We start from the raw sequence: 576,716 nt of genomic DNA on the forward strand, positions 1-576,716 counted from the left end.
CTGAACTGAAGGGACTTGTTTTTGAAAGCAAAATGTGCTTGCCTGTTATATTTCAAGCATGAACAATTGCTTAATTTGACTAAAAGAGTACAAACTCTTTTGGGCACCTGAATTTCAACCAGCAATTGAAATTATTGAAGTACAGCTCAGTAAAAGCAAATTAACTTTAACATCACTGGTCTTTACTAGCTTCTAATTAAGACTGCACAATTTAAGTCTTTAAAATGTCACAAATATTCGCACACATGCCTCTCAAATACGAAAAAAAGTGTACATACTATCCACTGCTTATTTCTCTTTTAGACCAGGATCTTAGACCTGGACAGGAAACTGTCTGGCTTAATTTTTCGTATTACATAGCAAAGAGTAATGTGATATAGCTTCTGTTTCAACAGTGGTACAAAGTAGAATCATACTGCCCTCTGTCTGCTGTGAACCCAAACTGCACTCTAAATATATACAAAAAAAGTGTTCAGTGTGTTGCTTTAGAAATTAGAACATATTTGAAGCTATATTTATATACAATCACATTTGATATTTTACATCATATATCCCATTTGGATTTAAAGGAGAATTTCACTGCTTTTATTGGTCTATCCTCCTTCAAACTTTGAATCAGAATTGCAGTTTCCTAATCTTCCTTTTTAGTATTTAAACAAGCTCAGTATCAAACTTTGCCATTTTGTGCATTTTTAATTACCCTACTCAGTTGCACATTCCTTTAGAACAGAGTTTGCTATTTTTAATAACTGCACATAATTTTATGGTGCAATTTTCCACATACGGCTACTCTTTATCTTGCTTTTATATATCTTATACTATTATCTTCGTGTGAACCTGTATGCTTTGAGTGCCCGTCAAATTTTCTGTTTTTGCACCAGACATAATCCCTATTGTACAATAAAGGACATTTCTGTTTTTATTCTTATTTGGACAACTTTGTTTTCTTAATAAATACAATTATTGTAAAAATGCATTTTGCAGTTACTCAAGCTATCTTTGTGTTATATTCAAATTTGTTTGTTTATTTGACACATAAAAGTGTGACTTACTTATACATAAGTAGCAGAGCTTTAATTCTTAGCTTTTACGTCATACACATTGTGTGAAAATGTATACTTCCTTTGGCTTGTGACTTTGCTGCTGACTTTCCCCATTGAGGGCCAACAAAGACTATTTCTATTTTATTCAGTGCAGACTGAATAATTAACTCAGTGGTTGTTAGTGGTATAAACACACACTACCACACATATCATAACTCAGAAAGTGAGACCAGTATGTCTAGAGTCAAGAAACACTGGTGACCAGCAACTTGCGGATGTGACTAATAGAGTCTGGTACACACACACACACACACCCACACACACAAACACTATTTTGTTATAGGTATGCTCAAAATGAGGGGTTGCTGCAAAGTCAATGGCCCAACAAGTAATTTTCCTCTGACTGTGGAGTGCCATGAAACTTTTTTTATATATATATAAATCGACATTAAATAGTTCACTGAACTGAAATCTTAGTCTTATTAGAAGAATTTATAGCAAGCGCATATTATTACTTTACAGCAAATGAGGCTTGCTTCTTTCTCTAAAAATTGTTACATCCATCCATCTTCTTACACCTTTGTCCCTAGTGGGGTAAGGAGAGGTGCTGGTGCCTATTTCCAGCAAGACATTTCGGGCAAGAGGCGGGTTACACCCTGGACAGGTCGTCGGTCCATCGCAGGGCAACACAGAGACAGACAGGACAAACAACCATGCATGCACACCAATTAGAAACCAATGAGAAACCAATTAACCTTACAGTCATGTTTTTGGACCGTAGGAGGAAGCTGGAGAAAACCCACGTATTCACAGGGAGAACATGCAAACTTCATGCAGAAAGACCCCAGGCTGGGAATCGAATCCAGGACCTGCTTGCTGCGAGGCAACAGTATTACCAACTGTTCTTGCTAATTGTATTTAATCTATAGTTGAAGAAGCTAGTGAAATAATGTTATTTATTTATTTACTTGCATTTATTATAAAAGTTATAAAGGTGTACATGTCTACCTGAACTTTTTCATATTTTGAAAATATGATAAACTTGCCCCAAGCTCCAATATATTTGAGTATTTTCATAATGTGACTGTAGTGGAAAATCTTAAGACTACTACATGATTATGAGTAAAACAATGCATAACAGTATAATGATACTTGTGTAATGCACATGCTCATGAAGCTACTTCTCGGGCCTTGCTATTTCAATAAAGTTATTAAATTGTTTCTTCTATGCACCCTCATGACGTGCTTGACTCCCCTAGTGAAAGAAGATACGTGTGTTTGCTATCTGTTCTGTAACCAAGTAGATTATCAAACTATGTGAATGGAATGAAACTCTCCCTATAAAACTGTAAGCTGTGTTCTGCTTGAGGCTCTTTCTCCTGACTGCGATCAGTGAGGAGAGACTTCGAACGCTGCAAAGCCTTCGAATAAATACTGATTAAGAATATATTTTTTCTTTGGTTCTTTGGGTTTTGAAACAGTTTTTCCTCACTCTTTGTTAAAGAAAAATTTTCACAACATGACCAATGCAAAGTAGTGTACAATTTTGAAAAAAAAAAAGCTGTTTCTTTTTTTTTTTTTACTTAAAAGTTTGTCGTGCATTGTAAAATGTAAGTCTGAACTTTGACTTGGTCATTGTAACACAGAAGTATGCTTTGATCAACTACACGATTGTAGCTTTGGCTATGCGTTTAAGGTTCTGGTCCTATTAAAAGGTGAACCTCAAACACTGCCTCAAGTATTTCACTGTCTGTAAAATTCTGCAAATGTTTTTCTTTCGGGATTACCTTGTGCTGTCTCCATACATCCTCTCTAACTCTGACCACCTTCCTTGTCCATTCTGAAAAAAAAATCTGTCTCCACAGCATGATGTTCAGGGACATGTATGGTGGTAATTTTCTGCCACTCATATCGTGAGTGTACTTGTAACGCATCAGTTTGCACTTTTCTTTTTACCAAGGTAAAATTTTTTGAAAAGTTGAGTGGAATGATTTTATGAAGCACTGCGCCTGAAGATGTTATTCAACTACCTTGTATTACCCAGTAGGGGGAGCTCTTAGTTTGGCCTAAAGATGCCTAAGCTCAACGCTAAAACAAATTGTGTATTTTTGTATTTATAATATTCTTTTCTTCTGGCGTGACTCAAAAAAGAGGTATGTGAGGTTGCGAGGAGCCCATAAAAAGAGTAAAATGAACGTAAATAAACAACACCCTCCGCTCTAGCTCATATTATGTGCAGCTGAAAGCCAACCCCTGGGGACTTTTACGAAAGTTAACCCCTGCATGTACAGAGTATACAGCCTATATATGTCTGCCTGGTTGCAAGCTACCTTTACTTGCAATGCAATGCCTGCTGTGTATGTGCGTGTATGTGTAAGTGTAAGTGTGTGAATGGGGGTTGGGTGTGTAGAGGGGACAGAGAGGAAGAAAAGGCACAAGGGAGCAAGCTGAACCCCAATTTGTTCGTGATTTAAACGTCCATGTTTGTCGCGAAAAAAACAACCCCTTCGTGTTTTATTGTAATCACCAATGCCGACAGTTGGATTCACTTCTGGCAGCTGCTGCTGGAATATTTTTGCATGAGCTGGAGCGTTAACTATTCGCAGTCCAGTTCCGACAAGGGTGAAATCCACAATCCGTCTTTTCATGTTTTCCCATGCCATTATTTTATTTACTAAATGCCCATATCACTCCGCAGGGTCAGAGAGTATTTTGAAGAAATTGTGAAACGGTCTGCTTCCTATTATTTGTTGTCTCGTCTTATCGACAGATGAATACATTTGCTAAATATTTTAAACGCGTATTTTTTGACCACTTAAATCGACCTAAAAATAATCGTCCGGTGTAGTTCTGCTTGGACGAGGTGGGTCTATTTTGTTGGGAGCCTAGGGAGGCTGTGCTTCGGTGCCACTTATCATTAGATATGGCCACCGTTATAGAGTACACCGAAGCGTCATCTTCAACTTGGTTTTGTCATGTTTATTGCTGATATTTCTACTCGGTCCGTGTGGCAGACTGAGTGTCATTTTTAGGGAAGCCAATGTTTGCTTTTGCACATTTTTGGAGCCGGTTGTTACTGCGTGGCAGGCTGGTTACGAGAGTCTTCTAACTGGCCGCTTGGTCCCGCAGCTTGTCGCAGCTGAAGAAAATAGAACCAGTTGCCAAGCCAGCGGTCCGTACCCAACATTTGCTTCAGCCGCAGCCATACTTTCCCCGAGGATTCGCATTTGAAGTTTACGGGAAGCTGGTTCATAGGGCAGCCTGAATTTCGGATTTGAGGGCGTTTTGTATGTTGGTGGAGAAATTGCTGCTGGCCGTAGACTTGGGTGGCTAACAGCAACTAGCTGTATTATAACCCGAACTCGACAGCTGTCATTGGAGAAAGGAAAGTGATCCCCCGCAAATGAGCGAGCCAGCGAAGTGCTTTTCCTTTGGATTTACATCAGCTGCTTTTCCATCAAATGGGCAAAGTTGGGAATACCATTGCAACGCTGGGATATAATGATATGTGCTGTGCATTTTTGAGAACTGCAGTGTTGTTTCATTGGAGAGAGGCTAGCTAGCTCCATTAGCTCGCTAGCTTGCTAGCAAATAAAAGTACGACGTTTCATCCCCTCAGTATTTTGGGACATGAAGAGGATAATTCTCTGTCCATAGGACTGGAAGGTAAGATGTAATCTGAACTTTCTTTCCTATCGTTGTTGGCTTGATTTCTGTAATGAATTTTACCTTTTTGAAGTGAGTCTGAGCCAACATCATCATCCTCCAGTCTGATGGAGGGGAGGAGGGGGGATTTGTCGCCGCCTCGGCTTTTCATGACTCAGACTATTGAACGGAACGTTAAATGGAAAGGTTCATTGGTGCTATATAAACCGAAAATGGGGGTTTATTCCGTTTCACACAGTGTAATACATGAACAACCACACACAACAATCCCAAGTTGTCCAAGAGAAGTAGAAATCAGATTTAGCGTCGTTGTGTAATGTAGCATTTTCACTTTTAGAGGGGCATTGTAGTTCTTTGGAACAGTTCCGTTCCATTGAATAGACCGAGCCTTTGTGTGCTGGGCACAATTCCGGATCATTGCCTTCTTTTCGATTGGTCGTTGATTATATGGGGAAAAAAGTTACACGTTATGTTTCCCGTCCTATTCAGAGATGAAGAAAAACGCGTTGGTGTGAAATGTTTTGTTGTGGGTTGTAGTTCGGATGAGTTGGTGAACTATCTTCATCCACTGGTAACCTGTTTGCTCCTTTAGCCTCTTTTCAGAGTTGTCTTCCTGAAGCTAAATCCAATCAGCTGTGTATGGGCGGCTAAGACATGGTGGATCGGTTTATACTTTTGCAATTTTAGTTAAATTTGGTCGATGTCAGTGTCTGTTTAGTCTGTATGACCGAGGAAAGGCGACAGAGTTCCTACACAACAGGCTAGCTCTAGCTGTAGTTAGCTCCTGTGCAGCTGCTTTGTGCCCAAGATGTGGGTTAACAAAAGCTAACGTTAGCATGTTTTAATTTGCACCCCTGCTGCCCATAACCGCTCCAAAAAAGAAAAAAATCTATGCATTGCATGTCCCACCAGTGCATGTCGGAATGTTCAAATATAGTGTTGTTTTTTGTCTTGACTTCTACTCGAAAATATCTGTAATGCTACCATTTTTGAGAACTGTCTCCATACAGTGCCTCGCCGGGTAGTAACCACCTGTTTCTTAAAACATGTCCATGTCAATAATTTTGTAATATGTATATTATACCATAGCAAATCTCAGGTAAAAATATTTCGTAGAGTTTGGCCACTGGTCTAGGCGAGTAGTAGAGGCTGTGAAAGATGCTTTGGCTGTGTAATAATTGCTCTTTCAACACTTCTCATTATTATGACTTAATGTCAATAAAATTTTGTTTTCTCTAATGTTTAGTTCTGCGTGATTTTGTCCCATTCATCCGTTTATAATCTAATTTCATATCCACATATTGTCATTTCATCAATTTTCTACATTGTCTTAATTATTGAATGCCTATAAGTGCATATCAGCAAATAAGAATATACTTGAAAAGTTAATTTGTTCTAGTAATTCTATTAAAAAAGAAACAGACTATTTTAACCATTTATTTATATTAGGTTTGATTGTAAAGGCTTAAAGCTAATTAAACCTCAAAATTATAGCTACTCAGAATGTTGGAATATTAAAATCAATTTAAAGAAATGTCTTTAATACAAAAATGTTATGTCATAGCCTACGTAATCATGCGGAAGACTGCTGACCCAACAGTTGTCCAGCTCACTTTCACTGACACCATGTCTATAGATGGTAAGCCACAAAAGATAATTGCCAAAGAAGTTGGCTGTTCAGAGTGCTGTATTTTATATTTTATTGTATACTAGCTTATTGGAAAGTTAAATTGAAGAGAAAAATTTTGGTAGAAAATATTGCACAACCTTGAGACAGAAGTTTTGGAGAGGTTCAGCCAGCACACGCCAACATTTTCAGGACGTATCCTACATTCCAATCAAGAAATTGTTGCATTCAGCTTCAGAAAGAGTCTTATCTGAACGAAGGAGAAAAAGACCTGAGTTGTTGCAAAGTGGCCCGAAGTCATTCTTTTCAGATGAAAATAAAGAGCAATTTTTTATTATAATTTCAGTTGAAATTTGTGATCCCAGAATCTGAAGGAAGGGAGGCTCAGAATCCATTTTGTCTGAAGTCCAGTGGATAGTTTTTAAACTCTGTGATGATTTAGTGATCTGCTGGTGTTGCAGAAGTGCTACCTGACACTAAAGGAAGCTTGGCTTCCTTAAAACTTCAGCAGAGCTGTAGATTGAAGTTTCCAGAGAAATTAAATTTTTGTTAGCTGTAAAACACAATGAAAAATATCTGAAACGTATTCATTTTAGTTGTCATAAAAATATTCAAATCCCATGTATAATGTAACTTGCCTATATTCAGTACTTTTCCTGAGCACCTTTTATGATATGCAATTTCCATTTATTTTGGTTCTGATTTCTGTTGGGCTAGTCGACACTTATGAAATATGACAGATTATAATCCCATATCTAACCAAAATAGCTCCAAGTGGCCTCAAGCTACTAGAGAATATTTATTGCTGTCAGATAATTACTTTTCCATTATGTAGATTGTAGAAAATCGCTTGAAATCCTTAGTTGTTGAAGTGGGTACACAAAGGACCCCTGTGTTGTACAAACTGGTGTACAGGTGGTATGGAGCGTCCCGTTTTAGACTGCTACATTTAATACCCCCACAAAAAGTTGGGTGTAAAACAATCAAAATGCATTTGTATGAAATAGCTAAAGGGCAAATGACCTGTACCCTGAAATATTTTTGCCATTGATGTAGAAATGAAACTGTAATTAAATGACTGCTTTTGGTAAAAGTACCAGTTTTATAATAATACGTTGTTTAAACAGAAATCTATAACATCAAATGAGTTTTCAAGTGCTTATTGTGCTGGATAGTAGTAGAGTTGCAGAGCTATAAATGGTTGGGTTATTAATGTGGCTAGCTCTTCCGGTAGCCAGCAAACCAACCATCTTGTATGAAAATGGCATTCCATTAAGGAAGGTGATGGATGTCCCTCTATTTGTTTCCACAACTTCACTGTTTCTTTCATAGCTCTGCAGCAACAGGTGGGGCAAAGGTAGCACTGTTATTCCATTCTCCACATAGTGAAAACTACAATCACCCCTATACTTTGTTAAAAAAAGACTAAACCATTGGAACAATATCTTCAAAATACTTAAGGCATTTAAATCGTACCTCTTTTAAAACCTTTGTGTACTTTTGTAATTGTAATGCATCAATTTACAACACTTTTTGCCACAGCACCTTCAGATGTCTTAAAGTAAAAAAGAAGGGAGTCTTGTCAGAATAAAGTCTAGTGATGAAACAGTGAAGAAACTTGAGCTTTAAGTTTTCTTTCAAAATAGTATAAAATCTTGGTTCAGCTAGCAAAGATTGAATTTGTTGTAGTTTCACCATTATGAGAAAAATATTTTTTGCGACAGTAGCCCTTTATTGTTCGCGTTTTGAAAACAGACCCCATTTTTCACAAAATGATTTGGTGGACAGTAACAGTCAAATTTGTACACATTTCTCCTGTCTGACTTGTGTGTATTGGTTGCTTATTCTTTATATTTATATATTTACAATGCACGAATACTTTAATCTGGAGATATTACATTTTCATAGTTCATGTAGCATTTTTCTTCTGTGTACTTTCTGTCTCCAGCAGTGACATCAGAGAATGCATCACAGCTGATGTGTTTAAATAGTGAAACATTTAAATAAAATATTGCTTTATGACTCAACCTAAAACTTTGGTCTTTTTTATATGTAATTGCTCTTTACTAAAAACAATCTTGTTTGGTATGTGCTAGTTATTGGATCAACTTTCGTAAAAAGAATAAAATCGTTTGAGAAAATGTGGTTTGGCAGAAGTTTGAAGCACATTGTTGTATTAAAAGGATGTTAATATGCAAAGATCAGTTTTTTTTAAAAATTTGTTCTTTTTGTTATTTTTTTGGTTAACCCTGGAAATGGTTCCAAGTACTTTGATTAAACCATGTTCACAGTAAACAAAAAAGTCAAAATATTCAGTCAGCTCTGTCCTTGGGCATTTAACAGCTAATAAAGCATTTTTGTAACTAGTTGCACTATGTCCTTTGGTGATCTGAAAAATGATTAAATGGTTTCAAAAAAGATATTTGAGAAAATTTACAATACTGTGCTGTGCAATAAAGAACATGTTACTCTGTAGTGATTCTGTTTGCACCCAGAAGGTCGGTCTTGTAATCAGGTTTTTTTGAAACCACCTTCATTTCAGTGCAGGCAACTTTGTTTTTTTTTCCCCATTTTATTGCACTGACTGTATCTTTGGCAACATATTGAATCGGGCCTCAGATCGTTTTTAGCAAACTAGTAGGGAAGCTGTACTTCAACAAAATTACATCATCTGCTGCAGCTCAGCCCCTCACCTGCTTCTCACATCCCTTCAAAGTTTGACAAGCTGACGTTTTCATTGTTTTTTTTTTTTTGAGTTAGCATTCTTACTCTACACTCTGTCACAGTACGACAGTGTACAAATTAGTTGCATTTAAAACATTTCGGATAAATCTTTATTTGTATTAAGTAATTCAATTCTGTAAGTAAAATGTATGTATTTACTAAAACACAGTGATATGATAGTCCTATAAAGAGATACTGCCTCAAAACAGTATCTCTATTTTCACATGCCGTCCTCACCTTGAGGTGCCATCATTATTTTGTGGACCAGTCTCTCCTGTAGCAGACTTACCCTTACCTTTCCCCACCCAACATTATGCTACTTATGAAAAATAAATAATGCTAAATAAATAGCACTTTTACTTTAACTCGTCAGTTTCTGTGGCAAAATAAGAAATGTCCGGTGTGGACATGAGACTCCACCAGGCCTACTACATGGCAAAGTACACATGAATTCCAGTCGATTCCATTTTAGAGTCGTTTCTGTATATCTTATTATATTTGGGACATAAAGTAACTCTGCCTTAGCAGCAGTGTTACATTTATAATGTTAATGCTTTAGAAAATTTTATTTTAGGCCAAGTTTGGCTTTATTAATGTCAAAAGTAATATTAGTTTGGACTACAGCACAGATTGACAAGATGACATTGTCTGTTTTGTAAAATGAGTTGAATGTACCGTACTCAAAACCTAAATGTGTAGTTTAATTCCATGAATCATTGGCACCAAATTCTATCTTACAGTACTTTTACTGTAAGTACTGTAAGATAGCAGTACTAATGAGCAGTACATATGATCAGAGTATGATCCTGCATATTCAGTTATGGAATTAGTTTTACTTTAAATTTAATGTTAAGTAATCTAATTCTAACACGGTCCATATAGTTGCATTCTGATCCAGTTATCTACAGTGCAAATTTTTTTAACGTTTTTTTTTTTTTTTTTTTGGCTCAGCCGGCCTTTATTTGAGAGTGGTTAGACAGGAAAGGCTAATGGTAATGAGAGAGGGGGAAGACATGTGGCAAAGGTCATCAGGCCGAGACTCAAATCTTTGTCGTCTGTGTCGAGGACTAAGGCCTCCATATTTGGGTTGTACTTTACTCCTGTGCCTCCACAGCACCCCGATAGTGCAATTTGATCCTAATTATGTAATGGTAAAATTTAAAGTCAACTGATCACAAAGTGCCAATTTTGACTTTGGCAAAAGTCGAGATTAAAGTTAAAAATAAAGTGGCAAAGTTGCCTTTGGTCAGTATGTCCTTTAGCTGCCTGAACTTTCTTTTATATACTTCTGCTCTGGCTACTTTTGTTGACCTCTCTAAGACAAGAGGTCAACCAACATAATTTTGCCTCTTAAGCGTTTCACACATGATGCCAGGATGCGTCATACACTTGGCCTAATTTGAAAGGTGATTTCTGAAAATTGATATTCCTCAAAGTGTAATGTCCTTTTTTAAGAAAGCCATTGTGCGCATCACTGTAAACTTACAATTTAGATTATAGTAACAAACAAATGCAAACATAAGGTTAAAATATATGGGAGAATAATAGTGTATTAAAAAACCCCAACTTCATCAGAAAACTCAGAATTCTGACTTTAATCTCAGAATTCTGACTTTAATCTCAGAATTCTGACTTTCTGACTTTAATCTCAGAATTCTGACTTTAATCTCAGAATTCTGACTTTCTGACTTTAATCTCAGAATTCTGACTTTAAAGTCAGAATTCTTTTTTTTCTTCGGTGGCCCTAATCCTCTTCCGTACATATGGGACTTTGTAGCAAACTGGCTGAACAACTGGGCTCCAAACTTATCAACAGTCTCTTGTGAAACAGGTTAATGTCGACTAATGTAACATTGCATACTCCTGAAATGCACATTTTCATTTTAAATGTTCTTTAAATAGCTAAAATAAGTATTAAACATTCGAAGCTGCCCATTTTTTTTTCATGCTGAACAAAACTTTGTTGCATTACCAACCTTCAAGACATTAGCCTCATTCATATTTCAGAATAATAAAAAAAGTCAGCTGAAGACTGCATGCAGATGAACATACACTTATTATTTAAGCATGATTAAAATTAAGTAGGTTTAAGACATTTCTTCTGTTTGGTTGGTTGGTTTTTAAAGGTCATACAGGCCTGGCCATCATTGCTGCCTATGGGATGTTTAAAGACCTAGGACAAATTTGCTACAGGATAACTAATTGCATATCATGGACCTATATCTGAATGTCACTATATGAACAGCTCTGGTAATCATCACAAAAATCAAGTGAATTATTTTGAATAGTACATATTTCTGTAATACAGTATACATTTACTCAAAGTGTTTGAAATGCCAGTTTTTTAAACCTTACATGTTCTATAAATCATTTGAAAACTCACTATCTATGATATAAAGTACATTTCAAGGGAAAAGACAAAAATAAAAAGAACAACATGGGTAATGAAATATTTGTTGAACTGTTAAGTCCCAGACTTTCATTCTTCGAGTCTTGAGCTGTAAGTACCGTAGTAGTAAAATGTTTTTAGCCTAATCAAAAAAAAAAAAAAAAAAATCATCTCCTAGTATGGTTTTAGCTCGTATGCATTCTTTATTTAAAGGTTGCAAAGCATCAAAAATAATTGTATTGTACAGTAAAAGTTAGTAAAAATGTATACTGCATTACATAAATATTATGGCATTGTGAAAGCAGCCATCAAGAATTTAAAAAGTAGAGAAAATAATAGTGACATAAAGAGACATTCTAAAAACTCAAATGTGTCCTGCAGAAAAGCTATTTTTCTAGATTGGGAATTTTAGAGAAATTAAAAAGAAAGCACTAAAGGATTAGCAAGAACTTCTGACTATGTGGTTGATTGTGGTTGACAGCGCTTAGATCCGCCTCCTGGCTCTGATTGGTTGATTCCAGTTAGCACTGGGAGAAAGCAGAGAAGCTAGATTTTTCACAGATTTTCTATCTCATACCATACTACCACAAGGTCACATGGTGACGGTTTCCAAAATATGTAAAAGTTACATACTCCATCTTTAAGAGCATAAAGTTGATCCATTTCCCAAAAGGCTGTTTCTACTGCGCACATTGTCAGTTGAAGCACCAGAAACCTCTAACAAAACATTAATAACAAGCAGAAGGCCTGAGTATTAACCATCATGTGCAGTCTGCTGCCTCCTTTTCTACCACCTGCTATATGTGACACTTTATAATTAACAACTGGAATGTAAATTTAAGCAAGTACTGTTTTATTAACATTACATGATTGCAAATATGGTGAAATAAACAGTAATTGCATATGTCAAAGTATATGCTGAAGTACAGCAGCAGTTTTTTTTCTGTTCAAGTGCTGGTGTTAAACAAGAAGAAATGTATATTTGCACATTTAGATTTTTTTTTTTACCCCTCCAGGGGGTCTTTTGTGGGCTCTAGTGTCCCTTATATGATAGTAGGCTGACAGGAAACGGGGAAGGAGAGGGGGGAAGACATGTGGCAAATGTCGTCGGGTCCGGGAGTCGAACCCGCGACGGCCGCGTCGAGGACTCAAGGCCTCCAAATATGGGTCGCTCTAACCCCTACGCCACCACGGCATGCCCCCACATTTAGATTTTATAACTTTGTTTCTACTTTGTGCAAATGGATCTGTCTTACACTTCTGCAGGTTTGCCTCCAAAATACATTTTTACAGAAATCTGTTCAGTACACTGACTGTAATAGATGGCTGTTGTTCCCTCAGTATATTACCCAGCCACACTAGTCGACACTCGATGCTTAGTAACAGAGAATTTGCTCGTCTTCCTGGGATGTAATTAAAACTTCTCTATACTGTTTTATCACACTTGTTTTTACGCCCTTGAATCCAACAATCTCCAACCATTGCGGTCCTCTTATGTGCCATCAATGAGGTGGAGAGCTACTTCTGTACTATCAAGATGGCGACAGAGCACCTGGGTGTAGGAGTGACGTATTGCGGGAACTATTCCAAATGGTGTGGCACAAAAACACTGAACATCACTGGAAGTGCACCAAACCCACAGTAAAATATTGTGGTAGCATGTCATCTTTTGGGATCACCTTTGTTTAGGTAGATCTTGATTATTTATATAAAGCAGAAGTTGAACATTGATTTTATTTTGCATCATCTTGCGGGCCAAACATGAACCAAATTCAACAGCGAAATTGCTTCATGAGAGGACATTTGAAGGTTTTAATTGCCTCGTTAAAATTCAGAAGTAAATCTGACCGGAGATCTGTGAGGTCACCTAAAGAGCTGCAGGCAAGAAATGTAAATAACTGTATAGATCAGAGAAACTAATTGCTTCAAGGGTCACCATAAATGTTCAAAATGTTGTCTAATCTGCATATGGATGTTTAAATTAGTGTAATTTTGTCTGCCTTTGGGAAGGGGTACTCCACATATACACTTTAATCTTAAAATTCAAGTATGTACACTCATTCACTTGATACATTTTACTATAAAAAGAAAAAAAAAGATGCACATCCTATGATTTAGCAGCTTATGGAATCAACTTTATGATCTTCACTTTCACATTCCTGTTGAAGTTTCTATTGTCAAGCCCATTTGTCTTGACAGTGTTGCCTCAGTTCATTGAGTTTGTTTATTCATAGCCTCCTGGACATCCAGTCACAGCATTCCTGTCTGGTTTAGTCCTGGACTTTGACTGGACCACTGCAACACCTTGGTTATTTTCTTTTTTCACTCCTATTGTTGTAGATTTGACGCTATTTTTAGAGTCAGAATCTTGTTGCGTGACCCTTTTTAGGCAAGGTTATGTTGTTGAACAGATAATTGTCACTGAGGTGTAGAATACATGCAGGAACTGGTTCATCGTTCTTTGGTTTTAGGAATAAATACATTTCCAACAACTGGGAAAAGTCCCTTCATGTTCTGATGTTCTTAAAACTACTACCTTTTAATTAATAAGCCCGCAGAATGTTTTTTTGTTTGTGTGTTTTATAGCCAATGTTTGTTACATTTCATAGTTGAATTAAAACAAAGTTTGCATGCATTAGTTTTAATATGTAATAGCTCTTGGATATTAAACCAGAAATGACTAGACCAGATTCCTCAGAAAACAATAAATTGTTATACAGCAAACTAGGAGGTATAATTAATTTATCCAAGTAAAAAAAAAATCTGAGATTAAAATCTATTAAATATATTAGCAAGACCTCGTATATTGAGGAATCAACGCTGAAACTTAAACAATATACTAAAAGTCTAATTGTTGCAGCTTGTTCTCTGTGGTGAAGCTTTTATATTTTGTTTTTTTTACTACTGCTGTCTAGCTTTATGTGTATAGGTTTTCAGATGTTTTAATGTAGATAAATATTTATTAAGTCAAAAAGCGCGACATACTGAAAGCGAAGAGTGGTTTTGGACAACGGAGAAGATCATTGGGACTCCACTCCCTGCCATACAGAACATTGCACACAGACGTTGTTTAGCCAGAGCTCACCAGATCCTCTCCGATTCCACCCACCCTCTCCTTGGTTTGTTCATCTAGTTGGCATCTGGCAGGAGTTTCCGCAGCATCCGCTGTAGAACAGGCAGACTCAGAAATAGGTACCTCCCATTGGCCATCATATTGCTCAACACCAATAATTCCCCTGACTAAGACGGTCTGACAAAGCTACGTTATACATATTTAGCAATGCATTGTTTGTATGTATTTATAGGCACACCTGTGATTTTTCTGGTTTTTTTTCTCAAGGGTCACCATAAATGACCCTTGAGACCCATTTCGTTGCCAATTTCACTATTGTCTTTCTGCAACAACAATAAAATAAGTCTGTCTCTGACATCTGTTTAAAAATAATTTTATCTATAGTTTTTTCACAGAATCAAAAAGGTAAAACAGAACTGCTATTAGGTTTGCCATTCACCCTTCTTGTTATCTACCTTTAGTTTTACACTCACTCACAGCCTGAAGGAACCACAAACGTGTCTCAACATGCATCATGCTGTTTTTTCTAAAAACCTTCATACACCTGTGCTTACTGTGACTTTTATTTTCACAAGAATTGAAAAAAGTTTGGTTCCTCCAACTGTAAGAACATCCACCCCAAATATTGTTGTTACTGTGAGCCTGAATTACTTCTGTAATTTTCACTTGTCAGGCCAGGGATCTGTTGGAGCTGATGAAGCCTAAAATTGTCAGATTTTAGTTGCCAGCTGGTGCATCTCTAGTAAAATTATGTTGCAGTGGTGATGAAAACTGCCTAATTATGTTGACTTTTACACAATGTCTTTTAATGCCAATTATTTACACTCTACCATTATGCTTAAGTGCATCTACTTTAAGGCCTTAATTGCATGTTTGAGATTAGTGTAAAAGCATGAACCAAATCTAATGTTTTACGACAGTCATTAAAAAATATTCACAGTTTTTTGCATCCTCAAAGTAACATTAAAATTTGTGGTGGTGAAAAATTATACAGAGGTAATGCTTCCTGGTTCGTTGGCTTTTGGGGTATTGTGTGGTATGTATTTTCCACACAGTGGCAAAAACATTGCTTTGCTTTAGTATATTGAGGCTTGTATCTGTGTGAATAGATTTATTTTATCTTGTCTTGCTATTTTCTTACATACTATTTGAAATTCCAGTGATTTTCAAGTAGTATATTTAGACCTAGGTAGAATTAGGTCTAATTATATGGTATGTTAGCTTCCACTTTCCAATTTTTAAAACCAACTTTACTTCTTATTGTTTCAGAATGTCATCAGAGGATAAAACTGTGGAGACCTCTGACCAGGGACCCTCGCCGTCGTCCAGCAGCGTAGGGACCACGTCCACAGGAAGTCCTGCCAATGCAGACAAGCGACCACGTGGCAGGCCGCGCAAGGATGCTGCTGCGGCCGCCGTCCTACCACAACTACCACCCCTATCAACTGCTAAAAGCAAGAAAAAGTAGGTGTCTATTGTACTACCAGTGTTCAAAGAAGTAACTTTACGTTTAGATCCTCTTAAGAAATGGCTTTCTCATCAAAATGATGGAGCCGCTGTGTCAAATGGAAAAGGAGTTTAGCAGTAGTGTCAATATTTTGTTCAATTGGTGGTTAATTTTGGTTGCATGCCTGGAAGTCTCCCAATTAGTGTGGATAAAGTATTGTTGGAATAGATTCTAGTTCAGATTGACCTATGTTTTATCTATATGTAATTACTCTGATTTTTTCCCTTTCCTATGTCCTATTGGAAATAATAATAGAGGAAATTTTCTTCTGGACAATGTTTTCCATTAAGTCTTGGTTAACCTTTTTTGACAGATATGCAGCACTTCAAATTTCAGGCTTGATCTGACAATAAAGATATATCGTATTGCACTTATGGGTTGCATAAGTTTGTAATGGGATAAAATAGGTAGCTTTGGAAGAAGCTTTCAAAAATTCATACCGATCTTTGGCAGGTCAACACATTTTGACACACTCTGGATATGCTTGTGATATGAATTTTGAAAGCAAATATACTTTACTGCAGAAAATGTGAAGCTTTTTCTGTGATTTGATGATTTGCATGGCATCAAGAATGTGTAAATATGAGTTCATAAAACTTCATGTGAAAAGTTGTAGCTTCTTTATTTCCAGTAATTCCAGTTTAAATGATTTTCATGGGGTACTGGTAGGGTGTTATGTCTCAGTCTGACTATCATAGCGCACACTATGGACTAGGACTGCTCTGTAAAATGATGCCGTCTAGCTTCTTAACTCCTAAGTCTGTCCTCTCAATCAATCTTAATACCCTGTTCCCAATGGATTGCTTAATCTGTAAGCATGCAGATGATGTGTCAATGGCCCAGTGGAAAGACAACTTTAAACAGAGTTAAGTTGCTTGATCTTGATCATCTGAAAATAAATTGTCATTCAGCAAATATGTACTTGCTTCAGTTCCATTTGTAATGATCACCGTTGCTATCTTAGTTGGAGGCACATTCAGCTCAATGTTCACGTCTGTCCAACCTTCCATTGTCTAAACCTTGTGGTCATGTGGAGCATTAGATTTTGATCTTATCTCAAAGCCATTTTATCTGCAGTTAGGAAACTCACGTCACATTTTAAAATATACAATATGTAACAAGGAGGATGTTGGATATTGTTCTCATAAACCTGGTTGTTGGAAATTACTCGATTTGCCCACGCTTCATCTGCTGACCGGTCCATTTCAGAGCAGCATGATCCTGGTCTGGTTTTCCAGGCAGCACTGTGCTTGCTGGGACTACTTACCACAGCATTATTTTCACCTTTTTTTTTCTCTCCCTGTGGTGGGACTGTGGGGAGGGTGGGGGGGATTTGTGCACGATATAGGATTGAGCCCTAGTCCTGAGTGTTTTTCAGTGAAATAACTGGCAGTCTGAACACTGAAATCTGATGCTTCCAGTGTAGTTACATGTAATTACAGCTGAATGTTGTGTGGGAGACTATGTAAAAATATAAAAATATAACCACAGTTTACTACGTTATGGCATACTGTACTGTTTTTTTTTCTTTTATGTGGCAAAATTTGTATTGAGTTAATTTGCAATTAAAATCCATACAGATTACATCCGATAAAAACTAAGGAGGATTTGTGAGCGGTGTGCAAAATGGAAAAACACAGAGGCTATATTAAAACGATGGCAATTTAATCCATAAATATTTGGACATATATATACAATTATAGCATCAAATGTTAAGATCTAGAAGATCATGATTTTTCACTTTTCTTTTATGAACCTCTGACAAGTTGTTACTACAGCAGGGTCTAGTCGTTGTTTGTTTTTACCATGACTATATTGTGATTTTGAGTTCATTTATTTATTTTTTTAATACTCCTTTATTGCGCAAAGCCAATAGTGGTGTTATTTCTTGTTATGAAGCTAGATGTTTTTTTTATTTGGGGGTGAGGGGGCGATTGTCTTTTAAGGCCTGCTTACAATGGTGCACTGGTGGAGGGATTCAACATGGGGCTTATAACAGAATGACATTCCTTATAGAGTTGTAATAGTTGCACTTAAAAAAAAATTCATGAAGGAAAATGTATCTAGTTTTCTTTGAAGATGGACCTAAAATAATTATTTTTAAGAGCTAATGTGGCATCCTCAGTTTGTGAAATACAAAGCTATATAGACTTGTTCTCAGAAATTACAAGTGGAATCTAAATGTTTCTACTCAACAGCCAGTAAAATATGAAACAAGTTTTATAAAAGGCTCTGAGGCTTCTTGCTTTACATTTTGTTTTTGCCACCTTAGAAACATAAAGTCACAGTTATCAATAAGGTGGATATTTTTGTATATGGTCGGCAGAAGACAATAAAACAAATGTACACATATTTTCTCATTTGTAGCCTGTATAACTTACGTCATTTTAGCCTGCAATATTTCACTATCACAAAGGTTGACTCTGAGCACTCTTTAAATTACGCATGGCCTGATGTGCAAATTAAGTCTGATATTGATACCCAATATTAATACTGCTGGTGTGCTGATAACCAGTATTTATATTTGTTGTAATATTAACACTGGCATACAGTGGTGTGAAAAAGTATTTGCCGCCTTCTTGAATTTCTAAATTTATGCATGTCTGTCACATGCAGTACTTTGGATGAAATTGCCATGTATATTCTGTGACAAAAATTTGATTAACTTTTTAAAGGGGCAGTATTATATAAAATTGACCTTTTTGAGCTTTACATCATGTTATAATGTTATTCCCTCATCAGAAACATGGAGTGTTGCCTAGAATCTTTCATGCATGTTTGAGAAATCCTTTAATCTCTCGTGTCAGCCATTCAGCTTGGGGAAGACCTAGCAACACATTTGAGGATGAAGCGCCTCCTCCAAACTGCAGTTTCTAACCCAAACTTCTTGTCCTCTCTCACGACTCTCCCACTCAGCTCCTTCAGACTATCCAGCCGCAATTGGCAAACACCTGGTGGAACTGTGCATCTGCTAAGCTCATTAAGGAGCTACTGTTTATCTCAGTTAAACTCTGGTTTAAAAAGTTATTAAAGGGTTAATATAGGAGCACTGTTGTGATGACTTTCTGAAGGGCCTCTGTCTCTTTATTTATTTATTTGTTTTTTTTTAAGAGAGAGGCCCAATTTCAAGGTGTTAGTTGATGAAGTCAATTTTCTTAATTTTGTAACAACTGAAAGTAAAATAGGAAATTGATTGTGCTATGAAATGGTACTCTGGGCCTGGAAAATAAATATTATTTCCCCTCTAATATCTTTCACTGCCATAGAAATATGCTATAGAAATAAATTCGTCAATTTAAATTCAAAAATACTTTATTGGTCCAAAAAGAAAATTAAATGTTATAACTCATTTAATTAAAGAGTTATTGTAGATGGTGATGGTTGTGGGCAGGAAAGATGTTCTGTCTGTGTTACAATGAATTTTAAGATCCCTATATCAACATTAAAATGCTAAAATCTTGTTTACCGTAGTTGCCTATTAGTGGTTCTACAGTAAATGTTTGAAATAATTTTAACTAAATCTACAATAAAACTGGAAAGAAACTTTAATATACAAGAAAATTTTAATGAAATAAAGTTGACTGGTGTGTTTATGTTGGGGAAAGAATTGTGCTTTAAAGGTCACAGAAGGCTAAACGAGCCTCTCAACAGGGGCTAAATGACTTGTCTGTGTGTAATGTTTATTTAATTTTTTTCAGAACAATGGGAGTTTCAACCTCACCAAGATATTCATTTTCAGTGGTATGACTCAAGCTTTTTGGTAATTATGTTTTCAGACAAAGTTTCCTTGAGGCTCCTTCTGTCATTTTTGTGATTAAGGTTTGCTTCCCATGGAAGTCATTTAGAGGGAGGGGCTGATTTGGCGTATAGCCATTTGTGATTTTTCTCTCCAGTGGCACTGAAGATTACCCCACCACCTCCAGTCTTTTCTTTCTCTTAATTCTGCATATCTTCCTGAGCACATAAGAAACATTCCTTTCACTTGGACTGTTTTGGCTCTCCCCATATATCATGCTAACAGTGGATGATTTTTAGTGTTGTATTTATAATTGTCGCCTCAGTATTCTCACCTTTACCATAAATGGTGTTTCCAGAATTAGCTTGGCTGATTCTTTGGTGGTAGTTGCTGAGGGTATTTGTACTGTTTATTAAGAAGTGCGTTAGTGTGTTAAAATCTAATATGCAAACTGTAGTGCTGTATTGCTGACTAATATATACCTACCTATTCTTTTTTTTGTTTTTTTCACTTTTAATTACACTACGACCAGAGTAATATGTTATGTTACTTTCCTTGATCAACACAAAGTAGTGTACAGTTAGTAAATTAGTTTTGGAAAATTTTCATAAATAAATCTCTTTAAATGTGCTGTGTATTTTATTCACCCTCCTTTTAGTTGTCTACCTCTAAATAAATCTTAGGTCAAGTAATTGCCTTCAGAAGTGACCTGGTTCTTAAATATAGTCCACCCATGTGTAAACTAAGGGTGTATTCACACCAGCCCTGTTTAGTCCGCTTTAGTTAAACTCTAGTTTGTTTGCCTAGAAAATTCAGTTCATTTGGGTTCAGTTGAAGTGAACTCCGGCGCTGTTCGAGTTCATATGTGAAGAGACCGTTCCCAAAGCAGGAAGGTAACTATAGCGCAGGGCATTCTGGTCAAATCAAAACAAAACAAAGCCGTTTGTCTAGCGTTAGTGGGAGAAACGGTTCGTAGTCTTTTACAAAAGTGAAATCTTAGAAAATGATGGCACTCCAATTTTGTTTACATTTCGTGAGGAAGGACGTTGCTCTTATTCTCTTCTTCAGAGGTTTTTGTGTCATTTCCTTCAGAGATACACCGCTACCACAGGCGAGGAAGACAAACAGGTTTTGCAAAAGGTTACATTAGTTTGAAATGGTACTGTGTGAAAGCAAACAGCAATGTCTGAAAATGTATCAAATGTTGGAATTTTGGTCCCTAGTCGAACCTCCCCTTTATTGGGTATGAAACATCCTCAATCATAGCGTAGATGCGTCTGTTCTGCTAAGCCCCAGAGGATTGTTAGAGAATGTTATTGTGCCAACATCATCATGAAGACCATGGAACAGCAGACACCTCAGGGATATGAAGTTGTGGGAAAGTTTAAAACTTTGAACGTCTTACAGATCATTCCTCAATTCATCATCTCAAAGTGCAAAGTGTATGGGTTTTACTTTAAGCCTACCAAAATGTGGCTATTCCTATAAAAAGAACTTAATGGGGCCTCTTCAGAGGAGAAGCCACTTGTGGCTGAAATTATTGAACATGTTATTGAACATAAGTTCTATTGATATTGTTCAAGTGTCAATCACCATCAGTTACCAGAATAGTTCACTTTTACCTTATATTAATTAGTCAAGTTTGTTGTGAAGGAAGGCAAGTTAGTCAGGTTTTTGGGGCGACTAGTACAATGCAGCACTTTTTTGCTTTGAATTTGAAATGTAAGACCAGTGATCAGATGGATCAAGTGCCTTTATTGAAAGCCTGATTATTTACTGCCAAATGACTGAAATAGAACGGTTCTAAAACGGCACCTTGAGCAAAAGCCTTTGCAAAATGTATTTGATGACATTTTTGTTATCTCAACTAGAATTCAAAAAGTTTTTCTGTAGAAATACTTTTTTTGAAACACTTGTGACTTGCTTTATATCTGTTCATAAATAAGAACTGCATGAGTGTGTATTTTAATCACACTCATGCCCACACTCGTGCATTTTAATGTGTGTTTTAAACACACACACATTACTATCTTTTTGCCTACCCAGCTTTGTCGTATTTGTGGTTGTATCTTGGGTGCAGTGCATTATAAATTAATAGAATAATTCTGTTTATAACTAGCTGTGGATTATGCATAAAGGCATCTTTTGATTCTCACAAGTTTCCACTGTGCTGCTGGAAATATTTTATGTGGATACTTTCAGTGGTGGTTTGTGGTGTTTTCTATCTTGTTCATGTTGATGATAACTATTGCATCCCCTGTCACTACTCAGTCTCTGCCTTGCCCTGGGCTCTATTGCCTCCATTAAATCACCTTGGAAACTGTGGCTATATTTAACTAATTCATAACCACACCATCAGCTTCACTTCATTAGCCAGCCTTTGTTTTTCTTTTCTTTCCCCTTTTGATTTCCTCTGTTTGTTTGTGTCTCTTCCTTGCTGTAGGGGTCGCACCAGGGGAAGGGTTGTTGTGGATGAGGAGGACAGCATGGATGGTACAGAGATAACGGAGACCACAGACCCTCAGGATGCAGGTAAGACTTTGTAGTCCCCCTTCTTGATCTATTATGCACACATTGGTTTTAATAAGCTTCTACATCCAGGCAGCCCTTTGCCAAGAGTGCATCAAAAAGTGTGTCAGTAAAGGTAGCAGAGTCCCCTCACCAGTACTGTGGTGAGGGGTGAGAACTATGAGTGAGAGCTTTTTCTTAGCACCCCATGCTTCGTCTTTAGGGCTATAATTGAAAGGGTTTAAATGGAACTGCGATGCTGCTTTGGGTGTGCATTTTTTCTTCTCTCTCCACTTCCATCATTCCTCTTGCTCTGAGATTGGCATTGAGGTGCAGTGGGAAAGAGCCCAAGGCTAATGCCCTCTAAAAGCTTTTTAAAATCCCATCAGTCTCCTCAGACCCATTTATGTGCTTTTTTATGTGTACATCACATCACATGACCAGGCCTTCCATTCTCATACATCTTAGTGCTTCGCTGTTCTGTGCCTGAGATATTGGGAAATTCTGAATCTGTGAACTGGCTTGTCTTTTGTTTTACCTCAAACCACAGTCATTTTTTATTTAGCAAACAAAACAGTTGTTTTCTTTTTTTCTTTTCTGTCTGTGGGCTTTAAAAAAAATCAAGAACTACAGTGATGTAATAAATAAGAATATATTTGAAAAAGTACATTTATTAGAAAGTGAAATGCATTATAGAGGTTTTTTTTTATTCAATGATGTATTTCTAACATTTATTTCTGCTATGTTTTAATGCAGTTTATGAATACCCTAAATTCAGTTTCTCAAAATTTACCCCCTCCACACTAAGCCACAGATGGATTTTGCTCTGGATGCTGGCTGTTCAGAATGCTTAATGCCAGCATAGGCAGGGTTTCCATTAAATAACAATTATCAATGATTGCTTTTAAGCTCAACCAATTGAACTACATCCCCTCCCTCCCAGATTTCACTAAATCCACGTTGAAATGCTGTTATACAGGTGGTAGGTGCTGATGTTCTTAGCAGGAAGAGGGGCCCCTAGATCAAATTCTCCTCAAGGTCCCATACAACCTTGGACCGGCCCTGCATGATGAGCTAGACCCGCTGCACTTTGCATCTCCCTGCTGGATACAGAGGGACAAACAGGGAGATTGAATTTATGAGACCGAGCTTTTCCATTTTCTGACTGTTGAGTTTTTAATAAGCGCTACAGAGACTATTTGTTTTGGCTGCTACAGCTTTAAGGAACAAGTTTTTTTTATTTGGAATCACAGCAAGTCCTGGTGTATTTTCTTTAAAAAAATAAAATAAAATCAAGCAACGCTTAGCCTGGCAGTTATAGCTTGGCAGCCCACCAGGCTTATAATACACACGGGGAAACCCTCATAGTAATAGAAAGTTGGGTGGAAGGAAAAAAATGCTCCATAAGCAACAGTAATGACTGCATGCTTAAGGGGATCATGAAGGAGAGGTTATTTAAATGTTTGTGGGAGATTCCCAAGAGAGTGAGTTTGGCTTGAGTCAGAGATTTAAGAGGCACCACATAGATGTATTCAGGACATGGGCCACAAGTCTCACATTCCATGTGTTAAGCTACTCCTGATCCACAGACAGAGCCAGAATTGTCTTAACCAGGCTAAAAAGACAAAGGATTGGATCAGTGATTTGGGATGCCATGTTATCTGTTGGTGTTGGCCTACTGTGATTAATCGAGTCCAAAGTCAAACTCAGCCGTCTACTAGGAAATTTAGAAAAATTCATTCTTCCCTCTGCAGACAAGCTCTGTGGAGCTGCTCATTTAATTTCTTGGCAGGGCTTGGTGTGTACCCATGCTGCCAAAAGCCACCGTGCTTGATTGTCCAGATTAAAGTCAAAAGGAGGAAACCAGCCCCAATAATGCAGATGAGCTAAAGGCTGCTATCAAAGTACCCTGGGCTTCCTAAACACTTAAGCTGTGTCAAAGGCTGATCGCCTCTATGTCACCGCATTGATTCTGGAATTCAAGCAGAAGGTGCCCTGACCAAGTGTTGAGTACATAAGCTGTACAATAGATGAACATAGTTTTACTTTTAAATAAATTACGGAAATAACCTTTTGTTAATATTGTTCTTTATTGAAACGTACCTGTATGTAAAAGATATTTGAATATTAATGTCAAAAACTGTTATCTAGTTTTCTGCACAACTCTTTAACTGTCTTAATTGTTAAGCTATTTAGATGTAGAGATCTTTAAATTGTCAGTGTGAAATTTCACATGATGTCACTGAATGTTTGCTGCATTGACCTAGTTAAATGTTACTTCTAAGTAATAATACAGTTTTTCAGGTTTTTTGAATTGAGTCATGTAATGGTAATGAACACAGGATATTGTCAGTCTTGACATGACTTGTGAATAAGCATTACTATTTGAGAAATGTTTGTTTTCTGTGCCTCACTTGTGGGTTAGCTGTAATCAATGCTTGAGGTTTTTACCTCAAATCTGACTTCAGTGCAATTAACCTGCAATAGTATTGGTATGTCTTAATATGTATATTTGTAAACCATGATAAGTTATTAGTAGATATTTGACTAACTAATTTCTTGGTTTTGTTGTTTATTTCCACAGAAACACAAATCCAGCCAGTGGAGACTGTGGAAGTGGAGACCACTGAGGCGCCAGAGGAGGAGAAACACTCTTCCCCTCTGGCCCAGAGCCCCCCAGCAGAGAGTTCAACAGGACCATCTGTCCCAGCAAGTGGAGAAATCAAAAGCAGGTCAGTAGCACTAAACTTTGCCTGACCCACAGTTAATATTGGTTATATGTATGTGAATAAAAGAAACGTGTAGTTTGTCCAGTGAAGAATATTGGTTTTTGTCTTGCTCGTGTACACACGTGTGGAAGTCATCGGGTGGTGGATGCAGTCTGCTCTTCCCAGGTGTCACTTTGTTAAAGGCTGTAATCAATCTCGTAGCGTGTCTGTACCATTGATGTTAGTGACTGAGGTCAGATCAGCAGCGTCTCCTGGGATCTTATTACCAGCCCAACTTTGTCATTTGAACGATGGCTTTCTTCTTAAGAAATCTGAAACATTTTCATGTCCAGATGTGTGTACGATTATGTTTTTCGGTTCAAAGTGGAAAAAGAGAGCCATTTAAATGCCTTTTTGCCAGAAGTGAGAAAGTTTAAGTTCATGCTGACATGCATTGTTTTGTATTTATTCACAGTACGTTTACAATTAAACATTAACATTTTCTTGATTTCAGGGAGCGTCTCTGTGCCTTCTGTTACTGTGGTGGTCGTAGCCTTCTTGGTCAGGGGGAACTACAAGTATTCAGCACCACATCTCTGCATGAAATATCTGTCAGCCATAATGGTGAGGAAAGCTCGACAAGCGATGGCAGTGATGGCGACGTAACTGCTCAGCCAAAAACGGCTGTTGACGACACCTCAGGAGAGAAGGAAACCAAGTAAGCCCATCTTCGAAATGTTTTTGTTTAAAAGATTAATCAGAGAGGTAGAAAAACAAACCAAAAAATGTAAGATTTTTGTAAATCTTTAATCTGCCGCTACTGATTTTTGTTAAGTTTGTGATTTTGAGCTATAAATAAAAAAAAAATCTTTCTATATGAATTTAAAATATTGTAACATTAAAATGTATGTAGGTACATAAAACTAGATTTTTTGCCAAAGCAACGCAAAGCTACACAGCTGTCTCCCTCTGCATCACTAAAAATATGAAACTATAGTAAAGCCTTATTGATTATTGGACAATAATCAATAATCAAAACCCCAGACCCTTAGTTTTAGCATAATTCCTCAACTTTCCTGAAGACAGATTGACAGAAATTGACTCTTCTAAGGATAAAATTGAATATCCTTGCTATAATATGTTCTTCATTCCTGTTATCTGCTGAAGGTTTTCCACGTTCAAAAAGTAGCAGTCTGAAGAATCTGCTAACACACCATCCATGCCTGAAAGGAAAATTCTGCTTACTTTTCCACTTCAGTTTTGCTTTCAGTTTCACTATGGGAATCACTTCAGCATGACTGGCGATTCCCAAAGTGAAACACCACACTCTGTTATCAAAGAAGCAGGGATTACGCTATGTAACCCTGTGGTCTTCTTCCCTCTGTAACTTCTTCTTCACTGACTATTGTTGTTAGAGAGAGATTGGATCCTCATTTTCCAAATGGCTGGTCACTGCTGTCTCTGACTTTCTTGAACAACAGCCTAGTATATTTGGTGACTTTAATAAACTGAATTCTGGTTTTCTCAGTTCCTGATATTGTCATGAAAGTAGAGTGGTTTGGTCTGGCAGTCTGCCAGGCAGTAGGTACCTTTTATGTTGTTTTTTTTAATTATCATGATGGACAGACACGGTGCAGTTGTAAGAAAGGTGAATATAATTACATAATTAGGCTGTAAACAATAAGGCGTCTTATCATGAGTGTACAATCTTGTCAAAAACAATCTTTTTAATTATTTATTATTTTGTCTGTTGATTGAAATGAAGGCCCCTTTGAAACGCTAATGCTTTTTCATTTATTTTCTGTGTTGTATAACTTAAAGAAACATCCTTTTTAATCCTTGTATGACTCAGGACAACCAGACTCTTCATTCACTACAATAGATGGCCTTTTACTTTCCCTCATCTCAGTTTTCTTGTCTCCTTATTTCAGCTTTTGAAAGTCTACGTATAATTATTTCGCTTTGAATGGTTTTAAACTTCCTTTCTGTAATAAATTTCACCTCCTCCTCCCCCCCAGTGGGTCTGAAACCTGCCATGAAGAACCAGACTCTGCCAGTCGATTTTGGGATGAGCTTTCTCACGTCGGCCTTCCACAAGGTCTTAAAGTCCAGTCTCTTTTTGAGTCAGGTAGGATTGGCGATACTGTAACTTACCGTAATTTTTTTGAACCAAGCATTTTATTTTTCCCTGTTAATGAAACTTTGTATTTGAACCCCATTTGATTGCTAGTTTTTGCCTTAGAGGCTTTTATTTTGTATTTTATCACTTGAAATTTTCTAGGGCAATGTTGGGCACATCAGAGTTGTGCCTTGTGGTCTGACGGTGTTTGTGAGGGCGAGGGACAATCTCTTCTTAACGTGGACAGAGCCATTGACTCAGGGAGCACAAAGGTAAGTGGAGGGAGAACATCTGTAGACTAATGGGTGTTAACACCATCTTAATGTGCCAGGGCAGCAGGGAGGGACTGCTTCATTGAGGCACAGAAAAGCGGCTGGATCAGGCTGACTGGTAAAGGTCAGAGAGGCAGCGTGGATCTCTCAGCTGTGAAATGGAAAAGGTCATGCCACTCAGCAGCACACAGCTCTCGTAGCCGGTTGGCTGTGTCTGGTAGCAGTGTTGCTGCTCAAAGTTCTCTGATTGTTTGCAGCCCATCGGTCCAGCAGCTGAATAGCAATTCTGCCACTTGATCTCCACTGCGGCTATTAGTTCACACTCATGGAGTTGGCGGACAATAGAAGATGCTTGAGATTTTGTTGTTTTGCTCTTAAGGCTAAAATCCAGATTCATATTTTTTTCGAGAAATGTTGAAGGATCTAAACCATCCTCCCTTTTTTTTTTTAAAGTCAGTATTAGTCACGATCTTTAGTGAAGCTGGTATAATTATTATGCTTTTGCAGACAAAGACTGTTTTTACAAAAAGCTATGTTATTTTTCTTTGTCTCTACAGCACTGTGCATACTGTAAGCGCCTTGGAGCCTCCATTAAGTGCTGTGCAGAAGGATGTGCTCAACTCTACCATTACCCCTGCGCAGGGGCAGCTGGAACATTTCAAGATATTAGAAGTCTTTCACTCCACTGCCCAGAACATATTGAATTGGCAATTCTCAAATGTAAGTTAAGAAATTGCATAATTAGATGAAGAATATCATGTGCTAGATATTTACCGATGTGCCTGTTGTGTTTGGTTTGATAGTTGTAGACGATGTAAATTGCGTGCTGTGCGATAGCCCAGGGGACCTACTAGACCAGCTCTTCTGCACCAGTTGTGGTCTGCATTACCACGGGATGTGCCTGGACATAGCAGTGACCCCTCTAAAAAGGGCAGGTTGGCAATGCCCAGAGTGCAAAATCTGCCAGACATGCAAGTGAGTCACTTTAACCTCCCACCTAAATGAAGCCTTACAAAGAATCTGTCTCTTTCACTGGTGGTCCTTCTTAGTTTCTGCACCGCTCCCAGGCATGATGCACGTTGTTTTGTTTGCCTCTGTGGCTGGTGAAAAACTAACTGGGAAGCTTAATTCATGTAACCTCGGACCTTTATATAAACTGCCCATTGAGGCTTAAGTCTTATATTTGTATAGAAAACCCAAATGTTTTTTTAGTTGTTTAGCACACTTTATCATATCTTGTGCAATAAACTGTCAATTGCACAAGATTCAACATTTTCTGAAATTTTGTATTAACATTAAGCTTGTAAAGAGCCAGCCATTCATTAATGCTAAGTACTGCAAGTTTAGAATAGAAATATCCTCTATTGTCCCGTAGTGGGGAAATTCAGGTGTATCAACAGTAAAGTGATGGGTAAATTGAAACATTTAAATTCACACAAAGAACATAATAACAAAAATTCAGAAATAAGAGGTTCCATAGCAAAGGAACATTTAAAGCATAAGAAAAAAAAATACTGTGAAGTTACATTCAAATATATTGTAAGAAACGTGAAACCGAATTGGATCATTTAAAAATGAAATGTACAAACGGTGCTTGTATATTTGTGCATAAAAAACAGCAAACTAAAGTGGGCAAAAAATAGGATATAAACACTTTCTGATTCAGTTGTTTAAAAATTTGCAACAGCAGGAATGTAAACAGCTTTTTGAGCTCGTTGGAATCAGTTGCCGCATAGAAGGTCCTGCAAATATCTAAAGCAGTATTTATGTATTCATGTCTTCCAAAACTAGTGTTGGCATTTGTCTGTTGTTGTAACTGTTTGTCTTTCGACCTAAAAATCATAACAAAGTGGCACAAACTCACAATGTCCATCCAGATCATGTCTACCTGATTTTAGTGAAGTTTTGAAATATGGCTCGATGAAAGAAAATACTTTGAATATGACAAAAAGTTCTGTTTAGGACGTCTCAAATCTTACACAGTATCACTTCACTCTTTGTTTTCTGTATTTCCTGTAGGAACCCAGGAGAGGACACTAAAATGCTGGTGTGTGACATGTGCGACAAAGGCTACCACACCTTTTGCTTGCAACCGGCTATCGACTCTTTGCCAACCAATGGGTGGAGGTGTAAGGTAGGACTCATCCTAAACTTCTCAGCCCCGAAAAAAAAAGTTATTTTTAATTGTAACATAACTGTAATGAAAGCAGTGAAACTTGATACACAATGTCAGAGCGGGAAATTATTGTGGTTGATTTAAATTGTTGTTTGTACATAATGGCACTCCATTTTCCTCTTTTTTTTTTTTTTTTCCTTGCAGAGTCATGTTGTGTTCAGTGTGTGTAGATGGGAAGAAAATAAATACACCAAGGCTCTGTTGCTGGGTAGAGTGACTTAGACCCAAAGGAATATGCACATTGTGTGTGAAAGAAATGACTCGGAGAAGCTGATCCCTTAAAGGTTTCAGTTCAGCCTCCGCGCCAAAAGATAGTACAAAGTGTACTTGCATGTACAAGCACAAGTGTTATGTTAGAGTAGGTCACAGAGAAGGAAGCAGCAGGTGAAGAGTTCCCCCACATTTGGCTTCTGTGCTTGACTCAGCACAGAATCATGCAGCCAACACAAATCGTTGATGCTCACATCTCCTCAGCATGAGCGCCTGTCTCCATATGTGTGTCAGTTTTGTTCTGAGTTGTGTGGTCTTTCTGACATACAGATCGGAGAAAAAAAAGTAATCTTTCCGGTTTATTGCTGGAAAGATGCTGTGTCCTCTGATGTCGTCTTTGTTGAATTGAGTTGCAAAATCTTTTCTTTAGAAAGAAAGAAAAAAAACATTGTTGAGCTGTGTGGGTAGTTGGTCTTATAAACTGCAAACTCAGTTGTGTGATTGTACATGTCATGAATAAGCTATAAATAGATGTTACAAAGAAATTAGTTGATGATTTTTAGAAAATATTTTCTAACCAAATTTTCTGAGAAACTTCTTATTTTCATCATTGGCCAATCTTGCATATCAAATTTAACACAGAGGCTTAAAATCTGTGCGATACCTATTTGAGTTTCAAATGTGTCTTGTCTACATATTCACACTTTCATGTTTAGATTCCTCATTCTCATGGACAATAGCAAAAAATGCTATGCCTCATTCCCAAGCTTTAACTCCAATTTTCCTGAAAAGGTTTTATTATAAACAATTATTGCAGGTTTAAAACAGCAGCTTGTTGCTGTTCCCTATTTTCAGTCTTTCTGTCAACTAGTCTGTATTTTTTTATGTAGTGCTTTTAAGTGAAATAAATGGTCAAGATTCAGCATGAAGCCAAAACAAATGGAAATGAAACTATTGATATAATTAAGGTAGAGTTAGGATTAAATAATCCTTGCAGATATTTATTAATGAAATGATCCCTCTATTTTTTTTTTGTTCTATACTTGTTCTAAATCGCTCTAGCATATTATGTCACTTTCTCCACAGAACTGCAGGGTTTGCATCCAGTGTGGAACACGAACCAGTGGACAATGGCACCACACCAGTCTGTTATGTGAGAACTGTGTCCAAAACCAGGACCCCGCTCTGTGCTGTCCAATGTGCTCCTGCATCCTGGACCCTGAGCGTCACAAAGACTTACTACTTTGCCAGACTTGTAAAAGGTAAGAAAAAAAGTGCTTAGCCTTTTGCTTACTATTTGTGTTATAGAAATATTTGTTGAACAATCCTGTGAATTCCTTTGCACTCCTGTCAGATGGCTACACCTGGAATGTGAGCGTCAGAACTCACGCCATGGAGAAATCCACCCCAGGGAGGACTATGTTTGCTCCAACTGCAGGTCTCCTGCTGCAGAGCGGGCGCTGGAGGCAGAGGACATGGATATTGGCCCAGAGCTCAGTCCTCAACCAGCCCCCATGCACATAGACTCTGAGACTGGCCTACCGCCGGCTCAAAAGCACAAAGACCTTGAACCTGGCGTTCAGCTGTCCCCTGAAATGCACAATGATCCCAAACCGGAATTACTCGCTGTTCCATTGCACTCTGATCCAGAGCATGCTCAAGCCACCGTCCAGGAGGAGAAGTTGCCCATGCCAGACCAAAAGCCTGGTGGGTCTTTGTTCAAAAGATTATACACACTTTAGTCTCTGATCCTCTCTATCTTTTTCTCCCTTTCTCTTTGTTGATCAAATAATCTTGAATTCGTAGAAGATAAGCCCAAAAATTGCTGTGTTTTTGAATATGTTGAACAATGGCTGCATCATACACCAAGCTTCAGCTTGTGTGATTGAAAATGAAACCCAGGGTTTGTGGTTGAGAATTCAGAATTCAAGAACGGCTGGCCACAGAGGTATAGTTCAGAGAAATGGTTTGCCATACCAGCCTGCACTTTAAAATCGGTGTTAATGAAGTTGTGTGAAAGTTACTATTCATGAAGATAAAAGAATTGAAAGGAGAGTTGTGTACCGCAGCAGCACAGAAAGAAACACTCTCTTATTTTCAAGGAAACATCTGAGTGTTCTCACACTACCATATGGTGTCCCACTAATAGCAGATTAAAACAGTGTTGTTCTTCATAATTCTCTGATTTTAAATTACTTTAAAAGGACCTATTATGTACAATTCAATTTTTTTACTTCCTTTATGGTCTCTACTGCTTCTAGAAACAATCCTAGTGCTTAGAAATCAACTAGCCATTTTCTGGCAATAAAGTAATGTTTTTGGTGTCTGGAAAATGAGCCATTTAAAAGACCTCCCAATACTCATGTCAGTCAGTGGGCACTTTTCTGTTTCCAATGAACACAAGCAGAGCTAGTCAGCTAGTTTTACCGCTGTATGCGCTGTACAATGGCTGCTGAAAAAGCAAGTGCTTTGTTGTTGACTTGTTCAGTCCTTGATGGTTGTGCAGGAGCCCCCACTCATTCTGGATCTGACTCAGGGTCTAAGATGTACAGCTGTACAATTGTACATCTGTCTGCAGCCATTTTCATGTGTCTAAAGTGCGAGTGTAAACAGAGTTTACGCTTCCACTGCTGCTATGTGGCCAACAATAACTTATTTACAAAAGAGACAGGAGGCCCTTAAACAGCTCATTATAAACGGAGGTCAAAAAGAGTGAAATCTAATTATGTGAGAATGATTTTGTGAAAAAATGTAATGTTTTGTATAACCTGTAGGTCTATCCTAACTTGTTTAAAAGGAAGTGTGATAGGTTCCCTTTAATGTGTAGGTATGTTAGGATGGATTGCCTTTGAGCAAGAATGAAAGATTTGTTTTCTGTATTAATTTAAGAAACGTATGTAGGTAATAAATGTCAAAAGTGTAGATTTCAGTTAAACCACTAAGTAGTTTTTCATTAAAGTAAAGTCTACCTGTATTTTACTAGATAATGACATTTGATAAACCTAGCTTATAATTTTGGGAAACTGACCAGACTGTCAAGATTTATACTTTTTTTTATTGACTTGTACATGGATGTACAATTTTTGCTAGAAACCCACATCCCCTTAATCTTATTTGCACCAAGAGTCATTTTAGAGTTTCACTCATTCCAAAACTAAGACCAACACCTATGGTTCGACAGCACATTGCACTGCAATCTGGTCCAAGTGAGGTCAGCCAGGACTACAGTGCAAAATTCCTCCCCAAATATGTACAGCAAGCTAGGTTAGGGATGCCAGTGGCAGCCCGCTATCCTGCCCACTCTTGTTGAGGCAGCCCACTCAACTGACTGTAGAGAATGGATGAGAGTATTATGATTGTATCACTGATCCCCTGTCTGCTAACCTGCCTTGAAGCAATGCTGGCTCATTCATTACTACTCACACAGTCTGTCTGCTTGTTTTGCACACTAGGCACAGATGCTCACTCTTTTTCTACTTCTGGTCATTTACAATCCGCTAATTAGATTTGGCTGGAAAAGCACAGCTTTCCCCACTTTTACTTTAAAAAAATATGCTATGGCTGTTTGGGCCATCTTAATTAAGGAGGGTTTATTTTGCAAGTGTTTATCACACTTGTGAGTGTAGAGCTCGTTCAGCCAGATGAATTGACCAGTCCATCACATCAACTGTCTCCTTCCTCAAGCTCCTTGGTTTGCTGTAATTTTGGCCCATTCCTCCTCACAGAAATGGTGCCACTGAGTAGGGTTTGCATGCTACCTTGTTCACACACACACCTTTGAAACTCTACCCCTAAATTTTCTATGGGATTGAATTCAGGGCTCCAAGTCATTAACTTTGTTGTTTCTAAGCCATTTTCTAATTAATTTAGTGGGGTTTGGAGTCATTGTCTGTTTGGAAGAAGCATTTGTGCAAAGCTTTAACTTCCTAACTGATATGCCTTGAAATGTTGCTTTAATGTCTCCACACACTTTCCTTATGGAAAACACACATACAACATGATGCTACAGCTCCTGTCCTTCACAGTCAGAATGGCATTCTCAGGATTTCAAGCTTCACCATTTTTCTTTTGTTTTGGCCAAATACGTCACAGGACTTGTCTCCAAATGTCTTTGTGTCTCAGTGGATTCATAAAAGTAATCAAGTTTTTTATGTTCAGTATGCCATAATAGCTTGCTTCTTTCTATGTGACCTTCCATATAGGTACATGATTAATAATGTGAACAATGACTGTTGTCAGCCAACATCTTTTGTTTATTTGTTCTGGGGATTCAAAGAGTCTCTGGGACTCGCAACACGACTCCTCAAACTTTAAGATGGCGGATCATTGTGTTTATTCTTGCATAATTGCTGGAATAGATAACCATGGCAACTTCAAGTATCTGGATGTTTGTATCCAAGGATGAACCGGAGTTGTGGAGTCACACATTTCTCTACCTAATCCCGGCTGGTTGCTTTTAATTTTTCCGTGATGTCACACAAGAAAGTGGTGTATTTGAGGTGTTGCTTTAAAACACATTAAAATGTGCCTCCAAATAACTGCTGTGGTTTTGAATTAGTCCTAGCACAAAGTCATAAAATCATAATATCAGCTAGGCTTTCTCAAATTTAGGCCACACTTTCTTGTAATAGTCTGCAAAGTTTATTTTATATTAATCTGCTTAATAACACAGCAGGCTCGTCAGACTGTAGCGACAACATCACAGAGCGTAAATGGCGTATTTTGATGTTCTATTTTACCTTTACTGTTTACCAGTAGCCAATATTTATATACTTTATGCTCTCTAGAAACAGCTTTCTGGTATTCTTACTGACGGATAAGAGAAAAGGGTACAACTGTTTAAATAGCTATTTGTGTTCTCTTTATCTGTGCAGTAAGATTTAAGTAACTGAAGCAATGCTTTAGACTAATTTAAATATTGTTTGTATCAGATGTAATCAACTAGCAGTGCAATTTTAACTAAGAGATACTACTGTTATTACTCACAATGTGAAAGTCTGATTCGCACTCATGCAAACCTCAGTTGTATCGCTATAGATGGAATTTAGTATGACATTAAACAAGATAACAGCTGCAATTATAACTCATCTGGCATACACCCAAATGGGTACTTTAATAAAATTCTTTATTTGAGCTGTTTGACTGCCAGATTTAGCACCGCTCCAGGTTAATCGATGTTTAATAGATGCTATTAAATCTGCCCTGCATGTGCAAGTTGGTCCTGAGTTTAGGATTTTTTTTTTTTTTGCAGGGTTTTAGTTATGTAATAATCTAAACTGTTTAGTTTGCTTATTCAGTGAGTAAAAAAATATTGGAAAGATGAATGTGTGTTCAGCGTGGTCAATAGCTGATGGCAAGAGATGGTTGTAGGCCCATCTTCCTAATTTACTTTCCGGCATGAGCACCGGATGAGCACCTGCAAGCTGCACAGTCATGAGCCCAGAGCACACAGACCCTGGGATGTTGGTTGTCATGGTTACTCCCTTCCCTGGCATTGATGCGTAGCAGGTGCATGCGTGTGTCAGGATCAGTGTGACATGGGAACTTGTGGATTGAAATAGTGGGTGCCTCCTTAAGACTAGGCTGTCTGTACTGTCAGATGCTGTCTGGCAGAATATTGGCTCGATGTGTGGATCCCTGATAGCCAGTGAATACTGGTTCTATTCATACAGCACAAGTTAAAGGAATTGATAGCTTTTAGACAAAACAGACATGGGACATAAAAACAAAACTAGAGTAAGGGCATAGTAGTCACCAATTTGTTAAAAAGCAAAACAATGATTTCAAGTGCATACTGACCAGTAGTCCCCTAGTAGCAACCAGTTGCATGGTAGTTGCTTCGGTGTGAGGTAGTTTTTATCTTGTTTTTCATTTTTACTTTTCTATTGGTTATTGTGGGTGTTATCCATCTCCTTAGGATTCTTGTCAATAACAATTAGACCTACACCGATCAGAGATTTTGTGCTAGATTTCTGATTGCTGTTTTTGTAAAGCTCTGATGGACTAAAATCAATTTTGATTTCTCTTTAAGAACTACAGAGGATACTAGTGTTACAGTAAGGATAAATTAAGAATTCTGTGATTAATTACTTGCGTTGAGATCTCAGTGATTTTATAGTGCCTGAGAGCAGTCAGTGTTGCACAGGATTTCACTAATGTTTCAGAACAAAGATGAAAAAATGTAAGAATTATTGTTTTATAAGTTTTTCAGCAACGTGTATCAAATAGCTACCTTAAACACAGCAACAACTTCTACATTAAGGAGTCCTGCTACCAGAACAATTTGGTACCTCCAGCATGAGGTGCTTTCACTGATTGGAAAATAATTGGATTTTTAGTGTTCGGCCTGCGGATCATTCATCAGGGCTAGTTAAGGCAGTGAAAACCTAAAACAATTCCTTTCATTAGCTTGCTTGTTGATGATTTTCTACAATATGCTATTATCCTGTCGCTGAAGTATTTTTGTAAACTAATAAGTATGTTCCCGTTTCTCTCTCTTTAGAAGCCCAAGGAGGAGCAGATGCTGTTGAGATGCAGGGTACTGAACCTTCTGTCAACAAAATTACAGCAGAATTCAACCCAGGTTTGTACATTTCGATTTAATTTATTGCAAACATAACTGATTTTACAGTTGAAAGTGTTGCTAGTTTCCATGCCCCTCAATTTTCTTTTATTTGTAAATACTATGTTGGATACATTTATGTTCTTAACACCAACTTTTGTTTACTCTTTTACAGAAACAAAACCAGCAGCTAGACCCCAGCTCACGTCCACAGAAAGTTCTGCGTCATTGTCATCTCCGAGCCAGGAACCCTTTCTTGTCCAGCAGCCCATTGAGGCGCTACAGACGCAGGATATCACATTGCTAATCAAGCCAGCAAATACAGAGCAGGGCCCTGAGCAGGGCACGGTCGACCCCAGCACAAAGGATTTTAAGGCCATCATCTCAACCACCAAAGAACCAAGTACTACATCAGTAACTTTCATGGAACAACCAATGGAAGTCACACTACACCAAACTTCAAGTATGGATGTAGTGAAGGCTTCTTTCTTGGAAACTGCTCCTAAACAACCTAACAAAGAGACAAATGAGGGTGTATTTCACATGAACTTGGCAGAGACTGTTAAGCCTTCAACTTCTAGTAGATCAGAGGAGATGAACTCTACACTGGACAGCAAGCCCAGTGTGTTATTTCCTGGTTTGTCTTTAGAGGAGAAACCCGTCAAAACAGCTGTGGAGAGATTGGCCGAAATGGTCTCCTCTCCCTCACACTCTTCTCCTCTAGCCAGAGGGATGCCTCTCAGAGACCCGTCACAGACCCAGATCCTACCCACGCTGAGTGACCACAGCAGTATAATACCAACAACAAACCTCATACCGTTCACGCCGAAGATTGGCATGGGAAAACCGGCCATCACAAAGAGGAAGTTTTCTCCCGGGAGGCCTCGGGTCAAACAGGTATGACGCCAAACTGCTAATCGTTGAGATTACTACCATTCATTGGCACAGTGGGAATCACTCTACCTGATACCCTGTTGCAATTTAGATAAAAAATCATTGCAATTTTAATAGGTATCTGCAGCTAATTCACTACCTCTTTGTGTGTTACCTGTGGGTCATGCTCTTTGAAACATGATCAAGAGTTTTTCTGTCACTGGTTTCTGTGTGATTGAAGTAGCTTCAGGCTTGGGATAAGAACTTGTTTGTTTCTGTCTATAACATTATTTTACCTCTTACAGTGCCCTACACAAGTAAAGCACAAAAGTGGCTATTTTTCTACTCCCTTTGTAACACTGCGTTCAAAACTTTGCGAAAAGGGCAGTCTTTTTTTCTTTTTGTAAATCCCCATAGGAGATGGAGGTTTTGTGGATTGAAGATATTTTGCTAACATTCCCTACTGGTATCCACCTCAAACATCATCATTATCTGTCTCTCTATTCATCTCATGATCATGTCATAAACATGCATTGTGTCATTGTCCGACTTAGGATGAACATCCATTAATTCAGAAACAGCAGTAGTAATTACTTTTATTATTTACATAATATACTATGAGTGGCTAAGGGAGATTAAACACCAAATATTCAGATTATTTTGATATTGGAGTCCTAAGTCTGCCTCATACAGAACGTAGAATTTTCTCAAAAAATATTTGGAATTGAATTGTGCCATCGGCTGCTTATATGTTATAAATGACGCGAGTACAAGAGAGCTAGTTGAATAAAGGGTTTTTTTTCTAGAGGTAGTATATCTTAACTCTTAAATAAGCATTACAGGGCTCAAATTAATTTACTACACCCAGTATGGGAAAATCTTTTCTAAAAAGCATAAATCAGACTCTTCAGTCAAGCATGGCTAATGCGCTGATGTTTTGCTGTGCGAATGCAGCTGCTTGTTTGACAGCATGCCAAACATATGATTGCCATAAAGACATGCAACAGGTCTATTTCCCACCCTTTTCTACTTTATAATGCCACGCTAATGCTAATAAATTCTTCTATGCAAACTGTAACTAACACATTTGCTTGTCCAAGTTTTGCTCTTTAAACTAGGCGCATGGAAAATGAGGATTAGCTTTAACTCATATCACTTAAGAACTTGTAGATGTTCTGGCTTGTAAGATCCTTCCTTAAATGAATGTGTATCGACTTAATCTAAAGTTACTACATGAGAACCTCACCACATTTCTTTAACATCTTTCTTTGTATGTTTTGGTTTCTTTGCCGGCTTTGTTTTTAAGTTGCTGCATTTTGTCGCCCTCCTCCCTCCCTCTTCTCTCTCTCACTCTCTCTCACCCTCTCACCCATCCCTTCTTACCTTAGGGTGCATGGAGCCCCCATAGCAGTGTGTGCTCACCCTATTCCTGGTCACCAGACCAGCCAGAGGGTTGGGACCCAAGGACCAGGCAGTCTTATGGCAGCCCCAGTTGGAGCATCAGAGTGGTAAATACAGTGGCTCACCAGAGATGGCAGGGCAGCAGCTGCCCTCTCTGACCGTTTTTATTGTGATGCTCGCTCTCTGAGTATTCCTGAGCTTCACTGGTCTATAATGCAGCCAACAATAAATGATGATGTACACTTTGGAGTAAGAAAAGGCATAAGAAATTTTGTTTACTAAAAATGTGAGGAAGAAGATTTAAAATATTTGTCATATTGGAGTTGAATTCAGCGAACAAGAGTATTAGGTTTTTCACAAAATATTATATAATCACTTTAGCACTGAATTCAGACTGCCTTTGTCAACTATACACTGTTGTGTTTTCTGTAATTCCTTTTTGAACAAGTGTAAAGAGTAATACACTCATTACGTATCTCTACTCAGCATTGAGGGGGTAAAAAATACTGTTGTGTCATGCTACTGACAAAACCAGAAAAGTCATTGTTACGGTTATAATAATTACCGTAACATTATTTGTCATGTTGATACAAAGGCAGGAGCAAAAGTAACTTATGAATATCAATTCAAAATTATTTTACATTTCAGGTGTTGACTGCACAGAATTTTTTTCCTGTGTACTGTACTAGACCTTATAGTCTATATAGCACAAATATATCAAATATGTATTAGTTTCTGTTTGGGCTACCTACTTAAGTAGCCAGTCTTCTGCTGGCTGCTTAGCAAGCATGCTCTGCTCATACCTTGCCAAGTGTGGTTTAATCAATTTTTGTATTATCTATAACAGTCAGATTTTTTTTTCCAAACAGCCATGTTGACATTTTTCTTAAAGTTGGTAAATCTGTTGGAGTCTTCATTGCAGGTGAAGACAGGTGGGACAGGGCAGTGCTGTGTTGCTAGTGTTTCATACAGCTTGAGAAAACCTTAAGGCCTTTTTTTAATTAAAGTGTTTAACTGTAAGAATGGTACAACATTTTTGGTGGATTTTAGACGGTTTCATTTTTAACCTTTTACCAAAGCCCTTGTGAGAGTTCCAGTTCAGGGTTAAATGAAATTGGGTTGTCAAAAAGAGCATTTGAACTATGTGGCCAATAATGTTTTTTAGGAAAGATTTTTAGGAGATTCAAGCAGATGGAAGTTTACAGTCATGTCAAACTTTCAAACCACTGTGGAAAATCTGCCAAAGGCATTGTGCAACCTGTTCAGGAAGAACCTGCCTTCACTTTCTTAATCGCTCCGTATTATGAAGTCACTTTCTAACAGACATGTAGATCGAGGAGCTTCACACAACCGAGATTCAACAACAACAAAAAAGATTATCAGCATTACATATGCATTGATTTATGGTGTGTTACATAACCACTTTTTGCTAAATGTTAGAAAAATACTGTGTTAACTATAATTTAAATTTTTATTCATTCGTGGCTTCTGCATAATGTTTATCTTGAGCTTCCTTGTACCTTAAATTTGATACGCTTTAAAACACATTGCTTTTACGGCCAGAATGTGTTCAATGTACAGTTTAGTGGTGGAAATGAATGATGTTTCTGGTAATTTGGGGAACAATATGGACAGAGCTTGCTTTTGAGGTTTGTCTACCTGTAAAGTTATGCAGGCTTGACTTGTTGCAACAGCTTTCCCTTCGGTGATCATGTCAGGGAAAAGGGATGTTGAGTCGTCAGTGGGAGCCCAAAGTGCAATAAGAGTGTTGGTCTATTTTACTACTGAATACAAATGACGGTTAACGGTCACCCAGTATTCATTCAAATTGTTGTTTGCAAGAATTTTGATTGTTGTTTCTAACAGTTTAAAACCACAAACTAGAAAAAGAAATCACCTAGCAATAGTTGCCTTCTCATGCGATTTACTCACTCTTTACTCAGTTTTTTTGTTTTTTTTTGTCAGTCCTAACTCCTACAGAAAACCAGCAGTTCAATCTGAGGACTGAGATGACAATAGAAGAACGTTGATTTTATGTTGGATGAACTATTTTTGCTGTTTTGACTCGTTATCCTGCTAAAATACCATTTTCTTTTTTTTTCTGAGGACACCAGATTTTATTTGAAATTGCGCTTTAGAGGCCATTATGTCATTAGATATGGTGTGTATGAGATTATGTCAATATAATGAAAAGACGGTATTTATGCTAAAATTTAATGTAAAAATTAATTTACCTATAAGCATGACTGATTTAGTCAAAACGGATACATGATCATAATAATGGATGTAGCATTTATTTTAGTTCCACATAGATTGAATGTGTTGATGTTCACTGTGATTAAAAGGTGCATTAGAGGTTTCATGTACTTATATGTGATTTGCCTTTTTTCCTAAGAGAAAGTACATAGTGTCAGAAGAATAGCGCAAATTACAGGTTTAACGCTTGCTAAATCTAGTAGAACATTTGTAAACAAGTGTGCTTATTATTATGTGCTCTGCTATTTTACCTTACAGAATAACACTACCAGCTATTTTTTTCTGGTTAATTAGCCAGAGTGGGCTTATTAGTCTAACTTAACTGAGTTTGCTTAGCTTCCTTCCTTCCTTCTTCCTCCTTTCTTTCCACTCTTCCTCCTTTTCTTTATTTTCCCCCTTCTTTTTTGTTTACTTTCATATATAATGACCAGCTACTGTAGCTTGACAGAGTGATGTCAAGCTAAAATTAGGTTTGCTTTCTTGGAACCATACAATATGTAATATCAGTGTTTAATATTGATTTAAATGTGTCACCCATCATAAATAAATTTTGTTTTTATCCCCTCACCATGACATTCACATCACTCGTGAACCATTATTGCCTCAGTCAATCTGTGAAATGTGTAATTTTAGCATGCAGTGCAAATATGTATTGAAGAAGTGTCCAGTCGCTCCTTTGTCCCGTCAATGAGTGAATTCTCAGTATAACAATTTGCATATATAATGCTGTCCGAGTTTGACAAACCTCAGTTGTTACAATGCATAGTCTCTTAAATTAACTAGAAATTGAGCTGTTTAGCTAAGAAATTGTATATTTTTTTTGTCTAGCAAATCTTCTGCAGAAGAAGCATCCTGGTTAATATTTGCACCTTTAGCTAAACGAATTGGGCATTCAGCATCCAAAAAGGTGTTTCAGAAAAGAAGCAGACTTTGCAATCAGACCGAGCTTGGGACTGTCGTTTTGAGTTTGTATGACGATGAATTATAATTGCATGGTTTGACTGAATTGGCCATTTTATGTTATTTTTTCATCTGCAGGGTCGAGGATCAGGCTTTCCTGGTAGGAGGAGGCCGAGAGGAGCAGGACTGTCGGGCAGAGCTGGACGGGGCAGAGCCAGAGGGAAAAACGGAGTGAGTCCCAGCATCAACCCTGGGGTATGATCTTTACGAGATTGTTTAAATACTTAGTTCAGCAAACGATAGCTATTTTATGAGCAGTGATGATGTTCGTATCAAAGGTTGTGCATGTACTGCACAGTTTTATTTGACAGTGGTAAAATATTTTTAAAGCCTGTGCCCTCCCATTTATATGTAAATTTTTTGTGTTTTTTTTTCTTCCTTCTTATTTGCAGATCACTGCAATGGAAACACAATACCCACTCAAAGAAGAGGAGGAAAATGCGATGCACAACACTGTCGTAATTTTCTCCAGCAATGACAGTTTCACGCTAAAACAGGTTTGTATTTGTGCCCATCTTTTTTGTGCTCATTCTGATTTTAATTTGAAATTCCTGACCATGAATTTCAATATTCACGCTAAATGGCCTCATAATAAATTGTTTGCTTAAAAGTTTGGCCTCCGGAGTTTTTTTTTTTCCAACAGCACACTAGAAATAATCAAGCCTCGGTTTACTCTAACCTCTGAAACTTACTGGCACAACTCGGTCATTGCACTGAAATCAGTTTACTCACATCTGTCTTCCCTTAAAGGACATGTGCGTGGTTTGTGGGAGTTTTGGTCTCGGTGCAGAGGGACGTCTATTGGCCTGTGTACAGTGTGGCCAGTGCTACCATCCCTTCTGTGTCGGTATAAAGGTATAGTTTTTTCCCTCTTTCATCTACTTCCTTGTTACTCTCTCCTTGTTGTTCTGCCTTACCTTTCTTTTTGCCTTGTTTCCCTTCTGTTTACTTCCTCACGCCCTCGTGTCTTGACTACTTTCCTTCAATGTCTTTCCTTCCTTGTTTTTGTCCTTCCATATTTGAGTTCTATCTCTGATTGATTTGAACTTCCATCCCTTTCTTAATAGAGAACTTCCTATTTTCTATAGGATAAAGATCTTAAAAGACAACTTGCTGGGCAGAAACTACATTTCCCATGTCTGTTACTGCTTTACTGTTTACAGATCACCAAGGTGGTGCTCAGTAAAGGCTGGCGATGTCTTGAGTGTACGGTGTGTGAGGCTTGTGGGCAAGCCACAGATCCTGGCCGCTTGTTGCTGTGTGACGACTGCGACATCAGCTATCACACATACTGTCTGGACCCTCCTCTGCAGAATGTTCCTAAGGACAGCTGGAAGTGCAAGTGGTGAGTAACTCTTTGATCATTGTGCTCTAATGGGCTTCAAGCAGTAAATCTTTTAAATTAGAATTGAACTGGTGCCTTGCAGAGTCACATTCCTTAACTTCACTCTTTCCCAATTTATGACTTTTTTTGTGGTGCTTTCTTTAAGGCTAAACAAAACAATTGTTTAATTTAAAATGTGTGACCTCATATTGTTTTTTTGTTTTTATCTCTATTCTCTTTGGACTAAATAACCATTGTATTTCTCCCATCTCCTGCAGGTGTGTGTCCTGCACTCAGTGTGGTGCAACCACTCCAGGACTGAGGTGTGACTGGCAAAATAATTACACACAGTGTGCTCCCTGTGCCAGTCTTACATCATGCCCAGTCTGCCTGGTGGACTACAGCGAGGGCACCATCATTGTTCAGTGCCGCCAGTGTGACAGGTCTGTGTTGTTCCTGCAGAACTGTCATGGAAGGAATGCAGAACCCTGACTAACTCTCTGGAAACTATCTGAACTTTTCCTCTCTGCAGATGGTTTCATGCTTCTTGTCAAAATCTTCATTCAGAAGATGATGTAGAAAAGGCGGCAGAGAGCAGCTTCGACTGCACGATGTGCCGAACATTTAAGACCACAAAAGGTGGGAGGGTTGTGATTTAGCACAATGTTTTTTTTTATTAAAGCAAATATGTTGTGTTTTTATTGCCACATGTTTAATAATTATCTTGTTAAATTACTGAACTGCTTGTGTGTTTTTGGTTCTACTGCAGTTATAACAAAGACAAGAGAGATCACTGAGCCACTACTTGTGACACAGACATTTTCCAAAGCTAAAGATTTTGGTAAGTTTAAAGCAATCCAAAAGAGATGCATGTTTATTTTTGAAGTATTTAACCTTTTTTGCTGTTTTTCTGTTCAGATCTGTCTCGGACCTACACCCAGGATGGTGTTTGTTTGACAGAGTCAGGACTTTGTCAGCTCCAGAGTTTGTCTGCTGCTGCGTCACGACGACGGAAACCCAAACCAAAGCTAAAGCTGAAGATCATTAACCAGAACAGCGTGGCAGTGCTTCAGGCCCCCGTGGACCCTCTTTCAGAAATGTCTCGAGACGAAGACATGGAGGACAACAGAGGTATCTATATGATCTGATACAACCTGTATGTAATCCTGTTGTACCGACCCATTTTAGGAAATTAAATATCTTCAAAAATTTGGATATTTTGGTAATTCAAATAAAGAATTTAATCTTAAGATTAGATAGGTTTCTTCCACTGAGAGGCATACATTTCAAGTGTTTCTTTCTGTTCATTCATAGCTTGTAAATAAAGAAGATCCATGACTCGGTGTCTAGCAAAAATAGAACATTATAGAAAACAGAGAAGCTATTTTTTAATACAGAAATATTGGCCTAATGACCAGTATGTCTATGTATTGCATCAGTGTGTTGTGACATGGAACACACTGATGCACTGCCATGCTCTTATGGAGGCCCAGGTACCTTTAATAGCAACTTTCAGTTTATTTTGAGTATTGGTTCTGGGGTCTCACATCTTCCTCGTGACTGGAGTCCTCAGGTTCTCTATGATGTTAAAGTCTGATGAGTTTCTGGCCAATCAAGCATAATGATACTGTAGTCATTAAAGCAAGTAAGTATTAGTATTACTGACAGCGGAGGCAGGTGCTGAGTTCTTCTGAAAAATAAAATCAGTTTCCACAAAGCTGACCACAAAAGCTGTGGGAAACACAAAGCTTTGTGGTAAATAGCTACACTGTCTTTGGATTAGGCAAAACGCAGTGGTGTTGAAATCATCACTGCCTGTTGAAACATCATATATTTAAACGTCTGATAGCAACTTGGAATCCATACCTCCCTAATTTCACTTTGTCTTCAAATGAAGGTAAAATTTACTTTCACTCGAGGAGGACAGTGGAGCTCTGTCCATGTTTTCTCTGCTACATGAGTGGCTTAACAAAAGGAACTTGGCCATTGTACTCTGTTTGTTGTTAAGGTTCTGATTTCACCCACAAGTCCACACCTTATGAATTTCTCAGAAACTCTTAGAGTTTTGCTTCCCAGTCCTCATGTTGCGAAATCTGTTGCTTGTGCAACTTTTTGCCCAAGTTTTTCCTTCCACTCAACTTTCCAGTAATATGTTCATAAAGCACACTGTGAACAGCCAGCTTCTTTAGTAATAACCTTGTGGTGTTGGTAACTATCTGCTTGACAAATGTTCAACTAGCAATAATCATTGTGTGAAATAATCACATGAAAAAAGCAGCTGATATATTAGCATGTGCTCAATGTAACTAATTTAAATTTCACTTGTTTACTATAGTAGTCTTTGGTCTGTTTTGATCAGTGTACATTTAATAGAAAGATATTCACTCTTGAAACTTGTGCAGTTGAAGTTCAATCAGGTGAATATCTTGCTTTAGAGAGTGGGGTTTGGATGAGACTGACCCCGTTACTGTTTTGAGGGGCCTGACTGAGGTGTTCTCAGCTGCTGGGCTGTCACTAATCATCTCTTCTCTACCTCTTACAGAGGCGGAGCTCCTTGATTGCGAGACAAAGTCTGACTCAAGCCTGGAGCGAGAGCCAGCGGAAGATGACTCCAAAGGGGCCGACGGCGTCAAGAAGAGGAAGAGGAAACCGTACCGACCGGGTAGGGCACCTGATCCAAGGAGACAGCTCTCCTGAAGCATAAAATGGTGCAGTACATGCCCAGCGTTGTAGCTGCAGAGATGTGCTGCCATCTCACGGCCTCAGATGCACAGAGGGCTCTGTCTGGTGTTTTCAAGCCTGCATTATTTTGCCACTTAACAGAGACAGAGAAAGGCTAGGCTTTAAACTAGTCAGCCTCACTTTTGAAATGGCAAATTGCACTTAAATCTAAGTTTGCAAGTAAATCTATTTTCTTATCAGGCATTGGGGGGTTCATGGTCCGTCAAAGAAGCCGGCCAGGCCAAGGTCCAAGCAAAGCAAAGCGATCTCTCTGCAGAAAAGATTCGTCTGGCTCTGTGTCAGAGAATCCCATCTGTAAAGATGAAGGTCAGTGCACCAAAACTATGCATATAATTTAAATTTGTGTCGTTGAACTCAGAAATTTCTAAAATAATGTTTTGTTTTCAGGTTGGACAGAAGCCCAGCCAAATACTCCTTTGGATGAGACGCCCTCTGGACAAGAGGTCCCAGAAAAGATAAAGAAACGCTACAGGAAGAAGAAGACCAAACTGGAAGAAGCTTTTCCAGCCTATCTGCAGGTCAGTAATCTGGACTGTGTAATGGTTTATTTAAAAAAATGCCACCACTTATCTTTGTATTACATATGTATATATTAATCTTTTAAATATATAATATATTTATATTCTCCAGTTGCATAAGGTGGACGGTAGAGCCACATGTTCTCATTCTATGTTATTGTGCACTGCTGGTCAGCTGACTTCTCAGGCTTTTCCCTGCTCACAGTAAATGTACGTTTGGCTGTTAACGATATTTACGATTCATAACATGTAGAGGACTGGCTTGGAATGTCAAGATGCAGCAACCAGCACTGTTTTTAATCTGCAGCATGTCTGTTAAACAGCAAACTGTAGAAAGCCTTACTAATGAAGAAGCTATCAGTTTATATGCCTGGCCAGTATTAATTTTGACTGCACATTTTTAAATTCTACTCGCCCTGTTTTTGACTAAAATCAAATTTCATTTCAGTTTATAATTTTAGTTTTTGAAATGCTTAATTTGAGCGTGGCTAGTCATTTTAGTTGTTAGTCTAATTCTTTTCAATTAACTCTTTATATATTTCAATCTGTTACAAGTAAGTGTCATAATTGTGGACTGTTATGCAGTACAAAGAAAGGTTTACTTTGGTCCCAATAGCTACTTTCTTAACTTATGTTGCCTGACCTGGATTTTATGTCCTGTCTTACTTGTATCTATTCTGTCCAAGTTTTTGTCCAACATTTCCAGATTAATGTTGAAAAACGTATCACATTTTGCACAAAGGCCTTTTGAACCTGCTAAATTTAGCTGGTGTTCATGTACAAGGCTCCTACACAGTCTCACAAAGTCTAGACAAGTTTGAATATTTACTGCCCCATTTTTCAGATCTTATGGGAAATAAGTTATTTGAGTGTGGAATGATGTTGGAATTTCCATGTTTCCATATTTCTGTATTGGAACTACATAAAAATATAGATGATGATGATTATTATAACTGTAATAATCCATACATAATTGTCGTGGCAGAGATAATGTTGCTTTTGTGTTCCTCAATAAAATCAAGTAGTTCATTCATTTTTTGGGAAATACATTAAAACGGTAGTTTTTCTTAACTCAAGATTATCATTGTGTGAGAATCTCTGTATCTTGTTTATGTCTCCATGTAGCCAGAGTTGGATTTCATATCATTAATCTGTTTTTTAATGGAAATGGTTTTCAGTTGTAGTTTAATGTGCGTGTAATATGGAATGTGTTGCTAAAATAAGCAACGCATTCCATATTATGTGAGTTTTAGTATGTGAATTAGATAAAATCAGTATTTTAATGTTAGTGAATTTAATGTTTGTTTTCCTTTTCAAATGTACAGTTTTATGGAAAAAAGTCAGTCTGTTTTGAGCTATGTCTTTCTGAAAATTGTTCTTTCACCCCTGGGAAAGGCAGGGAAAGCATAGTAAGTTGCATTGAAACTACTTGCCAGTATGCACTTTATCCCCCTCTGTGGGCTTTTTGGAAAAGATGGAACATCATAAAGTATCTCTGAGTAGAATATGCTTGTCTACTATCATAACTTTTTTAATGGTTCCTTTCTTTCTTGTGAATTGACATACAAAGGCTTAACTGTAGATGGCTGCTTGTCCCCAGCCAGTATCTTAGTGTCACTTTGTGTTGCCCAAAACCTCGATAGGTGATGTGCATTAAGCCAGTGGTGGCTGTCACTGCCACTCTTTATCCCACCACATTAAGGAGAAAACCTAAAAGTCTTACACAGTGAAGCAGATTCCATTAATTATTGAGATAACACGTCGAGCTTTACCGTCTCAGTGCAGCAGTGAGCACTGTTCCATGTTGCAGAGGATAGCTGGGATGTAGCTGATTAGTGGAGGCTGATCCTGAGGGGTCAGAACCATGTGACTGTTGGTTTGGAGGAGGGCTCTCCAAAGTGCAGCCTCGGGGTAGATGTGTCATATGCAGCCTTTGACCACAATTCAAAAATGATCCAAGTTTACCCCACTACCACAAATGGTTGAGGCAGATATATGTATAGGTTTTAGGGTGAATCTTTTCCCTGATGCGGGGGCTTTCGGAAACGACGCAAATTCAAATGTTCTTCAAATTGTAAATGCAGGCTACAAGACAAAGTATTAATTTTTTATTAAAATATCAATGAATACATCTTTATAATTTCATTTTTGTGGTCCATACATATTTTCTACTTGACCTGCTTGCTAAAAAGTGTGCTGTGTCTAGAGTTTCAGTTCAGTTGTCAAGGGCCGTCATTGTGCATTGCAGTACAGCTGAACAAACATTGTTCTTATACTTTCTTCTTATACTGACCAGGAAAAAAAATGGTGCTGATCTTTTTACCTTAGTTTAACTTCTATTGTGCCACATTTGTTAATCTTTTTTCCAGCTATTTTTCTGTTTTGTATTGTCAGTCTCATCTTTTTAAATAATCATTTGCCTCTTATGGTATTTATCGTCGTCGACATGGCGTTGACTTGTCCTGTTTGTTGTCTTTCTCAGGAGGCTTTCTTTGGTAAGGACTTACTGGACAAAAGCAAGCAGAGTAGACAGCAGGGGGTCGAATCAGGCTTGCTGGAGGACGGGCAAAGCTACGTGGAGAGGAAGCAGCCCACTGCAGGCTTCTTGGATTCAACATCAGACCCGCTGCTAAGTGCATCAGCAGCATCCATTTCCTCCAGGCCGGCAGCACCACGTATGTATAAACAATAATTTTGTTCCATGTGATTAGTTCTGATGTAATTCACGCAGTGAATGCAATGTTGTAGGATAAATATTGAATATATCAAGAAAACGGTTTGTTTTTGATTACAAATTCCTCTCCTCTGTTCCTAAATACACGGCATTCCAAAATTACTTATAACGCTTGAACTTATTTTATTTTATTGCATCATGACCACACACTTTAATGTACTTTATTGGGATTTTATTTGCTCAACCAACTAATGCATAATTTGAAGTGGAAATGAAATGATACACGATTAAATGTTTTCTTACACAGAGATTGTGAAACCACCTTTCACTGCAGTTACAATTTCAAGTTTTTACCACCTTTGCACATGTGAAGAAGGAATGTTTCTTTTTTGTTATTTGCGAGAAAGCTCAAGGTCACTCAGGTACAAAGCTTGTGTCAAATTCACATTAGATTTACTTCTGGACTTTGACTGAGCTGCTGTCACCCATAGCTCTGTGTGGATGTTTACCTGTGCTGTACTGGTGGAACATAAAGCCCAGTTTTTAAGTGTTTTGAAGCTGTTGATATGTTATACTTCGTTTCCAAAAGATATTTAAAATTCAGTAAGATAGATCGAATACTTCGTTTCTTTTTTTTTCTGAGAATAAATTATTACTTAGTCAAGAATAGAGAATGTTTCTCTTTTTAGACTGTTACTTAAAGGTTTCTCTACATGCAAAAATGAAGAGCAATTTTTGAGCAGACAATAGTTGAAACAACCTTAATTTTATGGTAGCATTTAAATAGTAACTTTTTGCAAGGAACAGAAATTAAGATGATCATGTTTCTACTGTTTTTTTAATCTTGTGGACTTTACCAAAGGATGCTTGATGGTACTGAATTCCAACTGAAGCTTTTTTATTATTATTTTAAGTGATCCCCTTTCAGTCTTGATCTATCCACCACCATTTTGAAAAATTATGACTTGATTTCAATCATTTTAACTGAAGCTGTTAACTCCTTTTGTCAACATGTGTGACTCGCTGTTTCAGTAGAGCTCAGCCATCTATCTTCAACCTATTTTGTATTTTATATCATTTTTATATCATCTCAGTCAAATATTGTTATGACCTCTTTTGGGGGAAAACGGCTTTTGAAAATTTGAGTTCATCCAAGGTTTAATCAACAACAAGTTCTACATGTGACATGTGACAACAAGCAGCTCAAGATCCCTCATGTCAGTTCATCATCATTTATTATTTGTGACACTTTGGTTTTCCTTTTTTTTTCCTTTTATTTCCTTTCCTTCATCTGCAGAGACGACAGAGGAACCATTAGTTGATCTAGCTGATGTTCTTAACACTGGTGCAGACATCTTGGGAGTGCTCGGAAAGCCAAGCGGTGACTCTGGTGCGTCAAATATCTCAGAGGCAGTGACAGTGACAGAATATATTATTGGTCACCTATGATGGGTTTATGTAATCCTCTACTACTCATTATATGTAAATATACTCAGGGAACATGTTTATTTTACTTTCTTCACCTTTGTGATTTTCTTTATTGCCTCATTTTAATTGTTTGTTTTGGTTTTTATATTTTTGTTTAGTTTATTCTGTCTTCACCATTTTATTTTACTTGGTTTTGGGTTCTTGTAGGTCTTGATTTTTGCCCGTTCAAGGTTGACAGCTCACCTCCTCCTTTTGGTAAGGGTGCTTTGGCCTCCAGTTCTCTGCTTTAGTGCATTTCTCCTGCAGTGTGTGTCTCTGTTTTGGGTGTGCATGTTTAAATATTACAGTGACACCGTACCTAGCTTTTCTTTTTTTCCTCTCTCTCAGCCATTTCAGATTGCAATAACACTCATGAGCTGCTAGTATCTGTCTAACACACCTTTAGTTTTTGCCCAAATGTATTTGGTGTGCCAGTCTTTGTGATCGTGAGCCTTCAAATATTCTCTCATGAATTCATATCTGGCTCAAAGAAGATTTCTTCAAAATGGGGGAAAAAAACTGACAAGGGTGTCCTAGCATTCAAAAATGAGCAGTCTAGAGAGTGAAGAAGGGCCTTGACAAATGTTCTTAGTTTCTGAATGCAGTAAAAGGCCTCTATCTTCATGCCTTTGGCTTCCTGACAAAAAGCTATGCAGTACATTTTGTGGGCTATTTATGGAATTAAAATTGTGGCAATCTCTAATTTTAAGCGCTCCTGTGAGTTACAGTGCATAAATTCATTATGCAAGTTTTATTAAATGATTTTCAAAACCAATCTTTTCATCACATGAAAAGTGTTAAGATGTTTTGTAAAAACCAAGCTCGACTTTTAAATTGTTTAGTTTCAATTGCCTTTCTACTTAAACAAGTTCTCATGCATTGACTCATTTAAAAGCAACACCTGTGGTGACTTTTTTTCCCTTTGTGTTGCATCTTTCTTTGTTTGTCTGTCTGTGTTTCCACAGCTGGACTGGACATTAGGCCACTTGCAGATGGCTCCTCAGTAGCTCCCCAGTCTCAGACTGGCCGAAGGACGCCTCGAACCATCCCAGAAGAACCCCTGGACGGCATTCTTAGTCCGGAGCTAGACAAGATGGTCACTGATGGTCAGTGGGAAAACACACATCTGATAATTACACAGAAACCTTCCACATCAAACTGAGTCTAATCAGGATTTTTCTGTCAGATACATTTCTGAGACTAAAAATATCATAAGTTAATTAGCACTGGCATTTTTTCTTCCTTAAGATGCTTTCTAATCTTATGGCTTGAAAGGCTCTTTGAAATGTAGATCTGTGAATTGTGAATTTGACATTTGAAAATAACATTAGCATCACTATAACCTCTAAACCAGCCATAACCATATTAGTGGTTAGCATAGTTTCTATTTCAAAAACAGCTGCTTTTGTGTGTTCATTTTATACAGGGTAGACATTTACTTTAACTCTGAAATTTTGTAAACACTTGCAGTATTTGATTCATAAAATCTTCAGTGACAAGTTGAATAATGATGTTTTATGATTTTGCTTCCTTTTCAGAATCAATTCTCAGCAAATTTTACAAAATTCCAGGTTGGTACTTTAACATTTTTGCCACCTACATGTGCAGTTCAGGGTTTAGCAAAAAAAGAGAACCAAAATAAATCAATGTTATAATATTATTACTATATTTATAGTAAGTTATTTCTCAGACACAAAGTAGGTAATGAGTTTGAAGAATAGACTAGAAATTTTACTTGATGATCTATTAGATTAGGTATATTACTGGTATGCGCAACATTGTGTTTGCCACACTGTTCCAGAGCTGGAGGGCAAGGATGTGGAAGATCTCTTCACTGCAGTCCTTAGCCCGAGCACGAGCCAACCACCTCCACCACAGGTGCCTCACCCTCAGGTCCCAGGACCCCTCAGTTCTACACCTGGCACTGGTATGCCTCATCATAATGCAGGTACGCTATCCAGTCATCTTGTATTTATTTGAATGTAAGGATCACATAAACGTTTTTAAAACAATAAATGCTTCATATTTGTGTCTATTGTGTGTGTAGGTAACCCAATGTTTCCAAGGATGCCAATGATCAATGGTATGAGGGGACCAAACCCACGCTTCCCTGCAAATCCCGCAACAGGACCTTGCATCCCAGAAGATTTCTCCCCTCTGAACCGTATGCCTTTCACTGACAATCCAAGGTAACACATAGCTTGCTATTAATAAAGTTCTTATTTTGTTGTCTCTGACATTGAATGATATTTCTTGAGCTGATGTTCTTTTTGTTGCAGGGATCGTAAATTTAATCAGATGGCCAGAGAGGCAGTTGGTCCTTGGCCAACTTCTACCCATGGCCCTGGCCCTCCACCTCCCGGGTCTTTGCCTGATGGGGAAACTGAAGCCATGTCAAATGCCCAAAGGAGCACACTCAAGTGGGAGAAGGAGGAAACGCTAGGGGAGCTTGCCACTGTTGCGCCCGTCCTATATACAAATATCAATTTCCCCAACCTTAAAGAAGAATATCCAGGTTAGTAATTGTTTCAGAAGCTTTAATTTATCTTTCCAGATTTATTTATTTATTTTTTCAGTTTCTTTTATTTGAGCATGTTTTGCTACTGCATTATTTAATTTGCATTTAATTTCTTTGTTCTTCCAACAGATTGGTCTACAAGAGTAAAGCAAATTGCTAAACTTTGGAGGAAAGCTAGCTCACAAGACAGGGCCCCATATGTGGTAAAATCCCTTTCCTGTCTCTGGCCTTCTGGTTTTTGACAGTGCAGTGAATAATCCAGTCAAACCTTTTAGACTCTTTAGAAGAGACCAATAAAACTGCTTATCTTCAGCATAAGTAAATTGCTAGATTTTTGGAATAGTTTACCCTGATAATTAAGACTGTGCTTTATCTAGTGCATTTACCTTCACGATTTCAGACTTTTGAGGTTTGAATAGAGAAACTGCTGTGAATGTCTCTTAGCGACCGTATGTTTCTACTGGCCTTGAAGGCGTTTCATACTCACCTTTATAGCTGAGGATTTAAAGTAGATTTCTGTAATTTTGCAAATTGTTTAAGGGTGTTCAGCTCCAATATTCAAGAGCCAGAATCCTGCATGTTTGAGATGTAATCCATTCACATAGCACATTGCCATAGCAGATTTAAATGGCTGAATTCAGCAGAGTCTGTGGTTAATAAACCAATAATTTGAATGAAGTGTGTTGAACCAAGGACACATCCAAAACACGCAGGACACTGGCTTCTGATGCCTGAAGTGGAAAGTGGATAGTTTCAAGCAGAGAAAGTATGCTTCCTTTTTTATGAGCTATTTGTCCTGTCATCTATAAAAAGCAAAATGACATGTTGACAGTCATTGCCTCTCACTATCTTACTGAATTTTAAATATCTTTTGGAAAAAAATATTGTCATAAAAAATTTGATTTATGCTAGTTCTGGTATTTAACTACTAATGTTAATTCAATCTATAATTGTGAGAACAGGGATCAGATGTATTATGCAGCCCTTACTTAGAAGTCAATGTTAAAAACTTCACATTAATCTTTATTTTTAGTATAAATGGACAGTGGTGCATACACTAGGATGTTGATGTAGACACCCAAACAGAGAAACTGCATCACTTACCTTCAAAATAAGTTGCTTCTTCCAATAAAAGTAGGTGTTCAGTTTCACATGTTAAATTCCCACTTCATGCGGTTTAATTTCAGATATTCTTATAACCACCACAGGGTTAGTCCTGCCCTATACAGTCCTGGACATGTATAGGGCAGGATCCAGCCCTACAGACTGTTAAAGCCCCAATGTGGTTTACAATAAAAGGTTATAGTATGTAAGTCTAACACATTATGCCTGCCAAAAGGGTGTCACTTTAGGCAGCCATGTTGGTCAATAGGGGCTCATAATCCTGCTGATTTTATTAAATATATTGGAATATAAATGCTAATCTGTAATGTGATGTTTTATATTAATACTAAGAAATATATAGACTGCTGAATCTGAGATATAAAACATATTTGTGATTATCTTAAGTAAAGAATATCTGCACAACCCAGAAAAACTCATACATAATGATCAAGTATATAATGGTTTTATAATGGCAATGCTTGATGCAAAATTGAGCTGCAAATTTTCAGAGGTGTGTGTAGACCAGGAGTGATACATGAAATGGCATTTGTAACCTTTGCTTGAAGCATTGCTTATTTTGTTTAGACAGCAAGCAAATTAAAGTGTTCAAAAGAACTACCTCCTGTTTTATTTAGCATTTATTAATCTGAATAGCAATGTCAATCTAGTGTCTTTGCTCGTCTATGGTTAACAAAAACAATGAAAGAAAAAAAAAGCCTTAGTTTGGTGGAAAACTATATAAAACTTAAAAGAAAAAGCAAACATCCTTTTTCTGTTTAGGTAAAGAACATTTTAGTAAAGACCTACTATATCTAAAATTACTACTGTACAACATTGAAACTGGTTTTTAAAACACTTTTATTGTGTGAACCATATTATTGTGCTTTAATTTATATACAATTTACACATTTTCTACAGAAAATTGTTTTGTCAGACCCATAGTTATGAAATACTTATGTGACGCCTGCATTTGTCAATGTGATTGATTTTGCTGTTTAGCAAAAGGCAAGAGATAACCGAGCAGCCCTGCGCATCAACAAAGTCCAGATGTCGAATGAGACGGTGAAGAGGCATCATCCGCAGCAACATCCCCCTGAGGTGTTTGATCCCAACATACCACTAGACACAGATCTCCTCTTTAAAGACCCTTTGAAACCAAAAGAGTCAGAGCATGAACAAGAGTGGAAGTTTAGACAGGTAAGAGTGTATGCAATGAAGTCAGAGAATGCAGCGCCAGGTCCACTTTATATAAAGACAGCTAAGAAGTGGTCGTTTATTAACGCTTCCTAAACATCTGCACTATCCTTCGCATTAACCGTGATGACATTGGTGGTTAGTAGGTCCAGTTCATTCTTGGCATGAGAATAAATTCTGCATCTTTGTTGAAATCTAATCTCTCCTTATCTCTCTCTCTGTCTTCTGTCTTGACAGCAAATGAGGCAGAAAAGCAAGCAACAGGCCAAGATTGAAGCTACACAGAAATTGGAGCAAGTAAAAAATGAACAACTCCAGCAACAGCAGCAACAACAGCAACAACAGACAACCAGTCAATCAGAGGGAGATGGTACCAACAGTGGTAACCAGAGTCCAGCCTCTCAGCCCAGTAATGGCAGCTCCTCCCCGATGCAGCAGTTAAACTCAAAAGAAACTTTTGCACGGCCGCAACTACAAGCAAACCCAACATTTTGTTCTTCAGAGGATGTTTTTGTGCGACCGCCCCCTCCCCCTCCATCTGGTCCATCGTCCCAGCCTCAGTCTCCGCAAGTTTTCTCACCAGGGTCCTCTGGTTCTGGACCATCTTCTCCATGGGACCCATATGCCAAAATGGTAGGGACCCCAAGACCACCGCCTCTCGGACCAAATTCATGTCGCAGAATGTCTGTGGAGTCAGGTAAATCACCCACCTCTTTGACAGAACCGCAAGACAGAGGAAGACCCTCTCCAGCACATGAATCATTTGGTTCTCCTACATCAGTGTGCAATGACCCTTATGCCAAACCTCCTGATACACCCAGACCTACGGGAGAAATGGATCCCTTTCTGAAACCCATAGGACCACCCAGGGGCAGTCAAGCGGCTCAAGGAAGATCCCCAATGGGTTCTCCTGGCAGAGACCCATACTCAAGGCCCATGATAAGAAATGATGCCTATCAGCGCATGGCCCAGAATAGGATGATTTTGTCTGACCCTTACTCAAGGCCTCTAATTGCACCAATACCTGGAAGTAATGAATCTGGAGCTGTTCCTCTCTTTAAAACACCAATGCCCCCTCCTCAGGCTCAGGATGCCTTCAACCGACCAGGTCAACATCCCACTGACAGATTCTCCCAAAATCAACCAAACGACCCCTATGCACATCCTCCGCATACCCCAAGACCATCAGCAAATGACAGTTTCACCAGTCCACCTAGAATGGGTCAGCATCACCCTCAGGGGCACCCATTTTCTCAGTCAGGACCAGTTCCTCAAATGTCTAGAAATCCTTATGCACATGCACCATCCACACCCAGGCCAGATCATTTTACTTATGACCCCTTTGCCCAGTCCCCTGGTCCCAACAAGCCAGGTCCAGACCCTTTTTCGCAGCCTGCAGGAAACCAGCGTTCCATGAATGAACACAGCATTCAACCTCGACCATTTTTTGAAACATATGCTCGACCACCAGGCACCCCACGTCCTCATGACAACTACGTCCAGTCATCAAACTCATCCAGTCCGTCCTCCGACCCTTACTCACAGGCTCCTGCTACTCCTCGTCCCAGTGGGATGAACCAGTTTGCTCATAAGCCCCACATTGGACAACGAATGTCCCCTTCCCACTCAATGGATCCTTTTGCTCATCCACCAGGTACTCCACGGCCCTCTGTGGGAGAAAGATTCTCTAAGTCACCAGGTAGCCAAAGGGGGCCAGTAGAAGCATTTGCTAGTACACCTGGACCATCTAGGATAGGAAGTAATGACATGTTTTCACAGCCAGGGGCCCACAGAACAATGGTTAACGATCCTTATGCCCAACCTCCAGGGACCCCAAGGCCTGGTTCTGATGTGCATAACAGACCTATGGTAAGACCAGGAGTAGGCCAAGATCCCTTTTCACCTCCTCAAACCAGGCTTCGAGAGCAGTTTCCTCATCCAGACTCTCTCACACCAAAACACCCTGGAGTTTCTGAAGATGGATTTGGCCAATCACCTTCCACAAGACTCAGTCAGACTCCTGGGCATGACCCATTTGAACAAGTGCCCATGGCGCCTTGTCCACAGTCAACAGAGAAAATGGAAATAAAAGATCAGACAATTGTGGGGAACAGTGGAGCGGGCCCTCAAGATCCCACCCAAATGCCAAGCAACCCACAAATGCCTGCTTCATCTTCTGAATCACAAGGTGTGGCTCTTGCTGAGACGGAGGAGAGACTAAAACAGGTACCCCAGAACTGAAACCCTCCAGAAAAAATACTTTTTTCTTCTGACACATACAGAAAACCAGCTCCTGCTGTTGTAGAGTTATCTAATTTATTGTTATCAGGACTGATGAGGTGACTCTACAGCAAGTACTGGTTGTCTCTTTGATTTGCTCAACCCTGCAGCTACATGGTCAATTTCATAATGAATAAGTATCCATGGAGATTATTGTAGATTTGTCATGGATTATAATGTATTTGGTGAAGATGTGTTAAACCCTTCAAATCTTTCATTGCGGTTGCATAATCTCACATTGGAAAATTGAGGGAAAAAAATGTTGATTTGTATTTATTCAGTGGAGGAAAAATTAAATGATTAATAGTTTTTAATAAAGTCAACAACTATCACAATTTTTGGTACATATTCTCTTAATGCTTTGTGCAGCCCCTTTTTTATAATAAGACAGCAGATATTCTTCTGCTGTAGCATTTCACAAGTTGGGGCTTGCAAAGACTGGGTTAGGAACTCTGATAGTGTTGGAAGAAGGTTGATTTTCTGTTTTTTGACCATTTTGAAAGACCCAGTCATGCATTTTCAGTTTTATTGGCTTAGAACACCATCATTTTTTGCCATCCATTCTGTTTCCTGTTTGGAAGAGGAAAGGAGCCACACAGGCACTGCCTTCCAACATGCTTTTCTACTGAGGGACAAGATGCTTTTGTGCTGAGGGCCATGAAGGGCTTTTCTACTCTCTCCTGTGTTTCACACCAAACCCAGCTGGAGTGCTTGTTGTAGAAAAGCTCCATTATTGTTTCTTCATTCAAGATAAATCCCAGCAGAGTTTAGTAAACTCCACATTTTCATACTTCATAGTAAGACATGAAATGCCTTCTTCTGGTATCACTCGCAAAGACCTGGATGCATTTAATTGACCTCTAATAATTGAGACTTGGCGACCCCCAAGTTGCTACTTTTAGCTCTAGTACCCTATGATCTTGCCCAATGTGTTCAATGATGAGAGAAATATGGGTCTTCATCCAGTTTTATTGTTACTAGCAAAAAGAAATAAGCCTCTCATGTTTCCTAGCAACCAAAGCGGAACTCCTTCCACTTTATTATTAGAAAAAGAGCATGTTTGGTTAGCTAGTTTTACCCTCTGTATGCACTGTACAATGGCTGCTGGAAAAGACAAGTGCTTTATTGTTATCATTCAGAAACAACTGGTACATCCTTGATGGTTGTGCTGGAGGCTCCACTTCTACTTCTGAGTCTGACTCAGAGTGAAAGATCTCCAGTTGTATAATTGTAGATCTTTTTTGCAGCCATTTTCACGTGAATAAAGTGCAAGTTTGAGTTGGGGAGCGTTACCAGCAGCAGCTTATTTGCATAAGTGAAAGAGGCTTTAAAACAGCTAATTCTGAAAGGAGCTCAAAATAGACAGAACTAAGCAGGTAAAAAAATATCATGACATGAGAATGATTTTGTAGAGAAAAAATGTAAGAAACATGTTTACTTTAGCCTTTAGAGCTACCCAACTTGCTTAGTTGGGTAGCTCTAGAGGTCCCTTTAAAGGCTGAACTTAAAAATAAATTTTTGCTGCTACTTTAAGGCAGTTTTTAGTGGCATAAACAATTTTCTGAGGACGTACCTTTTCTGCAGTGAATAAATGTTCTCAAATTAAAAGTTGGGTTTTGCTTTATTATACTTTAAAAAAAAATTTTGCCAATAAATTATCTCTATCTTTGAAAAAAAATCCATTGTCAAAATGTTTTTTCTTTTCTTAATGTAAGTTTTGTTCTTTAGATCTTTTTACTTGCCTATTTGCTTGACCTTAACAAACAGAAAATGTGGAAAAATATCCACAATAGAAAATGGCAATGCTGTATATACCAAGAATGAAATATATATGCATTGAAAAATTTCTTTGAACATTTCATGTCCTAGTAATGCGTTTTATTTTTCTCTGTTCTGTAGCGACAACGAATTAGAGAGCTAATCCTCAAGCAACAGCAACAGAGGACTGCCAACCGACAGGAGAGGGGCCCTCAGGATCCTGCTGGCAACTTAACCCCGGGAACACCACGACCTTGGCCCCACGAGGGCCCTGGTCAACAAGGGGAAATGTTCAACAGGCCTCCTCCACCCTATCCTGGACAAGGACCCATGAGAGGGCCAATACGATTTCCTGGAAATTTTCCAGGGGATCAGCGAGTCTGCTTCCCTAATGACGGGCAAATCCAGCGGGCACCACATCCTGGAGATCCTAATTTAAGACATCAGGGACCAAGGTTTGAGTTGCATTTTTTTTGTGCTTAGTTTTTTAAGAGTTTTTTTTCAAAATACAATTTCCACATCCAAGCTTACACTTTTATTTACCTTTCAACCTTTTTAGGTTTGGATTTCCACCTGCAGCTTTAGGTCCTCATGGCCCTCAAGAGTTCTTCCTCAGAGGGGAACACCCAATGCAGGAAGTCCCTCCACAGATGAGAATGCCCATGCCCACCAACATGACAAAAGGCATGGGAGGAAGCCCTATGGGTATGCCTCACCACTGCCCACCACGCAGCGTGCCTATGCAGCAACACAACATAATGGGTCAGCATTTCATCGAGCTGCGTCACAGAGCTGTAGAAAATAGGCCGCGCATGCAGTTTCCACCTGGCGCCATGCAAGGAGGCATGGACCCTAATCTCCAGGGTCCGAGGCTGCCAAGCTTTCCTGGACCACATGACTCCAGGTTCCCTTTGAATCAGGGGCCTAAAATGGTGGACTCTCTTCCCGGTCAGTCTGGCCACGTGCACCTGTCTGCCAGTTTGGACAATCTTCATCAGCAAACCCAGATGCCAGGAATAAGTGCCATCAAACAAGCTCCTCTAATGAGATCAATGAGCCAACCTGCTTCAAATGAGACCCAGAATATGACGTCATCCATTATCCTCTCTGCACCCCCTGCTGGACAGTCTGAGGCTGTCTCAGTGACTAACAGTGAAGCGGTGGAAGAGAAACTAGATGCAGAAGACTCGGCAGTCAAAGATCTTGAGGATGTGGAGGTCAAAGATCTGGTTGATGCTGATTTAGAAAATCTTAATTTGGATCCAGAGGATGGTAAAGACCTGGATCTAGAGACAAATGACCTACACCTTGATGACTTTCTAACATCTGGCAAATTTGACATAATTGCATACACAGACCCCGACTTGGATGATATCAAGAAAGACATGTTCAATGAAGAACTGGATCTCAGTGATCCCATGGATGATAACGCTGAAGCTACGGACATTCCTAAAAGTGCAATCCCTGAAACTGAGCCTTCATCTAGCTCAGCATCTGCTCCGTCAAAGTCAGAGTCCACAGGTGAGCAATCCACCTCTGAACTTAAGCCGGAAGTACCTGGGAGTCACAGCTCTGACTCCTTGGCACGAGATCAGGAAATTAAAACGGAGGTCAAAGACTGTCAAGGGCCGCCTGACCAAGAACAGCAACGACCTGAAAATCCCTCATCGCAGCAGGGGGTGCTCTCTGACTCCACCCCAGTCCTTTCTAGTTTACTCATTAAACAGCAGCCTGAAGAGCAGTCATTAAATCCAATCATTGACTCCGTCAGTCAGGGAGGTAACCTCATGGCCCAACAGAACCCAGCCGGTGATAATCGGCATACCTCCGCGCTTACAGTGAGTCAAACGATAGCAGACACGGCCACTGCAGGACAACTATCTGCTTCTGACTTTGGAGCCGACCAACAAGTTGGAGTAGACCAGATTGGTCTAAGTCAAGCCCAGCAGACTGTGTTGAACCAGAATTTGGGTCAGCACAGCCAGCAACAGCGTCCTCTCCTGCTGGAGGAGCAGCCCCTCCTGTTGCAGGACCTCCTTGACCAGGAAAGGCAAGAACAACAGCAGCAGCGTCAGATGCAAGCCATGATCCGACAACGTTCCAGTGACGCCTTCTTCCCCAACATTGGTAGGGTCTCCGCCAACCCTTGTAGGATTTTGTGTTAGACACGGTGTGCTTTGATTACATCTGACTGTGCATTTACTTGGCAGATTTCGATGCAATCACTGACCCCATTATGAAGGCCAAGATGGTTGCCTTAAAAGGTATCAATAAAGTCATGGTTCAGAACAACATGGGGATGGCTCCAATAGTGATGAACAGGTAAAGGCCACTGATTTTACACAGTAATAATATTCATACTGAAATCGAAATAATTACAGGTGTGTCTAAATAAATAAAAAAATCTTTAAAGGATTAAGTCAGTTCAAACATTTTAGCTTGTGTTTTATTACACAGAGTATATTTTTCAATGATGCTCCAATATAAGATGCACCTGTACTTTATACTAGTAAATAAGTTACTCTCACAAGGAGATATTCAATGATTTGCATTACCTGCTTAATAATACTACGTCCTCCAGCATTAAAATGAGAACATTAACAAGCATTTTATGATAACCTTGTTTCACAGATTCCCTCCCGGTCCTGCACCACCTTGTCCTGAGAGCACACCTGTCCCTCCACAAGTCATTGGACCGGTAATTAACAATTTTCTGAAGAAAATACCAAAAGTTTGTGTTGTCAGTATAATAATATCTTTGTCAATGTTTGTATCAGGATGGCAAATTGACCCAAGTACCAAGACCAAATCCTCCAAACTTTGGACCAGGATTTGTCAGTAAGTTTTCCAAAGACTTTTTTTTTGTTAAGCATCAGTTTTCTGAAGATATGTTATGACTGTAAATGTATAGATATTTGTTTTTTCTGCTGTCAAGTTTGCTAAGAAAACATCCATCTTTCTTCCATCAGACAACCCTCAGAGGGCTCAGTACGAGGAGTGGCTTCAGGAGACTCAGCAACTACTTCAAATGCAGCAAAAGTTTCTAGAAGAGAAGATCGGAGCTCACAGAAAGTCAAAGAAAGCCCTGTCTGCCAAGCAGAGAACTGCTAAGAAGGCAGGCAGAGAGTTCCCTGAGGAGGATGCTGAGCAGCTCAAACATGTCACAGAGCAGCAGGGTGTAGTGCAGAAGCAACTGGAGCAGGTAAATGCAAGGCTTGATGAGCTCCACCACTGAGTTCTGTGTGACCTTTATATGCAAGTAGCCATCAGCATAAATATGTTTGTTTATCTGTAAGCAAAGCATTTAATTGTCAAAGAAGGGATATCATTTATCCAGCGCAGCTGCAGTGTCTTTCTGTCAAACCTGTAAAGAAGAAACACAGAATAATTCAAACAGAAAAGCATATACAGTAGTATGTCTCTCCTGGAAATGTTAGTGAGTTCAAAATTCCATATAGAGTAATAAAAAACTCCTATCCAACAGTAAGAACTGAAAACATCTATAACATGTATATTTAACACCCAGGATTTCTGCACAGACTTCAAATGGTCAAAGTATAGAATTTGATTTTATTATTTCCAGGTCTGGAAAAAGTGTTTTCAGACTTTGTCCCATTGAAGACAAAGAATCTAAACTGGTTGCAGCAATTAAAGTTGCCACACCTCCCTCTAATACAGCAGCTCACGAGTTTCAGTTCTGACCAATCTCTTATACATTTTCTTTTTAAAGTATATTCAATTATCTATGCATTAATCTGTCTGTCCATCCACCAATTTCAGTCCATTTAACTTTCCATCCATTCAGTCAACCTTCCAGTTTCTATCAAGCAACTTACCCTTCAGTCTGTTCATCTGCTCATCCATCCATCCCTCATTTCAGAATATTTATCACTGATTCATCCATGTCTCAGGCTAGTCATCTGTCCATTCACCCATTCTGTCCAACTGTGACTACATCTATTATTTCTTTCTCTCTATCTTTTAAATCACTGTCCATCCTTTCCTTCATACATCTCTCCAACAGCTATTCATGTGTTCATTCTTTTTTGTATTCATTCACATGTCCATCTGCCATGAACATTCACTTGTTTTTTTCATCTTTCTGTCCATTTATTTATCTACCCTTTTTTAGAGTCTTGGGTTTATGTAGGTTTAATCTCTTTATGCAATATCTAAATCCTTCAAAAATATTGTAGTCTGGCAAACTTTACCAGTCTTACTTAAGTATATATTTTACAATTTGTATCATATTTATACTTATACTGCAGTGTTTATAATGAATACTTTTTAAATTAAATATTAACCAGACATTGACAGAAATCTCAAAATATTTGAGATTTTTTAGAAGTCTAAAGCACAATGTAGGGAACTCTGAATCCTTATCACGCTGATGAAACCGTTTTCATCTTTCATCAGATTCGCAAGCAGCAAAAAGAGCACGCTGAGCTTATCGAGGAGTACAGAGTGAAACAGCAGCAGAACAACATGACCCCCATCATGCCCGCTATTCACTCAGCGACGGGCAATCACGGCATGGTTCCTGGCGGCCCACCAATGCTCCAGCCTCCCATGAACCCCGTGATGCAGATGCCTCTTCACCCTGGCCAACCAAACGCAGCACCACGCATGCCGAACCCTCCGACGGGCTGGCATTCTGGGGCTACAATGCCTCTGGGTGGTCCGGGGATGCCTCCCATGATGCCCCCTCAGGTAGCTGCTGCAGGTTCAGCTCAGCCCCTTCAAATACCAGTGGGTAGCATCTCTCAGCACTCACAGATGCCCGTTGAGCCCCAAGGCACACCTGCCCCGCCAGGTGCAGTTAAACCGATGCAGGCGGGTGGTGTGAAGTTTGACGACAACAACCCCTTCAGCGAAGGTTTCCAGGAGCGCGAGAGGCGGGAGAGGCTCAGGGAACAGCAGGAGAGGCAGCGCGTGCAGCTCATGCAGGAAGTGGAGCGTCAGAGAGCTCTGAAGCATCGCATGGAAATGGAACAGCAAGGGATGATGGCCTCAGATGGCAGCGGTGCACCTCTCGCTCAGATGCCGTTTTTCAATTCTGAGCTGCCACAAGACTTCATGCAACCTCAGAGGCCCCCACTGCAGCAACCACAACAACTTGGACCGATGTTTCCCCAGCAGCAGGCCATGCAGCGCAGCTTGGGCTCACCGCCTGGAACGTTCATTCAGGGTGACCGAAGACCAATGATGGGCAATGGGATGATGCCCCCGGACATGGGGCCAGGTTTAGGGCCAGACGGTGTCACCATACCTAACTTCCCCCACGCTCAGCCAAGGCCCCGCCAGTTCAGCGGACCAGGAATGATGCCTCAGATGCCCCTTGAGGGTCCTCCGTTTGATTCTGCCACACCGCTTCCATCCAACTTTCCAGGCTCAGGTCAATCTCTTATCCAACTTTACTCCAACATCATTCCAGATGAAAAAGGGAAAAAGAAAAGAAACCGCAAAAAGAAGAAAGATGATGATGCAGATTCAGTCAAGACACCTTCGACTCCACACTCGGACCTCACAGCCCCCCTAACGCCATGCGTCTCTGACACCTCCTCAACCCCTACCAGAAACACCCACGTCTTTGGCGATCAGGACCTGTCCAGGTCTCCATTACTGGGGTCTTCCACGCCCAGCCATTCAGAGCTGGAGAGGCAGCTTTCTGGTGGACAGTCTGGTCATCCCACTCCAGCATCAGACGTGTCGAGGACACAGGCTCAGGAGCACGAGAGGATCCTCCGTAACATAAAGCTGGAGCAGACCGATGCCGCTGAATGTGATGGGTCCTTCAACTCAGAGATGAACTCTGTGAAGGAAGAAAGGAACAAAGGGAACATGTCTCCATTCCCCACTGGACAGAGTCCAAACAAGGGAGAGGCTGGCAATGAGCTGCTGAAACACCTGCTGAAGAACAAGAACACACCTCCACCTGGCCTGTCACAGCAGAGGTCAGAGGACAGCCTGCGCTCAGAGGAGGAGGAGGCCACCGACTGCAAAACCCTGCTGAGGCAAAGCTCCATGGACAGCAACGGGGTCAGTGTTTGTTTACCCTATAGTTATAGAGAACAGATCAACACAGTGAACAATAGGCAGACAAAGGTTTTACCAATATTTTACATAAATCCGAACTACAAACTTATATTAGAGTTTTATGCGACATGGAACGTAAGCAAAAACCAGAGGTCAGATTTGGTACTTTGCCTCTTTGTGTGATTTAAATGAAATTGAAATGTACTTTTTGTTTCATTGTCCTTTATATATGATTCTTAGAAATTGAGATTTCTTTTACATGGATGATGAAGATAAACTACACTATTTTAGTATTACAGTTTCAGTTACCTCAATATCTTTCAAAAGCTTGGCGTCTTCAGAAGAGGACATTTTATGTTTGAAAGATGTTGATGTTGGTCTTTGTCTGCATCTTTGAATGTGTTTGTGTGTCTTATAAGAACCCTTTACGGTGTATAGCACAAAAGAAATAAATTATACTTTTAATGCAACTATTTTTATTTTCCAAATTCAGGCCTATTCTGACGGAACCTCAGAGTTTCCTGGCTCTCTGCTTCCTGAACAAGACAAGAAGAAAGGCAGGAACAAGAGACCACCAAAGGGAGGAGAGAAGCCTGCTCGCTACAAGAAGAGAAAGAAGGAAGGAGATGACAGGCAGCTGATCCATTCAGGTCCTGACGCCGTTATGACACAAATCAAACAAGTAAGACTGCTTTACTGTTTTCTTTCTTCTAGTCACATTTTTATCAAACAGCTGAAAAAAAAGTTTTGAATTTGCATTTTTAAAGAATCAGAAAATAATTGAAACGTTTATTGATTTTAGTAAAACTTCCATAGATTAATTGCTTACAAAGTGGCATGTTTAATTTAAAATATGCCTTTCTGGTAATTTTGACGAATATGGCTTAGCTTTATGAAAATCCACAAATTAGTTTTCAGGCATATGTTTAATATGTTGGGTTGTAGTTTAAAGAATGCTAACTCCAGCTGCCACCGACTTCTTCCTCAAGGACTATAAACAACAAAACGTGAACAAAAAAAAGTGATTGCTAAAGCAGCTTTCTGTTCACATTGCTGTATCTGATAGAAAGTTGACTTGCAGGGAAAACTATATCTAAATGAGTTTGCTGTGTTTTCAGTAAAACTTTGTTGTTTTTTAAAATAACTACCGGTAAATACACAGTTCCCATGCCCATTGTTATCTTTAATCTCACAATTGTTTTGTTTCTTTGTCTTCACACAGCAGCTTTCCCTGCTGCCCCTCATGGAACCATTGATTGGAGTGAACTTTGCCCATTTTGCTCCCTACGGCAGCGGCCAGCTCAATGGAGAAAACCTTTTGTCTGGTACTTTTGGCAGCGCCTCACTGGATGGAGTCTCAGATTATTACTCCCAATTGGCCTATAAGGTGAGTATTCATTACTGTAGAAAAATTGTAAGATACAAGAGTTTGTGTTCAGTGCATTAGCATAACGTATGCTGATTTTGCATTGGTTGTGAATCTGCAGCAGAATAACTTGAGCAATCCACCAACACCACCGGCGTCTCTCCCTCCAACCCCACCACCTGTGAATCGACAGAAAATGATCAACGGTTTTGCTACGACTGAAGAGTTGGCCAGCAAAGCTGCTGCCATGGGTAAACATTTAGCAGCACGTAGCTACATTTATGAAGACAACTACATCACAGTTCACCATTTGCACCAGTTGTATATTTGCACAGTGGACAACAAAAGTATTCATACCACTCGAACATATTCCCATTTTATCAAATTGCAACCACAATTGTCAGTGTATTTACATGCTGAGGTGGTACATAATTTGGAAGTGTAAGGAAAAATAAATGTCTTTTACTAAATATTTTACAAATATAAAATGGTATAATGAATATGAAAGGTTTTATATTCATACTTGGAATCTTTCACTACAGTTACAGCAGCATGTCCTTGGGGGTAATCATCAGTCTTGCACATCTAGAGAAAAATCATCTCTTCACCTTTGTGAAAAAATAAATGCTTAATTTGTTTTTCCTTTTTCTCCAATTACTTTACTATTAACTAATAATGCTTTCAGTATGGCTATTTAAGTTTTTTTTCTATTGATTTCCAGTTTCCAAAGGTCTGGTGCCCAAGCCACTCCACGTCCCATTTAGAGCTGAGGAAGATCTTTTAGCCCGGGCCATTGCTCAAGGACCCAAAACTGTGGATGTTCCAGCTTCTCTTCCCACCCCTCCTCATAACAACCAGGAGGAGCTCAGGTATTGAATCAATAACAGTAATTTATAAGTGGATCATTCGCTTCGGCTGTGTGGTTTTTGACTGTTACTTTCTTTTGTGATACCAGTAATAGAGGACAGGAGCCGTGCAAGGACAGGGATTCACCTGACAGCTTTGTTCCCTCCTCATCTCCTGAGAGCGTGGTTGGCATGGAGATCAGTCGCTACCCAGACCTGTCTCTGGTGAAGGAAGAGCCACCATCCCCATGCTTGTCTCCCGTGCTCCCCATGCTGCCTGCCCCTGACGGGAAAGGTGAACACCCACAACATCCTACATAATTCAATCAAACATAATTTGTTACCTCATAATTAATTAGAATTTATGAGGTAGTTTTAACACTGAACTCAAGCTTCTAAGCCATTTTGTGCAGTTTGTTTTTTATCTGGACCTAGTTTCATTCATTTTTCTGTTGTTGTTTTTCGCTCTTCAGGGTCAGAGATCAAACTGCAGGACATCAAGACTGAACCTTCTTCGATGTTCTTTGGCTCCCCCTTTGGCCCCATGTCTAATGACTCCAAACAAGGGCTGGTTTCTGTTGCTATCACACTGAGACCAGCTGCAGCTGAGGTAAGCTGACTGTATGGCTGCTTCAGCTAAAATATTATCATCAGATCTAGTCATAATCTGCTTAGATGTTGATCACAAACTCATTGGTCAGAATTGAAGTTCCAGTCTTTTGGAGTTTAGAGACCATAGATAGGGATAAAATTATAATTTCAGGGTTAGTGTGACGTTTCAAAACAAATATGTATATTTATTAAAATATTTTATGATTCTTACAAGATAAAATGATTTAAATTTGATTGTATGTATGCATGCCTCTTTCTTAGAACATCACAGGTGTGGTAGCGGCCATTTCAGACCTCCTGTGTGTGAAGATCCCCAGCAGCTATGAGGTCAGCAGCACCCCGGACAGGCCTCCTCTATCTATGGCCCCTCGCATGGGTCCCCATGGGATGGAGCCACGGCCTCCCATGTTCTTCCACGGACCAGGGGACCACACCGTGCTCCACGGCCGGCCCGGACAGATGATGCGTCCCACCGGGCCACAGGGAATGATGCAGCAGCAGCCACATCCTTTCCATTTCCATCCCAACAGCCCAGGTGAGAGAGTGAAACCAAATTAAACAATGAGTGTTGCTGAGAGTGCTGTAATTGAAATGTCATTTCTAATTTAGCTGTACATAATGAGACTGTGTGGAAGAATGCAGCAGTCGCTTCTCTGTGTGTAGGTTTTTTTTCTTCTTTTAAACCCGAAGGTGATTCAATTTTGTTTATTTCTAAGCGGGACTTGTTGTGCGCAGAGTAGTCAAACAAGTTCAAACATTTTCAATTAAATATGATTTGAGTGAATTGCAGCTGTAACGGTTTGCACTGCTTTCTGTCTTGTCCTGAAAGTTTTTTCTTTTTTTTGACATGTTGATTTTATGTAAGTCTTTCCTACATAACGCAAACAGTGCCAAGAAGAAGTATACTCACATTAAACATTAGATGAAATTTCATCATTTTGATGTACTTGAACAATTTTAAATGGAATGATTGTAACAATAATTTAAGCAATAATTATGGTGAACTTCTGTAAATCCGCAAACTCAGAGTGGTAGGAAGTCTCTGACCTTCTTCTAGAGAAACCTGGCCCTTTTTGTGGTAAGCAGCAAACTCCTGGCACAATTCGGTCTGGATAATTGACCACTTTTCTCATTAGAAATAATAGAGCTCACTGAAAATGGCTTCTTGAAACAGACCTGCTTTTAAAGCATAGTCAGCACATTTTAAAAGGTTTGAAGTGTAAGCCATTTCAGCAGCTTAAAATGACCGCAACAGAACTACTTCTGTTATGCGTTTATGATAATTATTCTGTTGGAGTTAGTTCTACTTGTAAGACAATAAACCTTTGGCACTATGCCACCACCATGTTTAGAACGTTCATCTCGACTCCTTCAAATGTTTTTGTCATAGTGACAGAATAGATCCATATGTTCTTGCAGCTCCGGGTGACTGTGAGTCAGAAAGTTATGGGTTTTATTCCATCTTCTTCTCTACTAAATGTTGATGAGCACTTGGGCAAGTTGCCTACCGTTCTGCATGTTGATGTATGAACATAGAATAGAAGAGAACAGTATATATACATACTAATCCATACCGTCTCTGCTGTTAATAAATATTGGTGCCAGAATGCATTTTTAAGAATCAATATTTATTGCCTCAGGTGCTGCTGTAGCTCGAGGAGCTGACCATAAGACTCCTGGCAGTGCTGGATGTAAACCTCACTGGTGTTGCCACTGTAAAGTGGTAGTTCTGGGAAATGGAGTTCAGAAAGCCATCAAAGATCTCCCTGCTCGCATGAAGGTACCAAACAAACTCTCATCCTACACAAAATATGTATAATGTATCAAAAATGAACCTTCAAACTTGTTCAGTGCTGCGGCATGTAGTTAACTTTAAATGTTTTTTTTCCCTCCCTTTTCCGGTGATAAATTTAATACGTATATCATGCTTGCTTTTGAAACTCAGAGGTGCTCTCTGGGTTAATAATATATCCTTCTGGCAATCAAACACTTGATTGAGATTTCAGCTCTCAGATAGAAAAAAAACAACCTCAAAAGGCGGCTTCACATTGATTTTTTTTTTTTTTTTTAAGAGCTGAATGTACTGTAGATGGTCTAAGGGAACATTTATTGACCATGCAAGCTTCATTGAATCTAAAATATTATCTGCTTTCATACTGAAGGCCAACATCTCTGCAGTAATACTGAACATATTATTTTATATTATTAGTCCTGCCTGCTGAAGTTAAATTGGTCTCAGATCTGTTGGCTGGGTAAAGTATTCAATTTCTTCATTTTTTTTGCTTTTTATTAGGAGTATGAAGGCCGTTTGAGACCGGATGAAAATCTGGTCTTCTGTAGTCAAAACTGTTTCCTTCTCTACTGTTCCTCCTCGTCCCATCAGTCCAGACCCACCACAGAGGCAAAGGTTTGTATCGTTCTAACCCATGCAGTTTAAACCTGTGTGGTCCAAGTAACAACTGTTTACTGTATTTTCTCTGACATTTTCAGGAGTCTATGTCCCTTCTTCCTGCCTCTGACCAAAGCGAGAGCTTTTGCAAAACTCAGCATCAGTACAACAACAACATGTCCTCGCTGGACGTTCATTGCCTCACCCAGCTTCAGCCCAAAATGTCTCCTCCATCTACTCCGCCCATCCCCTTCCCTACAGCTGGAGAAACACCCAAGTCTGAGACCAAAGCTGACGCCCTTAAGGTGACAGTGAAGCTTAAGGCCCGGCCAAGGTCCCACGATGGCTGGCACCAGGGAAAGAGACAGAAAGGTCTCCGCTGGAGAAAGTGGAGTGTTCAGGTGGTTTTACCGCCGAGAATGAATTCACAGCTTCCAGAGGAAGATAAGATTGACGAGCTTCTGAAGAAACTAGGAGCATCCCTGCGCCCTCCGTCTTTGCTCAAAGATAAGAGGCGGTGCTGTTTCTGTCATCAGTTTGGAGACGGGATCACTGATGGGCCGGCCAGGCTGCTAAATCTAGACCTTGACGTATGGGTTCACCTAAACTGTGCTCTATGGTCAACTGAGGTGTACGAGACGCAAGCTGGCGCCCTCATCAACGTGGAGCTCGCGCTGCGCCGCGGTCAGACGATACGCTGCGCCTATTGCCAGCAAACCGGCGCCACCAGCGGCTGCCACCGCCTGCGCTGTACCAACGTCTATCATTTCACCTGTGCTCTGCAAGCCCAGTGCACCTTCTTCAAAGACAAGACCATGCTCTGTCATGCCCATAGACCCCGGGGAACAGCAGGGCAAGCCTTGGAGCACGAGCTGCGCTGCTTTGCTGTGTTCCGACGCGTCTATGTTCAAAGAGACGAAGTGCGACAGATAGCCACGGCTGTGCAGCAGCCAGAGTTGGGCTACACATTTCGAGTAGGGAGCTTGGTGTTGCACGCGATAGGACAACTCACCCCATTACAGATGTCTGCCTTCCATTCACCGACCACCATCTTTCCCATTGGCTACGAGGCTTGTCGCATTTACTGGAGCATGCGCCATGGGAACCGCCGTTGTCGCTATGTCTGTTCAGTTGAAGACAATGACGGGTTTCCAGAATTTACAATCAGAGTCGTTGAACAAGGCTACCAAGACTTGATCCTGACGGACACCTCTCCTAAAGGTAAGGAAAGCATCATTTTCTGGACTTTTTTTCTGAGTTTTGTTTGTTCCTAAGCAGTTTGTGTTTATTTAAATTAGGAGTTTGGGATAAAGTGCTTGGTCCAGTTTCTGACAAAAGAGCAGAGTCTGGCACTCTGAGGCTCTTCCCTGTATATCTGAAAGGAGAGGATCTGTTTGGACTCACAGTCCCCGCAGTCACCAGAATTACTGAATCGGTTTGTAACTAAATTTATGTTCCTGTTGCTTTAAGAGTTAAAAATATTGGCAAACATCTAAACTATATCCTTCATCCTTGTGCTGCTTCGCTCCAGCTCCCAGGAGTGGAGGCATGTTTCAGGTACTCTTTCCGTTACGGGCGCAACCCTCTTGTGGAATTACCCCTCATGTTCAATCCAGCGGGGTGTGCACGCGCAGAACCGAGAACAAGCTCCTCCCACACTTCGCTGGTGATAAGGTAACTAAGTAAATTAGCTTCTATGCCTGTTTGAAATTAAAGAAATGAAAGAGAACTTTCAGTTATATCTTTGAAGTATGTGTGTCTCTTTTCATGCATTTCCGTACAGAATAGTGGATACACAATGAGACCAAGGGTGTGAAATTCACCCCTTTGCTTTTGCATTACTTTTCTTGTTACATCACCATCAACTGGTCATCTTAAATAAAATTTCAAATCTCTCTCAGTGCCCCCAAGTGGTCAGACATTCATCTACCAAATCAGTCAGTCAGAAAGTAGGTCAAGCTGTCAATTTCAAGCATCCAACATGCCAAGGTTAGTGGATTCTGAGCAGTTAGAATACAGTGCCAAATGCCTTGTAAGCATCGTTTCCCGGTGCCAAGCAGTCATTCCACATCACTGAAACAAAAAAGGATGACACACAACATTGTAATAAAGTAAGGAAATTGTATTTCCAGCAAACGTTCAGAGTGATTCCGGTAAGTTATGTGAACCACACCCATCTGTTGAGGGGGAAAAATACAAGTGTTATAGAAGCTGAAGTGTAGGAAAAATAAAGGGTGCTAAAGGTAGTAATTTAAGGCTCCAACTTATTTTAGTTATAAAAAACGTTTAAAATGTCAGCATACTAATAGCACAGTAGCTAATGTTAATGAGCAATTGCTGATTTTGGTAAATTTTTATAGAAGAAAATAATTATTGTGATCACAATAAATGTTGCTGGCTAACTTCAAAATGATCAGAAGCTGTTTGGGATTATAGCTTTTTCTTTCCGCCATGCCACCATCATTAAATATATTATTAACATATAATTAAATCAAATTAATGAGTGCTGTTTAGTGGTACAGTCACTCTACCTAATTTAACTATCAAGTAGGCTATTTCTGTCAGCCTGAAATAGCCTATTGACAATGGATAAAGTTACATTTTATAGCAGTGATTGTGTTTATGTACCTCTGTCTGCAGTGACTGCTTTATTTCCTGAAAGACAGGCCAATTTAATACTTGTTTTTATAACTATTGTGATAAATGCCATCACATTGATAACATTGGAGTGTTGGCAATGTTGGCAATTCATTGCCATCGTTGCAATGAATTGCAATGTTGCAACATTGCAATTGTATTTTAAAAGTAAATTGGCTGAAATAGAAAGTGTGCAGTACTTGAATGCCAAATAAACATATGAGAATACCAACAGAATCACAATAGTATGAATGCTTTACAAGATGAACTCAATGAAGCAAAATTGTAGCATTGCCGTTAATATGTCTCCTTTTTCTCACTTTGCCTCAAAATGCAGACCTCAACCACAGATTGTGTCCAGCAGCAGTGCCAGGTCTAATCAAAATGTGGCGCAAGGAGAAGGTGGTGTTCCTCACAGCAAGACTCCAGTTGTGCACCCCAGGTCCTCCCAGTACCGCTGGATGAAGAGCGAGTGGAGAAGTAATGTGTATTTGGCTTGCTCCCGCATCCAGGTGACTGAACTACAATTCATTGAAGCTTCTGGTTTTAAAAGGCTTTAGGGCTTTTGCAAGGTCTTTAAATTTACAGGTTTCCTGCACCGTCTTGAATTGCTTTTACAAGTTTACAGATCTGGATAAGTGACTAAAGAAAGACAATAGATAATGTTAAAAGTTTTAAATCTATAGACTTTGTTATTCTGGTATCCAAACTGTAAAATTTCTATAGAATAAGGACACTTACATTGTTTTTTAATTTTTAATTTACAAAATAAAAAAAATAAAAATAAATGCATTGACCAAGTTTTACTGTAGGCCCCTTCTTTGAATATTTAGGCAATTACATAATCCACTGCTAGCTTATAAATGTATCTTTAACAAGGCTGGCTGGAGAACAATTATTTGAATACTTGGCTAAAAAACAATCAAAAATAATGCTTAACATTTTTGTATGCATGTGAAGTAGGTAACGTTGGTGTACTAGCTCTGATCTCAGATACCAGAATTGAAAAGCATTGTTGAGTTGACATAGTTACATGCATCTTACTTTAAATAGAAAATATCTTAAATATAATTTTTAAATATTGTTTTTTTGTATTGTAATAAACACCTAAAGACATAATGTAACATAATGCTAACATGATATCTACACAGGGACTGGGGCTGTTTGCTGCTAGAGACATCGAAAAGCAAACCATGGTGATCGAGTACAATGGAACTGTCCTCCGAAATGAGGTCGCCATCAGGAAGGCAAAGGTTTACAGATCTCAGGTAAAAAAAAAAAAAAAACTACATAATTAAGTCGCATTTTGCCTTAATCTTTAATTGAAAATAACAGTTAATTTTCATATTCCCGTACAGAACCGAGCAGTGTTCATGTTCCGCATCGACAGCGAGCATGTTGTGGATGCCACTCAAAGTGGAGGGCTTGCAAGGTCTGAAATTTATCAAACTATATTGATGTAGCTGTAAATCAAAAACATGTTAGTTTTTTTACCTGTTTTTGTTTGATATTAGATTTTTGATGAGTCACTGTACATTTGTGTGTGTGTGTGTCTGAATTACAATTTCAAAATTAGAGACAGTTAAAGTTGATGTTGCTAAAGTTTTGCCCTAAATGTGGTTGTAGCTGTACAGTAGGCGTGCTCCAACAGCAGGAGCCATTTCCAGTGAACAAAGTAGTTTACTAGGCTGCTATTTTAACCTGGTTGTTTCAGCTGCTGGAACCAGAGCCAAATCAGGTTGCCGTGGTAGTAATTAACCCTGAAAACATCCCTGACTAAGAGGCAGTTTGCAAACACAACATTAAACCCATTCAGTCATACTTAATATCAGTATTTTACAAAGGTCTTCATTAAAATAGAGTAAGAAAAATTACTACATTTATTGGAAATATTCTTTTCATGAAGTGTGGACTTCTACTTTAGGTTTACTATGGTGACAGAGTGTAAACATGCTCATTTAAGCCTGTGTGTAATTTATGCTTCTTCTTTTTTAGATGTGCAAATTACAAGAAATCTATAAATATTTAAAAGTTCATCTGTCTTTAGAGTGATCTGAATTCTGTTTCAAAGTGTGACCACTGAGAAATAATCACATCATTGCGTGTAGCGCACGGGTTACAATCTCAGCTGCAATTTTCTCTCTTGTGCTCTAAAAGCAGCTGGAAAAGCTCAGGTTTAAGCAGTGGGTTTTAGGAACTTACATGCACCATATTTATCAAACCTTTCATGACATTATTATAGACAGTTTATAGGTCATTCTTTGTTTGCTTCCTCTGTAAAGCTTGAATTAATTGTCACTACAAATCGTGCTGATTTATCTCATGAGTGTAACATTAAACTTTATCTGAGGTTAGAACATCTTTAAATACATCTCTGTTGGCTAATGTGTGCTGCGTACTGCTGGGAGTGGTGATCTCTTCTTGCTTGTAACACAAACTAATGTTTCCACGCACTGAAAACAGGTGGTTTCAATTGTACTCCCTATAAAAACTCTCCATTAAGGTTCAAATAAAAAAGTCAGTATTTTCCAGGTCTTAAGTACGGATAAGAACGGAAAAACATTTGTATTTGCAGACCTTAGACTCTACTCCACTACCCACCTCCTGTTCTAATTTCATATTTAAAACCTACCCACTGAAAATGATCTTCCATTTGTGGAGTTTTTATTTTAATATTAGCAAATACTTGTAAAGGACGGGGAGCTTGAAAGGTTGGAGAAGTGTGGAGTTCTCATGTGAAGATGCTTTAGGATCTGTGTAAAAACTAATTTTTTTATTATTTTTTTTATTGTTCCTTAGATACATCAACCATTCTTGCGCCCCTAACTGTGTCGCTGAGGTGGTTACATTTGAGAGAGGCTACAAAATCATCATCAGCTGTAATCGCAGAGTTGAAAAAGGAGAAGAGGTGAGTATCCAAAAGCTGCTGCACGAATACAGTGCTAAAGCTCAATAACAAATTTCCCTACCTTGTTTTTCAGCTGTGTTTTGACTATCAGTTCGACGCCATCGAAGGCCAGCACAAGATTGCTTGCCATTGCCGAGCTCCTGAGTGCAGGAAGTGGATTAATTGAGCTAAATATCAAAACCATTCCTTGCTTGAGTGAGTGAGTGTCATGATCTCTGCACAGAGGAAAAAGAAAAGCTCCACGCTGCAGTCGATGTAACAAAATAAAAAAATTAATAAAAAAATCAACAGAAGGGTTGAAGGCTAGTTCATGAGGATTATGGGATGGGGGAAAAAAACTTGTCTGGAGGAGGAGAAATCCAACACGGTAGCAGGATGTGACTTGTGCCATATGTAAAAGAGGCTTTTGTCGTTCCCAAGGCCTCCATCTGTCTGTATGTATCTGCTCGTATATTTGTGGTGTACATGGGGGTGCAGAATCCACCAGCGAATGAGAAAGCACTGTGCAGGGTGCGGCCTTACTGCTAACTAAGGGCAGGCCCTTTTTGTTATATAATAATGTATGCCGTTAGACTAAATGTAGACATCACTGATTGAGGAATGTACAGCAATGAATACCGTGAAGGGAATATTAACTTGCACTAAAAAAAAAAAAGAAAAGAAACAAAAACATACACACAGAAAAACTTTTAAATACTTGATTCCATGAGTCAGTTGTATCATAGGTCTCCGTCATGTGATTTGTGTGGAATTTGAGAGGTTTTGTATTTATTACTGAGTGAGTGAATTTTATTCTCAAAATGATGAGATTGAGTTAAAGAAGGCTATTGTTTTTGAAGATTGAAGATGACATGCTGTTACTTTTGTACAAATGTATATAAAGAAAACTATAGGAATAACCGACCAAATACTACCTTAACCTTCTTGATGTTTGGGTGTTTTTAAAATCGTTTCTTTTCTCTGTTTGTTTTTATTTGTCATTGAAATTTATTTAAGATGGACGTTATTTCAGTTTGAGAGTATATATTATGATTATTCTGTACAGAATTTGTAAAATAACCACAATAATTCACAAAGTATTTTTGTTGTATTAAAAGTAAGGTATTGTAGCGTAGTGTTTTTTGTGACTTACACATACTTTGACCACTCGAAAGAAATATTTTTGTTGACTAACGAGTTATCAGTTACAGAATCGAGAAAAAAAAAGGATCACCGTGATCTGTTTGCTGTTAATCAGGTCTGATTTTAAAGAACTGTAAATTAGGAGTTACAACCCCCCCCAAAAAACAGCTTTTTAACTTTTTATCTTAAACAGGAGTGTTTTTACTTTACTTTTTCGAGGGGGGGGAAAGGTGCAAACATATAATCATGTAACGTAGATGAACCAGTGTGCGACAGAGAGAATTGTATGTGGAACCAACGGTCGTTCTACCTTTTCTTGGACAGAAACGGAGTTCTGCTTAATCAAAAATATTTCTTATACTGACACTTCACAAGTCACATGCTTAGAAACAGACGAGTTTTTGCGTGCACAATTTCAAGTCGACTGTAAAATTTTGCAGACAGTCTTAGAACTTGTAATGTATATGGCATGTATTTTTTTAACTTTCTGAAAACTCAATTGTATATATTTTCTCAATGAATGGTTGTAACAAAATTGTTTCTTGGATATTTTTCTTCTCTTGTATGATATTACATTATCCTGCCAGTGTGTTTGTGCTACATTTTCTTGGTCGTGTAAAGTAGTTTTTTTCTTCATTTTGTTGTTTATTTTTGAAAATGCCTTTTGAAGTGTACAGAGTACGAGGTTTGGATTTTGTGGAATTGAATTTAGAAACATTTACAAAAATAAACTATTTTACATGTTACAAGTTGTGTATCTGTTTTTAGGGGGCTCACTTTTAGGACCTGTCTATTGCTCATAAGTCACTGGTTCTCCGGATGAATTGTAAGTGAATCAAAAATCATTTTCATACCACATTAGAATTTAAATTATTTGAAATTATTCTCTTAAATCTCAAAAACAAGGCTTGAATAATTTTACATAAGGATTCATTGCTAAATTCTGTTGATTATTCTCATCTACATATATTCAATCCAGAGAAGAAAATTTGTCTGAGTTGCAATAGGTTTGCTTGAGATTGAACACCTTAAAAACCAGGATTGTTGATGTTAGAAAGTCCGGGATATTGTCTAAAAATGTCTAGAGACTAGAACATGGGAACACAGACCCTGAGTTTTCCAAGAATTGGATACCAAACCACTGAGTTGACTGGAAAAGACCTGCATCAGTCTCTGAGGTTTCACATCCTTATATGAAACCTCAGAGGCTGAGTAAGTGTACGTATTAAACACTGAAGAGCTCCATACTTGAACTCCACAAATGCATCATTAATGACCAAAAGCACAAGAAAATGCAGCTTCTGTTTGCTCACAGCCATATAAATAAGCCAGAGAGATCTTGGGGATTCCTTTTTGCAGCACAATGAGTCAATACTGAAGCTTTTTTGTCAATAAATCAGAGGTTGCTTGTAGGAGGAAGAATAAAGAACGTGCTGAAAAGATCACACTGCGTACAGTGAAGTATGTTGGTGGTCAGTGATCCTCTGTGACTGGAAACCTGCAGCATGAGAGGCAATTCAATCAAGTATCAGAACGTTTTATGTGCTTGTTCCATTTTAAAAGTATGTCTTTTGCTGAAATATGAGCACCATAGAGAACTTTTGTGTTTGTAATTTAAAATAAAAAAAGACAGAAAATACAAGGTTTTGACATGAAAACCAACCAAGGTTTAAAAAAAAAGCAACAGCAAACATACAGTTATGCAATAAAAAGGAAAAACATAAAATGAAATTAATTGCATCTTTGTTAATTGTGCTCTCTGCAGTGAATGTGTTTTATCAACTTGTTTTAAAATCTAGCCTTGATGTTTCCTGCATGGCCACGTGATCTAATCAATATCTGAATCATACTGACATCTGTTGGTGGGGAATTACATTAGAGTCGGGCGGTGTTATGTCAAAATTAGTTTCCGTCAAAACCAATTTTCCTGGAGGTGTGTCCTAGGTTTTGCCTCAGTAGATATATATTAAAAAACTTTTAAAAGAAACACACATATTTTAATAAAAGCGCTTCAAAGTGACCCTGCTACTTCTTCACAGTCTTACTCTATTAAGGGTTAAATTTGCTTAAAATGTTAAAGACATGGTCCATTTTGATTCACCGACAGGTGAATGAGCGTCTGAGCCTAAATGTTGCAAAAACACGATTCCTACCTCAGCTTTGATTAAAAAGGCTGCTTGTGTTCTTTTTGGAATCAGGCCCGGAAACACAGCAGGGAGCGCATTTCCTCTGGGTGACAGATTTCACCAGAACACCTGTAAACAATGTGGCGTATGAGGTGCGCCCTGCCTCTTTTTCACGGCCGAGCCTACTTCCTGGTGGACGAGGCTGCTCCTCGCTTGGTGCTGTCGTAGTAAAGAGTAGAGGGGGCAGCTGAAGTCACAGTAGGCACGGCTGACTGAGGCTCGGCTGTCGAAAACAACCATTTGGTTACTTAGTTTGGAAGAGTTCATCACACATTCTTGTTTTGCTTTTTTAAAAACAACGAGGAGAAAATGGGAAGCACGTTGATGGAGTCCAGCAAGGCGAGCTCAAAGAAAATGCCAAAAAAGAAGAAAGGTCTCCGGATCAACATGCCAGTAAGTCGGTGGAGGATTAGCCAGTTTGTTTTTATTGCTATTTAAAAAAAAAAAAAATACTTTCAATGAAGTTTTTAAATGAACTTTTAGGTGTTGTGCATTTTTTTTTCCAGTTGCGTTCCGCCTCTGAGTAACGTCTTCCAAGTTCATCAGTTTATTTGCTTTCACTAAATATGTTTCTAATCTGTGTGAAACGTAGCCTCGGTTTGTGCAGAAGCATTGCTGCATTGCTTGACTATTTCATTAAGGCATTTCTAACTAGTAGGTTGAACTGCAACTGCAAGCATTTATTGTGATGCCACTGCAGGCAACTCCCACTGTGGAGCTTCAATTGTTTACATGTGCAAATAAAATGCAGGTTGTTTTTTTTAAATGTTTTTGCTTTGTCCCAAACATGCATGGGATTTTCCAGGACGTGATGAGGAAACCTATCCGTGCTTGTTTTAGTGTTTTGAATGCGATCGTTAGAATACAAAAATAAAGCAATTGGTGAAAGGATTATCGTTTCAAAATACAATATATTAATTTGAAATACTGACCTTTTTTTTTTCTTTTTTGTATTTGAAAACGGATTATTAGGAATTAAATTTTAATTTGAGATCAGATTTAATTATTAGATTTTCTTTTCATGTGTCACATTTTTTTTTTTTTTTAAAATAGACTACATCAAAATAAAAAGGAGAGGAGCAAAAATGGCAAGTTTTTCAGGTTTTACCACAGGGACAGTTAACATTTGAGCCCTATGTAAAAGAAACAAAACAAAATAAAACAAAACAACGCTCTTCTCTGCCGTATATGGGCAGTGACGTCACGGAGTGAAGAACGTACTTTTAAGTTGTGTACAGGTTGTCTGGAAATGCTTCTCTCCTTGTTGGTGATTTCATGTTATTATTTGAAATATAAAAACAAAGGCAAAACAAATTTTAATTCCTCTTCATCGCTAATGACTACAAACTCCCCAAGCCCCTCAAAAATAAAATAATCGCTTGTTTATTTTGTTTGTCATTTTCTGATGATTAAAAAAAAAAACACAGTTCCCAAAATAAGAACACTAAAGGTTACTTTATTTGAAGTTTTTTTTTTCTTTTTATACATCTTCTCCAGTTTAGAGCTTATACACAATGACCAATGATACCTGCGGACTTTGTTTATTTTCATTTTATTAGCCGAGGTTGATATACAGATATTACTTATCAGTTTTTACAGTTGCTATCTCAGACTGTGGGGATAAGCAGAAGTAATTGTCGTTAATTATTATTATTTTTTTTACTATTTGCACTTGTCTGGTGCTGAAGCGGAAAACGTTCCAGTGCGTTGTAATGTTATGAATGTGACACTCAGATGCAACATATTGGAGTTACACAGTGCTGTGTGAACTTTTACACCCTCAAGTTGGACAAGGAATAAAAGAAAACAACTTATAATTGCCAGCCAGTTACAACTTTGTAACAAAGCTGCTTCTTTGCTGCATGATGTCTCAGCTAAAGAGAGTAACACCTAACCCTTTGCATTTTTTTTTGCAAAGGTTTCCACAGTGATTGCAAACACTCCACCCTCAGGTCTAGATCTATTCTGTAGAAAAACAGGCTGTGTTGCCAATGAGCACATCATGTTACATGCTGAGACATGCACTTTATTTACTCTGCTGTATTTTCAGGAAGCTGACACACAAATCTCTGCTCTGTGCAGGACTTTGGTGATTTTACTGCCCCTAAATTGGAGACCAGTGCCTCAACCAAAAGTGGCCTTCAGAAGGTACATTTAATCCTGTTTCTGACACGCTTTATAAATCACTTTCCAACTGTTTGTTTGCTCTAGTTTGCACTTTTCTTGCCCTCTCCCGCCGATGATTTATGGCGTCTGTTTTGATGTGTTTGTTTGGCTTTGAACAAATTAACATGGATTTGGAAGAGCAGGATATTACACTAGGTCGTCTTCTTTTTCTGCCAACTCACTTTGGCTTACAGTAACATCACGCCCACAGTATCCAGGCGCAACTCGAACGCATACAGCACATTGATTTTTTTTTTTTTTTTTTTTTTTTGGTAAACGAAAAGCAGCCCCATCCATGCTGTCTGCTTCTATTCATCATTAGAATAACCATTCACTGTACCTGAAGATGCATATTGTAATTTTATCTGTAGAATATTTGTGCAGCAGAGATAAAACTCTGTGCTGGCTTGTATTTGATGAGTGCTGAAGATTATCAAGGCTAAACCCTGATAGCTGGTTTGCTTGCTTTAACAAGCTCTTGCACAATATGAGGTTGAGATTTGTTGGCAAATAGGAAAGATGGGTGTGCGCTCGCTCATTCCTCCAGTTTGCCAAATGATTGGGTCAGACTGAAATGTGCCCATGAACCAAACAAACATAACAAAATTGCCCTTCCCTATTCTTAAACCATCTACATGTTTATTTCCTCCAGGACAGCAATAATACCAGGTTCATTAAAAGTAATTTTTTTTTCCCCCACATACCGCATTAAAACTTTAATGTTGCACTTGAGATCTCTGAGTATTTTAATGTGCCAGTATATCAGGGCCAACAAATGGTTAAATGAGTTGTTGTTGGTTCATTCAGTGCAGGCAGGAGGCAGTGGTAGGAGGAGGAGGCGCTCTCTGTCTCCTGGTCGACTGGCTTCCCCTTCTCATGTTTTGTTTTCGTCTCTGCACAGCAAATAGTGAAGGGTTTCTCCATCTGTTTATGTGTTACTGACCTTGTGAAGGAAAACTTAATAAAAAAAGAAGCTAGACTGAAATGTAATGTTTATACAGTTTAACTCTGTTGTTGAATTAGAGTGCTGTTTTGTTTTTTAAAAAATGTATCAACTATTCAGCCATTTTATTTAATTAATAGCTTGATTACCCAAATAGTCATTCGCCCAATAACATTTAGGCATGTAGAAGTAATGAATATGGCTTAAAGTTCCCCCAGAGCACGAGAATGAGGAAGAAAGGGTATTAAGTGATTCTGAATGCGTCACAATTGTCGGTGCCAGATGGGCTTGTCTGAAATTTTCAGAAGCTGCTGATTTCCTGGGACTTTTTTATGCACAAAAAATCTCTGAAGTTTACAGGAAGTCAGCCTCAAAAAATACAATACAAGTTTGTTGGTGAAAATGCCTTTTTGGCTTCAAAGGTTGGAGAAAAATAAGTCGAGATACAAAATGAAACAGTTGCTGAAACAGCCACTCAATACATTCTAGGTACACAGATTACCATCTCTGATTGCACAACTAGTTGAACTTCCCACAAAGGTGTCAAGCTCTGGTCCTAAAGGGCCCTTGTCCTGCCACTTTTAGAGGTGTCCTTAGTCCGACAAATTGTTTTTCAGATTTAAAATAAAGAAAATCGAATAGGCCGCAAATTAACAAGATGGAGTCTTCACTGAGAGAACTTCAAGATGGCCATCTTTTAGTGCTCCTTTGATAAAGTGAAGGACATCACTTTGATTAGTTCTAAGCCTGATCAGATGAATGCAATGTGATTATCGGTACCTGATAAACGTAAATGTGCCGTCACCTTCATCTTGTTGTCAGTTTGTCCTGACTCCATTATTTTCCGTGGTTATTTCCAAGTCATACCTACAGGAGGCAGCTTAAAGAAGGGCTTTACTTGGATGTTATGTCTGGTTGCTCCAAGTCAAGCAGGGGCTGTTTACAGATTAGAGAGTAGATCTTAGCTTATTCTGCCTGTCCTCAGCTGCAGGAGAGATAACATTGGCTTGAAAGAAAACATGTTTATGTGTATAAAGTGAAATGACAAAAGTCAGCCTTGCAGGTGCTGCAAATCTTTCATTAGTCTATCTTATTTTACCAACAAGTGGGCAATATTCTTGGAAAACATAACCTGAGTACATCGTTCAGGGTTATTACTACAAGTATATCACAGCTTCAGTGTTCTGCAAATACCAACACACCCCTAAGCCTCTATTTTTTTACCCTCTGGTCATCAGACAGCACTACAATAAAGATAGACATAATTATGTTTTTGGTGCTGAATGGAAAGTCTCAAGTACACTGCAAACCAGCGTTGCCAAACATAGGTTCTCAAAATAGCCAGAAACTGAACTCATTTTTATTGCATAAAGTTAAACTATAAACAAAACTCTATTATGATGAGGTTTACTAGATGTTCAGATAGTTTAATATGAGCTCAAGTAATGTTTTTCTTGTTTGTTTTTGTACAAATGACAATTAGGAAAGTGTGGCATGCATTTGTATTCAGCCTCCATAAGTCAACACTAGAACCACCTTTTCATGCAGTTACAGATGTAAGTCTTCAGGGTATGTCTAGATCAGCTTTGCTCAGACTGACATTTTTGCTCTTTCATCTTTGCAAATTATCTTAAACATAGAAAGATTAGATCCAGGTCTGGTCTGGCATTCTAGCCTTATATTTCTTATGCAAACCATTCTTTTGTAGCTCTGGCTGTAGATTTAAGGTCCTTGGTTTGTTGGACTGTGAACCTTCACCACAGTGTCAAATCTTTTGCTGTGTTTTCTGTCAAGGTTTCCTTGTATTTACCTCATCCCCACAGCATAATGCTGCCACCACCATTCAGCTGGGAATGGTGTGTTTGGTGGAGTTAGATTCTCCACTACATAGCATTTTGCATCTTGGACAAAACGTTGAATTTTGGTCTTTTCCAACCAGGAAATCTCTCTTCACATGTTTTCTGTTTCTCTGAAATAATATTGTTTTAACTGAGATTTCTTTCACTAGAATCCGTCTTTTTGTCACTATTGACTAAAACCCATATTTACTAGTAGTTGTCAAGTTGACAGGTTAACTTAACCTGTCTAGTTAACAGCTTAACTGTTAAGTTGACAGGTTACATGTAACTAATGGTTATATGTAGCTCCTCCAGAGCCGCCATGAGCCTCTTGGCTGCTTTTCTGATTAATGTTCTCCTTGTCCAGCCTGTCAGTTTTGATGGACAGAAATGTATTTATGCTACACTTTTTCCCTCTTTTGGACTGAACAGTGCTCTTTCAGATGTTCGAATCTATGTCCCATAAACTTGATATGTCTTCAGAACTTTATCCCTGCTCTGTTTACTGTGCTCTTTGTTCATCATGATGCTGTTTATTCCCTAATGTTCTCTAACAAACCTCCGATGTCTTCATAAAACAGTTGGATTTATACTGAGATTAAATGAGACGGTGATAGATTGTTGGGCTTGTCATAATACCAAGTTTTCTGGTCGATGAATTGCTCGAGTAATTGTTGCAGTAAAGGATAATGTTGTTTTGAGAAATGATTCAAGTAACGAATTCATTATGGCATAATAATGCAAGTTCAGCTTACAAAAACAGCAGTAAACATTAATTTTGTAAAGAACCCTTAACACTGGAATTGGAAGATATTTTAAATATCCAAAATAAAACACAACAACAACAATAACCTTAATGAAAACAGGAATAAAAACCACACACAACCAAAATCATAAATAAAATAGACTCTGATGTTTCTAAACAAAATTGTCCTTCAAAAAATGATAATAAGAATGGAAATTTTCAAGCTTGTTTCAATTTATTATACAATTAATTAATTACTTGCCTTTTACAACAGGCTGACAGACTAGTGTTACTTGTGCATTTGTGTATATGTCAGTAGTAATATTTGCATACAATATCTAAAGTGTTTAACACTACCTCTTTCACAATCTGAGAATCTGGGCTTTATTACAAGTTTCACATGGGACTGAGATTTGTACACAGCTTTTTATGAGGCACCATTAGCTGTTACAGTGTAGCTGTCTAAACAAAAGCCTGTGTAAAAAGGAGAAGTGACTCAAAATGTGCCATCAGCAGACCTTGTTTCACAATAAATCTTTTCCTGACTCTTGCTTTCTTCACTTTTGTCATTTACTTTGCTGTTTCTGTACCGAGCAGCTCTGCAGCCTCTCACTCATAATGAAGCACACATTCACTTAAGTGCAATAGAATAAAGCTGTCTCTTCTTTTATTGTCTCTCAGGGGGATCGTCTCATCCGCTCAGCCAGCCCCACAAAAGGGGTTTCTGCGAAGAACCCGGCCAGCACCCCCTCAACGCCCCACTCTGCTCCGGTGTCATCAAAGGCCGTTTCAACGTCACCCAAAACCATTTTCCCCTATCCCTCCCATCAGAACGCCTCGCCCAAGTCCCCCCATCGCCTCAGCTTCAGTGGCATCTTCCGGTCCAATTCCACATCGTCGAGCATCAAAATTTTCTCCAGAACCAGGAGAGGTAAGTGGATAAGTCACAATCGCAATGAAGGCTCTGCTTGCTCATTAAATGGCACATTCTTATCTTTTTAACTCTGAAAGCAAAACACTGATTTCATGAAGGAGAAAAAGCAGTGAAAAGGAAGTTCGACTCGAGTGGGGAAACTTGCGTTACATTATTTGGGTTTCCTGCACTGGTTAAAGCCACATCCAGGTACCTGTGCTGCTTGTGATAGAGGTTATGCAGAACATGTCTGCCTTTGTCTACTTTGCACTGCTCGACATCGTGGCGCAGACTTGAAAGAGGAAACGTCCACCTCGAAGAAGAAGAAGAATAAAACCACTTCTTTTCACTGTGGTGCTCTGCAGCTAAGCAATCTCATGACGGATAACCTGTGGAGAGATTTTCCGTGTTATTGTCATCAACAGTTTTTCTCTAGGAAAAAGGAATTGGTTTGTCTTTGCTGTTTGAAGGCCAGTTTGTTTTATGAAGTTTGGCATCTCAACCATTGGAGGCCTGCCAAAGTGCATTCACCAGCTACTACTGCAGCTCATTAGGGCATAATCAAAAAAACGGGGAGAAATGAGACCGAGTAGGTAGAACAAGGCCCTGCTTTATGAAGCACAGACCTAACTGGCAGACTTTAAGCTTTCGTGTCTCCATGCATTTGCGGGTTTATCGTTACATAACAGTTAACAGCCTTGTCTTCATGGAAACAGCCCTGCTGGAAGCTTCATCAAACAGCTACACGAATGAGTCATGCGTTTTTTTGGCGCGCACATGAACCCATTCTTCTGTGTTTCCTCGCAGAGGGTCAGTTTGGCAGAGACTGGTGGAACATCTCAGCTCGGGCCAAACCTTATCATGCTCAGCTTCCTCTGGAGAACGGCATCGATCGTAAAACAAACCAAAAATTAAATAAATAAATAAACACAACAAGAACACACTGCAGCTGATTCACTCCTCCAAAGGGACCAGCTTGGGTTTATTAGTGTGATTTGCTTTGAGACGCAGCTTAATCTCTGAATGATCAGTGGAAAGTGAAATTTAAACTGAATGTCAAAAGACCGAGTGAGTGCTCATTTCAAAATGTCTCTCTACATTGCTTTGAAAAACTATTCACATCCCTTAAATTCTTCCACATTTTGTTAGTTTACAGCCACAAACTTTAGTGTATTTCACTGCAGTTTTATGTGATAGACCAACAGGACGTAGTGCGTAACCATGATGTGCATGATTAAAATATTTTTCTGATTTAAAAATCTGAAAAGTGTGGTGTGTATTTGTACTCCGGCTCCCTGAGTGAATTGGACAGATGTTTAATGCAGTTAGAGGTACAAACAGGTCTTTTGCCATTTGTCTCTACAGACTATGCTAGAGACTGAAATTTGTGTTTCTTATCTCTGTGAAATGTCTCTAAGCCAGTCAGATTGAATGGAGAGGAGGAATTACAGACATTCATTTTTAGGTAATTTAAAAATTCTGAATTGAATTTTTAGGCCTGGACCCTAACAGGACCATTAAAGAATTGCAAAGTATTGAGATCTCCATCCAGGTTATCGGCTCTAATCAGCTTCCCTATCTCTCCTGAGGAAGAACGTCCATCCCCACAGCATGATGCTGCCATCACCCAGTTCTATCAAAGAGATTATTTCATGGGGATTTTTCTTGTTAGATTTTTTTTAACCACACAGCATTTTTGCTTGTTGGCTAAAGAGTTCAGTCATGGTTGATCGTCTTCTTTCACATTAACTTTGTCCCCTGCTTAAGTTTTTAACTTATGTGCTTCCGAACTGGTCCTCTCATGGCTTTTCTACAATATTGGCCTTTTTTCTTTTTGTAAATGGCAGATTTATAAAGTAAGTAGTAGTTGTCATAGCAACAGATTCTCCTGTCTGAGTTGTGAATTTCTCCTGGACCTCATGTTACCATTGGCCCCCTGCCTGCTTCACTGACCAAAACTCTCCTTGCCTGACTGGTTAGTTCAGGTGTTGTCATTTTTTGGGAGGTTTTACACTCCAAACATTTTCCATTTTCAGAGGATGGATAGAACGGTGACGTTCAGAGTTTGGGGTTTTAAACTTCTCCACAGCCTTCTTCCTAAGCTGACTGCTCTCTTCCCTGTTCTGAGCCCTTCATAGAATGGCTGGATTTATTCTGAGATAAAAAAAAAGTGGGACTCTGGTTTCTATTTAGGTGATTTCTCTTTACATTTGGTTGAATGTTTTATTTATTTAAAAGTAGCAGAGTAAAGTGAGGCAGCATATAACACCCTGGCACATTAAAAAATGTTTCCTTTCCCTTCTGCCTCATAATTATGTACTACTTTGTTTCAGTCTACCCTACACCATCCCAATAATAGATTGTCACTTGTGTTTGTAACAAGGCAAAATGCGGAAAAGCTCAGGAAATTCTTTTCCAAGTAATTGAAAATCAAGTGGAAGTTTCTGTTGATGCTTTGCTTTCACCACAAGGGGGCGCTGATAGCAAAGTCACATTCATAAGTTCTCTCTCCAGATTGCTATGGCACCTCCTCTTAACACCACAGAAGTTTTTTTGTTTTTTTTCCAAGCTCCAGAGTTTGCATCTTTTTCACATGCCACTCAACAGACAACAGCATTGTTTTTGATATGTTTGCATCTATTCAAATATGACCAGAATGTTGCTCCATTCTGGTATGTTTCTAAATATGTTTTCCCCGTCGCCTGGACATTGTCAGCCTCTTGCTGCTGTTGCTCTTCCATCGCCTTATCTGGAAGTGACCAGACTCTCAGGAGCTCCCTTCTCATCCATGTACAGTTTCCCCCCCCCCCTTTTCTCTCCCTTTTGGTTGCCAATGTGCCTTTTGTTGTCAGTAAATAAAGCAACTGGGTAGCTTTGACCTTCTTCGTTCTTGCACGCCAGTCCTTACAAGGTATTATTATGCTTTAGCTAAGGAGAAATCTCTCCCACAATGAAACATTACTTTTCTTGTGGATTTAATATCTGCATAGTTTTTATATTTACTAAGAGTGTAATAAAATCCTAAAAGCATAAATCATTGATTAGATTTGAGCTCCAAAGTCATGTTGGCTGTTCACCCCTTGCATAACATGTTAATTGAAATCTATACTTGCCCGGTTTGAACTATTATGATCAGTTGTAGAGGGTAGGAGAGGGCACTAGTATTGAACGGCAGCTTTCTGATCAGCTGACAGAGCATGGGATGTCCCGCTGTCGTCATCTGACAGGGGGGCTGGTCTCAGCAGTCTTAAAGGTCAGGTTACAGACACCGAACCGCACAACTGTCCCCGAGCTGGGCAACCGCATGGTGTTAAACTGCAAGATCAGATGAATGCGTTTACCCCCTGACGCAGCCTGACGAAGTGACCTCACGTGATGACTGAGCGAAGCAGATGTTCCTGTGCTGAATTTACTCCGTGAGGAAGAGGGAGGGCGGGGAGACGGCCTGCCTCAGCCAATCGGCAGGGATTTTTGTGTGGACTCGCCTCCTTTTACAGCAGTGGAGCGACTTGCTATATTAGAGAGATGCCACCCACAGCTGCACCTGACAATTTACAGCGCTAGCACCTCTGACGGAGAAGGAGAGGCACCCTGATCTGAGCATCACTCTGGCTCTCTGGAATTTACAGCTTTCACATTCTTGTCTTTTATTTTGAATTCATGACCTGCATACCGCCTCCTGCTGGCTCAGCACTTACTTTTTTTCCTCCTCCTTATTTGCTGTTCACGCCATCTTATATGTTGGAGAGTTTCTCTAATTAATTCCATCAATCATCATTTTTACTAATCTGGATTTATTCTCAACGAACAAACAAACAGAGCAAAAAACAAAGTAAATGGAGTGACTTTCACTCGGGGCGGTTTTCAGAGTGTGTTCCCATCGTGATGCGGATGGTCATGACCACACTGAGTCTTGAGCCAACCACCCACTGCTTTCCATGAAGCGGTTTGGCAGCCTAAGGAGAAGCAAGAAACGAAAAGAGCAGGATGGGCTAGAAGGGAGGCATCCGTCCGAGGCTTCGGGTCTGGCCGGTAACGTTCCACACTCCTCGCTTGTCTCACCTATGATAGGATTTCCAGCTTTCTTAGATACTTTTTTTCTTGTTCTTGTGAGACTCTCATGTCACAAGAATACATTTTGCATTAAGTATTCTTAACATTGAACATCAGGGTTGCTGTTCATTTGTTAAAGTTTTATAAACTGTCATTCAGCTTTAACTAAGTCTACCGTTATGTTTCTGTATTTGGCATCAGTAGAACTGCTGCAGTGTAAGTCAGCAGTGAGCTACAATGTCTTAAATGTAGTTTAAGGACTCACTGATGCAAACAAATTCTGTTTTGTTATTAATGTTTCTGTTTTATCTTTGTGTTTATTAATCAAGATTATAGGGACTAAGAACTGTATTAGCTGAAAGAACCAGAGTACAGAGCTACAGACTACAAAATAACCAGCAACATCAATATCTCAACGGAAACTATTTGGAGTCATTATCTGCAAATCTACTTTTAAGCACAACAAGAATAGATGCACACAGATCGTACTCAATGTTGCAACATATGAAAGTGAAATCTTTTATCTTTGAGGAGCTTGTCGTTTTAGTTTGATTGACGCTTTGCTAAAAAAAAAGAAAAACTAGGCCTGCCTCATTCTGGATGCATTATGCAAGACCTTTTAGTTGTCAGCTTTTGTTTGTTTTTTCTGACACAGGTGTAACATGTTTTTGTATGCTGGTCAATCTGAATAATGCTGAATTAACTTTCACACAAAGTTACAGCAAACCTCTTCTTGTAATCACACTAACCTGGTTCAGTTTCTCTATCTTATTGCCATTTAGAAAAGATAAGAGGGCTGCAGGTTGTATATGTAATAAATGCTGTTCATGATCACCATTATAGCAACACATAGAGTTGAGGCACCACTGGTGCAGCTAATCTTTAATTTCACGCGTGCCTCCATGCATCTGCATCAGCAAACACAGTACTGGGACACGAGCTTATGGAGTTATGGCTATGTGCGCAGTCCAGGCAGCCAGCAGTTTTTTTGCTGCAGAGTTCATATTAAATATACCTTTTGTACTTTTTTGGATTATATACTATAGCCAGCATTGTAGGATTTTGATAGAACGATACAAACTGAAATCAATTAATCCGTTTTCTAGCGCCAGAGTAATTTATAGCTACTCTACTTCTTCTCCCTTCAATGTCATTTTTTTTTTTCTGTCCTGTTATCCAAGGGGAATTCGGAATAGCTGCTCCACTTGGAGCGCGTCACTAAAATGGAGTATAAGCTGTCACATCGAGATGAAGTAGATGTTTTTGGGTAACACATCCTGCATCATGTTTTTCTTGCACATTTGGATATTTAATAATAATTTGAATGATACTTGGAAAGTGGAAGTGGTATAAATAATAATAAAAAACTGACTTAAGGACCTATTGAAATGTTCTATAAATTGCAAACCACAAAATTCCAGCCTCTGTTTTGGCAAAAGGCAGGAAACTGACTGTATTTGTGACTATATTTCCAACTTCAAATGGCTAAAATTGCATATCACATCATGTGCACATGAATGCATGCTAAGATTAAAAGAATCCTAGACTTGTACCAGGTTATGAGGCTCCTAAAAATGTTTTAAAAATGGTGAAATTAGGAATAATCAACTCTGTTGATATTAACCTGCTTGGTTGTACAACCAGAAAGAGACTAGGAAAGTTAAACTCTGATGGAAGTTCTGCAGGGAGAAAACTTTTGCTCTCTGAGAAAAACACAAGACTGAAGTTTGCCAGAAAAAACACTGACAAAGTCCAGGACTTCTGGAATAAAGTTCTATGGACGGATGAGTTTGAAACTTAATTACTTGGACACCAGAACAGAGATATTTGGCAGATTCCAAATCCAGTTTTCCAGAAAAAAAACTCCCATCTATCGTAAATCATTAAGGTGGAAGTGTCGTGGTTCAGAGATGCTTTACTGCAGCAGGATCTGATCAGCTCACCATCATACATTTCACAATGAGGTCTTAATGTGTATCAGAGAGTTTTTGAGAAAAAAGTGACCATCTCTGCAGCATGACAATGACTCAAGACAAGTACTAGTTAATCCACCAAGCTCTGGCTGAGAATTAAGAGATGGAAAGCCCTGGATTGGCAGAATCAAAGCCCAGATATCCACAGATATTCTGGGATTACCTGAAATGGGCTGTACAACCCCTGAAACATCTCACAGCAGAAAGTGAGGAGCAGGGAAAATGTTCCCAAGTGTCTCATTTTGGTTTTGCACAGCCAAGCCACCATCATGTTATAACAGGATGTCGTAACATCTTTTAGAGATTAAGCAAAAAAATTAGACATTGATATGTAAAAAAATTTTGTAAAAAAACCCCAAAAAACAGAATAGTTAATGGGGTGCCCCAGTTTTTATTTCACATAACTATATGTGGGATCCCATAGATTGTTTCCCACATCAACCGGTCTCAAATAACTCTCATAGCTTTTGAATGAAGTTTATCTTTTATGAAGTTAATTGATTTGAAGAGATTTTTTTCTCTGACATTTCCAGGGAGTTTGAACTGCAATCACGAAGGAAAGGGAGGAGATGTCTTAGAATCCTTCCAGATTAATATTTATTTAAAGAACAGTCTAGTGGTCTCTTGACAAGTGGTCCTCACCATCCTCTTTTTCCAGCGCTGCTGACAGAGGAATCTCTGCACAGCTGTTTAATCTGCCCTGATGGTCATTGTGGGCGAAACAGAGTTGGTTTATCTCTCACGGCGTTTGATGATTTTCCACCTTGAATTGCTCCAAAGAAAAATTAGACAAAGGAAAAAAAAGGCCTTCAAGAGAAGACGAACAAAGCAAAATAGACTTTGCTGGATTTTTTTATTTTTTTTTGAGAAATATATTGCAACCAAGTCAGTGAGGCTTGATAAATCTGATTTGTTGAGGCTGTTTTCTGGTGTCTCACTGTCAATGCCATTAATTAGCAGTATAATAGAAGTCACCTCCTCAGGATGTCATCAGACAATGATCACCTTGGAGTTTCATGAATGTGTTTTCATAGAATTATTACTCAGGCAAGGCCAAAATCCAGCCTATTTTTGCAAATCCTATTTACTTTTCAGAGAAGAAACAGTTCCAAGCCTCAAGATAACAGTATCTTTCTGGCAGAAGGCAGAGGTCTAATTCAAGGTGTAAGGGATACACAGAATTTCTAAGAAACAGAACCAAGGAATGCTCTCATTTCAAAAGCTTGCTGTGCTCTAAATTAGTAGATGATTAACTTTAGGAAATATTGACATGCATCTAATTAAGCACTTATCACAGCGGCTACAATGTCATGCACACTGCATGATTTAACAAACACAGAAATGTTATCTGTGGATTAAAAGATTTTTTCACCTCAATCCAATGTCACGATCAACGTCGTCTTTATAAGACCTGATCAGAGCATTAAATCTGCAAACATTCACATCTTTATCACCCTACAAATTTCATAAATTTTGACACGGTAAATATTCAGCATTGGACCTTACAAGGATTTTACATGGACTTAATTAAAAGAAAACAAAATGTTTATCCGTTGTGATCTGTTGTTCTTTTGCTATTATCAGAAAATCTGACACAGCTGCAGATTACTTTAACATAATAGAACAATGGAACAGCTGTGTGGAAAGTCAGAAAAGCCCCCCTTATTTTGAGAGACTAGTTTCTTGCTTTATTTTGGCTCAGCCAGGATGAGAGGGGCACAGAATCCACATATCGTAAAGTCCAGTGAGAAGTTTGCACAATCTATGATGGTTTAGAATGCCATGTCATCTGCTGGTGTTGGTCCACTGTGTTTTCTGAAGTCTGCAGTCAATGCAGCTGTCTACTAGGAAATTCTAGAGAACTTCACACTTTCATCTGATGATAAGCCATAAGTAGTTGCTAATTTTATTTTCCAGCAAGAGTTGACACCTGTCCACACTGCCAAAGGTACCGGAAGCTGGTTCAATAGCCAGTGTGTTCCTGTTCTTGATTGGCCAGCAAAATTCCTCTAATCTGAGACCCATAGAAGATCTACAGGCGGTTATCATTAGGAAGATGAGAGACAAGAGAGCCAGTAAAGCAGATGACCTGAAGGCACCTATCAAAGCAATCTGGGCTTTCACTACACCTTTGCAGTGTGCAGAAGACAAGAAATATTGTCTTCTTGACTCGACACCACTTCAGTCCTTTGATCCGGCACTGCAGAATCAGAACCTCCTATTGTTAGACAGCATCCTTTGGGATTTCATCTTCTGCATGTGAAAATTAATTGTGGCCTATCAGAAAGCGTCTTGGTACTTCTTAGTAATGCTGTTTTGGCTTTTTAAGTGATTATTTAAAATCTGGTTATGATACTGTTTTTATATTTATGTTTATTCTAATATGGGGAAGTGATTTAGTGTAGCTGACATATGACTATAAATTATTAGTAAATAAGCCACAGGAAACCCTCCTGTCTTTGCCCCAGTTTTAACTAGTGCATAGAACAGCTGAGATTCATTCATAGTGCAACATTGCTGCAGAAGTTTGCTCACTGAGTGGCAAATAAACGACTGAAGGCAACTTTAGTTGCCTCAGTACTGGACTGTATTCAGATGGTAAGTTTCATATTGCTCCAAGAGTCAGGACTGTTCAAGGGCTGAGAGGATCCACTTTTATAGGTGTTACACTAACACATCGTTGCTTTAAAACGTGTTAATACAGCCTGGGTACAGACCAATGCAAAACTGCAACCAAGATGGATTTTGTGATTTAAATTGGAGCTGCTAAAGACTTTAAGACAATAACATTCACTAATAGTTTTGTTCAGAGATAATTTGCTTTTTCGATTGCAATTTTTGTGCTGTTTATTGTCAAAATACTGTAGCTCAGGAATATTATTTTGTAAGAAAATGATTTGAACAGTAAATTGCTGCCAGAATGATTATAATCTCGTTTAAGAACTTTTTCTAGTCCATCTAAGCATCCAAACGTTTTTTTCCCTTATTAATATAATCAACTTTATATATGTTTGAGAAGCTGAAATAATGTGCTCATCTATATTAGGTAGACCTTGCTGTTAGTTTTAATTAACAGCCAACATTAAAGCATAACACCTTGGTTTGATTAATTTTTTTTTTTTTTTCAACCTTAAAAATCATTGTCGGGTCTTCTTTTGTTTTTCTATACAGTTGTGTCAGAATTGATCTCCCCTTTGATAGCTTTATAGTTAAATTAGATGTTTTTTTTTGCTTTGGATCAGGATGAATTCTTTACAGCAATGCATCCATGTCCCATTTCCCGGCTGGTGCCTAACTGTCCTCTATTACCCAGACAGATGAGAGGGCTCGCAGGCCCGCTGTTATCTGCTCCTGTGGAATGTGCCTCAGCAGCGTGGCTAAAAAAAGACGGCTGCACAGCGGAAGCTGGGCACACCAAAGAGGCCTGCTCGCCAACTAAATGTCAAGAGATAGTGTTAGAGGGGAAAATAATCAGGGTCTGCTTTAACTAAAATGTTTCACGACTTAATATTATGATGTTTAAGTTTGTGTCTAAATATTATTTTAAGCCGCTCTCTTTTGCGGTACAGAAACTTGAGATGTTGCCTGAACTCACTAATATCCAAGTGTTTAAAGTGTGTATATCTGTCATAATTAAATAAAACTAAACTCCCCTTCTTCAGCTTTTGTCATTAAAACGGTTTCCTTCAAAATTCAGGGCTAAGAGATTGTAATGTGAACCATGTAGCCCACGTCGCAGCTTATTGTCAGGTCTCAGAAATATGTCACGGGGGAGCACCCGTAGCAACGTGAGGGTCGCACGTTGCCCCACGCAGGCTTGCCAGGCCTGACATGAAAGAGCATGCAGGCTGTCATGTGATAAACGTCCCCAATCTGACGAAGCCGCTGCGTCACAGACAGCTGACCGTTACATGGGAATTTAAAGTCGCTCTCTCAACAACAGGAGGCAGCATCTCCCCCTGTCGTGATTTATGCTCAGTTAATCCATTGTTGATCGCTTTTTTGTTACATCACTCGCTTGCATTTGTTTATGACCTGACCTTTGAACTCCCAAAAGCAGATTTTTCATGAAAACAATCAGGAGGATGCAGGTTTCAACAGCTGCTAGTACACTGTAGTGTTGATGCCTTAAAGAAAACATTGCAGGTAATCAGTTTGCTAAGGCACATTATAAACATTTTATTTCTGCTAAAATCATTTAGACAACAATTATAGTTGTAGCACAATGTTATTTTCCAAACCGAAAAGAATTTTAGTATTGATAAAAATTAGTAGCGTTTTAAAATAGAAAGTTAATATTGACCCAGATCTGTCATCCAAAGCTGTATTAAAACTGTATTTAAAAAACATAAATATTTTTATTTAACAATGTTTGAGTTCTGCTGAATTAGACTTAGGTATGAAAAATCAGCTGCGGATACACGGCGACTCAGGAGAAAAAGGTATATAAAGGAGATCTTAAAAAACTTGGGGGGAAAAAGGGATTTTACTAAAAACTAAAAAAAAATAATAGTTTAACATTTGTTTTAAGCAGATAGGTTGACCAAAGTAGACATTTAGATTGTTCAGACTTAGTTAAAGCTTATGTAAAATTTATTGGTTCTGTAAGAAAAAAGCAAAACTTAATCAGAACAGTTGTCAAATATTGCAGAGAAAGAAAATACACCAATAGCGCCAACTTGTGGTCAAGTAGAGATTTTATGACTTGCTTTTGCAGAAGATTGTGAGGGTAGCTTGTTTTATAAAAAAAGACTCATTTTTACTGAAGTCCATTCTGAGCCTGCAAGCGTTTATGTCGGTTCCTTCTGATTATTTTTGGTTTACAGATAATGAAAGCAGATGATAGAACTGTTAGAAAGCATGATTTGCTCTTTTCAAGGTAGAATTTTTTTTGTAATGCCCATGTTGTGATCTACACAGTAATGGGAAAAACTGCTGCCTGAACAAATGTCCAACTGATATTGACACCTTCCTCAAGGACGGTAAGCCTTAAGAAAATGGCCATTCACAGAGTGCTATTCCTACTATACTTACAGAAAGTTGAGTGACATCTCAGCAGAGCCACTTGCTGCTCACCTGCATTGTTGCTTTAATTCATCCATGAACAATATTCAGCCTTCTTTGCCTTTGAACTGTCTTCTGATATTTATGCAATTTGGAGCAATTTCATACACAGAAATGAGGTGCCCCTTTCTTTTAAACATCTAGTTTACATGAACATGATGTCAGGGGTACAGAGGTTAAGTAAGTCTTGTGATATGGGTTGTGTCCAATCATGTTTACTTCAGAAACCTTATTACTGCATTGCTTATTTATATTCTTCCTGTTTTGGTTGAAATTATTCATTAGGTCTTTCTTCAATCTTATAGGCAGAGGGGAGCACCGATTGCTGTTTTCTGGCCAAAACCTAAATTTTTGGTCTGAAATGTCACTAAATGTAGCAAGAAAATCGCTGAGTTAGCAATAGCAGGGTGACTATTGTTAACTGCAAATGTGTAGAAATAACCTGGTAGGCCGTTCTGTCAGTCAAACCTCTCTCAAAGCAGAGGAGGAGAGTGGTTTATTTTAGACCTTTGCTGAGGTAGATAAGATTGGTGGATAATATCGGCTTCACATGCAAGTGAAGCATGTGGAACCCAAAATTGAGGTAAATCAGTTAGTCGATAAATCGGTGCAGTAATTCTTAGATATAGTATTTAGATAATTGATGGCCTTCCTGGTTATGATGGAAGCACCTCTGCAATGCATGTCTACATTGTCACCCAGCCTTGTTTAAAGGAATAAAATGGGTACAAATGTAAAGAAAGAAAAGATAAGATGACTTATCTGTTGTGAACCTTATCTCTCTCTGCAGCTTCTGGGCACGCCACACCTCCCACCACTCCAACCCAGGCATTGAGCCAACCTGTGTTCAGCCAGGAGGCCCAGCAGCAAAGCGGCCCAAGCCCAGAACGCTTGGAGCCCGGTATCCGAGCCCGCTTCCTGTTCACGCCCCCGGACACAGGACAGCGCCTCAGCCTTCCCTACACCAAGCCCCCGATCCCATCAACCAGTCCTGTGCCACCCATCTCTACCTCACAACATGTGAGTCATGCTAATGACTAATGACTTTGTGAAGTAAAATTGATACTTCACAAAGTCTGTCTTTTATCTGTTCTATGAAGCAGAATTATTTTGTAATTATCTGTGACACCCAAAGGCCAAAACTAAAATCAGATGGCAAGGACTCTTTTGTAAGTTTTGGGGAAATCAGCTCGAGATAAATGCAGTAATTATCCTACATGGGTCATGGGATGTTTACTCTAACTGTTTTCCCTTTTGGATACACAACAGCAGCCTTAAATGCTTCCTGTCTATGACTCATGCGCTTCTTTCCTCAGACTCATAAAAGTTTATTTGGTCAGTGGTGGCGGTGAAATCCGCCAATGCAAATCTCAAGCTCTGTTACTTGAGAGCAGTTCAAGCGAGAGACATCTGTTGACAAACAGGACACCTTGTGACTGTTTGTAATGGCATGACAAACAGTCATGAGATGTTCCGCTTAGTTTTTCCCTAGCTATGAAGGGGACACAGTATACCTGTGGTAGAAGGGGCTTTGTTCTTACGAGCAAAACTAATGCTGAACATCACGCTGAACACATCAGCCCTATGCTGACATATGTTGGTGTCAACTTCATGCTGTGGGCATACCTTTCCTCAGCATAGTCTAGGAACGAAGTCATAGTTGACTGAAAGATGGATAGAGTTAAACTCAGAATAATACAGCAATAAAACCAGTTAGTCTGAGACATGCAGCCAATGGTAATGTGTTAGACTGGCTGAAAGTACATATTCAGAGATATTCTGCATTAAATCTATTTCACAAAGAATTGGTAGAAACATACCCCAAAGGTTTTTGTGGTTGTAATTCTTGCAAAAGGGTTGCTGAATACAGATGTTTTTTATTTTTATTTTTGCATTTATTGGAATACTTTGAGTTTTTCTATGTCATAAAACTGATGGCATGTTGTCAGAACTACATGTTCAGCGTGACTACATGTGAAAACGTCCAAGGCTTTAAAACAGTTACAATGTGCTTTCTTCTTTTCTCAAGCTGAGTTAGCTTTAAGGTATAATCAGCAGTTTGACACAGTATTTCATATCTTATCTCCTTTGGCTAAAGATGAATTACTGATAACTCTTGTGGCTTTGGAATAAATTAATATCTAAAAATTTGTCTCAACCCATCCGCCTGCAGTGATGGTGGATTGCAGCCAACCAAGGTGAATCAATATTTAACTACTAACGCCTGAAGACTTGTGGTTCCTCTCTGAGGCCTCAAAAAATCTTAATGTTATGTTATAATTCACCTTTCGTCATTTTAAACTTTTGGTGCAATTCGCTGAATGGGTGTGTGCCTCCTAGAGGCTTGCTGTAGTACAAAGCAGGCCACATGCCTGGCGTGGTGCAGCAGGATCTGATTTATGACAGTGCAGGGGAGATTTTGGCTGGAGAAGTGCTGTGTCATCAATACAGAGCACCGCTGGGGAGACTGTGGAGCATCCCAAAGCAGGTGTGGAAGCTCCCCTCTCCCTCCTGCTGCAGAGAGTTGTTGTGAAAGTGCTTGGCAGCACATAGGGTGGAAAAACGTGCATTAACAAGCAGACTTTGCCTATGCTAATCTCGCAGCATGACGCAGCATATATCCAGCTGGGCCCTGGAAGAGATCTAATTAACCCACTTTGTATTACACGATGTCATAGCTATGCTATCGGGAAGATGTTTCGTAGATCTAGGTCGTGTTTGTTTCAAGTAATGAACGCTTGATGAGGCATCACCAGCTTCTTGCTGCTAGGCAACGGGAAGGATTTCCTAATATGGTGAGGCAGCCAGGTTGTCGTGCATGGAGGGGCGTGTCGTCAGAGCGCGGAGCTTCCTGCTTTTTCCACCCGCCTCGTCCTTCGCTCGTTTCCATTTGGTGAGCTCCCTTTGACTTTTTACGCGTTGGACGACGTCTAAAGATCGTTTGTTGTGTCGGCGTTTAATTTACACGCGTCTCTGTAAACAGTAGCGGCCCCGCACCCGCTCCCCGCTGCACCAAATAGATCAGGACCGATCCACTGCGTGTTGTTCAAGAGGGGGTGTGTTTGCTCAAAACATTATGCGCCGCTGAAGATGTATGTTTTTGCCAGGCTGTCTGCTTGTACTTGGCACACTTGGGGGTATCTTTGAGGCAATAGACGCCTCTCAGCTGTCTTGCTCTTGCTGGGAGCTTTTTTTTTTTTTTTTTTTCTCAGTCGGTTTGATCTACCATAAGCTGCAGGGAGGGAGAGTCGGCGTCAGCCTGCTGCTCACTACCAATTTACTGCAAAGTTTTTTGGCTGTGCGCTGAGCCGCTGCCGCGCTCCTCACTCCCAACTTCTTTCCTGTTTTCTCCCACAGGTCTACGGCTTATTCGAAGGTATGCTGGAGAAACTTGAACTAGATGATGATGGTGAGTGTCTCGCTGAGCCTGCGCTGCTCTCCATTTAACGCCGTAAATCTTTGCTTTAACGCGGTGCGAAAGTGTTGGGATCTAGCAGGTATTGCAGTTGTTTCCAGTTTCATGTGTTGGTCCAGGCTTAAAAGGAAAGGATCTTAACGCGAATAATATTGTAAATCGTCTGTTCAGAATTGTTTACGATATATTTTTACACTGTACGTTGAAGTTTTAAAGATACTAACTAGTTATTTTAGGTACAGATTTAGACTCCCAATACAAACGCATCTGGGTAAGAAAAAATACGGCGTTCACTTACAAGATTTTACAAAACCCACATGGAAATAACACCAAGTTCTTATGTGTGCCAATGACATCACTAGAGGCAGAATTAAGATCAGCTGGTATTGGTAAACACTAAAGCGGATGAATGACTGGACTTATTTCCACTTAAGTTCTGAAAGATTTGAGCTGCAAGGTGTTAACCCTTGCAAGTATGAGTCATGGCTTGGTGGGTTAGAAGATTTGACAGGACAGGGGCAATGCATGCAGTTTGAACAATTATTTAGCTTACACAAACTTCAGACACATTCAATAAATTAGAATACTATTGAAAAGTCTTTTTTTTTCAGCATCTTTATCACTAAGTGAAACACTTTTATATAGATGAATTAAACACCAAATGTTTGAAAGCCTTTATTTCTGTAAAGGAATCTAATTATGGCTTTTTGTCCACATTTGATGAAAACATAACCTTTTGAATTAGATTATTACATCAGAACAATAAAAGAAAAAACATTTTAATGCAGAAATGTATCCTTAGTATAAAAAAAAAAGTTCAATACCTGGTGAAAGTTTTCCGAAGGCTGCTTTTAAATCAACAGAACGAGTCTCATCAGAGCTCATATTCTAATTTATTGAATATAAACGTACTTAAGGAGAGATTAAGCACAGTCAACCTAACTCAAGCCCGACCTAACTAAGTCAGGCTTGAGTCGGGTTGATTATTTTCAGCAGAAGTAGCAGTGCATGCAGCAGTCCTGCATCAAGCCTGGGCATTTCTGTCTCCCCTATTCTTCCCTGGCAATGTCAGATTTTCCCAGCATCCATGCAGGATTCTCACATCATATGGCTAAAGCCTTTAGCTGCAGCCATGCACAATACAAGTAATCTCTTAAGAATGAAGAGTTTGATATAAAAACAAGAAAAATGCAAATGTACATAATAAAAATGACACTAATCAGATGCTCTATACCTTATTATGTCACAATAGGCGCAGGTGTGTGTAAGCTTATTTTTCAAGTGATATATTTAACCTGATATACAACAAAAGTAGCAAAACAAGGAGAAACCCAGCTGTAAAACATTCTACATGTGACCATCAAGTCATATCTACAGTTTTGTTGTTACAGAAAAAGCTTGACTAGTACCATTTTTAAAATAGAATTTAAGCACCGTAAAATGAGTATTACTGAACTGAAGTAATACAAATAAGGGAGTATATTATAAGACTGCTTACATTTAAAATTTTTTCATGAAATAGAAAAGTCTTAACTTTGACAAAATGTCTTACAATCTTGTAAAATGAAAAAACCTTCATTAAAAAATGTTAACTTCTGTCATTTATTCACTTTAGTAGCTTTATGTGAGATCATCAAATATTGAAAAACAATTTTAATGTTGCTCGCTCTCACTGCTAAGACATTGAGACCCCCCACAAGGACTTTTTCTTCCCAAGATTTTCCACTGTTTGTTTGTTGTTGACATTTAAAGCAGTGGGTAATTATCAGTAAGCCGGAGCAGGGAAGTGGCTGTAAGTGGTCCGTTTGCTGGTAATGGCTGTTTTGTGTGTGTGTGTGTGTGTGTGTGCATGCATCGTTTCCAAGCTGTCATTACGCATTCCTCAGGAGATTTTACCTTCCTTACAAAGTATTTTTCTTTCAGCTGCTGAACCCGAGAGTGATATTTACATGCGCTTTATGAAATCCCACAAGTGCTACGACATCGTCCCCACAAGCTCCAAGCTGGTCGTGTTTGACACTGCGCTTCAAGTTAGTATATTTTTCTCCTGACTTGAAACGCATACTCTAAATCCCATAAATACCAGTTCGGTTTCCATTGCTTTGAAGTTTTGTTTTGGGAATAAAAACAGACTTCCGGGTTTAGTTAATGTACAACAAAATGCAGAGAGTTGACCTTAGAGCATTTTCTGTTAAATGTTTCGCTGTATTGCCATGAAGCTGTTAAACAGTAATCCAAGGAGAGTAGGACCTCGTTGACTTGTCAATCTTTAACCGCTGAGAGTTGAGATTGCCTATCTGAAGGTGTTGGAAGATCAACCCAAAGACATAAAAAACGCAATTCTTGTGTCCTCAAGACCAAAAACTATGTTTCAGCCCCAAGTTTTTGACTATTTAATTTGCCATTTAATTTGTTTGTTTTTATGATTAATTTTGTCATGATGCAGTCACATTTTTACATTAAACATTTATTACATTGAACAGTTGCTCTTTTTACTTTAATAACAGAATGGGTAGATAAGTCTTTGGTTAGTTTGTTTTCCTGAAATTGGCAGAAAATCTTGAATGTCCTTACACAAGTTGGTGACCTTAAACTCAACCATCCTTGGGTTGTGAAGCAGAACAATGATCCATTGCAGAGCAGCAAGTCCATTTCTAGTGGCTCAACATAAGGGTTTGTAGCGACATAATCAAAGTCTGGACTTGATTGCTCAAAAATCTTCCACCAAGCAATTCTGAAAAGAAAACTGAACCAGGATTCCTCCAGAAAGAGATAACAGACCCAATGCCAGTACTCTGAACACTTGATTGAAGTTGCTGATGTTAAGGGTGGAAGAGCCATTGTCTGTTGTTTTTAGTGAGCAGATTCTTTTTTCAAATAGGTCCAGGCTGGTTTGGAAAAGAAGAATTATAATCCCTCACAAACTAAAATAATTCTGAACAACCTCCTGTTTTTAAATGATATTTAGTCACATGACCAAATCTTCTAGCTGGAAGGAGATTAAACAAAATTGCTTTACATCATTTGAGCTCAACCTGAAAACAGGTTCTTTTCATACCTGAAACTAATAAAATGACAAAGAGATGAAGTGACCAGCATGTGGCATATGTGTGTTTGGCAGTGTGTTTATATTAGATAATTAACCTTTATCATTTCTTGGCAGGTTAAGAAGGCATTCTTTGCCTTGGTGGCTAACGGTGTGCGAGCTGCTCCTCTATGGGACACAGAGAAGCAAAGCTTTGTGGGTAAGTACAATGAAATGTGTCAACTAGGGCTGTTGTAAACCGGTATTTTAGTAATCGAGTAATCTGTCGATTATTCTTGCGATTAATGGAGTAATCTGATAAAAAAAAGATAAAGTAAAACATTGGTAAACCTAACATAACAGCAGTGTTACTATCGCATATCAACATCAGTCCAATTTTTCACAGTTGAGCTTCCCTAACAGTAACTTTTCTGTAGTTTAGAAAATTAACTTGTAACAATAGCAGCTCACTTTCCAAGTTAACCTGAAGAAAAGTTATACAAAAATCTGAAATTATATTCAATTCAATAATCAAGAGGCAGGATCACAAATAAGCTTATAAAAAATGTCTATACTTCAGCTTTTTGTTTATGTATTAATCTTCATTCAATTTAATAGATGAACTCTCACCTTGCCCAGACATCTATAGCTTTTGTGTTTATGTTAGCGACGGGATTTGACACCTTTGTTCGTCACACAAAGAAACATCTACCAGCTACATGCCGCCACGATGTGCTTCGCCACCCATTTGTTGAGACCAGGATGATATGAAATAAATTTTCCGGTTCGTCCGGCCGCAGTGTACAGTCTATCCGCTCACCTGTATAAATACACCTGCAGAGCTCTTCCCCACTGTTCACTCTGAATCGGCCACCAGGCAGCAGCTCCGGGAGGAGAAAAGACTACCGTACTCCAGGCATCGTGCCAGTCATTTAAGGATGCTTATTGGTCCCCCGAAAAACAACCGTGACAATATCATCAATCAATAAAATCCTCCCAGGCCGCACTTGAAAACTGGACGTTATGCTGCTAACACTTAGCTTTCATCAACAACTCAGGCGGAAGTGAGAGCGCTGCGCAACGCAAGTAATAACCCGGCCAGAACACGGTGCTCTAAATAATTTTAATAGAATTTAGCGAAGTTTCGAGGCAGATAAATTTTCCTCGAGGAATTTTAATAACAGCGGTACTCGAATCACTCAAGGAATCTCTTCAGCCCTAGTGTCAACAGACTCGCATTAAACCGTGTTTAAATGATTTAGGGTATTGAATTAAATTAGAAAAAAAAAGTTCTACTTTTTGTTCATGCCTCGTCAACGGATACAGTGTGTTTAGCTCTTTTAATTTGTTGGATGCAGACAGTAGAGTGCAATGGTTAAATGTAAAGGATAGATGGTTTTATGCCTTTAGGCCTATATTTTATTTATGCCTCATTGTGATCTCTTAATTATGTCCTTTTACTGACACGGAAAATGTCATTGCTGTTCTGGTTTTCCATAAATAAACAACGAGGCTGTGCTGTGTGTTAGCAGTCATGTCTGGCAGAGCATGTCTCCTTATTGAGTAGAGAACATTAAAGCTATCCCAAGCTATTAAAGCGCAGAGATGACTAATTTATATCGAGGGTAGAAATGTCAAAGAAGCATCTTTGCCTGTTCTCCGGAATCAAAAGAGGAGCCAGTTGTGAATTGAGTTTGAGCTCTGCTGCCTGTGATGAATAATGAATGTCAAGTCAATGTGAGAATAAAGCAAAAAGGGGAACCAGTGCTGTGCTGAACAAACCACGCCCACTTTCCAGCTGCATGATGCCTGCAGGCGTTCCTCTGGGGTGTTTATTGACTTGATCTGTTTTCACTGCAGGAATGCTGACAATCACAGATTTCATCATCATTCTGCACAGATACTATAAGTCGCCAATGGTGAGTTTAATCAACATATATTTAAATATTACTTTTTGGTTACTTTTTTCTAAGACTGAGATTGGTTTGTTTTTCTTAGGTGCAAATTTATGAGTTGGAGGAACACAAGCTTGAAACATGGAGAGGCAAGTATCTCTAAGTGTTGACGCATGCTTACTGTAGTGCTTACTTCTGATCTTTGTGGGGTTTAATAATCCAGTATTTGCCTCATTCTTTCCTCAGAGGTTTATCTTCAAGCAACGTTTAAACCTCTTGTGAACATATCACCAGATGCAAGGTTTTCTAAAATCCTGTTAAACGTCACACACTGTTTTTATTCTGAACCTCTTGATTGTTGCTCTCATGACACGTTTCTTTGTTTTCCGCTTTTGCAGTCTGTTTGATGCAGTGTACACCCTCATCAAAAATAAAATTCACCGCCTGCCTGTCATCGACCCTGTTACAGGGAATGCACTTTATATTCTCACACACAAGAGGATCCTAAAGTTCCTCCAACTGTGTGTGAGTTCAGAAATTTTCTAAGTCATCGTATTATGTTTAGATGAATTTGCAAGATTATAATCTGTAAGGCCTAATTAGTTGAAATGTAAACATTCAAGTTTTTCCTCATTTTTATATGCTTGGTTCCCCCTTGTGGTCAATGTGGGAATTGATCAAAAGTCTTTAGATTCATCCTGGCATATCAGAATATTGAGTTAATTCTTCTTAGTTATTCATTAAACAGAGACCTCTCTATTTCCCTCTCTCTCTTTAGATATATAATATAAAACATGTATCAATGCCTTTCACGTTGCAGTAAAGTGACTTTTCAAGAAACTAAATTTTTGAAGTGTGTGTTTAAAATTCCCAGGTGTGTGAAATGCCAAAGCCAGCGTTCATGAAGCAGACTCTAGGTGAGCTCGGCATCGGGACGTACCATGAAATCGCTTTCATCCACCCAGACACGCCTATTATTAAAGCCCTCAACATCTTCGTGGAGAGACGGGTGTCTGCTTTGCCTGTGGTGGATGACTCGGGTAAAATCACAATGAACCATCACAAAAAATCCCTTTCTGTTATTAATAATTCAAGGTTTTACCTTAATTTTGGTTTTGGTTTTTTTGTCTTGCAGGCAAAGTTGTGGATATTTATTCCAAGTTTGACGTGATTGTAAGTTTACACATTTTGTTTTTGAAGAAATACATAGTTCTCCATGCTGACCCGCTTCTGTTCTTGCGTCGTAATTGTGTCTGCGTGCAGAACTTGGCCGCAGAGAAGACGTACAATAACCTGGACATCACAGTGACGCAGGCTCTGAAACATCGCTCGCAGTACTTCGAAGGAGTTGTTAAGTGCCACAAAATGGAAACAATGGAGACCATTGTGGACAGAATAGTCAAAGCAGAAGTGAGACACAAAGACCTGTTTGTGCATTTAGCCACTCAGGAACACCCTGAGGACTGATTCCAGCTGCATCTCTCGTGTTTTTTCCAGGTTCATCGGCTGGTGGTGGTTGATGAGCGCTCCAGTATCGAGGGCATCGTTTCCCTTTCAGACATCCTCCAGGCACTGGTGCTCAGCCCAGCAGGTATAGATGCTCAGCATTGGTAGCTCTAATCCCCCCCCCCCCTTCTCTCTCAATGACCCGGACAGTGAGCTTCCCCTACCCACCAATCCTCTAACCCTGCCCCAGGTAGGAATAGCACCTGTTTCCCTCGTGGCTGATCATAGCCCGCAGAAGGCATGATGTTTGTCCACTTCTGGATTATACTTTCTGCACCAGTGCTTGTTTACACAGAAATCAACTCTCTGCACTTTACTAAAACATACAGTAGGAAAGAGCTCTGCTAGTTTTTCACCTGGTAAATAACTATTCCTCGTGTTTAAAATTCAGCTCCTGGAGGTTTTGGCTTGTACTGTCCATGGCTGCGTTTTGCTTATTGCAGACGCCTCTTTGATGCGAAGCATGTTTGGTATTGATGTGCTTGGGTAGAAAATAACAAGCTAGCTGAGTTTAACCAGCTCTACAGGGCAGGTCTGGGCCTTAAACCCCCAACAGATCCGAATTGGTGGGATGCACTTCGAAGAAAACCTTCACACAGGCACTCATTAATTCATAAATTTGACACGGTATCCATCGACTGTTCTTACAACCTACTGCAGTGTTTGGGCCTCCACTAAGAGAGAAAGGTTTGGTGTAATCAGACCTAATGTACAGTGTTATTGCTTACCTTTTAAATGTATTAAAATCTTTCATCTATTATGGTTGTGTTTTTAAAATTTGACTCCTCTATAAACATTGTTTTCTTATCTTGGGTTTAGTGGAAACATATTGAGTCTTTCATTGTTGTTTGGATTTTAATTTCCATATACCAGAACCAGCAAAATTTGGGAAACCTCTAGCCATGTTTCCCTTTCTCTCATATATTTTTTATGAAGTAGTAGTTGGTAGTTTTCAGAATCCATTTTAAAGCCCACTCCCCAAATATGCCTTTACACTGCATCTGCCGCAGTTAAAGACTGACTAGGTTGGCTGAAAACAGCCCCAGGGTGGTAATGTTTATTGCCCTGAAGCTTTAGTGTGGAGGTTTTTTGAAGGAGGGTTGTAACATTTCTGATTGGTTGCATTTTTCAACATATTTTAAATGAGATGTCTGCTTTTGGTTGTCTCAGCAGCCAGAGGGAGCAGAGCCCAAAGAATATAATATCGCTACCTTGTTAGCAAATCTATCTTCCAAAACACATAAAGAAAAGTATAATCCTTTAGGAATGTGCAGAATGAATATAAATATAATGTGATGCAGTTTCACAGAGTAACAGATGTGAAAGAATCAGAAGTCCAGGTTTTTATCCTGATCTGAGCTTCAATTCCTCTTAAATTCCTTACAAATCCATCAGAAAGTTCATTAAATGCATAAACCAGTCAGAGTTTGGAGTGACTTCACCCACATTATAGAAGTTAATTGTTTTATTGCTGAAAATCGCAGAGTTTTATTATCATGCAGCGACACACAAACTGCAACACTCTAGCTAGGCATTGGCTGCAAAGGAGTAACACTTGTAGTCGAGGCCCAATTTACATGAACCCAGGGGGTTGGAGGGTTAAGGTGTTCTGGGTAATAAAGTCCCAGCTGATAAAATTCAGGGTCGCTTAACTCAATCATGTCTTCTCTCCACAAAGGCCTGGTTTTGCAGAACCCTACCCTGTTTATTTGTGCAGAAACATGTTGCCCAAGCAAAAAGAAAGGGACCAAACAAGTAATTTCCCCAAAAAACACAAGGAAGAAAAAGCTTATTCCAGTTTCTAAATTTCAAAATGTCTTCAGCATCCAGATGATGTTCTGAGAGAAGTCAGACCACCACGTGTAAAATCTAATCCATGCCACATCTCTCAGCCTCCGTTGTGACAATGTTACTCTAGTGGTTTTAATGTTTTGCCTGACTGGTGTGTCTAACATTTAAATGCATAATAGTTTTGACATCCTGTTGCACGATTCCTACAGAACTCTTAATTTGTGAAAACAAGTTTTAACTGTTTACAAAAAGATTCCTGACGCAGTGATTAATGACTTTACTCTGCTGTTATCTTTGCAGATGCCTGTAAGGAGGAGAATCTTACTGAATGAGTTTGTGGTGCATCAGCTTTTGTAATGGAAGTGAGTGAACTTACAGTTAAAGGTTGATCGTGTGAAGCCGGTGTGGAAGTCCTGGAGACCGTCACCATCAGCGGGACTGTAGAGCGGCTCTGAAAGGCCTGATGCAGCTGAGTGAAGTGGATTTTTTTTGTTTTGTTTTGGGTTTTTTTGCACTGAGGAATGAGTTTTCTTTTTTTCTTCCAGTTTGTTTATACACTGATCAGATGCATTAAAGATATATTATAAAAGTATATGCAAACACATACAGATGAATACCATATGGGGAAGTGGAGGGTGTTTTCTGATGGATCTGGGCTTTCACTAGTTACAGTCATGTAGCTCTCATCAGATTTAAAGTCACATTTCATACTTCAGTATCTGTAAAGCAACTCGTTTCAGTTGTAAAGCTATATTTCTACCCACAGAGATTGGACGACTGCTGTCATTAGGAGAATAATGGCCAGGGCCAACATAACATCGCTCAATGCCCAATTATTTGTGCCTTTTTGCGTCCCTCGCACCCCACTTCACTGTGGTCCTTTTGAGTTTACGGTTTCAAATGAAAGCTGTAGTTTCAGCATGTTGCTGCAATAAAGAAAAACACAGCTGACATTTTCAACCCCACGCGCCAGAGGCTGTCTTTCATTTAGTTGGGTTATTAAAAAACTTGTTCGAATGAAAGGATTTCTGGAAGATCAGACAAGAAGAGGAAGCATAACATTTTTGGAGCATTGGTTTGGTTTCTCGAGGTCGGCATGACTTCAGAGTGCTTTTTTTTTTGTAATGGAAATATAAGATTAAAAATGTATTTTTAGGGGTTTAAAGACATTTTTACAGTGCATCCCCAGTTTGGAGGCTTCACACAAACATGTGGAGCTGCTTGTGTGTTTCATCTGGATTTTAACAGGACTCATCTCCATCTTCTGTAAATGAGATTGTTCTCAGAAACCATGTCACAGAAAGCTTTATTTTTATGAATGTGTTAAGTCGAAAGATAGTTCAGTTTTAATGTTATTTTTGTAAATATATTGTGGCAATATGTCTAATTCAGAGAAACTTTGTATTGAATCAACATGTACTGTAAATGTGCAAAGCATGACAAACTACACTTCAGCAGAATGAATGTTCTTTGTTTTACTTTTTCTATTTTTCTGGCTGCAGAAAAATAAACAGACACTGAATGTACTCTAAAGCTGAGTCATTTTCCTACATCACTGATTTCTGTATTTAGAAATTTGAAATCCTTGGTAGCGTTGCAAGGTCTTTTGGACAACATCAGTCTATGTATTTTATCTATGCTTAACCTTATAGTGTTGCGGTGGTGGACTGGTGTCTGTCTCCTGCATTCAGACTAAGTATTATAGAGGTACTATAATAAAGAAAAAGAAAATTAACATCAAATGTGTACAAACTTTCATCCCTAAAAAGTACAATCTTTTTCTTTGAAATGAAATTTAAAATAATTTGAATAGTACTCTGTAGTTTTGAAGGCCCTTTATTTGTATGCATACATTTTAACCAAACCTGACTTTAAATTATTTTGTACATATTTTTACGTATAGTCATCTGCGCCAATAAGTAGCCAAATCAATAACTTAAGCCTTTTATGTTGAGAAACATTTAACCAGCCTCCAAAAACTAATGGAGACACACGTCATGCTGTGTGTTATCAGAGTTTTCTCTTTTCACAGCTTGAACACGGTTTAGGTGTTGATGCCAGGGAGCTGGAGCTGGCAGACACCCTACACAGACTTTCCCCCCTCAGTCATCTCTCTCCTGCCGATTATGATGTGAGATCAGGATCCTCATCTCTCTCTCAGAGCCAGCGCTTCGCCAGCTACAGACAGCAGAGAAGTCTTTACCAAAACGTAAGCCGCTGAGCTCTCAGCCCTCCTCGTGGCATGCAGCCCTCCAGATTATACCAAGGATTGGCGGCTATTATGCTGCCGGACTGGGACTGTTAAACAGACAATATTTATTTCAATTCAACAAGTTAAATTTTACCATTTTTTTTTCTACAAATATGTTATAGAATTCTGATGGTTACATGAAATATAAGGTTTTCAGGTGTCACATGGCATAGTGGTTAAGAGTGGCTGTCAATCAGGAGTTCTGGAACATGGACACATCTAAAATAAGCAAGGCAGTGATTCCTGTGAATGGGAATTGAGAAACTGGTTTAGACATATAATGCTAACTACTAGCTAGACCAGGGGTGGGCAATCCTGGTCCTCGAGGGCCGGTGTCCTGCAACTCTTAGATGTCTCCCTGATTCAACACGCTTGAATTCAATAGCTGAATCACCTCCTAAGTGCAGTCAAGTTCTCCAGAGTCATTATTTGACTCAGGTGTGTTGAAGTAGAGATGCATCTAAAATTTGCAGGAGACCAGCCCTCAAGGCCTGGAGCTGCCCACCCCTGAGCTAGACACACTAATTAGACATATATTTGAACTACTTCTGTTTATTTAAGCTTTTTCATATTTGTTTGGAGAAGTCCAAACCTCAGGGTTGGCGGTTTGGTTTAACACGGGACCCAGAACCCGCTGGGGGTTCAAATCCTTCTTCCAACTAATACAAAGCTAATTCTGACTTCTTCCAACTTACTTAACTGCATTTGATTGTTTTCAATTTAAAATGTATTTGTCAAAACAACGCTGACACATTTAAATCCTTAACTTGTTTATCTACGTTTTTGTATTACAGTTTCTGAAGTTCTTCACAAAACCTAACTCTTCCTCCATGTTCTTGCTGTTTTGATGGACGTGTGTTTAATGTGCCTAAGAGTAATTCTCCAGTGACAGATGAATTCTGTTGAACTTTTCGATTTTTCCATTGTTTTTTTTCTTCCTTCCTTGTTTTAAACACAGACTGTTATCTGTAATTTATGCTCTGAAAAGATTGCATGATAAAATAAGCTCTGGATGCACAGTTTTACCCTGGTAAGGAATATCAATAGGTTCTGCTCAAGATAAATTGAGCAGGAACTCAAAGTTTGGTTTTTTACCAACCCAGATGACAAGAAAATTTTTTTTTTCAAATGAAGACAGAAAATTCCTTGTATGGATCCTGTCTGGCAACCTTAAAGATTGGTGCATGTTTAGACTATGCTTTTAACAGTGCCAAGCTGACTGTATATGCTGAATAAAAATAAGCAAAACATTTATGAAGTTTTTGTCATAATTTACTCTATCCTAATGCGAACAATGCAAGTGTTCGCATCGAATAGGCTTCAAAAAAGAACTGATAGTTTGTGAGTCTAAAACAAACAACTTTCATAGACTAGTATAAGAATTTAAACCAAATAATTTAGCCCATCATGTATTTTAAAAGAATAAAAGGGTTTGTAACCTATGGGAGAAAAGAAGCTGAACAGATAAATTTAGGTTGCATGAAGTTGAAACTCATTCTAAATGCTGCAGGGGAAAAAAAGGCTTCATATTAATTCTATTTTCTGTTTGTGATCTAATATAATTGATGGTTCTTGTGAGGCAATACTTTAGATTTACACGTAAAATTGTAATATTATTGCACCTTTAAACATATAAATTGGTGTTTCAGAAGGAAAAGGCAGGGACCTCTGGTACAAAGGAAGACTGTAACCATGATCTTAAATTAGGATATGAGACTTTTTTTTTTTAATATGAAGACTAAACCTCAACATATTGAAATGACTAAGTTGCTAGTTAAGATCCTATTTTAACATCCTATTCTAGCTAGCAATTTAGTTTCATACTTGCAGAACTTTTATCTCACTACATTTTAAGCAATTTGTGACTTAAAAGCAAAAGCTTCTACAGTGAATTCATGTTGGCCAACCTGACAATTATCAGTTTAGGTAACAATAGCATTTTAGCTTACAAGCTAAAGCTTCCATGCTAGATTTAACACATTGTCAACGTCCTAGTGATAGCCCTCTTGCTTATGTTAGCATTTTAGCATATTTTCATTTACTATTAACTGATACATTGCTATTTGCATATTACATTAATTAATTTACTTGGACCACATTAGAGTGATGGCGTGAGGGATAGTTTTTTTGCTAAAATGATAAACTGACTAAATTTAGTCAATGTTAGACAACATGCTAGTCATAGTCAGCATGCTAGTGACAGCATTTCATCTAACAAGTTTTGGCTAAGGTTAAGAATACACGGATTATGGTTGGACATAAATGCAGTTACTAAATTTTATGGAAGTCAATACAAAGTCATAATAGGAAAAAAATGCAAGCTTGTGTGTGTGTGTGTGTGTGTGTGTGCACGTGTGTGTAGCAGCAGCCACAAGGTGACACTGTAGTACACACCTTCAGCAGCTAAACTTGCCTCTGTAGCTGATCCTGTCTTGGTATAGGAAAACATCTTTCGCTTTCAGTTTACATTTCAGTATTATTTTAATGACTTTCAAGTTGTGTGTTGGCGTGTCTTAAACCTATGTAAAGAAATTTGCACAGGAAGTTTTTAAAGCTGTTAATTTGGCCTCTAAATGAGGAGGGAGTGAGGATCTGATGGACTACCAAATGAGGGGTAAAACTGGACCAGGCTTCCTCCTGACAATCTGCTTTGATCTCCCAATCTCCCCTGTGATATCGAGCTCTGGGAAAGCCTCCTTCACACCTTGTAGCCCTAAAGCAGAAGAGGCAGGGATGGGAGGGGAGCGGAGGGGAGGGGGGGCAGCTTCTCTGCAACCTCCACATCTTCCTCGTCTTCACTGCCCATCTTTTTCACTTTCTATACCCAGACATTCACCATCCACACCCACACCGGACTCGCTTTTGAAAGTCCAGGACCTGATTTAAAATTCTTCTTCAGAGCAAGTCATGCATTTTATATGCATGGTGAGAGCTGGAGAGGAGGTGGAGGAGGGATGGAAGGCGGGAGAGGGGCGTCTTCACTCCAAATGAACTTTCCTCTGCTGTTGGTCTCCTCGGGGATATTTCTGCGCACACACACACGCACACACACATCCATCACAGTTTTTTCCAATCTCTGCTTGGCCCTCATTTTCTTGTGCCCACTTGACTCTTTCAACATTAGGTTTTACTGCATCATGATCTGCACAGATTCCAGCGAGCAGCGAGAGGGTCCGCAGCCTTTGAAGACAAGTGTGATCAGAGCAAAGGCAAGAGGGCGTACAAAAACCTGGCCCGGGGGCATTTATGAAGGGGAGGGGGGGTGTCTCTGCACTCTGGTGTTTAGCAGCCGAGGAAGGGAAGGCTGACAAGTGCAGCAGCGTTTGGGGACAGCTTTGATGTCTGCTGCTGCTGCTGCTGCTACTTCTTCTTCTTCTGCTGCTGCAGTCCTTCACAAGGAGTCAGTTGCCTTGACACGATCAGGCTCATGCAGGGCTCTGATAGATGTAACAGATAATCAAAAGAGTGTAGCTGATGCACCGCTCCTCACCTTTGAGCATCTCTTATTCTCTCTCTGCTACGGTGGCCGACAGGTGCAAATGCGCAGCAAAAGAGAAAACATGCAAACAAAAAAAAAACACGCGCACAAATTAAATGCGGCAAGCAAAAAGCGAACAAAATGCAGCAAACAAAAAAGAAAACACCCCCGAATGAAATGCAGCAAACAAAAAGAGAGACGCAAACAAAAAAAGAAGACACCCCCGAATGAAATGCAGCAAACAAAAAAGAAAACACCCCCGAATGAAATGCAGCAAACAAAAAAGAAAACACCCCCGAATGAAATGCAGCAAACAAAAAGTGTTGAAAACGGAAGTGCTCCAGACCACTAGGGGGAGTCAAAGAAAATCGAGACCGAGCCCAGAACGGTATGACTGACACAAAGTCTATCACGCTACCCATAAATTATTCTGTTATTCTATAATATTATAAAAGACGGCGTATCTTTTTATAATATAAGTACGTATAGTATTTATACGTACTAAATATAGTTATATAGTACGTATAACTATATTTCTGAAAAGAAATATAGTTATACGTACCTTTACTTTCTTTCAAATTTCTTTCTCTGAATCTTGCATCTGGTCCCATAGAAATGAATACTATTTTCTTTGACTCCCCCTAGTGGTCTGGAGCACTTCCGTTTTCAACACTTTTTGTTTGCTGCATTTCATTCGGGGGTGTCTTCTTTTTTGTTTGCGTCTCTCTTTTTGTTTGCTGCATTTCATTCGGGGGTGTCTTCTTTTTTGTTTGCGTCTCTCTTTTTGTTTGCTGCATTTTATTCGCTTTTTGCTTGCCGCATTTAATTTATGCGCGTGTTTTTTGTTTGTTTGCATGTTTTCTCTTTTGCTGCGCATTTGCACCTGTCGGCCACCGTACTCTGCCTTGTTTACTTCGCTCCGAGAGGCAGCAGAGAATCAATAAAGACAAACACAACACGGAGCTCAAGACTGCATCTGCTGAAGAAATCTGATTTATTAGGAACAATATGATCCCACTAGCTTATTGTGGATATAGCGGTAAACAACAGGAACACAATTCACTTTCTCTTTTAATAAGTGCTACAGGTTTTTGTATAGATTATAGACAATGAAACAGGACAGCAACAAGAGTGCTACATTCATATATGCACAGAGGTTATAAAAATTACAGTATATTGCTGTTAAAGTTCTTCCTATTCCTGTGTAGGAATTGCCCTCTGTTTCATACAAACACATGCATCACTCTGTGAGCTGTGGTGGCAAAAAGGAGGAGGTTAAGGTCTGGCATTTGACATTTTACACATTAGTTATTGTGTGAGCATGAAGCTGATGAAAGTGAAGCGGCTATAGTACATTTACACTACACAGAAACCTCTCAGTGAGCTGAAGCCACACTGCCTTGCAAAAGCATTCCTATGTGTTGAATTATTTTTATGTTTTTCACATTCTGACAAATTGCAGCCACAAACTTCTATGGATTTTATTGGGATTTTGTGTGACAGGCCAACACAAAATAGAGCATAATTGGGAAGTGGAGGAAAAATGATGCATGGTTTTCAAAGTGTCTTGTGCATTTGTATTCCCCAGCAGTAATAGGTATTTTTCAGCTTGTCTCTACCACTTTTCGACATGTAAAATCTTATTATTTGGCCTTTTCTGCTTTTTAATATAGCTCAAGTTCAACAGATGCAATGCCCCCAGCATGTTTCACCGTGGGGGACAACATTTCCACTCTGATGTTTAATGCTATTGTTTTGATGTCATAGGGTTTTGCATGACCTAAACTATTTCATCCCAGCTCTGACTGTACTTTTAGTGTCGCTGTTCTGCTGGAGAGTGAACTTTTGCCCCGGTATTAATCTGCTTTCCTCCAGGATTGACATACACTAGCTCCATCCATCTTACCATCAACTCCAACTAGCTTCACCTGTAGCTTGACGAAGAAAAGACGATGTGCCTTTTCTGTCACATGCTGTAGAAGTTTAGTTTTGGTCTCATCTTTCACATGTTTTCTGTTTCCTGTACACAGCAGTACTTTACACATGATTTCTCATTACTTACAACAGTGACCTTTGACTTGCCACTCTACTCTAAAAGGCAACATTTTTAGCATGGACAGCTAACATGTGCTCTGATGGCAGCTCTTCCAGAGAGTGAGCCTCTTCCTCTGCTTAATGCTCTTCCATATCTTGAATATCTTTGTAGGTTTGCACTCAAGTCAAACTCCTTTTGTTTTCAGATGGTGGATTGAGGAGTGCTTTATGATGTGTTCAGTGCTTTGAATGCTGTCTTATAAGCTAACCCTGTTTAAAAGTTCTCCACAATTTAACCTTTGACCTGTCTGCTGTGTTTCTTGATTTCCGTGATGTTTGTTCATAGAACAGCTTCTGACATTACACTGTATTTTATTTGTTGGCATCAGAGCAAAAGGGGCTGGTTTAGATTTTTTTTTAATGTTACATATCCTGTTCTGCACTACTCTGTCTTGGTCTATCCCATAAAATCCCACAAAAAAAAAACAAACAGACTTTATTCTGACAAAATGTGAAAAAGGTTTTGCACGGCACTGTATTCTCCGTCAGATATGTTTTAAATTAAAGACCAGTACAAGTTTACTTTGGTTTCCAGCTCTCTACACATGTATACTGTGAATTTGTGGCAGTTTAAGCTGTGAGGAATCATTTTAATCTTGACAGTATAGCAGCCTCGAAGCCGACATCAACGCAACACAAAGATTAATTTCTACACATTGTTATATTAGCAGCCAGGAAACTATGTAGTTTACAGTGTGATTCCATAGAAAAAGGAAAATAAAAGTGACTAGCTTTATTCTGAAAGTCTGTAATCTTGTACCTTGAAATAAATTAAAGAAAGTGTAGCTTTATTTATTGTTATTTCTTCTCTATAGCCTGTCGTATTATAAATACAGTTACACATCATGGGCATCTATTGTGTTACGGTTGACTTTCATCCATGCAACAAAGAAACTGGAGATTTTCTAAGACAGAAAATTTAAATTCCCACTCCATTAAAAGGCTGGGAAGACGTGTCCAACCAAAATATTTTGGGGACTTGGAATTTTCCATCAGACTGCAACACAAGACAAACATCAATAAAACAGGCTGAAAGGAATAAAAATCAATCCCCGGGTGCTTTCGGAGGCCGGACAGAAAAAGGGAGGGAGGGACAGCTCAGGTTCCAACGACCAGGAGTCCACTACCGAAATGCTGCTGACTTGATTTCTACCCAGTCACATGTGGCCACGCGAGAACATTTCTCAGTCAGTCCACGTCAACAGCTGTCTGTGTCAGAACGGATTCATTATTGAGTTACTGCGGGGCGGCAGCAACTGGAGGACACACGTGTCGCCTGAAACCTGGGCGAGACCAGACAATTGGACCTCAAAAGGACTCTGTGAGGAGAACCACAAGCACTCAAAACTCTTGAGTTGTTTATGCTAATAGTAAAGCTATAAATCTAACAGAGCGGGTGGTCTACTTCACATTAGAGTGCTTGAGGAATGAGCTCTTAAAATTGTCCTGTTAGACGTTGGAGGCTGAAGAAAGCAACATTTATTGTACCTCTAGCTGATTCTCTCTGTGCGCCCGACTGCACGTTTCCCTCAGGACACTTAGCAACATACCTTCACGCTTTATTTTATGCTCCTTGAAAACACACACATAAACACGCACACACACACCTCCTTATTTGGTTTGGCATGCAAGAAAAATAAAAACCCAGCACAAAAATCAAGGAGCTTTCAGCTGAGCTGAGCTCAGGCCTCCTTTTCCTCCATTACAGAGCCAGAGAGAGAGAGAGAGAGCATAGTGGTGCAATGTGTTCACCTGAGCTGTGTGAGAAGTGAAAACAGTAGACACACGCTGTGCTGGCTGCAGTGAGCTGTTTCCATTACACACTCTGAGCAGCTGTTCTGCAGAAGTTCTTTGAAGGACGGCTGTAGGGATAACTGGAGTCCACAGCTCAGACAGGGTTCTTCAACCTATAACAAGGTTGGGGGGTTAGGGTCTGCTGCTTCTTCATCACCAAGCCCTCCCTAAAACAGGTCCCGCACTTCCACACCTTGCTTGTGTCTATATTCTACCATTCAAACGTTCATGCAATAAACTAGTACAGAAGCAGGCAAGAAATTAAAGAAAAAGACGTGCATTCCTTGTCCCTCCTCAGCCGCAGTCAGCTTGGTTTTCTTGCTCCTCGGATGCGTCTATGGGCCGCGCCTCTGGTTCCCTCTGCTGTTTTTTTGATTCGTGTCTGTTTTGACAGAAGGAGGCATGAGGAAAGGAAGCGTTCACAGAGAGGCTTTGAAGAGGGCCAGAATCGGTCTGAAGGTTGTCTCTGAGGGGGTCAGGGGCATCTTTAAAAACAGGAGGCGCAAGAAAAAAAAAAAGGAGTAGGAGGATGGTGCTGAGACATAAAGTTGAGCCTGGAGGAGGCAGGAGATGTTGAGAGAGAGATACTGTTCACTTTTGTGCAAGGTACGCTCCGATGGTGACGCTGGCCGCTCCGAGCGCAGCCAGGCCAAAGACAGTCTTGATGGACGGCCAGTAGCAGCTGAAGACCGACTCCTTTTGTCTGTCGTACAGTTCCACAAACGCTTCCTGGAAGAGAAACAAACAGAATACGAAGGTTAATCCAGATGCAAAATGAAAGACTTTGACCAATGCATGAGGCAATCCATACTCTCATCGTCTTTGGTCCAGTTGCGAACTTAAATACAACTACAATAAAATGCACATCAGTGAGGAAATATATTTTAAGCATTTTCCTAACAATTGAAGGTAACATAGTTACTTGATTGCACTATGCGCCTTGAAAATACATAATAACACCCCTATAAAAAATTGTGACGCTCTGGAGTTCTGCAAATCTACTCCCATAGGAGCAAGTCTTTGCTTTTCTAGCATGTTTGCCTTTTTTGGTGCTTCATTCCATTCTTTTGTGCAAACCAGAAGTCTTCATAATCAGGAAAAGCAAAACCTCCTTGTACGAATGGCACCAAAGGTAGGTGAGGCAGATTTCTTTTTTTTTTCAGAATTATGTGAAATTACCCTTTAAAAGGTAAATCCCCTGCCGCTACCAGACATGGGTGGAAATAGAGTGTTATTACACCCATGTTAAAGAGAGATCCATTACACCTGCCTACGCTCAGGCTCCAAGAGAGATACCCAGAAGCAGGCTCCAGCCAAGCCAAACATGGGAGTCACCACAATATAACACCCCTGGCATAAAAATATATTGTTACTCTGTGGGGTTTAAAGAGGCAGGCTGCAAATTAAGAGTGTGTGCGTGTGTGGAGCGAATGCCTCGGCAGCGTGTCTCAAATGAGGAAATACAGACGTCTGCTCATAAGCAGTGACAGCAAGAACAGCTGGACAGGAAGTAATGGTGCTAAGCTCTCTGCTGTTCCACACACACTCCAAGGCAGATTATCTTTAACCAAAGTACAATAGGCTACATTTCAGAGGCTTAAGGGAGGAAATACCAGCAGCAGCCATTCAGTATTCTTTCTTTTGTTACAAGGCTGACCACATGAATCGCTACATGGCAAAGTTGTACAGCTGAGTCGATCTGATGTCTCTCTTTTCAGCTGCCATTTGACCTGTCTGTGAATAATGGGGAATTGTGAAGTTTGATTCTTTGCAACATCGCTGTGTTAGTTCTCGTGGGAATTTGTTATCAATATAATCAATCCATTATGGCTGTAATACAGGATTTCTTAGAACAAAATAAAAAAGAACACGCCACACTAATAAAAGGAGACTGAAGTGCTGTGGGGAGACAAAAGTATTTCCTGTTTCCCTTCCCATTCTGTGGCATTCCTGAGGCCGGGGTCTGATGACACGAGGGAGGAAGAATCAGCAGAATCCCGCACGCCTAGGCCCTCTGGTATCTTTAACTGCAACAGGGTCTTTTTAATTACCCAACCAAAATACCAATGTCAGCGTGTTAACACCCACAGAGGGAATGGTGTTATTCAGTAGTCATCAATATATGAGGGGTCACTATAGTTCAAACTGCTAACCATTCAGCATTAAACACAAGTTCAAACTGATGGTACACCACTGTTACACATAAACGTTTCATTCATTCAAAGCAGCAAAAAGTCACAAAGCCCTCCTCACATCACATGTCGCCGTTCTTTTAAGGTAAAAATTTCACAAACTTGCAGACTGGTTGGTGTTGCTGCCTAATGGGAATTGGAATATTGAATTGTACAGTATGTCTTTAAAACAAATACAGTTATCTCCAGGTAGACTTTTTCAGTAGAAAAATTCAAAATGTAAAGATTTACTATGTCATTCAATTTCACGGCAGAATCATTATAAAGTGCTGAAGGACCTCAAATAATTTACAAGTTAGCAAATAGTTAAACAATTGGTAGTTTTTATAAATGTAACATATTTTTATTCTTATATGCCCATTTTGATTGATGGATGGATGGATGGATGGATGTTTCACTAGTTTCACTTCTATGCAACTAAGTTTTGTTCTTGAAACAATAGAAGAAGCCTCCTGTTGGCCATAAGAAAACTATGCTGAATTGGTTTCACTTTACAGATAATTAATTTATTTATTTTTTGTCAAGCATAAAATTGAGCTTTTTTTTTTTTTTTAGATTATATGATTCCAGTTTAGGTGAATATATCAACATTAAAATCCAAGTTATGTACATTTTAAATCCACTAGAAGATAATCTTAGGTTTCCACCTTCAGCTGAGAAACACTTTTCCCACCTACTTCACTAAAATAACACTTGACTGAGGATACAACTCATATCCAGCATGTGTGCATGTGACTGACCACCAGTACGGCTCAGCAAAATAGCAAGCTCATGATGAATGTCCTTGAGAGGCCCCAGACAGTCGCCATAGATTCTATTTAAGTCTAAAACAAAAGAAGGCCAATTATAGAAAGGGGTTCACAAGAGATGTAATGGGAATGTGAATAAAGTCCCAGAAGGGCGTGGATGGTAATGACTCCAAACTAACTCCGGGGAGAGAAAGGAAGCTGAGGCAGAGGAGAAGGGGAGGGATGTCAGGTGAGTATCATGGGACCGAGACATGCTCCACTTCAGCTCCTGGAACTTTTTTCGCCCACATGGCAATGTTTCCAGCAACCATGTGAGAAAGGAGCAAAACAAACCGTGAAGCTGTCCCTTTCTGCTCTGTCCCTGTTCCTCCTGCTGCACCGAAGGGCATTATGTTAATGCAAGCCTTTGGAAAAAAAAAAAAAAAGCAGCGATAAGCAGGTGGAGAAAAGCACGCTGAAATTTGACAAGGACACGAACAGGACAATACATCTGCATTACAACAAAAGCTCCCGCGGCAGCAAAGCCCGCTAGCATCAGCAGCAGGTGTGTGTTTGGGATAGAGAGTCCAAACAGCAGCCTTTCAGAGTCTTCATTTTTTGGATCAGTGGCTTTTAAAAGGTCACAGCCAGCCAACAGAGAGCAAGAAGCCAAGAAGAAAAATGCCTTCCCAGGTTTGTATCCCGCCCCTTTCTTCACACACAATGAAACCCTCTGAGACACTCATATGGACATAACTGTGAGGAGTTGATGGGGTCCCACACTTCTCCACAGGCTGGAAACAGGCCGCTCATGTGTCATGGTTACTCAGACTAGAAGCTCCGCACACAATTTGCTTTTCCCACCAGTGGGACAGATCTCGTCCTTAACCTCTGAATTGTTTTTCACATGCTCGACACCTCTGGGTTTTGTTTGGTGTCTTCCTCGTGGACACAAAGGGATTTTCTTCTGCCGGCCTCCTTGGATTGGTCGGATGCTGTCTCACGGGCGACAGGAATACCAAACATTTGCCTGTTCCTGTGGGTATTCGCTGTGCTTTTGAAAGTAATCCCTCAACCTGTTGGGATAATAATGATTCATCTTGCGCGCTTGTCTAGCTGTGTTAAGAAAAAAAAAACACACACACACACACACACAAGCAGTAATTTGCCCAAGCTGTTAAAATGATTTGCTGGCCATCTCTGTTTTGTGACGTTTCTGTGGGCTGGAGGAGACGGAGTGAAAGGGATGTGGGTTAAAGTTCAGTTTGTAATTAAGGAGCCTGTTGTGGCTTCGTTGCTACATCCGCCACTGTACCAGGTTTCCCCGCATGTTCTGTTTATTTTCAATCCATTCACATAGCAGGACACTTATAGGCCAATATTGCACATGCTGCCTCCCTCGGCACCTCTTTGATTTTTTTTAATGAGCTTCTTGCAGACTTTTTCTCACCTAATTAGAGTCAAACAAAACTCCCTTTTGAAGTTCCAAAGAGGGGTATAAAGGGGGAAAATGCCAGGAAAGCATTAATGTCCTTATAATTCATAAGTTCAGATCAACATATCTATTAATAAACTTAGCTTCATCTCAATATTGTATCCACATTTACAAAGAAAAAAGAATGAAATCCCTCACTAGACACAAGGGGTGACTTGTCAACTGCTGCTTGTCTGAAAAAGGTCAAATAAAATCAATTCCCCAGGGAGCCCTTCACAGACTGGCCCCAGATAAAAATTTGAGATGGCGGTGGAGTTTGTTGCAACACTCATTACCCGATGAATCCCCTTGTGTCAGCAGGCACAAAACAGCTTGCAGCAGCGGACAGAGAGCCCTTCGCTGACCTGTGACAATACTGCAATCTGGGGAAACAATGGTCAAACAGCCAAATGGTGACAAAGTTCACTGGGGAGCGCAACACATCATCTGTGCAAAGAACGTTAATGGATCAACAATGCTAATACAGTAGATCAGGTTAGCCACATAGGACCATTAACTAATCACCCAATTGGCAAGAAAATTTTTTACATTTTATTTTATCTTGGTTCACCAAAACAAAAATGCAAGAAAGCAATTTTTCATAGAAACTGATGGGGTTCAAATCCTCAGTTTCCTGCGTCTTTTTTTTTTTTTAGTTCCACCAAATATTTAGAAATTATTTGTTAAATTCAGACTGTGACATTTTTGGAAATAATTAAATAATTAAATCTTTACCATTAAAAATTTGGATAACTCTGGACATTTAATGTCTTTCCATCTTTCATCAACAATATTTAACAACAAAGAAAAAGGCCCTGATCCACCATGGTTTAAGTTCCTGGGTATGAAATGGAAGAAGGAATGACTGAATGAAACTGCAACATGTTCACTGGGTTTACAACTTAGTGCAAGTTGTAAACTTGCACGACTTGTAAAGGTGAATTGATTCGGTGCCATCTAAAGGTTGTCATGGAGATCTGAACATGCAATCCAAACATTTTGTTGACCTTGGGAGGGCGTAGAACCGCGTCCCCATGTATTTTGTTGGAGGTGCTGCTGGGTTATGGAGACTTGAGATCCATTTTACAAGCTAACCAGGTGTTTTATGACCAGAGCAAGAGCTGTGTGAGAATTTTCTTCACATAATAAAGGTTACTTCTCCAATGACTGCAATAGGAACCCTCGTCACAGATACTATTTGAGGTTATCATGGACAAAACTTCATGCAGGTCTCCCGTTGCTTTTTGCAGATTATGAGGTTGTGTTGGTGTTTTAAGTCACGACCTTCAAAGTGGATCATAAACTTTCAAACAAACAACAAACACAACTTTGTGTTTGAGTAGTGGTCAACAACTGAGTAACATTGTTGCATTTAGGATAAATTAGTTCTTATAAATGTCCCATAAAGAAGGATGTCCGCCTTTATCTCTCAACCCACAGCTGGATAAAAAAACATCTCCATATTTAACCAGGACTTCTTCAGTTTTTATTTTTCACTTTGCTTTTGTTTTCACACTTTTTGGTAGGCGATTACCTTGTATTTTATGCACATATACAAAAAGAGCCTAGTGCTTGTTTTGTTTACTTGTTTCCTTTATGTAAATGCATATTTTAAAGTTGTTAATTTGGACTTAATGCTTGGATTACCTGAATAGCTGCTCATAGTGACATGATTATATTTTTATTTCAGTCTCTTTCACAAATACTAAAAAGTCACAAATGAATTATGTTAAAGAATATCTCAGCAGCCACCTTATCAAATATAAAACAAGGAACAGTAATAATGTATACTATTCCAGTCATAGATGTCCAAAACAATATGTTTGCATTGAATCTCCACATCCTTTGGATGTGCTAGAGGCTGTTAATACTCGACAAAGGCACCATACCTCTCCTCATGTGAAAGAATAAAAGTAATAATAGCATTTGTTAAAAAAAAAAGAGAGAGAGCGCAAGAGAGACCATGACGTGAACCATAAGGAATGGAAAACCTTGTTAGTTTTCTGGCTTCTTGAGTTTCTCTGCAAACTCAGGTTTCACACTCCCAACAGTCATTACATTCAGACGTAAAAGGAGAAGCTTTTTTGACGTTTGGATGCAACCCTAAAGGCTCATAAATATTCAAATGTGCGTCAGCAGCAGCGGTGGCAGCATTTGTGTGTTTACAAAACAGCTCGCTCTCCCATGGGAGAGAGCTTCCACCGCTGGAACATGAAACACGATCGCCAGTAAATCACCCACTCTCCTTATGACACTGCTTGCTTTTTATTGTCTCCATTATTCATTGTCTGTAGCTGCCAGATAAACAGGAGTAGTAACCTTACACACAAGACTCTGGTTTTTACTCCAGATCCATAGAGCATATTGTAAAGGTATCACACGCGTTAGCCTTTTGGAAATAAACACAAAGTTGTGGATATTTGTCAAAAGTAAGAAAAAAATACACATGGTTTTCACATTTCTTCTGAAAATATAAATTTGTTGGAGGGCTACAATGGCGCAGGGTTAAAGCAAGACCCTCAGTCCTGTCACAGGTTCGAGTCCTGACCTGATGACTTCTGCCGCATATACAGAATAAATAAGGTCCAGTGTAATCAATTACATTCAGAAGTCGCTTACTTAGTAAAAAAGAATACAAAACATCAATGATGTGCAAAGCTGGTAAAGTTGTGGTTTAAAAGTGGTTCAACAAATATGACTTCTTATGCATTCACATTTGTTGCTATATGTAAACTAACAGAAGTAGCTGTTGCAATTATGAGTTTTAATTTGTGCAATAGAGGCAATCGTTAATTTTTCTTCCCATTGTAGAGAAAATCCAATCTCTCCACAGTAAAGGCGACCAGACCCACAGTTTTGGACAATTGTCAGGAAAACAGTATGACTTCCCAAGAATCTCAGAAAAAACAGAAGGCAGTTCTACAAACCACTGATGTGGACAACCTGAACAAAAATGTCTGGCTCACATTTTGGATTTTATTTGTATCCTTTTCCATTCAGTCTATAAATATGTGTCACTTGTGTTAGTCTGTAATAGAAAATCTCTGCTAGATACATTAATGTCTGTTTCAATTTGGAAAGGTGCAGGGGTATAGATAGATGCTGTATTGTCTTTGTTTTATTTATGCTGTTAAAGACAGAATTAAGTACTCCAATTTGTAGAGCACTACCAAATGATGGATATCTTCAATGCACATACCTGGACCTCAAAGTCATGAGCTAATCAATTTTTGTTAAGTGTGTTGATTTTTAACTCAACATCTTTTTCAACAAGAAATGAATGGCTGAGAATAAACTTTGCTTGGAGGAAAATAAACTGCATAGGGTTTATTTAATCTGCTCTCCTGGTTTCCCTGTGATCTTCATTAAAGCTCAGGATTTATTATTAGTCCATTCTAGATGGCTGAGATGTCAAAGAAGAGGATAAACTACAAGTAGACAATTGTTTACCCCCTCAATAAATCTCTGTGACTCAGTTCCTTCTGCAATCAGTCCAATATCCTCCACACCTCCTCCTTTTTGTCAACAAAAGGCGGCAAAAAATTGCCCCAAAAATACACATGGTAGCTAAAAGAAGATGCTTCCTCCTCAGTGGATGTCCGCCTATCCGGCTGCCTTGGAGCAGGAAGGGACTTAACAGCGGAGCAACTGCTGTGCCGCTATAAATACAGAGAAGTTTCATCTAAGCTCCTTGTTCAGGGCTTCCCAATCTAATAAAACACCTCTCACCTCCCCTTGTTCAGTCCATTTAAAAGGCCACAGATGACGTCCAAGAGCAGAGGGCGAGTGGAAAAGGGCAGCTGAGTCATCATGTGTTGGGGTGGATGCTGGTGTGTGCTAAAGTGCATGAGTGGCTTTCCAGTATAGACAGGATGTCTGCCACTTGAAGGCTGGGTGAGGACCTCATCTGAGTTTGCAGCCTTTAATCTGAGTGTAACAGGCAAAGGCAAAAAAAAAAAAGAGAAAGAAAAGCTGGCCGTCTTCATGTGAATAAGGGGGGAACACTTTCCAGACTGGTCAGTTTTGTTCACATGTTGCAACTGGGAATGTAAAGGGGCACTTGTTTAAAGAGCCACTTTGTAATTGAAAGTGGCCCTTTTGAACTGCGCTGAAACATTGAGTGGAAGAAAAGAAGTTAATGATTATATTCCCAGTTAAAACTTTTCCACATCAGAGCTGCTTTATCAGCTTTGGTTTGCTGCTTATAGAAAAAAAAACACAACAAAGCCCATCTCATTTTGGCACATGAAGAAAGCCTGGGAGCCTCTTCAGCTGAGCTGCTCTGCCTGACAGGAGCCGTAGATGGAGACCGTGGGAACCAGCAGATTTCCCAGGTGGCCTATTGCTTCTCCAGTAACAAACACAATCCAGAGGAGGGGCTCATTTCCTGCCGTAAGGCGGCATGCAGCCTCAAGCCTTTAACGTAAGATCCACTGACCCTGAAGACCACACAACCACGTCTCCAGAAATAGATGTATGAGCCTGAGCCAAAAACAGCTACTGTATATGGAGTCATGACTGGGATGTGTGGGAGCACACCAGTTCCAGAGGGGCCTTGTGAATGTTCTCCCCGATGTACAATAAAACACAGAGTTCTTTGATAGAAATGACATGTTTAGTAGCTCTGATGTAACTGGATTACTCAGCCTTAAGAGGTTTTTCAGTCGGGCAAGGCAGTCTTTGTTGAAGGAACCTCAACAGTTCAGCCAGTGTGAAGTCACTTCCTGTACCAAGCGCTGCACAAATGACATCATTGTCTGGTTTAGAACCAAGCCAACCCAAGTATGGTCAGATCAGAATCTGTGTACGTAGCCAGGGAAAGACTTGAGGCAAGCCAAACATGTAGTCATACTAATTCCATGAAAAGAGGAGGTGAATAGAGGCAAAGCTACAGTTTGAAGGACACTGTAACTAAGAGACTTTTTATTTGTTTTGAATCAAATCATCTGAGACTCTCAGGGAGTGCCTTGCAAGAGTGTTCTTATGTTAAGGAATATTTTCCCCATTTTGTCACATTACACCAGCAAGCGTGTGCGAATTTCTTTGAGATTTTATGTGGAGAGCAACACAAAGTTCTTATTGGTGAGCTGTACAACTACATTTCATTGACGTCACAGCTGCATGCCTTTTGGGTTTGCATTCTAACCGTCCTTAGCAAAATAGCTCAAACTAAGCTCATTCTGGACTTTGACTGGGACATTTAGAGGACATTGTCCTTGCGGAAGATGCCATCAAGTCTTTTATTTATGCTCTACCTGGTTTTTCTCCCAGACTGTATTTCACTTCTTCCACCTTCCTGTCAAGTCTGAACCGGCTTCCCTGTCCCTGCTGAAGGAAAAAAAAAACATTCCCACAGTATGATACCCTGTCACCAACATGTTTCCCTACAATGATAGGACATTCAGCATGTTTGCGGCTTGATTTATACCAACATTAAGTAATATGCAGGTGCAAAATTTATTTGCAAACTAGGCGACATTTTGAAGGCAATTGGTTACATTGGATTTTACTTAGAGGGAGAAAATGAGGATGAATAAGTATCCATGAAATATGTTCTTTCTCTTTTGCAACAACAGAGGCTTTTATCAATGTCATGCTATGCATTTCTTGTGATTTTATGAAGTTGCTGAAATGTACTATACAAATGACTTGACTTGACACATCTTTCATTCCTTCTTTCCTTTCTTCCTGCTTTTCTTTCTTCCTTCCTTCCTTCCTTCCTTTGCTACTTTGTGTTGTTCAATCACATTTAAGCTGACCTAAAATGCATTAGGATTAGAGCTTTTAATGGGACTAAATAATAAATATACAAAAATTCAAGGGATATGACACAAGGAATCTGTAATACAACTACCAACAGTTACTTTAACAGAAATTAGACTTATTTGCTTTTTTTCTTGAATAGCCCCTGTATTTTCCCCTACAAAGGTAAATGTAACATCATCCAGGTGAGGATTAATCTTGTCAGGAGAGGAGAAAGTACCCTAACATCAAAGCTCGCCTCCCATTGTCTCCTCTTTCATACAGGAGAGGTCTTGGAAAGTCATCTGCGAAATGAAAGCTTTAGCAGCACGGTATTTGAGCGGTTTGTGTGACTCGAATACACAGGGGCCCGGTTTCAGGTTCTTCTGTGTTCTCTGTGCGCCCATGTAAATGAGCGAGACCACACTCTGGGACGGGGGCAGATAGACGATCTCAGATGTCTGATAATGTCAGTGAAAACAATCGTGCGTAAGAGGTACGACTCCCAGAGGAACGCCTTTGAAGTTGAGAGAGGGAAAGACGGAGGTCATTAAAAATGTTCCACAAAGTCACAGACAAAAGCTGCTTTCTCCTGCAAACTCTGGAATTAAAGTCGGTGTTAAAACTAAGTCAAACTTCTTACAGTTCCTAGGTTTTCTGTGTCAGTTATTGTAGACAGGTATGTTAGAAAGTAACTGAAGCTTCTGCTGTTGTTCAGAATGACTGCAGAATGTCTTGGCGCACAGAGGAGTTCATTGTCAACTCTGCATGGTGAACAGGAGCCAGATCATGAACCTTTCACCGCTTTGCTTGACAATTGGAGTTTGGTGATTTTATGCTCTGGCTCTGAATAAAAAGCAACATTGTGCATTGAGGCAAACGCTGTTGTTCTGGTCTGTTCTTATGGACTTATAATACAGTGAAATTGAGACAAACAGTGCAGGGAAATTAAATCTTATCAAGTCGAAGTTTCTTCGTTGGACAGATAACAATGAGGATATTGTTTCTCACAATAGATAAGAATCAGAGTGTCATAAAAGTCTTTACATTTCCTGTTTCTAATAAGTTTTGAAGAATGGTATTTTGAGAATTTTTCAGTCATTCGACTAATTTGGAGTTCAGGTGATGCTAAGGCTTTTTAACTCAAAATATACAAAGCTTTAATCGATAGTATTTAGCAGTAACACGGGACTTATGGAAAAATGTTGGTATTCAACATTTATTTATTGTTCAGGAAGACAAGAAGCTGAAATGATTGTTTTAGGCTTAGTCATTTTGGAAATTGTGCTAACTTGAAGTTTCAGACTGAATGACACAATTCATGTCCTATTTAGAATATTGTATTTTTGAAGTTGCATTGCAAAAGCAAATCTAAATAAATTTGTATCAAATAAAATTATATGTCTATCATTTTTAATTCAAAATCTGACTTTAATTAATTTCCACTTGAGGAAGTGGAAGAAATAACTGTCCTTTAACATGTATTCTTCAATCTATCATTTATTTATTAAACACTGAGTATACCCTGGACTAGTCAACAGGCCATCAGAACTCAACAACAACATAAAGGCGATATAGAGAGGCTGATTATCCTAACATCCTTGTTTTTGGACAGTGGGAGTTTTTGTTTGGAGTACCCAGGGGAAACCCACAAACACACAGAGAGAATATTCAAACGCCACACAGAAAGGCCCTTTTATTGCAAAACAAGTGTTTACAGCTGCTGCATGCAGCCCTGTCTTCCTCTGTCACGTAATTCTTTAATTTCAGGAGCTAATTGATTATGATTAGAACTAAGTTAAGCAACAATGATTACAAGTGGCTAGATTGTAACTAAAACTAAACTGGATGATCTCCAGAATATTCGTTTGGTTGTCATTTTGTAAATAATCTATGTTCCTCTTACAATCCATAAAAACAAGCCATACATGTTCAGTGTATTTGTTTTGGGTTTATTTTAGCTTAACACAACTGACTTGGGCATTTAACATGCTAATTAAAGTTTGTTGCATCTAAGATGTAGGTAGTTTTTTCTTCACCTGAGATCACTGCAAAGCCATTCCTAGTAATGTACATTCTATGATGATCGAGTTTGGGGAAATTCCCAGCTCCCAAATATCTCATCTGTTTTTCATAAGTACATAAACTTTCACTTTGGAAATGACTGTAGAAATCCCCTTTTATTGATCCGACATCAACAGTTACCATTTGTAGGATCAGCGTTGATATTGAACTCAGTAGTTTTTGATAATGAACAAGGAACATAAACAAACACCACTTTAATTCTGACATACATATCCTAAGGCAAATGACATATCTGACAAACAAATGATGCAACGCCACATACAGAAATAAGACTGAGACTTTATTTTGGTGTCTATTCCTGTTTTCATGACAGATTAAAAATGGACATGGTGCTGAGAGACAAGTCAGAAAGCTTTCTCACAGTCGGACTGCGGTTGCGAAATGCATGACAAAACTTCTCTAACTTCCATAGGAATGAGGTAATGTTAAAAGAAAGAAGAGGCGGGGAAGGATATTCTCAGAGAGCCTTTCTCCAAATGAGAAATCCAAGCATGTACCCTGAGTCTGTTCTAGGATTGACTGTTGCCACTTCTAGACGAAGTTCTCAAATTTCCCCCTGTTTTCCTTTATGAAAGGCTGGGAATACTGGGAGAAAGTTCATTGACCTCTCTTAGGCAACCAGCTGATTTTCATCTAGGTTGGGGGAAAGGAATCTCAGGAATGCATTGATGTGCAGAGACAAACAACTGCACAGTGAGCTTTAGTCACCCGGACTGAGAAAGCCAGCATAAAGCTCAGCTTTATGCCACACATTACGATTATGTAATAAAATAAGTACAGTTGAGGTTTATTTCTCTTCTGTGAAGCAATCTGAGTCCAAGGCAACAGTTTGGTGCAGAGACGAATGCCATTTTTCCTCCCATCTATTTCCAGTTCAATGTGACTCGGAGGCCTTGCGGAGAGCTGCGTCTGTTGTGCAAAAGGCTTTGAAAAACAGGGGAATTGTTTGAACAGGCTGGCTCACTCAGAGCCGTGTGACCTTCCTTGTCTGCCTGCAAAGACCAAAAGGAAACAAGCACATCCTACCTGATGAATTACAATTAGCTTGTCTGTTGTGACAGTGATCGTCCAGTGAGAAAATGTGCAGAAAACAAATGAGGTCTGTGTCACTTTTGTTGAAATAGAACATCTCTATCTTGCATGAGCTTCCTGTTATCAGAGACTGCTCAGCAGCCTGGTTGTACTCAGACAACAAGACCCAAACTCGAACTTTTCATGGTAAAATGTACTCAAAGACAAAGTTGAGACAGCACATTATAAAAATACCAGTCGAGTCATTATTCTGTTCAGATACAGCTTTTGTGTTGCGGACATGTGCTGACATGAGCTGAAAGGTCAATTGAAGAGGAAAAAGCCATTACTCTAAAACCAACAAAAAAAAAAGATAGATTCCAGTTTTCATATCACAGAGATGTCTTTTGTCTGATGAAGCAAATAAGTTGAAATGTTTGGCCATTATGATCACAATTATATTTGGAGGAAATAGGGGGAAGTTTGCAAACCCAACTGTGAAGTTTGGGCGTGGCGGTATCATGTCGTCTGGTGGTTTAGCTGGAGGATCGACTGGTGCAGTTCGCAAAGTAGATGGCATCGTGAGGCAAAAACAGTATGAGGAAATATTGAGGAAACATCTACTGACATCAAATATAAAATTAAAGCTATGGCATAAATAAATCTTCCAAACAGACAAATGGGTCCGATCCATAAAGGTGTGTGTGAACCGTCTGCCCTACAAACCGGAGTTACAAAGCCCACACAAAATGTTTATCCAAAATACTAAGGATGTATATAAAGAGTCCAAATATGGCATTTTCCAAATAGAAATAATGTAGGTAATCCTATCTGATCTAAAATATAAGACTGTGAGACAAAAAGCTTCTCATTTTATGCAGTTTATGCAAACAGCTGGTTTCAACTACATGCATACCTGCTTATTTTTACTTTGTGCTGTGCAACGCCCATGTGGATGTTTCACGAGTATGTCTATCTGCTTTTTAGTCAGCAGATGGATCAGCTGAGGATCAGATGATGCTCAAGTCAGATGACTTTAACAAGTAACTTTCATCCAAAGTTTCTAGTATTAATTTTTGACTTTCACTTCAACATTAACTCAAATTAAATCCTAATCATTTACCCAGCCAACCCCATTGTCAACCATTCAACTTTTTCGTCTACAAAAGTAGCCATCAGCCTCGACCTGACAATAAGGAATAAGAGGATTGCCTGTTTATAACTTCATAAGCCTTTAGTTATTGCCTGCCTTTCCGTCTCTCATCCCCCTGCCCCCCTACACCACTGCCCTGTTAGCTGCACCTCCTGATCAAAGTCCATCCATTTCAGGCAGGAATATTTTTCTCCCTCTTTTCCTCCCTGGAATGCAGGAATGTAGACTCATTTAATTTAAACCTGGATTCCCTGAAGGTCAGATTGCTGGTATCAGAAAATGGGTTCGCACAAACGGCTGAAAAATGTGACACAGCGCCAGCTGGAGTCTTCTTTTAACATCAGCATATTGAAATGCTGATTTCAATATGCTGATTTTAAGCTTGAGGAGTACATTTACTGGTGTCACTCTTTGAAGCCTTTTTACCACATAGCCTCTTGAAGCGTGAAAGATTAAAAAAGGGCCTTTTATAGGATAATTTGCAGAGTTGATTAACATTCTGGTGGTTAGATTTGCAGACACGAGCCTTGTCTAGACAGAAGTCAAAAAATTCCCCAATAAAGCAATACGGCGCCCGACATAAATACTGACGTTATAAAAAAATCCGATCTGACATAAAATGACTGATACACAACCCTAAATAAAAGAAATGACAAGCTCTTAGAAGAAGAAGATTCACTGTCAGTCCTTCTCTTTTTAGATCCACATTTTCTTTGAGGTATCTGTCATTATTTCTGCCAAACAACCAATTAAAGTTCTCCCCTTTGGGGTAGACTGCGTGTGTCTGTTTGGGTATTTCATTTCACCCTCGCCGAGAAGACATCACTCATATCCCTTATATTTTCAACACATATTGTCATGTTATAACGATAAACATCACAGTATTTTATTTATTTATGTGACAGACCAACCCAAAGTGGAGCATAACTGAAAAGTGGAGGAGAAACTGCACACGGTTTTCATTATTTTAGCAAATAAAAATGTGAACAGTGTGGCACTTTTGTATCAACCCCCATTTTACTCTGATACCCCCCCAAAAATCAACACACAACACACAGCCTTAAGAAGTTCCCTATCCAGCAGCCAGAGTCTGTTTTTGCTCTTTATTCTCTGTAGTTGTTCTGTGAAAACCACTGAGGGTTTTCTAAGGAACATTAGTGACGATGAACATCAAGACACACATCTGACAGGAGAGGAATAAAGTTTTGAGGATCTATGAAGCTTTGAACATCTCATAAACGACTGTTCTATCTTTCATCCAAAAATGGGAAGATCCACAGCTCTGGTGGGAGAATCTGTTCACAGAAAAACATTGAGTGTTGTACCCCGCACATCTGGACTTCATGAAAGAATGTCACAAAGAAACCTACTGGTGATGGAAAGGCATAGTACATGGCTTGGTGCCGCCTACATGGATGGTGGACACATCACACTTATGGAAGAAGGTGCTCTGGTCAGATGAGAACCAAATTTAACTTTCTGTCCTTTGTGAGAAAGTGAGAATGAAAGCTACTGCACGCCAATTACAGCATCCTAATTGTAAATCCCGACGGTGGCAGCATCATGCTTCAGGGAGGATTTTCTTCAGCAGGGAAGGTGGAAGCTTTTCCGATCTTGCAACACCGGCTTAAACGAGAGCCCAAGCATAAAAAGCGTCCCACAAAGTCGACTTTAACTGCAGGCTGAATTTTGTACGCGACCTGCATGGTCACTGGTTGGCTGTTAATTGAGTCTTTGCTCAAAGACCCTGACACCAAACGTCGGAAGCACTCAATCAATACAACATAGACAGAGTGATATCTGAGCAGCGGCTGACCTCACTCAGTGCTGAGAGGAACAGATCCGATTTCCTGTGGGGTATTTGCTCTGTAGCCAAAAAAAAAATCACATTGGGGAGGGGGAGCAGAGAATTATTTACTCCAGACCTCCAGCGATGAGAAGAGAAACCTACTTACTATCATCTGGCTCTTGTCACTTTTTTATTTTTTTTTCCAGAGAGGGGCTAGGGATGTTTGGGGGGCAGCAGAATATGTATGGAGAGGAGCCAATAATGGCATTCTGTTTGTTAATGGCCAGTGCTGTGGTTAGTTGCACTGGGAAATCCCAGAGGATGTGTGTGTGCGTGTGCAGCGGTGTGTGTGTTTGCGCTGAGGCCGAATGGCACAGCTAACAGGAAGCTAGGCACCCCGGGGCCATCTGCTCCCTGCCATGGCTCACATGTCACCCTGTGACAACAGAGCATTATTGATTCACACCGCCACATCCGCTTCTGTGTTCACACACTGTTGGTGTGTGTGTGCGCGCGTGCGGACGCGTGCACGTGTGTATGTGTGCATACATAGCTATTCTGTGGACAGCAAATAATTTATTTGCACTACTGCATCCGCTTCTGTGTTTGTCTGCCGGCGTGTGTGTGTGTGTGTGTGTGTGTGTGTGTGTGTGTGTGCGCGCGCGCAATTTATACATTTTAAAGGGTTATTCTAATCAAATCACAAAAATATATTTCCACACCAGATTAGTAGTCATCCATGCAGAAGATTCCAGTTTTACTTTAAAGTTGCGCCGTTTTTGTTAGTTTTTTTTTTTTATAATGAAACGTCGACTGAATGACTGCAAACGTGGGCTTTCTGCTCTCTCTTTTAGTTGCACAGTTTTTTGCACCAAGAGCTAATAACAAATAACAATAATATTTAAAAGAATAAGAACATTGGGAATTCAAACTTCATAATCTTTTTTTTTAGCAAAAATTAAAGCAACATGAAGGATAAGCGGGTACATTACAGTTTAGTTATCACTGTTACTCTGCTTTTCCCTCTTTTAGTATAAATCTGGAATTAACTCTCTTTCCTACAACTTTATCAATCTCCAATTGTCTTAACCTGAACGAAGGTAAAACTAAAATGCTGTATTAAATCATGTTCTGTTTTCTGCTGATTTCAGCTAAGTTGTCTATGTGCATCCTCCTTATTTTGGCTTTGTCTTCCAACCCAGCTACAGATGTTCTGCGATGTGTTCAGATGCACGTTTTCAAACCCAAACAATATTCTTTTAAGAGCAAACAGTATACTCTCGCAACCATTTGAAATACTTCATACTAGCTGAGTCATTTTCCAACCGCCCAATTATGCACATTTGCAAAAAACACGGCTTAGGAGTCTGATTGCATCGCTCACTTTCACCTATCTGTGAATTTGTTTGGACATTCACTTCTCAGAAAACTGACATCAACAACTCGTTCAGCATTATTTGACCTTCATAATGATATGGATGATGTAAGGTTGAGTATCTGTCCTGACAAACATCTATTCTAATTTTTGTATTTTACTAAAGCAAAACGTTGCAGACTGCAAACATTATGGACATAAAAGCTTTAAACATTTAATCAATATTTATGTACATGCCCGGTGCAACTTGCTCCATTCTATGAAAATACTAATTCTTCATAAAACCTTCATGTTTTTTTTTTTATTATTAATAACATGATGAAAACCTTTGTTCACTTTGTTAATGTATTGAACATGATTTACTTTCTGTCTTTATACAAAAATAATCATGTAAAGATGAATGAAAATAAAATGTTCTTTATTTTCACTCATGTATTTTTAGATTTTATTTTATTGTTTTTTGCTTAACTTACTTAACTTTGTAGAAATAGAAATAGAACTGAAAGACCTAAAATAAGCAAAATAGAAAAATATTCAACTGGCGATCTATTCTATAACAATAAAAGCTAATGGTTCAACAAGGACTTTAAAAGCAGAATTTGTGTCTGTCTTTCAGACTGTTTGGCTCAACTTAAGTTCAAAATACTGTAAATTTAGACCAGTTAAAATGCAACAATGTGACATACCTGAAAAAATTTTATCTATTACTGTAGACAGTTTTTCTGTTTCTTCCAGAAATAGAAGAGTGATTATTAAAATGTTACTTTAAAATATGAGTCACAAATTAACCTTTATCTGTCTTTGTCAGATTCAGTCACATATGCTGGATATGCATATGTGAAAAACTAGCTGATAGCATGTTAGCAGACAGTGCTAATAAAGTTCAGTCGTATTCAATGTGTAGAACAATACTATATATTAGAAACACAATGGTACCACAGTAAACAATAAAGACCAATCCACCGATTACATGTTTTTAATAGCTTCATATTAACAATAGTTGGTGGAAATAAAGATGCAGAGTTGGGAAGCAGACAGTGAGAAGGTGACTGGTAGAGGGGGATGGGAAGGAGAAAGGGTAAAAGAGGGAAGGAGAAAAAGGTGTGTGGCTCTTTTTCTATTTTTTTTTTTTTTTTTGCTTTCAGCTTCTTTTAGTTCTCGACCTTCCACTGAGAAAATTAGGGGTATTTACTCATTTTCTCCAGTACAACTTCATTTGCAATTTGCAGCCTCCACCTTCATGCCCACTGATTCCTTTTCTAGCAGTTGTACTTTTTCATCCTCTTGATCTTTCTGTTGTGTTTTTTAGCTTTCTTCTTCCAAAACTGTCCTTCCTTCTTGGAGTCTCTTGTCTTTCTTTATTTCTGTCTTCTCTTCAAAATGTTTCATTATGTATTGAAATTGTTCTTTTTCCAGTTATAATTGTAAAATATCCCACCCTGCTCTTCTTTTTTTCCCCCCATCTCCACTTTGTTCTCTGACTCTTTTTCCTTTCTACCAGAAGCTCGGTCATTTTCATCCTCAGGTTATCAGTGTACTGATGCAGATGGTTATGTTCTTTGTCAACCCTCTCAGCTTTTCTTTCAGATCAGACAGCAAGCAGATCTCTCTCTGTACTTGTCATCGTTCAACCTTTTTGCTATTGTTTTGTCCTGGTAGTGTGGAGGTTTCCTCTTGCTCGGTGTTTGTCTCATGCAACTCGTTGAAGGTCTCCTTCTCCAACACAAGAAGCTTCATCGTATTAGCACATTTTCCCAATAGGTGATTTTCTGCCAAAGACTTAGATTGTGAAGTCTAGAATGCATTCATCAATGGACTATTGAAGGGTTGAGGCAACTTATGAGTTCTCCTTATTTTTGCCTGGACCTTAAGGCAGCTTCGGTTTAAAACACGTACTCACTCCACACTGGTTTAAATCACACTTGAGTAAAAAGATTTGCTGCAGAGATACACACTATGAGTTTTGGGAAACATTACATCCAAGAAATCTCCATCACCAGGTGCTACAAAGCGCCGTTTTCACACTGCTTTTATGGATGCAAATTCTGTAGATGTTAGATGTGATTTAGTTTAGTAGGACTGGTGGTTCTGCTGCTCCGTCTTACCAGATAGGATGACCTCATCTAAGTACAAAGAGTTATTTTATTAAAGAAATTAATGGCAAACATAATAATGTGTGTTTGTTTTCATCACACAAACTCATTACCTTAATATTATACTGTATATCCACCAACCCACTTATCTAGGCAGCAAATCAGGTAAGATTGTTCTGAATGCAGTCATGAACACACCTAGATACACTTCTAAGGGTACCTCAGAGCAACCAATTAACTTTGCATGCATGTTTTGGGACTGCTGAAGAAAGCAAGAGAACAAGAGAGAAGCCACACATGCACAGGGAGAACAAACGCCATGCAGAAAGAGAAATAGATTTGAGTCTAGGACTTTCTCGCTGCAAGGCAACAGTGCAAATTACTGCATCACTGTCCAGCCGGCAACTGTTAATGCAAACTCTGACTAGTTAATTTCACTCATTTTAAATCACTGCCTGTCTTTCCATCCTGTAATTCTCATATAAACTGCTTATGTCTACAGTCAGGGCAATAATTATTGAGCTTAAGATAACTAGAACTTCAGCGTCCAAGGCTGGAAGTTTGTCTGGCCACCACTTACAGTAAGGTGAAAAAATCTCCAAGCATCTCAAGTCATTATCCATAGCCCTTGTAGATTTAGTCTTATAGTAAACTTTTAACTATATAAACAAACACAAACATATATCTTCTAACTTGAAGTGTTATTGCCATTTCAGGTAGGACTAGCCAGAGTCCCAACTTGATTCTGTTAAAATCTTTGGATGGAGCTGAAGATCCAGGTGATAGCTAGCAGACTTTTCAGCCACAAAGACTTAAAGCTCTTCACCCATATCCATTGATATCAATATTTCAACTGAAACATGCAGCAAGCTGGTCAGAAATTATAAGGAGTTGACTGCTGTAATACCAATCAAAGAGTTTTCCATTGATGTTTAAGAGGACCACACATTATTTTTTTAACATGCCATTTTTGATGTAAAAAAAAAAAAAGAGAACCCTGATTGAATTCATATGAAAAATGAGCTTCTTGATTGAATTAAAATAAGTGAAAAAGAAAATCTGCCAAGAGTATGAATAATTTTGGGCCTTGTATGAAATCACCTCATATCACTTGTTAGGCACAGTGGAGGATCTCTGATGCCGTATGATTTGAATTAAGTGTGAAATTTTGCCTTTCAGTCCTAATCAAAGAAGAGTATGACTTAAGAGCTGCAGTATGTCATCAGCATAAGAGAATACTTTGGAGAAAAATATGTTTATAGTGAATAAAATAACTGAATGTGAGAATATCTAACATGTTCATTGTTTTTCAGCTGCAAACATTTCACATAACTGATAACTGTAATCTGAACTCTACTATACTAGCCCACATAAAAATGCTTTCGGTTTGCAAAGAAAAATTTTTCTATAAGGCTCCAAGAGCTGGAGTTCATATTCCCAACACAGTGCTTTTTTAATATAAAAAAAAAAAAAAAAGTACTTTTGGTGCTTTGTCCTAAGATGATCAACAATAGTGAGAGAATGGGAGGAACAGTTTGACCTTGCCCTATATTGATATGCGGCACAATACAAGGGCGTGCCTTGTGGCAAAGTCGACTAGTGTCTCAGTAGGCGGCTCATTATCAGCTCCAACCCTGACAGGAAAGGTGAAAAAAACTCTTTTATCTGCCGTCTCAAATTGCTCTGTGGGACATTTTTTAATGCAGATCAGTGGCAGGTTTGTTATGTGAGCAGGAAAGATAGCACAGATGCAAACAGGTCAGGGGTTTGTGTGCAACATGACAATTACAGGACCACACAGGAGAAGTGATGGTAATGCTGCTATATTTAGAGGCCTCTCACATGTCCCTGCATTTTTCAAGGATCTGGAGCATCACCTGACACTGAGAGTCACGTCTCGGGTATTAGTGTGTCGTTTGTTCAGGCAAGAGGCATGTGTGTAAATATATACATCCTCAAAGTTTTTGAGTGAGACAGTCACAGGTAAAGGGACTAAAATAAGATAATGTAATACCCCATGTGAGGTGTAGACAGACTTTATAGTTCCACTTGTGGAAGATGCATTTAGTGCCTGGGTTTCTCTGTTCCATATATTATTCATCAGTGTGTGCTTTGAGTGGTACAGAGGGGCTTTTAAATAGCTCAGGCATGTGCTCTTTGTAAAACCGGAAAGCAGAAGGCTACTTGACTACAATATTTTAAAGGAAATAGAATTACATAAATTTATCTACATAATTCATCAATCGTAAATCTTATTTGAGACCCATAATTAATAACAAGGGGATTTTTGCTCAAACTTCAAATATTCAAAAACTCCTTGCATCAGCAAGCATTCTTAAAAGCACGCACTACCGACAGGAATATCTGGTGAAAAAAACAAAATAAAAATGGCCTAAACCTTTCACTGAGCCTTCAGAAAAGAAAACCTTTATTACATCTCCATTATTTATTTGCAATCACTGTTCCCCAACAGACATTCCTCCAGTTCTCCAGAGGAGGCCCAGAAATAAGCACACAACAGGATGGGGTGGAGGTTTCTCAGGGGAAAGGCGAGGTCATGGAAATAAAAAACAAACCCACATCACTTCATCACAGTAACTGTGACAGCCCAGTGTTTTTTGAGATAATCGAGTTGTTTGGGTGTTTGTTATGCTCAGCAGTGATTGCTGCACTTTTGGAACATTCATGAAACGCTCGGCATGTCTGGAATCAGAAAGATGAAGCAAATATGACGCAGAAGCACAAGCATAATATGAGGATGATTTGAAGAAATCAAGCTGCCTGTTTGACCCTTTCTTCCACTAAACCGCATGATCAACCAGCGAGTTTTGTTTTGGAGAGACAGCATGTTTGTATGATCTAAAATATTTTTCAGCAATTTTTTACAATAATAAAGCATGACTAACAAAATTGTGGTCATGAAAATTATTTTTAATTTAGCTCTTTTATTATTTTCTGTAGTGCCTTTGTCCTGTTCAGAGTTGTGAGAGAGCTGGAGCCTATCAAAGCAGTTATTGGTCAAAAGGCGACTTAAACAACTTAATGGATCTTGAAGGCATCATAGAACCAACACACAAGAAAAAGAAACAGGCAGACTTACTCCAGAAGTCACTTGAGAATCACTAGTTTACCTAACAAGTGTTTTGAACTTGGGAACAAACCTGAGGATCCAGAGAAAACCACATTTGTTGTGGAGGAACATAAAAACCCATCGAAGACTCAAACCATCTGAGATTTAAAACCCAGACATTCTGGCTATGTGCCAACTACCATGGAGCCAAAGAAAAGACAAACTCAGTTCAAATTGTAAAAGCTGCTGCCATACTGTTTCTTATCCTGCCACAGATGTTGGCATATCCAAAAATATAACCTTACTTGCTTCTAAACTTGAATAATAAAGCACATTTTCTGAAACATCAAGACCTGTCATGCCTATGGCAGGTCTATGAAGAATGTGATCTGCTCCTGTTTTGTAGATTGCATGTGTAAGTAAATGAAGGCTGTTGGACGTAAGTTATTTTTGCTGGAACATCACTGTTTTACTCCAACAATTAATGATCACCTGACCAACTGGGGATTAAAGTCCAACGGCTCAACACACAATCACTCTGCCCTAAGTGGTCAGATAATTATTAGCTGATGTTTTCAGAAAATAGGTCAGACGGGTCCACTTGTTGGGACCACTTCAAGCATTCAGCATTCAGAGGTGAGTGAACTTTCATCAGTGGAGAGTACACATCTGTTGAACATCTACTTTACTTTTCAGAAGACATTTTTGATATGTTTAAGAGAAATTATTCATCTTTGTTTAAGAAATATCAGTAAGGAAATTTAAGGTCAGGATTTTTGTCTGGAAGACAAAAGCCTATTTAGAGATGATTATAAATCTCTTATAAAGACCAGATAGAACATATGTGAATGCATAGAACCTTCAAGAACATTCAGCCAATAGGAATAGTAACCTAAAAAAAAGCTTGTAAAAGTTGTTCCCCCCCTCCAGTTCATCTTATGAATGTCTTTTCTGCAGTCTAGCTCACAAAATCAAAAATGAAACCAGATGAATTTGGAACCATGCTCCATGAACTGATATAAATAAAACAAAACTTCTTGATCGCAATGTCCAAAAAGTATTGCATGTTTCAAGAAAAAAGGTTGTACATATCCATGTACAAAACATGTCCATCTGTACAGCAAGAGTTTGATTATGCAACTGGTTTATGCTGCAGCCAGAAACAAAAAGTTTTTTAGTAGAGGAAAGAATATATTCAATGAAATACCAACTATTTCAGCGAAAACACAAAGCGCAGCAAAGGAAAAGATGTAGATGTATATCTACAGTATAATGATGATGTTGAGCCATCCTGAAAATCCACAAATGACTTGTAGACGTCTGCAAGTCATTTGCGGAGATTCAAGCTAAGCATCATTAAAAAAATCTTTGGTTAAAAGAGTAGGTCAAGTTAGAAAGTCAAAGAAAGAGAACTACATGCCTTTGACAGGATTTCCAAAGTAGTTAGACCTCCTCAGCTTTTGTGATGATACAACCATAAAAATTATTTCTTGCAGATCAAAACTTTAAACAAATATGATGTTTGTTTGTAGTCTGTTGTGGCATTTAAGAGCTTTTCTTCTAGGATTGGCTAGTATTTAGATCAATGTTTCTTCCAATAAAGTCTCACCTGAAGAAAAGCTTCCTTACAGCAAGATGATGCCACCACTGTTTTATGGTTGAAATGGTGTATTGAGGAAGTTGGAAGGTGTTAGTTTTTTGCCACATAGTTTTACATGTAGGCCACAACACCGTTTTGCACAACATGACTTGCTGCAAACTAAAATTGAGACTTCTTCTGGTTTTGGTGAACAATTGATTCTTCTTTCCATTGTTCCGTGAAAGCCAGATTTGAATTAAAGAGTGGTTGGTGAGAAGGTCAAAGCTCGTCGTATTGTTTTAAAGCCTAACTCTGCTTTAAACTTCTCATCCACTTTCTCCCTGACCTATCTTCTCTGTTTCTTGATCTCTGTAATTCTGGTCAATAATGCTCTGTGACAATCCTTCAAAGCCTTCATATACAGGTGACTTCTGGAGGAAATTGGTTGCACTGGATTTTATTTCAGGGTGTCAGACTGAACAGAAAGGTTCGTCACACATTTTCAATTTTTATTAGTAAAAAATATTCCTTTCACTCCACAATTATGCACTATCTTGTGTTGGGCTATAAAAGCCCATTAAATGCATTGGAGTCTGCTGCTGCAATATGACAAAATGTGCAAAAGTGAAAAACATTTGATAACAACAAGAACATTTATGTTCTTTTATTCCAAAACTGTAAAATAACTTTGCACTCACTCCCCGTTGCAAGTCAAGCAATGCTCTCAGGACTTACAGTAAAGGGTTAACCCTGCGTTTGTATGCATTCCACACACAGAGCTGAAGGCTGGCATAAAAGGTCTTTGTGCATCCAGTAGATCTCTGAGAGATTTCTAGACGCCTGCTACTGGAAGAAGGTATTCTCGTCAGACCGATTCGAACAGTTAGAGCCCAGAGCAGCCTGCCTCTGTAGGAAACGTTTCTGAGGTTACAGTTGCCGAGCTGATGGGTGTAAACACAGTAGCAGATGGTGAGCGACCAAGGCCTGCACAGCAAGAGGGGTACCGCACAGGGGGAAATGTTGGCTCCCTCTTGCCACATTGAGCTCTCTTGTGGTGCGCAAGTCTCTATTAGAAAGAGAGTCAAAATTTAACTGGAAAATCTAAATGCTGTCAGACTCTCCAAGCACAGAGTTGTCAACATATATAGTGACGCTAACTTAATAGTTGGGTAGGAAATAGCACTAATTGCCATTGTCTTGAGTATTTATTTAGTTCTGAGCTCAGATGGGTAAAAACAAGAAGACTATGTGCATCCTTCTAATAAAGCTGGTCCAGACTGATGAACCGACTGTGACAGTGCGCAGGGGGAGAAGAGAAGATTTGTAGCTTAGAACGGATGGATCAGTCATGACTTAGAGAGCTCATTACACTGGAAAACATAAGTCTTCAGATGTAGCAGGCCTTTCATTGTCTGTACAATGCTTTTTTTTTTTCTTCTAAGGAAAAAAACTTCAAAGCACAGCTAGGTATCGCCTAGAACAATTCATGGCTGCAGCCTTTATTAGTATTGACTTGTGTTAAACAGACTGGCTCTGCAGCTCTGGAAAGAAGAGAGATCTCAGCGTGGAATTTTATATTTCTACCTTTCCTTGTATGCTTCTTTTATGATTTATTTTGTTTGGGTTATGTCTCCCCTCTGCCAGCACATCACCAATATAGAGATTAATGACTTCCTCTCTGTCCCACATAGCCTCTACAACGGGGTGCGGCAAGAGGCCCACTATACCATAGCAACATGCGGGTCCCACCCACCACTGAGCAGATTGTTGCTCAGGGAATCCCCCACAGGATGGACCCAGCCCAGGCTTATATTGTCTACTCTTAACAGACAAACACAGACACATACCTGTAACACAGAGAATTTAAAAGGCAGAAACAGGCCACCTGGTAAGACAGACATCTGATCTTAGTGTGTTTCAGATCAAATGAGAAAGAACATCTAAACACAGAGCTTTGCAAATTTATTCATACCCTCTGAAGATTTCCACACTTTATTGCATTGCAACCAAAGACTTGAATGTATTTTATGAGAAACATCAACTTCAAGAAATGTGAAGTGGAAGGAAAACATTTCATGGTTCTCTTGTTTGTTTGTTTTTTTACAAATAGAAATCTAAAAAGTATATGCTAAAATCTAAAAAGTATATGCTAAAAAGCATACATTTAGTCTGATACCTCTTACTAAAATCCAGGGCAAACATCTACCTTTCAAAGTCACCTGATTGATAAAAAAAAGTCCACTAGCATGAAATATAATCTCGATCTACACATGAAGGGACTATTTGCAGTTTGGCACAAGCTATGAATGGAACACAAGAAGCATCTGGAAGATGGTCTATTCAGATGATCCTCTTTGGCAAACCTGGCAGAAACCTCAAAAGACCTGTAACCACTACAGCAAAACGTGATTTTATAAATTAATGACTCAGGTTACTGAATATAGATGCATGTCATATCTTTCAGATGTGTATTTGTAAAAAAAAATGTAATACTATGTTGTTGTTTTTTTCCTTGTACTTCACAATTACACGCTCCTTTTTTGTTGGCCTATCACATTAAAATGCGTTGTTGCAATGTGTCAAAATGTAAGTATGAATGGTTTTGCAAGGCACTGGATCTTAACGTGTAATAATAAAACAGTTAGAAAATCACCACAATATTTAGAATAATTACCTAAATATCAAAGCAAAATTTTAATGTGGCAGAAGTCTCATTTAAACCCATAAGCGCGCAGATTGATTGACCATCGTTAGTGTCTACCATTGTACATCAATTGTCATTTTTTACAAGTAGACCAAAAGACACTTGCATCTTGGAGCATAGCAAAATACAACAGAAAAAAAATGTCATAACATCAGCACTGAGCAATTTCCCATCAGCAACTAAACACATTTTCTTAATCTGAACTGCTTACGGTTAACTGTTGTGAAACTGCTGTTTTCCTCTTAAGGTTCATTTTGGCACATAGCAGTGTGTGTGTGTGTATGTGTGTGTATGTCCGTATGCGTCCACATGCATGTGTGTGCACACGCGTGCCCCTGCAGCCAGTCAAACGCCTCAGGTCAGGCATGTAATTTCTGGACTCGGACGCCGTCTTCGGCTGCTTTGTTCAATCACTCGGTATTTACTGCCTGTAAATAAACACAGGTGTGCAGCCTGAGCTCAAATTGGAACATGCAATTTCCCTCCAACCAAAGGTCAAAATTTTAACTAAATATTTGGGACAAAGAAAGGGACCTTGTTTCAAATTCTGGGGTGTGGGAAGTAATCAGGGCAGAATGGGAGCAATTTCACCCTCAAGGGGGTTCAACGAATACAGTGAGGGCTTGTCACTTCTAAGGGACACGCTGTAGTTCATTGAAAGGTACATCTGACTCACTGCTGTGTGCAGACTTAACAACGATCAGTGGGCATTTCTATTTTTGATGCAGCTTTTCAAAACAACAAGAAACAGAAAGTTGTTGAGAGCTATTTCAACACCACTTTTGTATTTTAAAATGCCATAATGTGTTGATTGGTCCCACAACATTCACATTTTCTACACAGTAGCACACCAGACTGAATGTGACCATAAGTACAACCTGTCTAAACAGGCATTTAACCATGTTTACTGAATGTCTTCATTGTTTGGAAGATGTATAAACTCTTTATACAGAGCAAAAATACACAAGTGCAAGGTTTACCTGGCAGCTGGCGGATAAAACTGACCTGTGTGTACCTCAGCACCAACTCACACTCCTCACAATTAGGTCATCTCGCCCCAGCGAAACCCCAACATCAGATTAAACATAAGCACATCGGCTCCAACACAAATGCTAGATTATTTTCTCACAGTGGAAGCCATTGTTCTGCCCACATCGTAAGGAGACTGAGGTCACATCCTTTTTCCTTTGAGGGTGTTCAGGCATATCCTACAGTAAAAAAAAATTCATCATGTTGCCTGTTTAAACAGCTGATTTTATGACTCAACACAAGAAACAAAGAAAAGCATGTGGTTTGAGTTTTATGTAAAAAAAAATTTTTTAAACTAGAAAAGTCATTTATGAATTTTACATACTGATATCGCACACATTATTGGTCTCAGAAATCTATTGGACTACGGGCACAAAATATTATCTATCTTATATATTTCTATCTCACTTAATACAAAATGCTTGTATGACTTTGTTAGAATAAGTGTAAGCTATTATTATGAGAAGCAGAGATAAAGTGACTTAAGCCTGACACTCATGTCTATTTGAGACTTTTATTTTGAAGTAAGAAAGGAAGTAGTTCTTTGTTGTTCTGCTGTGTTGACAGTTAAACAATACTAAAATATAGTAATGTTCATAACTTATGAAAATCAATCAATAATTTCACTTAATCTTTACACAACTTTAACTAAATATCCACTACAGGTATAAGAACCTTCAACATTGAACGTTGACGTGGCTGATTAACCTCTTCCTACTGCCTGGAGAGCGCACCTTCTGAATTTCTATGTTTTGAGGTGCAGGGTCATCACCTGAGTAGATAAGATACTGCTTTGGATAAATAAATGGTCCTCCATTGTAATTTAAAGTGATCAGTAACATAAAAAGAGCTATGTATGTTTTAAGTACATAGCTAATCTAAGACTAATGTGTGTGTTCTTGAAAATGATAGAGTTGAATTGTAAAAATAAAAAGAATTTTAAAAAATCAGTCACAAAATGGAAGCATTTTGAGTGCAAAAGAAAAGATATAAATGATTTGTAAGCTCTGTGAGAAAATATTACCGAACACTGCTGCAGCTTGTCAATGCTGAAGTTACCATCCTACTTGTGACTTTCTATTGGTGACAAATAAATGTACTATTTCACAGTTTTTAGGAACTGTGGACCAAATTTAATCCTGTCTTGTTCAAATCTTAAGCACTAAAATCTAAAGTACTACGACAGATTCAACTGGATTGCTATATATAGCGCAGAGCAAAAAGATTTACTGATTTTGTAAAAATAAAAATAGAAATAGCATTTTCAGCATTTTCTCTAGCATTAGGATCACAGCATGAAAACAAAGGATGTATCCAATCATGATTTCTGGACTCAAAGTCATTTAAGACTAGGCGTTAACCGATGCCAAGTTCCAGTCTTTAGTGCAACATAGAAGCCTTGAAATAAGAATCTGTAATGGGCAAAGTAACACGGGGACTTCTTACATTCAAAATTATAATAAGCATGCAAAAAATGAGTAAATAAATAAAAGATGGAGCCAAATTTCACAGAGCTTATCAAGAGCACAGAGTGTGTCTCAGTTATTACAGGACATGCTATAACCAAAACAAACACCTCAGGGAATTCCCCGCATTCAAATTAATACAAATCCACATCAGCATTGATCTATCTAGGATGTCAAATTTAGCTTCAGTTAAACATATTTAAGGTCTGTCTTTTGATTAGAATAAAACCTTTCAAACCAACCCTAACGCCAAACATTTGCCATAATAACAATCCCTCAATAATCCTGTGGATTAAAGGATGCTATTTTCTTTCCCACCCCAGCTGATGCAGACACAGTCATCTCCACCCAGCTATAAAACACAGACTATGATGACCTACATTATTGTACAGTGGGCACACACTCCAGGGATTGTAGGCAGGCGTCTATGCAGCTCTAGGCTTTAAGACACAGGTAGAAAAAAAAGAAAAGAAAACCTCGATGCACAACAGAGGACTGCATGTTAAACACAGTGGCTGCAGATTAGCTCTCTGTTCCTGCAGGGCCCTCCCTCTACTGCCTGCCTTTGATATTTGGCAAAACCTGTCACCTCCAGGGGCAAGACAGACACAAGGGGAATGTTAAACGGTCCTATCCTTTGAGATGAAACGTTCGATATGAATCATTGATGCCGCTCATCTTCAAACTCTCTTTCGCTCTCTCTCTCACATACACACATTCACATGTATATGTATATATATCCCATTTATCATAGCTTCCAGCTATTACGGCCATGCAGCACAAATGCTATGTTCTTATAATGAGCAACTCCACTAATTAAAGGCTAATTCATTACAGTTTGGTTTAATGGCAATGTAGAAGTTGCATATTCTGCACTTTTCACACAGAAACTGCAGGACAATATGCAAAACATTTTCCTCAAACATGATATTGTACAGTTCCAACAGGTTTCTCTCAGAGTGTGTGCATCTACGCGGGAAGGTCAACGTTTAGAAGGTTCATGGGTTCATGTGCCCTTTAGTAGTGCTTCGACAACCTAACGTGATGCCCAGAGACTTTAACACATTAACCAGAAGCTCGCAGTGCACTGACATGTGTCTGGTGCTCTTCACCCTGCAGGAAACACATTCCAATGCAATACATGGCAGCATGCAAGGGCAGAAATGAGGTGTTACAGGTGCTGGACCACCAGCTCCTGACAGCCAAAGTGTTTCCTTTAAGGAACTTATTTAAACCTACTTGTTATTTGTGAAAAACAGAGTTCTACCATCCTGTTGCTTTATAAAAGGTGGTGTGGGATGGGCATTGAAAATGGGCCAGCTTTGAAGGAACAAATGCAAAAAGAGGAGATAAGTAAGTAGACAATGTCCCCTCATCTTTAAGGTTCAATTCTGAACAAAATCATTCATATAAGCACATATACTCCCTGGCTGGGAGAACAGTCCTGCTGCTTTGGTCCAATGCATTAAAACTTCCATCCCTTCCCAATGAACCTTTTCCAGTTGATGAGGTTGTCAAAGACAAATCCTGTATTATTTATACAAAACCTTGAACGGTATTCCGTGATTTCATTACCTAGTGCCTTAACCAATATAAAGTGCTTATTTGTAGGAAATCAATAAGCCAGTCCTCCCCTCATCAGAGGTGTACAACAAAAGATCCATTTGTAGACCATAACGTTTTTATTTTTATTTGTACCGGTTGCCACTTGATGCTGTTTTGTAGAAATTTGCTTTATTTTTGAATGCAGATGCTTCTTTTTGGAATAAGGTCATCTTCTGTCTCTCAGTGACAAATGATAAAAAAATGTTGCCACTCAATGTTTAATATTGGCACAAGCAACTGCACATTTCTACAATTTTGCTTATTGGTTTCCATTTTATTTCCAAATTAATTTAAGGATTTGCTTCTATTTCGTTTTTTAACAGGCGAGCTTCATTTCATCTGTCTAAACCACTGCCTTCTCTCATGTACCATCTCGCACTGATGGCTATACATGTTGCAAAGAGTCGCTTGTCATTTCACTTCTTCACCATTTTGTCGGTTGTTATGTTTGGTTTTGTTGCATAACCCTTTTAGCATTGTTCTTTTCAATTAAATATTGGTTTGTAAGGCAGTTACAGTGAAGCTCTTCTTTCAAAATAAAAAATTAAATGTTAAGCATACAGGATAGTCAAACTCGTTAAATTCTAAACCAGCTTTGACTTCCCCAATTTTTAATTTAGACATTCTCTTCTTCTTCCTCTTCTTCTTCTTCGTCTTCTTCCTGACAGCTGTCCGTCTACAACTGGCTGTTGAGTTTAAAGGGCGGGACTTATCTCAGAGCGTGGGGAGGTGTGACCTAACCCTTAATTCTTATTGGACGCGAGGACTTTAACTGCCAACGTGGTCATCCAATCAGCAGCTCGTACAGGAAAGGCCGAGCTCGCATTGAGGTGCGTCACAAGCACATCTTCAAGGATGATTTTATTAATGACCGATCTCACGTGTACTTTCGGTTCTGAGCTGTAAATAAAGCCACAGAGCGCCCACTGTGATCTCAGCCAGTGCCCGGTTTCAAACCCACGCACTCGGACCTAAAAGAGGACTTTTGCGCCTCCGTTGCAACAAATCTGCAAAGCGCTTAAGAGGCTGAATCAGACCTACCCATCCCCCGTTATCTTGTATCCAGCTGTCAAGGGGTCCATTTAAATATTCCGTCATCCACTCCGCGATGTTGTCCACCTGCGATGTCATCTCCTCTTTGGACGCGCACTCCACGCACACCGTGCTTCCGAACTCGAAGAAAGCGATAATCCGACCCCAGTTCACCCCGTCCCGGAACAGTTCGTTTATGACCTCCGCGAACCTAGTCCTCGCCGTGTCTCTGGTGAGGTACAGCTGCTGCGACATCTCCACGAAGTCCAACTGGTACAGTTTCTCGAGTTCGTCCCCGGCGTCGCGCAGGACCCGGTGGATGTCTGCATACGGGTCGGACTGCGAGATCCGCCTGCAGAGGCTGTGGGGGTCGCTGTCTCTGTCGGGCCCCGGTCCTGCATCGCGACATCGCCGAACCAAAGTCGGTGAATGGTCACCTAAGCCTCCGTTATTAGCAGCGTCGTCGTCCGGGACTCCGTTAAATCCCCACACGTATCCCCGTTTGGAGAGTTTATGGCAGATGTAGTTTTCCACGATAATGCGATTGTAGTCGTTCGCCATCCCTAAAATGTGACACTTAGTGTAAATCAGAGCGTGCCCTAAACAGAATGCATTCTGGTCGAAATTGTACTGTGCTGTTCAATCCCACTGCAAAGCCTCGTCTAAATCTGGGTTTATGTTGAGATCTAAGCAACGCAATTAATTGTTCCACTCTACAGGCGAAAAATATTTAATAAACTCAGAAAATCAATTTGAGAGGGAAAAAAAATGATTTGGATCTCAAAAAATCCCCGGTTCCGTTTGAGCAGGAGTCTTCTTTTCCCGAATCCTTGCAGGGACACTGCTGGGGAGAGATCCAATATGCGGAAGAGCTTGGAGTAGTTTGCTTGTTCCTGTGCACATCCCCCAGGCGTAGATGAGCAGCGATTAGAAAAATATATGAATGAAAGTCAAAGTTGTGCGCGCCTGAAGGGGGATCCACGGCGGCTCAACGGATATTAACCCCCGATACAAGCCGAGCAGACGCAGGGCTGTGAGTCAGACAAGGTCGGACTGGGTCCTCTTCAGCGATCACTCCTCATATCAGCAGCAGCTCCAGCCCACCACCAGTGGGCCGCTCTCTTTTACTGACGTCAGCTCAGAGTCTCCAACTAGATGGGGGGGGGAAACCCTTTTTGTAGCCAGTATTTGTGTAAGTATTGCTCTATAAATGTATATGCTATTAAAAGCCAACTTTCCGTAAGAACACGTTCCTTTCATTTTTAAAATTGTGCACGAGAAAACGGTTCAGCTTTCTTTTCATCAGGTCCGTTCTCCCCCTTGTGGTTGAAAGAATTTACTAAACATTTGGCCCCATATACACATACAAAAATGTTGAACGTTTGCACTTCTAGGCACGTTACCAGCTTAAAATGTTTGTTATTGCAGTTTTATGTACTTCAGCACCACTTAAGTAGTGCACGACTGAGTATAAAAGTGGAGTAAACGGATAATACTAAAAAAATAAAATCTGGAAATAGACGTGTTCATCTTTATACAACTCATTTTATACTGAAACACCTAAATTAGAGCAACCAATCAACTTCAGAAGTCAATTATTCTAAATAAAGTTGATCTATGTGTACTTAAAAAAGAAAGTTAGGTGAAGACCTGAGTTTTTTGTTCTTTTTTGGGACAATATTGGTTGAAAATGGTTGCCGCTCTGCATGTAAATACAGGACAGTTATGGAAGAAAACCTGTAAGGCATTATAAAAGATGAGACCAGAGCAGAGGTTTACCTCCCAGCAGGACAGTGCACTTAATACTACACCCAGAGATAGTTCAGATAAAAACATTTTCGTATGTTAGAATGGTCCAGTCAAAGTCCAGACCCAATTTCAATTAAGATTTTGTGGCAAGACCTTAACCCTTCTGTTTAGGAATGTTCCTCATCCAATTTATTTCAGCTATAAATAGCTTGCAAAGAGCAATAGGCAAAACATTCTACTATATTATTTAGAATTTATTTTAAAAAAAAATCTCTATTGTTACTTCCACTACACCAATATGCCCTGCTTTTCTTCCAAGAGGCATTTCAACTTTTGCAAGGCACTGTACCATGTACAATCTCTTAATCCCACATAGATCTACTCCAGCACTACTGCTAAAGTCTTACTGCAGTACTCAGAACAAGAAGTAAAACTAAAACACTTAGGCAATTACTTATTTTTTTCAATACAATTATTTATTTTATCATGTAAGAAAATAAGACATACGAACGTTCCACTTTTGAAAACTTCTTTCAATGGCACACAAGGTGAAGGTGTTAAATCATTTTGGCAGAAACAAAACAAAAGAGGAAAAAAAAGAGCAAAACACAAGAGTGTGCAGAATGACTTTCATGTTCAATATTCTTAAAACTGATTAGGAACATACTGATAACACTATTGAGGAGCTGGGGAGACTAAAGCTTCAGTTTTCACCGATGTTCAAACATACTGTAAGCATAGGCTTTAATTGCATAGCTTAAAGGTGTTCAAACAAAACTGCTTCTACATAAGCTACATGTTTCACTATGTGGTGCTACCTCGAGGGGTATGGGGGTAGGAGAACTTCCTAAAGCAAATACATGCAGGATAATGAAATGATCTCCAGGTGTAGGGCAGAATGCCTTTAAACCAATATCAAATGAGAACATCATCAAACAAGAGTCATCCATTCCCACGTTCATATCTTGGATTGAATAAGGCTTTTTTCATCATCAAAAGAATAAAAACTGATCAAATACATAGGAAAATATTTAATTTTATAGGCAACAACAAAAAAAATATGTGGATTAAGTCACACTGTTAGATCTGTCCTACTCGTAGCTTCTGACTTATCAGTTGTCACCTCTTAAGGCTCAAAATGACTCAAGTAGCCCTACGCCATGGTTTCTACAACCGACGACCAACAGAGCAGCAACATAGATTTAACATCTTTTGGCATTCAAATGTTGGATCTAAAAATAATAATAGTCTAAAAGCCTGATTTGAATGTTGGCATGAAGGTACATTCGTTGTAAAATGGGCTAAAGGAAGACTGAGAGTCTATGATACATTTCTTAAGTCTCTGTAGCTTGAAAGAGTAGGAAGTTTATTCAAGGCTTGACAGAAACCAGATGGAAATTTAGAACCAACTGTGGAACTACTGGTCCAAACTCATAGGGACGTTGCCTGTCTGAGTGATATTTTGGACTTTGTGTAAAAACAAATCTCTTTGCTGTCAGTGGACCTAAAGAGACAGGACTCGAACCAGCGAGTCACGTCTTGACCTGACTCAACAACAACCCAACAGACAAGCGGATCCCGACAGGATCCAAACTCGGATGCATCGACACACACAAAAATAATGATAAATCAGAGTTGGGGTGCAGTGTATGAGCTTGTGCAGGTGAAAAGTGAAATCATGTGCTGGCTTTTCTCCTTTCGCCCTACCTACGACTTCATGGCTTCAACTCGCAAAAAAATGCTTCTTTTCTAAGCTGGAATGATGAAGAAAAGACTTAGAGACTTAATAATCGAGAAGATTAAATCAAATGGCTTTTCCGTCCCTCAATGGTTTGGCTCAGTCACAGTAAAAACACACATTCATGCACACAGTTCACCCACAATTATTGTTTTTTTTTGTGTTTGTTGTTTTGTTTTTGTTACCCTCACTGCATTTAAAATGTAGAGACATCAATATAATTTGGAAAGGATATTTTTTTACATTTCCAAAATCAGAAATATTGCAAAACAAACAAGAGAAAAAAGAAAACCACTCACTCAGATATCAATAAAGAATACAGTTATATCACTTCACAGCTTAGTACACAAGCAAAGCACAAAGACAAAACATCATACGGCAAAAAAAAAAACCCACAGAGGTTCAGTCACAGGTCATTCAGTCAAAAAGGGAAGGCGCTTTGCCTGCAAAGACTTGAGGTACAAAACCTATTTAGTAAAAACTGTAAAATTCTCAGTATAAAGTGGAGATACTTCGGTGATATAATGTAACAAGACGGCTGAAAGTGTAAGCTTACTTTCTGTTTTACATTATAGCTCGCAGTAGGAAGGAATTTTAAGCCATATTTGGTACAACTAGTCAAGCTGTCTTCGGATTCTGTACGCAAGGAGAAAAGAAAAAGCACTAGTGTGACTCAGTGCTTCAAAGGAATCACGTATTATAAAAACTGCAATGTTTAGTCTGCCCCTTCTCCTTTCCATTCCTAAAACGAGGAATTCACATTTAAACAAAGGTATTCCCTGTTCAAAGAGGGCAGAGAACGTAAAACTTAAACTTTAAGGAGAAGTGATGTCACCAGAAAGTAAACATAATACACTATGTTTTACTGTTCTTTTCATAGTTGATATCAAACTTTTGGCTTGTATGTGCGTTCCCACTCAACTGTGTACATTTGTAAAGACGGAGGATAAAGCTGCAGAGGAAGAGGAGCAGTACTGGGCTGTGAGGACTTTAAGGCTGCGGCTACTCCCTCTTGTCGGCTGCTTTCGATTGCTCCCTCTGAATCATGCAGCGGCGTACGATGCTGTCAAAACTCCCCAGGTAGAAGAGGGCGATACTCCGAAACAACCCCATTGTGACAATCTGTGTGAACAATCAAAGTTATAACCACATGTACAGCAAACTGGCATGCTTGAGGTCATGTTTTAATCGCATCTCAATAAATTAGAACATCACTGAACAATTTATTTCAGAATTCGGAAATTGAGACTCATATATAATTTACATTCGACACACAAGTGTGTGTGATATGTTTTGTTTATTTCTGTCAACTATGGCTTAAAGCGAATGAGACCCAGAAACTCCTTTTCACAAAAAATTAGAATAAGGCAATCAAAAATATTAACACATTATGTTTATGGTCATTCTATGGCCTGCACCATCATGGACAAAAGTGCTGACTTGACAGGTGTCATGCTGTAATTGTGAAGGAGGGACTGCTAAAGAAGATGGCTGTTCATGTGGTGCTGTATCCAAATATATTACTGGAAAAGTGAGTGGAAGGAAAAAGTATGGTAGAAAAAAAGAAGCAAAAGCAACAGGGATGGGTGCGACATTCAGAAGACTGTGAAGCAAAGAAAATTCTCAAATTTGGGGCAGAGTCATAAGTCGTGCTACAGAGACTAATTGTCATGTTTCTTGAAGGCATTTCTAATCTAAAAAGGAAAACAGGAGCATTGGGCTGTCACTCATTGGCTCAAAACCGTTTCCCTCAGTAAAACATGCCGGTGTTGTTCAACTGTGTTTTACTAAGTGCAATAAATCAGCCATCTACCAGAAAACTAAAGAGGTCGTCATATTTCCTGTTGCTAATAAGCTTTATAGATAAATTTGAGAGTAGTTTGATACCTTCCCACATTACCGAACCTACAGATTTTTGATCTTAATCAGAAATCTGATTTGAATATTCTAGGCAGCAATATTGACCACAATATTGTTGCCCAGATAATCTATGGAGTATCATCAAGAGGAAAATGAGGGGCCCAACAATGGAGAAAAGTCCAGTGCTACTTTTAAAACAACCTGGACTTCCTTAACATCTCAGCAGAGCCTGAACACATCTATGCCACGCAGTGTTGATGATTTAATTCATCCTTCTGGCGAGCACTGAATGTATGTCATGAAAACAAAGGCGTGAAGATACTTTTGCAGTAGGCCAACAATTATGTATAAAAAATTATTTTAAATCACTCTTTAGTCTAATTTCCTTAAAAACTTTACTGTGGGTTTTTATTAGATAGAAGCCATATTCCAAAACTTACAGAAGTAAACGCTAAATATATATCAGTTTGTAATTCATACTATATATAAAAAAGAATTACGTTTTGAATTGAATTACTCAAATCTACATCTGAGAAAAATTTCAAGTTACTGAGCGGCACCTGTATGTGTATGTTTGTACCTGCTGGAGGCCTTCTGTGATGGAGGTGACAGGTGACATTCCACAGGTGAGAGCTGATAGCATGTAACCATCTGGGCCAACTGAGCTGTTAAAGTTTCCTTGCTGCAAAGACAAAAAAAAACCCCAACAGGGAAGCTTAAACTTTAACACAATATGCATTTTAAAGTTGAGTCAACAGTAGCTGAAAGGATTTTCTTACCACCGCATCCCTGACAAAGATTTTGGCCACTTGGTCAGGCTGCCAAACTCCAGATGTTTCAGAGATCAATTTGGTCTCTAAAGGCTTGGAAGGGAAAGAATGAAAAGCAAAAGCTGTGAGAAATTAGAAATGACTGTTGCTTTAGTTGCTAAATAAAAATATGCTAATCCATAAATGAATATCACAAACTATTCAGTGGAACTAAGTATCTGTAACCAGATCCTTAGTCCCGATTAAGATTTAAGATTAAGGCACCTTTGATTTGTTTTCTTCAGCCAGTAGTGGAGTGTCCGTGTCAGGTGGGAATGCCACAGTCACATAGATATTGTAGGGCTTTACCTGGAAGTCAATGGTAGCAAGACCAAAATATAAATGACACTAATAGCTTTTATGATAAACAACCTCCCCCCATTTTCTATGACTGTTTTATGATGGGAGTCATTTTTCAGCCCCGCCGCCATTAACATAAGAATAATCTCCTAAAACAGTTTTAAAAATATGTAAAACTATTTCAACTACCTGTATTTTGCAGATAATTTCAGCTATTGTGTGTCTGATAGGTGTGAAGAGAAAAATCAGTGCGGGAAAAACAGGTAAACAAACCTCCATCTGCAGTGCCTCTGCCAAGCCACGCAAAGCAAACTTGGATGCAGAGTAGGCAGTGTACCCAAACAGGCCGATCTGACCCGCCTGGGATGACACAAACATGATGCGGCCCATTCTTCGCTCCTTCATGGTGGTTATCACAGCTCGAGTCGGATAAACGCTGCCCAGGTAGTTCAGTTCCATCATTTCCTACACAACATAAAGCCAAAGTTCACATCTAATGTAGGAGAACGGTCCGTACTGAAGTGCATTTCACAATTTAAATATGCTTGTAAATGTTCAATTAACAGTTGTAGAGATTTACTTCTTTATAAAATAAGACAATATTAGGTTTTATTCAAATACTTCTTTTATGAGTCACTTTTTTTTTGCTTGACCTATTTATAGATCTGTGTTGTTGAATGGTTTAGCAACACTAAGTATCCTTCTAAACAGGAATAAAAGATTGTAATAGAAAACTACTACTCTAAGCCAGGCACTTCAAAAAAAGCTAATTTTCTGCTCAAAATTGCTCAACCTCACATTTCAATTTGCTTTCAATGTATGAAATATGCAATATTACTTACAATTAGTAAGTTTTAAAGGATCCTATTAACCTCTTTAAGATTAGAAGTCACTGGTACTCACCTTGAAGCGCTCCACCTCCATTTCCTCAAACTTTGCAGAAATGGACGTTCCAGCGCAGTTTATAAGCATGTCAACAGGCCCAAGCTTCTCCTGAGCCTGCATAGCAACAAAATCCCACTTTTATAACACTACTCTAAATTATTAAGAGAATCTGATATGTCCTATCAAAGTGAAGAGGGTAACATTACCTGTTTTATCACATTTTCCACCTGCGTGTAGTCACTGGAAACATCCACTGACACACAGAGCACCACCTGAATAGAGAACGAGATTTACAAATTCAATCAGATGTGAGGTTCTAAATAACATGATAAAAATGACAAGAAAGTAGAGTGGATTTTTAAAAGATAAAAATACCTGCTTGTCATTGATGGCATATTTTTCCACCTCTTTCTTTGCTCTTAGTAATTTCTCCTAGAAGAAATGCTGTATGTAATTATTCTATTATGAAAACATATTGCTTTTGAAATGAATTAGTTTAAAGCAACTGTAATACCATTCATATGTATTAGATTACACTGGACCAAGTGAATTAAACAACATATTTCAAGAACAATAATTATAAGTGTCAAACAGAAACTAAATTTTTGCACATGATCGTTCACGTGACATGGAATAAATTCACCTTTACTTGCGCAGGGTTTGACGTAAAACAAAAAAACTAAAAGAGTTGACTGTAATAACAGCTTGTGGAGGACTGGAAAGACTGGTTAAATGTTTGCACTGACCTCGTCTCGAGCGACCAGAGTGATGAATGCTCCTTGTCTGTAGCACTGAACTGCGATGCTCTTCCCAATCCCACTGGAGCCTCCTGTCACCTGATCAATACAGCAGCAACATGCAAAGGTCAGGGAAGCTGAGAAGATGTAGTAGCAGAGTATTCACAGCACACCTCGAAGAGTTGAAAGGGGAGTCTTTATAGACTTTCATTTAAATGTACTGTAGGTTATTTACTGGGCAATAACCAGAAAGGTAATTCCGAACGGACAGCGTTACTACTTAATATATATTCTAGACATTGCCACAGAACATTTACCAACGTACAATTTATTCCTCTAATATTTCTGCAAATCCTGTGACAATACATGCTTCACTGTTTGATTCTTTCATTCTGTTTGGAATATATTGATTATAAAAACATCACTTTCAGAGCTTGTTAGGGATCTAAACCACACCTATTCTGAGAGCAAACCTAAAGGAAAAAAAGCCAGTGACATGGCCCATTTGAATCTCACTAAGTTATTAGCAAGACCTCTGTTAGTAGTAGGTATAGGATGGTTACTGGCATTAAAGTAAGTCAGTGCTAAAACTTTGCTAACCCCCCCCCAAAAACAAAAAAACTACCAAATGCTCATGAAAGTGTCAGAACAACTGGGGTTTTAGAGTTATAAAGAATATAGTTTATGCAGTACCACCTGTTGCTGCGCATAGCTGGTCAGCTGGCAAAACAAAGGCTAGAAAATGTTTCCCTTGGTTACAATAAAGACAAAACTAAAAACTATGGCTTGGTATCAGAATGATCTGTACATCTTTAGTTAAGAAAATATGCTTTAATGCAGGAATTAGGCTTATTCATACAATTTTTCTTTTAACTCTATAACCATAAATTGATATTGGAGCAACAAAGATAAAATATGTAATATTAAAATCAATCCATGTAAAAAGAAAAAAAAGACAATATTTAGTCTGAAAACTCAAAGTATACCGTGGTCAGTTTTCTTTTTTTGTATATACATTTATACAGACCTGGAAAATATTGAAAACCAAGGATCGTTTTCCGTCCTACGTAATAACCCTGTGTTTGTCGTGGGCGTGTTGCTCCATAATCCCCCCCACCCAAAAAAAAAAAATATATATATATATATATGGGATTCAGAAGAAACAAGTCGAAAGGTTAAAGCACTCCTTCGACTGTAGCGGTGGACGTGTCAATGTCTACTCAGAAAATAACTTTTAATGTACTGTGTTAACCTGGCGCTACAGCCTGGAGGCGGCTGCACTCTCCAGGAAAGAGTGGACGTTAACTGCCGTTAACGAAGCGGAGGTACTCACCACGACGTGGGCCCCGTTCAGCTTCAGAGGTTTGGGGCTTATGAGAGGCGATATCATGTACAGCAATAACACAAAAGCAACAATGAAGGCGGCGACGACAAGAAACATGATGAACGGTAGAAAGAGCCACCAGGAATGGACGAAGAGCCAATCTGAAATCGGTGAACTGAACTCTTCCTCAGAGGACATTGGGGAAACCTTAGCTTGCTTGCTAGCTAGCAGGCCAGTTTCTCCGCTCCGTTATAACAGCTGTGAGGCGAGCGGCGGCCCTGGGAGGGGGAGCTGGTGAAGCGCAGACCTCTGGGGAAGGGTCGCTCCAAGTTTTGGCAGCTGGTCAAAGACTTATAACGGTCAGGTTAACGAGCCGTCCTGGACTTTAGCCCCTTACGACAAAGCGCTGTCCGTAGAAACTAAAACAAACCGAACTGTGTACAGTAAACGGTCATACTTGGTACTTGTAGTCCTAAAGTGAATGTTTCAACAATGGCTCGTGAGTTCAGAGACAGCACTTCCCACAATGCAACGCATCTTTAAGGCACTTTGAACTTTAGCCTAAAACCAGGATGAGTGATACGGTGAGAGTCTCCGACAGACTAGGATAAACGCATTTTTATCTGAAATGATTGGGCTGCACAACATATTCAGCTTGGTGGTGATAAACCTTATACACAACCAAACACACACTTCCCTCAGAAGCCCAGCCTTCACAAAGCTTTAATAGGCAACTTATTAGTATTAGAAATTGAATAATAAGCATTCTTTAAAGCTTTTGAAAAACAGAATTTTGAATTTTAAGTAGCTGCAAGTCCTAATTAATAGCAATATCACAGCAGTGTTACTTTTTGAGAAGTAGCGCAAAATTTAGCTTTTAAATCAACAACTTTTGCAAATCCTTTTGCAGTGCATTAAATAAAAACACCATTTGGTATAGCTGTAACTTTTATTTACACTAAAGAAATGAAAAAGAAAACATCGGATGCATCAGTTACCTCTTCTCGCAAGAAAAGGCCCAAGAGTTGGTTACATAAATGTGCAGACATACACTGCAAATTAAGACATCCCCCTTAAAAAATTACAGGAGACAGTTTCCACATCTCAACAGCAACAGAGTACATTTGTATACAATCTCTAAAAGAGTATCGTTGAAATGCACATACATTGTACATTTCTTAGTTGTAGTGACAAAGCACTTGATATATATTAGAAGTATGACTTAATTTAGTAATAAACCAATAAAAAAAACAAGCATTTTTTCTGAAAGGCACATGGTGCAAACAGCCATTTACGGCTTTTTGAAGTGCAAGCTCAAAAATGCAAGTCATTTCTGTTACGTACACAAGGTCCTCTTATCTGAGCCATCAATGTCCACTTTTGACCTCTCAGTCTTGCTTAAACCAAATATATTTTATTCCAATATAAGGCCTAGATTTTTTAAGCTTTCAAAGATCATCAGCAAAGCCTTTTAGTATAAATGAATATGTACAGTTGTTTATAGAAAGAAAGCCTTACTGAGTTGTGAAATAATTCAAAGCTTTAGGTCCTTCAGGAATGGTGAAATAATGCTGGTTTACCCACAGAGGTGATACTTTTTAAGGCCCATGTTAATTTTAAATAATGAATGACTAAACACATTTACCTGCAACTAATTTCCTTCAAAACTGCATCAAAAAATTCATCCAGGCATTTGCATCCAAGTCTGTCTTAAAATTTTATAATCACAACCACTCTCAGACATGAACGTTCCACTTCCAAAACCTAACATATGAAGATAACGTCTTTGATTTACACTGTGCAAGGCTTACGCATTCCTTGATCTACAGGATAGGGCATAAAATGTATGAATTACCTTATTAAATTAGGGTTTATGAAAAACAATAATGGAGTTGGAAGAAGTCTGTAAAACCGAAACACAAATGCAAGTTCTAGTTTGAAGTTCCCAACTTGCAATAAAGGTGTCTTATAGGTTTCTCAAACCTGTTTCAATATTCGGATTATAAATACTTTAGGGCTCTAGTCCTTACACCAAATTAAACTCCGAAGTTTCAAATGTGGGCTCTTTTACATTTAAGCAAGACAAATATATGTAGCAAGCTTTTACGTTTGGACTGGAATGGACATTAAAAAAAAAAATCTTCCACCCTTTTTATGTGTGTACTTAGGCAACCCATGGGGCTTAGAGAATAAGGATGAGACAGAGAGAGAAAAAAAAGGGTCAAAAACAGTAAAGAGACAATCACACTTTCATTGCTTTGGTTCTTTGGATCCGATCTAGCCTTCCTGTCCGAAGTCTTCTGTAAATTTTTTCAGTTTCTCCAAGTCCTGTTCGTTGACTGTTGGCTTTGTGTTGGACAGAGACCTCAGCATGTCAGGCTAAGAGGAGGAAGAAGAAAAAATGGTTCAAAATAAGTCCTTTTATTAGGAGTGTATAAAGAGATTTATAAGTAAGACTTCATTTTTGATCATGCAAACACATACGCTGTTAGATTGTTTTGAATGATCAACTTTGCAACATTAACTTGTCAGCATTTTATTCAGCAAACGCAAAAGCACCTCCCTCTGTACTCGAGTCTGTACCTAAATTGCCCTGGTCTTGTTGTTTTATTATAGGACTATATTTATACAACTGGTAAAGTAAATGCACATTTATAGAAATAGTTACATTTTAGACTATTTAAACCACACTAAGTTACCTCAATAAACAACCCTCTGTATAAAAAATTAAACAACCCTTGAATTGTGTGTTTCCAAGTCTATGTAGATATCAGATTGTCTTTTTAAGGGAGTTGCACATCTATACTTGACACATCAACCAGTCTGTCTCCAGCCAATACCAATTTCCAGTTTCTTTGTCATCTGACTTACCAATTCAGTTTTACTGATACAAAACATAAAATAGAAGATGCTTAATGATATCAGAAATTGAAGAATGACAATATCATCCCATTTATGCAAAGCAATCATCTCTAACCTTTATGTGCTTTAAATTGAACTCAAAAAGGTGCAACCAGGTCCATGCTGATGATTGTTATCTCTTCTTCTAATACTGGTGGCATTAGAAGGCTCTACATCAGGGGTCTCAAACTCCAGGCCTCGAGGGCCGCAGACCTACAGTTTTTAGATGTGCCACAGGTACAAAACACTGGAATGAAATGGCTTAATTACCCCCTCCTTGTGTAGATCAGTTCTCCTAGCCTTGCTAATGACCTAATTATTCTATTCAGGTGTGGTGCAGCAGAGGCACATCTAAAAGTTGCAGGACTGTGGCCCTTGAGGACTGGAGTTTGAGACCCCTGCTCTACATGGTGGAGTTCTCACCATTGATGCATTTTCCAAACAGGAAAACAACAACACTGGAGATGCTGACCACTGCTCAGAGCAAATCCAAACAAGTTGACAAATTCCAATCTAGATGATTGATGAGTGCATCTCCAATTAACACATCTGTAGTAGTTTTCTTACCATGGACACCACTGGTTCCAATAGCTTCTCTCCAGGGACCTCCATCCAGGTCATTTCAATTGCGTTGGGATCACCAGGAGAGCATGGAGTCAAAAGGTCATCAATAACAACATTTGGATCAGTTCTGGATTGACCTCGTACCTTATATCAACAACAGAAAGATTGTGAGCTTATTTTAATGTGTTATGCAGTTAGATTAAACCTTACAGGAGCCTTATGAAGACATACCCGTTTGAAGTGGGTTGCTGACTGGACCTTTCGAACAGGCTGCATTAGAGCGTCTCTGACGATGATGCTGATGTCTGCTCCTGAGTAACTAACTGTCTTCTTCCCCAGAGCTGCAAAGTCTGATTCAGTGAGAGTGTTGGGGGTCGAGCCGAGATTGAGTTTGAACATGAAGGAGCGGGCATGCTCCTCAGGCAGCGGTATGTAGATCCTCTTCTCAAATCTGAAATTATTATGTATTTGCACTGAGAATAGGATGATGACAACTAGATATTATATAACTTTAATACATCTCGCAACATTTACCGTCTTCTAATGGCAGAGTCTAGAGTCCAGGGGATATTTGTGGCTCCCAGCACTAGCACTCCCTCATTGTCATTACCCACACCTGTAAAGCAGACACAAACTTCAATAAAACAGATCAAAGCCACATACAATTTCCCTGCTGATGTCTTCAGATCTATTTTCCAATCAGTCCCTCCTGCTGCAAAACACACATAAAACAAGATGCAATCACCCCTCGTACTTTGCAGATGGATGTGACTCCTGCGTTTGCAATTCTCAAGTTTTCAAATGTCCTCTTGCTTCCAAAATTACCAATCCTCATTATGATCAGACACTTAAATTTTAGTTTCATCAGATCACAGAACATGTTTCCAAAAGTGAAGCTCTTTGCAAACTGTAATTAGGCGTTTTATGTTGCGTATGAGTAATGACTTCTTCCTCCTTGAGTGGCCCTTCAGCCCAAGTCCATATGGGACTAGTTTAACTTTGGATGTTGACAATCTCTTCAACAATCTCTTGAGTGTTTTGCTTTTGAACACCAAAACAATCATTTCTGGTACACAGAACCTCTTTCCCGAAGAAGAACAATTATTGTACCTACCCATGTGGTTTATACTGGAACATAATGGTTTGCACAGACATGGTTGTGAACTTGGCACCTACAGGGATCTTGAAAAATTGTACTCAACGATGACAGACTTGAGGAGGTCAACAATTCTCTTCCTGATATTTTGAGTGATTATTTTGGACTTTTCTGACATCGGAGCAGAAAGCTTTATCATAAAATCCATCTACAGGAATGCCTCTGTTTAATTCAATTGTTTTGAACTATCCAATGAATCAAAATCCTTCAAAGCCATCACATCACCCTCTGGGCTTTCCAAGAATATTTAAAGGCAGAGTTATTTTAGTACAAATTTCTAACTTTGAGGAAAATAAAAATATCTGAAAACAATTATTAACTTTACATTAAGCAAAAAATAAATTAGCTTGATCATAGCCTAAATACTAAGCTAAAACAGAAAACATTTTTGGCTTATTCATTATTCAGGTTGTCTTATTCTACAGTTAATGTAAATATGTGGTTTCAGTTGCGTGTCAAAGCCCCCACATTTAGAAATTTATAGCAATTTCAGTGTTAGTTCTGGAGTTTCATGTCTTTACCTCACCTAAACCTGAAGCTTAAAATAAAACGGAAGAAACTTGTTAAACAAAGCAGTTTCCATATTCAAAAGAACTAAGTCATTACTTTTAGAAAGATTTTTAATTTTACACGGTAATTAAATTTTATATCAAAACTATACATAGTACCTTTAACATTGTTTCAGAATTTAAAGACATTTATTATATGGCAAGTAACTCCTAATTTTTTATTCATTTTTGTCTTAACCATATATCTGTAAACTCATGTTTAGAATTAAGATAAAACCTGCCAGTCTACAGTCATTTCGCAAAAATAGCTTGTACTGATTTCAGCAGCTCATTCATCTAGAAAGGGAGAGAGCAAAGTGTATACTTCCCCTTTTCCCTTTCACTGCTTTTGCTGGTTACATTAGCAAGGACACGTGTCTTTAACAAAAAAGGAGAAAAAAATAAAACGAGGCTACTTTGTATAACTTCCTTGAAACTTATAGCATTAACGGAAATGAAAAAACAAATGCTTAAAATCTTTTGAAAGGAAAATAGATGAAACATTTTTTGAAAAGTGACCAGATTAACTCGAGAGGCTCTTCCTCATATATGATGTTACAAACGTATACTATGTAATGTTAAAAAATCTGAGTTCACAATTATATTACACTGACAAATACTCATTATAATCTCCATTTACTAACCATTGATAACAGCAGTGACTGTTTACACTCACCCTGCATTTGAACCAGGAACTCTGTTTTAATTCGGCGAGCAGCTTCACTCTCGTTTTCACTCCTTGAACCGCACAACGAGTCAATCTCATCAATAAAGATGATTGAAGGCTTATTCTCCCTCGCAAGGCTGAAAAGATTCTTCACCAACCTGCAAAGTGAAATGAAGTGTTTTACACACTTAAACAGCAACTTCTTTGAGGCAATTTTTAGATTATATTATTTGTTATAATTTGTCAGAAAATCAATCCTTACTTTATGAGTTACTATGTCTACAACTCACTTTTCACTCTCTCCCAGCCATTTGGAGACAAGATCCGATGAAGAGATTGAGAAGAAGGTTGAGTTGTTTGCCTCTGTTGCCACAGCCTTAGCTAGGTAAGACTTTCCTGTACCAGGAGGCCCAAAGAGCAAGATCCCTCTCCATGGAGTTCTCTTTCCTGACAGTTACATAAAGAACTAATTAAGACTATAAATTACTATAATGAAATCATTAATTATTCAACAGACAACTAATGAGACAGACATCTTTTCAAATAAAGTATACCTGTGAAAAGGTGGGGGAATTTGATTGGAAGAATAACAGCCTCTTTTAAAGCCTCCTTGGCTCCCTCTAAACCAGCAACATCATCCCATTTAATATTAGGCTTCTCCATAACGATTGCACCTATAAAGAAATTGTATGAAATTATCACCAGGAAGTATAAATAGAATGTTTGTCCAAAAACAAAATGTTGTTTTTGTGTTCAGAACAAACCTGAGAGTTGATTTTGGAATTTCTTTTTCTCTGGATCATCCCCCTCATCACTTTCATTCCTGGGCACAACAGCATAAGTATTATAAATCCAAGTTAGCTTTGATCACAGTTTTATATTCATGAATGGAAACCATCTTCTCCAACAAAGTATATGAATAGCACAACAGAAAACGCACAGAGAGCCATAGATCACACCCATTAACACACCCTTTGTCATCGGACTGCGATTCTTTGACAGGCTTAGCAGGAGGAGCTTTGTCTTTCTTCTTCAGATACTCCTTCAGCTTCTCTGCTCTGTCCAGGTACTCTGCACATTTTGCCCGGATGCTCTGTTTTGCTTTGTCTCCTTGGGCCTCATCTGTCAGAGGTTCACAGAAAAGATAGGAAATTAAAGAAGGTCACTTTGGTATGACAAAAGGAAAAAATGTATTATTTTTAGTGCCTGAAAAATATACATATATATTTTTTGGCTGGGTATGACCAATTCATACATATATTTTATATACCAACATATTACCACTTCCTTCTTTTATACTCCAGTATCAGATATGTTTACTTGAGTCATTGCCTATAATAATGCTTAATGAAATTCTATATTATTTTCCTAAGAATTTAATATTAACTCTGATCCCTTTTGGTCCAGTCAACTCTTATGGAACTGGAGATATTATAGCCTCCGATTAATTGTAGGTATTATACATGTGGTCAAATAACCACATTTTCTTTGAGAAAACTATGTGATCATTCTAGATAATTACTTAATTACTGTTAACTCAATAAAAAATGTCTGTTTGGTGTGGGAGCCTGGAACCTGCATCTCCACAGCATCTCCTAAGACTAACATTTCTGTAAATAATATCTGACAGAAATTATTTGTCAAATAATTTTGATCTTTGTCAGCTTGTTGTATTTTTTTACGACAGCTTGTTGCTCCGCTGTCGTAGGGACAGATACAGGAAGTCCTTCCTGCCACATGCCATCTCACTGTCCAATAAAAGCTAAACCATTGTTCTGCACTAATCAGTCCAATTTCGCACAACTGCACTGTGGCACACTTGCTGTACATACATTTACATATACATACTGTTTCTGCATTTTTGAATCCTTGCAAGGACTGCTCTAAGCTGCTTTTTATATTGACAGCATGTTATATTTTATTTTTATTTTGTCTACAATTGCTACTCAGTGGTGGTTGTTGTGTGTCTTGTATCTATGCTGCTGTAACTGCGAAATAATTTCCCTGCTGGGATGAATAAAGTAATTCTATTCTATTCTATTGAAATGATTGAATTAGTCTCATCATAGTCGAGATGTATTCCACTTTTTTTGTCCTTTTGTTTAGAAATCTAAAATAAAATAAGCTGTCTCTTATTAAATTTCACAATAAAACTCATCCAAAACTGTATATTTTTCTTAAGCTTTATAAATTATCTTTTTCTTAGGGTCAAAGAGAACTTGAAGCTCCACACAAATTGTATGTAGGAGGAATAGAAATAAATGTCTCTCTTTGGATAGTAAAGATTGCTGACCTCTGTCATAGCACACATTGTTGATAAAAAACGTTCCATGGCAGACCCCTTCTATTTTAACTGAAAAAAATTATATAAAAAAAACTACCAAAATTAAAACTGCAAAAAATAGTGAAAGGGCAAAATGTTCTGCAACCCAGATTTTTACATTAAACAAATTTTTTTCCAATATAAAATACACAATTTTCCAGAACACTGACAGCTAAAATAGGTAATTATCAAGCTGTGACTCCTGCTAAGCAGTTATTAATTTTGTTAACATGTTCTCTCACATTTTACCACATGAAGAAAGTACTGAACAGCAGCCTGATAGAGACGCAGTGCCTCCTCGAAGTTCTGAGCTTTATCCTCCTGAGCTGCCTTGCTGGCGAGATCAATCGCTTTCTGAAATAATAGAGAACAAAACAATCTTAATTATAACAGCACCTGTTTGTACTGATGTTAAAAGGAAAACCTAGCAGCAGATTTATTAAACTAACAACGTAAAATATAAAAAACTGCTGGAAATTAAGCAGAAATTAACATGATATTAAAAAGGATTTAAACATGACTTGACTTATTGTATAGATAAACTTTATAAACACACTGCCATAATCACCTTATATCAGATTTACGGCTATATCGGTCTTATTAGGCAACATCACACACATAATACGATCCTGTGACGAACTTTCAAAGCTTTTGTTTTATTTCCTTGTCGTTGCTAAACGGAAAGAAATAACTGCACACACACACATATATACATACATGTTGGTCAGAAGGGAAATATATATACATATATAACTTTCTTTATCGAAATTAAAATGATCCAGTATGTTCTCCGATCAAACGCATGTATTATGAGGCCACATAAAACCTGTTAGCTTGTCAAGATAACCTCATTAGCTTCCTTTAGAGTGAGTAAATCTCAACAATTGCATTACAACAGACGTCAGTGCCAGAAACGTCGCAGAAAACACATGAAAATGATGTCAGCCACAGCTGGTCACTTTATTCATCACAAATTAACCACCGACCTGAAAGCTAATTTAGCTAGCAATGCTAAATAGCCTCTATTGTTACAATCGTTACACACTTTGAACATATTTAAAAGGAACAATATCTTGCAAAAAGTTAAAATACCGCCTCACATTTCTGGATTACAATACTATTAACACTTTAAGTAGAGATATTTAGGCTTGAAAAACTTTTTTTCTAAAGGTTGCCGGAGCGCTTTAGCGAAGCTTAAGGGTTGGTCGCAACACTTACCTGTAAATTATTGTTGGCCATAAGGGCTAACTCACTGGCTCGATATCCCACAAAAACGCCACAACAGTTAGGAAAAAAATACTTTTAAACACTCTACGTCAAAATTTCAGCCGCACATGTAAACTGCCAGCTCGATAATCGAGGTTTAGAGCCGAATTGTTTTCGTTTGTCAGATCGCCTGGAGTCAGATCAGGGAAGCTACTTCCGCATTGAAAAGTCGATGTTCGCGTGCACGGAATGTGATGACGTCAAGACGTCACGCCAACAACGCCCTTTCCTTTTTTGAGAGGAAAACAAAACGATCTCATTTTATTTTACAACAGTAGATTGGAGATAAGTGTTAATTTGCGGACATTCCCCTCCAAAAAATACAAGTATTTACTTTCTAGAGGTAGTTAGGTGAAATTCTAAACCAAACAAGAATCTATTCTGTTTTCTTGTTATTTTTATTGTTAGCTGGAGTGAAACACTATATGTAGAGCTCACAGACAGGAGGTGTACAGGTTAATGTTCTCACCTCATGCGAGGTAAATTTAACAATACTCAGACCTCCTATCACCAATACAAAGGATAGTTTGTACTTCTTCATCGCAGACAATAATGTCCACATAAAATAAAATGCAATGTAATAACCTCTTTATTATCTAGATACTCTTGTAGATGTTCCACTCTGTCCAAATACTGTTTACATGTATCTCTAATCTTCTGGTTGCCATCTTTCCCTTGAGGTTCACCTGAAAAGAGCAAACAAAATTCAAATAAGCATCACAAAAAGAGAACAGTTGTCATGAAATATCCTTTGTTGTATTGTTACCTACTGTAAGAAAAAGAAAAAAAAAGATTGTGGAATCAAACAATACATGTACCAATCAAGCCAGGGCATTAACACATTAAGGATGATCTAAATATTATGCCAGTGATATAGTAATGTTTGTGACATCAGTTATGTAAGCATCCCACCATTTCAACGCACGTTTCAAAATGTGAAGAAAATACTTGACGGCATGCTGGTAGGATTGAATGGCCTCCTCATAGTTTCCAGCCTGGTCCTCCTGTGAAGCTTTCTGTGCTATCACAATAGCTTTCTGAAAGAGCAAGAGATTAATCGCACTATATTTTGTAATGTTAAAGCTGCAATTTCTATCAGTCATGATAAATCTTTTAGCTTATCCATTTGGAGTTGTCACTGTAGATCTTGTTTCTACTTTTCACCTTATCCTTATTTATCTTCTGTCACACTGACCCTCTATATATCATAGGAGTGCACTGATTGAGATAGTCATTATAAAAATCAGTATTAAAATTAGCATTTAGACTTTTTAAAAATTGTGATGGGCCAGAAAACAGTAATTGGTGCACCCCTAATATATCCTCTGTCAAAACTACTTGGTATCTTAGTGTTTTTCTCTTCCCTGGTAGTTTCATACTCAAACTCCTTTTTCTGATATGTCCATTATCCTTTCTCTGTGCTCATCCAAACAATCTCTGGGTGATGGGTTTGGACTTTTTGCCAAAAAAAGTCTCGTATTCATTTAGCAAGGAAGTCATGTACGGGACACTGCAAGCCTGTGGAAGAATGAGACCAGAACTCCTTTTTGTGATAAAATCACTATGTATGGAAAACTAATACAACACAATTTCCATTAGAACACAATGGCCACAGTGATTTGTGGTGGTGGCAGTATCATGTATGGATGCTTTTCATCAGCCAGAACAATGAAATGATAAAAAGATTTCCCAGCCTATTCATGGAATAGTTTAGATCAAAAAATAAAATTGGCAATGATATGAATGTTTACCACTGATTTATTGCAACTACAGAAGATGTTAGCACACCCAAAAAACTAAAATAATCACTGGGTTTATTACCTTCATATATATATATATATATACTGCTCAAAAAAATAAAGGGAACACTTTAAGTGTTAAACACCTGTTTAAGTGTTCCCTTTATTTTTTTTGAGCAGTGTATATATATATATACATATATAGAAAATCTGACATATATAATCAGAGTTTTGTACGATATAAATCAGAGCGGTGTTTGTGTTCGCTACGCTTAGAGTGCAGTGACATGCAATCACAGCCTTGCAATCTATTGCTACAATTAATTTTCAAATAGTATTTATTATTGCTTTTAAATTAATTGCAATAATGTGTAAATGAACTTTAATATTCATTCATATTGCCTACTATAGGTTAGAATAAGCCAGTTGCAAACCAGTCCTTCGTTTAATTGGGAATCTGTTACAAGACTTAAAAAATGGTGTTAACATACTATGAATCCATGCTGTCTGAACTTGAGCTTTGAGCAAAGAAAATTTGAGAAAACAAACTAACAAGCAAAACTGGTTTACAGTGGGAATGACCTTATGTATAAACACCAAGAAATATCTCTAAATAGATGCCTCTGACTAAACAGCGCCTACTCTGTTGAACAGTGTGGAGAAACAAGCACAAGGAAGAATGTAGCTCACAACTACTGTAGAGCAGGAGCGATACCGAGATTTGCTGTGTAGAATAGATAGCCACGAGTAAAAGTGTTGCCATTATAAAACACAGTCTGAGTACATCTGAGTAGCTGTATCAGATCCCATATCCTAATATATCAGCCTGATGTAAAAAAAAAACAAAAACAATTTTGATCTGTAAGGAAACTGCAATGGAGCAGGAACATGGCACGAATAAAATACAACTTCTGTTATAAATTAGCACAAGAAACAGATTAACCAAGTGAACAATAGCTGGATTTCATATTCTGTCAACCACGCAAATGTCAACGTGAGACCAGGAAGCTGTCCCGGACCAGTCGTTCAGAAAGTAATCCGTCCTACCTGGAGATTTGTTGGCTCCATGTGGAGTGGACCATTTAAGTAGAACAGATTGATAGACTAATCCCAGCAAATCTTCTTTAGTTTACGATTTCAGCGTCGCTGAACAGTTTCTGTTTTGCTTATCGCTGCCCCATCGCTGACATAATGCGCTCAGTCTGGTTGCCCCGTAAGAAGAATGGTAGAAATGCTTGGACCCGAGAACACTCCTGTCAATGAGTCACACTGTGAAACTAATTTGTTGTTGATGTGCAAGTTCTAAACAAAAGTTGCTATTTCTTTTAAAGTCCCAACATATTTTAAAGTTGCTTTCACGTATTTATTTTGACAAATAGCTGAAAAAATGTCATTTGTCTTGTTTTTACGTGAACAAAAGCTCTTTTTACTGTGACCTAAATGCAACGCGACGAAGGAAGAATTGAAACCAAGTTCTAAACTTGAGACTTTGTAATGACAAGTTACTCCACTAGAGGACGCCTTCATATAACTTTGGTATGATATATGCGTCACATGTCTGCCTGTTTTTTCTCTCTATTAATTCACCGTTTCTACAATCTGTTTCTAACTGCAAAATGTAAAATAAATAAGTGAGACCAAAACAAATATGATCACAGAGATGTGTTTTAAATGTCACACTCTAAAAACTTTGACCAACAGGATTATTTTCAAATGTTTTATTATTTATATAGTTAAATCTGTCTGGCCCTCACCTTACATACATTCATGGCTGGTATGAATGACTTAAGTGGATTTTTAAAGAATAGTTGTCCATTCATCTCTGGCTCAGAGACAAACATTGAACCCTGCTGATATTTCCATACATTTATCTGCCAAATTAGAAACTTCATGGCTTCAGCCATCAGATAAACTCTAGCTTGCTTTTTTTGACACAGAGCAAACTTTTATGTACAAACCGCATGGTCAACAGCAATGAGATCAGGGACATATCACAAGCATAGTGTTAGTTCACTTGATACGTTTGGGATAATTCACATTTTGGAACAACCGATATTGTCCAATTTCAACTGTCTGGCTGTTGAGTATTGTTAAGTGAACCACTTATAGATTGTCCTCCTTGTTTCAATCTCATCCACATTGAGGATGTGAATATTACCCTGGCAACAACAGAATGATGCTGCCACCACCATGGTCAACAGTTAGTCCAATGTATAGGGCTTGAAAACCCATATCTTGAATCTCAAGTCATGTTAATATTAAAAATTGCTTCATCTATCTATCTATCTATCTATCTATCTATCTATCTATCTATCTATCTATCTATCTATCTATCTATCTATCTATCTATCTATCTATCTATCTATCTATCTATCTATCTATCAAATGACATTAATTCAGATGATAAAAGAAACTTTTGAGCTCAAGTGCTGCCTAATAATCTACAACCAATAGTCAAGCATAAGAACAAATGAAGGTACGCTTGTTATTCAGGAGCCATAAGAAAACAGAAACACGTGTCTCTGATGAGGGAGTGAAGGCAGTGCTAATTGTGCTGACAGACCTTTGGCCCCAGCTCGCTCACGGCGCACTGAGGAGTTCAGCTCGTACAGCCTGACACCTGAGAGCTCTGCCGCAGCGACACGCTTCACTTTATTTCGGAACAAGGAAAACTCGCCTCGTTTCTTTTGCGGATATGCGCCGGAAAAGAGGGCACACCTCCAGGAGCGGGACATAAACTTCAGCCATTGTCAGCTTCTAAAATTAGCGAAGACGCAGATCCACTGAAATATCTTCTCGAGTAAAAAAAAAAAAAAAGGAATACATTTCATGGACAACTCCAGATGACGAGAGCTCCTCCACTCAGGCGGCGGGTTGGGTTCAGCATCTACAAGGATCTCTGATGGAGAACACTCCGCGGCGGAGGATAGGAGCTCATCTCCGGGCTGTGCTGCTCTTGACCTTTTGGACAACACTTCTCAGGGACGCGGACGGCCAAGAAACTTTTAATGACTTGACGGGGTTCAGTTTGAATCCGACGTACTTCAACCTCGCAGAGGGCTCCAGAATATCTGCAACAGCAACCTGCGGCCAGGATGAAACTGGCGCACCGAGAGTTGATTTGTACTGTAAGCTTGTCGGAGGACCAACTCTGGGTCTCCCTACTCAAAATATACAGGTAAGGGAACAAAAATAACTCTGCAGATCTATGTGTAGTGTTTGTTTTTGTCAAATTACTCAAACAAATAAACACATTAATATTATGATTACTATTATTATTATTATTATTATTATTATTGCTCAATTCAAATTGTAAAGACAAGCATGGTAGCCTTTATTACACCCCAGGGAGCATTTGTAGCTTTTCCTTGCCCGGACCAACTTGTACAACTGCCAGAAATACTTTTACACTATAGTTTCCCACATTTTCTAGAGGAAGTCTCTTTCAGCAGATCTCCAGAGTTCTCACAGGAATTCCACTCCTAGGAATTCCTGATATACATGATTAATACTCTCCACCTCATTTGTGAAGTTGATGTGTTGGCTTTTCCTGGGCCTTAAATGACAAAAAAAAAAAAATGTGTTCTCAGGGTCAGTTTTGTGACTACTGCAACTCTTTGGATCCAAACAAAGCCCACCCGGTGACCAATGCAATTGATGGGACAGAGCGGTGGTGGCAGAGCCCCCCTCTCTCCAGGGGAATGGTCTACAATGAAGTAAATGTTACCCTGGACCTCGGGCAGGTAAGATTATCATGTGCACAATCATTTGTTTTTTTAGCTGTGTCCTGCTGTGTGTGGATAATAACAGGGGTGGACAAGTCTACATGCTTGTTGGACTTTTCAGCACTGTAGAAAATAGGATCTGTAGCATCTGCGCAAAGCAGCTTTACTTGCATCTATCCATCTAAATGGATTTTTGCAGTGTTTTTGTTCCTGTTTCCCAGTTCCCTCTTTGTTTTATGTAGATTGACTCATAGTGTTTGTACTTCAGGTATTCCATCAGGTGTTACATGATTATGTTTTCAGTCTGAGCTTCACCACCTCAGCAAGCAGTAATCATGCTTTACGGCTGGATTCCTGCCAGGAATCAGATTCATGCCCCTTTGGCTGGAGAATTTGCCTCCATCACAACCCGTGTCTCTGACAGGAGGTTGGCTATCAGCCCGTAAAACTGCCCCCTCACCCTCGCTTATTTGCTGTGAGGAAAGAAAGGATTTCTGTCTCTGGATTAGAAATCAGAAGCATGCAGACTCGGATTTCAGATGTGCAGGTGGACAAGGGAGCACTGACTGGTTTTGGACAAGCCGCAAAGACGCCCCCCTCTACACCTTTGGCTTCCCTGTGGACACCGTGTCTGACAATGGGTGCGGGCTTTTCTGTCTTCTGTTTTTAGCCAGCATGAGCTGTGCTTAAACTCTGTGCTGCTAAATATAGTGTGCCCTGACAAAAGGATGGACACATGCAGGGCCTTTGGAGATGTCTGACTTTAATACATGGTAATGCTCAGTTTATTTGGGAGCAGGGAAAGCAACATTACTGCATTATAGTGTGCTAAAAAAAGAGTGTGACTAGATCTGTGATTGTGACTACCTCCTGCACAACACTCACCCCATCATTGATCATAACCAAACACAATATATAACTAACACTTTTTAAATGCATTGAGCAAGACTCATATTGCCACCTATTCTGTTATATTGTTCAAATGTTGTGAGAAGAAAAAATAATCATTGGTTGAAACATCAGACCTGGAAGATATTTGTTAATGTCAAAGTTGATTTAAAGTAGGCAGGATGTATCCCAGTGTCTTAATTAACAGGCTTCTGAATTCTTCAGTGTCTTACCACATTTGTATTGTGTCACACCCACAGGTGTCAATGTATTTTATTGGGATTTTACTGCATGTGCTACATTAGGGTCATTAGCATCATCCATCTCCCACTTAACCCTGACTGGTTTCACTGTACCCGTTGAAGAAGAACATCCCCACATTATCCCCACCACATGACACGGAGGCGATGACGTGTTCAGGGTGATGTACAATGTTAGTTTTCCACCACATAACACACATACTGTTTGGCATGTAGTTAATTTTTGGCCTGTTCTAATGGCTTTCTTCTTTAAATGGCTTTTTTGCAACCACTCTTTTCCTAAAGACCAGATGAAGTGTTCAGTTCATAGTTGTCTTGTTAATAGTCTTCCGCCTGAACTTTGAGTCGATTTTCACTTTCTCTGGCTGTTTCTAAGATTAATATTCTCCTTATTCCAGCTTGTCAGTTCAGGTGGGCAGTGATGCCTTGGTGGGTTTGCAGTTTTGCTATACTTTCTACATTTTTAGATGAAGATTTGAGCTGACTTCCATAATAAAGTAATACTAAAGTAAGACTTCTCCACATTTTATACCTATCCCCTCTAATGTGTTCCTTGGTCTTCATGATGTGGTGCATTTACGGTTTCAACTGGACTTAATAAGATTAAACTATGTACATATAATTATCTCCTTATAAGGTGATTTCTGGAGGCAATTCATTACACTGGGTTTTATTTAGCGGTAGAAGAGTAAAACATGCTGAGCACTGATGCATTTTTCAGATTTTCATTTGTAAGCCATTTGGATAACCATGTTTAACTTTTACTTCAACTTCAAAATTGTGTATGTGTTGGTCTATCGCATAAAATCCCACTAGAACACATTGGAGTCTACAGTTCTTTGTGACAAAACTTTGAATATTCAGTAATTTACGTGGAGGCTTAACTACCCTTTCCACTGGCTCACATGTTATCTAAGAAAGCTGTCAAATGTCTGTCTGTCCTCCGTGGTTCTTTGATAGCTTTGTAAATTCTTTTGAAACCCACAGGATAAATGATGTGGTTAATGAAAATGTGTGGGCCAGACAGACCTGAATAGGTGCTGTGGTTTCCTTTCAAGATAAATGCAGGTGGGTGTTCAGCTGGTCTCTGTATAGCTCCAAGCAGATATGTAAGATGGTGGTAGAGACCATGTTTATGTTAAAATGTATGCGGTTCAAAGAAAGGTGTTTTGTTTTTTTTGACAATGTTGTTTCCGGTTTCTTTGTTTCAAAATAGGTTGTTGGAAGCACATTCTGCCAAAATTACAGCTGAAATACTCTTATCCAAATCTAAACTCAGTAGATTTTTTATAATGAATTTACACAAGTATGACATATTTGTTTGTGAGAACCCCTTGAATATGTCAGTTATGCTGGTATGGATTGCTCTGAAATACTATTCAAGTGTGTACTTACATCGCTGATCCTGATTGTAGAACTTGTCCTGAGTTACCTCATGGAGCTTCAAGGGAAAAAAGGGAAAAAAGTTTGGACAGTTGCCTTGTAATAATCTGACAGATATTAATGTTCTTACTTTTACTAACTGATATTTGTGCCCTGTAATGCTGCCTGCAGGTCTGAAATTCCTCTCATATTGTGGAACATTTAATCTATGGCCTAGCATAAAGTTTTCTGTTACCAAACCTCTGGAATACCAAATAAATGGCTGACTGTTGGTGATAAGAATTTTACAGCAATCTCATGATTTACATATGGATGTACTGTATTTTTTTCTGTTTTACTCCAGCAAATGTGCACATTTAAAGGTTTGCATTTTTTTGTCAGCATCCGCTAAGAATTGTCCTTAGCAAACACAATTGGCATAATTATTTGGTAACTCTACCACAGACTCCTTTTTTCTAATGTGATTGGAAAAATGTTGGAAGCATAAGTGAATTTAGTTAGAAATGTTGGCATGTTGAATATAAAAATTTTAAATGTTACATTGCAAGGTTTCCCCCAGAAAACTTGCCAAGCCCGGTGGTTGGGGCCTAGGGCAGTCATTCATCCAGCGGCCCATTGTGTTTTTGAGTTAAAAGTTTTTTAAAGTTGACAGGAAATCTGAAAATATTCCTTGATAATTATGTGTTATTGAAAGGTTGTAAGATTAACACCTGACCACCAACTATAAAGTCTTAAAAATGCATACATTTTAAAAAGCCTAAATACAGTAAATAAGCAATGCTTAGCCTGGTGGGGGCACAAGTAAAACCTGGTGGCCTGACAGGCTTATAATACACTGGGGGAAAATTCCAATACCTCAGGCTGAAATATGGCCACAGGAGCAGCTTAAAAGACAAAAGCAAATGTCCAAAGCAAATACTCAGTGTAAGACAAACAACTCTGTCAAGTATCAATTGAATTTAGTGGTAAATGTTTTGAGCTGCTCTGCTAAACACCACTGTAACGAAAACTCTTCACTCAGAGAACGTATATACTGTGTTTGCTACTGGCTTTCTTAACTGGTTGTCAGATAAAATTTAGTTAATGATTATTTGCTTGTAAATATAAATGAGTTGACTGTGGTGTAAAATTAGTCAGCACCATAAAAATGAGTTGTTCAAGCACATTAATCTTTACGTCATCAGTAACTGGGGATAATAATTCAAGAACTCACAGCACAAACTGCTGTTGGATGACAGGAAACCAATCTGGGAATGACAGATTGGTTTAAGCATGTTAAATATAACTATGAAAACAAAGTCACTGATTAGAATAACTACCACTAGCTTTAAAAGTTACAACAATGTACATTTCTGCTTTTTGTCCTTTGCACTGCAGCAACATTTTTACAGTCAGAACCTTCAGAACTGTGTGTGAGAAAGATCGTTATTTTTATTAAATTATCTCTAAGAATTATATGTAGGGCAGCCATATTGGATTATTTAGTCTGGGCTGGTGAGAAAATATTGACTTTTTTGTGTTCTTACCTAAACATTTTTCCAACTTTGAACTTGGAAATTTCTACTTTTGAGTAAAAACATGACATATAATTATTCTATAGCCATCAACCAAAATGTGTGCACTGATAGCATTTGGAATGTGTGGTTTTCAGTATGGAGGTACTTGTTAAAAAGAAGCTAGAGAAAACTGGGTAAAACCATTTTTGCATTTTTGATTTACAAAGCTATATATAAAATTAAAATGTCTCTAAAAAGTAATGTTAACTTTTCAAAAATCAGCTTAGAATATTTTTCTGTGCCGTAGTAAGTTCCTCCTGTGACAGGATTCATCTTTTAACTTCCTTCAGTTTGAATGGTTCTTTATAAATGCCAATGTGAGTATGCAAGCTGCTCCCTGTTTGTGCCTTCTTGCCCTTTGACCTATGACCCATGACAAATCCCTTCTTCAATCTGGAAGTGACCTCTGTGGTCCTCAGTCTGCACATTGTGGAGGAAATTGCAGCAACTTATCAAACTTCATTGAAAAGTATTGTTGTGGAGGTACAACAATACTTTGGGCTGTATGTTGGGCAGCTTCTGAAAAGCTAACATTTCTACTTTTCTTACTACTACTGAGTGTACATGCAGTAGGAAATGACTTTGTGTTTTATCTGGCACAGACATAAAGAGTTTAGACTTCTGTCTTCTTTCTCTGACCTAAAAAGAAATTCTTTTTTTTCTTTTATTTAAAAAGCACTATTCAGAAAAAAGAAGTTCACAAACAGCAGGATTCATTACCGATATATATTTCCCACATCTAAAGATGGTTAACAGATATCTGTGCAGCATTTAATAAGTTCATTGCACAGGCATCAAACCGCCTGGTCCTATTCTTGGAAAATTTAGCACTTGTTAAACTATGTACAGGGCACAGTAGGTAAGCCATTGTTCTACTAAACATTTACACCCTGTTTCAGACTGCCAGTCGCTCACTCAGTTTTTTTTTTTATTCTTGGGAATGTATTTTAGGAGCCATGACCACACGTGCTTATCTGCCTGAGTGAACCCAGAGTAGACCATGTGAGACAAACATACCAGGGCTCGCTGCTGTATGTCTCCTTTTTGATGAGTTTAAACTGATTGGTTTCATCGAATGAAAGCAGAAGACTGACTGAAAATGTGGTATTGAAACTTGTTGATTCAGGTTCATTGGGTTGTACTGGTGTTTCATTTTGAAGGTAAAAGATAAACTTTATTTTGAAGTTCACTGTGACCGTTTATTGGCTCTAAACTTTGGCTAGATTCCAAAATATAATTTCTTTTTATGATTTGCTAATTATTTGTTATAAAAATTGACCGTGGTAAGGTTGGTTCAACTTTAGAGGATGGAAATATTGTAAAATCTCTGATTGGATTGTGTAATAAACTTTGAGGGGAATTCTGAAATCCAGGTTAGTCAAACAAACTTGGCCCTTTTCACAACTCTGCAATCTCCACGCCACAAAGCTTTCAAAAACTCAATTTTCGAGACATTCCCCAGGAACCTAATCCTCTCTCTCAGGGGTGCACCTCCCACCAAATTTGGTTTGAATGTTTTATTTGCGGCTGTCGCCCCCTTTTGTGCTTAGAATCCTCCAAGGCAGGTTTTGTGTGACAACCTTTCTGTGCTCTCTTGCTGTCACAAAGCTTTGGTTCTCATAAAGCCTCATTGAAAATGACCTGGCCCTCTCTTTTCACAGGATAAATGGGTAGAAATAGAAAGGTGGTGTAATTTTGTGGGGATAAAGTGGCAGAACAAAAAACAATTATGAGCACATACAAGCAGGATAAAAAGATGGCACATTATTTGCATCACTCCCAAAGTTGTAAGTATTAGATAACAGGGATAGTTTTGTTTTAACAAAGATGGCTAAAACAAGACAAAACAATAATTATCGAACGTATATTTATTGACATAAAGAATAATAATAAAAAAATGGAGTGGGCCTTTCAATAAGCATGAGGTCCTGATGTGTTGTGTACATATGTGCTGTTACTACAACTGCAATAACATTCTGGTTTTCCAATGTGATATTTCTAATTTTGAAGTGGCATCAGTAAATGTGTGCTGCAAGCTGAATGAGACAAGATGCTCTATGGTCCCTGACCCACAACTTACTGGCATCAGCATCGCTAAGCAGGAAACAGTGGGTGAGGTACAATTTCAGCACAATCATTAGTGTTTGCACCACTTGAGTGCTTGTTTTTACTGAAATGCCCAGCAAATCCCAACATATGTTTATTTCTTGTAGTTGGCATAGATCAGTGCACTGGAATTCACTTGAAAGTCCAGACTACCTACCTACCTGAGCCAAAAGCATGAGAGCATGAGCCAAAAACAAGCGATTTACTGTCGAAAATCCAGTCAGTCTTGCCATAGACATGTGATTTGTTGCAAGGATTTGCAGGTACAGTGCAGCTGGCTCAGCCCAGCGACCAAATTGGCTGTTAGACATATTGTTGCAGTGACGATTGAGGTGATGTAAGTGACTGTGTTTAGTGGGGCAGCCTGAAGGGGAGGGCGCAGTAGATATTTACTGCTCCCCCTGAACAGCCACTGTGTGTGTTTACCAGGACTGAAGAGCGCCTCACGTTTGTCTGTTGGACTGAGGCTCCACCTAAATCTGGAGCTACGGTGTGGAAAAGTTTGTGGAGGTTAATGTGGGATCTTTTCACCTTTTCAAGGCCTTTGCCATCAATTGGTACATGGCCATGCTAATCACTGGTCACAGGTCTTCTGACGCAGTCATTGATGCAATGGGAAATGTTAGGAGAACAGCCATTTTCCTAGACCTATTTGACAAAGGTGTATCTTAAATAGCACACCCCTATCAAGCTGTAAGCTTAGGTAACTTGAAAATAATGTATTTCACATATTAAAAAATTTAAAGAGAATTTTGCTAACCAAGAATTTAATAATAAATGTAGTTATTGACACCTGTTCTATATATTAATTTGCATGGCTTTGTATACATCACACCATTTACTTACAAAGCATTTAGCACAAAGGAACAATGAAGTGCAAGTTCTTGAGCAGCTGCAGGATAAAGCTTTTAAAAGAAAAGTGCAAACAAGTAGAAACATGGGTGATCATTATGTGTCTGTAACACCTACATGCATTTCTCTTGTAACTTTTAGCCAACTGTTCTGCTGTTAGCACATAAATTCTGTCATGGAGACAGAGAAAATATACCAGACACCCTACCCCCTTCTCCCTACTTTGCCCCACCTGTTCTAGGCAGACAAACAGTTGTACACTGCATTGTTGCAAAGTGGGGGGGTGTGGAGTAGAGGGCACGGGGTGGAGGGTATGTTGGGTGTGCTTCCACTCCACCCCACCACAGAATGTTCTGTCTGCAAGACTGATTCACTCCAGCAGAAATTGATGCCACTTCTCCTCTTATATGAGCTCTCTGATCTCTCATCAAGCTAGCTGAAGCTTTCTCACATTCTGTCTAGTCAGTTGTAGTTTTACTACGCTCTTGGAGCTGAACAACTCTTTGGTTTAATTGGATTTGCCATCAAGGGAATCACATCTTCATTTTTTCTTTATGTTATTTATTTATTTTTTTTTTCAGTTTTAAAAATTGTATATTGAAAATTGCACACTACCATTCTAAGCCTTATAGGAGAGTTTTAAACAACCAAAATAAACCATAATGTGCCGAAAGAATGTGTGGCTGCTTATTGTTAACATGGAAAAAAGGTGTAGTGAGCATCTTTACAATTAAGAGCATCGACGCAGAAAATGTGTTATGTGTAAGTTAAATCTCCCATGAAAACAATCTCTAAATTGGAAACACTTTTGCTTAAGGGTTTTGAGCAAAACTGGAATTTTAGATTTAAAGAAAAACTCAACTAAAACTTGGAAAAAAGAGAACACGTTGCAATCTATGCACTAGTTACTAAACATCGCTTGAGCATGAAGTAAACAACCAGCACTGAGTGTCACATTTATTGTTTGTGAGCGTGATATAAAGCATGTGATGATGTCTGCAGATATTGTTAAATCAATAACTGCTCTTTCTAAACATTTCCTTGGCATGTTTCATCTGCTTTCATTATCTTCATCTGGAACAGTTTCTTCTTGGTGTTTGAGCCAAATGACTGAGAGAACGTCTGACTGCAGCTGCTGCCTGATTATAAATCAGTATTTTAACTTCCATCACATGTTTAGCAATAGCCTGAAGAGATTATTTTAGGACCAAACAACAGAAAACTGACTACATATAGACTGTTAGAGTTGGAGTGTTGTGTCTTGCAGAAACACTGAATGTCTTGGTAACATAAAGTAGACTATTTTACAAAGCAAAACAAACAAAAAAAAAAACCATGCCAACACACATCAATGGACATCAGAGTAACATTGCTGGTCAATACCAAAGCTAGAATTACAACATGTATCCCAATGTTGCAAGAATTTTACTGTTTTGAAACAGATTTTTTTGCTGGTGCTAAACATTGGACTCACTACAGAGCCAGTGTTGCCAGATTGGATAGGTTTTCACCTAACTGGGCTTCTTTTGAACATGTCAAGCATTTAAAAAACAGCTATGGCTGAGATGTATAAATTTGGACTGCTTTTTGTTTGGTATTTATAGGATTCCATCAGAAGTTGCTATGGCTTCGTACTCATTTATTACTCATTTCATTATTATTTGTTAGCTATTCAAGCTTCTCAGGAAACATTTTTCTTGGTGTCTTATTTTCTAGATAAATTACCATATAAATCTTCCCTTCATTAACTCAAATTTGAACTAGACCGCTTACTATGTTGTGCTTCAAAACCCAATTTTGGATTTCCAAATTGAACATCATCGCTTTTCACAGTCGGATGACTCTCCGGTGCTCTGTGCTCATTTTGTCGCTTGTATATTTGACATATTTTCCCATTTCAGTCATGGAAATTAAAACAACTTGTAAACTACAACCATGAACAAAAATGAAAGGAAAAATTGTTAAAATGCCAAATAACTTTTCAAAAATGTTGAAAAATGTGTCAAATCTTGATGAAAAAATAACATTGTCTTCAAACACAAAAACCTGAACTGCAGTATATTGTATGTCATACAATTACAACAAAGTCATCAGAGATATTGCAACTTTATTTGCAGTTCAACTGCAAATAAAGTCTATTTATTTTAATCTATGTAGATATATTTGCTAGTTGCATTTGATGCCAACAGCTTTTTTGCATTAATTCAAGTCTTTATTGATGCATTAAAAAATCTCGGAAAAGACTAAAATAAATCCCTGGGTTAAGAAAGAGCATTCTTGATTCTTTCTCAAAAAGACATGGGGATGGGTTTAGTAATCTTGGGACAAAATACTTTTTCCTTTTCATAATATCGTCAGATAATCAGAGAAATTATCTTTGTTTCCTTAGATGGCACTGCAGTGAAAGTAGACACAAGTACTTAGTGCATCCTCTTATGAGCATTCTGGAAGCTCTCCGAGTTAGTAATTTTTTCCATACGAGGTCTGCTCTGTTTAGAGCTACAGGAGGCTTGGAGCCTGTCCTGCGGGTCATGGTTCATGAGATTGGCTGCACCCTGGACAGGTCACCCATCAATCACAGGATCAACATAAGGACACAAGAGAAACAGCCATACACCCACGTACTCACTTGGAATCATCAATCAAACTAATTCACACAACTTTGGTGTGTAAAAGGAAACCAGCACAAAAAACTCCCAATGACACAGAGGAACATGCTTTAACCAGAGACGTGTAAGGCAACAGTCTTAACCAAACAATAAATAAATAAATACAAAAATCTGCTTGGGTTTTGTAGCTTAAGATTATTAGAACAGGGGTTTTGAATTTGTAGGAGAGCTAAACCCCCCTCAGAGCTAACTCTCCTGCCCAACTGCGTTATTGCTATTAGGGATAGGGTTAGGGCTACCAGAACCCTGTAAACTTTTTGCTGTTGCTATACTTGATGTTCCATGCATACATGTTTACCTGAAGATGTGGAGTTTATCTGGTTTAGATTTGTTATAGGAGCCCATGGTGAATGAACAGGCAAAACAATATACTTCATTTAAATTAGAAACATGTATTGAAGATATAAATAAATAAATATTTGATTTTAGCTGAGACATACAGACGGCATGGCTATTTTATTGATATTAATTGAGTATAATCTAAACACCACATCTTATCCAAATTGTGTTGCTGACTATGTCCATATGACTCTACTATGGTGTTTTAGAACAATGTCTTGCCTGTGTATGTTAAATGTTTTCCTGTTTCCTCCCACACTTCAACAACATGTATGGTAGGTAAATTGGTGATTCTTAATTGACCCTGGGAGGGAATGTGAGTGTATTTAGTTGTTTTGTCTCATGTGCTTTTGTGTTGCCTTTATAATCAACCAGCGTCCATGATGAGCCTCCCACCCCCATCTTTTGCTCATTGACTGCTGGGATAGTTCCCCCGGCCCAGTGACCCAGAAGGAGACAAAACAGTTACAGAAAACAGACGAATGGATGTGTTGTTTTGTGTACATAATATCTCATAGTGCAATCAAAGGTTAGGTCACAGTCTTCCAGGCAGTACCTCTGATGACTTTGTTGTAATTGTTATGACTATTTTGCTATCTATGACACTGAGAATTGTTTGTCACAAACCATATCTGCACTGAATGCAATTTGTGTTGTTTTTACCTCTTGTGCTTTTCTGATTTGCAAAAGGTCATGCTTGAATAAACATGTTAAAATTATCCAGCTTGGTAAACTTTTGTCTAGACCTGTAATCCAGGACAGAGGCAAAGTTGTCCCAAACAACTAAAAACAGATAACATTTTGCTTTTGAGATGTTGTGTTACATAATAAAAGCCTTTGTTTGGAGAAGAACAAAGAAAGATTTCTATTTTTTACTGGAAAACAATGGAGGAAAAAGTTAAAATGACATGTTGGTATTTATATTTTTACTGTTTAAATGAAAAGCAATTACTTTCAGGGAAGTTTTTTCCAAGATTATAATAATTTCTTCCAAGTTTTTAACACTCCCAACTTTGTTTTCATAACTTAGGGATTAATTGTGTCTTCCGTTCTATTTTTTTTCTTGTGTGAGTAAGAAAAAAAACTTTTGTTATTAGACAAAAGCTAATAACAAAAGCTTTTGTTATTACACCTGCCTTTTCATACTAGAGTAAGAACTAGTTGTTGCATAAACTATTGTCTTAATGATGGATTTTAAAATTTCATATTTGGATTATGTTATAGCTGATCATTTTGTTCAAAATAAATAGATTACAGTGCCTTGCAAAACCATTCATATCATTTAAACCTTTCTTATATTTTGTCATGTCACTTTCATAAACTTCACTATATTTTGGTGATATGTTTGTATAATAGATGAACATATTTAGCCTCCTGAACCTATGCATTACAGCTTTAATTACAGCTGGCAAATCTTTTGTGGTCTGTCTTTCCCAGCTTGTATACTTAGAACAGAAAGAACAGAAATTTCTGAAATTTCTGTTCTTTCTTCTTTGCAGAGTCACTCTAGCGCAGTCAGCTTGGATCAGGGGTCGGGTTTACAAAATATTTTTCGTATTTGACAGTTTTTTTATTAAACGACGAAAAGATCTGAAGGCCATACGTCACTTTCACAAGTTATAGATTAGGCTTGTGGTAAACCCTAAATTGAACTTCTTGTAGTATTTATTTAACCAAGGTGTTGCTTTTACCACTCCTCTATTAAGAGTCAGATTTCTTAGGTGTACAATTAGCAGCTTGTCCATCTGGGCTGCAGATCAGTGCAGGTCCTCCGTTATCATGGGCTTTTGACTGCTTCGCTGATTAATGCACAAAAGATTGAATTACGCACAGGTGGAAGCCATTTATCTAATCAGGGGATATCTGTGGACAGTTGAGTTCACTGCATTTTCCCTTCATTTCATTCGGTGGTGTCATTATAAAAGGGACTGAATACAAATGCATTTCTAGTAAACATATTAAAGAAGCAGAAATGACTGGATCAAAGTAAGTAAGACAAAGGTAATGCAAGGTCTCGTTGTTTAGATCCAGCTTTTCCTTTGCTCCTCCGATAAGTTAGGGGGAAGCTGGAGGTCATATGACTTGTCAGATTTGACACATCACTCGGACTGAATATCTGTCAGAAGTTAATTTTCTGCTTTATATTTGACGATTCATTCACAGGAGAAAATGTTGAGGGTTAGCGGAGTTATTGAGTGGTGGATTTGTGTGTGCGTTTGTGCGCGTGTTGTGTATCAAATTTAAATTTCACATTACTATGAATGAAATGTGGAAGGAAAATTTGAATGTAGAGTTTTAAAAATGGTGTTTGGTCTTGTGGGACACTGATGGCTCTCTTGTCCTTAACATGCAAGGAGAAGTCTTCAGACCCCTTACATGAAGTAATGTGGCACAAGAAGGTCAAGAATTTAAGAAGCATGACTAAAGGCGAGGAAGGCCGTCTACGGCTGGCACAGCTAACACCCTGACCTTTTTTCATGCTAAACCTCTTTGTGCAACACTCACAGCCAGAGCTGCTGTGGATGCTGGGTAACAGGGGCTCAGCTCAAGTGTTTTCCAAGTCTATTAGCCACGAACTTGTCAGTGTGTTTAAAGTCTTGTATGACAATGGAATCCTCCATTGAGGGTGCATGGCATGTCATCACAATATTTTAAGGCCCTCCCCTCCAAATGTGCTGGACATAGTTCAGGAGTGTGTGTTTAGATTGACAGGATGTAGTTGGAGAGAAAGCAAGGCCGTGCCAGGACATGCTCCAGGGATCGTTCTTCCAAGATTACAGGAAGATCATCCTATGTATCCTTATAAAGGACTTGTATAAATGTTATTTGCAGTATATAGTATATAAATGTTTTAGCTTTAGAAAATAGGAACACATTTAACACAAAACTTCAGATCTCTTATGATTAAAATGAAGACTGTCCTCATCTATAAAGACCATAATTGTTAGAGTTTTGCACAATAAGCTCCAGCATCTCTCACCTCTGGGGTTCCAAGACTCCACTGTGGGTCACTGCCTTTTAAACTGTGGATGTTGCCTTTGTGGTCCATTTTACAAATCAAAATATACCCGTGTCTTGCAAAATAGTTGATCCAAATGGTTCAGCTACCTCCTGAGCATCTCAGAAGATTTGTAGGGGCCAGCTAATTAAATATCACTTGGCTTACGTATGTTAAACCAAGAAAAGATCTAAAACTTGCAGGATTCTGAACCTCGAGGATTGACTTTGGACACCACAGGAACTTAAGGTTAAATTTGTTTTGTCAGCTTTTTATATCCTCGGAGTTCATACATGTTTCTTTCACAGATTAACTTTGCAGTAAAATTGTTCCATATGTTCTGTTTTGTTGATGTCAATGAGTGGTCACACACCAACTCTACATATTACTGATCGAAAGATCAAGAAAAACAATTTGTTTTCACCAGTAGAGTTATAGGGCTTTCTGTTTTAGAGTTTTAAAACCATTATTCTCTTTGAAGAACAATAGGAAAACTGATTAAGATTTTTTTTCTTTATGATTTAAACTTTTTCTTTCAGTAAAATGTCCCTTGCCACTCCATGTATTCTCAGTATGAGGGATTTGTTGGAGAGTTAAGGGCTCAATTTCTTAGATAGAAACCTTTTAAAACCAATTTGGACAATACACTAAACTTGGCTGCATTTTTTAAATAACTTGGATCAAATCAAGTCTGACTTGACAAATGAGCTTCTGGAAGACTGGTCATAAATTCCTACAAACACAGCCCTAAAGCTTTTGGCAAGCCTTCCTAGAAGAGTTGAAACTGCTGTAGTTGTAAAGCTGCAGACCTCTGCTTCTGGGCCAACATCATGTTAAACTCCATGGATTAAAACTAGACTGCCACTCAGGTTCATATGTGTGTGTAGGCAGATGACGCAATACTTCAAATATACAATATATGTTTTCTTCCACACAACGTTTCACAAAGAGTGTTCTGGAACGAGTCTTCCAACATTGATATTGCTACATGAAGAAACAAACAAGTTCAACCAGCTAAGTCATCAAAGCTCTGTACATTTTTAAATGGCTTAAAACATGTATTTTTGTCGTCTCCTTTACAGCAACAAGTGTGAAAGGTTTTCAATCCTGTGTTGCTGTCAGTGATGGGCTTCTGGAAGCAGTGCCAAGCTTTGTTTTGGGGTCATTAGACCAGAGGGGGAATGTGTTGCTATGTTTGGAATTTTGAGATGGGTCTGCATGCCAGCCAGCACGTCTCTTGTCACTCCTACCCCTTTGCTACCCACCTTGTCACTCTATCCTCCTCCAACCTACTACCACCAAGCCCTCTCTTCATGTCATCACAGTTCTTGTGAACTAAACTTCTTTCAGTCCACAGCAAAATAGACAAACCAATATTGGTCACTTTCTTCTATTATTAGACAACTTCTCGTGTGCGCCATTCATGTCTTTTTTTAGTTATCTGCACATCCTGTTGCATGTGGGTGGAAATGTTCCCTGATTAATTTAAAAACACATGCCATTCAGACGTCACGTTCAAAGAGGGCTTCAAGACTGATAAAGGTCTGCTCCTGATTTGGAACCGGATGATTTACTTGGTAAGAGCTAGTGTTCACATTGTGATGATAAATATGGACACCCAGTTTAGCAGTTGATCCCTGAACTTGCTCACAATGCAACAGTCAAACAGCAGCTTAGGTTTGAGGCCTTCACTTCCAGGATTGGGAGAGGAATTCATTCAGAATTGTGGGTAATTTTGAAAGAGTAAATGACTCCTCAGCCGAGGCTTTGCTGTGCTTTTCTTTTTCTTTGAAGTCTTAACCCAACTCCTTGCCTCATGCAAGGAGAGATGGATACTTGAATATTTCAAATGCCCGCTGGGCTTTTCATTCTGGCGCTGAGGGATGCTAGACGAGTGTGGGCCTGCCTTCATCCTTGTCAAAAGAGACAGTCTGTAGAAATGTCTTTTACCTACAACCTTTCCATTCATCAACTGAAAACCGAGCATGTACCCATACTCCCACTTCGTCATCTGTTTTGAGACCAAGCTATGCACTAATTTAGACAATCTGCATCTCAGGCTTACAGAACGTAACAAGGGCGTGGTCAGGTGAAGGTAAAGCTTTTTGTTGACACTACAGCTGTCACGTGGCGGGCTTTACAACAAGTACTGCCAAATCCCAGAAGATCAAACAAAATGGACTGCTATACAATGGCCAATCAACCTTAAGTCAATCCCTTTCAGTGCTTGGTAATTATACAGGTAAAATGCAAAGGAAATGCACTTCAGTGAGCATAAGGAGTCAGACAGAAACACTCACTGACTCCCCCTCCTCTGCCCTTGTATGGGCCCTATATTTTGATTTGGGGTTGAGATAAAGACTTCAGAGAACAAACTCGAATCAGGTGGGCTTAGCTAATGTCTTTCCACTAGTATGGTTGCACCTGCAGAAGTTGCATTCACTCCATGCTAATATCCTGTAAGCCAAGCTCTGGCTGAATGCTAAAGGTAAACAACACTCTCAAGACCAGAAACTGTTTCAGTACAAGCTTTTATTTGTGCATTTGATGTTTAAGACGTTAAAAGAACTATGACGAATTTGTACTGGGACTTCTTGTATCCCTTCCAAGAACGGAAATAAGAATACTGGTAGAGCCCAAAGCCAAGCCTTTCCTCTGTAGAGTCAGTGCAACTCAGGAAACTGGAGGCTTTTGCCAAAATCCGCTCTGAGCAGTGAGCAGTGAGTGCCTTTTGTTTAGACGCCTCTTTGTGCTCTGATTTTCAGCTCTTCCATGTGGCATACATCCTAATCAAGTTTGCTAATTCACCTCGTCCTGACCTGTGGGTGCTGGAGCGCTCTGTGGACAATGGGAGAAAATTTACCCCTTGGCAGTACTTTGCTCGTAAGTGTAAATCCCTCTGTTTAAAATATGGTTTTCTGTAATGTAAGTTGACTAAAAGATTTACTCACTTTCACTTCCTTTCTATAAAAGGTTTTCTTTTTAAATCAACAGAAGAAAAACTGTTCATAAGTTTGCATCAAAGACACACAGTGATTTTGTGTGGATTAAATGTTTTTCTTACTGGTATTTTAATATGTTACAAAGGCAAGAGCAAAAGTGTTGCAAATATTATAAAGCCATCAAGTGATGCAGTACAGTCAAACCCCATGATTATAAAAGCCCAAAAGAGGGCTGTTATCTTAATAATGCCCAGATTTTTCTTGCAGTGACAAGTTAAACTGTCTGCCATAAAAAAATATTGTGAAGATGGATATATGTGTGATTAGGGGCGTAGGCTTAATCTATGCACACTGATTATCTGCTTAAGACGATTTAAGACAGGAAATGTTTGTCATTGTTTCCCTTACTTCGTGTGTGTGTGTGTATGTGTGGTCTATGTCATTTCGTTATTGTACATTACAAAACCAGTCCACATAACATTAGTCAAATTATATTAAGCTGCAGTTATTGTTCAGAGTTATAAAAGGTTTGTTTTGGTTGGAATAAGAGGTAAGAAATCCTCAAAACAGAAGAGTCAATGTGACTTTTTATTCCTACTAAGACCTTTTCTGCTATTATCATTGACCCTAGTGGACTAGCATACAGGACTTAAGCCTGGCTCTAATGTGAGACCTTGATTAGTGCTTAGTGTTTATTGATATCAAGTTAAGTAAAGACTTAGGCCTAAAGGGGCAATAGTTAATTAAGGGATGCCTCGATCAGTGTTTATTTTTTTTTGCTCAATGCTGGTCTTAGTTATTTAAAAATACGTAGCTACTTTTACAGAGTCTCAGTCCAGTACTTCATTAAAATCAATGCCATGTATATGTTTTAAAGTAGATTTGGATTGAAAAATTATATTTACACATATGAAGTTCTGGAGACTGCATCTGTTTTTCTTGATAGATAGTTTGTCTCAATTGAGGTTTCAGACTCGACGAATACAGCTTCTGCCTGCAATGAACCTGATATTTTTATGCAGAGAAGTTTGCTGCAGTGCTAGGCTGACGACAGCGTGTTAGAGCTCTGTTTTGATATGACTCTTTGATCATTCTACTCAAGATATTTCAGTGCTGTTCCAATTACTCAAGCATGGACAAAACTGAGAAAAACATTGCTCCTGCTTTACGAACGTATTGTGCTGCTTTGAGTAAAAAGGAATCAACCTGAGGCGGGACAGCTATGTATAAGGAGTTGGCAGAAAGAAATTACATGACACAGTCAGAATGCGAATAGAGATCAGCGCTGTTCATTCTGGGTTTGTGGTTGCTGTCTGCTAGCTCTGCTCAGGAGATTTTTATACTTGGCGGTCAGAGTAAGAGACATAGTGACAGAAAAAACAAATATGCAGAAAAAAAGAGGACCAACTGTGTATATTATGGGCAATATCTGTTACCATGACACCAAGAGATCAGATATGTATGGGATTCCCAACACTGAGTGAATTGGGGATCCCAGACTTGCTGGCTTGAATTTGACAGTGCTGCTGCATTTCTAACAACTGTTCTACCATAAACCTAGCATGTCATTACGAAGGGAAAATAGTCATAGAAATAAAAGATGCATATGTGAAGGAATCTTCTACAATTTTAGATTTAAAGCTAACACAAATGTTGCTCGCAACTCTATTTGCTTACTTTACAAATCGGTATTATGAATTATAATATTTCTCGGCGCTATCACAAAGAGATTTTTTTAGGTTTTCACTCTCAGCCTTTCACTTTGAGTGCACTTGATCCAAATTCCTATAAATTTATGGCCTATTCTGAGCTCAGCAATGTTTTTACTTAAATGATTTATTCCCTATTAGACTACGTTATCTTTATCTCAGACATTTCTGAGATTTTCTACAGTATTACTTAAAATAGTCATACCTCTGAAAAAGATTTGGCAGAATATAAGTTAATTCCAAATAAATTCCCTACAAATTAAAATTGAGCTCTACCTTTTGTGCTTATTATTCTTAATATGTAGCTTATTTGCACATGCCCTTGTTAATTAGTTTAGTTTAATCTCACATAGAAGATAAAAGTTGTTTAACATCCGTGGAAAAATGTGTGATGAAGACTAAATGGGCAAAGTATTGAAAAAATGGTCTTATTCGAAATAGGTGCAGGAAACCCATAGATTCCCTCTTTCCTGTTTCATTCTGCTGGATTCTAAGGCTTTGTTTAACCAGAAGGGATATATGTAGTTCCTCCAACAGGTTGTGAGTCTCTTTTCAAGTTGTACTGACATGAATAAATACCATACACACTGATTATTCTTCTGCATGTCAACAGAGTACAATCTTTTAGATTTCACTTTTTGGACTTTATTATATTATAATTTCAGATAGAGATACTTATTTCATGGACATTGAACCCTGAATATTTAGCTTATGTCAGAATGTATCCATTTCTGATAATTAAACACCCTTGAATAATTTGGTATTCTGCTACAATTGTGATTTATGAAAAATGTCAATAACTTAACCATAACATTTTGATTTTTTTTCTTCACCTCACTAGATTCAAAACGGGAGTGCATTGAAACATTTGGAAAACAACCCAATGGTCGTATTTTTAATGATGATGACCAGATCTGCACCACAGAGTATTCACGGATCATACCTTTGGAGAATGGAGAGGTGAAATATGAAATATTCTGGCAACAAATGCTAGACAAGTTTGAACAACAATTCACTTAAAATAAACGCTGTACTTTCCAGATTGTGGTTTCTCTGATAAACGGCCGTCCAGGCTCCAAAAACTTCACATACTCACCAGTGCTCCGTGACTTCACGAAGGCCACAAACATTCGCTTGCGCTTTCTTCGCACCAGCACTCTCCTAGGCCACCTGATCTCCAAAGCCCAGAGAGACCCCACCGTCACACGCAGGGTATGACACAAACCGTACAACCTGACACTAATATGACATGTTGGCATCCTTTAGCTTCCCATTTGGACAAAGTTTAGTTTTATACCTCCTGCCTGCCAGCTTCCTTTTTGCTGACACATTCACACTCCTCTGTTGACCCATTAGGGTTTGTGGAGAACCAAGTCTGGATGAGTGTGACAAGTCATCTTTGGAATTTTTTTGATAGCGACAGGTTTGGAAAGCTCTTTCAGTCTGCAAGTGTGAGATATAGCACTTCTGGTTAAAGCTCAGGATAGCAGGCTATTAAAAGAAGCAGAGTACAAATTTTAAGTGGCTGGTACAGAACATTAAGATGTATTCAAGATTAAATTTCATAAAGACGTGTCATCTTAGGAAATTTTTTTTTTTTGCTTTAATCTATTGGAAATATTAAGTCAGTTTATCCCATGAATTCCTGAGCTGTTCAAATTTGTCAAATGTGACAGATCTACCTGTTTGTGCTTGTGCTGACATTTCTCTATTTGCTGATAGTATTTTTATAGTATTAAAGACATCAGCATTGGTGGTCGCTGTGTTTGCCATGGCCATGCCCAGGTCTGTGGTTTTGGTCGGAATCTGGACAACCCAAGCAGGTCTGTAAAACTCTCAAACTTCAGCCTTGCTGCTCATTTTGATGGGGTTGAAATTATTTTCTTACTTCTCACATTTTACACTTTAAGCTGTTTTATTTACACCTTTTATATCTGTTAACATCAAATGTAAATTTAAAAATCTTATGTTTATTTGCTAACATAGCTTAGTTGTCTATGTGGACTATGGTTTCTGCTGTTTAAAACCAAACTAGTTGGATGGATTTTAGCTGAAAACAAAGGTGCATAGACCACAGTCACAATAAGCAAACCTCATCTTTCAAATCTTTTAATGATGCAATCAAGAAAAATGATTCATGGCAGCAGGAAAAAAAAGAACCTCTATTCCTTTCATAGTGAAGTTCAATGTAGAGCCTTTTTGTATCATAAAGTGGTGTGGGAGGAGATGCCACATGTGGAACACATAAATCTGTGAGATAATTAGGAAGGAATGTTTCTTCCTGCAGAATAATCAAAGAGAAAATGTTGCACAATCAGGGAGTTTGAGAATGGAGAGATCCAACCATGAAAAATGTAGTGAAAACAAATAAAGATTCTACTTCTACAGATGATCATTGTAGGCAAAATGCTGCTCTATCATTTTACTGTGTTGCCAAAAAGCAACCACTCATTAACTCAATATATTCCCATTCTTTTTTTTGATTTAGAAAAATACTTGTTCTAGTGAACGTGAGAAATTTTCAGACAACATATCATTAGCCATAAATGATTAAGCATTCTGTCGTGACACAAGACTCTTTTTATTCTACAAACTCAAAATAGTGAGTTTTTAGATAACTTATTCAGTTTGAATTGTTGAATAAAGGACTTAACTTATAACCAGAAAAGGTTGTAAATTCATAGACTAAATTATAAAGTAAAAAGAATATAAGTACTTCATAACATCTGACAGCTTTTGGTTTTTTTAGAAACCAAACTTATCCATTGTTGTGGATGGTAATATTGCATTTCAGAAATCTTACCTCTCCCCATATAATTGATACTTTACCAGTTTGGGGCCAAAACGAGCCCTAAAGCCAAAACAATTTGATTATCACAGTCACATTTCGAGCTAAAATTAAATCAAATGTCACTCTGTGTTAAAGGCAACACGGTTGTCATAACTTCATGGCGATAATGTGTCAGTGATATACAGCTTAAACTGTTGTTCTCAAAGGTGTCAAACATCACAGAATCACTATGTACCGCTGTCTCGTCCTCTTTCTTTAGACTCCACTGCAAGTGCCAACACAACACCTGTGGCGAGTCATGTGACCGCTGCTGCCCAGGCTTTAACCAGAAGCCGTGGCGTGCTGCAACTGTTGACAGCTCCAACGATTGTCAGCGTGAGTGTCTTTTTGTGCAGTCCAACATATAAGGCGTATCTCACTCTGCTCCTCCTCATGCTCCTGGCTCTTGAATTACTGCCCCAGAAGTGGGCTGAAGTGTTGTCTTGTCTCTGATATTAAATCCCAGTTGCCGATGCCCTGATATGGTATTGTATGTAATCTGTGTCGGTGAAGATTCGACAGGACATTCCACATATTGTTTGTGTGATGAGTAACTAGCCTCACGATAGCTGCTTTTCGTCTGCCTACCTTGCCGGCTGGTAAGTTTTAAGTTGTGCAGGCCTGTGCCACCCTAGATAGTAACATTTCTGAAGTTATCCATCCAGGGAGACATCCGAGCCTGGATCTGCTGGAATCTAATTCCAGTGGACTGTTGAAATATTTTCCACTAGAAAATACAGTGCCTTGTAAAAGTCTTCACACCCCTAGCTTTCTTCATGTTTTCTCACTTTCACAACAATAAACCTATTTGATGTTATCAGATTGCCCAGCACAAAGTACTAGAAATTAGTTATGAGGTAGAAAGAGAATAAAACATGGTTTTTATTATTTTTATAAAAATTTGGGAAAGTGTTTATTCTGCATTAATATAGTTGCAGTTTTGATGGTGGTGGTGGGAAGCGGTGGGTTATGAACTTTGCACATCTTGAAACTGGAATTTTTGCATGATAGCTCAACTCTTAGTCATAAAATGTTAACATAAATTTTCAAGTCTTGCCACTGATTCTTAATTACATTCAGACCTGAACTTTGACAGGGCCATTCTAACACATGAATTTATGTAAGTCTAATCATTTGTATCTTTAGCTTTTTTTAAGAATTATGTATCCTGTTCCAACATTTTTAGCAGCCTCAAACCGGTTTTCTTTTGTGAATGCTCTTAATTTTGCTCGATCCACCAAATCTGACAATCTTCTTTGTCGCTAGAGAAAAGTATTCTCACAACATGATGCTGCCATCATCATATTTCACTGTGGGGAGGATGAGTTTAGGAGCACATGCACATGTTTACTCTGTCCACCACATCCATTGTTCCAAACTTTGAACAGGATACTTCGTTGTTTTCTTTCAAAAATAACTTTCGCCTTGCTATTCTTCAATAAGAGGTTTAAGCTAATCCACTGCTTTATTTCTAACCTCTCTGGTGTCTTATTTAGTGTTTGTTCACTAATATTCTCTCACAGGACAACCCTATTTATGCTGGGATTAAAATATGTACTCTGTTTATTATCTACTTAACATCTGCGGTAAAATACTGCAATAACAATAACAGTTGTTAACAGTTGACATGTTAAAGGTGACTAAATATTGCATGCACTCTGTCCTTTGTGATTGCGATGTTGCATATATTGTTATTGTGATTATTGCTATTCTACATGTTGCGTAGGGTATCATGGACTAAATACAAATGCATGCCACACTTTTCACATTCTACATCCTAAAAATCTTTTGAAACCATTGCTTATTTTCTTTTCATTACACTTCAGACTTTCAGGCCAAAGCAATGGGTTTGTCTTTTTCAAAAAAGCTGAATATGATACATTTAGATTTCTGGATGTAATGTGTCAAATGTCAAAAAGTTGAAGGGGTATGAATACTTTTGCAAGGCACTGTGTTGCCTATGTGGAGCCACAAATAAATTTATTTGGACTTATAACAATAGTAGACTGCCAGTAAAAATGCCTGAAAATTATTAAGCCCCAGGCGTGCTACGCAGCCAGAGATTACACTATTAGCAATTTAGCGTCTCTCTTGTAAGTTTACAAGCTTTAAGAGTTTAAACACAGGTGGGAGGTAATTCAGTGGGAGGCAAATATAAATGCTCTGAATTTGTGTTTGTCTGCATGTCTGTCTTGGGGCTTTCCACCTCAGCCTGCCAGTGCTTCACCCATGCTTCCGACTGTTATTACGACCCAGAGGTTGAAAAGAGGAGAGCAAGTTTGGACACCTTCGGCAGGTACAGTGGAGGAGGAGTGTGCATCAGCTGCCAGGTATGAAATGTGTATCAAGTTTAAACTGATTCTTGTCAACACATGCATGTGTCTTTTTTTATCAGTGAAAGAAATACAAGAGAAAATAAATATCAAACTTGTCTGTTTATTTATCGATGTAGTTCTCAGTGAAGAGTAGCATGCTGCATGATTTGCTCGAAAATTAGCTCCCAAATTTGTGGGGCAAAATGTCTCATTGGCATATTGCCCCAGTTATTCAAATAAGTTTTACACCCAATGGAAATATTAATTATGAAGATTTCAAGTGTAAAAACGAGACAATTTTTCTTAGATTAGCTGTCTAATGCACGATACTCGCTTCTTTTGTTCTTTAGCACAACACTGCAGGAATAAACTGTGAGAGCTGCATCGAAGGTTTCTACAGACCTTTCGGAGTGCCTCCTGAGTCTCCAACTGGATGCATACGTAAGTATAATGTTCACTTCAGCCTTTTGACTTAACATAGCTTTATATTTGTTTTCCTTTTAGGATAATTTCCATTGCCAAATATCTTCATAAAAATTGACATGTGTTGTGACACTGCTTGGTTAACATGTTTTTTTAATCTATTTGACTGTTCATGAAAATGTTGAATGTGCCACCAATTATTTTCATCCCTCTGTCCTCACAATGGTCCTCGCATACAAATGAATAGATGGTGGTGTGGGGACTCTTGGGAATAAAATAAATGGTATACATATAATGTTAATATATGTGTGGTTTGGTCTAAAACGTGTTGACTTTTCAATTTCAAACTAATGCATCTTTTTGTACAGTGGCTCATTTTCCCCTCAAAACTGAATAGTGAATAAAACAGTAAACCTGTGACATTAACTGGAAATCTATGTTAAAATGTTTTAACATCCAGTATACAAGATAGAAAAGTTAACACAGGTGTAGGGTAAAGTAAATGTATTTTTCTAAGGCACTTTTATTTTTGTTTGAGTTGCTTGCTGGTGTTTTTTCTGGGTTTTATCAAACGTTGTCACGACACACATCTCAAGGCCTCCATGTGATCCAGTAGATTACTCTTCATATCCACTCTTTGCTGTAGCTCCAATCGATACCAAGAGCACATGTTAGCAGGGTTTTCCACATTGTACTAATGCTGGTTGAATGTAAATACCGTCCACGCATGATGGCATGTGATCTGCAGAATAACAAGTGAAGCCTAAATAGAGTTTTACTCAAAGAAAGGCTTACGTGTGTTGTTTCAGACAGTCACAAAAGGCAACAGGGCAGCAACACTGGCACCACAGGTTTTACTATCTCTGAACTGGGCTTTACCATTGTTTACTTTACTGGAATGCTTTGTAGATGTTCTTTGTAGTAAGAGCAGCTGACAGTTGTCTTTGGACTTTGCCCAGTGGGGATATAAAGTGGTTCTCTTTCACTCAGAAAAGTGAACTGCAGAACCCACAAACTCAGGTCGGTTTAGGAGGGGAGCATGTGGAGGGTTAGTAAGTATCTTTCATGATTAAACTAAAATACTTTATTTAGCTACTGCTTGCAAAAAGAATGCTTGTAAACCCACTTTAAAAACCTTTTTTTATTAAATTGCTTCCTGTACAATGAGTACCTTGTGTAAGAGTTAACATCAGGACATTTTCTTCTCCTATACATTTCCACAATGTTGAATCTTGGAGTCCTGGAGGAAATCCTGAGTCCTCTCTCATTTTCTCTTCCCTTCAGCTCACCCTACAGGTTTTCTGTATAATTCATGTCTGGTAAGAGGCTCAGAGAGCTTAGAAAAGAACTTGACTTTATTTCCCGTGAAAGCTTCTTGACCAAATTCTTTTGGAATAATTATCCTGGTTTCATTTAAAATATCTTGGTATTTCCAATAGGTCACAATACCATAAAACATGTCACAGTTCCTGGGGCCTTTCACAGACAAATAGAAATAAGCCCAGAGTATCACAGCTACTCTACCATGCTTAACAGCAAGCATGAGGTAATTTTCAACTTATTGTTGCTCTGTTTTATACCAGACCTACCTTAGTGAAAAGCTCAATCTGTGTCAAATCTAACCAAAGCACATATTCTCAGCTAAAGTCCCACACTGTGAAAAAAAAAAAAAACTTCTCTAATGTATGATGAAATACTGGGCGGCAGTAGTGTGAAGTATACATAAATACATATTACACTTAGTTTACGAAAAATTTAGAGGCTGTGAATAATTGTGTATTGCTTGAGTTAACTGTGAGACATTGCGCTAAAGCAGTGAAAGATGACTTTATATTCAGACTGGATGATGGTTGCTTATTTTAATAAAAATCTCTGCCATTCTCTAGCTTGTAGCTGTGATGAAAGGATTACAGCCGGATGTGAGATGGGGTCCGGAAGGTGTATCTGCAAGCCACAATTTGCTGGAGAAAGCTGCGATCGCTGCGCTGATGGACATTATCGCTACCCTGAGTGCATTCGTGAGTTTAGCTTTTTTTTTTTAATACTTTCTGCATCTTTCATATAGATCTTATTTATCGGTCCAAAAATAAAGACATATTTATACACACCAATCTGAAACATTTGGGCTATGTATGAGTAAATAGTGTCAACTGTAAATGGAAATACACGTAATATCATTAAGAAGTGCTTTAAGACTTCACTTTGAGCGTTGAAAATGAATGCATTCACCAAATATAGTTTATATTCCATGTTTTGCACGGACCTCTAACTGACCTTCAGTAAATGGAAGAATGTTGTAACAAGTCAAACTTAAGATCCTTCTTTTATGGCTAAAATCATGCCCTAGGCAGTCTTTGTTAGCATTTCATTTGTCTCCAGTTTCCCTGCAAGAGAAAAGTTTATTCTTGTTGGAAAACAAGGAGAGACAAATTCGACATTCCACAGAGATACTGAAATCTGCAAGAGAATTTCCCCTATACTATCAAGTTGATCTTCCCTGGCAAAGCTTAATCTGTCTGCAAAGGCATGAAGATAACACACTCATTCTTTCATCTCTATTGGTAATTTTTTGATGCTTCATCAAAAAAATCCTTAAAAGTGCAATCATGATAGTCATCTTCTAATGTCTCTTCACACACAGCAGACCTGTGTGTCTCCTGCAAATTTGCCTGAGGTTCTTTGGATTCTCAACTTATCTTTTAATCATCATTTATGTGTGAAAGAGTTTCTTTAAGTTTTATTAAGTGGTTTTATTTATGTGGAGTCTCTGAGGCATGTCAAACCAGACTAAACATGTCTAGTTTGACATGCCAGTATTTAGGAGGCAATCTGGGTTCCCTGAGATCTTTATAGGCTGTTTTAGTCTTTGCATGCAACAATATTTGCACATATTGTGGGTTAAAATTTGAAGGGAAAGTTTAGCAAATGTTGCTCTGAAATTACATGGTAATTATCACACATTTAAAGCAGAAAGTAAAAGCACTCTGTGTGTAGAGTGAATATATGATCATCAGTAAAGTCAAAGCGCTGTCTCCTCTCTTTCTGCTATGTTGTTTTTAAGATATTCTTTCCTCTTGTGGTCAGCAGAACATTAGTCTTAACAACACTATCAGCAGAATTCTGGGTTAAACAGTTTAAGTTCTTAGTTAAAAGCCTCCCTAATGTTTTTACTGGTTCTGTCATCGTCCTTATCTGTTGGCTAACACATTCCAAAAAAATTTTCTCTGAAGGATTAGTTCAAAAGCCTTATTATCTCTATCGAACAACATGCTATGTTAAGAAATTGTATTTGTTTTGCAGTTTAAATTGTAATTTAATCAACTTAAAGTCACCTAAACACAAGCTGTCATTCACACATGCCTCTGGAGACCTTACAGAAGGAATGCTCCAACTCGTCTGTGTTCGTACTGTTTTGAGTTACCCATTTGTATGTTTTTTCTTTTTTTCCCCATTAATCTAACAACTCCAAACTTGCATACTCTACCAATTACGTATCTGTAATATTTTTTTATTTTTTAAATTTTTTTATTTCCTTTATTTAACCAGGTAAACCCCATTGAGATCTGGATCTCATTTTCAAGAGGGACCTGGGCAGAAATCTGCAATACACAGCAACCTAGTTACAAAATAAACAAATTAGTACATATGCACAAGTGTAAAACAGTAGAAAACAATTTAAAAGCAGCGAAACTGTTTAACAGAATCTCGTTGCCTGTTTTTAAGAACCGCTCGAAATAAATCCAATGAAATCTGTTCTGACATCTTGAGTTCAGTCTGGAGCTGATTCCAGGCTGAAGGAGCCATAACACTGAATGCTTGCTTCCCCTTTTCAGTTCGAACACGTGGAACTTGCAAAAGAAAAATGTTATTTGAGCGTAAAGAATGGGAATTAACAGATCTATGCAAGAGAGAGCTTAAGTATGCTGGAGCCAAGCATAACTCAAAAGGCTTAATATCTAAGAAAAGTTTTCCATGGATCATCTCAAGTCTTGTGCCTCTTGTGGAGTCATCAACCCAAATGCTCACAAAGCAGAATCAACAGTATTTTAAAATCCTGAAGGGGAATTCATATTTTAGTATGCAGCTGAATTTTATGCAGCTGGAGTTATCTGACATTTGTTTGCATTTTCAGAAATCTGCATCTTTATTGAGTCATACTTCTGAATCAACAAAGACGGTGTTGTGTGATAATTTTCTGGCTTCATTTTATATCTCTTTGTAACTAGCTTACTCTGAGTACCTGACAACCACTCAATCGCCTGCAGGCCCTATAGTGGGTAAGTTGATTTTCTAACTTGTCACATCAAAGTTGAGTCTGACAGGCACTTTGAGCTGTTCCTCTTGTTTTCGCTCCCTGTGTAGGACCCACTGCCTGCCCCCCAGGCTATTTCAACTCTCCTAGATGTCAACGTAAGTGTGCTTGGACCTAAAATGAAGAGATGTTCTCATGGCTGGGCGATGTTAAATTCTTTTATTTCTTGTTCTCATCCACATTTTTTTGTATTTATAGGACCTCTGCTAGTATCTTGAGAAAGCTTTTTTTATTGTACAGTTTAATTAGTCCCATTCACTCAGAGGGAGATAAAATGGTTAAAAAGGAGGGGAGAGGATAATGTTTCGTACCAGTATGTCTGACTGAGTTTGCGCTTGAGTTAAATGCTGGAGATCATTTAGCTTGAGGTGTAAATGTATATATGTGTGAGATTCATGCTTGAATCTCATCTAAACCTGATGTCTCTCATGCTTGGGATTAATTGTGGCCACTTATTTAGAATTTTTGTAAATCAGTTTTTTTCTCTAGACATTTAGAATATACTTAAGTTAGCTTAGAACCAAAATCTATAATTTTTTTATATTTGGAATTATTTAGATTACCGTGGTAAGTCTTAGACTCTCCCATTAATTTAAGAGATTAAGAACTCACCTGAGGGTGTGGTGGCGATGTCTTTTGTTTTTCAAAGATACAGTGTAACAGTGGGAGGTTTTGTAAAAGGATTTTTCTTGACCACATTTCGAACTTGCAAGATCAGATTAAGTTAATTTTAGCCATTATTTTGTCTATATTTTTGCTAGAAATATGCTACATATATTTTTCAAACAATCAAGTCAGATGTGCGTTCAAGAAACAAACCATTTTTTGCCGATTTTGGTTGTGAAACTTAGATACTGGTAGGATACTGACATTTTACTGGGCTGCAGATAAAATGAGCATAGCACTCTGATGGCCCAAAAAGATTTACCCTCTTATTATAGCACCAATCCTTTGGGAGTTTCCAGTAAGAACTCACCAGGCTAATATTAGTTATAGCTGCTTTTCTGATTTAGTTTAAGCTGGGAACCAAAATTTTAAGAAAACCCTTTAACCTCTGTCATTTTTAGTTATCCAACTCTTCAAAGAACATAAGCAAACATTAAATAATCCTTTAACCCGCCAGTTCTTTTAGTGTTGCTTTTACGAAGCAGATTTTACTACTTCAGTAGGACGAAAAACAGTGGGAATCGCTCTGGTGGCTTCTTAGTGCCAAGCCTGTTCACAAAACAACACCAAGTGGGGTTGTGCAAGACAAACATAAATATAGCTTCTAGCAAACCTGAGTAGCTGGGACTCCAGCTGCAGAGGAATTTGTTCTTATTGTGAATATAATGTTTCCACTGTATTTGCCTGCAGCCTGCATTTGTGACTACAGAGGGACAGTGCATACCATATGTGATGTTTATGGGCGCTGCCTCTGCCGTCGGGGCGTGGAGGGGGAGCGATGCGACCGTTGTGAACCTGGACACTACTCCTTCCCAAACTGTCAGGGTGAGAGGACCCCCATCCCAAAAAATATATTGATATTATTAGTTTTCATTTTGAAACAGATAGCCAAAGGATGCCATGAAATATAGAAAACCTTAGAAGGAAGTCTGGATCTTTTCTAGCAATTTGGAATAAATCTCCACTTAGGCTATGATGACATGTATCTCTCCTCAGCATGTCGTTGTGGAGGAGCTGGGGTTGCTGAAAGCGTGTGCAGTCCGAATGGTCAGTGTAACTGCCTCCCCAACTATCAAGGCCATGAGTGTGACCAGTGTGCACCAGGTTTCTATGGATATCCAGATTGCGCTGGTAAGTTTTGTTGGTTTGATCCTGAAAAGGCATGGAACTTTTTCTTATTTATAATGTAATTCCTTCATCTAAAACATACCTGGAGTGTTGCTTTGATTCGTTCATGTTTGCGGAGTCTTCCTTGGAGCTACAGTCTCCAGCCGAATTTCTGCTCTACTGAGAAACCCTCTCTCACTCCTTCCCCATGTAGCTCCTTCAGAGTAGCAGCAGCAATTATGAAACACCTGATGGAACTGCAAGTTTGCCGAGCTTGTCACATGAACTATGTAGTCCAACCCTCCCAATAACTGTTGTAAACACTACAGTGTAGGGACATTGTTTTTATGTTTTGTTTTTATGCGAAGTGTCAGAAAGAGCAGGAGCTTCTTAAAGAGACACGGGCCAATTTTAAGGCATAGAAGTCCAAAGTTACTTTTAGATTTATGCCAATAATGAGTTTATGTAAACTTCTTATAAAAACTAAATGTTGAATGCTGCATTTGACAACTGGGACTCACCTAGCAAAATATAATTAATAAAATAAACATCTTAAGAAGAATCTTAAAAGTATTTACAGCTGAAATTCTGCTTGTTTGCTATCCACAGCCTGTCGGTGTTCGTCAGAGGGTTCATATGGAACTGGATGCAACCCATTATCAGGCGAATGCCTCTGTTTGCCAGGTGTGGTGGGCCAGCAGTGTGACCGCTGTGCATCTGGACTCAGGTTTCCCCAGTGCTCAGGTAAACACAAGTGAACCCACTGGACACACTAAACATTTAAGATTTGAGCAGAATCAGATGCAGTTTAAATTAACAACAATGTAGTTTGGGTGATTTTTGGTACATTTTAATAATAACTGCATGCATTCATATGGGAGTTATTTAATCGTAAATTTTCTGTTGAGGGCATTTTATTGTTTTATTGTTGTTTTATTTGTTGTTTTATTTTTCAGACTCCATCGGTGTTTGTAACCCAGATGGATCCGAAGTGCCCAATCCTCTAACGGTAACCTACTTCCTATAGACTGAATTTATATTTAGTAAGTTTCCATTGGTTACTGCCAAATCCAGGGTGGTGAATTTGAATAGATGTACTATCCCACAGCTGATAACATGGACGAACTTTGGCCCAGATATTAAACTGCACAACAAAGTAAGGCTAGTCCCACAAAACGCACATGCAATCAAACACGGAAAAAGTGACTTCCTTCCATTTCCATCTCAAAACGGAAGAAACAACAATCGCACGAAGCAACTCTCGGCTGCTCAAGTGGTTCTGCTTACAAAGTTAGCAACACAAACCCCACTCCAAACAGTGAGAGAAAAGCCAGTTTTCAGTTCACAACACTTACTCTGTAACAGTACGCAGGCCCTCGTGTCTGATTTAATCTGCATGATGGAGAACACATGTAACCCGGCCTACAGCAGCAGCAGCCTGTCTCAACACCTCATAGATTTCTTATCTGCTGTTTTCAGGGCATCTGCCGCTGCCGAGCCAATGTAGAAGGAACGCTGTGTGACAGGTGTAAACCTCTCTACTGGAACCTAGCTGCGGACAACCCTCATGGATGCACAGGTGGGTAACCAGAACCCCGAAAATAGGATTGTTGTTCAATGGACTGCAAAAGTATTCAAACATGTTTTCACATTACACATTAACTTCATTTTATTTTAATTTCATATGACTGATCAACACAAAGAAGCACATGTATGTTCAGCCCTTGTCAAACAATACTTTGTGGAGCCACATCTCACTCCAATTACGGCAGCAGATGTTTTAGTATGTCTCTACCTGCTCTACAGGCCTAGACTGAATTACTTTTATCAAAAGTATAACTTTTAGTCATCTGCAGATTATCAATTGAATTTAGATCTTTGACTGGACTATTTTAATTCAAAGAAAATTGAAATTTCATCCTAACCAAGTCTAGATTATTTGCAGCCACCAGCAGCTTCTGGCATTGAATCTAGAGCAAAAGGATTATTTGGTATAATATTTTCAAAAAAGGGCTCCAAAGTAACACATATGTTTCAAGTAGTAGTATTATTTTTGTTCGCTGCTCACATTTTTCTTCGGATTGTTTTATTGGCAGAAGAAGCCTGATAAGATACTGATCTGAGCCTTCACCCTTTTGACGTAGTGAATATGTCAACATGCTGCTGTCACCAAGGCCAGACTGATTTTCTGCTTCTCAGGGAGAAACGGGAGAATCGCACATAAAATGAGCAAAATCCTGGGAACATTCTTAAGCTTAAATGTGACATTTTATTACCAGATGATACTTTTAAACATCTCCTGCTCACTTTAGATTCGTCCATATTTTGACTGTTCAGAAAGTGTGCTTTAGTCAGCTAAATGTAGCTCTCATGGGGAAGATATGGTTGCTCCCATTATGTTGTAAACAACTCTAAGCATTCTCCAGAAGTTGCTCTCATATTACAGGTTTGTTCTCTTGCCTGATTAACGTCTCTCCCGCTCTTCCTGAAATCATTTGCAACACACAATTTTGATACCTGAACAATGCCTCTGGTTGAAAGTAGCTGGACATTGAGAGAAAGTTTTTTTTTTTTTTATGCGCTGCAATCAGTGAATGAAAAAACTCTCTAAGACCTTTTGACCTCCATTTCTTTGAAGCTGAAGAGCTTTGGGGTTGTTGTGTTACACCTGTGAGTGTTACAAAACCCTGTAATCAGAGCCTATTCACAGTATTTCCCTGTTACATTTCCCAGCCCCTACCCTAGCCTGTCTTTATTTTTTTCATTCCAGAATGTCAGTGTGATCTGAAAGGGACACTGAGCGGTGTTGGAGAATGTGAGCAGGTGGGTATATTTAAAAGCGTACACACACACAGACACCCCGCCTCTCCGTGCACACATCACTGTCTCTGTTTGGCAACATTGCATTTGCAACGATGTAAAATAGCTTTTTCCTCCTTGATGTGTTTTTACAGAGAGAAGGACAGTGTCACTGTAAGCCAAATGTCTGCAGCCATGCATGTGACTCTTGCAAAGATGGATACTTTCTGCTGCAAAAAAAGAAATACTTTGGCTGTCAAGGTAAGATGTCTTTATCAGACATCAACTTAACATGCCTCTCTCATACCCCATTCTGTTGAAGCACATGTGAAAAAACAGTTGTAGGTTTTCTTTTTGAACTGGAAAGTATGATGTCAGATCTGAATGATCACAAAGGACAACATTTTTTCACATAAAGTGAACAAAGAAGGAATGAGTTAAAAATCAAAGCAGAGGAGATCTTGAGGATCAGTTACAATAAATACAACAGGCTTTGTTGTTGTTGTTGGTTACCTTTCTGTTTTCTTAAATTTACTTTATTGAGTGGAATAGAAAAAGCTATTTCACTCAACAAAGCTTTGTATGTCTTTTAGTAAATAAAGCGGGAGTAAAAGTGGTGAACGTAATTTCACAATTCATAAAAAGCAGGATTGATAGCGGTGTGAATATAGCGAGTTTCATATACATTACAAAGTGTTAGAAAAAGTACAAGATAAAAGAAACACAAACTATTTCTTTTTATTCTAGTTCACTTCATGGTTTTTATTCAATTAGAATTGGGTAAATAAATGAACGAGGGCTTTGAGTTAGAAAATAAAATGTTTCTGCCAGAAGCCACTGTTTTTTAAGTCTGGTGTTAAGTTACTCTCTTTCAGTAAATTATTTAATTTTGTCTTCTCTCTCTTCCAGCTTGTCAGTGTGATTTAGGAGGTGCTGTTGGCATGACATGTGATCAGACCTCTGGTCAGTGTCAGTGTCGGGAGAATGTAACTGGCCGTACGTGTGCAGAGTAAGCTGTGGTTCCATTTTTAAAAAAAGTCATGAAATACAGCATCAATACATTGTGGTAAACGTAAAGGGCATTGATAAAGTTTTAATTGATAAAGTTTTAATGCTGTTTGAACTTATTTAAATGTTGTCATGGTAAAATCACAGACTACAGTGTATTTCATTGGGATTTTACGTGATTTATTGCAAAGAACAGCATTCTTCTTTGCAATAAAGCTTCTTTTTGAAGCCTTTCCAAAAACATTTTGTTGGACTTTGACTAGGCCTTTCAAACACATGATTAAACTTTTAACTGAATTAGTTCATTGTAGTTGTAAATGTATATTTAGGGTAGTTGTTCTACTCAAAGCATGTAGCTCAAGACATTTTATTTAATTTCATCTGACGAGAGTTACTTATTTATATTTGCCGTTTCTCACACATCCCTGATACATATAGGAACCACTATGGGTTTCTTCTGACAATAGCTAGCCACTCTTCTATGTAGGTCAGAATTGTGGAGAGCATGGCTAATAGCTGTCATGTCAAAAGATTCTCATATATTCTCAAATCATGTCACACTTGACTAAATTAAAGGTTTTAATTTACAAAAGATTTAGTGAAACTTATTTTCACTGCACTTTACAAGTATTTTGGTATTTAAGATAACATCTCACTAAACTACATTGATAATGTCATAAAATCAGAAAATATTCCAAGACTGAGAAAATGTTTGTCATTTTACTCTCACCAGACCTTCCCCTGGTTACTTTTTCCCGTCTCTGCACCAGTTGAAGTTTGAGGTGGAGGATGGCACAACTCCAAATTCTCGACCAGTCCGCTTTGGTTTTGACCCCCAAGAGTTCCCAGAGTTCAGCTGGAGGGGTTATGCTGTAATGTCACCTGCACAGGTTCGCCCATTCTCATTGCTGCTTTGTATATGGTGTATATGTGACAATTACAGCAGGCTCTAGCGATTTTCGGTCTCACGATAAATTTTCTGCTTTTGCCTGTGCACAAATAATCACTCGGTGTCCTGTTTTTTCACTGCTGATGTGGGAGAACATCAGCTCTTAGAACTAACACTCTCTGTCCTCAGCCGGAGGCGATTCTAATGCTTAGCCTTGGCTTTCCTGGACCCTTCCACATTATGTTGCGCTACTCCACTTCCCAAAACAAGGGGAGAGTCCTAGTCAAAGGCCGGATCTTGGTGGTGGATGAACCTGACTCTGAGTCTTGCTGTGACTGTAAGTGAAGGGGGCCCGCTTTGCTTTCTTTGCCTCGCTCGCTGTCTGTTCACTAACCCGTTCTGTTTGCTTAACATTCCCGCCTGCCTTTCATCTCTCCACCTAACACCACTCACTCATTGTCTATCCAAACTTGTGTCACTGGAATCAGTGTGTGACTGTCGTCCCTGCAGAGTGAAGCCAGGGTAACAGTGCATGTTGATCCGAAAGAGGGGCGGCAGAATTTTTTCCATGTGGTTCTGCGGTTCATTAACCCCAACAGCGTCAGTGTGACTGGTAGCATCAAGGCTACAAATAGCAGAGGCACTGCAGGTAAGACTGCCTCTGACAAAGTATTCATTCCCTCATTCCTCCATCCAGCTGTAAAATCTAACCCATCATTTAAAAAGAGAAACATTTCCTTTCTGATATTTATGTGAGCAAATGGTTTATTAGCTCTCTGAGTATTTATGTTGCCTCTGCTGGAGTTTATGATATCTGTGCTTGGTGCTCTGCAGGGGAAAATCAGAGTAAGGAAGTGATATTTCCTCCGAGTTCATCCCCGTCCTTTGTCACCGTCCCAAGAAAGGGCTTCACTGAACCTTATGCATTAAATCCTGGGAAATGGATCATTCATATAAGGGCTGAGGGAGTTCTTCTGGTAAGTGTCCTCAATAGCATTTACCTGGTGAAAAAAGAAGATGTGCCTGGTAGGTCAGCAGTTCATCACAGGGCAACACGTCAAATTCTGTTTAATGACATCGAAATTATGAGAAAGTGTTTAAAAAAGGGGTGCTCAAAACCTTCCAGAGATCGACCGGTCGATCGTGGGAAGGTTTTGAGTTGATCTCGGCAGTAGGTGACAAATTGAACGCCGCCAGGATGCTGAGACCAACACTTCCTCTTCTGACGCGCTTATCAAAATATTCACCAAGATCCTAAACGTTTGTAGCTTCATTAAAGAGTAATAATTTTTTTTAAATCAACAAAACGTGTTAAAATTAATATTCTCAGTAATTATTGTTTCAGCAAGGTGTTGCGCAATTCAGTGCCTTTCAATTCCATTAACAAAAAAAGGGCCGACTGACTAGCAGAGCAGGAGTTTAAATTAGCTAATCAACTGCCGCTGTGTTCAATTATTAATAATTGAGAAATAAATATCAAGCCTTGAAACCTGATATTGTAACGGACTGAATGTTATGTTTTTAATGTAATCTTTGCTCGGCTTGCGGGCCACAGGCGGTTGCCACGGTAACGGTGTGCTTACATGACAGAGAGAGAGAGTAAAAATGTATGAGTGTTTTTTTTACCTTTGTTTACCTTCTACAACCGCTGTAGTTTCTAAATGTTCAATAAACTACAAACTTAGACTAATTACCTCGTTCGTTTGTGAGTATAAGTCATTCACAACAAACATCAAATAGGACAAATATATTTCATTAAATTTTAACAAACAAATGGCTTCTAACACGATAATTATGTGAAATTACGGTAAATTAATTATATCCCAGCTACAGAGGATTTGCCTTTACCTTTACAGAGCTCTTTGGTTCCTCCTATCAGTCTGTAGTTTCTCATATTGACGTCATCAAACCAAATTTCAGATCCACCATAACTGACTGACACCTGCTGGCCTCAGGTTTGCAACCAGCTTCTGACTGAGAAACCAGTAACCTCCTCCCAGTGTCAGAATCTCACTGAGGAAGAAACTGCATTAGGTTTTCTATCACTTTAATATTTCTGCTATAACTGATGTAAATTCGCATATAAAATAAGTCAATAGAGTTTAATTTACAATTTTTAAGTCTAGTGTCATGAGGTAGCTCTCAGCCGGTTGGCGAGAGAAAAAGTCGATCTTGGTCTCAAAAAGTTTGGGCACCACTGGTTTAAAAGTTCAAGGTGGTCAGAATATGGAAGCGTTGCTAAATGTGACCCAGATGAAATATGTGAAATTTTTATCTTCCCACTTCAGGATTATTTAGTGCTGCTGCCACGAGATTACTACGAAGCCTCTCTGCTGAAAGAAGAAGTCACTCAGCCGTGCACATACTTACACACTGCAAGCAAGGATGAAAAGTAATCCTCTTCCTATCCCCTTACTTTCTCTTAAACCTTTTCTTTGTTAGCATAATGAAGTCATCTCTGTTCTCTTTTCATGTTTTTTTTTTTTTTTTTGAAAGCTGTCTGCTGCACAAGCACATCACCATGGATGGTTTCAGCTCTGTGCTCGCCACACAGGGCAGGCTGACCACCCGGAGTGGGAGGAGGAAGAGGAGACAAGCGCGTGTGCGGCGTCCCACTCCAGATCACCCAGACATGGCAGCTCTGAATGGAAGACAGGTTCAGACTCACATCTGTGACTCTAAACTTAATACAAAACTAATCTGGCAATCATATTTTGTAGCAAAATTCATAAAAGGACATTTGGAGCAAATAAGATTTTATAGGACCTTTCAATATCATGCACGTTCTGTGTCTTTTAGTCTCGTCTGGAGCTCAGTCTTCGTGTGCCTCACTCAGGCCTGTATACCCTCATTCTGGAGTATGCCAGTGAGATGGACTCTGTCCAGAATGTCAACATACTCATCAGTGGACAATCCGGGATCAAGATCATGGCTAGAGCCAATATTTATAGTTGTGTTTTCAGGTGAGTCATGTGTTTGTGTTTTTTATAACATTTCTAACATCAGAATTGTGGTCATTTTGATAATTATTGTGTCTTATAACAAAGTTTTTTGCAAAACTCTTTGTAACCCTTAAACATTTTCCACATTTTATTATGTTACAACACCATAGTAGTGCATAATTATCAAGTGGAAGGACAATGATGCATGAATTGCTTTGCACAAATGTTTTTAAAACATGGTTGCATGCATTTGATTTCACACCCATAAGCAAAATCATCTGTTTTCAGGAGTAATCTGATTAGTAAATAGACTTCATCTGTTTGTAGTCAGTTCTCAGTATAAATAAAGACCTCAGAGGTTTGTCAGAGAACATAAACACCATAATTACACTGAGACCAAGAAACACAGCAGCCAGTAATGGATAAAGTCTTGGAGATGTTTAAAGTCACGGTAAGGTTATGGAGAGCTGCTCAATCAATCATCTATAAATGAATCAATGTGGCACAGCTTCAGACCTGCTGTTTGCATTTAGGGAAACAGAAAACTTATTCAAGAAACAGAAACTCGTTCAGATGAAACAGAAATATGATCTCCCGGTCTGCATCCAAAACACAATTTGTAGGAGAATGGTTAAACTGAGTCAGACATGCCAGCCAGCAATGTAACAACGGTGATGGCAGCGTTATGTCTTGGTGATGCTTTTCTCCGGCAGGGGAACGATAAACTGATCAGAGTGCTGATAATATGAACAGAGATAAAAGACTGGAAATCCTGGAAGAATAATCTATTGGAGGCACAATTTTTTTTATTCATTTGTTAAAAACAAATCACCTTGTATCCTTTTCCTTCAACTTCATATTAATGCTTGACTTTGTGTTCTCTTACCACAGTAAATCCCAATAAAATAAGTGGAAATGTGTGGTTGTAATGTAGCTAGTTGTAAGAAAGTTGGAGGCATATGAAAACTTGCACAAGGAAAATGTTTTCTTTTTCTGCTAAAATCAAATTTTTTACTAACCCGTGCAGCACTTTGTGCCGGAGTGTCGCAGTAGACAGCAGAAATCAAGTGGCCATGCTGCAGCTGTCTCACAGGACCGAGGTCCTTCTGCAAACTTCTACAACGTCATTCCTTCTGGTGAGAAAATTTGTTTCCTGAAGACATGTAGAAAAATTCCCTATTTTAATTTTTTTAAGAATCAGCATAATATTGTAAACACACCTATTTTCCTTTTTAGTATAAGATCTATGCAGTGCCAGCAGAAGAGTTCTCTCTGGAGTATGTGGAGCCTAAAGTGCTGTGTGTCTCCACTCATGGTCGCTTCACTCAGGACAGGTCAGTACTTTAGGTCATATAACCTACATTTAATGTCATTTTTATTAAATGAGTCATGCATGTTACTGAAAAAAAAAACGTGGTTCAAGCTTTTCAACATAGCATCCATGACTGTAAGTTGTAATTTGGACCATGCTGCGTGCTAGGTCAGACCCAACGACATAACTGCACATCTGTTCTCCAGGTGTGAATACAAGCTTTCCACCAACTTGGCCAAGGTTTCTACGCTAAAGATGAGCTTCAGAACATCTGTCATTCTAACTTTACTGACTCTAAAGCTAATAAGCAACTTGGATGTCACAGATCTTCCAGCTGTCAGTGTGCAACTCTGGTGTTGACCATAAGTGGACTTGAATGTTCAGGTGGAAAACATGTAAACTAATGGAAACGATGGAACTTACCTGAGAGCAAACACAGCTATCGCATCACAACCCTTTGTTCAACGAGCAACCCTGCTTTATATAAGCCACATTCTTGCAGTCCTGATTGCTCTGCACTGGTGCTTGGCAAACAGGACTTGCCTTAATAATTTGTTACTGTTTGATGTTTGCAGTCGTCACTGCGTTCAACGGCGGTTTGACAAGCCGTCCTCATCCTGGGTTCTCTATGCCACCCGTGATGGACAGCTGTCATCCACACTTGCAGCGGCTCTCCAACGGGGCAAGAGTGAAGATTGGAGGCGGAGAAGACAGTCCAGCTTGTTCTCTGTCCATGATCCTCAGAGTGACGGGACAGTACTTAAATTCCCTCAGGTATCTGTGTCAAATATTTTGATCTGCCTGTCATCATGTTGAACATCATCCTGCCTGGGTGTACAGCACACAGGATTCTAGTTGTAAATTCTGGTGTCTCGCCTAGACTGAGATCAGTTTTACTCCAGTGGTGCCTCTCCCGGCTCGGTACGTTGTTGTGGTGCATTACCATCAGCCTGAACACATCTCCTTCTTGGTGGAAGTGCGAGTAAATGCAGGCCATATGTGGAAAGGTGAGTTTTTGGGAAAGAGTTTGAATCTGACCTAATTAAATTTAATAGTTTGGATTTATAATTAGAGTTTACTCTGGCAGTGATCTGCTGATTCCTTCTTAAAATCAGATTACATACTTGGCCTCATGATCAAGATCATCCAATGCTTTAGAGATTTTAAATGATAGAAAAATGATAGAGATAGAGAAATAAATTGTTGAGCAGCTTATTATCTAACCGAGAAGCTATCTTCCCCTCTAGGTGAGATAAATGCCACATTCTGCCCAGCAGTTTCAGGCTGCAGGGAGGTTGTCGTTGCCGAAGGCCGCATTGCTCTCGACTTTTACGGGAATTCTGCGCAGCTACCCAGCATCTCTGTCATCGTGCCACATGGGAAGACCCTTGTTTTGGTCAGTGTTTTTTTTTTTTTACAGTAACTCAAGCAAATCTCTACATTCAAGAAGAAAATTACAAAATATCAACAAAGTTTGCAAGACATGCACTTGTAAAATCTGCAGGTTTTCAGCTGGGGTTGTGGATTTGGCATGCAGTGGTCCTCTCTCCTCAGTGTTATGCCATATCTCCAAAAACAACAATGAAGGGACTGTTTTCTACCTGGCAACCCCACAAAGCTTTATATAAGAGCTAAACCTTAAGGCCGTGTAAACAGGGGACAGGTTCAGCTTTGTTTGCATGCTCAGAATATTTTATTTTTTTGTCTGTTGAAACTATCAATAGAAAAACATGTATGTGACTAAAAATAATTATTTAGTGCCATATTGCAAGACAGATTGTTTACACATTTTGGTGTTTTTCCTTTTTTTTTTTACTTGTTTAGGATTATATTGTGCTGGTTCCTGATAGTAGTTACTCCCCGGAGCACCTGCGAGAGAAGCCACTTGACAAGTCTGCAGATTTCATAAAACAATGCACAAGTGAAGGCTTCCATATTGAGTAGGTATCCAATGTAGGATGAACAGCTTACATTTTTTTTCCTGTCTGACTTTAAATTAGACAAAATGTTTCTCGCTTGTGCCAGTTAGGATTACAGAAATTACTTTTGTTTAATGAATGATGAATAATGGCTTAGTAATCTTCCATGTAAAACTGCATGTGAAAATCAGAATTTGTAGAAAGTAAAATAAAAATCTATAAAACATCATAATTATCATTCTCGCAGGTAGCAAATAAAGAAATGTTAGAAATTCTAACTATCAAAAACAAGTTTAATGTCAGACAGTGGAAAAAAAACTAACACATCTTTTTATACAATAAAAATCTGAATATCTGTAACCTGAACTTAATTCACAATTAACACTTTTATATGATTATTTGTTATATGGTTGTTAATATTCTAATGTGGTCAAATATCTTTAGAAACAACTTTTAGCATTGGAAGGAGTTTTATAAATGGTGTCCACTAGCTATGGTTGTCAAGTATTAAACTATTATTTTATTTGAAAGAGAGGGTTTTTTGTTAATTTTTCTATATATGGTTGTCATTTGGCAGACCTAGAACCTCATCCCAGTTTTGCAGAGATTCGGCCCGGGCTCTTGTTGCAGCTTACAACGACGGAGCCCTTCCCTGCGACTGCGATAAGTCCGGCTCAACGGGGGCCGTGTGCGATCCTGTTGGAGGACAGTGTCCCTGCAGGCAGCATGTTATCGGGAGGCAGTGCAACAAATGTGCCACTGGATACTATGGATTTCCCTACTGCAAACGTGAATGATTTTTAGCTTTTGGCTCAAACATCTGATGAAACACAGCAAATACACACATCCCACTTTAATGTTCTGGGTATTTCCCGTTGTCATTTTGCAGCATGTGAATGCGGACGGCGACTGTGCGATGAAGTGACAGGGCGCTGCATCTGTCCTCCTCAGACAGTGAAACCAACCTGTGATGCGTGCCAGCATCAGACGTTTAGCTATCACCCTTTACTGGGCTGCGAGAACTGTGGCTGCTCTCCAACCGGAGTGAATATAAATGCAGGGCTTCAGTGTGACACTGTTACTGGACAGTGCAGGTAACCAGTGCATGGTTAATATGGGTTATTATATGTACAAACTCTTAAATGTCCATTCTTAAGCGCTAAATAAAATATGCAAACAAAACACTAGTAAATAAAACAATAAACAGGCTTTTTTTTTTGACTTGTTGCATTGTAACTTCCTTAAGCAGTGCCACTCTATTGGAAGGAATGTCCTTGTAAAAAACTGAAAGCTGCAGGGAGCTAAAATGTCAATTTTACAGAAATACTCATCTGAATATTTCAGGTGCATAAACAAAGACTGTGAGTTTACTCTCTGAATCTTTGTCAGTGGATCTCAAGAGTAAATAGTTTGATGAGACAACATACAGTACAATAGAGAATACTAAAAAGCATATATACATATATATATGTTTCTGTGTATTTTCTGCAGCTGCAAACCTCGTATCAGAGGCCGGCAGTGTGATCGCTGCGCTCAGGGGTATTATCGCTTTCCCGAATGTCTGCCCTGTGAATGCAACCAGGGAGGAGTCACAGCTGATGTGTGCCACCCAGACACAGGCAGGTGTCTCTGTAAGGTGAGTTCATCTCAACAAACCACTGATTTAGAAACTCTTTTGATTGGTTTTTATACCTTCCCGTTCCGACTGATATCATCTTTACAGAAAAACGTTGAAGGTGTCGAGTGTGATATGTGCCGGGAAGGCTCCTTCTACTTTGATCCATCGAACCTCCTCGGCTGCTCCAGCTGCTTCTGCTTTGAAGTGACCAACCAGTGTCAGAGCTCCAACAAACGGCGAGGAAAGGTTGGATTACCTCCAGAAACTGCATCTCTTACCATTACAAGACACATCCTTTGCAGAGTTTTATGAGTGAAAGTCTGTAAGAAGTACAATATTATTTAATTAGAGGTATTGTAAGGAAACAACATCACCAATAAAACAAATCATTGCATGCCATGATACTTTTTATTTTACTTTCATACTTTACTTTTGAAATGTAAAGATTCTTCACAAGCATAGTCTCTGTTCTTCCAAACACTGTTCTGTAAGATCAAAGTACAGAAAGCCATTATGAACATAGTATTTACTATAGTACATTATAACTCCTGCAGCTTTACTCCTAAAATTTCCTGTCGTTAGTTTGTTGAGATGCTTGGCTGGCGTTTGGAAAGCCCCGACAGGGAGGAGGTTCCTTCAGTGCTGAACGCTGTCAGTAACACAGCGGTGGCTGACATTCAGGAGCTTCCTGCTACAGTTCAAACTCTACACTGGGTGGCGCCACAGTCCTATTTGGGAGACAGGGTAAGTCGGCTCATCCTGAAACACTGTGCCCATGAAGAGCTGAATTTCACAATGTTGGTGCTGCACAGAAAAGGGAAAATGGATGGTATCATAGCACTAAAGATATGTCTTCTGTATATCGTCTCAGCTTATATCTAATTGGTACAATTCAACTTAACATGCACATTTGCCTTTATGGACCAGTGAAGCTAATTAACACCATCCCTGTTTTGTTATGTATACAGTCAGGGGGTATATGAATATTACAAATGTTGCTTTATGTGCCTCTCATTCTAGAGATACCACTAAAAGTGCTATGATAACAATCTAGTGGTTGAAGTGTGAACTACAGGTGGAAGCGGATATTTTTAATGTAAATAATCTTAACTTTGAGCTAGGTAATGCAATAAAAATGTATTTAGGCTTTTTAATGTCTTCTACATATGACGAATCAGAATAGACAACATGTGGCCAAATTTGAAAGCTTATTTTCAATTTTGGGTATTAGTGAGACTAGGCAACTAAGGAATGGAAATGTGTAATACTAGTATTAAGAAATAATTATTCTGTGCATGCATTTTGATTACCCAACTCTGAATGAAAGAATTACTTAAGATTACATAAAAATAATGATGATGATGATAATGATAATATTTATAAAAGTACATATTTAATAACAAATAATGCAATATTTATTTGTTATAAAAGGGATGTATATGAAACACTATAGGATGAACACCTATGATTGTTCAATAAATATGTTGAAATTCAATTTCCAACATTGAATACAAATTGTTAAAATGAGCAAAGACATTTTGTGAATCTATTTAACTTCATGTCTAAATTTACACTAACTGTACGTGCAATGTTCAAATAAATAACCCCTTATTAAATTAATATTTGATTGACACCAAAAACAGACTTAATATTTTTTGTACAATCAAATATAAATTCAGGCATTAAGGAGAAATTGTCCATTATTTCATACACATTGCATTTTCCTGAAATTTTAGTCTATTTTCTGAAATCTCATTCAATACCAGATATTTACTCTTCCTTACCGATTCTTAGGTTTCATCTTATGGCGGCTTCCTCACCTACCAGTCCAAATCATTTGGGATTCCAAGTGAGGGCATGACTCTTATTGACAGACAACCAGACGTTCTGCTGACTGTATGTCATGGTCCCAGTACTTCAGCCTGACTGACCTGTTTTTTTGCTTTCATTCATAAAAATCAGTCATGTTTGCTTCTTTATTATTTCTCCTCCTTAAGGGTCAGACTCTGAGCCTGATCCATGTGGCGTCACAGGCTCCCCTTCCAGACAGGCTGCACCAGGGCAGAGTCCAACTTTTGGAGGTAAAATATATTATATTGTCTGATGCATGTAAGTATTTTAGAATGGATTTTAGTACAATCTGATGTTTAACCAATCTGGGATTATATAGATTGGTCCTAAAAATGGTCCAGAATGTTTTTTTAAATGTTGGACTTTAAACTGGAAGTGGAACAAAAATGATAAAGGATATCTTGCAGACTTCAATACACAGTAGGATACTTTCAATGTTTTTCTTGAACACACTCTACTCCACAATGTTGTTTCGATTTGACCCGATACTCTCATTGTTTGCAGGGAAACTGGCGCCATGCTGGCACCAACAGGCCTGTCTCCAGACAGGAGCTCATGATGGTCTTGGCAGGTCTGGTGGGCTTGAGGATCAGAGCCCTGTATTTTACTCAGACCCAGCGACTCAGTTTGGGGGAGGTGGGCCTGGAGGAGGCGACAGAGTCAGGAACTGGAGGTCCAGCAAACACTGTGGAAGTGTGCTCTTGTCCCACTGAGTACACCGGAGACTCCTGTGAGGTGAGAAGTTCTGGGCAGACACCCCATGATTTCAGATTAAAAGCATGCAAATTGCATAGAGCTATGCAATTTGCATCCTCACATGTCATTGCTTTCAGAATAGTTAAAAGAGTAGAATAATTTTTTTTATTATTCATTTAAATAATTTATTTATGTATTGTATGCATAGTGTATATACTTCGTTAAAATGGTAGGTTTTGGTGATGTAAAAAATTTTCCTCACGTCTTTACAATTTTCTCAGATTGTGAGGACATGTCTTGACCACTGCCCATTTCGGGTGACCCCAGATTTTCTGCAAGATATATTTCTGAACTTAACCTAAACTAAAATTTTTGTCTCTTGAAGTTAGTCAATAATTGTTTTGGACATATACATTGCTAAAACTAAATTCCCTTCTTATCAAAATTGACTTGCATTTGGAACAATTTATTATTCATTCAACTTAGTAAAAACATCATTTCAGTTTTATTAAAATTAACACTAGAGCAAATACTGTCACCACCATATTTCAGTTTAGGTTTCATGTGCTTTCAGTGATGTGCAATATCAGACCTGCTTGTTTTCATTAGAAGAAAAAAAAGGTTAGTTTTAGACTACATTTCCGACAAGATTGTAAGTGCACAGAGAGTACTAACTGGAAATTATGACAGTTTCTTTATTTTGGCCTTCAACATCTTGGCAGCCCCCCTCACACGTTTCTGTCTTGTCTTTTCATCAGTTTCGAAGAAACAAGTTTTGCAATTTGCAAAACAATTTTCTTTAATTATTGGTGACTGCTGTCACGTGATCATTATTTGTTTACTATATATAATTCTAAAACAAAATTTGGACCCTTTTCCTGACTGATATATTTTAATGCTATCCTTTAAATCCTTTGTCATTTGTCTGAAGACAAGCTTTTTAGCTAAAGGATGAAAATGAGCAAATGTCTGGAATGTCTGACTTTCATCAGATTTTAAAATAACTGGTGGGTCTTTCTTTCTATTTATCTATTTCTTTTCACTTGAATTGTACAAGATGCATGTCATATGTGCAAAATACATGTATTTTTGGTTAAATAAAAAGACAAGTTTAAATCCAGAAATAATAATTTTCTTATCTATATTTTCCTATTATATTGTCTTATAACTCCAGAACAGCCAATTACAAACTAACTTGCTTTTGCTTTTTTGCCTCTTATGCTGCATGTTTCAGTAACCTGTGTTTGCAACCAGATTACTCACATTCTATATGTATTTTAAAACATACATTATAAAAATAATGTATGTAGACTTATAATTTTGAATTATTGTACATTTTTCCACATTGAATAAAGGTTTTACAGCATAGTTTATTCCTTAACAAATCCCATCTTTAGTCAAGAACAAAACAAATGTAAAAGATACCGCCGGGTGGGGCTGAAATGGCATCTTGTCTTATTAAGAAGTTGGATCTGGTCCTCATGGTTTTTGGAGTGTCCTAACATGTCTGTACAAAGTGTCACACCCTGTTGCTGGAGGAAAAACTTATCAGCGGAGGAATTTGCTGGAAAATACCACATTTTGAAAACAGTGCAGCAACGTTGTGGAGCCCCAGACAACGTTATGTGGCACATTTATGCAGGCAAAATATTAGGGATCCTGGAGAGCCAAAATCACCAGAATAGGTGGCGCTTCCAGCAATTAGTTACCTGAGTATTCGCTTCATATAGTTACTTTGGAAGAAAGATTATTTTGTTTTTGTGAAATTAACTTTTTAATGAGCTCTTAGAAACTAGTTTGTATTCATAATATTTCCGCTGTTTTGCCCACAAAACCAAATCAAGAAAGAAATTCAAGCAACAAGTAATTAAAGAAGAGGAATTCCTGTAGATTTATTAGAGGCATTATTACAAGGGAACATGTTATGTTTTTTCTTGTAAGGCTGTTTCCATAAACCTACGTGTGTGCGTGTTTGATTGGGCATGTTTAAAGGAAGTTAATTATATGTGCCCAGAGGTGCTATGACACGGCGCCTTGCCTTGAAACGCAGGGTGTGTCTCTAGGCAACATAACGTTACTCATAAACCAGAGTGTGCTCACCTGAATGTTCCTCCAACACAAGCATTTGTCTGTAGCTACAGCTGACACACCCAAGTGTGTCTGTTGCATGTGTGTGGGGAGTGATTCACAAGTGAGTGTCTGGATTGTGTCGTCTAAGGATGTCTGACATTGCCTTCAGTCACAAATTTTTGTACACTCTGCAATATACTCGAATATTTCGGAAAATTATATTTTACGTAAAAGCAGCAGTTCAGAAATATTCATAACAAAATACCATCCAAGTAAATGCAAAGTTTTCTACGTAGCAGAATTTTTATTGACCTTACAGACAACAGAAAAGAAGAAAAACATTATCCACAGGGACTGTTTATTACAATTTGGCAAATTCAAAATCCAAGTATGAAGTTTGAAAAATATGTTTATTTCACTGACTGATTCTTTCTCAGCTCAACAGCAGCAAGGTCAAAGCACTCCATCATCACCGGTAGTGATGGCCAACAAATTAAACTTGTTTCTGTGTCTTAATTGTTGACAAAAACTTGAAGCTTTTACGTGAATTTTAAATCCTGCTTTTCTTTTAAGATAAAACAGAAATTGGTGGAATAACTTTTCTTCCAGTTATTGACTATGGTCAATAATGGTGATATGTTATTCATGAACATCATGCTGGATATCATGCTGGATAGCCTGTTTAATGGCGCTTTGCTGTTTATTACAAATTATGGAGCCCTAACTCATCCCTGTCTCTTGTGTACTAAGGTCAAATGTTTATTTCTGCATGTCTGCCTGTCTTGGCCACTGGTATGTTTTGATTTATAAATCTATTCTTAAGTTGACAGCACCTTATCATTCGTCTTTGTTAACTTTAAACAACAGCCTCCGGTCTCAAGACTTTTTCAATTTAATGTTCCTCGTGTCAGAACAGAACAGGGGAACAAAGCTTTCAGCTTTCCTGTCCCAACCTCATGAAACAGTTTACAATCAGAGCTTAAATGTAGAACATCAGTACCTCTGAATGTATTTAAGACCTTGATAGATGCCATTATGTTCGCATTGCAGAAGTGCAATTGTTTTACTTGAGTAATTTGTCTTATTGTAAGTTTATATTTATTGTGAGTACGTGTTATGACTGCTACCACTTCTTCACTTTTGCCCACTACATCTCAATGGATATGTTTTTTTGTTGTTGTTTACTATGGAAATAATTAAATACTTTTATTGTGAACAAAACTAAAGCCAGCAGAAGTACCACCAGTGGTAGATAAAGCACACTTTGACAACCATGAAGCTAAAGACATTGTCAAATTCTTTTAGCCATAACTATAGACCAACAGATTTCCTAACTTTTGTCAGTTTAATGTTTTTACTTTAAGACCTGTCCATGCATACCGGCAGTCTCCGTTTACTGTCTAAATTTGTTTTCTGGCCACCAAGATTATGTTATTGTGTATGCACATTTTTTTAGAAGAACGTAAAAGAGAGAGAGAGCGCGAGTGAGCATGTAAACACTTGCATGGAAGTGCTTGAATTCACCAAGTAGACTCATGCTGATCTGCCCGGCTGACTCAGGTAAACGGGGTGTGTCCTCATTGTGCCTCAGTGTGTGCATGTTTAAGAGGCTGAGACCAGGGGGAGCAAGGACAAACTTCGCACAGGAAAAGCTCTGGGAATGTCGGATACGAGCATGGATAGGCACTGGTGTAGAGGGGTTCTGTTGCGGATCCTAATATGCTGGACTTTAATTGGTCTTTGCTCTGCCGGACACAGACCTTTTAGCAAACAAGAGCGGCCCCACCGCACTGGACATCATGACAGGTTGCCTCAGAGGACTGACAGCCAGGCAGCTCAGCAGATAAAATATCCATCCTTAAATTACCAAGAACAGGTCACTCAGTATCTGTCAGTTTTTGATGCTAGTTTTCAGGTTCAGGTAAAAACCTATGCTGCATTTTGTTGTGAAAGAATGTTTTTTTGTTCACCTCAGCTGGTGCTTACGCTGTCTTTCATCCTTAAAAGTGTTAGTGATTAAATGACTGTTATCTCTATAAGCAAAGGGCAAGTTTCTCTGTTAATATGTTACGAAGTAAAATTCAAGCTAAGTTTATTGCTATGCGCAGTGAGAAATCTCCCAATCTGTGTGTAATTTAACATTATATTCAATATCCAGGCAATTAATGAATGGCTTTACTATTGATAATTGCATTCACAAAATAACTTTAAGGTCAATGAATTGAACTGCGATGTTCCAATCCAATTTACTGCTAGTATATATTTCCTTTGCTGTGAAAGGAGTTCTACAGTGTTACACCTATTAAAAAGAGTTAGAGAACAATGCTTTGTAGATGCATAATAAAATCTTTATTTTGGTGTGTTTTCTCTTTCAGAAATGTTCTCCTGGATTCTACAGAAAGACCAGCCTTTGTCTGCCCTGTGAGTGCAGCGGTTTGGCTGACGAGTGTGAAGATGAAACAGGGAGGTGTCTGGTAAGAAATTGCACATCAAGAAAGTGGCTTTTGATCTGAATTGGCCAACTGTTACTTAACCGTGGCATACTTTAATACCGCAGCATAATTTGCTAAGGTATTAACAGGATTAGCACTTAATCTTTTTTTTCTTAGAGTTTAGATAATGTCATTTCACTCAGTAAATGGACTTTAACAACATTCTAAAGAAAAAATCGTAATAAAAAAAACATCTGTTGTGTCATGAATCAATTTTCAGTTGATCTGACCCAAAATCAATATTTCCAGATCAGTGAATGCACATAACTTAAGCTTGACCAAGTCAGACTAAGAAAGACACTTTTAGTACAGAAGTTGTTACTGCGGGAAGAACATTGTTTAAACCATTCTAGTGGAATCAATTTGTTGTACTGAAACAACAAATTAGAAGGAATTTAAAAAGTAGTTCTGTTTTGAACTTCCAGCTTCCACCTGCCATGAAATGGATTTTGAAATGCTGGCAGCCTTTTTGAAATGTCAAAGTTAATGCTCCAGGAAACACAAAGACTGTATTTTCCAGTTGATAATCATGCTAATCCTTAATCCGTAATATAAAATGCAAAAGTTAGTTTGTCTCTGTTTTAAAACAGCTTTAAAACCCTGTTTTATTGCTGCTTACGGAAGTAATTAACGGCAAATAGAAGGAGGACTGCAAGGAAGTATTTAAAACGAGAGAAATAAAAATATGTAGCAGCTAAAATCTTAAACTGGACAGGTCAAAACTTTTCGGAATGTTTTTGGAAATTGATTGATCACTTGAACTTAGTCACAGAGACAGGACCTCTCAACTTCAGTGCACACAACTATATCTATTTGTTACCACTGGAATGTTTTTTTAATCCTCATTAAAAGTCCTCTTTTAAATTTCTCCCAACAACTTTCCTCTCCTTCATTCTTTTCTTTAGAGATACAATAGAGTTTTTTGCTCTTTGGAGTTCCAGTTGGGAAATTGTTGTGCAAGACAATTTCATATTATGTTATGTTTCATAACTTATGTTATGAAACATAACATAAATTGTTATGTTTCACAGGCACACTCAAGACTGTGCCCGTGCATGCCGTGCTTACACTGAGCCTCATATTTACAGCTCAACATCAAACAGACACAGCTGATTAACGACTAATGAATGCATTCTGACATTTTCAGAACTGCAAGGACAACACTGCTGGGGACCGATGTCAGCTCTGCAAAGAAGGTTATTTTGGCAACGCAGCGCGGAGGACGTGCAGACTGTGTCCGTGCCCATTTAGTGTATCCTCAAACAGGTGGGTGAAAAAATAAATAAAACTTTACTACTTTGCTGTTTTCTAATGCAACTATTTCGGTAACAACAGTGTAATCCCCCTGCTTCACGGTCAGTTTTGCAGTAAGTTGCGGAGATGTGTTGGGAGAAATCCAGTGTTCTTGCAAACCGGGCTACACCGGAATCAGGTGTGAGAGGTGAGTAAGTCAGAACGTGCAGACAGGAATGCTGCTGGCTTTTTTCCAATTTGCTTCCTATTCATTAATGCCTTCTCTTATGCAGTTGTGCTCCTGGTTATTATGGCGACCCGCTGAGACCAGGAGGAAATTGCCAGCCATGTAATTGCAACGGAAATGGAAACAGCTGTGATCCTAGGACTGGAGGTTAGATCCTGCATTCTTTCTCTTTAAAATATGTTATAATTAAAAATCAGTTTGCAATTCAAATCCATTGTGCTCTTCTTTCAGTCTGCAAGAACTATCTGGAGCCAGGAGACACAAACACAGATGAGCACTGTCATGGTGAATATATAAAAGAAAAGTAATCTCAGAGTTCTGATGGTATCTCAGGCCATTCATAATACCTGAAGTGTAATATTCTTCTGTTGTCTGTTTTTCCTTTCAGAATGTGATAATTGTGCTCAGACGCTACTAAGTGACTTGGAAAAACTCGACATTGAGCTGGCAAGGATAAAGGCTCAACTAGATAATGCTTCCATCAGTGGCGCCTTAAAGGAAAGGCTGAACAAGCTTGAAAAGGCTGTGTCTGATACTAAGGTAAGGCTCATGTCTTCATCTGTTTTTGCAAGATAGCTGAAGTCCTTTTCAACTTCTTACAGGTTTTTTTCCAGTAGTGCCCTGTATTTAGCGCCACCCTTTTGCATTACGTCTTCTTGCTCACAGAGCAGCACATCCCACTTTGACATTAGATGTGACATTGTGTGTTGAAACAGCTGAAACACTGACTTCTTTTAAATCTCAGAATTGCATTTGAAATGTAATCAATTACAAATTTATTGATGTAACTTGACTTAATGATTGATTCTATATTGCATTGTGATTCTGTGTTTGTAATGATATAAAGCACTTTGAAATGTCTTGCTGCTGAAATGTGCTATACAAATAAAATTTGATTGATTGATTGATTGATTGACCTTGCAGACTCTGGTCAACAAATTCAGCTCTGCCATTGACATGCAAAAGTCCAAAGTGGACCAGCTTGAGGAAGACGCCGACAGCCTTGCAGATGACATTAAATCCATGAAAGACAAGGTTTCAAAAACATGTCTGATGTTTTATGATTGCTTCAACGTGTAATTTAAGGAGCAGGTCTGTAAATGTGTGATTTTGTAACTTGATTTTACTTAGGCTGATAAGAGTGCTGGACACGCTGACAAAGCCATGGGCAATGCTGAAAAAACCTACAAAAGGGCAAAAGACCTCGAAGACGAGATCCAAAAACTGCTTGCGAAAATTAAAGGTATAAGGAAGCAAAAGACTCATTTTCTCCTGATGTTGTGTTTCACTTCTCTTTTACTTCCTCGTGTTATGGCCTCCTACTCACATTATGGGTGCTTTGCTATTTTGAAGACTTACTCTTTCAGCTGAAGAATGATGGTCGAGGTGATTCGTTGCCTGCTGATAGTTTGACTAAAATGCTGGAGAAGGCTCAGTCCATGGTGACAGAGATGAAGAACAGAAACTTCACCTCTCAGAAGACAGCTGCTGAGACAGAGAGAGCTGAGGCGATTAAATGTAAGTTACCCCATACAGAATATCCTAATGTGCATAATCAGAGCAGTTGTGATTTGTAATATAAGTCATACGTTGCCACTGACAAACGACACTCTATCATCAACTTCTAGTGCTCGACTACATCAAGAATAATTTTAGTAAGCAGAGTGTCCAGAATGAGGCTGCAGCAGAGAAGATCCGCAGCCACCTGAAGGATTACAATGCCAAGCTGAAGGACTTAGAGGAAGCTTTGGAAGAAGCAAGAAACCTGGTGAAAAAAGCCAATACCCAAAATGGTCTGAATGCACAGACACTGAAAAACTTGGAGGTAATCAAGCAGTAATTCATACATGCTTGTTCGTTAATAGCAATAATGAACAATCATCAACATTCATTTAATTGTCATTTGCGATGGTATTTTGCAGACATAGTGCTAGATACTTCACAGGGTAGCTGAAATTGTACAGTGAACCCCGCTGTCAGCACACCAACTCAGTTGATTTATGTTTTCCCTGCAGAAACGTATTGATGACTTAAAAGGGGAGGGGAAAACTGTTAAGAGCCAGATAGCTGTGGCTGAGGGTGAACTGAAGAAGACAGAGGATTTGGTGAAAATGCTCTCGGACAGTAAGATGGTAAATTTCACAAATGTTCAACGTATCTTCCTGAGTCATATTGGACACCTTAAAGGATTTCTTTCTTTTTTTGCCCTTAAATGTTTCAGATCATCAAACACATTTTAATGCCAGAGAAATGTATGACGAGAAAATGTATTGTTTTATCCAAATCAACTTGAACCAAACTCGGTGACAATTCCTTGTTTCTTGTAATCCAATGTATGTCACGCTCTGCCTTCTTTTTGTTCTGCAGGACTATGAGGTGCTAGCTGCACAGCTGGATGGTGCCAAGACTGATTTGACCAAGAAGGTGAATGAGATCGCCAAGGCAGCAGCAAAGAAGGACCTTGTGGAGGCTGCAGAGGAGCATGCAAAGAAGCTATCCAAGCTAGCAAAACAAATCGAGGAGTAAGTTTATTACTGTTTGTATATTAAATGCATATTGATGAAATGAATCAGAGCTATAGTGTCTTCTGTCTTTTCCATAGTTGATTTTAAAGTTAAACCAGTACAATTCAGTCATAATATTTGAAAATATTTTTGTAAAAATCTCTAACAACCATCTTATCTCAATAGTGCTATGAAGAATGCAAGTGGACTTCCCAAGGTGCGTGATGCAAAGGATGCTATTGAGGCTTATAAGAACATTACAGATGCCATTAAAGCTGCAGAGGCAGCAGCTGTGGAGGCCAAAGACGCTGCAGATAATGCCCTTAATGTAAGCTTTTAAATTCAGTACATGAACAGAACATGCAAACTTGACATAGCAACGATGAAATGTGGAACAAAGAAGCTTACATTTTGGAAATTGTTTTTTTTTTTTTTTTTTAGATTGTAAACAAAGAGAAACTCACAGATAAAGTCAAAGAACTAAAGGACAAGAGCAGTGTCCTGTTGAACAAGGCCAAGACGTCAGAAAAATACCTCCAGGGTATTTGGACTCCCTTTCCACACATGATTTTTGTAATAAACTAAAAGCTTATTTGCTTTTCTTTTTTTGTTATTGTTGCAGACACTGCAAGTAACCTCAATGACTTGAAGAATCGTCTAGCCAAAGCAAAAGAAAAGAAAAATGCTCTTAAGGACCGCCTCTCTGATGTTCAGAGTCAATTAGATGACACCAACAGAGGTGGAGTAGAAAAAAAAATCCAAGCAATTATTTAGAATCCGTGAAAAAACATGTTATTGGGATTATAACAATGCATCCAGATCACAAGACGATTCATTCACAATACTGAGTTTATGAAGACTAGGAAAGATTTCAGTAATAATTTAAAAATAACTAAGAATTTCTATTGTTTTTGTTTGTTTTTACTAATAGAGTAAACATTAAAGATAAAACTGTGTATTATGTGTAGATTTACTAATTTCAAGTGAAAGGCTTGCTTAAAGCGTTCATCTGCATTTCCACTACTCATAATAGTAGCATAAACTTACTTCACCAGACAAAGTCATATGTTGAACTGCAGATAACTTCCTGAGACAGACCTTGTTATGCCTCAAAGTTTTATACTACTTCTCTCCGAGAAAGACATTTGTTTCTGCTGTAATGGCTAGGCATTGTTTGTTTTTTTTCCAATCAGATGCCATTGGGGATATGATTGAGGAAGCCAAGAGGAAAGCAACTTCAGCCAATAACACAGCTGCCAACACTATGGACAAACTCAATAAAATTAGGAAGGAGATCGATAAGATCAGTGTGTCTCCTGTTAATGCCAATCTGAGCAATGACCTTAATGAAGTAGACCAGTCTGGTGAGTTTTCTGATTCTTTTCATGAACTGCTTCTCCTTTGCCTTGATAGTGGTCATACCAAATATATTTCTGTGTGAATAAAAATGCAAGAGAACACTATTTTACACATCTAATTTTTCTGTCTCTCAACTTTTAAACACAGTAAAGGATTTGCTGAAAACAATTCCATCACTGAACGATAAGATCTCTGAGGTTGAAAACCTGACCTCTGGGTTCTCAGGCCTCGGCAATATATCTGAAAACATAATGAAGATCAAAGAACTTATTGAACAGGCCAGAGATGCAGCCAACAAGGTACGTGCAATCAATCCCTCTAAATGCATCCTTGCATGCAAATACAGTTCCATAAAAGATGTTTCGTTTCGTCATGGAGGGAATTATTTTCTTACTTGCATAGGGTCAGGTTGGTTTGTATAGCTTATTTCTTTTAACACATGAATTGATCATTTTAAAACAGATTTTTTTATTAACCAAAGTTATCCTTCTACAATATCAAAATTAATCTGAATCATTATGAGTGAAATTTAAGGGGGGGGGAAAGAAACCTGTATGGGGCCAAATACTTTCTCACAGAGTAGCATAATCTATTTCTTTAACGAATCAAGGTGAGGTCTACATAACAGTTTGTCTTGTCTCCTCTTCAGATTGCGATCCCCATGAATTTTGCTGGGGAGGGTCACGTCGAGCTGCGCCCGCCAAAGAATCTAGATGACCTGAAGGCCTATACAACCCTGTCTTTGTTGCTGCAGAGACCCAAGGCGAGAGGAGACGGAAACCGCAGGCGCAGACAGGCTGGAGACAGCACAGACATGTTTGTGTTGTACCTTGGCAACAGAGACGTGAGTGAATCAATATCTGTGGTGATTTTTAGATTGTAATTTTGCTCACGAGACTAACAAAACTATGTTCTGCAGTCCTCAAAGAATTACATAGGTATGGTGTTGAGGAAAAATCGCTTGTACGGCCTGTACAAACTGAATGGACAGGAGTACGAGCTGGAGTCTGATTTAATTTCCACCTCCGACCCTCAGCCGGCCACATTTGATAAAGTGGATCTGCACAGGTGAACTACCTTACTTCAGCTCAGCTCTTACAGTGTCCCTTCAACATTTAGTTTTATTTTGCCACAAATTTAATTGTATTTTATTAGAAATATATGTGATAGACAAACACAAAGTTCATAGAAGTGCAAGGAAAATGATCAATGTTTTCCAAAAATCTTTATAAATTTAAACTTGAAAATCCAATGTTCATTTGTCTTCTAATAACCCAATGGAAATTCAATGCAGCCAATTCCCTTCAGAAGTCACTGATTAGGTAAATACAGCCAATTTGTTTATAATGTCATCTTAGTATAAATCCAGGTGTTTCATGAAGACCTCAACGGGTTTGAAATCATTATTAAATAAGCAGCATCATGAACATTATGTACACACTAAATAGGTCAGAGATAAAGCTAGGAGGAAGTTCAAATCAGTGTTAGGTAATATGGCAAGTTTTAAATCTCGTGGAGCACTGTGCAATGCCGACCCTAAAAAGAGTAGGTCCAGAGATGTTTATGTGTAGAGTGCAGGGAGACTTTATGTTGGTCTTCTACATACATTTCCAATTACATATGTTAACATTTGTAGCAGTAATATGAAGAAAGCACTTCTAAAGATTTTACGGTTCTCCAAACAAATTAAGTCAACTCTATGGCGATATGTAGATATCACCGTAGTGTCATCTTTCTTTTTTTGTAGAAAGATGAGTAGATGTAAAAATCACAAATTAAATTTTTTTTTTTTTTTATTATGACTTAGAATTTACCAAGATGTGGAGCTAAAGCTGACCAAAGACATAACCTCTGGGCCACTTGATAAGCCGTATAGCCATCGTCAGACCAATGAAGGAGCGGAGAACAAGAGCCTCCTGAAGTTCAGTCCTGATGACGTTGTCTTCTACGTTGGAGGCTACCCGTCCAACTTCACCGTGAGGAGCTGTAGCACATGTACCAACGTTCAATTGACAGACGGTTTTGTGTCCAGAATAGTCATCAGAAATTCTTTCTTGTGCTCCGTTTCACTTCAGCCTCCTCCCTCTATGAAGTTGCCAAAATACACGGGCTGCATCGAGTTCTCCACCTTTAACAGGAAGTTCATGAGTCTCTACAACTTCCAAAACGTAGAAAGGATCAATGTCCAGACTCCCTGCAAAAGGTACTGAGACTACAAATTTGAAGTATCATTTTGATGTCAGTGAGTCTATGTGTTATTTTAAGAATCTGATTACATGGTTTTTCTGTCTGCTGCTTGGTTCCTTCTAGAACTGTAAGTCAAGTAGACTCAGACTTTTATGAAGGCACCGGATATGGCAGAGTGGTCATGAACCAACTGCCGCGATCTATTGACATAAGTTTCAAGTCTAGCATGGAAAATGCTTTACTCTTCTTCACAGGAGATGAGGTAAAGGACCTTTATGATTAGCATTTAATTACATTTCTAATTAAATTACAGTGTATAATTATGTTAACCACAACTTCTTTTTTCTCCTCTGCGACAGAATAATTACTTCATGGTGACTGTGGAAAATGGTTACATTGTTTTGCATAGTAACGTGATCTCAAACCCATATAAAGGATCAGAAAAATTGTTCCCAGTAAGGAAGATTTTCTTCTTTTTGTGTTTCTTCTGGATGGTCTCCCTTTGAGTTTTATGCCCTTCAAAATTAACAATTTATTTGTATTTTTTCCACTTTTCTTTCTAGACTCAAGACAATTTTTTGACCATTAAGCTATCTTTTAGGTCTGACAGAATGAATATTATCGCCATCAGCAGACCAATTATTCCCTCATTCACTGAGTACGATTTCAACAACTTTAAAGATTTCTATATTGGCGGTGTAACGCAAGAGCTCAGAAAAAGGTACATCCTTATCAGCATTTTTTTATTTGTGTATTTCCATACTGTTTAAATGAGACCTGTATAAAGCCTGTTGTTTTTTGTTTGTTTTTCTTAATTTAAGGTGGGGCATCACCGCTCTACCATACAAGGGATGTTTGAAAGATTTCATTGTAAACAACAATATTAAACCGATTGATGAACCAGTGGGAATCAGCAAAGGCTGCTTGCAGGATTCACTGGTATGACTTTCATCTTATTTACACAGACCAACTGAAATATTGTTATTACTGTGAGGAAGAATACAGATCCATTCAGTAAATTAGAATATTATTGAAAAGTTTATTGATGTCAGTAACTCTGCCTCTAATTAAAGCACATTACATACTAGCAGATCAATTACACACAGCCTGATGTTTTAGAGCTTTTATTTCTATTAATGATGATTATTTCTTGCATACAGCTAATGAAATCATGACTTTTAAGATTAGAATATTACATCAGATCAGTAAAAACGATATACCTTCTTAAGGTTGGTATTTTTTAAAGGTACTCTTAATCTGACAAATAAGTCTCATCAGATTGCCTATGAGACTACATTTAGTTTTCTTCTGTAATACTTCACAAGGTAAGAACGTACCGAGTTGTGGTCTAGTGTAGAAGCATATAAAGCTCTCTAGGTTAATTGTGAAAATTTTCTGCTATGCAGGTAAAAATGAAATGTTTCATTTTTATTTTCTGAAGTGACAATGAACGGTCATTCATTTGTAGAAAAGGAATCTGGATCATAAAAGGGCCTCACGTTTGCCTTACTAAAAGCATGACATGTAAAGTTTTTGGAATTGATTATTTTATATTTTCCTGGTCAAAAACAAAGCTTAGTCCATAAAAATGTTTTATGATTGCGTGTGTCCCAAGTTTTGTTTTAAGAAAAAATAACTGGATGATCATGTCCCTATTTTATTGTACAATAAAAATGAAGGCAATAGTCAAGGTTAATGAAAATAAAAAAAACCCTTTGTTGTCTGAAACCTTCCATTTTACAAAACTTATTTGTCAGTGTAACTCTTGTTCAAACAAATTATTAAAAAGTGTCCAGCGACCACCAAAAGTGCACAGACCACCAGAATATTTTCAAATCTTCATTCTGCCATTCTATCTGGAAAAGTTCCAACGGCCCGTAAGAAGAAAAGAAAAAAATTAGGTGGTCTCTGCCAGATACATTACCATTAGCTCTTGTAGCAAGATAAAGATATAAAACAAATAGCCAAATCTTCACAGACTCGACTCAAAATTAGTCTTCCTTTATGGCCATCTCACATCCAATCTTTGTTTGAGAACAGATCCGTCTGGAATGTTGATTAAAAACTTTGTCTTATTTTACTACAGCCCCAACAGTGTTTAGTGACTCCTTTTTTTTCCCATCTTAAACTTTATCTGATGAAATTAACATCCATCCATTTTCTGTTCACCCTTGTCCCTAATGGGGTCGGGAGGGTTGCTGGTGCCCATCTCCAGCTACGTTCCGGGCGAGAGGCGGGGTCACCCTGGACAGGTCGCCAGTCTGTCGCAGGGCAACACAGAGACATACAGGACAAACAACCATGCACACACACACTCACACCTAGGGAGAATTTAGAGAAACCAATTGACCTGACAGTCATGTTTTTGGACTGTGGGAGGAAGCCGGAGTACCCGGAGAGAACCCACGCATGCACAGGGAGAACATGCAAACTCCATGCAGAAAGACCCCGGCCGGGAATCGAACCCAGGACCTTCTTGCTGCAAGGCAACAGTGCTACCAACTGCGCCACTGTGCAGCCCTGAAATTAACATTTGGATTTTTATTTTCAGTTTGATATTATGCTACTGTAATCACAGATGAACTTATCTAAAAGCTTTTTTCACGTATCTTCACATGCGTCATGCCTTCTGTTTAGAGTTCTTTCAAAGCGCAGTTCAACTTGGGGAGCTCCCTGAAAGCAGACCTCCAAGACTTCAGCTTGGAAAACAACGTAGCGGTGTCCATCGGATTCAAGAGCACAGAGACCCAGGGCGTTATTTTGCAGAACAAACAACTGGTAAAGTTACCTCTCTATTTTATAACAATCTTTTCTAATATGCTTATGCAAGAAGAAGTAAAATCTTTATTGTGGTTTTATCCTCCAGGAAAACCAGTTAAACATTGCAATGGAAAATGGCTATGTGATTCTGCACTTTGACACCAAGAAATGGAAATCAAGCAAACAGTACAATGATGGGAACTGGCACTATGTGACTGTCACCAAAAAAGAAGGAAGGTATAAAATAAAAATGTGTTTCACATGTTCTAAGAATGTAATGAGAAACCAAGTAATGCTTACTGAAATACTGAAAATAGATGGAAAGTGTGTAACTCTTCAGTTACAACTGGCTTACTATTTTAAAACCTAAAATGAAATAACATTTAATCCAAATCAGGAAAATGTTAAATTTTTAAATAATTTTTGCTACAAATGTTTTTTTTTCCTTCTTTTTCTTAAGGATTGCACTGCAGATTGATGATGAAGACTACGGTCAGGAAGAGAGTGGCACCATATCCATACCCAACACAGATGGCTCTGTTTGGCTTGGAAAAGAGAATTTCAAAGGCTGCATTTCCAACTTTTACACTCGACGGTAATTTTTCTTTCTTTCTTTCTGTGCCTACTAAAGCTACACTAGGTAACTTTAATAAAAATGCTTTTTACATATTTGCTAAAACTGTCACTATGTTGTGACAGTGTAACATGAGACAGGTAGTTTGTGAAAAAATGTAGTTCTTTGCTTCTTCCCAGTAGTCCTATTGCTCTCTGCAGAAATATGACGCTACCAGACTGACACATGCAATCAGATCCAGGAGGAGGGTCTTAGCGCGGACAATCACATTTGTGTCCTGCTTAAGATTACTGGTTTGCTGCAGCCATGCTCATGGCAGAGAAACAACTTACTGCTACAGAAAAACATGGCCATCATTAGTGGCCATGTTTCTTAGCCTATGCATTCAGCTCTGTGCAGCAGAGAGCAAGACGGAGGGTGTGATGGTGGTGGACAGTGCTAAGACCCTTCTCCTGGCTCTGATTGGTTGTTTTTGACCAAGTGCTATATTTCTGCAGATGGCATAAGGACCAAAAGGAGGAGGCAGAGGAGCTTGATTTTTTTCACAGATTGTCTGCCTCATATTATAAGGTCATGAAATGACAGTTAACAAACATGTAAAAGATATATTTTTTGTATAAGTTATCTACTTCAGCTTTAAAAGTGAAATATATGTGGTTTGGGTTGTTGTATCGTGTTTTTTGCCAAGGTGTGATCTCTATCCTATTTGATTGTGTTTTGCAGGCAGGACAACAACGTGTACAAGCCTGCAAACTTATATGACTTCCAGGCTACAGGAGACGTCAACATAGATGTGTGCACTGTCAGCAATCCCTTTCAACTGATAACAAACCGCTTCAGCAAAAAGGTGAGGTTTGACATCTATGCACAACTGAACTCCAGATCAGTTGTCTTAATAAAATACTAAATTCCATTATTCCAAAACTAAAGGGTATAAATCAGAGTTCCCCAACCCACGTCCTCAGGGCTCAGTGTCCAGCATCTGTTGCTGCACACCTGGCTTAAATGAATGGATAATTACGAGGTTTTGATACTTGGAGGCATGCTAAGTATATAATGCATTTGCATCAGGTGTGCTAGTGTTGAAACACATCTAAAATTTGCAGGACAATGTTCCCCAAACACCAGGATTGCTTACTGGTGTTTGGGGAACACCAGTAAGCAACCCCTTTTTTTTTTTTTTGTTTGTTTTTGGGGTTTTTTTTACAACCTTTCTTTATTCTATTGTATTTACAATTAAGATAAGATAATTTATTAGTCTTCTGTAGGAGAAATTTGTCTAGGGAGCAGGAGCAAAACTGCAGTACAACAATAAGAACAGCACAACCAAAACGGACAGTAGGCATAATTTAGGCATACATAAAAGCAAAAATACATAAAAACACAAATGTCAGATCTGCATTACATCCCCATAATCATTTCCATTCACATACAATACATCCTCTAAATGCTACTCTTGATCACCGGTGTAAGTCATCATTTTTTCCATTTCCACAAGCAAAACAAAACCTTCTGGGAAAAAGCACAAGGCAACTGAGAATTCATCCAAAAGTTACTGAAGAACGATGACAGAATGTCCAAAATGTGTTTACCGCTCAGGACAAAAGTAGTGAAAGCACATACTGCAGCTTGAATTTATTTTAATACATTTTTTACAGTGATTTATTCAGTAAATGAGTCAGAATAATTGCTGACTGCTGCAATGGCTTGAAGATTTAGTAAATGGGCAAACAATTTTAAAGCATTCCATGAAAAGTCCAGCCTGCTGGTAACTCACCACAGTGATGAATGACTGAAATTAGCATTGTTTGGCCAAGAGCTTGCCATATGTGCTCCAGTTCTGACCAGCATTGCTACTGCAAAGCGCGTGGGTATAAAATGTGGGTCATTGTTGAAATCTTGGAGTGATGGGAATCTGAGTTTCTGGCATAGTCTGTTTAGGTAGGTTAGGAAAAAAATCACACATTCATGACATATTTCAGCTAAAAAGGTTTATGTGCAATAAAACATTTCATTATATGTCTACAGCAATAGATAAAGAAAGCTTTCAAAATGTTCATATTATGCACTTACATAATTTTACGTTTTCTCAAGAATACTGTGTTTTTTCGTTAAATCTGTTTTTTTTCCTCTGATGATATTATGATGTTACCTAATAATTTGTGACCTAATGCTTGCTTCCTCTCTTATGAAGGAAATCATATCTAATCACATTTTCCTCTTACTGTCACTTTTATCAACTTGACATGATCTGTATTAAATTTTGCTGCCTCATTTTCTAGAGATGAAGAAGGAGACCAAAACCTGCAGATGACGACATCAATCTAACACTGACTGATGTACCCCTATGATTTTCTCTAGCATATGCACAAGCTCATTTATTTACTGTGTACTCTACACAATAAAAAAAAATGTGTATGAATGTTTCAGTATCCATGCCAAACAACAAAGCATATTGTATTTCATCCTTTGTTTCCTTTATTTGTGTTCACCATCTACATTGTGAATAATAACCCTGAAAGGAATATGTCTCTTCACTTTCTTCCATGTAATCCTTCTAAGTCATTCACAAGCACCTTGTTTTTAATCCACTAATGACACATAAAATCATGCTTGATTATATAATAAAAAAAAATGTGCTCTAATCACAGTTAATTTTAGTAGCCGCCTCCATCACTTTTTAATCACCTTTTCTAACACTCTTTGATCTGTGTGAATAATAAATAATCATGAAGTTGCATTTCCGGCTAAATGTGTGAAGGATGTATGCCGACCAGTTTAGCTTAAGAAGCCAAGGTGAAGCAGAGACGCCTGTTAAAGTGTGCAAATTCACAGAAATATCAGAAGAAAAGAAATTCTCAAAGAAATGTGTTGCAGTAATCAAGTGCAAGCACACTAAGCAGCATCGACTGAAATGTTAGGGTTGAACTGTGAGTATGTTGTGTATAGTCATGTAGACATGAGGTTAAAATGCTCAAAAGGCCTTTTCAACTTTTTAGTTTGCAGTAGTACCAGATAGAACATCAGACTTTGGCTTATTTATTTGAACTGAGTTAGCCCTGTGGCAAAGATTTCAAGACAACTATTCCTGCAAAGGTCTTAGGAGCATAGGCATATAGAGAAAAACCGCTTAAAAGCAGCTATCCAGTTGGTAATTTTTTTGCTTGCTTTAAGGAAATCGGAGAGGCAGTGAAGGTCCTTTAACATTGCAAATGGTTAAATCTGCAGATTCTGAAGATGTTTTTAGATCCCCAAAAATCTAGAGAGAAAGGAAAGGATGAGCTGATTACAACATAATTCAGACAATAGTCCTAAAACTGAATGATTGGAGGTACTAATTTACATAAGAATACATTAAGTATCCACTGAAGGACAAAAAAAGAGACCTTGAGAAGAAGCAAGAGGATTACTTGCATAAGCCTCACCTTGAAGTAAAAATATGTAGGCTTTTCTTTACTGCCACCTCTGGATTATCTTTTTTTAATCAAATCTACAATACATTAATTCCACTAATCACCCTTGTCCTTGCTTGCTCATTCTCACTGTACATGATATAACAATAAGATATTTTGGTTTGGAGCCATATATTAACCTTGATTCACAATAATTGAATAACATGAATAATGAATTATCAGCTGCATGGGTTCACGGAAGTGCAATAATATGCTGCCACTTTCACTCTACACATGGTGAAGCAAATAAAAAATCAGAGAATACTAACTTTAGGAGTGAAAAAGTTAGTTCTTATGAAGCTTTAAATGAAAGTGTGAAAAAATAGATGTCACAATAAAATAGGGGGACATGGGCTCATATCTGTATTTGCTTTTATTTTTATTAGAACATGAGCTAGATTAGTACAATCAATGCTAGTGAGTTGGTGATAAAGGGACTGAGTAAATTCACTGGTGAAAACCATTCAAATTCAAAACTATTAATGGAAACAAACACAGTTTGCCTCCTAAGGACAGTGTCCAACTGTAATTCTTATCATGACTTACCTTGGTGAATGGATGACAAATAAAATCTGAATTTGAGTTATTTTTTTAATAGACTTGTACTAGCCAATTAGCCAGTTATCCACTGACTGACTGATTCGTGGTATGCAGGTCATAGACAAAAATTTATATATTTTGACATTCATTAAATACTTAAAAGCAAAGAACTTCCACCGTATTTGGTCTACGAAAAAGCATCAATCAACAGCATGTCGTTTGATGCACTTCTTTAATTTGAGCCAAAATAATGATAAATATCACAGGGTTTGTGCTTTGATGCAAAAATACTATGCATTACTTTAGGGGATCTGCTGAACGTGTTTGCTCTTTTATGTGCTGTAGTCCACAGAAGAACAGCTCAAAGAAAAATTTAAACACATATCAATTTTAAACTTGCCGTTACCAACGATCAACTACAATTTAATTAACCACTTCAAAAATTCAATTGAGAAAAAATTTAATTTTAAATAAATTTAATCTGTTCCATTTATTTATTTTTTTTGCTTACCTTCCTGGTTGAAGGCAAGCCCCTTTAAATAAATGCTACATGAGAATAAAAAGAAAGTTCCTATTAGTCTGACTTTTGTTGTTAAGTGAGTAAACTGGGATGTATTATATTGGCCAAATACAAGCCTGAAATTTCCAATTAAAATTATTTAGTTTTGGGAGAATGTTTTCTGAAATTTAAGATTTAAAAAATAGCAGGTATTCCTTTTAGAAATAAAAACATAGCCTAGTAATAATACAGACAAAGCAGACCTATTATAAAAGTAAAAGTCTAAATCTAAAGTCACAAAAACGTCATACTTGGCAGAACACATGCTTGTGAAAATTTTTGCAACTCAAAAGCATGCTGCCTTAATTCCCAGCAGGGCGGGAGCCATCCAGAGACCAGCAGCTGATAGGAATTCAAATATCAACTTTTATTAAGGGTCTTCTCCTTTTTTTTTGTTTTTGTGCTGCTTTTCAGGATAGCGTGAAGCAAATAATAAATGAAAGCACCTCAGTCTGTGAATTCCCAGCCAAGCTTCAACATGCTTATCGCATGGGAGGGCCTGTGAGCAGCCTGAGCTACAGCCTACCGTTACAGGTCTTACAACCCAAGTGAGTGGCCAGTTTCCTTATGATCTCACATCTATGAATACCAAGTGTGCAAATAAAAACCAGAGCTGTAATTGAGAAGACTGTTTTTTTTTTTTTTTCTTTTATTCTATCCAGGCCTCACTTCTCTCTGGATGTCAGGACTCGGTCTCCTGAAGGTCTGCTATTCTTTGCGGCGACCAGAGGAGGGCAGTCTCATCTGGCGTTGTACATGTCTAAGGGCAGGATCAGACTCTCTGTGGGAAAACAGAGGGAGATATTCAACAGAGAGAAGTACAATGATGGAAAGTGGCATTCGGTAAGTGAATATACATCACTGTATACAAGCCTCCATATGTTTACAGCTAAAACCTGATGTTTACATGCTTTGCAGAAAAAGACACTTGCCTCTACATGGGTGAAATAAAATCAGTCATAATCTTTTCTGTTTTAGGTCAGGTAGGAGTACTACAATTATTTGCATTTGCCAAATACCAGAATAATAAGCGAGAAAAGTTTACATACGATATTTTCTTAGTAGTTGATAGAATTGTCTTTGAATCTGTTTAGCGTTGGTTGATAAATTAGGATCTCGTCCCACAAGCTTTTTTCTGTGCTCTGCTCTCAAATTTTCTCACATGTAAACATGTGGAAATATGTGATACACATGTGAAAAAATAGGAATCATATGTTTTGTTTTTTGGGGGGCCGGGGAGGGTTACCATGAAACTTTTCGTGACCTGTCGTTTTTCATGTCATTCATCACTTCATATGTGGTACATAATTTGCTCATGTGATTTTTGCAAGTAAAATCTATGGGATTTTTCTGTAAGGGGATGGTGATAATGGCCAATTTTAGTTTAATTAGACATGTTTTGAAAAATCATTTTTGTCCACGTGAGACTTTAAAATAGCATTCTATCTCTCTATGTCGGTTTTAGTGTGTTGATGTCATTCCTCTCTGATTGGCCTTTCAGCTCCTGGTGGTATTTCACTACAAATAATTACATTCGCTTACCAATACAACTTCAGCCAACAATTTAACATAGCCCTTTTCTTTTCTCAGATGTTAATGTTCACATTTGGAAACAAACATTCATTTCTGGAAAACAGAACCTGCCTCACACCTAAATGCTATCATGGCTGGACATTCCCGTTGTGTTTATACATGTGTAAAGTGTAGTTTTGAAAATGAATGTGGTAATTTTCCTTGGTAGTCAAGGATTAAAAAATGGCATTTATTCCTCCTGATAGCTCAGCAGATTTTTTCCCATAAATTCACAAAAGAGGTGTGTTTGAGATGTTCCTAGAACATCTCAAACACACAGGTTTCTTTTAAAAAATATATTTTAAATTATTTTTAAAATGTAATATTTTCCTGATTTGGATTAAATGTTATTTCATTTTAGGTTTTAAAATAGTAAGCCAGTTGTAACTGAAGAGTTACACACTTTCCATACAGATGTTTTGTTTGTGGGATCTGTGTTCCCACACACATTTGTGTGTGTTTGGGAACCAGTGGCGGGCCGTGCATTTCACACCTAGGCCTTCAGTAGTGCTCCGTCTGAATCAATCCAACCCTCAATAACTATTTTATGGCTATAAAAAATCTACTGCAGGTACAGCTGCGACACACATAAAAAAAGCATCAAAAATAACCTGATAAAATTGCAATATTATTTAGGAATATAGCAACATTTTACTCACCAAAAATCCTGATTATTTGTACACAAAATCCATCCTCCTTTCTATTAAAGTTCCTGCTTGCCCCCCAAAAAATGACACAGTCTTTTTAAGATTTCCCTATTTTTCTTCACCTTTTCGTTGTGGAGCTCCGTCTCCCTGCGCACTTGCTCGCTCAGCTGTAGATCCACTCTGGTTTCCCCAAAAGTTTTGGAAAGCACCGTTGCTTGTAAGTGTCCGGCAGTGCTTTGATGCCTCGTTGCTGCCTTGGTTAGGCGAGTCAAATTTACAAATCCAGTGTGGCTCCAAACACCATGTCGATCAGTGGCAAATAACAAAGCACTCCCAGCAATACAATTTGCAGCGTTCCCCGGAGCCTGTGAGCCAGGAGTACCGCTCGTAGTTAGTAGACTGAAGGTGGCGGACAAATCCTTTTCCCGGTTGTGACAGGCTTGCTAGCTCCGAAGTTGCCCGACCTTGCTAAACAATGTCCAGCTTTTCTTGAAAAGTCCGTCTTGAAAATGGCTTTGACAGTAAATCTCCAACCAAATCCATTTCTTCTCCTCCGTCACCCATTGTGGGTTGACAAACCAGCTATTAAATCAACACAACAATATCTTCTTCTTCTTTTTGTTTTTAATGGCGGTTGGCAAGCAACTTAATGGTGTGCATTACCGCCACCTACTGGTATGGAGTGTGGATCAGAACGCAACTCAACAATATCTTCGCTTGCGCAGCTCGCTACAGATGCAGTTTGCTAGCTCTGGCTAGTACACTTTGACTATCCAATCAGAGCGTGTGAATACGCTGACGTTTCCGTACGCCTGCTAGAGGGCCTCGCCAACTCAAAATCTGATTGGTTGAAGCAACAGTTTGATCGACATTTATTTTATACTACAGGGCCCGCAGAACTGATTGTGAAGGCCTCCAGGCAGATTTCTTTGACCCTGGCAACAAATAGTTGGTTAAATGCTTAAATATGAAAATACACGTCTGGAAGCAGCGCAACCAGGGGGCTAGCAATGAAAGGAAGCGGACAGACCATTTGGATTTATTTAATACGTATTCATGGACAAAATATAATTAACATCAGTCTGTGATTCAGATATTTTTAGGCCAGCAGAGAAGGCCTTGCAGGCCCTGACGGCCCACCACTGTTGGGAACATATCTGTGTGTTTGGGAACATCTGCTATAACTTACAGCATCTGTAGAAGCAGTTCAGCTGCTAACTGTACTGCTGTAAGTTGCAGCAGTACAGATTTGATTTCAAACCAGAAGCTTGCAAAACCATAATGCCATTGTCATTTGGATTATAAATCTTCCCATTATTTTTATGAAATAGAGATAATTTTAGTAATCTTAGATAAACAACAGCAAAAGTTTAATCTGATTTGCAGAATGACAAAAAAGTTGTGTATTTTTGTTTTCTTACAGTTTTATATCCTGTTTCAGCTGTATCGTGGCAGCCATCCCTGCATCACTCAGTCTATTTTGTAAAGCAAAGCATGTGTTGAATATATTTGTCTGTAGGTCATATTCAGTTTGGAAAAGAAGAAATTCCGGCTGGTTGTAGATGGGATCAAAGCTCAGGATGGTCAGCTGACTAACTCTGAGTTGAAGTCTATGCAGCAGTTTCTCCTACCTGCGTACCTGGGCAGTGCGCCAGAATCCCTTCAGAAAGAGTTAAAGGTAGCAAAACACAAGTCAATTCAGTTAACATTTCTGGTGAAAAATTGTGGCTAGTTTAGTCAAATAAATACTACTTTTACTTTCAGTCAAAGGCTATGCCAAAGCAAAGTGTGTCCGGCTGTGTGCGTAATTTTAAGATGAATGGGGCACTGATGTTAAACCCATCGTCAAACTATGGTGCAGGACCCTGCTTTGAGGGGCCAACACAAAAAGGGGTGTATTTTGCAGGAAATGGAGCACATATCGTAATCAGTAAGTACATCACTTTTGTGCTCGTTTAATACCACACTTTCATTTCTAATCTATCATTTAAGAACACCATTGGTGCTTCACTTGAACAGTGTTGTTGTTTTATAGTACTGAATTGGATGACGGTGATTTTTTTTTAATCTTACTTATGATTTGAGCCTTTTAGGGACATGCTTCAGTATATTAGAAAAATGTTTTATTTAATATTTAGAAACTAGGAAACTCAAAAAATGGTTTTCTGTTCATTAGTTGCTCCCCGTTACTTGTTTTTTGTAAATCACATTATCTGCATTTGTTTTCTGTATTTCAGATGACTCCTTTGTTTTTGGTTCTGACCTGGAGCTGCTGTTTAACATACGTCCCCGCAGTCAGACTGGACTCCTGCTTCATGTTGGTGACTCCACCAGTCATGTAAACACAATGGACCACTTTCTCAGCATCTATATGCTCGGAGGAGAGGTGAGAATACTTTTATGCTTTCTGCTGCCATAGAACTGTCTTAAATGTTTGCCCCTTTCTTTATGCACAGCAAAGGTTGTCTCTAAATTAGGTTGGCTTGAATTGGTAGCTTCAAAGTCAGTTGATTCTACCTTCATTATCAAAGTTGACTTTATTCGTATGGGGTTAACAGTGAGATATTTGCATATGTTTCTATTTGCAGGTGGTGGCGCACGTGAACAATGGAAGAGGAGAGTACATGACATCAGTGAAGCCAAAAACCTCTTTATGCGATGGAATATTTCATAAAATTTCAGGTGATAGAAAACTTAGAATTGCACTAATACCCAATACAAATATCGAACCAAATATGAAATAATGCAGTCGCATGTTTTTAACTCAGACCAACAATGAGGAGGACAAAGAAAATATTTATTGATTATGGAGCAAAGTATATTGTTTTGCACACTTATGCAGTGTCACGACATTTAATTCTAGGGTGTCACTTTTTACTATCTTCTTGTATTTATAAATAAAGCTTTGGAACACTGGTCATGGTCAAAAGATTCTCAGATCCAGCCAACATGTCAAAAATACTGTTTTATTTTAACTGTGCTGAATGGTGAAAATGCTTATCTCTATCGTATATGATGCTATGTTATTCGGTATATTTGTTTACAGTAACTTCATTCACTCTTAATATAACAAACGTCAAACAATAATAATTATTCTCAGCCGATAACTAACGGATTTGTAGTCAGGTACAAGTTTAAAAGCATCTTCTATCATAAAATAATCTAGAATTTATTTTTAGAATCAGTTTATTTCCTCAAAATAAATGTACAGAGATGACCTCTGCTCATCCAGGCCTTGATGCTTTTCTCTTTGGTTTCAGGTTTTAGTAGCCTCAGCAGTTTCCTTAGTCGTTTTGTTTGCTCAGTTAAGACCAGTAAAGCTGACTCATCTGAAATGGAGGAGTCATTTTGTTACCAGAAAGGGTTAATATTTTTTTCAGCTGAAAGCTATGATGCCTGCTGTTACATTGGTAAAAATATAAGTACTTCAGGGAAAAAAGTATTTGTTTATTTATGTGCCTGTAATTACTTGGCGTCAAATCTTTCCCCCTTTTTTCTCCTAGTAATCAAGAGAAAAAATGTTGTACAACTATCTGTGGACACACTGGACAACTACAAGATAGGTCCACCATCTTCTACTTTCCCTTCGACCAAAGATCCTCTTTATGTCGGTGGCATTCCTGGTGAGTATCAGTGTTTGAAATGTTTTTAATTTGTTAGAGCTTAGTGAGATTCACAATTGAATTTCTGAATAAATTATAAATAATAATTTAAAAAAATATGACAAGCTTCTGGTAAAAATGTGTAAAAAAAAAAAAAGCCTTAAAATAGTTATCTTCTATCTAATACACTACTATAAATTTAAATTAATTTCTTAAAACTACAAGAAATAATCTTTTTGTTTGTGTGATTTTACAACAAAGCCACTAGTAACACAATAATTGACACCCCTAACAATTCATATACATTTTAAGAAGTAACTACCTAAGCACTTGTTTCCCTGGTGTATAAATTTAACCTGAATTTGGGGTCAATTGCTCCTCAAAATGGAAAGAAAACAGAACATGCCGTTCAAGGAATGCCAGTGTATGCTGATCTTCTACTGCACTGAGAACAATATTTAAAAAGCTTTATCACCTGAAATTAGAAAAAATAAGGTTATCAACATCATACAATCAGTAGGATGGGAAACAAAGTCTCCAAAACTCATTGTTAGAAAATTATAGTCATGAGTGACATCTTGTGATCAACAAGTCTGCATAATAACTATTAGATATATGCCATCCAGCTGTTAGGGAGTAACAGACACTCCTGGTGGATCTGATGCGAAACAGTTTTAGGTTCGAAAGCACCTTAAACCCACTGTTATGTACAGCAGAGGCAACTATTATTATAATTATCAATAATATAACATTTGCTAATAATATTATCAATTCATGCCAAGTTAAATGTAATACAAAATATGGTAGTAACTTAATGTAATAATGATGTTTTTGCCAAATATGTAAACAAACACTTGCAAGTTCATATACAAGTTAGATGACCACTGCTTTCTTCTTGAACTTTAGCACATTTCACTGAGTGATCTACCCACCAAATTCACTTCAAATAAATACATTGCTAGCAAACATAAAATTAAGAATTTATATAGTTAAGTTAGATGCTGTACAATAATAATAGATACATATTTGGCTCAAAAATAATTCTCCAATTGGTTCCACAACCATAATTAATGAGAAAGTTCTGCATGGTGCAACTCCTTGAATGAATGAATGAATGAGACAGCTGTTATCCACTATGCATATACTCGATCAGCAAACCGCGTAGTAGGAAGGAAATTAGTTATGCACGTTTTTGTATATTGATTTTTTTTCTCAATTATTACATAAATGAGCTCAAATTCACAGTATCATAGTGGGAATATACTATTAAAGTAAAAGATGAATTTGTTTTAGGGTTTAATATAAGATGACCCTTGAACAAGCTGTTATGTATGAAAACAAAGTTAGCAAATTTGTTTACTACCTGAACATTTGTTTTTACAGAGGCACTGATGCAGCAGATGCTTCCTGTCACATCCTCCTTTGTGGGATGTATCCAGGACATGAAGATCAACGACGTATCAGTCTCCTTCCACAGGTCATCAGGCGTGTTTGGCCCTGTCAACCTCAAAGAGTGTCCGGGCTGAGCAGTTATGGCTGAACAAGCCTTGGGACCACCTCCTCTACCAACTATGTGCAATCGGTTAAAAGACAGAGAATGTGTCTATGTGTCAGAATGTGTGGTGTGTGTCTGAAGGAATGTGTGTGGGGGTTGTGAGCAGCAGCTTACAGGTTTATCGTTTTAGCTGCTCTATATTTATTCTGTGATAAAATCAAATATCATCATGGCACCAATTCTTGGACAATCTTCCTAACTGCAACACAACCAGATGCATGTCTCCATTGATTCTTTGTCAACAACCAAATGCTACTGAACAGACTGGTGATTATTGATCAGGGGGATTCATTATCAAAAACCCAGCACTTTAAGAAAATAAATGTTGCCTTCTCAGATGGTGCTGCAGTTGCAATGAAAACTACTAGCTTTGTTGTCGATTGTAGTTTTTTCTCTGTTGGACTCCCAACTTTTATAATAGAATTATTATGTTTACACCTGCGGTGCTTACGTCATTGCTGTTTCAGGGGTCTCCAAGCTATGATCTATTTATTTCCACCTGCCTGCAGAGTTCTGCTTTGTAACTGGTTTAAAACACATGTGATCCTCACGTTTGATCTGAGTTACCTTCCCGTTTTGCATTCCTTTTGCATGACAATTATGATGTTCTCTGTCGATTTTTCACACCATAAAAAAAGCATGAATTTTAATTTCTATTTATTTTATTTTTTCTGATAAGTAATCTTTAATTTATGACATTAACATAGCTTTCACAACTGTGGTCAGTCATGAATTGGGACCATTACAAAAGAGCTGCAAACAATTTAGCACAGAACTAAATGTGTATTAAAGATGCTTAAATTTCCCAACAGGTGTTTACTTTTCTGTTTTTACATTCATACCACAATTATTATGAAATGCGTTATAAGAATGCATTATATACTTGGACGCATTTGGACATGCATTCCTGCCTTGTGATGACCGATTTGTAAACCTGTTGCATCATTGTTTTTATAGTTCCTGTGGCAATAAAAGATTATTTGATTTGTGTTTAAAGTGGCAAGTAAATTTTTTTAAGTCTTTCATATATTGCATTTCCTTTGATCAGTTTAACAAAGCTTCATTAAAATTGTGATAAGATTGACTTATAAGGTAAAACAGGTAAAACGTATCTCAAAATTATGTTAATACACAAACATAAAACATTATGTTGCTTTATGCAAGCACTACACATTATCAGTTCAGCTTTACTGCTATTTTAAGTTGATTTTTTTTTTTCAAAACACGCTAGAGAAAATTGAAAAGGGGAGGAAAATTCTGTTTTTATTTTGTAATTTCGCAGGTTTTTTAAGTAAATGGTTCATAGTTAAGTAAGAGACTTGAAAGATAATAAATGAGGTTGAAACTAGACATTTTTGACAGAAAAGTGGATCTGACTGGTGGTTTTGCTGAAGGCCGAGTGTCTGTTTCTGTAGAGATCGCAGTTGAAGTTGGTAATGATCTGCACAGCTCTGGATTCTGACAGGTAAATATAGTTTATTTAGTTCAGAAACATCAAAACGACAAGAAGTTCACGACTCACATTTAAATTAAATATATATACACATTTTTACCATCCATCCATCCATCCATTTTCTGTTCACCCTTGTCCCTAATGGGGTCGGGAGGGTTGCTGGTGCCTATTTCCAGCTACATTCCGGGCGAGAGGCGGGGTACACCCCGGACAGGTCGCCAGTCTGTCGCAGGGCAACACAGAGACATACAGGACAAACAACCATTCACACACACACTCACACCTAGGGAGAATTCAGAGAAACCAATTGACCTGACAGTCATGTTTTTGGACTGTGGGAGGAAGCCGGAGTACCCGGAGAGAACCCACGCATGCACAGGGAGAACATGCAAACTCCATGCAGAAAGACCCCGGCCGGGAATCGAACCCAGGACCTTCTTGCTGCAAGGCAACAGTGCTACCAACTCAAAATTTTTCTAAAACTGTATTAGTTCTTAGAAAATATACATTTTAAAAATTTGAAAACTTTAAAAAAATCTTCTGTCCTACATCATAAAAAAAATAGAAAATGTAGCTGTTTCTCTAAATTATTCTAAATATATATAAGGGATAGATTATGGATAAAATATGTAGTCCCATTAAAGTGAGTTTTATTAGAGGTTTAGATTCGTACTCTTTTTTTGTAGTTAGTCAAGTTTTACAGGTTTAGCTTTACCCTGTCTTTGGACAGGAAAATTTCAAATCTGGCAACGGTGGCAAATGGTGCCTTTTTTTTTTTAATTAATGAGCGTGACGCGCATGCGCCATGCAGGATAGAAATATGACGTAGCTTCCACGTGATCGTTTTTTTAAAAAAAATGTGGGGAGCATCTGCAAGTATAGAGACACAAAACTGTCGGTCTGATATTCATGAACTCTGGGACCAGGATTAAAAATGATATTTTCTGATCTCCCAAGACGCGGAGATCCGAGTGGACGCCCAGCCTTATGACTGAAACTTTTGTGGATCCGATTGAAAACGAGGCCCAGTTTGGCGACTAGTTGTACTTGACCTAGGCCGCAGGAGCGCCATGTTCGAAATCGCTGCGTTGGTTATTCGGTAAGTAAGTTACCTTTCGAAAACCGAGGCTGAAGTTGGTTTCCTATTCCAGCTTCCGATTCCACTAATTCTTCACTACCTTCCGCATCTTTAATCTACTTTAGCTAAAAAACTACAACACCTACACCAGTGGTGCCCAAAGTCGGTCCTGCAGGGTCGGCATCCAGCATGTTGTTAGTTCTCTCCCTAGTGGTAGCAACAACCTCCTCAGCATGTCAGTGTTCTTCTCAGGCCTTCTGATGAGCCATTATTTGATGCAGGTGTGTTAAACCTGCCATCGATACAGTTGCAGCCAAGCATGTTTTAATGTTACACAATACAGTTTTAACAAGTTGCTCAAAGTCTAAACTGGTATTGTGCATTTAAGGTGTAAAGTTTACTTTCGAGCAATCGCCCCCCAAAAGAATCCCAGCGCCCCCCTTTTGTAAAAATTTCCGCCAGCGCCCCCTGTCGTCCTCTGAACGCCCCCCGGGGGGGGGCAGTACTGCCCCCGTTGGGAAACGCTATTGTAGATGGTGATGGCTGTTGGAAGGAAAGATCTTCTGCAGCGGCCTGTTAAGTGAAGTGAAGTTTCACAAATCGGGCGAAGGTTTCACAAATCACAAACATGGTTTTATATATTCTACTACTAGAGCAGAATAATGAAGTGCAGGTTTGAAGTGTCTAGGTGTTGCAGTTCTGGAATTAGAGAAGTTCTAGTGTGATCCAGAAGTGAAACTTAAAAAAGGGTCTGAAATTGCCCTTTACTGTATTTAAGTTTCACAAATCAGAAAAAAATGTCACAAATTCCAAACATGGTTTAAAATATTCTGCTATTAGAGCACAATAATCCAGTCCACGTTTGAAGTGTCTATGTGTTGTAGTTTTTTACTAGAGTAGATTAAAGATGCGGAATGTAGTGAAAAATTGGGTGGAATCGCCCTTCAGCCATTTCCCGAGTTTTTTCCATTTCCCGAGTTGGAAGCTGGAGTAGGAAACTAACTTCAGCTTCATGTTAGTGAAGCCATTTTTTGTGTCTAAACAGAGCAGCACACAAGGAGAGACCCGACCATGGCCTCTCAGCGGCGGTTTGTTTGGTTGCTGGCGTCCCTTTGCTGCTGAAACATCTGAGGAGATATAACGGCATCTGGAGCTAGCAGTTGATCGATTATGGATATACTACAATCAAGCTGAGGATTCCCTACAAGGTGCCTGGCGGATCCGCCCGACCCATCAAAGGTTGGTTAAGTCAAAGAACTGTTCCAATGGCGGGTCCAGAAGACATCTCAGGGTAGGAGCTGTTGCGGGTTTTGCAACGCTGCTGATGCTAACGCTGTTGAAGGCCAACGCTAGGCCTCTTGGTGTTCTGGTTTGGTTTGATTCTCTGCTGAGAGTCAATGAGCTGAGAAGGATTCTGCTGTTGTAAATCCTTCAGTCTTTGGATTTTTAGTGTTGTTTGAAGCAGTTGCTGTGGTCTTGTGACCTGTGGAGGTTTAGGTATAACTAGAATCTGATATCTACAATCTGAAGGCTTTCTAAATATCACTATATTAAACATTGATAACATACCTAATATATATACCTAATATATACCTAATATAATGTGTCAATGTTGACAACAGTATAGCTGCATGAGGATATACGTATCTTTCTAATGAATATTAAAAGCTTTTGGGTGAAGATGAGGTCTTTATATTTCAACATACATAAATTTTTTTGTGCCTATTTAATATTTGGTTTGAAATTTAGGGTCCATACTTTAATAATTCAATAACTCAAACAAATTTTATTTACGTTCAATTTAAACGTGAAAACCGATTCGTTTTTGTGCCGAAACAACGCGTGGTCTCGTGCAATTTCGTCATGCCACTTCATTTCTTCTGGACGACAACAGAGAGATCACCTGGAGCTGCAGGCTGGAGGTCACAGAGGTAATGTTCATACTGTAATAATTCAATAACTCAAACAAATTTAATTTACGTTCAATTTAGAAGATCAACTGGGACCTGTCCTTCAGTGTTTAAGTTTGTTTTAACAATTTTTTTTTCTCCTAGACTAAGCAACTGATGGACCTTTTGTAGCAAATAACTTAACTAAGTTAGGAACACCAGAGCGCCACCTTCTGGCCTCTCTCCAGATCAGTTCAGGTCAGAGAAGGGAACAGTTTTGGCTTTGTTTTTTCCCCTCCGTGGGCTGCCACCTTATCGTGGTGGAGGGGTTTGAGTGTCCCAGTGATCCTAGGAGCCGTTGGAGGCTTTGTGCCTCTATTTGGGTCGGGTCTGCCAGGGCAAACAGGTCCTAGGTGAGGGAGCGGACCAAGAGCAGCCCAAAAAACGCTTAGAAATATTAACACAAAATGTTCCTATTTAGAGATGGTGATATAGACGGGGTTTCCGCTTACATCCAGAGCTGTAGACAGAAGTCAGAGTTTCTCCCAGTCTTTTATCAGCCTGGCGGGCCACCAGGCTTTATTTTCCCCACACCAGGCTATAGGTTATTTTAAATGGGGATTTTTCTCCACCAGTGACAGTAAAGACAGATTAAAGTAAAGGTTTAAAGTTTGGCATTGAACTGACTGAGGAGTCGTGAACCAATTGTGCTGTCCCATCAATTGCCTGTTGGCTTCAGATGTTATTTCTGAGTTTTGATGCCTGACCCTGCACCTCAGACTTTCTGTATCTTGGCATTTTTTAACCCAAACACGCAGCAGACCGCTGATGAATGACCCCAGCTGATTTTCTGGAGGAAACTCTGGAAACTTTCCCACGTGACACTTCCTGATTGTTCTCTGTTTTGACTTGAAACTTTCTTAGTAATCTTTCTTGAGGAATGCTGCAGCTATTTTGCTGTTTAAGTAATATTTAAAAGTGAGTTTTTGAAAAGTGGTTTCATTCTTGAGTCTTTAAAGGGTTTGACGTGGAACCTGCACATGTCCTGTTGTCGCCTTCCTGTCCTCAATTTTCATTTGCACGATTTCTGTTTCTACCAAAAAGTGGATGAATAAAGTCTTCAATTTGGTGTTTTGTAAACAAAATTGTTCTTTTAAAAAAGGTTTAGTTGAGACCAGAAACTTCATAATTCTTTTTTATTTCTTAGTTTATGTTTATTTATTTAGGATATTTTAAATGTCTTCCAGTTCCAGTGTTAAATGTTCATTAGACTTTAAAGTTTGAGAATGAAGAGCACTTTTTCCATTCGGTCCTCCACTGAATGGAAAAAGCTTCTTTCTTTTCAGTTGGGTTTTTATTTTCCATCACAACAACATAATGTTGATTAAAATAATTCATCTCGGATTTCCTGTTTGTCCTTTTTATTTTTGTCTGAGCGTTGAGAGTTTCATCACGTGTCCCACAGCAGCTTGATGGAAAACACACATTGAACACATATTTGTTTCTACTCTGAATTTGGAGTCACATTTTTATTATTATTTTTATCTAACATTTTCTCTCTCTTTGCTTGTGATTTAATGTTTTTACTGTTTTAAACCCAGTTTTTCAAATCAAGCTACTAACACACGAAAAGGCGCAGATGAAATCAAATTAGTTATCCAGTAATTATAATAATAATGTCTCTACATTTTACTGTACAGAGGTTTGAAGGTTTTCTATACGGGAATATGATATTTCCGGATGCACTTGAAGGTAGCACATTTCCTGTCTCCACAGGAACACAAACCGGCGGTCAGACAGGCGGCAGAATACGGAACACAGCGGCGCAACCCTTCAGACAAAACAACGGTCAGCCCACACTCTCAGCTATTTATGTCGTCTATATAGGTTATTAGTCTGCTAATGTAAACAACACAGACATGACGGCGACTGTTCAGAGCTGCGCAACGGGTTGAGACTGTTTTGCCTGTGAGTAAACTATCCAGAACCACCCCCGCCCCCCCCACACGGAATCTCTCGGGTACTTACCTCCAGCTGCGGCGGCGGTATCGGGTGTCCTAATGGCGGACCCAACAGCAGCAGCTCCCCGGAGCTCCGAGGAGGAGAAGACGGAGCATATAAACGACGCAGAGCTGGCTCTGAAAGGAATCAATATGCTGCTCAACAACGGATTCAAGGAAAGTGATGAGCTCTTCAAGACATACAGGTCTGTGCGGGTCTCCAGGCAGCTTTCAGGTTATGCCAGCAACTGCATATCGTTTTAGTTATTCCTCATAAAATGAAGTAGCATACGCAGTGTGTTTATGTTTGTATTAGTTTTTTTTTTTTTTTTGCGTGTGTAAGCGCCAGTATCATTGTCCTACTTATCTGGTGGATTTCACTTTATGATTTGGTCACAAGCTGGATTAGATTAATGCCCCAAGAAAATACTCAGGCAGACCAACTTGTTTATGAAAAAAATAGTAATGGATTAATAAAATGGCTGACTAATGTTTGGTGATGGGGCGTTGTAGTTATTTTAGCAATCTTTACTCTATACATGTTTTAAGGAGGTTTGCTTGTTTAGCAAGTTGTCATTCCTGAAATGCTTGTCCCAACTGAAAAGTTTCCATGAATTAACATCTCTTTCACTTGGTTTGGATAGATCCAAAACACTTTGTTGGATATAAATGAGCCCATATAAGAGTTGAAAAGCTAAAAATAAACAACAAAAAACTAATCTATTCTAATCTAATTTATCTATGCACTTTTAGTATAATCTACTTATTGGTTTTACACTGTATTCATTCTCCTGCCATGCTGTGTTGTTATAAGAGCTGATCTAAAGCGAAGAATATGCTTTAAGGCTACATGTTGATGTCACAGAAGGCTGCCCGCCCCTATGTGTCCTGACCCCTGGTGAAAAGCAAAATGTCAGTACCCCCACTAATTGCTCTAAGCACCAGTGTCATCCTGCTTTGACAGCATAAGTCAGAAAACATGGAGGGAAGTGAAAGACTCCAAGGCAAAGTAAGCCATACACTGCCATGCTTTATGATGCATTTGGTATTTGCTTCTGATACGTCTTCTTCACTTGTCGGTACCTGTCTTCGGAATCACAGTATTGTTCTGTTTGGCTTTGAAGCAGACTTGGCACAAACTTTGTTGCTGTAATAATGATTACAAAGCCCCCTACTCATGTTCTGTTTCCTCTTTTTAAGGAATCACAGTCCTTTGATGAGTTTCGGTGCAAGTTTTGTGAGTTTTCTGGTAAGTACAGAATTGTCCTGTCAGCATGACGTCATTTAGTTTCAGATCTCTGTTCTTATTTCACTTTCATTTTAACCTTAAAACAGTTTAATTTGAAAAAGCATTAAAAGAACTTTTAAATAATGGAACGATTTATATACGTATATATATATATATATATATATATATATATATATATATATATATACTTTCTGTGTTTTGAAAGCTGACATTCAAATACAATTTTTGACTCAATTTACTTTGAAACATCAAACTTCTTTTTTTGTGCTTTTCAAGCTCAGTACTAATCAAGATGTTTATGTAAACATACAGTAAAAGATAAAAAAGCAGTATTTAAGTGATTTACTATTTTTAGTGGACTGTAGGAATTTCTGGCTTAAATTAAGTGGGTATGCATATCAAGTCAGTTGATTTGCAGTGAATACATAGTTTAAGACATCAACTAAAAACCGTTAGGTTAGTTTGGAAAAAAATTACACTTTAGGTAAATCAAGCAGTTTTGTTACAGCAAACACTCAGCAATAAACTTTGGCTATTGGAATGAGGGGGGAAAAATAGGCTACAAGTGATAATCCCAGTACAATAGCTTCGGAAATTATTGAAACCGCAACTCGCAATGCCAGTAAAATGCTGTCCTCTATGAGATGACACACCCAATAGCCTAATCTCTCATCAAGAAACTGGAGCAAAGTATAAAAGTATTCTCACTTCAACATGTCATTTTGCCCTAGGAAGACTCACGTTTGTAACTTGGAAGAGAAGTTACAAAATGCTAATAAAGCATCTGGAATTCATTGGGCTCAGTCAATAAAAAAAGAAACTGAGTTATGCTTCACCTAAATATTGTGGACAAATGAGGAAGCTTTGGAGAGAGCGAGTCTTTGTTTTACTCTCCCACTGTCTTGAGAGACAGGGTCATTTAAACCCCACAACAGGTTTTTTGCTCTGTGTGGTCCGGCGGCGTCGCCCTGACCCCTTTTGCGCCTTTCTGAGTTTTTTTGTGCGTGGTTCTGGAAATTGACAGTCTGACGGGAAAACCCACATCCCCCCTGTCTGACGTGACATTTTCCTCGCTCCTCCTGTGCTAAGTCCACAGGAGGGTTAAGGTAATGAAGTCATCCATAAAGATCTGCAGGAATTTTTGTGTGAAATATACGACATGTACAAATCAGCCGTTTTATACTGTTTAAAGTCTAAATCACTTCTATAATTGTAATTTCATTTCCTGCTTTCTGTGCTGTAGTTACCAAACCTTTTTGCTTCACTTTTACAAAGCCATGGGTCGCTGTCTTTTTCCATAAATTTTCTGCCTTTAGAAAGATTAATCTGGGTGTGTTTTGTGTGCAGAATGCTGTAATGACATTTGAAGAGGAGAAAATGCAGACGGCCTTTGAGGACCTCAAATCGACGGAGCGACTGTGTGAGAGTGAAAATGGCAGCGTTATTGAAACCATTAAAAACAAGATAAAGCGGAGCGTGAGTAACCACCTGAATCTATGAGTTTAATTGTTGTAGATAAATGTATGACGAATTATTATTGCTGTTTGCCCGAAACCCAGAGTGGATAAGTGTGATGTGGTTTAGCAGGTGGATTCCCAGAGGTCGGGAATGGCTGCTGTGGACCGACTGCAGCGGCAGATCATCATTGCAGACTGCCAGGTCTACCTCGCAGTTCTGTCTTTCATAAAGCAAGAGCTGTCAGGTAACGAGCAGAAAAAAAGTCAAAAGTTTGCGTTGTATATAAAATACCAAAGCAAGTTTCACTCAGCTCACCTACACTCCCTTCCAGCATACATCAAAGGAGGCTGGATCCTCCGCAAAGCATGGAAGATGTATAACAAATGTTACAATGACATCACACACCTACAAGAAAGCAACAGAAGGACCTCTGAACAGCAAGCGTCGTCCTCTCTGTCATCCATCTCGGCCTCCGGCAGCAGCCGATCCTCCTCACCTGGAACGAGCCAGTCTCAGAGACTGGACGGCGTCAGACCAGAGGTTCTGGATCGGCTGAAAGGATCTGTCAGCTTCGGCTATGGCCTTTTCCACCTATGCATCTCCATGGTGCCGCCCCACCTTTTGAAGATCGTCAACCTGCTGGGCTTCCCCGGAGACCGCGATCAAGGCCTCTCGGCGCTCATGTATGCCAGTGAAAGTAAGGACATGAAGGCCCCATTAGCTACGTGAGTATGTGAGTGAGCAAGTTAATGAAGTATTCATACCCCTTTAACTTTGTAAAATTTTGTCTTGCTACAACCCCAAACATCTGTGTATGGTATTGGGGTTTTATGTGATACAGAAACACAGAGTAATGCATAGATGTGAAGTGGAAGTAAAGTAATACTCATCTAAAACATACAAATACAAAATATGTGTGGAGGATTTCCTGAGGGAAGCAGAGTTTGTTGTGATTCTATGCAGGCTTTTCACATTTATTCCTCAATCCTGTATTAGGTCCTACAATTCAGAGTAGTTACAGGGTCTAGACTACCAACATGAATCTCAGGAGTGAGTGACTTCAGCCCCCACTCCATGTAGGAAACTGTTGATCATGAGCAGTGAAGAACACATGTAGATCTCAAAAGAGGCTTGTGTGTTCAGAGTGTTATGTACAGTCAGTTTCCCATCACCATTTTGCTTTCAATGATCTGTTTCTTTTTGACAATCTTCTACGAGAGTCAGATTTATGAAGTGCATTGACACCAGAAGAAAAATGTCTTACAGTACAGTAGTACACAGCAGCATCATTATGTGATGTTGCTGGAGAAAGGTGAGTTTTAATAAGTTTACACTTCTATCCACTCTTTTGAACGTTTATTACATTGCTGTCATTTTAATTGTAACTTGACGCATTCAATAAAATACAAAAAAAGCAACAAAAAAACCCCACTGTAAGTTAACCGAATGTACTGTATATCAAGTGTAAAAAGATTCTCCCACCAGAGCGGTGAAGTTCTGCAGCTCCTTTAGACTTACTGCAGGCCTCCCTGCTGCTTCTCTGATTAATGCTGTCTTTATCCAGCCTGTCAGCTAAGCCACATTCACACAACTGTACTTATACAGAGATTACTTTCAGATCTTAAACAAACAGAAATATAATTTTCCTTCCACTTCACAGGGTGCACAACTTTGTGTTTCACTTAAAACTCTTAATGAAATACATTCAAATTTTTTGTTTGTTATGGGACAAAATGTGTAAAAGTTCAAGGGGAAAAAATAGTTTTGCAAGGCACCGTATGAATACTAGGTGTTAAAAAAATACAAATAAAACTGAAGAATTGAATTTTGATGGAAACTCCTAAACAGAGAAATGAAAGCAAAGAGTTGACAAAAGAAAGAAAACAGCTGACTCAAGTTCTGTGGTATCGTTTCCCAAGTCGTGCCTTATTATTGAATCATTTCTTAATTTCAGTATCTTAATTTTTCTTTCTAAATTCATGAGTATGGGCTCCGAAGTTACAGGATAAGGTTGTTCATAATAAACCTGCACTAATTGATATTTTGAATTTTCCCAGTCTGAGTCAAATAAAATGAATTTTAATCAGTTGCAGTTGAGTGAGTGACGTCATCAAAATGACAAATACAGAAACGTTAAGTTGTGATTCTCTGCTCTCCTTCCAGCCTGGCTCTGCTGTGGTACCACACGGTGGTGCAGCCCTTCTTTGCTCTAGATGGCTCAGACACACAAGCAGGCCTAATGGAGGCTAAATGCATACTTAAACAAAGGGAGGCCACATATCCAAACTCCTCTCTCTTCATGTTTTTTAAAGGAAGAGTTCAACGCCTTGAGGTAAAGACACACAGAAATGAAACAATAAATTTGCTTTCTACCTATAAATTTCTTCTGATTTGAGATACCTCGCACAATGAAATGACTTTGTTTTCTTTCCAGTGCCAGATCAGCAGTGCCTTGACTTCCTTCAATGAAGCCTTACATCTGGCTTCCGACCAGAGGGAGATTCAACATGTGTGTTTATATGAAATAGGTAATAATTTTCCTCCCTGGGTTTTTAGCCCCCATGTTCTGCGCTAGTCTGTCGTAATTTCTAATTTCCTTTGGGTGAATGTTTCAGGTTGGTGCAGCATGATTGAACTGAACTACACAGAAGCCTTCAGGGCGTTTGAGCGACTGAAGGCGGAGTCTCGCTGGTCGCAGTGCTACTACGCATATTTAACAGCAGGTAATGCAGACTTGGTTTTTAATTTAGAAATAAAAATCGAAAAAATGTTGCAAACGTTTGTATTCAGACTGCTCCCTGGAGTCAAGGCTTCATAGAACCACATTTTGCTGCAATTACAACTTCAAAGTCTTTCAGCATTCTGCAGAGAGAAATTCTCATTTCTTTTTTTGGAAAAAGGCTCAAACTCAATGAGATTGCAGAGAGCATCAGTTTTGACATCGTAGATGAGATTTTCAATTCGATTCTTATTTGGGCTTTGACTAGGCATCTGGTTTTCTCCCAGGATTGGTATCGGTTTGTATTTGGCTTCGTCCATCTTCTGAACTATTCTATTTAGCTAGTCTGTACTTAAAGAAATGCCCCCCGCCCCCAGCATGATGCTGCCACTTCCATGGTTTCCCATCTGTGTGCTGTGTTCAGGGTGTTATTACTGGGAAAAACAATGTGTGGGTGGATTCCAATCAATGTGTAGGTATGTAAAGAGGGCGATAAGAGTTGCACTGGGTTTTATGTAGGGGTACCAGAGTAAAGGGTGGCAATAAGTCCTTTACTCGTCACAGCTTATGGATTTTTATTTGTTGAAATAAAATACATGTTGAAATACATGTATTATATTCCTTCCTTTTGACGATCTTCCATTGCTTTATCACAAAAAACGTGTTGTAAAACATATTATTTATGTTTGTAATATGGTATTAAAGGAATATGGTTTTTTTTGTTGTTGTTGCCTCTAACCGATAGTATCTGCCGTGTTTTGTAGCATGTCAAGGAGCCACAGGTGATCTGGAGGGCGCTGTTGTAACCTTTAAAGATGTTCAAAGACTTTTCAAACGCAAGAATAATCAGATAGAGGTGTTTTCCTTGAAGAGGGTGAGCATTTATCTGGCTTGTTTTCTTTTCTTTTTGCATTTCTTGAACTGGAATAAAAAATCACTGACTCATAAATATTCCCATTTCGCCTCAGGCTGAGAAGCTCCGGAGCCCAGGTCTATCCAAAGAGCTCTGCATCTTGTCTGTGATTGAGATACTCTATCTGTGGAAAGCCCTGCCTAACTGCTCCTCTGCCAAGCTGCAGACAATGACTCATGGTAAGCACTATAAAATATGGCACCTGGTTTAGGGACTCCCGCCTCTCAAACTGTCTTCCGGTTGCTATTACGTTTTGCAGCAGAGGCACAGTGATCGTTGTTGTTTCAGTTTTGCAGGGGATTGAAGATACGTCATGCACCGACCTGAAAAACTTGCTTCTTGGAGCAATTAGCAGATGTCTCCTTAATACTAAAGATGCTGTGCAGGTATATGTGTAGTTAATAATGCAATGTTTTCCTGATTCCCAGCATGCTTCACTTCACTTAATAGCTCCTTGAGCAGAATTTTAATTAATCCATGCACTCAAAAGTACGCACTATAAATGGATATTATGGTGATTAGCTAACCTTGTTTTCTTTCCTGTGTGAAATTACAATTGTGTCTCAACAGTATTTCCGTCTGGCTGCAAGCGACGAGGTTGGACGTCAGTGCAACTCTTACGTGCAGCCCTACTCCTGCTATGAACTGGCCTGTGTACTGCTAAATTCCCCAGAGGTACAGATTCTGTGTGTGATTGGTTGTGTGTTATGGAGTGAGGTCTTCCCTCTCATCTCATTCGAAGTCATATGATATAAATTTTTTATTGTCTTTTTTTTTTTTTTTTCCCCCCAGACTGCAGAGAAGGGCCGAATGCTATTGCTTCAGGCTAAGGTACTCGAAGGATTTGTTGTTTTGACTTCTTCTCTTTTGCTTTGTGAATTCTTTAGTTTCATGCAGTCCAGTTGTTTTCATGTGCTCAACAAGTCATTGGAGTTAAAGTAATCTGACTCTCATATTCCAATGAGTTCAACAATTGATTGAAGAAACAGTTTGAAAAATCTCCAACGAAATATTCCAGTTGAAAATAAACTAAAAAGAATTTTTTAGGATTTGCGACTTAGAAACATAAGAGCAGATAAACCTGTAAAGAAACAGGACTTCTTTTGCACCACTTGAGCTGAAGTTGGTGTCAGGTTTAGTGATCAGGTGTTGAATTAAAACAATGTGTTTCAAGTCACATTGTCCCTGAAAACTGGAATGGTTTGGCCCATATAGCAAATTAGTGGGAAGCAAATTGATTGTACAAATAATTTTGCTCAAAAAATGTGATGGTATCTATATACTTTTTGAGCAAATAAAAACAAATACTTGTTCATTTGTCCCCTAATGTATAAGGAACAAATGAACAAGCAAGTGCAACTGGTACTTATGTTTGCCAGTGATCTGCAGTTGGTCGAAGCCAATTCTTAGGTTTTCATCACCCTGTTCAACCAAAATAAAAGCTCTTGTCTGGTTTAAGGGGGATGCATATTTCCTAAGAACATTTCTAACATGTATTGTTATTTCCTTATTTGCCTTCAGAAATGGGGAAGTGTGTCTAGCTCAGATCCTCTCACCAGGGTTGCCTTGGTTTAATAGCTACACTTAAATCCAAACAATCTAACACTATTCTCAGTGTTTCAACTAGATTTCTGACTTCCTTTTTTCTTTTTTTTCCCCCCACTCATTTCGACTTTAACCTTAAACGAGTTAGAAAACCCCCCAAAATAGTTCTCGCTTATTTTTTTTGTCTTGAAGTAATACTTTATTGTGAAATTATGATATGTGCCCCCAGAATATCTGTCCCTTCTTATCATCCTGTATTACATGTTTCAAATGACTTTAATTGCCTGCTCCGACCTTGATGCAATTCATCTGTCTGGAGTTCTACCTCCTGCAGCTCCGTTGACTGTGTTCTTGTATTAGCAGCTAATATTGACTGAGCACAGATCTCTCACTCTCTTTAGCTATAAAATTACTATGTGATAAAATTGATGCACCAACATCTAAACTGAACACAAATGGAGTCAAATAGAGGAATACAGGAATTTGTATTCCTCTATTTTTAATGAATCTGCTTTTAGCTGATTGACCAGTGGGGCATTGATCTGTTTGTGCCGATGCAGAGCTCGGTAAAGGTTCAGGCCATGAAGATGAAGGGAAAATTTATTCATTGACTCTTTGTGGATCTTTGTATACAGGAGGACTACGCCGGCTATGACTTTGAGAACAGGCTCCATGTTCGAATTCACTCCGCGTTCGCCTGTATGAGCTCAGCCCAGCCTTGATGTTTGATCAGCACCTTAAACAAAATGGCTTCCTGAGAATCAGATTACAAGTGTGAACTCTATTGTTTTACTGTGTTTTTATTACAGTGTTATGAGCCAAAACGCCTCCATGGAACATGAACAAATGATTCACAGAGGAACCTTTTAGGTTTACAGACCTGTTGCTGTACTGCACAACACATTAGCACATTTAAATTTTATTTTTTACATTGTGGGTGGTTTAAGATAGAGGGTTGTTTGGTCAAAAAGTCTACATATTTATGAGATTTGAGGTGAATTTGTAAAATGTGCCCTGGTATCACAGCAAGTAATGCCAAGTAAAGAGACTGCACATATAAAGTATCATTCAAATAAACAGATTCATTGTGCTTGATGCTGATATGACCTTAGTCTTGGTTTCTTGTTGTAAAAAAGTTTGCTAATCCATTGACATAAGACATAAGTAACTGGTCCTACTTGGAGCAAATTTGTTCTTTTTTTATGTAAATGTTTTGAATACATTTAGTAAATATGCAGAGATTGTACCACTTCTAAGTGGTATAAATGCAGAATAATCCTCTTTACTGTCAACAGGTTTTACTGTGTATTTGTTACAAGATTAATAAAAACAATGTTATTAAATGGGATTTCAATTTAGATTAATTTTTCGTTGATTTTCTCTGACTATCGAACTTTAACCGAGACGGGAATATTCAAATGTGGCCTCTGATGGCAGCTCGTCTGGAAAATGCCTCTAAAGACAAAACTGATGATTGCAAACCCCCAAAGTATTGAGTTTTTAGAAACATATTTTGTGTGCTGTAAAGTATTCACTTGGATCTGTGTAGTTTTTCCTTCAAACAAGATTAAATGGCATCGTTTTTTAAAAAAGGTACATTTGCTCGATTCTATTGTCTCATGTTTTTATGGAACCTCAAACAAAGGATTTAATGCACCAACATTTTGATACATAGTACACTTTGAAGTGGAAGGAAATGTGAGATTTTAGCTTTATACTTTGAAAGACCATCTACCAAAAATGCAGTGGGAATTTGTAGAAGTGTCCTTTCCTCTGATGCAATGCAACAAAAAAAATCCTCTACAGAAATTTACTTTCAGAAGTCAACTAATTATTAAGCAGTCCACTTGATCTTAATTAAGTCTGAATATTCAGCTGCCCGAAAATATTTGTGAACACCTCAGTTCATAGAGGAAAGTTGAGACATGTAGAAGCTTTGGTAAATCATGAAAGCATCTTAAGCTTTGAAGATCTCATGTATTTATCCTCTGATGATGGAAGGTGGAATAGCTGTTACAACACATTTAGGATGTTTTTTTATTTTTCAAACCAAACTATTATATTAGTCATTCTCTTTCAGAATCTAATATTTTGCAAGCACATGTTTATCGGGATATATGTAGACGCATTACAATTAAATATAGTGACTTTTTCTCATAAGCCGAGGGCAAAATATTCTATCACATTCATGTAAACACCAGATATCTGCACCACTCACTGTATCATGTGGGGAAAAGGCAAATCTATCTCAGTTATCTACTGTAAAACTCTGCACTGCATAATATGCATGAACAAGTGTCAATCAGTGCCAAAGCCGTGTTTAGGGAAAATGAGCTCAGGCTAAGCTGCTTGAAGGGCTGTTCGCACCTCACTGCACTGACACTGATGAGTAAAATGTTCTCCTGACTGAATAGAAATAATGAGCACGCTTGAGTTAAACTAACGCAATAGTTCTAAAATACATTCTAGCAGTTCCACTACATGCTATTACCTTTACATCAGTGGTTGAGAGCCACAATAAATAAGAGTTTTTGTGCTTTATTGTTCACACACATTATTTTACCTCCCAAACCGTATCTCCCTTTCTATACCGACTCCATTGTTGAGCTGGTAATGCATCACCAGAGCAGCAGCAGATGTCCAAAGTTAGTAAAATGGAAATCCATAAGTGTATCTGAGGATGTTTTACATTTAGTAAATGTCAGGCAGTTGACTGTAACTCCTGTCCCAGTAGCCTTTTGCGTAGAGCCAGTCCTGAGCTTTGATGTGTGGATTGGGTCCTTGCTGAAACCACCTGCATGATAACAACAGATTATAATTCAAATGAGCAATATGCTGACTGGGGAAAAAAAAAAAAATCTCAACTTCGCACAAACACAGAAAAATAGTAAATGATAAGAAATTCACAGAGTCAGATGGAATTTATGTATACATAGTTCAAGATAAAAAAAACTGAAAATCATTGAAAAGTTCATTCCTTTCAGTAATTCACTTTAAAATTGTGAAACAAATTTATTATAGACTTATTGCACTAATAATAATATAGAAAATATATCATCAAATCTATAATCCACAAGTGTGAAAGAAATCTACCTTTACCATTTAAAATGAGTTACTGAAATACATTTTTATTCCAATGTAAGATGCTCCCAAGTGCAGTAAATATTTGTTTGAAAGTAAATATCACTGAAACACCAGACGCAGTCCAAATTTTAGACTGAAGAGGGCGCTGCAGAGTAGCACTTTCACATCAGAGCAAACCATGCCCAGTTATTAAAGCAAATCTTTGAACCAAACCTTGGGCCAAGTGCAGAGCTCCTTCACATTATTGCAAATGGAAATAGATAGTTGACGACAACATGGGAGAGATGGTGAGTTAAATCAATTCCAAAATGGAAAGCGAGCAATACCAGACTGTAAATTGTATTCCCCACCAACCTTATTTTCCACTCCTCTGTGGATTTGGAGCGGTTTTTACGGGCTGTGCGCTGTTTCTCCTCAAGTCTCTTCTTCTGTGAGCTTGCCAGATCTAGAACACATGAATGCAGAAAACTCAGCGCCTCCAGAGATGCAATTAAATCGTTGCAGCAGCACAGAAAAGACACAGTACCTATGTCTCCATTCTCCATGGCACGAATGTCAGGCCTTAAGCGGCTGTCGGTGGGAGGAAGGACCCCCTCCATGCTCTTGTCCAGCTCATTCAGTTGCATGGCAAATGTGGAGAATGCATAGAACTGCAACAGAGAGAAGCAGTTGGGCGCAAACATCTTGGTATTATGTTTGTTTTAAAAAGTTCTCTCAGTCTATTCGGCACCTTGGCTGAATTTTCCGGTCGAGGTGCAATCTTCCAGATGAGCTCGCTTCCGGGGATCACCTGGACTGTCTCAGCATCAGGTGGAGGCTTTTCTTCTGATTCTTCATCAACATTGCTCTGAGGTTGTAGAAGCAGACACGCAAGCAGTCAGAGTCGGCCTAACGAACAAGTGCTGCATGCAGCCGCTAAGGGCAAGGAATCTAGAATTCACTCATGACAGGTTGACATGTGCACAAGTTGCACACAGACTGGTGAAGACATTAAAAGTTTGAGAGCCAACGGTGTCCTAATTTATAGCTAATTGACACTTTCAGAGCCAGGAGGATCATTATTGCTCACTATAACTTTGGTTTTAAATAAATCAGCAAATAATGACCTTTTTCTGCTTTTTTATGTTGATAGCATGATAAAACTGAAGTGTGCTCACTTAGCATAACCGCTGAAGGGCATACGTAAGTCAGAGAAATAACTCCCTTTTATTTACGTAAGTCACTTATTTAAGAGCTTCCAAACAATTTAGCTATTTTTTTTGTAATCATTTTTCAGGGCTCTTACAGCTCTGTGATTAGAAGATGAACCATTTGTGCAGCACAATGGATAAATAGAGACAAAATAGTAAAACATTTAAGAGTTCGGGACATCTCGGATGTCACTTTATCTTTAATCAGGTAAAACAGGTCTGAGTGACACTTCAGCAGGAAGACCTGGCACTTTATTCCTCTTAAATTTTATACATTTACTACAGTGCTGACAAGGAATTGTCAGCAGCTAAAAAAAATATTAGGGCCAAAAAAAAAGCATTCATTCATAGTTGGATTACAGAAAAAAATAAGAATGATGAATCATCCCATCAGGTCATCTTACTCTGTTTAAACACCCTGTGTTAGTCTGGATTAAATGGAAAGCTTCATAGGACAACTATGAAAATTAAATGGTAGAAGAAAGATAAAAAAAAAAGATCACTTAATCCCAAGTGCTATTAATTTTAAAAAGAATACAAAATAACCAATGTGATTTTTAAACAAACTACAATCTGTGAAATAGTCATTTTTAACTTACTGTTTGTTGAAAACAGAAAGTTACAGAGAGATCGGGGTGCTGGAGTGACCATTCGGCCTAGCAGGAGGTGAGCCCACCATTAAAACCTGGCTTTGCAATCATGGGCATTTAATGCATTCACTGCGGTCATTGACAAACATTACAGTTAGATAGTTGCATGCTGGTTGAAACAGATACATTAACAAACTTGTCAACATCATTAAACAGCAAACAGTAAAGGCAACCTAAATCATCACCTGCATATAGCTAAGATAAGGTAAGAAATGTTGGTGATCGTGTACATTACTTTCAATGCCTGGTTGCTAGAGAGCAGACAGTTTTCTCTTAGCATCGTGCATCGACAGTGTGCCTAGCAACAAGACACAAGGTCGCTAGGCTGCAGCGGAGCCGTTTCTCCCAGATGTTTTCTACAAGCTCTTTAGTAGAAGCAGAAAGCAACTGCAGTGATAAGAAGGAACTTTAATTGAACCAACTGAGATATGTTTTAATGAAACGTTTTTTTCTCCTTTTTCCTTGTGATTTGAATTCTGCAACCATAGTGGAACCTCCTTCCTGTAAAATGAGATAGATTAAATGTGCTGTATTTGGCCTAGACAGACAGTACTGAGACATCTTCTGCTTACAAAATAAACCCACAAACAGATAAAAAGTCACCGTCTTTTGCATCTGCCCTCAAACCTTTCAACCAATTAGAGGATGCATTTGAGATGGGGAGACCTCTTACCTCTTTGTTGCTCTTTTTTTCCTCAGAGTTTTTTTTATCCGTCTTTTTGTGGGCATCAAAATTTGCGGGGTCGACTGTGTAGAGACACTCAGTCCATTTGCCATATATCGCACAGAGTTTCTTTTTACTGTAAACATAAAAACAACAGATGCTATTAAACCACAGCTTCTGCTGCCATCTGTTATCCAAGAGCAGAGCTCCTGAACGAATACTGTTTTGACAAAGATGAGTATGGTCAAAAATACTGTGCACCATAAACCATCTCGTCATCCTACAATATGGTAAGTATTTATTCATATTTAATGAATTAAGACCTTTTGTCTTGAATGTATCCTTCGACTTTATGAAGCTCTTTTCCAAAGAGGCCGCAGGGTTTGAATGTCATGCTGCACCTCTCTCCAGTTCTGAAACAGAACAACGGCGTGTTTACGGATTCTCTTTCACTTTTCTCACTCTGCAAGAGTTCATTCAACATTTATCATCTTGCTCACACGACCCTATTCTAATGACAGCTGTCCCAGTTTTTCCCCCATGATCAGTCAGACAGATTTAAAAGTAGATTGACATGCAGAGCACAGAGGAAAATGGAGGAAGAAAAATTCTGCATGCAAATGAATCAGAGAAGTGACTTTGCAAAGAGATGCATGACGAACACTGGAAAGACTGAGGGATTTCTTTACTTGTGATTGATCACTTCCACGTTCCCATACTGCTCAATCCAAAGCTGACCAACAATGATGTTGTGGACACAACAGGTGGGGTTTGTCCAGGTGTAGGATTCATTGTATCTGTAGAGATTAAACATCAGGTAGTGAGGACAAAGTTAACACAATGATATTAAACCATTAGGGAAGCAGACTGAACTCACTTGGGCAGCTCTAGAGTTATGGTTCCTTTGGGTTCTGCTTCTATGCTCTTCCCCCAGAACTTCAGCTTGGGATATATCGAACCATGAAAGAGAAAATCCTCATTGAGGCCCTCAGCGTGAAAGGCACTGATTGGGGGGTGATGGCTCACTTGCTCGGACACCCACCTGAAGCCCAGATCCTCTCTAGCGGAGAGCAAGAGAATAATAAAAGTAACAGCAACTCTACCAACAACAAAACTATTCGTTCATCAGTCATACCTGATCAGCTCATACGTCTCCCCCAGTAGCGGATTGAAGGGCTTCCCTGTGCGCTCCCACTGTGATGCTACAGCCGACACAGCAAAAGCTGCAACACACTAGAGGACAGTTTGTCATGAGAAATGAATCAGTTAACTATTTGATGGTGACAGTAAGACGCACATTACAGTAAATGTACAGGATCTCCTTAAAGTTAACATTTATATTTAAACAAACAGGGTCCTTAAATTACCTTCATCCTCTCTACTGAGTCTGTAGCAGCATTAGCTCGGTGGATGAGGTAGGTGTGCTCCATGTATTCTGTGATCCGCTGGAGGAAGCTCAAAGGCTCATTAAAGATCACAGGCATGGCGATCTTAGATAACTCCTAGCAGAAGAAAGTTTGTGGAGATAAAAGACATTGAAGGAATAGCAACATGGCGGTGGTTTTTAAACATTACCTTTTCACCAAAAATTAACTTTTCTGAGCACCAATACAGAAAAAGATACTGATTTCCTCCCACTCAATTGTTTGGAGTAAAATTATTCAAATTCCAAGTTAACAGTTGTGGTTAAAACAAGTGAATTTGAATTTCTGGACAATCTTTTCCCCATGTAGGTGCCTGTTTGATGCTTGTGGTTTCTACGCATTTTGGATGCATAAACTTCAGAAATGTACACCGCTATTAGAAAAAAAAAGGTGGTGAATAATAGAGGATTTCTGATGTCCAACAACAACCTGTTTGAGTTTTATGTTATTCTCAAATTAAATCTACAACTTCAGAACTAATTACATGCAGCAAAAACAGCCGTGGGTACTCAGTTCACTTTCCTCCTTTTCATTTTCTTGAGATTTTCCAACCTTTATTTTGAGATGTATCTGAAGCAAATCCTTTTGATTGTTTAGGTTTATTGGCTCCTTCTTTCCAGAATGACAAATTTACAAAGTTGCTTTAAATTCTCATACTTTTATCTATTATTAGAAATGACTTCTACATTTTAGCCCCACCATCCTTAATCCCTGAGTTGTTTTGATCCACCTCACCCCATGTGCTGCAGTCTGATTTGGGAAAAGATATCACTCCATCCAAACACGATCACTTCAGTCTGACAGTTCTCAGCCACGAGGCATTAAAAGGAAAAATGAGCAGAATTTGAATCAGCTTTCTAAATATTTCAAACCACGTTGCATATCTGTAGGTCACCTTACATCAGGTAAGATATGGTAAAAACTTTTCTTGAATTTTCAGGTGTTGGTGGCAGGCGGTTCAGATTTGTGATTGATCTGCTGCCGTGACATGTGAGCAAAGGCAGATGTCGTGCTCCCTGCCACATCTAGCATCAATGCCCCAGAAACCATTTTTGAATAAAATCTAGTTTTATTCAGCATTTACCAGACACAACAAAAAATATGTAAACAACTTACCAATCAGCTAGATATTTTATAACATATTTACCATGTTATCAGACACCCAAAATGTGAGGAAACTGGAATCGAACCTACAACTTTTCATTTACAAGACAACTGCTCTTCTAAGCCACAGTCACCCACATAGTCACTTTCAACACATACTTTCAAACCAATATAAAGCTGCATTAATGAGCTCTAAATAGGTTAAAGCACATAGAGTAAAAGACTGACTAAAGCTACTTTTTCTCCATCTCACCATGCCGATGCATTTTTTCAGAATACTCCAGACGCTCACATCATTCCTGGAGAACATTGGAGCAGGCAGAGATGTTCTGTGGAAATCAAGTAGAAATCAAAGGAATAAGAAAATAATAGGTACTTGAATCTAGACCGCATGTTACTTCAAACACGTCAAGCTATATCAGTCCATTTATTTTACTTCTGTAGCTGGTGCTACAGCTGAGTGAAACAAACCCAGATTCTCATATTGTTTAGGCAGCTGCAGATGTGTAACTGTTCTGGTTATAAGCCAGCAATGCAAACAGTGCACTGCACTATGAATTGAGCCTCCATTTCGGGGGAAACGGGTTATACGACACCAGGCCTCATGCAGAATCCCAGAATGGATGTTCAGCTGTGAGTGGCTGTGTGCTGAGTTTTCAATACTGGCTCGGAACCCTTTCAATTAATCTGCCCGAATGCTAACCTATTCATTACCATTATTCATAAACTTATACTTTTCTGCTTGAATAGCTTCACTGACGTCTGCAGCATGGACTGTTTTACAGGTAGGCTGACTGGAGGCAGATGGTGTCCTTGTTCAGAAATGAGTGCTGGAGCAGTTAAGCACATACAAAGCCTTTACTACAGCTAAATAAACAGAGATGCAGGGAGTGAGGAGGGGCTTCGCTCCATCTGTCTGATGAAAGGAGCAGTGAAGCATACTGGATATACTTCTGGCCTAGTTTTTGTCCCAGTTCCCTTGACTCCAAGAAGTACTTAAGCATGGTGGGTTTCTTTCATTATGGTAATAGCAGGACTTTTATGCTTCCAAAATAGAACACATCTTTATAAAGCTGTACTTCTATGTTTGCAGGATTAGTAGCTGGTTTAGATTAAAAATAATTTACCAGGTAATTTAAGAATTTTTTTATTTCATTAATTTCTGATTAACATTTAATTATTTATTAAGCATTACTAGGCATTTATGTATTTGTTTAGAACAGAATTGTCACAAAGAGATTTAAGAAACAAGATGTATGAAAGGAAGGATGTTCCACAACCCTCTTATAGCTGATCAAGTTTGGGATTGGATCAATAATCATAAGACTGAGTCTTTGGTCATTTTTGAAACCATTTGAACAACATATCTAGTTATAATAAAGACAGGAACAGAGCAAACAGCCAAGCAGCTTACTCTCTGAATGAGTAAGTTTAAATAAACAGAAACTTGATATATCTTTAATAGACACACCTAAGCATACAGTCAGAAAAGCAACTACCAGATCTTTTGAGCTTTTTCTCAACCATCACAAGCGGAATTATTTAGAGATCAGCTGTTGAATGAGCAAAGAGGGACTAAAACAAAACCAGAATCTGAGGGGAATTTAACATTTTGATAAATACCAATGAAATTATTGTTCACTTGGAAAGTCAGTGCTCAGGAAAAAAACTAAATTACTGACTATTCTCTGTGGATCAGTTCAAGTTAAGGGGAACCCTCCACCCCCCCCCCAAAAAACCCACACCTGACTACAAAAACAGACCTGAGTGGAAAGGTGGCATCTCATTACGCCAACTCTGACGACTGGCATTACACTCTTGCAGAGTCAGGTCATTAGTATTCTAACAATGGTGATATACTCTTTATAATATACTGAAATTTGGTCTAAATAACATTTAGAAACAAAACTCTGGGACGAGACAATTTAAAGAAGATTTAAACCAATAAATGAGCACGATGTCCTACCTGTGCTTCCTCACTCCATTGTGCTGGGCAGCTTTGTTGCCATCGTTACCCTCCCCTGACATGCCGGCAGCCCCCCCGTGTGCTCTGGGATGATGGAGGCTGTTTTGTAGAGAGGTGTCACTGCCCTCGTCCTCTTCCCAGGGGTAGCTGGCCACAGACAGAAAGCCGCTCACAGAAAGCTCCGACTCAGACTCTGTTGGGATGAGGACAATGAAGGGAATGAGTAGAGAGAAGGGTGGGAAGCAGGCGGCAGCTCAAAACAAACATTTGTAAAGACGAGTTCTATTAGTCGGCTCAGTCATGCTCCCGCTCTGGGCTGATTAAACAGCATACACTCCAAAAACAAAAAGGGCTGGAGCCCGAGCTTCTCTCCTCCCTCCCAGCTGCCAGCCAAACCCCACCTGAGGATTGTGTTCCAATAGGAGGACACAGGGAGGCTTCATTTCTCTTACTTTGTTTAGTCTCCAACTACTGGATGCTTCTCCTCCCTTGCATAGCACTGCCACTGGTTTCAAAGGTATTCATACACATAAAGGACAGAAGATCAAATAAGCATTTATAAGCAAAAGGAATATGTTTATCATAGTAGATCCCTGTACTATTATGATTAATATACGTTTATTGCACATAGGTCTTAAAGGAAAATGTAAAAAGCAGACAAATTAAAATGAAAGCTTTCATACACACTAGGCTCGGGTAAATATGAGATTCTGATAAAATATTTACCTTTCAAGACACACCACTGTCAACGTGAAGACAGGAATTGCTGCTATAGCAGTTACAACAATACCACTCCATGGAAGCACTGGTGTTGGAAAACTTTTTATTAGGCTGACAAGACTACATTGTAATTTTCTTCAATGTATAAAAGCATGGAGGTGGCAACATCATGCTAAGGCGAAAAAATTCATATCCACACTCATATGCTAGTGAAGTACTTTAGTGAAGAATAACACAAGATTAAATTCAGAAAAACATATTCAATGAACTGCACAATTTTAGAAAAACATCATATTGGGAAAATATTATGATATAATATATAATATTATGATTGACCCACATTTTTTTCATTACTCTCTCTGTTATATCATCACGATGTTCCCATCAATCACCCTCACCTTAAAATTAAGGTAAACTGCAAAATGTAAAAAAAAAAAAGACAACATCTGAAACTATATGCATCAAATTTATGCTAGCACAATTTCAATTTCCTAGATAATATTATGATCCCTTTACTATCAGTTTATAATATGGTTATAAGTAAAATCATCATTTCCCTAATCAAAAGCCTGTGTAAGAGGTTGCTGACCTGAGATAGCATCATAGAAGTCATCTTCAGTGAGAGTACAAAGTGCAGACGACCTCTTGCTCCTACTTAAGGACTGCTTGAGTTCGTAGTGCTCAGTTGCCAAATTCTGCAGGGCTTCTGTCAGAGCTTTGTTCTTCTCCTCTTCCTGCTCTACCTTCAGGCTCCACACCTGTAAGCACCGGACCACCAGAAAGATAAAAAAACAGGCAACCAGCAGGGAGAACTAAAAGAATCTGCTCCACTGACATTAATCCAGTGTTTAAGTACAGTCATTCGACGGTAACCAAAGCACAGCATGTGAATTTCTAATTGGTTTTTAATTAAGAAGTCAACATTTGTCTTTTTGCTTCAGTCTTTTGAATCAGTTGTGCACTTCAACTGGTAAGTTTATTGTTTTAAACATGCAGATAGGTGGAGTGTATGTTTCCTGCTGGAAATATACACCCCAGTTTCAGAAAGCTTTGTAGGCCAGGATCAAGTGTCCTTTCAGAGCAACCTAAGCCGAGTCCCTTTGGGACATGCAAGATCAGTGTTTCCTGTTGTCTGCTCCTGATATGCACCCTCTACTAATCAAAGCAGAGACAGACCAAAAAAAAAAAAACAAGCACACCATTAACGTTTAAATATAATGTGTTATCTACTACAAATAATAGTAATTAAAAAAATCTTCCATTTACCTAATGGAGCACTTTCCATTCCTAAGTAACCTTCAGCAAGACAGATGAGTCAGAGAAAGAGGAGCTTGAAAATCAAAAAGTAAATCAGGGACTGCAAACTTCGGCCAGAGTGTTCGATTAAAATTAAAAATGTTCAGCCTCATCACTTATCCTACTGAGACTATTGATTAGCCTCTCTGAAGAAAACTGCCACTTAGAGACCATTTGTCTAGCCATTTCTTGAATATTGAGACAACCACAGACAACAAATAGTGATTTTTAGCAATTTTAGACTATGGATTTGTTCAAAACGCATCTTAGAAAATGTTGGACATAATCAATAATTACTTAAGAATAAAATGTTTTCCACTGTGGTATAAACAGAGACCCTTGCACTGCTGCTGCATTGCTTTTTTTAGACAGTGGAAGAAGCTGATTCACACAAGCTTCCACAGCTGTGTGGTGCAAACACTGCAGATTTAACACCAACACCTACAGCCGTCACTTTTTTTCCTGCTCAATGTTCAGTTCCTTTAGGCTGCATCAGAAGCATTGGAATGATCGTTCTGTTTAATAACAGCTTTAAAAATTATGTTTGGGAAGCAGAATCCAACGTCTTTCCTTTTCAACCTCAGCAGTCGGGCTTTCAAAATGAACCAGTAGACTTTCAGAAGATTTAATGACAAACAGCTAGATGGATGGATGGATGTATGAGCGCTCAGATCACTCACTGGATGAATGGAAGGATTAAAAAAATGGAAGGAACACAGATGTACTGACAGGTTGACGGAAGGATAGATGGAAGAATGGATTGATTATTGGGTGAATAGATCAAAGAACAGATGAGTGGGTGAAAAGATGCATCGTCAACACTACATGGATTGACAGATGAACAGAATGAAGACTGATGGGTTAATTGGTACAAAGATTGAAGATATTGATCCCTGGACTGCTGGCTGAATGAATGGACAGATATAAACTTGAAGGATTGATGAAGGAATGGATGGACAAAAGGACTTAAAAACGAAAGAAAAGGGTCGATCAAAAAATGTGCAGATTGAAGAATAGAAAACAGTTAGAAAAAAAATGAGTAAAGAAACAGACGGCTAGACAAGTGGACTAATCAAAGATTATAGTAAAGATTAAAGACTTGATTTTTAATCAAAAACCAGATGTTGGATGGAAGAATAAATGGATAAATTAGATGAAGTGATTACAGAATTGATGGACAGATTAATCTTTTACACAACTGAATGGGGAATAAATTCTGGAAATACCAGTATTTTTCCACACTTATTCTGACATAAAATCTGAATAAATTCCCTTGAAAACCGTGTGAAAAACCTGACCACCAAAGACGAGGAAAAAAAACAAACGTGAACAAACAATGGCCACTTTTCACAGCTTTTTTCCAGAAGTGGGGATGAGGTGACACTGTTTGTCCCAGGCACAAGAGCCCATCCACTGTTGTGCAACCATCTCAGCCAGCTCCTTTATTCTCCCTCCATCGCCTCGCCTGGGCACAAACTGTGCTATTTTAAGCCTGGCTGAGACTCCGTGCCGTCGCTGGAGCCTGAGAGGGATGCTTCTCCCTGGCCAACACCCTGAGGGGAGAAATTTTATTTTGCTCTTTGCTAAAGGAAAAGCAGAGCTCTAAAGCAAAATTGTCACAATTCAACAGTAATGCTATGTCATACTAACAGTACAGCCTACTGATCATAAATCTATGGTGTCAAGTAACCAATAACTTTGAGTCCATCGCATACCTCAGTAGACAAATTTAGCAGCTTTTTATGAGAATATAAATTTGTATAACACATCAGCATCCAAACTGACCAGATTTTATACTTTTTTTTTTTTTTTTTACAATGAAGGCATGACTACTGGGGAACTCAGTAAACTCTATTTGCTCAGCATTAGAGACTCCTAAGCAAGTAATGCAGTCAAGTTAGTTAGGTAAATTGTCAGGAGGCCCAATAAATAACTTATATTAGCAACTCTGACTTCCTTTCATATGTGCAGCATTTTTACTGGATACTGAAGTCGAGTCTGCTCCCTGACTTCACCATCCCAAGTTTGAGTTCTAACATCAGAGATAACAAAGAGATTTCATTTTCATCAACAGGAAAAAAAAGAAATTGGAATGGCTGAAATCACAACTGGTTGGTCAAATTTAAAAGAAAACTAGAAATTAGTATTGCCTAGAAAACCCTTATTGGTGAATTGTTAATAAAAAATAAACTTAAGCTTATAGAAGTACCAGGACTTTTGAGCTGCACTCAACTTTCTCAAAAATTGCGAAAACAATTCAAAATCTCTGTCTAAAAGATACATTAATACTATTCTTATACCTCTAAAGCAGTGGTTCTCAAATGGGGGTACGCGTACCCCTGGGGGTACGTGGAGGTACTGCAGGGGGTACGTGAAGCTTTTCAAAATATCTTTAAAAAATCAGTAGGCTCCTCATAATAAGTCTTGGGGAAAATTATTTTGTAAAAAGTTTGATAAAATATAAATGTGTGTTCATGCACTGAATTTTATATTCAGTATTTAGTTTCAATATCCTTTAAAATAAAATGGACCCCCCCACCAAGTTAGTTTGACCCACGGACCCAGGGCACTCGTCAACGACCTGTCGTTATCATGATTACACTGTAACTATGGAGACGTGGCTAAAGCGTAGCAGCAATGCTGCTGAAAGTACAGATAAAGTGAAAAAGAAGACAAAACCAGAGCCGACGAAGTACAGAACGTACATGGAAAAGTATGTTTTAATGGGATTTACGTCCCACGATCTCTGACCCCCCCCCAGGCACTGTATTTCTTTTGCGTTTTTCATGTCGTTAACATGTTTTTCACTGAAAACGCTATCAGCTGGAAATCCTGCAGCAGCGTCTGCACAGATGCGGCTGTCAGATACCCTGACAAAGCACGGACCTCCCCATGCCATCTTGTTGCATATTTCAGTTTTGACTGGCACCTTCCTGGTGGTCACTGTCTTCTGTTTTTCTTTTTTGTTTAACCATGCAATGTTTGCAATATGGATGTATTTGTCAGGTTCACTGATATAAGTTGTTTGGCTTTAATAAACCAGACAGTGATTTTACAGCACTGTACCTCTTTTTTATTCCAAAAATGTTTTGCCCGTGTCAGGGGGTACTTGACTAAAAATATATTTTTAAGGGGGTACATCACTGAAAAAAGTTTGAGAACCACTGCTCTAGAGCAATTTATACCGACAAGTCAGCTTATCTGCATGAGAACATACGCTGTAAAGCTATAAACCTCAATGATTTTGTTTCCCTGACAGTTGTGGAAGCGAACTGCCAAATAAGCACTTGGAAAGCTTGGGCCTATAAATCAGTGAGGGCTGTCAAAACCCACAGGAAGGTTTCTGGCTGGGACTTTTAAATTTATGGACCAGTTTAGCAAAAAGGTCTCCACTTTATTAGAGATGCACAGATCAGATTTCTCATGAAGCAATAATAATAATCAGGTTGCTCTGAAGTGTAACACAACTTCGTTAAGAACTATAAGATACAATAGACAAAATGTGCTACAGATTGTTTGAAAAAATGTGTACTTTTAAATGTAATTAGATTTTTTTTAACCTATTGATTTTTTTTCAATAGGTTAAAAAAATCTTTTTGGGCATGCTGTGGTGGCGTAGGGGATAGCACGACCCACGTTTGGAGGCCTTGAGTCCTCGACGTGGCCGTCGCGGGTTCAATTCCTGGACCCGGTGATATTTGCCGCATGTCTTCCTCATTTCCTGTCAGCCTACTTTCATATAAGGGACACTAGAGCCCACAAAAGACCCCCTGGAGGGGATGAAAATATATATATATTTTTTTTTTTCTTCAGTAGTTGACATGTAGATCAATGATTAAAATCAATCAAGGAAGAATTTGTTATTTCCAGTCTTATTGGGTTGATTGATGGAACATCTCTACCTTAAATGTCACATATTCACCAATAATCCAGACTAAAAACTGCATGTACTTGCACAGGAAAGCACACTGCAGCAGCTGTTGAAATAGGTCACATCCACAATGCTGAGGGGCACTACTGTAACTGCTGTGAAACCCTTTGATCTAAGAAGTGCTGTCTCTCCACAATCTATTCATTCCAAGAAGTTGAAGAGCAACACCACATGGTCAGTGTTGCCTCTCTGTATTGTTTTCAAAAACATGTAAGATGGGTTAATGATAAAATCCATCAGTGGTGTGACAATAAAAATTCAGGATTAGACCTAATGCTGCTTAATACCAGCAATCTCAGCAGTGGAGGAAATATAATCCGGTTATATTGTCATGTTTAGTCTAATCCGGTTAGTGCCATAGAGTAATGGATGTTGCATACTTGTTAAGACATATTCTTTCTTGTCTTAATCAAAGATTTTCACTGCTGAGGAGACAGCAGGGGATATATTTACCCCCCTTATAATGATAATGGCTGATTATTTTTGTGAACTGTTTTGGCAGCCAGTTTCCACTAACTTAAGATGGTTTGATTCTGAACTGATTCTTATTCTGTTTCCCGTAATAATTTTTTTTAAAGCAATTTCATACTTAAATCTTTTACATGCGTCTCCCATGAGATTATGTCTGATTAATGCTCTTATATCAGTTCTAAAATTAATGCGATCATTTATTTTAGCACCATCAGTAGAGAGCATGGCCATTTGATGGGGAAAAGAAAAAAAGAAAAAACTTCAAACCAAAGAAGCATTTCAATAAGCAAAACAGAGCCTAAAAAGTCTCCAGTGCAATTTCAATCAAGCCAGCCTGGACTCTTACTTGAACTGAATGCATTACTTAATGACCTGATCTCATTAAAAAAGATGAAATGAGCAGAGAAGCACAAAGCAGCACTTCTGAACCACCCAATTTATCTTGCTGAATATGGATGATTAAATCCACAGAAATAACCTTCACTTACTGATGAAAAGCCCTCGCCTGTGCCCAAGCATCAGACCAAACCTCAAGACTACAAAAAAATACATTAAAAAAATCCGCCCTAAACTTCAAACACCTCTCGCCAAGTCTACAGGGACCAGCCCACAGTAAACACAGTTTTCCAGCTGACAATCGAGAGCAAAACTGAGAATGTTGCAGAAAAACAGCCGAGTCCTGTACCTGTGAAGATGATGGATAAGTGTGCCAACACTGCCTCTTCGCCCTCCTGTGCTCAGATGCTTTGGCATGTGCACGCTTGTCTGCGAGCGTTTGTTTTCAAATGGTGAGACAGAAAACCCGCGCCATGAGTTCCTTCACTCAGTACAAGCACAGCCTTTCCTGTGAGCATGAGAGTGGAGGATCTAAGTCTGAGGGTTTCGCTGTGAGCGTGTCTGCGCTGATCAGTAAGCCGAGTGCAGACCTAAGCAGAAATGCGGATCTCTCCCATATCCTTCCTACAGACATGCCAGTGATTACCACATCGTTCACAACGCTCCCTCCCCCCACTCCCTCAAGGACGGAGAGCAGGCACTGAGACAGGTGGACAGTGACGTGGACGCGCGCACACAAATTTCAAATCTGATTGGCGCGAGAGCGCTAACGTAAGAGATTAGGGGTCTGAGGATTTTGTAATCATTCAGTATATCATCATCAGCCAATAAGAGAACAGGACATGGGGTGTGGAGATGAGAGTCAATGAAATGAAGATTCATAAAGGTTCAATGAGCCACACCAATGATTCAATTCGGAAGTCACAATGCATTACAATGATACGCTAATAATATTTTAAGGCGCTATGAGGATAGTGCATATGGGAAAAAAAATCTACATACACTAAAAATGGTTCAGCCTAAAATTATTCAACCCGACTGCAAATTAGGTTCACTAACAAAATCAAAAATCTTTTGATTTTAACAAGAACAGTTTAAGTAGTTTTAAAAAGTATTTAATGGATTTTTGTCCAAATTCAGCACTTGTTTCTGCATGCAGTGACTACTGCCGTCTCAAAATTGTTCAATCCACTGAACAAAATGTTCCATATGAGCACATATTTGCCAATCAGGCGTGGTCAGGCACACCTGGTGCAACAAAACATAACCTTGCATGACATGTCATGCAGAAGTAAGGTTATATTAAATGTTAAAATATGGCTTTCAATAAGAGTTGAAAGAACAGTTCAAAATATGAGCAAACAGGCAAAGAGGTACAAAAAGATAGTAAAGGCCCTAAATGTTTGTAGGAATAAAGCTGACAGCTTAATTCAAAATTGTAAAAATAATGTTTGCTGCATCTAGATGTGACAGAAAGAGAAAGCCATCAATGGTTGTCACAAGATTCCCGAGGAGGCAGAAAAAAAAGAAAAAGCAACAAAACAAAGACATATAGAAGACATGCACAAAGACTTGGTGGCATTGAGTTTACAGTTTCCACAGTAAGAAACATGCTTGAATTTCATGGTGTACACTATTACTACTGACCCAAAAGCACAAGAAAGGCAAGCTCCAACTATAAAAATAGGCCAAAGAAGTTTAACTATTCAGTTCTTTGTGGCGATACATCAAAATTGGAAATTTCCAGGTCTTTGAACCACCAGTTTCTCTTGAGGAGAACGGATGGAGCATATGATGAAAAGTACACAATAACTGCAGTTGAGAGTGATATTGGTTTTGGGGAGCACTGGGCTGCTTTGGTTCTGCTTGCACTGGAAACCTGCAGCATTAGGCCAAGATAGAAGAGGAAGTTTGGGCATCATTGGTGTCTGGCTATGAGTCACATTTGCAACAAGTCAGCAAAATGGTGCTCCACTAACTAATAAGTTAGTTCAGCATGAAAATTTGTCAAACATGAAGTGCTTTACTACTTTTGAGTCTGCAGTCTTTAACAGTTGCTAATTTAGATAAACTGCCTATATTAGTAGTTATATTGAACAAGATGTGTCTTGCTTGATTTGAGTTACTGTGAACAGCAGCTAGATGTTATATTTTACTAGCAGACCTAATTTGAGGGAAGGGAAAATCATTTTTGGTAATCGCTCTAAGATGATGAGTTGTTATCCTTACCTCTTCTTGTTTTGAAAGCAGCTCAAAGCATAGTTGAAGAACATCACAGGTTTTACTTGAAAGCTTGCTGGTCTCTTTGGCTTTAAGTAGAAGGTGTACAGCCATACCTGAAAAAAAAAAATTGTGATTACATAGTTCTGAAATAATGATGCAATTTGTCCTATTGTTTTTTAAGACAGTTCTGCTCAAGTGAAACAAAGTGCACCAAGAAACCATTTTTATGGATAAATATCCATTATTTTAGTAAAACCTAATAAAAATCTATCATCATTTTTTAGCTGTTAATTGAAGAATTAAGAGTGAATTAATTGATGCCTATGAGGTTATCTAGTATTTTCTCCCTCGCCCAGACGATGGATGGAGGGATGTGTGGATAACATGTATAACCTAATCATAAAATCTAGTTTTCAAATGATATTATTTCTTTAATTAAGTGCAAAAAGATATCTAAATGAATCTGACCATATGTAAAGAAAATTTAAAAATATTGTAAAATATGGGTGTGCCATCCATGGTCGCAATGTTTCAAGTGTTTAACTTATTGTATGAACATTACTGTGGAGGAGTTTTGTTTTTTAATTTAGCCCTTTTGGAGGGTTTCAAGCATATTTGAACTTTTTAACATCATGCTACAGTATTCAAAATAGATTGGAGTCCACACTTTGATTAGTTAAAAATGTAACATTTGAGCTATCTCTTTGTAGACTTACTAGCATGTCTTCAAGCTCCTTTACTAATTGATGAATCTGTGAACTTAACTGAGGCAAGTGAGACCTGAAGTGCTTTAGGTGTTGTCCTTAGTTGGTTCAATTGTTGATGCGTTCCTGGAATATTTTTGGTCACCTAGTCAACAATTTCCCTACAAATGGATGCCAATGAGTTTTTCCTCATCTGTTCTAGATTCTCTATAGATCAGGGCATGATATGTTGCTTTTATAGATCTTTTTTTTCTATTGAATGCTTCAATTTATCATATAAAAATGAATTATTTATTCATTTGAATAATTTTTCAAATTATTCAAATGAATTTCTGAGAAATTCAGAAATTCTCAGAAATTTCACTTATTTAAACAGCAAACAATTTGAGCATGATTCAGATATGAAGGTGGACTGTCAGGCTGGATAGCAATGAAACCTTCTGAATTTCCAGGTTGATGGGTCTGAATCTCTTCTTCAAAGTGTGTAAGGTGGAGCAGGGAGGAGTACCGGCAGCAGCTGCGGGGCTACATCACCTTCTCTATCAAACATATGCTAGTGTTAAAATGTTATAGTAACTAAAAAGCATGAAAACAGTTTAGAAAACATTTCTCGATCTTCAATACCATGAGGGAACAAATTCATGTTCTTGACCATACAGAAGGTCTTCATTGAGAACAAGGAGTTCGGGTTTCGCTTAATTGACATGACGCCGGCTCCGCCCCCATGCTGACGTAGAGCAATCCTTCCCCAATCATTCCAGGGCACTTGTCAGCAACGGACCAATCAGCGCCCCAAGTACAGTAGTCCGACAATATTGACAGAAAACGCGCTGCAGTTGGAGAGATTTTGAGGAAAATAATAATCACGGTCCAAGTTGTCAGTGGGTAATATGCAATCCCGACAGCCGTCACCCAGAACATACAGAGGGCGCAATACAATTTATTACATTTCCAAAATCAAAAAGGAGTCTGGAATAACGCAGGAAATGGATCATGGACTGCAGCCCGTCCAGTTGAATGAAACTAATGGACGGGAGCTACCACGTTAGTCAGCACCACGAAGGTAACTGGTAGTAAACATTCCAGTTTTTGTCATAACGATGCTTACTGATAGCTCCGTGGTATCGACTGAGGGCTCCTAAGGCTCAGGCTCCGTGCTAACGACTCACAACTCAGTAAAATTAAAACAACAATGCTAAACATCTAATCATTTCCAGATCAATAAGTGAAGGTAGTTATGCTGGATTTTACGGTGTAGATTCCAAAGGCAGCTCTATGGCAGCATGAGAACAGACTGCGCTAACTGCTATATTGGCATTTAAACACCGTTTCATACTATTGTTTATTTCTAAGCATTTTCCTGAAGGCCGATTTTCACAAGCAGGTACTATTTAAGTAATTACTCACCCATTTTGTCCCACGTTCACACTTGCATCCAATCGGACTTTTTTGTGCCTCATTTGTCCTCTTGGGCTTTATCGTTGAGTTCTCCGTTATTTCCCGCTAATAACCTTACAGACCTGACGTAGGACTAGTTACAGAATTGCCCGCAGTCTTTGCCTCCGTGTTTGTTTATAAGGCAAAATACATTTGTCCCATTTGATGTTTGCTGTGAATGACGTATACTCACAGACAAACGAGGCAATTAGTCCAGGTCTGTCGTTTATTGAACGTTCAGAAACAACAGCGGCTGTAATGCGCCACAGCAAAGGTAAAATAGCTCAAGCAGGTGATCAACTCAAAATCAGTCGTACCTTTTTACTCTCTGTCGGTTAAGCACACCCGTTGCCATGGCAACTCAGTGCACGTCATTATTTAGTATAATAATTTTAAAAAGCGGATTAGAGGCGTTGTTTTTATGGGCCATGGGAAGTATGCATGACGACCTGTATTTGTGTTATTTAGATTTGTGCGATTTGTGCAACAAGCACATGATGCGCATCAGCAGATGTGCTCAGTGGCGGTTTCTGATATGGGCGGCATGGGCAACCGCCAGGGCATCATCATGTGGGCGGTGGCACGATGAAGTGACTGTATCTATACTAAAATAATATATTCTGGACACGTTTTATGAAAAACTGAACTGTCTTTGGCACTTTTTCGGATGGTCAGTGGTAGGGAATTTTCCATAAAAGAAAACAACTATATTTTCAGTCAGCAAAATAAAAAAAACTACTAAAAATAGCTATAAATAAATGTTTTTATCTGATGCAGCAGGATAATTGACATCTAGGAAGGAAGTTTTAATGAAATGCATAAAAAAAATAACATTTTGGTGCAAGTCAAAAATTTTCTAAAATTAGATTTAAAAAAAAAACAACAACAAATCCCTATTTCCTATAAACAATATCAAGGAAACTATTAAATATGGCTAAAAATGGATGCATTTATGTTATTCAGCAGCCTAATTTATCTGTAGTAGAGAAGTTTTATTGAAATCTGAGGGAAAATACAAATTTGGGGAATGGTCAAAAAATACTCAATTTTGTCAATTTTAAAAAAACTTTTCCGTTGGTCAAATTAGCTTTGGAATCATTTTTGTGGCCTAGTAAGTCTTTATTAAACAGTCCCAGACCCCTACAAAAAATTGAGCCTGTAAAGACCACATAGTAGGCTGGGAAAATAGCTTTTGGGGCTTGGTTTCAATATATTTTTTAATATGGTATCCAAAAATGCCATGTGTGCTGTTAGGGTCAATATTGACATTTTTTTTATTTTAAAAAATGAAATTTTTTAAAGAATCTTCTTTTTAAAAATAAGAAATCTATAGTGCATTTTCATGTTTTGCAATATGATTTGTATATATTTAAAGAATGTCATTACAAATAAATGTCAAATTGAACATTTTTTTTGAAGTAATCGGCTTTCAAAACCCCATGTTTTTGTACTCAAAGGTCAGTTTGTGGCACGGTACACCTACCCCCCAAAATCTCAAAAACCGTTAGACATTATGGGCTGAATTTTTTTCTGTTCTTTTCTGGTAATACACTTAATAGAAAAATTAATTTAGAGTACTGAAGATCTAAAGAAAAAAAAAATGCCGGTACCTATTTTTAGGGAAGACACTGCCTGCATTAGAAATTGTTATCTGCCTCTTACCAGAGTGCTCTTCATTCTTCACCATGAATTCAAATATTGACACTTCATTCTCCAGTTTATGTTGGCAGACCTTGGCTGACTGTGAAAGCACAGGACAAGAAACTGAATTAAGCAATGGAACAACCTGCAGCTCTCAACAAAAACAGGTTTGTTATGAGCTCATGATTAAGGTTCAAACAAGAAAGAGGAACAAAAATAGGTGCATGTTCAACTCGAGGCACACTTTATCTATAACCCACATTCAGAAAGCCTGCAGATGTTTTGTCCAACAGAGCTTACTTACCTGAACAGCTTGTGTCAAATTTCTCATCTCCATATTACCATCACTACCTGCATCTAAAACAATCTGGTCTTTATTGAAGTGACGAGCGCTGTAGGATGCATGCTCCTCCAAAGCATCCAGCCATCTCTGTGCAAGCAAATCCCAGTAGTTTTAAACCATTAGAATGTTCATGGAGCTATACTTGTAGAGGCAGTAGCACTGCAGCAATATAGACAGTGTTTTAGCTTGCCTTCCTCGTTGCTATGGAGTCCATCTTTGAGGGCACCTTGAAATTATGCACAGTGTCGTCAATGCACCTGAGCATGAAGAAGCAGTGATCCCACGGTTTCACCTCGAGTGACAAAACACAAAAAAGTCAAAAACAATGTTGCAAGTCGTGTGATCACAAGTGAAGCATGTTTTACATGAGAATGCTTGTACAGTCGTGATAGAGGACCACAACAATCTAACGACCTCTGCTACTCACCATGCAATAGGCTTGTGAAAGAGATTTGCATCCCTGTTTTCTAACTCCAGCCTGTGCATCGGCTCTACAAAACAGATAAATCACAGTAAAAGACTAACAAATTGCAAATAATTCTGAGAAGTTGCAATTCCCCCTCATCTCCATTCTGGTGAGGGGGAATTGTTTCATTTTTATATGAATGACCTCTATAGGCAGCTAAACCTGTGTAGAACTGGCTGCATGATTGGAGATACAATTATAAATCATTTAATGTATGCTGATGACCTAGTGGTTTTTAGTCCAAGTTCAGCTGGTCGTCAGAAGCTGTTTAATGTCTGTTCAGCATATGGTGAGCTACATGATGTTAAATTCAATCCATCAAAAAGTATCATTTTGATCTGTCGCACTAAAGAGGGCAAAAAATAGGGTATTTACAAATTTCAAGCTGTCTGGGATTTTATTGATCGTATCAAATGAAGTAAAAATATCTTGTCATGGGTCATGTGTTGACAGACCATCTGTCTGAAGATGAGGACATTTACCGTCAGGTTCAAATGATATATGCTCAGGCAAATATCCTAGTTCGTAAGTTTGAATTCTGTTCTGATGAAGTGAAACTGCACTTCTTTAGATCATATTGCACATCACTGTATACTCCACATTTGTGGTGCCATTTTAAAACAAGCCAGTCTTCAAAGATTGAAGGTGGCTTATAATGATGCATTAAGACTTTTGTTAAATAAGCCCAGTTGGACCAGTGCCAGTGAACTGTTTGTATCTGCTCACGTCAGCACTTTGATGGCTGTTTTATTTGTCGTTTAAGCAAGTCTAATAATAGAATTATTCTACTGTTGACTAACGTTAAATATAGTGCAGTAAAATACTCATCTGTACTTTGGAGACATTGGTATGATTGCCTTCTGAATGGTTAGGAGCCTTTTTTATTGTACTTTTTTATTCTTTTATTCTATCTTTACATAGTTATAGATAAATATTTTGCTAATACACCAGTTTATTATACAAGCTTCAAAATAGGGTGTCTCACTGTGTGGGGTACCAGGAGATTTTTCCATTCTCAATTATCACCCAGTACGATCGCCAACCAAGAAAACGTGAACTCTGTAAAAGGTAAAACAGAGAATCCAGCAGTGAATTGCAAACAGGTATAAATCCAGTTAAGTCACCCATCTGAGAAAAATAGAATATAATTTTTAGATGTCTTTAACTAAAAATTAAAGACATCTAATTTAAGATACTTTTAATATATACTTTTTAAGAAAAAATATTTTAAACCCACCAACTAATGATCTAAAATGTACAATTTAACAACAAACATCTTGCATAAATAATTATTTAAAGGTCTTTCCTAAACTCTCAAACCTTTTCTGGGAAGGATTTTATTTTGTTTATGGAAAAAAGAGGTGTGTACAAAAGGAAGCAATCCTCTTGGGAATGCTAAATGATTTAGGGCAATAAAACATCAGCCTGAGAAAAGAAAAACTGGTGAATACTGCTCATAAACATCTGGTTTCAAATATAAATATAAGCATATACAGTTAAACTAATATTTGTGAAAAAATAAGCAAATATAGATGTAAAGAAAACTAAACACTATGTGATAAAATTAGATTAAGTCACAAACATTACATCCATTTTTTTACTGTATATTCGGTGTTTAAAACTGTCCAGCTCACACAAAATCACACTTCATATCATTGTTCGGTGTTTACTTTAGCTTCAGTTTAGGTTTTACAGAAAAATTAGCAACAATAGATCATCCGCTTCAAATCTATTTTTTGAGGTCCACTATTAAATTGGTCTTGAAAAAGTTAATTAACATGACCAGGCATGCTGTTTCCTATACTTTATGGGATTTTTAGCTTTTGTACTTTAAGCTAGCTATGATAAATCTTAAATGCAATCTCTTCCTAAATGTGATTTGGAGGTGACATGTCAATTAGGTTAGTAGCTGTTTTGACAACTTAAGGGGCTCTACAATATTAGGCAGCTGTTTTTACATTGCTTGCTGCAGCTGATCAGTGTATACCATCGAATATGTGGATGTTAGACTAAATAAGAGCAGATGAGAATTCACTTTGACATCTGTGTACCTTCCAAAGAGGGCCCTCGACCTTCTGCACTTCACTGGTCACATCCTGAAAAACAAAATTCTCCAAATGGGTAACAAATAGTATTTTTACAGACATATCTAGAGCATTTGACAGCTTCATGTGTAGCATTTTAATTTTAGCACTATTACTATAAGAACTTAGTATACAAAACCTTATTTTTGAAGCTAAGCCAGATTGATCAGACATCCAACCCTGAGTACAGACCACTGAGCTATTAAGTCTTTTCTGCATTGTCAGAGCCCGAGAGACTACAAACAGAGATAGAAAGGAAAATGCAGAAAATCCGTTGACTTCAAATCCCCACAGATCATGAGGAAAAAAATAAGGCATAGAATAAAGTCTTTAGAAAACTATAGAAGGCTACAAACTCAGCTTTTAAAGAAAAAAAACGTGCATAAAATGTTTCAGTTACTTTGCTGTATTTAGCACTTAATTATGGAGCAACAATAGAGGTTAATAGGAAAGCCCCAATGTAATTACTTATTGGTCAACGAAACTTTATTAAAAAGTAGAGCAGCAATGCAACAGACTGGCGCAAAAAACACTAAAGAATTCAGATGCTGTGAATTGTTTTGCATTTTACCAGGTTGCAACAAAAAACTTCAGTGCAATTCATTGTAATAGAAAAACATAAAATACAAGTCCCCATGTCTTAAGTGGAAGAAAAAATTATACATTATAGAAAACACATGCAGTTGCATTTATTGCTGCATGTTTTTGGTAGAGACTGCATCTCTACCAACAACAAGGGCAAAAGTGAAGTCATTGCAAGTTTTATCATTGGTCTTCCAGTTTTACCACAGAATATCAATCCGATTTAGTTCTAGGATTTTACTTGGCCATTTTACTACATGAATATGCTTGAACCCAGGTCATTATATGCCGCTTACACTTTATGTTTAGGCTCATTGTGTAGTTGAAAACTGCCTGTTACATATATCATTTGTAGCCTCCAACAGGCTTTGTTCCAGAATCCCCAGTGTTCAATACTATCTATATTTCTGTCAATCATCTTTACTGTCCCTTCTGGAAAAAAAGGCCTTCCTACAGGTTGAATATTGTTTTATTCTACCTTTGTTTGATACGCTGCAATCATCTGTTTGAGTTCATCAGTTTGAACCAGATCCAGAGCGGTCTGATCTGAAAAAGACCAGCAATATAAATAAATACAAATATAGGGATAAGATGTACTTTAAAAGAGAGAAAACAATGTTTAATACTTCCCCCAAAAATGTAAAAATGAAAACAAGATTAGTTTCATACTGTTACTATTCCTGATATTTGAGCTGGCTCCAGACTTCAGCAGCTTTATGATGCAGTGCTTCTGCCCTCTGTAGGCTGCACAGTGCAAAGGAGTGTTTCCAACTGAATCTCTGCAGTGGATATCAGGAGCCTCCTTAGCACTGATCTTGAAATAAGAAGACAAAAGATGAAAGTGAAAAACTGAAAACAAAATCTGACATTTATCTCTTTAGCAATTTCACCTTCAGGAAACTTATTAATAACTGAGATGTTTATTATCACATTTGAAATGTACAATGACAGTGATGAGGTATGATTAAGCAAACTAAGAATAACTTGTAGGCATAATCTTGGTTTTAGCAACCCTCCTGATAGACATGCTATCAGTTAAAGCTCAGTACTAGAAAAACAGCGTAAAATCTGAATAAATTCCTGTTTGAGGATCTCAGGAACAACTGAAAAAAATGACACATGAAACATGCACCAAGTTTGAAAGATGTCAATAATCTAAGGAAGAAAACACCCTCTCAACTAGCAATTTATCTTCAAAAGTTCCAAGAAAGGTCAGATGCTAACCAATTTAGACAGAGTGGAGAGATCCCCCTCTCTAGCAGCCTCCAGAAGCCTCTCCTCTCGTCGCCTCATCTCCCTCCTCTCTGCAGCTGCACAGACCAAACAGCACTTGAGAACAAAGACAGCTGAGCTTCTGTAATGAGAAGTCATCAGCCTATATATATATACAATATATATATATATATATATATATGATTTCATACCCTCCAGCATGGTAATGATTTCATCATCATCTGTGACATCTTTGGGGATTTTAGCTGTACCATTGATTATATTGGCACAGGCATTGTACTGGAGCAGCAGCAGAACAATTTCCTTCAGAGTAATAATAAATTATATACTGTATATATACACACACACACACACACCCACACACCAACACTTTTTATATATCCAGCCTTTTGATAGTGATTATAGTGTCAATGAACACTGAGAACAATGTCAGTGGATAAGTAAGATATTCATACCTTTCTTCCTGTGTATGCGGCTTTGTGTAGAGGGGTGTCACCAATGCCATCTTGCACATTTACATCCACCCCTGCCTGCAAATGCATCCATTGTCGTAAATTTCTATGGCTGAGTGCATTCTATATAGAATACAGAGTACTCTACATTATAAAATCACCTTGAGTAACTCTTCCACAACATCCCTGTGGCCAGAGTTACAGGCCAGATGAAGAGCTGTCCATCCTAAGGTGCTTTTAGACTTGGCTGTAATGAAAATGAGGAAAACTAAGACTTTCCAAGGCACACCATAAGTTATATTATAGCAGCTGTTAAACTTCCCCACCCCTTTTCCCCACTTACATCTGCAATTAATGTCAACCAAGTTGGTTTTGTCTCTTCTTGAGTGAAGCAGCTTCTGGATGGGAGGGCAATTGCCCTCTTTAGCAAAAAGAAGAAATTGATCTTGAGTGTTTTCCTCCATCTCTAAACTTCACAACAAAAGTTAACTCAAGATTCATGGACGCACTTCTGAGAATCAAAACAAGACAGGCGATGTACAACTAAAACATAATGTTAAAAAAAATCTGTCTAAATATATAAGAATGCTAAGCAACCTTTTACGACAAGAAGCTTGCTTTAGGGGGAAAAACTTTCCTGCTGAAATTAGATAGCGTCCATCAGCTGACAAACCTCCGTCACGTGACCACGCAGCTGTTGGAGTGGACTGGGGCAGTTTTGGCCACTGCTACAGTGGCCAAAACTGCAGGCATGTAGGGTGGTTAGCCACCTTAGCACAACCCAAGGAAGCAAATAAACTAAGAAGCTACACACAGCATCATATAATTTTGACTCTTACTTTTTAAGCTTATTTTGGCCTATTAATTTAGCTCTTTTAAATTCTTGTAGAATTAAATTTAAGAAGATTTTAGAAAAATAAAAAAATTATTTGTAATTATGTATGTACTGTCAATATTTATGTAAAAGATAAAACATAATTGATTACCATTTACATTTTTTTTCCTTTTTCAAATATTGTTTGAAAATAGAGAGAAACTGTGATATGGGGAAACTTATGTTAAACAAAACTTCCAGTGTAAAGCACAAACATTTGGGGAAACAAAACATGTTTACAAAACAGAAACAAAACGGACAGCTGTCTGTCATCACTTTAATTCTGATTATTAGCATATGTTTGAGCACTGTTAGCAAAAATGCCATGCACCACAGGAGGGTTAAATTTCTTGAAATTTAAGACTCTTAATTTGTATAAGCCTAAAGGGCTTCTTCACTCTTAATCTGGACCCCTTGTGATTAGAACTGAAATAATCATTCTGCACTAAACATATCTAAAACCTTGTTATAGATTTATGAAAACATTTTTTAAAAACACTAAAACCAAAATATTTTCTGCTCCTTTTTTCGTCAATACGTATTCTGGAGAAATATAAATTTAATGCTGAGTGACATTTTAATGAGGTCTAGTTGATGTCTCCATATTGAAATGTGTCTGCTAATCATAAAACAGAAGGTCACAAATAATGGAAAAAACTGGACACAAATAAAGATTAGACCAGCTGCCTATTCTTAAAATCAGTCTAAGAAAAATAATAAACATCAATATGTGAGTTACAACCAACAAGCTCCCTTTTTGGTGTCTTGTCTTTGATTTGTTTTGGTCTTACAGTGTGTCAAGATGTAGATTTCTACTTTTAAAATAACTTTTTTGGCAGTACTTAAACCACCATTTATATATAGAGAGATTACAATTTAAATGTTCCACTTTGGACACAGCATATTTTGAAAAAGAGGGTTAACAGATCAGTAACAGTAACAGATTCTTAGAAAGAAATATACTGAAAAGGTAGTTACATTCTCTTCCATTGTCCGTTTAAAAATACTGCTTTATATCATTTTACAGTCATCATTAAAATTTAGAATATGTGTTTCTCAAATTAAAAGTCCCTATTGAAATAAATTCTAATCAGGTATTAAACTTTCATAAAGCACACATTTCTGTATTAAGCTTTTTTTTAATTGCTCGAATGTAGTATTAAAGTCTTAAATGTTGTGTTTTCATTAGCAGTAATTGGAAAATAATCATAATTTACTGGAATAATGGCTTGAAAACATCAATCTGTGTGTAAATATGCTATATGTTGTGTTTCTCAAAATGAATTAGTTACTGGAATAAACAAACTTTTCAATAATATTCAAACTAATTGAACATGGCTGTAAATGAGATATGCAACAGTGTGATGAATATCAGTTGATCCCTATTTTTTAAATTTATTTAATTGATAATGAAACATTGTCATGATGCTTAAGTGGTTATGTTTTGTTTGTGTCTTGTCTCCTTGTTCTCTTCCGTTCCCGTTGTGCTTCCTTGCTGTGAGGGTGGAGCTGCTCCTGCTGAGCATCAGACTCACCTGAGACCAATTATCCTCATCAAGCTTTCTTGCATAAAAACATTAGTAATGGTCAGTGATATGTTGGTAACTCAACCTGCTCTATGGTTTAGGACTCACCTTTTGTGTCTGTGGCTTTTTTTCTGTGAAATCTGTTTAGATTTCCATTTGTCTTGTAAATGTTATCCTGATTGTGGTCGATATCAACATTGCATTAGTTTCACTTGCCTCCATGATTGGAGTACCCCTTGCCATCCATTTCTGGTCTTACCACATTAACTCACTGTCCTGTTCTCCAGGCCAGTGAGCCCAAGCTCACTGAGAGGGAAAGTGGAATTAAGGCAGGTGGAATCAGGTTGGTATGAAGGCCAGACCAGTGAGTTCAATCATCACCGCCTATTGTGTCCATAATCTCAGGCAGCCCAGAATCCACAGTCTGTTTCTACAGTATTGACGTTCTCTAGATACTTATCTTAGTTCAACTCTCCATCTCATTCAGATTATTTTGTTCCATTGGTGTACAATGATTAATCTTCACCTATAGCCTGTTATTTAAAAGAAAAAAACTGTAAAGTTAAATTATTCTGATATCCCGTTCTTCACTACATCTTCTATTGCATGGTCAAATTGCCTCTATCTTCATTCAATTTGTGCCCAGTTTCAGTAAAACCATGCATGTGTTAAAAAGAAAACCCTGCTTGCTTAAAGAAACTGCCATGTTAATCTCTTCAGTGATTGATTTCCCCAAATGTAACTGCAACAAAACTTTCTTTCTCAGATCAGTCCCTCTCTCTTTTTTTCTCTTCTGACATGGAACAGCCAAACCATCATCTTGTACCACTGTAAGCTCAACCACAATGTTGAGGATATAATTTACCAAGCTCTCCATAGAGAACCGAGTGTGTTCTGGATCAGTTTGCACCAGTTGTGCAATCTACTAACATAATTTGTTATGTGTCCAACCAGTTTCTCTTGTTATCCAAAGGTGAGCTGAACCATTACCCTCCTCTGCTTTTTCTGATGACTCTTCCTAAAAAATTGTTTTGTCATTATATCTTTCGTCTCCTTTGGTGCAGAAGTTCCTTTCTGCCACTGAAACCTCAAACCTCATTCATTATGTCTTCCTGGATGACTGTTTCTTTTCTGACAGAGCTCCCCAAAGTATTATTTTCCGCTCTCAGCACTAAGGCTATACTTGCATCAGTTTCCATCTTCACACCAATGGACAAAGTGAGTAGGAACCCGAAGCCCCCTAGATATCAGTGTCAGTAATTGGTGCTTACACCCTGGTCCAAATTTGCACACCAGCTCTACATTGCTGCTGCCATTGGATACTCATTTTTCAAAGCTTCTTTGGCTTTCAGCCACTGATATTTTCATTGTCTAAAAGAGAGAACTCTGTCATCTCTATGAATCTCCACATCCACAGAACAGCTCTTTTTCCACAATATATTTTTTTGAAAAGGGGTTTGGCCTTCAGCTAAGAGTTCTTCTATTCTTGTTCAAAACCTCTTTCACAATATGATGCATTTTGATAATACCTTCTTGTGGTTAGGTCACACATCAGTTATTACTTTATTGTTACTCTCTGTACCTGACAATTGTAGTCTCACTTTGCAACAACCTTAGTTGGTTTGTAAACTTGCATGCAAATCATTTCTCGTTATATATTGGTTTGATTTCGAAACACCAAAGTCTTAGAAGTGAGTGTTATTTTAAAAGTTCTGTAGTGGCTTGGACTAAGTTGATACAATATATTCAATTTCATACAGTTGGGGAAAAATTAGGACATCCCATTAAATATTCAGTTCTTTTTTCTTTATGTCTGGGAAAGAAATGATTTTGCTAAAGGTAAACGCACACAAAATACATTCCCCAGGCCATGACATTTGCAGCTCCTTGTGTCATGCAGCATTTCCTTAATACCAAATATGTCCTCTCTCCTGGTGTTCAAAGAATTCAGTTTTATTTGGTCCACAGAACATTATTTCACATGTAAAATACTCTGTTAAACTTCAACTTGTTTTTTCATTGAGAACAAATCTTGCACACCACCCCCATAAGTTTAAGCTATGCATTCTCTTTTTGCCTGTGGAGTAGTCCGCTTTTGTATTAGAAATAGCAGAATTCAGGATAGATCCGGTGAAAAAAATCTTAAGAATTCTTTAAATCCTTTTAAGTATATTGAAATTAGGCTATATGAATACCATGCTTGCACGATTAAGACCTGATTAACTTTTTTCTTAAATTTTATTAATTTAAACAACTTAAAATTTCACATCTTTTTAAAATAAGTCATAATCATGCAGGTGTCTGTCATAATTTGTTCCAGGACTCTGTAAACAATGTTAAAATGTATTTAATATTCTCAAAAAATTTGAGTTTTATCTTTTAGTTATGCAAACTAGTTTCTGTGATATATCCCTGACTTAGGTACGACTAAAGGAACACTACCTGGGCTCCTTCAAAAAGCAGCATGCCACATTCAGAATCATTTTCTGCCACAGATACAGGAGCTCCTCCACCACCTCTTCAGTCTGCTCCTCATCTTTACCTCTTCGACTTTTCTTTTCTATTTGAAAAATGGCTGATTTTCATAGCCTAACCGCAACTATTACAATGATAATGAGCCTGGCAATCAGTGGGCTATTTTCCACTGGTGCTGAAAATCACAGATAGAGAAATTATATTCATGATCAAAATAGGAGATAAATAGACCAAGGATGCCTAAAATTATGTTTTCTCTCATGAAATCTAGGTTTATTCATAGATTTTGGGTAACTGAAAATGCTGCTGAAAATGTTGAAAATGGCGACATATCCTCATTTGAAATCCACAAAGACAATTGCATCATTGCAATAAATTTGCAAAACTTAAAAACTTAAAAACTCTCCCTAAAAAAATACATGTACTACTTTTGTTTGTTTGAAAGAGAGCAACAATACACTGTTATATTACAACCCTCTCATGTCTGCCCCGGCATCTCACCAGCATTTCTTTTTTATACATAATATGTATGTATTTGTGTTTTACTTATACAGACATAGAGGCAAACAAAGGCAGAGAGAAAGGAGAAAAAAATAAGGATACATTTGTGTGTGTAGTGGCATTGTGCATGTCAGGAAGTGCGGGTGGTGAGAGTGGTGAGGCAGATGCAGCGGACCCAGGTATGATGAATATGATGTTTTAATGAAAATAACTTAGTCCAAACAACGAGCAGGAGTAACACACACTGAACACGAAGAGACTAAACATTGACGACACAGAAGCTAACATTGACGAGGACCCGACGAGGAACAAAGGACACAGGTGGAGTTAAATACACGGGAGGGTAATCATAGAAACGAGACACACCTGGGAACAATCAAGGGGAGGACAGGACAACGAAGAGACTTAAGGGGACAGAAAACTCTAAATAAACACAGAAAGACACAGATCATGACAGTGCATGTACTATATTTGGTTTGTTTACACAGTTTTTGACATTCCAATATTGGCACTTCAGATTCTATTCTCCTTGTTTTTCCTACATTTGTTTTTCTTCAACTCCTATGCATAGACTAATAATAAAAATCACTCTCCATATATATCACTGTGTAAAAATTTTGATGTTCTTTTAATCATTACAACAAATAAAAAAACTTACTATACATTAATTAATTTCTGTACATATGAGATCATTTATTTTGTTGAGTTAGTCACTAAATCATTAAATATATATGAATATCTGAGTAGGAAAACTACAATGTAACTAGTAATTACATCCAAATACTCAGGTATTTAATAAAGTTGTTATTAAAAAAACTTATCAATGTTGTTTTAATGAGAACCTTGATATGAAAATAAACGCAATGATATATGGACTTTATTCTTGTACGACTTTCATCTCGTATTAGTACTACTTAGTATTGTACGACATTATTCTCATAATATTCTGAAATTTTTGTTGTATTATTTTGTCTAATTATGTTCACTGGAGATAGGCACCAGCACCCCTCCTGACCCCACTAGGGACAAGGGTGTACAGAAAATGGATGGATGGATTATTTTATCTAATTTCCCTTTGGGATCAATAAAATATTTTTCGATTTGGATTAAATTTTGACTTAATTCTTGTACTACTTACTTTTTCTAAGTGCAAAACAAATAACAATATTGTGTTTGAAAAATGTGTCTTTATCTATTGTGAACCACAGACAAATGAAGTGTAATTATTTATGATTAAACTAATAACAGTCTGATTAGTGTTAGTTTGAGTTTGTTCACTCTTGGAATAATTGACAGACTGAATTCAGAAGGTTTTCTTCAACAATAATACTAGTTATATAAAAATGCTTTGTTGCTGTAATTGCTTTGTGCTTCAAAATTTTATTTTGGGACGAATTACAGGGATTGGGAGATCCATGACCAGTAGTAAAAAAGAATAAAAGAAAATGCCTCTTACATTTATTTGAATTAGTTACATTAACTGTGCCATGATTTTGTGAAAGCAGTATTTTTAAATATGGGCTTTTTGTCCTGCTGGATAAATAAACTCACGTTAAAATAATAGATTTTTTTAACATTGATGTTATATTTTTGAGTACTTTTCAGGGCTAAATTTAGCAAATATTATGAAACATTAATTAATTGTAAGGCTTATCTGCACATCTTTTCAGAAAACCATGTTGTTTCACACTTGGGCTTGCATGAATTTAACGTTTTCTCTGTTCTGTAAAACAAATCAAATTTAACTCCATGAAATTACATTTCTCCACACCCTAGTTGGGAGCATTTGCTGGAGCAATTCACGTTTGCAGAACCTGTTCCGATAATTCTGCCAGATTGATGGCATCATTAAATTAAAAGGAAAAACAACTGTGAATCAAGCATGCCAGTCAAGAGTTTTATCATCATTTTGTAAAAGTAGTCTGTTTTTGTTTTAAATGCCATTTCAGACATTCTGGGCTCTATATGCATAGAGTGTGGCAACAAACATTATTTTAGGATATGAAGGTCAGTGTCTGTGTGTGGCTTTGAAGGGCTTGCTTCTAGCATTTAGGTCTCAGGAGGGATGGGCATATTTGTGAGGGAAAGGTGATGAGAGGGCACGCAGTAATGAGAGGCAGCTTCAAAGATAAGTTACATAGTCACCTGTAAAAAGATGAGGTATATCTCCCAGGCCTGCACTGACCAGAGTACAGTCAGTGGGGAATGCTAATGCACAATGGAGCTGCAGGAGGCAGACAAAAGATAAACATTTAATGGAGTAGATTCTGAGTCTGAATTAAATTCACAAGCAGTGCCTGTGAAAGGCCTCCATTTGTGTCTAAATGGACACAGCAGCATTAGTCAGTGATGGATTTACTCTTCAAGTCAGGATGTTTTATTATTTCAGTTTGTAAAGCAACGTGAGACAACTGATGGAGATATAAAACAACCCAGCTTCCTGTGCCTGAACTCATTATGACTGCATAATCAATTTATGTAAAAGAACATTCAGAAGATTTTGACACTAAGAATCACGAAAAGGGACATACATTCTATATCTTTGTATTTACTCATAAAATATATATATATATATATAGTAATGGAAACATTACTTGAGACATGAATCAAAGCGTATTCATCAAATCAGGTCTTGTGAGGGATGGAGGCACACTGGGCTAGTCTCTACTAATTAGCATGGCAATTATCGTAAGCTGTCACAGTTTTTAAGCAAGGGCTGGACTGCGTGTGCTCCAAAGCATAATCCCCCACAAATTACAAGATAATGGAGGCAATGAGAGGCCACTGCTTCAAAGGGAATCAGGAGATAGAATTCCCAGCAGGGCCATTTTAGGGACAGACACAGAACTACACTGAATTGGAAAAAGGTAGGAGAAAATGAACAGTGTGTAGTCGCTTCTCATTGAGTGTTTCTGAGTAAAGTGAAGATGATTTTTTTATTTTTTCAATTTTTTTCTCTGGTGAAGCAATTTGCTCTATATAGATCTTCTTTTAACAATGCGTATGTTTGTTTTTTTTAGTGAACAACGTCCCACGTTTATTGTGGTCAGCAGTGGTTTTTGATATGAGAAATGTGGCTCACCACCCAGGGTGCAATTGTGTTAAAGAGCAACAAAAGCAGTTAAGAAAAGGTTACAAGATATCTATTGCATATTGTGATTTCAATAAAATGTGTAGAAAGTTCCCGGTGTTTTGCTACTGGTTCTGATCCACGCCAGCCGAACTTCCCCCACAGCTACAGACCAGATCTGAGAGGAAGCCGTATTTTTCTCTGGGGAGAGTCTCCTGGATGGATCTTGTATTATCACTCAGTCCAGTTTTTTTTTTTAAACTTTATTTTGAAACTCAGATTTCTTAAAATTGCATACAGTTCTTTAAGTACAGCCACAAAATTTGAGCCGGGGTCAGACTATTTTCCCAGTGTCTCTTCATTGAGATAAATTCATGATATGCCAAGAGGGACACTTTTGATGATCGGTCACTCACAACATCAGCACAAATGGTTCTGTTTTTTTCACTTCATCTCCCACCATGTAAGACTCAAACAGACCTACAGTTGTAAATTAGAACGGGTTGACATGGACAGTGCTTACTGTCACTCATTATCTTTTGGTATACGTAGTTATGTTTTGAGTTTTCTGCAGATGCTGTTTACATCCCTCGTCTCATTTGGATGATTGGTTTGCCTTCTTTTCCTGCTTCTTTCTTTTTAAGACTTCTCCCTCAGTACTTTGCATCACACTTTGCCTTGATCTCACCCAAGGTCTGAACAAACAAGAATTCAGCTTTCAAGATGGTTTTTCACCCCTTGTGTGCATTTGATCAGTTCATAGACTGCTGTGAGAGGTCAAAATTTTGTCTGTGTAACTATCTTCTTCAAGAACTCTGCACAAGAAGGTCTTCCTTGTTATTTTGGTATTGAGAAAATGTAAAAAAAATATTACAATATTAAACAATGAGGGAAAAAAATGGTTATGTGTCTATTTATGCAGTTTCATCAGCATATTTGTCAAACTTGGACTGAACATATTATTTGAAACACAGAAGGCTTTATGAGATCTGTTTGTGAAAACAGCAATAAAAAGTTAATCTTGGCTCATCTTGTGAATTGTACATTTGGTGGAGAAAGAGGGTCTCGCCCAGAGTGGCATATATGTGAAAATCATGTCTACTTAGGATTCCTGTAGGCTATGGTGTTGTCTTTGCTTTTCACCAGGAACCCCACCATTTCACCTATGACATCAAATGCTGCATAGAAAACTTATTCAGATTAAAATTCACCAGACCTACTAAACATATCCTGAAATTGTTAGAAGCTGATGTCTTGTCAAGACAAAAGAAAAAATAATTGTAAAAAAACACATTAGGGAAACAATTTATGCTGCCAATTTTTGTTTCATTTTGCTGCTATTTTAGCTATTCTGCATCTCAATCTAACTGGGGACAAATGCCTGATATTAACTGCTCCACAAGGAGAAGGGATAATATTTGATCAGTCAGAGAACCACATTAGATCACAGTCAGTTGCAAACATGAGCAGCATTTAAACTGACGTTTCATGGAAGTGCAGGAGCGGCAATAAATTGATCTGACAAAAATAGATTCTGACTGATAAAATAGTTGTGACAATAATTACTGGAGTGTTTGGCAAAATTGTGTATGCTCTCACATCTTTGATGGTAATGAGTTAAGCAAGTTGATTGCTTTCGCTGTAATGAGCTGAAGATGCACATGTTTGTGCTTATTCAAAGCATCAGTGCTATTCTGTGTATTTATAGTTTTATCAGGAATGTTTCTTATATTTTCAGCCACAGGTTTTGCCTGTTTCTCTTACTTTATTAAAAATTTCCCCACCAAAATCTTCCAGCTCTCCCTGGGGGATCCCAAAGCGTTCCCAGGTCAGACGGAAAATACATATTCTCTCCAGCAAGATCTAGGTCTTCCCCAAAGTGTCCCCCCAGTGAGACATGCCAAAGGGAGGTGGCTATGGGGCGTCCTCATCAGATACCAAAACATCTTAAATTACTCTTACTATCCCCACATATGAGAAACCTCTTCTTCATTATTGGCATGTAGAAAAAAAAATATGTAGATTTTTATGGACTTTGATACTTTTCACATGTATGCAAACCTTTTCTTTATTCCAGGCAAACCAGGATTAAGACTTAAGCACACTATTGAAAAACATGACTGTATACCTACAGTTTGGAAAAGAAGGTCCTGAGTTCAAATCTCAGACTTCTGCATGGAGTTTGCATGTCCACTCTCTATGAATGCAGGGCTTCTCTCCAGGTACTCAGGTTTCCTCCCTCACTCCAAAAACACGGATCTAATCTGTCCTTTGGTATGGGTGAGTGCATGATTGCTTGTCCAGTGTGTCTCTCTGTTGCCTTGTAATGAATTGGCAATATATCCAGGATGTACTCCAGCTCTCTTCCGATGATTGTTGAAAATAAATACCATTCATATTTTGATGTAAATATATACTAAATGCACTATTAGAAATATTTTCCCTGAATAAAAATGCCATTGTCCCCATTTTATGCTCATGCTTATTCCTGAAGGAATATATAAGATTAAGAAGGATTTAAAAACCTATTTTGCTGAGGATAAGTGAATATACAATTTTTGGCAGTACTTTCTTTATTCATTTTGTAGATTTGGTGTACCAGGTCTAAGATATGAAAATGAAGCCTGCAGCACATAATGGAACATGGGCTGCAGAACATTGCATCTGCCATGTCAAATTAAATGGTTTTCTCTTCATTTGCGGATCATAACAAATCCATTATTTTAGTTCTCTCATATGCATTGTCTCTATTTCTTCAAATTTAACCTTGCGGTTACATTGTTTTTGTCAGCGCTTTTTTAAGTGAATAGCTCAGAAAACTGTAGTAGTAACCCAATCTAGTCATGCAAAATGGGTAAGATGTTTTAGGATCTACAATTATCTCTTAACATTTGTGAGGAAACTTGGACAATCTAATCTTAGCCACCATATTTACATCACAATAAGCTAAAGAGATCTCACAGCTTCAAAGTAGATTTACAGCTAAAAGTGTGTTGACGTATTTATATTTTGTCAAGGATAATTTGCTGTGGCAGTGGGAAAATGTAGCGCAAGGTGAAACTTGAATTGATTTGATTTAAAAAAATGAATAAAAAAAAAAACACACATTTGGGTGAGGGGCAAATCGGTAGGGGTAATTACCCAGCTAGGAGCTTTTGAGGGTGAGATGAAAAATTTAACAAGTGAACAAATACTGTCACGATGAGGCACACCCACAGCATGTCAATGAGCTTCTGTAGTTCTCCAACATCAAGTAAATGCCAACACTCTTCCTCTCACAAACAGCTCTGCTAAACAGGTTGTTGAGCAGTTCAATGAGTTCAACTCACTGGTTAGTGATCCACTTTTATTATGTAAACTGTGACGTTTCTGTTGTGCTGTGAAGGCTAGGACTACCAAGGGGTGTCTCTCCTTTATTCAAATTCAAGCAAACACAGGTTTGACATGTTCATACTGTATTTTCTTAGCTATTTCACAAGGTTTTATTTATTTAAATTATTTAAATGAGTGCCCATTTTTCTATATAATGGCTCCACATTATACAGAGGAAAGCTAAGTTTAGTCAGGCTTCCTTTGGGAAAAACAGCAGATGTTGGAGATATTTTGAGTGACATGGTAATGTTTTTTAAACTTCATGCCATGAAGCCTAAAATGTGTTTTTTCTTTTGCTTTATTTCACTCATTTAACTCCGCTGTGTAGGTGGAGTTGGCTTTCTCCCGCTGCTGTAAACACCTGCGGCTCATGAACTCATGTCGCTTTTGACACATAAAAAGACTGGCAAAGCAAACACTCACTACCAGATAGTCAGTTCATGATTTTTGTAACTTGGCCAAACCTATTTCTGAAAAATTCCTCAAAGCCTGTTTTTCCTCCTTGTGATTTCGTTTTGCATCTTGCAGATTATCTTTCTGTTTAGAAAGTCTTCCATGAACAGGAAACAGTGCTTACTATTGAAAAACGTGGACAGAACATTGGTTTTTTTGGGGTACCTGTCTGCCATCTTTGTACAAGTTGAAATGGAAATTGTTGCTACTTTTTCCAAAGAATTCCAGGTGGGGGACTTCTATTTACCTTTTATTTTGCCAGGAAAAAAACCCATAGAGATTAAAAACCTCAAGCTCAAGGTATAGCTCATTGAGAGATTCCAAAGAACCAAGGTGATCTAATTGTACAAAGGTACCAGTCAGCAGAAGGGTACTGAAAATAACAACAGCACAATATCTATTTACCAAATCTCTGTGAAGACAATCATTCATAACTGGAAAAAAATATGGGACAAGAAGGTGACACTAGAAATCTGGACATTTCTTCAGACTGAAGGAAAAACTAGATAACTGGTAAGAGTGTCTGCCATCTTTGTACAAGTTGAAATGGAAATTGTTGCTACTTTTTCTTTACAAAATAGCAAGCTCAGTGAGAGGGGCTTAGAGCATCTATGAACATCAATTTTTAAGCTTCGCTATGAGTGGATTTTAGTCTGGACTAAGCCACTTTAACACGTGTATGCAGAGATCTAAACTATTTAATTGCAGCTCGGGCTGCAGTATTGGAAAAGATGTCTCCCTTTCCATCTATTTCATAATCATTTGCTAAAATCCCATGAAAACCTGCAGAAGTTTGTAATTATGCTCTTTCAAAATAAATTTGAAAGAGTTCAAGGGAGAGTACTTTGCAAAGCATTGTCATCTGGATCCCTTCTGGAGACTCATCTGACAGTTCAACCTCACAGTAACATCTTTTGGATTGGTCTTCTCTTGCCTACTGCACAAAAATAGTAATATAATCACTTTCAATTTGACATTTCTTTTTCCTCTCTCATCCTTTTATCTCCTCTGACAGACAAATGTTCCAGGTTGTGAATCCTTGCTCTTGCATTTAGCTGTTTTTTTTCTTTCCTTCAGTCTGTGAAAATGTATTATTTGACATTATCAGTAAAACATTTTTCACTGTCTACTATATTGGTTATCTTAAAAGTTATGACATAGTAACATCTGTATCGGACTTAAAGTTGCTTTTTACTACCCATTAAAATTGCCAAATGTATGTCAGAACTTCTGTGATGGACTGGTGACCAATCCAGGGTGAACCCTGCCTCTCGTCCACTGACCGCTCGCGACCCTGCAAGGATAAGTGTTGTCAGATAATGGATGGATGCATTAATGTCATAGCGTTTTATAACAATCTGATCCTCACCAGGCTTCTTGTATTCAAAGAAATACCAAGACTTTGGACATCGTGATGAAAGATCAGGATAGTGTGAAAGGGCAACTGTAAGAAAAAAGGCCAATATCTTCTTTAAGAGGGTTTGGTCGTCTAGACTTTATAGCTTTTGTCGCCAAGTTCCTGCGCCAAGATGGAAAAAGATTGTGCAGTGTGATAAAGTGTCATTATAACAGCATTCCAAAATAGAGTTTATTTAATATTAAATTATTTGTTCAATGTAGTTTATTTAGAAAAAAAAATCATTAAAAAACAACAATAAATGTATGGCAAAAATCGGATGAAGAAAAGTGGTGATGTTAGAATAAAGCAAGGCTAAAACCCAATTTTTCTGTGACAACTGTTTCCAGTTTTTTTAATATACATTTTCAAAGGAATTATTCAGATCAAGCCTCAACTTCAAAGCGGAACCTGTCAGAGTCAACTGAAAAATAGGTTTCATTGATCTTTGTCACATACTTTATATTAATACAGTTATAGAGAAACATGTGAGAAATCATGTTTTATTTTTTTCTACCCTGTACCAAGTCTATATGCAATAAACATTTTTATAAGAGTAGATTTATACTGAATGTTTGTTTTACAGTAGGGCCGGATTTACGCCACGTTCCAGGAGCTGCTGGAACATGCATTGTGATCTTTAAAGAAACCACTTCAAAGCTTTTGTCAGTTGGCGACTTAAGACGTGCCCTGGATAGGTTATGGGTGAATTTTAACCGTGATTACTGTAGACGGGAAGCCATACTCACAGTATGATAGCATCTGTGCTCCAAGCCAGCACCCAAACACAAACATTCGAGTGGCGGCGTGGCAGAGAGCCACAGCAGGGCTCGGTATAATTGGCAGCACTAGAGCCTTTGTGGATCCTCCGTGACACAGCTTTGTTTCTGAGTGCCCTCGACATTTAAATAAGTCTCTGCTTTTGGATTTTCAGATCCAGAGGCTGCACCTGTTCAACTGATTGTTTCCCCCCCCAAAACCGATTCTGTTTAATATGTATGTGCTACTTTATCCTATTTCACACTAGAATGAAATTGTTATTGTAAGATGAATAGAAATTCTCCACTGGAGATGGATTTCACCAGGAAGAAAATAATTTATTAAAGTGCAATTGCTCCACTTAATTGCATGATCTTTGATTTGACATAGAAGTTGGGCTGGAATAACCTACCTATTATTTATGACATTTAAGATTCTGTGGCAATTTTTTTAAGAGGTTATATTTTGCTCATAACAGGGAGCAAAATGTCTAAAAAAATGTCCTAATTTCATCATGCTTTTGTAAAATGTTAATACCAATACGGCTCAGTCGTTTTCCATGAGATCCAGAAATACAAATTATGTATTTGAATTAAAAAGAAACATTGGAGATTTCACATTTATTATCCTGTTTTAGAGCCAGTCAGACCCTTAGAATTGAAATAACCGATTTTGCTTTAAATTAATATTTTCGAAGGTACCGGAATAAATTAATCAGTTTAGCTTATTATTTATGTGTTCTCAGTGAGGCAAAAGGCCCAGTGTGAATCAAACAGCATAGCAAAGTCACCTGTGACACACATACATTTTTTTATACTTTTGAATATGCTGTGCTTCCCAAAATTTGAAACAAATAAAGGTTCTGAATTCAGATAAGTTACATAGATTCCATTAGTTTGAGTTACATCAGTGCAAGGAATAACTCTGAGATATTGCTCACTGTGAGAAAATAACTGTAATTTGAAATGTTCTCCTGCAGAGAGTCCTGCAGCTTTCTTTGACCTCTGCTGGTGGACTTAAAGAACTTCCTGTGAATTCAAGATGGTATGAAGGAAATTTCACTGTGCACTCTGGTAACATAATAAATAGTGTCATATAGTTCTTTTTGGGCAAAATGCTGGGCTGTCAAAGAGTCAACTTTGAAGAAACTTTAAAAAAATCAAGCTCGACTTTCTGTATAGTGAAAGAAGTCTGATCTAATTTAGCAGAGAGAAAAAAAGCAATAATGTAATTTTAATTTCACAATTACCCAATTTATATGAAAATTGCTTCATTTTTCTGATGGGTCAAATATTAAATACAGATGCATTCAGGTAAATTGTACAAAAGCAACTGAAAAAAGAACAGTTTCATAAAGATTCTTTATACAGAATTATAAACTTTTTTAGTTTCCACTTTTCACTTTTCTAATAAGTTAACTGTCTGTGATTGTCTGTCTTAAAAGTTGACAATTCCAGTGTGTGGTAATGTTCAGACAAAGCAAGAGTTGTTAGAGACCATACAAGTTATTATTATTTTTTTTTTTAGTGGACATACATCCTAAATTACTGATGCATCGTGTATAATTGAAACATCATTCACCTTAGAATGCACAATTTTTAAAGTGCTTTTTTAGCCACTGAGCAACAGAGAACAGATAACAAAATGTCTGAAAGTTCTTGTTCAACAGTAGGTTAATACAAGAAATGTGACACTTGTTGCCCATATCCCATATCCTGGGTGCAGTCCACTCCCCTAAGCTCTTAAATGAGATTTATTGGAATAATTTTTCAAGCCAGCGGGTGTCCCTGTTGTGTGGTGCTCATTTTTCTACTGAACCTTTTCCTTCCACTCAACCTTAATTTTATACATGCTTTCATACAACACGAACAGCCAGGTTCTTTAGCAATAACATTCTGCAGTTTTCCCTCTCTTTGGACTGTTTAACTGACTGTTGAGAAACTGCCTTTATGTAAGAAATGAAACCATATGAATTTTACTTTTTGAATTGACTTCCTGAAATAAATCGACTTTTGAGTAATATTAACATTTATTGAGATATAGATAAACTCCTGAAATACTTCACCTGTAAAGACTTTCAACAACATACAGAAGTTTCGTATTTGAAATGAATTACTCAAATAAACTTTTGTAATATTCAAATTTATTGACAAGAACCTGTATTGCAAAAGGCAGTATAAAAAATGAGGGTTATGTGTTATTACTTTTCTGACGTGGGAACTTTATTCTTATTATACATTAACCTCTATTCTTTGATGACTTGAAACAAATTATCCATGCAATTTTTTTTATATAGCTACCTAATAAGCTATTACTTCCCAGGTTGAGTATCTAATTACCTGTGTTCTATGAGCATTTGTTTCAATTCAAACAACATAAAAAACTGGATTTCCTGTGCCGTGGTAACCATCCATCTCATACCCCATGTGACTACTGGAGAGAACAAATGTGTGTCTGCGAATCAAATATGAAGATTTTCATCAAGGGAAATATGTCTAAGGATTGTTAAACAGTGGAATATCCTGCTGTGTTGATTCACATCATGAGGTTGACATTTGAATAAAACAGATTAGGCACTTTAGGATGTTCACTGCGCTGAAATGCCAATATCAATGGACAATGACACTGTTTTATATGATTCATATATCCTTAACACAGCCATATTTATGTTTGTGTTTAAGAGGATAAAACACAAACATGCGATAAATTACAGATCTGGATTTCTGGTGCTGATTCCGCGGAAAAGCAACCGTATTCCCGCATGAGTGGCAAAGGATGCCATTTGATGCCACCCTGTCACTGCAAAACGTGCAGAGGCATTGCTGCCAAACGTGCGTAAACTTCATCAGGTATCCAGGCATGCGTTATGGAAGCGCGTCTTGCGCTCTCTCGTGGATATTTCCGAGCACTGTGCTCAGTTTCGTCGGGAAGCCCGGAGCTTTCGGAGCACATATGGGGGTGTTGATCGCAGTTTTCGTCCGCCAGGCACCTGTTGCTGGTTTATTATTGTTGTTGGCACTTGCCTGTGAAGGATTCTAACGACTCACATCTCCACCATGTCGGAGGAACACACTGATTCCAACTCCAGCGGGTACTATTTTGACAATCCCTCAACACGAATCCAGAGCAGCTTCGTGTTCTCAGGACCCATATTTGTCATTCTGATGGTGATGATGGTGACTTTGGTCGTGGTGATAGTTCTGGGTAACGCGCTGGTCATTTTGGCTTTTAAGGTGGACAAGAGTTTGAGGAGACAGTGCAATTACTACTTCCTGAATTTGGCAATCTCAGATTTTCTAGTAGGTGAGTTCAATCTTCTAATCTTCCTATGGAGACGATGTAATAAGAAAATAGTAAACTTTTATGGTTTCTTACATGAACGCTACATGTGTGTACTTTTCCTTAGTCTGCCAAATGAAGCTCTGGAATCCTTTCAATTGGTTGCATGGCTCAAGTCAGTCCAGTGTTCCCTAGTTTTATCCAGTCATTATCTACTGCTGGATGGATGGAGGGATGGAATTAAAAATTGACATATTTAGACACTAACAGTTCCTGAGGTTATTTTAACAATAAAATCATAGCAGCCTTCTGCTGCTATGATTTATATATTTTATGTGGATATTTTTATTCTATGAATTTTGAAAATTTATATTTTGTTCTAAAGTGACATAAATACATTTATATCAACATGTTACATGTTACAAAGTGTAATAAAAAAAGAGAGTATATTATACTGTCTGGCCTTATGTTTTGGTTCTATTCTTCATCAATTTTGTGTAGGGGCGTTCTGTATCCCGGTTTATATCCCCTACATCCTGACAGGCAGGTGGACGCTGGGTCGAGGGCTGTGCAAGCTGTGGCTGGTCACAGACTATCTGCTCTGCTCGGCATCTGTCTTCAGCATTGTGCTCATCAGCTATGACCGTTTCCTCTCTGTCACCAGAGCGGTGAGTGGAACATGCTGTTCCTAAATATCTTAGAGTCAGCCAGGTGAATTTCAGCATCTGGCAGCCGACATGGATGATTTAAAGTGGACCTAAAAAGTCTACACAGTCCAGGTTTTTTGTGAAAAATGAGACCACAATAAGTCATTTCAAAACTTTTTGTTTTTACAATTAATGAGATACATGCTCTTTACAATTTAGCTGTAAAGCAAAGAATTCCAGGTGGGGGACTTCTATTTACCTTTTATTTTGCCAGGAAAAAACCCCATAGAGATTAAAAACCTCAAGCTCAAGTCATAGCTCATTGAGAGATTCCAAAGAACCAAGGTGATCTTATTGTACAAAGGTACCAGTCAGCAGAAGGGTACTGAAAATAACAACAGCACAGTATCTATTTACCAAATCTCTGTGAAGACAATCATTCGTAACTGGAAAAAAAATATGGGACAAGAAGGTGACACTAGAAATCTGGACATGTCTTCAGACTGAAGGAGAAACTAGATAACTGGTAAGAGAGGCTGCCAAAATGACAACAGCAACTATGAAGAAGCTGCAGGAATATGGAGTAGGGATATAAAACAAAAGTCTTTTCTTTCAAAGAATACATCCTTGCTTGGCTGAAACCTCCTGAAACCTTGTAGATATACTTTTTTTATTTTCTGATATACCAAAAGTTAAACTTTTGTCCTCAATTTATTTGCCACAAAAACCACACTCACCATGCAATATATGCACAGTGAAAAGTGATGAAACAGGTTCAAGAGGGATGAAATTATGAAAATGTGCGAGTCATTGAATAGAATTATTTAAAAAAAGGCATATTTTTGGAATGGCCCAGTAAAAGTCTAGCCAGGGTCACCTGAAAAGATATCATTACAATTTTAAGCATCTGGACAACTTTGGCAAGACTCATGTCTTGCCAAACAGGGGCTCAATGTTTAATGGAGAGGCATAGCAATATAATTAAGTTTGAACTATATTTATTTTAAAGTTGCAGTTCACGTGTACACCAACATACAGTGGAAACTGAATGCTGAAGGTGAATCCAAATTTACTTTAACAAAACATTACTTGAAAGAGGTGAGCAACATTTTTGTTTTTTACTGTTTCACCTGAACAAATTTGTTTCTTCAGTTGAAATATAAAGAATATCTGTCACTTTAAAGGCAAAGAATGTTTTGAAATCCTTTTATCGTGGTCTTATTTTCTACATTACAGGAACCTACACTTTTCATAGGGCTATGTATGCTTTTCTGTCAGGCGTCTCATGAGGAAGAAAATAACCAGGGAGAAAGTCAAACCTGAACTGACTTTGTGTCCCAACTTATCTAAAAAAAACCCCATCCTCTTAAAGAGGTTCACTTTACCTGTTCAGACCCAATATAAATCTTTCGATCAGAATATTTCTTCTTTAATGTTTTTTTTTTATTTATTATTATGCTGATGTGACTCAAAGGCCAGTGGTTGGGGCACGGCAACCACATCCTCCCAAACGTGTCCATCTGTGAAGGTTAATAACTCCTGACCCTTTCAGGCCTGGTGCCACCACTAATTACAGCTATTCCCTCATGACAAAAATAGAAAAGTCAGATTATGACTTTGGGAAAGATTGGCCTTCAGAAATAAACACAAACATGACAAATCATTGAAAGTGGCCTCAAATTTTTCATTTCAAAACTTAATTTTTTTTTAACGTATTTGTTTTTTCACCCACATTTTAACTATATGTATATAGAAAATAAAATTTGCATATAATTTTAAGCCTTTCACCTCGTAGCTTCTTCTTCTGCACCTTGGACATGCGTAACCCGGCTGACTATTCTATTTACCTCTGTGATAACTCAAAAGGTGGGATGATGCTTGGCACAGGAGACAAAGAGAGTGCTCTGTCTCCTTTCAGAGGCAAACACTTAACATCAGAGCAATGAATACAAATAACACCAGAGAGAGAGTGAGCCTCTTCTTTAATTAGACAGCTTTGATCATAGAGGTCCTCCTCCATACCATGGTCCCTCCAACCTGGAGAGATCAATCGCTGCAGGCATAGGCCTCCTGCAGCCGACCAACATTTTCCTAAAAGCATTTCTCTCTGAACATTGGGAGACAAAGGGCTGTCAGCAGTCAGAGACACAGTTTGTCTTTGAAAAGAAAAGGTGGAGTCAGATGACACAGCTGGCATGAGAGAGAACTGTCAAAATCTCACAGCTTTAGAGAGAAACCATCTTTTGGTTGTTAGTTTCGTCAGTGGAATGGAGTTAATATTAATTTGACAGGCTTATTAGACACATCTTTAATTGATTTTTAAGGTTTGGAGCATTGCAAAAGTATGTATACAGCTTAAATATTTCCAAATTTTCCAACATTTCAGCCACAAAGTTAGATGTAATTTATTGGGATTTTTATTTTATTTTTTTTGTAAAAGGCCCAATGCAAAGTAGAGCATAATTTTTAAGAGAAGGACCAAGGATCTGAGTAAATAATTTGATGAAGATGTGGTGGATTTGTAACTTACAATAAACCTACACCTTGAAATGAAATCTACAAGAGATTTTGTAGATTTTGTACAATCTACAAAATTGTACAAAATTTGTAGATGCAAATTTGCATCAAAATTTTGCAAATTTAGATTTGCAAAATCTAATTGTCAATTGTCAACAACTGTCAAATTGTCAACAATTTGACAGTTGTTTGTGTGAAATCAAACAAACAAAATGCAATGTAAATGTAATGCCTTTTATGGAGACTTTTGCCATATTCCATTTTAAGTATAGTGGGATTTGTGGTTGTCATGGGGAAATTATGAAAAACCTCAAGATGTATGAATACTTTTGTAAGGCACTGGACATTATAATTCTTGGTTTCAGCAGATGATTGACATGCAGCAGGGTTTGGAGTCAGGTACAAACTAATTTGTACAAACACAAGTGGATCCAGGTTTAATATTCTCGACACTAAAGCTAATTAGAAAGAACCACAGTGAGAAATTTTCAGAGGAGCTGGAGAGGCTCTAAAGTCTGCTGTCCGCTGAGTAGGGATGCGAACAGGGACACAGGGTGTGACATTAATTGAGACGAGTGGTCATGAGAGGTGCTTCATTGACTTAATACTCATTCACACACTTTTAAACACTACATGGTGTTGGATTGTTGGACATGGTTTGTGTTGATAACCAATGGTCAATGTTTATTGGTCAAGAGTTGGCTGCTGCATAGCAGGTTTTTAAAATTCCTTTAATAGTTCATTAAGTTGTGAAGTTACTCAAATACTAACATTAGGCTTTTAAAATCTTTTTTTATTATTATTGTGAAATGTAGCTCTTAAATCTGTGGTATGATCAATGTAATTGCATGATTTATGAACTAAGTGGCTTAGAGGTCTAATGTTTTTTATCCTTACTTTTCTTTTCTTTTTTTTGATGCTACAGAATTCATGCTGGTACATCTCTGTTCTACAGTTATCTTAAGGTTGTACTGAAAATAAAATAATTATTTTTTAAAGAACATTTTAAGGGCTTGCCGTGGTGGCGTAGCGGTTAGTGCGACCCGTGTTTGGAGGCCTTGAGTCCTCGACGCGGCCGTCGCGGGTTCGAATCCCGGACCCGGCGACATTTGCCGCATGCCTTCCCCGTTTCCTGTCAGTCTACTGTCATAAGGGACACTAGAGCCCACAAAAAGACCCCCTGGAGGGGTAACAACAAAAAAGCATTTTAAGGTAGATATTCAATAAGTTAGAATTTTTATAAAATGTTTATTTTAATAACTCAATTTACCTAGGTATTAATTAATTTTGCACAGACTGGTGTTTTTAATTAAGCCTTTGTTGTTAATTATGATTATTTTCTTGCCTACAGCTAATGAAAACATGACATTCAAGATATGATTATTACTTCAGATTAATAAAAAAAAACAGAAATGTGGACTCAATGTAAGTTTTGTTTGTGATCTGCATGAAGTATGCATTTTAATATTAATTAATAAGCATAATCAAAGCACATATTGCAATTTATTGAACATACGTCCTTTTGTTAAGAAATAATTATTTGTAGAAAATCATTGATTTCATAATTGCCGGCACCCCTGTTGTTAATTGGTAGTACATTCCCTGTGTCGATAGGACGGCATTTAGTGTTTCCCTGCAACATTTGACCTAGTTGGAGTTTACAGAGAGTACTTTTTGACAATTCTTCTTTGCATAATCTTTCTGTACCATTCAGAGGCCTGGGTCCTGTCTTATGCTCTCTTCTCTTCAGCTCAACTAAAATCATTTCTTGAGAGGATTTAGGGCTACAGAGTGAGATGGCCTTATAAAACAGTTGATTTTGTGTAGAAAACTCCCTGTGTTAATATGGCTATGTTTTTTTAATTATTCTTTTTCTCTGAGAGCGCATCAGATTTCTTTTAAAGATTTCTTTTACGATGCCATAGACTTTAACAAAGTTTCCAAGGCCTTTGGAAGAGAAAAAAGACTTCAGCATCACAGATCTCCCACCGTGCTTCACTGTGAACATAAGACTTGATGCGTCTGTTTGCTGCAAATCTGTCACATCTGGAGATTATTGTTTATAACCCTCCTTTTTCTACAGATTACAAACAAAAAATTTCAAATAACTCTGACCAATTTGAATTAGTAAAGTAAAATTCCACAACCCCCCAACTCCCAAAAATTATCTTCATCTATTTTAAAAACATTTTATACCAGCAATGGTGGTACAAAAGTAATGGTAGAAAATAATTTTTTTCCTAGTGAACAAATGATTTTAGTCCATGATCACACACAAAAAAAATATTTATGTTATCAATCAATCTAAACAAAGCATATATTATTGTTGTTATGGTTACAAAAAGAAGGCATTTGCAACTATCTTTTTAATATCCAAAGACAGTGGCACTAATTGCAGCTTTATGCAAGTAATTTTTCTGATTTATGCTTATTTTTCCTGCAGGTAAGTTATCGAGCCAGACAGAGCATGACTCATCAAGCCATAATCAAGATGATTGCAGTCTGGGTGCTGGCCTTTGTCCTGTATGGGCCAGCTATCATATTCTGGGAGCTGGTGGTGGGCAGAAGCCGCGTGCCAAAGGATGAGTGCTTTGCAGAGTTCTATTACTCTTGGTACTTTCTGCTAAGTGCCTCCATGTTGGAGTTTTTCTCTCCTTTCATCTCAGTGGCTTTCTTCAACCTCAGCATTTACCTCAGTATACGCAGGAGAAGGCGCCACCATAGGGAGGCCCAACTTCAGCATCAGCTTCAGGCAAGTGAACCGGCCTCTGCCCAGACAGAAGGCATCCCTCTATCCCATAACTGGGGATTTGGGATAAAACTGCCTGGAAGAGGCTCCTTCCACTCTCAGACCTCCTCCCCTTGTTTGGGTAAACTGGATCCCTCAACCAGCAGGGCTGCTCAGCCTAGCCGTCTGTCCAGGGATAAGAAAATTGCTAAGTCCCTGGCCATCATAGTATGTGTGTTTGCCATCTGCTGGGCACCATACACCCTACTGATGATCATCCGTGCTGCCTGCAGAGGGCGATGCATCCAGCATCACTGGTATGAGGTCACCTTCTGGCTCCTGTGGCTTAACTCAGCTATTAACCCATTCCTGTACCCACTGTGCCACAGTAGCTTCCGCAGGGCCTTCAGCAAGATCCTTTGCCCAAAGCGGTACACAACTCCACCTTCCTCTGCCCTGCGCCCTGGCCAGTGACAGGAAGACACCAAGAAACAATGTTCCAAAACAATTGATTGAAAGCAGATTAAAATAATCTGTGTCCAACATTTTGTCATACGGGTCGTAATTCAGTTTCCAACTGCATTTGTAGTGTTTGATTGATTTTTTTTGTTGTATTCAACAGGAAGGGAATACTTTCTCATGTGCATATTCACACTTTCTCATGTGCATATTCACAAAAGTAAATATTATTGTTTATTTATCAGAAGGAAATGCACCTTTTAAGTAGCTCTTTGCCATTTGTACAAAACAAGAAACATCTTAGGAGTTGAAGATAGACATTTTTCATGTATGCTAGAAAAAAAATATAATGGAGTCCTGAAATATGTTGATTTATTTATTGTTTGTGTGAGTGTCAGTATCAGTAGAATATGCTCTATATATCCTTCAAAAAAAATATATTATAAAATTATATTTTAAGGTGTTGTCCTCTACATTGAATCCTTGTCAAAACTGGGTGATGACAGGCCAATATCACCCTCTGCTGTCAAAGAGTGAAGGAAACAACACAGCACTTTCTTCACTTTGTCACTCTCCAACTTCCAACTCCAACTACAAGCTTCAGTGTATTTTATTGAGATTTAATTTGATAGACTAACACAAGGTGGCAATAAATACTGTTGTTCTTTGTAGAACCAGCTACTTCTACAATTACAACACATTCTCAACCAGAAAAAGAGTGTCTTTTAAGTCTTGACTCGATTGGATTCTAAACTTTAACTGGACCATTCAAGAATAAGGATATGCTTTTATCTAAAACCTTTTGTTTAGCCTTTATTTTAATATTACTGCATTACTTTCCACTCTTCTACAAAAGACATAGCAGTTTTGTAGACTGACTTTTTTTTTTTTACTACACAATTATCTGCTCCTTTTTGTTAACATATTACATGAAATCCCAATGAACTATGCAGAAGTTTGTGGTCGCAACATGAAGGTGTATAAGACGGGATGAACTGTCAAACAAAACATCTTGTGTTCCTGCTGCTATGCTTTCAGTTTCCTCATAATCATCGACTTTAGAGGTTTATGAGCCTCTTTAATTTTATGTGAGGCATCAATGTATTTTTTATCTGTCTGAAATTCATCAGAAATAAATATTCGACTGCGGGAGGTTTTTGAAACAGTTTACAGCATGAAAAGGTGTGCATATGCTCTTGTACCACTAGATGTCACCATTAACCTTTACTGTGCAATAACGAAGTGAAGTAATCTTTCAAAATGTTAACACTTTTCATCAGCTTTATCGGGTTTACTTTGATGTTACTGTGTACATTTTTTGTTTAAAAGAAAAAGTGTATTCATTTTTACAATAATAACAATAATGATCACATGTGGCTGTGCTCTTGCAGCATCCTCCATATGGTCTTTAGATATAAATATATTTTTGTGGCATGTTCTTTGCTTCAGCTGATGTTATAAACTGCCTGAAATAGCTGTTTTGCAATTGAATGCTTTGTATTTATCCTTTAACAATAATACACATTAATAGTTTAAATGTTATTCACTTGGCTTTATTGAAAGATCTCTGATTAAAATATATATTTATATATTTTTGTTTAACAGGAATGCTAGTGAAGACTTTCATCAACACACTTATCTCAGACAGTGCTCTTGGTAGCTGATGGATTTTGTGGAAAGCCTGGAAGGAAATAATTAAAATGGATTTCAGCACTTCACTGTGAATGACCACATTGTGCCCTATAGTTTTTGGGTTTGTGCCAAATGCATACTACTTTTGTTAGATGTGTGCATGAAATGCTGAGAGTGCAAAACTGTTTTCCGATACCTCTGTCTATGTAAGCTTGATTTGATAAGATTAAACATTTCTCTCTCCAGATGCATACTTGTTAGTCCTGTAATTATGCCTTTGTGTCAGATCTTGAGGATTCATTTGCAGGTGTCTGGGTCCCAAAGGGGACTTGCATTGCTCAAATTGTTGCTGTTTTCTGTGTGCACATCTGGCCCCCTGGTCAGGTGCTGGGAATAAGGGCACAGCTGCAGGGAACAAGGCCTCTGCTATGCTCTCCCCTCACCCCACCTCTCGCTCCCGCTCAGCCCACTACATGGTTGAGGGGGACAGCAGTGCAGCTCTGACCAGAGGGATGCAGGCGCATTTCCCTGGGGTTGACAGAACTGCAGCCATCAGCAGAATTGCAAAGCTGGGTTTACTCTAAAATGTGACAGCAAGAGCACTTTCTCTGTGCACTGTGTGCAGTGATATTAGTGGGGGATACTGCTATTGATTTTGATGATAGATTGAAATGTCATGGCATGTGTGCCAATCTTATTGGCCGCTGACTGACGCAGTGTTGGGGATCATGCCAGCTTAAATTGGTCTAAGCAAAGGGAAATTCCAATGGGAGATAATAATTAAGACATGTGAAGAAGTGTGTGTTTGCCTGTTTTTTCATCCTGCTCTTCTTGGTCAAGGCTTATAACCGGAGGCAATGATCCTAAGGGGCGGTGACCCCAAACAAACAGAAGACAACTGCTAAGAGTCAGGTTTATAGAGACCATTCAGCAAAGACAAGTTTGTGATCAGATAAACCTCTTTTAAAGCTTCTTATTGCATTTCCTTGGTACTTTGTTGGACTTAATATCTCCATCTCTTTTAGTATACTTAGTATTCTATAATTTATTTAGTACAGATCTAATTTAGTTGGATCTGGTGTCTGATTAGCTGTTCTAAGAGATGCCATACCCAGCAATAGGAGGAAGGAGGCAAAGCACCTTATGTGATGTTCTTTAACAAAGACATGCAGATGTTTACAGGCAGAATAACACAGTGGTTTACACCCACCAGACATATTATTAGGTACACTTTTTCAATTGCTAAAACAGCCAATCATATGGCATCAACTCAGTGGCCTTAAGCAGCAGTTGTGGTGAAAACAACTTATTGAAATTCAGCCGAGCATCAAATTGGGAAAGAAAGAGGACTTAAATGACTTTGACGAATGTTTCTGACTCCTTTGAGTCAAAATACATTAGTTGCTATGTTCTAACCGTTTCTCACAGAAGATCCCTGGCTTCTACATCCATTTCTCATGGATATTTATCAGCTGGATAAATAACCATCTAATGCAAGCATGAAGTTGGTATAGACTGATTAAATAGGACCACAAAGAAAATAAGATCTTGGCTACTTTTCTGTTTTTCTCTTCAGTGATGATGTTGAAATAACTTCAGTTCAAAATTCAATTAAGTATTAGCATAATTTGCATTAGCACAACCCCTGTGAGAAATTTGGGTTGTTGACTAGTCTTTAGCTTCAACCTCCATGACCAACTAATCTGGATTTATACTAAATGAAAACGTAAATGGAGTTACTGCCAGCTGATATATTTACAATAACTGCTTATTATCTTTTAACAAAAATCCCAGACTATCTGTTTAATCTTAAAATCTAACTTCTAATCGGATTAAATGCAATTAAAAGTATCAGATGTAAACTGAAACCACTGTATTTTAATGCTAATAGTTGAAGGCATTTTTACGTCCTTGGACTCTCTTCTACAAAGAACAGAACAATATTCTACATTTGCACTACTCCAGAATATTGCCAAAACATAGAAAAGAACCTGCAGACAAGATCAAACCACTTTGCGCAGAAAGAGGTCAGAACCGTGACCCCTTCAGAAGCTGAAGTTCCAGCACAGACTGTTCACTCTCTCAGCCAACTAAATGTAAACCACAGTTAATATTTCATCAGGGACACACTTAAAAAGAAAAAAAAAAAGACTATTTCTGCTTGATTTTGGCCTTTTCACTTCTTCCGTTTTTCCTCCTCTTTTTTTCCTACAGTGCACCTCCTGACTAGAGATTAAATAATTCCATTGGAATCCTCTTAGGATGGGTTCCCAGCACTTGGCAATTAAACAATTACATTTAATCAGCATGGGGCGACGCTTCAAGTCACCCTCATTTCAGACGTTGATTAAAAGCAATTCTGCAGTGGTTATTGCTGTCGACTTTCGAAACTGCGGTTCACTTAGGTTTACTGCATCTGTGGTGTCGGATTGGATGGCAATACGGGGAGGTTCAGTGGTGGTCGGGAGCTGTATCTGCCTCTGGTGCGCGAAAGTGTAATGACAGAACTCATGGCAGACCTCATACTGTCCCCTAAGTCGAAGCCACTTAGATTAGTTAAAGACATTTTGACCCTACAGCAAAGAAGACTCGGTGAACAATAGCAAGAGGAGGAGCGCTAGGTTTTTGCATGTGGGACTTTAAATCCTGTGTGCATATAGGTTTTATTGTGTGCATTCACCTTGCTGCAGATGTATTTAAGTGCAACTGACTTAAAGGGAATGCATCTTGACATGTATATTTTCGTCATGCAACACAATGATGTCTCTCTCTGCGATGGCCCCCAGCTGAGTGAGGAAGCACAAGAAGAATAGTGGTGGTTTTGTGTGAGCTGTGTTTGAAAATGCATGCGTAAAAACAGAGCAACATCGCAGCGCGCAGAGCTGACTGCAGAGCTCTCTGTGCAACACGGGCAAAGTGTGATGGACACCCAGCCCCCTTCATGTGAAACCCAGGTGCCCATGTTTCGTAAGGTGCCCCACTGGCTCTCCAGCCCTCTTAATTAGCGGCTTCCCGTCAGCTGGCGCCAGGCCTTTGAGCACCAGTGACTGGCGTTTTCTGTAAAAAGAATCTAGTTCACTCCAGATCTTCAGTGCCTCTAATAGACAGAGGCACGGGCAGGCTGAGAAAGAGGCATCAACGTTTTCTTGGCAAACTGATAAATCATCAGTGAATTTCCTGGTGTCTAGATCAAATGCATGCTGGGAGGAGAACAAAATACTGTAGCATGCTGTACTTTTTATTAAAGACGGGCAACTGCAGAGAATGGAACCGTAGGCCTGGACTTTTTTTTTTCCTTTCTTAGCTGGAGATGCAATGTAAAAAGACATTGATGATTTTTATACGTTGAAGTCAAATATAGATAAAAGATTTCACCAGGATGAAAATCTACCTTTCTTCCTTGTGCGACATCACAGCAGCTCTGTAACAATAGTCTCCTCTAATGACATTCCCCCAGTAACTTCTTGCCTCCATGAATCTCAAGGGGGGAGAGCTACAAAAAGTGATAATTACATGAAATATACATAGCGAATAAAGAAAGCATGTTTACATAACCAGCCCCATAAATATCCGACTGAGGAGACATTGTTCTCCGGCTCCTTTTAAGCTGATCTCCCAGGGATGCCATTTTAATGACATGATGGTTTAAAGAGATGCTGCTCCATCTCGTTCCATATTTAATTAACTTTTGCTTTTCTGACGCAGAGGAAAAACAGAAGAAAGAACATGCGATGGAGACAAACTCGTGCACGATAGCAAGGAGACAATAACAAATAGCTGGGAGAGGAGAAAGGGAGGTGGAGGGGAACATTTTGCAGAGACCTTGTCATGCTTTTGTGAGTTGTTTACAATACAAAAGATGCACAGGGAAAGGAGGAGACATGAATGAACTGTGGGAATGTAGACTGGGATTGCTGGAGGGGAAAGCGTGATGAGAAAAGAGGTGGCAGCATCTTGCTGTGGGCTTGATTTTCCTCAGCATTGCCAGGACACTTGTTTGGAGTTTATGGTAAGTTGGATGGAACTAAATACAGGATAAGAAAACCCTACAATGAAATGATTTAGACAAAATCCAGACTTTAGACAGTTTTGGTCAATTTGTGGCAAAACTGATATTTTAAGATCCTCTGCAGCCAATCTGACTGAGCTTGATCCACAACACAATAACTTCAGGTTTTAGATGTGCAACAGTTGCTCGTTATGTGGCAAGATGTGGAAAATGTTCAGATATGTGAATTAATTAATGGAGCAGAGGGATAAAATGAAACCTAAGGGGAAAAAAAGATTAACAAAAAGAATTAGGAAATGTTTTATTTTAAACAAAACAGTGGCTGCATGGTGGCGCAGATAGTAGCACTGCTAGAATACAATAAGAAGGTTCTGGGTTTGAATCCCTGCCTGGGGTCTTTCTGCATGGAGTTTGAATGTTCTCCCTGTGCATGCGAAATTCTCTCCGGGTACTCCGGCTTCCTTTCACTATCAAAAAATAATGACTGTTTGGTTAATTGGTCCCCTACATTCCCCTTAGGTGTGAGCGTGCCTGTGTGTGTGTTTGTGTCTGGTCATTTGTCCTGTGTGTTTCCATGTTGCCCTGAGATGGACTGCTGACCTGTGCAAGGTCCCTCGCCTCTTGCTGTAATGACTTCTGCAGATCGGCACCAGACCCTGCAAGGATAAGTGGGCACAGACAATGCATGGACGGCAGTGCAGTGATATGAAACCAGGTTTACCCCTTGCAGATTTGTCTTTTTGCTTTGTTGTCACTCGTAAATGCTTCAGATCGTCAAAGCAGTTTTTAAGTTGTAAAATGATGCAAATGTGTTCCTGTATTATTTGTACGGGCTGACAGGTGTTAGTGACTTTGTTCCTCATTGGTTCTTGAACTCACTTAGATTGGGGTCATTTATCCTATTATTTTACTTAGTTGCACATTTTTAAAAATCCGAATATACTATTTTTAAAAACTGTACAATATTTTCTCTCCTTGTATAGTAACTTACTGCACAGTCTCTAATTCTTAATAAATTCTTAGAAAATTTTACGTTGTGTGAATCTGCATGCCTCCATTTTTCCTGTCACTTTGTTGCTGGCAAAGCTTAATTCCCCCACTTAGGGACATTGAAGATTATTCCTGTTCCATTTTATCTATGAGATCTTTTAGGCATTTTTAGATCTCTACACAGGTCCTGTTTTGGTTATTTCTGGGAGATTAGTTTAAACAACTTTTCACCCTTAACAAATCAAATTGTGATTGGAGAGCTAATTTTTGTATTTACTCAAAAACATTTAAGTGTGACTAGACATTCTGTATAGAGGAAATATGCAGCAAAAATTATAATTGTGTAAAAACTTATACTATGTTTAAAAACTTTTAAGTACAGCCTAGAATTCAGCGAGCCCTTCTATCAGTCAGTGTGTTTTCCATTTTTACCTTCAGCCCCATACAGCGTACTCTGCATTATTGATAGTATCTTTCCCTTTTCACTCCTCTTGTTAGATTCTTCCCTTGTCCTTCTCACTCACACCAAACTGAGCTGGCTACATGGAGCCAAGAGAGTTACTGGGAATTTGACCCCACCTGGTCTATATTTCATTGCTTGGAGTTTAATACATTTTTGAAAATCCTCCCCCATCCAGTCACACATATACTAGAAATAAAATGAAAAAAAAGGGAGAGTGGCTTGTCTATTTCAGGTGTCTATCTTAGTGAGGCAGAGGGAGATGACTGGAGGGTGATACTCACCTTCAGTTCTCCCAGTGCAGGAGACATGGGGATCATTAGAGGAGGGTACAGTGGAGGAGAGAGTTTTTGTTTGTCCGTGAAGAGAACTGAGTTGTTATGGATTACAACCCAGATTAGAAGTGAATGTATTGCACGATTACTGTAGATTACAGACATTGGGACATTTATGACAAATAAATTATTACTTTTAAAGGATTACCATTCAGTTTCAAGTTTAAAATCTGATAATTAGCCATTTTTTTCAAACGAGTAAGATAAGGTCAGCAGACGATCACAAAGTAGGGCTGTGGAAACCAAAAGCAAAACATAAACTCCTAAAAGCAACAGCTACAAAAATGGAAAGTTCCAAATAAACATGCAGTTGATCACATGGATAACATGTTGTTTTATTTGCTTTTTTTATCTGTTAAGTTTGATTCAACATTAACAAAGTAAGGAAATATGTGTTTGGTTAATTGTTTGTTTTTGGGAATAAATCTATACCATTGGAAAACTTGTTTATTGCTTCTTAAATTGAGCCACAATTCTTCCAGATAATTTGTTAGTGTTTTTCTTGCTTTGTTTCTGTTTTCCTTTGTTTGTTTTGTCTTTTTTTCTTTTTAGTATCTTCTTTAATATTTTTTTCCTTGTATTTTTGTTCTAAGTTTACTTGAGAATGGCCATTAAAATTTGCCTTTAGCTATATGTACATATTTTGCTTACTATTTTCTATATACATAAAAAAATATATGTTTTTATATTTTCTTAAAATGTTTTCCATTACTTATTATTTTATGTGTAATTTTTCTCACGTTGGATTTTTTCTTTCTTTGAGGTTCCTTTTCTTTTTATTCCAGCTTTGTTTCACAATGTGATGAAGGTGATGTTTACTGATTGATGAAGGTTTTTGTCTCAGTTTTCTTTTTAAGGTAACAGAATTGACAAAGGTCCTAATGATAAAGCTTAGCCTTCATGTGTTGTCTGTTTTTATTATAATTAAAATTTCCTTATCAAATTAGTTATCGTAAATAGTTTTTTTTTATCCAACTGATCATTCTTTGACACCTTGCTCCTTTCACTCTTTTTTCTGAAAACAAGAAACCTTAGAAAGCCTTAGTGAAGCATGCTTGTATATGTTTTCATTAGAACAAAGAAATAGTGTAAAACTTGCTGCTGTTGCCACATTTTAAAGATAAAATGCTCAAAATTACACAAGGAAAACCCATAGGACAACAGCAGAGACCTTGCGTTCATCAAAAACATCCTGATGGGGCTACATAGTCGAGTTGAGACGTCCATTTTGCTAACATAGTTCTGAAGTGAAAAGATGGCTCTGTGGATGTGAAGTGCTGGTGTGAGAGATTAGGTTACCTCAGACGGTCCCAGTGGATCTCCCAGCCAAATGGAGCTGGATCTCATGCTTGGGCGCACATATTGAATGCCATAAGAGATCTCTGAGGTCTCCTTCAGCCAGAGGAATGCACAGCCTAACAATGTGGAGTTTTCACCAAACTAAATTTTGCACCAAAGAAGAGCAATAGCAAGGACACTGGAACACAAGGGAGAAGCACTGAATGTATATTTGTTCAAAAGGGATGAAAGGCCACATTTTTACCTTTCTGGACTGCAGCATGTTGCACAGCTTCAGCAGGAGCTCATATTTCTTTAATAAAGTCTTAACACAGACTGCTGCTTTTCCTCGAGAGGACTGCAGGTATGTGGCTCTTAAGTCTAAAAAAAAAATCCCATAAAAACAAACAAACAAATGCTATTTTAAACACATCTTAGATAAAAACAACACCATTTCAGCTACTCCCAAACATCTGGCCCCACTGGCCAGTTTCATTAAGGATTGGCCAGGCTCTTAGCAACATTAAGTGCCACTTGCATTAAGGTTATGTGCAGTGTGACGGCACTGTAGAGGATCAGCCAGGCTGAGTTATCTCTGAACAAGCCATCCATTCTGCTGCTTTCTGATGGAAGAATACTTGGGAGCTGTGTAATTATATTGCTTTAAATGAACCCTAGAGAACCCTCTGCCAAAGCGCCTACAAAGTCTCGCACTTGGGCGTGTGTCAGGAACACGCCGCGTGTGTGCGCACTAATGTATGTAGCCATGCACGTGTGTGCGCGTTGAGCTGCTTAGGCTGGCGCTAAAAGCGAGGCCGCAGTGGTTTTGATACGCCTCACAAGTGAATTTAATTAAATCATAAATATGAGCTGGAGGCCACCACCCAATTTAATGTAATGGATGATGTGGGCCAGTCCATCTCTGGCAAAGCAAAGTTCTGGATCTGTTCAAATGCCCTTGAAGCTTATTAAAAGTGTCTGGCAAAGGGAGATGCTAGCAAAGTTGTTTAATGGATGCCCAGCTTGCATTTCCAGTTTAATGCTGGGATGTACCATCTCTGACATGGATGTGGGGTTGCAGTTTGTCTATTATTGAGCTAATCATCATCATAGAAATTGATTCCTACTAGCCAATGAGAATCTTTGAGACTGAACATCTAAGTAAAAGTAGATGAGTAAGAGCACATTCACCATGTTGCACTGGAAAATTGGTTTGTGATTATTTGTATAAAGTGGACAATATGTACAAAACAAAATGGACTTAAAAAAATCTACAAAAAAAGCAAGTATAGTAGATAAATACAGTGTAATAAAAAATGTGAAAAAAGCAGTTTTTCAGAAAACACTTCACAAAAAACACAGCAAACCCCACTAAACTGGATTCAATGATTACTTAGTAAAGGCTATTTCTTTTACATGCATCTTATGTTTTGCCCTCTCTGTTGTGTTTTGCACTGTGGGGTCATATTCATCTAAAAAAACATCCTGTATGCTTCTTAATGTATGTTTTGGAAAGAGAGGACCATAGTAATGTAAAAATTGTGGGAATAATACTAAGGCTAAATAATGCAATATTTTCTAATGGTATCCACAAGAAAATGTGATTTATAAACTACTGCATGCTTATCGTTATTGTTGTGTCTTGTTGTAGAATAGTTACAAAGCGTTCAGCTTCAGAGCAAGGCTCTTTGAAAGCAAAAAGTGAAAGCTTCAACAAATTGTTGGCAGCTTTTTGTGTCACCACTGATGAATCATTTGCTGAGACAGACAGATGCTAATGTCCCATTCAGCGAAGGCAGGAGAATCTTTTCCCAGGTCCCCCGGAGCGCTGGAGGCTCCCTAAATAGGCCTTACGCAAGGGTGTGTAGAATGGGACCGCACAGGGTGATGGGTAATGGAGTCATTAATAACAAAGACCTCCCTTAAGATGCTCAGATGTTCGTTAGCGACTGCCACGAGGGAGTGAGGAAAAATAGGATGCAATTTGATACAATAAAAAAACCGGGCAAGCTTTGGATGATAATTGTGCTTGCACTGTCATAGGTCTTGTCTGATGGGTTAATTGTGTTTGCTTTCTCACACTCCTGCACACAAAGCTTTTAGAAAACAAGCGACACTAAAGCCATTTCCTCATACAGTTTTTATTATTTCCATCACATGTGCAACACAAAAAAATGAGGTCTGTCAAATACAGAACTCTATATTTGTACAATACATTTTAATAACATCAGAGATAACTTTCCTTTTTGCCGCAGGAGATCGTGTTTTCCTGTAAACTGTATACGAACAATTTTCAGTCAAAATGTCAAAACATGAAAGTTTCATACAAAAGTGCATCTCAGGTTCAATGAATGCAAAACATTTACAATACAGGATGGATCAGGAGTTTTGTATGGTGCCACAGTGGCTTCCAGTTTGAGCAGTGGGCAATGAGACGCTGCAAAGGAAGAGGGTTGGGTGGACACTCTCCAGGAGAGCCAGGGACGGCGTTTTAGAACTACGGTTGTATCCCCGAGACAGTCTGAGATTGCGCTCAGTCTTCATGCCCTAAATTCAAATTGTGAAAAATACACAGAGATAACAAAACATGGAAAAAAGGAGAAAATTCCAGTAATCTTCTGGCTTCAACAAGCAGTAAACATTAATAACAGAAATGTACAGGTTGAATCAGTGGGCCGGAGATTTCCCCACGCTCTGAGAGCCACATGGGAGCTTCACGCCTCTGTTCACGAGCCAACCAGAGGAGCTAGCCTTTTCCAAATCTGTGTCACTGCATTTGCATATATCAGCATCCTGTCTGTCCCCTGTCCTGTTTTTTTTTTCTTTTCTTCTCTGTGTTGTTTTTAGTTTTTCCTGTCTCTCGCATGAACTTCAGCACAGGCAGTGCAGATTTGTTGCGCCGTCATTCACAGCTGCTCCTCCGGCAGCCATGCTTACTGTATGACAGACACAGACAATATATCTGCCTATGCTGGTGAATTCAGTTCTTTTTTTTTTTTCAAAATTTTTACCTTATAATGATTGACTGTGTCTGTATACAGCACGAAGGAGTGCCAGTGATGAAGAGTCCTGTGCTCGTAATGGCACATCTCCTCACACAATGGGTCAAGACCCATTTTCTTTGACAGATTTAATGATATTTTTTTCCCTCCTTTACTCTTTTTTAGACAAACATTTTTAACTGTACAATGGCAAATACTGTATAAGATTGTAATATACCTGTAGATAAGGGACACATAAAGAAGTCTATGTACAAACAAGATGGCCTTTTCTTTACTTTGGACACAATGATTAGTAAAGAACAGGAAGGCTTCTTTTATGTTCTTTCTTTGCTTTTGTTTCTTCTTTTTTTCCTTCTTCTGTGGTGTGGTTTCTGGCGGTGTGGCTGAACCGAATGCTCAGGACTAGTCAGTCAGCGGGAAAATACGCAGACAGTAATTGGCGGTCAGGATTGGTTCTGTGCGTCATGCGATCCTTGTTCTTGGTCACTGCACTGAGCTCTGCCACGTTAGCTGCTGTGCTGAGTCAACGTGTGGTTCTGCAAAAGAAACACACAAAAAGACAAGGAAGACATGATTAAACGAAATAAAGGCATGCTTAACTTGAACACACACACACACAGAGAATAAAAGTGAAGGTTCTGAATGTTGCTAAGCAAAGTTTTGTTAGAAAAAATCAAAAGCTATAACTATCCCTCCTGTAACAGATGAGTCTTTGGCATCCTGATTTAGTACAAATCCAGATAAGTTGACACAGAGGATGAAACAAACAGCTAGTCTAAGAGGTGACATAGACCAAAGTGACCTTCTACTATTTTAGAATAACGTTTGGTCAAACAAGATAACTGTTTGAAGACCAAAGAAATACAGTTTGTAAAAACACAATGAGGATGAGTTTAAAGATGGGCACATTTAGCTTTGGACCTGGTCCCTCTCAGACCAGCTCTTAGACTAAGAACTATACTGGATTTATACCAATTGAGGTTAGGTATATTTAACGGGATACTCTGCCTTTTAATTCCATTTCCTTTGTAAAAATATTTTGCCTTTTTAGTAAATGCCAGTCAAAACCAAGATTATTTAAAGGTTCATACAAAGCACTCACATAAACTACTATGATATTTATGGAGTTGGACACAGTAGAAGCTACATTGGTCTTGGCCCCTCTTCTACCTGTTAGCTTCAGTTTCTGGGAAAAACGAATCTGCATTTAAACACAATGAAAATTCCAGAAGAGTCTGAGATTAAACAGTATGCCTTGTGGTGACAAAACAAATATCTTTATTTCAGTTGTGAATAATTTGATCAGAAATATGGATTCTTATAGAAAAGGTGTGTAAAAGGTTCACTGGGGCCGTGTAAAGTACAGACCACTGAACAAATGAGTTGGTTGATCAATACAAAAAATAGTTTTGTGTCCACATCAACGTCACTTCAAATGCTGTGAACTACTCCTTTAAAATCTGGTGTAACATTACAATTAAGACCACTGACAGAAAATATTCCAACCTCAATCAAAGGCTGCCCCAATGGCAGCAAATCCATCACAAGACTCTGACACACCACATAGAAAATCTTCCCTGGAGGTGCCTACATTTATTAAATGCACTACACATGTACCCTGCAGAGAAAATGTCAAGAGGTGCAGGTAAGGCCACTGATGATTTGATCCTCCACACCTCTGTGAATATGTATTGGGGCACAATTAACCATGACGCCATCACAGGGTGAGGATATAACTCTGTTACGATGTTTCACTGGAATATATGCAGCCGCACACCCACACAAAGATACACACACAGTTGAGAGTGGGGTTGTAGTGGGGCAGCTGTGCCAGGTTCTTTAAAGGGAGTGTGGACCAGGGGGTGTGTAACGGGTGTCCCTGGTGGGCTGAATCCAGGTCATCTTTTGAAGTGACTGCTAATCCCTTTAATGCAAACTACATGCCCCACTTGCTGCGCTCTGTTTAAAACATGGCCTTGGACTCCGTAAACTGGCATGGACTAGACACACCTGTCACAGAGTCATCATCACACATGCGTGCACACACACGCAAACATCATAGTGGACACGAGCCTTTTTTTTCATTTCGCACCTAGATTCACTGGCCAATCTAATAAATTGGGTTTTCTAAGTAATTGCTTACTAAGAAAATTGCAAAATTAGCCAATTACATAGCAGTGACTCAATTTATTTAGGCATCTAAGAGAAGATGACTTCTTAAAGTTCAAACCAAGCAACAAAAAGCAAAATTGGGCATACAGAGTATGGTCCAAAAAGAAAATATCCAGTGAGTGGATATTGTTTGCGTGGTTCTGTGGATCAAAAGGGCGTGCTGAGTTCAGAAGAGAATTGACCGACTGGAGATAATAAAAAGGCAACAGCAGTTCACACAACCATGCTTTATCAACCGACGTATGCAGGATACCATTTCTGAGCACACAAAACTGAAACCTGAAGCAGATAAGCTACCGCACCACAAGACCACAGATTTCACTCATGTCCACTGTGACATGACACTGAGGCAACAATTCTCACAGGATTATTAAAAGCACATAATAATTGATTGGAAAATGTGCTTGGTGTGATGAGGAATTTCATCTATGAGGGATGATAAGGTCAGAATTTGACTTAAGCAACATTAAAGCAAGAATCCATTCTACATTGGATTAATGTTTCAGGTTGCTGGTGAGGCTTGACATCAATTGAGCATCTTTTACACACCACAGCCTACTCTGTGTACCACAGTGTAACCATGCTATGATAGCTACAACCAGCAAGATATGGCTCTTCTCAAACAGGTTTCTTGAACATGTCAATAAGTTAATTTTACTCCAATAGTCTCCTCAGTCACCAAAGTGCAAAACAATATCGCACTTTTGGAATGTGAGATTCACATCACATAATGGATTTGCTGCTGACAAATCGGCAGCAAATCATGAAGATATCCAGTCAAATTGGACCAAAATCTCTGAGCCAAATTTATGGGGCCTTGAACCAATTATGACATGCACGATTTAGAAAGTTCAGAAGGGAAAACTGGAGATCAGCCCGGGACTAGCAAGGTTTTATAATAAAGTGCCTGGTGAGTGTAAGTTCACAATTAAGAGATAAAAGTGCCTTCATCAGCATTTGGTTTAGTAACTATTAAATATTCCTGCCCAACCTTAGAGAGGCGGTTTACCAAAGCAGTCACCTTCAGTACTGTTGGTGCACAATCCCTCAGGCAGGACTGAGAGATGCCTATTAGCCCCCCCTTGAATTCACTCCTTCCCATATTACCCTTTCAGCTGCCTCCGCATAAAGCATTTAAACACCTCGACAGCTTTCCTTTTAGCTGGGGCGATTACTTCCCGACAGGTGGGGTAATAAGCTGTTTGACGGGGAGCAGGATTGTGACCCTGGTACGGGTTAGCGTGGCTCGCCGGGGCCTTTTTTTTTAAAGAGGCGGCTCCTGGACAGCTCCTCCTGCCTTCCTCTCCCCTCTCTCTTGCTGAAATAAAGCTCCTTTAAGTGAGTCTGGGAGGAGACTCCCCATGGGATGCTCTCCCTCTCTCCTCACCTCACCTCATCTCCCTCCTCACACTCTGCCAACCCCCCCCTCCGGTGAAGACATCCTTGGCGTTGCTGAGGAGGGACAGGAGCACGGCAACCTTATTAATGAATGCGGCCCATTACCCGTCAGCCTGGCTCCTCAGTGACTCCCAGAAGCCCCTGCAGTACGTGACTTCAAATGGCAGGATATTGACACGGGGGGAGAGCAAAGCGGCTAGAACCGACTGCGTGTGTGTATGTGTGTGCAAAAGAGAGAAACAGAGAAAATTTGTGCTCAACTGAGTGTGCATGCCTTTGTGTGAATGTGCCAGTCCATCTAGGTGGGAGTGTGTGTGTGTGTTTGTGTCAGTGTGCATATGTCTGGACCCCAAAGGAATGTAGCTCCTTGGATATAATGTAGGGCTCGTAACAGCTATTAGAGGGGAAAATAACCCCTCTGGGGAACAGCTACCCCCACTCCCCCCGCTCTGAATGTCCCAGCTCTGCCTGACACACACTGCATTCTACCTTTTTCCTTAAACATGCCAGGAGTTTTTACACTAAGGGCTTTCTCAAGGACGGTGTTAAACGACTTCAGTGGCTGTGGCAGCCATGCAGACTAAAAGGAAATAGAAGAAAAAAAAGAGAAGAAAAAAAAATACACTAAGAGAAAATGAAACTGATACCTTTATCTCTGTGGATATTGAACTCTGCAGAGCAGCTATAAACTGTTCTGTGTATAAGTACAAAGGAGTGGAAAGGAGGGTGAGGGAGGAAATCCGCTTTCCAATCTTCATCCTTGTCAAGTTCTTCAAGTTACTTCTGCGCAATTGTTGGGCACAACGAATACCTACAGTGTGCAGCCACAAATTAGATATCACACATGCAGTTCACTCATTGCTTTTTGTAAGAAAATGAGCAAAATGTCCACTGCACCCTTAAAGAGGATGTCACTAATGGTGTCACACTAGAATCACAGCAATTTAGGATTAGATGCCCTCCATTAAGCCTTTTAGCTCTCATCCTAACTCCAATTCTATTCCCCCTGAAACTCTGCCATTCCCCTTATCATCCATTTCCCTCCCTTATATCCAACCCTTAATCTCCTCCTCGATCCTTTCAACCACCTGCTGGCCACATAGGCCTGCTGTAGTTACCAGCGGTGTTCAGGTAAACCGTAGCAACTCAATTCTACACTAAATTAAATTTTGCGCTGATCGATAAGGCACACCCGCTTCGGCCTTCTGAGAAATGAGCACCCCTTTTCTCTTCTCGCTTCTCCTCACATCTTAGGCTCCATGCCACCGTTAAACCGACACTTTCATCTGATTACATCACCCCACTGCAGCGCCCTCAGGGGTAGTGGAAGAGGAGGGAGAACACCCGGCAGGGGTCTGGTGTACCCATGCAAACAGGTGCAACGTGTCTTCAGGATTTAATGCTGCTGCAGAGAGAAGAGGGGGAGGGAGAAAATAATGGGGAACGATTGGGGAAGGAGCAGAAACCAGGAAAGAGCAAGTCGGCTAGGGAGCTGATTTATTAACTAATCATTCTTTATGTCGTTCCCCATTGCTCTGGTCTCCATCGATAGTGCCCGGTCTCCAGTGAGGCAACAGAGGTGCATCTCTTGCATCAGCTCTGCAGAGGAAGACCACTGTCCTCAGACACAGAAGCTTTCATCTGATCCTGCTGTATTAGTGAAAATCTTCACATTGTCCAGCATCGCAGAAAGAGAGATGTAAAGCTAAATTGTCACGCTAACAAAGTTTGATTAGCAATATGGTAATACCTACTGAGCACATGTTAAGTGCATTGTGTCTGCTCTTTCTACCCGGTGTAACGTTAAAGCCAGGTTTTATTGAGTGGTTGGAGACCTGACTGTGCAATAATGACTTTTTAAGCCATGGCCTTTTCACGGTTTCTTGAACAAATAAAGCTGTTTGCACTTTAAACAAACGCAGAGCTAACCAGTGAATTGACCGGAATGTGTCCCATTATGCAGCCTTTATTTAAAGAAAATCTATTTTCTAGGCCGTTTATTCATAATTATATGAAAAAATTTGGAAAATATGTACAACATTGTTATAAAATGCACTACTGAATATTTTTTTTTTTACAGGATATAAAATGATTAGGCCTGAACACACTGCACAACAAAATTAATTTCACATTGAAACATAAAAAAATACACAGGTCATAATCAGACTAAATAGTTCTCAGGGAAATTATAGAACAACATAAATTTAACTTAGTTAAAATCACAGCAAAGCACAAATATATTATTGGTTATGTTAAAGGAATCTAATTTAAAACACCTTTTAGCACAGTAAGTAAACACCCGAAACAAATGTGTTTTTGTTGTTGCTTATATCACCCTGAAAATCAAAGCATCAATCCAGAGTCAAAGCTAATGGCCCCCTGGTCTATTGCCTCTGAAAGTGCATGCAGTCATGCACTAAGTATATAATTAGCTGTTGCTGGACAATGGGGAGTTCTAAGACAGACTTGTACACACCCTCTATCATTGCACTGAATGACTGAATTAATTTAAAGCATAAAATAATATTAACTTAAAAAACATGTTCGACAATATTACACATAATTTTCCGATCAGTGCTTCAAGTGCTTATTTCAGGCTGGTGCCAGACCCAGCTTTGAACTGGTTAAACATAATAATTATTTTAATATTTTAGAAACATAGTGCCACCTCAGAGTAGCGTCTACAAACCACTGTAAAAGTCTCCTCCAGTTGGAGTGCCTGTCAGTTTTATTCTGTGTTTTTGTAGAAAATCTTTTAGCACTAAAACAGTTGGACTTTAATGCACCTTTCAGCAGCAAACAATGTTTGTGACCAGCTGATTGTTAATCAATACTAGATAACAGAACCTCAAAAAGCAGTGAAACATGTCATTAACTACAAGATTGAATATTATTATTTAGTGATTGCATTAGGCCAATAATGTTTAGGAACTCAGTTGGAGGTAGTGTTTCAGCAGAAAACTGCAGCTACCGCTTTATGCGGCGTATTGATCAATTTGAACATAATGACAGGATTCAGGTCGCATCTCTGAAAGGTGTGTGTTGCTGATGTGCTCCCATTCTGAATACCACATATGAAGTGGCATCGTACATTATTTTTGGTGTGGTGTCAAAATGATTTGGTGATTGCTGCGGTTCTTGGAAGACAGTTTAATGTCCATGAGAGCTGCAACACACATCCAATAAAATGTTTTAACATGTAAATAACAATCCGGGCCAACCACGCATCGCTAGTGAGGTGATCAACCAGTGTATGCTACAGCGTCCGGAGGCGATGGTGGAACATTATTTATCTATCACCCTATGTCACTGAGTTTCAAGGTAGATATGCAATAGTGTGATATTTTAGCTTTCAGTCAGCAGTAACATAGCTTTGTCTTTGAAAGTTTTAATCTTTGATGTTTATGTCACTTAAAAATGTTCTTTGTCCAGGAACAATGACCAGAATTATGAGTAATTGTGTGAGATTTGTGACATAGTTTGAAATCTTTTTTGCTATTTGGGAGAAAAAAACTCTAGGGAAAGACAGGAGTATTGCATTCTCTCTGGCACTTTAATGGTGTGTTGAACTTGCTGTCCAGTATCGACTCAGTCCTTCCTTTGTGCTTTCTCCACTGCCGACCAGTCCACTGAGGGAGTAATCCTTCCCTGCTCTGACCCCAGGCCAGGCTTACTGCTGGCTAGTTTAGCCAATGGATATTACAAAAAAAAAAATCAAATAAATAAATAAATAAATAAAACAGCAGCTGGCATTCTCCACAGTCATCACTTATCGGACCATGGGGAGGGTTGACCCAAAACACTGTTGCACCACAACCAGCCCAGTCTCCTTGGTAACAGACAGTCTTGTTTGAAGCAAGGTGCCCAGGGAGTCATGGTCATACTGTAACAGCACTAGGCGAGGACGGAGATGACAACAGCAATGGATTTCACTGTATTCCATGTAGTCACACTGAGCGGCTATAAAAATACATCTTGAATCCATAACGTTTGAAACACTTTGAGACATCTAAGCACCCGGAGCAAACACTTCTGAGGTGTAACCGGAGATGACGGAGCACCGCTTTTTTTGTGGGCCGGGTCTTTTGTACCTCCAAATGATACTCATTACCCTGTCTAAGTAGACAAGTGAATGGTACTAGAAACACACTATGCAGTGATCCCGCTGTTTGACTGAGGTAGCAAAACAACTGCACAACTGCTGTGTTATTATGGGGCCTCATTAAGTGAGGAGAGAGCGGGAGAGGGGGAGAGGGAGAGAGGAGCATAGATGGAGAGAAGGCCAGTGAGGGGGAGAAAAAAAGGGAGAGAAAGAGGAATAGAAAAAACACAAGAGAGCGATACAAACTGTATTGTGAGGTGATAGCAACACACAGATGCCTTTCCAGCCAAAATGAAGTCTATGACTAAAGAACCCAATTAAGGGCTTTCTTAGGGGAACCATCTTGGGAGGGGGATGGGTCTTCCTGGGACACGAGCCCTGGGCTACATCCTCTAATTAGACAGAGCGAGGGGGGAGGATCTCTGCCTGTCACTGGGAGGGAGATGGGGTCCGTGGGGTTCCGCATGTCAGTCCCAGAAACAAAACACAATTACTTTCACATTTAACCACTTCAGTCAGGGACAGACATTGACTAGGGATATTTCAGAGTGCACCTCTGCTTTTCAACTGATGCTGCAGTGGTAGATATGATCATAGATGTGGGCAAAATTCTTCAAAAAATTTTCCACAGTTCTACAAGAGAGAAACAGTTATTTTGCAGTGTTTTTTGTACCAGTCATGGCAAAAATAATACAAACGTACTTCTAACTGACACATCATTTTCAATGTGCAAGTTGTTGCCATTGTTGCTAAAATTCCAGACTGGAGTTCTCAATCGTTCTTACAAAAAGGCCACTACAGCGTCTTAATTTGTTGGGTATTTTTTGTATTGCAAGCTTTTTTACCAGTCCCAGGTGTACTTGCTGCTGTGCTATGAATCACAGTACTCCTGGATAACCCAACTGTGCCTGAGTTTATGAAGCTGCAAAATAGACCCAGACAATCACACTACCACCACCAAAACAGGCTGCAAGAATTATACATAAAGCAGGATACTTCCATCACACAAATTATTTATTTCAACTATCTAGGCTGTTGAAAATGTTTGATTTAGTTGATTTTTATACTGCACAATGTTTATATAAAGTTAACAAAAAGATATAATAGAACAGTTTCTCTCTTAATAAATAAATACTAAATACTGAGCAGGACACAGTGTAGTGAGTAAATGAAAGCAAATATGGAAGTACAGACTGATTTTAACAGTCTGTACTTCCATATTTGTGGAAGTACAGACTGCTAAAGTCAGTCTGTACTTCCACACTGTACTTATAGTGTGGTAATTTTATGATGCTACGGCAAACACAAACAGGTTGTTCTAAAACAAATAACAGCCCACCACCGTTGAAGATCACTGGCTAACAATGAAATATATCCTTTTACACAAAAATATGCAAATGCAGCTTATTAACTATGAAAGTCTATATTTTTGGTGTAGGACTCAGGATCAGTCATTGTCAAAAGTCTTAGTTTTTTCTGAATCTGAGCTTCCTTTAAACTCAGTCTTCTCTTGCTCTGAAAAATGTTAAGACTCCAATTTTTACTGCAAGTCTGGTCAAGACAACAGCTGCTGCACCATCCTCTTTTTACAGCAACTTAGCATGAAGGTGCTGGCTGCAACAAATAAAGTTTTTTACTTAAAAAAATAAATCAATGGTGCCACCTGTGCTCCTTTGTGTCGGAGGGACGTGAAAACGAAGGAAAACCTTTTCCATTGCAAATGTATGGATGTTTGTCTGTCTCTACAGTACACAGAAAGAAGGAACTCTTAAGTGATTTAAGTCCTCCACCTCCACCTGTCGCCTCCATTCCTTCTGCCTGCAGCTAATGCCAAGTCAGTTTACGCTTAGATGGATGGATTTACTCTCAAAGTTGTCTGGCTCGTCTGTTTAAGTTTTTAACAGCTTGTCAAATTTGTTGGATAAGTTGCATGCAGTTAGTGATCTGGGTTTGAGTTCACCAAAATTTTGTCGCAGAGAACCTTTCTGAAGAAGATGGTTCACCATTACAATCAGTTAGTCTTGGACTTGGGTTTGGTCTCTTTCCTTTTTAGTCTTGGATTTGGTCTAGCTTCCCTAAAAGTCTTAGTCTTGTTGTTGTCTTGGTATGGTCAGTTCTTGACTCGATCTAGCAGCTTACATGCCAGCTTGATTTCACTGCTTGTTACAGAAAATAAGATGAGCTTATGAGACGTGGATCTAGGCGTCCGAGTCTAAGTCAAGTCTGAAGTGATTACAGCATGAATCTAAGTCAAGTTTAAAGTTTTTGTTTTTATGACTTAAGTAGAGTTTGAGTGCAAGTCTGAAACCTTAGTCAATATCTCTGGCAAAGGGATAGGGAATGAAGTTTGAAAATACAAATATGTACTAACTGTGTGCATATATTTTATGCATACACTTATTTTTATAAACTAGAAAAAAATATTTAAGTGAAAAATGTCCACGTTTGTCTATGACTCTCTAGACATCCTGTTTTCCAAATGGCAAAAGTTAAACTTCAGTGTCTGTAAAATATGACAACCAAATTCCAGCTGGAATCATTGTTCTAATGCTGCTTACTGTGTCCTCTGATACATTCTGTTAACCTGAAAATCAAATCACTACAGACAGAAAATTAAAACTGCATGAGTTTTCCTTGAGAAATGCTTCAAATTGTTTTTATCAAAGTTGCTGAAAAAGTCAACCAAGTAAAGTAAAAGAGACACGTTTGAGGAAAGGATCCGGTGATGGATTCGAGCGCAGTACACTGAGCGTCTCCTCTTTGTTTGGATTTAACTTTCCCCAATGGTGCAACAGAGGAAAAAAAGACAAAAAAAAAAACAAACAGAGGAGCTCAAAGGCTTCTGGGAGTTTTTGTCATGTCTCCCTCCAGACATTGTGTTTGCATGCACATATCAGACCCTGAGAGAGATGGAGACAAAGACAAATACATAGAGGATGCACACAGATGTATATCCACAAACAGTCTCATATATACACGCAGTGCGAAAGAGAATATCCTCCCAGGATCATTAGGTCTGTCATGCTGTCTAATTCTGATCCACCTACAAAAGTAGAACACAACTATTGTGATAAACATCATAAGCCATCTAAGGCGGTATATGTGCTCGTTTACACCACGCAGCAACAGCGCATAGACTGGTACGTAATTATAAATAAGCTTAAATATTAATGACTGCGCCTCGCAAGTTATTTTTTTCCCCTAATTCACTCTTGTTTTATTTTGCCGTGCCGCTGTTTGAAACCGTGCCAGAATTCCAAGAACCTGGGGTGATGAAGAAGAAAACAAGTTGTCATATGAAAGGAAATATAAATATATATTTGCCACTTTCAAATGTGTGAAGAGCTGTCACACTTGGCAGATCAAGACATTCAGGAAAAATTTGGTGTTTGAGAGCCACTTGGGGAAAAATGCATAAAGCTTTGCTTTTGTATGACACATTAGGGACTCGGGGCAGTTAGGGCATTTTCCGGGGCATACTTTAAAATTAATAATAGAAAAACTTCTGGGGAATTAGGTCTCCTGCGTCAAACCAAAGAACAGCTTTGAAAGGCAGAGGGAGGGAAAGAAACGAAGTGTCTAAAATGTCATTTTTGGGAGCTGTCATTTGAAAAATAAGAACAAGTAATTCAATGCATTCTGATGCTCAAAGAACCCACTCTGTTGCTGTTTTTGCCGCAGACTGGGCTCTCACAGAGTATCCATCTCTCCCTTTCTTTTCCCTGCATTCTGCCCGGGACAGACATTATGACAAACATAGCTGTTTACGCTGACCTGGTGACCGTGAAACCTATAAATATGCTTAATTAAAACCGTTGAATTGGTCACAGCTTGGCAATAATGGCCATCACACGGGGAGCGGAGAATCTCATTTGTGAGGGGGGGGGGTGGTAGAAAATGATGCAGATGTGCTCTTGTCACTTTCAGCACTCATTAAGGCTGGGGTGCTTTGGATTGTCTTTGAAGGAATCCTTTTTTTGAGGAAGAAAAAAAAAGATGCTCCAATTAAGGTGCGTGTCCTGCGGGCGTCTGAGGGGAGGGAGAAGTCATTGAGCACCCAGATTGTAACGCTTCTCTGTTGATCACAGCAAGACTTACAATACTCTGTGGCTTACAACAACCTAAAGAAATCGGACGACGGAAAGAATAAAAGACGCAGCGGCTCAGAAAGATCGAGGGAATTTTGTGTGGAAAATGTAACCCGGTGCTTCTGAGCAACTTCAGCCTCATTGTCTCATCTTTATAGGATCATTGAGAGTAAATCCTCCTGATTGCAGCCATCCAACAGTTAGTGCAACACTGAAGTTAAGCCTATGTGGACGTTCACAAACAAATACAAATGAGTTGCACTCTGAGAAATGTTAAATTAAAGCTGTGGCTGATACTGTGGATCTATCAGTTAATGAATCTGGTTAATTAATCCAGCCAAGCACCATTGTTGGCGACTCAGTTCTTTGAAGCCTTGTGAAATGCAACTGCATCTAAAACGGCAAAAAGGGGCAGTTTCACATTGCAATGTGTTCTTCAGCAGAGCCATTCAGGCACTTATGAATGGACAGAAGGGGGAACTAAGGTCAAGTTGGTGAGAGGATACACTGTCATTCAGGTGGTCAGTAAGAGACTGTTCAAGCAGCAAGGCTGCCCTCAAAATCAGCCATTTATGTTATAGCTTTACTCAGTATTTTATTTTAATTTGTTGAATTGAAAGGGATAAGCAAAGTTGAGGTGGTGTAGGAGTTTGTGATGCTAGAGGGGAGTCATCTGCAGACTTTCAGGTGGAGTAGAGGTCTATACATCTCACAGCTTATTTTTTGTTGAGGTAAAAATGGCGAAAAAGAGAAATTGAAGAAATAGAAAAGAAGAGCAAGAGAGGTTTTTCTCCACTGGACTCTGGATTCTGGGGCACGCAGACCCAGGAGTGAGTCAATCTGGTCGGTCTGAGGGGGGCAACTGGGCGGGGGGTCCTGGGAGGGCTGATTAGACGGATGCTCTCCCATCATCCATCTCGACAGGCTGGCGAAAATTGGCAAGCCCCTCACAGGGTAGAGTTCATGGGGGGAGGATGCGAAGTGGTGCACTGGATACCTGTCACAGCCTTTGGTCTGTTTCAGGATCTCAGCAGCGAATTAATAAAATATCTTCCCTGCTTTGCTTTACCTGCCATGGCAGCTCTCTGTTTCCATGCTGCTTCCTCTCCCCAGCTTGTACTGGCCCTTTGACCCTTCCCACTACTGTGAGAGATGAGGGGGCCCAGGTAGCTGGCCAGTGGGCCAGAGAGTCAGAGGATCAGGGAGAGACTCCAAACTCAGGTCCAAGCAAAGAAAGGATTCTCTTCTGCTAGAGGAAAGTTCCAGTTCAGACAGACTGATAAAAAAAGAGCCCTGTATCAGGCAGATATCTGGAAGGGTTGGCAAATTCATATTTTGTCAAGTTTTATCTATGCATGTAAATAAAATCCATAAGCAGTTCATAAGTTCAGGAAAAGCAAAATTTACAGTGCCTTGCAAAATTCTTAATACCCCTTGAACTTTTTCACATTTCGTCAAGTCTCAACCACAAACAGCGTACAACTGTGAAGTGGAAAATATAACTTATAAAAAGAATATCTTTAGAAATTAAAAAACTGAAAAACAAGACTTGCATATGTATTAAGCTCCCTCATTCCACATTTTATAGAAAAACATTTTGCTACTACTACAACAGCAGGAATTATGGGGAAGCCTCTCCACAGCATTATGCTGCCATCATCATGGTGGGAATTATGTAAGCACAATGGTGTTCATATTGACTGCATCAATATGAACACTTTTTAAATCTTGCAATTCATTGTCCATTTGACAAGATTGTTTCAACACAAGAAGTTGATCCAGAAATCCAAACTATCTGAAAATCCAAAGTATTCTATTATATCTCTGGCTGTATGTTCAGGGTAATTGTCCTTCCAGAAGGTGAATGTTAACCTGCTGTTTCAACCCTTTTACAGAAACTTACAGGTATTCTTTAAAGATTCACAAATAAATATTTAGAGATCTGTGGTTGCAGCACGATAAAATAAGAAAAATAGCTATTATTGCTGCTGCAAAGCACTGAGTAAAAACTCTAAAAGGGCACCACATGACAACTTAATTTCCTTTAAGTGTCTGCTTTTACAAGAAGCAACGCATGTATCTATATGTGCGGCACGTGTGTTTGAGATCATGTCATCATGCGCTCACTCGGGACTGTCGGAAGAGCACGGAACAGGTTGGAGACAATGATTGTCTTATCCCCCAAGCTCATTCTTGCTCTCCTTTCATAACCCCCTGTTTCACGGCAGAATGCTATAGGTCTTTCATGTACTGCACTTGTCTTTTCACACGCAGTAAAACAATATAATCATGCATGAAACATTACCTCCGGGAGGTGGAGATCACTTCATTCCTGAAAATGTCAAACATAAAAAAAAAAAAAGTAGGAAAACATCCCCAGGTTATTTGAGATTGTTTACAGGTATCTCTCGCAACCCGTGCCATATATAAAACACTTGCACCAATGAGAAATGAAAACGTGACAAATTAAGGGGGCTTGATGTGACTGAAAGGCATTAACAATGGGTGGGGTGCTGCTGAGGCTTTTCATATAATCTTCCCTGCTGCAGAGTTGCGTGTCGGTGGATCAGGACTTGTTTTATTCATGTTCTCGTTGCCGGAATGACCAGCAAATAATGATCACATTCACCTTCCTCCTGGCAGACGCACACCTATGTGTTTACAACCTGAATCTCAATATGAAAATCACTCCCAATCAATGGGCACTTCCTCTGGCTACCAGCTACTCGGATGCGCTGCATAATCCAAGATCCAGGTCAATGCCAACAGGAGGAGCTTTTTGCTTCTTTTACAACATTAAAGTAAATTAAGAAAAATATAATTTCAGCACTTTTGAATAGCGTAATTATAGAATGTTCATATTTTAGTGATTCGGTTTCAAAAAGGTAATAGAAAGGGATCTGGATATGAGAAGTGTACAATAGAGAATCCCCCAAACAAAACAGAGCTTCTTGAAAACACCACCACAGTGAAATAATATAATAAGGTCTGTTTCATTTTTCCAGGTTCTCCAAGGAGCAGAGGAAAAGATTGCTAGAAAATGGATTATCTCTCTAACATTGCGAGTTCATAAGTCCAACTAGTAACTTTGTTGAAGGGCAGATACCGACTCCCGGAGGACAGAGCTCATATTTAGCCACAAGGCCTCCTCTGTGATTAGGAGAGGAGATGCAGGCATATTGACTCAGCCGTGTTTTTGCCTCTGCGCTGTATGTAATTACCTCTTCAAAAATGAGCATTCCGCTAATCCTCTAATTCCAGATATTTTAGTGCTTGGCTGGTCTAATAAGCAAATCAAATCATATCTGCACATCACAAATGAGTTTTGGAAACAGACTGAAATAATTCCTTCTGACTCGCTTGTCCCAGTCGGAGTGGAGGAGGATAGCCAGAGCCCTGTGTTTAGGGCTTGTGGAGCTGAGCTGGGTGATTGGCTCTCTTTGTCTTTCCTGGCAGGCTACACCTGGGTTCAAAAGCTCACCTGTAACTCTGTCTGGAAGAAGAACTTCTGTGGGCACTGTGAGCAGTCATAGATCTTATCCTCCTGTCCGTGGGCAGAGAAAATGTGCTGCTGGAGCTTGTTGGCCTGGACAAACACTGCACAGAATAAAACATGAAATAGTAAACAAAGATCGTAAATGCATCTTCACTTTGTTGATGAACCAAAATAGACAGCACTGTAAGTGCATCTGCCTAAATAAAACAGACTAATAATTTTTTGAAAGGATTTAATTACAAATAAATTATTACATAAACATTTTACAGACACACAGTGGCTGGCATGTTTAATTGCACAAACTTGGTAATAATAAGAGGAAGGTTGATTCTGTGTTTGGTGAACCATGTCTTTTGGAATAAACTGAAAAACTGTGACTTGAGGCCACTGCAACCAAAGCCTCACAAAGCACAAATATGGTTCTCAACAAAAGGACACCTAATGATTTGGGCGGCCTTAGGATGCCAGTTACATTAAGAAGTGTGACTTTATTGTTAAACAGCATGCAATAACGGCATTTATTGAAATTTTCAAACACATTTATGTTTACTGATGCTCTCATTTCTCTAAAAGTGGAAAAAAAAAAAAAAAATCCCAATCAGTTTTTGGGTTTGGGAAACATCAGCCATTGCAATTTATTGTTGTTACCATAAAACAGAATTCTTAACATGGTAAAAAAAATTATGATAAAGATAAAGGATATGATAATTGTCTATCTCAATTTTCCACATATTAACCACCTTTTGTTCAACACCAAACCCATCTGCAGTGCTTATTGTAGAAAAGCTAAATCCGAGGCTCATCAGTTCAGATCACAGACCCAGTTAAAGTCCAGGAGCAGTAGAAAAGATCTTTGAAAAAGAAATAGGCCCAACAAATTATTGCTCCTCTACCATTCTTAGCAGTAGGCAGGATGTACTTGTTCGTCAAAAACACAATTTTATGGAGCAAGTCCACATGTTTACATTCCAGATGCTTAAAAGGTTTTTTTCCTGGCAGTGTCCCAAAAAGCAGCTGCCATGTAAATAGCATCTAATCAATTTTCGAGAGACTTGGTGAGCTAACAACTATATATAAAAACTCTAACAGTGAGCACTTGTTTGGCCTTCCTCTGTGCTTAATGGAAAGTTAAAATGGGTCCTTGTCTAGCTTTGTGTTCAGTGGCTAAAAGAAATGGGCTTCTGTGTCATTTTTTATGTATGCCTCTGGAAAAAAAATGTCATGGTCACTAAGAAACTCTGTTTGCCTTGAGAAACTAAAGTATAAATTAAAGATAATGCTTTGGTTACATTTATTTTTCAAGCAATTGTTACAGATACTGAAAAGTTGTAGGACCGGTGAGTTTGTTCAAAGCAATTGACTTCTAATGTGTGAGTTCTTACCCCACTGAATAAATGTACTCAAATTAAAGGTGGGATTTTTCACAAATGTTTAGTATGAAATTATGCTACTGCAATAAAAGATTAACTTCTTTTAGGCCTTTTTAATTCTCTTTACCAGGAGTGCTAATAAATGTGGCTGGCACTACATATTGGTTGGGATAAAACAGTTTCTATGGGGTAGAACGGTCATATTTCTGGTGCTAGAGCTGGTAAATTCGTGACGTTTGGGGAATAATGATGCTCTTTATTTAGCACTGCTGTGGGGACAACAAGCCGGGAAATAAACATCCACAAAAACTAGCATGGCTTCAAGTGCAAAACATGGCCTCCATTAGTCTACATCACTAATTACAGTATATTGACAGTATAAATATTCATGGTGCTCCACTACTTATTTATGCAGGCACACATTATAACTCACCAACATATAAACACACAACTCGCAGGAGCTTAAAACATATACCATACATTTGTGCTTTAATTAAGCCACGGTCAACATTAAAAAAGCTAAGTGGGGATGCGACTGTGTGTGCCTGAGCGACTTGTGTTGGTACGCCCTCCAAGGAGCACTTCAAACACACCGTTTGTTATCCCGTATCCCTGCGCTTTAAAGATGGCTTTCTAATCTCAAAGGTCTGGTTGCTGTGGAAAAGTTAGCACATGGGGGCTTCATTTGAATTTCTTACAACTCAAAATAACTTCTTTTTAAATGGATGCACTGGTGGCCATGGGGTGACAGAGGAAGACAAGAAACAGCCACAAAAGGTGAGGCGTCTGTCGGAGAGAAGGCTTTAAGGCTCACTATGGCCCCATGCCGTGGATGTACAACTTCAACATGTAAGAAGTCAGGCTCACCTGGGAGAGCGATTATTAATTATTGAGCGGTGTAGGGTTGAGAAACATTCGGCTTCGGTGAATGTCACACTCCCTGACCTGGGAAATAAAAGTTTAGATCCATAGCAGACACGCTGTGGGGACGCTGTCAGACTGCTAATGCCTGGGTGGCAGCTGTCTGTGGAACATGGCAGCAATGTTAACCACAAATGAACAAACCTCCTCTAATGAACAAACATCTACTCCATGGCCCATTTCTGAGACTAACAACCACAGCAATATGAGGATAAACATAACTGCCAGTTTTACAACTGGTGACAAAACATTTCGGCTCTAGGTTAAGACCTCAGCTATAACACTTATTTGGGCTCTCTCTTATGCTCCAAAAACGACAACAATTTTCCGTGTGGAATCCGTGCTCTGGAAGCAGAAATTGTGCTGATAAACAATGGCCCTTTCCTTCAGCTGCTTTTTGTCTGCATATACAGTACAGAAGCAGGTCAGAGCAGCTGCAGGAAGCCTTCATTATGTCTTTGGCTGGAGGAAGAAAAAGTCAATACAGCAAAAATAAAAATGGATTTGAGACTTGGGGGGCCTTCAAATACTATACAGCACGGCCAAACACAACTGAGATGTCAAGTTAGATGTTACTCGCTGTTAACATGTAATTCTGGTCCAATGAGGGGCAAATTTATAATCAGTTTTGCATTTATCAGTTGTAGGCTGACATTCGTTGATATCCAAAAGGAAAGTGATGGCCAATTAAAAGTAAAAAATATATAATGTTTTAAATGTTTCAATGAGCTAGTTAAGCAATAGTAGGGTTAATAAATACTAAAAGAGGATTTTTTTTTAATGTATTCGAGCTGCCGTTTTATCAAGGGAGAAAAAGCTTTTGAAGGTTTTTACATTTTGTTATTTTATAACCACAAAGCACTATGTAAATGAAATTTAACAAAATGGACCAATACAAAGCAGTACGTAATTGTGAAGTGGAAAAAAAAAATCTAAATTGTTTTTTAATTCTTTAACAAATCAAAAAATCATGTTGAGTATTTATATTTATCCCCCTTTTACTCTGATGCCCATAAATAAAATCCAGAGTCACAAACTACCTTCAAAAGTTACCAAGCTGTGGGTACAGCTTGGTAACTTTCTAACCCCTGTTTATTGTGATTATCTGTCACATCAGCATGGTAAAGTTTACTCTACCAGCCTGTGAAGAGTACAACACACGGCATGCTGGGTAAAATACAACCATAAGAGACACACGTCTTGTGCTACAGTGGTCCTTGTTGACAAATATCTGAGGTTCCCTGCCTCATCTTCTGCTCATGCTGAACCCATTGTTAATACCTATACGTTTACTTGCATTAACGCTTGCAAGCAATAGTTTCCAATCAGTGAGTATGATTGGGATGTCTGGATTCCGCTGAAAGTATTTTACAAATTTTGTGCTACAAAGGTTTCAGTGTCTTTAAAACCTTTTTATTAGAATATCTTTGCACATATAATCATCAGAGCATCCACTAAAAGCCCCAGCGAAACTCTGAAGAACCTACAGAAATCCACTGTTAATGTAGGAGAATCTGTCGACATTGTCCAACAATCTGACCTGTCTTTCTGAATGGAAAGAAGAACGTCATTGTTAAAAATGTTAAAAAGTATCTGTTTCTTCATGTTTGCTGTTTGCCATAAGCCATGTAAGAACATGCACAAGTACATGCTCTGGTCAGATGAGATAAAAAGAAAACGAATAATATGTCATTTGTAAAACACTGCAGAAGTGCCACGCATTGGCAGCATTACACTGTGGGTAGGTTTTTATACCTCTGCAAGACTCCAAGATATTTATACAAAATAAAAATAACATGAAACAAAGGTGGGATTCTTTTCTCCACTTTGCAACTATGCACTACTTTGTGCATGTAAAAATGCTTCCATGCAGTTGTTATGTGATAAATTATGAAAAGATTTAAGAGGTAGCAACAGTTTTTCAAGACACTGAAGTGCTCAGAAATCTGCCCTTGCAGAACATGTTTTGTTTTATATCATAAAAACCAAACTTTGTCCCCGTCTATTGTGATTGTCTGTCACATCAGCATGAAACATGTTCAAATGTACTGCAATAAAGGGATAAGCTAAAATGTACTAAGATGGTACCATGTTTTGACATTTGGCAGTATGACAAAGATATAACATTTACAACTGCATTGCTTCTTCTGAAGGAGCTGGGAAGAGGGGCGCGGGGGGGGGCAGATACATCTCTTCTTGGAGGGTTGAAATGAGGATAGAAAGAAACGGAAAAGAAATAATCCAAAAACCCACATCCAAACAGGATCAACGGCTGGCCATTGTGTCTCTCCCTGCTGAGAATGTGAGAGGGGAGAGAGGAGAGAACGAACTTTGTGGAGTTTGTTGGCCACAGAGCCAGAGCAGAGCCAAGCTGCACAGAGCTGCACAGAGCGCTGAGCCGGGCTGGGCATCAGGGGTGTCAGGGCTGAGGGGGCTGAGGGGCCAAGGTCTTCTCGCTGTGGGGGATATTAAGCCCTCTGATTAGATCTCATGGGCCGCGCATGGCAGACGTCTCCTTTACTACAGGCCCCAGCTCATCTTTATTTTGGCAGGGTGGTGCTCTCTGCAGGCTGCACTGCACCAATACTAAGCTGTTTGTGTAGGGAGAAAAAATAAGTTTATCCCTCTTTTCCCCCCTCTTCCGTTCTCGTTTTCATTAATTTATCTGTCTAGCCTACATGTGCTCGTTTCTGCTTAATTTGAGAACTCACGACACGGAACCTTATCTGAGGGCTCTGAGGCGAAACAAACAAATTGGGAGTTGATGCAGAGCTGCAAGCAGATAGCTGTGAGTTCTAAGTTAAAGCTTAGTTCTCTGTTTTCTTCTTCTGTGTCTAAGTTGTCATGAACCTACCTTCACATAGCAGCAGCATGTGAGCTGCAACTAAACAACAAGCTAATTAAACTACCTTATTTGTCACACTTGTGTGGATTTTAAGGCAGTGCATCCTGTAGTTTTTCAAGTTTGTTCCTCATGTGGTGACATAAGTTGAAAAAAAAACAGTGCACACACACACACGCATACACAGGACTTTCATCAGACACACTTTCTTCTGTTTTGTTTGTCTTAAGCACATATTCCCAATCACAATTTCCACACCAGCCCTCCCTACAGCTCCTAAGGGTGCAGGCAGACACTTCTAGCTGCAGGCTCCCCCACTTCTGAAACCTGTCAAATCTGTCCTGGGAGAGTCAGCCTCTCTCTCATCATCCAGGGGCTTATGGACCTCTCTCCATTTACCCTCCCTCCCTTACACAGCTATCTTTTCCTCCTCCACTTCCCTCCTTTCATCTCACATCCAAACTTGCCAGTTGCAACCTTCTCAGCTTCCTTTAAGTTTTGTCTCCTTTTCTCCTCTACATTCGTCTGTCCTTATCTACTGTCTTTAACTTACTTTCCCTAATACTTTTCTCCAGTCTTTTTTTTTTTTTTGCAGTGCAATGCAGTCCTCTCGCCACTTCAATCTCCCTTCAGCTCCCAAGAGTTTAGATTGGGGATAATCAGGTGTGTAGAAAGAATGACAATCACTCTTTGCCTCCCACTGCGTTTTGGGTCACAAGGGGGCAGATCAAACTGAAACATGTGCACTGAGGGGGAATGGGCTTTTAAACAAAGAGCAACCTTGTTAAACGAGCGCGCTCAACAGCCCTGCCACCACCTAGTTTGATCAAAGTTTTGCTTTCATGTCCAGACTCATTCCATCTACTGAAGGCACCCTTTAAATCTATGAAAATAATGTATTTTAGTAACCTGGGCATGCAGTAGTTCTGGCATAGTTCAAGTAATTCGCTGGAAATGATCAACCAACTGTGAATGCAAAAAAAGACAGCCCCGTGAAAGTAACAACATGTCTAAAATTTACTTCGCAAAATAAGTTAATTTGTCTTCATACATGCACATTTACAAATGCCTAACATATTTATATAAACCAAAATACTTCATACAGAACCGTGAAGCAGATGTAAAGTAGCTATAACGGGCAAAAAAACAGTCACTCCTCTCTTTTGGTTCAACAAAGCACCTTTTTTCTTGATTAATAACAATTGCAATAACTATTTATTAATCATTTATAAGAAAAGTCGTATTGGCAGTACTATTGCAAAGTGTGGTATAAACTTGTACCACTCACGGAGGCTGAACACACATTAAAAATGTGTAAATGTATGGAAACCATGTCTTATATTTGTTTCATTTTACAATTATGAACTACATTATGTTGGTTTATCACATAACTCACCAATAAAGACATAACATTTCATAGCTCAAGCAGCATAAAGGCTTTTCTAAGACACTGAACTAAAAAGATGTCCATGGAAATCCAGAGTATGAAAATAAAGTATTGAGTCCAATTAGTTAGAAAATTAAAAAGTTTTAAAATAAAGTTTATGTCCAGCTAAATCAGGGACAAATTTTTCTTCGACTCAACTTGAAGAAATATATTCAAGGACAGCTGTCAGCTAATCTCTCAAGTGCTCTGACTTCAGCTCGGCCTGCCTGTCCCCCGCATCCCCAACAGAGGGAGGCCTGTACTCTCATCCTGTACTCTCCACCACACGGCTTCCCGGCTACCACAGGCCCCTTCGCCCATCTGTCTGTCTGCTCCGCGACCGCTGTCCTGAGGGGGCACTCTGTCTCTACCTCCCTCTCCGTTCCTCCTAGCATCCCCCTTTCTCTCTCTCTCTCACTCTATCCTTCCTCTCTCTCATGTGCCGTGATCGATATGGACGCTGAGGGAGTGGGGGGACCTGTCTGTCAAAGACGGGCGCTGGAAAATGAAGGCTCAGATGAAGGAGGCATGCTCTGTATATTAAATGCCTGGACCCCTGTGAGGGGTGGAGGGAGAGGAGTTTCAGGGTGGGGGGGGAATATCAATAGGCTTCTTCTAAAAGAGGCATAAGGCCAAAAGAGTGATGTAGAGTAGAGGAGGGGAGTGCATGGAAGGAAACTGTGAACTGAGGTGGATGAAGACGTTTGGGAAGACGAAAAGATGCAGAACAGTAAGTAATGATATTAATTGATCTAACAAGTAGACATGAGGCAAATGAGTTTATTGTGAGATGGATGGATGACGCTGGGGGCGGCGGAGGGGTTAGAGGAAGTAGGAAGAGGAAATGAGCTGGACCCAAAAAGTGTTAGGAAGAGTAAAGAGCTGAGAAGGGAGAAAGAGTGAAGAGCCGAAGTTAACGACTTTGCAGATTTCATTATAGAGATAGTTAACCCTGTTGACACTGAAGGAGGGCGCTATTCTCTCAGGAGGAGTCCGGTCCTTCCACCTCCACGCACAGAGACAGATGAGATCATTACAGCTATCAGCACCACTGCCATCCACAATTAGCACATCTCCTTTCTTTCTCCGCTCCTCCACCCCCCCCATCTCCCCTCAGCTCACACTGTCTTAGCCCCCCTTCCCGTCTTTCTTCCTACCCCCCCTTTCACCTTGTGACACTTCTTTGGCCTTGATTTTGAGGCAATTTGACGAAACAAAAAGCCACATGGTGCAAACTGCTATCAGCTTTATACGGCTGGGTTGCTTGACCTTTCAAGACTCGTTTAGAAGCTACAGTGCCTTGAAAAAGTATTTTTTTCCCTTGAACTTTTTCACGTTTTTTGACATTAAGATCACAACATTCAATGTACTTTATAGGGATCTTATGTGGAAACAAAACCCCAAACTCAGAGTACAACATAATTGTGAAGTGGAAAGATAGGTATTTTTTGCAACATTTATTTTTTTAAATTAGAAACTAAAATGTGTGGGATGGAAACGTAATAAGACTAACGGCAGAAAGTCCAGTTTCAAGTTACAGATAACCCAGCAAACATTGTGAAATTTTTTTTTTCTTTTGGGTCTACGTATATACAACATGTTGTGTTTGGAGAAAAACTAATACACAAATACATCATGGAGTGGGGATGTTTCATTTCAGCAGGGAGATAGAAACTGTTCAGAACTCATGATACAAAGAATGAACTTAAATAAAGGAAGAAAACCTGTTAAAAGTTACAAAAGACTTTATACTGGGGTGGAGGTTCACCATTCCAGCAGGACAAAATCTCTAAAAATACAACTATATCAGTGGCTTGGAGCATGTTCATATTCATTATCAGAATATATTTGACCCTAATCTGATCATCTCTGGTAATGTTTTTAAATGGTTGCTAGCTGTTCTCAATCAAATATGACAAAGCGTGATCTATTTTTCAAAAAGAATTGAATAAAATCTTTAGTCTCTAGATGTGGACATGGAGACAAACCCCAAAAGACATGCAGCTGTGACTGCAGCAAAATGGACGTGTGCTAAGAATTAACTCAGTGCTTGTTAAGTATATGCACTATGCCTTTTAGTATTTTATGTAAAAATAGCTTTAAACTACGTTGAACATTTCAATTATGCACTACCTTGTGTTGATCTATCCGATAGAAACCCCAATAAAATAAACTAAAGTTTATTGCTTTCATGTAACTACATTTTTATTATGACTGGTCAAGACATTGTACTTGCTTTTTAAATTTATTTTTCAAAGTAAACAATGACAAATTTCCCATTTATATTTTCTTTTTTTTTCATTAATTCACTGGATTTGTCTTCAAGGTATTGTGCAAACCTGTAAAGCAGACAGGACACTTGAAGGTTCCCCCCATGCCCTCGAAGCTGTGCTCAATCAGGTGGCATTGAAGCTTCGCCGGTGAGTCGAATGACTGACTACAGAGCTTGCATTCATGGTTCAGTCCTTCCTCTGTGGAGAAGAAACAACACAAACACACAGAGAACTGTGAGTGGAAAAATAAACAGAGCATGAATGGCCAGGGAGCAGCAAAAGGTCTCACTCTAGACTTAACCCTAACACCAACAGTTTTTTTTCTCCTGTCTGGGATTTTCATGATTCAAACAGGAAAATGAAAAAAAGTGTGACCCTGTCCCATCAGACATTAATTGAATAGCCAGTTGGGATCTTAACTGTTCTAACTAAAGATTGTGGTGTACATCATCCTTTTGATTAACTTGCACAAATAATGAATTATTTTTAGAATTTGCAAATTAAAATAACATCAAAAGAGGTTTAGATAGAGGGAGAGGGATTTGAGATTTGTAGAATCAGAATTACCACTCAAGAGGATATTTTTGAAGATCTTTCTATAATAATATCTTAATATCATCAATCTCCAGTCTGCTTTTTTAATAGGCCTGGATATTACATTAAAATTATATTATTGATGAATATAGTGATGGCTACATCAATCAAGATCAACCCCTGGTTTCCTACTATTCTCTTACTTTTTAATCAACTTGATGTCTCTAGCACTTTGACTGTTCAGAGGAGTTAGATCTAGTGTTGGCACAAGAGACATTGAAGATCTTGTTTTATTAGTTTCAAGCATTGATAAGATATCCAGCACATGAAACATAGTATAATAAACCATCAAATCGTGATACTGCACTCTTTGGTGCTACAATGTTGACATGTTAAAATGCAACCGGATGCCGTGTAACTGCTGGATTACAAACACATAAATCCATGTACATTTCAAAACCTCTACTAATAACTTAAATAGATTTCACAACTGTAAACTGCGCACTTTTATTTGGAGCAACCCGCTGACTCAGATTTCTAGAAAAAGTGCTCCTCTCCACTGTGTCAATAAAAGTGCTTTACACTCTGCCACAGGGCCAGACCGTGCACCATCAAACTCCTGGCAGAGCCCATCACTGCAGGTCTGGGGGTAGGATGGATACCTCAGGGGCTCATCCAGGGTTTATCCCCAGGTCTCCACAGCCCACTGCCCACCACAGAGGCCCTGGGTACCAGGAGCATGTATACATAATCAAGCTAAACAGCTGTGCGTGGCCGTGTCCAAGCAGAAAGTTTATTGTGTGTGTTATTTGCCAAATTAGGGAGAATGTAGCAACTAAAAACGAGACAATAGCAACCATAAATGTAAAACATCTTATTTGTGATCCTTTTTATATTTTACAGCAGGGCTATTATTGCAATCTTTTCCCACTTTATCAATTTATTACTACATTTGTATTTTCCTTTTTAGTGTTCGCAGTAAAGCTTTAGACAAAGTAATGGCATCTGTAAAAAATAGCTGCCATCACAGTTTCTTTGACTTCGATTCCTTAATATTCCAGCAAAAGAAGGAAATTGAAACATTTCCTGCAGTGATGGAAGAAACATTGAGAAAGTATATACATACTGAACTTTTATAATATAGTGCCTTTTTACCAGATTTTTCCTTACATCATTTCTCAATAACATAAGTATATACTTTCTACTGAGCTTCTGATAATATATTTACTGCATGGAAACAAGCTGCAAGCGCCATATATCACCGTGTTCTCACAGACATCTCTGCTTGACAGGCAAAAACCTATCAAAGCAGTTCAAAAGGGAGCGAGTTGGTGTTGTGTTTGCTGCGATCATGTATTTGACAGATGAGTTACTCTGTACCCTACATGTGCATCTGAGTGTAGCACCAGGTATCAGCGAAAGGTGGGGGGTTGGGGGAAGATGCAGGGGGTTAGGGGAGGGTAGCGCGAGTGCATTCATGCAGCCGTGCAAGAGGATCGTTGTTCTCTTTGATCACCACTGTTTGCCTATCTGTGTTAGGATGTGCACACTTGCGGTCAAGTTCGCCGCAGCTTACGCGGATCCACTCCTCCACCATATGCGCAGCCCTCATTTGACCCTTATACACAATGCCGTCCCTTTAGAGACCTGGCCTGTTTCATTATGCAGATAACACCGCACCTGCATGACTGACCTTGTGCGAGCGAATGTCTATGTTTGTGTCTGTAAGCAGGTGCATGAGGTGAAAGAGGAGGTAGGAAGTTGAGACACTTCAATTTTAAAGGACAGGCCTGGTGATTTTGACAATCATAATTGGAAAAAAAAAAGTGGAACTTGGTCGTATTTCAAATGAAATAGTATATGGAGCAGAATAATCACTGGCACAGGTCGCTGGTAGTATGAACTTTGTGGCCCATACTTAATTTCTCTCGACATATTTACCATGTTTTGCACTTATACTTAAGTAGCATATACTTCTGATGAGGTTTATACATAAACTTTTACACAGAGTAACGTTAAAAATTTCTAATTTGGAACCGCATTTGTTCTGACTGAAGAAGAATAAAATATAGATAATTGTTGAAATATATTTGAATAGTAATGTATTTAAATCTTGTTCTTTTTTGAGAGGTGAGAGGTGGACTAAATGTGAAGATTTAGGCATGGAGAAGGATACCAAAGGACATATTGAATGCTGGTACTCAATATCCATAAGGAAGGTACAAAATGTCGATGAGGTGGGTGTGGATTGATGCATCATACTGGTATAAAATCCCATGACTGACAGCTCCATGCCTATGCTGGAAAGTATGAAATGCAGAGGCACAGCAGACAGACAAATTACAACCTAAACTACAGAGGTAAGAAACAATAAAAAGGTAGATGAACAGAAGTTGATGTCATGTAGAGGCAATTATTGATTTTTATTTAAAAAAAACACAATTATTCTAGTGAATTTAAATTCTAGATGATTCCAGCAAATCTAAGAAGCAACAATAAATGGACAGAAAACAGAGGACAAACATTCAGATAAAGTTAGTCTAAGTGATTGCAGAGTAGGTTATGCTGTGTTCGGTCGCTGATGCAGCCTTCAGGACTGGGTTTGTATTCCACAAAGTAGCAGAGGCTGAATCAGGCTGGCAGCCTGTTTCTTAGTGAGAGCCAAGGGAGGAAGTCAGCTTCCTCACCCCTATAGCTGCCTCATTGGGCTGAGGTCACTTCCTTTTGCCCCGCCAGCCCTTCTCCAGGCCTGCCCAATCAGCAAGGCCCTGTGTGGGCCCCCACCCCTCTTAGAGCACCGTGCAGACTCTGGATATAGTTACAAGGCCACGGGGGACTGTCAGTCCTCTCTCCCTTTCTTTCTCTATCCTCCTCTCTCCCTCCTCCCACTCTGTTTTTCCGAGTCTCCCGGGTGTTCTTCGCTGCCACCACCCTGTCCCCCTGCACTCCTAAGAAAATCCTTTAGATGAGAACTGCTCCTGCGTCTGCTCCCTCTAAGCATCCCTGACACCAGCAAAGTAAGCCCATCTGCATATCCACAGGGTCTCGCGTTCCTGGGGCTCATGGTTTATGTATTTCACAGCTCCTTAAAACACAAACGCCTAATATCTCTCCCATGTGGAGGACAGGAGAGGGAGAGGGGAAAACTACTTTCACAAAGAATGGTCTCTATTTCTCTGTGCTGTTTACTTTTTTATCCAGGCAAAGAACTGCGTGCTGTTGAAGGTTGTTTGGGAAGCAGTCTTGTGGATCTGGCTCTTATAGTTCAGCAGAGTTCAAATTGATGTAGGCAGAGTTTACTGAGCATAGTGTGCTAATTTTAGTTTGTAATACCTTGCAAAAGTATTCACAGTGCTGGAACTTTTTGAAATTAAAGCAATCCATTGTAGTTCTTGCTCTATGTTTTTGGTTATTCAACTGCCTTTTGGGTATACTCAAGTCTTTACGGCATTTAACATATGGATTTCCTCCTGTCATTGCAAATATAGATTTTCTTAGTTTATTCAAATCACAGCTCAAAACACCTCAGCCCATCTACAGTTACTTCTATTAACATTAGCACATTTAAAAAAAAAAAAAAAAGAACAAAGCAATATTTTTAAACATAAACGTTATAAAAAATTTAGTTTTAGTATTGACAATTATGACAACATGTGAAATAATTCATGGCATATAAAGTTCCTTAGCAAAGAACTGTATAGGTTGAAATAACTAATGATGAGTAACAGACTAAAAATAAAGTAACCAAAGGCAACCTTAATTTAAGACGATAGCGTGTAATTAAGTACAATGCAGGGGCATTGTTTAATTAAAAAATCTCCCTCATCTTATTCTGTTCCAAAGTCATCACTGTCCCTCACTACTTTTAAACAATTCTGCTGAGAAGCAGTTTGAATTAGAGCGCTTCGTTTTCCACGAGAAAAATCTGATACTTAGATTTACTCTCCTCTCTGGGGCACAGTGAACGCTTCTCTGAAGCTCACTATTAGAGGGACCCCAGTTGCTTGTGCGTCGCCAGAGTAGATGATATTAAGGACATCAATCTGGGCACTTCTTTTTGCAGAGAGTAATGAGCAAACAAGTGGGAGAACAAATTGAGAATATTTAGTAGACTTGAATGGGCTGTTTCAGAGAAGCGGACAGGGAGCAGACGTAGCGATCAAAGCTCGTCCTCTCAAACTAACAGGCCAAATCGAGGCTGAGTATCTATAATGTCAAATGTTGCAATAAAAGAAAGGAATACCTGCTTTGGATGAGCATGTTTTATGAGGAGCTCCGCCTTTGCCTCACCATCTGTCTCCTACTTTTCAGCCTGATGTTGGAGTTATGTGTTAATAAACCAACAAGAACTGCTGTTCAGCAGACTCGCTGCTGTACACACAACCCGCTGCAGGATGCTGGATGGCAGCAGAAGAGAAAGCTTCGGGCCTGTAAACAGTAGGTGGGTTTACTTCGTCTTCTCTCCACGGGAACTATCCATTAACTGATAATGGGGGGAAAATCTGCGTGATTAAGGCCCAGGGAATTATGGGTGAATACAAATTGACTCCACCTCCGTGTGGTGTGCTCTCTTGAGGTAGAAGCACTGCTCATAAGGCAAGAGCTCATTTCAGAAGTACTATGTGGCCCATTAAGGACCGGGGGAATGCAGAGTATGGGGGTGGGAAGGTGGTAGGTGGGAACTCAGAGGGATGGACTCCCCCTGGACCAAAACTGATTGGAGAACTGGTGCCTACGGGAAAACATTTTTAATACCTTCTTCCTGCCTCCACAGTTTAAGAGGAGCAGAGAGAATCAAGTTAGAGAATTTTCTTTTACATTGTCTTGCAGAACTATCTGCACACATTCAACTTATTCACAGTTTGTAAGATTGCAAGCATCAGAGTCACGTTATTTTGACTGTTTTATGTAGTAGCACATCACAAAGTAGGGCATTTTTAAAGTGGAATAACAAAAATAAATAAAATAGTTTTTTTTTAAATTAATCACAAATAATTGGATTATTTCCAACCTGCAGAGGGAGAAGGAGGGGTGAGGCTGTGACATGTCAGCAGTGACGCCCTCACACAGCAAGAGCAGAGGATTGTGGGGGAACGAGACTCTGAGACAATGTCAGCTCTGATGCATGGCAGCTCGTTGGAGGTGCTAATCAGAGCAGGGCTAGGCCCCTGCTAGGATCAGGCGCACTCTGCCTACATTAACCGCTTCACAGCTCCCCTGGCTACCAGGCCAGAGGCAGAAACACCAAAGTGACAGGTTTTTGTGTTGAGATAAACATGCGTAACGCTTCAATGACTGTTACAAAGGGTTTAGCCAAGTAGAACACCTTTTGGATTTCACAAAACATGAGGGACAAAATCATGAGGACACTTTCTCCCTTTTCACAAACATACCAAGTAAATTTATCTTTTTTTGAATATAGAAAGCATTCATCTTTTCCCACCCTATTGTCTCTTTGAAACAACTAAAGACTTTATTCAATCTCAGAATGGCATAACAAGCCATAAATTCAGATTTGTTTTAAACAATTTTATAAAACAAACCAAACAAATACCAAATATAACATACTAAAGTAGCTTTGCATTACAGCCCTTTTGGCTTGTTTTTCATCGGTCAAGTCAAATGGTGGTGATGTGTTTTTATTTTAAATACTGTACCAACGCCTCTAAATTTAAACAAGCATGTACCCCCTCTTTTTTTGTTAATGTGTATTATTTATTTATTTATTACAAACAGAACTAACGTATATAGTCTTCTAGTGTTTCAAACCGGACATGTCTCTGCATTACACATTCAACAAATGTGTAATGCAGTTTTTCTGTGACAGGAAGTAGCACGAAGAGCACCGGAACGTAACTGATGTGGCTATGCTGTGGGCTCTCACAAGGCGAATCTGTCCAGCCTCCATGTGCCAAACAATGCGGCTTATTTCTTCTAAAGTTTTGGAACAAAAACAGTTTCCTTAGGTGATAATCAGTAACAACATAGTAGTGATGACAGTGTGTCGCTGTTTGCTGGTGTACGTATGTTATGAATGAGGACAGGGAGACATAAAAAGAGAAGTAGAGACATAAACACATGTCCTACTGTTAAATTTACTGAAGGTGTTGGGAAATAAACAGAGATCTGTTCTCTACAAATGTTTCATAAATGTATTTAATATTTCTCTGGAGTAAATATAAAATATTATGTTTTTTTTGTATTATTTCTTGGCTTTATTTGAAACAATTTACATTCGTGTGTGGGGTGTGTATGTGTTTATATAAAAGTAACGTAAAGACTAATGGGTCAGCTACCTTTTTTATTTTTAAATTTTATTTATTTTATTATTAATTGTTTACCAAAGTTCTTAGTACTTAAAAAAAACTAACAAAAAAAATTTCTCGGGTTAAATAATAGTAATAAAATCTTCAGCAGTTCATAAGTAAATAAATGTGGAAAATTCAAAATCCTTTATAACGTTTGGAAATTTCTGTCTTTTTCTCTTAACAAAAGTTTAAATCTGGTTCATTTTTTCATTTCTGTCACAGTCACAGGAGTATACTGATTTCAATTATCTTAAAATTTTTCATTTTAATAAATTTTATTATTTTTATTATTTTATGTGTTTGATCTCGAGATAGATATGTTTACAACAAACAGTTGTAAACATATATTGTTATTAAAAAGGCATTCTGTTTGTATTGGTGAGAGTAAAGTGACGATGAATTTAATATCAGTAATAATATGGATAATACATTTCTTGAAGTGTGTCTTAAAAGATAACACCTTTTTTTGTTTTTTTTAAATAATTTTAGTTGATGAAGCACTTAAATTTTTATTGTCTTATGAAAACACTATTACTACTTTATTTTGAAAAAGGAAAAAAAAAAAAAACAAGGACAAGATCAAACAATTTCTTTTTGACAAAAGAAGAGAAAAAACAATAGAAGACTGAAATATAAACTGCAGTCATCCAAACAAAAATGAATTCTTGTTGAGGTGGAAAACTCTCTTCTCTAAAGGAGTGTTCTGCCAAAAAGTTCACTGGTCTCAGCAGTCATTAGAAATCAAACCTATTTGAAACGTTTGTATCTCTTTTACATGAGCACTAAAAGTGTCTATGAAATGTACATTTTAGAATTATTGTAAAAACTTTTTCATATTATGAGTGCTGAAAGAGCTCCCGCAAAACGATACAGCTGTTCATGCTCACTCAACTCATTGTTCCTTTCTCCTTTGGATCTATTCTAGAAATTGAGACATCGTTCAACTTGGCATGCTGAGATCGATTTCCAGGTCACATGCAGGAGGACAGAGGGAAGAGAAGATGGCTGTGTGCAAAAAAAAAAAAAAAAAAAAAACACAGCTCAGAAGAGATTTGTGAGTCACTTCCTATTTGGTGTCAGGTAGGACAGCTCAGTTTTTAGATTTTTAGCTGGTGTCCAACACATGACTTACATCTGGTATATTATCAAACTGTGGCTTGACTTGTCAGAAAAAAATTATTCTTATCACTACTATGTATTATGTGTTTTAAAGATATCTTAAGTATGTTTCATATTACTCAGAAATTGGTTTTACTTGTCATCCTACAAGTATACTTGCAAGTGAACGTAAATTAATATAATTTCAGTTCCTGATGACAAATAATTTGTTGCATTTTGAGTCCAATTTCCATCCCGGTATATCATTCCTGGGTGGGAACCCTAATGTCAAATTAATTATGTACACGGGGAAGACAAGGTTAGACTTGGAGATGAACTGGTAAGAATACTTAAAAATGTTAAGTTTTCACAGATAAAAGACTTTTAACAGCACAAAAAACAATGTGGTGTCTAGTTTGAAGAACTTTAAAAAAATGCTTTACCCTAAAATCTATTAGAATATGCAAATGAATGCATATAAAATATATTATTTTCTTAGCATTTCAGATTTTTCTCAAAAAACAAAAATAGATGATAATTTTGTTCTTTCAGCTTGAAGGTATTTATTTTTGTAATTTTATTTAAAAAATTACATTTTTGTTTGTTTTACAAACAGGCTCAAAATTATGAAGGGATTGTTAATGTAAATTTATTCAAGGAGTTCAGTATGTCATTGGGTCAGACTTTGACCACTGGGTGGTGGCAAAGTGCTTCCAACATGATCCTCGGGATGTGTTAAATAAGCATTTACTTGCACAAGTCAGATTTACATCTTAGCTGTGTGATGATTTCAGGCAAATTCGGAACAATAATGACTGCTAATGATAGCTGTGGGGCTATTAGGGGGAGCTAAAGCTAGGGAAAACCCTTGAAGAAGAAATCCAGTAGTAGAACTTGATATTACAACTTGCACTTCTATTTGCAGCTTTAAAACCCCCATCCTATGTCACCAAATCATTTTTTATGCTTAAAGTGGAAAAAAAACACAAAAGCTAAAACATTTGACCAGTTGTACAGTGCGTAGGTCACTGTGGCTGTAGAGAGAAAAAAAGAAGGGAGAGATCCAGAACAAGAAAGGTGAGAGGCAAATACGTGCTAACGAATGATATGTAGGCGCAGCAGCTGCAGGCTGGTACGGAGGTCCATTGGGGACAAACAATGCAGGCTGCCTGAGATGGATTGCATGGAGTGCTGGACCCCCTACAGCCACACACAAAAAATACCACTACACTGAAATGCTCTAATTTACTCCACACACATACCTATTCTAAACTACAGGGCCTGTTTGTGTTCAGGAGGAAGTAAAGGTCAATCCTCTTTGCCCTGACTTTCTAAGACTGGATAAAAGTTGGTGTACAAAGTGAGGATTACAAATAAGCAGGGAAACAATAAAACTTTCAGGAGCTTTTAAAAAAACGAAGTGAGGCAGTACTTTAATTTAGATCTCTTAAGAGTGAGTGGCCTGAATGTAAAATGTTAATTATGGGCACATGCTGGACTTTTTTCTTCTTCTTTTTTTTTTTTTTTTTTTACATCTTCTTTCTGCAAGCCTCACTGTGGCATTGTCGGGCTGAGGTGTGAGGGGTCTTTGGGGTTCGCGGTCCACACAAAAGAGCAAGGAAGGACAGTGTTGAAGAACGGCCCCTTGGCTGGGCTCGCGGCATGGAACACTGTACAATTAGCCAGCCCCTGCGTTCTGCCGGCTTATAATTATCAGTGCTTGCCTTAATTGACTCCCTTAGCCTGATGCAAAGGGAGCACCCCCCTCCACTTTCCCCCCTTTCTTTAAACCCTTTCTCCCCCCTGCTAGATGCGGGCCGCCAAGCGCCATGCCAGGCTCTCCAAAGTCATTTAGAGAAGCGCTCATATTTTCGACACAAAAAAGGGGGAACATTTGGTGAGAGAGAATTCATCATCAGGTGTCTAGAGGTTTTCCTTAATAGAAAAGCTGAATCCCACTGAGCGCGCTCCGTGTAGCGGCCAGCCACGCATGCTCAGGACCAGCAAGCCGCCATTCGCAGCGGGCCACAAGACATTAACATAATTTTATATAACACAGGCACCCGCACTGGAAATTTAATACATCTCAGCAAATACGAGACAGCCGTTTTGCATAATTTTTTTTTCTCTTTCTTCCCTTGCATTCACTCTTCCTCCTGGCTCTATCTTGTCCTCCTTCCATGGATCTCTCCCATCTTCAAACCTCGACCTGCCTCCGTCTCTCTCTTGCTGCCACTCTGCTTTGCCCCCTCCTCTTCTTACACCGCCACCCCTCTTTCCTCACCCCATGGCGCTGCTCTCACTAGGAGAGGGGAAGTTCATTACCTCAGCTAAATCAGAATTAGTCCCTTCATTTTGACGGGGCGAACTTCATTAGAAAGGCCCTTCCTTAATCCAGCAGGGAGAACTGATGAATCTACATGGGGGCAATAATTTGCTTCACACAGCACATTCAGCCACTTCCTCCACACGATCTCCCCCCTTTTCTTCTCGCCGCCTTTCTGGCTTTTTGTTCTTATGGCTACATTTTATTAGGTCTTCAACAACAACAAGGATGACTGAGAAAGGAAAACACCTGCATATAATTAACTAATGGCAGCAGAGATGGGGTAAAGAATGAGGTTTGCAGTTTGGAATGTCCCGTCTCCCAACAGACTTTAAGGATCTCTGGAGCAGCGTTAGTTATCTTGGCTGACACTTAAACATAAGCAGAGCGAACACAGATGAGAGCAAGCTGGGTCTGTGGGCTTTAAGGAACGATTCAATCTGGTGTTTCAAGCACTGAGTTTCTTAACACATAAAGTGCCTTGGAAGAGTATTTGTACCCCTTCATCCATACCCCTTTAACTTTTCCATTTTCTGTATTTTACACAGATATTATATGATCGCTCCTCACAAACTTAGACATACTGTATATGTAAGGAAACAGATTTATGGTTTTCAACATTTTGTCCAAATAAAAATTTGTAATAAGGTGTGCATTTGTATTCATCCACCCTTTACTTTGTTACCCCGGAATAAAAAAAGCAAGGCACATTAATGTGAGAAGCAACCAAGAGAGTCATTGTATCTCTGGAGAGCACCAGAGATTCATGCCTGAAATCAACAACAAAACAACTCCTTAACGTTCAAATCACAAGTCTGTCATTTATGGCAGAGTAGGGAAAAAAGTAGTCACTGATGGAAACTTAGAAGGTGTAAAGGAAATTACAATTTTGGTCACAGAAATATGAAAAAAACACCTGAGTTATTGGTAAATATTTTAAGTGTTTTATTTTGATCTATCACATAAAACTGCATAAAAAAGCAGTCTGGTGTGTGACTTTAATGGCTCAAAATGTGAATTAATTCAAGAGGGGCAAGTGTAGAGGCACATGCAAGAGAAAAATCTAAATCTGAGCCATCTTACACTACATCTTCCTTTCACGCTTTCTTTGTGTTTTTTGGTTTTCTTTTTCTTCATATAGAAAGAAAATGTTTTGCAAGCTTCTCTGCAGACACAGAGCTCCAACAGTGGTTTAGATTCTCGCAACAAAGTAGAAAGCGAAGAGATGTGAATCAGGACAGACAGCCCCTGACTGCCATACCACAGCGCCTGGTGTCAAACAGATGTGCAACTTGGCAGCTATGCTCCCCAGAAAACAGAGAACCCATGGATTTCAGGGTGGTTTTTAGTCGTGCTGCCCTCCCCATCTTTCAGCACTCCTCCTGTCCCCCCAAACAGTCTGAACTCCCCCACACTGTGCCCCTGCAGTCACCCTCCCTCATCACCTCCACACAGGGGTCCCCTGACAGGTAATCTTGTCCCTCGAATGTGAAATCTCCGACAGCGACGCCCCGCGCTCTTACCCCCTGCCTCCTCGGCTGATGGGTAAATTGGAATGGCGCACCCTGCTGGCGCGGAGAGCTCTGAACAGACAGCAGTACACACGCTGGGGCACCCCCCTCACGCGCTTCTGTCTAATATAGTGGACATGCACACTCATTTTCGAGCTGCAATATCTATGCACAGACACATGTCCATGCACGTATGTGCACCGGGGAACACAAAAAGCCAAACGCTCCAAAGCTTTAGGTAAACCACATACGCAGCCTCATAAACACAAATACATACAGATGCTCTGCGTGTTCAGTCCCATCTGCATACAGATTGGATACAAAATAAAAAAAGACACAGATACTGAGCTGAGTCAATATATGTTGAAATTTAAATAAGCATCATCTGAAATGGCTCAGCTTGTGTCCTTTTTCCAGAAACTGCACCTGATTTGTGTTGCCATGGTTTCTATTATGTGTACACCGTTGGGGAGAAGAGAGAAAATAGATGAAAAAGTAGAAACTAGAGAATAAATGTGCATGTTTTTTAGCGCCCCATGCGTGGATATGGTAAGCACTACTAACTCTGACGTTTACAATAAGGATACTGTAGCATCAATTTTATTACTAGAAGAGGAGGTTTGTTTCTTCTTTTAATCAGCCATGGTTTCTAAGAGGCTGATTAAACTTTGCCTCCCTCTCTCTTTCTATTCTGCTCTGCAGTCAATGTTATGAAGCGTGCATCTATGGTTGAGTCGACCCTCAAATCGCAGGGACATCCTAAATAGTCGGTGGGACCTGAAGGGGCTAAAGATCACTGTAGCAGAAGCCACAGAGGCCTCCCTGTCAAAGACGGTGCATTTGTGGTGGGGTGGAGGTGCAGGGGTGAAGAGAAGCCAGAGGGAGTGAGCCAGAGACATGACATACATTTCATTATGTTTAAACCAACTGTGGGTTCAACTCAGAGTCTTGGATTTCCAGCCCTGTCTCAGAGGATGGAGTAAGTGGAGGTGTAAGAGAATAGTGTTTTACAAAGAACACAATAGGTAGGTGGACAAAGGCAGGCAGCTGGACTAATTGCTCAGGAGCTTGTAGGGATATTTTTCTAAGTACCTCTGTTTGAAGCACAACTGACACACATTTGTGAAAAATCTCACTCTAGGAAAGATAATAAGAAGTGAAGCGTGAAAGCACTAAAAACAAATGTGTTATTATTATTTTTTAAATAAAATAAGCACATACGTATTAAGACACAGTGAACTTCTCTACTTTTATACAAAGACAAACCTCTACCGTCACCTTTCTAAAATAATGGCTTATGTCACTCTTAGCACCTTTTTCTTTCCAAAAGATGATTTAGGCAATCTAAAAAAAAATACTTTTGGCAAAAAAATGCCTTAGGCCGTCATTTTAGGAAGGTGATGCTAAGTGGCCTAGTGCTACTTAATGTGATAAAACACAAATCAGTAAACTATTTTAAAGTGTATGTAAAATTACAAATGTACATTTAAAAGAAATGTTAAAAATAAAAAAAGGTGTAGTATGCTTATTCTTCTGTGCCTCTTTACTAAAATAATATTCAATAAAACTATCTTCAAAAGCTCACCTGTTTATTACTGCATGGCAGTATAAATTAATCTGTGAAGATTTAAGAGGTTTGTAGGAGAACATTATAGAACAAACTGCACCATTACAACTAAGGAACATAGAAGACAGGTTAGGAATAGAGATGTGGATAATGGTAAGGCTATAAAACAGCATCACAAAGTATTTTGAAGGTATCTTTCAAAATCAACATGACATCCATAAGTTGTAAACAAATCTAGCCTTTATGTAAGAGAGAAAAAAGACATTTTTAAAGAATTCCATGAAAAGTCTCAGTTGCAATAAACCATGCAGGGGACATGGTTTCAATCAATGGAAATAGATACTCTGGACAAAAGAGACCAAATTTGAACTTTTTGGCATACTAACATATCAGCCCCCGGTGAAACATGGTGGTATCAGCATAAGGTCATTGTGATGCTTTTATTCAACAGGGACTGGGAATCAGGTCAAACTTAATGGGATGGTAAATGCAGTGAAATACAAGGCAATCCTAACAAATAAAACTCAAAATAAAAAAATTAAAGGCTGCCCAAAGTGTGAGACTATCGGTCGGATGTACTTTAAAGTTTGTTATAATAACCTTATAAAGTATGAAAAGGTTAAAGGGGTATGGATGCTTTTCAAATTAAGCAACTTTTTTACTTCAAAAAAGGTCAAATGTAGATGGTTTAAATGACATTTCTTTGAACAAGCAAATGCAATCATAGAAGGACGAAAGACTGGAGAGCATTGCTGATTTCAAGGATGTCAGCAGGAAGCTTTAAAGCGAAAGTTCTTCTGGACCATGACAACTTATGATTGTCAAAAGACGGTCCCAAAAGGAGTCTCTGGAATGGACAAAAGTGAGCGTGCTCAGACCAGGGTTAGGTTGTGGTGAAATGCCCATTCTGACTGAGGGTTAAGGGATTCTACAGCCTGACTTTGCCCCAGAGCTTCTCAGCTTTGAGGTTGTACATCTTCGCAGAGCAGCTGAAAGGAAAGATTTGCTGTCATTGCTGCTACATACTCAAACAAAATATGCAGTCTAACCCACTTTTATGTAAAAATAAATGCATATTGTTAATTCCTTGGTGTGTTGTGAAAATGGCTATAGAATTACAAAACACTGCTATTGTTGCTCGCTTGGGGGGAGCCCCAGCTCATTAAGCTTCAAACACATCATAAGTTTTGATTATTCCATCTACTTCATTCTCTTAATATAGTGACAAACTCCCGCTATTTTGTTGCCAATCTCCTTCCAGCTGTCACATCCTTTGAAAGATCACAAAAGCCTTTCAAACACGCTTGTGATACGTCGTCAGATTCACCAGACGTCGCTTGATTCCCCCATTGAATTTGTAGGATTAACTTGCGGAAGAAAACGTCTCATATTTCTTAACCGGTTGCTGTGTCTGACATCAGAGCATATGAGATTCTAGCGCACTGGTATTGTCCAGGGGAGGGAACCCTCACTCTAACCGTCAGCGCTCCACCAAGTGGGACAGAGATGATTAAAACACACCATGGCTGTGACTGACAGACTCCCCGCCGCTTCCAGAAGATGACATGTCTCCAAGTCGCTCAGAGAAACAACTCCTCTAATTTTAACTCCGACTGTAACACCGACCCCCACTGTCAAAACCAACAAAAAACAGCCATGCTGAGATTCTTAACCATAGTAAAAAGTGATAACAACCAAACAGAGAAATAAGTTTAAAAAAACAACAACGGAGAGGGAGGAGACAAAAGGGCTGAGAAGGTGCCATTTCCCTCCGGTGCACACAAACAGCAGGAACCTGTGAGCTTGTGACAACACCTTCAAACATTTCTGTTACTTTCACAGAAATATCTGATGCTGATGCTCCAGTGTGATGCTTCTGCAGCAGTCTTGTCCCAGCGCACGTTCGACTTGGCAACATCCTGCTTGCCAAAAAGAGAAAAAGAAAAAAAACACACACACAGACACACACACACTCTTAACTGACTGTGTTTGACATTTGTCATGACAGGAATACAGTGAAAGGAGGAAAGTAAAGGGGGGATTGAGAGATGGAAGTAGAGGAAGGAAAATGGAGGAGTGGCAGAGGATGATCGATGTGTGAAATTGCTGGTGTGAAAGAAATCATTTGGCCCTTCTCCGCTGGTTGGTTGCAACTATTCCCCGTTATTTCTCGATGAGGAGGACGGAGCAGCAGTTCCTTGTTATTGTCATGTTGTCTGGCAAGCTTGGGGTCGTGTACTAAATGATTCACAGAAAAAACTGAATCTTTTACATTGGCGTCAGCGATTCAGCCAGGCGCCCTTGTGGGGGAATTCTTTTTGTGTGTTTTTATTGAAGTCTGCACTGAGCGCGCCCAAAAGCTCTGACAGGGGGCCCCCGAGGGCGCTTGTCTTCACCTCCAAATCATAAGATGGAGAGACGAAGCTCCCTCTGTGCTCTAAATTATACCCCTGAAACCCCCTCTTGCACACAGAGTTGCAACCCTGCCTTCCCCGATCCCCTCCTTCCCCCCCAAAATAAAACAGAAGCAGAGAAGAAAGGCCCTCAGTAACACAGTCCCAGTGGAAGGGGCTCCCACGATTGCATTGAACTGCTGGAACAGCTGACAGACTCGATGCGGCAGGTCTGTTCCCTGCGGTCTGTCAGACTTGGTGCTACAGCCTGATGGTTAGTACTTCTTGATGTGGCCTCATTGCTTGCCCCTTATATGACACTCCCCTCCGCCGACCGAAGGAAGAACCGTGGCTCTACCTCATGGCTCCCCTTTATGTTTCATAATCTCTTACTTTAGTCCCTGATAAGTAGAAAACCTGTGAGAGGCTCCTGGCACGCTCAAAGGAAGTAAAGGGGAGCAGAAAGGGTTGTGAAGGGGGTTGGTGTAATTTGAGAAGTGGGCACAGCTGCACAAACAGAGGTATCGTGGAATTTCTGCCTGCATGATGGAATTGACTTTGCATGAATCGCCCCCCAAATTAGCCCATTTTCCACATGTCTCCATGAATATGACAACTAATCCAGTATCATGGGTATAATGCTGGAGCTGGAGCTGGAGCCGCAACGCCAGCCCAGCGTAGCTTGTGTGTCTTTTCTCGAGCTGTGAAATTCTCCCTCTCTGGCCCTTCTTGGCTAAAGACCTCATCCAAGTCCTGCTGCCTGACCTGTCAAAAGCAGGCCCCCTTCCCTCTCAAATGCCCAAACAAAATAAACCAACAACCGCTGGCAGGGTCAGAGGGCAGCTGCTCTGGGTGCTTGGACTCTGGTGTGCCCTCAGATTGGTGGAAAGGGCAGTGAGTAAAAAGGGAATCTTTTCAAAGTTAAATCTCCAGCTGATGGCTTAGAGCTCAACACCCCACAGTTTGTTTCTCTCGCTGCTGTCAGGAGTTTTGCCTGAGCCATTTGGAAGGATTAGAAAAAGTGGGGGAAGAGGGAAATTCGACTGGGCAGAGCGTGTGTACCGCAGGATCTGAGTGATGGCTCCAAGACCCCTTGGAGAGTGATAAACCTTTGACCTTGACAGCCCCCTGTTGTGACCCCTGACCTCTGGCACTGTGCCACAGAATCAGGAAGACAGGTGCAGGCAGGAGAGTGACCAAATCCCCATCATCTTGGCCGAAATCTCACTCAACTGACCTACAGTAGCTGTCCTGACGGCCTGGACCGAGAAAGCTATGCTTGTATAACTCCTTGAACTTTTCTGCATTTTATAATGTTGCCACAACAAAGTTGAATGTATTTTACTGGAATTTTAGGTGATATACCTACAAAATATAGCACATAATTATGAAATGGAAGAAAAGGAAACCATAGTTTTAAAAAAGTATGCTAAGCATCTGAAAAAGTGTGGCACTCATTTGCAGTCATACATTCCGAGTCAACACTTTGCAAAACCCTTTTGTTTCAATTATAGTTGGAAGTTTGTTGGGGTATGTCTCTACAAGGTTTTCACACAAGACGTTAATATTTTTATCTATTTTTTGTCAGATACTTTCAATTATATCCGAGTTTGTAGTTTAACTGGGTTATCAATCTTCTTTGATCTACACCAATTATTCTTAGTTCTTTTCCTAAGGGCCCACTGTCCTTCATGTTTTCAATGTGTCTTTGCCCCAGCACACATGACTCAAAGAACTGCATTGTCTGCTCAGTATGTCATCAAGTGCTGCAGAAGCTTAATAATTGCCATGCATTTATGTCAAATGTGCTGCAGTAGGGAAACACTTAAAACAAGGGATAGGGTTAGTTAGCTCAGTTAGGACAGTGGGCCGTCCAGAATAGAGAACCTTTGTTTTAAACCACTGCAATGTTGATGTTGTTTGATGGTGGAACCACTGTATTCCTTGGTCTTCATAACTTCTTCAAACTTGTGAGGTCTTCATAGAACAGGTGGATTTATGCTGAGATTCAATTACACACAAGTGAACATTATCTACAAATGTTCACTTTGTAGATAATGTGAACATTATCTAAATATTGTCAAAATATTTCACTGGATTTTATTTAGATGTAGTAATTGAGTTCAAGGAGAAGAAATTGGTTTTTGAACGCTTCATCATTTAAACAAGCCATGACAATACTAGAAAAGTATTTGGCAGGTATACCTTAAACAAAGATGCAATTGTAATAATTGCAACTGAAAACTCCAAAACTAAGAAAATGCTATAGAGAACAGCTCAAACAAAGTGCTTAGTGAAAAGATTAGTTGTAAAAAAACCCCTAATTTTAACATAACTAAAACAGGGGTGTGCATAGGGTAGAGGCATGATGACACATCATGAGTTTTTCTTAGCTAAAGCAGGCACGAGCACCAAGGTCGTGCCAGTCCATCTTTCTACAGATTCCTCTCCACTCCCCAGGCACTTCCCTCATGTATTTGGCCCAGTGATTCAGTGCCTTGCATTAAGAGCAATTCACCTGCCTCCAGCATCCCAGCGGCACAAGACCCCTGGGGAAACCAGGTGGAGCATAAAAAAGTTCCACATATGGTAAAGTCAAGCTGCTCGGAGGCTGCTGAGTGTCTGCTGTGGGGATAGAGGCTCCTAAAAGGCCCAGCTGGTACTTGGAAAAGGGCTTCTGCATTACTACACCTCAGTGTCTGTTTGGGCTCCCCTTTGGAAAAGTGTTGGCCGGCGCACATGACCAGCCATTTTAGATTTCTCTCTCTACCCCCGCCTCATCCCTCGCTCACTCCCGTCTTCCAACTGGTTCTGTATCCAATTGAACATTTGGTCCTCCACTGCTGGTTAATCAAATTCCTCCATCTGGCCCCCTATCCCTGTGGAACACAAAAGGTGCAGCCTGAGCCCCCGTCCAAGTGCATATTGGGAGGGAGGAGGGGAATGGAGACAGGGACTGCCTACCTAACTTACACAGCCCAGTCAACTAGATCAGGTAGGGAGCATGAGGCCAGGCCTGATCATTCTGGGCAAACAGGAACAGCTTGGGACTGAGTATCAGGGCCCTGCTGTTCATATAGAGCTGAGGGACGTCAGTCGGTTCATACAACAGTAGGAGGGTTTTATGAGCTAATACCTCCACATACACTGTAGAATACAGAATGAAGTGCACTCTAAGTATTGCAGAGTACAACAGAAGGCACATTGTTGTCTTTCAATCTCCATGGCACTAGAGGGTGCTACTCTTCAGAAACACTTTGAGAACAAAGACAAAAAAGGAAGAAAGAGAGGGGAAAAGGAAGCGTTTCAATTAAAGCTGCAAATTTGCTTGTTGTTGTCTTACACTGATTCTTTGAGTTCAAAGTAGAGTCTGTAACTAAGCCTCTCCTCTGATCAGAAAGAGCTATCTTAAGATATCACACAAAGTCTGCACTGATCCTTTAATCCCCCAGAGAGGCTACACAGCCATCATAAAATATCGCCTTAATTCCATGTTTGCCAGAGAAGACCTTTCAAGAAGCAATCCTGCTTCACAAAGTTAAATGAATTTCAAAGTCCAGTCACTTATTTGCAATGCTTCCTTTAGAGCGTTGCCATCTTCTTGCACTTTGCTCTGATTGCACAAAAAGAATGAGCCAGTAACGAGGGCAGAAGCATCAACCAAGCCTCAGATGCAGGAACATCCCCTCTTTCAAGTACCATTTCTGCTCTTTAGTAACATTCATTGTATGATTCCTATTCATGTCCGACAATCCCTTCCCCTGCCAGGTGGCAAAACATGTGTCAATAATTAAACTGCCTTTACGTAACAGGATACAGAAACACAATGCAATTTGCTCCTCATATTTCATTTGGCCTTTATCAAAACACATGAGAGAGCATAATTAATCAAACCACTGGAATATGTGAACGGCAATTTCCACTTAATGGCACTTACAAAGATTGGGTCCCTTAAGCACCGTGTTCTGTCTGCCAGACGAACTAGTTTCAATTTTATCTTTGTACTTTTGACAATAAAAGTCAGAGCTGATGCTAACCAACACGGTGACATCATGAAGGCTGTAGAGCATCAAAATGTGGTCATGTAGGCACCAGTGACATGCTGAACTGAAGTCACAAACTAAATGATGCATGCTTAAAGTTCAGAAATAAATATTCTTTTAATGATCTTGCCTTGACCTCAAACCCAAATGTAAGCTCTGTATTCACTTGACCACAGGAGGCTAACCACCTCCCAGCCGGGGACAGGAAGAGGATCATTCGCTGCTTTTAGTGGCTTTCTGTGAGAAGATGGTCCTCTTCTAAATGGCACCCATGTCCCTAAAAGTGTTTCTCTCTCACCCACCTCTCTTTCTTTCCCCCGAGCTCTCCAAAGACTCCTCTAAGTGCAGCATCTTGTTTCAGTAATTCAGCCAGGGCAGAGACAGTGGAGAGAGGAAAGTAATCGATTTCTCTCTCATTTGGTTCCTCCTAGACTTTGCTGTAAGGCCTCTTAGGGGAGTTCTGGACTATTGGACAGGACAATGTTATGGGAAAGGGTGTCATTGTGTTTAAGGTCATCATTACACCAAGGTTTCATTTTGAGTATTTTATTATTATTATCATTATTGGAGCATGTACCAAGCAGACAAACATAAAACAAGATGTCTCCTTGCAGCTCATAACCACATACCTATTTGAATGACAGAGGAAGACATCAGGCGCTACAGCAATATGATCCACTGTGGATACACTCCCAGAAAACTGCTGTTAAGTAGAAGGCTTTTAGAAAGGACCGCAGGTAAACCTCGAGTCTAAAAAAGACTCAAGATTGCTGAATTATTTAGAGAAAATACCTTTACTGGATGTTTACTATTTTTGCGTGGTGCTTCACATCATCCCTGTAAAAGAGGATGGAAAAAATGGAAAACAGGAAGCTAAACGAAGACAAGACTGTGGTTAGGAGTGTGTTATGATTTAGTACTACTACTGGAGCTGGAAGGAGCCAGTACATCATCATGCTTCAATAAGTGGTTCCAATTACTTTTCAGTATCTTTGTTTTCTTAGCAATTTGTTTTGGTAATATTTGATCAATGTGATGTTAGCATTCATTAAAAAGATTTTCAATAAAATTAACACATTTTGTTATCACTAGCATAAAGAATGGCATTCCTTCTTAACAAAAAAGCTGTGATACATTAATTGTTCTTATTGTAAAACATAATCTAAGACAAGATCGGAATTTTAAAACACCATGTTATGTTTTGTCACAGTGAAGTCTGTCTTGCGAAGCAACTATATCGCGTTACATATTGCCTGATATAGTTCGGTTACATATTGCAAGATAGCGCTTCTATTTAAAAGAGAATCTTTAATTGTTTTTTTTCTATTAAGGCCATCTTGGATTCAAACAACCATAAAAACTGCAGTAGGTAAGATGGTCAAACCTTGGCTGGAATACATTTTAGATTTCATAAATCACATTTTGTGATTTGTGAAAATAAGTAATGGAGATCCAGAAAGATTCTCCTTTTAAAATAATAGTTTTAACAGAATTATTTTATTGTGACATAACTATTGGGTTTCTTAACATAAATGTAATGAATGTAATTGTAGCATGTTTTTTTTTTTTTTTTTTTCAAATTTTACCACTACCACTAAGTTGTCAAAAACTGTTATTTAATGGCCCATCAATTAATTTTTCTGAGATCCAGATATGATATAATTTGTGGACCTATTTCTTTTAGCCACTTTTAACAATGAGATAAACAGGAGAACAAAATAAAGTAAGGATAATAAAATTAAAGAAATTACTGCAAAAAAATAGCCAGTTGCTGAAGTTTGCAAATAACTATAACCAGAGTAAAACTTCAAAAAGTGCATGTTGCCACCACAGAAGGTGAAGAGGTTAGGAAGGAAGGTAAGAAAAGTTCCCTGTGCTCATTGTTGGAATATTTTGTAAGATGCTCAAAGTTCTTTTAAACTGGGCTCATCAACAGGTCTATGGCTGACTCTGCTGGCTTTCATCCTCACCGCAATTGTGTTTTCCCCCCGCCAAACTTAATCGTTAATTCTGTGTGCCAGGTCTTTTGCCAGCCTGCTAAATTCTTAATACCAGGCAGTAAGTCTCTGGTTGAGCTTCAATTCATTTACATCTGATTGGGATATTCCTGTGCGGAACCAATTAAAAATGCAATTTGAATACCTGCAGATCTTGGCGTGAATTATTTTCAAAACAGAGGCGGATCTCACGTGTCATTAGGAGCGCAGCTGTATTGCAAACAAGACAAATCTATCTATTGTTTATTACCTCCTCAGGCTTTTTACCCAGAGGGCAGAGACAGAGAGGGAGGGGCAGAGGTCAGCATAATTACCATTCACTCCATCCTTAGAGTCAGACAGAGCTAAGACATGCATTCGCAAATTCCATGGCAGCACCGTATATCACATTACCATAAAGCCCCAAAGAGATCTAACCTTTGTTCAAATCCATTTGATTATTGGGAGCAGAAAACACTGAAAATCTCATCTAGCCTCTGTGTTTTAGGAGTTCACTTGTTTGTCTTTCTGTCTTGTGACTGTTCTCGTTTAGGAGTTGGCGTTCCAAAAATAAAAGCGTCTGGGGACTTGGAGGATCACTGAATCATCATGGGTAGAATATCACGTCATCTGGAGAGCTTCAAGGTTCAATCTTTAATGACGCCTAGCAAGGGAACAAAGTCATTCTTCTTGGAAAAACGCACAATATTTAGCTCTGAGACGGCTCAATACTAAACACACACTCTGATTTATTAATATGTTTATATACTCCCCTCTGTATATAATTGGCAGAGGTTTGTTTTTATCTGAAATGTGTTACTTTGGGCTAGAAATTACCCTAGGAGGAGTGTCCAGTTTAACTTGTGTTGGCAAACAATCATACACTGACATTTGGAGCATCAATATGCTCCAAAATGCCTGTTGACTGAAAATGGGAACTATGAGTGCTGACAGAATGTGAAATACTGTCACTGTCAGAGTGTTTAGGTATTTGTTGCAATTTTGAAACAAGACGGAAAGACAAATCTTCCCACAGAGGATCAAAAGAATTGCAAAAAATGAAGAATCATCTAGTATGTAAAAACAGCAAGAGGAAGCAAAATTAAAATCAGAACCAGATAATCTGAACCAAAGCATTACCAACCAACAATAAACTAAAATAAGAAAGAAAGAAAGAAAGAAAGAAAGAAAGAAAGAAAGAAAGAAAGATCTGTGAATTTTCCTCCCCTCCCCTGAGACCTCCCTTGATGCCAAGCATTCATCATCCAGCCTCTAATATCAGTTATTCTGTGGCTCCTCTGCTTACAGCAGAATTAATTTCTGCTTTAATTACTCTCATCGGCGGAATGCTGATGAAGGAGAGGGACGAGGCATTCTGGGACTCGGGCCTCATTCCACCGCTTTAATTTGAATGAATTCCACACGGAGACGCTGGCAAACAACTGGCAGCCGAGCCCCGGGAGCCACTCTGGGACTGCGCAGAAGAGCTGCAGCCGTGGCCCCCACCAATCGAGCTACCTCGTGTGTTTCCTGGTGTGTGTATTATGTACAGCATGTTTGCTGTGTTTTAGAATGAACACTAAGGGGAAAATGGAGAAATGAACACACAAGAAGTTGGGAAAAAAGATAGATATAGACTGATTTATACAAGTGATGGATTTCTGCATGTGCATATGATGCGGTGAAAAGTATTTGCCTTCTTAAAGATGACTTCTTTTTTGTTAACATTTAAAACCTTAATTACTTTAAGTAAAATACTTACATTTAAATCTTTTAACAAAATACAAAGACAGCGTAACTAAAAGCAACAGATTCACCATGATAACTTTGTTCATTAATGGGAAAAGCTAACTGACCTAACCTGGCCCTACAAGAAAAAGTAATTTGTCGCTGGTGGGAACAATTGTCTTCAAACTTTTGCAGTGACTTGCAATGATTTCTGTACATGCAGATGAATTTGTAGCCACAATTTTTAGTTTTATTTCAACCTGATTGGAGGGCTTTTGAGCATAACATGACTCTTTAATTAAGGTCATGCCTCAATGTCCCAATCAGATTTATGCCCAGATGTTGAACGGGGCACACACACACACACAAAAAAAACGCTCTTTGGTTGTTTTGAGTAATTCAGGAGGTGGAGTTGCTGGTGTGTTTTGAGTGACTGTAAATGTTCTGTTCACAAACCAATGAAAGAACATTTTCCATTAGGATTTCCTAATACAGAGCAAATTTCAGGTCATGTAACTCAAATTGTGGAGCAAAATGGCAGCCCTACATAATCTTGTTATAACCACCACGTTTGACAATTTAAAATATGTTTTTTTCTGAAATTTGTTAGATTGATACCACATGTATATGGATACACACCTTCCACTGTCTTGTGAGTTCAGAGAAAATTTTCCCTAAAGTCTTCAGATTCGCTAAATGTTTTTGGGAAAAGTGAGACAGTCCTTTGTGCTCAGTGCTTTTCACCTTCACTTTCTCCCACATATGCACATTTTGCCCAATCTCTGTCTTATTGTTGAATTGTAAACACGGAGCTAAATTAAACAAGCAAGGCCTGGAGAACTTATGCTTTTCCAGGATGTTTTGTTTTCTTGTGGATGAGTCAGTCATCCATGAATAACTGACAGTTCCTGAGAAGATTCAACACTGTTTCACATTATCTCCATTTTAGAGTAAGGGCTAACACTATACAGCAAGAGTCTTAGAAATACTTTTTAATGGCACTCTCCATAAATCTACTCAAGGAAGACGAAGGGAAAATACCACTTGGAATTAAAACGAACTGTGAATGATTTCAAACAAAAAGAAGAAGTGAGTACAGGTCCATATGGACTCAAAAAACATATGAAATATGAACAACATCGCTGTCTGCAGCCCTCTGAGTAACGCAATTGTTAGTCTGAGAGTAAAAATCATTAATATTTAATTTGATTATTTCAGTGATAGCACACTGCACTCTCCAAAAAATAAAAGTACAACCCATGTATCATACAAGAACTGGCAGCACAAAAAGAAAAACAAATCCAGGAGTAGGAAAAGATTGCATGTGTGAAATGTATGCAGAATGCGGTGCACATTTGCATGATGAAAATAATTGCAGAAACTGTACAGAGGAGCAGAGACAGGGGCCATAATTGACTTTTTTCCGAGCCAGCTTGGTAGTTACAGAATGCAGTGTATTGGCGAAGGATTGTGATTGATTATGTTGGTCTGCAGTACCGATTTGTTTGATGAAATGTTACTATGGGCTTCTTTTTCCAGCCCTAATGAAGCAGCATTTTGAAACTAAGAGACTGGAGGAATTTCAGCCACACACCATATATCTCTGTGTGTGAGACTTTGAAAATACAAGTCACAATTCATCTGATTTACCAGGCAAATATGTCACAAAAAAAAAGTCGTATGATGAACGCAAGTAAGAAAAATGTTACTCATAAAATTACCTGAATGCAAACATATATAGTGTTAAAGTTCTGTTCTTTAGTTGCAAAGCCCTGATATAATAGCAAGATCTCAGTTCAATTAATAATTATGTGGCATGAATCTCTACAGGGGGAAAAAATGTGCTTCCCCACCCAGTAGAGTGACTTGGTTATAATTAACGTATGTGCTGAAATTGTATAACAGGAAGATGACTAAATTCACTTGCAGTTTACTCTGCTGCAATACTTAATGAAGCTCACAAAACAGTTCATCTACTCCAATTTGTTTGTGGTGCAGTTATCCTTCTGCTTGTTCAGCAGAGGGCAGGGAAGTATGTATCCGTGACCTTTGCTAACCCTGAAACCTCTGGACAGGTGGGCGGTGGCCGAGAAGCGCTGTCCGTTTTGGCAGGCGCTCTCCTCCCATGTGTAGCTGGGGCCATGATGAGCAGCTGGGTCGCAAACACTAAGCACATTAATATCTTCTTAATGATAATAATCATTATGGCATAAGCACCTTCCCCAAAGTGGGAAAGCACTGGAGTAGCTCTGTCGTTAAGGTAAAAAAGAAAAATAATAATAATAAAAGTTAAAAATAACAAAACTGAGATGGAATGACTGTTTTAATGGGCAGCAACTCACAGCCACCAGGATAATACAGACACTAATGTACTAATGTGATAATGAGATACACTAGCAACATTAGGGAGGCTCAATAAAACCAGTGTGAATTAATCTAATAATAAAATCTGTACCTGAAATTAAGTCTGACACCACTACTTATTATAGGCAGCCTATATATTTTGCAATATAAACTGCATCGTAAGTACATTAGCACCAGCATAATTTAATAGAAACATATTTTTTAATTATTTATGAAAGATTTGGGATGGGGGTTGGAGAATGCTTTCTTCCCCTTGTCTAGCTTTATTGTGAATCCAAATTGAATGCTTAGCTAAAGTATTTATGCCTCTTGAACCTTTTCACTTTTTTAAATGTTAGAACTAAAGCATTTTGTGGATTTTATTGAGATTTTATGTCATGGACAGTCAAAAAATTGTGCATACTTCTGAAGTCTCAAGTTCTTTGCAGTTTGTAATATATTTTATTCCAGAACTGTCACATTGTATTCATCTGCCCATCATATCTGACTAACTTTCCAATTTCTGCCAGAAGAAAAGCACTTCCACAGCATGATGTTACCATCATCATTATTTCACCAACAGGATGGTGTATTCAGGATGATGCCCAGTGTTAGTTTTTCATCTAGGCCAAAAAGTTGCTTTTTTCATATGACTAAAGAAACTTCTTTCATATGCTTACTGTGCACCCTTCAAGGTTTCTGGTACAGTTTAAATTGGACTTACAAATTTTTTCAACACTAGTTTTCTTGTTGCCACTTTTTCATAAAGACCAAATTTGTGGAGTGCACCACTAACAGATGTTCAGTTAAGATATTTTCCCAACATTTCTGTCACTCCTCCAGAGTTACCATAGGCTTGGCTGCATCGTCTCTGGCTAATACTTTTGTTGTCTAGCCCGGTAATTTCAGTTCAGTCGCACTATTTTTTTATTTTCAAACGATGGAAAAGACCAGTTCAGTTGGTGTGACCTACAATTTCACTTTCATAAGATACACTGGATACAGGGGAGGTTCGCAATCACTTAAAATGTGAAAAAGTTTGAATACTTTGACATGACACTATAAGTGCTTAGGTGCATGAATTGTTTCCCACACACTCCGCTTATTTGATGTAGCTGTCAGTATTCACCTATCACAGGCCATTATCCATCTCATCTGCGTTCATTATTGAAGCTAATGATCTGTTGTCCTCTCTGCTCCCCATTGAAGGAGGACTACATTAAAAGTCTCTTACTAACTTAATTAGTAATTATAAATGTTAAAAGATTAATCAGAGAGAGAGAGAGTGGCTTAAGGTTTCTTTAGGCTGTTGCAGGGACAAATGGAGAGACAAAGAGTCTGTGTCGCTTTAGCATTCACGCTCCGCTGTCAAGCCAGAAACTGTATGGAAAGCATTGAAGTTATTTTGTATATTTTTCATTGACATAAAAAAACATTAAAAAGTAATGAAGAGGCAAAATGTTCCCAAAAAACACCTTTTTGTTAACTTTGACTACAAAAGACAAACTGCTTATAAAGCACATCGTTTCTAACCTGCATACCTTTTTTGTAGTTAATATTATGTCGTTTACAGGAAGCAGCATTTAATATGGTAACCCACAATGCATGCAGTACTTGCATTATCTCTTTCTAACAAGATGGAAATAGATCCCCTTAATTAAATCCTGGGTGTACACTAATTCCTTACTAAATCTGCACCTCTCCAACAATTCCACATCAGCAACACTGTGCACTCCAGTAAACACATAACCACTGATATCAACATTAAACCTTAATAACTAATAGAGCTTTCATCCAGGGAGTTCCTGTGTGATTTCCATTAAGGCAAGGGGAATCGCCCAGGACCATCTCCCTGTTTTCCGGAGTATGTTGATTCTCAAGCTGGGGGGTGGTTGGTATTCTTGGTGCAGGAAGAAAACAAGGAGGAACTTTAGCTGTGCTGGGATGGAAAGAAATTGCTGCACTGTCTAATCTCAGACATAATTTGTGAGAAACTGAAATATAGGAAGCACAAACAAGAACTCAATGAACTGCAGATAAAGAGTTAAAAAATATATGGAGATTAAGAAAACACTTGTATCAGTTTTACAGAATATACATTGCAACTAAAAATCATGCACAGCTAGGCTGTGACTAGATACAGTTACCCAAAGAAATGAACATACTGTAAAACTAAGAGAAGCATTAAATAAATAATTGAATAGAACAATGCTCTCAAAAAGATTCTAGGTTGATTTACCAATCTGTGCTCCCATTAGCCTTCCATGCCATAGTACTTCCAATTTATAACCCTACCCTGTCCTAACCCCTAACCCCTAACCCTACCCCATGTACAAAACCAATATTTAGTACATATATTAATATTGTTTAATATTATATATATATATGCACGTGTATCTTGATTTGCAATCTTGACGCAAGTTAAAATCGCACTGAACATGCCATAATGATCTGCATGTCCGGAGATTTATTTATTTTTTATCTTTGTGTGTTTTGTGCATTCATCTGTGCTTTCTTCATTAGCATTATTGCTATTCAGCCACCGCAACAATTATTCTATTTAAAATCATTAAAACACCTATAAAAATACAAAAACATTAATATGAACCAAAGTCAGAGCATCTGAGCAAACTGACATGATAGACTAAGACTTTATAGAAAGCAACAGTCCAATTTGTAAAATTACCCTTTTATATGAGAAGTGGTGTTGCTGTTGCTGGATCCTATCATACCAGACTCACAGTGTGAGGTGTTGATGAGGGCTGGGGGGCTGGCTAGCAGCCCATAGCACCTGAAACCTATTAGAGAGCTTTGGAACATTCCACAAGGTTCTTCCACTTTGGCCAGAAGGCATCGTAAAGGTCCTCGCAGAGCGGACCAGTGTAACTCAGATGCTGACAAAAAGCCAGCAAGGTGAAACATTAAATATAGAATCAGCTATAGATAGGTGTTGAACTTAGGAATAGCACAATTGAAAAAAAAAATTCAAAAGATATAATACGATATCCTCTTATTTTCAGTGTTTCTGTAAAGAAAAACTAATTAAACACATTAAATGTTGGCAAGCACAAAACTTTTTGTTAACTTTTTAACAAATAGTTTGCCATCTGGATGGAAATCAGTGGGAGCCCAACAGTGTGCTGAAGCTTAAAAAACTGCATAAATATAGACACAACCTGCTGCCAAATTTCTTGCAGATAGCCCTATCTTCTCCATGTGCACACATATATGTGTGCTTTAGTGGTATCAAGGCCCATTTCTTTGGCTGGACCCGAGTCCACGCCTTAGTGTTATGCTCGCTGGGTTTAGCTCTATGGGTGTCTGTGGCCTCTCCTCTGGCCGCCCGTGTCCATTTGCTCTGCGGGTATGGCAGGCCTGAGCTGACAGATGGCCGCCCCTCTCCATTCCGCTCCAGAGTAACACAGTAACTGGTTTTTCCTCCGCCGTTGACCTTGCCACAGCCAGCCAGCAATCCAGGCTGGCACTCGGCCTGTCGAACAGGAGGGTAATGAAGTCCAGCGCTGCTCACATGATTATTAAGGCTTTGACGCTGGGGGGCCTTTCAGAGCCCTATTCCCCTTCTCTCTCCTCCCCTGCCCACCATTCACACAGCCAAACTTTGATGAGGATGGTCATTCGTCACATGGTACTTTGGAAAACCACCACTGTGCTCCATAAAGAGAATTAAACTTTCTTTTTGCCAGACTCTTTTGGAGTCTGTTTGTGTTTTAAAACAAACCACTCCACACCTATGAAACCACAGTTTTGGGAACAATGTTGAAATTTGTTTCTGTTCAGTAGCATATGATAGTCTTTACTGTCATGGCGTGCACATAATTTCAAAAACACACTGGGTAATAGACACTACACCAGGTTAGATCAGGTTTGTCACACCACTATTGGTGCTGACAAACATCTAAAAGCAACGCAGTTCAATGGCAGGACACCGCTTAATGCTCTCTGGATGTCTCCCTTACCACAAGCATCTCTAGGCATGCTTGGAACCCTGGTCCCATCAGGGCTAGACTGGGATTTGAGAGGTGTAGGTTGCAGCTCTGACCTTTTACTAAGGCTGTTTGCACTTCTCCCATAAGCCCTCCCTCCAGTCAGACTGCTAAGCAACCCCATCAGAACAGGGGTGCACACACACCTTCGCCCTTGGTGAAACCTCAGAGACCACAGGGAGAAGGAGCATTGCAGAGGTTAATTCTGATCATCCACTATTTATGGCTTTCACTTTAGAACAAGGGTTGGCATTAACACTTTAAAGGAGACATGTCTTCTTTATATCAATAAAAGATATCAGAAGAAGGACCATCGAGAAGAGACTTTAGTCAGATGGTAAAAGTCTTAAGCAGATATGCTCAGAGAAACCAGCTGTTGCTCAAAATCAGAAGGTTTTCAGTTTAACAGGCCCTCGTTGGTTATTGGCTGGCTGCCATTAAAAAATCTAATCTTATTTTCTGTCAGTGAATGGATCATGTGTAAGCAGTTATTTGTTACACTGTTGTTTAAGTTGTTACTTGAGGAAAAAAAGAGAAAATGATGTTAGCTATTTTTAGAGTGAAAAAACTGTTTTGCAAACATGTCGAGACATATGTTTGCAAATTACCAATTTAGAATATTCAGAACCACAGAACAGCCCTTTTTCAAAGAGGTGCCTTGTAAGAGCGTTTTAAAGCTGGTCATGGAGTGACAAACACACAGCTGAATGAGTGACTGGGTGTGTCATATGCAGTGATTTATCTTTTTTGTTACAAAACAAAAACCTACAATTATATTAGTCAGAGTGTTTTTACAAACTGTTTGTCCCTCTTACAATTTCACTTTCTCATAGTTATGCAAATTTGGACTTTTAGCAAACCCAATATGTGGTTTTCTTACATACCAAGAGGTTGAAGTTACTCTGTATGGTTTTACCTTTATAGATGTTGGATTTTTGAATTAAGTATCTACATTCTCTTGGTATTGCACACAGAGACAGCTGTTTGAGTAATGCTTGCCACACTCAGCATATTAATTTATTAAATAAGGTTCTAAAGTATTAAATGTCAACTCCTTGTTTTAAAAAAATAGCAAAACCCTGTTTATCGCAACTGCTTTATGAAACAAAACTAAAAAGCAACACACTATAATCTATTTTATGCGCACTCAAATTATAGCTCTTGAAGAAAAGTCATTTTTTGCATGTTTGAGGTTTACTAAAAACAGAGCTCCAAAAACTGATCTACGTATGTCTACTCCAAAAGCATGCTTGACAATTATAAAGATAATAATTTATCTTGGGCAAAGATTAGAGAAATTACAACAAATAAGCACATTTTGTCAAGGAAGCAACCCCAAGACGCCACTGCGACACTAACCCACCAATTGCAATGCAGTGAGGGGCAGCGAGCGCCTGCTCAGAGTTTGTACAAGCAGGCTGTATGAACTGAGAGGATCAGATATTTTCTCACATGTTGGCCTAGTCTGTGAGGTGCGGTGAAATGTCAGGAAAATCAATAGATAAGGACCACATCAGACCCAGCTTGTCTGGCCTAGCAACAGAGCATCCCCATGGTGATGTCAATTACCTCTGCTTTACAACAAAAACACTGGGAAGAGTCTCTGCAAAGCTGTAAAACTTTTAATGCAGTCTCCTGGTTACATCGAGGAATTTGTAAGAAACCCTTTTTATCCTACTTGTGAGTAAGACAAAGAATGTGCGAATCTTATTGATGGGTGTTTTTTTTTGTTTTTTTTATTGTTTTTTCAACTCCGTCTGATTTCTATTCTCCTCATGGACCCCACATTAGTCAGGGAGAGGTATAATGTAACGAGCAGTAAGGTGCACATAATTGCATATTAGCAGCAACACACTTGGCTGCACGGGAGGTGACTGTGCTAACGAACAGAGAGGCGTTATTAATCACCAATTAATAAAAACAGGGAGATATCACATTCAGTGTATGGCACGCATGGATTGCTTTGTTTCCAGTGGCTGGTCCAAACCCATTCTCTTATTTATTTCATAAGATTGATCCTGTTCCTGTGCTGTGTTGTTTATCGAGTTCTGACTCTGATCCAGCCCCCCCCAGGATTCAAACGAGGATTGTTTCGTCATGTTTGTTAACAGATTACATGTGTTTATCCTCTATGAATGAGTCCTAGAATCTGTGGGAACATCATCAGACATGCCTAATCAAAGATGATTATAGGAAAAGAAACAAAGCAAGAAATCCCGTGTTCTGCTTATGCATAAGGAGTAAGAAAAGGGGATAAAAAATGTGTTTCCACTAGGGCACACAGAGTGATGGAGACCATATAATCAACATACAACAGGCCAAGTTGCTCCAGGGGCCCAAGACAAGAGGATATGTGTCAAGGATAATTTTAAAACCCTTAGCAAGAGACAAAACAAGGCTTTCAGCTTCAAAAACTGTTACTGTGTGCCTCCTGTCGGTTTCTCCTCTAACAGCCAACACAGTATGCTTTGCCAGGTTGGAGCTCAGTTAATATGAACATGTGAGAGCTAAATACTGAGACAGAGGAAAACAGGGAGCTAGTGGACAGGGAGAACAGAGAGGAAAAGAGGAAGAGAACAGAGGAGAGCTAAAGGCCTCTCGCTCGGTCTCCTCTCCAGCTCTGTAACGGCCCACAGTGCCTGCTTCACACAGAGCGGCCAGCTGTACAGCAAATGTGCCTTTCCCTCTCCGCCCCCAAACCTTTCCACCCCTCCGGTGCCCCGCCACCCCCTTCGCCTGGGCTGACCAGGCCACCGGCTCCTCTCTGCGAGAGAGGGCTCCTCCCTGACTTGGCTTCGAGCTCACCGTTGTCACCAACCCAAAAAAATTCTGTAGAGGTGACCCCGAAAACAGTTTTCCAGGATGTAGTTTGGTTTTGTTTGTTTATAGTCACCCTTCTGTGTGCTGCCACCTTGGCAGTTGCTGCTGAGAGTGGGCAGGAGGGAAATGAGGATAGGACAGGAGAAAGAAAAAACAAGAAAGAAAGCAAGACAGAAGGAAAGAAACAAAGAATTAAAAAAAACTCTAAATGCCCTGTTGGCTTTAAAACACTTTAAGAATGAACCCAAGCTTCAAAGCACGTTATGGCTCTGAAAATCTACACAGGGACATTTGAAACAGAGTGATAAATGGGCCAAACTTGCCCCCCCATGAGGGCCCAAATGTCATAGTTTACACTAGGGTCAAAGTGAAGCAGTGGGGTTTCGTGATGGCATGCTGATAAAACCAAACAGGCTTTTGTATCAGTGAAAGACCTTCAAAAGACCTCTTAAAAAACAAAATAAAAAGGCGGTGTTTGTGAAACATTTGCCGAAGTGTGCATCAGCTATCAAAATGGAGAAATGTATTGATGGAAAAAAAAATTTGTAATCAGGAGGAAAAAAATAGACATTGAAAGGATTGATACTGACTGCAACAGCTGAAAGCTGTAAAAATCTGTGTGTCTCTGGAGAAAAATCGGACACCCTCGATTCTGTAAGTGTGCCATGCCAAAAAAACTCTAAACTAAAGAGTGGCCAGCTGTCTTCTGGCCTGCTATTAAATTGCTCCTTGGATGGTGGCGATATCATTTTTTTCTCCATAGGAGTATCACACCAGGTCCCCAAACAGAGCGACCAGCTGTACAGCAAATGTGTACTGATCCATCTGGGCCCTGGTAGGCTGCAGCCTCCATCTTAAGACACGTGGGGCCGTTCACGGGCTTGGCTGGGGCCGATCTGCAGCGCAACCCCTCTGCAATCGTGGCCTCCTCCTCCCTTTCATTTACCTCCATTATCATAGTAAATGTTGAGTAGCTGAGCTCCAGATCCGCCCTTTATGCCTGAACCAGGACCGTCATCATCCGAACGTAATGTCCATGCATCAAAATCCACTGGCAGTCTTACAGAAGAGGTAGCTACAACCACTTCGCCCTAATGGGAGGAGGTGAAGGTGGGGGCTCATTACATTTACTTTGGAGACACTATTGTATTACACAGGCAGCTAATAAGAATGCGTCTGGCTGAGACGGGCTCGGGTTCTGTTGTTCCATACACTTAGTAGTATAGTTATGTCACGACACATCACTATATATAGAGTTATCAGTGTGAACTGACACCATGGAGCGGGGCATGGATGAAAACAACACCCCTATGAATCCAGCGTCTGCTCCATTACCTACGCTAATAACGCTGACAGCTGAGCGGAGATGACCCCAGCCCCCTGTTTCCCCTCTCCTGTGCAGATGGCCATTAAAAGGAGAAAGTGTCCCTTTTTTCTGTGGAGAAGGTATTTAGAGCTTTTTCCAAATTAGATTTTTTTATTTGCTTTTGGCTCTACATCAACTTTGTAGTGATTACAGACCAGAACTTTAGCCGTGATCAGCACTTAAAGAACCACTGGAATTCACAGTAAGTATTCAGTTTTTGCCATCACAAACCTAAATGTAATTCACTGGGATTTTAGTGGATAAAAACAAAGTAGCATATTATTTTGGAGTGAAACATTTACACTGAAAAATTATACACAGCTGTCCATTTTTCTGCATCCGTTTGAATTCAGTTTTGTATATACTAATAATCCATCCATCCATTTTCTAACACCCATCCATTTTTAACACCTGGTGCCTATCTCCAGTTAACGTTCCGGGTGAGAGGTGGGGTACACCCATGGCAGGTCGCCAGTCTGTCGCAGGGCTATACACTAATAAGCCTGAATAAAATTCAGTGCAACCTATTTACTTCATAAGTCAATACAGTCCACCTGTATGTAATTTAAACTCAGTGAATACACTGTTCTATAATGGCCTATGAAGAGTGTCACAAGAACCAAGAGACATGTGGCAGGTCAAAGATAAAGATATTTTCCATTTTTGGAAAGAGTATGGCACAACCACAAACCTATCAAGACATGAACATCCACCTAAACTGATGGGTTGGGCAAGGAGAAAATCATTTAGAGAAGCAGCCCAAAAGTCTGAGGTAAATTTGGAGGAGGTACAGAGGAAACGACAACTATTAGCTGTGCCCTCCATGAATCAGGTAATCATGATTAAGTGGCAGGAATAAAGCCAATGTTGAAAGAAAGCCATGGGAAGTTGCTCTTAGGAGCTTGCCACAAAGCATGTAGATGGCACAGCAAACATGTGGAACAATATATTCTTTTCAAAGGAAACCAAAACCAAGCTTTTTGGTCTACATGCAAAACATTATGTGGAGGAAACCACAGCACATCATACTGTGCTGTGAAGCCATCCTTAAGGTAACACATGGTGATGGTAGTATTAGTCTGTTAGGTTGCTTTTATTCATGGAGGGCACTGAAAAAGTCAGAATTGATTGAAATATGGTCAGAGTCAAATAGAGGGCAATCCTAGAAGAAAACCTGTTCGAGGTTGCAAACATTTCAAACTTGGGCTGAGGTTTACCTTTGATATACAATGATAATGTCTACTAAAAGTCCAGCTCTAAATCAATTTGAAAATCTGTGGCAAGGCCTGAAAATTGATGTTCACATACAATCTACACGCAATTTGACTGAGGTTCAGCTGTTTTGTAAAGAACAATGGTTAAAAAAGTCAAATGTGCAAAGATGGTGAAGACATGTTCCATAACACTTGTAGCAAAAGGCAGTTCTGCAAAGTATTGACTCACTAGGACTAAATACACATACACCCCAAATGTTTTAGATTTTTAATTGAAACAAATTGTGAAAAATATGCAATATTCTGTGCTACTCTACTACTACCCTAAGAGACAATTTGTGTTTGTCTTTAAAATAAAATCCCAATGAAATACACTGATATTTTTAACTGCTTAATCACAAAATGTAAAAAAAATCGAATGAATATGAACACCTTTGCAGGAAATTGCAAAGGAAAAATCTCTTCACGGTCCAAATAAAGGGAAAAAATATTGCAACTATTGTATCATCATACATTATTATTAAAACATTTAAGCACATTAGCTTTACTTTGTTCACCTTCACTTTTGTTTCATATTTCAATAACTTTGTTTTTTCCATATTTTACAAATCACTAAATGACTTTGACTAAGAGAAACCTTTTGAGAAGTCAGATGAAACCTGTTATCATGTTGAATACTAAGAAATTGCATATCATAGAAGTAAGACATCAGACAATAACCCAATCACCTATCCTCCTGTTATCTTAAGCTCTCTGAATTCCGCTATTATGAGGGAACTGTGTGCTTGTGCAGCTGAAAGACATAAAATAACCAGTAGGGGGGTTTGTTTTCTACCCTCCCAGTGTGCTCCGTGACTGCCTTTGCGAGAGAAAGGACTAATGCTGGCATGGTACTGTATTAGGCACCCCCAGTAGACTTGTGGGTGAGCAGATCGCAAAGATGAATACAAAACACACACCTACACACCCTCAGCTCGTCTCTCTCTTTTGCAAATACGCCGCAGAATCAAAATCACAAATCACATGCCTCTGATTGTTTATGCACAAACAGTGGGCCCCTGATAGAATTGCCTACCAGTCCTGATAGAATTGCCCACCGTGTTTAAATTCACCTGCGCCTAGAAGCGTGTCCCAAACAGAGAGGCGGTTTGGTTCCAGATCAATGAGTCTCTCCCCCACTGAAGACAACAGATAATGCAGTGTAATGAAAGAGCCGCCAAACGAGCTAAATAAATGAATGAATAAAGGAACGTGAGACCGGAATTCAGACGCCTACTTACTGCAGGCAAGAAAACCTGTTTTCCAATTGTCTCCTCTCTACAAATTATTCTGCCTGCATACAAATGGCAACCAAAAGTGAAGACATTTTGAAAATGTGGAGACTGGTTTTACACTGGCACTCACAGTTTAGAAATATTGTACAGAGTAGGAATAAATCTGCAATATCTTTTGTAATATACAACATAATATTCAATATCCAGTTGATTTAATGCATTAAATGCACTTTGTACAAAAATATAGTACAAAATATTGTACCAACAACAACCAGATTTAAGAGGAGTGCTGATGTAAAAAGATGCATCAAATGGATACGCTAAACAAAAACAACAAAGGAAAGTATGGGTGTGTGGACAATTATTGAAAAATATCAAAAGCTTTGCAAGTATTTTTAACAGTTCTATAAGGGTTTGTTTGAAAATAGAATACTCAGCATAATAGAGTAATTTTGAATTGAGATTTTCGTCTCCACAAGCATGCAAAAATCAGTCACATGCAGGGAAGATGAAACTCAAAAAATAATGAAAGCACAACACTTGGGATGCATTTGATGGTCAAAATATTAAAATAATTCCACCTATTTGGTGATGTGATCCGGGCACTTGTAAGCCTGAATGAGACAGGGTCAAATATTTCAGCATTTAATCATAATGTTTAATATATGATTCATCCTTTATAAAGTGGCCAAAAATCTTTCTGTTATTGTTATAAATTAATTGGGAAAATTTTCCTTACTGATTTGCATACTTCATAAATGACAGTCACAGAAAATCATTTTGCAAAACAGTTACATGTTATACCTGAAGGCCACATTGATTGATCATATGTCATATTATAGACAGACTGATAAATTACACAAGTGCTGCTGAAGCAGAAATAGAACAGATTATCCATTTAATGAAAAAAAGCATTCTTTCCTACCCAGCATGTGGTTGGCCACATGAACTTGGATGTCCCATTCGCTGTAGAACACCATCTGACATTTGATGCACTGGTATGTCTTCTTCTATGAATATAAAAACAGGAATCAATGACAAGTTTAAACAGCAGATAATTGCAGCTGTTTTAGCAATTTGATGAAGTGACACAAAAAAAATATTTTCTTAGTCAGTTGCTTAACCTTAGAAGTGTTAGTCTAATTGAATACAAAAATGATCAGCAATACCTCCTCAGTTTGAGAGGGGCTGGCTCTCGGCATTGGTGACACTTGAGGGGTCTTCATATGCCCACTGTTGCTGTCCCCTGCTTGTTCTCGATGCACCATCTGGACATGGTTTTGCAACTCGGTCTCAGTCTCAAACTTCACATTGCAGCTGGAACAGCGTGTCTTGATGGCAGACAATGAAGATGTAGAAGAGGAAGAGGATGATGAAGAAACACCCTTGCCTTTTCCATCTCCAGGACTCAAGCTCTCTCCTTGAACCCATGCAGCAGCTGTTGCAGGAGTCGTGGCCCCACCCTGCTGCTGCTGTTGCCTTCCTCCATTAACTGTTGGACTGGAGCTTTTGGAGCCAGCGGCTGTCACACAAGATGCACAAAGTCCGTAAGGCAGCCCATTGATGTCCAGCTTCACTAAGTCTAGTTTGGACCGGAAATCTTTCAGGCAAGAGGCACACTTAAAAAGCTTTTGAGTGTGGTGTGGGTGTTGGCTTTGAGAGATGACATTGTTGCGACTCATAGGCTGGTTGGAGGACATAGTACCTGTCTTCTGCATGTGAAAGGTACCATGGATCTTGAGCTCCAATGTTGAGGTTACTGTCTGCATGCAAACCACACAGCGAAAACCTGTTAGAGAGTTCCTTAGGTCAGGGTGCATCTGGCAGTGCTCGAGAAAGTCTTCCTCGCTCTGCAGCGGCATCTTACAAATGCGGCAGCTGCCTGTGTCCAGACTCTTGCTATGGGTTACTTTGTGCTCTGTAAGGGTAAGCAAGGAAGGAAATCGTTCCCCACAAATTGGACACATGTAGTGCTTTACAGGCCCAAGGTGAGTCTGCATATGTTCCCTTAGCCCAGCCTCAGAGAAGAAGGTACGGGAACAGACATTGCACTTGTGATTACCCTTGATCATTTCAGCTTTTCTTTTGATCATTGCACTCTCACCAGGACGGATATTGTGATCTCTTAATTGGTGGTTAGTGAGGAGGGATTCCATAGTATAAGATGCTCCACATATTTCACACCCATACATGGGATCTGCTGTGTCCACCTCTTCTTCACTTCCATCATGGCTGTTCTGTGACTCCACCACAGATCCTCCACCTGCTCCTGGACCGTGGCTGTTAGTTAAGAGACCTTGGATTTCAACGTCTTCTTTAGGCTGGCCATCCCCACCACTTACAGCAGAGCCATTAGTGCCACAATTTGGGGTCTTTCCCTCAAACACACAGTGTTTCTCCCTTAAATGCTTCTCTAGAAGGACAATGGCATGGAAGGCTTTACTGCAGAAACGACAGTTGTACTTCTTGCTGTGGGTGGTAATGTGGCACTGGAGCTCCACCTCCGTGCCAAAGGACTCTCCACAAAAAATACATCGGTGAGCACGGCCTTGATTCTCCAGATGGCTGTGTTTAACGTGCAACTGTAGGTCGGTCTCATGTCGGAAGTCCCAGTTGCAGGATGTGCAACGATACACCTTCTTCTCATTGCTGTGCTTTACAGCCAGGTGAAGTTGAGTAGACACCTTTGAGTCAAAGACTTCCTGGCACAGAGTGCAGCGAAAAAACACAAAAGTATGCATGTCAAGGAGGTGCTTCTGCAGGTCATCCACTGAAGTGAACTGCTTGTCACAGCTTTCACAAATGTAATACGTGGAGGTAATCGTGAAGTGAATTGTCACATGCTTCAGTAAGGATTCTTGGTTGGGGAACTCTTTGTTACACTGGGGACAGGTGAGCTGAGGCTGTAGACCATCCAAATGAGTTTTGAGGTGAGTCTGGAAAAGGTCTAAACTTGTGTATTTGGCACCACATTGGTTACATATGAACTCACTGGCTGTGCGTGAGGCAGAGCTACCTTGTTTTAGCATGGCAGTTTGTTCCACAGATATTGGTGAAGAGGGGCTGAGAGTGCGCAAAGATTTCTTTCCATTGTTGATGTAGTTCAGAGCCAGAGGAATGTTCTTGTGATTCTCCTTAATGTGCTTGTTGAGTTTCAAAACACTGTTAAATATGGGTGAGTTGGTGCAATATGAACAGGAGTAAACCTCTACTATAGGCTCCTTGGGAGTTACAGCCAAGGGTGAGTCAAATCGCAGGCTTCCTCCATCACAGTGTGTCTGACGAACATGCTCCTCTAATGTAGCCTCAGTCAAAAACCCCATGAAGCATTGAGGGCAAAAGAAGGCATTACTCTCCTTGGCAACGGGACTGGGAAAACCATGGGAGCAACGGATGTGCTCCTGGAGGGCATTTAGGTCACTTAACACCTCAGGGCAAAAGTTACACTGAAGGAGGGCATCGGGCAGGCTGGCTAACAGGGCAGCATGGTCTTCTGCATTGTGGACCTGTTTAAGATGTTCATTTAGGTTTAACAGCGAGGGTAGAACCTCCAAGCAAAATTGGCAAGTATGAGCTTGCTCTGGCTTGTCCAGATGCATGGTTCGTAGGTGAATTTGAAGTACAGCCAAGCTAGAGAATACTTGCTTGTTGCAGTAAATGCAACTGTAGGAGATTTTAGGCTGCTTTGAGGATCTCCCTCCCAACTCAGATGTGTTCTGAGAAGCTCTCTTTCTCCTTCCTCTTGTCTTGGGAACAGGCGCTGCTGCTTCCACCATCGTAGAGCTATCAACAGAAAGATTGGAATCAGGAGTGGTGCTAGAGACAGAAGTATAGCCCACAGTGAGCAAGGAAGGGCTGTTGCTATGATTACTGGATTCTGGGAGCTGGTGAATGTCCATATGAGAATAGAGGTCCTCTACAGACAAAAAGTGCTCAGAGCAGATGGTACAGGTGTGGCCCTTCCTGTCCCGACTGTGGGCCTGGTCAATGTGGGCCAGCAGGGTGCCCTCATCACTGAAGGGTTCGTGGCAGTAGATGCACTGCAGGGTGGCCCCAAGGCCTCCATCCTCAGATGGAGAACATTCAGGGTGACACTCAGCGATGTGCCGCTGTAGCTCTTCTGGGACATCAAAACCTTCCTCACACCGACTGCACTTCCGAGTTTCTTTTAGTTTCCATTCGTCAGCTCTATTAAAGCCTGTGCTGCCACTGTCTTTGCCCCTTTCATGTACTTGCATGTGGCCGTGGAGGGAGCTGGAGGAGAGGAAGCCTCGACGGCACACAGGGCACTTGTGGGGTTTGTTGGAGGCGTGGGTTTTCATGTGGATTTTTAGGTGATCACTGCGGGAGAAGGCGGAGTCACACTCTCCACAATGGTACTTCTTATCACCAGTGTGTAGCTTCACGTGTCGATCTCTGCTTCGCTTATGTTTAAACAGGCGGCTGCAAAACGTGCAACTGAAAGGGAGCTTATCGCCGTGACTCTGTTCGTGGCGCTTGAGGAAACTTAAGCGACTGAAAGACTTGTCACAGAACTGGCACGGGTACGGCAGACCAGGGCCTCCTTCCTCTTCTCCAAACTCATAGTCCTCGCAGTGTCCTGGAGAAGTCTGATCTTTACTGGAGGGAGATGATGCTGGCCAAGAACAAGATGGGTCATCCTCAAGATCTGCACCATCTGGAGAAGAAGACAGAATGAAGTAAAAAACAAAGTAGATAGAAAAAAAACAGAAAAAGTGCATTAGCAAAGTTTTTTCTTAGATTTAGTTCAGTTATTTGAATAGAAAAGGTAGAGCACCATGATGTTATTTGTCATAGTTGTGAGACTGGTGTCTGAATTTAGATTTCTTTATAGTACACTTTATTTTTCTTTCTGTTCTTCAGCAGCTTCAGCTGAAACAATGGCTCTCCTTAGGTGTTATCTGAAAAGTAAAATTTAAATATGCAATTTAAAAATATAATTAGAGAAGAGAATAAGTGGAAATACTTTTACTACAATTAACCTTGTATGTGGCCATGTAATGGCTTAGCCCACTGTGATTCAAAACACAATCTTTCTGACATTTAAAGCCAACACAAGACAATCGGTGTACTTTAGGATGTAGGCCCTGCATGAGGTAAATTAGAACATTTCTATTATTCCTGAACACTCGCTAGAATATTTCTTTAGAAAAACAAAAGCCCAACAAAAAGGCCTAAGTCAATAGGAAGGAAAAAAAACACAGCTAAATCCCTCTTTCAATAAAGAATAAAAATGTGCCAATCATCAGCTGGAGCACGAAGGCAAATTCAGAGAGGACAGGGAAGAGGAAACGGAGAAGCTAAATAACCCACTCAAGGCCAAACAGGTGCAAAAATCAACCAAGTATATAAAAAAAACGGCTCCTATTCTTTTTTTTACAAATACTTTAAAGTCTCCCTACATATATTACTTCCTTGCCAACATTCCAATCCAATGGCTCATTCTATGCTGATATGAATGGAAAACAGAGAATCCTACTTTCCAAAGGTTCAAAGGGTTACAGACCACTTCTTCCCGCTGCTGAAGTCTAAATACTGTGAACTTCCTTACCTAAATAACAACGTAATCCCAGCCCCTTCATAAAAAAAAAATCTGTGTCAAAAGGCCATAACTTGGAATGGGAAAAACAAGAGGAAACTGCTAAGATTTATGAGAGGGAAAAGCATAAGCTCTTTCCAGGATCCAACCACTTTACTTTCCTTCAACTGAGAAATCTAAGTCTCTCTCCCTCTTTTTTCTCTCGCTCTCCATGTCTGTTGTTTTTTTTGCTGTGAGATCTGCCCTTTGTCAGGATATCATGCCCTCCCTGAGCACTTACCCCCATCAGGGCCTATCTTCAGGAAACAGATGGGGTCGGAGGCCATTCCCTTGCCCCTCCAAACTGCTGAAAGCGGCACATTGAGAGCCCACCTCCACACCGTGGCCCTCCCGGAAACCTCCCACCCCTGGCAGGGCGCCCACTCTGCACACACATCTCACTCAAGGAGCGAACCTTGCCTTATTTACTCGCTTTATCTCCCATCCATGTCTCAATGTTTTCTTTCTCTGTGGTTTGAGGGAGGATGAGTGACTCAGTGCGATGCCCTCCTCCACAGAGGGGGCGGATCTGCCCTATCTCGTAGTGCCTCTCAGGGTACAGAAGAAGAAGACAGTGCAAAAAAAATGACCTCAGTCAATGCCTTACAGTCAAACATATTGGCTTGGAGACAATAGTATAAAACAAACAAATAAATGGGGCTGTATACAAGGCTAAATGAAATTCTACTGCCTTAAATGAGGATGAATTTGCCTAGAGACAATTCAAAGCTGTCAGGACAACCTTCTTCCATTTTGATGTTTGTTTACATGATGTACATTATTTATTTAGTGACTTACTCTAATAACACACATAAATAAAATAATGTCTGTGTGGGGCCTGAGGGGAGCTGCAACAGTTCTTGAGTTAAATTAATAAAAATATGATGTTTAGATACATAAAACGATTATAGCAGACTTGAAATATATGGCACAAATAACCCCAAACTAGTGAAATGAGTGAACAATACTGCTATTAAAATCTTACGATGTATCTAATTTGCAACAACTTTCTTTCATCACACTACAAAATTGAGCTTGTCAATGCTAAGAACCAAAAGTCCCAAGATTTTCTTTCTATAAATCACAGGCGTTTCTATGATGTATAACCAAACTGTGCAGTACTATGATCCAGTGCTGGTCTGGTGTTTCCAATAAAGGCTAGCAAATTCTTAATTTAATCCTGATTTAACAAATTCAGCTTTTTGTGTCTTAGCTGTGGTCATATTTCATACTGTTATACCTCTTTTAATTAAATTAACAAGTAATATACTTGTACATACAGTTGTTTGACAGAACATACAGAACAAAACATTAATCTTTACCCGTTCCTTCCGACTCTAAAAATTTCTGATAATTTTTAACTATCCAACAATAACACTTTACCTAGAGATGCAGGAACAACATCATGCGTCAACCTCACAACTTTTGTCTGGCTCTGCTAAGCATCCACAAATTAATGAATAGATCATAACCTGAGTTCTAATACAATGCAATTTTATTTATAAATAACTTTAAAACACCAATGGCCAAAGTGCTGTACACTAAAACAAATAAAACAGACAAAAACAAAACAACAATTAAGACATTAAAGCTAACACCTCAAGCTGAGAAAAACAATATGATTTAAGAAATTATTTAGAAAGAGGAAGTGAACCTCCGTGTTTGATTTTCAAAGGCAGCTCTTCCAAAGTTTAGGGGCAGCAACTTGATCACCTCTCAAACTCCTTTCTGACTTTGGAACAACCACAAAGTTAAAAACAAAACAATCAAGTAATATTTTTAGCACTATATATTTTTTTATTTTCTAAATTAAATAAGTTGAACTACAAATGATATGCCACTTAATACAAGCTATTATTACAATAATAGCTTGTAGCATCTTTAACCTTCACTTTTAACCTTTGTCTGATTTAAAAGTCCAATTTTTCAGAGAAAAAAAAAATCGACAAAAAATTTTCCAAACCTGATTTCTGGCCTATTGATTTGTTGATTTAGTAGAAAGAGGGTGAGATATAAATGTGAATGTGAACTAATATTGTTTACTGTATGCACACTTCAGATATTGAAATTTGCAAATGATAAACACCTTAAGTCTGTCTGAGTTGAATTTCAAACTAATTATAATACAAAAAAACCTGAGTAAAGAAACTTTATATGCTTTTTTTTTCTAAAACAATCACAATATAACAGGCTATCTACAAACAGATCTGACCATTCTCAATAAATTACTAAAAACTATCTATGTCTTCCGTTTGTCAGTTGTGAGTGATTTTAATTTGGACCATTTGAAATCAATTACTAAAAAATATTTGGAGGTTAGGTGCTACTCAGATGCAACTTAGGGGCAACTCAATGTTTATTTTCGCATTTTATGCTTGGGAAAATGGCTGCAAACAGATGTGCAGTTGTACAACTGTCGATCTTTCACTCTGAGCACAGAAGTAGAATAAGTAGAACCTCCTGCACAAGCATTAATAATGCATTAAGCTGTTTCTGAATGGTAAATCAACAACAAAACACTTGTCTTTTCCAGCAGCCATTGTACAGAGCATACAGCGGTAAAATGAGCCAAAACATGCTAGTCTACTAATAATGAAATGGAGTGCTTACAAGGTGAGAAGAAGGCCCGCTGATTGTGCTGTCAAAATTTGAAGATTTTTGTAATGGATAAGTTTTCTGACACCAAAAACATTAGTTTATTGCAAGAAAAAGCTGGATGCTGGTTTTTTTTTAGTGCTTGGACTGTTTATAGAAGCAGCATAGACTAAAATGAAACCACAAAAATGTGCAAAGAAGTTCATTTTGAAGAATAGGTTCCCTTTAAAGAATAAAGCTCATACATTGACTTGTGTGTAAGTATGAATCTTTTTACAATCTAAGAGACTTTTGAGTGGAACAAAAGATAAATATGGATTTTACAAAAGCAAAATGTTCCAAGAACCAACTTCACATTCACAATGGGCAGTCTCAGGAGGCACAAGCTGATGGTTTCACCATATCCCTCACATTCCTTTGACCTAAACATGATTAAAAAAAAATTTGGCAAGACATCAAACAATCAGAGCATGCAAGACAAACCTAAAAGGCTCTTGCAGGAATAACAAGCAAAACCCTGTGAATAACAACCGAAAGACCATGAGAAGACAGCACAAAGCACCATGTAGTGTGCCAAATATGTGGTTTTGACATTTTTTTGTTACTAAACAATAAAATAAATAAAAATGAAGTGAAAATTAAACAAATTAATTTCTACCAATAAATGATGAACGTCTTAAAGAATGTCACCATCTTGTTTTCAAAAGAAAACCAGAGAAAGGTTTATTAGAAAGGCAACATACTACTGTTTTCCTTACCTACAGACAGACACACCAACTTTATTAGTAGCACTCCATCTACTATTCCACAAAATCCACTTTCACGTCTGAACTTATATGTGCACACATGTCATGCGCAAGCATCCACAGAAAGAAAAAGCAGTGGCCGAAACAAGTGTGTGAACAACTGCAGATGAAAGAACAGTCTTCCTCTGGAGACAAAGAAGAGGAAAGAAAGAGAGAGACTTGTTTTCTTTTCTTTCTTCAACCAGACAAGAAATGCCCAGGCCTTAGCAGCAGCCTGAGTAAATAAAAGAACGGGCCTTACTTCTCTGTCTCTCGGGCTGGGGGCCTATGCACGCCAGCGCTCTCTGTGCTGCTGCCAAAGGGGATGCTGGGGCCTGAAAAACTACACCCTGCAGCTGAAGGGCTGTCTTTGTTGGTCTGCCAAGGCCTTCCTGAGCATCCTCCAGCCAACAGCCTGTCACATCCTGGGAGGAAGACCTCCATCTTAAGGCTTGTCCCTCTCCGGGAGTTCTGTCCCTACCCCCTTCCCTATTTTTTTTAAAGTCTCCTATATGGAACAAAACAGCTTGATATAAAGTGATGCTGTAGGGAATGATGAAAAATGAGTCACAGCCATATTAACTAAAAGAGTAAGAAAAAGCTAACTAAGCTACAGGGCATAAAAACTGTCTAACAAGTAAATAAAAATCATGCTTTGTCTGCAGGTTCTGTGATGCCAACTGCATGACGAAGACATCTGTAGTATTGCACCAATTAGTTATTTCCTAATTCTTGTGGTGTAGAAAAAACATAAAAAATTTCCTTCTCACACGCAGGTCTCAGTTTCCTCTTAACCAGTCTGAACTACTCTTTGTGCTCCACTTCCTCTGTGTTCATTTATAGCACCTTCTCCCAAAGTAAATAGTCTTGCTCAAATACGATTCTTAATGCCAGGAAAAGGTAAGTTTGCCTTTTTAGTACACAGCGGCACAGCTTTCGAAAGCCCTGAGGAATGCTTATTTATGCAATTAAATATTTTGAAAATCAGCCATACACACACACACACACACGCCCACACACATACATATATATATAAGTGTATATACGTACATATACATATATATATATATATATATATATATATATATATATACTGTATATATACTGTATGTGTGTACATATGCATATATATAAATGTTTTCAGGAAATACAGTCATTATTTATCCTGATGACATTTTCTCCCATTTGGTATGTATTACGCATGGTGGCACAGCTGTCTGAAAGCTGGAGTACTGTAATTGATTTTAACGTATACTGTACTGAGTATTTTTAGCCATTTAAGACAAAAAGTAACTAAAGAAGAACAATAAATACCACTGAAACAAAAATGGGTCCTGTGTTTTTAAGGTTACAGTTCCACAATGTTATTTTCTTTTAAAGCTGTCTCAAAATAGAATTAAGTCATGTCCTTAGGAAGCCAAGTGTCTTAGCATGATACACCAACACAAAGTATAATTACAAATTAGAAGACAAATTTTCTGTAGTTTTAAATAATAATAATAACCTTCATTTAATCAAATTGATTTCCAAATTTATTCCTGAAATGTAACTTTATAGTACTTTATATTTTATGGCTGAATTATTACTTTTTTTCCTGGCAGACAAATTACGTGCAGTCATCTAATTGCTTTGTTTCTGTTAGGAACATTTTTGAAAAGATAAAACAATATAAAAGGAGTAGCAGTTTTGAAAACAAAACCGCCATTGGACTTTTTTTCTTGAAAATCCTTTCTGCCCTTCTCAATAACCAGTGGAAGAATTGAGCCCTTCTTGTAATTGCTGACCAATTTTTACTTGTTTTCACTATTATTTTGGCAATCAAATTGAAAGGCCTCTTGCCAGCAGCCTAATCTTTAGCTCCCTCCACAGGTGCTCTATCAGAATCAGCTTGAAACTCTAACTGGGCCACTCAAAATTTTTATATCACTTCCAATCACAAAAAAACATGTAGGTAAAATTAAGCAACTCTTTCAAACCTCAATCTGCCAGGGGTATGAATAACTTTGAACTTAGCTTTATATCTTTCGGACACCTTTTTAAGGACAAAGCTTCGAGAAAAGCAAATCTTTGTGACTCTGAAACCAGATTATTTTGGCTTGTCACTGCTGGAAAGCTGCAGATTAGGTCTCTATAATTGAACAAAGGCAAACTCTTATCAAAAAATGTATTTACTACAAGTCATTTGCTGCTTTTAGAGCAAAATACACCTCCAAAAGCAGAAGGCTGGCCACCCTTTTATGCGCCCAACCTCATCTCTTTCTGTGCTGTAGTAGAGATCTGTACGTGGCGGTTGTCATAAGAGAAGCGTTTGTGTGAGCGCATTTGTGGCACATTGGGGATTGGGGGATTCATTGAATAAACAAAAAGCTGACAACTTGTCTGATGTAACACCATGACCCTGCTTCACATTCAGGGTGGGTGGGTGGGGGGGAGTCTTTTTACAGTTACTGGGAAAAATGGTGAGCCTTTTCCCATGAGGCACCGTATGTGTCATCTCCACACTTTTCCCTTTCTGAAGCCCAAATAGGAGCTTGTGTCTGAACAGAATGTTGTCGTGTGGATGGCTCTGATTGTGACACAGTCATTTAGGATCTAATAGTGGAGGTGGCGAAAGAGATTTTCCACATTAGCTAAGATGCCTTACACTGTCTGTGACAAAGAGATGGGTGGGGAGTTGTTTTTTTTTTTTTTTCCCTGGAACTGATACCAGTCAGACGAGCAAATCACTCCGTTGAGCTCAGAGGATGCACATCTTTTTGGAAGAGAACCAACTTAGAGATTTACTCACAGTGGTCCTGCTACATCCCAATTTAATACATCAAATCCAGTCAAAATGAAACACTGATTATTTCCAGAAGCTGCAAGCAAACATGGCAGGTGGCTAGTTAGGACTTTTTGCAACTTGTAAACAAAAATATGGATGAATGAGGAAAAGCATTTTAAGATAAAATTTCCAGCCACAGATATTGTGTAGTCTCTGCGTAAAGTGTGTGTGCGCAGACTCATCTGTCTCTCGCTTTCTTTTTTTTTTTTTTCAGCAAACACAATATGTTTTTACACATCATTGGGAAATGTCAGGTCCCTCTCCCCCTTTGCTTCAGATCAATCAAATCCACCAAGCTACATGATGAGAAGGAGGGGTTGAATGAGACAACTGGAGCATCCGTGCACAAGGATGCTGTCTCTTAGTGGACATACTGGGAAAAAAAATGTTGGCTGAAATAGGGACCTACTTCCCGCAGTTTCATCAGCAAGTTACTTTGGCCAAACATCACGTACGTCCAAAACACAAGACAACACAAAGCTTCAAGGAGAATTGCTCACATCCCCAAACTGCAGTCAGTGGGGATATTTTCACGCCGGGCCTGACATAAAGAGCCGAAACATCAAGCGTTGCTCTGACTCTGTGGTGGGGGTGTCCATTATTCTGGCCCTCATGGCTCTGTCTCTCAACCATGGGGAAGCGGCAAACTGTCAACCACTTTGTCCACATTACCCACGTCCCCCAGCTCAGACAGGAGCACTTGGTCACTGTCCCAGAAATCTCAGTGCCCCAGTGGCATCCAGGGAAAGTTAGACAAATGGAAGGCCAGAGGAAGAAAAGTAGGCCGGCTAGTCATCCTTTACAGTACCAGGCTGTTTTTTTTTTCTGTGATAGAATTACACAAATAGGATTATATCGCAAATATCAGAGCATTTAATGTTTATCAGCATTGAAGGCTGAACATCTGATAATGTTACAGTGTTTGAATTATAAATGGATTTCAGTGCGAACTATTTGCTGGGTTTAACATGTGTAATCCACTACAACACCATGCTATAAAGGCCCTGACCCCTCAGGACATTTTTTAATAGTATTTGTGTCCCTGCGTTGAAAATTATCTTTGACTACATAGCAGAGATTTCACAGTTCATTTTTTCCAAATCCAAGTCAAATCTCTGGTCTCAATTGACTGAAAAAACTAAAAATCATAAACATGCCCTCTATCCTGTCTATGACCCTACCTTGAGAATTCAGATCCTGTGCTGTTTGACCTTAGACCTAATGTAAAAAATGTAAAGTTATAATTTATTTATAGAAGTCATTTCTTCCATAATTTATAAGAAGAAATAACTTATATGAGCTACTTCAAACTATTTTAAAAAATGCAAAGCAATATCTACCCAATTAAGAACATACAGTATATCTATATTTATGTTTAAAGAAAAATCACAGAAAGAGATCCACAAATTATTAGCATTACTATTGAATTGAATAATTATTCAATTATATAGCACAGAATTATAGCACATTGCAATAGTATGCTATAATGATAAAAATAATGAGTGATTTGCTGTAAAGCAAAAGTGACTTTGTAATAATGCAACTAGTCACAAAAGCAACTTTTGTTGCTTTTTCAGTCTGTAGTTCACTGATTATATGATAAAGATTGCAAAAAGTAAATTGCTAAGTACAAGTTCATTCTCAATTCTTTATTTTATTACTTTTTCATTGTACATGGGACAAGCCTGAAACTCGAGGTACCATCTCTGCTACTGTCTCTAGGATTCCCTCAAAAATGCTGCTACACCAATTCTGCCAGTAAGTGGCAACAGCATCAACATTTACAACATCAAAATTCAAAAGAATACCCTGTATCCAGCCAAAGCCAAAGATTCAAAGGATTCTTTCAAAACTATTTTAGTTCATGTTCTCTTTGATGCTGTCACTTTAAACTGAGTCATTTCACTTTGTGGCTTATATTTGAATTCGGAGGGCAGTCTGGACAAAGCACAACAGATGTGAACAAAAAAATAAAAACAAATAAAATACAAACAACAAAAACCAGCAGCTCGACTGTTTATGTGGTCTCTTTCACAAAAGGCAGTTGTGGTCATGCATGAAATCCAGTCCTCCCAAATATGTCGCAAACAGATTCTTTTACATATATTTACTTTGGAACGCTGTGTTAAAAAGTCAAATGTTTCTCACTAAAATTTCACTGGCAGCGAATGTAAATGCAGCAGAAAATCTCAGTTTTGCAAAATATTTATGTTAATGTGGAAAGTCAGCAAAGCATGTCGCCAAGACATATTCGATAACCAAATACAACAAGCCTGTGAAGGTGAGCATTAATTAGAGAAGTAGTTCAAAGGCTGATGGTAACTCTAGAAGGGCTGCAAAGATGTACATCTCAGGAGGGAAAATCAATGGACAATTATGTAGTCATGCACTCCACAAATCAAAATTTTATGGAAACGTAGCATGGAAAAAGCCATTGCTGAAATAAATTTATAAGAACTTCAGTTTACAGTTTGCAAAAGTTATATAGGGGGAATGGCAAACATGCAGAAGATGTTTGCCTGAAAAATGTTGGAAAAAAGTTATGCTATGGAAGTCTCCATACTTTTTCATTTTCACTTGAGCAATTTTTTTAATGACTACCTTTTACTTCTACTTAAGTAAAAATATACTCACGTAACGCTACACTTATTTGAGTACATGCATTAGCAACTCTACACAATTGTGAACATACACCCAAAATGAGTTGTAGCCCAATGATTGTCTTGGGAGAATCAATTTGGGTATGAAAGTTGCACATATAACATTAATGTGCAACTTTCAGTTTTTCAATTACAGAACATTCAGAAAAAAGCACTTAAGTGTGAAGGTGTACAATCACAAAATGTGGAAAAGTGTAAAGATCGTGAAACTTCTGAAAGACACTTTGTGATTTCTAAGAAATGTAAAATATTATTTCTTTAAAAAATATAGATAGTAATAAATGCCTTTATTGCTCACTTTCTATAGGTTCTGCAAAGACCCAGCTGAAGGATCTCATTGGAGCAGTCAAGTGGAGGTGTAGCAGTTGGGGTATCTTTCCTACAACTGAGTGGGCTGTTGGTGTGTAGAGGAAAAGACTGTTGACCACTTCAGGTGGACTTTGCACAAACAGGAAGGAGGCTGTTCCTCTGGTCTTGGCCAGACCAGCAACCACAGTGAGCCTCCCAGGGGGAAGGAGGAGGATGACAATCTGTCCCCCAGCATGCCTCTTCACCGCCTGCACTCACTGCGAGAGCTGGCTCTGAGGGAGCGCTGGGCCAGGCAGGACTGGACCGGGCAGAACTGGTCTGGGCTGGGTTTCAGTAAGCAAGGGGGCTTTCGTCTGCATGCGTTGTTCCCTCAACACTGCAGCAAACTAGGCGCAGGACCCAGTGGACAGTCAACTAGCCAGTCAGCTGTTGTGAAGGATGCTGCAACTCTGCAATCCACTAGCTCCTACTGTATTTTCCCACAAGAGGGTTTACTTTGATGGTTGTTTTATGTTTGCCCACACACTTAGTTACTCAAGAAAATGTGATTTATGTGATAAGCTTGGAAAAAATGTGCATAGAAATATGCTGAGTTACTATATAGCATGGTTGCTTCATTAAAATAGGGTTTGCACTGCAAGTTTGAGAAGACGGAGTCTATTACTTAAAACCCAACAAAAGGCTAAGTGAATTTGGAAATTGGGATTTAATTTTCTTAAATACTCTTTAAAACTTGGACTAAACTTCAAGTTTGAGCTACATTGCACATACGCAGTGCCATGAAAAAGTATTTCCTTCCTTGCATGTTTTTGTCACACTTTAATGTTTCAGTTGGTCAAACACATTGCTGGCAAGGGCAAAAATAACAAGTAGCTTTCAAATGACATAATTTACAAAGAGAAAAAAGATATCCAAACTAAACAGGTTATGTGAGAAAAAGTAACTCTCCCCAAACCTAATAAAAAAAAGGTGCTCAAGATGGTCGAAGCCAAAGGAAAAAAAAAAAGAAGAAATACTCTTTTTCACAGAAATGTAAATCTTGTTGGGTCTGAAATGTTTTAGCACTTAGTCAGGGAATTGCTTTGCAAATCACACAAAAGCCTAATGAAAGTCATATTAATACAAAAAACTATAGCAACGACCTCCTACCCCAGCCTAAGCATTAGCTTATGTTAGAAAGTTATGCCCCTGCTTCATGACCCGTGACCTCTGCTTCCACTGATGAATACACTCTGGCTTTATTTGATATTTCTTCAATAGCAGTTCAGCTTGTCAGTGGTAAAACAACTGGATACAACCCAGAAGGGAGAAGAAAACATGCATACTGGAGAACAGAGCAGGAGGGGAAGAAAAACAAGCATCAACTCAAGCAAGACGATGTATTTTCATGCATCCCTGTCTTAAATGTCAAGATTTTTTAGCCCTCAGTGACTGCAGTGCTGACACCTCTCCAAGGTTCAACAGAAACCGCATTCATTAATAATTAGCTTAGCTACAAAGACAGGGAGCGCGAGTGAGAATGAGCAAGTGTGCGTCAGACAGAGAAAATTTAAACGTCTGTCCTTTCCCGAGACAATCAAATTTCACTACAAGTTCTTTCGTTCATCCTGCATCATTTATTTGTTTTCCTGGCTTGTTGGCCAGATTCCCGAACGCAGTCCACGAATGAGCAATGCAGACGTCGCATCAGCCTCACAGCTCCCTCCCGTCCTTAATCATGGCTCTAATACCCTCCAGATGAATAAACATCTTCATCCCTTCTGCATTTAAAGCCAGAAGGCTCCTCCAGTCTTGAATCCAAGAAAGAGAGACAGAAAGAGAGAAAGAAACGAGGAGCTGAAGAAAAGGAAAAGGATGACAGATGGAAGGGTGGATCAATGTTGAAATGAACCAACAGCAAAGTAACAAAGCTATGGCAAGATTTTCTGGTTCTTCCCATAATACGTCTGATCTATTTCCCCCTTGACACAATTATCACAGTCGTTCTAATTATTTTCCCCTCTTAAACAGATTCCTAATGACAGACTGTGTTTTCTTTAATGATCGTGTTTGTATAGCGAGGACTTTAGAGTGCTGTTGTGCAACCTTGTCGCCTCAGACTGTGTCCACAGACTTGCACAGGAAGGGGGGAAAGGGGCGGAGAAAGTGGAGGCAAAAGGGGGTTGGTCTCTAGAGAATGGGCCAGGCCCCAGACCAGCTCTGCTTTGGCCCAGTAACTGTGCCAGAATACTCACGACATGTGCGTACAGTATGTGAGCACAAATGGCAGACGGATTTAGGGGTTTGCTTTGTTTCGTCCTGCATTGTTTTTTTCTGCTATCCAGGCAGCTCATCACTGTCAAATAATATTGGTAAAAAGGATCGAAAAAAGCATGAACATTAACACAACCATAGATGCTAACTAACGGGCAAACGCCTCACCAAAGAAAGCAGTTCACTGCTCCTCACCCTGATCTTCATTTGCAGGGTAGGGATAGAATATGAAGCCTGAATACAACCAGACAAATGACTACAGGGCATTTTACTTATTCATCCATCACTTCACATTGATTTATTCCTGTTTATCTATTTATCAGCTGACAAAACAGAAAAAAAATCCTTTACCCTGAACTGTTTTACTAAAAAGTTTGCATGCTGATGGGCACAGTGAAAAACTTTGAGGGTTACTGTAGAAAACAAAATCCCTTCATGAATGCCCTCCTCTCACACCAACACATCAACACATACTTTTCTCCCTATTTACATATACTTTGCACAACTTGGCTTACTAACCATTTACTTAGTTACATGCCACCACCTGGGAGGCTATTTATGTCTCTCTCAGGAGAGGAACTCTCTATGACTGCCAAACAAAATCCTCTAAGGTATTACCAACTATTTAATACAAGAAAACTTGAGAAAAGTGTCTGGAAGCTTTTCATTTTCATTTCTGCGTTAAAAGCAATGTTAAGAGAGATAGTCAAATCTAAGAGTTAAGTTACTGATTATTAGAAGAGCAGGATAAAAGAGTGTGCTTTAAGATACTTTTTGTTTATGCTGCAATCGTTTTGTTCTCACACCCTGTAATATTGTATGTGGCAATCCGAAGGTACAGCTTACTGCAATGAACCAATTTCAAGGACCATCATTCAAGAGAGTGAATGTAATAGTCCCCTAATATCAGTTATCACTGACAGGAACATCCATATCAGCTAATTACTTTTCACTGTGCCGTTGTAGATGAGAGGACACCGGCCGTTATCGGTATATAAAAGGAGAAGACATTGCTATTTCACCATTAGTATGGCCCAGCCATTGTTGCTGTCTCTAATACAGAAGCGGTGTACAATGAAATGGTAATAAATCCCATGTCACTCATCTGGCGGCTCACTAAGCTATTTTATATTTCAAGAGAATATCACTGATAAGGTGACCTTTAATTAAGGTCACTGTGCATGTAGGTTGACATGTCAGGTCGTGAAAGCGATGTGTTTAGTTTGCCACTGGATGATACACACCTCACATAATGTAGATGATATATTCTGATTGCAACAGGATATATGTTGTTAAACATTTTTTACATCAAGTAGAAGCACAGAACTTCACTAGGTAAAAGCTTTCATTTTAGCCTTCTAACATTTGCTGCCCATGCTTGTTCCTCCGTAGTTAGAGTTTGGGTTTACGATGTGAAACATTTTTTTATGAAGCTGGGGAAAAAACATGGAGTACTTTACAAAATAACTTTTTGAGAACTTTTAAGCACAAAGTGCATTTTATTACATTTTTTTTGTAGCATAATTATGCTGTGGGAATTCATTTTTTCAGCAAGATCAAGAAAGTTGCCCAGAATTAATGAGACAATGAATTGAATTAGAAGGAGCAAAAATCATTTTCCAACAGCACAGCTTCACTAAACATACAGTTAGAATGGTCCAGGCCAAGCCCACACCTAAATCCAACCAAGAATCTAAGGCAAGACTTGAAAATCTATATTTATAGATAATATGCAATAATGCTGATGACTGTTATAGTGACAATATGGCTTGTGATAAACAGTGTGTTAGCTAAACAGCATTGAGGGGTTTCCATTTTGGATTCATTAATAACCCAGAAATCAGTCAATGAGTCATATACAGTATAAAGCTGGTTGGACACAAATGAAATTCAAATTTAATTTTAAGCTTACATTTTCTTTCTTGATCAACAGCCCTCTATGTTCCATTTTACAAGAAGATATTTGCAGTAGTTCTAAAATGTTGTAAAACATTTTCTGCTGCATCAAGCATCAAATATATCGCTAGCACAAAGAGCACAAGTGCGATGTACTTATATGATTAGCTGAAATGGATTCCAGTCAAACCAATTTGTTGCAATTATTGTCCAATGATATTGCTATAGTGATACAATTACAACATACGGTACAGCTTTACAATACTTTACAATAATGCACTTTTTTGATATATCACACAAAATTTCCAAAACATATTGAATTTCGTAGATGTATCTTGAATGTTGTTCTAGTTATTAAAAACCAAATAGACAAGTAGAAACTGAGTTAGAAAATCTATTTTGAATTGTGAGCAGAGAAAAAAAATCACAAACAAAAACATTTTAGGAAAATTTAGAAAATTCCCAATTACTTTAGTATTGGGGACTGTACATCTATGAGACACTTACAAAATTATTTGTAATTATTTCTTCTTTTTTTTACCACTATGCTTAAATATAGCAGTAAACATCTGTGTCTAAGAACAGATGGTCTAAGATGTTTTGTCTATTCAGTGAAATTCAGATATTTTCCTGTTTTTGTATGTCTCACATAAACAAACAAGATTTGGGAAAACAACAACACACATCATACATGACTGAACCTCGTACATGTCACTATAATAAGAAGTCTTGATTAGGATTCGGCAGACGTAGCATCCCGCATGCACAGTCTCTGCTTTGCTAGGCTTCAGATAACCTTTATCCTATAGGGCTTAATTAATGTCAGCCAGTCGACTCTGCCTTTCAGAAGGAAACGACTTATTCTTCTGCCCTCATGAAGCCCATATCCCTCTGTTTCACTGCTGAGGCCGACTGGCTTGTTTATCCCAACTACAGGTACTGCTCCCTATTAAGGCCAGCACTTGTTACAGGGAAGAGGTTGAATTATTTACCAACAGTAGAGGGGGAGATGGACAGAGGGAATGAGAAGAGGCATTTTATACATGGATGAGATTTTTATGTTGTTGTTTTTATGAGGTTAGAATCATGGCAAAGTTAATTATCTATAAATATTTTATAACAGGTGTTGATTACTGAAGAGACTGGCTAACTGAATTTCAGGAGACTCAAAATAACAAAGTTGATACATGGGTGAATTACTATGCTTTTAATCCCTAATGGGAAATATCTCATGCTGCTTCGCATTTGGCGTTTTATCCAATTGGTCATGAGTAAATAGATGAATGTGTTTTGTTAAATAGATACCAAGAGGTGCTTATGCACAGTTTTCACCCTGGGCAAACTGTCTGCATTCTATCTGCATCTCGGGCTCTGTGCACAATACAACAAAACATACAGAAAACAAAAGGGAGCACAGAGGGGGGAGAGAACGAACAGACAGACCAAACAATAAACCCAACCACAAGAGACAGAGTTTAACTTTGTGTGCGTGTGTGTGTTTGTGCGGAATCAGAACGAGAGACAGAAAGCAAGAGGAGGACAAGGGAGATGAAGACAAATGCAGAAGGGGAGAGAGACAGAGGGTGGCGGAGAAAAAGAAAGACAGAGGGAGAAATCAAATTTGCAAGAACATAACAAAAAGCTGTATCTTCGACAAAAGAGAACACACAAGGGTATTTGTCTAGCTGTCTGCACCAGCAGGATCCTCTGAAAGTTTATTAAACTAGAACCCTTCAAGAGAAGGCAGAGAGTAGTAAACTATACTTCTGGGGAGGAAAGGAGAGAGAGGGAACGGGAATGAGGCAGGGGGGGTTGGTTGAAAAAAAAAGTAGCTTTCAGCCTCTGTCTTTCAGAAATTCTTTTATTTCAGCCATGCATTAAGTAACCTCCCCACTGAGTTCTGCTCTCCTTCCTGGTGTGGATAAAGCCGTCCCTCGGGGGAGCCGCTGGTAATTTCCAGCTTCGCCAGAAACTCAGGTATTAGAAAAGACCGCTTGGGGACCTGCCACAATATACCTTCACAATTTCATACGCTTTGAAAAAAAAAAAAAAAGAGGGAGCCTTTTCCCTCCCAGCCTACCCCCACCTTCCCTGTAAACCCCCTCGAGGGTCCCCAGTTCAAATTTCTGAAGTGCAGACAACGGGTGTGCGTGTGGGGGAGGAAAGGGTGGTGGTGGGGGGCCCGTGGGACACAGCACCAGCAATAGAAAATCCACTGCATAGAGGAGAAAAAAGCATTTCCTCTCTGGTCTGGCAGGAGTGCCTTTTTTCCCCTGGCTCCCACCAGAGGCTTTTTACAAAACATGTGTTGCTGACATGTTGACAGATTGCTCAGTGAAGTGTTAGGCGCATGCACACGGCTGGCCATTTAGGGGGACATGGCTTCCTACCCAACATCCTCTACCTGAGGCACCATGTTTTATACATCAACCCCCAAAGAAAGAAAGGAAACAATAAAAGGTACGCGAGTTGCTTCTTTTGTGAAGATAACAGAATTTCATACAGCAAAGCGAGTCTGCGTATAATGCTGCCGTAGCTAAACTGCGGTGATGGGGTGGAGCGAAGGAAATGAGGATACAAAAAAGAGGGAGGGGGGAGTTCAGACAGGAAACACAGAGATAAAGCGCAGAGGGAGAAAAATAGTGCTGGAAGAGGTATGTATGTATGTATGCTTATATTTACCAGGTGAGCCTGTCAAACCAATAAAACAAAAATCCCAATACCTTTCCCATCTCTTCCTGTAACCAAGCCTCCCAATAGCAGGTGGGAGGATGCAATCTGATCAAAGGCCGGCATCCAGATCCAACTTCTGCTCCTATCAGGGTATCGACAGCACATGTCTTAATCGCCCTGCGGCTCAAAAAGTGCTGCCGTGGCAACAGGATGGAAATGGGGATCATAATGTATTCATGGTGCTAGCGACCTGGGGGCTGCGGAGCATAGTCTCCGGGGACTGCACTTTACCCAGAGCCAGACGTGTCTGGGCAAAATCACTCCACACAAGACAGCAGCAGAATACTGAGGAGCTATGACAGGATAGAGGGAGGGTGGAAGAAAGCAAGTGCATTTGAAGATGATAAGGAAACCAAGATGGAGAAGAGTTTAGAACAGGTTAAGTGAAACAATGTGTGCCAAATAGTTTCAGTGATAATCCTGCTCTGACTTTATGTTTCTGGCACTAAGAATTTTAATGTAAATACTCAGTTAAAGGGATAGTTCACATCTTTGAAGTGAGGTCCTGTGTTGTTATTTTCTGTCCTGCATCTGTAGATTAAAAAAGCAATAAATCCTTTAAATGGTGAGAGGCTAACATCTAATTAGTATTGTGTCGTTCATGAATGAGCCATTTAAACGAACAAATTTAAATGGACAATTTGAAGCAAATCATTTCATTAACTGATTTTTTTTTTCATTTCTCAGTTCAGATGAGGTCAGAGTCAGCGTGGTAGACGGGCAGAACCTCTGCATTCTATTATTCATAAAATGTATGATAAAGATTCCCCGGTGAGAGACAGCACCATTTCAGCACAATAGCTTGTACTGCAAATCAGGACATGATCCTTTCACGCTGATTTTTCTAGGTAGGATGGTTATTATCAGTGTCATTTTTGTCTTAAAGCAGGAACAAACAAATTTTATGTAATTTTGGAGGGCTTTGCTATGACTGATGAGTTACAGAGAGAAATGTGAACGTATACAGCCTGCATAAAAACACTTTTTCAACATCGTAATGTCCAATCACTTTAGGAACTAAGCCACTTACCACATAAAGTATCCTTATCAAGCGACAGGAAAGTCTAATTAATAGGCCAAAACGATTACTGGCTTGAAGATTTTGGATGAATGCCAGTTAAAATATAATATCTACTAAATATTGCATCCTGGCAGTGTCATTGCCATTGCAGTATTGCACATTGACATTACTCAAAAGGTAGGAAAACTGTATGAATCCGACTCTGTCTAGACATTCAATTTACAACTGAATTTTTATTCTGTGTAAATATGTATGATGTTTTTTACTTCAAGTTAGTAAGTAAAACTTTCACCTGCAAAAACATGCCTGCAAAAAAAATGTCTTGAAAAATTCTTCTTAACAGAGTCACCTGACTAGCCAATACAACCATGCAAACCAAAGCAATCAGCACTAGTTAAAGTCAAGTGGCTTTTAGCCAATCAAGTTACACTCCTTTGATCATGTGTCAAACAGTAATCGAGTTAGCTAACTGCTAAGGGACAGCTAACTGCTCAATACTCTGGTGTCAAATTTTAGAAGGTGAATTTTTGCAGACAAATTTCTGCAGTCGAATTTTTGCAGGTGCGCAATAAATCAATAACAACATATATTGGGATAGCCACATGATCTAGAATCACTAGAAAATGTGTCCAATAGAATATTCACTAATTTCACAGAACTGCACAGGTTTGAGGCGGACGTTGGCAGAGGAAAGGCTTCAGATGTTCAACCTCTCATGCACAGCTAAGCCACGTGGGTGGCATCAATGAACATACTCACTCTTTGGTTACCTAGCAGCAACCTGTTGAGTAAACTGCAATACAGCAGTTTCAGATGTAACCACCATGCCTCATAGCTGCTTAAAAAAAAAAAAATAATGATGATGTGGAGCGAAAGGTTAAATGAGTACAATAGCTCGAGAAGAAACTGTGGATAAAACAGGAATAGTCACCTCGCCAGTTTGACAAAATTTCAGATGTTTAAAACAAAAAGAGAATCAATAATGATTGATATCAATTGGTATCAAATGCTAATATTGTGATACACTTTTCAGCTACATTGTCCACCCCTACATCACAAGTTTTCATAGCATAACTGATTCCATTTTACTGCCTCTAGCAGGGATGTACAAAGATAAAAAGAAAAGTTACTGGTCTACTGCAGCACTGAACTGAAACTTTAACATCCAGAAAAGAAAAGATCTAAGCCTTGAGTTGGGGAAAAAAAACACACCAAATGTGATTGTTAGAAAGGGGCTTGCTGAGATGAATGCCTCTACCTTGAGGAGCTTGATGCTGCTTGACCAGGTGGGTGATTCGGTGAGAAATAAATTGCAGAGGAAATTGGCCAAGATTATCGGGGCCACAAAGAGACATGCCCCTTTGGCCACAGATGAGAATGGATAAAAGAATGGATGAGTAAATGAACACAGGGATAGAAAGGCCGAAGACTGATGCCTGAGCTGACAGATGATTCTTGTGGATGCCAACCTCCACCACAGCCTCAAATAACACTGTTGCATTATCCTGAACAAAATAAAAGCTTCCTTTGGAGAAACAAATATTTTTTTTCCGGAAATGCAGCACAATTTGAAATTCTCTCTACCTTTATGATTTTCTTTTTGCTTTGCAAGCACATAAATGCATCAGAAGACATACATGTTCCCAATTTAATAAAAAGCTGTGAAGATGCTCACATTCACAAACAAAACAAAAAAAACAAACAAACACAAAGCTATAGCCTGACCCGCTTTCCCTCAACAGGAGGGCAGCTACAACAGGCACCATGCCAGGTAAACATCCTCAAGCCTTGTGCACTCTCTGCAGAGGGTAAGGCTCAATGCTGAAAACACACTCCAAAGTACAGGGAATAGTCAATTATGTTCAGCACTGGGAAAACCTTCTTAGAATACATATTTTGCGTACATTGTCCTCCTGCCACGTTTAGAGAAGAGAAACACAACTTTTGCTGCATTTTATATCAAGGTTTCTTTTGTAAAAAGAAAGTCATAACACCTCACCCTAGAGGAGATGATTCAAATGCATTAAGTCTTCTAAAACGAGTGGATTCACCTGCACACTGCAGTGTGTCCTTCTGCACTAACTATCCTCCACACGTAGCACACCCTCAGGCATCCAACCTAGGGCCACAGACAACTCCCTGGTCTGTCTTTCCTCCTTCCCTTTAGCTGACAGGTTCTTCGACTGCTAAGCTCCAACATGGACCTCTGTGTTTGTGATGACTATACAGCACAATCAAGGCAGGGAGAAAAAGAAAGAAAGGGAATGATGAAGAGGAATAAGAGAAGGGATACAGGCGGAGAAGAAGAGCTAAAGAGAGACAAGGACATCAACAACATGTTCTCACAGAGAGATGACCCCTGGCCATCCTGAGGCATCTGGTTTATCTGGCTGTCTGGATAAGCCACGCACACACCTAATGACTCCAGACCTGTCCATGTCCCAAAGGTTTGTTTTATCCCTGATTACAGACAGGGAATGACAATGGGTTGGTAAACCACAATGCTGCACATCTAAGAGCTCAAATCAGACTACGACTTCTACGTGATAAAAAGAGATAAGAGTTTAAACTAAGGTCCAAAGTTGCAGAGAAGTTACATGATTAGTTCCTTTAAAACATTTTAATAGGTTTAAGACAACAATATCGTTATTGGTTGCTGATTTGTATTCATCACAAACAGGACCAATCTAAAGGCCAGCCTCCATCCATATACCTAACTGTGCATACTAAGCGAGGCCAACATAGAGATGAAGTTTGGACTTTGGCCTCACTTGTTCCCCTCATGTTGCATGGGATAGATCTCAATCTACTTCTCTGGTAGAGATTAGTAATCATCTAGGGCCTTCATATTGATGGCCAAGCTCAGCTTGTTTGCATATTTACTGGCCTCGGAGCCCAGTCGCCTGAGGTGAGAAGCAAATTACATTCCAGCTTAACCCCCCACCACACCCCCACGCACACAATTCTATCTCACTCTTTCGATTTCTATCCCTCATTCTCTCTTCTTTTCTTCCTCCCCAACCTCGTTTCTCTTAACATGCTGATCAGTCAACTTGCGGTAAGCATCCTTGCCTACCTTGGTTGCATCTGTAGTGGTCTCATTTGGATAACATCATCACAACGTAATCTTGTTGGAGAGAGCAATCAGTTTACTTTGGAATTAGGTATTCCGTTGGCGGACCAAGAGAGAGGGAAAGCTCACAGGGTTTAAAGGATGCAAACGAAAGCATGCTCTCCAGAATACAGTCCTGAGTCTGATTGGGTGATAACAACCCACACAAGCTCCATGTGAGAGTAATGAATGGCCAATGGGAGGCCTGAATAATAATGCAATTGGATTAAAAACCAATCACAAGATGGTTTTGTCTGTTGACTTTGTTTGTGGGGTATGTTCGACAAACTAAATTCATGATGAGAAAGATGTGTCATACTTTGGCTGGGGGGTACATAATGTTCTAATATAAATATTACCGCTTTGTTTACAACACAGTCTCTTTTGCCTGTAAGTCAGTCAGTTATGATAGATTTTGGGGACATCACTTAAAGCAGGGGTGCCCAAAGTCGGTCCTCGAGGGCCGGCATCCTGAATGTTTTAGTTCTCTCTCTGGTGGAAGTAACAACCTTTTCAGCATGTCAGTGTTCTTCTTAGGCCTTCTAACGAGCCATTGTTGGATTCAGGTGCGTTAAACAAGGGAGAGAACTAAAACATGCAGGATGCCGGCCCTCGAGGACCGACTTTGGGCACCCCTGACTTAAAGTATACATACATGTGCATCACATTTAGATGGAGTGTAATTGTCATATGAAGAGATGGTCAAAGCAGATCTTTTTTGCTGTATTAAATTAGTGGTCTGTTTAGAGAATAGCTACCACAGGTGGCGAGTTACTATTAAATCAAAGAATTTAATGTCAAAGTTGGCATACTATGGCTTCTCAAAATAACCTCTCACTTGTTGAAAATAAGAGATTCTCTGATCCATTTGATTGATTCCTCCAGAATGACTGATCAGACAGATGGGTAGGAACTGGAATAGATTAGATGACCTTTACATTCTAAGTGAAGCTGTACCACTCTCTGTCTACTGCTTTTAACATTAAAAGGACATCTTTGTATTACTTGAAACACATAGCTTTACTGTCAGACCATTACATTCTGTACCGACACATGATTTCCCCTTTGCCAAAGCACAGCCCAGCTGGTGGCCTTGGAGACCTGAAACGACACCCATCCTGCCCATAAAACTGAATTTATGAACACACCTTCCAGTCTGAAAATGGCAATTAGCACTAAGGAACAAATGTGTTTCTTTACATGATATCTGTCCTTGTGAGTTGCTGACTGTAACTCCTTACATCCTCAAGTAGAGGAGTGGCTGTTCTAAAGAGCCCCCACAGCAGTGGGCCCCCACCCAAACACCACCCCCTGGCCAACAAAAACAACCCCTGGGAGGGGTACGGGATAGGGGGAAATGTTGAGTCGGCGATAGCGTAACCCCAAAGCTCCAAAACCACAGTGGCAAGCAGGATGCCGTCACAGCTGGCTCTGCTTCTTCCTGTGGGCCTGCTCCACCGAACTCAGCCTAGGGGGAGACATAAACCTGTCGGACTGGTCACTCTTTCCACCACCCTCGTCTCCCGCCTTTCTTTCCTCCCATTACTGGTGAATTTGGCAAAACCTGTCTAAGGAAAAAGCCCTATGGGGATCAATGTGCAGTACATTTCCACATAGACATTAGCAAAATCTTTTGACCTTTTCATTAAGAGGTATCGACAAACATGATTCAAATGTCTGTAAATATTTCTGCTAGGTGTCCGAGAATGAGTGTTGACTATAGACATTTCTTCATCCAAATAATTTTTCCATTTATTTCTGGGATCAAGGACTGTTCTTACCCCCAACTTGTCCCAACAATATACATTGCATATTGTATATATACAGTATATACAATATACAATGTATATTGTCTATTTATGTTTATATATGGTAAGTTTGCATGTGATGTGTAATATTAAACATTTGCTGAAGTTTTAATTGAAGGAAATTATTCACAAAACTAAAAACTAGGTAAAATCAATGTTAGCAGATTAAATTGAGATCATAATAAAGATGTATTTTTCTGCATACAAAGAGTTTAAAATACACATTAAATTCTTGAAAAGACTGAAAACTGACTAAACAATGCATATTCATAGAGGGAAACGTAGGCAAACTACCTTTAACAAAAAGCTTTCTTTGCCTAGAAATGTCCACCTCTTTTTTAAGATAGATTCTTTGTCTTTTCTTTGTCTGTAGTTATACTTCTCTATATCAGCTTCATCATTATTCTGGAGAGCAATCCCATATTAGAAAGAGGAAAAAGAAAATCATTTGAATTCTGGGGACCTAGAGGCGAGTGAGCAAAACCCAGAGGTAAAAGCCAAGCTCCCTCTTCATGCCCTTCCACTGGCTGCCTACCTGGTAAACATCTCCGCAAGCTCCATCCTTTCAAAATCTCAAAACAGGTCAACCGGTGCCTATGTACTTCAGACTCACAGAACAAGCAGAAATTGAGACATTTTCTATCATTCTGTGTTTTTTCCCCTTCCATTATGTCTTCCATTGCACCGCACACAACCTGCCTGGCATTAATGATGCTGTTAATAAAATGCGGCTGGTCAGTGGGTGGATTTGCCTGGCAGGCCTGGTGTCTGTCCTTCGAAGAGATAAGCCCACCGCTGGACTTATCTACCTCCCACAGCCCCACCCAGCAGTGCTGAGCAGTGGACACATAACCAGTCAACTCATCACTGACTAATTACTACCTCTCACTGCCTTACAAAGCAAGCCTGGACTCTTTGCATTTGTAAAACCTGGCTGTTTCATACCTACATCTGCACTCAGTGCAACTCACACACTCATTTTCCTACCTTATCCAGCTTCTTGTCCTCTTTGATATTGCTAACCGGCCGATACCTACTTGTGGATGATCATGTAGACCCTGCAATCTACCTTTGATATTTGTTCGTTTGGAAAAGTACTAATTTCCCTTATCCCACAGTTTCTTAGTTAAATCTTGAGCCATTTGTGAGTGGGAGTCAGTTCAAGTCTCATAGCTTTAGCAGTGCGGTCAAAGTCACTTGTGTTACGGAGGGAGGGAGCGGTTTCTTTTATTCAATTGTTTTCCACTTCCACGAGCGTGTGCCAAGGGGGAGGAAAGCGCCGGCTTAACACGCTCTGCAATTCAACACAGCCAGACGCAGTCCTATTAAGATTTAATGTGCCATTCTTCTGCTTGTGCTGCTGAAAAAGACTTGCAGGCTGAGGAAGAAAGTGAACAAAGAGCAAGCGGAGCCAGGGCCAGGGAGAGATAGAGAGCGCATGAGACACCAAGACAACGGCTCAGTGGGCCAGTCGTCATACAACTGGTCGACAGTTTAAATGGTATGCTAAATAGGAGGAGGGGGGTAACAATAGTGACCCTGATACAGGATTTTCACCCACTGAGAGGAGCTCTGACTGAGGACATGGAATTATCTCTGTTTTGTCCACACATCCTCCCTGCTATTGTGGCTACCTACTTAAGAAAGAGGTCAACTGGATGAAGTCCCAGCATGTCTTCAGTCCCCAACGTGATGAATTATGTGTCATCCAAAATGCAAACGGCAAGCACGCAGGTGCTGTGAGGGAGTGTGTGTGCTCTGTGATATTTGTGTGTTTGCATGCCTAAGCCTACGTCTGATTAAACAAGCACACATGTGAGAGACGGATCTCGCTAGATGAGGTGGATGTGAGTGTGAGCAAGAGTTGCGGTTGTGGCTATTGTCATTTATGCTTTATAAACTCTTCTATTCTTATTTTGGATATGCAGCCCAAGCCTGACAAAGACCAATAAATACTTTATACCGTGCATAATGCGTGCTATGTGAAGCACCGGGGGAAGAGAAGGAGGGCGTCCTCACGAGGGCATATGCTTTGAATTCCTAATGACACTCCTGTTAACGTAACTGGCAGTGTTGCAACAGGGAACACACAGGGAGGATGTGCCATGCAGTCAAACATCTACTTTAATACTACCTTTCTATTCCTCTTCTTTTTGTTTTTACCTTCCTGTATCTCCATACCTATTTTTCCTTACCCACACAACACTGACACACAAACACATACATGGCAAAAAAAAAAAAAACGAGCCCAATTGTAAGAGCTCACTCTAGCATGAGGTCTCTTTTCAGTGGCTGCGTTGTGCCAGAAGTAGCTATTCTCCCCTGACCGCCTCTCCTCCTTTCAAAGCCTTGTAATCAGTGTGCGCTGCTCTTTGTACTGGGATGTCGCAAGACGCCCCAGCAAAAACACAGCAGAATTTCTGATGAACAGTGGCGGCTCAGAGTTCGGCTAATCAGGTCTTGCTCATGTCGCTTTCCTCTTATGTGAGCCCCTTTTGAAGCAAAAAAAAAATTGACGCACTTTGGCACATTCTTCTTGACAGCCACAAAGCAGCTGTTGGATCAATATGCGAAGTTAGAAGATGGGAAGAAACACAACCAATAAAAGCCTGTTGGAAACAGTTAGTACAAAACATGTACTGACAGAAAGTTGTTCATAGTTAAGGCTATTACTTGATATTTCCGTGCTGCTAGCCCAAAAACTTGACGCAAGTTCATCTAAACACTTTGAAACATTTGTTGTGGCTTGAAATTGTTTCAAAACTATGTGTAGTGCTGCAAGAAGTCTGCTAGCTTCTTTACTATTTTTAAAATGTTTCAGAGGCCAAACACATTTTAATATAATACAAAGATAACTAGTTCATACAAAATGCACATTTCAATTCATGATTGTTAACCACAAAAGCTACCCAAATCAATCTGGCTCAATGTGAAAGATATATTACATCATAAGTTAACTGTGATCAAAGTTTTACATGCTACACCCTGGTCTGACTACTACCTGTGGCCTCAGAAAATACCCATAATAGAACCTCCCTGACAGCTTGAAGTAGACTGAAAATATTCAAATGCAACACATCACACACTGACTTAAAGTAATATGAGAAAAAGTAATTTGTAAAACTTTAGGACTCTAATAAGCCATAAGAGCCATCTGCAAAAGAAGAAAACATGAAACATTAGTGAGCCTTCCCAGGAGTGGTCCTCCTTATGAAATTCTTATCAAACTCTCAGGACTTTTTGATAACTTATCCAGGTGAGCAAAAAAAGTATGTGGAGCAACATCTAGAGCAAAATTTTAGTCATTTGTCTCAGTTAAAGTCAGTCTTCAATATTCAACACACAGCAACAAGAGACTGAGCAAAAACTGAATCTGGAGAGGGAGAGTTCTAGAACCAAAGCCACGTTTGTCTAAAAGAACACAAACACCCACCTCACTTTCATAGATAATAGCTATGTGTTTGGAAAGATATCTGTGAGCCAACATGATAAGAATGACAATTTTTAAAGCTGTGCTCCTGATTACATCTGGAATAAAACTGATGCAGAAAAAAATCATAATGACAGTCAAAAATAGTTACGGTAGTGGGATTGTCAGTGACTGCTTTGCTGCTTCAGGGCTTGGACAACTGCTGCAGCTGACAGAACCATGAACTCTCTATCAGTAAATCTTGAAGAAGATTGCCTGGTCCTCAGTTTGTGACCAGATCAGTTTGTGCTCAAGTTTATGTGGCCTACACATCAGGACAACGGTCAAAGACAGGCCAGTCCAGCTCAACAAACAGCCAATATGGCAAAATTAAAACAATTCTGTGAACGGTGAGACAGAATTTATGCACAGTGATGAATAGGACTCACTGCCAGTTGCTGACAAGTGTGGCAGAACAAGGGCTAAGTACGTTTTCACACTGGACCAAGTTGGTAAGGTTTGCTATCCCTTAATAAATGATTATTTGAACACTGCTTTTTGTATTCCCTCACATTATTTTTGGCAAAGATAACATTTTGTTTGATGACCTGAAACAATTGCCGGTGCCGAAAAAAATTTAAAAATGGAAGATATATGTGACAAGACAAATACAGTTCAACAGCACTATGAGTATTTCCCATCACAAATAGAGACTTTATTCATATCCAAACTTTTCCAATCAAATCAGCATCTTCTGTGTTGTGTTGGGATATTATTGTTTCTCACTGAGCATTAGTGTTTCATTTGTATTTTCTCATAAATCTGAAAATGTTTTCTTATTGAAGCTGAATGCATTCTGCAGTGTCTACAGGGATGTGGAAAAAGGGAAATCTGCATAATATAAATCCATATATGGCCCAGTTATCTGTCTTCTCTTTTTTTTCTCTCGCACCCTCTCTGATTGATTCCTTTATCTGAGGGAAGCAGAAGACATGCTCTGTTTGCTCGCACAGTGGCCGGCAGGAAAACAGAGAAAGACACTTATTAAAAAGGTCATCTCACAGAGGGTTAAAATAGCAGGGCAAGGATCTCTCTTGGGGAGGAGGGGGTGGGCGGCCATGCCCCTCCTCTAGTGAAGGACACAAGAAAAGGTGTTGCTCAGGGGAGCTGGACCCGTAATGAAAGAATAGCCACCAGGCTGACAGCCAGTGTGTGCGCTTGACTATTCAAATACCATCGGAGAGTCGGGACTCCAGAAATGATGCCGAAAATGCAATCTTTTAAAATAAACTTGGAGCAAGAGGTGTGTTTTTTATTTACAATGTGGGCTTGCTAGTAAACACGTGGAAATGAGAAGAGGCGAATGGGTCTGAGTGCAGGTTGCATTGACTCCCGTCGCAATCTCATATCTGGCATATGAACATGTCTTGCACCAACTGAGAGCAAAAGTCAAACTACAGATACTGTTTCTCTTTCTTTCTGAAGTATCCGTAACAATATGAGGTAGTACAGATAATCCACTGAGTCAGTGTGATACAGAGACAAAGCATTTGTGAAATGTTTTTGGAAAGGCCTGTGGAATAGCTATGCCTCCAGCCTCCTGTCTCCTCCCTAGGGTAGCCTAAAGCCCTGTCGGCAGGATGCTGATCCCCACATGGAAACCCGATCTGCAGCCATCCTGGAGCCTGAGGAAAACTCTCCACCCCCACCCCCACAAAACTCCCTTCACTTCTGCCCTGGAGTTAAAGGGGTGCTCTGGAGGAACATTCTTTAAGCTCTGCCCCAGCCAGCTTCCACTCTCAACTCTCTGGAGTAACATTCTTGCAGCCCTGCCCTAGCCTTCACTGGGATCTCCTGGGGAGCATTCCTGAAGCCCTGCCCCAGCCCAAGACGAGCTCCCTGGGGACACATTCCTGCAGCACTTTCTCTCCCTGTTTCCCTCTCCCTACTTCTCCCTTGCTCCATTTCTCAGGCTCTCGCCTTCCTCCGCAGTCCAGCATTAGCACGATCAATACCACCGATCGCATCGGGGACACCAGGCAATCCATACCCATGCGCTCCCTTAGCGCACTGCAGTGGTCACAGCTTAAGTGCATGGAAAGGTGTTACACCTCTGCTAGATGGAGGGAGAGACAATGGCTGCCATTGATCGATTTTGCATGTGACATCTTTCTCTGTCCTTCTGTTCGTCGGGCGTGGTCGACAGGCAGTTCGAAAATGTTTTGACTTTATTTAGTTTGTTTTGTCTCACAGATGTCATCTTCTTGTTTTTAGATACTAGCATACGGGTGAAGCTTAATGAGAAACAGAAGCCATATGTGAGGTAATGCCTGTATATATGGTCACATGCAGTTCTATTAACACACCGTATAGGCCCAAGTTCTGTGAGCATGCAAATTTCCAAAATGTGGATTGGTTCCAGTCAAGCTCTGCAATTTGTTTACCAAAAATAAAACATTTGAAATTGTAAAAAACGGAGAGTTTAGCAGGTGCTGGTGGTTGATTAGAAAATGGTTCTAATAAAGCATCCATCTGTGAGCAGAGGCTTGATGTAAGGCTGATTAATTGGTCATGGATGTCTACATAATGCCACGTAGGAAATCTTTCGATATTCCTGAGAACACACAAACGAGCACGCACACCCATACACATACACAAACATTCAAAGTACTTAGTATGCCATCTAGAAGTTTCTTTTCTCCTGCTGTGCTTGAATACTAATAGAGTGTTTCTGCACAATCACAATACCCTAATGGCAATTAGATTCTTTTGTTTAGTTTCCACAGGGGCCCTTATCCAAACGATGTTTTTTTTCTTTCTATCATTGAGCAATTAAGAGTTATTTGTCTGTTAGATTGACATTTACAAAAGATTGGGCTTAATTATAGAAAAAAATGACTTTGTCAGTAATGACCACTGCTACATGTTGCAGCGAACAAAAGATTTTCCTTTCATTTAAAACAAAAAGTTGTTTTATATTTCTATCGCATAAAGTCTTTTATGTTTTGCCTTTTAAAAGTAAAAAGTATCCAGGCCTTTTGAACTTTCTCATGTTTTGTCTTTATACAAATGTAAACTTTGGTGCATTTCTCTGGGATTTTTATATGCTAGAAAACATAGTGTCTAGTTGTAAGGTAGAAGGAAAATAACTGGTTTGCAAATTTCAATAATTCTGTTGATGTTCTATAGCTCTGCTTAGAGGTCATTGTCCTGCATGAAGATCAACCTTCATCCTTGTACCAATTCTTTTGAAACCTTTTTAGGCTTTCTTCCAGATTTGCCCTGTAATTATCTCAATCCAGGTTTACTGACCTGCTTCACTGTTCACCTAAAGAGAAGCATCCCAGCATGACATTCTATCTCTCCCAAGCTTTATTATAGGGATGGTGTGTTTAGGATGATGTTATTTTTCCTCACAGTGTTTTGTACATAGAACAGGAATAATTGTGGTCTCATCGGGCCAGATCACCTTCTTTTACCTGTGTGTCATGTCCCCTATGTTGTGGGTTGAAAAATGCAAACAAAACTTCTTTTGCTTCTCTTTCAAAAAATGACAAATTTTTGCCAATCACAAATAAAGGCCAGATTTGTGGAGTGTATGATCAATAGTTGTCCTATTAAAAGAAGCTGTGAATCTCTGGAGCTCCTCCAGAGTTACCATGATCCTTTCGGCAGCCTAAGTAAATGATCCTCTCTTTGCCGAGCCTGTCAGTTTAGGTGGAAGACCATGTTTTAGTAGGGAAACTGAGACTGCAGATGGACTCCATTTACAAGGCTTCTGAAGGCATTTGTTTTTACTGGATTTATTGAGGTGTTAGTGCAAAGAGGGCAATTGTTGTCAATAGTTGTCCCATTAAAAGAAGCTGTGAATCTCTGGAGCTCCTCCAGAGTCACCATGAGCCATGAGACTTTTTATTATAAGTAAAACATTTAAAAGAAGGGTATTATGTAAAATCAATTTTTTTAGCTTTATGTCAGAGAGAGGCCCAATTTCAAGGCATCAAACTGGAAAGTCAAATTTCTTTTAAGTTATGTTTGATAAATACAGCACACATATAACAACTGAAAGAAACATAGTTACTTGATTGTTCTATAAAATTGCACTCTCTTCCTGGAAAGTATATAATACTTCCCCTTTAAAAAAATACATGTATCCCTTTTATTCCACTTGACAATTATCTATTATTTTGTGTTGGTGTGTCACATAAAATGCCAATAAAATACATTGAAGTTTGTGGTTGTGAGCTCATGGAAAAAAAAAAAGATCTCAAGGTCATACAGGCTGGCCAGAAATATTTTGGAACATAAATAGCTGGAAGGATGTCACCCATTACAATTTTTCTCAAACAAAAAGTGTTGTGTTTAATGCTAGCCACTCAGCAGAAAAACAAAGAAAAAAAGAGAACAGTTTTTCTTTAATTTTACACCTTTTTGGTTCTTTTTTCACACCAGAGACAGGCCCACAGATATATGTAAGCAAGCCACTTCACATGCAAAGAGCATGCATGCATTTCTGTTTGAAGAAACAACACTATCAATTTCATACAAACTATGAAGAAAAGGAAAAAAAACACTCAAACACTAGACTTGAGAGTGTTTTGAAGATGATGGAAAATCTTTGTAATGCTCTTGGGATATCTAACCTATAATTTGTGGTTGGCTGACTGGGCTGCAAAATGTGAAACCAAACTGCGCATGAATGTAAACAGAACACAGACTGAGCAAAGATTCTCATGAGTAACCCTTAAGTTTTCAATAAACGACAAATTAAAGTTCAAATATTCGTGTCCTGCCTCATGTTGTGTTTCTGAGCGTGCCTCAGATGGCATCTCTCAATTTAGGCCCATCAGGATGTGTAAAGGAGGACAGCAAATCCAGGAGAAGCACATGGAAACCTTCAGTTCGCATCATTAGTTCTGTCTGCCACCTTGTCAGTGTATTTATAGTCCTATTCATCCATCAACAGGTCAATGACAGAGTCTGCCAATGGCATCCTTCTTCTTCAGTCCCACAAGGTATCACTACTGCAGTTTACTAACAGTGGGGCTGACTGGGGGACTTTCTTACAGCAACATACTGCTTCCAGCTGAAGACTGGACCACGCAGCTCCAGATTACAAACATGTATGGATTTATGGTGAAACAAGGAAGGCTATGGCCCAGGCTGTAAATACTCCTATAACGATTCACAGATGTCTATTTGTGTGCCATCTTCTAGTATGTAAGGTGCATATAAATAACATGGCACATGTAGCAAGGCCTTTGTTGGTAGATATTTACCAGGAAAACTAGAAATCTGGTGTCGTGCTCCCCTTAGTGCAGTGTACTAACACACGTAGCATGGCATATTCTCTATTGAAGGCACAGCGCGAGAGTGGGAGTGGGAGAAGAGCTGAGTGGCAGAATGGAGGGGAGGCTCAGTGGGCTGAACGTTGTTTACCTGTCAGCTGGCATTGATTAATCTTGTGTTCGGTGAGATCGCTCAGCGACTCGAACACCTGCCGGCAGCTGTCGCAGCTGTGCAGCGCAGGCTCCTCGTCCTCCTCTTCTCCCTCCTCGCCTTCCTCTGGAGAGAGCAGCCTCTTCCTCAGATGCCCAGACTCACCATCCTCCGCCACCCTCTCGAGGGCGCACTCTGGATCTACAGAGCCACAGGAAATGACAGTACCACATAGTCAGAGGGGTGACCCACACAGTGAGGTACTACAGCTTCCTCTGGGTGACAATAAAATGGATTTCTAGACTCTGGATTTAATAAAAACAATAATAAAAGCTGTAATAAAAATGCGGGTTCAATTTGAACCTCTGTAACTCAACCATTCGTGCCATAACAGAAGTGTTGGGCAGGTGGAGTGAGAAAAATACAAGCAGAGAAGTTGGCACACACTCATATCTAACACACAAGCATGCACTCTTGTTATTAGAAATGGTTTTACGTTGTGTTTGCCCTGCTTCACCCAAGCAAAACTTTAGTATATGAAACTAGACTGATGGGAATATGTGCAGTTAATAAATCTGGGATTGCAGTTTTTGGCTGGACCAAAGATATATGAAATTTCACCAAGCGAGTACTGAACTGCTTCAACCAGCATCAGACAAAGCCAGGACTGTGAATATTCGGAGTGCAGCTTGGTTTAAAAAAATAAAATGCAAAAACCGAGATTGTTGTGCATTAGATTGTCGTCACAACACACTTGCTTAAATTATTCAGCCTTGCTCGCAGGCAGCCGCGGGTCGTGCACATCAATATTCTTCAATTCATCTGCAGTTTTGTCTCTTGTTGTCTTTGTGCCGCAGCATCGCCAACGGTAAGCCAACGACTACCCTGAGCCAGGACTAGTAACCATCTTTCAAATTACTCGCCAAATCTGTATTTCTCACTATAATGAAGAAAAATCTTTAAGCCAATCTGATTAAAAGACAACACCCTCAGACAAACAGTGTTGTCAACCAGGTTATGTTTTGTAGGGGAGAAGAACCTTTGCACTTTACCAGCAGCCATTTTAAGCCCCACTGATGAAAGTGTTCTTCTGCTTGTCTGGAAACTCTGCAGGGGAACATTAGGTGAAAGCCAGTTTTTTTCTTTCATCCAGCAAACTGTTAACAGCACCTGAGGGCAAAGAGTGTGTGGCACCGACATGCACAGGTGTGGGCGTTCATATATTGGGTTGTACAGGAACCATTTTAAGACCTCCTTCTCTTATATTGTGAAATTCCTCTAGGAAAGGCGTTCCAGAACTCATCAAGGCCACCCAGGATTTTTCCTTTCCCCCACTTGCGCCAAGTATTGATGTAACATCACACCCTCCATTGTCCTTCCCTCTTGGCGACGGAGGCTCTCGGAACATGCCCTCTAAAAATATCAGTGCCTTGGTCCCAGGTGGGACCATGCAGAACAGAACAGAAGGTGTTTCAAGAAAATGAAAATCCCAACCCAATCCTCGCAGACGCAGGCCTTTCTTGCTCCTGGGAAAACACTTCTGACTGAGGCCAAAAGCCACACAATATAGACTTATGATTCATCCACACATGCAGAGACTACATTTGTAGTATAAACTGAGAACTGAACACTTTATATAATTTTTTTTCTCACAGGCAGCCTGCGGAGAAGGTTATGACTTGTGATTTTCTTTCCCCAAATCTATTCATGAATCATTCACTTATTTAATATTACAGTCTCATTCTGTCAGGGAAAACTACCGATGACTCTAATTTAGCATTTTACAGTAAGTAGTTCTATGTTTAAAGAGTTTCACATTTTTTTACACTATTACCACAAGCTCCATGTAATTTCTTAGGATTTTTTGTGCTCTACCAAACCAAAGTAGGAGATAATTGTGAAGCAAAAAGAATATTCTACATATTTTTCTTGGAAAGAAAAATTGCTGAAAAGTATTATTTGTCAATGCGTTGCAGGAACACCTTTCACAACAATCATTACAACTCTTTTGGGGAATGTATTTACCAGATTTTTCCATCTAAAAACCTCAATTGGATTTAGGACTGGATTTTGACTGAGTCATTCTAACACAGTAACATGCTTCAGCAATGTGCTGTATCTATACTGTTCTGGATAAGTTCGTACATCCAGCTCATACCACCATATAATTGTGAAACTGCTATTTCTGTTTGATAATTAGTGGAACAAAGGAATTGAGAGAAATACTTAAATAAAAAAAACAAATAAAAAAACAGACCACATGAATATCTTCATGTATGTGCGAGTCTGAACTAACTTTAATTGTTGTTCCCTTGTTTTAGGTGACAGGTTTCAGCTGTGGCCCCCACTGGTTAGTCTGTAAGACAGAGAAGAATGACTTCCAGTGTGCCAGTGTAAGGAGTATCTGGAAGTACAAACTCCAACAAGGAACTGCTGGTGAGCTTGAAACTGGAAGTTGATGTTGAGTACGTATGTTTTTCAGGGGTGGTGGTGGGGGTTGAGGTTACAGGGCAAGGTCACGTTCAACCCAGGGATTAAAGAGCCACATCAATACTGAGGTTCCTGTGCCTCTGGGCCTCATACAGTAATCCATCAGATCAGGACATCCTCTTCTACCAGTCTCTGCAGGCTGGACAGTCGATCAATACCGGCATGCTTGGAATGGCTGACAATCATATGCCGAATACTGGGGGAAGATGTGCAACATTTCTGGGGTTTTTAAAAAAAATCAGACTCTAACATCTGTGTTAATTTTTAGAATCAAAATGACATGATTGGTGCAGAAGGACCAGAGAGAGGGCAGACCAATTGCTGATCTGATCCATATTTAGATAAAAGCAGTTCAAAGAAAGATAATAGCTGTAACTAAGAAATTATTCATGTGGGGGTGGGGTGTCAGGGCCACAGGGGGATAATGAAGATCTCACCAAAAAGATTTCTACAGATGAATTTCCACTCTTTACCAAACTAAAAGCGCATTAATCCTGGGCTCATAAAATGTGGGGATCTGAATGGATATTGACATCTTTACAGCTATGTAATATCGCACTGAGTCCAAAATCCATCAATCATGTGCACACTTGTGGTGCCTGGTGACATTTATCATGCCACAACTTTCATCTTTGAGACTTCAGGAGTCTCTTGGACCCCCCACCTTTATATTATTGAATATTTCTGCTCTTAAATATTTATAACCTTTTAATTGATATTCTCCTTTCTGCTCCATTAGCCCCACTGGGGATCTGTGGTCCCTGGCAGGGAAGCTCCACCATTGTCTGGCCCACACACTGAGACAGGTGGAGACACTGACCACAGGGAAAGAGGAGGGGCAAGAACCAACAGGAATGGAGTGGAAAAAACTGCATAAGGCAATAAAATGAGTAGGCATGGGATGGTTATTGGTATGAAGTTACAGAAAAGTTTATTGTACATTGTAGCAGTGCTACAGTTTTTCGTTATAATGTTCCAATGGTATAAAGTTGTTTTATTTAGACAAACTGATACAATGGCTAGAGGTGTCTCTGGTTGTATAGAGCTTAAAGTAGTACAGCACTGTCTTTCCTCCATCAATTGCTGCACACTATTGGTCAGCTGGCTAAAAGACTATTTTTATACTTCCTCTTAGCTTTCAAGTAGGACAAATATTTGAAACAAGGATTGGCTAAGCAACCAACTACAGCTGACCACACAAACTGACTGACAGCTGACATTAGCTTTTGTATTCATGCAACTAAATGAAAATAGGTACAATATTTTATTATTATTATTATTATTATTATTATTATTATTATTATTATAAGTAGTAGGATCTGTATAAAAAAATTATTTTATGTAATAAATTAAAACAAAAACATAAAACCAAGAAAAAATAAAATTAAACCTATACATACATTTATTTACATTCTTATACACCTGGCAGATTTAGATGTAAAAAAAAAAAATAATTAAACTAAGATGTTGGCTTCTGATAAAAATGAGACAGGGATCTTTCAAAAGAAAGTTCAATGCTGAAAAAAAAGAACAAATTTTTAACATACACCTTATCAAAAATGGCATGTCAAAATTATTCACAGCTTTTTCAGTAATCGGTGAAAAATCTTTTTTGGCATTACAGCGATAAAACCATTCTTATAATTGCCAGACCATATTCTTGCACGTCTCCTCTGGCAATCTGGTTATTTCTTATTGAGACTGAAAGGCATCCTTGTCGTCACCCCAATTTTTATTACCGATTAATGATTCTCATACATAAATACATACATAAAATTGATATGCATTACAGTAAAAAAAACTATGAATGCTAAAATTCATATTGTTATATCTGTTATATAACAATAATATTGTTATATCTGTCTAACATATTTAATTCTTTCTGATATACATAAAGCAATTAGATCAGATGAAACATTTTGTTTTAAACATTTGTCTTATAATAGTAGTTCCATTCACACAGAATTGTAGTATATTTATCATACTGCAAGAGTTTCAGTCTCATGCCTGAAAATGTGACACAAAGCTTCAGTGAAGGCTGTACTCAACAGAATCCTAACCAGAAAAGTTAACTCTGAATAAGATCTTCCACTTTAACCTCTTGGGATAGAATTGTGTCTGACCCTTAGCGAAAAGATTAGACAAAAGCATCAAGGTCCTAAAACAACGACAAGATTCAGGGATGTTTTATTTTAATTTTGCATTAGTCCGAATTTAGGCACAACATACAAAGGAGAATAAAATCACTAAGGGCTATGTTCTCACAAGCCTGAAGAAAAAAAGCATGTCAGCCTCAATCAGACTAAACCCTGATGGAGCGTTCTTTGTGCAATGAAAGAACGTGGTGTCAAAAATATCATTGCCAGTGCACCGATCCGCTCATTTTCCCCCCTTCCATCGTTTTCAAGAGATCCTCATCTCACGACTCCCCCCCACTCGTCTCCCTCCCTGGCAAACCACCCTGCAACCACCCACCCCCAAGTTCAAATTAAGAATTTATTTTAACCAGTGAGCAGCTTCTGTCGACACGTGTCGGCGGGCCTGATCAAAGGTGAGCGCACTTCTTTATCAGAGTGAGGGAGGCTGTCAGAAATAGGAGGACATTAAGATTGAATAACCTTCACAGGCTTGCCGGCACCTCATTATTTAAAAATCTAAAACTTCTGCTGAGCACCCAACATATATAGGTCACACCACATTCTAATGCCACATGTGCCTCTGAGTGTACCCTCCTCTGTGTGGATGGGATTTAGAGGACTCTTCATCAGATCGACTCATTCCCCCCCATCATTAAAGAACATCATCATCCAGGCGACGAAGCTGCAAGCTTGGAACTTGCCGGATTCTTAGCGTTTGTTAGGAGTTTACTTGTATAGAAAGACGGTAGCGGTGAAGATGTAGGGAGGGGGTTTCTTATGGTTGATGTGCGCGGTTTTACCCACCCCCAGTCCTCCAAGTTCTTATTAAAGGACAGCTTAATATTCAGATGTGAAGAAACGTAAAAGTAGAATGGCAAAGGTGTTCGTCAAGAGCTGTTTCTCTAACCGTTCTGAACACATCACAATTTGGGTTTATTATTTAGTACAAAAAAATGCCGTACATTTTTCAAGAAAAACATTATGATGCAGGCTGAGCTGAGATGAAAGTGATACAGATCTCAAACAATTATAATATGTTAAGAACAAACAATGAAGACAACGCAGAGAGAGAGAATGCTGACTGACGGAAGCACAGGTACACAATCGGCATCATTCTCCAGTAAAACCTGAATGCGCAGAAGAGATACAAGCGTACAAAGAAAGAGGGGGAAAATCAAAGCAGCTGAATGAGAAACAACATTTGAACATACCGAATGCTCTTTCTCTTTCTGTCTTACCAACTCCCTCACTGGGAGTGATAATATTGAACAGAGCGCCTTGCCATGCCATTAGTGCAGGAAAACATCAAAGGAAATGAATAATAGAGAGTATGATTTTCTGAAGTGGTGGAGTGAAAGAGTCCCTTCCTCTTCCTGCTGTAGTGAGCCCTGCAGTACATTGATCTGTGGGCAGCCGGAACCTAAGCAGAGCCAGAGTCTCCAACGCCGCACAATGACACCACACTACTCTGAACATACACTACAGCACCTAGCCAAGACTTTAGATCTCTACAACTGTTCTCAGCCACCTTCCTTTGACAGAGGTGAAACAATCTTCACCAATCTTCACCTCTGAAGAGGGTGAAAAAAAAAGAGCGGGGGGGAGCCTTATCAGTCTAACTTCACCAAGAACAAGTAAGCAAGAAAAAAAATAATATATATGTAAAGGCGGGAAAACAAGGACAAAGATGTGGCATAATTGCATACAGGCTGTACAATAGTACAGCCAAGCTGCAAATCTTAAGCCGCCCCAGACTCTCTTGGTAAAAAAAAAGCATACTGCCTCATTAAATCTCAGACATCAAGCTGTTCCTGCCTCTCTGTACTATACATTTTAGTGTCTATCTGTTAGAGGAGTCTCTTTTGTTAGAATTTATCCTTCGCTTCTGCTTCTTATCAAACATGAATGAGAGCCAAGATGCAGGACTTGCAGCAAGCTTGCAGAGTCACAAAAGTCCACAACTTACAGTGGCAGGTCTTGAAACCCTGTCTGATTAAGCTATTGGCTTGTCAGAAGTCAAAAGGCTTTTGTGGGACTGTCCATCAATGTGCCAGACGGAGAAAAATCAGGTGAGCCCTTTCTGTTGCTTTTCAACTTGATGTTTTTCAGCTGTAAGTTGAAGCGACCGCTGTTTGATTACCTGTGTCGAAACATTTTTAAAGTTGCCGGTGACGGGTTTGACAGCAACTTAAAAGTTTTCCACTCGAAACGGCTCATTTTCTCATTGACCGTTCGTCAATCCATGCACAAAATAAATCAGTCAGATGAAGTCAAATGAGGAAAGTGAGAAATTAATTTGTGCGCCCTCCTGATTTCTCCACAGGCAGACATCGATCATGCAGCGGCTGTCTCCCCTCACTCTGGAGATAGAAGCGGTGGAGGGATGGTGAGAGGGGAGATTCGTGTGTCTGAGGGGGTCGTTGTAATCAGGCACACTCATTAGCTCTGCCTTGGCTCTGGATGACAGGAGATCTCTGAGGCAAGTTAGTCTCTTATGTCCAGGGTAAGAGGGGGAAAATGTAGCTCCTTTACACAAAAGAATCAACTGATACTTATCAATACATTGGTAAAAAAAAAAAAAAAAAAAGAATGGGACAATAATGGCGCTTTCTATGTGGTGGCAACAATCAAAGATATATAATCAGGTTCCACAAATTAGAATCTGTTTTAAAGAAACATTTCTCAGCAGAAATATCCAGCTCAGGTTTGGTCACATTTTAATCTTAAACTGGAATGGACCAAATGCAGTCCAAGCTCATAAAAAAAAATTAAATGCTTTATAACATCAGGAACAATGCACATACCGTACTAACGTGTGCAGTGTAGAACTGCACACGTTCTACACTCAGTAAGCGTATTTTATACGCTTACTGATTTAAGCGTATAAAATACGCTTAAATCAGTATTTTATATTTCAAATTCGAGGTAATCAGGAGTAATCCAGACTTATTCAGAAAACTGAATTAATCTTTAAATTTAATCCCAATAGCAAACTTTAAAGCAGATCTTAACATTAGCATTGTTGAGTCCCATTGGTTACTCATATATAGTATTCTTAAAGTGTTTAAAAATAATTTTCAGGTTGTTTGTACTGTACATGTTTTAATGTTTATGATATTGAGTACCCAAAATTCTATTAGATAAATACTGATGAAGGCTTTTAATGCTTCTGAAACCAAGTATTGCCAGACCAACAGTGTACTTTTGTCAGTCAACTCTGTCAACACATCAGAAAACTCAAGAACTACTTCCTGTCTTACTTAAAAATGAAAATCAACAAATACACAGCAATCACATCATATCTGGGGCCAATTTAATTAAATGTTTTAAATTTACTTGATAACATGCTGAGAGCAAGTGGATAGAGGTTGACGAGGAATACTGTGGTGATATCGCAAGATCTTGTGGCATGAGATCTCTTTACACTAGAACTCCTTAGACATAAAAGTTTTAAAAAGATCAAACATAGCTGAGCCAAGCAAGTATTTATAGTGCTGCACACAGCCTCAGTGTTTTGCACAGGAGCACTCAGAGAGCTATGGGTAAATGCCGGACTAATGTGGCAGCCTAGGTGTACTCGTGGTCCCCAGCCTGCTGGGCAAAACCATCCATATCGGGTTTAAAATAACCACGCCTGAGACTTAACCTTTACCAGAGACAAATGAAATGAAAATATACTGTGTGGTGCATCAGAAGCAGACTTCATTCATAGGGGGCTTTCTGCTAGCCTGACCTGAATTACCGCTCTGTTCCTGGAGGGCCACTGTGAATGGCACGCATGGAGACAGGACACATTCATCTGCGAAGCTCTATTTTACATCATACAGAGGGCTGGGAAACAAAGAGTGTAAAAAAACAAAAAAGACAGCGAGAACACACAGAAACACAAGGACGGCTATGGGCACACTGGCATGCATGCATGCAGACCCGGAATACACACACACACATATGCACACAAACACACAAGACGATACATCACCGCTCTCTGCCTTTCTCTTGTGGAAAACACATGCAAGCGTACAGTTTACACCATGAAAACCGTAAAAACAGGAAACCTCATACTTTTTCATCAGTCTTGTCCAAACTAAGGTTTTACAGACAGAGACACACACACAAACACACGCCTACAGACACATGATCCACTTTCCAGCCGAAAATGATGAAATATGAAATGGAGCATTACCGCTTGGAATGGCAGTCTGCCCAGGACTGTGCTGGTCCTCTGTCACATTGTCTTCTACTGCCAGAAAAAAAAAAAAAAAAAAAGAGAAGGGGTGGGGAATGGAAGGAAAGAAACAGTTAACGGTGAAAAACAACTTTGACAAATTGAGATTTTTGATTCTTTTTTTTTTTCTATATGGAAACTAAAAGAGCTTTCAGATGCTCTCGATGGCTCAACCTGTGGTTTGGGAATCCACACAAGCCTTTCAAGTGTATGAGCTCTGGCAAAAAGGCAAACAGCCACACACGTAAATAACATATTGGACTAGGTAATGACGTGATGAATTATAAACGTCTCCCTTGAAACGCCTCCCCGATATCAACATCGACTAAGTCAGAGAAAAAAAAATACCTTGATGACTACATTAGTAAGACGACTAAGCAGCATGCTAGTTTAACAAATTAGACGGAATAGCAGATTCCAGTGCACAGAAATCAAAATGCACATGCTAAAAGTATCACCAGTTTCCTTGCCAATACCAATTGCTGGCTTCCTTTAAGATCAGATCTGCCTACTTCCTTTAACTGTAACACATCAAAAATAAATATTTGCTACAGGTCCATTTATGGAAGTAGCAGTTGTGATTCTATTAAAGAAAAACAATGGTACAAAGACATTCCTATATTCATTAAAGTACCTTTGTCTGTTTTTATTAAACTTTTTTTATTAAACATTTTTATTAATTGCATTTGATATAAACTTTATTAAACTTAAGTTTATGATGTGTAGAGTATAAAAACCTTAAAACATTTCTGGATTTGATCACTGGTCAGACCTGATAAAGGGAAAAGCCGATTCCTCTCTCTGGTCAATTTATTGGTGTATCTCTATTATTATGAAATACCCAGTTAAGATTCAGTTTTTGTCTCATAACTGTCAAAGCAGGAGCAAAGTGGTTTTACTCTAACAGGCAGGGTGACAATATAGAGATAGCTTGATGGAGACTCTGCTCATTAGGTGAATGGCAACTAAGTCACTTTTGACTTTTCGACAACAACACAAGCCTTGAAAAACATGACTTGTGTTTAGTTAAAGGCAGAACCTTTTTAAATTGGAGCCTTTTTAGAGCTGGTGAGACTTTCTTGTGGCATGTCAAGCACAAGAAACGAAATGGATTTTAACAGCGGGAAGAGAACAAAAGAGTCTCCCACCTGTTCTATGTAAAATGAGGGTCTCACTGAGGACTTCATACGCCTCTGCGTTCCACCCCTGCAGTTGAAATGCATTCTCCATTATGTCCTTTCTTTCTAGCCTTTCATTTTCTTGGGCAAAGAGGAAGGGAGTTGAGGGGGGGGGGACTGACAGGACCTCCCAGTAGGGGAGTATGGCAGTGACTGCCAAAGCAGAAATTGGCGCACTTTTAAAATTGCACAAAATATCCTGTACTTTGCATAATTAAGATGGGGATCCTATGGTGGCAGAAGCCTTTTCCTCAGGGGAGTCAGAGTCCGTGTCAAGCAGGGTAACAAACATCAGTGGAAAAATGAAGAGGGGAGTCGAGTTGCTTTTTGTGAGACACAAACCAGCCGAAGATGTCTGTTTTCTTGCCAGTCCATGATGACTTCCAGAAAATAACCATTTACATGCCTGTAATGCTCTTTTTGGAAAGATTTTCTTCATGCATCCATGTACTGCATATGGAAAATATGCAAAACCACTGGTCAAAAGTCAGACAATTAATTAGCTCAATCAATTAAAAATGGTGACATAGTCCTAGTTGGACACCACTGCGGTAGTGCGTCCTCTCAGAACTGCTGTTTCAGCCTTCGGAGAAAACTTGTCCTGTTAAAGGAGGCCTCTGTGACTGACGCCCTGAGAGTTTAATGAGTTTCTGTAGCACTGTTGAGCGCCTTGCATCTCGGATCATTTAAATGGGCTACAGATAGGGGGTCCTAATAAATCCCCCGCCGTTCTATCAGAGGATGGTGGCGGGAGCTAGAGTTTTTGTTTTGATTACCGTCACTGTTGGCGAGATGAGGGAGCTCAGGCAGAAAATTCTATCTTACAATGCCATAAGAACTTAAACATTACTGCAGTTTGCGATGATTTGTCACCACTGTGAACTTATTAAAAGTTTTGCCATTTAAAGTAAACAACTTCCACCACCACGCAAACGCTTTTCTCATTTGTACCTGGCTGCTTGATAATTAATAGCCAGCTTGGAGCGATCACGAAGGGTAAGCTGTCAAGTAAAGGAATGTTTTTAACAAGCTGGACTATGATTAACAAAGAGAACAGAGCAAATATAACTAACAGGCTTTTTAATTAATGTGTTCTTAAGCTTATGATTGGCTTGTAATGACTTGAGTAAAACTTAGTTCACAGTATTGTAGACGCATCGCTGCTATCAGTTAATTAATGTTTGACAAGGTACAGTGTATCACTAAAGCGACGTCAGGCTGCAATCACTGTGCTATGCATTGTTGATACAGCATTGAGCACACTTGGGACAATTTGGGCAAAGAACCTTTCATTTAAAAAAAATTGCAGCGGAAGAAAAGCAGTTCTGCAACACTTAACATACTGACCATAAACACATGTAACGGTTGTTAAATAGCCTTATGATATTTACGGTTAAATCTTGTCGGTTTTTTTTAATCTTATATGTAAAAAAAAAAACAAAACAAAATAAAACAAGACAAATACAGAGGAAAATAGCCTGGAAAAGCTGCGAAAAGCACTTATTCAAAATACCCAAATAGAAGAAAAGAATATCTGACCGTGTGAGACAATAGATTCAGGGGTGTGTGTGTGTGTGTGCGTGGGCGTGCATGTGGGGGTGTGGGGGTGTTGTGTAAGCACACAAAGATGTATGAATAGAGGATATGTTTTATGCTCTTTTTCCACAAGTATGCCCACATACTTGTGCCTGTAAGCCTTTGTATGGTGTGTGATGGGGGTGAGCAACTCGCAGACATTTAAACAGCCCCGAAGTGTGTTCCTGGATATGCGTGACTCATCTGCTTGGTTACAGCCAGCGAGGACGATACAGTGCCGAACACAATGGCTGTGTAATCCGCCCTGACTGACCGGGAAGGAGACGCTCGCCACGGGGAGTACAACTCAATTTAGCTCGGGTCAAGAGGTCAACCCTCCTCAATTAGGGCTGGGGAGAAGGGAGGGAGGAGGACACGCACTGCACATGAATAACTTTCTTAATGAGCATTATTTGAACTGGTGATTAGTGTCATAAATAATTTGCTGCAGAAAAGCATGTTGATCGTGTTGCATAATATTTGTAGTCCTTCACATATTGTTTCACGTATTGTGTGAAACAAATTGTTTATAAAAAAAAGAAAACAACCCCATTTGTGCCAGTTCTTTTTTTTTTTTAAATCTCACGAATCAATAATCTCATTATGCAGGTTGTGCAAATTCAGCTTCCAGTAAATATTAATGCCATTCATCCTGATACTATTATATCAGAAACAGCAGTAGTACTAATCAGTCACTGTCTCTGATTCAGAAGTGTGTCTCCATGTGGCAGACAAGCCATGACAACAAGAGCGACACATGCCACGGAAAAAGGACAGATATCGGCCAGCTCCCGCGACACCCGGGTCCAACACGCTCAGCCGCACGTCAAGAACACTGACAGGCGTGCTAATGGGATTTTTTTCCATGGCTTCATCATAATTTCCTTAATGATAATTCTAAACCATATTTTTGTGTCACATTAGAAAAGCGTTAATGGGTGTTATGCCACAGATCATTAATTGTGAACGGACTGAAATTTAAAGCAGCTGAGGATGACGCAACTGTTAATAAGTATGTAAGGAAAGATGAGAAATGTTAATAAAAAATACAGTGCATTTCTGCATTTTAATTATGATAGTCATTCGTGACAATCCACAGTAAACATTTTACATGTGTTACATGAGTTTGGAAGTTATTTCAAACTAAAATTAACATTAGTGACATTTTTGTTCTATGATTCTAAAGAATCAGACTGCTGAGAGGAGGGCCCTGCTTCTCATACCTACTTGAGTTCACCGGTGAAATTAAAAAAAAGAAGTTTTTATTAGAAACAGTTTGCTGGTTTTGAACATTTTTCTTCGACTTACTTTTCTTGAAAAAATATTTATTTTTAATGTAAGACCGAGTCTTTGAGTAGATTGATTCACGCACAAATTGAAACATTTCTGATGTGTTTCAGTATTCACAAATCAGACACATGAACAATTTATTAGCGGCTAAGATAATGCATTTCTTTTTCCTGTGACTACAGAACGTCAATCCTCCAGAGTTCACTTACGTGGCAGCAGATTTCTGCTTCTAAAAAAACATCAAATATTTAAGGTGTACATGACACAGGCCTGATTTCAGGACAATCGCTACACTCGCAGTAAATGGTGCGGAAAATGTATTTATACATGCAAACGACAGACCTGGAAACTTCTCTCCCTCAGCCAATGAACGGGTGAATGCTGGGAGTGTCGTTTGTGCTCAGAATAAAAATATCAACCCAGGTTGACATTATTCAGGAAGCACTGTAGGACAGACGACGTGGCAGTGGTCGTGCAGGATCGGGAGCGAGATCGTCCTTTCCTTACTGCTCACTGAGTGCTGACCCAAAGCCACTGCGCATCAAAACAAAATTACAATGTGCCTACAGTTGAGAAACGTGGAAGGCTCGGGATTGAGTAAATGTCAGCAGCCAGGGTGAAGTGTTTGCATATAAGCGAATGATGTATGGTCTCGTCCTGTGCCATTTATTCCCCCAAGCAATAACGTAGCCGGATCTGTCTCTCAGACTTAATTGAAACGGGACTTGTAATGTTGCCCTTTTCCTCGATGGGACCAAAAAACATAACCTCCCACAAGCCACCAAGACTGAGAAAGTGGGTATGCATGTGGAGGAGGTGGAGGGCTACGCAAGGGGGGGCAGACAGCAAAGAAAAAGAAATAGTGCCAACTGTGACAGCATTATTTTGTCCTCTCTTCTACAGGCACACCATACACATTCTGTGGTATCCATACACATTATGCCTGCATCTTTCATTTGCACCTGTTTATTCTGCACTCTGCTGGACAACACTTTCTTTATGAGCACACTGACCGCTGCCCTAAAACAACACTCAAAAAGTGAAACCTGAACTCTGAAACCATGCAGCTATTCAGACACAGGCTCACACATGTCTGCATGGGACAGGAATATACGGAGGGTAAAAGCACAAATATAAAATTAGACTTTCCGAAACACAAGTCTACAAATAGACGCTCATTTTGGTTATTTTGAAAATAGTGTGAAAGAGTGAAACAATTTAAGGAAATGACAAGTTAAATTATTATGTACATCTGTATGAGTCCATCTCAGTCCCCGAGGAAAGACATAGACACAGAACAATAAATAACATCTGCCTGGCCTGGCTTGGGTCTGATCCAAAAAACAGTGAAATATCTCTGACGTATCGCTGCACTTCTGCCTCGGCGAAGACAGTGGAAATGAAGACGCAAAAGTAACAGCCCATTTTTTTTCTCTCCCCAATTTCAATTTTCGGTGACAACGACAAATACAAACAATGTCATCACTCTGACTTCATTTGCATGCTGATTTGCTCACTCCACATCCCTTCTCTGTCTCACACGTCGATGTGCACAAATCTAAACAGATGTTCTCCTGAATATTTTCACACACACTTGTAGAATGCTGGCAGCAGACAATAATGCTTAAAAGACATTTGTTTTAAGGATAACCAATGTCACACCACCTAGCGAAAAAAAAAAAAGAAAAGACGAAGAAGAGAAACTCGTCAGTGGCGATTGTTTTTGAGAAAATAGGAGCACGTTTGCACGGAGTTGTTTACTGCAAAACGGAGACGATTTTTGAAAAAGATGTGCGTGCACTCACATTTCCATTTCTCTCCTGGGTATTGATTTAAAATGGTGGCTGCATGAATGTACTACCACAAGACCATGTAATCTTCCTTTGAGAGGAAGACTTCCGAGAAAGGAAAGAAAAAACAGGGGGAGAGAATGAAAGAAAGAAGGGGGAAAAGAGGGTCTACAGACCACAAGCTGAGAAAGTGAAATTGTGGACAACTATTTGCTGAGCAAAATACAATGCCTGCCAGATGAACTGGAGCTCAAACTCCAAAACTCAGCAGAACCCCACACCCCCTCCCCCTTTTACACACACAAACACACTAAATATGCAACTCAGAAAAGTCATGTGTGAAGAGTGTGTGTGCATATTGCTCTGTGTTGCTGTCTCTATTTCACTTTCCCTCCCCCCTTTCTCACTCAGTGACAAATGGTGGATCAAATTGCAAACCATTGCAACTGTGTAAAAGCCAAGGAGCCTAAGGGGGATGAAAGGAAAATAGTGTGTAGAGAGGAGATTCCCCCCCCCAACCCCCACTTTTCCACATTTGCATAATCTAACTTATAAATAATGCAGATGGCTAGAATGTAACTTTATAGATCCTTCTTTAAATTCTCTTTATATAGACATCCGTGCTCGCACGCAAAGAAAGAAATCACAAGCCTTCCTCTTTCCCCCTTCACATATAAAATGTTTCCACCTTAGTTTCTCAGACAGAGGTGGATCACGTGACCCAGCCCCCCCATTCCATCAGACGGCTCAAGTTCCGACCTGGAGCGTCTTTAACGCATCCAGATGTGCGCCAGCGTCGCGCTCCGCTGTTGCTCTCTCTCTCTCTTTCTCTCTCTCCTTCTCTCTCTATCTGACATTCTCCATTGCCCTGCCCTTGCACTTTAACTGTCACTACAATCCAGTCATAACTGAAGCGATATGCTTTTTTTTTTTTTTTTTTTTTTAGAAATTAATTAGAATATAAATTGTTATTATTTTCTTCTCCAATAAAGTCCGTATGCTACCGCTCTTTTAAAGAAGCTCACATTGAAATGCGTAAAAAAATGGAAAACACACACGTTTCCATTCCTTTAATAAGAGCAAATGTTTTAAGAGAGCCAGTAAAAACACACAGGCTTATCACTTACCTTTCAGTGATCTTGGTTTCGCTTGCTTGCGGCGCGACATCCTATAGAAAAGAAAACCCCCAGCTGAAGTTGCTCAGTTTCTGCCTTGTAAATTTCAGTGTAGGACGGGATAGTCTATAGGTATGGTATCTTTAAATTGCTCTGGCTGAAAAATCGCGCCATTACAGAAGGATGCAACTTCCAGCCGTGCGTGGCCGCGCGGTGTGGACGCGAGTTTGGTTGTTATTTTGTGATGAGTAGGTGGAATGTTATAAAATCCAATTAGCCCCGATCGGTGTGTTTACAGTTGAGCTGGAAAAGTGCGAGAATGTGCCGATCCCGTCATGCCGCGTCCTTTCTCCGGGAAAACACACACGCGTGTGGGCATGATGATCGCTCAGATAAGAGATGAAAAGCGAAATATTGCTATAAGCTTTTCGCTTCTCATCTCAAATGCATCCGCGTTAGAAAGGCATCTGCAAAACGCCTCCTGCGAGAGCTCAAAAAAATCCAACGAAACCCCACAAAAAATAAAAAACAGAAAAAAATGATAATCACACTTTTTTTTTCTTTTTTTTTTTTTTTTACTTCATATCCACCTAACAGCATAAAAACTACTGCAGACTCTTGCCTTTTCTCCCTCCGGTCAGCTAATCATGAATTAGGTTCGGCAATCTGATCTAAGTCTACGTCTAAATTGCTCTTAAAAGAGGTTGAAGAAGCAGAGAGAAGATGGAAGCTCCCTCCTCATCACAAACCTGCAAGGTCTTGGACTGCGCTGTCGCTCCGGTAGTCCACATAATAATGGAAAATGGAAGCAAGGCCCCCAAAGCCATCAGGATGGCTCCAGAGGGGGCCCCTACCCCGCAGGGACTCGCTCTGTACGTAATCACTGAGGAAATCATTGTCAGCCTGCCTGCACTCACACACAGACAGAGAGGCATGATTAAAATCCGAGGGATTGTGGCAAGATACGGATTGCCGGATCCGCTCGGTCCCCGGATCCGGAGTCGAACTCTAAACCCAGAGTCGGCTTGCTCACCCTGGCGTCTCCTCTGCCTTCATGCTCGCCGTCGGCCACTCTCCGTCTACGGCAGACGGACTGGTCCCCCTTCTGGTAGAAATGGTTAAGCAGAAAGACATTTTTTTTGTGCGGGCTGTTGGGCTGCATGTATGAAATAGAAAAGTGTGGAAATTTAAAGGGATGTTGAGGGAGCTTTATATAGAGGGACATTTTTGTCAATGAAAAAACAATTGTGATATATGAAAACAAATATACTTATGCTACATAAATAGATATATTTTATATACATCTTATTTTTATTTTTTTAATTATTAGAGTTTTTCTTCTTTCTTTCTTTTTTATCTCTCTCTCATTCTTTCTTTTTTCATTCTTTCTTTTCCTCACAATTCAAAGGTGCACTGCAGCAGCCTATACCCCTCACCTGCCTGCAGTTGCAAAGGGCCCAATACTATGCCCCACGATGTGAAAATAAGATCCAGAGAGGAGCCCTGCGGTGGGCTTCTCGCTCTGCTCTTTCCCCCCTCTGCAGGCTGGAGGTATAGCCAAAATCACAGGCAGTGCATTTCTGTTTCGGCTCAGACAAATGTAAGAGAATAGTCAGGGTTTTTGTGGCTGCAGATCTATTGGGGAGAGGAGAGAAGAAGTCAAAAGGGCAACTCCAAGTGTGTGCCGCTGTAGTAGAAGGAAAATTAACAACAACCCCTGATAGCCTTTTCTTTGCCGTATCTAGTTTTGTGAAAAGAAAATTCACCATAAAAGTTAACTGCAATTGTAAAAGTTAATGATGTAAGTACACATTAGGTTTGGTCTTGTTCTATAGGGTATCTCTGCACTTTTTCTTCCAGCTCTTAATGAGGTTTTATACCGTTAAGGATATCAAAGGCAAGCAGTTATTATGACACAGGAATTTAAATGTAAAAGAAACTGCCGCTACAGTGAAGAGAAAGCATAATTTGCAGTTTGCATCCCAAAATGTTAATTTATCTTCATGTGATGGAGCAACATAAATGATTCTGGATTGGAAGAAAAGTTAAAAAGCTACATCCAAAGCTTTGGAGACTTCACACAGTTTCATCTATTTAATGAAAAGGGCAAATGAAAGGCACTACTGCATATGTACCAAGGAATCTCAGAAACCCTAAGCTAACAGGATAGCATGATTCATAAATCAGTCAAGAGATCCAAAGTAACTCTGGAGGAGTTGCAAAGATCCACAGCTCTTAGAGAATCTGTTGACAGAAAAGATAACATAGATTCATAGAAAAGATAACATAATACAATAATAATAATAACATAATACAGTAACATAATAACATAATACAATAGAGAACATAACTGTTCTCTATTGTACAGCCACAGTATCATGCTGCACTATGGTACATGAGCACTGTCTCAGTGACTGACCAATAGAAGCTCACCACCAGCTCTTCAAGCATCTCAAGAAGTGAAGTATTTGAAGTGCCTTCTTGACTGTTGCTGTCGTGTTATCAGTCCTCTTGGCGGATGAGATACTTGAAGAATTGGGCAACCTCCACTCTTTTGATGCTGATGCAGATAAAACAATGGATGATGAACTTCAATCTTCTAAAATCTAGAATCATCTTCTTCATCTTGGTTAATTCGAGGATCAGGTTGTTGTTATGGGTCCAGTTCTCCAGGTTTAACCTTTTCTCTCTAGGAAGTTTTGCTGTTGGATATGATTCTGCCTATTACAGTGGTGTCATCAGCAAACTTATCAGCAAATCATAAGCTGCACCTTCAACAAATCTGGGATTTTGTGAATTTGTGGCAGGAAAAAATAAATGTTTAAAAGAAAGTCAAGAAGTCCTGTTTGCATTTTGGCACAGTCCAAGTAGCATTCAGTGCACACCTGTGAATAAAGATGCTTTGGTCAGATCACACTAAAATTTATATTTTAGGCCAACATGTAAACCCTGAACATGCGACAGACTGGCGACCTGTCCAGGGTGTACCCCGCCTCTCGCCTGAAAAGTTTGCTGGAGATAGGCACTAGCACCCCTCCAGACCCCACTAGGGACAAGGGTGTACAGAAACTGGATGGACGGATGGATCACCCTGAACTCATCATTCCCTCCATGAAACATTTCGGAGACAGTTCAAGCTGTGGAGGTTGTTTTCTTCTGTACCTCCAGGCATGATGGTCGGAGTAGATGGATGGAGCTAAATACAATGCAGTCTTAAAAGAAAACATTTTCAAGGGTGCAAAGAACTTGAGTTTGTTGTGGAGGTTTGTTTTTCAGCAATATAGAGCAAGAGTTTCAATGGAATGACTTGTATCAAAGCACATTAATTTGTCAGAATGGTCCAGTCAAAGTCCAGATTTAAATATGTTTAAGAATTGAAAGGCCCTACACCCGGTCTGATCGAAATTTAATGATTTTTCATTTAAAAAATGAACAAGAACTCATCCAACGGATGAGCAATGAGCTCCAGCTCATTTGCAATGACGTGGTCCTGCAAAGCATTTAGAATGGCTTGAGTTAGTCCACTTTGACATATACCTATTTCGGCTTAGATAGTCCAACTGGCCTGAAGGATTTTATCTAGCAGGTGCTTTTGTTCAGTAAATAGGGCCATTACCTTATAAGTACCCTGGTAATGGCCTCAACGCATCTCACAGTTGCACAATTGTTCCTTAGACTTTGACTTCGACTTCGACTGACTTTGTTGTCATTTTCAATGCACAGGGTGTATACAGAACGAAATTTCGTTGCATACGGCTCAGGATAATGTTTGAGGTTCCAATGTTGTGAGTAAAATAAAATACAGTATAAAATATGAATATAAATCTAAATATAAAATATAAAGTGCAGGACTGACAGTAAAATAGAAGTTATTTAGCTCTGTACATGTGCAAGGTATAAAGTGGAGACCAGTTTTTGAGTGCAGTCCAGTTAAGAGTTCAGCAGTCTGATGGCAAGTAGGAAAAAGCTGTTTCGGAACCAGGTGGGCCTGCACCGGATGCTGCAGAACCTCTTTCCAGAGGGCAGCAGGGAGAACAGTCCATGGTGGGAGTGTGAGGGGTCACTGATGATGTTTCGGCCTCAGGACACGCATCCTGCATCGATGGTTGACCTGACACTTCGCCCTTTTGCCTGAGCTGGGTGTGGAAGGTTGTTGCCGAAGCAGTTTCTCCTTGTGTGCCTTCTTCTCACTCACATGAGAGTTACCGAACTCTTTTGCAAGCTCAACCAGGAAGTCCACCCGTCTCTCCTGCACCCCAATGCATGCCTGATAAAGCACATGTGCATTCAGTGCTGCCATGTCAATCATGTTTGCCAGGTTTGCTGACCAGCTGTCACATAGTGATGGAACCTTGGTCACCCCCCGCAAGATTATGACTGAAATAAATGCCATTAGTTCTTGTGAACTAAATAGGTGAAGCAGTCACCTATTTATCCTCCACAGCACAAAAGGCTGCATGCAAATTTGCATGTGCTAAGTCTCCCAGATTTCTTTTGCTTACACTTTTTGCATGATTTTTTTGAGGTGGATCAACACAATTAATTTGGTTAGTTTATTTCTAAACTGTCATGTTATACCCTCTTAGCTTTATTTCAAAGAGAAACATTACTAATTTCTTTTAGAAAAACCTTTGCATATTTTTTGAAACAGATTGTATGTTTTGCAAACTCTATGTACATTTGGCAAAATGACCTGGATAATGCAGCACAACATCATGGATCAGCTGCAAAAGGTCACATCTCTCCAAAAACACTTCATGTATGCTTCAAAACTAAACTGAAGAGCATTACCTACAGGAGATCTGATCTCCTGTAGGTATCATAGATACCCACCCCCAACATGGACAATTCACACTCCTACCTTCTGGCCTGACGGTCAACGGCCACATTTACAATTGAAGAAGGGATGCTAATTTGAGCCATCAGAGTCGTCAGGGTGGACTCCGGCCTTTTGGCCCTGTTGAGCCGATATGGGAAGGACTCGAAAACCGAGCCATCCTAGTGTTAATTCTGATTAGTGCTTTGCTTTGATTTGTTTGAGTCAAACATTTTCTCTCAGATTTTAATTTATAGAAGGAAAAAATTAATTATGCATGATTTTTCTTGCACTTTGCAATCATATACTTCTTTTGTTAGTCTTACACCAAAAAAATCACAATCACTTCAATTATATTGAAGTATGAGGTAATAACACAACAAAATGTCAACAAGTTAAAGGGGTATGAATACTTCTGCAAGGCACTGTATATACAGGATGACAGTCATTATTTTCTGTTTTGTTTCTGTTTTGTTTCAACAGATCTTTTTTTTAATCTTTGCACATAGACCTGTGATAGACATAATATGTAAGTGTTTTAAATTAGAGCCTATGACCTACTTGTGATGTCAAGGTTTTTTGTTTGTAATTGTATCTGCACCTTTTGTTTTTCAAATAGCTCCCTAACCCACTTGCTGCCACAAAACATTAGCAAAAGATCAATACAAACAAGTGTGACACAGATTGACACGGCACGCTTTGGTAAATCCGGCCCCCTCACAAACTACAGTAAACTTGGTAAACACAAACATGTAAAACATCTGTCGGTAGGTGCTAGGAAATCTGTCAGGAGGTCCCGGTTGCCTTGAAACTTCAATGTTTAACAATGCTCCAAAGTTCCTGCTCTGCGTCGCGGCGCTCTGTCAGACAGATCTCCCAAAGTTTTTTGGCACCTTACCCAACCCCACCTCTCCCACCCCCACCCCACTCATATCTCCTGAATACTCTCAAACACAAACAAACATTGCTCCACGGTCCTCCAGGGCTCTTTGCAACTTTCATTAGTGACAATGCAAGGCTTGAGTCGGCTCACAGCTCACGCAGCCGAGTCTCTTAGTAAAAGTGCACTCTCCCTCAGAAGTTTTTCTTTTTTTTCCCTCTCTTTCAAGAACCTCTAGAATAAACCTCATGGAAAGAAGGCAGCTCATGATGCTCCGAAAACTGCCTGACATGACTTTCCCCTCAAGGTTTACCTTATAAATATGGAAAGGAGAATAAAAAGTAAAAATTTTGGGAGCAAATAAAAAAAAAAATCAAAATCATTATTTTCTCAAGTCTTACCTCTGCGGAAATAGCAGAAAGGGAATTGGGCAAAGATAACAAAACAAAGCACATAAATTTATATCAGCACTTGCGTTCATGTTCCTTCAAAATGTGATGTGTTCATTCTCATAAACGGCATAAGTGAAAGCCTAATTTCATTCTCCTTCTGTGGCTACAAGCCAGTGAGATACAATTGAAAATGCAGAGGCGGTCTTCTTTTAAGAGCTTTTTTTTTTTTTTTAAGAAAATATGAACAGTTATGTGTGCATTTTTTTTCCCAGAAAGTCTGTGCTGCAGCACTGGAGATTTCAATCTGCCTCCCAGCAGGGTGAAATGTTCCCCAGTGGAATCTGAGGCCCTCGGGTGTTTGGTTCCTTCAGTAGCTCTTATTGACCTGTGCCCTCATTCACCCTCTGTCCATTTGGCTCAGATGGTCTCCAGAGGAAAAAAAAGTGATAAATAAACTTTTATAAACAAAGAAAGTTTAAATCCCAATGATACATCTCCTGTAGAAATAATAATAACTGAAGGCTATTTCGCAGAGTAGACTAAGAGACAGTGGAGAAAGGGTGGCTTAAAAGCATACTTGGTCAATTATGATCTTTAGAAGAGGGCAGATGCACAGACATGTAACCACACACACACATTTGACTTGCCTCATTAAAACCCATCCAGCTCCTGAAACTCAGACATGTGAATGTTTCCCTTGAGGAGTGAGGCAAGCTCATTCTGAGAAAAACAGAAGACTGAACTTTTTTTTTTTGTCTTACTTGCTTATAATTACAGAGATTGCTGGAATGCATGACCCCGGAATAAGGCTGAATCCTGGGAGAGTCCACTAGGAGCATCACCGTCTTCAGTCTGTGGTGCCTCCCTGGTTGGATGCCACCCACACTACGTACGGGTGAGGTCGTTGAGGTGCCTCCAACACCAGAAGAGCCCCCTCCGGAGGCTTCATACTCTGCTCCAATGAGCCAAACTCCTGAGGCTGAGAGGAAAGAAAAGTAAAGCGTATGAGTGACTGAAAATGCTGGCCTCTGAGTACTGATGCATCTACTCACCGTAAACTGATTAAAAAAAAGAACAAAAATTACATGGAGAGCTAACAATCAGAGGGCTTTAGATTTGGCAAGCAAGGCGCGAGTTCTGCTTTCCAACTTCACTGTTATCCAAACTGTTGCGCAATTAGACTTTGGAGCTAGAAATTATCATATGTATGCAGTCCAAGCAAAATCAGTGTCTGTCTATACTAAGAAATAGTGCAAATAATGAGACATGTCAGGAACAGTTGAGGGTAACAATTTAAAGGACGTCAACAAAAACAGAAAATATGTAGCACAAGTGGTCATCGTCCACAGTGACCTTCCAGCTGGAAATCTGCAACTTCCATCTTCCCAAGCCAAGGAGCCCCACGAAGCAAATCCCAAAGCAGGTCATTAGAACAGTGGTGTCACCAGACAGCAGATCCTGGGCCAGTGAGGGAGTGAGAGGGGGGACTCCTGGCACCAAGGCGGCTGCTGTGCGCTTTGACATTCAGGCCTGGCTGATCTATGGGGTTGGGGAGATAGTGCCCTTGCTCTGGGTCTTCATGAGGAGAAGGTCCTGGCAGCTTCCCTTCTGACTTACTCAATCATGAAACTGAGGTCAGAACATGTTGCACTCACATATATCCTTCATGTAAAGGTAAGATTTATGGAATGTTAGCTCTACTGTGGTGAGTAAGTTGTGTGACTTCAACATGCAATTATCATTTATTTACATTAAAACTTAGCAAAAGCATTCACATATCTTGAGCTTTTTTTCATTTAGGTCACCAATTAACCACAAAGTAAATAAAAATGTAAATTTGTGCTGTCCAGTTGACTTCTGTTCTCTCACAAAATTCAGCAGAGAAAACCTCAATAATGAAGACAAAAGAACACAGCAAACAGGTCGAGGATTGAAGATGAGGAGAATTTTAAAGCAATTCTAAAGTAAAATAATTTCCCAAGCTCTGATTGTCTCACAGAAAACTGTCATAAGACAATCAAAGCACAGAAAGGCAATAGCAACGGCTGGAGCACAACTACAAACCTACTGTTGACAGGGCCATTCAGATAAACTGTCGGAAAAAGGCTTGGAGAGCATTGATCAGGGGAGCAGCCCTCAAGTTTGAAGAAAATATTGAGATCAACAGCTCAGGTGAGAGAATCTTTTGACCAGACAACCTTTGTTAGGAACTTAACAAATCTGGTCTTTGAGAACAAGTGGCAAGAAGAGTCTTAAAGAAATCTTTGTTGCTTTCCATGAGCCATGTAGGAGGAACTACATGGCTTGTAACATTTTGGTTTGCAAACTAAACACAACATGTGGTAGTTATAAAGACTAAATATCACCCAGAGCACACCATATCCACTATGAGACATGGAAGGGAGCTATCATGCTGTGGGAGTGATTTCCTTCAGTAGCGACAAAGAAACTGGTCAGAGTTGATACAAATGTGGCTGCAGTGTGAAGCGTTAGAATGACCCAGTCAAAGTCCAGAATCCAGATTTTATGGGAAGACTGGATTGCAATGCGTGGGCTGTACACAGACAGCCCACGCATATTCATATGTCAGAATTAGTGAATAACAAACATTTAGTGTTTTTATTTGGTGCAATTTAAAAAAAAATATTTCTCTTATGAGAGGAATAGTTTTGTGTCGGTCTATTACATAAAATCCCAACAAAATAAATCAGTACTTGTAGTCCTAACATGACAAAATGTGACAACTCCAAGCAGTACGAATATTTTTACAAGACACTCTTGCTACTGTAATCAATAATAAACACAATCACAAGCTGCCTCCTCTTAAGGTTCAGAACATGTTTAGATTGTAGATTTGTGCATTTAAGCCAGCTTAGCAAAGTTTTGTTTTTTTTAACAATTGTGCAAAGAGTGTTATGGGACAGTGTCATACTGTGATAAAATTATTCTAGGGGTTTCATCTCCTTCACAAATAGCTTTGACCTCCACAGCCCATATACAGCAAATGGTAACCACTATAAACATGCCAAGAAAGAGGATCCCCTGGGGACATTAGCGTGCGCCAAGACGAACATAAAAACCTCCCAGAGGAAGATGGACATTTTTCCACTTGGCACTACCTCATAAGATGAAAGGAACATAGAGCATACCTTTCTTCACTTTAAAATGGGTCTTTTTTTTCTTGCTCATTACCACACTCTCATTAAGAGATCCTCACATTGAAATTAGATCAAATGTGCTCTCATCTTTGCTGGTACAGTGAGTAACTATGCTGCAACACTTAGCTGTGACACATAGACCCTCATCCTACCGAGCATTTTACACAAGGAGCTTGACACCTCAAGAAGTGTATGCTTATCAGGTTCAGTGGATCTCACATTGAATTTAACACATCAGTGAAACAGAAACAGTCTATTATCTGTACATTAATGAATAAATATATGAGGAATTTATGGAGTTTCCATGAATAGTTTTAGGCTTTAACTCCATATAATTTACCACATAGAGATACGCAAAAGTATCCATTGAGTTTGAACTTTGTCATATTTTGTCAGATTATAATCACAAACTTCATTGTTTAATTAGAATTAGATGTGATAAACCAATACAAATCGGTGCATGACTGAAGTTAAAGAAATTGTGAACATATTTTCCTACTAATTTTTTTTTAGGGCTTTCAATGTGTGAAGGAATTCAAAAAATTTGATTCAGAAACTCAATTGATAAATAGAGTTCCTTGTGTCGTCCCCCTGTGAACTATGTTCGTGTTCATGCTATGGAGATACTTTTCTTCAGTATGGATAATTAGTTTTTAGTAGTTAGAGTTAAAGAGAAGATGAGCAGAAATAAACACAGGGCAATACTGGAAGAAATGAGTTAGAAACTCATTTCTTGTCTTGAGTCTTGAGACTGCCAGCTGAACAATGAACCTAAATATACAACGATATGGAAAAACTTAGAAGAAAACATGTTTAAATAATAAATGGGCCAGTCAAACTTCAGACCTAAAAGTGATTTAGAATCTGACTTAAAAAAAAGTGCAATCTCACTGAGCTTGTAATGTTACAGAAGAAGACTTTGCAAGCTGCTGATGTGCCAAAATTGTAGCAACATCTTTGAAGACTTGAAAATGCCACTGCATTAAAGGGCGAATTCATCTTTATTGAATATTGCCTCAAGGGAGCTGAATACAGATGCAACACACGTTTTTGTAAGGTTTCTACATGTACAATATGTAAACATTTTGGATTTATATTTTATCTTCTAAAATCTCAATTGAGTGTGTTGACATTTGTGGGGTGAGAAAATGTAAAAAAAAGTTAAAATACTTTTGTCAGGCACTGTAAACATTTAAAACCAAGAGCAGTAAAATCAGTTGTTTTAAATGTCCACAGCTGCATTGAGTGGCAAACTGTCAATAACAATTTTGCTGTAAAAATTAAGAGCAACTGTCACCTGCATACAATTTATGTTAGGGTTGTCTCTGGAAAATAGTGAACTGTGTAGAAAGATTGACGTTGTGTGAAGACATGTGGATTAGATCGGCTCCAAAGGATTAGAAGAACTCTCACTCCCAGGCCATGCAGGCATTATTCATCCTTCCTCCTCCTCCTCACTTCTCTCACCTTCACCGCTGCCACCCATCAACCACCTCTCTCTCTCCCCTATGACTCCCCCCTCTGCCTCTCCTACACTTGCAAAAAACCTCTCCCTGGACTGTGGTGGCGGGAGTTGGGAAAGCGTTAATTAAAGGAAAAGGTCAACACTCTCGGGAGCAGCAGAGGGTACACGCAGGAGGCTCCCATGATAGAACAGCTGCTCGCTGTTTTCTCCCAAAGCGTCCACAAGGAAGGCACCAGCAACTAAAGATGGAGGCCAGGCAACTTGGGACTACAGGCTGAATCTGGAACCAGGGCATAAAGGATGGAGCTGATTTGACCCTCGCTCTAAAGATGAGCCTGGGAGTGCAGGCGGTGATTTGACTCACCTGTCCAGAATTTTGGTCTGAGTCTCGGCTATGTGCAGATTAGTGAAGGCCTCTTCAGAGCTCCCTGCTCTCACATATCCTTATTTAGACAATGGGATGTATGCCAGGTCTGTTTGCAGAGGAGAACAAAGAAATAGCACTAAAAAAGGAACATGAAGAAAGGAAAAAAGGAGAAACAAGTCTTGTTGGACACTAAAGAATGGGTCAAAGGGACTTAGTACGCAGAGACGTTGAGAATCTGTGATGACATCCTGCACAGCTGTTGTCGCTGACTGCACCATGTGTGAGGTAGCGTGGTTGAGACATCATTAAATAATGATAAATTATCTCTTCATTTTGCTCAAATATATAGCATTATGTTTTTTTTAAGGGACGCTCATGAGGGAAAATGGTTGGCCTAGTTTAGGAGACTTAGCAAAAAAAAAAGGTGTTTTTGCATCAGCTGGGAATAAATGATAAATGAATCACATTTAGCAGCAATATCTTATAAATTAATTTGTTAAATCAGAAAAAAAACCTATACTAAAATCTAATTATTTTGTTCTCTGTTACAAAAAAATTCACTCACTGAATTGAAAGTATGGTGCCTCACAGACGTGATATTAAGCCAATATTTTGACATTCAAGAAAATAAAGAAGAAAGAAAACACTGATTGCCACTGTAATTAATTCCAATAAATACTCATGAGCTTTTTAGCCAAACAAAAGGGAGTGTAACACTTTTTTCTTCCTTTAGCCCCTAAACACGCAGACATAATTAAACATCTATCCTCAGAGAAGAAGTGTTCCCAGTGGAAGGTTGTTTGGTTTAAGGATTTGCTCTGTGATTTGACTCACCGGGGACTCTCCATTTGAGTTTCAAGGCCTCTAAAAAGGCTTTAATTGCCAAGGTAACAGACCACCTGATTAAGCCTGACAATGCGTCTGCTTTATTTGTGGAGCAGGAGAGAACAAGTCGAACTCACCAAAACAAAAGGGTGACAAAAACTGAGGAGGAATATTCAAATTCTGTTTTGAGGGAATTGTGCATTCATGACAAATACATGTGGTTTATTTGGACAACGAGCTGGGAAGCATATTATGTGGACATGCACTTCAGCAGACTGAGATCTCCTCAGAAATTCTATTTACTGCACATCAGCTTTAGAGATGCTCTGTAGTTGCAGGAAAGATCCCAATTCTACTGAGAGTGTGGAGGAGGCGGCACTCAAAGCCTGAGGTCCCATGCCATGTGCCCTCCTTATTGTAACGAGTGCATTTCTCTCCTCAAACTCTGACTGGTGAGTATGTCAAGGAAGAAGAGCAGGAGCAGGAGGAAGAGGAGGAGGAGGGGGTGATATTCTTCAGAGGAGAAGGGGAGCGTCTGGTGGTGGAAAACTCTGTCTTAAAGTCCCATTTCTCCTGTCAGAGGGCTGACACGGAGCATCCAGAGACTCGGGGCCTTTGGTGCTCTGAGTCTGGACACTGGCCTAGATTCACACCCCTAGCCCCCCTCTACTCATCTCCACCACCCTTCTCCCTTCTGCAACATCTCATCTACAAAATACTCCTCAGCTGCCCCATCTCATCTGTTCTTTATTTTCATCCAGCTTTCAGTGAACTGACTCTTCCCTCCCACCCAAGTCACAAAAAAGTTCTTCTGTGCCTTGTTCTTTTCTCTGGCATCCTCACAGTTTCCCTGTAGTTATGAATTAAGAAAGTCTATCAGGTGATCATTGCGTCCCTTATCAATACTGAATTGATTTTCATTATATAGAAAAAGTTAGGTTGACTAACAGGTAGAAACACCTACAAAATCCAAATCACAACAAACACTATAAGTCAAGTTATTGTCTCAAATTATGAATGAAACTGTTTTATTTGGTTGGTTTTATATAATTAGATCACAGGGTTGATGTGTTAAATATCGCAATAACATCTATATAGCACAAGGTGCAGATTAATGTTTCTGTTACCAATATAACCTGTTTTTCACAGTATTAGAATGAGGTTTTTCAGGCCTACAGTTAAGTAAAATCCTTTATTTGTTTTTAGATGTTGGATGTAACGATCGTAATTTGTGAGTGGCTATGATTTGATTCTTTTTAATACATATACCTGCGCACTTTTTATTAGAGACCTTAAACAAAAAAGTTGAACAAGGTTTTGAAAAGCTACTATGTTAATGTTTGTGTTAATGTTAAATGAGGAATTATTGACATTTGCAATGAATAATTTACAGCATTAATATATTACGCATTCCAGACTACGTATAGTTGAATATTTTTTATAAACTAGATTTATTTTTAGAGTTATTTAAAGTACATCAAACCTTTGTTTACAACAAAATCATACAGGATCAAATCACATGACATGGTCAGTATAAATTTGATTGTTTGCTGTTGGTTGAAACTGTTTGCCATGCCATGTATATTTTTTATGCATATGACATTCATTGTTTTTATATATGTGATTATGTTTATGTTTAGGGCTGCACAGTGGCGCAGTTGGTAGCACTGTTGCCTTGCAGCAAGAAGGTCCTGGGTTCGATTCCCGGCCGGGGTCTTTCTGCATGGAGTTTGCATGTTCTCCCTGTGCATGCGTGGGTTCTCTCCGGGTACTCCGGCTTCCTCCCACAGTCCAAAAACATGACTGTCAGGTCAATTGGTTTCTCTAAATTCTCCCTAGGTGTGAGTGTGTGTGTGCATGGTTGTTTGTCCTGTATGTCTCTGTGTTGCCCTGCGACAGACTGGCGACCTGTCCAGGGTGTACCCCGCCTCTCGCCCGGAACGTAGCTGGAGATAGGCACCAGCAACCCTCCCGACCCCATTAGGGACAAGGGTGAACAGAAAATGGATGGATGGATGGATGTTTATGTTTAGTGGTATTTTGAGAATATTAAAGCTTTTTATGAAATAAAATATAGCTTTCTGTTTATCCATAATAACTGATTAACGATGCTGCTGACTGAAACCATCTGCTATGCAGTGTTCACAAAACCTACTCAATGTAGTTAACACAAAAGTAATAAGTGATGCTGGAAAAAATAATTAGATCTTTTAAAAGTATATCATATTATGTTTTACTAGCTTTAATAATACTGGTGACAAAAAAAGGAGTTTACTTGACTCCATTAAATTTGAATTCTGGATTTGACAGAGCAGCTGAGACTGACACCAGGAGACATCCACCACTTTACTGACTATAGTTGAGAACTGCTGTTTGGGTTTTTAAAAGTTAAGCAACTTAAGTCAATCAGTTCTCTCTGTCTGTAGCTGGTATCCAGAATATATGTTGTCTCTTCTGTGAAGTTTACATGCACTCAGATTTGTCCCCTGAATACAGGCTCATTCTCATTCGAAGCAGTCCTAACATGACAATATAAATGCACCTCTGTATACAAATGACTTATGTTCACAATCCCCCAAAATAACACTTAAAGCGCCCCTGTCATGTGAACATGTTGTATCTGCCACTTTGTGAAATTCAGCCTGACACAAAGCTTCAACTTTTGCACCTCACATCATGTCGTGTGTGTGTGGTTATGGAAATTTTCCATGTCAGAGTTGCGCTTTCTCCTTGTTTCTCTCTCTGGCAGGTGTAAATGGTGCAAGTTTCTGTCTTGTTCAACACCCGTGCTATTTTGATGTGTTGGCAATTCCTTTGCCAGACCAATAACTCCCTCACACCAACACTACTCTTTCATGCTGCCTGCTTTATTCTCATTCTTAGGGGAATCCTCCTGAGATACATTGGTGCGCCTCTTAATTTCCCCAGGGATGCATGCAGGAAACATACACTAGTGATTTTCCAGGGATGAAACACAGACAAAACATTAGACCACAATATATCACGACATCTACTGTTGCTGGGTCACATAACCAGTTAAGCGGGTTCCATAACTTGTCATGAGCTGATGTTTTATAATTCTCTTATTTGCTTGTCACTCATTTTAAGTTTGCTCTTTTGTTTTCCGGGCTGGGGGAGGAAGAAAAAGGGAAGGTGGTGGAATTATTATCAGCAGTAACACGCAGCCAGCGAGGCAAAGTGAGGAAGAATCCCAGGAGGCGGTGTGGCCCGGCGGGTTTGGTTTGTACACCCGTCACAGACTTCTGAAGGGGTGACGTGCATCACTGCTCCACTGAGGGAAAGCCTCTGCCATGTTTACTGTCATGTTCCAAGGTATGCTACGTGGCTTCAAACACATCAAACACATCTACAGGAATACTGATTTTGGGAATGCCATGGGGAGCCGCACAAAGGTACACAAACACTCCTGAAAACACACAAGTGTGCCTTAAGCTTTCCAAAGTAACAGAAATAAATACAGTTTTAAAAATTCAGTTTATGATTATAAAACAGTGGTATATGAATAGAGCTCAGATAGACGAAAATTACTGGATGACAAGATAATGTTGTGTAAGACAGTTTCTCAGACTTGTAACTAAATCTGAAAATATCCTCTCCTCTCTGCTGTACTATTTCTAAAGCTTCAAGTGAAAGCCGTAATACATATAATATGATGTGTAAGGTTAAAATGAAGTCAGTATTTTGTTCACTCTAAAAGAACTGACTATAAACTTTTTCTGCTACAATCAGCACAGTATCACAAAGAGTCCTTAAAATATGTGCATGTGTTACAGAGCCAGCCAGAAGGAATTATTATGTCCTACTGTCATAATAATTTTGGACATGAAGTAGGACAGAGTCACAGCTTTTTAAGTCGCAATTACAGTTAGTCTTTATGTCTTTCAAGCACAGATGGCAACTAAAGTTTGATACTCCAACTCCACTCTCACTTAAGTCACAGAAGTTAAAGAGTGCAGATTTGATTAAGGCTTGGACCTTAAAGATATGAGACTTGCAAAAATGATTTCTGAATATGACTTATCTAACCTGGTAAAAACCAGCCCCTTGTCTTACACTGTTGACTTTGTAAAGAGGGGCTGGGCTCTTGGCTATTGAGAAATGTCTTTTTGTTAATTAAACTTAATCATTACCAATATGATGCTGCTGTTGTTCCATCTGTGCTTAGGTCCAACTCCTCAAAAACATACTACACACTGTCCATAACTTTTTAAGAGGTTGAGGTCAGCACACTTCTAGAAGTTTAACGTGAGCCTGCTTTATCCATCCTAAAACCGGTACAGTCAAAAGTAAGTAAAACCTTTTACAGTTGTATTCAGTAAATTAGATTGTGCACCGTCAAGAGTCTCCTGCATGGACTGACAGTGCTGAAGCATTAGGGTGGCAGCAGGCAGCAGCATCATTCTGAGTGTCTGTTATCCTGCCATAATATTGAAGTATGCAGATGGATGACTATTCTTTTATTTCAATTCAAATCAGTTGAAACTTAGACAGAATCCATGATGAAGCTCTAAAATGATCAGAGATACACACCAAAAGCAAATTACCAAAGTGCAGGACAATATCCAGCCAGAAATATTTCATGATGTTTTTGATGACTACAAAAAGTGAGGTGTCATGAAAGGTGAAAAATAAATGTGACCTTGTGCACCCAGTTTTAAAGGTGTTTGAAAATGTTTGTCATAACATCACCCAATCCCAAATGCAAAGTTCAAATGCAGTATTAAAAATCAAAAATTTATAGAACATTCATGCCAGTGAGGAGTGTATCTGTGCTTGTCAATAGCACCATACATGGATCAGTTGATATGAAATCAAGATTACTAAAATTTTATTCTTCCAACACAATCAGAAGTCTTTTGGAGTGTGCCATCAAAGAGCTGAGCTTGATTTATGAGGAACAGTTAAGGGCGATTTGACTAGAGAAGGGCTCCCCTCCCGGTTTGCCGTGCACGGTGCCGAGGAAGGCTGAGTTGTTTGCTGTGCCTCTAGGCGTGAGGATGAGGGGAAGCAGCCTGGAGTTCCTGCCTGGCTCAGGGGGAGGTTGGACTGGATTAGACGGCTGACAGCTGGGCCACATCTCTGGAGGCGCGGGGCGAAGAGACCCCCCGTCTGCCTGCCTCTGCACCAAGTGTCAATTTGAGCATGAAGGAAGGATGGAGCGAGCCAAAGAGTAAGTAAGTGAGCAAAGTGGGGCCTCTGGTAGTCCTGGGTGGATTGACATCAGCTGTGCATGGACTGTGCACACCGTTAGGCATCAGGAAACACACTGTTTATTTAGTGGGTTTGGACTTGGGGTGCACAACAGAACACGGACACAAGACAAAATACTCCTTTAAGGTTGCAGCTTTTGACCTCTCTAGTTGATGCGGCGACGCTTATAGTCAAACACTGCATGGTATCAGGAATATAAAGCAGCCGTAGTTATTTGGATTTAAAATATATCCTTTGCTATTAGCGGAAGCATTTATTAATCAAAGTATAATCTCCTTTCCACTAAATCAAAGCCTCTCAATGATGCAGAAATGGCAGTGAAATGAACTCCCCTCAGGTGGTATCCTGTACAATTATGTGCAATCAAGATTAAAAACTACTTCAAAATCAAGCTCACTTCTTATTTATCCATATTTTCAGTCCTGCGATATTTAATTAAATCTTACCTCCACGAGAGCTTGCATTATTCCATAAGCTTGAATTTCAACATTTGCCCCAACTTTCAGAAGATAGTTTGATAAATTACTTGATTGCTGGATGCACAACCAATGGCATAATTTACTTCAGCACCTCACTGTTAATATGAAGAATATCCCAGTTCCGTATGAGGATTCTTCACCATAATCGGTCTTCTCTAATCTTCAGAGACTGCTTTGTGATTTTTCTGCAACCGAATCTTGGCGATCATCGGCACGTGGGATGAGGGCTGCAGTCTACTTTATTAGCCGGTGATGTTCTAATGTGATTTATTTTTATAAATGAGAGTAAAATGGGAATGCAAGTGGGGGTGGAGGCCAGTATGTAAATGCGGACCCTCATTAAACACCACCAACACCACACAACATTATCCCCAGCACCTCGGATTGTTTGTGCGCATTAACGAGGTGGACCCGAGTCAGCTAACTAATGACAGTGTAATGATCACAGCATTTATGATAAAGTCATCAGAAGGCTTGACACTTACGTATTTGATGTATTATGGGGGCCTTCTGCCTCCCTAAGACTGTTGCGGACCTTGGCTTGCTCCTCATGGCTTCATCTACGTTAGAAACTCGTAAGTCATTAAAATTAAAATATAAAATTGTCAGCAGTGACCCTTAGTGACTGCAGACAGCTCATTACGTTAACTTCTGAGGCAAAAACTTTGTACATTCAGTCTAATGGAAATACAAAAATATATAGCATTCTTAATCCGTTGTGGACTTTTTGCTACAGTTCATGGAATTAAAATTACACAGTGCTTCTACTTTAATTTTATATATAAATGCTTACATGGAATGTCACAATTAAATATTTATTATTTACTTTTGTATTTTTTCTGATATTTTTTGGGAAATCGTGTTGCACAATATGAAAATGTAATATTTCTCATCTCATCTAAGTTGAGTCTGCCTCTCAAAGTGCTAATTGATGTTGCTGACAGAATTTTTTAGACCCACTTACCCATTAACCGCAACTCTTAAATAATGTGAGTTAAAACAGCATTTAACTTTCCCTCTGGAATATATATATTTTTTAATTGAATTGAAAAAGGATTTGGTTCATTTTGATTCCTCCAGATTTTGTACTTTTGCTGTTGATTGTTATATACACAACTTCGTCCAGTATTAGAAGGAGTCGTCTGTCTTAGAAGGTTTTGTTCTGAACATGTCACAATTTTTACTGCCCGATTTGTCCATTTTGTGCCTGTTTGACATCTTATGCTTTCAATAATTTTTCTGAAATCAACTGATGGCCTACTGCAAGGAACAGTAACCCTCACACAGACAGGGGTGATCACTGATGTGTAAAGGAATCAGAACCCCAATCAATGGATTTAGACAGTACACAAATCCTACAGAAAATCAGCAAAAGTTTATGAGAATTTAACACTTTTTGAATAATCATCTATGTAAAAAACATCAAACAAACTTAAGTAACTTTTAACTTTTTAGATCCATTTACCCATTAACTACAACTCTGCCATAAAAACCATGCCGTAAACCATGCTGTAAAAACCATGTTTTTACATTTGAACTATGCTCAAATGTAAAAACATGGTTCGTTTCCAAATATTAAATATAAGTAAAAATTGGTCAAATGGAAACACCTAATTAAAGTTTGGGAGTATAAATTGATGAAGGGGCAAACTGACAAAGTGCCATTCTATGTTAAATCTAAATTGAGATTCAATCTTTCTTCCCGTCTTACATTGCCAGATACATCTCTGTCCTGTACTCAAAGTGGTTTTAATGAGTCTGAACCTCATTTGGTCTTGAAAAAACAGTTTAATATTTACTAAACCTTATTGCATGTGCAAAAACAAAACTTCTGTATTTGGTACTTTTGTATTAGTTATTAGAACCCCAGAATTGCGGCAGCATAAAAACAATGCTATTACTCGTACATGAATGAGTTAAACCTGGATTTAAATATTTAACATAGATTACCATTCTTTTAAAGACAGTTTGTGAATATTTATGTTTTTTGTTAGAACTATAACAAAAAAAGGTCTTTTCTCAAAAAAAAAAAAAAAAGATTTTTATCTCATCCCCCCTCGTTCTCCCTGTTGTCTAGTCCCATTAGCTGGATGGATCATTACCACCCCACTGGATTCAGCACAAAATGTTGTTTTAAATCTCAGTGGATGAATCTCACATCCTGCACCACCATGTATTTCCAACATTGCTTATATTGCTTTGTGTTGTATGCAGGAATTTGCAAAAATGACCACGCAAGTCACCGCAGCAGTCTTATTTTTGTTCCTTCAAACTTTCTTATGATGTCGGGATGAAGTTCTCTGGGGATTATCATGAGCCCATTTCTGCATGAAGATGTTTATCTTTATGGCGATTGCAAGAATGAGCAGATTAACCCCGTAACTAGCAGACATCTTATAGCTGATCTGAGCATCATTAGTCCACATTAATAACCCATGGAAGTGCAAATGGGCTTTTTTTATCATTTTAATTACATGACATTGGAGCTCTCTATCTAAAGATGACTCTTTAAAGATGAAACCAGCTATGTGACTTCAAGGTACTTGTTTCTTTTGTGCGCACTTCTGAGATAGAAACAAAATAGTACTAAAGTTTTGTGCATGTAGACACACAGATACAAGCCATCTAAACTAAAAAGGCTGCCACTGCCCATTAGAGAGATGGATTGACAGCAGTGCAGAATAAATCTTTGTGGCACTGAGTCAGAAATATAAATAGAGCACCTAAGATAGATTTGTCTCCGGTGTTGATGAAGTTACCTTTTGGGGGTTAGAGCTCTACCTTTTTAGTAATGAGGACAACAGCTAACAGTTTGGTCTCCTAATGAGAAATGATGCTTTTGGAGGTGTGATACAAAAACAATGTTGCCGAATAACACCTCGGTTTTGTGTTATCTGAGTCTGAACAAAAATAAGCAGATTGGAATTGAAAGAATCAGCCCCACCTGGTGGCTTTGATACACACACACACACACACACACACACACACACACACACACACACACACACACACACACACACACACACACACACACACACACACACACACACACTTCTATAATCAAAAAAAGAGGGATTTGGTATATAAGAACTGTGGGTGTGCACACTTTCATTTAGCATAACAGGACGGATTCTCTTTTTTTTTTTTTAGATTGTTTCATACATTTAGCTAATAAACTTTCAAAAACTGACTAAAATTAAAATGTATTTAACTGAAAGATGAAGTGCAGCCTTGCCCATGAAAATATCCTTTACATTTCCAACAAAAATAAGAAAGTACACCAATAATGCAAAAAATATTCTAATTAAATCAATAAATGATGTTGGAATTATGTAGGACCAAGAGGAGAAGAGTGTTCTGTTACCCATTTTATCATCCAAGTGAGTGGTGTACTAATTATGGTATAGCACCCAGTCAGAGCCCACATGAGACTGATAACACAGCTCTGCCCAGGGTTTCTGTGATTGCACTCTCTTGCTCCCTTTCCACCATCTTATTGGACAAGGCTGCGCTGCTGATATTCATGCAGTAATAGGATGCATAAAGACATAAAACAAAGACAAAGGTGGTAATCCATTTCGTTCCCCTCCTTTTGTTCTCCTTTTAACCCAAGTTCGAGAACTGGCATCCCATTAGAGCTCTATTGCTAATCAATGTGCGGCATTATAGGTTGTATAAATCACAGTCTGACACCTGCTCTATGAGTCGTTAACAGAGAGGTCACCAGGGAAGAATAAAGGGAGCAAACATGCAGACAAACTGAACGACATACCTCCACCTCAAATTGAGCTATTGATACAGGAACATTAATATGGAGCTGATCAGCTGATTTTTTTTTTTTTAAACTAAAAGGCCAAACCTTCAAAGGACCATATTTCCCCTTTACTAAAGCAAATATGTGTATAATTTCTTTTTCTAAAAGCACAATAAAAATCACCCTGATTCCTAATAATGCTACATAATCTTGACTTAAATAATTATTTGCAATTTAGCAAACAACCCCGCAAACCACCGGAGGTGTTTTTCAAGTATCAGACAGCAAGAAGAGAGAGTGGTTCCTGTGAAAATTTTTAATTGAGGATGTAGTCATTCTGCCTGAAAAGGCATGCAGGAAAGTGCACACGCAGGCATTTGTAACCTGAGCGCGGTTACAGAGGGGGGACCATCTGAAGACTTGCAGCGCCTTTGATGTTTTCTGAATACGGGCATAATGCATGTGTAATTAATAAGCCATTTGCATATGATGAACTAGGGCACTTAGTCAATGTTCTCGGGATACAAATACCTGAGGAAAACAATAACAACTGAGAACATTAAAAAAGGGATTCTTTGCGAAAAAAGACAAATCTTTGGCCCACTTTGGATTAGAGATACATTAGCCACTAATTATGTCCTAATTGCCAATATTTTAGCAGGTGTTTGTACTTATCCAGTGGTAATGCCCTCCTGGAACAAACTCATTAGGGTTATTCTCAGGTGGACCCCAGCAGTCCTTTGTGATTATGAGGGAAGATGGACTCTTGGTCAAAAACATTGATATTAATGAGGCAATTGAAGAGGACAGTGTTAACAACATAAAAAAACAACAGCAACATCAATGCTATTGTTAATACTACTACTACTAATAATAATAATAATAATAATAACATTAATAATAATAATAATAATAATAATAATAATAATAATAATAATAATAATAATAAATAGAAGTAATTCTTTCCAAAAAAAAAAAAAAAGAAATATGCAGGAAGAGATGCTGTGCTGGCCACAAGGAATTATAAGTATCACAATTATGATACTGGCACTTTCGATGAGATACTTTTTTTGCAAGCAATTCAGAGAGGAATATTAATGTTTTGGTCAAATATTGCCAAAGCAATCAGAGACTCTGAGAAGTAAAATTTTCTAACTAATCAAACAGGAAATGTAACCCTGTTCTTGATTAAATATTGAACTTAGGAGTTTCAGATATCCTTTTTCATTGGCCTGCTGGCATTTGGCAACTGGGGAGAATCAAACTCCCATAAGTCCCTGGAGATGGTCCACTCCAGAAAGGAGCTGAGCCAGCAAGTCAAATTGTAGACGTGTCACAGAGGAAAAGTGAATTAACAAAAAAATAATGCATCATGTGCCAGTGCTCTTCATATTAGAAATTGTGGCGACAGTGTAAATAATGCCACATATTGAGAATGTTTTTATTAGTGGAACACATTTTAAGTCTAGATAGCACTGCTATGTTGTGCCAGTAAATCTATAGTAATTGATAGTACTTACAGGAATAAATCACATGCATGACTTTTTTCTTCTTTAAGACTAATTTGTCATGTTTAAGCCGTACCTTTGGCTCGCCAAGAGTGTCAGTTATATGTTTAGCCAAAAAATGGTCAGTGGGAAGTTAAGGCCCCAAGAGGACTTAACTTTTCCCACAGAATACAAACGTCAAATATTCCATATGAAATCAAAGCCAATTTTAAAATATTTCAAATTGTAATTTCTAAAACTAACCTTAAAAACCATCTTGTTCCTTCATCTTCAGAAATATGCGCTCCATTCTGTTGGTCTATGGCAGGGGTGTCAAACTCCAGTCCTCAAGGGCCGCTGTCCTGCAACTTTTAGATGTGCTTCTGCTGCACCACACCTGAATAGAATAATTAGGTAATTAAGGCTCTGGAGAACTGATCTACACAAGGAGGAGGTCATTAAGCCATTTCATTCAAGCGTTTTGTACCTGTGGCACATCTAAAAACTGCAGGTCTGCGGCCCTTGAGGACTGGAGTTTGACACCTGTGGTCTATGGCATGAAATCCCAACAACATTCAGTCAGGTTTATGGTTAAACAGTGTACAATTTAAAGTGGTTAAAAAATAAACCCACCGTTATTTACTGCTATTGCATCAACAATGATATTTGAAGCAACATATTCTGTGATGTAACAAAATTGATTTGGCTTACGTCTGCTATGTTTTACAAAACCAATACAAATTCATACATCTCAGTGCTAATCAGAACTTTAGATGAAATTACATTTACCTTAAATTTACCTTTTCTAACATACATTTTTGTCACAGTCAGATATTCCTCACTCTAGCAAATCACAGGCAAAGTAGACTCACTTTTTAAACCATTAAGTAGGGGCTCCCGTCTTACCCACTGCCTCTTGGACCACATTTCAATGAACTTCCTTCTCCACATTGGGTAAAAAGTCACATATAAATTATATGAACTTGCATTTGAGCTGGAGATTTTACTATCAATATCAATTTTAGGGTTTTTCTGCTGCAAGAAGCACTTGTTAGGAAGATGAAGGTGAAGAAGCACACCTACTTAACTCTTCCCTCCAGCAAAAGCCTGCAGCTCCAAGGTTAGCTGCACCTTTTAGTTAAGTCCTGGAACTCCAGAGCAAGGGAATAAACCACCACACAAACAAAACACGTCGGACTCCTGACATCACCCACCTCAACGGCTGCCAGCGGGTGTCTCAAAGGATCCAGAAGGAAGCGAGGACTGATAGGCCTGAATAAGTGTTTCACCTAAAATGAAAAGGTGGGACACCCAAGAAAGGTCCTCAAGGCCATAGCCCTGCCAGTCAATGAGATCTTTCCATCCACAACCTTGTCAACAGGAATCCACAATCAGTCACACTGAATAAGCTTGCCTACCAAAGTCACAGGTGGATGAATGAGGTTCAAAAGAACAACACAAGGTGCTGGAATGGACAATATCGCTCTGTGGGACTTGGAAAGTATGCACAGGTTGTCAAGGAGGCAGTTGTTAAAGGTCCCAAATGTCAAGACTGCTGTAACAGTGATGTGCATAATTTGAAGATTGGTGAAAGGGGATTGAGCAATGATGACCGGAGTGCTGCCTTTAACATTCAGATTGCATATCATTTATTTGCTAACCAACAAACCTTTTACAGTGTACAACATTAATGTTTTACATAAACTTTGTTTTGTAAACCTTGTTTCTTTTAATCACAAGTAATAATTAACTTCACACATTACCATCCTTCACTTAGATGAAAACAGCTATGGTATAGCGTATTAAAAAGGATAAACCAACTGTTTTTAAAGATTTACTGCATTTAGTTGTATATTAACTGGTATAAACATCAAAATTTTACACCAATTTTAACTTAATAATGATCAAAAATAGAATTACAAGATTTACAAGAATATTGAGAATTTAACACAACATTAGCCTCTGGCAACTTTAACCTCTGAATTCCCACGCTTCATAAACAAAGAATAGTTTCTCTATGTTTAACTTCAGCTTGACTCACTTTACTCTCAGGCACTAAGCTACTTTATGAGACACCAAGCAACATGCACTGAATATTATTCAAAGAAAAGCAAAACAAAAACTCCTAAAACCCAAAGATAGTAAGATATCAGTCTTTCAATCATTTTAGGTGCACTACACAGTGACAAACTGTGGTGGTACTGATTATGGATTTCATAAGGACTGATGAACATAAGGGAGAGCTTTGTGATGACAGAGTTGAATGGGATATGATGAGAAGAGAGCCAAACCTTTAGTCCAAAGTGTAATGCAGAGCAGAGTTTGTTTTCTGATCAGCGATTCTGTGATTCTTTTCTGGGGTGTGATGAAGAGATAAAGTAGTGTTGGGCAAGAGGTTCTTGCAGTGGCGGATGTGGTGATGGACAGAGGTGACAGAGATATCCTTCTCATCTGATGGTAATAGATGGTGTTCAAGTGAGACTTGAAAAGGGGATTGATACTTAGGTGTACATCCACTTCAGGGTTTTAGGCACAATCCAAATTAAATGTTTTCAAAGTTATCTTTTTTCTCTTCTCCCAAATGTTTCTCAAAAACATAACATTAAAAAAAAAATTTTTAAAACAACTTCAATGACACAAACTCACGACCCAAACGGTAATGAGTTTGTATGACTTACATAAGAACCTGGCATATCCGACAGTCATTAAGACACACCAAAAACAAAGAAGGGGTCAGAGGCTGTGCACAAAAGTTGATGTTGTTATGTCTGACTTGGTTGGGTTGAAGGTTATACTAGAGTTGAAGATATGACATCATGTCTAATTTATTAACTATGTTAATTGTTTTCATAAAAATATGATACAGTAAACCATCTTATAATGACACGGTCAGGAATATGCTTTTCAAGTGGAACCTAATAAAACACTGAATATTAACATTATTGACTAGAAGTTAGTGTTTGTGTGGTTCTCTACAGATTCATAGTGTGAAGCTGTAGAAATGTAGATTTAGACAGGTCTCAAAGTGCTGGAAATCCCTACAGTCTACCCTTTTCTGGTATTGACAATACCCAAAACTGCCCCACCGCCACCTTCCCTCGAAGTCTCACAAGTCTAAAATGTCTTTTTGACGTTCCCAACTCAAATCCCAGAGTCACATCAAAAATCTGTTAAACTTGTTTTTTTCCTCCAAATTTTTCTTCTGCTCCCCACGCTCACTGTTGCATTGTTCGACCTTGAGTGAGATGCTGTCAGGCGCTTTTTAGAACATAAGCGTTGCAGTTTCCCATAATCCACTGGGAGCGTGGAGGTGAGAGCTGTGGCCCAGTAGCTCTCTGAGTGGCTGGCAGTGGATCAAAAGCAAACGAGGTTCCTGAGCTCATTCCAATTATAACAGCACACACTATCAACTACAAATACAAACAGCACATAAGTGATAGTGCTGGTGGCCTGGAGGATTGCTGCGAGAGAGCAGGCAGCATGCTAATCAGGATACCTCTTGCCATGGGCTATTTAGGGAATAGCCTCTCATCCCACCAATTCCCCTTGCCTTAGCCAGGGAGACGAAAGAGGAGAAGGGGGGTGAATTCCCTGAGAGCTCAATCCAAGGACAAAATATTAGAAAATGGATCTTTATCTTTGCTCTTGGCCAATATCCATATTAATTACAAAAAGGAAAAACAGTACAAAGGTGCTAAATAATATATAAGGAGATTAGTCCAAAACATGCAGCTACAAATTATGGACCTAGATTTGTTGATTCAGTCAGAATGTGATGTAAAATCATGTTGATATATACCAAGACAAATTTTATTTTCTTTGTGCTTCATTTAAATTTCAGCAGTGTTGTTGACGTCATTATGCTCAATTCAAATACACCGCGCCATGATTTAACATTTGCAAAAGCAGTGTGGAAAACATGACCCTCAGTCATTTGCACATCACTTCACAGTGTTTGCAATTAGTTTGGTTATCCATAACATCTTCCCCACTATTTGTTGTAGCCAATCCAGGAGAGTGATTTATATATCAGATCGGCTGCCATCCATGGGGGAAGGTAGTGAGATGTTCGGAGGTGTTCTGCTGTAACAATCAAACTGACTCGTCTCCTCCTCTTCATCCTCCTCCTTATCCTCTTCCTCCTCCTCTCACCGACAACCCCTCAGAGCTTGGCAACTCTCCAGAGCCATGCAGGGGCGACGGAGTACAGCGGGAGCCTGAGTGAGAAGCACACATTGTGCACGACGGGACCCCAGCAGCCCCGGCCCGAAGGCACAACTCTCAAGGACATGGAGAACTGGGGCAGAGAACTTCCGAGCTTCCGACAGTGAGGGCAAGCAGAGGAAAGGGGGAAAGCTTCCAAAAGTGTCTCAGTGTGTATGCAAATAGCATGTGAAATCTGTTGTAAGGAGAAATATATCTCTTCAATAAACAGCATATAGCACCATTCACGTTTACTGGTAAATATTTATTTTAAGATAAATCAATTATTTAAGTAACATAATCTTACTCCCAAAATCTGTGAAGATGTGAACTTTTAGCTGCAGAAAAACATCCCATATTAGGAAAAAGAACTTAGAATTGTTGATTTTTGTTAAAATCAACAATTAGAGGATTGCAAAATAGTTCCAGTAACTTCAGTTTACCTGAAGCATTTTTAAATATAACTTTAATTAGTAATCTACAACTTCCTGTCTTCGTCCTGTACAGCTATACTGTAATTCAGGGGATCATTTTTACTATCTACTCTTAAGAATGAGAAAGATAAGAGGAGAAAATGCCATTCAAATAATGGCAAATGTTTATTGGTTTTCAGCAGATGGCTTCAAAAAGATGCAACTTGCCACATTTCAAGTAAGTAAAATCAAGATGTAACTCAAATTGCCACAATGAAGGCTGGATAAGGTTTCTGGTTTATTTTGGCATATCGATTGAGGCAGATAAATAGCTTCAAATCTCACTGATAAAAAAGATAAACTTAGTTTGAGATATTTGCATACCATAATCAATAAAAATAAAGTGCATTGTAAAGGGTTTTTAAAAAAAATAGTAGGATGTTTGGAGTGAGGGTCTTTTTTAAAGAACTAATAGCTTAATATTCTACCTGCATTAGCTAACTCTCTTGGTGTCTTCATTTTGTATAAATCGATATTAGATGATACAACATTGTGAAGTTTGATTCTTTTCAGTAAGTCCAAGTTGAGCTAAGACCAAGATAAATTTCTACTGTGTTAAGACAACTCCAGACTCAAAAACTTTATAACGGTTTCTGGGGCACTACTTCATGAAACTTTCAACTGCCGTTCTTTCTGTATTAGACAATTATGTCTGTAGAAGCAACTGAATGTTTACCTGTGAAAAAGGTACAGTAGTTCACCATCAAAGATCTTCCTATGTGAAGAATGTACTGAGAATGGGACATGTAGTGTTTCAAGTTACAGTAAAACAAGCCCAAAATGCTCAACTTCCGGGAGCCAGTTGTTTGACTAGAGTGCAGGATGAATAGTTTTGAGGAGCAATTGTCCGAGGTCGTAAGGAAGTACTGTTGGACTGAAACACTAAACTTCCCCTGCTTGATTCTGGTACAATGCAGTGGGCAAACGTCCCACCGATGCCTTCTGTTCTTTTTCTGGGTTCTTCTGAAAATAAATGTAATGAGAAAGGCATTATTAATTTCTCTCATCATTCACTGAGGCATTTCGATCATTATTGATCCAAAAAACTGCCATAACAGCTGATGTCAGAAATGGGAAAGTTTGAAAAATGCTGGAACAATCCTAAAAATCTTTTGTATTTGTATGACAGCTCAACCAAAAAGACCCGTCAGAGTAAAATGGGTCATTGAGTTTTATAGTGTACATCAAGTGTAGTTCTGGGTTTTGCACTCTGTGTATTCTGAAAATCTGACTCTGCAGCTTTCTGTCGATTTTAGATGTTAACGAGTCAGTAACTTTATGAGTGACTATTACATTTTTATGCAATCTTTATAAATACTCTGTAGTTATATGTTTTTGTGAAGCAAAAACAAAAAAAAACCTGTATTCAGTTTCATATAGAAACATTTTCCAGCTCTGGTGAAACAAACAACGGTAGCAGCAAGCCTTTCTTTCATTGTCCCTCCAGTTAGGGGTTCAGCTTTACTGTGGGTCAGCCCCCTCTCTCCCTCAACATCAGTGGGAAGGAACCACACTGATCTGAGATGGAGTACCCCCAACCAAACCTTACAACATCGACCCATGCCACCATCCTGGGCTTCTAATGGAAGTCCTGGGCATCCAGACGCCTCCCCTGCTCTGACACGGGCGTCGTGTAGCGCTCCTCTCATCACTGAAAGCAGCAGGCCTCTCAGCTCTCCTCCTCTCTCCTCAGGGCAGGCCTTTTTGCAACATCGCAGGCAGATGTGTCCAGATGAGCACGTTCTAATTTGTGGACCCAGGTTAATGCCCTGCCAGAAGTCCCGGAAGATCAATAGCTTTATTTCCCTAAAATACCGGCGTGGTGAGAGGCAGCTTACGGGGTGCTTTTAATACCGCTACAGTTCCAGCGATGACTGGGTTGTATTGATTGTGCCCATGTGGAACTACGTGCGCCTTCTGGGGAAGGATCTATTTGTGTCACCCTGGGCTGGGATGGGGGCTCTGCTGGAGGAGTAGAGAGCTCAGCCAATGGAGGATGCCAAAAACATCAAAACAGCCATGTTTACAGATTACCCAAAGGGAAAGCAAATTACAGCAATTATGCAGGCTGTGGGAATACTGATATCAGCATACCTGCTATTTTACCCAGAGACTACTTTTTTGGGGGCCATAGCGCATACAAAACACCACACTAAATTTGAATTGATGGGTAAAACTCTCAACAAGCAATAGGATTTAAATGAAGCACTGCGCACCAATGTGCAAGCAAAACAATGTCTTTCTAGGGTATCAATGTTTTTTGTGTATATGTGGTTCAAAAATATATTTTTAGTTGTTTTGAAATTTGATATGACAACTTACCCGCATAACTGTAAAGCAAGCATGTGTCTGCTAAATTTGTGATACATTATTATTGATAGGACATTGTTTGAACCATACGTCAATGTTAAAGTGACAACCGTTCCTGCTGCAACCCTGCAGAGTTTTTTAATAACTGTTGTATGAATTCTACTTTTGCACAAGCTTTATTATGTTGTGTTTTGTCACACTTTGATGTTTCATATTATCAAACTAATTTTAACATCAGATAAAGACACCCTGAGTAAAAAAAAACAAAGTCCACCCCTTCAGCAAGCAATCATTTCTCAGTAGCTAAGGGTCCAGACCCCGGTACAAAGCAATGTGTTGAACAAGGTGCTGGTTTTTACTAAGCTAACATAAAGTAGGCACAATCTCAAAAAGCAACGTACTATGCCATGATTTAAAGAAATTCAAGAACAGATGTCACAATGACAAGTGAACCTCTGAATGGATCAAAATACAGATGAATATAAATTGAGACTCATTGCCAGCTATTGCAAATATTTCACTCTAATTTTTGCTGCTACGGGCAAAAAGGCAGTGCCCTCACACTCCAGTCCTCCACAGTTTGTGTCCTGCAACCTTTAGATCTGTCCCTTGTCCTACACACTTGAATTAAATGGCTAAACTGCCTCACTTGCATGCAGTCAGGCTCTACAGAGCTCTGCTAATGAGCTAATATTGGAGTCAGGTGTGCTGAAGCAGAGAGACATCTAAAAGTTGCAGGACTCCAGCCCTTGAGGACTGAGACCTCTGACATAAGATAAGGTTTGTTTGGATAGCCTTTTGTTTTAGTAAGTGAAGTAAAATTTCCTTTAGAATTGGAAATATTTACATGTGTCAAAAAAGAAAAAAAAAAAAAGCTGAATTAAACCTGTTGTGGGCCTGGGTGGCTGGCTTAACCTTTGCTATTTTAAGAAAACTAAGTTTCAAACATGGCCTTTCTTATGTTTGGACCTTGATGGTTTGTTTTTTGAATCCTGAATTACAAGTTGACTGTAATTCATGTCTATTGGCAACAGATGAAAACTGTACTTTGACAACCTGTGCCATATTTATTTATTTATTTATTGAAAATTAATGTAAAATGTCTCTGTAAAAAAACTAACAAACTAAATATAACAAACATTTTACAACGCAAATATTCTTCAGTGGTATTTTAGTTTGTAATCAAATAGAGCAAGTCAATGACAAGTGTGTATTATTTATTTCTGCTTCAGCTGAAAATAAATAAGCAGCAAATGTGTCATATACATTACTGGAGAGACAACATGTATTGAGGAGGAGCCTTATCCAAATGGAGAGGCTTTGTTTGCAGCTGTCGTGACATATTCATGACTAGGTCCATAATAGTCAGATTCCTGATATATCCCCTGGGGAGAGCAGAGAGAATGGTGTCACATCCAATTATTGCAGCACATACTAGAGGTAAATCAAGCCCCTGTGCCATGAACTCTGGAAGCTAAGGTGCAAACACACATTGCATGAGCAAAGTTATATGAAAATTAATATAATATTGGAAAACACATTCTCCTGGTTACTTAGAGGTCATATATGGATTACACATAGAAATGAAATTGGCTAGAGGCTGTGGTTTGCCTTCTTCTAAAAACATAAATTGACATAAAGAGGATATAGTAGTTGTGCGGTGCAGACAGCGCTTGCTGAAGATTTTGTTTTTACGGTTATAGATTTGTCTGGCCCTGTGCAGAAATTGAAATTACTGATGAGGACGAAGATTTGCCCCTCACTGAATGAGAAAACAACCATGTCGCCGTGTTCTCCCTTAAACCTTCTTCTAACCACCATTAAGACGCTTTTCTGCAGAGCGAAAAAGGAAAGAAAGAATGCCTTTGTCTTTATCCTCCACGGTGGTCTTCGGGAGGCACGTTGGTTTTAGTGGTTCGGGGGGCATCTCTGCAAGTGCACAGTCCCGTTTCACCCTGGAGCGGTGCAAAAGCTCCTGCCCAATAAAACAGGCTGCATCCCCAGGGCCCCTCCCTCAAGCCTCCAGTCAGCGCTTGTTTTTGCACCATTTATTTAGTGTGACACATCTCCAATTAAACTGTGGAGGCTGCTGCATTCCCCCCATAACTACCTCTTATACCTCCCCATAGACTTTCTGTCACACCGAGAGTGTGAGTATGAAAGAGTGAAAAGGAGAGCTGGTTGGAGGGAGAGAGAGATCACATCTTGCCTGCCAGCTATGATCACAATGTCATTTTCTCCTCAGTGGTTAGGTGCCTCCTCTGAAAGGTGCCCTGAATTATAATTATCAAAATATTGAACAAGATAATCATCGCCTTTAATGATGCTGCCACTTCACTATTTGCATTGCAGTACTTGTAGCTTTCGGCTTTTTGTCAGACGTAAATAGATAAAAAGACTAAGAAGCCACAAACACGTTTCCAAAAGGCTTGCCCCTGATTCTCCATGTCTTGCATCCATCATCTTAAATTTAAGAATCTTTCATCTGAGCCAAGAGTCTCCTTGCCTCCTCTTCGTCCTCCCACAACGGCCTCACACACGGTCGCAGGAGGAGTGACTTTGTCCGACCCCAATACCGTCTGCAGGAGCGCAGCTGAGGGCAGCAGCTGCCAGGGAGGACTGGTGGGGGAGCGCCCAAAACGCCGGCTCTGCCAAGCGCCCGGGCCAGGGGGAGGCCCAGTGGCAGCTGGGAAGGGTGGGGCAGCCAGCTGTGGAGCAGCAGGGTGGTGTGGGGTGATGGTGCAATGCCACTTAATCTTAGCAGGGAAACACAAATGTAAATATGAAATCTAAACATACAGGTACAGTGAACAGGTAGTGAAGTTAAAATGGTATGGTGGAAGTTAAAATCTTTTTATTCTTTTCTTTTTTACCTTGCAGCACTTTTATCGTTCTCATCATCGTTTCCACCATCTGTACGAAGTCAGTGGCCCTCTTAACACCAAACGCAGCTCTCTCGTCACGTGCTTCGGCCACACATCTGTTGTACCATCTGCATAACTCCCCCCAAAGTGACAGGTAGTCCCTCTACCTCTCTGGAGGAAGCGGCAAAGGAAAGAGGGGGCACAGAAGATAATTTTGGGTGTAAATGTGCTCTGGACCTCTCTGGATTCATCTGGCCGAAGCAGACCACTGCTGAGCAGGGCAGGGTCATTATCAGTTGGAAACTCACAACCACATAAAACAATTAGATCATACTGTCACATTCTGACAGCACCAATAGCGCACATCTTGTTTATGATATGTGCTACAGAATGAATGCTTTTGCTCTTGCAAGAGTTCATATATCTGAAGCCTTCTTCATATATTTTTTTAAATGGGCCTATTATCTTTCCATTTTGAACAAGTTGGGGTGAGCTATACAAAACAGGTTCATTACATTTTTTGCACAAAATCATTCTCTGATAATGAGATTTCACCTTTTCAGCTCTGCCTATTTTGAGCTCCTTTCAGAATGCACAATTTTTGGTATCTGTCATTTTTATGTAAATAAGCTGGTTCTGGCTGCGCCTCCAGCTCCATGTTTAGTTTCACACTTTATACACTTGAAAATGGCTGCAAACAGATGCACAATTGTACAATTGTATATCTTTGACCTGAGTCATGCCCAGAAGAAGTGCTCAGACACCAATGACGCAGCAGCAGTGCCTCAACAATCAACAAAACACTTGTCTTTTTCAACAGCCATTGTACGGCACATACAGCAGTAACAACAGCTGAAAAAATGTACTAATCTAATAATGAAATGGGCAGTGCTCTGCTTGGGTTACTAGGTGAAGGGACTGGATTGACTGGGGTCTCCAAGTGAGAAGCAGCACCTGCCAACTGTAACATCATAATGGACAGGTTTCTAAAATGGCTCATTTTCCAGACACCAAAATCCAATGATTGCCAAAAAATGGTAGAATGTTTTTTTGTTTGTTTATTGCTTGGACAGTTTCTAGAAGCAATAGATTTAAATGGAAGTCCAAAAACATGCAAAATATGAATTTTACATAATAGGTCTCATTTAACAACATACTCATTTCATTAAGATAATCTGTAATAGATCAACACTAATTCTGAGAATAATTCTGAAGTATTCAAAATGTTTTTCAAAGAAATAGAAAAATATTAAAATGCAGTAGGCATTTATGATGCAAATACAGCTGTACAGTATGTCTCTACCAGCTTTGCTCGTAAAGGATGTCCATGTGTTTTTACATGGACAAACTGAATGGAGAGCATTTGTCAGTTACGGCTAAATCCAAATTGGATTTAGATCTTGACCTTACTGAGCCACTATCACACAAATATAATTTGACCTTAACTGTTCTGTTGTAGCTCTCAAACTATACTTCTTATCTTCCCGCCGGAAGGTATTCCACTCCAAGTCTTAGACCTTTTACAGCCACTAATCTGTTTCCTTCCAGTGTTGCCCTGTATTTTCCTCTATCCACCTGCTCCGACCAGCTTTCCTGGCTCTGCTAAAAGCATCCCCACAGCATGATGCTGTCACCACCATGTGTTTAGGGTGATGTGTCGCTTACGACCAAACAGCTACATATTGGTCTCATCTGATTCAGGAATCCATGTTTGTGTTCCCTTCATGCCTTGTGCAAAAGGCATGAAGGCCTTTCTTCTTGCTATTCTTTCATAAAGACAAGACTTCTGAAGGGTACAAATAATAGTTTTCTTGATGACAGAGCTGTGAACCTTTGCTTCTCCACCAGTTACCATGGGTCAGTTTAGGTCATGTTCTGGTAATTCTATCATTTTACCATACTTTGACTTTTTAACTCCGACTTTCCTACCAAGTTCCTTGTGCTTCAGAATGCCGTTTGCTCACCAATGCCTTCAGCAGCTGCATTTATGCTGAGGTGAATTGCAGTTTAGACTGCATTTATTAACAATTAACTGACTTCTGAAGGCAAGTGGCTGTACTGAATTTTATTCAAAGCAAAAGCGGTATAATTATATTTGTACACCTATGTAAAAAATGCCATCCACTTCAGAATTGACACTGTGTATGTCAATCCCACAACATAACATACAATGTTATCTGAAAGGGTTCAAGAGTTACGAACACTGCAGCAAAACAATGTATTCAAGACATCCTTCAGACAAAGGGCTAAAGAATCCACACAAAAATATATTAAAGATTCTTCTAATTTATTAGAATGTACAGTTCACATTGCCAAGACACATTATGTGACCTCCACTTGAATGGGGTGCAGACTGAAAAATATTAAAACAGCCATATAAACAATATCAGAGGACAGTCAGTTCCTCATCTTTACGCTGCTGTACATATGGGATCAATAAAATATGCACCATAATACAGATATCAAGCCAGTGATATAAAACTGCACAACCAGTCTTTACTGTGTTGAAGGAATCCACTTCAGAACATTATTTTCACATATTATGTTACATATTTGACAGTAACAATATTTATTATTCACACAAAACACTACTTGAATGACATCAACTTAGACATTTCTTCAAAAGGGGTGACATGATTCCAGCATTGTCAAATAACAGGCTAATAAAAACAAAAAATGATCTTAAAAAATAAATCATGTTGGGCTTTCCCATTTACCACTCTTCAAACAAGCTGTCGATATTTTCAGAAAATAATAATAATAAAAATAAAAAAAAACAACTCCCAACTGAGATTAATTTACAATCTGCTACATACAGTATTAGCTCTCTGAGAACAGCTCTTAATGAAGAAGGCCTTATTTTGTCAGGTACTGTGGTAAAAAAAAAAGAAAAAAAAAAAAGAGAAAAATACCTCACTTAACACTTAAGATTTTATGGGTTGTCTTACGCTGCCCATATTGTTTTTAAGAAAATTTTATCTATGGCATTTTTCATAAAATATTGATTTATACAGAGTCCATGTCACATACGTTGCAGATCTAATTTATTAGTCATACAATTCAATAACAAAGAAAGAAAACTGTATGGGATTCACTGTCATTAAAAAGCTTTAAAAAAAAAAAAGAAAAGAGGGACACATACGCTTCTTTAAAATAAATGACACAGGCTTAGTACTAGTTTTCAACATCTTATACAAAGTTAGCTTGATCTAAAAAGCACAAAATAACAGTTTTTTTTTTTTTTTTTACATTATCACATACACTGAGACATGTACCATTGGCCTAGTTGGAAATTTGCCTGGTGCATCTTTTCGTCTTCAAACCCCCGAGCAAATCCCTACGTTATTGCTTCTTGTGATTGGAGAGTTGAAGGGCAGGGAACTGATGCACTCAAACACATTGAAAATTTGACGTTTGAGTTTTGGTGTCCAAAAATCTTTGTTGCCACATTCCTCACTCTGCAATGCTAAAGGATAAGGCAGTTCCATTTGTTTGTTTGTTTATTTTTTGTTAAGGCATTGCCGCTTTGAGACACTGGAGCAAGGTCACCGACTTTGACATGTGCATGATGAACAGGAATACATTTTGCTGGAGAGGATGAAAGCCCAAAAAGGGGAAAACATATCTTGTATTCATAAGCGTGTTTGTGTCCGGGAGGATCTGAGCTGAAACCATCATAATTGTCTGCTTAGCAGTTGACCAGAGGTCAAAACTCAGAGATCAGAGAGGAGTGGTGTAGGTAAACTGTGACCATTTCTCATTGCTGGTAATTTCCATACTGGCCCTGTAGAGTAAAATACGACAGACACATGTTACTGAGCTTTTAAACAACTCTCAGCACGGTGCAAAGAAACATCTCAAGTTGCAGTGTTATTCTGTAAAACATGATTTATAATATATCTGCACTGACTGGTATTGACCAGCAGGTGGCAACATGACTTCACAATTTAAAAGCACTAAACTAACTTAACATATCAAGTTTGGGCACAAAAATTACTTCTGAAAAATACGAAGCTACTTTTAAATGAGAAAAATCTGCTTTAACAGTTCTATTTAATGCATTCCTAAACAGGGGTCGAAATATGTGTTTGGTATTAATAGAAACTATGAATTTAAACTTTGATATAACAGATTATAATGTTAGGGGTGTAACAGCACACATAATTATTGGTTTGGAATGAACATTATTAATTTTTCTCCAGAACTTAAAATAGTTTAAAAAAAAACCCACACATTAAAAACGCTTAATTTTTTTATAATTATCTCAGCATTACCACTTCACAAACTACAAAAGGAACTTCCACAACTGCTGCAACCTGATAAAATGCACAAAAACAATAAAAATATTTTAACTTTTACTTCAGAAGAATATGGAACACTGACAATTTTCAGTACATATTTTCAGCACAGATTTTAATATCTGTAGATAGTCATGTTTAGAGAAGTCTACTTTTTATCTAAATTAGCAAAAACACATGGTAGCACAAGGTCTAATTTGGGCCTGAAGCTTAAGCTTAATGTAACACATTGCATAGGGTCTGGTAAGGATTTAAGTATGAAGAAGGGAACTTCTGCGACTGACAAAGTGTCCCATGTGTCCTAGATTTGTAGTTTAAAAAGGACCCAAATAACCAACAAAAAATAACTGAACAGCTTAGGACCATCACATGTACCGCTACACCCCTTTAAACACAGTTTAAGCAATGAACTGTTGCAAATTAAAGTAGATTAAAGGCACAGCCTTTGGTTGCAGACCATGTATGGTTTTTTGTCAGACCTCATTACTTACAGTTCGACCCCTGGTAGATAAAAAAAATAAATAAATAAGTGTAAAAAAAAAAAAAGAAAGGGAGGGAAAACTACAAAGAAAGACTGAAAGGGATAGAGGAGAAGCAGAAGAAACATAACAAATGCAAATTAAGGCTAAGTGGTCAAGTGTCTAGATTTAACGTTGAGGTCTTCACAGCAACCATTACCTTTGCTTCTTATAGAGCTAGTCAGGGGTTCAAATCCCCGCTTCTTTATTTCCTCATGTGCCCCTAAATGTTCAAAGATAAAGATATCAAAGTGCAGCTGTGGTCCCCACATAAGACCACAGGTAATACAGGGCAGCAAATCGATCCCCCTTCAAAACACTGACGCAGGCTGCATCAAGTAGAAGGAAGAATCCTCTTTAAAGCCCTCATTTATCACTGAAATAGGATTCCACATAAGCAAGACTGAGAATTGAGAGTAAAAAGACACTAAACATATAACTTCCACTGGGAAGAACACATTTAACCACCAAAAATGACAACAGCATGCAAAACACACTACCCATTAATGTTTTCTCATTTCATTGATAATAATTTGGCATTAACAGTAACAAGAAAAACACTAATCCTGATGCACAAACAAGTCTCTGTGACCATTTAGTCCTTTGGCTATACTCACCTGGTCATAACCGTACGGGCGCTGCTGTTGGCCCTGTGGGGGTCCGGGCTGAGGGGGACGGTAGCCCCCGTACTGCTGTCCCTGACCTTGTGGGTAGTTGGGATACTGTCCTGGGGCACTCTGGGAGGGACCTGAAATAAATATTCAGCAGACTGAATTGAAATCAAGATACGCTTAAATTTCCTTAAGTTGACTGGAAAATCTACAAAAGCAACTTTTGACACCTCTCAGATGCTATCACACTATCACTTTAAATTTAGTTTTTAAATAGGTTTGTTTGATAGTGATAGAGTCGTTTCATACGTCTTAAAGTTTTGAAGTAAATTCCAGCCAAACTTAAGGTGTCTTAACGCTTTGATCAATTCAACCTTTAAAGGTATTTTGGTTTAATTTAAGGATCAACATCAGGTATGACAAATAATTTAACCTAATATTCTCTCATAAATATATTGGTAATTTTCCCTCATAGCTGCAGTATGTAAGTCTTGTTTATTTACATATTTGTTGAAACTGTCATGTTCTGACACTATAGTAAGAGTTAGGTAATGTACATATATATATAAACTCATCTGCCTCCTCCCTGTTGTCCTATAGCCAACTACAGAAATATACAGCTCGGCTATGAAACTATCAATAATAGCTAGAAGGAGGGTCCTAGGGCTGTCAATCATCCTTGAGTATGCGCTGCTCATCCCCCCCGTTGCTCTTTGCTATGCTACAGATCCTTCCCCACAAAAGAGCCTGCTGTGAATGCACAGGTAATTTAGACTGGGTACCAATGACACTGGATAGATAGTTTTCTTGTATTGGTAAGTTGCTGCTTTGCCATTAGTACATTGAAATAATGACATTTTTTAATGACATTTTGTTGTGTTCCCATACAATAATAATAAAAGCATTCTGATTCTGATTGAGCAGCATGTGCATGAGCATTATTGCCAGTGCCAAGTCCTAACTCCTTGATCTGATTGGTTGCATCAAACTGGGAGAGATGTAGTTCTGCAGATGGAAGTAGGACCACAAGGAAAAGGCAAAGGAGCTCAATTTTTTCACGCAGATTAAGTTTCTCGTGTTATACTGTCAGAAAATAATGAAAGTTTTAATGAGTATATAAAAAACATTTTTATAAAAGTTATACACTGCAGCTTTAATGCCTACACCAGATATATGACTTTAGAAAGTGAAAGCTAATAGTGGGTGCTAGAGACTATATGGAATGGCAACAAAAGAAAAAGATGGGCCAATGTTGTCATTAAAATTTCCAGCAGTTGTATTGCTATTAAATATATTCCTAATCCACCCCTAGTACCAACAAGTTAATTTATATCTGCATTTTGAACCCATTTAGTTAGGTTGTCTCCTTAATGGCTGAACCTGCAATGAACAAGCAAGTCAGGCAGTGGTCCACTAATGCAAGAAGACATCAATGAAATTCTGCTGGTCTTCATTAGAGGAGGAAGTTTCATTTAAAACTAAAAAAATCATCTCATCAGCCTCTGCACACTGCAACAAGCTCTGTAACTGCTGTGAAGGACTCAGGGTTGAAGTCAAATGAGGCCCACGCAGCATCGTTAGGCGCTGGTAATGCCTTATGCTGTTGTGTATAACCTTGTGGGGGCCTTCGAGAGCAGGCATGTGTGTGTGCCAGATGAATCTCACCTCACAGCCTCTGCTTCTGTGCTAGCTCATTACTAAAATGAGCTTTGGCTAAGATACAGGCCAAATGGTGGAAGGTTCCAATAAAAGAAAAAAAAATGTGATGAGGAAACATGCCTCAAGAGATTCAAGAAGTCAACTTTAACAGCAAAGGTTTCTAAAAATGGTAAGGTGGATTTGGTTCTTAAAGCTCTGTGAATATCATGATGTTGGCTAATCTAGTAGGGAATCAAGGGTCAACCTATAACAGAGTATGGAAAGTTCTGTTTATCCAAAAAAGATGCAAAGTATTTATTGCACCACAACAAATGAAGTAACTCAAAATATTACATTCTACCATAATACCTAATCATGCTGCACAGGAATTTTAATTTAAAAAAACCCTAAAAAAAACCTTTATAAACTGTCAACTGTTTACTGTTTAGAGTGTTGTGGTGCTTGAAATTGAACCTCTGATCTAGTGTCAAATCTTTAACACATATTCTGCTATGAATGCCCTGCATTTAGTTTTGTTCCATCTTCCAATAAACTCTGTCCAGTTTCCTTTTTCCTGCTCAACATAAACATTCTTGCAGCATGGGCATACTGTCCATGCTGCAAGAATGTTGTGCTTCTTCTCGTTTTCATCTGACGGATGGACTCTACAATATGTTGAAAGCTTGGCATGCTGTTTTCTAACCTAACCTGCTTTCCACAACACCGTAATATTGTCCATGACCTAACTAGTATGTTTTGTGGGGAAAATTACAAAGTCCCATAACAATATTCAGATTTCACACAAAAGTTTGCTAAAATACAATAAACAGTGAAATTGCATGGGGTAGAAATATTTCTCAAAGGGGCTCTGGCTGTAAACCACAGCAAGAAATGACTTTTTTTTTCTAGAGGTAATGCAAAAAAAGCACATGTAGGGTATTAATTAACACATAACACTAATGCGATGGAAGACACAGATTTTATCTCCATCTCTGGATAAACTCTGAAAACATTTTGAAATGTATCTGGATCGTTAATTTAAAACCTTTATAAAAACATAGTTGCGGAGGGAAAAAAGTGATCAGAAAACCGACAGTGCCTCCTAGAGGACAAATATGTCTCCTAAAGGTAAAAGTATGGAACTTACCATAACCCTGCTGCTGTGGTGGGTAGCCTTGTTGACCTGGATACTGCTGTTGTGGAGGATAACCCTGCTGCTGTGGCGGGCCTTGCTGGTATGCTTCTTGTTGCTGGCCATACTGTGCATTACCTTCAAGGAGTACGAGCATGACTTGTTAACCACATGTAGATAAATGGGATGCACATAGTGGTTGCAAAGTGCAATCAACTTATGCTTTACTGTTTAAATAATTAGCCAGTGTATATGGAAGGCTATTTCTTTTTGTACGAGTCACCACTACAGCATCAAATATGAAACTAGATATTTACATATTCTGTATAAAAATAAATGTTTTTTAGAGAATGTTTTTACAACCCTTTCAATTCACGTAACATATACTGACATAACAGAGCTGTTAAATAACTTGGAAAAGCCTAGATGACGATGTCATGGTTTAAGTTTCGATTAAAGGTGTGAATTTATGTAAAGGCCACAGCTCAAATACTGTATACACAGCTTCCTTTCTGACATCCCATACAAGAAAAAAAATCTAAAGAAACTGGTGGAGACTTTAAAGTCTGGTTCATCCTTGGGTACAAATTCCAAATCCCCAAAGATGCCACATTTATAAATATGTAGGTATAAACAATATTGGGAAAGTCCAGCTCTTACATTGTTTAAGAAGGACTTATGTGCCCTTAAAATGAACTTAGATGCAAAATATTTTTGTTAGCCATAGAAAATAAGAAAACATAATTTTTCTTTAAACTAAATTTGAAGGGTTTTTCCATAACGACCACTGTAACATTTGGAAGAAAACACTTGCAGCTTTGCAAGCTTCAGGTCATCACCCCAACTGAAGGTGGATTCCAAATCCTGACTCAGTTCCCATAGATCTGTCAGGAGGAATGGGCCTAAATTCCAGGAAGCTACTGTGAAAAGGTTTTTTGAGGAAGACCCAAAATATTCGATACATTAGTCATTTCTACCAACCACTAGGTGAATATGTGTAAACGTCTTGACTTTTGTAAGAGTAGCTAATTAAAAGTCATAAAAAAAACTCTTTGTTTTGTGATTTGACAATAGAATAAGTAATACTAAGTGACATTAAGATAGAAATATATACTCTGATTTTAATTATTTAGAGGTCAGAGAATCTCAGCATGGCATAGTGAGGTCAGATTTTGAAGAGTGGAATTTAGGAAGCCATGTTTTTAGTTCTTCACATACCTACTTTAGAAAGTGAAACGTGTTTATAGGGTTAAATGAAAGAGGTTGGTGAGTAGAGGAGGAAAACAACAGTAAATGTTAACAGGACAAAGAGAAAGAGGTTCTTATTTTCTAGCATTGTTGATAGTGCATCAACAACAATCCTTCACCCTACAAGCTGAAGAACACCAACTGTTTCATACTACTCAACAATAGCTCGCGGTTTGTACGCCACTTGTGGTACTCTTCTGCATGTCCCTGGTTATTAATAATTTGTTATTAATGTTTGGTAAATATTACTAGAAACAAACCACATAACAAACTGTCCATAGCATCAGAAGTATGATAATTAAAGGCAAAAAGTGACCATTTTATATAATTTCTGCATAGATCCTAACTTGCTGATGAAAAGCAGCACCTTCTCAAAATAGTGTGAACCTCTAAAAGATAGATGTTTTATGATGTCAGATTTAGAGCACCATATTCAAAAAGGGCATTCTCCAGGGCAATAATGAAGAAACTGTAAATTTCAGCTTCATTGCAATTTCTTGGTCTGTGTCAGTTCAGTGAACATCTTCTCCAAGTGACTGGAGGGTTCTCCTACCTTCTGAGGCTCCCTGTCCTGCGTGACTGTACTGGTCCCCATAGTAGTCTTCCTGCCCTGGGTACTGCTGGGGGGGTCCTACATACAACATATACACAGGTAGATTCAAGGTGTTGTTGAATGCCTTGTGTAAGGGGAAGGTTAAAGAGGATGGGTTCTTTTGCTGCTTATTCTCGCTGGAGAGCTCTTTGTTGGCTGCTTCCTTGTTTTGTTCAAGGCTGAAAACTTTCAAGTTACACCCATTTCTCATCAAGATATTTGAACTACAGTGGACAGAATAGAAGAAACTAAGTGAAACAGGAGCAGGAAATGCAGAAGGAAGAGGTTATAAAGAAGAAAGACCAACACTCACAACTTGCACACCTATGAGCGGCTGAGAGGAATACCTTGCTGCGGAGGTCTGTAGGGTGGCATCGGTCTCTGTCCCATGACATGGTTCCCTTGATTGACCTGGCCCATCATACCCATTGGATTCTGCTGCCCTTGGTAGTGTTGTCCACCACCACCAGGAGGCATGTTGTACTGCTGCGATGGAGGCTGCTGATGCATCATGGGGCCTGCAGTACACAGGCATTGCATAAAGCCAAAGCAGCATTGAATAAATTGCTTTGTTTATCTTCAAATTTCACATTTTGTCATATCTGACAGAACACAGATATGTTCTGTGTATGATTGTGAATTATGGTGAGTGTAGTGCATGGTTTCCACATCTTTTAGCAATATATGCGATTTCAGATGTTCTATATGCACTCTGGGTGAGTACTTAGTAGAATCACCTTTTGGGGGTAATTACAGCTGCAAATCTGGACAGTAAAAATGTTACATGTTCTTTGCAAAATAGGTCAAGCTCAAATAGATTTGGTGGGGAGCATCTGTGAACATCAACTTTAAAGTCTTGCCCCAAAATGTTCAACTTCATTTAGATCTGAATGTTCAATTGCAAATAATACTGGAAAATGCTTTCATTTTAACAACCCCATTGTTGATCTAACAGAGTTAAAAGTCACTGCCATGCTGGATTGTGAAACTTTGACTCATCTTCTGCAACCTCTAACAAGTAGTTCTCATATTTTTTCCCAATAACTGAAAAATTTCTACATGCCTGATGAATAATCCATACAAACATGATACTTAGAATTGTTTTTCTAAGTATAATTTCCTGTTTCCCCCACATTTATCAACCAATAGTGTTGGCCTCTAAAATAAAATCAGAATAAAATACATTGAGGTTTGGACCTCTAACATGTTAGAGGTAAAATGTGAAAAAATAAAATGTGAAAAAGTTCAAGAAGTATGAATACTTCTGCATGGCACTGTATGTGTCTTACAGCGAACACCATTCAAACTGATGAACAGTGTTAAATCAAAAAGGCCAAAAAGGGAAACTTGCAAATGCATCCGTTTACCTTGACTGGGTTGCATGTTCATGTTTGGTCGAGGCCCGTAGCTTCCCATTGGTTGACCCTGGGTCATGTTCATCTGGCTCTGAGCTGGTATGCCCTGCGAGGAGGGCACTGCGTGATTGTAAACACCCATAGAGCCATGGCTGCTGGGAGGCATGTTCATCGAGCCGCTGGGCATGTTTGGAGGCTGGTTGGGACCCGGACCAGGACCTTGCATGGGCATATGATTAGGCCCTAGAAAACAGAACAGAGCAAAAAATAAAATAAATCAGAGTAACTTGATATACTCTAACATGGTATATAACACCAGCCTTTTCACCTTTTTGTGAAATGGATAATACAATGTGTTTCTTTATTTAAAATGTAGAATAAGTTAAGTTGTAATTTATTATTGAAGTTTATTTAAATTATGACATATACGCCTCTGTATTTCTGACATTCTAATGCAAAGAGGAGATGTACCTGAAGTTACACTTAAAGCTAAAAAAGATAGCCAAGCTTGTGGTTGGCTTTGGTGTCCATCAGACTAACATTACTTTACATATTGAGGATCTAAAAAAAAAGAATTTCGGCAGATGTAAAGACAAAGGATCATGATTAAACTGGCAACCTTTTTATTACCCCAACTGGTTTTTTGAGATACTGTAGACCAACGTCTTCTAAAAGCAACTACAGATAACACGTTCACAAATCATAATTTAGTTTTTCTCTCATAGGTTATTAGGAAGTAAAAGACACCAAACTACATGGGAGTGAATGTGATTGCTGCTATAGTGATAATGCACTGCTTTCCAATTACTCCATGGGTGTTGGTTGACAAAAGTGACTTACCTCCACACGACAGGGTCAGAAACAACATGTCAACAAAGTGCTGCGCTTCAATAAAAAATAAAAAGAATCAGAAATAGAGATCACATCATAGAACGAATGGGTGACATCATCCTTCAGCCGAACGACCTCCCTCATAGTGCTGTGGTGTTGCCAGGCAACTCAGGGTGAGACAGAAACTGTGGAAGGAAAAAAAAAAAAAGAAAGACAAGAAATAGGGGCTGCTGAGACAGGGGACTTACCAGGCATCTGTCCATTCATCTGGTTCTGCATATGGGGAGCTGGAGGGCCACCGCTAACCATCCCCTCAGAGGGCATGTTGTGACCGTGAGGGGGCTGGGGAGAGGGTCCGCTCTGGTTCATGCCACCAGGGCCCATGGGCATATTTTGAGTAGGTGGCTGTAGGTGAATACCACAAACACACACATCAGTTGTCTGAAAAAATAATGGCATCTCTGTCTGCAGGAAAGAAAATCTGGTAAGAAAAAAACTAAAAAATCTTCTCACTAATCAAGTATGATTGAAAACATTCTAAAAAACAAAGATTTTTGCCTTCAAATGCTTCCCTATAGAAGAGGCAGACAGACATACAAAATTGGTGACATTATAATATTTTTAATAGATTTAAATGACCAAGCTTGAACTATAAAAATCTATACATTGAATACAGACATAATAATTCAGAGAAGAAAGGAGACAACACATAAAAAAAACACTTTCTTTTTAGTAATTTGTTAAAATCAGAATTCATTTAACCAATTTTTTTCCCATAACCTTATAAAAACATCACATAGGGCATTGGTTACAACCTGGAATTTTAGAAAACAGCAGGAGCTAAAAAAAAAAAAAAGACTGAATGAATACTTAATTTTAATTTAAAAACAAAACAGTAATAAACACATTTAGAAATGTTATTCAAATTACTCTAATTGCCTATAACTGGTAGAGGACCTCAACAATGAGACGTTGACTAAACAGAGCAACATTAACATGGAAGTCATAGTTATACAAAACAGAAGTTAATTATCCTTGACCAATACTCACAGCAGGGAGGAGAGACTGTACGTTTTGATTGGAGTCTGCTATCGTAGCCAGATACACTAAATTTCTGTGCAGCATCTGTTGATAACTGGTAGATTGAGATTAATTAGAGCTTCACATTTAATTAAATGAACTGTACAGAAGAAACTAAACTTGGTAAACTTACTGAGAACATTCGGCTGTCTTGCCTTTACTCTGGAAGTCCATTATACACTGGATCAGCTGGTTGTTTTCATCAAGTAACTGAGAAAGTAAAAAGCGGATAATATAACTTCTATGTTACCTCTCATTATTTTGAGGCAAAACGAAATACGATTGTATAATCAGTCCCGTTAGAGTTCTGCTCTCTGGTGTTTATTCTGTTGTAGTTAAAAGACAAAGAGATGAGTTTTTTTTGTGAAATGTAAGCGTGCGTTTCTCGCTAACAAAGACGTGTCTTGCATGCTAGCTGTGCATTGCTAACAAAACCAAAGGCCTTCATTCATCTAACGAACAATTTTCCATTAGCACGACAAGTTAACTTTGGCTTCCCCGTGTACACACGGCGTCCTGCTTCTAGGGAGTTTCGTATTCACCGCGCTTTGATCGTGTAACAGTGTTACCGATCTGCCCACAGTTGGACTTAGATGGGCACTGCTACACAGACAATCCCCACAGCTAGCAGCAGCGTCTCAAACCGTAGCCTCCATAATGATCCGCGGGAAAAAAAACAACAACTGATGAATTACCTTTTGTATTCCAGCGGGTGTTATGTCACCCTTTCGCTGTCTGTGAGGTGCAAAAACCACCGACATGGTGATAAGAATTACGAGTAAAAGCGAGCTACAGCATAAAAAGTCCCCAAGTGGCTAACGCAGGACAAATCGGTAAAACTCTGATCCCACAGCGCTCAATACGGTGCAATTTCTTCTTCTTCTTCTTCTTCTTGGTTTTTATTGGCGGTTGGCAACAAACTTACAGTAGCATTACCGCCACTTACCGGTATGGAGTGTGGTTCGAGATGGTCTATAAACTTTCACTTTCTACCTTTTCCCTCCATTAACTCCTGATTAAACATACCCCCACACATACACACCTGCTTATATCATCCAACTTGCTTATAGCTTTATATACCCCTCTTTGATATTCTTTACACATTCACACCCAACTTGCTCTACTCATATCCTATGAAATAGCTTTGTTTTTTTAAGATACCGAATAATTATTTGAATATGTCTACTCCCGAGATCTCTCCTCAAAAATTCTATTAAATTAAACCTTTCTTTAATACCTACACACTCTCTCAGCATGCATCTTCTCTCTTCTTCATACTTACAACACTCTAAAATAACATGCTCTATTGTTTCAGACTTCTCACAATAATCACACTTTCCAGTTTCATGCTTTTGTATTTTAAAAAGTGAATAATTAAGCCCTGTATGACCGAACCTTAACCTTGTTATTATTCTTTCCTCCTTCCTATTCCTTCTTCCTATTCTTTTCTTTCCTACAGCCACCTGAATTTTATAAAACCACCTTCCTGTTAACCCTTTATCCCACCTTCTCTGCCATATTTTCATCATCTCTTCTTTGACTTTACTTTTCCCTTCCGATTTACTCATCCTAACTGTAAAACTAATAGGATTATGTATTGCCTTCTTTGCCGTTATATCAGCCTTCTCGTTTCCTACTATCCCTATATGTGCTGGAACCCACACAAATGCAACTACTAATCCCAAATGTTGTATTCTAAATAGATTATGATATATTTCTAATAAAATGTCCATCCTACTGTCCGTATTATTATATTTTATGCTTAGCAAAGCTGAGCTTGAATCTGAACAAATTATTGCTTGTAAAGGCTTTACTTCCTCAATCCATTGTAAAGCCAAAAGTATTGCTAACATTTCTCCTGTATAAATTGATAACCCGTCTGTGATTCTCTTCCCTATATACACTTTGAAATCTGGAATTGTACATGCTATTCCTATTCTTCCGTCGATTTTTGATGCATCTGTATAAATTTGGACATGTCTATAGTAATTATTTAAATGTGATTGCACTGCATACCTTTCTACAACATTTGACTTATCATGTTTTTTTACCAATATTGTTAAATCAACTATAGCTTCTGGTAAAATCCACGGTGGTATAACTGATATTGGATCTGTTTGACTAATTTCCAGAGTGTCCACTTTAAGTTCCTTCACTTCCTTTTCAATTTTCCATCCATAACTCTTCATCTCTTTCTTTTCCTTTTCCCAACATGATTTTAAAATTTCCCGAGTTGGATGTCCACATTTATTGCCCATCAAATTTAGCCAATAATTTATTCCTAATGAAGTTCTCCTTAGATCTAGTGGCATTTCTCCCATTTCTACTTCTAATGTTGCTGTTGGTGTTGTTTTGAATGCTCCGGTACATACTCTCAGTGCTTGATGTTGAATCCTGTCTAATCTATCTAAGTGAGTTTTAGCTGCTGAACCATACACTAAGCACCCATAATCAAGATCAGCTCTAATTATCCCCGTATAAAGCTGCTTTAAGGTTTTTCTCCCTGCTCCCCAATCACTACCCACCAAACATCTTAATATATTCAATTTTCTCTTACATTTATCAACAATCTTTTGGATGTGAATATTCCACTTTAATTTCTCATCAAACCACAAACCTAAAAATTTTATACTCTTTACCTGTTCAATTTTCTGATTATATAATTTTAATTCTATAACCTTATTTGTTTTTTTGGTTTTTTTTGAAAATATAATTACCTTCGTTTTGTCCACTGAGAATTTAAACCCCCATTTCAATGCCCACAACTCTATACGGTGCAATTTCGTAATGCAGCGGTCCGTTTTGAGGGGTGACGGGAAATTCAAACACACTTCTTTTTGTCGATCTTTCTTTCCATTGTGTTGTAACTAGAAAATCACATTTGCCGTAGATAAATTGTTAAGATATTAAATACTTGGTTTTCTTTGCGAATATGTCGTTTTTGACTTGATCTAATTAAAATCCCCCTTCATTGTTTTAGTGGAACAGTCTACAGAAGAGTAGAAAAACACAAAAGGGGAAACTGTCTAACTTTAATGTAAATAATAATAATAATAATAATAATAATAATAATAATAATAATAATAATAATAATAATAATAATAATACAAAATAATGTTCTTTTTCACATCATACAGGGACATGCGGTGTAGTCGTTATGAGATGTACTGATAGAACTGGTAAGAAATAGAACTGTAATTTTGTGGGAGTGTAGCTTTACTAACGGTAGTGTGTGTGTGATTCTAATTTCTTGAGAATCTGTAAGCATGGGCGTTGTTGGCCCTATAGACATGTTGGCCCCTGGAAACGAGGCTGCTGTGTCCGTCATGTTGTGGGTGGCAAGTTCGCTTTGTAAAGCAATTCAACTTTGGTGAAGTTTTTTTAACTGGAGGCAATTAAAAAAAAAAAAAGAAAGTTTACATGCAAGACATTTAAAGAGTCATAAATACATAGTTGCATTCGATGGTGAGTTTTGAGACACAATGAACAACAGTTATTACATGCGAAACACAGTATACTCAAAATACACGTACTTTGTTCGAAAAATATAGAAAGTCGCTTATATCTTCATTATGAATTACTAACTGTTGACAGTCTGTGTCAACTTGCTACACGCCAGATGTAAAACAACATAAAGAAATGTAGACACGTATTTAGTTGCAATAAAAAAAAAAACATATGAAATGCTCGAGCGTTAGACAGACTGCTTGATCTAAACTTGGATACATGTTTATTTATATATGTTTAACTAAAAGATGCCACTTATAAAATGGCGGCGTCACTGACGTACAATTGACACTCACGCGGCCTTTGCCATTTTTAGCATCCGCAGTTCGAAGGTAACGCGCATGCGCAGTTTCAATTCTCAAATTGAGCCGCTCGTCGCTAACTAGCTGAATCATTAGATTGAGCTTTTCTCCTTTTCGTCTCTTCCAACTTGTATTGCAGTGCGATGGCGGCACGATATGACAGAGCAATTACTGTCTTTTCCCCCGACGGTCATCTCTTTCAAGTAGAGTATGCACAAGAAGCTGTAAAGAAAGGTTCCACCGCAGTAAGTGTTTTAAATTGAATTGATGCTAAAGCTAACGTGGTCAGCCCCTATTAGCCAACAAACTAGCTGCTAGCAATCACTCATTTCTTGCTCAGTAATGTAATTTGTTAACATTATCTATTACATTTTGAATTTTATTGGTCTAAATGTTGTTGTTGAACAGGAGTTATTTTAAACGCACTGGTATATAGTGGAGACGATACTCGTGGAGTTGAAAATAACCACTGTTAGCATTTTGTCGCTGTGTCACTCTCGCAGTACTTTCGATTTTGATGTGATTTTAATAATGAGACACGGGAGAGAAAGGGTGATTAAAAATTAATTAAAATTAAGCCTAATAATGGTCACGTTTGTTTTTACGTGTAGTAAGATGGTATTGAGAATTGTTTTTTCAGCATAGGTATATCTTCTAATTGCTAAACTTACCCTATGCAGGAACAGGCATTTATACGGAATCCTTTTTGGTACAAAGAATTTGGTTTAAATCATTTATTGCAAAATTCCAAAAGGAATAAAAATCTAAATGTTGATCATCAAGTTATTATTAGTCAGAATTTGGGCAAAGTGATGCTACAAAATCATTCGGAGATGAGGTTTAAGGTATTTATAAATAAACGTTTTTATTTTCTAAATGATCTAACCTAAAACATTTTAACACATTAAGTCTTTGTTCTTCTGTAAAATCCTTCTCTTAAGTATGATTTAAAGACTCTATGAATGTGTAAAAAAGCAGTGTCCACTTATTAGTTTTTTATTTACACTAAGCAAACTGAGCAGCTGTAATTACAGATAGAAAAATTATTACAGCTGATGAAACAATGTAACACATTTACTGCTTCAGAAAAGGTAGTCACATGAAAATATTTGTTTGTTTAGAAACTTTTGCAAAAACAACATACTGGCAAGTGATTGTTTGTCTGTAATCAGACCCCAAGTCCTGTTAAAAAACTAAATCTCTCAAATTTGGAAGTAATAAAGAACAACTTCTCTTTAAAAGTGTCTTCAGTGCACCTCCAATCTATTCTGATGAAAAGTTGCCTAGTGTTGTTGCATTGTGCTATGCTCCTCCTGATTTTATATTTATTATTTTTTAAAATAAGAAACAAAGTATTTTCTATCTATGCAAAAAGCTCTCTCTACTATCTGTTTTAATTTGGCTGTTTTTATAGGTTATTAATTCAAATTTTGTTGGGACTTCCTTACTGAAACACATCCTTAGTCTTCTAAGTTAGTTGAATACATGTGTTGTGGATTTACTCTGCAACAATAAGTGCATCACATGTGAACCCCCAAATATAAAATATTTGGCGTTTCTAAAATATTTAGTAATAATCATATGCTGTTTCTTGTCCTCAGGTTGGAATCAGAGGTAAAGATATTGTCGTTCTTGGTGTGGAGAAGAAATCCGTTGCAAAGTTGCAGGAAGAAAGAACCGTCCGCAAGATCTGTGCACTGGATGAACATGTCTGCATGGCATTTGCGGGTAACTCAGAAATCAGTTTTTATTTTTCCTTTCTGACATAGATAATGGATGCTTGGCATGAAATATAGATAAATGGATTAAAATTAGGGCAACATATAAATGTTTCTTATAATTTCTTTCACTGTCTCCTTGCTTTAGTGGTTTAATTCCTTGCTTTGTTTTTAAGGTCTGACGGCAGATGCCCGTATTGTGATAAACAGAGCTCGGGTTGAATGCCAGAGTCACAGGCTAACAGTTGAGGATCCTGTCACAGTGGAATACATCACAAGATACATCGCTACTCTGAAACAGGTAATTCACAGATTGTGGAAAGTAACAATGGAACAATGACAACGACTTAGTTATTGTGAGTATTCTCCCCCGATTTCCTTAATAGCGTTATACTCAAAGCAACGGACGCAGACCGTTTGGAATCTCTGCATTAATTGTTGGCTTTGACTACGATGGAACTCCAAGGCTGTATCAGACAGACCCATCAGGGACCTACCATGCTTGGAAGGTCAGTGTTTTTATATATATATATATATATATATATATATACAGTACAGACCAAAAGTTTGGACACACCTTTCTAATTCAATGGGTTTTCTTTATTTTCATGACTATTTATAAGGCAAGAAATCCCACTTATTAACCTGACAGGGCACACCTATGAAGTGAAAACCATTTCAGGTGACTACCTCTTGAAGCTCATCAAGAAAATGCAGAGTGTGTGCAAAGCAGTAATCACAGCAAAAGGTTGCTACTTTGAAGAAACTAGAATATAAGGGGTATTTTCAGTTGTTTTACACTTTTTTGTTTAGTGCATATTTCCACATGTGTTGTTCATAGTTTTGATGCCTTCAGTGCGAATCTACAATGTCAATAGTCATGAAAATAAAGGAAACTCATTGAATTAAAAGGTGTGTCCAAACTTTTGGTCTGTACTGTTCATATATATGTATATACATATATATAATCTTTATTTTCATCACAGTGTTCTCTTTGCTTGCTTGATAAGGAAAGTGTTGGTCTGAAAACAATTCCCGTTGATTTTGCTGTACGACTTTGTGGAAAAATGTTTAGGCAAATGCAATCGGCCGCAGCGCGAAAACAGTGAGGGAGTTTTTGGAGAAGAATTACACAGATGAAGCCATCGCTGGGGACAATGAGGCCATCAAGTTGGCTATCAAAGCTTTGCTTGAGGTAAGGTCATATTATACCTTTGCATCAGCTTGTTTTGCTAAAGTTGCTCTCTCATCATTTAATTTATGCACTGAGCGTTTCCACGCCAAAAATGTTAAAGTGAAAAATTAACCTGAAGTGTAATTTTAAATTATACCGTTTGGGAGTGAGAACAAAAGAAAATATAGCATATTCATGTTTCTAGGCCTAGTCCTAGTTTTACTGATTAGAAAATACAGTTCTGAATTTATGCACAACTCTGTTTACATTGAATAATATTTGGATAGTATCTTTAATATTTTTGATATGGCAAATCAACACTTAAGTTGAGCTACTGATCCACTTGTAAATTATTCAAATATAACAGAAGACTATTTGACTTTTTTGCCTCTGCATCTTCCAACAGAGCTTTGCAATATTCAAAATTGCAATATTGCACTTTCAAAGAACTGCTTGTACATAATATTGGATAGAATATAATATTTAAGGTATCAGACAATAATTTATGTATGTTGGTATATTTTGGAGGGCTGCACAGTGGCGCAGTTGGTAGCACTGTTGCCTTGCAGCAAGAAGGTCCTGGGTTCGATTCCCGGCCGGGGTCTTTCTGCATGGAGTTTGCATGTTCTCCCTGTGCATGCGTGGGTTCTCTCCGGGTACTCCGGCTTCCTCCCACAGTCCAAAAACATGACTGTCAGGTCAATTGGTTTCTCTAAATTCTCCCTAGGTGTGAGTGTGTGTGTGCATGGTTGTTTGTCCTGTATGTCTCTGTGTTGCCCTGCGACAGACTGGCGACCTGTCCAGGGTGTACCCCGCCTCTCGCCCGGAACGTAACTGGAGATGGGCACCAGCAACCCTCCCGACCCCATTAGGGACAAGGGTGAACAGAAAATGGATGGATGGATGGATGGTATATTTTGGAAAACTGATTAACTCTTACTTGTCCTAATGCCCCCCACTTGTTGTATATTTGTAGCATCTGAGATGTTAAAAGACACAGAGTTTCTCATCAATATAACTATGTTTAGCAATGGTATTTCAATTTAATACTTTTCTGATATTGTGCAGCCCAGTCTTCCAACATTAAGGTTTTAGACTGGAATTTTGATCTTGTATTGGTTTTCAATGGTAAGCAAAGCTTTATGGCAACTATTTTATGAATTTTTAATAACAAAATGAAGGTTTCACCGATAATTTACTCTACTTTTAAAGGTTGTATGTTTAGTGTCAAATTCACTTTCCCCCCCATATTTGATTAGTCTTATTTATTACATGTAAATTATCTATGAATCCATCCATTTTGAAATGGAGCAGATCTGAACTGGTCATATGCCGAAACGGAGGTAGCCCTTTAACATGAGGGCTAATCCAACTTCAGCATAGTGTTAACTATAAATAGTTAAATAGTCCAACTCGGTAAATGTTTTGTTCTCATAAGTCCTACATGTTAAACAGTTAGAAAAAGTACTTGTTGCAATGAAGTTGACTGTAGGATTTTAGGATTTATAGAAATATACTTGCGACTGAAAACAGTTCTGACCTGATCTAAAAACTGTTCAGATAGTAAAGGTATTTTTTGAACAGTTTTACAATCAAGTGATATCCATCTTAAGTGTAAATTCTCCTTTAATATTCTAATTATCCCCTAATTGATCACAGGTTGTCCAGTCAGGAGGAAAGAATATCGAACTTGCTGTTATTAGACGAAATCAGCCACTCAAGGTACGCCTTTAAACTAATCTGGATAATATGTTACATATAATTATTTTAGATTTTTGCATAAACTGATTTCTGCGTTTATAGATCTTGGAATCCAAGGAAATTGAGACCCTGGTGGCAGAGATAGAGAAGGAAAAAGAAGAGGAGGCAGAGAAGAAAAAGCAGAAAAAATCCACTTAAAACTTTTGACATAATCTTTGGTTTATTGCACTTGGATTACAATAGCATCTTTGGGTTCCATACATTAGTTTCAAAGAATGTACTCATTTGTTTCATCTGTTTGCTGAGCTGAATCTTAACTTGAGAGCTTCAGATACTGCTTAAACTTTTTCAAACATTTTTGGTTGATGCACCAGATGTAAAGAGAACCAGTTCCTATCAAGATGACAAAGGGTGGATGCAACCATTACTTCAAACTCTGTTTGTCCACAACTAACTGCTACTGTGTATGTTAGATATTCTTTTGTCAAGTTTTAATTTAGATCTTTTGCCAGACTTTTTAGAATTCAAAAACTGCTCAAAATTTGAATACATTCTACATGATGTTGAAAACCGGAATGAAACCAAATAATCAATAAAAGTGGATTTTTTTTATGTCTTTCAAAGTTCAGTGCTTTTATTTACTCACTCAATGAGTTGTGTTGGTGTGTAACACTGAGTAACATTATGATTAGACATTGTAACACAAACTCTTCAATTTTTTAAGAGAAAACTTAAAGCGAATGCCCGCACCCATTATATTGAATGTTCTACTGCAAGGCGAGTACTGTGATAAAGACGCCTAACGGCAGTAAGTTGTGATAAAGTATTTTCCACCTATCAGCATTCTGTCACACAGCTGAAAATAGTGTGGGCTTGATTGCTTCATAAAGAGCTCACCTTTCCCTCAGTCGTTTAAAACAAATTAGGGTTGAGCGAATGAAGGGTATAATGGTCCTCCTCTAGTCCCCCTTTTTTTTCTTCTTTTTTTAAGCCTCCTGCCTTTTTTTATTTCACCCTAAATTCGCTTATCAAGCAACCACTGCTCTGAATTCTCAACGACACAATTATGGCCGGCGGTGTGGTTGGGCTGCTTAATGGGATCCTGGCCTCAGACCCCAGTGGGAACTTTCAGTGACTTTAATCTGGAGCCCTTTGAAAAGTTGTGCCGTGCTGTGCTGAAGAGCCCCAGGGGTTCCCTCTGACTCCTACCAAAGACATAATGGTGAATGCTATAGTCCTTCATTTAGAGTCATCTTCCCCAAGCCAAGATTTCCTGAGTGGCTGCCTTAACTATGTCTGCACTTGCCTTGTTTGGGAGTTGTTGTTGGGGGTTTGGTTTTGGGCTAATTATATGGATCAGTTTGGCTTCTGATTTGTTCCCAACCATGCTGTAATTAACTCCTGGGCTAATTTATGACATGCACTCACACACTAATTGTCTATCACTATTTTGTTAAGATTTTGTTTTAATGCTCCACCACTAGTTTGAAGGGAATGAATGGATGACCAAGAAAGCTGCAGGTAACGTGGGATTAGCTTTATCCTGGGTAATCCTCTAGCTACAGAAATCATCTGATCTGTGCTTTCAATAAACCAGGGGCAGCTTACTCCTGCTACTGCTAAGATTTTGTCCTTTGAACTGCTTATAGAAAAGGGTTTTCTTTTTATTTCTTTCCTTTTTTTTTCCTGGCATTGTTGTTGCCTGCAATCAGTGCTGCTGTGCCTCAGGACAAAGTCCATCTCTCTCATCGCTGGCTGCTGCTCATCATTAATGCAGAAAATAATGGCTTCACCAGAGGTCATTGAGAGAGGAACCAGGCTTGAGGACATGCACTCTTCAAGCAAGACTATGCAGTCCTGCAAGCCGCCAACAGTGCACTATTTCTGCACATATGTACGCATCGTGTAGGCCAGTCGTATGCACACATGAGAAACACTGGAAAATGTCTAGATTTTATTTGGATTTTATGCAACAAATGATTTCAAATAGAGCATAAATATAAACTGGTGTGGATTTGTATTTGGTCCTCAGGTCAATGCTTTGTAGAATCGTCTTTTGCTGCAACCACGACTGTACGTTTTTAGGATATGTCTTCATCACATAAAAACTGAAATATTAGCCCATTCTTCTGTGCAGCCTCTCAAGCTCAGTCAAGCTATTGCATTGATGAAAATATATTTTAAACTCTTGCCACAGATTTTATATTGGAAAATGACCTGGACTTTGACTCCATAACATGTAAGTTTAAGGCCAGTAACCTATTGGAAGGCGGTCTGACACTACGGCACGAAAATGCCTTCTTCCACATATTCGCTGTGACCCCAGCATGATGTCATGCTAACAGTGATTGGGTTTTTCCTTGCCACTCTTGCATGAAGCCCATATTTGTGTTGTGTAGAGCTAATTGTTGTCCTAGCAACAGATTTTCTTGGGTGAGCTGCGTATCTATGCAACTCTTCCAAAGTTGCCATGGATGTTTGGGCTGCATCTCTTACCATTGCTTTTCTTGCACTATTGGTTTTGGTGGTACTGCCATGTCTTAGTAGGTTTGCAGTAAAAAAAAAACATATATACAGTAGCTCTGGGAAAAATTAAGAGACCACTTAAAATGAACAGTTTCTCTGATTTTACTTTTTTATAGGTATATGTTTGAGTAAAATCAACATTGTTTTTTTAATTCTATCAACTATTGATAACATGTCTCCGAAATTCCGGCCTACAATTTTGTATTTATTTGCAGAAAATCAGAAATGGTCAAAATAATTAAAGAAATGCAGTGCTTTCAGTTCTAAAATAATGCAAAGAAAACAAGTTAAAACAACAATGCTAATGTAATTCAGGAAGAGTTCAGAAATCAATATTTGGTGGAATAACCATGAGGTTTTGATTGAGGTTCAGTGCAGTGGTCTAAATTTTTATTCCAGAGCTGTACATGTATATATATGTTTACATGATAGCTTGAACAGTCTGTGAGATATAAAAAGTTGGGATAACTTAACCCTACTTTAAACTTCACAACTTTAGTTCTGAACTGTGTGTTGTGTTCCTTAGTCATTCATATGCGATTTGTTCACAAATGATTTCTAACAATCCTCAGAAGTATTTATAGAAAAATCGAATCTACGTGCTATTAAAGTGACCTCTGAAGATAGCTAGTTTCTCTTCAATGTATTTATAAGTGTCAGATGTAAAGTGATCTGAATAGAAATGCATGCCAGGATTTTGAGATTTTTATTTTTAAATAAAATTAAAAACCATGCGTCGTTTTCATTTAACAATTATGAATTAATATGTTAGTATATCACAGAAAACTTTGAACAAAATAATCTTTAGGTTGACTGTGACATGACAAATCTTCAAGTGACAAAAACATTTTTGAAGGCAATCCGTCTCTTGCTCCCTCGATTCTATCACATTTTATTTCCGGAAGCTTCAGGATTGACCTCTTCTGCTCCTCACTTCGTGGACCAGAAGAGGGCAGTGTTGCATAAAAGCAGCGACTATCGTATCGCTTTCATTTTCTCTCACTTCCCGTCCTGCAGATTGACAGTGTGACTCCTGTAGCTAACAGCGAGCAGAATCCACTGGCCGCTGACATGTTTTTGTCTCTGTTCCTCAGCTCACAGCCACACTGGCAGTCCGAAACAATTGAATCTATGGAGTGGGAGTTGTTTTGCTCAAAATTGTCAGATGAAAAAGCAACATTGCTCGTGTCCTCGAGCCATGGCCGAGCTGTCAGAGTGTGTTGGGTCATAAAAGGCTACGCTCTCAACACTGTCCCTTTTCTACGCGTCACATGTCGACAGTTACACACATACACTATATTTGTATAGCAAATTGGGCTGCCTCCTCTCATGCCCTTAGGGTGGCAGGCTTTGCATCAATATAAAGCAAAGTTTGCACATATTGGCTCATATGGGCTTTACACATCTATAAGTGATCCAAATATGTTTTCTTTTAATGTTCTCTTTTAACTTCTAGCTCCAGGGGTATAGTTTGAATATCAGTCTATTATCTCGTATCGTACATCTTATCTTCTATGTCCTTAAATCTCTCTTTTTCTTCCCCTAGCTCACAGTTTTGCAGCACACATTGATTTTCTACTGTTTTCCTCTTGAACTCTGCCTCCAGTCTTATCTCACTGAGAAACATATACAGCTGAGTAACAGACACCGGCAGCATCTTCTGTTGTCATTACCTTCGTGTCCCCTGAAAGGTGGCGGAATATTAACAGTTTGCATGAAGAGACTAAAGGGTTGGTTTAGAGTTTCCCCTTAAGAGTCACCTGTCAGTGGGTTTTGTCTCCCAGAAGAATACTCAGAGTGCATCCTCCTCTAATTGAAAGTAGACACCACTGGCCAAGACAGGGAGAACAGGAGAGACAACTAAATGAGACGGAGAGGCAAAAGAAGGAAAAAAAGGGGGGTAGACAGAGATAAAATAAACAATTTTCAGGGTGCTGCAGGCTACGAGCAAATGGCCTCAGGGGTTTGTGGCCTCTCAGGGCCGTGGCAGAAGCCAGTCACACACATCACATAGCATTACTCGGGATGGGGTTACAGGAAAATGTCAGCCGACGCATAAGGAGGAACCATCGGCCCATAGGATAATTTGAGTGCCTGAGGGAGGTGCAATCTTGCATTCCCACGATTCCACTCTTTCCACCCACACCCTCTTTTCATTGTTTTTTTGTGTCCATTTTTCTCTTTCAGTTATTTAATGTGTGCAGTACTGTTGTTTATTCTGGTGGCCATGTATGTATGCAAGTATCCATAGTAAACCGGATGCCTTTTTCATGTGATTTCCCATTTACTATACTTATGGGAATTTCATGAACCATTGGTTTGAAGTGTGGCCCTTTTATAACCTGATTTAATGCTGGATTTTTACACTTTGGATTACTGAACAAATCACATCGCCTCTTTTCTAAAGAGAAAAAAAAAAACCTTAAACAATCATTTCATTTTGCATGTGGAAAGTGAGTTTTTATGGTTGAACATCTGCTGTTTTCTGAGATATTACTGTAAAACGGAGCTTCATCTCAGCTTTTATTGCTCCTAAAACATTAAGCTGCACATTAGGGCATAGACGTACAGCTGCGAATATAGGCAAGCATCAGATAAAGACAGAGAGAAGGATGGAGAGAGCAAAAGAAAGAGACAGCACAGATATCTGAGTGCGTCTGACAGAGAGGACAGCCCCGCAGGCAGGTCCCAGCCCTTCAGCACCAAAAATGACACATGACTGCTTTGACTTTTGTCATCCCCTGTCTCTCTACGCCCCCAAACTCAAGCCTGCAACAAACACTGAGGCAAGTGCAGAGACACACAGACTCAAAGACACACATTCATACACTGTATACTGCTTAGATTACATTATCCTTATCCCCGGGACATGAGCCCTTCTTGTTGGATGACATTTGGGCTTGTGCAGCAGTAAGGTTACCTTTCTTTGCCCCTGAGTTAAAGATGCCTGTCTGCAGCATGCATTCGAAATGAAGGACGGTAAGGGGGGAAGAAAAATCAGATGAGAAAGATTTCCAAAAGCACTTTGATCAGAGGCATCAACAGTCATGCACAAACTTGTTAAGCAGTATGTAAATTTGGGCTGATACTGAATAAAGTTGCCAGAATGGCATGAATCCATTGTGCTGCGATGATCAAAATAAAAGAGGGCTTCATACGCTGGAGGGCAAGAAAGTCACAGACATGAAGGTTTTTTTTTCCTCCTTCCTCTTTTTTTTTTCTACAAAGAGGCTGATGTGATGCAGAGAGGAGAGAAGGAGGGGAGGGAAATGAAAGATAGGGGAAAGCCTGGAAGGATCTCAATCTAAATTAGCCGGGTAGAAGGAAGACTATGCTGAGCGAGACATATAATTAAAACCAAAGTGATGAAAACATCAGCACTAGCTACATGAATTTTCTTAAATTTGCTACAGGGATGATCAGAGAAATGATTCAAAGCTAAAGGTAAACCTCACCTACTGTTAACGCACACCAGTCTCCCATTTATTCTCTGTTGGTCTTCCATCTCGCTTCACACACCTCCTCTCTCCGCCCTGTTTCTTTAATCCCTCCCTCGTTCCCCTTCTCCTCTCTCCAGCTGACACCTAGAGATGAATAGACCCTGTCAAAGGGAGTCTTGTAGCCTGTCAGTTTTTAAACTAACAGTTAGCAAAAGGCACACTTTCACATAAAACCTCCCAGTGTGAGAGGAGGTTATCGGCTTTGGGTTGTTGTGTCCTGTGTTTATGTGAGGAATCACCCTGTGAGCGTATCAAGAAATACGACCTCGTACTGGAACTAGTTTAATGTCTCATCAAAGCACACACTACTGTTCTCCCAAACCACTGAACACACTGAGTAGTTTGAGAAGTAAACATGCTATGATAATTTGTTGAGAATGATAATTAACCATTTATTTATGAGTTCAGATTTGTGTACAGATAATACAAGATTACAAATAAAACTGTTTTTACTGAACAAAGAAATATTCAATAAGTAATTTGGCTTTGTGATTCCAAGCAGCTCTGTTCCAGCTGATAAAATGTACTTTAGTTTCATAGGTCTATTACCATATTCAAATGAAAGCCAAAAAAAGTAGATATATTACAGATACATTTCCCATTTCAAGAATGTCTTAATTGTTCTGTATCTTTTTCGAAAAGCCTGCAAAGTTGCACCCTAACATTTTTTTGAATGTGTATCTGCATCAACTCCCTTAGTGGCAAATAGGATTCATCTCATTATTCTTTTCTGGTTGAGGACCCCACAAATTCATTCCAAGTGCTGCAAATGGCCACTGGGTCACAATTTGGAAACCTGTGGTCTTGCTCATATTTATGACAAACAGCTCTGGCGCATCACAAATGATACTTTAGATCAATGCTTTTATGAAGTTAGTTTTCTTGAAAATAAACTGTGAAAGTATCTGTAATTTCAAGTTTGTTTACATAACACTATTCTACATCAAATGTAGTCTCAAGATCTTTTAGAAGACAAGTCAAATTCACGTACTGATGATAAATAATCCAACTTAGTCCAAATTTATTTAGAATTTAATGTATTCAAATGTGGTGCAATCACGTTGCCAGATTCTGATTAGGTCATTCACAGCCCATTTCCTTTTTTTTTTCTTTTTTCTTTTTACAATGCAATCAAATCCAGTTGATTACTTCATGAAAAAATGGTAGGATGCTGTGTCTGAGGAAGCTTAGCTTATTGAATTGAATCCTTGACTTTGTATCAGTGATGCTTCCACAAGCCATTAAGTCTATGTACTATTCTCAAGTACATAGACTTAATGGTATTAGAAGCCATTACCTTTGGTTTGTGTCTCCTTCCAGAAAAGAGACATACGTCATTTTAATTGATAATCAAAAAAATAAAACAACTCAAAGATAATACATAAAGTTGACTACTCCATCATAAAAAGAGGCACAGCTAAACATACAGTCTCTGAACTAAGAGTGCTATCAAAGCTAAGGAATCCATTAAACGGCAGCAACAGATCAGTCAGACATTTTGTGCAACAAATTAAAACAGCTTAACACAGTAGTACTTTGTCTAGAAAGAAAACTGACAAAGTTCACAGTAAATCATAGCAAAAACTCAGACATTGACTCCACTGGGGAAAGAGCCAAAGCTAAACATGAACTCACTGTGCTAAGTGTAACTAAGAAAGAGAAAACAGAGGTAGCATTATGGATATTCAAGAATACCAAAGCAGTTTTTTTAATATCAAGTATTTCATGTTTACTGCCTTTTTTGGTGTAAATTATCGTAACACTCATCAATTTAATCTATTCAATCAAATCAAATTTTATTTTATTTGTATAGCACATTTCAGCAGCAAGGCATTTCAAAGTGCTTTACATCATATCAAACACAGAAACACAAAGCCATCAAGTGGGGGGTTCTTGCTTTTGCATCCATAAAAGGTTTACCTGTTACACTCCTACTGTGTTATATGGAACGAAATACCTATTGGTATTTTTATTCCCACTCACGCTCACAATCACACAGTTTAAAACGATGTAAACAGCCTTTCAACGGGCTTCCGGCATGAGGCTCCGTACACCTCTTTCACGGAATTTCGAGCAGGGACTCCATCGTCCCTCACGGATTTTTGTGCAATTCTATGGTACCTGTTAGTGTCTAGAATTTACAGGGTTTCTGTTACGTGCAATGACCCTCAGTCACTCACCTTTTTTCTACTGACACGAGGCTCCGTACACCTCTTTCATGGAATTTTGCTCTGGGACGCCGTCGTCCCTCACAGATTTTTGTGCAACTCTATTTTTAATTTATAGATTGTGTCAACCAAGCAATCTCTTCATCAACATGGGGCATTGCAGTGTCTGATCTTTTATTTAAATTTCTAAAACCTTGGAAATAAAATATTTAATTTTTATCTTCTGCTTTAGTAAATTAAATCAGAAATTATCAGACTTACTTTACAGGAGATGATCATTTTCTATTTGGTTTCTGATTATTCCTTAACCAGCTGATCTTTACTTAAACTGTGGCTACTTAATACAATGTGGCCAAAGTTAAGCTTTTGTTCAAATGTTTGGCAGTGCCTAAACTGTTTAATATTTGTTAATGCCTTATTAACTATTATTAGTCTCGTGGTCTTATTATAATGAATCAACAGTGAAACTTGCATCTGTAACAAATAACAAAGAAACCATTCCACCTGAGTGCCTTTTCGTACCCTCCGGTACAGCGTACCTCAAGTAAATAAGTCCTCCCAACAACAAATGTGTCAGCACTAAAACGGTCCCTCAAAAACAAGTTTTTCCCTGGAAAAAAAAGAATCCACCCCCTAAGGTGTGTTCCCTGCCTTACCTTCTTTCCACACCTGCACTGAGTATCTCAATGCCTCTGTGTGTCTCACCACACAATGGAAACAGTGCATAGCCTCTGGCAGCTCTCTCCAGCTGAGAGCCACCTCTCTCCAGAGGACAGGAAAGGAAAACTGCCAGCACTAACAACTGATCCTGGCAGATAAAGGAGTAGATAGGAGAGGCTAGAGCGCCTTGGACAACACTTGCCCTTCCCTGGTCATCAGTACTGTTTCCTTTAGTTTTTTGTCATTTTGTTAGAGCTAGCACACATTGAAAGTTGTTTTTTCTATTTCGATTCAGAGTTTGACATGTCACACAGCTTACTACCGTCAAACCTAAACATTTAGCCAGATGCTCTATTTGCTTGCTGAAACAATTTAAATGTTTCCTAAACTCCATAGAGCATTTCAGGTTTTCTGCAGATACTGGACTGTTGAGACCTTTGTTGATGTGCTTTAATGTAGTAATGCTAGTCCAGCCAGATGACCCAGCACCAGATCAGTGCATCACTCACACTCCTCGGGGTAGCTGACTAGAAAAGCACTTAGGCAGCACAGCCTTCACAGGTCGCGGAGGGCACAGCTGGGAAAGCCCTGGGCCAAAGCCTCGACCTAGTGTGATTAACTGTACATCAGCTGCATAGAAGGATGATATACTGAAATAGTTGCACACCAGAAGACTTGGTAAACTCCTCTATATCTACTTATTCCTATTCAGTCAGATCAGCGTGTGTGGTCTATAAGGACCTAACACCTGGTATTTGTCCTGAGAACGACCTTGATGGAGAATGGGGTCTGAGTAAGGGTGCTTATTTTATTCTCTTTCATGCTGCTGCAGGCTATAGCTGTATTAATGCAATGGCAGGGATCTTTGAAGTTGTGACTTTATGAGACAAAAGCTAATTTCCTTTCCTTTGTTCATTATCGAGAGAGACTTCCAGCCAGGCGGAAAAGCATGCTGTGCTAATTATTCCATTCATGAGTTGTTCTCAAAGTATGTAATGGATTTCACTGGGCTTTTTACAGGTAGGTAGGCTGATATGATGCACATTTAAGTCAACTTACTAGTTTAGAGCCATGATTTTGGGACTGTGAGAACCAGTCCTACTGGTGGTACTCTGGCTGCCACCAGTGGTACTCTGACACAATTATTTGCAAGATGAATGATCACTTATGAAATAACAATTGTGAAGTACAGAAAGTTTTAAGAATTTTCTGTATAAAGTGAAGGGCATGAAAGCAAAGATAATGAACAAGAGCTGGTGGCTATGTATGCCGTTTTACTTTTTCCACTAAAGTTTGAACTTGGATCTGGAAATGACATCAACCCCAACCCATGTGCCTGGAAACCAGCTACAGTGGACTTTTAGTGAGCACATCTGTTTTGAGTTCAATCACCAGAATAACTATGAAAAGATCATGGGCGCCCAGGACGGCAACTTGTGTGGGGCAGCATGAGCGCCCCGGGCCCCCACCCGGTCCTCAAATGGCCCAACTACCTCTGAGTGAGTCTCTGAATGGGTCAGTGAACTCCCAGCCTGTTTCTCACTGACCATGAATGAATGTAACCTATCTATATTCTTGAGAATATCAGAATATCAGTTTATCCCTTCAACTTGAAACATGTTAATTTCAACTTCTAGAGTAAATATGGGATGCATATTTATTGATTTAATTTACTTGCTTAAAACAGTTATTTATTTTCACATAACAACAAACAGAAAAATCCATGTCTTGTGGCACTGTTTTTTTAAACTACTTATTATAAAAAATGTGACAGTCATTGATATTGAGTAAAAAATATGAGAAAATTTCAAACTGCAACCCCTCATGTACGTAGAAGGGAAAACACCGCTAATTCACTTTTTCAAGTTGCAAGTTTCTTGTCAGCAAACCTGAGTTCAGAGCCGATGCACCGCTATACTTTCTGTGCCACTACAAATATATGCACTGCAGACATATAAGACCAAAACCACTTTGCAACTCATTAAGATCTGAACCCAATTTCACAAATGAGTTTCAGAGTTTGCGGGGCCAAGTTAGGCATGTGACATAATGGGATTTCCATCAGCCCCTAAAACATAACTTGGCAGAACATGAAGGCAAATGCAACATTTCACATTCCATCTTCGCCTTGCGCGAGGATGCCGCCCACAACACCTGAGCGCTCCCAATCAGGAAGATGTGTGCGTCCTGACATGGATGTGGGTTTTGTGCCCTGTGAGACAGAGTCGGATCTCAAACACGAACATGCACACGCTTAAAAAGAGTGCAGCTGTGATGCAAGTGAAGCAATATACCTCCTCCGCTGTTGTCTGACACCCCTCCTCTCTCTCTACTCTCCCTTGCTTTGTTTGTGCTCATTTCATTCCATGCACAGCCTCATGACAGGCAGGTCAAGGTTTACCCTCGCACCACACACCATTTCCCTCACATGGTGCCCGGGGGAGGGACACAAGAAGCCGGAGGCAAGGGCAAGCCCAAACAGCTTGCTAAACATTGCCGCCATCACTACCTCAAACCATACGGATAGGAGGACAGAAATACGCAGTTGAGAATCACAAAGTTGGATCTTTATCTTCTCTTTTTTCCTTCTTCCCTTTGTTTCACCAGTTATTGCTTTTGTACTCTATTTCTCTCTCCCCTTTTATCTTACTCAAGATTATTGATTTCCATCAGTAGTAAGGTATATGTCGATTAACTGGCAAATTTAATAGAGCGACAATAGAAAAAGTACTCATTTGTTCCTCCTATAGCGTTAGTGTTCATTTTGAGAGCCTGATACAAACCTTGGCTAGAAGCTAGTGCAGGATTTTTAGCTGTAAATGGAAAACGCCTGTGGGCTTTTCATTTTCTGGGCCCAGACGTTCCCTTCATGGTGTCGGAGCCCTTGTGTTCACAGAGTTCATGTTTCGCTCCGGGGCTTTTTTTTTATTTTGTTTTATCTCATAGCTTAGACTAGCAGGGCTTTAACTCCCATAGGACTTCTGCGTAGCAACACCAGAGATCAACAAAGTAAGTTTGTTTATGTTGGCTGTGTCCGCATGTTGTCGACTTATACATTTCTCAGTCTCCATTTCCTGCCTCTCCTTGCCCCAGGGGAAAGGAGCCCTCTAATTGGATCTTGTTCTAATTGAGCCTAATACTGGAGCTAACCGGAGTTGGGCCCTGTGGCTAATGAAGAGCTGAATCAAAACTAAGCACTAAAACTTTGACTGTGTGTGTATGTGTATACTGCATGTAGGCATTTTTATTCACAGTCCATCGGGAACACATTATTACTCATTTTGGTTTAAGACATTCTTTTTAATCAATGCCATTCTAAGTCATGTCATTTCACAGTAGGAACAAATCTTGTTAGCAGAGTTATGACAGATGTAGCAACATTAGTCTCAATAGTAAGGTATTTGTATGTTTTAAATGAACTCCAACAAAGAAATTGACTGACATTGTGTTCATAAACATATATAGTATAATATTGCAACATTCTTTTCTGCACATTTTTCTTTGGTTTGGTTTAATAGAAGCTTAACGTAAACACTGAGCAAGAGTCCTATGCTATTGCAATCATCTCCAACTGTGCATTGTCGTTTAAGGATGAGCGTGCATTTAGAGTTCTATAAGGTGGGTTTGCTTATGCTTCTTTTGTAAACGTTGATGAATGAAAACAAATGTTAGCAAATTTAACCCTGGATTCTAAAACTGCAGTGCAAATGAATTTAACACAGTGTAAGCGTGACTTTGTTAAAGTGCAATTCTAATCTTAATTTAGACCTGTCCATTGTCTTTAGCTCATTCAAGGTCAGATGGGAGAACACATCTGATCTTGAATGAGATCAGATGGGTTTGATGCCATGGGTCCCTCTGACGCCCGCCAACAGACAGGGGAGGTGAAGTGTCTTGCCCAAGAACACGACAATGGCAAGTAGAGCAGGGATCAAACTAGCAACCTGTCTTTGGCAGGCCTTCCTTTGTTATTTAAATTGTGATGTTTTTTTTTTTTTGTTAAAACTTTTAATTCCTTTGATTTTGCCAAAAAATGTTTTGGATGTTGTGCTGCTGGATGGATTTTTGCTGATTCTTTTTTTTTTAGTTTTGGCCATTTGTTATGATGAGTAACCGCAAAACTCTCCAGAACCACAGAACGTGACTGCCTATAGTTATAATCAGAAAACGTACTGTTATCTTACAAAAATACACACATATCTAACTCTTGCACACCCACATTGAAGCTTAAGGGGCCATCTTCAAACTGTTCCTTCAGAGTCAGGAGAATGAAGTTGCCCAAAAGGTGTGTTGTATTACCCAGCATTAAGAATTCCCTTTACTAGAACTAGGAAATTGACTACAGACTCCTGTAGAACAGCCCCCACACCACAATCCCAGTTAATCAAGCTAATTATTAGAAAGCAGAAAATTAAACAATAATCAAGCAGAATATGGCTGAACACAATATGGTGAAAAAGAAACTCAAAAACAGGAATTTGAAGAAAGCAGGAAGTAAATAAAATGAATGTAAAATGAAGATAGATCTCCAAACTAAAACAGGAATTGAGGTTTACGGGGTAAATTGCAACTAGCTACAAATCCAAATTAAAATTCATAAAATGCTTTGGGTACAAAACAAAAGCACAAAATAAGACACAAATAACTAATGTCCAAAGGAGTGTGACAAGGAAATGTGTGGTTCTGGTGATTTTCTCCAAGTTATTCTTTTTCTTAATGTGAATTTTTGTTGTTCTTCAAGTGAATAAATGTACCCAAATTCTTAAAAAAAAAAACCTCATACTGTGAGATACAGCTACTGAGGTAAAAGATTTATTGATTTTAAAGCTTTAAAGGCATCTTTACCAGGGGTACCAATAGATATTAGCTGAGTGTAAAGTGCTAATTGAACCCAAGTTAAGGGTATGGCAATAATAGTGCCACAAGCAATTGAAAGAAAGTCAACATAAAAGAGTATAACCATTTACAGAACAAAGCAATAAATCAGAGAAATAAAACCAATTGCTCTATAGATACATTTTAAATGCACAGACAAGCCCACTCCTTTGCTGGAGGGTGTCAGATCACTGGGTTTTATGTGGAAGTCAGATGTATCCGTTTTGCTTGCTGAGCTTTCATGTGTGGGCAGCAAACCTGTTCCTATTCCCAGGGTGTGAAATACTACTGTTTTCTCAAAGCCTTTGGCATCTCTTCCAGGCACACCAGGTGTCATTTAATGGCAGTTCTTTATTTATACGGCAATATTAAATATCAGCTGTAAGTTCATTTTAGACTAGTATACATAAAAAAAGAAATGTGACAGGCAGTGTGAAGACGACAATTTGTAGACAATAAAATTGCTCAGCAAAGACTAAGTTAAGTGTTTTAAAACATAAAATGTATTTTTTGGTATGTTACAAAATAGTTTATAATGCCACTTTCTTCATTTATGTTAAATGCGGGGCATGAGGTCATTGGCGGGAAATAAATTTTGGATTGTTAAACATGAAATGCAGGTTATTGACAAGTCGTTGACAGAAGACATTAATCTAACCTATTTTTTTTTTTTTATCATCATCCAGCTATTTGCACATTTATTAGCTGGTGTTGACCCATGTTCATGGGTTTGAAAGCCATTGGTGATAGTCCTGACCAGTTCTGAAAATAGCAAACCAGAAAGTAATAAAGAAAGCAGATTAGAACACAGCTGCTTACTTTTTTTCTTCCATCACAGGCTACGTTTTTGTTTAAAAGCTAGTAAGTGGAAGGCTGCCACTGATAAACCGAAACCTTTTTGTCGCCCTCTTTCTTCAGTGCAGCTCTTTCACATTCTTTCAACATCACACTCTGATCAAATGAAAACTCGTTTTCAAAGAACCAATTTTCCTAACTTATTCCCTTGTCCTCTGTCACGCCAAGTGTCAACCCGTTTCAAAATAAAATGAAACCAAAAATGAAGCCAAGCATGTACAGCACTTTCAACAGTTGCGTAGGCAACGAGGAAATGGAAATGCCAGGTTTGCTGCTGGAGGGCTGAAAAAGAAAGGCTTCTCTTTTGCCTCCAACTAAGACAAGATACTTACATATGTATATATATTTGTATGTCTGCATATTATTTTCTGTACATTAGAAAAGAGACACATTTATTTACATAGTTGTACTTTCATGTCTTTATTATACAACTGCTTTATTCCGACTTTATCTATTCCAGTTTTAGGATATTGTCTGTTCATGTCTATGTATCTCTGTGTTTTAAAGTACAAAATCATTTACAGAAAATTATTCTTGCAAAGCAGAGCCTGTACAGGTATTTTCTTTTTATAAAACATAGACACATCATAGGTTTCATTCAGCCAGTGATCAGTGTATTATAACATAAGTTTAATCAAATTAGGCCCAACTGAATTACTGTTGGGCCTAATTTGCCAGCAGTCTGTGGTAACTCCATGTGGTGCTGCACTAACTTCTGGCATTTAAAATACTGTATGTACCAGATTTTTAGTGAACATTTTAACCTTGCTCTCTATCCAAAATGTCTACTTTGTTTTAAAAATCTGACTTGAATATGAAACCTTGTATTTCTGTCTTAAAAAATAAAGTGTATTGTATTATAATTCTTCTCAGTTGCATTGGTGAGTTTCTCGCATCACTTTGCACAGCGGCTAGTCCATTTATCAAAACAACTAGTTCAAGCTGTTGCTTTTACAGGTTATTATCTAGTTAATAACTTGCAAAACCATGTCACTTGTTCAAAATAGATAGTAAATTTTTCAAAAGCAGCTATTTATGTTAATGATTGTAAGTTTCAGTGTTATTAAAATGAAAAGTTCTGATGCCATTGTTTCTGAACAAGATAGTCAAATGGCTTTATCATGTTTCATTATGACACTTTGCTGTGTTTTCCAATGCAAAAACGTAATTACTTTGTGACACTACTGATAACCTGGACATGCTCAAGACACTATTAGCAGCAGAGCCATTTGAAATATTCAGTTATTGTAAGTGAGATACATTTTTCCAAGATGACAAAAATGTCTTTCACATTTTTACAGCATATACTCTTTTGCAGTTCTAATTTGTTCACAGCATTGTACAAAATCAAAGTAAAAACTTATTTACAACATACATATGAAATAACCTACATACATATGAAATAACCTTTGGGTAAAGCCATGTACAATTGTAAACAATATCATATAGGGAAATAAAATTTGATTGACAGATTTTGACAACTTTTCCAATATTTTTGTAATAACACACAAAGAAATGAAGACTATTCACTTATATGAAATAACTATTACGCATTCATTAATATAGTTCATTTTGACTGACATGACATAAGCAACTGATAATGTTATAAAGCAGTAAAGGATTGTATGAAAGCAATTGATTCATGTCCAAAAAGATTTAGAATTTGTTGAAAGGAATAATAATAATAAAAAAACTACTATGATTAATACAAATGAATCAGTGTTGTGGAGATTGAACTAACAGTTATGGTCATTTTAGTCCTGGTTAGAGAAATGCACCAAAGCAATCAAGAAAAAAAAAAATAAAATAAATAAATAAATAAATATATATATATATATATATATATATATATATATATATATATATATATATATATATATATATATATATATATATATATATATATATATATATATACAGGTGGCCTTTATCTGCTAATGTCTAGAGGTTATTGGTTGCATGGGATTGTATTTATACGTATGAGTTGTATGTAAGCTACCTTTTTTTCAGATTTTTATTTGTAATATATTTAGAAAACAATATACAATTTTCTTAGCACTTGATAGCACTTTGTGTTTTTCCATCACATAACAACCCAACACATTAAATTAAAGTTGTGGTTATGACAGGAAAAAACACGGAAAAGATCAAGGGCTGTGAATATTTTTGTGAGGCACTGTATGTCCTATGTTTTAAAAATAATGTTCTCATCCTTGATTAAGTAAATGCTGGAATCTAAAATCTGTGTCTATTCATTCTCCTGGAGGCTCATATAAGCACAAACTTTTCAGAAAAGGGCCTCTGACTTCCATTAAGAGGTTTGTTGGGTGGAGGCGCAGCACTGCAGGTAGGCTAAGTTGCACCTCTTCCCCTCAGGCACTATGCCTTTTCTTGTGAGGGAGGAGGGCACAGTAAATGGTTCCAGAGCAAACAGAAGCTTCCAAGTCTCATGCCTCAAGGACGTAGCTTAAGGGCAAATAGGAAGATTGGAAACAGATGAAAGAAAGAAAGTTAGGTATGGCTCATAGTTCCTCTTATGAAAGCCAACAGAAAGACATTTTCTTTAAAATGTATGTAAGACTTCACAGGCTCCCTTTTGTAGGTTTGATCTCTTGGGCATGTGTAGACCTGAGAGGATAAATGTGTGATTCACGTGCTTAGGCTCATTTGAGAATGGGACGGCACTGCCGTAGCAGCCCTCCAGGTCTTGTCTTGTTTGTTGACTGTAAGAAACAAATGGTCAGAGAGCCTGTTATTCAGAGGGCGTGGGGCTGAATGAATGGAAGTCTGTGTGTGCATTTGTGTGCATGTGTTTAGTCATGTGCATGTGGAACCGCCCCTGCCCCGGCACATGTCTCTGGGGGGTTCATGCCACCCTAAGCCTTGGAGGTGAGAGTGCGGGTGATAATTGAACACTGCCTCGATTTTACACAAATGTACTGAAAGGAAGAATCAAATATTGTGTTAATGAGATTTCCATCCTCAGGCAGAGCTCTCAGTTATTATTTCAAATGTTCTTAATCTAATAAGTTACTAAAAGTTTTCCTGATTTGACTCTACCATTCATTCTATAGGAGTTTCACAGTTTAATTTCTGAATTACTGAAGGTGTTTACAATGCTTTGATGACACAGGCACAAGTGCTCTGTTTGAAGTATATACATTGTAAGACAGGGGTTTATAAAGCTCTGTAGCAATGAAAAAAACAATTCTGACTTCATACCAAGGTGAACATCTCAGCACTTTGGTTTGTTTACCTCACAAGATGGCTCCTGGCTTAGGGAATGGACCATGAAAATGGCTGTTCCCTCGTGCCTGCAGCTCTCTATATAAATTGGAGTTTTTCATGTGGCAGTTAGGCTGCTAGGATACACACCTCAGGGGATGTGCTCTCATTAAGGGCAGTAGCTTGGGGCAATTTTTCTCCGCTTCCTGTGGCCACTGACCTCCTTTTCACCCATAGGCTTGCAGCTATACCACAGCTCTGCTTTTTGGTCTCTCTCCGTCACTCCCAACAACGCCTTGGGGTTTCGTCACATGACTCGAGTGACTCCTGACCTGCTTGGCCTCTTGCAACCCCTCCCTCTCTGTCAACGAGTCAGTTAGAATGATCGCAAAGCAGCGTTAAGGGTCACATGTGCCCCCTAAAATGGCGGCTATGGCCTTGGGCTTTCCAAGGAAGAATTTTCCAAGTTGACAGTGTCAAAACATCATGTCAGAAATGGCCAACTTTATGTGTCATCTTAAAGCAGTACAGCTGCAATATTATTCAAGTGGAAAAAAGTTTGAGCTTCATGGTGAGAACTAAGCAAGTCATCCATCATTTGAAGTGATGGTGGTCACTGAGGAAATTAGTGATTGAAAGCACCTGTCTTTGCGGAGTTCAAGCAAATGAGTTGTGCCGCTTGATTGGAGACAAGTAGAATGATCGCATTGCTTTGTCACTGTCCTCCTTGAGCCATTTCTACAGCTATTTCCTTTATGCTGGGGTTTATGTTGGCTGTGAGACATGATGGAGTTTTGTCAAATACCTAAAAGTGATCCAGACTAAAGTAGTTAATCACAGATCAAAAGTAAATAAAGAAGTGAAAAGAAAAAAGAAAACCTTATTGCAAACTCAGGGCATAATATTTGCAGTGCCTGAAGTGTGAAGAGAAATATCAATAAAAGCCCCCTTGATATATTTTTTTTAAATTGAATTGCTAAAGCGTGATGAGCCTTTTGCTTCTGAATGAAACCTTTAAACCAAAGCCTCTTTGGCACAATCCACTTTCAAGAGCTAACTAGGAGTTATTTATTCAGTTTGGTAGGATGGTAGGTTTAGGTTTTTCCTTCAAAGCATATATGTGGCATATGCAAAAAAAAATCAAACAAGCAACAAATGCATAAATATGGCTGCTGGTGCCTATGTCCAGCTGTCATTGAGCAAAAGGCAAGGCATACCCTAACCAATCCATCACAGAGTAACACAGAGACACATATTACAGACAATCATGATTGTACTTTAGCTGAATTTGAAGTACCTGAATAGAACCCAGGCATGCATGGGGAAAACATGCAAACTCAATGCACAAAGATCCCAGGCTGGGATTCAACCCCAGGACGGTTTTGCTGCCTGGCAGCAGTATGACCAACTGTTCCACTATGCAGCCCTTATCCTATTCTATCAAATATATGCTAAAATATGATGGATGCAGGTGAATCTCAATAAAACTTAAATAATGACCACACTTAACATTTTTTTATTTATTAGGCAAGACAAGGCAATCTTGTTTTTATAGCACTATTCATAAACATGACAATCCAAAGTATTTTATATAAAATCTAAACAAAAGACTTACATCTACAGATACAAATGTTGAAAGTAATTTTGTTCTGTAAGAGCAGTGTCAGACTGTCTTCTACCCAACACTTCAATCTCTAGACAACCAGTTCATTAATAATATTATTTGATCGAAAGCCACAAAAAATACATCAGGAGCCAACAGTTTCAGGAGATCTCCGGTATCACACAAAAAGCGATATATCAGGCAACTATTCAAGTTACTTTTGAGAATTATGGGTTTGCAGCTGACAAAAGCCCAAATTTCAGTTTCTTTGAAAATTAGTATCTGAAATAAGATCAACTAAAACATGTTATACTCCAACCGTCTGGAAAAGGTTAGAGTATCTCTACAGACCTATAAAAAAAATTAGAAATATTGGTTGTTGAAAAGTATGTTTAATAACTGATCGAAGGTTATTTTCCAAAGATACATGGAATTTATTGGGCAAATGTGCCACAGTGGAACACACATTTTCCAAATTTGACTGTGTAATAACCATTATAAAGAAAGCATAATCAAAATTATGGGCGACACTGCTAATGTGAACTTGGCTCAATAGTCATTAATAAATTCCTCAAAGAGGGTAAGTCACAAGAGATCATTGCTAAAATTTGTTGTTTACAGCGCATTGTGCCTGAATTTATTCATGAAAAGTTGGGTGGAAGGAAAAAGTGAGATGAAAGGTGAGAAAAACAACAAAGATAGCAGAGTTGTCAAAAGGTTGGAGAACCATGGAGCAACTCAAGTCAGTTCTTCAAAAGCAGCCACATCCAGATGTATCCAGAAAGTGGGTTATAATTGTTGCTTTCTTTGTGTCACGCCACCAATCAGGCAGATATGTCAAAAGTGTGTTTAGTTAGCCAAGGAGAGAAAAGACTGAACTCTTACTCAATGATATAAACTCCTCTTGTCAGACAAAAGTAAAACCTTTATTTACGGTAATTTGAAAATTAAGGTTTCAGAGTCAGCAAGAAGAGTGGGGAAGAGCATGAATACATTTTTATGATTAGATGCTGATATATCGAGATACATGTTTCTAAAAAAAAAAACAAAAAAAAAAAAACACTGTAGCCCAGACGACAAAGCAAGTTTCTAGAGGTGGTCATTGTCCCCTTTGGCCATTCACTGGTACCAATGTAAAGCAAAAAATAAGAAAGAAAAAGAAATAATATAATTTAATAATCAAAACAGTTATTAAAAGCAAGGTAGGGATTTCATGGAATAAAATCCTGGCTTGTCCAGCAGAGACGATTGGTGGGTTCAGTTGTCCTCATGCACCACCCATTCTCCAACCTAGAGGCAAAACAATTTTGTCCTCAACTTGTGAGCAATTAGATTATATTTAAACACACATATGCATAAAGAGCTTCCATAAACTGTACCAACCCCCCATACCCTCCTCCTATTCTCCCCTTCTCAGTGTGACACTTGCTTCCGCCATATGTGTGAGTTTGTGTTAACACAAGGACAGGAGCAGACACACACATAGATACAGACACACACCCTGTAGCTATAAGGTTCCAGTTGGTATATCTCTGTTCCTAAGCTCCAGTTTGATGCCCTCGTCTCATGGTATCCAACCCCCACTCTTACCACATCCCCCCCAGGCTTCTGAGTGTGTGGGGGTGTATGGGGTGGGTGTGTGTGTGTGTTAGATGGCTAGTGAAGCAAGTGGGCATTGTTTCTCTCCAGCGGGGCTACATAATTGAACGTTCATATTTATGCACACGTTCAAGTAGATGTTAAAAGTAAAGAATAAATTGTGTTCTGCTTGTAAATCACCCCAGAAATCAAGATCCAACTGAAAATTATTGCTTACATTTTGTGCATTCACACGGATCACCCCATCACACAGGAAGTAACTAGAAACCTTTGCACACAGGTACAAACTCAAGTCAGCCTTCGTCAGGTTGTGTGCTACACTTAAAGCACATGTGCGAGTGAAGCAGGGAAGTGAAAAGACAGCGGGCAGCAGGGACAAAACCCGTCAGCCACTCAGATCACATCAGGTCTGTCGGGACACATTGGAGCACAGCAAGCCTGATGGGATATGCCCCCCGGGGGCGCGAAGCAGGCCAGATGACAAACAGGCACAGAGGCAGGAAAAGAAAGAAGGAAGAATAGGAGATGGCATATCTTGCCTCTGATGCACAATATGTTTCAGCAACATGCATGCAATTATGAATAGTAACATCAACTACATTATAGTCTAATTATACTGTTACCTCATGCCATCATAGGTGTACACCAACACAGACAGAAGAGCTCAGCAAACACATGCAAAGATACACATTGCTCAGTTGCCTCACTAAGATTTCTACAAACATGCAGCCTCGATCTCACACCAGATAACCTACATCTAAAAGAACAAGCTACATATGCTAATGTGATACGCAAAGGCAAGATGCTTATGAGCTGCACACGATGCATATGCTTGTGCGTGTGGGTAAGTGCGCAGACACGCTCGGGCACATATGTCCGCAGGGGCAAAAAGGGAAATAGACACTTCTCTTCATGCCTGTTCTTTAATTGGGGCATTTATTGTTTTGTGGTGGTGTTTACTTCATTAAATTAAGGCACATTTCAGAAATGCAAGCGCGTTTTCAAGGTTTATATAAGCAAGAATTATGCTCTCAGCCATTAAGTTGCAAATTAACATATTTTCATGACTGTGGGATATGCCAGTTGAGGATGCTTTTACATTTTCACACTAATCAACTTGACTTTAACATGTTGGATTTCAGTTTGATTTGCTTTCATCACAAATATTGCTTCCCCCCTCGGCTGTGTGTGCCTGGATGTGTGTTTAAGTGATGGTGTTTCAGCGAGTGTGTGCCGTTGTGTGCCTTAGCTTGTTGTCCATGGTACCTCCATGTCAATGCAACTGTTCTCTTTCTTTGGAAAGCAAAAAAAAAGGAGTGTGCATAAAGAGGGGGTGTTACAAGGACAAAATGAACTAATGTTGAATATTCCGTATTGGCTTTACTGTAATTCTTTTCTAATTTTTAGTTTATTCAATTTCATCTCCTTGAGGCTGGTAGGTATGGAAATGAGGTCTGTTCTTTTTTTTTCTTCCTTTCTCTCTTTTTGCCTGTGTAAATTGCAGTTATCACCTCAAGCCTTTTGAACAAGATTACCCAGATGGCCTTGTGTGGTGCGCCTCAAGTTTTATTTTCCTTCTTTGCCTGCTTTTCCTTCTTGGCTGCAGGGGAAAGGAGAGGGTGCTGGGAAGCCTCCTGAAGCCTCTGGGTGAGGCCAAGAGGCAGCAGCTGTGGCAAAGAGAGATCAGGGTGGAGGTGGGGGAGGAGAAGAAAGAGAAATGAGACAGAAGAAGAAGATGTAGGGAAGTAGCTGAGGAGAAGATGCATCAGGAGGCGAGGCCATGACGAACACAAACCTCTACCTGGTTAATAGGGATCTGTACAGAGCCCAGCAAGTGCTAGCTAGAAGGTAAAATTAAATGTAGAAGTCAGGAAAGTCTGTTCTTTCAATTTAGAAAGTTATAACACAGCTTCACAATCAACTACCTCTGTTTAAGGAAAAATCAATTTTTTCTAAAAAGCAAACACAAATGTACTAAGAGACTTTAATTGATTTGAAAACAGGCAACAGATTATTGGGTACAATGAAGTTAAAAATACAGTCAAATCCAACAAAATGTCAATGAAGTCAAGACTTTTCTTCACACTAATAAAAATTAAAATAAGAAAACTGTCTTTGAGCTGGACTTACAACCTTTAGCTGCTATCTGTATACACAGACTAGTTATTTGTGAGCCATGTCAGCAAAAACCTTTCCCCTGCTCCTGTCATGAACATGTGGAGTTTGCTAGTCACTGCTGACACACCTGGAACGATTATTGTTCACAAAATGAGAGTAAGACTGAGCTTTTTATCAACCAACACTCCAGGCAGATCTGGAGTGATTATGTGGAAATGTATCTCATGCCCAATTTTGAGCATGATGGAGGATCTGTGATCCTGTGGGCATACTTCTCTTCCAAAGGTCCGGGAAACCTTGTCAGATTTACAAGCCTAGCAAAGTTATTAAAAAAGTGTTTGTTCAAAGCGTTTTTATTTATTTACTTTTTGTTTAGCCAGGTATAAAGGGTACCTCATATATTTTTAATTTTATGACTCGGTTGCATATTGGCCTTCATTTAGAAGCTGTAGGTAGAAAAACTCAATATGCTTGGATAATAATGACAGCATGCACCACCTAAGTCAGGCTGCTCATATATATATATATATATATTTACACTGCCATAGTAAAATAAAAGACACTAATGTCGCAAATATCAAACTTGAAAATATAATGAATCACAAGTTTGTTGTATACATTCATGAAGAGTCATCCATTTCGGTATGTCGGATGCGTAAAAATGAAAGACAAATTTGTGGTTTCCTACTTTCTAATTGATTTGTCTGACATTTCTCTTGTCACTTGGGGGCATTGATATGTTCCAGCTCCATTCCCAGATTTTAAGTTTTTCCTTAGGTAAAAAATAAAACAGTAAAAAATAAGTACGGTACATCAAGCAGGTAATATTATGACTCAAGTAAAAAAAAAAAAAAAAAAAATTCTTATCACAGCAGAACAGTGTGATTTCCACAACCTTGATCCCAACACACTACCTTTATTCAGAACAGAAACATGCCAAGCGTGAAACACACACTTCAAAGACATTACATGATATTGTTTTCCACAAAATCCACTAAATTTCTTCACAAATATTAGCACTCTATTTTTCATGTGCCAATGTCCATGGCAAGATATTTTAAGCAATCTGAAAGGGCATTAATTAGAGATAAATAACTGTCGTCAAATATAAACATATGCTGGGGTTTCTGTTGACACTGACATCAAGACTGTCCTCGTTCTGTGTACATAGATTCTTCTAAACTGAGGAAACAGTTGCAAACAGATTTTATTAATCTCTTGTGAGCTTGGAGCACTCTAAATAACAATAAAAAACTAACCTGTAGTTTGTTGCATGTTATGCTGAGGGTGTAAAGGCAAGTTTTTTGCACATTTAGCTAAGTGTGCCACAACGCGAATGCGAGATTACCAAATTACCTGGCACTTTAGCAAAACCTATTGTTTACATTGCTAGCACATTTTTAAAACATCAAGATTGGGTGAAAGTTATGATAAATAGCAACCTGATGCCCAGGTGATCATTGTTGTGAGAGTGGTGGGATTTGTCATTGGGTTTCCACTCACTGTGCCCTGGACATAATCTGTTGCTGCTTTCCTGCCCGAAAGGAAGAATATGATTTTAATATATTAAGGTGGCACCAAGATAGAGAATTATGCAGAGTTAAAGTGTTCACCTGTTTATTATTCTAACATGCAACAGCTTCCATCCGCATTAATCTCTAAAAGAACACACCCAACTCCCAGATTGCTGATCTTAGCTTGAAGGCAACAGAGAAAAAGCGATTCTCACCTGAGATAAGTCAAGGAGAGGAGCAGCAGGAGGAGGAGGAGCTGCACATTACTTAAAATACACTCACACCACATGATATTGGAGGAAGAACCGACAGGAGGCACGTGTGCCACTTCAAAGTGGCACATACCAATTAGACTTTTATTATAATTTTTTTTACACTTCACATGCTTGCAAAGATTTCTCAGCATCTATGTTGTGAGAAAACAACATGTTAGCATGTAACAAATGTGTCTAGCATTTCCAACATAGTGCAATGCACAGTTGAGATCAAAATACCCTTCTGTTGTTTCAGCAACAGCTCATCAGACACTGCCAAAAAAAGTCAATAGCTGGCTATCACTGTTTATTTTCACGTCTTCGATTTGTTTGTTTTGGTGAAGGTTTGCACTCCATCATAATGAATCACTTTTTTTCATCTTGTTCTTATTTATTCTCATGGCTCGAGGTAGAATGTGCTGGTTGATGAGGGGCTGAAATGAACTGAGCCTTAGCCTTAGCCCCAGGGCCAGCGCATATCTTAGCATAAGTGATGGCTAACCAGAGGGCTAGAGCCTGGCTGAGAGCGCCCTTAGGACAGCAAGTCTGACAGATCATGTATTTATAGGTCTGTTGAAAGACCTCTATTGTGTCCCACATAGCCTCAGAGCATGTCTGTCCTCTGTATTATAATAAAGCCGCTGGCCTTACCACTATGATGGATGGGTGGCCCTCGAATGGCGAGCTCCAGAATCATTAGAGCACTCCTTGCATGCAGGTCTACCCATGTGAGAAGTTGGTGCAGGGGGAGGCTCGCTACTGTTGAACAACATTGTATAGTTCAGACCTTTTAATCAAGGTAAGGCATCCCCTATTAATTCTCAGTTGAAGGAAGGGAGAAGGAAGAAAAATAAAAGGGTGAGGGAGGAGGCAGGTTTGCTGATGTTTTTGCTAAAGAATACATTTGCAATTATCTCAGTGTTGAAAAGGCCCTACAGGCTTTGTTCAACGTTGGTTAGAATGTGGTACCTTCAGCATTTTACGTGAAGCTTCTACTAGTCTGATTTTTACTTGCTGCTTAAGAATTCACCAAAGCCAGCATTCCTTTACACCTTCGATGAGCCGTACAGAATTGAGTAAACATTCGGAGCATGAAGGTATAACAGTAAATGGCACGCTCTATGTATTGAGAGATTTCTTTAGACAGACTGGAAAAAGAAAATCAGAAGTTGCTTGAATGTACTACGGAGGTAGAAAAAACAGCTTGAGTTCTTTCTGCCTAAAGCCTCACAAGCAGAGTGGTGTTTGAGCTGTTTCCCAATCTCATGTTCTTCTGTTACCTCTGGAGTAGAATATAAATGATTCCCTCTCAGTGTACAGTGTATGCCAATGGGCCTGCAGCGACTATAGTCCGGTCTAAAATTCCTCACTGCAAGGGAGACATAATTCAAGGCCTGACTGATAAATAAACAATAGGAAGCAATGGGATGTTGCACAGTACTAGCTTAAACTCCCTACTTGAAGTGCTGTTGCATATTGCAGCCCAGTGAATGAAGAAAGTGTTCCTGTTGATGTTAAAAATCAAAGAAAACAAGCATTAAGCTTCTGTCTACATTTAGCATGCTTACATGTATACAAGAAGTAAAAAAAAGAAGAAAACATAGTGAAAATACAAGAAACCTTTTTTTAACAAAAAGACCAATCACGGAGAAACATTTTTTAATTTTACTTTTCAGTTAATATGTATATCCTATTTTATCCAGACAAAAAGTCATACAAAGAAAAGGAGCAGTTGCATTTAAAAATACTAAAACTCTCGCTGTTAATTTTATTTGTTGGTTTGATATTCATGTGTTTGCGATACAAAATTAACCTGTAAAATGTTAATTTTGAAATAATTCAGGTTTGACTTTCCAAGTTCCACAGTTTTCAACAGGACCTTTGCTCCATATTTTTATCCCTAATCCCAATATTTTTTTGTGTTTATTTTTTAAAACAACAATTTTTAATAATGAAATATAAGCATAGGATAGAACAGAGTTATCAACCTTGGGTTTGTATTTTGATTTTGTGGATTTTGACAAATCTTAGTCATTCAAATTCATAGTAGAATAAAACATCCCCTATCTGTTAATTTATTTATCCATTATAACACAAAAACACATTCAATTTGTCATTTTTGTGTTTTCACAAACATAATTAAACAAATCAAAAGTTCTAGTCTTGTCTGTCTTTTATTATTATTTTTCTCCACCACCAAATCAACATGCTGGTACACAAAAATCTTATGAGTGGGTGGGACTTCTTTAATGCTAACTTTGCCAAACTGAGTCAAATTATCAATGCTGCTGTCATTCACAATGCTTCAAAACACAGTCTTCTGCTAGACAGAAAATATTGCAGTGTTTTAGTATTGCTATATCACATGACACAGGATCTTGTTACATGCACAGTTTTTTCAGCACTTGCTTTATCCTGGTTAGCAGCATAGATCAAATCCTGAAGACATGGCAAGTCTTATCACAACATCATGCCAGTTAAGAACCATCAGATAGCATGCATGTTTTTAATATGTGAAAACTTTCAGAGACACTAGAAAAGTACTTTTCTCTTGTTTTCATATTTATTTAATTCAGCTACCTCCATGGGTCTTCAACCACATTAGTGGGAACATAAGCAGTCTGCTTGATATCATGCCCCAGCATCTTAATTGGATTTAGGTCTGGACTATGATTAGGCAAATGCAAAACCTTCAGTTTGATGATCTAGGCATGCTGCTGTATTTCAAACCTTCCTGATCCATATAAATATTGATCTCGAGCTTAAGGTGATTAGCTGATGGACAGACATTCTGGTAGAAAGCATAATTCATACTTCTATTGACTACAGAAAGTAATCTAAATCCCAAAGCAGGAAAGCAGCTTCAGATTATCACACTACCACCGCCATGTTTGACTCTTAGTATACTGTTCTATTTCCAAAATGTTCCCCTGCTGTCTTGTTATTCCACAGACCATTTTACCAAAAGTCTTCCTAGTCATCAAGATGTTTCTTAGCAAATGTGAGATAGGCGTTTGTATTCTTAATGGCCAACAGTGACTTTTGCCTTTCTACTATGAATGCAATATGTATAGACTTTTATAGCTGAATCATGGATACTGATTCTAACTGAGGCAAAGATGATTTAGAATGCTTTAGCTCTTATTCTCTGTTCTAACAGGTGAGTTGTGGATGTCTTTTTGGAGTAATTGGACACTCCTATCCACCTCCACTTTTGCATGACTGATAAAAATACTGCTTCAAAAAAGCATGTATGGCTGAGTAAAATCTCTGTAACATGATGACCTGAATCTATTTGAGTCAAGCGAAGTCACTGTGACATATCAATCTACCAGTGAGTGCCCATTTGAGGTATTATTCTCCCTGCCACTGTCCATCTAAGAACATTTAAGACCTCTGTGATGGCATTCATCACACAAATGAACCAATTTTTCTCCTCGAAATAATGGGTAGTAATATGTGACCATTATATTATAATAAAGGTATTTATGAGCTTTCAATCTCCCAGGCTCACCATGAGATACCTTTGAAAATTTGAAATCAGCTCCTGAGGCTGAGTGAGAGAGGGAGGGAGAGAAGGAAAGAAAGAAAGAGAAGTAGAAAGAGAGTGAGAAATGGCAAGGGAGAGATGTGGGAGTTGTGTTTTTTAGCTGTTTTGCCATAGGTTACATTTATAATTATCTTGCTCGCATAAGATGGCCATGAGGCTTTTTCAATAAAGGTGGGAGGCACCTACCGTGCAAAATATTACCTACAGATCAACACAGAATATGAGAAAAAGCTGAAAATAGTTTTACTAAATCCAGAGTACAGTTTAGAATCGCATACATGAATACAGTTAGGAACAGCAGGTACTGCTTACATTGGTCTTTATAGACTGGAGGACTGTGATGATCTGAAGATGAATGAATGAATGAATCCCTCCTCTGACCTTCACTAGTGGTGAGTAAGCAAAGCCTGTAGATTGAAGGAAAGATTGCTGTGTCCACTTTCTCCAGGCCCTACCCTGCCTTTTTAAAGCTGCAAAAAAGGACTAGACAGAAAACAACATTCAAAGATATAAAACTTTTTTTAAATCTCCTTCAGACCCTTTTTCTGTAAAGGACTGAGATCATTTATCTTACTTTCCAACAGGCTATACCCTGCGAGGAAAATATCTAAAATTCCTTTTCAACCTGGTCTAAATTTAGGAAATAAGAAGTAATCAGGCTGGACAAGATTATTATGTTCACTACAGACCACAATGAAATGTACAGGTCTGAAGATCTGAAGGTCTAAAATAATGGACAAGGAAAATAATCAAATAATTGCTTTCTGGAAATATCTACTCTTAACTCTGCTCTAGGTTATGGCATATGCATACAATATGAGCCAGAGTTGATCTGTATCATATTAAAATAAACGAGCTGACCTTATGTAGAAGTTTTCTTTGGCATAATGACCACCAGTTATTTTTACCAAATTGCCTTCAGAATGTTCTAACAGTATGCAGTACAAGATTTGATGTTTCTCTCAAGGAGACATTTTTTTAAGGTTTTTTGGCTCTACTGGCCTTTATTTGAAAGTGCTATGAAAGGAAAGTAGGGTAATGAGAGAGAGGGAAGACATGCGGCAAAGGTCACCAGGCCAGGAATCGAACCTGCAATGGCCACGTCGAGTACTAAGGCCTCCTTATGCAGGGTGTGCTTAACCCCTGCTCCCTTATGTTCCCACTAATGTGGTTGTAAACTCAAGGAGGTGACTGAATTAAATAAAGTACCCCCCTCTCAAGGAGACTTTACGTGTTCCATGGGGAAGCTGGAATCAAACTCAACCTTCTGATCATCAAGAACTGCTGTTCACACTATATCATAGCCACTACAATACAGTCAAGTGTTCTCTGATCATAGTACAGTAGGTGTAAAAGGTTGTGTAGTAGAGAGATGTCTGTGATTCCCTGTGACACCTGTTCATTTCAGATTGGTGTACATACTACACAAACTCCATGCAGAAAGAACCCAGGACTCAAACCCAAACCCATACTGTTAACCACTGCGCCACAGTGCAGCCTACAGAACCTTATGTAAAATGTATTTTGTCTTCTTAAATTTGAAAAGCGGTATTTTTATTGAATTAATAAAACATTTTAGATTTACTAAGGAGGGTTTGAACCCTTTTCAGTGAGTTTTCCCTGAGTGAGTGAGTTCCCTCAGTTTTTCCCTCAGTGAGTTCTAAAAAGGTTGATAAAAATGAATGAATGAATGGATGGATGAAAAACTCAATGGCTGATTTAGACACTGCACTTGTTGTACAAATGGATATATTTTAGAATATGAGAATAGATGAGTATTTTTCCAGTATGACTACAAAACCAATTGCTTTACAGATACGGTACTAAAAGATGATAATTTGAGCTGAATAAATGAACAATATTACTAAAAATCATGTTGAAGTTATAAAAACTTTGCTCTAAATAGTTTCATTGATCTCATCTCTTTGATTGTTACGGATTTACAAATGTTTTTAAAAAAAATACACTTTCATTTTTTATGAATAACTCTCTCCTAGCCACAGTTGCACCTCATGATTATAGCAGACAGCTCTAACAGAAATCTGGGACAAAGAGGCCTAAAAGGAAGACATATAGCATAAACTGCAGATAGTCATAGAAAGTGGAGATTCTGCCAAAAGGGACGGAGACAAGGCGACAGTGCTCTGTGTGGGATTTCACTTTGGATTTTGACCCTGCAGGAATATGTGGAAACACAACTGACAGTGCTTGTGTGGAGAAGTCAACCTTACTCAGTATAGCTACGTAAAAAATACCCTGCACTGTCATTCATGCACTAAGATAAATACTATATTGTCTTTATAGTTTGCTTTACGTATATGATTGAAGAGTGGTTAAGTCTAACCTCATATATTTGGTTTTACTACTTGCGTCATTTGGGACTGTCCAACAGATGTAAGGAAATGTATCTAAGATGTCCACACAAAGTGAAAAACAGACAATATTACAACTTTAGCTGAGATTTATTTCACATTTTTTTACTCTACATTCCCCTTAAATCTAAGGAGTGTAGGTGTTTCAGTAATCTTAGAAATACTTTATATCGAACTTCATATCAATATGTGCTACAAATACAAGTCATCTCAGTTTGGATAGTACAATAAGCTTTTAATCTGTTCAGTCATGTCTGAGGCAAGAAACTTGCTTTAAAAAGATTCAATGTAAAAAACACAAAGACGTACAATGAAAATTTACAGGTCGTGACTGAGAAAAATTAGATTCCAATGGAACAAGTCCTAAGGTATCACACGGAATGGTGGTTCATACTATCCTGTGAGGCAAATGGTGCGACAATAATTTACAAAAATATTCATTTCCACTGTGTTTGTAACGTCCTTGATGGCTAATTTCAAAAACACAACTTCATTGGATTTTCTGTACATGTCACTTGTGAAAAATGTTGTTTTCTTAACATAGATGTTGATAAGGTCTGAGACATTCTGCTCTCTAAGCAACACAAAATTCGTTTTTCAAGGGGGGGCAAAAAAAATTCTGCATTCAATATGCTAGTGAAACAACAAAAACAGTCACTGACGACAAGCTATGCAACACACTACTTCAGCAATAAAAGACTTTTAATTCATATGAGTATGTTAGAAATCAAATTTTTGACCTAATGTAGGCTGCAAGTTTTAAAACAAACTTTGTTTGGGGATCCAGCATATATATATAAATACTTTTTGAACTGGTTTATGGGGAACTAGACAATCACAAATGTCTTTGCAATCTCAAAGTTATCAAATGCCTCATATCTTCGTATGGCAAAAATCTCCTGTTGCACTTCATTTTTATTCTCTATGTGGTTCTCAAGTGTAAGAAAACAGAAACATCAACAAGGAAATGCAGAAAAACAGAGTCCAGAGAGCTCTGCAGCCCTGATTGTTTGGCTGCTACAGAAAAGTCTAGCACCTCCTGCTGCCCTGGAGGTTTCTAGTCCAGCTGCTCCTGCTTTATCCTGTTTGAATTGGGTCCTCGCTGACTTGTCCTCCTCAGTTCCCTCCTCAGGACATACTCGCTGAATTGGGATGAGTCCACGCCTCCACCACAAGAGCCAGCAATCTCGAATCCGCGCTGTTGAAGACGCTCCAGAACCTGTGGATGATGTAGAAGGGCTGAACGTTGAGTGTATGCTAAAAACAAACTGGCAGGAGTCAATTAAAATTATTATGCCAAAACATGGCTGTCATCTCTAACCTTTTATTGCCTCCGTGAGACTAAGAAACACAAAACTGCCCAAAACAATTATATGTTCTTGCCTTTACGCCAACTCTACCACTGGAATTAGCTTTGGGTCTAAGTTGTGGCAACATTCGGTTCGTGATGGGAATTGGGATGAGACTTTCACAAGACTTTCACCAAACAAAGAGCTTCTCATATTGCCTCCTGCCTCCCTTTCATTGTTTTTTGTGTATATGTGTGTTTGTCTTTGGGTGTGTGTGTAGCTGTTTCTGATCTTGCAGCCTTGCAGACATCTACAGACGTGTCCGGGGGGGCTGTAGGATCACATTCCATCGAAGAGGCCCCAGGGAGCAGTGAGGCTTTCTCTCTGCCACTTGGCTCAGTGTGGGCTGCCGAGCAAAACCTCCCCTTTCCTCAGTCCTGCCCCAGGCTCAAGCCTCCGCCAAAACTACAAAGGTCCCCCTACTGCTGGCAGCTCTCTCTGCTTCCCTTCCTTCTCCCAGCCTCCCCCAACTCCCCTCCGCCTCCCTGCCTCCATTAGCCGCAGATACAGCATTCACCGCCGGCGTGCTTTAATAACCAAACAGGATTATGGGCCCTGCCTGGAGACAACCTGCCAGGGAGCGTGCTCACTCTTTTGCTTGCTCTCCACTACTCACACACTTCAGAGACGGGTTTTGTCTGTGTGTTTTTGGAAAGGAGGTGGAGATTTCACTTCCTCAGAAGGAGACACAGTCCAAATCATTGTGAAATCTTTGCTAAAATGCCTCACTTCCATCAGTTATTGATGCATATCTGAGGACATTACCATCAATGAATCAGTGGAATATCAATAAAAAATCACAATAGTGAATTACTGCCAAATTCCTGCTGGTTTTAGCAGTGGAGTTGGTTTTCAATACAAAAATACTTTTGATATAGTCTTGCAAATGGGATATTGACACCTACTACAAACCTACTGAAACCCTTAATGACAATACAGTATATATCAGGTAGAAGCCAGTATCAATGGAACAATGATAACTAGTTTTAGGTATATATATAAAAAAACTTTTAAAAATAATGGTTTACCCAAATGCCTAAAACATGTTTACCACATATATAAAAAAAATTACTTCCTTATTTCTAGTATTTATTTCCATTCACATTTATTTCTGAACAATCTTTCTTGTAAATGGACCTTAAATGTCTATGCATTTAAGGTCCTTGCATATCTGTAAAGGTCTTTGTTGGCCTGAGTGATAAAAATGTAATTGTCTCCCAAAATCTACAAGTGTACATCCAGGATATTACTGTTGCAAGCATATCAACTGTGCTGAGGCCAGGAAAGCAAAATAGTAGCTGTGGATAAAAGTTCAGACATATTTGTCTTTTGCCTGATACTGAGGAGCAGCAGTGGGGAAAAGGTTTAGTGGTAGCTGTACGATCTTCATTGACTGTTATCAGACAGTAATTTCTCATATTTTTTATCTCTTCACAAAGGTAGGATTATTATGGATGCCTGAAAAGTTCTCAGTTACTCTTTGGGCAGTTATTATTAACATGCATACATATTACTGAACAGTAACCATTTTTTTGTAAAAATCAGGTAGGCACTACCAACACTGAGTTCAAAGAAAACCCGGTGTTGCTGAAGAAAAACTGTCCATCCACCAGCTTTGGACGCTAAGTCAAAATTAATATTCTAGTCAGACAACAGGGAAGTGAGGATTGTGGAAGATGTACAGCGATGACTCAATAAATTGATCCTTTGATGAACTCATCAAAGAGTCAAATTTCTTCAAGGCTTTTCTTATGATTTGGTAAGATTAAAAAAAGATAGGAGTCTGCAATGAGACGAAAGTAAAGATTTCTCGACAGTAGATGAAGAAATGCGGAATGAACAGATCATCATCTCAGGTCTTGAGACATAGATCTAAAATGAAAAAATATCTCTATACAGAAGACTTTTTTACTGTAGGTGTTTGGTAATACATGAAAAAGTAGAATCACTTCTAGTCAAACATATTAAAACCCTACAAGTAAGGAGGAATAGTGTACCTGGACAGAGTTGAGGTGACAGTAGCCATTCAACGGGAAGCGTATGACATGTGTGGAGTCATGGTTCCATCCAGCGTTCACAGAGTTACACATGACATCCCCGATTTCTGGGAAAACATCCTCGATCAGGGCCTTGTCGCCGCTGAGGGTGATTCGCTCACCCAGGTCAGGCGCAACGCGCACAACTAGGCACTCACAGGGCCGGGAGACCCGGCCCAGCTCCTGGTCCTGACGCCAGCGCTCCAACTCTGCAAGCATGGGCTGCAGCTGGAAGTATCGGGCCTCTTCATACAGCAAACTGTAGTCCTGTGTAGGATAGGTTAGAGTGTGGTCAGAAAATGCATCTTCTGGAACATTACCAAAAACGACAAAATATCTAACATCAAGATGCAGGGTGAAACTGATGCTTTTTCCCTCCTGCTTTGGCCCTTTCCACATGCTTCTCTTAAAGCTTTCCCAATGTGAAAATGACCTCCGCCTGAACTTGAGCCTTTGCTTATTTTAACTGGCATACTTTCCACTGATTGAGTGGTGCTTTGGACAGTCCAACAGATCATGTGCTTATTTGTTTTCTCTCAGGGCAAGTTTAGTAATTACTGAGTAAATGACACATATGAGTAAAAAAAGGGAATGCTAATGTGTCACATAGAGTGAGGGAGTCGGTGTCGATGGACACTCTGCAGCTGGACATATATTGAGCTGCAGAAATAGTCTGTCATGGGAGCCTGTGAGCTAATTTACCTGCATAGAAGATCATTGGTTTTGTAAGAAAAAAAAAGACATGTGATTTAAAACAACACTAGACTGAAAGGCATCCCTTGATGTTGAGATGGATACTGTTGAGCTTTTTGTTAGGAGAGATCCTTGGGTAGATATTTACATTTTACACTCAGTCGTTTCCAGGAGCTCATGTAGTATCAGAGACCGAAGGCGTTTTTGGCCTAGGCATTGTGCACGCTAAGTTGCAGGACTGCTGACTGGCTGATGGGACTTTACAGTTTTCTGAGAACAGACATGCACTCACTTTGAAGTCGTCGGGAATGAGGAGCTTGGACGTCCTGAGGAAGTTGAGAATGTAGCGGAACATGTGTCCATCCCTATCAATGAAGTAGTGCTGCTTCAGGCTGTCCAGGACTATGGGCTCTGTGCCATCAAAGAGACGGCCGATTCTACACAGAGAGAGGAGGGGAGTGAGGGGGAAAAGGGAAGGTGGGAAGGTAGTAGAAGGACAATATGTACAGATTAGCAAAAGAATGTTTATTCTACCTTTAAAAACAAAGATTCAAAGACTTATATATCATATGGTGGACTTTTATTTTTAAGGTAGAACAACAAAGAAAGAAAAAGATATTAATAGCAGAGGTGGTCTGGAGAGGTTAGGGCCAGCTGGTGCTTGGTTGCCTGAGGCAGGGCGCCAGTCACCCTCAGGCCTGGTCTTGGAGCGACAGCGTGGCCTCCCGGGCTCCAGATGGCTCCATGGCCTTTGGCTCTTTGCTGCTGCATTGACATCTGTCAGAATAGCCAAGTTGCTTTTGTCTGCAGTCTGCACATCCAGCTCCTGCAAATTGTTTACCTCCCAAACACAACTCTAGATCGTAGGTGTGATGCAATGCGGTGTGCACCTGGGTGATTAAAAGCCGAATGACACCACATATTTCATACATCACAATCTCTTCCGAGTTCCTCCCCAAGATACATGCGTGATTTGAGGAGTTGTGACATTTGACTGTCACATAATGACATTAAACATTACAGAAGCTGACATTAAACCCAGAGACAATTATGGCACTGCCAAACACGCTTTGACTTGCCACTCTCTATTATTCTTTTCTGTCTTAAAAAAGCCACAAAACTGTAGATGCAAAACCTTCGTTGCGTACCCTAAGCTGCAAAAGTTGCCTTCATTTTAGGTTTGGATTGGAGATGGAGACTCACCGGGATTCAGGAAATTTGGTTAGGGTGGCCAAACTGCTGGTGTACATGTGGCCGCCTACGTCAATGTGCACAGGGGCGTTGGATTTGGTGAGTTGTGCAGGTGTGGGGATGCCCTGGTTACTCAAGGGAGACACTGGTGATCGGGTGATCATGGGTCTGGACATGCTGGAGCGATTATCCTGGAAAAAAGACAAGAGGGTGAATTCACTTCTTTAAAAAGAAAACCCTCCAAAAACCAGATGCAATTTAAAAGCAAGCTGAGGAAACACACCCGTTCTGCACACTCCAGAGCCCAGGAGTGAAAAAATAGACATTTTTGTAACTGCAGGATACAGAAGCCTGACCTTGACCTGAATGTTGCCACTATCTTACAAGCATCTTCTCCTGTGGGCCATAATCTCCAAAACCAAATTAATTTGAAGCATCAATCTCTCTCTCTCTCTCATGAAAGCGAGTAATAATGACTCGGTCTGAGAGCCATAATAGGATTTTTGGGGGCAAAACTGTTTCACGTTAACCTACAAACACCATTAAACAGAAGATCTCTCTTAATTTCAACATGGAGTAAAGTACTTTTGGTGTCTTGTAAAAAAAAAAAGTTTCAAGATAGGGTATAAGTAAAAAAAGGCAAATATAAATGAAGCTGTAACAGTCGAGTGGAGGTGTATTACAAAGGTTACAAGCGGTGAAGGAGGTTTAAAAGAAAAAAAAAAGAAAGAAAATTTAATACGTGCGCAGTTCATAATAAACGAGGAGAATAAAACGTTACAAAGCCTTCAGGAGCAGGGAGGCGACGATTACTTTGTTCTTTTTGAGAAACTTCGGTTTTTTTTTCTTTCTTTCTTGTTTTACCTGTGCTGGCATCACTGTGGTTGGAGAGGAAGTCACCGAGTGGTCATTCTGCTTGAGAGACGCTGCAGGGACAGGCTCTCCTCTGACAGCGAACATCAGGGAGGGCTCCCTGCACTCCGCCGCTCGCATCGGCAGCCGCTTGAGCGAAGCGTGCACCGTCTCATCCACGGAACTGATTGGACGCGGTCGCTTCTTCGCCTTCTGATGCGTTAGGTCCATGATATCCGTTTCGTCCATTACTTGCACTACTTACGTAAAACGTTCAGGAGATCGGCTTTTCTTTTCTTTTCTTTTTTCTTTTTCCCTTCTTCTTTTCTCTTGAAGCGCACCTGCTAAAATGTGCGAAAAAAGGCGTGAAAAGCGGCAGATCAGGAGGGAGAGCGGCAGCGCCGTGCCTGTCACACAGAGCGGCTTCTTTGCAGTGGCTGGGAGAAGTCAAAGCCCCCGACAACATTAGCATTGTAGCGCCCGCGGCTCTTTTTGGGCTGTCGCTGTTTCGGTGGCAGGTATGCGCGTCGCATTTTCAGAATAGAACAAACGCAGCCTGTCGGAGCGGTATCATGCAGTTCAGGGGAGTCCAGCCAACAGTCACATCTGGACCTACCACAGCTGACCTTTGCCCTATTTGGAGCGTTGTTTGTGCCCTCCTGCCCTCAAGCTGCTGCCCCATTGTTCAGCAGCTGTTTTTTTTGTGCAGCAGGTCAAAGCCTCAGTCAAGATAACAGTCTCTCCATGTGCAAAGCTTAAAGAGTGACCGAGCCAACAGTCATCCATGGACATGTGTGCACAAAAATGCTCCGCACTGACCAGCAGTCTCCTATTCCACCTGCCCTGATTCCTTTCAGTCTCACAGATTAATTAATTTAATTAATCTGGTTGACTGGACTCTATGTATTATAGAAAAATACACAGAGTCCAGTCAACATCCTGGACTCTATCCTCTGATTTCCTAATTTTAAAAAAAACAAAAAACTTTCCCGAATCTATTTTCTGAGCAGTGGTGGTGTTGACATGAAACCGGCCCTGGGCCACCAAGAGGGGGCCAAAATGGGAATGATACAGGGAGAATGGGATATGTATGGGAAGCCTCCTTGCCATTAATCTAATCTTAAATATAATATCTAGTGGAATAATCTTTATGTAGTTCCTTGCTTTAGTTTTAATACCCCCTGAACCTTGTCAAATTATGTCACAAGAACAAACTTTAGTGTACAGTAGGATGTTGCGTAACAGACCAACACATACTGTAATTTATGAGTGTAAAATTGAAGTAAAAATATATGAAAAGAGTTACATGCACTCATCCTCCTGGAGTCTAGTATACTTTTTTGCTGCAGTTACAGTTTTTGTTACACTTAGGATTTTAAATGATTGCCCATGAATTTTGTAATATTGCTCAAGCTTCATCTGATTGAAGGGCAATTTATCTGTCTATAAACATCTATTGGTGTGGGTGAAAATTAATTTAAGGCTTATTTTGGTTTTAAACTTGGTCTCGTCATCCATCACTTTTTAGCAAATGTTCTAATCTGTCAATGCATCCTCTGTATGTTTTTTGCAACTGACAAAATGCTGCCACCCGCTGGGGTGGAGTTTGTGCACCATTGCTACTCAACTGTAATTAAAGGTTATAAAGGCATTAGTAGTTGTTTTCTAGAAAGAAAGAATTAAATTTTTGATTTTGTGACAGAGCAAACTAATAAAGACTGCTCATTACATTTGCTAATACTGACCAGCTACAAAAGTAATATATTTTAATACTAAACTAAAGATGTGTCACTGCTTATAGAATATCTAGACAATATTTAATTGTCACAATCTAAAATTAGACTGGTCAAAGCAGATAACTCTGCATTGAACAGGGATTATTGCTGTTTTGACAGTTCAGAATTAAATTAAAAGTGTACTACCACTTTGGAGAAAAAGATCCATGTTTGGATTCATGTCTTCAAAATCAGAAGGAGCCTTGAGTCAGTCAGTTAAAATTAATACAACTTTGGTCACTTTAAATATAGTCAATGTTTTCACACATAGAAGTTTCTTAAATCTCAGGCTGTTATAAAGAGTTTCTCTTCAGTACAGAATTTGAACTGCTTTCCAATTCAAATTTGACCAACATATATATTTTAGATTTTGAATAAGAGAAGATCAATTATTCAAGTGTTCTTGAAAAACAGTTAAATAACCCTTTAGCTTAGCATTGCACTTAGCATGAACTCCATGAACTCTATCCTAAGCACAGTCACATGCTCTTATGACGCTTTCAACTTTGCAAAACGCAGGGGGTTGCTACATCGTCAGTGATTGGACCTACAAAAAGCAATAGAAAACTTGGTCAGGGTAACAGAATTTTCTTTTTAGACACCAGTGCTGCCCTTTGAATGTGAAAGACCCATATGTACCATACCCATATAGCCATATTGCCCATATTACGCCTCTCTTTCTTTTTGTTTATTGAGAATGAATTTTGTGTACAAATACACATTTTGTGCAGACACTGCATCACACTACATAGAAATAACCACCTGCCATTAAATGAAGTCAAGACAGACCTAAAACCTCCTAAACTTTTCTTCTTCTGAAATGAAGGGCTATAGCATGAAGATTGCAGTGTGAAAGGAATCCCTCCAATCCAAATACTAGCATTGCAAAAACTATCCCAGTTATGATATCACACTGCACAAAACCAAACCACAACACATCCAATTGCAGTTAAAACAACTTTTGCAGCCTTCTCCTGGCTGTTTTTCCCCCCCTCCTCTTTACAGAAAATGTAGGGAATCCACAATTTTTAATATTATTCAGATTAAAATTAATTAGTTCAACCACTGGCCTTAAAACATCCACATTCCTCCCTCTCATTGGCAGTGTGGGTTTCACACCTAGCTACCCAATTAGCAATTAAGCTTGCCTTTGAGTGTAGGCCTCCAATGCGGTGTGTGATCCTCGTTTGATTTGCATGCCACTTGTGCACGCGCTGATAAGCGCAGGCAGCAGCCTTACATAGTTTTAAAATTCAACTCCAGAATCCCTCGCAGAAGGCAAGGGGGCCTGCGGGGCAGAAAGAGAGAGAAATCACATGGCTGCTCTTCAAAAGGGGACCTGTGTAAGGCAGCCGGCAAAGTGCGTGGGATCACACTCAGAATGCAGGTAATTTGTTCCCTGACTAATTTGTGGAGATGGTGGAGTGTGTGTGTGCGGAAGTGAGTGTGTGCCTGTGGAGAGTAAGTTCTGAAAACAGCTCGGTGGAATTGGATTTCCTCAAAGCCTTGTCATCGCAAAGGTGGATTGAGTGTAAAATCTATGAGGCATTATGGAAAATTGCAGGGGAGAAAGAAGAGGGAGTGAAAAAGAACAGGCGTTTGGCTGGGTGGCAGGTGGGGGTTGAGGAAATAAGTTCCTATATCACAAAATCAGTTGGAAATACTGTGAAACAACATGCAGTGGACCTGTTCATGAGCAAATGCCTGCATCACATTTGCCTCATGCACACTTTCAACCTAAGAACAGATCAAAGGTCAAAAGGTTACCAGGATCTATAACTGGATCAGATCTCAATCATTAGAAGGTATGTACAGAGGATAACAGCCATAGTAGTGCTTTACCTGTAATGATTCAATCAGGAATAAAGCTATGAAGGTCTGTCTCATTTATGCAACTCATTCATATTTATTGCACCATAAAATGCACAAACCTCATACAAACATTATGTATCAACACGTGTATGCTAAAGAATATGGATTGTTGCAAATTGGATGACTTAATGCAATCTATTAGATGCTAAAGACATTTGAGATTATTTTCTGACATTGACAATTGCTGCCCGTATCCTTGACACATCTGTATGAAGCTCAGAAACACTGATTCCAGGCACAGTCCACAACTTGTGAATATCTCTCTGAATTTTGAAAAGGCTTTGCTTAACTCATCATTTTTCCTTCCACTAAACCTTCCACGATTATGTTTGAATAGTAGCCCTCTCTGTATGATCAAGTTTTTTAGCAATGATGGTTTGAGGCTTACCTTCCTAACAACGTGTTCAAATGAGTAATGGACAACTACTGTGTGGGTCATAATATATCATTTCTAAATTTAAAATCTGTTTTTATAGTTGATGTGATATTCTAATTTTCTAAGAAGCTATTTTTTCACTACCTGTAAGTCATAAATGAAATGCTTGAAATATATTACTATTTGTGTAATGAATCAGCAAAGTATGAGTTTCACTTTTTCAGATGAATTACTGGAATAAATAATGTTTTGAAAACATACTGATGTGTCCAGATGCACTTCTACATGCAGATAACTTCAAAGTTCTAGGAACAAATATTAGAGCTGTTCAGTGACTGTAGAATGATACAAGGCAACCAGAGTCATCATGCAGCCTTTCAGGAGCTGCATGAGTAACGAATGAACTTTTCAGTCATTTCTCCAACAATGCGGTTCGTCTCTATTTTTGACATATCACACAACACATAATTAGCATTTCAGAACAGAGCATTAACATTCAGTTTGAGGCACGGCAGACCAGTATTTACATAATCTGGATGGGCTGTCTCTGCTCTGTTGCCTGTAGCTATCTGCTTCAAATGTCCACACATATTCACGGCTTACACAGTTTTGGCTCACTTTTAAGTCAGAGCCTGTTGTAAAGGGAGCAAAATAACAGGTAGCAAAGCATCATAACAACATGGCCTGGGGGAGATTTTGAAGCTTGGTTTAGTGGTCACTTTGGACAAGTTACAGTAGAGCAATGATGGCAAAGTTTTCTTCTGTGATGGCATTTAAAAACAAGTTTTTTGGGGAGGTCATAAAATGTTTTTGTTGCAATGTTTTGCTCTTGAACTATAAGTGGCATAAAGTCCCCAGTATGAAAAATAGACATGTATTGAAAGTTTAAATAAATTTCTGCAAGGACATATTGCAGAACATACCTTACATTTTGAAATCAAATTCCTTAATGAAATACATAGAACTGCAATAGAGAATTCATTGAACTTAACTGGGACAAAGTTTTAAAGGTGGACATCTAATGTCCACCGCAGTCACATGGCTCACATGTGACTGCTTTGATAATAATTAGAAAGGATTAACAAAACCTCAGTTTTCTTTCAACTGCTTCCCTATTTCACAATATTTTTGGAGGATCTACCAGAGCTGTGCAACAGCATGACATCTTAGATAAGAAAGTCCAACCAGTGCTGCAGGCTATGGCAGACTGTGGTGCATGTTCACTGGCACAAATCAAACTGTCCCAGGGCACAGGAGTGGCAGAGATAAAGTACAGGCCAGAAGTTTACATGCAGCATGAATATTCACATCAGTTTTGGCATTAAATTATTTATTTTGACTGAGACCTTTTTTAAGGTTCACTGGTGATGACAACATACAACCTCAGTGATTTCTAAAGACAAGCACTTTATGTGCGTGTTTGAATTTTATTTGGAATTTTCTAAACTGTGACCTTATTTTATACACAAGCTCAAACATAAACAAACAAGCCCAATAATATTGGGATGAATGTCACTTTGGATGTTGATTCTTGATCATAAAACTTATATAGCCGTCAACAAGGTCCTGCGTGGTATAATTCTACCTGGATAATTGTCTGCTCTAATCAAAACTAGTTCCTGTTGTGTTAATAGATTGGAAATTATTCTGGTGGCAGGAGGATCAGCTGATCAGGTGGAAAGATACATCATCACTAACATAACTTTAAGAAGGTAACATAGAAGTTCTTTAACTGTGAATATTGTGACAAACCTACCAGTGGAAGCATAAATTAATAATATCTATCCATTTTATGTATTTTCCTTATTAGTTGTTTCAAACTGGATAAAACCAGTCAGAGTTCCATTTGAATAGCTGTAGATACAATTCTAACTATTCCTTTAAACTTCTGAAAAGGGCTCATCAAAGCTCTGACCTCCACCCTGCTGAAAATATTTGAACAAGGCATAAGAGTCAAGTCTCTGCCAGGAAACCAAACATCATAAATTACATCTTTAAATTCTCATAATGGTTGAATGCACAGCCATAGTTATGTCAGAAACTTTGTTGATCTCTATAGAAAACATGGGGTTGAAATGCAACTTTCTAATTTGCCTTTATCCACAGATTACTGGAAGCTTATATGTTGTTTATACTTAGGCATGTCTGTATAACTTTAACTGTGTGATTTAGAAAAAGTCCACAATAAATTAAAAATATTTGTGCAGAATTGTTCTTTTTTCAAATTTATACAGTTGTTTCTTCAGTCCAAACACAACAAAAAATAACGATTCAAATGCATAATTTAAAAACACTTTATTAAAATGAAACTGGTCCCTACGATGTGTTTATGAAATCCTTTAATTGAATCTGTATATGGAATCTATATGTCAGATAGCATATGGTATCAGAGTTGATATTCTATAGTATAATTTTGGTGATCAACATAAACTGCAGTCATCTCAGTGTAGGCCTCATATGTTACGGGTTTGAAACAGCGCCATCTGGTGATTGATCCTCATAAGCCACCAACTCAGTGTCATGTGTTTCTTTACTCTGGAACTGGTGTTATTTCACTTTTTCTCCCACTGATATTTAAATCATCCTTTATTCGGCTGTTCTTTTAAAACGTCCTTGATATAATCTGTATTTTAAAAACAAACCGTGTTTAGAGTAAGTCCTCACAAGAGTACACGTAATTCCAACAGTATTTTAGTGCCAGTCGCAAATATTGTACCACTTTAGTCACAACGTTTGCTGATGAGAACTAACACACAGCGCGGTCATAATGCTAACCATAATGCTAAAAAACAGAAATGACTCCCGTATTTGCCTTTTTCCACATAGCTACAATTCTTAACACAGCTTTGTTTTTTTATTAACGGATGATTCCCATATTCTGCACTGACGTTTGTATCCTGTCATACAGAATAACAAATACGCCTGGGGCGAAATTACTCCACAATGGCGTCTTTCATTCCACGATCTGGGGCAGTCAGGAAATGGAAAGGTTTCACGACGGGGGGAAAAAAATACAACAAAGTTCAAACGCCCTTCCTAAACGGCACAAAACTGCGTTTAACTAAGTTGTGAGCAACTTGTGTACACTGAGCGGTGACAAGGAAGACGGACGGGGATATTATCGGGTGCTGAGACGCGCCAGGAGCAAATTCACGCGTTGGATATTATACGGAACGTTTTCGCACGACGAGATCGCACCGACAACCCGTTTGTTGCGTTAGTTGTTGTTGCCATGCAAATAAATTTGTCGCCCTCTAACCACGGAACAATAGCCAGGAAGTGGTTAAATGTTTCTTAAGAACTAGTGCGGCTCGAATCGCTTGGCACATGCGTAAAAGCTGCTGCGCCTCGATGTCCCAGTCCACCCAGCCTCGGAAATAACAGCAAACAGAAATAAATCTTCGCTTACCTGAAACATGAAGTGGCTTTTGTGAACCTTTTTTCCCCTCCTCCGATTTGGCCTGAGATCTGCCTCTCTTCCTACACCAGCGAGAAATGCAATAGCTTGGCTAAGGTAGACAGAACAAAATACAGAGAATACTTGCTCCAGGGCTCCCGAAACCCCTCCAGGCAAAGATCAGGATACAATTAGCTCATGTCTCTGCCCAAGTCTAAACCAATATGCAGAATAAAACTGCGAGTAAATGGAAGTGAGTACGGCAGTGGTGCCTTAGCTTTTTTCTTGAGTTTACGTTCTTAAAAAATCATATAATATATATATTTTGTCCTATATTTACAACACCCTCACCCCCTGCCTCTAACTTCCCTATTGCCTCCTCCCTGCAGAGAAGCTGATTTTAATCGTTATGATTAGTTTTGATGTAACGCTCCCCTGGGCGATTTCTACAAATGGATGGAGTGTTTCTTTGCCAGAGAGGAAAAGCAGGAGATGACGATAATTATATAGATTGTTGGTGGAGTACTTTGATTTCCACCCCCTTCCCCTCTTCTCCTCTCAAACATCAAACCCATCTACTTCTTCCCCCCCCTCTGTGCTATAAAGACACAATGCAGCAGCAGACAACTTGTTGATTAGTCCAGCATCAGCATATTAAATTAATGGAATGTGGTTAATGGAATTCTTACTCCCCTTTAAGCCTCTCCTGTGCAATCTTTTTAGCCGCTTTCCTCCTTCTGGACAGCCTCCAGATGACGTAGTTGTATAAATAAGTACTTGCAGCTTGCCTTTCCTCAATCAAGTCTGAATCAGTGCCTGGGGGTGATGTGCGAGCTCATTTCAAATGTTCAACCATGCATGATTTCAGGAAGATTGAGGCACTTCTGAGGATTTTTTAGAATTACTCCGGGGATGGACACATTAAAGGAATCGTATGTTTAAAACCGTTCTTAAGTCAACATGATAATTATTCGGTCTGACCTGAGAGTGCTGCTGTGTTCGGCGCACATCTGGCCATAGAACGGACAGATTTTACATTCTAATTGTTTCAGTGCCATTCATCGTGGATCAAAGCTGCAAAAATACCCTCTTACGCCCCCTACTGTTGAGAGCATCAACTATTGTTCTCTGTGTTTTAAAACGTAATAGCATGCGGATTAACTGTTTTGCAAATGTTTTATACCCCTTGAACTTGTTTCTTTACTGTCTCTAAAACTACAAGCACAAACTTCAATGCATTTTGATAAGATTTATGTAACACAAAGTTGCTAATAACTGTTGAAGTTAAAGGAATATGATTCATTGTTTTCAAAACTAATTGCAAGTAAAGAATTGAAAAGTGTGCTGTGCCTCTTTTAGGTCGACACCCCTAAATAAAAAAAGCAATTGTTGAATGAAAGTAAATCTTAAAGTAAGTCCCATTTAAGATTTAATACCAACAATGTCGGGTGAAACGAGAAACATGTGGAAGAAGCTTCTTTTGGGAGATGAGCCCAATTTGAATTGTTCTACATACGAAACACTTTGTGTGGCAGAAAACTAAGAATGAATGTCACCCTGAAGACAGCTTGCCCACTATAAAACATGGTGGTGGCAGTATCATGCTGTGGTGATGTTCTTCAACTGGGACAGCGAAACTAGTCAGAGTTGATGAGAAGATGGATTGAGCACGCTCTGGGCAGTTCCCCTTAAATTGCAATCAAAGCTGAAATTGAATAATTTATATTGAAGCATTTTCATTTAGTATAACAACCTAGTCAAAGGCCAGATTTAAATCAAACTATGAATTTATGGCAAGACTTAAATATATTTTGTTAACATAAACTCTACTTCAAATCTGACAGAACATGAGTCATTTTGTTTGTAGGAATAGCCAAAAATCCCATAAAATTTAATCTATGAGTTTCTTATCATGCAACGCTGGTACTGAAATTCCATATGTATGTGGTTCTACAAAGTTTTGAGTCAGTGGAGCTATATAAAAATGCTAACACAACTTTTTAAATTTTTTGTACAAGAAAATATATGTTCCACACTATAATTGCACACTATCTTCTGCTGATGTGTCAAATGAAACACTTTGAAGTTCATGTGAAAAAACTGTACTTTTGAAAGACACTATTCCATCACTGAAACCACCCATCCATTATCCAACATGTTTTATCCCTTGTGGGGTAGACAGAAGTACTGGTGCTGGTCAATGGGCGAGAGGCGGGGTACATCCTGGACAGGTCACCAGTTCATCGCAGGCATCGCTAAAATTCTGCTCCAAAAACAGAGGCTGTAACACATGAAAAAAGATCTAAAAACATCCTAGTAAGACAAATATTTACAAAGGCATTTTAAATTTTATTGTTCTTTCAAGTAGGAAATTAAAAAAGTGGGAATTAATACTTGGAAAATACATTAAACTGGTAGGTCAAAGCAGATGTCAAAACAAAATAAATGCTTTAGGGAAAGTATAATTAATGATCATAATTATCCAAATGTTCTTGCTTTTCACAAGTGGATTGTATAGAAAAATAAACAAAGGATACTAGTTTTTACACCACTAATGTGATTAAATGTGCTTGATTGAAACCGCATGAGTGTTTGAAATCCAGGCGTTATCCATTTTAGAAACAAAGGAAACCACAAACCTTATGAAATTCTTATATGCATCACATGCAAACGAATGAGAAAGTTACTGTGACTTTGTAATAGCGGTTTGCTGCTATTGTTACAAAGTCACTGTAAAAGCAAAGTGCTTCACTTCAGTTAGAGCTAACTTAAAACAACTACAACATGCAAGCGGCGGATGGCTGAAGGTTTTTCTTTTTTCTTTTTTTGGTCAAATTATCCAGATTAGTTGCAGATGTAAGTTTTGCTTAGACACACATTGCCTGACCTGAATGACATCATCTGGTTATAAATACTTTCGCTTGGAGAGGAAGAAAGACCAAGCCTGGAAAACTCACTCTGCCTGCTGGAATTTTGAGAAAATGCCTCCAGCAATGTCTCAGAGAAGAAGCGGCGAATCAAATCTGGGCAGATAACTCCTTATGTTACAGTTTATGGTGACGCTAAGATTTGAAGAGAAGGTAAAACCTTTCTGGTCTGAATGAGAAAAGATGGAGATATAGGGGGAAAAATCACAGGAGAAAACTCAGCTTTTCCTTTTCTTCTAACTTTTGTTAAAACAGTTTTTTAGTCTTACATAGTGCTATTAATCAATAGTTATCCAAGTCTTTGTGTTTTTCTTTAAACTTTGGGCACTTTTTTTTACAGGATTTTCTGGGTTTTCCCACTTGTTTCCAACTATGAAAGTTGTATTTTGGTTGATTGAAAAATTATCTTTGAGAAATATTTTCAGAAAACACCTAAAACATTTTAGACAGCGTCATTCAGTCTCTCCATCTTTTGTGCATCAATATGTCCGCTAACATCTTTTTGTGAATAATCTTGTCTATGCCAAAGTGCCCTTTTCACACATACTGTTATCTGAATTTTCTTTAGATTCAGCTACCACACATAGTCTAAATATTAAATATAAAACTGCTTAGTTACTAGTTTGCTTAAGAACTCTGTGGACTCTGGAAGTGACTCAACAAATTAGAAAACTGGACTAAAAATAAGCAAAGAAATCTGTCAATGTTCTCCCCCACTTCACACCCCCTCCTCTCCAAAAAAACGTAAAGAAATGTTAAAACAAATTTCAGAATGTCTGAAGAGATATTGCTCGTCTGATTCCTTTTATGCAAAATATAAAAAAATTAAGTCATGAATTTTGCACACTACTGCACTTTGCATTTCACCTCTTGTTGTAGTGTAGAGTTTAAGCAGGATTTATTCTGTATAAACAAACACTAATTATGTTCTTTTTTCTTAAGGTTGTCCTTAAACATCTATGTGTAAGCATAGTATCTGTGTAGTTGCTTTTAAACAGCTTGGACTCATTTCTGCTTAAAGTCTGTGTAAGGTAGAGATGTTGGTTTTGCCTCCGACCCTGTTAGTAACTGCTGCTCCACACTCACCACACCCCTCTAATGGCCTGTGGTTATATAAGGGAGTGGGATGGATAAAGGGAAAGTGCTGAAGCTGTTCCAGATCCTGACTCACTCTGCCCTCCAGGCTTGCACAGTTTTAGGCCAGAATTGTTTGTCAAATATTATCTTTGGCACAAAGAAATTTTGCGCTTGAGAGTGTAGCTCAGCTCTTGCTATATTGTAGTCAAGGTATCGTGATCATGGAGGGTTTAGCAGTAATGGATTTAGAGCTATGAGAGATTAGCCTCTTTATTAAATTAGGAGAAGCAAAGACATGAAATGGATGGAAGTTAAAAAAGGTCATGCTTTAGATTTTCAGTTATATTGCGGCCCGGGTTTTAACTGGGCCATTCTAACACATAGATTTTTTTGATCTATGGCATCCTATTGTAGTTCGAATGTATAGAGTCGTTGTCCTGCTGCTTCTGCCCAGTTTGAAGTCTTTTGTAGTCACCAATAGATTTTCTTCCAATTGCCCTCTAATCTTATTCCCATCAACACTTTCCAGCTTTGGTTTCCCCACTGAAGAGAAGCACTATGCTTTCACCATGTTTCATAGTGACTACTACTGTATGCCCAATGTGATGTGGAGAGTTAGTTTTCTTTCCCACAAAGCATTTGGCATGAAGGCCAAACAGGAAAGTTTTGGTCCAATCTGAGCAGAGTGTCTTCCACATGTTGGCTGTGTCCTCAATGTGGTTTATGGTAAACTTTAAAAAGCTCTAATGACTTTCTTTTAACACTGCCTTTTTTGTCCTTGAGAACAGTAGTAATAGTTTTCCTATTTACAGATTCTCCCACCTGAGCTGTTGATCTCTGCTCCAGAGTTATCATGAGACACTTGGGTGATTAATGCTCTCCTTACCTCCTGTCATTCTATTTATGCGTGCATAAATAGAAAAATGCACTGGTACATTTAGAATTTTGTCATTCTCATTCTGTTTTAGGATAATAGATTTAATGGAACTTTGTGAGTTGTTCAAACTTGGGATTATGTTTTATAGCCCGACTCTGCTTTAAACTTCATCTCTGACCTGTTTGGTGAGTTTCTTTGTTGTTCTGATGCTTTTTCTAATTCAGGGATTTCTGAGAGTAGCTGGTCACACCATATTTTATGGGAACAGAGTAAAAGGGAATAAATACAAACATCAATAACTTTATTCTGTTTATAAATAATTCTGAAAACCTTGTATCATTTTTCTTGCTGCTTCACAATTATGTACCACTTTGTGTTAGTCTATCACATAAAATCCCAGTAAAACACAGTGAAGTTTGTCTGTCAATGTCAGGTGACAAAATGTGAAAAAGATTCAAGGGGCATGGATAATTTTGCAAGGTACTGCATGCCTCATGCTGTCACTGCATTGCACATACAGTCTTTCTGCTGCTGGAGGTGCCTCACTGTGCTATTTGACCAAATGATTTCACTTCAACATGCACAGGTGATTCTTAAAAGTCAGTCTCTGCTGGATAATTTGCTTTCTCCACTTGTTGGTTCTGTTTCAGCCCCAAATGGAACCATCCCACCCACAATGGACAGAGGAGTCAGTGACACTTCTACAAGGGGAGCAGAGACAAGAGGAGGTGGGTGGGTAGGGGGGTGCTTGGGTAATGCTGGGAGGCTCTAATAAAATGTAATCCTATTATATGGTTCCCACTAGAGGGCAACAATAATAAAGGTTTCCCTAATAACATGAGCAGACCAAACCCAAATGGAAAACAGCTCCTCAGGTCAAGTCCCACACTTGTACATATATCCTCTCATTAACCCAATTGCTTTTGGGCCACATTACACCGACAGGCCTTTGAGATTTAGCTGCGATGGCGAGGCAAGAGTTAAGTCAAACAAATGTGTTTCATCAAACTGCAGTTTGGGCTGCTCTGCATAAAGGAATTGAAAGGGGGGAGGAAGAAGGGGAGTGAGGGAATGCGTGCGGGTGGGAAGTTGGAAGCAGAGCCTCGAGGAAACCAATCAGAACTTCTCCACCCTCCCTCTGCGACTCAAAACCGCCGGGGTCTCAGGTGTGTGTTGCACGAGCTAATACCTCGCAAACTTGATTGTTTGTGCCGGAGTAATCAGAGTTTTGTAAATGAGAGTTTTGGAAATGATGGTCCAATCACTGCCGAGCGTAATCACAATATGGTACACCACAAACTGGAAATTATAGGATAGGACTTGAAAACTTTTTAACCCCCTCACACATGCACTAAAGTGGTTATGCAGTTTAATAATTTGTCATGAAGGAAGTGAAATCAAACTTTTCTTTGTAAAAAGACAATGAAATTGCCGTAGGCTCACCAAAACAACTTATTTACAAGCAGACTCAATTCTTTGAATTTCTTCAACCATTCTGCTGAAAATGGATAAAAATACAAACTCATATTTTAACAACATGATTACACGATGAATGAGTTACTCCTTTTCCTAGCTTCTTCAAATAGAGGCAGTATAATATTTATCATAGCTGACAAAGTGAGAATATCAATCATTTTCTCAAGACAGCTCAAGTTATTAAGTGAGCCAGTGTAATAATATTACAAAACCCAGAATAACAAAGTTATTTATCTCCTGCTCTCTCTGCATGAGTGTATGCACGTGGAGTTGGGTGTGTGTGTGGGTGTGTGTGTTTGTGTCTGACAGCATCAGACGGGGAGAGTGTCGCATGCCTTCCTGTTCCTGTACCACCCTCCAACCCCTGAGCCGCAGACTCAAGGCAGTTTCAAGAATCAAACAATTTCACGCAGCTACTGGAGGAGGAAATGAACTGAGCCCAGAGCAATAATAAAATTATACAAATGTTATTACAGACTCGCCTGCTACTGTCCTACTTTAATTCAAATTTGGGCACTCCAGGCTGCGCTGGTGGCAGAGACCTTCCTGAATAAATCAACATTAGCTTACGTCTAAATTATTAAGGAAGTGGGAGACTTTCTTGTTTATAGTATGAATTATTAAACAAGTATTTAACGCTGTTTTTCTCAACGAATCCCCAAATATTAATTGCTAATGATCTTTAAGGTGTGTGTTTTATCTGTTTTTTTTGTTTTTGCCTTTTCTGTTGTGGGCTAAAAATTAGGAGTTTTCATCTCCCACAAATCTGCCTGCTCTAAAATAGATTAAGTGAGCACAATCATAAAGTTCAAAGTGTTTTATTAATATTTCATGCGGTAGAGCAACACAAGCTAGGTCATAATTTTGTGTAGTAAAGAACGCATGCATAGTTTTTCTAAAAGCAACAAAAAAGAAAAATATTTAACTCCTCTATTCTCTTCATTCTGTGATTATTAGATAAAATCCAGTTTTAACAATTGTCCTGAGAAGTCACATAATTAGTAAAATAATCTATGAATGTATACCTAAATAGAGGCCTCAGAAGACCTCAGGGAGTTGTTAGTGAACATTAATAAAGACAATGCACACATTAGAAAAGTCAGGGATGAAAATGTGGCAATGTTCCTTTGAACATCCCCCAGTATACTCTTCAATAAATAATCCAAAGAGTGACAGATACATAAATTGATGGGCGAGTGGCTAATAAAATCATTATTCAGAGAAGGAGCCAAATGACCTTTGGAAAATATATAGAAGCTGCAGAGATCCTCAGTTTAAGAGGGAAAACCGGTTGCCACAACAAATATAAGTTATGTGCTCCACAAATCTGGAGTCTATGGAAAATTGTCAGGAAGAAGAAAAGATAAATGAAATTTTCTGTTTGCAGTTAGCCAAATACTTGTAAGGGACATTTGGAAGAAGGTGCTCTGGTGAAACACGGCCAGTATAGAACCTTTTGTGTGAACACACCATCTTAATACTTTATATTGTCTTGTTGCTGAAAATGTGCTATATAAATAATATTACCTTTACCTTTACCTTTAACAGGGAAATATAGTGGATCAAACCTGTTTGAGACTGCAAAAGACTGGCAGCTGAAAACTTCCAGGTGAACAACAATCCTTAACATACAGCCAGAGTTACAATTAAATGGTTTAGATCAAAGTATATTCCTGTGTTTGAATTCCAAGGTCAAAGTTCAGATCGGAATCAATTTGAAATTGAAATAATTGATGTACCTCTAGATGTGGAAAACTGGGCGAGACATGCACTAACAGACTTGCAGATGTAATTTCAGCATAAGATATCGTCTCATGTGCCTCAATGTTTATATTATACCTCATATTTTTATATTTTTAGGTGTTGATCTGGCAGAAAATAGAAATTAAAATACGTCGAGTTTTGTGGTTGTGACCAAATGTTGAAAACTACAATGTTCATAAATAACTTTGAAAGACGCTGTAGTTTCTGTTGGTTTTTTTTAAATAATTGGTTTCTGTTCAACATTTTGCTGAAGAACCATTTTGGTATGTTAGCAAGGAATCAAACACAGAAAACAACTATTTATCAAGTATTTTGTATAACATTTAATAGAGTTTCCTATTTTCCATGACTGCAAAAACTTACAGGAAGTTTGTCAGCCCACTCTGAGTACATTTGTCTTATGCTTTCTCCCCAATTTGATTGATACAAGGCACAATTCTTTCCTTTTCACAGAGCTTGAACACAGTTTAAATTCCCAAAAGTTTTCACTCTGCATTGCCAATAGAAGGTGCATTCAGTAAATATTTAGTATTTCCACACTCCATCTCCAAAATCCTGATAGGCAGCTTGTAATGAAAGTAGAGGATGATGCTGTAGAAACACTTTTAATGTTAGGCACACATTTTAATTTTGAAGAACAGAAACATACTGAGAACACAATTTTATTCAGGCATTTTGATGAAAAATATGCGCCCTTCAAATTTCTAAGCAACTTTTCCAAAATTGAACAAGTTCCAGGAGCATGAAGGCTGACCAAAAAGAGAGCTTCATGATTGACTTGCTTATTCTCCCATTTGACTGCTGGGTTCTGTGTTGGAATGCAGCGCTTAATCCTCCTGTGTAGTTGTGAATTAATGCTCTGGACAAATATCAAACAGAATACAGCTCAAACTAATGAATAAAACCAACATTTGTCGACCCAACTCTGAAAAGCAACTTTGCTCTATCAAGGCTCATGGCTGCCCTCACATGGACAAAATGAAATCACAACACTTCAGGCAATGCACCCACTCGGCCAGTAGGTGAGGCTATAGTACCACACACATGGACTACACTGAAGCAGGAAGGAATTGATTCATGAGGGAATAAAAAAACAATTTTGATTTAACATCAAAATTAGACTGCTATTCACGGCTGGCGAATGTAATATAGCTGCACCATGTAGACAGCTTGCCTCCATGAGAGAAGAATTCAAGAGCACCTCCACTTTTAGCAAAAGAAATTAAGTGCAGACATATAACAGATCACCCCTATTTCCCATCACAGAGTAGTATCATTTCCTTGGCCCTCTTTTGATAGAATGAGATAAAATGGAACTATTCTCAGCAGGGCAACTCCGAGGAGCCCACAAAGTGGACATTTATCTGACAATAGGGATGGATAATCAAGGGATGAAGGGTTCACTCCATCACTAGGCTGGAAAGCTTTTTTTTCCATGTGCCTAGTACCTTCTGTGAGGGAATATATAGTGGCTATATAGTGATACTTTTGTGCAAAAACACTTGTTCAAAAAGTGGAGAAGTTTGTGCTTAATAATTCTTTGCTGTAGAAAATGTTAATTTATCAATTTATTTGACAGGGAAAATGCACATAAATTAATATTTCTAAATGTTAAATTGCCAGAAATAGCCAAATGGCTATTATTCATCTGTGGAAATTAACATAATTTCTAATGTTATGAGTTATATTTATCAAAAGCGTCGTTTGAACAAAGAAACTAACCAAATGCAAATTTCCTTACATTTTGTGTTAAGTATATCTCTCCTACATGTATTGAATGGTCCAATAAAGGGAAAAAAATTATTATAAAAGAATCCTTGATAATTCCAGACTGCGACAGACTGGCGACCTGTCCAGGGTGTACCCCGCCTCTCGCCCGGAACGTAGCTGGAGATGGGCACCAGCAACCCTCCCGACCCCATTAGGGACAAGGGTGAACAGAAAATGGATGGATGGATGGATGGATAATTCCAGAATTAATTTTTTATTAGAACTTAATAACATCTTACATTTTCAAATTGCGAAACAACTGAGAAAAAAAGCAATCAACCAAACACACCTTTATAAATTAAACATGTAGGTGATATAACAGCTTATGTGTGCAGTGGCAGATTTCATAATGATAACTCATAGTGACATGAGTTACCACCAAGAGCAACAATTTATCATGGGCCAGTACGAGCAATAACAATAATAAGAAGTTATCTACAAGTTCCTTGCATTATAAGATTTATATTTCTTATTTGCATGTCTAGGAAAAGAGGAGTGGACACATTGCTTTTCTTTAAAAAGTTCATGCAAGAAAATATTGCAAACTATCTGTTGAATGTTGTTTACTGTTATTCACAGTTTTCTTTTTGAATGAGCCTGAGCTGCATTTCATCGTCCTGACAACTGGTCTGAGCAGACCTAAATTGGATAGTTTGACACTTGACAGAGATTTTTAAAAACACTATTTAATTTATGATGTTATCAATCGATTTTTTTTATAAAGTTCAAAATATCCATCAAACAGATGAAGTTACTGTTTTTTCTATTCTTGAAGTGTGGTGTTTTATATATATGTACTTGCCCATTCATGCTAGAATTGCCTCTGCAAGACAAGTCATACAAGATGCTACAAAAAATACATTCAATCTACAAAGAAAATAACAAAAATTGCAATGAAAAGAAATCAGAAAACAGTCGTACAGTAGCAGACAGTGAAGTGGAGATGAACTTGCAGAAAGCATAACAAGCTGTTTCCCTGACTAATGTACTGAAAATGGAGAGCTCTGTAATACAGCTCTGCCCATGTAGCTTGTCAGAGCTGTCTTACATTGCATCTCATCCGTAATGTGCTTAATGATCACAAGGACAATCCTGCCTTTTATTATACATTCAGAAGGCAGAACAAATGTGACACTAATCCAAAAATAACAAGGCTGCTTTATCTTCCTCACTCCTCCAATACATGGGACGACCCCACATAATTGGCTGACCCCCTGGACTCATATTTTCCTACCACAATGCATTGCTGGCTGTCATTTTAGCAGGGTGCATTGTGTGCAGAAACAATAATTCAGAAGGTTTCTGGGGAGGAGTATTGAATCGACTGCAGATATTTGGAGGATTTAGCTGTAATGCATTAACTTTATGACAGTGAAGGTAATACAGCCTTGTGAGTCTGACAGAATTAAATTCTGCAGGGCGACATGCTTGAGATCGATACCGCAAAGTTTGATTGCCATTCTTCTTTACAAATTTGTCTCCATTTCTAGTGCACGTGATAGTCATACAGAAGACAGTACTTCTCCGGACGACTCCTGGAAAGAATCTTTCTTTTCCACTTTCTCTGTCAGATCGATGTTATGGACGGAGCCTGGTTTTATGATGGTCTCCTCACTTTCCACCACTTTGTACTTCCCGGTTGAATCTTTTTTAAAGACTTGCTTCAGCCTCTTCTTCACTTCAGGGTCGGGGCAGTAAAGGTATTCATACAAAGCTGCAGCCAAGATTCCTCCTAGAATGGGACCCAGCCAGTACACCTTCAATAATAAGTGAGAGGAAACACCCTTGTTAGCAAGCTGGTTAATGAGTGACTGTTTAAATATTTATTGTCTGCACTATCTTGCATGTACCAAACATAATCAGTTCTATTTCATATGATTTGAGTTACACTGTAACATATGGTGCAGGAAAGATTTTATAGCACTCGAGTGATTATGTGATTACGAAGAAAAAATTATATAAGGATGCCATAGTTTTTAAAAAGAATAAACTTGGAGGCTGAATTCTATAGTATGATATTGGCGCGATATTAAACATCATTACATCTAATGTTTGTTTTCTAGCTCTGATTCAAAATAAACCAAACAGTTCAGAACAAATTGCTTAGTTAAGGTTGAGGGAAATAAAATTTTTAAGTCACAAGGAGAACATCTAATAAACAAGAGGGCCTTCCCCTTTAATGGGCGCTAAAGTGGGGCCCACCAATAGAATCAATCAATCTATCTAAATCAATAAAATAAATGTATTCATGGGTGCTGATGTTACAGTTGCTGATGTTAACAGAACTTGGTATTTTAAGTTTTATTAAAAAAAATATTTAACAAAAATCTTCCTTTTATTTTTTTATCTACCTAATAATCTGTTGGTTCTAATTTTAATGTACCTGCATACAAATATGGTAACTCTTTAAATATGTGACCATGGATAGACTGAGCTCAGGACCAGAAGTGAATGAGTTTTAGAGATAAAAAAATAGGGAGAACGATGAAGGATAAAAAAGTCATACTAATAGAAATAAATATTAATATTAAGCATATTAGTCAACCAAACTAATGGGGAGCCAGAAGTCGTGACCTATTGACCTACAACCCCCCTTGGTTGTGATGAAGCCTAGGCGCAAGTTCAAGCTGGAAGACTTCCGCTCCACCCATTCCATCTAATTACTGCGTCATCTTCATCACTGGACCTCGACCCGCCTTCTCCAATCTTCAATCAAGCTCTGTTAAAAGGCTCCACACCCACGCCGCCAGTTGCTTTCCAGCTTTGCTCAACCCACCTCCTCCCCTTCTCCACCAGCATTTCAAGACGTCATCTTTCCCAACCTCCACCACCAGTGTCGGGCCCCGGGGGGAGTATCCCTATTCAGCGTTGATGGGCTCATCTGAATTCGCCGGAATTCACTGCTCAAATCTCCAGCCGGGGCCCGAGCGCCAAAGAACTGTTATTCATTTTTGTCAATAAATTTCCTAATCGTTTATTCTTTTCTGTCTGAGTCTCTCCAGATTGAACTACTTCTACTTCTTCAACTGAACCATTTCAGTGACTAAACAACAGAGCTATTTTGACAGAACCTTCTGATCTTCACTGTGAAACCCAACATATAAAGCCTAATAGGAATTAATTACTCTGGGTTAAAAAAACAAAAGAAAAACTAAGTGAACAAAAATCGCTTTGTACCAATTTTCTTCCGCAGCTTTTTTTTGTCATTCGTTAGATTATTTTGTGCTTTCGATGTCTGTGAGAGAATGAATTAAAGAGCAATGAGAGTGTTTAAAAAGTGCATAATATGTTGCAGTTTAGTTTTGCAAGTCATATACTTTGAATATTCAGAGAACTCTACCATGGATTTTAACTACATCTTACACTCTTTTAAATGTTATGCCATTCATATTTGGACCTGCTACATAGAGCTTCCATATTTAACCCACCCAACTTAATAGAAATTTACTTTTTTTCTAATTTTTTTCCTTCATCATTTATTTATGTAATGTTTTCACAGATAAAAATTGTTGCTTATATTTTATGATTTCTCTAAGCAAAGACTCATGGATTGACTTTCAACTGGCACCAGATGAAGAAAACTCTTAAGCTTTCTTATATTGCAAATAGAAAATTGCATCAACATTTTTGTTTATGTAGACATCTTGAAAATCCTTTCATGCATGTTTACTGCCCCCTGCTGTTTTCCATTATTTTGTTTTTCCAAACCTCTGTTAGGAGGTGAGTGTGGAGAGAGCTTGTTAAGCATAATTTGACAACTGTTACAATTGATATATTTGCTTACAAAAATCTTACATCATTTTATTCAACAGTTGCCTCTTACCCAGTGGTTCTCAAAGTTAAGTGTGACCATTGCCGGCCCAAAGGAACGAGCTGGATTCATGCTGGCCCCTGTGTAAGGAATCTAAAAGACACATATAATCATTGATTTTATCTAAAGAATTAAATATTATAAAATTAAATGCAAACTCATACTGAACCAAAATGATAGCTTATAGATCTGTGAACTCAACATTTGCTAAACAAGCAAAGCTGTATTACGAGTAGCATCTTTTTCACTGCACATTCATTTGCTCTGCTGGGTTCAGGAAGCCTCTGGAGATTGGTTGCCATGCAATGGCTGCCTCCAGTAAAGATCTACACACATGGATGTGAGTTTCAGAGTACATTAACACAGGTTGACAAATTACACCCTGAGAACACCTGTTTTCATTCAACTAAGGAACAGTCAGCCTTTCTTCTGAGTCAATTCTTGCCCCAATTATTGACATGTGTATCCATTTGTACCTTTAAAACAGTTTGTTTGGTATTAAACCTAGATTGTGGAAAGTTCCAGAAACTGTTCATCTGTACCTTATTACACTTGTCTGATGCTGTTTTATTGTATCACTACTGTGATTTTTGTGTTGAGCTAAACTATAGTGAAAGTTACTTACTGCAAATAAGTGTCCTATAGCTACTGCAAATCCAATGGCTAGGCTTGCTGAACCACTTAGATCTGTGCGTTTGGGATCACAAGTGGCAAAGATAGTGAAGACCAGCTCAAATGTGATGAGAAGCTCCACCAGAAGCGCGTGTCCTAATGAGATCTTGGAGCTCACCTTGAAAACACAATATTCTGTTTAAAATGATGAGTAACAAAACACATTGAACAATAGAGGTGCTTTAGTTGTTACCATTGTCACACCGAGATATCCTCGAACATCTGCAGGTGTGACTGCATAGAGAATCCCAGCTCCGGTGATGGCTCCCAGGCACTGAGCCACCACATAGAACACACCTTTTGCCAGGCTCAGTTTTCTAGATACAACCATTGCTGCAGTGACGGCTGGGTTTATGTGGCCGCCACTGATGTGGCCAAAACATTGAACCATGGTGGCAATGCTGAGGCCAAAGCAAAGGGAGATTAGCACCAAGTCATTCGGGGGGGGATTCTCCTCCCCGGCATGCCAGTTGATAGTGGAACCCAGGCTAAGGAGCACAAAGACAACGCTTGCCAGGTATTCTCCTGACACAGCCCTCCAGAAGCTTTTGGTCCAGATCCCTTTAAAAGCCACCATTATGCTCTGACGGTTAGAGCAGGACAGAAACCTCCTGGCGAAAACAACAATGAGAAAAATGATTATCCTACTTGTATATTCCTGATGGCTGCATGTGGCTGGGAATCTACTGAGCCCTGTCAGAACAGCTGCCTCTAGGCAAAACATAACTCCAGCAGAAATTTAAGACACCCACTTTCTGTTACAGAATGTCTCTCTTTAAGCATTGTGTAGAGAGACTAGTATAATAACACATTAAAATGTAATTAATATATCAAACTATAGATTCTAATTGCTAAACAAAATTAAAAATTGCCATGTTAGTGTACATGAAGGAAAATCTTAAAATGAAATTTAAAGATAAATACATATTACTTCCAACAAATATAATTTAATTTAGCAGTCAATGAATGCTTAAACTTACCAGATGCAATGACGTATTCTGTCTCTTTCTGTCCCTGTTGTCTGTGATGCGATTTCATTCATATGTCCTGGTGATTTGTCAAATTACGAGAGACACCAATTCCTTGATTACATCTGTACTTTTGAAGTCCTAATGCTTGTGGCATACAGGGTTTCCAGAAGGCCAGCAGGTTGTTTGAGTGCAGAAGTGCAGCTAGGAACGACACATTGTGCCCTGGGACAGCAACCAGCAGCTTTATTGGGCGGATACCAAATCATCCCCTCAGAGGAATTAAACAGCCTGCTCCTGAGGGGGGTGGAGTTAAAAGGGATGCTTTTCATCTAAGGGTGTCAGCACAGTTAGGCAGTCAGCTTGAACGCTATAACAGGAGCTTTGCATGATGGCAGAAATGAGATTTTTACTTAAACTATGCAGATCTAAAAACTTAAAAGACATTTTGTTTCTCCAAAAGCAATTTCAGAATGTCACTATGCAAGAGGAAAATATAAACAAACCTCAGGCAAAGAAAATCAAAAGAATTATCTAATATGAATATCTAATTTAGACTAGTGTGGATTTTTAAAACAAATTTCTGAAAATAGAGCATTTACAATAACATCTTAGAAAACCAGGAAGACACAGCCATCTATGGAATGTGACATAGCATGTATAACAACACCTTCTTGATGTTTGTCACTTTATATTTTGTTTTGTTAAATGGATGTTGGGCTGCCTCTTGGCAACAAATAAAATCAAAGGCTATAGTAATAACTTTTTTAAAGATAGATGATCCTCAAAAAGAAGTTGAGACTAAGTGAACTGTACCCCCAAAAATCCAGTTACATTGCAAGGTAAAGTTGCTATGTATAAAAAATTTCATAATTTTACCTTTAAATTGATACATTTTTCTATCAAAACTCTTGAAAGAAAGACACCTTTTAGAAACAAAGATATACATTTCCTTCTGTTCTTCTTTTACCACATGAAGAGATGCACTTCACATTTCTTTAGTTTGTCTTCTTAATCAATATGGGAAAAGGATTAAAAAGTTTCTTTGAGTTTTGTCAAAAGTCACCTCAACAGTAAAACAAGACAAGTTTTAGTTGTTGTGGAACACATATAGGCTTCGGGGTTTAACCTCAACAAAAACCTTTTTAACAGTCTGGTGGTGTAAAGAAGGTTTGAATGGGAGATTGATGCATGACAAGCCTGTAGAATAAAACATTACTCTATTGCAGGTCAAAAGGGAAGGAAGAGACAAATGCTTCAAGGACAGAAGTCCCAAACCTATCCTCAATGTTTTTCTAACTCATTAATATGATAGCTCTTTAGAGAGAAAGATGACAAAACCAAGATGTTCAACAACACAACATAAAATTAAACAATGGCAACTTTTTTTCTCTCAAATCTGTCTGTGCTACATAGGTGGACTCAGAAATGGCCCATGACAGAATATTTGTTACTGATGATTAAGAATCAGTTCACCAAAACCATTAGCAACATATAAATACATACAAATAATTAGCACAAGAAAAAAATATTTAAATTACAAAATCTTATCTAGATATGTTCATTCATATCCAGGTTTCAATTGTATTTAAAGATAAGTAAATTAATTGAAATGTCAGTGATGTTAAACAATGACCAGCACTGCAAGCACTCAACAAACAGACACACTAGGATATTTCTTTGTGGTCAAACATTTCCTTAACATATTAGTGACCTTACTCTGGAAGGACAGGGATTTGGGTTTTAATGTGTCAATATACTGTATGTAATATGTTAATATTTGCCTAAGAATTGCCTCACACAAGCTCTATGTAGAACTTCAGTTTCCTCTAAATTTTAGAGGAAACTGAAGTTAACATTGAGAAGATGTGGAAGATTAACCTGACACAGCCAGCAACAATTCTGGTCACTCTGGTACTTTCTGTGTAATTTCATGACAAGGACTTCAAACTTTTGAAATGAAATTAAATATTTTTTTAATTTTACAAATATAAATCAAATATTTATAACTGTTTGGAACTTGATCCTGAAAGGTTGTCTAAATTTTGTTGATGAATGCTCTATTTGAAAAACTATCAGTTATCTCATCACAGTTCACACACAGTGCTATTAACTCGCCTGGAAGTTATTTTAGTAGTGGTATACTGAATGGATTCTTCAATGCTAAATGATGACTTTCTGAACACTACCTGTTAAAACAGTTCATTATACCAACTTTACAGTGGCCTTGCAACCCATTTACAATGTGTAAATAATTTTAATTCTTAGTTGAATGCTGAAAGAAAAGAAAATTACTTTTAGATTAGATTTTTCTATTAAAAGCTTTATGTAATAAAACCTAAGCTAATGCAGTTAATTGCAGTTTATTGGTTCAAATAATTTTAAATATTTTTACTCCCTTAAAGCATTATTGCCACTCCAAGCTTAATGGGGACGATTTCTGGCTTAATATCACTTAATCTATTTCTATAAAAGCACACAGATTTTTTTTTTTTTCAAAATTGGGTTGAATACTCACCACAATAGTGTCTGTGACTGAAAATCCTGAAATCTACGTATTGACTTTTAGGTAGAAAGGGAATTTAATAGCTAAGAAGAGGAGCATATAGTTTTACACAAACTAAGGAGTACAAATCATTTCTGTGTTAATGTTTCAAGCAATAAACCATTTTTTAGTCTGGATTTATTCCCTGAGCGTTTTTAGCTTGTCCTTTCGTAAACAAGACCATCAAACTGATTTAAATCCTGGGAGATTTATTATTTGAAATGCTTAAATAAATCAAAGCCAAAATTCACCAAATTTATGCATGCATACAATTTTATTTACAAAAGTAAATATGGCCACTAGGCTTGCTCATTATGCATCAAAATGTAAATCTGCACAGCATATCCATTTAATTATTGATGACTTACATAAATCGTTTAACTGCGTTTCAGTATCATGAGATATTCCTGGTTTCTACTGGAATAGTTCCTCCAGGCATCGTACACATCAGAGGAGCTCCTCTTGTACTAATTAAAATTGTACCTAAATTCTTAAGATTTTTGTGTCTAAATTGCAGCTGAATCACTTTATTGTTGTTGATGCAGTATCTGCTCTCTTTTACAAGAGACATGGCTATAGATTTTGCTTTTTTTTTTTCAAATAAAACAGTTTAATGTAAATTTAAAACTACTGCTCACAGTTTCAGATGTGCAACATCACGTGGTCAGTATCATTAAACCAATACATAACATTATATAATGTTAGATTGTGTCATCTTTGTAGTATGTTACCTTTGATAATCAGGTCTTCTAAACATCCCTTTATCCAGTTTCTCATTAAAAAGACAATCCTAAGAATGGTTGTAAATGGCACCATGGTGGAGCATTGTTATAATTTGCTGAAGGGGGAGTATTGGAAAGAATAGCCCAATTTCAAGGCATCAAATTTGAAGTCAAATTTCATTGAAGATATTTTTGATATATACTATGTCTTTATAACCAAAGGTAACAGTTACTTGACTGTACTATAAAATGGCACTATGTCCCCGGAAAATACATAATATCCACCTTTTATAGTACAGGTCAATATCATTTTTAATCACCTTCAGGAATATACTGTATGGTCACTAATTCCAATCAGGTTTTAAATCTTTCTGCAGCAATGAAACATCCATTTTAAATGGTTTTAAATAGTTTTTAAATAGTTTTACAAATCTCCTTTTAACTGTTGACAGCTTTAGACCTTTCATCCGTCTCCAACATGGTAGATCATGATACTGTTTCTACAACATGTAGGGACAAACAATGCTAAGCTTAGAAAGCTTAGCATTGTTTGGTTTGGCTCATTCCTTTCTAAATGTAAATTATTGTTTTTGTTTAAAGCAATATGAAAGAATTGTTGAATTCATAACAATTAATGCAATTGTGTGTGTGTGTGTGTGTGTCTGTGTGTGTGTGCGTGTGGGCGTGGGTGTGTGTGTGTGTGTGTGATAGTTTTTTGCTTTAAAATTGCCAGCAAAAATTTCACCCACAAAAATTCACCTTCAAATATTTGCCTGCACATGTGCTGACTGTTTGATGTATGGAGGACCTATCCTGATAATCCAAGTCAAAGCAATTATCTAAACAAAATCAAGCAGCTTATAGCAATTCAAATTACACTCCTTCGATCAAGGGACACCAGTGCGCTGGGCTGGGCCACAGTTAGGTCCCTGACCTGGTGATCAAAGTGACATCATTTTATTGGCTAAAAGCTCTACTGCTGATTGATTTGGCTTAGGTCACCCCAGGATCGCCACATTCGCAGGTAAATTTTTGGCACGCAAAGTCTTTCAGGGGAACGTTTGCAGATGAATTTAAAGTAAAAAACCAAAAAATCACATACATAATTTCACAGGATAAAAATGGAGTATTATTGATCTAATGTCTTACAAATGTGTGGTTCTAATTAGACTATATGACTTCCATACTCTTTGTGTGCGCTCCAAAAACAAGAATATTAGTTTAACTGGATGTTAAAATTGCCTGAGTATGCATGACTCTGTGTCTCTTGCCCCCTTTCCACTGGCTCTACTTCAGCAGCTTGAACTGGTGCGGTTTAAATCACTAGAACCACGCTAAATCTGTTTCAGTGAAATCAAAGTCCAGTTAAAAGTACATTTTTCAGTCCCAATAAAAATAAACCAGTTTTTGTCTCTTTTATTAAGTCCTCTCCTCTAGATAGTTTTTCTGACAGTCTTGTTCCTCTGGATCTCTTCTTAACTGTCAATTTGGGATTTAATATTTTTACTCCTTTCAAATAGATAAGCTAATATAATAAGTGCAGCCGTGAAATAATGCTTTTTACTATATAAGAACAATTGCCAAAGATAATCCTTTTCCCTGTGTTATATACTCAGAAAAAAGTTATCCATGTTATCAATGGTCTTTAAGTGGTCTGTGTCTAGCCTATTTATATTTATATTTTATTTTATAAGCTAAAAACATTAAGTGGTCTAACTGTGTCATATATAATTGATCTTCTTAACAACCATGGCATGTCTTTAGTTGACATGTCAGTTTCTCTAGGAAGCCACAATTTAAAAATAAACTTGTACTATCTTTGTAAGTGGTTGCCCTAAACCTGTTCAATAGCTTGCCTCATAATACACACACTCTGTAGAGTGGGCAATCACAGCTCAGTACCCATCAGTTTTCCTTGCATTTTACTTCAAATGCAAATGTGATTTTAGTCTTTTTCATTTTATTTTTTAATTATTTAGGTTATTTATGCATTATTATTCTGTATTGCAATTATTTTGCTATATTCTAATATTACTATATACAGTATATCTGCCTTGAGTGCAAACCACTTTGGTCAAGGTTTGTTGTTTTTAATGGTGCCATCACATTTTTTTAAATTTTGATTTAAGAATTACAACTGGGAACCAAAGAAAAACACTGTTATCTATTTTAAGCTTATTGTTTATAACCTCAGATATAATATCTTGTGTACATTCATGTGAGGGATTTTATTGCCTCCCACTTTAGACTATTACCGACTTGGTAACAAATGCATGTTAATGATTGCTGTCATGATTTGGAACTCTGTGGTGTTCCTTGGTTGTTTTATAACCCAATATAAACTACATGGATGTAGCCCTAATGGAAAAATCTATGTCTAATCATATTTGTTGCTGCAGTCGCAGGTGTACACACTTTCAGTGAACATCTTTGTCATTTTGATGTGTAGACATCACACTCACACACTGACACCTGCAGACTCACACAGATATGAGTAAAGTACATTAGATCCTAACATACAAATCAATGAAATCAGTGGGCAATGCCATGAATCAACATCCGCTTACAGACTTTCATCAATAAAATCGCTAAACTGACAAGCTGACATATTACTTTGCAACTCCACGGATGTATCAAATAAAAAGTATCTGTCATAGAAATTGTGTTTCATGCAGAATAATTTGATCAGTTTTTTAAGTACGGTAACTTTTGTTTTTGTTTGTACAAAAGCAAAACTCTCCTGCTTACCAGAGGGAAGTGCAAAGTTATGTAAGCTACAGTTCTGACAAGAAGCCAAATTAGCAGCCATATCCTGAAAGATGGGACACTTGAAAGGCTTCGTCTTTATTGGGGAGAAATGAGGCCAATGGGGATGGTGTGCCTGAAAGCTCATTTGACCCTTTATGCACCGAGAGAAACAAATAGCTGCCAAATGTCAGACATAGTGGCTATATCAGAGTGTAGCTAAAATTAATATGTTGTTTGGTTTGTTTTCAGCAGGGATCCAAATGGCAAAAGATCGTATTTGTGTCATAATCTATGAGTTCTCTCCTAACATTCAGCAAACAGACATTCAGGCAAGCATTAAAATCAAGCATGTTTAATGAAGTCATAATAGATTTAGTTAGAGCAAGGGTTTGTAATTATGATTCTCTAGGGATACTGTCCTCCAAATTTCCCCAAAGTCCATAACCATTTGCCTGATCGAGTGAGTTGCATTCTCTCTTCCGGTATGAAAGGAGCCGCTTTCACCTACTCTGAACTCTGAGACAAAAGCTCCCCATACACCAATTATCCTCCTCTGCCTGAACTTCAGATATTTGAGGAAGGAGTAAATAGGCTTTTTCAGCATCACAAGGTTGCCAGGAAACCTAACTTCATGTCCTACCCTCATGCCTGAGAGACTGTGTTGATCAACTGGTTGGCATCTTCACACAGGTCTTTGGAACTGTGTGAGGCTCCCTGTTGCTTCAGACATTCCACCTTGATCCCCAAGTACGCACCATCACGGGGTTAAATGATTACAGGCCAGTTGCCTTGATATCTGTGCTTGTGAAGTCCAATTATAATTTAAACTTTTAGTTTCAGCCATTGTGATTTTTATCAATCTGAGTTCACATGTACAGGAACAAATTCTTCACTTCTCTTTCCTCAGTTACTCGAGCCTTTAGTATAAGATATTTTAAGTGTGATAAACACAGCATCACTACAGCTTCACATAAAATGCAACATCTAGTCACCAGTCACTGTTTCACCTTGGATATTATCATTTTCACACAAATTTAAAATATGTATTATTATGTACTGAGGTTGCTTTATCTGTAAGTCAGCACACAGAAAATTAAGTTATTTTATTTTCCTTGACTCTTTGTCTCCATATTTTCCCTTTCTGTATCTCAGAGGCACTTGTGGGACCTTGAGATTATGGTGCTGTCAGACAAAAACAACTTGAAAAGATCCCACTGTTTGCTGCTGTGGGGAGAGGGCACATTCCATGCAAGCTTCATTACTCCTATTCAATCACCCAGAGAGCATACTCAATTTTCTACATGGGCTAACTTGAGCCAAAGGCATCATTGAAGGGGCTAAAAATCAGAGCTGAAACTAGTGTCAGTCTTTTTTTGTTAACATACTTCTGAATACAACTACATGTAGTTCCATGATCACATAAGCATAATACATTTTTAAATCACAAAAAATGTTATATTATTGTTAACTGTATAATGCATAACATTACAATTATAGTGAGAGCAGCCATCTTTATTTTCCCCCAACTAAAGCTATATTGTCACCCCCACCTTCTGTGGCCTCCACTGACATGAATACTGTGAGTATCTCATTGTTATCACAGTAAGTGTCTGCATTATCTCAAATATAACTCGATTACTATTCTTATATTGCCTGAACAGAGGGCAACTGGACTGTCTTCCTGTTTTCGAAGGAAGCAGAGCTGCCTTTGTTTAAGCCAAAAGGACAACTCAGTCCAGCTGCTAAGAAATTCCAACTGAAATTGAAACCAGTAGTTCAAGAACATTTATAAACTTTAGAAACTTCAGAAAAAGCAGTGGCAGTTTTGTATATATGGCCTACCAGCCTGAGAGCCATTCTGTCAACAAGTATTTCATGTTAGAGTTTTAGATTATGTGTAACCCGTCCGAGCTTTTTGCTGACTTTTGGATTGGGATCCCAATCCTTATTTGAAAAAATTGGTCAACATTTTCTCATATTACTAATTAATATTTTCAGAAAATTAATGTTTTTTTTATTATTCTTTCCTTGTTCTTGTTTTTCTTGTCTTTTTTGCTGAGAAAAGCTGGCATATTTGTAGACAAAGTTTGTTAGTGAAACAGCTGTTTCAGATCCATTAGCAACTGACCTGCAGTGACTCTGCACTCCAGCACCCACTGGCGTTTTCTATTTGTCTGATTCTGAATCATTATTGCCATCTTTAATAAAGCTTTTTTTTAAAAATCTCTTTTCATTTAAAATTGCCTGCTGAATCACTGCTCAGAGAGATCAGCACATTTGACTTTGTAATGATGAAAAACATCTCTCTGTGATGAATGAATACCCTACAGGTCAGAATTGTTAGCTACTCTTACATCTCTGCTTAGGATGTCATACTTTCTTCCAATCACAGGGTCACAAGCTTGGTAGAAGGTTTTTGTTTGTTGAAAGCAATGAAATTCACAGAATGGGTCAAAATGGAACATCTTGATTTTTATTAAGAGCTCGGGTCACAATTTATAACAGAATAGAAATTCCTGTCCCTCAATGAAGATATTCTCGTGCAATAGCTGAAAAGTGACAGACAATCAAAGTAAATAGGTTCCCACAAAGCTAGAATATAAAATGTGTAAACACAGAATAAAGAAGCACAGACGTTCATTTTGAGAATTTAAAAGGAGTCCCAACTCTAACATGTTCAAGCATGGATATTTTACACCACTTGTCTCAAATGACATAAAAGCTTGGTATTTTTAAATGTAGGTGAATCTCCATTTAATTCCTACAGAGCAAGTTGTTAATGTTACTGTTCTGTTTGATACTAATGTGCCTTGTAGTGTTGGAGGAACACAGACTAATTAACAGCACCAACATGCAAATTTACATAAGTCAGTGCAGCCATGGATAGATTAAGGGCCACCGCTTCTAATCACAGAACTGAAGTCACATTAAGAACACTTGACTAATTGTTTGTCTCACACACAGAAGTATACCATATGTATATGTGGGAAAAGCTTTTTTCTTACTCACGTATTCATCTGACACAGCATCGTCTTTCGAGAACACTTGTCAAATGACAGCAAAACAGATTTAGGAGGCTTTTAAAGGAAAATCAAATCATCTTCAGCACTTGTCAGCATCGTCTGCTAAGGATTTAATTGCTAAGACCTTCTTTTCTCCTCCCGTGTCCAGTCTCTGTCTCATTCAGTTTTGTTCACTTCAAAGAGACCTAGATAATATTTTCATTGCTGATTGCTGCAGTGAGCCAAAAGAAAATAAAGAGTGAAAATATAAATACAGACAAAGAAAGATCTAAAGTTTCTTTTCAGCATAATCACTCAAATGGAAAATGCCAAGCAAGCAGTAACTGAATAATACAAATACTTTCATACTTTCATTGTGCAAAATTTATCAGATGTGACCAATATGCACAGTGGCTCTCTGTGGTTTTAATGTTTTCTTGTTATCACATGGACTCAGGATGCTTCAAGTTAAAGGCAGTGAGTCCTGCTCAGTAGGATTTATTTTCCACCCGCCCCGTCGTTACACCGAGACTGTTGTTGCAATCCTGCTTTTCCAGGCAGATCAAGCTTGACCCCTTGTTCTCCCTAGATCAGTTTGTGGTCTGCACCTCACAGAGCAAACATCATAAATATTTCCATTCCACAGCAAAGATGCACTGCCGAGTGCTTTAGTTCTCATCTCTTTTATGTATCATAGTATTTTAGAGAGGCACAAACTGCATTATCTATGGGTTTGAGTTAAAAAAACAAAACAGAGAGGGAACATTTGATCTATTTTTGCAAACATGAAGACAAGAATGTTGTCAACAACTTTGTCATGTTTCATAGACAACTTTAAAATATTTTATAGGTTTTATGTATCTGTAGATTTCCACAAAGCAGTGAACAAATGGGATTAAGAATGAAAATGACTTATAATTTTAAATTTATTCTAAAGCTAAAAATCCTAAAGTTGTGGCATGCAATCTAATTAATTCCTCCTGAGTAAATACTTTGTGGGACTGCAATTACAACTTCAAGTTTTTTAGAATATGTTCTCTACCAGCTTTATACATCTAGCAACAGTAATTTTTATCTATAGCTCTTGGTCTTCATGATATTCTATAAGAGATGTCTAACAAACCTATAATGCCTTCACATAGCAGTTGGATTTATTCTAAGATTAAATTACACTAGGGTGGTCTCTATTAAAGCATAATATGACTTCTGAAGGCAGAGAGGTAGAGAGCCGTAAAAATCCGTCCAGTGGAGCAGTTCAAATCCTTTCCACCTAACTAGCAAATTGCTTTTAAATATAATTACTTAATGTGTAAATAACAAAACAAACACCACAATTGGGGAAAATCTGTAAAGATTCAGTTTTTTGGTTATTTCATTCTAACCAACATAAGGCACTAAATGTATTAGAGTTAAAATGAACAACTAATACAATGTGCTTTTCCTTGTCTATGCCTTTCATATTACTTTTTCTTTAACTCTAAGCTAGCTTTGCAACATGTTTCTTACAAGAAACATAATCTGATAAGCAAAGAACAGAGGTTTTCAAAAACCATGTAAAAGCTTTCAGTCACAGCATTAAGCTAAAAACAACTGCATGTGGGGGAATACATGTCTGAGTGCAGTTAAATGAACTTGGTTGCACTTCTTGTCAAGCAACAGTAAAAGACAATCAGAGTGAACAGAAGCTCTTAAAACACTTGTGATGCATCATTCTGACACATGTAGACAGCATCAACACAGTCTGTCTCATTACCAGGCCTTCATCGAGGCAGGTTGTCATGCTGAAACCCAAAGGAGTCTCCTGCAGATGCTACGTAAGATCAGCATCAGCCCCCAAAGAGAAGCAAGTAGGATGTCAGCTAGCATCAGCATCGCAGTGAAAAGAAAATATTTACATGGAAAGCATTCAAACTGAATTTTTGATCATAAATCAACTCCTCCAAAAGGTGTTCATCTTCCATCGGGTTTCAGTTGGAATTTGCAGGTTGAGACTGGGGAGATATGGGTGAGCTGAGGACCAGAAAAGTTGCAAATTTCAATAACGCCGACCCAGGTGGGAATTTTCAATGTAGTTTTTTCCCCACTATTGGTGCAACACTCAGCAAATCACCAGCAACTCCACTAACAATTCCTGTACTGACCAGCGTAATCAATAAGTTATTATCATGAGCTATAGAGCTCACCTCACTATGAATTGATCCGTAACAACATGCTCCTGGTTGAAGGAAGGTCAGCCCATGAATCATGGCAAGCAACCGTGAATAATGTGCAAATGTAAATTTTAATTGCAGGGTTTCATTGAGCTAATGATCATTTCACCGAATAAATCACAATAAATAACCAAACAAGGTAACATTTTAGATGCCAAATAACTATTTATCAACTCAATTTATGCTGCACAATACCAATCACCCACAGAACCTGTGATAAATATTATACTCTGCTGCCAGTATATGAGTAAAGGCAGCAAGTGCAAACCAAACATCAGTTTATACAGAGTAGAGAATCATTGACTTCATTTTTGATATGTATATATATTTTCTTACTATTTAGTGGAATTGGTAAATAGTAACAATTCCACTATTAATTTTAGAACCTTTCCATAATGGTCTCAAACATGCACCTTCCAGAAACTTTCCATAACAGCTTGCAAACATGTTGGTCAATCCTGATGTAACTTAGTCAGGTTCTTGAGACTTCTATGGTTGCACACATCTTCCAGCTCTACACACAAAAAAGATGAGGGCTTTGTGAAGTCCACTTCAGAACATTGACTTTCTTGCTTGTTAGGAAGATAGAGCACATAACACCAGTTTTAAAGTCCCTACACTGGCTCCCTGTAGCTCAAAGAATAGACTTTAAAATACTGTTGTTAGTTTACAAATCACTGAACGGCTTAGCACCACAATACATCAAAGATCTGCTGTTATTGTATCAACCTTCCAGACCTCTCAGGTCTTCCAGTTCTGGTCTGCTCTGCATTCCCAGAACCAGAACCAAATGAGGAGAAGCAGCTTTCAGCATCTACGCACCACAAATTTGGAACGGACTTCCAGAAAACTGTAAAACAGCTGAAACACTGACTTCTTTGAAATCTCGACTAAAAACCCACCTGTATTTGAAAAGTAATCAATTACAAATTTATTGATGGAACCTGACTTAATGCTGTGTTTTGATTGTTGATTCTATGCTGCATTGTGTTTCTGTGTTTGTAATGATGTAAAGCACTTTGAAATGCCTTGCTGCTGAAATGTGCTATACAAATAACATTTGATTGATTGATTGATTGATTGATTGTTGTTTTTTTTAAGTCACTTTGTAAATAAAGTGGCAGCTCTCTACTTTGTACAATGCTCTAGTGCCTCCCACACCAAAACTGTCGCACAACACAGTGCTGTCAATCCCATTCTTCACAGTTGGTGTTCTAAGGCTACATTCACACGGTAGGTCTTGATGCAAAGTTCCAATGTTTCGCTTGAATACAATTTTTTATTGTGTGTGGTCATTCATACTACTAATTAAATGTGATGGCAATTCGACTTCTGTGTGAATGATTTACAACCCCAAAGCGACCCGCATGTGCACCCAAACAATTTAAATGTCACACAGCAGCACACTGTTTACAAAAGTAAAGCGTGTGGATCTATTTTAAAGTTGTGGAGTGATGGGAGACAACAATGTTGTCACAAGATCATAACAAAATAAAGGAAACTAAGAAAAAAAATGTACGCTTCTTCCGGTGGAGATTACGTCAATGGCATAAAAGTCGGACAAAATGCAACATGACTGTTTTAAAAACTCAGATGTTGTATACATATCAGATTTAGCACCCCATGTGGCACAAATGAGATTTGTGGTCTTGGCATTGTAGTTTCTTTCTCTCTGAGTGCCATTTTAGTCTGAGTAAGTAAATGAATAGTTTTACCATTAATTACACTCTTCTTTGACCAGCTTCAGTCAGTATATTTACAAAGTCTTTAAGGGTGTTACCTTTACTCATTTTAGCTCTAATATTGCCAAGTAACCTTTCAGACGTTTACAAAACGATTGCATGATAATATGGGCTTTTCCAATCAATTTTAGTTTATGTAAACTTCTGATTTTAAGGACAGTAATTTTAAAACTCTCCCCAAAACTCATCTTAGTTTTCCATATTTCATTTACAATAGAAATCATTTCACTAACTGATATTAAACAAGAGACGTTTTGTCTGATTTAATGTCAGTCAGTGAAAAATGTATTCGATGAATGCAAGTGAATGTAAACATCTGGTTTCAACTCAAGACTCGACTCTTCAATTAAGAAGACCAGCAGCTACGAGACGCAACAAATATTATCTGTATTTTGCATCCTTAAACATTTTTCTGAAAGATCGGCGATGTGATGCCCTGCTGTATCCTAGACTCGTGGTTTCCCAAGTCATAAATCAACAATTGTGGGGACTTGAGATCTTCTTCTGAAATGTAATTAAGAAATAAAAATGCTAAATAGAAAGAAGAAGTAGGTATTGCGGGGAATGAGATTTTTGTGGTATAATAACTCAGAGAAAAACTATTGCAGTTTCACAAACACTAGCACAAATATTTAAAAACAAAAACATATAGTATTTTATATTTGCTTTTATTTTAAACACCTTGGCAGGCTGGTAGTCTTCATTTAATCTGTGTTTTTATGACCAAATAAATTTCCAAACTGCTTAAATGAACCTTTGCTTAAATGACCTGTATGTTCTGCAGGAAAATGCTGTCAATTTTGAAATTGTACTTTTTGAAAACCTCTACAAGGTCTGATATATGTATAAGACATACAAACAGATAAACCCAATAGATTACCTTTTCCTGCTGCATGCTGAATCATTACAACAGCAGCCATCTACCAGAAAATGTTTGAGCACTTCATGTTTTCCTCTGCTAAGAAGAAAAAAGTACCAAGGCCTTGCTTAAAGCCTATGTTACTTGAATGGTCCATGAACTCATCTGACCTAAACCCTACAGGGATGGAGTATTGTTGAAAGGAAGATGAAAGGCACCAAACTCGAGAACAGAGATGAGCTGAAGGATGCTCTTGAAGCAACACGATCTTCCTTAACACCTCAGAAGAGCCGCATGATGGCTCATCTGAGGATGGCCTCCATGTCACACCATAGTTATAAGTTGTGAGCCATAGCGATTAAGATGACAAGAAATGACCACATGACATGTAGTTAACAGGCTGTGAGCAAAACAAATCTGTACAATATATGAACTTTGGCTTTGCCCGATTTACTGAAATAAAGGTACTTTTTGATAATTACATTTTTTGAAGTGAATATGATCCCCCATATTATTAACAAACATGAAAAAGAATAAATAAATAAATAAAATGAAGACAATGACCCTTAAAAGTTTTTTTGGTCTTCATATTTGAACATTTCACCATGCCGTGCCAGGAGAAATAGCACAATCAAATTTCTCAACTTGGTGCAACTATTAAAATCTGCCACAGGATGGCGCCAGTGTGTTTTGAAATGCAAAGGCTCAGAGCTTCAAACTTAGAGCAACTTCCGTGATTGTATTTTACAGCATGCCAATGGTGAATGTACTGGGAGAGTGTGCGAGCTTCTGAAGCTTTTTACCTTTCCATCAGTTCCTAGATGTTGGAGTCCTTTAAATATATGTTCTTATTCTGTAGAAATACTACTAATCAGCTGCAGTTATTCACAATAGGTAGTATGCTCTGTAATCTGACCATTTTGCATACATATTACATTAAAAACAGTGTTAATACTTTTTTGCATGTAAAAGTTTTCTTGTACATTTCAACCATGAGATGAGAAATCATCTTGATGAATATATTACCAGTTTCTGCAAGTCTGAAATTAAGTTAGATGCAAACCAAATCATACCATTCTTTGGGAAACAAAAATAAGAAAGAAACTGGATATAAGAAAAGGTTGGTCTCTTAAGAATATATTTCATTTGTTTGCTTGGTAGCTTTGCACAAAATTCAGGATTTTGTGTGTGTCACATTAAAACAGCCTGCGGTGAGTAGACACTCCACTGTAAAATTAATTATTTTTATGTTTTATCACAAAACATAATATGTGGCTGCAGAAACTCAGATGTCTCTTTAATGTCTTTATGCAGGAGCTCAGGATGTATAATTGCGAAGCCCGCAGCAAGCATTTCGAAGAGCATGCACACGACTGAGAATGTCCCTATGGCGACATAAAGTTGATGCAGAGCAGAAATGACATTTTCTTCCCCACATATTTTAACTGAGAAGTTGAAAGGGTGAAAAAACTTTCCTTTGCTAGGAAAAGCTCTTAGAGATGGGGATAACAAAAAGGGCTCTTTCTTTTTGTCCCCTGTATATATGCATGATGCATGCTAAAAGCCAAACAGCTTGCATGGTCAAAACTGAAAACAAAAAGTAACACGAGTAAATAACTTCTTTTGAGGCCTTCATTAAAACTCATATTATATCCAGTGTTGTTTGATGTAAACTGGGTTGTCCTATGAATATTTGTTTGCACAGTAGGCTATACAGTATGTGCCTGCATACTGTTGAGAACCGGAGGAGGTTGAACTGTGAAATTGTAGTGATGAAATTGCTAAAGTGGCCTGTTTATGAAAAAAAAATGTGAAGGGATGCTGTGTTTAAAGAGGTGGGAAGAGGCTGGGGGGTGTAAGTGAATGTGACAAGTTTTCACCCAGGAGAGCACTTGAGAGCACACACAAGAGGCCAGCAGAACCACCTGTCACACAGTTCTGCAACCTAAGGACTCCATTAGCAAACAAGCACCCTGAGATAATACGTATCCACAAAAAGCGTACACTACCTTACAAAATATTCATGCCCCATTCACTCCACTTTGTTAGACTTTGATGCCTTACAACCACAAACCTCAAATTGTTTTATTGGAATTTTATGTGATAAACTGATCTAAATAATTATACAGCAGTGAAGTAGAGGTAAAGTGATAAACAGTTGACACATTTATTTTTATAAATAAAAAACTGTATTCATCCCTCTATTATCTGCTGCCCCTATAATTAAACCCAGTGTATCTAATTCCCGTCTCTTTTTTTGTATTTTTACAAATGATTTAAAAATGTTGTTCATTCTAACAGTGAATTTGCTTTGACCCAGCCCATTCCACTATAACTCTGATGTGGTTAGGGTTTTTGTGTTGTCGCAATGTGAACATCTGCAGCAGTCTCAAATCTTTAGTAGGTTTTCTCACAGATTTGTCCTCTGTTACTCATTGTGCATTTTCCCATCAACTCCCTGTTGAAGAAGAAATATCCCCACATTATGATGCTACATCATCTAGTTTCAATGTTGGGAGTTTATGTTCAGGATGATGTATGGTATTAATTTTATACAACACACTGTGCTGTATAAAGCACCACGTTTTGCATATTTCCTGTTCTGCATGTATGTGTTGTTAAAAATTGCATACAAGACTTCTTATGAATTTCTTTCAATGGTTTCTCTTCCATAACTGCTCGGCCCATCAGTTTGAGAGGACAGTGCTAGGTTGAAAGTTTTATTCTACTTTTCATCACTTATGGATGATGGATTTATCAGTGATATTGTTTCATAATCTAATACTGCTCAAGACTTATCAATCACTTTAACCCTGATCTGTCTGTGGTGCTTAATCCCCATGATGCTGTTTGTTCAACAACCCTCTGATTTCTTGGATGGAACAGCTGGATTAAAAGTGGGACTGAATCAATGGTGGCTAGTCCATTGGGGGACGGGATCCTCCTCCCCAGCCCCCAATGAGGATGGGGGGGGAATCTAAAAATGATGCTGTCTTTGTTTTCACTACCATATTGCTTTGCTCTTCTCCATTGTTTACGTTTTCTATTCATCAGTTGCTGTGATTTATTTTTTGCTAATGATCAATTATTGACGTCACTGTGGTTTATTTGTGAAAGGCCTCTGCTGCTTGGTGTTATAAGTTGATTCTCTTAATATAATTTTGCCTGTTGTTTGCTCATAGTCAAACTTCTAAGCAATTATACTCTAATTTTCTGTTTTTCACAGTTTTGAGTCTGATTCAGTTAGCTGACGACACTAATTTAATAATTTCCTTCTTTATATTTTTCGAGTCACTGAACATACCTTTTACTCGTAGCTAACTTAACCCTTTATGGTATTTTGCAGAACGAATGCTATATTGTGAACTTGTAGTCATTTTCTTAATGTTCATTTGAATCCTTCTACCAGAGTAGTAAGGGAAATCTATTGGCACATCAAATAATTTTTTCACTAAACTGAATTACACAAAATGCAATTTATTTACAAATCAGGTGGATTTTGAAGGACATTCTAGAGATATCAGATTAAAGCAGTGCTTCTCAATTCCAGTCCTCAGGCCCCCCTGCTCTGAATGTTTTAGATGTGCCTCTATTCCAGAACAGCTGATTCAAATGATTGCATGACCATCAAGTGCTGCAAAAGCCTGTTAATCACTCATAGATTCAACCCAGGTGTGTAACAGAAGGGAAACGCCTAAAACATGCAGGGCAGGGGGGCCTGAGGACTGGAATTGAGAAACGCTGGATTAAAGAGAGTTGAAAACAAATGTACACAACTATTTTACTTTTTGAAAACCATACGTTGGTTGTTTCATGGCAAAAGGTGAAACAAATCTTTGCCGTGGACTGTATGTAAAGAAACCCCACAGAAATAGAGAAGACTGAAGAATTAGAGGGAAGCATCCAAGTTCCATTCTGCATTTGTGCTCATTTTAACTATCCTCCCTCCGACATTATATTCTCCTTGCCTCTGCTCGACAGCACACATTTTCACTTTGCAAGATTTACTGTACATAGATGGTGTTAAAACGGATGAAATGAAATTGTGTGGTGGTGCATAAATATGTCTCTCTTTTCCATATCCACTTTGCATACGACAATTATCATGATAGATTTGCGATAAACCTGCTGTCACAAATTCACAGCTCATCAAAAGGCCTGAAAATGAAAATGTATGTATCAAGTAGGCTTCAAGTCAAGGATGAAAGGTAAATTATGGGTCTGGCCTGCCCTTGAGTTTATATGCATGCAACTTTTCCTTCTATCTTCATGCCTAAAATAATAACCTGTCAAATCGTGTTTGTACATAATAGAGTTTGCTTAATGTGCAGGGATATCCATCTGGAATAGAATAGCCAGAGGAATTCTCTACACTGTCAGTCTGTTGTGATAAAAAAGAAATGATCATATTTGACGCAGCCACATCCTCTGGAAAAGCACGACAAGTTGGGCTGTCAGGCCTGTTTTGCTTTGCTCCCCTCCCTTGTACCCTTTTGTTAATTTCCAACCTCTGGCTGCCACCACCACACGACATCCCCATCCTTTCAGAGAAACAAGGGATGATGTTTGATTTTTAAATGGCCGGTAGATTAATATTCCTAAAATCAGGGATGATGGCCTCTGTCTAACAAACCGCTACCTCCCCATTACCTCCCAATTGCCTCCTCCCACGTGACGCAGTCTAATCCACGGAGAGAAATTCATTGGAACAGGTGGAGCTGTGGACCATATCCCATTAGTGAGGCTGCCAAATGCTGGCCCCTGTAGGAGTAAAACCTTCTCTTCATGCACCATAGGCGCTAGCTACTGTATATAGACGTGAATGTATAGGTTGAAACCTGCTTCTTAGGCGAAAACACAGAGGGGAGTGAAGTGAATGTAGATCACAGCTTTCGTTACTTTTAATAAGTCTGTGAAACACATGATGCAAACTCCCTTTTAAGAGAGCAGTGTTCTTAGCCTAGAAACATTGACAGAACACTCATTTGCAATGAAAGTCAGTGGCTGAAAATGTACTGTGGGCTCATGGGTGTGTGTTGTGGGCGCATGTGAAGGGCAGGCGCAGCTCTGACTTTGGCTTTGAGTGGCTCGGCTGGTAGCCTCTGGCTTCATGACTCTTCCCACATGGCAACACATTATGGCAACGCTTTCCGCATAGTACAAGGGAAAATGTCAGAGCAAATGAGAGTCACTGTGCATAGTGATCTGATCAAACAGTTTAAGAATAAAATGGGCCACAATTTACACACTGACAAATACCAGAAAAAAAATATATTTAAAGCCGTTTACGTTGACATTTGAATGAATGCTTAAATGTGGCCACTTAAAGACAGGAAATTGTTCTAAAGGAACAAACAACAGCTGAAATGAAACATTTAATGCACACCACTTAGTGTGCATTAGTAATTAAGTGCATTTGATAATGTGGCACTTTTGTCTTAGTTAATTCAATCCATAGCCACTAAGTAGTGTGTGCTTATCAACATTCCTGTCTCTTAATAAAATGCACACAAGCTGTGATGACAAAACAAAGCCAATGGAAGACAAACTTGCTTCAGTATTTTAGAGTCACCTTATAAAAACTAATATAAAGCTTTCACAAACAGTCTGATCAGATTAGATAAATTCCAGCAGGGTTGTCCTCAGACATGTCTGCTTTAGTATCTAATAGCATTAACTTCAGATGAAACTAGATTATGAGATATTAAAACTACACAATATTGCTCATCAAATTGTAGTCTGCGCTGCAAACCGCTATTCAGTTGTTGTCCCAATGGGACTTTGTCTGGTGAAGGTTTGATCAGAAGCCCCATTTCTGAGGGGGACCTCTTAAAAATTCACATCCCGTCGTATCTATATTTGATTTTTGATTCTTGTCAGCCGCACTTCCATCCCTTTATAGTGTTTCTGACTGCATTTTGGTGAACTGGTAGATAACATATCAATGCTTTTAAAACCCTGTGACAATATACGTATTGGTTCTAATAATTGTGAATATTTGTGCATCTGCACTGCACTGGTCAGCAGAAACTAAACAAAAACAATTGCGCTATTAAAGCCACAATGAGAGTTTAAACATATAGAGAGCATTAATTATTAAAATGTTGTGATTTGATTTAATAAAATACAACATTTCCATCATACCATAGAACAATTTCTGCCACTTTCAACATAAAAGACAAATGAACATAGGTATTTGGAAATTAAGAGTCAACACATAAAATGATTTCCAGTGAGAGTCATTTTATATATATATAGATATACATGCAACTTGAAGGTTTTGGGTTTGAACCCAGGTCAGGGTTGTTCTGCATGGAGTTTAAATATTCTCCCAGTGCATGCATTGGTTCTACCTGGGTGTTCTAGCTTCCTCCCACAGACCAGTGAGATGACTGATAAATTGGTCTCTTTAAATTGTCCATAGATGTGAGTGTATGTCTGCATGATTGTTTGTCCTGTCTGTCTCTGTGTTGTGATGGACTGACACCCTGTCCAGGGTGCATCCCGTTTCTTGCACAATAACCACTAAAGATAGCCACCAGCCCCCTGCCACCCTGGAAGGATAAGCAGGCATAGACAATGGATGGATAATAACATATAGTGGGTGCTGCTGTGAAGTGTGGTGTTTACTCATCAATATGTTATGTTAACTAAAATAAACAAATGAAAATGTTTCAGGCAAACAGGCAGCTTGTAAGTAATATCTCTTTGCCTACTACTTCTCTACTAACTTAGTTGTTGCATTTTTGTTCAATAAGCGAGGTAAAAAAAAAAAAATACCTGAAAAGGTGCATAACAATTTACCTGCATTTGAACACTGCATACACTTCTCAGATTTTCATCTTCTACTTCAACTGAGTAGTGGGATTTTTTCACCTACCAGAGGGAGAGTGTGGATGGAGCAGAGGCTTGTAAAACCAGTGTTGCTACCCCATGAATGGCATTCCTTGCAAAACTCTCCTCTGTTTGTGTAGGGAAGAAATCTCAACTGCATGCTGGTGAAGGACAACGGGCTGAGAAACTGTTTCTCTTGTGTGCAATGTTCTAAAACCCTTACAGATTTGCCTTGATTATTATGCAGTCCTGTGAGCATGTAAACAGAATTTGAGCATAAAACAAACTTGTTTCTCTGAAGGAGTGGTAAAAGTTCCTGACTTTCACTGATGCAATATTTCCTCATGCTGCAGGCAGAAAATCATTACTCAAGCTGCAGCTTATGAGTAGCTTTTATAAAGGATGCATTTTTAAGCCCCATTGAGAGAGCGAACATTTTTTGTTGGCTCTATTCACAGCAACATCCCCTCTATACATATATATATACTTATTCCTGATGTAATTTGGCAACTTGTCGAGAGACTGCAGAAAAAGAGGAGACAAAAAGATCACAGATGAAACAAACAGATGCGTTGTCATGGCAAGTAGTGGTTAGAGGAGCCTGTCTCTTCAGGGAAGCATTATCAGATAGGTACTACATATTCAGAGTTGTGTCTTCCTGTTGAGCTACACACAGTGGTAGTGTTTATTTATGGTTTGCAACTGTTCTTTTCCTCTAATGCCAGTTTCACACTGACTGAAACTGAAAGCCGTTGAAAGGCTATGAAAATATATCCAAGTCAGAATCCTGGGTCTCATGCAGAGCTGGAAAGCTGATTGAAGAAGAAGCAGTGTAATTATCCCCATCAAGGGAAGAGACTTTCTGTATTTATATTCCAACAAGCAGCCTTCCTAAGCTGGAGCCAGAAAGCCTTGTTTTTTTAAATTATTATTATTTATTTACAGTGCCTTGTTAATTTAAACATCAGGGGCCTCATGCAGAAAACAGTGCGCAGTTTTCACACTAAAACTTGGCTTACGGAAAAATTTAGAAAAGTGCGGCGCACAAAAAAAAAATCGGATGCATAAAGCCGTGCGCACGCACCTGGCTGCGCACCTTTCCTTTATAAATCCTAATTTGCAGGAAAAAGAGCGCATCTGATGGTCCGCCCTGTCGTCGCCCTTAAATACATATCTAAATTAGTGTAAATACCCGGAAGTCTGCCACCACGTGAAACAGCAACCATGGCAACTTCTTGTTTGTAGCAGTATTAGTATTTATAATAATAATAATTCTATATTTTATGTAAAATGTGCTTTCAGGGCACAAGGTCACCTCACAAAAATAAAAATAATACATTTTAAAGAAAAAATAAATCCAAATAAAAGAATAAATAAATAAAGAGATCGTGCAAATGCATGTTAGAACAGTTGCGCGTCCAGCAGGGATTTAAAGACAGTTTATCAGAGAGTCCTTTGAGTGGGAATGTGGACGTTTATTCTAAATAGTAGAATCATGTGCAGAAGTTGAACATTTATAGAATAGAGATGATTTCTGTCCATAAAGGCGCTTCCACAAAGCGGGCGGATCCACTGAAGGATGACTGCAGTTGGACCGGCACCGGTACCGGTCGGCTCCTTCTTTAAGTTTTGCTCGGAGCTCCAGGATGATCAGTCCAGGCAATCTAAACGCTAATAAACCATCATCAACATTTCCCAGGAGATCAATATGATCTCTGAGCAATCGCTCCCTCTGAATCCTTCCATTGGCGATGTTCTCCATCAGAGCCAAAGCGCTGTGCCACAATTACATTGTGCAGCGTAATTGTGGCACAGCGCAAAAGTGTGCCCCTATGCGCAGCTACTTATGTACGTGTGATTGATACACACCTTGATCACCTTAAAATAATCAAACCTATTTTTTGAAGTTAATATGCTGATCCAACACTGTTTTCTTTTTTTAGTGAGGATGAAATTACCCCATAGATGCATTTCATGCGCTTCGGGGCACAGACGAATGCGTTGCATCTTTATGAGACAAAAACTGAGGAAAAGTACTATTTACATTCTAGTGAGGTTTTCACGTCCTTTTATTTTTATTTTCTTTATTTTGTCTGCGTGTTAGGTTATTGTCTGGATAAATGAGGGTCAGTTTAATCGTTTACGTTTAAACAATAAAAATATTAAAACCGTGAAAAAAACATCGGGTTTGATGCTTTTTGGTCTAAATAACACTAAATGTCGTCAGATTTCAGTGTATTTAGGTGAATTTTGACGCTTTGTAGTTTGATATTGTCCACAGAAAAAGTTTGCGTGGCTGCCGCACATTTTCACAAAAAGTGTGCATATATTTAGCAAACTTTGACGCAAAGTTATATGCATGCCGACTTGTGCGTAAAATATGGCGCCGCACATTTTTTGTGCGCATGCATGCTTTATGCATGAGGTCCCAGAACATTACTTAACCAACCAAAATGTTTCTGTAACTGTAAGAATACCTACCTCACTTCAGCAGTAACTAGATTATAATTTGCTTTTGCCACGACCATTTGGGAATTGTAAGCCTGATATTATTCTGTTGAGACTACAGATGCAGGATTCACTCTGTGACTCAACACAATGGGGAATGTCAGTATTGTAATGAGAAAGTCCCATCTAATTTCTCTTGACCTTTTGTTTGAATGCTCCCTCAGAGTGTGCACTTCAAAGCAAAATCAATAATTGCATGATGGTACTCTTTGTTTTCTCATTCACAACAAAATGCCATTGGCAACAAATTGTGCTTAGCACTGTATGGCCTATAATTCAGTAATCTGTTTACACCTGCAATGACAAGGTGGAATTATACTATTATGTGGCATTTTAATCACACACAAGCACAAGCTTTCCCCAGGCTGGCTAGTCAGTCAATAAAGCGTGTAAATGTTCAGCAACAACACAATAACTGATTCAATCAGCCTGGATTATGCTATTGCTAACTGTGCTCAGAGCAAAAATAATTGCAGGTAGTGTTAGTCTCTACTAATTGTAACTAATAAAAACAGGTGGGAAGGAGCTGCCCTGAACAGCAAATTAATTGTTAATTTATGACAGTGGAGCTACTAAATTTGTATTACCTATTTGAGCTCTTATTGTTTTTAGGTGTGAAAAACATTGAGTTCATAGCTTAAAAATGGCTAACAGCAGCACCTTTTTGAAGTACAAAACTTGCCCAGTAGGAAAAGTTAAATAGGTAAAAACTTGCATTGAAACAGATGCATTCAGCCCAGACTCTGCAGTTTTCCACAGAGCTTTGTAGTTCGGACTGATACAGTTTACAAACACCCGGTGCCAAAAAGCCAAAAGCTTTATGTGAATTTGTTTGGAATCACCATTTTAGAAAATTCTGTCGAATACATACATTTACACCTTCTTTCTTTAATGAAACTGATAACAATTTCATTTTATCCAGAATGGACTGAGGCAATAAGCAGAGAGTGTACAACAGTGCAGTGCAGAGAAAGAGTGTGAAAACCACATTTGGTGAGAAATCTTAGTATTCTGTGAAATATATTTAATATACCACACAGTTGCTGTCATCTTCGATACATCTTCCTTGTTCTGGGTTGGACCCGTATTTTCCTTCAGAACTGACTTACTTCTTTGTTCTTCTTTCCAGTTCAGCAAGGTACTGAAGACATTCCTCAGAGATGAATATGCTGATCCATATTGACACGTTATCATCACACAATTGCAGCCAGCTTTTCAACTGTACATCCCAAAGGTGTTCTGTTGGGTCAACGTTAGACTACAGTTAAATTATAACTTAAGCTTAGCAGTAGAATAAATACAACATAGTTCCGGTACATAGAGTGCAACTGATAGATAGATAGATAGATAGATAGATAGATAGATAGATAGATAGATAGATAGATAGATAGATAGATAGATAGATAGATAGATAGATAGATAGATAGATAGATAGATAGATAGATAGATAGATAGATAGATAGATAGATAGATAGCATTTATTGTCATTGAACAGAATTCAACGAAATTTCCATTGCAGCTCCCGTGCAAAAGGTCAAATATATACAGTATAAATAAGCAAACACACAATAATAATAATAACAATATATACAACTAAATTAACTAAAGGAACTAAAGGCACTCAACCACACCAAAGAAGTAGCAGCAGGTCCAATTATGGCAAAGTACAGATAATGTGACAGTGCAAAGTGCAGAACAATATGGCTGTGTGGGAGGGGGGGGCGGCAGGGAGTAATGGCTCTGACGGCTGTGGGGAAGAAACTGTTTCTCAGTCTATTTGTTGTAGTCCGTATATTCCTGTACCGCTTGCCTGATGGCAGCGGCACAAACAGTCTGTGGCCCGGGTGGCTGGAATCCATCGCTATGGATCCAGCTCTCTTCTTGACCCGGTCTGTGTAAATGGAGTCCAGGTCTGGGAGGGGGCATCCCACAATGC

At 38.7% G+C, this 576,716-nt stretch overlaps 14 protein-coding genes across 44 annotated transcripts; 6 read left to right on the top strand and 8 right to left on the bottom strand.

Annotated features, from left to right (window-relative positions):
* The first annotated feature begins 3,946 nt into the window (after positions 1-3,946).
* Positions 3,947-78,050, top strand: kmt2cb (lysine (K)-specific methyltransferase 2Cb). 7 transcript variants are annotated; one of them, XM_028019717.1, is made up of 61 exons: positions 3,947-4,709; positions 15,792-15,986; positions 22,209-22,297; positions 24,858-25,005; positions 25,496-25,699; positions 27,000-27,109; positions 27,263-27,372; positions 27,930-28,092; positions 28,176-28,347; positions 29,392-29,506; positions 30,845-31,020; positions 31,113-31,465; positions 36,261-36,341; positions 36,496-37,217; positions 38,582-38,701; positions 41,889-42,005; positions 42,203-42,307; positions 42,561-42,665; positions 42,974-43,155; positions 43,413-43,577; positions 43,667-43,773; positions 43,904-43,975; positions 44,053-44,265; positions 45,677-45,796; positions 46,057-46,182; positions 46,264-46,394; positions 48,877-49,069; positions 50,366-50,458; positions 50,704-50,751; positions 51,501-51,641; positions 52,074-52,106; positions 52,337-52,483; positions 52,583-52,724; positions 52,815-53,050; positions 53,183-53,256; positions 55,157-55,354; positions 55,589-57,577; positions 59,531-59,844; positions 59,949-61,516; positions 61,600-61,711; positions 62,021-62,087; positions 62,167-62,227; positions 62,359-62,591; positions 63,806-65,428; positions 65,919-66,107; positions 66,648-66,812; positions 66,913-67,042; positions 67,513-67,660; positions 67,747-67,931; positions 68,110-68,246; positions 68,510-68,783; positions 69,889-70,028; positions 70,542-70,655; positions 70,739-71,858; positions 71,936-72,072; positions 72,169-72,311; positions 73,612-73,786; positions 74,426-74,542; positions 74,633-74,706; positions 76,074-76,182; positions 76,256-78,050. In XM_028019717.1, exons 2-61 carry the CDS (start codon positions 15,793-15,795, stop codon positions 76,346-76,348), a joined length of 14,922 nt encoding a protein of 4,973 aa, XP_027875518.1. In that variant the 5' UTR covers positions 3,947-4,709; position 15,792; the 3' UTR covers positions 76,349-78,050. The 7 variants fall into 7 exon arrangements, with proteins under 7 accessions (XP_027875518.1, XP_027875520.1, XP_027875522.1 ...); XM_028019719.1 differs by having other exon boundaries at positions 66,651-66,812; XM_028019721.1 differs by having other exon boundaries at positions 55,157-55,255.
* Positions 78,051-79,608: 1,558 nt separating this feature from the next.
* Positions 79,609-110,350, top strand: LOC114146518 (5'-AMP-activated protein kinase subunit gamma-2-like). 6 transcript variants are annotated; one of them, XR_003595904.1, is made up of 16 exons: positions 79,609-79,883; positions 81,573-81,638; positions 85,864-86,113; positions 97,976-98,205; positions 100,543-100,594; positions 102,524-102,630; positions 103,764-103,845; positions 105,486-105,544; positions 105,624-105,669; positions 105,767-105,821; positions 105,919-106,045; positions 106,395-106,560; positions 106,656-106,693; positions 106,784-106,930; positions 107,018-107,216; positions 109,118-110,350. XR_003595904.1 is itself a non-coding variant. In XM_028020649.1 (16 exons), the coding sequence occupies exons 1-16, from the start codon at positions 79,800-79,802 to the stop codon at positions 109,147-109,149; spliced, it is 1,635 nt and encodes a 544-aa protein (XP_027876450.1). In that variant the 5' UTR covers positions 79,610-79,799; the 3' UTR covers positions 109,150-110,350. The 6 variants fall into 6 exon arrangements, 5 of the variants coding, with proteins under 5 accessions (XP_027876450.1, XP_027876451.1, XP_027876453.1 ...); XM_028020649.1 differs by having other exon boundaries at positions 79,610-79,883; positions 107,018-107,111; XM_028020650.1 differs by lacking the exon at positions 81,573-81,638 and having other exon boundaries at positions 79,610-79,883; positions 107,018-107,111.
* Positions 110,351-115,510: 5,160 nt separating this feature from the next.
* On the bottom strand, positions 115,511-151,698 carry bcl2b (BCL2 apoptosis regulator b). Its single transcript, XM_028020598.1, has 2 exons — positions 150,571-151,698; positions 115,511-119,163 (listed from the first exon to the last, which is right to left on the bottom strand). The coding sequence occupies exons 1-2, from the start codon at positions 151,120-151,122 to the stop codon at positions 119,026-119,028; spliced, it is 690 nt and encodes a 229-aa protein (XP_027876399.1). The 5' UTR covers positions 151,123-151,698; the 3' UTR covers positions 115,511-119,025.
* Positions 151,699-152,764: 1,066 nt separating this feature from the next.
* Positions 152,765-160,434, bottom strand: kdsr (3-ketodihydrosphingosine reductase). Its single transcript, XM_028019987.1, has 10 exons — positions 159,973-160,434; positions 158,649-158,738; positions 158,278-158,334; positions 158,109-158,174; positions 157,921-158,016; positions 157,291-157,482; positions 156,943-157,026; positions 156,688-156,771; positions 156,489-156,590; positions 152,765-155,170 (listed from the first exon to the last, which is right to left on the bottom strand). The coding sequence occupies exons 1-10, from the start codon at positions 160,159-160,161 to the stop codon at positions 155,051-155,053; spliced, it is 1,080 nt and encodes a 359-aa protein (XP_027875788.1). The 5' UTR covers positions 160,162-160,434; the 3' UTR covers positions 152,765-155,050.
* A 463-nt stretch (positions 160,435-160,897) lies between these two features.
* On the bottom strand, positions 160,898-172,378 carry vps4b (vacuolar protein sorting 4 homolog B). 2 transcript variants are annotated; one of them, XM_028019985.1, is made up of 13 exons: positions 172,175-172,378; positions 170,314-170,425; positions 169,974-170,074; positions 168,365-168,476; positions 166,771-166,921; positions 166,564-166,622; positions 166,354-166,473; positions 166,090-166,246; positions 165,809-165,957; positions 163,963-164,044; positions 163,660-163,879; positions 163,432-163,572; positions 160,898-162,342 (listed from the first exon to the last, which is right to left on the bottom strand). In XM_028019985.1, exons 1-13 carry the CDS (start codon positions 172,193-172,195, stop codon positions 162,241-162,243), a joined length of 1,527 nt encoding a protein of 508 aa, XP_027875786.1. In that variant the 5' UTR covers positions 172,196-172,378; the 3' UTR covers positions 160,898-162,240. The 2 variants fall into 2 exon arrangements, with proteins under 2 accessions (XP_027875786.1, XP_027875787.1); XM_028019986.1 differs by lacking the exons at positions 169,974-170,074; positions 170,314-170,425; positions 172,175-172,378 and adding an exon at positions 169,341-169,921.
* Positions 172,379-173,730: 1,352 nt separating this feature from the next.
* On the top strand, positions 173,731-247,578 carry LOC114146983 (laminin subunit alpha-3). Of its 3 annotated transcripts, none has more exons than XM_028021461.1 (77): positions 173,731-174,305; positions 174,718-174,870; positions 190,669-190,786; positions 193,396-193,514; positions 193,596-193,766; positions 194,277-194,377; positions 195,605-195,720; positions 197,596-197,714; positions 198,050-198,140; positions 200,009-200,140; positions 202,349-202,399; positions 202,485-202,532; positions 203,791-203,925; positions 204,097-204,231; positions 204,817-204,951; positions 205,164-205,216; positions 205,687-205,786; positions 206,978-207,030; positions 207,162-207,267; positions 207,916-208,015; positions 208,748-208,904; positions 209,414-209,552; positions 209,738-209,880; positions 211,192-211,295; positions 211,400-211,559; positions 211,703-211,866; positions 212,873-212,981; positions 213,082-213,179; positions 213,733-213,931; positions 214,038-214,164; positions 214,405-214,553; positions 214,982-215,097; positions 215,654-215,865; positions 215,966-216,170; positions 216,568-216,712; positions 216,800-216,940; positions 217,277-217,438; positions 218,489-218,590; positions 218,692-218,775; positions 219,050-219,280; positions 223,687-223,785; positions 224,951-225,069; positions 225,164-225,244; positions 225,330-225,430; positions 225,515-225,568; positions 225,672-225,823; positions 226,208-226,318; positions 226,415-226,526; positions 226,637-226,801; positions 226,912-227,108; positions 227,299-227,415; positions 227,651-227,805; positions 227,974-228,115; positions 228,229-228,328; positions 228,410-228,526; positions 228,981-229,151; positions 229,294-229,445; positions 229,796-229,990; positions 230,066-230,214; positions 230,954-231,122; positions 231,222-231,349; positions 231,457-231,595; positions 231,693-231,788; positions 231,897-232,054; positions 232,155-232,272; positions 233,971-234,111; positions 234,200-234,330; positions 234,554-234,688; positions 235,391-235,514; positions 239,633-239,766; positions 239,881-240,061; positions 242,957-243,115; positions 243,202-243,367; positions 243,675-243,823; positions 244,026-244,119; positions 244,941-245,060; positions 246,423-247,578. In XM_028021461.1, exons 1-77 carry the CDS (start codon positions 174,030-174,032, stop codon positions 246,563-246,565), a joined length of 10,233 nt encoding a protein of 3,410 aa, XP_027877262.1. In that variant the 5' UTR covers positions 173,731-174,029; the 3' UTR covers positions 246,566-247,578. The 3 variants fall into 3 exon arrangements, with proteins under 3 accessions (XP_027877262.1, XP_027877263.1, XP_027877264.1); XM_028021462.1 differs by having other exon boundaries at positions 202,388-202,399; XM_028021463.1 differs by lacking the exons at positions 239,633-239,766; positions 239,881-240,061; positions 242,957-243,115; ... (3 more) ...; positions 244,941-245,060; positions 246,423-247,578 and adding an exon at positions 236,950-237,407 and having other exon boundaries at positions 173,735-174,305.
* Positions 247,579-252,726: 5,148 nt separating this feature from the next.
* On the top strand, positions 252,727-262,494 carry LOC114146986 (tetratricopeptide repeat protein 39C-like). 5 transcript variants are annotated; one of them, XM_028021468.1, is made up of 15 exons: positions 252,727-252,862; positions 253,049-253,220; positions 254,215-254,263; positions 255,611-255,739; positions 255,848-255,965; positions 256,053-256,446; positions 257,885-258,053; positions 258,156-258,249; positions 258,337-258,444; positions 259,205-259,314; positions 259,409-259,532; positions 259,642-259,739; positions 259,924-260,028; positions 260,146-260,184; positions 261,534-262,494. In XM_028021468.1, exons 1-15 carry the CDS (start codon positions 252,742-252,744, stop codon positions 261,618-261,620), a joined length of 1,917 nt encoding a protein of 638 aa, XP_027877269.1. In that variant the 5' UTR covers positions 252,727-252,741; the 3' UTR covers positions 261,621-262,494. The 5 variants fall into 5 exon arrangements, with proteins under 5 accessions (XP_027877269.1, XP_027877270.1, XP_027877268.1 ...); XM_028021469.1 differs by having other exon boundaries at positions 255,851-255,965; XM_028021467.1 differs by lacking the exon at positions 261,534-262,494 and having other exon boundaries at positions 260,146-260,831.
* A 427-nt stretch (positions 262,495-262,921) lies between these two features.
* On the bottom strand, positions 262,922-289,555 carry LOC114146985 (oxysterol-binding protein-related protein 1-like). 2 transcript variants are annotated; one of them, XM_028021464.1, is made up of 27 exons: positions 289,243-289,555; positions 289,061-289,146; positions 288,903-288,977; positions 288,639-288,750; positions 288,439-288,524; positions 287,884-288,028; positions 287,693-287,760; positions 286,600-286,644; positions 285,534-285,607; positions 284,510-284,573; positions 284,273-284,374; positions 284,044-284,169; positions 283,761-283,839; positions 279,964-280,070; positions 272,290-272,458; positions 270,981-271,173; positions 269,268-269,343; positions 267,854-267,988; positions 267,622-267,719; positions 267,364-267,546; positions 267,176-267,283; positions 266,810-266,899; positions 266,496-266,622; positions 264,713-264,829; positions 264,509-264,632; positions 264,337-264,427; positions 262,922-263,692 (listed from the first exon to the last, which is right to left on the bottom strand). In XM_028021464.1, the coding sequence occupies exons 1-27, from the start codon at positions 289,361-289,363 to the stop codon at positions 263,590-263,592; spliced, it is 2,904 nt and encodes a 967-aa protein (XP_027877265.1). In that variant the 5' UTR covers positions 289,364-289,555; the 3' UTR covers positions 262,922-263,589. The 2 variants fall into 2 exon arrangements, with proteins under 2 accessions (XP_027877265.1, XP_027877266.1); XM_028021465.1 differs by lacking the exons at positions 283,761-283,839; positions 284,044-284,169; positions 284,273-284,374; ... (8 more) ...; positions 289,061-289,146; positions 289,243-289,555 and adding an exon at positions 282,069-282,374.
* Positions 289,556-306,263: 16,708 nt separating this feature from the next.
* Positions 306,264-314,813, top strand: LOC114146057 (histamine H3 receptor). The gene is made up of 3 exons (XM_028019803.1): positions 306,264-306,628; positions 307,106-307,272; positions 312,212-314,813. Exons 1-3 carry the CDS (start codon positions 306,382-306,384, stop codon positions 312,968-312,970), a joined length of 1,173 nt encoding a protein of 390 aa, XP_027875604.1. The 5' UTR covers positions 306,264-306,381; the 3' UTR covers positions 312,971-314,813.
* An 8,968-nt stretch (positions 314,814-323,781) lies between these two features.
* Positions 323,782-438,409, bottom strand: znf521 (zinc finger protein 521). Of its 8 annotated transcripts, none has more exons than XM_028019795.1 (10): positions 438,248-438,360; positions 437,511-437,551; positions 430,509-430,562; positions 421,698-421,898; positions 386,424-389,932; positions 386,180-386,264; positions 385,836-385,868; positions 348,816-348,947; positions 339,903-340,018; positions 323,782-325,197 (listed from the first exon to the last, which is right to left on the bottom strand). In XM_028019795.1, exons 2-10 carry the CDS (start codon positions 437,548-437,550, stop codon positions 325,168-325,170), a joined length of 4,200 nt encoding a protein of 1,399 aa, XP_027875596.1. In that variant the 5' UTR covers position 437,551; positions 438,248-438,360; the 3' UTR covers positions 323,782-325,167. The 8 variants fall into 8 exon arrangements, with proteins under 8 accessions (XP_027875596.1, XP_027875595.1, XP_027875602.1 ...); XM_028019794.1 differs by having other exon boundaries at positions 430,509-430,565; XM_028019801.1 differs by lacking the exon at positions 437,511-437,551 and having other exon boundaries at positions 438,248-438,409.
* Positions 438,410-472,469: 34,060 nt separating this feature from the next.
* ss18 (SS18 subunit of BAF chromatin remodeling complex) lies at positions 472,470-484,377 on the bottom strand. Of its 3 annotated transcripts, XM_028020999.1 has the most exons (11): positions 484,202-484,377; positions 483,640-483,716; positions 483,477-483,561; positions 482,675-482,831; positions 481,608-481,838; positions 480,588-480,758; positions 480,202-480,279; positions 478,416-478,538; positions 475,637-475,767; positions 475,180-475,242; positions 472,470-473,987 (listed from the first exon to the last, which is right to left on the bottom strand). In XM_028020999.1, the coding sequence occupies exons 1-10, from the start codon at positions 484,265-484,267 to the stop codon at positions 475,225-475,227; spliced, it is 1,137 nt and encodes a 378-aa protein (XP_027876800.1). In that variant the 5' UTR covers positions 484,268-484,377; the 3' UTR covers positions 472,470-473,987; positions 475,180-475,224. The 3 variants fall into 3 exon arrangements, with proteins under 3 accessions (XP_027876800.1, XP_027876799.1, XP_027876801.1); XM_028020998.1 differs by lacking the exon at positions 475,180-475,242; XM_028021000.1 differs by lacking the exons at positions 475,180-475,242; positions 480,202-480,279.
* A 2,970-nt stretch (positions 484,378-487,347) lies between these two features.
* On the top strand, positions 487,348-492,524 carry psma8 (proteasome 20S subunit alpha 8). The gene is made up of 7 exons (XM_028021714.1): positions 487,348-487,560; positions 488,917-489,043; positions 489,210-489,334; positions 489,420-489,542; positions 490,109-490,228; positions 491,867-491,929; positions 492,011-492,524. The coding sequence occupies exons 1-7, from the start codon at positions 487,459-487,461 to the stop codon at positions 492,104-492,106; spliced, it is 756 nt and encodes a 251-aa protein (XP_027877515.1). The 5' UTR covers positions 487,348-487,458; the 3' UTR covers positions 492,107-492,524.
* A 30,274-nt stretch (positions 492,525-522,798) lies between these two features.
* Positions 522,799-536,810, bottom strand: kctd1 (potassium channel tetramerization domain containing 1). 3 transcript variants are annotated; one of them, XM_028021348.1, is made up of 6 exons: positions 536,281-536,810; positions 531,772-531,911; positions 528,009-528,187; positions 527,098-527,242; positions 526,074-526,379; positions 522,799-523,946 (listed from the first exon to the last, which is right to left on the bottom strand). In XM_028021348.1, exons 3-6 carry the CDS (start codon positions 528,170-528,172, stop codon positions 523,785-523,787), a joined length of 777 nt encoding a protein of 258 aa, XP_027877149.1. In that variant the 5' UTR covers positions 528,173-528,187; positions 531,772-531,911; positions 536,281-536,810; the 3' UTR covers positions 522,799-523,784. The 3 variants fall into 3 exon arrangements, with proteins under 3 accessions (XP_027877149.1, XP_027877148.1, XP_027877147.1); XM_028021347.1 differs by lacking the exon at positions 531,772-531,911 and having other exon boundaries at positions 536,281-536,802; XM_028021346.1 differs by lacking the exons at positions 531,772-531,911; positions 536,281-536,810 and adding an exon at positions 528,861-531,755.
* A 9,634-nt stretch (positions 536,811-546,444) lies between these two features.
* Positions 546,445-551,253, bottom strand: aqp4 (aquaporin 4). The gene is made up of 4 exons (XM_028019770.1): positions 550,836-551,253; positions 550,596-550,760; positions 549,983-550,063; positions 546,445-547,916 (listed from the first exon to the last, which is right to left on the bottom strand). The coding sequence occupies exons 1-4, from the start codon at positions 551,217-551,219 to the stop codon at positions 547,662-547,664; spliced, it is 885 nt and encodes a 294-aa protein (XP_027875571.1). The 5' UTR covers positions 551,220-551,253; the 3' UTR covers positions 546,445-547,661.
* Positions 551,254-576,716: the final 25,463 nt, after the last annotated feature.

Source organism: Xiphophorus couchianus, chromosome 6 (assembly GCF_001444195.1).
Source record: "Xiphophorus couchianus chromosome 6, X_couchianus-1.0, whole genome shotgun sequence".
In the NCBI taxonomy this organism is placed as follows: Eukaryota; Metazoa; Chordata; class Actinopteri; order Cyprinodontiformes; family Poeciliidae; genus Xiphophorus; species Xiphophorus couchianus.

Bases quoted from the DNA above. Each gene is read 5' to 3' on its own strand.
- kmt2cb (XM_028019717.1), top strand. From the start codon at position 15,793: ATGTCATCAGAGGATAAAACTGTGGAGACCTCTGACCAGGGACCCTCG. The intron at 62,088-62,166 runs GTAATTAACAAT...TGTTTGTATCAG, and splicing joins CTCCACAAGTCATTGGACCG to GATGGCAAATTGACCCAAGT. The intron at 67,043-67,512 runs GTAAACATTTAG...ATTGATTTCCAG, and splicing joins CAGCAAAGCTGCTGCCATGG to TTTCCAAAGGTCTGGTGCCC.
- ss18 (XM_028020998.1), bottom strand. From the start codon at position 484,267: ATGTCGGTGGTTTTTGCACCTCACAGACAGCGAAAGGGTGACATAACA. The intron at 483,562-483,639 runs GTAAGTTTACCA...TCAATCTACCAG, and splicing joins AAGACAGCCGAATGTTCTCA to TTATCAACAGATGCTGCACA. The intron at 480,759-481,607 runs GTAAACGGATGC...TGTGTACTGCAG, and splicing joins GAACATGCAACCCAGTCAAG to GCCCCATGATGCATCAGCAG.
- psma8 (XM_028021714.1), top strand. From the start codon at position 487,459: ATGGCGGCACGATATGACAGAGCAATTACTGTCTTTTCCCCCGACGGT. The intron at 487,561-488,916 runs GTAAGTGTTTTA...TCTTGTCCTCAG, and splicing joins TAAAGAAAGGTTCCACCGCA to GTTGGAATCAGAGGTAAAGA. The intron at 491,930-492,010 runs GTACGCCTTTAA...CTGCGTTTATAG, and splicing joins GACGAAATCAGCCACTCAAG to ATCTTGGAATCCAAGGAAAT.
- kdsr (XM_028019987.1), bottom strand. From the start codon at position 160,161: ATGTCCTCTGAGGAAGAGTTCAGTTCACCGATTTCAGATTGGCTCTTC. The intron at 156,772-156,942 runs GTGCCTTAATCT...TTCCCTTCCAAG, and splicing joins CTGAAGAAAACAAATCAAAG to CCTTTAGAGACCAAATTGAT. The intron at 155,171-156,488 runs GTACAAACATAC...TTGTTCACACAG, and splicing joins TCACAGAAGGCCTCCAGCAG to ATTGTCACAATGGGGTTGTT.
- LOC114146057 (XM_028019803.1), top strand. From the start codon at position 306,382: ATGTCGGAGGAACACACTGATTCCAACTCCAGCGGGTACTATTTTGAC. The intron at 306,629-307,105 runs GTGAGTTCAATC...AATTTTGTGTAG, and splicing joins AATCTCAGATTTTCTAGTAG to GGGCGTTCTGTATCCCGGTT. The intron at 307,273-312,211 runs GTGAGTGGAACA...TTTTTCCTGCAG, and splicing joins TCCTCTCTGTCACCAGAGCG to GTAAGTTATCGAGCCAGACA.
- vps4b (XM_028019985.1), bottom strand. From the start codon at position 172,195: ATGGAGCCAACAAATCTCCAG. The intron at 170,075-170,313 runs GTGCGTTGAAAT...TGCTCTTTTCAG, and splicing joins TTTTCTTCACATTTTGAAAC to GTGAACCTCAAGGGAAAGAT. The intron at 163,573-163,659 runs GTATGTCTTCAT...TGTTGATATAAG, and splicing joins CAGCAACCCACTTCAAACGG to GTACGAGGTCAATCCAGAAC.
- kctd1 (XM_028021346.1), bottom strand. From the start codon at position 529,097: ATGGACGAAACGGATATCATGGACCTAACGCATCAGAAGGCGAAGAAG. The intron at 528,188-528,860 runs GTAAAACAAGAA...TCTTTTTTCCAG, and splicing joins CCACAGTGATGCCAGCACAG to GATAATCGCTCCAGCATGTC. The intron at 526,380-527,097 runs GTGAGTGCATGT...TATCCTACACAG, and splicing joins TCATTCCCGACGACTTCAAA to GACTACAGTTTGCTGTATGA.
- bcl2b (XM_028020598.1), bottom strand. From the start codon at position 151,122: ATGGCGAACGACTACAATCGCATTATCGTGGAAAACTACATCTGCCAT. The intron at 119,164-150,570 runs GTAGGTCTGATT...TTTCTCTTCCAG, and splicing joins TACAAGATAACGGGGGATGG to GAAGCGTTTGTGGAACTGTA.
- znf521 (XM_028019794.1), bottom strand. From the start codon at position 437,550: ATGTCGCGCCGCAAGCAAGCGAAACCAAGATCACTGAAAG. The intron at 389,933-421,697 runs GTAAACAACGTT...CTTCTTCTCCAG, and splicing joins TAATCAATGCCAGCTGACAG to ATGGTGCAGATCTTGAGGAT. The intron at 386,265-386,423 runs GTATTGCTGATC...TTATATTCATAG, and splicing joins GCCCCTCTCAAACTGAGGAG to AAGAAGACATACCAGTGCAT.
- LOC114146986 (XM_028021467.1), top strand. From the start codon at position 252,742: ATGATATTTCCGGATGCACTTGAAGGTAGCACATTTCCTGTCTCCACA. The intron at 252,863-253,048 runs GTCAGCCCACAC...ACTTACCTCCAG, and splicing joins ACCCTTCAGACAAAACAACG to CTGCGGCGGCGGTATCGGGT. The intron at 256,447-257,884 runs GTGAGTATGTGA...CTCTCCTTCCAG, and splicing joins ATGAAGGCCCCATTAGCTAC to CCTGGCTCTGCTGTGGTACC.
- LOC114146985 (XM_028021464.1), bottom strand. From the start codon at position 289,363: ATGGAGGAAAACACTCAAGATCAATTTCTTCTTTTTGCTAAAGAGGGC. The intron at 288,029-288,438 runs GTTAGCATCTGA...TCTTATTTCAAG, and splicing joins TCTCCACTCTGTCTAAATTG to ATCAGTGCTAAGGAGGCTCC. The intron at 267,720-267,853 runs GTAATTTAAGGA...ACTGTCCTCTAG, and splicing joins ACTCAGTAGAGAGGATGAAG to TGTGTTGCAGCTTTTGCTGT.
- aqp4 (XM_028019770.1), bottom strand. From the start codon at position 551,219: ATGGTGGCTTTTAAAGGGATCTGGACCAAAAGCTTCTGGAGGGCTGTG. The intron at 550,761-550,835 runs GTAACAACTAAA...TGTGTTTTCAAG, and splicing joins GATATCTCGGTGTGACAATG to GTGAGCTCCAAGATCTCATT. The intron at 550,064-550,595 runs GTAAGTAACTTT...TGTGTCTTTTAG, and splicing joins CTATAGGACACTTATTTGCA to ATTCCTTACACAGGGGCCAG.
- LOC114146983 (XM_028021461.1), top strand. From the start codon at position 174,030: ATGGAGAACACTCCGCGGCGGAGGATAGGAGCTCATCTCCGGGCTGTG. The intron at 216,713-216,799 runs GTGAGTTCATCT...TCATCTTTACAG, and splicing joins CAGGCAGGTGTCTCTGTAAG to AAAAACGTTGAAGGTGTCGA. The intron at 227,806-227,973 runs GTAAGTTTATTA...TTATCTCAATAG, and splicing joins CTAGCAAAACAAATCGAGGA to TGCTATGAAGAATGCAAGTG.
- LOC114146518 (XM_028020649.1), top strand. From the start codon at position 79,800: ATGGGAAGCACGTTGATGGAGTCCAGCAAGGCGAGCTCAAAGAAAATG. The intron at 79,884-81,572 runs GTAAGTCGGTGG...TGCTCTGTGCAG, and splicing joins GTCTCCGGATCAACATGCCA to GACTTTGGTGATTTTACTGC. The intron at 105,545-105,623 runs GTGAGTTTAATC...TGTTTTTCTTAG, and splicing joins GATACTATAAGTCGCCAATG to GTGCAAATTTATGAGTTGGA.